The sequence below is a fragment of the Chiloscyllium punctatum genome, chromosome 47, assembly GCF_047496795.1.
Source record: "Chiloscyllium punctatum isolate Juve2018m chromosome 47, sChiPun1.3, whole genome shotgun sequence".
NCBI lineage: Eukaryota > Metazoa > Chordata > Chondrichthyes > Orectolobiformes > Hemiscylliidae > Chiloscyllium > Chiloscyllium punctatum.
In genome coordinates, this window is record NC_092785.1 from 46,544,542 (window position 1) to 47,121,257 (window position 576,716).

Below are 576,716 nucleotides of genomic sequence, written 5' to 3' on the forward strand. Positions count from 1 at the left end.
ATTCTTTATTTAATTGAAAAATTGTTCTGCGCCTATTCATTTCTGGAGAAACTCAGCAGGTCTGTCAACATCTGCAGAGAAAGAGAAACAGAGTTAGCGTTTCCAGTCCAGTGTGACAATTCTTCAAAACTGAATACAATTGCAAAATGGTCTTTTAGTCCCTTGCCAGATGTAGAGGATGGGTGGCAGGTAAAAGAGGGTGTGGCAAAAGAAAAACGGGCTTTTAGCAGTGGTGAAAGGAAAGATTCTGTATAACGGGTCGAATTTAAGGTGTGAATGGAGGAAAGGGGTTCTCTCTATTGAATGCAAGATAAAAAAGACACAACCACACAAAGTCATCCGGAGGCCAGGAGGGAGAATGTTGACTATGTGGTATATACATCTGGCCACAGATATGTTTTCACTGTCGTGATCATTACCCCCTTTAGATAAAGGAATTCAGGTGCTTGACTTCTTATTGGCACTAGTAAGCGTTTCATGCTGTCTTAGTATTGTAGTATGGAGAAAAACAAATCACAGTTTGACATTTGTGCCGATTGTTGGTTACCTGTCATTTTTAATATTGATTAATTTTGCAGTGTTCATCATTAAACGCTTGTTCTTGAAGATTATATCAGATGGAGTGTAGGATGTTGAGGAATGACATTATAGAAACTTATAAAATCATGAGAGGTATGGATAGGGTGAATCGCCAAGGTCCTTTCCAAATGATAAGGGAGTCCAAACATGGAGGGAATAGGTTTAAAGTGAAAGAGGGTAGATTTAAAAGGGACTAAAGGGCAGCTTTTTTACACAGAGGGCGGTGTGAGTATGGAATGAGCTTCCAGAGGAAGAGTGGGAGATGCAAGGACAGCTACAACATTTAAAGCTCATTTGGACAAACATATGAATGGGAAACATTTAGAGGCCCATGGACCTAATGAAAACAGATGGGACTAGTATAGTTTGGAAGATCTGCCTAGCATGGACATTTAGAAAAGCTTCACGCAGAGTCAGGGTGGTTTTGTGAAAGGGAAATGATATTTTGCCTGTAAAATCATGCAAAGTATTTCTGGAGATGCCTGAAAATGTCACAAGTGGACTTGATAAAGGCGATCTAGTGGACACCAGGCTTTCCAGAGATTTTCCACAAAGTATTACAAAACAAAGGTTCTTACACAAAACAGAAGCTCTAGGACGTTGGATACTGTAATAACGTGGGATGATGATTGTTTAACACAGAAATCGGAGAGTCAGGATTAATGGATCTTTATGGTAAAGATTTATCTGCTGGAGGACCACAAATATCAGTCTGATGGCATCAGTTATTTACAATCTATACTGACAGCCTGAAGGAGGGAGCTGAGTGCAACATACATCCGAGTTTGTGGATGACAAGGAGAATCAAAAGGCAGGCTGTTATTTAATGGGGAGGACTTCCAGAAAAGGAACAGTAAAGGCATTGGAGTCTTCCTGTGTATGAAACATAAAGTCAGCATGATGATGCAGCAAGGAACTCGGTTGGTACATTGGGGGTTTCCTGGGAAGGAAGGGTTGTGTTATTGAGCATCTCTAAGATGGTGAGGCGATAATTCATTGGGGCTTAAATGAATGAAGAGTGATACTGTTGGAACCTACAAGACACAGAAGGGGTTGGAGCAGGTCGATGTTGAGAAGTTGTTTCTATTCTTGAGCAAAGTGTTGAACTCGATGATATAGATACCGAATATAGAACATCGATTTCAATCTGAGATGCAGAGTCATAGCTTCATTACGAAGGGAGTGAATGTCTGGAACTCCCTAACCCATAGAGGTGTGGAGGGATACAAGGAGTCGGCAAGAGAGTGGAGTTGATCCCTGGAGGAGATCAGCCATGTTCTTATTAAATGACAGGGTTAGCTTGAGGGGCCGATTGACCTACTCCTGTTCCTATTTATTAATTTCACATGTTATGCTTTTGGAAAGTAACGGGTTATTTTGCTAGAAATCGTGTTGTACAATGTTGCATTCAGGGAGATCAGAGGATTTGTTGTTTTAACCCTAGGTGGGGTATGGAGCTGTATTCCCAGCGTATCTGGGTCTGCAACATGACCCACATCTGGAGCAGAAGTTACAGACAGGGGAAACCTCAAAACAGGGACTGGGGGGTGGGGGTGGTGGTCATTTCCTGATCCAGTCTGGATTTTCCAAGTACATTTCAAAAACTACACCTAACCATCGGAGTGGCCTCGATCTGCCCCGGTTTAGCATGTTCGAGGGCTGAATGGAACATCAGAACATAGGGCTGAGGGACACAATTGGGCCATTCAGCCCTTTCACACTACTTTACTAGTAAATAAGATCATGGCTCATCTCATTGTGATCTCAGCTGCACGTTTCTTTCCATGCACCATTATCCCTGATTCACCTGTCCATGGAAAATCAGACAAAGCCAGCTTCGATGTAATATAAAGGTCAAGCCACTCCAAACTTCTGGGAAAGAGAATTCCCACTTGACTGAAATCCTACTTTGTGGATTTATCCTAATTCCTGCTCTGACGAAGGTTGGATGGTGTCACTGTTTCCTTTTCTCGTCCCATTCCTCCACTGCTGACACCAAATTTTAAATGTAACCAGGTTGTTGATATGGCCGAAGGTAAAGTTCTCAGATTGAGTCAGGTTCAGTGACAGGAACAAGTCAGGCAGATTTCTTTAGTTAGCCACAAGTAACTAATGGACTTAACGGATCTGCATGGTGGATCTGTGGTTAGCACTGATACCTCCCGTTAACAAGTAGCTGCGTTCAGTTCCAACCTCGGGCAACCCTCTATGTTGATTTTGAACATTCTCCCCATGTCTGTGTGGATTTCCTCCCAGTGTTCTAGTTTCCTCCCATTGTCCATAGATATGCAGCTTAGAGCGGATTGTTCATGCTAAATTGCCCATAGTGCCCAGGGATGTGTAGGTTAGGTAGGTTAGTGATGGGAAATGCAGGGTTACATGAATAGATTAGGGGGGCAGGTCCGGAGGGGATACTGTTCCGAAGGGTCAATGTGCTCTTGATGGACGGAATGTCCTGCCTCCACACTGTAGAGATTCTATGAAAACAACAAGAAGTTTGGACTATACAAACACCCAGTGGGTATCTATCTGATCACTGTTCTCTTGGTTTTGTATGTTTCAATAAGATCACCTCTCATTCCAAGACTAACCTGTTAAAGCTTTCATAATATGAGACATTCATTCCTGGAATACATGAAGCGAAACATCTAACTGCTTCCAATTTTATTATATCCTTTCTCAGGTAAGGAGACAAAAATAATCTCATCCACAGATGAAGTTAATTTTAGTTTGCTCAACAGTGAGAGTATTTGGAACTCTCTTCCCTGCAGAGCATTGGAGGCAGAGATATTGAATATGTTTGAGGCACAGACAGAAGGTTCAAAAAGAATAATGGAATCAAGAAATATCGGGGAATGGCAGGAATGTCCAGTGTTGGGAAATGCTGACAGTGGTAAAAAAAATTACACTGCTCCAGCACATCCAGGAATATAATGCAAAATGAAATGATAATATCGATAAACTGTTAAGGGGAATGCCCAAGATGGTGGTGATCTGGAAGGTCTGCTTTGTTGGGCTCTGCATCACAGTACGGGCAAAGTGGTTCCCTAACCCACTCCATCCCAGCCATTTACTTAAAATGCTTAGTTTTTGAAAGTTCTGAGACTTGGAAGTTGTAGTATTTTTAGTTTGTGTAGTTTTTAAGCTCTATGAGACTTTGTTTATTAATGATCAGTAATTCAAGTTCTTCCTCTCTCCAGTTCAAATGTTGCTATAGTGTGTTCTGGGTAATGATGTGCTTTAATGGTCTACCTGGAGCATTAAGGTGAGCCATTGGCCAGAAAAGAGGAAACATTTTCTTTCTTGTCGAAAAAAGAGAGGGTCGATGTTGTCCTATTGCAGGAGATGCACCTGGATGACAAGGAACATTTGACATTCCAGTAGGTCGGGCATGATCGGGTTTATTTCTCGTCTTTTAATATTACGAGTTGGGGGGAAGCCATAATGGATAAAAAGAATCTTCCATTTAACCTACTAGATTGTACTTGACACTCACGGGAGGTTCATAATACCCAAAGGCTTGAAGTATAGAAAAGAATATAGTATTTTGAATGTTTATTGCCCCCCCAACCCCACTCCCAACGTACCCTCTTAAATTCCTGGTAGATGCATTTTCCAAATTCAGTTATCTTGCATCGTGTCACATTATTGTAGAAGTTTTCAAAAGTCTTATGGACCCCACGGTGGACAGAATGTCCTAAGGTGCCCCAATACCCTCGTTATAATGTAAGCAATTCGGGGATATGTGTGTAGAACGAGAGCTGGTGGATGTCTGGTGGCAGATCCACATCACAAGTAGGGATTTTATTTTCTTCTTTAACCGGCATAAATGCCACATGAGGGTTGATATCTTCCCCATTCCTGCAATAATCATAGATTCGGTGGCATCCTGCACAATTGGGAATATTACCACTTCTGACCATGGAGCAGTATACTTATTGATTAAGATTAACAGCAATATAATAGATTTGAGACACTAGCGAACGTATCCCTTTATTCTTTAGACTAGTTGGTTAATTGAGTATTTAGATTAGTTTACTAACAGTGCAGAAACAGGCCCTTCGGCCCAAAAAGCCCAAACCAAACCACCCCCTGACATTGACCCCTTCACCTAACACAGCTGGCAATTTACCTAACCTGCCCATTTTTGCACTGTGGGAGGAAACCCACGCAGACACAGGGAGAATGTGTAAACTCCACACAGGCAGTCACCTGACACAGGAATTGAACCCAGGTCTCTGGCGCTGTGAAGCAGCAGTACTGACCATTGTACCACTGTGCTGACCACTGCTCCATTTCCCTATTTCAGTATATTCATTACATCTGTCTTTGATCATTTATTTAACGTGAACTGTGTCCATTTGTTTGACAAAATTAAACAAGACCTTCAAAGATGGGAGGCACTTCCAATATCCTGGCTAGTTCAGATAGCTCTTATTAAAATGAATGTTCTTCCTCATTTCCTCGACCCCGTGCGAATGCTTTCTTTGATGTTTCCCACACAGATATTTCGGAAACATAATGGCGAGTTTAACTCTTTTATTTGGTACCATAAGCGATTCTTTATCAAGCTAACAAAATTGCAACTGCCCCACAGATTGTGGGGGGTAAATCTCCCTGATTAAAAGCAATCAATTAAGCTCTTTTATCATCCTATGTTAGTGCCTGGACCGCTGAGGACTCGGCATCAATACGGCTAGACATTGAGCCCTCTCAGACAAAGTGAACCCTTATTAGTCTGTTATTCTTAGATAAAATGACAACATTTATGTAGCATTGTCAAAAAGCATTGGATATTATCTCAGTTATTTTATCTTCAAATACTAGAGTGATACGCGCCTTAATCAGAACTAATTGTATTTAAATTGTTTCCATTTATATCTCTTCCTTGCAGTGACTTTCACATTCGCAGCATCCCTTGTCAAGGCACAGTGGAGATATGGAGCTGTAAATGGATGGGAGCTGCACATCCTATCAGTTCAAAAATTGGCTGCAAGTTTCCCCACACTGGGCTGCGATCTAACACAGTGTTACTGAACAATGCAACAGCCTTGGTTTATATATGAATGAACCAGTGCGGACTGCACAGCTACCCATGCTGGACATTTAGCCCAGGATTATAGATCCAGCATTGGGCTGCATGTAGTTCCACTCTGGATATAGCTGGGTTGCATACAGCTGTACACTAGCAGGATCTACACAGTGCTCCATCCTGAATATGTGAGTTATGTGAGTTAGATTGCGACTGTGAGAGAACTAAACATCTGGCTATGTCTTTATTTTGTGTTTTAATTCTTTTGTTTGGACTCTTCAAATCCTGACTCATCCGGTAAGACCCATCCCTCTGGATGAGTCATGGTGACTGTTGTTACAGCATCTGAGTCTGCAACATGACCAACAAATGGAGCAGAGGCTGCAGAGAGGACAGTCTCCATAAAATGGAATGAGGGAATCACCATCAGATCAGCCGTGGTCTTAGTGAATGTTGGGGCAGGATTGAATGGACCACTGATGCAACTTATTCATATATTTCTGTTTGTTCCAAGCAAACTCCCCTTCTCTCCCAGTGTCCCATACTGGTGGGGAGTGAGTCACCTCCTCCTGTTCCTGCGTAACAGGATCCTCGGGCCTCAGTAGCCTCCAGATTTCCCTGTGCCCCAGTTTTGAGCAGTTAAGTGACTGCCTCCTGCTCCTGTGTCCCAGTCTCGAACAGTTGAGTCTCCTGTTCCTGTGTCCCAGTTTCAAGCAGTTGAATGATTCCCTCCTGATCCCAAGTTTGTGAAAATACATGTCCTCCTCCTGCTCCTGAGTAACAGGTTCCAATAGCTCTGTGCTCACCTGCTGCTCCTGTGGAATGGAGGTGAGGGACTGAATGGCCTCTTCACATTCTTTACAGCTTTTCTTGACTAAAGGTCTTTCTCCTGTTTCTGGAAAGCACCATCAAAATCTGAATGATGTATTTTTGTATTTGACTCTCTGTAATTGAGCAAACAAGCCGACTGGCAGAAATCAGATGCTGAATAGCCTCCTCCTGTTCCCGTGTTATACACTGAAGAGTCAATAGACTCTCAGATATGAAGAGTACAGAAAAAGATCGTTCGGTCTGGACATCCATACCGCCAAATATCCTAAATTAATCTCGTCCCCCTTGCCAGCAGGTGGCCCATCTCCCTCTAAACACTTCCCATGGAACTATCCATCCAAATGCCTTTTTGAATGGTGTAACTGTACCTGCCTCCACCACCTCTTTTGTCTGTTCCATCCATACACACAGCGGTCTCTGTGTGAAAATGTTGTCCCTCATTTCCCTTTTTAAATCTTTCTCCTCTCACCTTAAACCTTTGTCTTCTAATTTTGGACTCGTCTATCCTGGGAAAAGACATTGATTCTTTACCTTATCTACGCCCCTCATGATTTTATAAACCCCTTTAAGGTCCCTCCTCAGCCTCAACACTTGAAAATAGCCCCAGCCTATTCAAACTCTCCCTGTAACTCTAACCCTCCAACACCTGAAACATTCTTTTAAATCTCTTCTGCACCCTTTCAAGTTCGACAACGCCTTTCTGACAGCAGGGAGACCAGGATTAAAGGCAATATTACAAAAGTGGCCAAACCAATGTCCTGTACAGATTTAACATGTCATGCAAATGCTTCGATTCAAAGCACGCACCAATAAAGGGAAGATCACCAAATGCCTTCATCACTGCGCTGTCTACCTGTGACGGCACTGTCAAGGAACGGAGAACCTGCACCACGAGTCTAGCTTTGCTGCCTCACAGGGCAGCGACCTGGCTTTAATTCCATCCTTGAATGGCTGGCTGTGTGGAGTTTGTACATTCTCCCCGTGTCTGTGTGAGTTTCCTCCGGGTGTTATGTTTTACTCCGACAGCATAATGATATACAGATGAGGGTAGATTGGCCATGCTAAATTGCGCACCGTACCCATGGTTGTGTAGGGGAGGTGGGTTAGCCATGGGAAATGCAGGCTCAGAGGGATAGGGTAGGGGTTTGTCCAGTGTGATAATGTTTAGAGGTTCGGTGTGGCCTCCATGTGCCGAAAAGCCTGCTTCCTAACTGTAGGGATTCAATACGTTCTATGGAGTTCTATCATGTCTTGCCTTGATTTGTCTTGCCAAAATGCAACACCTCACATGAAACTAAAATATACTCTATCTGCCACTCCTCGTTTCACCTCAACATGGTCCCATTATTGTCTGAGAGATCATTCTTCACGGTCGACGAAATTTGTAATTATCTACAACCTTACTGACCATACTTCATATACTCAAATGTAAATGATTTGTATCAGTGACAAAAGGCAGTGGACCACTATTGATCTTTGCGGCACGCCACTGGTCACAGGTCTCCAAGTTTAATGAACAAATGTCCACTCTCACGGCCTGTCTCCAATATTTAAGAACATTTTGGATCTAAATGACGAGCTCCCCCTGGATCCCAGGCAGTCTAACCTTGTTAACCAGTCTACCATGTAGAACATTTTGGTAATCTTACTGAATTCCATAAAGACAACAATCACTGGCCTGCCTTCATCAATCATCTTCATCACTTCCTCAAAAATTTACACCAAGTCAGTGAAACGTGATCTCCAATGTACAAAGCCCTTTTCAGTCCTTGTCTTTTCAAATGTATACACATCCTTTCCCACAAAATTCCCCTCCAACAATTTAGTCACCATTGACATCAGGCTCACTGATCTATAGGTACCTGTTTTTTTCCCCTTACATTCTTAAATAATCACACGATGTTAGCTGCCCTCCAGTCTTTTGACACTTCACCTGTGGAAATCAGTGATACAAATACATCATCAAAATGCTTACCAATCTCCTTTCTCGCTTCCCACAAACATTTGGGATATAACTGATCAGGTCCCAAGGATTTGTTCACCATTATGTGTTTTAAAATGTCAAACACCTCCTTGTGATATAGATACCTTTCAATGTCTCACTGTATATTTATTCATTCTCTCGCTCTTGTAACCTCCTCCTCATTAAATACTGAGGAGAAATTTTTGGTTCGTGTGATTCAACACATAGATAGTCTTACTTATCTTTAACGGGCCCTGTTCTCTCCCAAGTTAATCTTTTGCCATTAAAGGATTTGTATAATTTCTTCAACACCTCGTTAACCGTATTTCTAAAGCCATCCCTTGTCCACATTTTTCTGGCCCAATTTGCCCATTGACTATACACTTGCTGCCCTTATACACCTCTCGGGATTCACTTGACCTCAGCTCTGTTTACCTGACATATGCCTCCTTCCTTACCTTGACCAGAGCATCAATATATCTAACCATCCAGCACTCCCTGCACCCACCAGCCTTGCCCATCTCACTAACAGGAACATGTTGGCTCTGGACTCTCTGAAACCACGTGTTGATGGCCTTGCATTTTCCAATCATCCCTTTACCTGTGAATAGGGTATTCCAATCAACCTTTCACAGGGCTCACCTAACACTTTCAAAATTTGCCTCGTTCAAAGTTAGAACTTTAATGTTTACATCAGGTCTTTCCTATTCCAAAACTAATTTAAAACTAATATTTATGTGTAACAGAAACACTTCCTGCCCCTCTGTAACAGGTTCGAGAGGCTGAATGGGCTCCTCCTGTCCCTCTGTAATAGACTGGAAAGGCTGAATGGCCACCTCCTGTCCTTGTGTAACAGACCCGAGATATTAAATGCAACAGCAACCCGTGGATTACGAGCAACCGTTAATCTGTATCTGATGAAGGTCCATCCCTTCTCAGTTACAGAAACACAAACAATACAATGTACTCCAGGTGCTCTCTCAGTAACACCTCATACAGCAGCAGCGACATATCTCTTCGTTTTGAATGATTCTGTTGGCAAAATGTGCCAATATTTTATATTTCCACCTTTTCAAGTAGAAACAGACTAATATGGGCTGAATGACCTTCTCGTATCCCTTTGTAAGAGGCCCATAGGGACAGAATTGCTTCGACCTGTTGCTCAGCAGCAATCTCAATGCTCTGTCGCAAGGTTATGAAAGGATTTGATAACAGGGCACTTAAAACCAGGAGGAACCTCACACTGGTCAACCAGTATTATACTTTGGGTTAAGGTATCTAGAAACTTGCCCACCTGACTATTTTGTATGCAGCCAATCCGTTATTTTATAATTGCCTCCTTTTATAAACAGAGTGGAACACATATAGAACACTGCAGTGCCTTTTAATCCTCTCATATACAAGTTTTTAAAAAAGATTCAACAGATTTAAAGATTTTTGGTCCATCCCTCAGCAACCCTCATCCATTCCATCCAAACCCGGTAAATGTTCTCTTTTATAGTGATATGAAAAATGATGTGTGGAACTGGTTAACTGAGCCTGTTTGTTTAGTCATGATTTGGAGATGCCGGTGTTGGCCTAGGGTGTACAAAGTTAAAAATCGCACAACACCAGGTTTTCGTCCAACAGGTTTAATTGGAAGCACACTAGCTTTCAGAGCGCCACTCCTTCATCAGGTGATAGTGGACGACACACTTCTAAGGCACAGAATTTATCGCAAAAATTTACAGTGTGATGTAACTGAAAGTATCCATTGAAAAATACCTTGATTGTTTGTTGAGTCTTTCATCTGTTCGAATATCATGATAGTTTCATTTCTTTCATGTGTAAATTAAAAAACCTTTTTCTTTTAAAGTTGCATTCTCAGGTTAGCAGTAACAACGAGTGTTAGTTAGACAATATTTTGAAGGTGTTAGCCCCTGTGTTCTCTGTCTATACCATAATGTTTAGATTGATTCTAATCTGAAAAGTGAGATAACAGAGTTTTACATGAATTCATGCAGTTTTTGAGCTCAGAGTTCTACATGAATACATGCAGTTTTTGAGCAAAGTACAATGTAACTCTGCAAGTACAAATTCGCCCCACAAAATATATGTGTGCATGTGGGTCTTTGTCTGTTTGTATGTGTGTGTTTCTCTTAGCTGGGGGTTGTGGGTGTGAGATGGAGTGTATATGTGTGTGTAGTGATGTAGAGTGTCTTAAGTCTGTGAGGGGTGCATGTGTAAGTGTGGTAGTGTGTGTGTGTGTGTGTGTCTGGGGTGGGGGGCTTTAGTATCAGTGAGAGAGAGTGTATATGTGTATGCATGAGTGTAAAGTGGTCTAAGTCTCTGAGCGGATGCCTGTGAGAGTGTGTGTGTCTGTAAGGGTGTGTGTGTGTCAGTGTACGTGTCTGTGTACATATGTGTCCGTATGTATGTGTGTGTGTGTATGTGTGTGTATATATATGTGTGTGTGTGTGTGTGTGTGTGTGTGTGTGTGTGTGTGTGTGTGTGTGTGTGTGTGTGTGTATGTGTGTATAGTGCAATGGTGATCACCTGCAATGTGACATGCACTCAAGGCCCCAGTTGAGGCCCTCCCTATGGGAACCGAAATTTGTAATCAGCTTCTGCTCGGCCACTTTTCGCTGCTGCCTGTCCTGAAATCTGCCTTGAAGGATGGTCACCAGAAAGTCCGAGGTTGAATGTCCGGGACCACTGAAGTGTTCCCCAATTGGGAGGGAACCCTCCTGTCTGTTGATTGTTTTGCAATGCCCATTCATCCGTTGTCGTAGTCTTTGCTAATTTTCCCAGTGTTTGTTCAGTGACTGTGCTTAATGCCAATATCCATGGATTCTCATTATCCCAGTGGAGGGTTTCCATCTTTTAATGATAAATGGGCGCCGTTCAATGTGGTATCCCATGACATGAGCAGGAGCATCACCGACAGCACTGACAGGGAACAGCAGACCCAGAGAGAGGGGGAGGAGAGATCAGTATCTGAGAACATTAGACTGGAATGTTCCAAAAATGTGTCAGAATCTGGAAACATTAGACTGGCATGTTCCAACAATAGACAGGAGTTGATACATTTATGTTTGGCGTCTTTCTGCATTTTATTGGTTGTCATTATCATGGCGGATCTATTATGCTCTTCTCATTATTCAATATTTTTATTATCCTTTCCTGGCTATCATTGGTGTTCCTTGTAAGTGTCAACGTCCAGATTTTTTTGTTCTAAAAACCGATTATGACTGTATTACTGTTCTTTTATATCGTCTACACTTCTTGCCACTATTATTTCACTTTTGAAACTCTCATTCCAGATATTTACTCTACAGACCACTACTAACTACATCAATGCATGTGTTCAATGACTGTCTCCCTCTCTGAGCTGGCAGTGTTACTCTCTATGTTGACCTACTCAGTTGCAGTGCAGACCTACAATTTACTGTATCATTGCTTTTGTTATTTAAATATTAAGAGCAGGGAGGTCACCGTCTACTGTTCTGGTTACAAACTCCACTTCCTGCCACTGTTTCCATCCCATCCCTGGCCAATATCTGCAGTTGAAGCAGACATGTCACAACTGTGGGAGATCCATTTGACCATGAGCTGATTCATGAAACCATACCCTGACAATTTCTAACTTGAAATGCTCACCACCCCAGAATATATCTCACTGGTTTAGTCCAGCTGCTGTTTGAACCTTGAGCTATGAAGTACAGTCTTAACACATCCAATAATCTGGTGCTGACGCTCCCGGCTTCAAACCTGCCGAAGCAAATCTGATTCGAATTTACACCAAACTCCCATCCATCTGTCATTCATGTGCACGCGGATGTATATTGCTATTGTGTCTGACAATGACTTTAGTTTAACATTCTCAAACACTTTATCTCATCTGTCCATGAAACTTCTCTCGTTCTCTCTCTGTTGATTAATAAAATGCCTGCTAGTTGTTCTTATTTAAAATAGTTTCCTCCATGTGCGTTCCTTCTCAAACAATGAGTTTCGCATTCAACCACGCCAATCCCGCACACACACACTCTCTCTCAGCCTCTGATGAACACACACACAGCAAACTTTCTCATTGTAGATATTGCAGTAATTTGATGCGAGTATAGTTACCATATGATAGTAAAGTTTGCAATACTCTGCATGCTGGGCAGATAGTGCAGTTTACTGAGCAACACACTAGCATGGTCTGCACAGCTCTCCATGCTGGGCTGTCATCTTGTCCCAGTTTATGTTGTTTGTGGTGTTCTATGAAGCAGATTCAGAACTTGATGTAACAAACCATTCCAGCTGATCTGACAATGCCTTTATTCAATGTTCTCATTCTTTAAAGTTTACTCTCGAAGATCCTCACTTCTCCAGTTAGTCCTACTGCCCTGTCTTTTTCCCCATATTTCCACAACATCTTTTCAGTTAATTAACTGTCTCTTTCTGTCTTTAATGTGAATCCTTCTGTCCCTCTGTTTCTTTCCCTGGCCTTTGTTTATGGCTCTCTAGTGTATCGAGTGCTAACATTGTGAAGCTCAGAAACAGGGAAATGGTGTGTGTCAGGCTGTTTTTCACGTCCTGGTATGTCCCATGTGATGGTCCACGGTCAGGGGTGTTTCAGACGTTATTGAGACACATCCTTGTAACTTGGTCTGTACCTGTATTTGTCCCTCTCAGGTGATCTTCCGATCGAGGAAGTCCCTCAAGTAAAGGGCCAGGGATCTAAAGTGTGTGACAATGTTGTCACTTTTTAAAAAAGATTATTTTCTCCTTTCTTTAAATAAGAGATCTTAAAGGCCAAACTGCCGAATGAAAACGGCTCAAGTAAATGACTTATGACACTTTTAGGGTTGATAATAAATAGCAGTAACAACGGCCTATTAACTTATCCCCAGCTGCTATTCTCTCTGAAACCTGACATGATGCTGTTTCCTCCTGAATTGGAGAACTGTATGCAAGAATGTATGTCTGAATGTTCCATGTTTCCAAGAGATGTGTTTATGGGATGTTGCTATATTGGAACAGTTCATTTGTAGAAGGTACTGTATCCATTATTCGGCTGTGGTTTCCAATAGTTAAATAATTCTAAATTCCCCTTCATTTTGTATGGATTTTCATTAGAGTCTTTAAGTATGTTGTGTTTTGCTTAATGGTGAGTGGTTTGACTAGTAGCATCACATCTGGAACTCAAACTTCACATCTACCTTTAAAATAAGGAAAGATTGGCATCCAAGCTACCTTCTTTAAATAGTTTGAGTCAGTCTGGTTGGTCGGTAGCAAATTGGGGTCTCTTGTCTGGTTCTAAATCGATAATACCAAACTGATTTAGAATTACAATCCCTACAGTGTGCAAACAAGCCACGCGACTCAACAAATCCACACAGACCCTCCGAGAAGTAACCTACCCAGACCCATTCCTCTACCCTATTATTAAAATTTTACCCCGACTAAGGCACCTAACCCACACATCCCTGAAAACTTTGATCAACTAACCATGACCAAATCACCTGACATGCACATCTTTGGATTGTGGGAGGAAACCAGAGCATCCAGAATAAGCTCATGCAGACACTGGAAAATATGCACCGAGAGAGTATTGCATTCAAAGTTCACGTATGGTAGTTGTTCGTGTCTTTCATTCCGGATGTTGAATTCGGTTGGTTTAAACAGTGTTTTGTGTATAAAGATTCTTTCAATCACTAAGAGTTCTCTGGGTGTGGAAGAAATGAAGTTGGGGGTTTTACAAAAGGTAATGAAGGCAAAGCTGTAGGAATTGGCAGACAAGCTGGTGTTGGGGTTGTGTTTGTCTGTGTAAATATGAGAGATAATTACAGCTAGAGCTTGGCAATTACATTTGGTAGAAACGCCATCAGAGTTTTCGGAAATGGCTAGAATTCAATTTCAAATGAGGTGCCTTGAACATGAGAAGGAATTGAAACTGTTTGAATTATGATGAAAAGTAGAAATAAAAGAAAAGGAAATGAAGAAGAAAGAAAGAAAAAGAGAGAAGAAAAGCAGAGAGTTTCAACTTCAAAAGTTATTAATTAGAGAGGAAAGTTGACATATAAGGTCGAGATGAAGGTAGATGGTAGACTGGATGAGGAGGATAGTGAGGATGAGCAACCCCATAGTAGCCAAAGGCCTGACGGAAATCTGTTTAAATAAACCCAGGCATTATCAAAATTTGATGAGAATAATGGAGGAGCCGTTTTAATCTCATTTGAGAAAGTGGCGAAACAAATGCAGTGCCTAGTGACCATGTGGATTTAGTTAATCCAAACAAAGCTGATAGGTATTTGCATCCCTATCGGAGGAGATGAAGAAAGCCATCTGAAGTGCATATGAGCTTGTACCAGAAGCCGACAGTGTTTCAGGAATCTAAAATAGTGTCCCTGGTTAAACGCACATTGAGTTTGAAAGAATCTAACAAAGTAATTTTGAAAAGTGGGGAAGGGCATTAAAAACAGAACAAAGCTATAGCACTGTTAGAGAGATTCTTGTTTTGGAGAAGTTCAACAATTCACTTCCTGCAGTCGTGAGAACTCGTGTGGAATAGCAGAGAGTTAAAATGGCAAGATTCGAAGCTGAAATGGCTGATGATAATGATTTGGTTCAGAAATCAAAGGCTGGTTTCTGTGAGAGATTGAGAAGAATGTGCGAGATCTTCTTAAAACATATCCCTGTGAGAGTAAGGTTTATTGGCGTAGGCCAGGAGTAGCAGGTAAAGGGGTTACAGAATTAAGAGGCACAGAAGCATGTAATTCTTTTATGCTGAGACATGAGGAGCTATGTCATTCAGAAGGACTATTGGAGAGATGAGAAGTGCTCCATCATGTAACGTGTGGTCAGAGTGTCCAGTGGAAACATCAACAGATTTATTCTCCAATGGGGAAGGAGGCCTTGAGCCTGGTTTTGGCGTTACAACATTTCAGCATTTCAATTGCCAATAACATACCTGAGACAAATCTTTATCAATGATCACGACCCCTTAAAGTTATTGAAGAAGTTTAGGGCGTCGAATACCAGTCTGATTCAATTGAGCTTATTATTGCTGCTATTCAATTTGAAATTATACCGTTGATAGGTCGAGAAACCTAAGATTTGACATGTTGTGGAGACTTGGATGAAGAAAGACAAAGGCATTCTGTGGCAGGAGTAAAATGACTGAAATCGAAACTAGTTGTGAACATTTGTATGCTCAGAGTCAATGTAAAGTATATGCATTTCAGTCTACTAATAGAGGACGATTAGCAGGCCTAAAATTAATATATTTTTATATATTGATGGATCATTTTATTAAAGGTGAGTTGTGAGTTTACTATCACTGTAAAGAGGTTATGTTCTCTTATGTTGTTTTTGAAGAGAGGTTATAAAGGCAGAGGTGCAGAACTGCTGTCTGAACACAGTTTAAGTAAATAACTGAGGAGGCCTTTAGGTTTTATTAAATGGTGGTAACAATCGAAGGGCAGTTGCCAGCTCTCCCAGACCAGGTTTTCTCATTTTGCTTTTATCAGCAGCATTGAGAAGCTGTTGGGGATCCTCGAAGGGTTGGAAGTATCAATACATGATCCACAGCTGCTTTTCTCTCTGAGATCTCTGTTCATGTTGTTTCCTCCTGGATCAGAAAATTGCATGTAAGAATCGGTATTTGAATATATCTTTGTGCCAAGCAGTGTATACCAAGAAGGTACAGTATCTATTGTTTGTGTCAGTGTTCCAACATATAAGCTATCCCAAAATGTTCTTTACTTCGATTGGATTTTAAACAAAACATTTGAATAGATTATATTTTGCTTAACGTCGAGTGATTTGACCATTCACAACATATCTGGAACGCACACTTCACATCTATGTTTAAAATAAGAATAGGTATGGGTCTAAGCGGCCTTCTTAAAATATTTTGCGGGGATCTGGTCTGGTCCACAACACTTGTAGCAGAGGCGTTTCTGACTGACTCCTGTAATTGAAAAGTTAGTGGAGGGGCTGGAGATGGTTTGCTGGAGGTTTCTGCTGTGAGCTGCCTCAGACATTCAGGGAGACCTGAGGATTTGGTGACCCAACTCTGGATGGAGCATGGGGACTGTAGTTACAGCATCTGAGCCTGCAACATGAACAACAAATGGAGTAGAGGCTGCAGAGAAGGGAAACTCTGAAACCACGGAGTGAGTGTGTGTGGGGAAAAGAATCTGCTGTATCCACCCCAAGTATTCCATGAACAGCTTCCCAAGCTACACTTAACCCAGTAGCAGAGTGTGAGGGGACCCTGACTGAACAAGGAACTGGTCACAGAGCGGTGTCACCTCCTTCAACACGACCTGCAGCATCACACCAGGGGGAGGATGGTGCTGCCAGTGACTATTAGGGTCACTGTTTCATTCAGCTTCGATAATCCAGAACCTTCTAGGCAGAACTAGGTGACATATCCATCATTTCCCAGTATCTCAACATTGATGTCACCATTCGGTGATGGAGGGTATATGTGGTGGATGAGGTAAATACATTGTTTCTCCCTCAGCAGGGAGCTGCCGGGTGTATCCAGTATAGTGGTATTCCCGATGGTATGCATGGCATCTGCAGAATATCCATGTCAATGGGGAGAGGTAGAGGAACTGAAGGAGCTCTCTCTCTCTCTATTAATGTTACAGTGTACCCATGCACAGTACATCATGTTGGCGAATACCCACTGTCCTGGCAGCAGTCATGGTCTCTTCATTCAGAAGCAGTCAGCCAGTCCCATCGTCATTGGGTCTCCACGTAGAAAGAAATGAATATATCTTGGATAAAAGCCGTCCTCTTGATGCACATTTCAAAACACCATCCCCACCACTAATCAACCACATTAAAGTATTCCATATGTACGGAGAGCAATTGGATCACTTGGAGTGTCTGGGAGCAGGGATGGAGCAAAACCTCCCATGTCTGAACGGGTCTGAGTGCGCCCCACCCCCCAACCCCCCCGAGGACACAGTATCAATAAGTCCTAAAATCCCTCTCCATTTCAGTAACATATTGCTTTCCGTTATTCCTGGAAAATTAAATGACAGATTATATCATGTTAAAATCCACCTGCCAAACTATTATCTATTGCCTTTACCTCTCTGAATCTATTTGCAGACTCTCCACCCTCTCTTGATAATTTAATCTCTTGCTTACCACAATGACATCACCAAACTCAGCATCTGTATATCTGTTCCATCCTCCTGATCATTAATATAGACTGTAAATAGTTAAGAACCAAGTAGAACAGAGAACATAGAATATACATAGAAAAATACAGGCCCTCGATGTTGCGCCGACCGAAGCCTACCTAACCTACACGAGCCTAATAACGTCCATATGCTTATCCAATGCCCACTTGAATGACCATAAAGAGGGAGAGTCCACCACTGATACTGGCAGGGCATTCCAGGAACTCACAACACGCTGAGTAAAGAATCTACCCCTAACATCTGTCCTATACCAACCTCCCCTTAATTTAAAGCTGTGTCCCTTAGTTACAGCTGACTCCATACGCGGAAAAAGGTTCTCACTGTCAACCCTATCTAAACCCCTAATCATCTTGTACACCTCTATCAAATTTCCCCTAAACCTTCTTTTCTCCAATGAGAACAGCCCCAAGTGCCTCAGCCTTTCCTCATACGATCTTCCTACCATGCTAGGCAACATCCTGGTAAACCTCCTCTGCACCCGTTCCAGTGCCTCCACATCCTTCCTATAGTATGGCGATCAAAACTGTACACAATACTCCAGATAAGGCCGCGCCAGAGTCTTATACAACTGCAACATGACCTCAGGACTCCGGAACTCAATTCCTCTACCAATAAAGCCCAGTACGCCATATGCCTTCTTCACAGCACTAATTACCTGGCTGGCAACTTTCAGAGATCTGTTTACATGGACACCAAGATCCCTCTGCTCATCCACACTACCAAGTAGCCTCCCATTAATGCAGTAATCTTTCTTCTTGTTACTCCTACCAAAGTGAATGACTTCACACTTAGCTACATTGAACTCCATTTGCCACCTTTCTGCCCAGCTCTGCAACTTATTTATATCCCGCTGTAACCTGCCATATCCTTCTTCGCTGTTCACTACTCCACCGACTTTCGTATCATCCACAAACTTGCTCACCGAGCCTTCAAGCCCCTCCTCCAGGTCATTTATAAAAATGACAAACAGCAAAGGTCCCAAAACAGATCCTTGTGGAACACCACTAGTAACTGCACTCCAACATGAACCTTTACCATCAACTACTACCCTCTGTCTCCTTCCAGCCAGCCAATTCCTAATCCAAACCTCTAATGCACCCTCAATGCCATACCTCCGTAATTTTTGCAGTAGCCTACCATGGGGTACCTTATCGAACACCTTGCTAAAATCCCTCGTCCACTTCCTTGGTCACTTTCTCAAAGAACTCAATAAGTTTTGTGAGGCACGACCCGCCCTTCACAAAACCATGCTGACTATCCTTGATCACATTATTCCTATCCAGATGTTCATAAATCCTATCCCTTACAATTCTCTCTAAGACTTTGCCCACAACAGAAGTGAGACTCACTGACCTATAGTTATTAGGTCTGTCCCTACTCCCTTCTTGAATAAGGGGACCACCTTCGCTATCCTTCAGTTTTCTGGCACTATTCCTGTAGACAACGACGACATAAAAATCAAGGCCAATGGCTCTGCTATCTCCTCCCTAGCTTCCCAGAGGATCCTAGGATACTGGCTACTCTGTGACCCAACTGGTTACCTCCTGTCTAACTGATTGAGACTGATTTATCCTGAGTGCCTGCTTCCTGTATGATATCCTCTCCTTCCCCACTCCTGTGCAACACAGTCGAAAGGTTGAATAAGAACAAGGAGCATCTGTGAGGAATCCAACCCCTCGATGAGGCTGATGTCAACGTGGCCTCTGTTCCACTTTCCTGCCATCTTTCCATTCTAAACTCTAGTCTCATGTTGTAGATTGCGCCACATGAAAAAATATCCACTCCATATCGACACTTTCAATTACCTTTAGCATTTTACAGACCTCAATGAGATCTCCTTCCATTCTTATAAACTCGAGAGTATAGGCCTAAACTGCTCAATTTCTCTTCATAAGACAAACACTTCAAATATGGAATCAATCTGATGAAGCTCTTCTGAATTGCCTCCAATGGAAATACATCATTCTGCAGGACACCCAAACTGTACTCCAGTTGCAGCCTCACTAATCCCTTGCATAGCTACACCAACACTCCCTACCTTTCTACTCTATCCTTTTATAAATAAACACTGAAATTATGCTTGCATTTCTCATTACTTGCAGTACCCACAGGCAGGTTTTCTGCGATAAGCAAGCAGACACCCAGATCCCTCTGTACCTAAGCACTTTGAACTTTCTCTCCATTTAGATAATAATTTGTCTTTCTATTATACTGGCCACCTTGAATAGCCCCATATTTATTCACTTTAATTTTCCTTGCCAAATGTTGACCCATTCACCCAACCTATCCATATAGTTTTAAAATCTCTTGCATTATCATTCCGAAGTAATTTCCCACCAATGCTAGTGTCATCTAAAAATGTGGCATCGTATTTTCTATCCCATCAACCGAGTACAGTAATAACATCAATTGCAAATGGTTGAGGCATGAGTACTGAAATCAATGGCACCCCAAAAATTGCATTTGCCAAAAGAAAATGACACATTCATTCCATCTGACTCCATTTTGTTGGTTAACCAATCTTCCATCCGAGCTAATAAATTACTCCTAAACCCATGTTGTCTGATCTTACCATTTACTCTTTGGAGAAGCGACATATCCGATGCCTTCAGGAAGACCAGATATGTTCCATCTCCAGGATTCCCACTATCCACCTTGTTAGTGACATCTTCAAATAACTCAAGCAAACAATTCAAACACGACTTAGCCTTCGTAAAACCATGTTGACTCTGATGGATTGTGGTTTAACTTTGCAAATGTCCTGAACAATAGACTCTAACAATTTGCCTTAAATTACAATAGTTTATTGTTACACTTTAGTCCCTAATGTATACCATTATTATAAGTTCTTCCTTTTCGAAAACCTTCACGTTTTCTTTGAATTCCTATTTAATGGGCACACGTTTTTAAGAGATCTGCTCCAATTACTGTGCAAGGGGTATGTGTGGCTGAATGGACTCACCATCCTGCTGGTGTACAAACTCAATGGGCTGACGTCTTTCTGGTGTTCCCATGTTGTCATCTCCAAGGCCAGAATGACCTCCTCCTGTTGATGCTTTAGAGGATTGGGAGATTATGGAATCTTCCTGTTGCTGCGTAACATTTTGAGGAGCTGATGGGTCTTCTCATATTTCTCCATAACAGGTGGAAACACTGAATGGTCTCCTCATGTATACCGGAGATGGGAGTGTGGGAGTGATTGGTCTTCTCTTGTTCCCAGACAACAGACACGTGTCAAAATTACCTTTTCCTTTCTCATGAAAGAAGTCTCAGATAGTTTTTATCCTTATCCAGTTCCCTTGCAATAGGCTCGGTGGGTCCGAATGGCCTCCTGTTATCTCAGTGTAACAAATCTCCTGTCACTGTGTGACCTCTTCCAGTTCCTATGTTACAGACTTGAGGAGGCTGAATGGATTGATCCTGTTGCTGTTTAACAGGATACTGGTGCAGCATGGCCTACTGTTATAGGCTCGAGTGGCTGATTGGCCTCCTTCTGTAAATATATATCAGGCTCCAGGGACTGAATAGCCTCGTCCTGCTTTGATGTAACAGGTTCGAAGGCCTGAATATCCGTCTGTTGTTCCTGTGTAACAGGCGAGAGAACGGAATGGATTCCTCCATTATCTGTGTAATTCACTTCACTTGTTGACTCCTTCTGCCATCTATGTTGAAATAAGATAATCCTTTATTTTTGTAAACTCCAATGGCTACTGGGTCAAACTGATCATCCTTTCGTTATTAGCTAGCACCTTCATTGCAGGAATCAGTTGAGGGAACCATCTCTGAGCTGCCTCCAATATAACAACATCCTTTCTTCATAGAAGAGGCTAAATCTGTACACACTACTCCAGATCTGATCTCTCTGTACCGCAGCAGCAACACTTCACAAGCCTGCTGTAAAGTTCCCACCCAGGTTAGAGCTGTCTCAGCTCTCTGGGGGAATACAGAGCAGTGTTGGGAGATCATTGCCCTTCTTTACTCCATCCGCATAACGGGAGATCTGGAGAAATTAAAGTTGGAGAAGATCATAAATGATGTGGCAAGATGATCTCTGTCATTAACATCCCCAGAGCCCACGTCGCTCAGATTCCACAGAATCTAGTAAGGTGGAGCGCAAAAACAGCAAGGAGGAGCAAACATTGATGGGAATTATATATCCAAATGAAAGCTGCAATACAAATGCTGGACATGTTATAAAACAGGAAATGAGATATACACATTTGTGGATACTGCAGTAATAATGTACTGTTTACATTATATCTAAACTGTGTTAATCCAATTGAATGCTAATGCTGGGAAAAATGGATTTCATGACCACGTGTGAGATGGTTTGCATGAACACTATGTCGAGCACTGAGCTCGAGATCAGGTTATTTAGGAATTGGTGTTGAGTGATCAGAAGAGCTAATTGACAATTTTGCTGTAAAGGACCTTTTGGGAACAGTGACCACAATGTATTGGTTTTCTTTTATGCTGTTTGAGTACACAACAGTTTTTGTTTTATTTGAAGTAACTGTTATAAATCTGAGTCATGCAAGCCATGAAGGTGTGAGGAGAAAGTGGGGACTACAGATGCTGGAGATCAGAGTCGAAGAGTGTAGTGCTGGAAAAGCACAGTCAGGCAGCATACTAAGAGTAGATAAATCGATGTTTCGGGCATAAGCCCTTCATCAGGAATGAAGCTTCTGGGCCAAGGGGGCTGAGAGATAAATGGGAAGAGGGTGCGGCAGGGGGGAGGTAGCTGGGCCTGTGATAGGTAGATGAAGGTGGGATTGAAAGTGATAAGTGACGAAGGGAGACAGAATGCCTCATCTACTGCATCCATTAAACCCAATGTGGTCTTCTCTACATTGGCGAGGCAGGAGGTCAACTTGTGGATCATTTCAGAGAATATCTCGAGGACAGCCAATTGAATAAATCCATCATCTTGTGGCTGAGCACTTTAACTCCCCTTCCCACTCTGCCAAGTACATGAGGATCCTGGGCCTGCTCCATCGCCAAATCCAAGCCACCAGAAGCCTGGAGGAAGAAAGCCTCCTCTTCTGCCTTGGGACCCTCTAACCACAGGGGATAATAGTGGATTTCCCCATTTCCCCATTTCCCCTAATCCCACGTTATCCTACTCCAAACGTCCAAATCAGCACCGCCCTTTTGAACATTCCTATGTGTCCACCTTCCTCCCTATCATCTGTTCCACCCTCCTTCCTCTCTGACTATCACATTCAACCCCACCTTCATCTACTTATTAGATGAAAGGAAGCAGCTTAGAAAAATGCCAAGTGTTGTAGTAAGCCAGTGGATTCAGAGAAATGTAGGACCCAGCAAAGGATGACCAAGAAACTGAGAATAAAATCAAAAAGAGAAAAAGCGTGCAAATGAAAGAAAAACATAAAGACTGCTAAAAAACGTCTATCGATGTATGAAAAAAATAAAAACAAGGTCAAATGTGGAACAGTTGGTGTGCAGACAAGGTAATTTATTGCAGAAAACAGAGAAATCGCTGGGAAAAGAAACAGTTTCTTTGTGTCTATCTTCATGGAAGAATGTCCAGAAATTCTCCCAGAAATACCAAGTGACCATGGGACTTGTGTAAGTAAAGTCTAAGAATATTCTTATCAGTGTTGGGGTTATCTTTGAAAAGAAAGCTGGATTGAGTATTTATAAATCTGACAGACGAGATGTACTTCATACAAGAATTTCAGAGGAAGTAGCAATAGACATGTTGAGTGCATCGCGGATTGTCACTTTATTTTCCGACACATTCCCGAAAGGCATTTAGCCAATCAGGATAAGGCAAAGATTATAAATATTATCCAACAGTTTAAGAAAGGATGGATTTGGAGAATGTAAACTACAGACCAGTTATCTTGTCATCCGCAGTCAGGTATCTGTTGGACTCGATTATAAAAAGCATGCTTCTAGATATTTAGAAGGTAATAACATAACTGGGGAGTGTGTGAATGTACCGATGGAAGGAAAACCAGAAGTGGCAAACATTATTTGGAGTATTTTGAAGATGATTCTTGTGGACATAGGCAATGAAAAACCATTGGATAACGTACAGTTGGATATTCGTGAGCATTTTTTAAAGAACTCACACAGCAAGTTCATAAGAAAAATTAAAGCGAGAGGTATTGTGGGCGGCACGGTGGCACAGTGGTTAGCACTGCTGCCTCACAGCGCCGGAGACCCGGGTTCAATTCCCGCCTCAGGCGACTGACTGTGTGGAGTTTGCACATTCTGCGTGGGTTTCCGGTTGCTCCGGTTTCCTCCCACAGTCCAAAGATGTGCAGGTCAGGTGAATTGGCCATGCTAAATTGCCCGTAGTGTTAGGTAAGGGGTAGATGTAGATGTAGATGTACATGTAGGCGTATGGGTGGGTTACGCTTCGGCGGGGCGGTGTGGACTTGTTGGGCCGAAGGGCCTGTTTCCACACTGTAAGGAATCTAATCTAATCTAATCTAAAAACATATGCAAATGGGAAAGTAAAAATTAGGTTTACATTCATGTGAATGTAATTGGAAGATAGAGGATGTCGTGGCCATAACAGAGACGTGGGTTTCACAGGGGCAGGGATGGTTGCTTGATGCTCCAGGGTTTAGAAAGTTTAAAACTCTTTAGGGCCGGCGCGGTGGCGCAGTGTTTAGCACTTGCTGCCTCACAGCGCCAGAGATCCGCGTTCAATTCCCACCTCAGGGAACTGTCTGTGTGGAGTTTGCAAATTTTCCCCGTGGGTTTCCTCCGGGTGGTCCGGTTTCCCTCCATAATCCAAAAATGTGCAGGTTAGGTGAATTGGCCATGCTAAATTGTTAAATGGAGGGGTGAATGTTGGGGAATGGTTCTGGGTGGGTTGCTCGATGGAGTGTTGGTGTGGACTTGTTGGGCCGAAGGGCCTGTTTCCACACCGGAAGTAATCTAACAAAGAACAGGGTGGATGGAAAACGAGGTGGGGGTAGTAGCATTGCTAATCAGAGAGTGCGTCACAGCTACAGAAATGAAGGTTGTTGAGGAAGGCGTGTCAACTGAGTCAGTACGGGTGTAAGTTAGGAACAGCAAGAGAACAATCACCGCATTGGGGGTTTTCTACAGACCATCTCATAGCAGTAGTGAAATTGAAGATCTCATAGGCGGGCAGATTCTGGAAAAATGCAAAAGTAGCAGGGTTACTGCTATGGATGATTTTAACTTTTCCAATATCGACTGGAACCTCCTAAGTGCAGATGGTGAGACTAAACGGAGAATATTGTGCATTGTTCGGAGTCCCAATCTAAGAAAGAATATACTGAATACAGAGGAACTGCAAAAGGTATTATCCGGATTAATCCGTAAAATGGCAAGATTGTCTAATGGGAACCTCAGCCTGTAATCTCGAGTTTCAAAACAAGAGAGTAGATTGTGGTTAATCTTAGAAACATCGAAAGGACTGAATAACAGAGGGACATGGAGAAGTACAAGTCGGCGAGATAAGGGAGAATCCCAGGGTATTCCACACGGACAAGTAGAACAGAATTAGAAACCAAGTGGCAATCTGTGTGTCAAGCTGGAGATCATCGATGGATTGTTCCATGAGACCTTCACATCTATTTTACTTGGAAGAAGAACGAGGCAGGTACAGAATTCAAGAAGATGGACTTGAAAGCTCTTGAACAGTTTGATGTAAAACATGAGAAAGGATTTGAGGCTTTGCTCTGTACAAATTTGGACCAATCTCCATGTCTGAATGAGTTGTATCACAGGCGGCTGTTGGGGTCAAAGGAAGAAAGACCCTGACTGAATATTTTAATTAGAATCTGACCATAGTGGAGGTGCCAGAGAACTGGAGAACTGCTAATATGATTCCACTTCACAGTAAGGGTGGGAGAGATAGACCAAGGAACTATAGGCGAGTGAGTATTAGATCACCGTTAAGGAAACGACAGGATAAAATAGGGAAGGAGAAAATCGAACTCCATAAAGAGTCACAAGGTTTGATCAGGGATAATTATCATGACTTTATCAGAAGGAAGTCACGTCCAATAGATTTGATTGAATTAGTTTGAGGAGATCGATTATATAGTTTTGAAGGAAGGCCTTTGACAAATTTCCACCTGGGAAACTGAAAAATAAAGTAAAATCTCACGATATGATGGATAACTTGACAAGTTACAACGAAAATTATTTTAGTGGCAGGTGACAGAGGGTGGTGGGAGAAGGCTGTTTGTGTGACTGGAGACCAGTGTCTCCTTGTGTACCACAGGGATCAGTGCTGTGTCGCTTATTGTTTGTGTTATTCATAACAAAATATAGATAGATCTGAATGTGGAAGGGGTTTGGTGGAGTGTAGGGGAGGTGTGATAAGTAAGTATATGTTTGACATAAAAGATTGACCGGTTTGTTCACAGTGAGGAGGAAGGCCTTAAGTTACAGGAAGATGCAGATGGAATGGTCAGATGGGCAGATCAATGGCAGATGGAACGTAACCCTGATAAATATGAGGTGATGTACTTTGGGAGAAGGAACCAGGCAGGGGACGACTCAATGAATGGCAGCACACTGGGAAGCTCAGATTGTGCTTCTCCACACATCCCTGAATGTGACTGGACAGGTTAATGCTTAAAAATGTGTTGCTGGAAAAGCGCAGCAGATCAGGCAGCATCAAAGGAGCAGGAGAATCGATGTTTTGGGTAGGTTCCTGAAGAAGGCTTATGCCCAAAACGTTGATTCTGCTGCTCCTTTGATGCTGCCTGACCTGCTGCGCTTTTCCAGCAACACACTTTTTAAGCTCTGACCTACAGCATCTGCATTCCTCACTTTCTCCTGGACAGGTTAATGAACTAGTTAAGAATTGGACCTTGGGTGTAGCGTTTCCGAATCAGGATGTAGATTATAAGAGCAATACAGGGCTTTGGTTCGGACAAAATGGAATACTATATGTAGCTCCGGGAACCACATTCCAGGAAGGATGTGATTGTACTGGAGAGGGTGCAGAGGTGATTCACCAGGATGTTCCCTGGGATGGAGCGTATCAGCTATGGAGAGAGGCTGGATAAGCTCAGGTTGTTTAGATTGGAGCAGAGAAAGCTGAGGGGTCAGTGATTCAGAAGGATAAGATTATAAACGACACAGACAGGGTGGAGGGTCAAGAACAAAGGAGCACACTTTTAAAGTGAAGAGTTTGAGATTCAGAGATGATTTAAACATTTTTTCACCTCGAGGTGTGGGGTTCTGGGATTACTTCCTGAGAGGGGAATGATCACCTCTCAATTGTTAAAAAGCACTTGGACGAGCAATTGGAAGTGTCATAACATTCCAGGCTATGGGCCTGGTGGAGGAAAGTGGGACTAGTATAGATTGTGCTGTATTTCTTTTGGCACAGAGTCTATGCCCCTGTGAGTGTATGGTGTGGAAGGTCAATTAGTGAGCAGTTTAAGGCAGGAATTGATGAGTTTCTGAAGAATTATATTCATAAGGGTTATAACAGTGAACTGTATTTGCTTGTTAAATTATGTCAATGTTAGAAATATGAGAAAACAAGTGCGGTTTCCTTACTGTTTGAAACCAGAGAATGGAAAATGGGGATCAGGGAAATGGCAGAACTATGAAGCCACTACTTCCATTCTGTCTTCACAAAACTTTCTAACAATACAAGGAAAACCGAGTCTGGTGTGGGAAAATGATAGAGTACATGGAACATAGAACATAGTTAGTAAATGGTTTAGCAGAAATTATTGTGACTCAAAGTAATGGTCATAGACAACACTAACATAGATTTATGAAATGGGAATTATGTTTGAGATACAAACTGGGAATCAAATGAAAGAGAAGCAATGATGTAAAACATTATGATTTTTAGAAAAATGTTGGTAAAGCTCCAATCTCAATTTGCAAAATCAAATCTGAGTGGATTGGAGCGATATATGGATATGTTTCTAGAATGGGATAGCTGGTAGGAAACAGTGAATAGAAATAAACAGACTCGTCAAGTAACAGCCTGACATTTTCTGAAAGGTATGATTTTGTGAGTATGACTATGTCCCAGACTCCCCATTACCTTCCCTGGATACCTCCTGTCTCATCAGCAGGACAGACACAGCAGATGTGGCGGTATAGTGGGATACAGTTGGAAGGGAATTGCTCTTGGATTCCTCAACAGTGACTCTTTATCCCATGAACTCTCATGGCATTAGTTTGCACATGGAAAAGGAAACTTCCTGCTGATTACCATGTACCAGCCTCTCTCAACTGATGAATCAATACTCCTCCATGCTGATCAATACTTGGAGAAAGCACTGAGGGTAGCACGTACGCAAGATGTATTCTGGGTGGGGGATTTCAATCTTCACCACCAACAGTATCTCAGCTACAGCAATACTGATCGTGCTGGCCGGGTGCTAAAGGATATAACTGGTGGCAGGTGGTGAAGGAACCAACAAGTGGAAAATACATACTTGACCACAGCCTTACTAACCTGCCAGTTGCAGAAGTATCTGTCCATGACAGTATCGGTAAGAGTGACCACCGCATAGTCATTGTGGAGACAAAGTCACACCTGCATATTGAGAATAACCTCCACCATTTTGGGTGGTACTATCACGGTGCTTAATAGGGCAGACTTCGAACAGATCTAGCAGCTCAAATCTGGATGTTCATAAGGTGTTGTGGGTCATCAATAACAGCGGAATTGTACACCCACTCAACCTTATGGCCTGGCATATCCCCCTCGTAACAATTGACATCAATCCAGAGAATCAACATTGGTTCAGTGGAGTGTGCAGGATGGCAGGAGCAGCACCAGGCATACCTGACAATGAGGTGTCAGCCTGGTGAAGCCACCAAAAAGGATAACTTGTGCGCCAAACAGCATAAGCAGTAAGTGATAGACAGAGCCAAGTGATCCCACAAGCAACGGTTCAGATCTAAGCTATGCAGTCCTTCCACATCTTGTCGAGAAACGTTGGGGACAATTAAACAATTCACCAGAGGAAGAGATTCCACAAATAACCCCTTCCTCCATGATGGAAGAGCCCAGCGCTTCAGTGTATAAGATAAGGCTGATGCATTCGCAACAATCTTCAGTCAGAAATGCTGAGTGGATGATCCATTTCAGCCTCCTCCAGTGGTCCTCAGCAATTCAGTTACCAGTCATCAACCAATTTGGTTCAGTCCACACGATATGCAGAAACGATTGGAGATACTGGATACTCCATATGGTCCATAATCTGACAACATTCTGGCAATAGTACTGAAAATTTGTTCTCCATATCTTGCCACTCCCCTAGCCAAACTGCTTCAATACAGTTACAACAATGGCTTTTCCTCATTTTGTGGAAAATTACCCCAAGTATCTCCTGCATATAAAAAGGAGAACAAATCCAATCCGGCCAAATACCACCCCATCAGTCTTCTCTCGATCATCAGTAAAGTGGTGGAATGTCTCAGTGCTTTTAAGCAGCACGTCAATGACGCCCAGTTTGGGCTCCACCAGGGCCACTCAGCTCCTGACCTCATTACCGTGGTTCAAACATGGACAAAAGAGCTGAATTCCAGAGGTAGGGTGAGAGTTACAGCCCTTTAAGTCAAGGCTGCATTCGACCCTGTGTGGTATCAAGGGGCCTTAGCAACACTGGAATCAATGGGTATCAGAGGGAAACTCCCCGCTGGTGAGAATCATACCTGATACGTAGGAAGATAGTCATGGTTGATAAAGGGCAGTCAACTCAGCTCCAAATCTGTAGGAGTCCTCGAGCAGTGACCGAAAACTTCTTCAGGGCTACTTCATCAATGACCTTCCCTCCATTTTAAGGTCAGCAGTGGGGATGTTCGCCAATGATTGTACAATGTTCTGCAACATTTGTGGCTCCTCAGATACTGAAGCAGTCCATGTTCAAACGCGACAAGATCTGGAGAGTATCCAGGCTGACAATTGGCAAGTAATATTCAGGCCACACGAATGCCAGACAGTGACCATCAACAATAAAATACAATCTCACCTGCCCCTTGGCATTCAATGGTGTTACTATCACTGAATCCCCAGTATCAAATTCCTTGTGGGTAATCATTGCTCAGAAACTCACTGGTCTCGCCACATGAACACAGTAACTATAAGAGCAGGTCAGAAAGTAGGAATACTGCGGCGAGTAACTCACATCCTGACTTCCAAACGTCTGTCTATCATCTTCAATGCATAAGTCAGAAGTGTAGTAGAAGACTCCCAATTTGCCTGGAGGAGTGCAGCCCCAACAACACTCAAGAAGCTTTACACCATCCAGGACAAAGCAGCCAGTTTGACTGTCCCTTCATCCACAATGCTCCACCATCAACGCTCAGCAGCAGCAGATGTGTTTTACTATATACATGCTACAATGAAATGATTCACCAAAGATCCTCAGATGCCATCTTCCCAACTCACAACCATGTCTATCTAGAAGGACAAGGGCTAGAGATGTATGGGAATACTATCATCTTCAGGTTCCCTCCAAGCCATTCACCATCCTGACTTGGAAATATATCACCGCTCCTTCACAGTCACTGGGTCAGAATCCTGGGATTCCCTCCCTAATGGCATTGGAGGTCAAACACAGCAGGTGGACTGCAGCGTTCAACAAGGCAGCTCACCACCACCTTCTCAAGGGCAACTAGGGACAGGTAATAAATGCTGGCCCAGCCAGTGACACCCAGATTCACGAAATAAATAAATAGAAATTAACAGAGGAAGTTTGCTGAGGTGTCACAAGGACCGGTGCTTGGGGCCCAGCTGTTCACAATGCCCTTTAAATATTTGGTTACTGGAATCAGATACAATATATCCCAACCTGCTGACAGCACTAACGGTTATGATAGCATCATAATTTCCTTTTCCACAATTAAATATCTTCCCTGGGAAACTGCTCCTTTCACTCTCACAGACGATGCTACATGTGAGGCAGTTGTGATCACTTTCACCAAAGTGCTCTCCCAACGTGAGTTCTGAAACCTATCCTGGCTCGTTGCCGAACACCAATTCCAAAATAGCCTCTCCCCTCGTCGGTCTGTTTACATACTGAGCAAGGAAACCCTCTTGAAAACATCTGACAAAAACGGATTCATCCACACCATCTGCACTTAGGAGGTTCCAGTCGATATTGGAAAAGTTAAAATCATCCATAGCAGTAACCCTGCTACTTTTGCATTTTTCCAGAATCTGCCCGCCTATGAGATCTTCAATTTCTCTACTGCTATGAGATGGTCTGTAGAAAACCCCCAATGCGGTGATTGTTCTCTTGCTGTTCCTAACTTACACCCGTACTGACTCAGTTGACACGCCTTCCTCAACAACCTTCATTTCTGTAGCTGTGACGCACTCTCTGATTAGCAATGCTACTACCCCCACCTCGTTTTCCATCCACCCTGTTCTTTGTTAGATTACTTCCGGTGTGGAAACAGGCCCTTCGGCCCAACAAGTCCACACCAACACTCCATCGAGCAACCCACCCAGAACCATTCCCCAACATTTACCCCTCCATTTAACAATTTAGCATGGCCAATTCACCTAACCTGCACATTTTTGGATTATGGAGGGAAACCGGACCACCCGGAGGAAACCCACGGGGAAAATTTGCAAACTCCACACAGACAGTTCCCTGAGGTGGGAATTGAACGCGGATCTCTGGCGCTGTGAGGCAGCAAGTGCTAAACACTGCGCCACCGCGCCGGCCCTAAAGATTTTTAAACTTTCTAAACCCTGGAGCATCAAGCAACCATCCCTGCCCCTGTGAAACCCACGTCTCTGTTATGGCCACGACATCGTAGCCCCAAGTACTGATGCATGCTCTAAGTTTGTCACTCTTATTTCGGACATTCCTTTCATTAAAGCAGACGCACTTTAACTGATCCCTTTGTTTCATCGCGTGAGAAACCTTCCTGATAGATTCAATATATCCCTGTCACTGTCCCGTCTGCAACTAACCCCGTCTCAGACATGCGGTCTGATTCCTACCCCCCTGGCAAACTAGTTTAAACCCGCCCGAATCACACGAGCAAACCTCCCAAACAGGTCATTTGTGCCCCTTCAATTCAGGTGCAACCCATCCTTCATGTACAGGGCCCACCTTACCCAGAGGGTATCCTGATGGTCTAAGTATCTGAAGCCCTCCCTCCTGCACCAGCCTCGCAGCCAAGTGTAAAGCTGCATTCGTTGACTGTTCCTCATCTCACGAGCTCATGCCACTGGTAGCAAACCTGAAATGACTACTCTACTCGTCCTACCCTTCAGCTTCCAAACTAACTCTCCGTAGTCACTTTTCAGATCCGCAGTCCCTTTCCTGGCTATATCGTTGGTGTCAAATGATCTGGTTTCCACAGCCTTCTGTGCTAAGGAATTCCACAATTTCACCACTCTCTGGCTAACGACGTTTGATCTTATCCCGTTCTAATGGATTTTCCCTTTGCTCTCAGCCTGTGTCCTCCTGCCAGTGCAAACGGCCTCCTAATTTTGACTGTATCCAGGTCATTCAGTATTCTGTAAGTTTCAATTGGATCACCCCTCATCCTTCTAATCTCCATCGAATATAAACCCAGAGTTCTCCAGCGTTCCTCATGTGTTAAACTTTTCATTGGTGAACCTTCTCTTGACACACACCAAGGCTAATACATCCTTCCTGAGGTATGAGGCACAAAATACTGGAAATGTGGTCTGACCAGAGCCTTAGAAAGCCTCAGAATCCCCAGCATTATATCCTACTCCTCTCAAGATGAATGACAACATTGTATCTGCCTTCTTAACTGACTCAACCTGCAAGTTTATCTAAGTCGAATCCTGCGCTTCTAATCCCAACTCCATTTGTTACTCAGATTTCTGATTTTTTTCCCATTTAGTAAATAGTCCATGCCTGTATTCTTCTTACCAAAGTGCATTACCTCATACCCTCCCACATTGTATTCCATCTCCTACTCCATTTCCTACTCTCCCAAACTGTCGAAATCTTTCTGCAGACTCCCTGTCTCCTCAAAATTACATGCCTCTCCACCTGTAATTGCTTCATCTGCAAACGTAGCCAGAATGCCTTCTGTCCCGCCACTCAGATCATTCACCTATAAAGTGAAATGTTGTGGTCCCAACACTGACTCTTGTGGAACACTGCTAGTCACCGGCTACCATCCTGAGAGGGACAATTTTATCCTCACTCTGCATCCTGTAAGAGACCCAACCTTTTATCCATGCTAGTACCTGTCCTCTGACACCATGGGTCCTTATCTTACTCTGCAGCCTCCTGTGCGGTACCATATCAGAGGCCTTCTGGAAGTTCAAATAGGTAAATGTCTTTGGTCCAACCCTTCGTTACTTCCTCAAATAATTCTCATTATCTTGAGAGCAATGTAGGTTATTGAAATGGGGAGCAAGCAGAAGGTCAGGGTCATTCCAACCGACAGAGTGGAGATGTTCCTCAAAGCAGTTTCTATTTGGCTCACTAATGTAAAGGAGACTGCATTGTGTGCAGCAATGAAAGGAGATTGGATTGAAAGCGTACAAGTGAAATGTTGCTTCATCTGGAAGGTGTGTTTAGAGCCTTGGACAGTGAAGAGGGAAGAGATGAATGAGCAAATGCTGCAGCTTCTGCATTTACATGGGAAGGTGTCATGGGGGTGTGGGGAAGTGTTCAGGGTAATGGAGTTTGCCACAGAAGGAGTGGTCTCTGTGAACTTCTGACAGTTGGCGGGAGGGGAAGATGTGTTTGATGGTGTGGTCCTGCTGGAGGTGGTGGAAGTGGGGGAAGATGATTCTCTGAATGCAGAGTCTAGTGCAGTACAAGTGAGGATAAGGGGAGATCTATCATTGTTCTGGGAAGGAGGGGACGGAGTGAGGGCAAAAACGAGGGAGATGGGACAGTCACAGCTGAAGGCTCAGTACATCAGAGTGAGGGGATTTCTGGTTTAAGAGAAAAGGATGTCATGTAGGAAGCTTCTCAAAGGAATGTGGCATTGTCGAACAGAAATGACAGAGCCAGGGAAACTGGGAGAGTGGAGTCATCCTCAGCTGATCATGTGTTCAACCACATACGTAGGTTCCCCCTGAATGATTGAAAAGAGCCAGGCATTTCAAATGCAGATTTATGTCATATATCTGGAGTGTGAAAATAGACACAGATGAAGGTCAGCAGATGTGTGCGTGTGTGTGTGTGTGTGTGTGTGTGTATGTGTGTGTGTTGGGGGGAGGGGTCATTTAAGCAGGTACTGATTAATAACTCTCAGTAATGTTTGGCTCTGGTGAAAAAGGAGATGATGTGAAGATGTGAAGATGAACCACCCATGGTGCACAAAGGCTGTGAAGGATACTAATCAATCACAAACTAAAGAATTCAGATTGGTGAGCTGTAGCGTTGGCCACATTTGGGAAGTTTACTTTCGGAACAAGAAGCAGATTGCATAAACCAAAATACAAAGAAAAACATTCCAAAACTGGCAAGAAATATGAAAAGAAACTAACCACAGGTGTTTTCCCATATTGAATAAAAATCGTTCATCATGTGTGTGTGACCCTTGGAAGGAAGGCAGGAAAGAATATTTGGGACAACTCACTGGAGGATGTGACTGGGGAACTGGTTTCAAGGAAGAGGCAGAGAATTTAAAACAGTATTTTACATCGTTCCTCGCAGGGGAATGCACGAATAGTTTCAATATTATAAACACAATTGTAGTCAGATGAAAATTTTGCACTGTCTCGAACAAAGCAAACAGAAAAGACCAAAGGTAAACAGCTCATCAGCAATTCATAGCTTGCTTTAATAGAAATGGTTACAGAGTGACTGGTGACACAGTGAAATATTTCGTAACTTTCGGGATTACAGGAGTATTCCAGTGAAACTGGCGAAACTCCAAAGTGGCGCCTGTCTTCAAGAAGAGAGTGAGTCTTCAAGTGTTTAGGTGCTCCCTTTGTCTGAATTATGGAGCATATTTGAGAGGATTAATGACCTCATGATGCACTTTCATCCTGAGTGATTTTAAAGAAAGTAAAACTCTGCTCCTTCCTCTGATTCGTTATATACTGGGGGATGAACATTTTGCTCAAGCTGAATTATTTTGAAAATTATCTGGAACATTGTACAAACGACATCATCCAGAGAATTCTAGAAACTGCACTCATAAGAACTTTTTATAACCATGTGGGGGTATTGCAGAGGTGAGAGAGAGAGAGAGAGAGAAAGAGAGAGAGAGAGAGAAGGTGCTGCTTTGCAGTGGTGAGAGCGTGAGTGTGAGAGAGTAGAGAGAATACGGTGACCCTTATCCTGATAAAGTGGAGAAGGATATTGATGTTTTTCCTGTATTGCTGGACTTTTCTTCGGACCGCAGATACTGCGCTGAGCTGGGTGGTGTGCTCAGACCATGTTCTGCGAAGAGAATGGTGCCCCTCTGTACTAGACTATTCTCCAGGACCTCGGTGCCCCTGTCGACAAGCTGTGGTATAACCTGCCATGCTCGGGTAAACTGCCATGCCGGAGGAAACATCACAGAAGCGCTTCACAGGAGGCTCCCAAGGACTGAGAATGTCACCTAAACAGGGGACGAAACGTCTGCAACACAAATTCCCATGTTGGCGAACAGAACCACAACATCGGGAAAACTATGCAGGGCAACTCCAAACTGAGAAACTCAACCGTGTGCCCATTGGCCTTTTAACGATGGCAGCAGTACCAGGGATCACTGAATATCCAGGGGTTTCTGGGCGATGGTGAGCACCTCCCACCATGATGGGTGGGAAAATCGGGCTGGCGTTGAATGAGAGGGACACTATGGTGTTCGGTAGTTAGTTAATGAGGTGAGTTCGATAAGACAACACCAGTAAACTAGCTCTGCCTCGTGCAGACATTCCCTCTGTGACATTCAATGAAAATGGCACTGAGACAAATTATTGTTCGATTCAGCCCAGTGAGTCGAAGATTCTGCTGATCCTACTCCCAGTTACAACGCTGCAGGACAACTGCTTATCCAAGACTCTCAATCATCTTAACTTACACCAATATCCTGCTCCCTCATCATTCCTAGAAACAGTGGCCTATATTGCAAGATGCTATCGAAATGGTTTCATTTCACAATTTTTAAATCTACTATCAGGTCCTTCTCTGAAATTCATCTGTCAATCTCCCCCTCTCTTTTCACCAACCTCCTCCCATTTGTTGGTATTTAAACTTATTCCCCCGCCATCTCTCTCTGGCAGAGAGTTTCACACCCACATCACTCCTGTATCATGCTATAGTGGAGATATGGAGCTATAACTGAAGAGGTGCTGCACATCCTGTCACTTCCAGCATGAGCTGCAAGTTTCCCCACGCTGGGCAGTGATCTAACACAGTGTTACACAGCAATGCAGCGATTGGTGTACACAGCTGCGTAGGCTGGGATGGTAACTGCTCCAAATTAATAGATAAATTCACTGCTATTCACTGCACAGCTCCCCATGCTGCAGAGATATCCAATCCGTGTGTATCGAACAATGCCTTTGTGTGTTCTTCACAGCACCCTGTGCTGAACAGATCATCTAGTCCAAGTTTATATATTACTGCACTGTTGGAATCATAAGTAGTGAACTTGTGAGCTCTAAACAGTATTCGATCCTGGACGGATTGCTGAGCAGTACACTAGCCTGGTCTACGCAGTGCTTCATGCTGAGCAGGTACCTCAACTGGGCTTATGTGTGTCCGGGCTGGATCTGAGAGGTGGATTAAGTATCCGACATAATTCCTGACAAGATTATCAGTCCTCCAACTCAGCCCATTCCGCTGGTAACTGTGAGGTGCTGTGTTTGAGATAGAATTTACTTTGTCAAAATATTCGACATTAAGCCAAACACAATTTATTTGAAGACTGTCAATAAAAGACAACAAAAGGAAGAGGAACTTGCAATAACTTAATTCTGTTGGAACATTTAGCAGAATAATAGTTTATTTAACTACTATACAGTAATTGCTCCAATATGGTATCATGCAATTAACACACAAATGTCAAAAAACAAATGCAGGAAACAGATTAGCTGACATGCAGTTCTCCAATCCAGGAGGAAAGAACATCAAAAGGCAATTCCGAGAGAAATCACAGAGACAATGTGTAGCACCCGGGAGAGATTTACTGCCTTCCAACCCTGCTGAGACCCCAGCAATAACTGGCAAAAGGTAAAATTAAGAATCCTGGTTCTGTAAGAGTTTGACCATCACTCTACAGTACCAGACCGCGGCTGCAAGAACATAAGGAATAGACTGTATCTACATCGTCTATGGCTCTGTAGGTGTATCTCAAAAATGCCTAAACCACCTAAGCCGTTAAATGCTGGACAGACAAAAGTCAAAGTTAAACATAAATAAATAAAACAAAAAGATGCAGCAGGCCTGGTGATCAGGCACAGACGGCCTCAGGAGCCCAGCAATTCCGATACTGCCAAAACACAGCATAATCATCGAGCTTGTGAAGAGAAAGAATTATCTCGCTTCCTCACCGCTATGATTACAACTGGAGATGTACCATTAGACCAATAATCATCGATATCAAAATTCCACCCACACCAAGTATTATTATGATATATCAGAGTTGCCGTGAAATGGGGTTAACTGGAGTTGTTTGTTCAGTGACTGTGATTAATATCAGTCTTCCTGGACCTAACTGTGTCACTGGAGGATTTTCCTCTTCCATAATTAGGGACTTCTTTCAACTTGTTATGCCATAGTATTCGGCGCAGCGTCAACCTCAACAAGATTGGGATCAGCAGCTACAGAGGAAGAGAGAGAAATCAGAATCTGAGAATATTAGAATGTTCCAACAATGGATCCGAATCTGAGAACATTAGACTTCAATGTCACAACAATGGACAGGGCTTTATCCTGGGGTCTTTACTGGCTTTCTCAGGATTGGCCACGGTTACAGTTGCGGATACGAGCCGTACTGATGATAATTCAAGCTGGGTACTATCCCATCCTCGCTATTATTGGTGTTCCTGGTAAGTCTATCTCTGTCAATTCTATAAATGATGCTGAATGTTATTGCTATTCTGGTTGATTATATTTAACAACTACATAAACTTTCAGTCACCAATGCCACTTCCTTCTCATGCATTTCCAAAATACATAATCATAAACATCTGAGAAGGAATAAGACTGTTCGTAACCTTGAGTCTCCTTTCTACCGTGAACTGTTTTATGTCTCCATATTCTCTCTGTGATCAAACCTACCGACACCCACCTACATAATATCTCCAATCTCCAACTCCACCTGAGTTCTGTTGCTGACTTCGCCATCATCTACCCCTTCGTTAACAACAGATTATATGGTTCCAGTTCTCTTCTGACCTCTCTTCCAATTACAAATAGTTTGACCCCAAACTTGTTCTTGTCTCTACAGTGACTTCATAACAGGGACTCTTAAACAGAGTAATAATGTCACTGACAGTGTAATTCAGAGGCACGGGTTATGAATCTAAAAGCATTGTCTGAAATCCTACCACAGCCAATGATTAAATTTAAATTACAATATCAAAAATTGGAATGAAGCCTAATTTCACGCATGGCAACCATAAACCATCAGGATTTCTTTTCTTATTTTATTGATAACCTTTGGTAAAGAAATCTAACATGAGTGCCCTGTCTGAACCAAGTGTCACCTCAGATCCACAACAATGTGGTTGCCTCCATATTGCCTTGACAAATGGCCGCGTGGTCAAGGGCCGTTAGAATGGACAACAAATAGCTGGTCTTGCCAGTGATGCTGGCATCGCGCAAAACAACAACATTAAAGGTGAAATAACCAAGGAAATGGGGATGCTAAATAAAATTCTGAAATAAAATTCTCCACCGTCTGAAAGAATTTTGGAGAATCTCGGCAGGTATGGCAGTCTATCGAAAAAAACCAAAAATAAGGTTTTGAGTTCAGTGAACCTATCAAAACTGAATGCAACTGAGAAATAATATTATTATATCAGGGATGGTAGGAAGGGTGAGCGGGAGGTTTGTGTTGAGTGGGTGATGTCCATCAAGAGAGAGAGAAAGTGACAGAGAAAGAGAGAGACAGAGGGAGAGAGAGAGAGAGAGAAAGAGACAGAGAAAGGAAAAGCCAGCAAAAAGATTGCTGGTGATGGACTGAAAGGAAAACTGAATGGGAAGTTGTTCTCCCATTTCCCCTTTTCACATATTCCTGAATATCATATTTATTACGGGATGTCCTTGCTTACCGTGAGTTATGTTCCCTCTATCTCTAGTCTCTGAGTGTGGTGATCAACTCCATCAGCAATTCTTATAGTCGCTGAGATGTAGAGAAACGTCATGTTCCATTGTCAACTGCTTCTTTGGAGAGAGGAACTGTTACTGTGCGACTGTGTTGATATGTAAGAGCTTTCTCAGCCAGGAAGAGAAATTGAGGAGACCGCGGCATTTTCAACACAGAATGGATGCACTACGGGTGTGGGGAATTGACTTGCTGCTGTCATCTAGAAAGTCAGTGGAGGTTCTGTGAATGGTGTTCTCAGGATTGTGGTGTCAGCTACTGGGTTCATTCAGGGAGCTCCGAGCGTCTGGGGACCCCACTCTGAATACTGCATTTACAGTGCGACTGGGTCCATGATAAACAAATGGAGCTGAGACTACAAAAAGGGAAGCTGTGTAAACTGGGAGGCGCGAGGGACTGTATTTTTCTCTCTGGGATTTCCTGGAACATTTGTTCATTCAGGTGTAAAGTGTAAAACCAGCTTGTCTCAAAATTGAGGTGGTCACTGAACTGTATCCCCTCCTTCAGTATAACCTGTAGCCTCACACCAGGGACAGGACTGTGCTGACACTCATGACGAATTAAACTGGATTGATTCTGGAACTATGCAGGTAGCAGTGGGTAAGATATCCACCATCTCTGAAGTGCAGTCCTCCAATGTATTCACAAGCTGACAGAAACCATCTGCCTACTGAGAGGAAAGGATTGTTTCCATCTCACAGGGGAAGGTACAGAATCCAATTTCCAGAACAGAGTGACTGGTAAAAATTGGAAACTGCAGCAAATCAGAATTAACGAAGAGTATGTCATTGAAAATCTAACTGAATTGATGTTTCATAAGTTGCTGCATCTGATGAGCTCCATCTCAGAGTGTTTGAGATGAGAAAAGAGCTAGTGAAAGAATTACTGATTATTCTTCAAAGCTAGTGAGATTCTGGAAAGGATCCTGCAGACTGGAAAGCAGCTATTCTCAACCTAAACATTTAAAACAGGATGAAGAGGGAAAACAGAAAAATAAATAGTTTGATGTCAGCTGTGAGAAAAAAATTTTGGAACCTTTTATAAGGAGCGTAACAACTGCATAGTTGGAGAATAATGATATGATTTGGTACATTCGTCCTAGATTCAGGAAGAGGAAATGATCTTTGATAAATCTGTTAGTGGAGATTGTCCGTTGTGACATCGACAGTTGAGAACCAATGGGAGTGGAGTATTTGTAATTTTGGAAGACGCTTGACATGTTTGAATACAGGTGAGTGGGGAATGTTAGAGTCCATGGGTAGGTAGGGGTGGAATATATACCACATGGGTTAAAAATTGGGTAATGGGGATACGAGAAGAATAGTGTTTTTCTCTGGACTCAATGATCGATGGGTGGCAGAAGGAGCTGTGTTTGGGCAATAGCTGTTCATAAGGTATAAAAATGATTCAGTTGTGAACAACAAATATCATCATACACATTTATATTTATTAAATGGGAGAGAGGTTGGCGAGTGCTTTTGTTGAAAAGGACCTGGATGACCTTGGTCATAAGTCACTGACAGAATTCATACAGAGACAGGAAGTAAATGATATGTGGCTCTTCATGCAAAATGATTGAAGTATGAAAGTTAGAATATCGTTCCCACTGATCGTGTTTTGTTGAGAGAATATTTGATGCATTGTGTAAAGGTTTGGTTTGCTTTATAATCTATGATATCTTTGTCACTGAGAGAGTGCAAAGTAGTTTGACCAGACGAAACACTGGCGTGATGTTTCCATGAGGAGAGATTACAGTAACCATTTGCTTAATCTGTAGCGCTGTGAGAGATGAAGAAAATGAAACTTGATGGGTATGGACAGAAACTCATTATTTCCCAAACAGAATAGAGTGAAAATTTCATATTTTTCATTAAATGTTTGATTCACGACAGTTTACATGCATCTGCAGAGCCCCCATGTCGATTGACAGAGAGGTACAGGCTCTGAATGAACTCTGAACACTTGAATGCACAGTTACTGTGCGACACTGAATGTCATTTTGTACATAATCCTGGCAGGAGCCACAATACCTTCATTCTGAAACAGTTAGTTATTCCCCAACGGCTTCTGCCCTCCACGGAGACCATGGGTCTGCCTTCTTGAAGATGGAAGATAATTTGGAGAATGGCTAAAAAATGTTGGCTTCATTCCGACTGCCAGAAAACCCATGTTAAAGTAACACATATGTACCATGAGTAATTGAGCCATGTGGATCAATTTGGAGCAGTCTGTCTGTGCAGCCCCTGCTCCATTTGTTTGTGATGTTGGAGCATCTCTGACACTTTCCTATTCCTGAGTTAGTGGTTTGACAAGCTGAATAACTTCTTCCTGTTCCTTTGTCAGTGACTCCGGGTGTGAAATGGTTCTTTCTGTTCCCATGTACGTGACATGTGGGAGAGAGCAGATTCCTACCTTCCTGTGCAACAGGCAGGAGGGGCTGAATGGTCTATCCTTCTTCTTGCCCAGTAGTTTTTATGGGATGAATGGCTTCACCACTTTCTTGTGAAACCAGTTGAGCTGCTGAATGAACTCCTCCTTTTACTTTGGAAATGTACAGTTCTGTTACTTAAATGTTACCCAGACTTTAACAGCGCGATCTTGAATGTTGTCCAAGTCTTGCTGCACATGGTCACAGACTGTTTCAAGACCTGAAGAGGGACAACTTGTCCTGAAAATTTTGTAGACTTCAGTGAATGCCCCCTCTCTGCTGGCACAGTGGCTCAGTAGCTAACACTGCTGCCTCACAGCACCAGGGTCCCAGGTTTGAATCCATCCTTGGGCAACTGTCTGTGTGGAGTTTGCATATTCCTCACTTCTCTGAATGAGGTTCTTTCGGGTGCTCCGGTTTCCTCCCATCATCCAAAGATGTGCACGCCAGGTGAATTAGCCATGCTAAATTGTCCATTATGTTAGGTGCATTAGTCAGACGAAAATCTCTCTGTGTGGCTTACTCTTTGTAGGGTCGGTGTGGACTGGTTGGGTCGAAGTGCCTGTTTCCATACTGTAGGGAATTGAAACTGCTCAGTTTGGACTCAATGGGCTGAATAGTCTCCTTCCACACACTGTAGGGATTCTATGATGACAAACTGGAGATACCTGGGCTGAGGAAGCTACGCTGAGGATCTCCTGCAGATGTGTCCCATGGCTGAGGTGATTGATGCCCACCAATGATAATCATCTTCCCTTGTGCCGTGAATGACTCCAAAAAGTGTAGAGTTCATAATTAATTCTCATTAAGTGCGATTTTGTTCAGGCTCCTTGATATCATTCTCAGTCAAATACTGCCTTGAGTTCAGGGCCGGTCTCTCTTACCTGAGCCCCTGCGTTCCCTCTTTTGTTCATATCAATAGGTCATGGTGCAGAAGCAGAGAACGTTTTCTTCAAACAGAGGATAGTGAACGTCAGGAATTCTCTTACACAGAGAGCTCCATCACTGAGAGAGACCAGTGGTGTCCGGCAGGGATCAGTTCTGGGACTTCTGCTCTTTGTTACCTTTATAAATGACTTGGATACGGGTGTTGAAGAGTGCGCTAGTGAGTCTGCCGATGACACAAAGGTCGTTGGAGTGGTACAGAATGTAGAGGGCTATTGTACTTTGCAACGGGACATCGATAGGATGCAGAGCTGGGCTGAAAAGCGGCTGATGGAGTTCAAACTGAAATGATTCACCTTGCAAGCTCGAATGTGATTGTAGAATACATGGTAAAAGGGAGGATTCTTGGCAGTGTGAAGGAACAGAAGGATCTTGGGGTCCGTGTCCACAGATCCCAGAAAGTTGCTACCCAAGTTGATCGGGTTGTTAAGAAGGCGTATGGTGTGTTGGCTATTAGTTGCAGGGGGATTGAGTTTAAGAGCCGCGAGGTTATGCTGCAGCTCGATAGAGCCCTGCTCAGACTGGACAGGGAATATTGTGTTCTGTTCTGGTCTCCTCATTATAAGAAGGATAAGGAAGCTTTAGAGAGGGTAAAGAGGAGATTTACCAGGATGCTGCCTGGACTGCAGAACAGGTCTTATGAAAAAACCATGAGGGAGTGAGGGCTTTTCTCACTGGAGGTGTACAAGATGATGAGAGGCATAGACAGAGTGAATAGCCAGAAACATTTTCCCAGGACAGAAATGTCTATCAGTAGGTGGCATAATTTTAAGTTTATTGGAGTAAGGTTTAGGGGAAATATCAGGGTAGATTCTTTACACAAAGAGTGGTGGGTGTATCGAATGCACCGCCAGCAGTTGTAGTAGAGTCAAATACTTAGATTTAGATTACTTACAGTGTGGAAACAGGCCCTTCGGCCCAACAAGTCCGCACCGACCCGCCGAAATGCAACCCACCCATACCCCTTAAGACACTCATGGATAGGCACAAGGAACAAGGTGAATGGAAGCATGTAGGTTAGTCTGATCTTAGAGTAGGATAAACGGCACAACATCGAGGGCTGAAGGTTTTAACTGCATGCATGTAGAATTCTGAGCTCAAAAACTGCATGAATTCATATAAACTCCGTTATCTCACTTTTTAGATTAGAATCAAACTAAACATCATGGCATAGACAGAGAACACAGGGGGCCAACACCTTCAACATATTGTCTAGCTATCACCATTGTTTACAGCTAACCTGAGAATGCAACTTTTAATAAAAAGTTTTGTGACTTACAGATGAAAGAAGTGAAACTATCACTGTATTCTAACAGATAAACGGCTTAACAATCAATTTTTCAATGTATACTTTCAGTTACATCACACTGTAAATTTCTGCTATCAATTCTGTGTTAGGATTGAGCCCTCCACTATCACCTAATGAATGAGCGATGATCCCAAAGCTAGTGTGCTTCCAATTAAACCTGTTGGACTATAACCTGGTGTTGTGTGATTTTTAACTTTGTACACCCCAGTCCAACACCAGCATCTCCAAATCAGTACTGTTCTTTGTTCTGTATTCTATGGAAGTTTTCAAAAAGACTTGGACATTAAGGAAGATTTGAGACTTGGAGCAGGTCAGCCTTGATCTTAGTGAAGGGCAAGGCAGTCTTGGGATGTGAACGACCTGCCCCTGTTTCTGATGTTCTCTCATTCTGTTATTGGAAAGTTAGTAGGTGTTATTTTTCTGGAAGGTCTTTTATGGAATGTTGCAATCAGGGAGACCAGCTAATTATTGTGAGCCATCGCTGGATGAGATTTGGGGGCTGTATTCACACTGAATCTGGGTCGACAACATATTCAACAAATGAAGCACAAGTTACAGAGAGAGGGAAGCTCTGTAAAGAGAGATGACCGACCTCTTTCATATCTAGCCTGGGTCTTCCAATTACATTTTGCAAATCTCCCAAACCGAGTGGGACAGTCCTGAGCGATGAAATGGTCTCCTTTGTTTCTGTGCACCATGCTGTAACAGTAAATAGACTCCAGCTGATCCTGTATAGCAAGTTTAAGGGGTTGAATGGAGCACAGAAACATGGGACTGAGATGCAGGAGTAGGTCATTAGGGAATTTGAGCCTTCTCCACCAGGCATTAAGATTGTGACTGATCAGATTGTGGTCTCAGCCGCATTTTCCTGCCTGTGTCCCATTATCTGTGACTCACTTCTCTGTCAAATCTTTAACTAACTCATCTGTGAATACTTGTGATCAGAGAGGCACCACAAACTTCCGGGGAAGAGAATTCCCATTCGAATGGCCCTTTTAGAATTTTTCCTCATCCCGCTGTGAGAATAAGAGAGTCATACTGCGTGGAAACAGATTGTTTTGTCCAAATTGTCCACGCCAATCTGGCATCTGAATCAGATCTCTTCCCAATTGCCAGCATTTGCACACATCCCTCTTAACCATTCCTATTTATGTACCTATCCAGATACATTTTAAATGTGTAATTGTACACCCTTTCACCAGTTCCTCTGACAGTACACCCACTAGACTTTGTATGAAATAGTTTCCCCTCAGGTCCCTTCTAAGATTTTTCCCTGTCACCTACACCCTATGCCGTCTAGTTCTGGACGCCCCTACACTGGGAAAAAGGATCTTGCCCATTCAGACTATCCATGTCCCTCGGGCTTTTTAAAAGCTCTGTCATGTCACCATTCAGTCTCTGACAGTCCAGGGGAAAAAGCCTCAACCTGTTCATTATTTCCCTGTAGCTCAAACCCTCAGGGTCCAGAAAATCCTTGAAAATCTTTTTTGCACCTTTTCAATCTTAGCAAAATCCATCCTTTAGCAGAGTCAACTGACATGTATGCAGTATTCTTAAAGTGGCCTCACCTACATACAAGCACAACTCGCTACCCCTACTCCTATACTCAATGTTCTGACCGATGAAGGCAAGCATGCCAACTATGTTCCTCACCCCTCTACCGAACTAAACTCTACTTTCAAGTAACTATGAATCTTCATCCGTAGATCTCTTTGTTCAGCAACATTGCCCAGGGAACTGCCCTGCATTAACTTACCAAAATGCCAAACCTCGCAAATATCTAAATTGAACTCCATCTGCCATTCCTTGGCTCATTGTTGGTCAAGGATCCCGTTATATTCTGAGCTAATATTCTTCACTGTCCACTGAACCACGTTGGTGATGTTATCTGCAAACTTACTAACCATGCCTCTGATAATCACATCAAATTTGTTCATATCGGTGATGAAAAGCAGTGAGCTCAGCACTGATTCTTTCAGCACACCGCTGGCCACAGGTCTCCAGTCTGGAAAACAATCTATTACCTTCAATCTAATTTTGTATCCAATTGGTTAGCTTTTCCTAGGTTACATATAACCTAATTTTAGTAATCTATCTACGATGAGGTACCGTATTCAATGCCTTGCTGGAGTCTGTGTAGACAATGTATACCACAGTGTTTTCTTCAATCTTCTTTATCACCTCTTCATAATACTCAATCACATTAATTAGACATGATTTCCATCACACAAATCCATATTGACTGATCCTAATCAAACCTTGTCTTTCTAAATAGATGTAAATCCTATCCCTCAGAATCCACTCCAACGAACTCCTCGACACTGACACTGGCTGATTGAGTCGATAACTCCCTGTGATTTTTTGGTTTCCTGCCCCCTTTTCTAGCCCCAATCTTCCACTGGCCACAAAAAAAATATTTATAACTAGGTTGGTGATATGGCCAATGATATAGTTCTCAGAATGTGTCAGGATCAGTGTTAGGAACAAGTTAGGCAGATTTCTTTAACCTACTAAACCAACGCGTTTATGACCAAAACAAAATTGTTCAAGCTATGACGGAAAGAGGAATGACGAGAGGATATTGCAAATATGTACATAGATATTTCCCTTTGAAAAATACTGAGAAACGCGCGTGCGCACATACACACACACACACACACACACACACACACACACAAACGCACACGTATTGTTGATAGCAAACTGAAAAGCAAAATATCTGCAAAGTTAACTTGAAAGAACATTGTCCAAATATGATTCTAACTCATGACCAAAGGAAAGATGAGAGTTTGACCCAAATGCTGTTCTATTTGTAGGGTCATGAAGTCCTACAGCATGGAGAGAGGCAGAGAGGCCCTTTGGCCCAAACCCGTCCATGCTGACCCAAATATCCAACTACACTAAACTCATTTCCCAGCATTTGGCCCATAGAATTCTTGTCCTTTCCTATCCATGCACTTGCCCAAATGCCGGTTAAATATCGTTAATATAAATGCTTCAACCACTTCTGTTGGCAGCTCGTTCCCTTTGTGTACCACTCTCTGTGTAAAACAGTTTCCATCAGTTTCCCTTTTATTCATTCCCCTCTCACCTTAAACTGATGCCCTCTCCTCTTCAATTCTTCAATTCTATCCAGGTAAACTTCTATAAGATCCCTCTCAGTCTCCTATGCTCTAAAGAAAAAAGTCCTCGCTTGATCAATCTCTCCCTATAATTCATACTGTTGAGTCCTGACAACATTTTTGTAAAATCCGTCTGCACACATTCCAAATTAAAATCAGCCTTCCGATCGCAATGTGACTAAAACTGATCGCAGCACTACAAGTGCAGCCTCACCAACGTCCTGTATACCTGCAATGTAACGTCCCAACTGCTCTCCTCCATGTCCTGACCGATGAATGCTACTGTGGCAAAAGCCTTCTTCACTACCATGTCTAACTATGACCCCACTTTTTGAGAACAGTGGACCTAAACTCCATGGTCCCTCTGCTCAACTACACTCCTTAAGGTCCTAACAACCAGCATGAAACTCCGACCTTGATCTAACTTAGTCAAAATATTCCTCGGCCCACTTCTCCAGTTTGATCAAGTTCCTGCTGCAATTTCTGACATACATCCTCACTGTCCACGATACCGCCTATTTTAGTGTCATTTTCAACTTTCTTAATTATGCCTTGTACATTCGCAAGAGTATCATTGTTATACATAACAAACAGCAATGGGCCCAGCAGCGACCCCGAGGCACTTCATGTGTCACAGGCCTCCAGTCCGAGAGCATCCTTCTACGATTATCCTCTGCGTACGACCAAGAAGACAATTGCGTGTCCAATTTGCGAGCTCCTTCTGGATTCCATGCTTTTCTAATCTTCCAGACAAACCTATCAAAGGCTTCACTGAAAATCATACAGACTATGTCTACCGCCCTGCCCTCATCAACATTCCTGCTCATTTCATCAATGAGGTCAAACAAATTTTAGAGGCATGATCTTCCACTCACAAAGCCATGCGATCTTTCCAGTCGAAATACAACTATTAATAATTATTTAAATTAATAATAATAAACTAATAAATAATAAAAGATGACATTTTCAGCGGAGAATAAAATATCCATGGTATGTGATATTGGAACGTGCATCATGGATGAAGGGCAGAATAGATTTTGTCCCTGTGTCATTGAACTGTTTTGAAAAAAGCAAGTTTGGCATGGTGGTTCAGTGGCTAGTACTGCTGCCTCATAGTGCCATGGATCCAGGTTTGGTTCCAGCTTCTGGTGAAACTCTGTGTGGTGCTTGCACATTCTCACTGTGTTTGTGTGTGCTTCCCTTGGGTGCTCCATTTCCCTCCAACAATCCAAAGATGTATAGGTCAGGTGAATTGGTCATGCTACGTTATCCCTAGTGTAGGGTGTAGGTTTGCTCGCTGAGCTGTAGGTTTGATATCCAGACATTTCATTACCTGTCTAGGTAACATCATCAGTGGCGACCTCCAAGTGAAGGGTAGGGAAATGGGACTGGGTGGGTTACTGTTTGGAGGGTCGGTTGGTCGTGTTGAGGGAAATGGCATGTTTCGACACTGTAGGGAATCTGAAAAAAAAACTATTTCTAAAAAAAACCCTATTTGTCCAAATGCATGTATATCCCATCCCTCAGAGTCTTCTCAAGTAACCTACTTACCACAGATGTTAGGTTTCCTGGTCTATAGATCCCAGATTTTTATTTGCTTCCCTTCTTGAATCATGGCACAACATTTGGTACTCTCTAATATTCTGTAGCTCATGATGATGCATAAATATCAACCAGGGTCCCCGTAGTTTCTTCTGTCGCCTCTTGCAGTATTCTTGGATGCATCTGTTTAGGACCAGGAGATTTATCCACCTTCATACATTCTAATGCATCCAACACGTCTTCTCCTGTGATATTGACTGACCCCAAGATAATACCATGACCTTTGTTAACCTCCCAAGTTTAATGTATTTCTCCACGGTAAAGACAGAGGAGAAATATTCATTGAGAATCTCGCAATTCTCCTACGGTTCTAGGCATGCATGTCCATTTTGGATTTTGAGGAGTCATATTCTCATTTAGTTATTCTTTTTACTTTAATATACTTAATGAACCTCTTTGGATTCACCATAATCTTCTCAGCCAAGGCTATCTTGTGCCCCCTTTTCGCCCTCCTGACTTCCTTCTTCAGTAAACTCCTTTATCCCCTGTACACCTCCAGGTATTCCCTCGATCCCAAGCGGCCTGGACCTGAGCCACACCTCTTTTTTGCTGGTCAAAGCCTCAATATCTCTTGACATCCGAGGTTCCCTCTTCCTACCAAACTTGCCTTTTACCCTCACAGTAACATATAGACGTTGAACTGTAGACATTTCACTTTTAAAGTCCTCCCACTTGCAGGAGGTCCCTTCACCTGCAAACAAACTCCTCCAACCAACCCCTACAAGCTCCTGTCTAATTCCATCAAAATTCGCCTTGCCTCAAGTTTGAACTTGAACATGTGGAGCAGTTTTGTCCTTCTCCATAATTATTTAAAAATTAATAGAACTATGGTCACGGGTCCCAGAGTGCTCCCCCACTGTAACCTCAGTCACTTGCCCTGCTCGAGATCTTAGAGTAGGTCACGCTTCATCCCTTCCCAAGTTGCACCCTCTACTGACTGCTTGAGGAAACTATTCTGAACACACTTAATAAATACACCCCATCCCAGTCCTTAGTTCTCTGTCATTCCCCGTCTATGTTAAGAAAATTAAAATCTCCTACTAATGCAATCCTATTGGCCCTGCAAGTCTCTCCAGTCTGTCTACATATTTTTGTTCCCCTAAATCCTCGTTTACTATTTGGGGGCCTATAGTACAATCCAAATACTATCACCATTCCCTTCTTATTTATTTGCTCCCCAGACAAATCCTCACAGGATGATCCACCAGTTATTTTATTTCAGATTACTGCTTTTTTACACACCTTAATCAAAAAATGAAACTCCCCGTCTCCTCCTTCCACAATCTCTGTCCCTCAGAAAGCACCTGTACCCTGGTACATTAAGCTGTCAGTGCTGTCCCTCCCTTAGCCATATCTCAGTAATGGCTATAATATCCCAGTCCCACGCACCGATCCATGCACTGAGTTCATCGGCCTTACCTGTCAACCATCTTGCATTGAAACAGTTGCAATTTAATCCAACATGCATTCCTTGCTCCATGTCGTTGTCTAGCCTGACCTGTCTCTTCATTTTACTGTTTCTGATTACTGTATCTCCTTCCAGCCTCGCACTTCCCTCCCTGCTGTTGAGGATCCCACCACTCCCCAACCCCAGCCAATCTAGTTGAAACTCTCCCTTGCAGCAGTTGCAAACCTGCCTGTCAGCATATTGGTCACCTTCCAGTTCAGGTACAACCCGTCCTTCCTGAACACGTCACCTTGCCCCACAAAAGATCCCAGTAATCCAAAAATCTCTGCCCCCTGCACCAATTCTTTAGCCACCCCTTCATCTGCCATATCCTCTCCTGTTCTTACCCTCACTACCACGGAGCACTGGAAATGAACTGGATATTACCACTGTCGTTTATCCTTTCCCCGAGCTGTCTACAATCACTCTGCAGGATTTCATCACTATTTCTACCTGTGTCACTCTGTCCTTTGTACCAATGTGCCCAATGACTTCTGGATGCTTCCCCCCACTGCCCCCCCAACCCCAGTGAGAACGTTCTGCAGCCGCTCTGAGACATCCTGAACCCTGGGCATGTGGGAGGCTACACACCATTCCAGATTCCCATTTGCTGCCACAGAATCTCCTGTCTGTTCTCCTCACCATCGTGTCAGATAATTAGTTCTGTTGTTATTCTGCTTGCACAGCCTTCTGACAATGGGATATCTTCATGAAACAGTTGAATTTGGCTGAATTGTTTTGCTTCAGGTAATGGGGAGATTCCAATGAATCCTCATCAGGAATCCTCCATTAGTGGGAAAGATGACTTTTCACTCCACACATTGCTGCGATGTACGATAGGGAAACAGAAAGGGAGCAATAGAATGTTTCTCCACAGATAGGTTACATTTTCCATCTGTAAGTTAAATCAGTAACGTTATCAGTCCCACACTGGACTCTGTGAGCTCTTCTTGAATATTGTCTGAACTATATGACTCCATCACATTCTCGACTCCAGGTCAGTGTGTTATTGCAGAATATATTCATTAACAATTAGTGGTCCTACTTGTTTTGACGATGTGTTAGTATGTGCTTGCATAATGTAAACATAAGCGTTTCTTGTCTTCACAATGTCTGTGTTAAAATGAATATTCTTAAACATATACAGTAATTGCTGGAAAAGCTCAGCTTGTCTGTCAGCATGGTGGAAGAGAATTTACAGTTCAATGTTTCTGTCCAATGACCTTTCCTTTAAACCTGACATATTCTTAAAGTATTTCCCCAGTTTTATTCTTCCAAACAAGAAGAAATATCCATCCGGTATTCACCAACTACACTCTTCTCAAGGTCTTATATGGTCAAGAAAACATCCCTCACTCTCAGGCCGAACTGTTAATTCTTCATAACGTAATGCCTTCATTTCAAGAATAAGTAAAGAGAAAAATCTTTGAGACGTTTCGAAAGCAATATTTATTTTTTATTTTCAGTTTAGACAGTTATAAATGCACATAATACAACAGATGTAATCTCAGCAATGCCCTCTACTGATGCAGAAAACATCGCTAAGATCATACCCAACACCCCTTGCACGAAACAGGATCACGACATTTACCTTCCAAATCACTTGCTACATCTGCAGGTTAATTTGATGTGATCCATATACTAAGACACACAGATCCCTCTGTAACACTGAGTTCTGCATTCTCCTTGCATTTAAATAAATTTCTGCTGTTTCATCTTTCCCACAAAACAGAAAATCTCCATCACATATATATTGTACTGTTTTGTTTTCTGCTGAAGCTTTGCTCACAGCCATCCTCTGTCTGTATGCCATTGCTTGTTGCTGTGCCCTCCCCCAATCTGTGTCCCATTGCAGACGTTCTGCACTCCCACTGTCTGTATCCTATAGCAGACTCTCTGCCCTCCTCCATCTGTATCCCATGGCAGACGCTCTGCCCTTCCCCTGTCTGTATCCCATTGTAGATGCACTGCCCTCGCTCTGCCTTCCGCTGTCTATATCCCATTGCAGATCCTCTGCCTCCCCCTCTCTGTATCCCATGCAGACGCTCTGCCCTCCTCCTGTTTGTATTCCAAAGCAGACGATCGAAACTTCCCCATCTGTATCCCATTACAGACGCACTGCCTTCAGCTGTCTGTATCGCATTGCAGATGCTCTGCCCTCCCCTGTCTGTTTCCCATTGCAGACGCTCTGCCCTCACCCATTAGTATCCCATTGCAGACACTCTTCCCTCCCCCTGCCTGTATCCCATTGCAGGCGTGCATCCCTTCCACAGTCTGTCTCCCTTTCAGAGGGTCTGCCCTTCCCCTGTCTATATCCCATTGTAGACACACTGCTCTCGCTTTGCCTTTCCCCTGTCTGTATCCCATTGCAGATGCTCTGCCCTCCCCCGTCTGTATCCTATTGCAGATGATCTGTCCTCTCCCTGTCTGCATCCCATTGCAGACCTTCTGCCCGCCCCCTGTCTGTCTCCTATTGCAGACGCTCTGCCCTCCCCCAGTCTGTATCACATTGCAGACGCTCCGTCTTCTCCCTGTCTGTATCCCACCGCAGATGCTCTGTCCTCCCCATGTCTGTATCCCATTGCAGATGCTCTCCCCTCTCACTGTCTGTATCCCATTGCAGATGCTCTGCCCTCCCCATGTCTGTATCCCATTGCAGACGCCCTGCCATCCCCATCTGTATCATTGCAGATGCTCTGCTCTCCCCCGTCTGTGTCCCACCGCAGTCAGTCTTCCCTCCACTGTCTGTATCCCATTTCAGATGCTCTGCCCTCCCCCCATAAGTATTCCATTGCAGACGTTCTACCCTCCCCCTGTCTGTATCCCATTGCAGATGCTCTGTCTCCATTTGACATCTTATTGAATAACTATCCTGGTGCATGAGCAAACTGAGCCCCATCTCCTTCATCCGGTTCATTAGAATAGATTGTAATTTGTAGATGACCTCATACAGATCCCTGAAGAATTCCACTCGTTGCAACTTTCCAAACACAAAACGAGTAATGATCTCTACTCTGCATTTCCTGACAGCTACCCAGGATGTCCCTGCTTCTGCATAACAGCCTGGGATGGTTATATGGCGTCCTCCTGTGCTGTGCAATTTACTGAATACTTCATTCTGTTTGGTGGGGTCTGATTGGTGCAGCCCATTTTGCCGCAGCCCCATTTAGGCACAGAACTATTTCAGCGCAGCTCATATTTATTCCTTTTCAGGCTTCGATAAAAGCATGAATCAAAGCAATGAAAATAAAAATAATTTTTATTCCCTTTAGTAAAAATGTTAAAAAGACACTTGAGTAAGTGTAACATTGACTCAGAGTTTTGTTTCAGAGCTAAAATGAGAATTGGTCTTGCATTTATTCCGATTGAAAACATTCATGAAGCTATTGAACATTTGACTGATGCGCTTCCAGGTGAATTGCAACCGCTGCTGGACTGGTTCGAGGATAACTATGGAGGTAGAAGATTACGCAGAGGAAATGGTCAGCGTCCACCGCCTTTTCCAGTTGGAATGTGGAATTTATATGAAAGAAATTTAAATAAAGAGGACAAAACAGACCATAATGCAGAAGCTGCCCACAGGAGATGACAACGCTAACTTGATGTGGAACATCCAGTTATTTGGAAATATATTGACAGTTTACGATAAGTTCAGAGAGGAAGGGACATTTACTGTAAGCATCTGATAGCAGGGCACGATGGTTCGTTGAAATTAAAGAAACAGATGCTAGAATACAAACACTGGTAAGAAGATTTAATGAGAGAAATAATGTCGAGTATTTACGAGGATTACCCATAATTTTGAATGAACATCGTGTTTTAGATTTTTCGAAATGAACTTATATCGTTTATTTTTTCTTTTTAACATTTTTACTGAAGAGCATAAACATTTTTTTTATTTTAGTCTTTGATTAATGCTTTTAACTAAGCCTGAAAAGTGAGACAGATGAAATTGGAACTGCCAGCAAGTTTACATTGAGAATTGCTCTTTACTGAACATTGCAGCTTACTTGGTTGGTGGGATGTCGATGTTTCAGAATCTCCACACAAGTTGTCCTGGTCCTCTCTGGCTCTTTCCAGGATCCTCCCCACATGTCGAGGTAGAGGGTGAGGGAACGGATATCGGGCACTTTAACACCATGGTTGACCCTTTATGTCACATTCCAGGATGTTTCTCCTGGAATGGGAGAAGAGGAGGGACGGATTGACGGTGGGAGTGGGTGTCCCTGCTGTTAATGCTGGTATAGGGGAAGGGTGAAGGGTGAGATGTCCGGAAGGAGTCTGACCACAGTGTTGTATCCATGCAGTGGTATTAGTGTGCGGGGCTATTGCGTCAGGGACAGAAAAAGTGGGTGAAGGAAGGTGCTGAATTCAACAGTGAGTGTGGTTGTGCTGGAGCCTTATTTGCAGATAGAGTGTGAGCCTTGTTCGGGGGTAGGTGGGATAACAGATATACAGTGAGTGCGATGGAAGAGAAGAATATGGTGATACCTATCCTGGCAAAGTGGGGGGAAAGAATATTGATGCTTGTCCTGTATTAATGACCAATTCTTCAGATCATCTCAGCGTTGAGGTGAGTCTCCCTGAACGTCTTGTCCAAGTCTACCGCTAATAACGCCACAGACACTTTCCCACACTTCCCACAGAATCAGTTTTTGTGGATCTTACAAATAGCAAGGTGAAGCAAACATTAGTGTGTTATGTATCAAAACCAAATCTGTCACGTTAATATTTTACAACGTATGCTCTGGAAATTAGGTATGCAAGTATATGCAAGGGGGAGCAATGACACAGTGATATTATCGCTGGGGTCTTAACTGAAAGACCCAGGTAATATTCTGTGGACATGAATTCAAATCCTGCCGTGGTAGATGGTGGAATTTGAATTCAATATGTATCTGGAATCAAGGGTTTATGATGACCAGGAATCCATTGGCGATTGTTGGAAAACTCATCTGGTTCACTGATGTCCTTGAGAGAAGGATACTGCTGTCCTTACCTGGTGTGGCCTGCATGTGACTGCAGACTGAAGACAACGCTGCTGACTCTTATCTGCCCTCTGGCATGGGCAATAAATACTGGATATCCAGCGACGCCCTCATCCTGCGAATGAGTAACAAATAATCGTGGGTGCTGCAGTAATAATGGATGGTCTCAAGTTGCACCAAAACTGCAGTGACTACTAATACTGTGAAGATAAATTTCCGTAAGTGTGTATTAGGTAGGTTGAACAGTATGTTGTGAACCAAATTAGAGAGCAGGTTATTTCAGATTTGGTGTTGTGTTGTTAGGAGGACTAATTAATAACCTTGCTCTGAAGCAGCTTTGGAGGAATAGTGACATCAATATGTTGCATTTTTGCACGGCGTCTGAATACAATATCGAATGTTTGAACATTCTGCTTAGGCATCATGGAAGCCTGGAGGCTAGAGGGTCAAGTACGCTATAATGAATTGGGCAAGTATAATATAACATTCAATGTAGAGAAGACAATTGTGAGAGTCATAGAGTCCGACACCACGGAGAAAGGCCCTTCAGCCCAAATTGGTCCATTCCGAACAAAATATCCATTCACATTAACCCCATTTCCCTGCCCTTGCCCCATATCCTCCTTATTCTTTCCTATCCGTGTATTTGTCCAAATGCATTTTAAAATTTGTGTATCTACCCGCCTCAACCACTTCTGCTGGCATCTCATTCCATGTGCACACCACCCTGTGTGTAAAAGAAATTGCCCCTCAGGTTCCCTTTTACTCTTTCCCCTCCGATCTTAAATTAATGCCCTCTCGTCCATGGTTGTTCAATCCTGGGGGAAAAAAGACTGAGTGCATTCACTCTATTTATGCTTCTCATGATCGTATACACTTCTATCAGATCCCCCTCTGTCTCATACACTCTAAAGTAAAAACTCCTTGCTTGCCCAACCTCTCCCTATAACTCAGACCATTGAGTCCGGGCAACATCCTTGTAAATTTCTTCTGTACTATTTCCAGTATAATAACATCCTTCCCGTAGTAACGTGAACAATACTTCACATAACACTACCAGTATTGCCTCACCACCATCCTGTATAACTGCAACATAACTCCCTAATTTCGATACTCATCACTCTGACTGATGAAGGCCAGTTTGCCAAATGCCTTTTTCACTACCCTATCTCCCTGTGACTCCACTTTCAGAGAACCTTGAACCTGAATTCCAAGGTCCCTTTGTCTCAATACAGTCCTTAAGGCCCTTCCATTCACCATGAAACTCCGACATTGATTGGACTTTCTAAAATGCAAGAACTTACACTTATCTGTATTAAACTCCATTTGCCATTTCTCGGCCCACTTTCTCACCTGATCAAGGCACTGCTGTAATTTCTGAAATGTCTGATAATCTTCCTCGCTGTCCACGATACCGCCTATTTTAGTGTCATTTTGAAACTTATAATTCATGCCTCTACATTCTCGTCTAAATCATAGATGTGTGTAATATGTCAATATATATACAATATACATGCATAAAACAAGCGGTAATAGTCCCAGAACCGACCCCTGAGGCATTCCACTCATCACAGGCCTTCAGCCCGACAAGCATACTTCTACGTTACCCTCTGTTTTCCTACTATGATCTGATTTGCCGGCTCCTCTTCAATTCCATATGATCTAAACTTCCAGAGCAGACTACTATGTGGAACCTTACTGAAGGCCTTACTGAAATCCATATACACTACATATACCATACCCTTGTCAAAGTTACTGGTCATTTCACCAAAGCACTCGAACAAATTATTGAGCCATGATCCCCCACGCACAAAGCCGTGCTGACTCTTCATAATCACATCCTGCCTTTCCAAATGCATGTATATCGTCTCTCTCAGAATCTTCTCAAGAAACTTGTCGACTATAGATATCAGGTTTGCTGGTCGATAGGTCCCAGGCTTTTCTTTGTAGCTCTTCTTGAATAAGGGAACAGCTTCGCGACCTCAGCTTTTGGCTACCAATCAGGGCCCCCACTATTACATCTCTGCCCTACTGCAGTGTTCCTGAATATATCTGGTCAGGACCAGGAGATTTTAAGAAATACTGCATAGTCTGAAAGATATGTCTACTTATTTCAGGTGAAAACACCAAATAGTGAGTAAGTGATTCAATGATGATTAACATAACAAATTAAAGAATATATTAATTACAGGAAGTGACTTCAGAAGAATTCCAGACATTGTGGAATCCTAAGAATTCTCAGAAAATTGCAATCCAGAAAAGGAGGGCCATGAAACTGATCAGGAAATCAAAAAGCGAACATGCATGTAAACAAACAGGAACACAAAGACTGCAAAAACCTATGATCTATATTTCAAAAGAAAAAAAAATTGTCAAATGTGGAAAATTGCAATCGGGAGAGACGAGTTTATGGTGGATAACAGGGAAATGGAAAAGCAAATGACCAGTTACTATACATCTGTCTTAATGGAGTAAGATCCAGAAAATCACCCATAGATACGAAGTGATTGTATAGGACTTGTGGAAGTAAAGACATAAAGTCAATTCATATCAGTAACGAGGCAATATTAAACATGCAGCTGGATTGAGCATTGCTAAGCTTGACAGTCCAGATGTACTTCATACCAAAATCTTCAGAAATAAATCACAAATCGAAGTATTGATTGCATTGTCGATGACTGCGTTCTATTTTCCTGTACATTCTGCAGAGTCCAGAAGCTGATGTAGATAAATGTACATTCGTAAACGTGATCCAAGCACTATAGATGAATGGTAGGGATCCAAGCATCTACAAAGGGAAGAAGAGACAGTGTGGAGAACTGCTGACAAATTAACATGACATTTGTCGGGAAACTGTTGGAATCTATTATATAGGATGTGATATTGAATATTTAGACATTAACAGCAACGTTGGAGAGACTCAGTATGCATTTCTGAAAGGGAAATCATACTGGACAAACTTTGGAATTTTTTGAAGTTGATTCTTATAGCGTAGATCATGGGGATCCAGTAGAATTGGCATATTTTAGATTATCAGAAGGCTTTCTATAAGAACCCACACAGTGAGTTCGAAATTGTAATGATGTGAAGGGTATTTGGAGGAATATATGTAAGTGGAAACCTAAAGTTTGGTTTGCCTTCCTTTAAGGGAGTCAGAATATAGATGTAAAGACACGTTGCAGCAGTTTCACAGATTGTTGGTGAGACTGTACCTGGAGTATTGTGCACAGTTTTCGTGACCGAATCTGAGAAAGAATATACTGACCACAGAAGTAGTGCAATGGACATTATCCAGACAAATCCCTCAGGTGGCAAGCTTGCATGATGAGGAAACCCGGCCTATGTTCTCTTGAGGTTCAAAGATCCAGCGGTGGGTCACTGTGAACTTTATAAAACTCACAAAACATACGAAAAGTTGGAAATTAACTGGATGTTTATCTGGCTGTCAAATCCAAATTCAAGGCAAATAATGGCAGGATAAGGGACAAACCATTTAAGACTGCAATAAGGAGGAAATTCTGTGCGTGGAAGGGACTGACTCACACAGCGGCAAGACAAGGCGCGATTACGGAGAATCTCCAGATAACCTACAAGTGTGTCAAGTGGAACGGAATAACCAAAGAACACGTAGGACTCATCAGTGACTTGCCAAGTCGCATAGAAATCAACTTTAGTAGTAAGAGAAAGAGGGGAGTGGTAGAAGGCTGTTTGTCTGACTGGACGCCAGTGTCCAATGGTGTACCACAGGCATCAGTGCTGGGTCCCTTAGTATTTGTGATTCGGAGGTGTGAGTGTTGGGCTGGGGTGGACAAATCGAAAAATAACATAACACCAGACCATAGTCTAACAGGTTTATTCGGCAGCACTAGCTTTCGAAACGTAGCTTCTTCATCAACGTGCACAACCACGTGATAGAACTGATGTTGAGAGATTTTTAACCTTATTATTTGCGGTATTCATAAATGATGCAGCTGTGAATATGGACGAGGGGTGGGGTGTGTAATAAATAAGTTTGGATTTGATACAAAGATTGGCTGGGTGGTTGGCAGTGAGGAGGAAGGCCTTATGTTACAGGTAGATACTGATGGAATGGTCAGATGTGGACCAATGGCAGATAAAATGTAACCCTGATAAATATGAGGTGATCCAACTTTGGAAGAAGGAACCAGGCAGGGGAGTACTCAATGAATGGCAGCACACTAGAAAGCTCAGAGGGTGCTTCTCCACACATTGCTGATGTGTCTGCACAGGTTAATACACAATCAGGGAAAGGCTAGTGGAATGTAAACGTAGCCTTTATTCATCGAGGCATAGATTATAAGAACTATGCGGAACTGTGGTGAGGGCAAGATGGAATATTGTGTGTGGGTCTGGGAACAACATTACAGGAAAGATGTGATTGTAGTGGAGGGCGTGCAGAGCAGATTCACCAGGATATTCCCTGGGATGGAGCATATCAGCTATGGAGAGAGGCTGGATAACCTCAGGTTGTTTAGTTTGGAGGAGAGAAGGCTGAGAGGTCTGTGATTCAGAGGGATAGGATTACGAGGTACATGGACAGGGTGGATAGACAGCAGCTGTTGCTTTGACTCAAAGGGCCACAGTTTTAAAGTGAAGGATTTGTGGTTTAGTGAAGATTTGAGAATTGTTTTTCAACTAGAGGGTGTTGGGGTCTGGAATGCACTTCTTGAGAGTGGAGTTGCCATGCTAACCTCAAACCATTAGAAACCAAATGGTTGTACACTTCAAATGCTTTAAGATTCACGGCTATGGTCTTGTGTCGGAAAGTGGGCCTAAAGTAGACCGTGCTGTATTTCTGGTAGTACAGAGTCTCTGCTTCTGTGATTGTATGGCTGTGGAAGGTCAATCATTGAGTAGCTTAAGGTAGGAATTGATGGGTTTCTGAAGAATATCTTAACAAATTTGTTAATAGAGAACTTGTAATATTTTCTGGAAATAATGTCAAGGGCAAAATTAAGAGAAAAAATTTGCAGATTTCTTACAGTCTGATGCCAGATAATTGAGGACCGGGAAATAGCAGAACAATGGAGCAAATACCTTAGTTATGCCTTCACAGAAGAAAACAAAACAAAAAAGAAAACTTCCTAGCAATACCAGGGAATTTCAGTCTTATGAGAAAAAGGGAATAGAATGAAAGTAGCAACTGAACAGTTTAGAGAAAGTATTGGACTGAAATTAATGGGCATAGACAAAGTCAACAGAGATTTATGACATGGGAATCATATTTGAGAAAGTGGCTTTTCGGAAATTTATGTAGGCGGTATCAATGCCATGCGAGTGGAATCTCAGAAAGATTTTTGATAAAGCCCCAAGCCTATTGTGCAAATTCGAATCCTATGGGACTCGGGCTAATATATGGTCATAGATTTAGAATGGGAGAGCTGGCAGGAAACAGTGAGTAGGAATAAAACAATGTTTTATTTTTAAATGGAAGGCTTGGAGGATATTGTAAGGATTGTGTCTTGGGCTCCAGCTATTCCCAATATCTATGGGTGAGGGGCGCAAATGCAATATTCCCAAGTCTGCTGACAGCACTAAACGATGTCAGCTTGTGAGTGGATGAGGAGGATGTAAAAAAATTCCAAGGTGATTGAGACAAATCGAGTGACTGGGCAAATACGTGGCACATGGAGAGTAATGGGGAGATGAGATGTTGTGTACTTTGATGGGAACAATAGAATGGCAGCCTCCCATTTCAAAAATGAGTGCATGAAAAATGTTGCTGTATAAATGAACTTAAGCTGCATTTTTGTTTATTTCTGCGTAGCCCTCAGAGTGCATGTAGGGCAGTGAGTTCTGAAGCCAGAAGTCAATACTGGGAATGGCATTGGCACGCTGACAATTGTATATAGGCCCAGCAAGTGGGGAACTGTAACTTTGAAAGGAATCTGGATTTCCCTGTACACCAGTCACTGAAAGCAATATTGCAGGGTTAGAAAGCTGGAAGGAAGATAAATACTGTATTCACCTTCATTTCAGGGGGATTTGAGTACAGGAGTAAATGTATCTCACTGCAGCTGTTCAGGGCCTTGGTGAGACCCCATCCCGAACATTGTGCAGTATTGTGCGCAGTTTTGGTCTCTTTTCCTAACAGACGACAAACCTGACATTGGGGGAGAGCAGCAAAGGATGACCAGACGGAGCTCTGGGATGACAGACTTCTTGTGGGACCAGAGTTTGGGTCGACTGGACCTGCGTTCCATGGGCTTTAGGAAAATGAGTGAAAATCACAGTGAAATATATAACACTCTGACAGGGCGAGACAGATTAGAAGCAGATCAGTAAACCGCCTGGCTGGAACGTCTAAAACAAGGGGCCACAATATTAGGTACAGACAGGCCACTTTGCATTGAGATGAGAATAAATGCCTGCACTCAGAGAGTGGTGAACCAGGGGTACTCTCTCCTAGATCAGGCTGTGGAAATCAAGGGGCTGAGTATAAATAAGGATTTCTGGAAACGAAAGGGATAGGGAGAGAGCAGGAGTATAGTGTGAAGATAGAAGATCAGCTATCAGTCCAGGTTGTTCTCCAATAACACGAAACTGTTTTCCTGTAACACACGGTGTGTAGAAAATCGTGCAATATTAATAATGGGGTCTATGGAAAAAAGAGGGTAATTGGCGAACTCCCAAAAATATCAGTAAAAACCAAAATTTAAATTTGGTCTAACACACAATAGGACAGTCTAAATAAATATTTAAATTACATGTTGTAATGGAACAGTGCTGTAAGTGTAACGCTTTCACCCTACAGTCACTCACTGGTGCACTGTGCCTTTCACCACAATCTTCAACAGAAAGCACGCGGGGGCTGACCGACCATGTGATACCGAAGCCGAATTCCAGTTTTCCCCAAGATTCTCCCCACAGTTTGAAATAAAGTTCTTTCTAAATATAGACTACAATTCCCAGTTTCAGGCTCAGTTTCAAGGCCTGAAGAGTCAATTGCATTCCTGTTTTAGCTGAACACATTGATTGTAACTTTTGTAGATAGAGTTTTATGAGGCTGGGTTTGCTGTTCAGCTGGTGCCAGCCAAGGAATCGCGTCACAGTAAACGCCAGTTCACTTTATAGAAAAAGATTCATGAATTGCATTGCAGCTGAAATGTATTTAATCAACACGTGTTATCAGTGAACTGCCTGTACATAGAATGGAGGGGCAACACTGATGGGCCGAATGGACTACAGCAGTTCTCATTTTATGGTTCACAATGTTTAAACATATTAAGGGATATGTATATTGTATGGGGAAAACTGCGTTGAGGAGATATTCGGCCATTAACTGGAATAGGGAAAGCTCAATGAGTTGTATGCCGTATTCCTTTCCCGATGCTTCTGTGCAGTGTGTGGGAAAGCTCTGTAAATATTGTCACAAGCTCTCAGCTGTTAGGAAGGAGGTCTCTGCAGGGTCGACAGGATTGTGTTTCCCATTCCCTTTTCTGATCATGAGGCCGTTGCCGGCTGTTCTCTCCGCGTTTATCATTTAAGATCTGGGAGCAGTTTGATACAATTGAGTGCCTTGCTTGCCTGTTTAAGAGACCATTGAAGAGTGTATCACATGTTTGTGTGTCTGGAGTCACTTTTAGGCCAGACCAGGAAAGCACGGGAGATTCACTTCCCGAAAGTACACTGGGTAAGGAGATCGACATCTATAATCGACATTGAACACAAGATCACTATTACTGACACCAGATAATAGATCTCGATATTTTACTACTTGTTTTTAACTTGCACCAGTTGCCAGAGAATTATCCTGGTCTGGATTAGCAATCCAATGACAATTCCACAACAGCACCATCTCCACATGGGGGGCCTATCTGAAACCACACTGAACCGATTATTTCTGTGCTGTTTGACAGCTCTATCAAAAATAACCCCAACCAATTTTACTATCGTGATGGGATTGAGAGCGTGGTAATTGGTCCGATTGTAAGTATTCCATTCTTAGGGATGGACATAGCTGAGTAATTACCCACATTGCCAGGGAGTTGTCAGAGTTGGAGCTGGAATGAAACAGCTTCCTCAGGTACACGGCTTGTTGTGTAGCAAAAGTCCTCAGTCCTATTGCAGGAATGGTGTCAGGGCCAAATACCTTTGTAATATCTACAGTGTCCAGCTGTTGCTTCATATCACGTGCAGTGAATTGAATTTGTTAAGATGGGCATCGGTGCTTCTGAGGGTATCATATTGAGGGTGAGGTGGGTAATCGACTCAACACTTCTGGCTGAGGATGGTGCAGATGCTGCATCTTTTACATGGATGCACAGGGCTGTTCCATTATTTAGGATTGGGATATTTGTGGAGTCCTCTCCTCCAGTAAGTTGTTTAATGGTCCATCGACTTTTATGCATGGATTTGACAGGACGACAGAGCTTATATCTGATTTGTTAGTCTTGGGATCATCTCTCTCTCAATATCAGATGTTAGTCCTGCTGTTCGGAGTGTAACCAGTCAAGTGTGGTAGCTTTAATGGATTGTCATCAGGTTTAGGTGCATGTGATTCCGAGCCGACCATGTTCACCCACACTCGTCACTGACCCATGGATCGGCTTGATGGAAATCGTAGATGGATGGATTATCCTGGGGGAAAGGTTACAGATTGTCATTGAAATCTACAGCATCAGATGATAACCAAGTTTTAGCTGCAATATCTACAATTCAATTCTACTGACTGCCCCCCAGTTCACACCGAGACCCATTCACCCATCAGCCCTGTATTCAGTGACCTACTCTGGTTTCTGATGCGGAAATACTTCCAGTTTCATATTCTCTTTCTGCTGGAAGTCTTTCCTTGGTGTCACGCCTCCAAATTGTTACATAAACAATATCCATTTAAGGTCGTAATCTGAATCTTTTCCTTTCAGTAATGCCATCTTCTGTATTTGAAGTGAATGTGTTTCTTTCTGTTTTTCTCCCTGACCATGAATCAGAGCACTGCAGTATCAGTGATGCCAGCTTTATGCAGTTTCAGAGTTAAAGAACTTGTCACCATGCGTTTCTGTTCAGTTCCCAGTGTACGGCACTCCATTTTGGACAGGATGTTTAGGCATCTTTGACAATACGTCGTTGGAAAGTGTTCAAAAACAGAAATTGCTGAAGAAATTGTGAAAGATGTTGAAGAATTTTCTGGAGTGAATGCAGAGTTAAACTTGCAGGTCCAGTGAACATTCTATAAAGGCTTTTTATTTTTATTTCCAGTATCCATAATTATTTATTTAATTGAAAAATTGTTCTGCGCCTATTCGTTTCTGGAGAAACTCAGAAGGTCTGTCACATCTGCAGAGAAAGAGAAACAGAGTTAGCGTTTCCAGTCCAGTGTGACAATTCTTCAAAACTGAATACAATTTCAAAATGGTCTTTTTGTCCCTTGCCAGATGTAGAGGATGGGTGGCAGGGAAAAGAGGGTGCGGCAAAAGAAAACGGGCTTTTAGCAGTGGTGAAAGGAAAGATTCTGTAAAACCGGTCGAATTTAAGGTGTGAATGGGGGAAAGGGTTTCTCTCTATTGAATGCAAGATAAAAAAGCCACAACCACACAAAGCTATACAGAGGCCAGGAGGGAGAATGTTGACCATGTGGTATATCCATCTGGCCACAGATACATTTTCACTTTCGTGATCATCACCCCCTATAGATAAAGGAATTCAGGTGCTTGACTTCTTATTGGCACTAGTACGCGTTTCATGCTGCCTTAGTATTGTAACATGGAGAAAAAACAATCACAGTTTGACTTTTGGGCCGAGTATTGGTTATCTGTCATTTTTAATGTTGTTTAATTTTGCAGTGCTTATCTTTAAACGCTTGTTCTTGAAGTTAGTATCAGATGGAGTGTAGGATGTTGAGGAGTGACATTATAGAAACTTATAAGATCATGAGAGGTATGGATAGGGTGAATAGTCAAGGTCTTTTCCAAAAGGTAGGGGAATCCAAACATAGAGGGAATAGGTTTAAGGTGAAAGAGGGTAGATTTAAAAGGGACTAAAGGGCAGCTTTTTTACACAGAGGGCGGTGTGGGTATGGAATGAGCTTCCAGAGGAAGAGTGGGAGATGCAAGAATAGATACAACATTTAAAACTCATTTGTACAATTTTATGAATGGGAAACATTTAGAGGCACATGGACCTAACGAAAACAGATGGGACTAGTATAGTTTGGAAGATCTGCCCAGCATGGACATTTCGAACAGCTTCACGCAGAGTCAGGGTGGTTTTGTGAAAGGAAAATGGTATTTTGCCTTGTAAAATCATGCAAAGTATTTCTGGAGATGCCTGTAAATGTCACAAGCGGACTTGATTAAGGGGATCTGGTGGACAGGAGGCTTTCCAGAGATTTTCCACAAGGTATTACAAAACAAAAGTTCTTACACAAAACAGAAGCTCCAGGACGTCGGATACTGTATTAACATGGGATGATGATTGTTTGACACAGAAATCGGAGAGTCAGGATTAATGGATCTTTATCGTAAAGGTTTATCTGCTGGTGTACCACAAATATCAGTCTGATGGCATCAGTTATTTGCAATCTATACTGACAGCCTGAAGGAGGGAGTTGAGTGCAATATACATCCGAGTTTGAGGATGACACTGAGAATCAAAAGGCAGGCTGTTACTTAATGGAGAGGACTTCCAGAAAAGGAACAGTAAAGGCATTTGAGTCTTCCTGTGTATGAAACATAAAGTCAGCATGATGATGCAGTAAGGAACTCGGTTGGTACATTAGGGGGTTTCCTGGGAAGAAAGGGTTGTGTTATTGAGAATCTCTAAGATGGTGATTCCATAATTCATTGGGGTTTAAATGAATGAGGAGTGATAATGCTGAAACCTACAAGACACGGAAGGGGTTGGAGAAGGTAGATGTTGAGAAGTGATTTTCTATTCTTGAGCAAAGTGTCGAACTCGAGGATATAGATACCGAATAAGGAACATCGCTTTCAATCTGAGATGCAGAGTAATGTCTTCTCTCCAAAGGTAGTGAATGTCTGGAATTCCCTAACTCAGAGAGGTGTGAAGGGATACAAGGAGTCGCCAAGCGAATGGAGTTGAGCCCTGGGGTATATCAGCCATGTTCTTATTAAATGACAGGGTTAGCTTGATGGGCCGATTGACCTACTCCTGTTCCTATTTATTCATTTCACATGTTATGCTTTTGGAAAGTAACGGATTATTTTGCTGGAAATCGTGTTGTACAATGTTGCATTCAGGGAGAGCAGAGGATTTGTTATTTTAACCCTGGGTGGGGTATGTGGCTGTATTCCCAGCGTATCTGGGTCTGCAATATGACCCACATCTGGAGCAGAGGTTACAGAGAGGGGAAACCTGGAAACAGGGACTGGGGGGTGGGGTGGTGGTCACTTCCAGATCCAGCCTGGATTTTCCAAGTACATTTCCAAAACTACACCTAACCATCGGAGTGGCCTCGATCTGTCCCTGTTTAGCATGTCCGAGGGCTGAATGGAACATCTAAACATAGGGCTGAGGGACACAAGTGGGCCATTCGGCCCTTTGACAGTACTCCACCAGTAAATAAGGTCATGGCTCATTTCATTGTGATCCCAGCTGCACGTTTCTTTCCATGCACCATTATCCCTGATTCACCCGTCCATGGAAAATCAGACAAAGCCAGCTTCGATGTAATATAAAGGTCCAGCCACCCCAAACTTCTGAGAAAGAGAATTCACACTTGACTGAGATCCCACTTTGTGGATTTATCCTAATTCCTGCTCTGAAGGATGTTGGAGGGTATCACTGTTTCATTTTCTCGTCCCATTCTTCCACTGCTAACACCAAATTTTAAATGTAACCAGGTTGGTGATATGGCCGATGATAAAGTTCTCAGACTGAGTCAGGTTCAGTGACAGGAACAAGTCAGGCGGATTTCTTTAGTTAGCCGCAAGTAACAAACAGCACTAACAGATGCGCATGGTGGATCTATGGTTAGCACTGATACCTCCCTTCACCAAGTAGCTGCGTTCAGTTCCAACCTCGGGCAACCCTCCATGTGGATTTTGAACATTCTCCCCATGTCTGTGTGGGTTTCCTCCTATCGTCCATAGATATGCAGCTCAGAGCGGATTGGTCATGCTTAATTGCCTATAGTACCTGGGAATGTGTAGGTTAGATCTCCCCGATTAAAAAAAATCAATTAAGTTTTATTTTTCATCGTGTGTTAGTGCCTGGGCCGCTGAGGTCTCGGCATCGATATGGCTAGACATTGAGCCCTCTCAGACAAAGTGAACCCTTATTAGTCTGTTGTTCTTAAATAAAATGACAACATTTTGGAATATTGTCATAAAATAATGATTATCAATACTGTTAAAATTTCAAGGACAATGCGTCAGATCGAGGCAATACAGCCGAAACCATGTTTCTTACTCCTATAATTGGTATACCGGGGGATAATGGATTCCAGGTTTAAACTGTGGGCTGCGAGGGGGGTACCTTGCTTTGGTGATTTAGAATTAGTAGTATCCCTACAGTATGGAAACAGGTCCTTGGGCCCAGCAAGTCCACTTCGATCCTCTGAAGAGTAACCTACCCACACCCATTCCCCTACCATCCTATATTTACCCTGATTAATGCCCCAACTTACAGATCCTGGAACACAATGAGCGATTGAGCAATGGCCAAGTCATCTAACATGCACATGTTTGTGACTGTGGGAGGAAACCTACGCAGACACAGTTGAGACTATACTAACTCCACACTGCGAGTCACCCAAGGCTGGAACTAAACCCGTGACCCTGGTGCGGTGAGTCAGCAGTGCAAACCACTGAGCCACGACATGTTACTTGAAGGAGAAACAATGATACCGTTTGATCAAATAACTTGTAAGTATGGACTACCTAGTAGAGACTTCTTCTGTTTTTTTTCCAGATGAGAAATATGATTAAAAAACACAATTTTAAAAACCATTTATAGATCCGATACAGAGAAGCAGGTGATTATTGTAAAGGATACACTCTCTGTCAGTACCCTTTACCATTTGTTGGATAGTGTCCCCGCAGACAAGACTGTGCAGCTTCGTGACGTCTGTGCGAGAGAGTTGGGATTTTAGATCTCTTCGGAGACATGGGAGGATAGTTTTGAAAATGCTCGAAGGATTTTGATCTGTAATAGAACCCATTCCATGCAGTTGAAAAATCTTCATAGGTTCTTTCTGACCCCAGATTTTCTCTCAAATTTCAAAGTGGGATTATCTTCAGCATGTCCGAAATGCAGAATGACTGCAGGCACTCTTACTCATTGCATGTGGTCCTGCTGCAGGATTCGTATATATTGGAGCTCTGCGTTAGGTGTGGTACAGTGGGTCTTGGGGACCGAATTGGAGATGGACCCGGTTTCTCTTTTCCTGGGCCGGCCCAGAGTATCTTACGCAGATGCACATGGGAAAAAAAAAATCCTTAATTTCTATGCTAGTAAAGATATTATGCTGTGTTGTATGTCGAAAACTCCCCGGGTCTGTTGAGACTTTGTAACCTTATCATGGAGAATATCCCTTTGAACTTTCTCACCAGCATGGTGCACCAAAAGCAGAGATTAATATAAATCATAGAATCATCGAGTCATGAAGATGTACAGCATGGAAACAGTCCCTTCGGTCCAACCCATCCATGCCGACCTCATATCCCAAACCAATCTATTCCCACCTGCCAGCACCTAGCCCATAACACTCCAAACCCTTCTTATTCATTTACGCATCCAAATGCCTCTTAAATGTTGCACTTGTATCAGCCTCCCTGACATCACCTGGTAGTTCATTCCATACACGTACCACTCTCTGTGTGAAATCGTTGCCTCGTAGTTCTCTATTATATCTTTCCCCTTTCACCCTAAACTTATACCCTATCGTTCTGACTCCCTGACCCCAGGGAAAAGACTTTACCTATTTACCCTACGCATGCCCCTCATAATTTTGTAAACCTCGATAATGTCACCCCTCAGCCTCCGATGCTCCAAGGAAAACAGCCCCAGCCTGTTCAGCCTCTCTCTATAGCCCAAATCCTCCAATGCTGGCAACATCCTTGAAATCTTTTCTGAACCCTTTCAAGTTTCACAACATATTTCCGATAGGAAGGAGACCAGAATTGCACGCAATATTTCAACACTGGCCTAACCAGTGTCCTGTACAGCCGCAACATGATCTTACAACTCCTGTACTCAATACTCTGAACAAAAAAGGAAACGCCTTCTTCACTATTCTATCTACCTGTGATTCCACTTTCAACCTGCACTCCAAGGTCTCTTTGTTCAGCAACACTCCCTGCGCCCTTACCATTAAGTGTAAAAGTCCTTCTAAGATTTTCTTTCCCAAAATGCAGCACCTCGCATTTATCTGAATTAAACTCCATCTGCCACTTCTCAGCCCATTGGCCATTTGGTCAATCTGAGGTGACCCTCTTCGCTCTCCACTACACCTCCAATTTTGGTGTCATCTGCAAACTTACTAATTGTACCTCTTATGCTCGCATCCGAATCATTTATGTCAATGACAAAAAGTAGTGAATCCAACACTGATCCTTGTGGCGCTGCACTTGTCACAGGCCTCCAGTCTGAAAAACAACCCTCCACCACCACCCTCTGTCTTCTACCTTTGAGCCAGTTCTGTATCCAAATGGCTAGTTCTCCCTGTATTCCATGAGATTAAACCATGCCATTCAGTCTCCCATGGGGAACCTCATCAAAACCCTTACTGAAATCCGTACAGATCACATCTACCCCTATACCATCTTCAATCCTATTTGTTACTTTCTCAAAGAACTCAATCAAGTTTGTGAGGCATGATTTCTCACGCACAAAGCCATGTTGACTATCCTTAATCAGTCCTTGCCTTTCCAAATACAGGCACATCCTGTCCCTCAGGATTCCCTCCAACAACTTGCCCACCACCAACGTTGGGGTCACTGGTCTATAGTTCCCTGGCTTGTCATTAACACCCTTCTCATACAACGTTAGTCAACCTCCAGTCTTCTGGCACCACACCTGTGACTATCCATACTACAAATATCTCAGCAGGAGGCCCAGCAATCACTTCTCTAGCTTCCCACAGAGTCCTAGTGTACACCTGATCAGGTGCTGGGGATTTATCCACCTTTACCCGTTTCAAGACATCCAGCACTCCCTCCTCTGTAATATCGACATTTTGCAAGGTGTCACCATCTATTTCCCTCCATTTTATATCTTCCATATCCTTTTCCACAGTAAATATTAATGCACAATACTCCTTCAGTATCTGCCACATATAACCTGTGCTAGTAAAAATATTCTGTTGTGTTGGATGTCTGAAAAACCTCCGGGTCTGTTGTGTCATTGTAAGCTCGTCATGGAGAATATCCCTTTGGACATTCTCACAAGTATAGTGCACCGAAAAGCAGAGATTTATATAAGATATGGCAACCCGATACTGACACTCTAAAAAGGGCTTTTGTCCAGCCATGACGATATTGTCTAATGAATCACATATTAAGAATTATGAACGTATGAATGTGTATCAGTTCATGCTCTCGAAGAACAAGAGCTATCACTTTGTTATGCTGAGCCGTATTATTTATTATTATTTATTGTTTATTTTTGTTTTTCTTCTGTCCGTTTAGAGACTTTAACTTATTTTGTATATACATGCACATGGTTGTAATTTTGTTCAGTTATTTGAGTTGTTTTGTTGTTCGTTTAACATAAGTAATAAAATATCTTTTTCAATAAAATAGATGTTAAAAAATTATAATGCTAACATTGATAGTTTAGAGTCCCAAATAACTCTGATTAGAGAGACTACTCATGGTGGTTTACATTGAAGGTCCCCACACGGGTGATGGGGTGAGGTTGAGAGAGCATCCCCTTCATGGTAACCTCTGTCAGTGTGGGGAATTGATCCTGCGCTGGTGGCCTCCCCCTGCATCACAAACCAACCATCCAGCCAACTGAGTGGGAGACTGTGTAACTGTTACACACAGAATCAGTCGCAGAAAAAGGGCAAGAGAAATTTTAATGACAAGGAAAAAGGTGAATTTGAGACAAAAATGTTCTCTGCTAGAGATTATATTTTATAATGAAACAAGTGTTTGAAAGTTGTCTTTGGCTGAATACAATAAGGTGAGACCAGTGAAATTACCTGAATGACTAATTCTGATTGGATATCGATAACCATAAAATAAGTGCATGTTTTTGATTGGTCTTTGGAAAGCATGCTGACTGTTGTATGAATTTATAAATCAAATGAAATATATTGTTAGGATAGTCCGTCCCCATGAGAAATGCCTTCTGAACACATGCTCGAAGAAACCCGTGGTATGATGTGTCTGAGAATCGTCTGCTCGATAACAGGAACCTGGGGGTCGAATGACTGCAAGTTCCTGTAACATGGAGCTGAGAAAACCATCAGATCACCCCCAAACGTATTGAATGTTGGAGCATATTTGAAATACTGAATGGCCTCATGATGGATTTTAATTGTGTGTGATTTGAAAAACGTACATCTCTACTCCATCCTCTTTCGTGTTACACACTGGGGCACAGCCGTTTTCCTGAAACTGGAAATAAGTTGGAACAATACCTGGAACATTCCATAATTCACATTCTCTAGAATATTCTATAACAATGTGGGGGGCATTAGAAAGGCAAAACAGAAAGAGATGGAAGGTGCTGCATGCAGTAGTGTGAGTGGTGGGCCATGAGCCTTGTTTGGAGGTCGGTGCTATAACAGACATACAGTGAGTGTGAGGGAGCAGAGAGAATACGGTGACCCTTATCCTGACAGAATGGGGAAGGTTATTGATGCTTGCCCTGTTTTACTGGTCATTTCGTCAGACCCCAGAAACTGCACTGAGCTGGGTGGTGAGCTCAGACCATGCTGGATGGGTCTGGTAGTGTGGCCCCCTCTTAGAAGAGTATGGTCCCCTTCGTACTAGCCCATCCACCAGGACCTCCGTGCTACTGTTGACCCGCGGTGTAATTGCCCCTTCGCTGCCATGCTCGGGGAAAATGTGCAGGGCAGCTCCAAACTGAGAAAGCACAACCGTGTGCCCATTGGCCTTTTAAAGATGGCACCAGTGTCAGGGATCACGGAATATCCAGGGGCATCCGGGCGACTGTGAGTACCTCCAGTTACGATGGTTGGGAGAATAGGGCTGGCATTGAATGAAAGGGACACCATGGGGTGGGGTGGGTAGTTAATGAGGTGAGATTGGTTAGATAGCACCAGGAAACTAGCTCGGCCTCGTGCAGACAACCCCTCTGTCACACTCAATGAAAATGGCACTGAGACAGGTTTTTATTAGATTCAGCCCAGTGAGGCGAAGACTCTGCTGTCCTCATTCCCAGTTACAAAGCTGCAGAACAAATGCTCATCCAAAACTGTCCATCGCCTGAACTCACAGCAATATCCCTTTCACTCATAATTCTTCGAAATACTGACCCGTGTTGCATGATACTATCGGAATGAATTCATTTCAGCATTCTGAAACTGTGAACATATCCTTACATGACATTTTATCTCGGTGTACACCCCCCACCCTGTCTCCTCCCCAAAACACACAGCTTTACAGTCATATTGCACGAGACTGCCAGTATGACTGGCCATTTGGCCCAGCTGGTCTATGGCAAACAAAATGTCCATCCAGACTCACCCCATTCCCCTGTCCTTGTTCTGTATCCCTCTAATCCTTTCCTATCTGTGTATTTGTCCAAATGCCTTTTCAATGTTGTTATTGTACCCACCTCAATCACTTCCACTGACAGCTCAGTCCATATGCGTTCTACACTCTCTGTTAAAACGTTGCCCCTCAGTTTCCTTTTTACATTTTTTATCCTTTCCAAACATTAATGGATTTCCTCTAGTACTCGATTCACCAAACCTCGGGAAAAAATTGAATTATTCGCCACATGCACACCTCTCATGATTTTATAAGAGGTAGACTTCGATAAGAACCCACGCTGTAAAGAATAAGTTCTAACCTGTTCAATCTCTGCCTTAAACTGCGAGCCTTTAGCCCAGGAAACATCTTTGTAAGTTTCTTCTACACTTTGTCTCGTTCAATAAAATCCTTTGCAGAGCAAGGTGAACAAAACTGAACACAATACTCCAACTGCAGCCTTACCGACATCCTGTACAACTGCAACATAACGTCCCATCTTCTTTACTCAATGCGTTGATGAAGGCCAATGTGCCAACATCCGTCTTCACTGTCCTGTGTATCTGTGACTCAAATTTCAGACAACCGTGCACCTGATCTCCAACGTCCTTTTGTTCCACTACACTCCTTAAGGCACGATCATTCGTCATTAAACTCCTACCTGGATTTGACTTTCCAAAATGCAAGACATCACACTTATCTATATTAAACTCCATTTGCTATTTCTCAGCCCACTTCCCCAGCTGATCAAGGTACTGTTGCAATTTCTGATAACGCTCCTCACTGTAAATGATGTCTCCTAATTTAGTGTCATCTGCAAACTTACTAACGTTGCGTTGTGCACTCTGGTCCAAATGATTGATAGAGATGACAAACAGCAATGGGCCCAGCACCGACCACTGAGGCACTCCACTAGTCACAGGCCTCCAGTCCGAAAAGCATCCCTCCACCATAGCCATTTGCTTCATAACGTCAAGCCAACTGTGTCGCCAATTTGTCAGTTTACATTGGAGTCCATGTGATCTAACCTTTCAGATTGGCCTACCATGTAGAACCTTATCAAAGGCCTTACTGAAATCCATATAGAATATGTCTACCACCCTGCCCTCGTCAACCTTCCTGGTCGCTTCCTCAAAAAACTCTAACAAAATTTGTCAGGCATGATCTGCCACGCACAAAGCTATGCTGACTGCTCTAAGGCAAACTCTGTCTTTGCAAATGCATACATATCTTATATCTCCAAACCTTCTCTAGTGGTTTCCGAAACAGATGTAAAGCTTACTGGTCTATATTTCCCAGGCTTTTCTTTTCAGCACTTCTGAATAAGGGCACAACATTTGCTACTGCTCAGTCTTCTGGGACCTTGCCCCTGAACTATCTTCTCTCGCCTCGTGCAGTGCTCTGAGATATATCTGGTCAGGACCAAGAGATTTATCTGACATTGTGCATTCTAATATGTCCAACAGCATCTCTACTGTGATATGGACTGTGCCAAGATATCGCAACTAACCTCTCAAAGGTCGCAAGTCTTCATGTCTTTCTTCATGATAAACACAGAGGGGAAATTGAGGTCCTCACCCATTTCTTGAGGTTTTACACATGCATGCCCATTTTGGATTGTAAGGCGTCCTATCTCTCTCTAGTTGTTCTTTTTCTTTACTATACAGAATTTGGATTCACCCTAATCTGCTCAGACAAGGCTATCTCATACCCCACTTTAGCCCTGCTGATTTCCTTCTTCAGTAAACTCCTCTAACCCCTGTGTACCTCCAGAGATTCCCTTGGTCCCAGCTACCTGTACCTGATGACGCCTCCTTTTTTTCTGGTCAGAGCCTCAATATCTCTTGTCATCCAGGGTTCTCTCTTCCAGCCTCACTTTCCCTACACCCTCACAGGAACATGCATACCTTGAACTCGAGCTATCTCACTTTTGAAGCCCTCCCACTTGCCCGGGATCCTTTTACCTGGAAATACACTCCTCCAATCAAGCCCTGCAATCGCCTGTCTAATTCCAACAATATTCACCTTGCCCCAATTTAGAACTTTAATCTGTGGACCAATTTTGTCCCGAACATACCTATTTTAACATTAATACAGCTCTGGTCACTTTTCTCAAAATGCTCCCCCACTTTACGTCCGTCACCTATCCTACCCAATTTCCCAACAGTAGGTTGAATTGTCCCTTTCCCTGTAGTACCCTCTACATGCTGCTTGTCGAAGCTTTCCTGAACACACTTAACAAATTACGTTCCATCTAAGTTTTTAACCCTCTGGAAGTCCCCGTCTATGTTAGGATAATTAAAATCACCTATTATGACAACCCTATGGCTCCTGCAAGTCTTGCCAGTCTCCCTGCATATTTGTTCTGCTAATTCCCATTGATTATTTGAAGGCTTATAGCGCAATCACTATAACATTACCACCCCCTCTTACTTGTTTGCATCATTTACAAAATCTCATTGGTTATTATCTCAGCTATTTCATCTTTAAATACTAGAGTGATATACGCCTTTATCAGAACTATTGGTATTTAAATTGTTTCCGTTTACATCTCTTCCTCGCAGTGATTTTCACATTCGCAGCACCCCTTGACAAGGCACAGTGGAGATATGGAGCTGTAAATGAATGGGAACTGCACATCCTGTCACTTTCAGCATTGGTTACATGTTTCCCCACAATGGGCAGTGATCTCACACAGTGTTACCGAACAATGCAACAATCTGGGTTTATATATGAATGAACCAGTGCGGTCTGCACAGCTCCCCACGCTGGACATTTAGCCCAGGATTATAGATCCAGCATTGGTGTGGGCTGCACAGAGTTTCACTCTGCACATAGCTGGGTTGCATTCAGCAGACACTAGCCGGATCTACACAGTGCTCCATCCTGAATATGTAATGGATTGGCTGGTTATGTGATTTGGATTGCGAATATGAGAGAACTAAACATCTGGTAATGCCTTTATTTTGTGTTTTAATTCTTGTAATTGGACTCTTCAAGTCCTGACTCATCCGGTTAGACCCATCCCTCTGGATGAGTCATGGTGACTGTTGTTACAGCATCTCTGTCTGTAACATGACCAACAAATGGAGCAGAGGCTGCAGAGAGTACAGTCTCCGTAAAATGGAATGAAGGAATCACCATCAGATCAGTCGTGGTAATAGTGAATGTTGGGGCAGGATTGAATGGACCACTAATGCAATTTATTCATATATTTCTGTTTTTTCCAAGCAAACTCCCCTTCTCTCCCAGTGTCCCATTCTGGTGGGGACTGAGTCACCTCCTCCTGTTCCGGCGTAACAGGATCCTCGGGCCTCACTCGCCTCCAGATTTCCCTGTGCCCCAGTTTTGAGCAGTTGAATAACTGGCTTCTGTTCCTGTGTCCCAGCCTCGAACAGTTGAGTGACTGTCTCCTGTCCCTGTGCCCCAGTTCCAAGCAGTTGAATGACTGCCTCCTGATCCCAAGTTTGTGAAAGTAGATGTCCCCCTCCTGCTCCTGAGTAACAGGCTCCAATAACTCTGTGCTCACCTGCTGCTCCTGTGGAATGGAGGTGAGGGACTGAATGGCCTCTTCACATTCTTTACAGCTTCTCTTGACTAAAAGCCTTTCTCCTGTTTCTGTAAAACACCACCAAAATCTGAATGATGTATTTTTGTATTTGACTCTCAGTAATTGACCAAACAAGCTGACTGACAGAATTCAGAACCTGAATAGCCTCTTCCTGTTCCTGTGTTATACACTCAAGAGTCAACAGAGTCTCAGTAATGTACAGCAAGGAAAAAGACCCTTCGGTATGGTCATCTATACCGCTAAATATCCTAAATTAACCTCGTCCCCCTTGCCAGCAATTGGCCCATCTCCCTCTAAACATTTCCCATGCATGAATCCATCCAAATGCCTTTTAAATGGTGTAACTACCTGCCCCCACCACCTCTTTTGTCTGTTCAATCCATACGCACAGCAGTCTCTGTGTGAAAATGTTGTCCCTCATGTCCCTTTTTAAAATATTTCTCCTCTCACCTTAAACCTTTGTCTTCTAATTTTGTACTCGTCTATCCTGGGAAAAGACATTGACTGTTTACCTTATCTATGCCGCTCATGATTTCATAAACCTCTTTCAGGTCCCCCCACAGGCTCAACACTTGAAAATAGCCCCAGCCTAATCAAACTCTCCCTGTCACTCTGATCCTCCAAAACCTGCAAACATTCTTTTAAAACTCTTCTGTACCCTTTCAAGTTTCACAACGCCTTCGCGACAGCAGGGAGACCAGAATTAAAGGCAATATTACAAAAGTGGCCAAACCAATGTCCTGTACAGAGTTAACATGTCATGCAAATGCGTCGACTCAAAGCACGCACCAATAAAGGGAAGATCACCAAATGCCTTCTTCACTGCGCTATCTACCTGTGACGGCACTTTTGAGGAACGGAGAACCTGCACCACGAGTCTAGCTTTGCTGCCTCACAGGGCAGTGACCTGGGTTTAATTCCATTCTTGGATGACTCGCTGTGTGGAGTTGTACATTCTCCGCGTGTCTGCGTGAGTTTCCTCCGGGTGCTATGTTTTACTCCAACAGTGTAAGGATATACAGCTAAGGGTAGATTGGCAATGCTAAATTGCGCACCGTACCCAGGGATATGTAGGGAACGTGGATTACCCATAGGAATTGCAGGCTGAGAGGGATAGGGCAGGTGTTTGTCCAGTGGGATATTGTTTAGAGGGTCGGTGTGGCCTCGATGGGCCGAAAAGCCTGTTTCCTAACTGTAGGGATTCGATCATTTCTATGGAGTTCTCCTTGATTTCAGCTTTCCACAGAAACCTACCTATATATCTTGCCTTGATTTGTCTTGCCAAAATGCAACACCTCACATTTAAATAAAATAAACTCTATCTGGCACTCGGTTCACCTAAACAAGGTCCCATTATAGTCTGAGAGATCATTCTTCACTGTCGACTACACCAACAAATTTGTAATTATCTACAACCTTACTTACCATACTTCATATACTCAAATGCAAATGATTTGTATCAGTGACAAAATGCAGTGGACTCACTACTGATCTTTGTGGCACGCCACTGGTCGCATGTCTCCAGGTCTAATGATGAAATGTCCACTGTCACGCCCTGTCTCCAATATTCAAGAAACTTTTGGATCTAAATGGCGAGTTCTACCTGGATCCCAGCCAGTCTAACCTTGCTAACCAGTCTACCATGTAGACCATTTTGGTTTTCTTACTGAATTCCATAAAGTCAACATCCACTCTACTGCCTTCATCAATCATCATCATCACTTCCTCAAAAGATTACACCGAGTCAGTGAGACGTGATCTCCAATGTACAAAGCCCTCTTCAGTCCTTGTCTTTTCAAATGTATACACATCCTTTCCCACAAAATTCCCTCCAACACTTTAGTCAATTTTGACATCAGGCTCACCGATCTATGGTTACCTGTGTTTTTTCCCCTTACTTTCTTAAATAATGACACTATGTTAGCAGCCCTCCAGTCTTTTGACACCTCACCTGTGAAAATCAATTATATAAATACATCAGCAAAATGCTGACCAATTTCTTTCCTAGCTTCTCACATACATTTGGGATACAACTGAGCAGGTCCCACCTTTATGTGTTTTAAAATGTCAAACACCTCCTTGTAATATAGACACTTTTCAATGTATCATGATATATTTATTCATTCTCTCGCCCTTGTAATCTCCTCCACATTAAATACTGAGGAGAAGGTTTTGTTTCGTATTTCTCAAATCTCCTGTGGTTCCACACATCGGTAGCCTTACTGATCTTTAAGGGGCCCTGTTCGCTCCCTAGTTAATCTTTTGCCATTAACGGATTTGTAGAATTTCTTCAATGCCTCGTTAACCCTATTTCTAAAGCCATCTCATGTCCATATTTTTCTGGCCCGATTTGCCCATTGACTATGCACTTGCTGCCCTTATACACCTCTCGGGATTTACTTGATATCAGCTCTGTTTACCTGACATATGCCTCCTTCCTTACCTTGACCAGAGCATCAATATAACTAACCATCCAGCACTCCCTGCACCCACCAGCCTTGCCCCTCTTACTAATAGGAACATGTTGGCTCTGGACTCTCTGAAACCAGGTTTTGATTGTGTTGCGTTTTCCAACCATCCATTTACCTGTGAATAGGGTATTCCAATCTGCCTTTCACTGGGCTTGCCTAACACATTCAAAATTGGCCTTGTTCAAAGTTAGATCTTTAACGTTTAGATCAGGTCTTTCCTATTCCACAACTAATTTAAAACTAATATTTATGTGTAACAGAAAGTTAAAGAAACACTTCCTGCCCTTCTGTAACAGGCTCAAGAGGCTGAATGGGCTCCTCGTGGCCCTCTGTAATAGACTGGAAAGGCTGAATGGCCTCCTCTCCTGTCCTTGTGTAACAGACCCGAGACATTAAATGACACAGCAACACATGGATTACGAGCAGTTGTTAAACTGTATCTGCTGGATGTCCATCCCTTCTCTGTTGCAGAAACACAACCAATACAATGTACTCCAGGTGCCCTCTCACTGACACCTCATACAGCTGCAGCAACACATCTCTTTGTTTTGAATGATTCTGTTGGCAAAATGTGCTGAAAAATGTGTTGCGGGAAAAGCATAAAACGTCGATTTTCCTACTCCTTGGATGCTGCGTGACCTGTTGCGCTTTTCCCGCAACACATTTTTCAGCTCTGATCTCCAGCATCTGCAGTCCTCACTTTCTCCTTGTTGGCAAAATGCGCCAATATTCAAGATTACCACCTTTTCAAGTAGCAACAGGCTAATATGGGCTGAATGGCCTTCTATTTTCCCTCTGTAAGAGGCCCAGAGGGACAGAATTGCTTCGGCCTGTTGTTGAGCAGCAGTCTCAATGCTCTGTCTCAAGGTTATGAAATGATTTGGTAGCAAGGCACTTAAAATCAGGAGTAGGCTCACACTGGTCAATAAGGAATATAGAAACTTGCCCACCCGACTTTTCTTTATGCAGCCGATCTGTTATTTTATAACAGCCCATTTCATAAGCAGTGTGGAACATATATAGACCCCTGCAGTGTTCTGTTAATACTCTCATATCCAAGTTTAAAAAAAGATTTGAAGATTTATGATCCATCCCTCAGCAACCCTCATCCATTCCATCCAAACCCAGAAAATATTCTCTTTTGTAGTTATATGAAAAGTGATGTGTGGAACTGGTTAATTGAACCTGTTTGCTCAGTCATGATTTGGAGATGCCGGTGTTGGACTGGGATGTACAAAGTTAAAATCACACAACCCCAGGTTAAAGACCAACAGGTTTAATTGGAAGCAGACTAGCTTTCGGAGCGCCGCTCCTTCATCAGGTGATAGTGGAGGACACACTTCTAAGGAACAGAATTTATAGCAAAAATGTACAGTGTGATGTAACTGAAATTATTCATTGAAAAATACCTTGATTGTCTGTTGAGTTTTTCACTTGTTTGAATACCATGATAGTTTCACTTCTTTAATTTGTGTAAATCACAAAACCTATTTTTAAAAAGAAAATGTTGCATTCTCGGATTAGCTGTAACACTCAGTGTTAGCTAGACAATATGTTGAAGGTGTTAGCCCCCTGTGTTCTCTGTCTATGCCATGATGTGTAGATTGATTCTAATCTGAAAAGTGAGATAACAGAATTTTACATGACTCCATGCAGTTTGTGAGCTCAGGGTTTTACAAGAATTCACGAAGTTTTTGAACAAATTACAATGTAACTCTGCAGGTACAAATTCATCCCACAAAATATATGTGTGCATGTGGGTCTTTGTCGGTTTGTGTGTCTGTGTCTGTGTCTGTCTGGATTGGGGGGTTTGTGAGTGTGAGAGAGAATGTATATGCGTATGTAGTGATGTAGAGTGTCTTAAGTCTGTGAGGGGGTGCATGTGTGAGTGTGTAGTGTGTGTGCGTGTCTGGGGTGGGGATTGTAAGTGTCTGTGAGAGAGAGTGTATATGTGTGTGCATGAGTGTAGAATGGTCTAAGTCTCTGAGAGGATGAATGTTTGAGTGTGGGAGTGTGTGTGTCTGTATGGGTGTGCGTGAGTGTCTGTGTATATGTGTGTCCGTATGTATGTGTGTGTATAGGAGTGCCTGTGTCTGTAAGGGTGCGTGTGAGTGTCTGTATGCATGTCTGAATACATGTGTGTCCGTATGTATGTGTGCGTATAGTGTGTGTGTGTGTGTGTGTGTGTGTGTATAGTGCAATGGTGGTCACCTCTAATGTGACATGAACCCAAGGTCCCGGGTGAGGCCCTCCCTATGTGCATCAAAATTAGTTATCTGCCTCTGCTCAGCCACCTTTCGCTGCTGCCTGTGCTGAAGTCCGCCTTGGAGGATGGTAACCAGAAAGTGCGAGGTTGAAGGTCCTGGACCACAGAAGTGTTCCCCAACTGGGAGGGGACACTCCTGTCTGTTGATTGTTGTGTGGTGCCCATTCATCCGTTGTCGTAGCCTTTGCTCGGTTTCCCAGAGTTTGTTCAGTGACTGTGATTAATGCAAATCTCAATGGATTCTAATTATTCCAGTGGAAGGTTTCCATATTTAAATGATAAATGTGCGCCATTCAATGTGTTATCCCATAAAATGATCGGAGCATCACAGCACTGATAGGGATCAGCAGATGTGGACAGACGGGAAGGAGAGATCAGAATCTGAGAAGATTAGACTGGAATGTTCCAAAAATGTATCAGAATCTGATAGACAGGAGTTTATCACATCATGTTTGGTATCTTTCTGCATTTTATTGCTTGTCATTATCATTGCGGATCTATTACGCTCTTCTCATTATTGAATATTTTTATTATCCTTTCCTGGATATCGTTGATGTTCCTGGTAAGTATCACTGACCAGATTTTTTTTCTATACACCTCTTCTTTCATATAGTCTACACTTCTTGTCACTATTATTTTCCTGTTGAAACTTTCAATCCATAAATTCACTCTACAGACCACTAATAACTTCATCAATGAATGTGTTCACTTACTGTCTCCCTCTCTGCTCTGGCAATGTTACTCATGGGTCTCTATGTTGACTTCCTCAGTTCCAGCTGCGAACTACAATTTATTGTATCATTGCCTTTGTTATTTACATATTAAGAGCATGGAGGTCACTCTCTACTGTTCTGGTTACAAACTTCACTTCCTTCCACTGTTTCCATCCCATCCCTGGCCAATATCTGCTGCTGAAGCAGACAAGTCACAACTGTGGGAGATCCCTTTGAACATGAGATGATTCTTGACACCATTCCCTGACCATTTCAAACTTGAAATACTCACTAGCCCAGAATATATCTCACTGGTTTATTCCATCTGCTGTTTGAACCTTGAGCTTTGAAATACCGTCTTAATAAAGTTAATAATCTGCTGCTGACACTCCTGGCTTCAAACCTGCTGAAGCAAATCTGATTCAACCTCACATCAAACTCACCATCCATCTGTCATTCATGTGCACGCCGATGTATATTGCTATTGTGTCTGGCAATGCCTTTATTTTAACATTCTCTAACACTTTACCTCATCTGTCCATGAAACTTCTCTCGTTCTCTCTCTGTCGATTAACAGAACGTCTGCCAGTTGTTCTTATTTAAAATAATTTCCTCCATGTGCGTTCCTTCTCAAACAATGAGTTTCGCATTCAACCACGCCAATCGCGCATACACACGCACTCTCCCTCAGTTTCTGATGAACACACACACATACAGCAAATCTCCTCACTGTCGGCAGTAATCTGATGCGAGTATGGTTCGCATCTGATAGTAAAGTTTGCAATACTCTCTACGCTGGGCATTTAGTGCAGTTTACTGAGCAACACACTAGCATGCTCTGCACAGCTCTCCATGGTGGGCTGTCATCTTGTCCCAGTTTATGTTGTTTGTGGTGTTCTGTGATGTAGATTCAGAATTTGATGTAACAAACCATTTCAGCTGATTTGACAATGCCTTTATTCAATGTTGTCATTCTTGTAAGTTTTCTCTCGAAGATTCTCACTTCTCCAGTTAGTCCCAATGCCCTGCCTTTTTCTCCATATTTCCACAACATTTTTCAGTTAATTAACTGGCTGTTTCTGTGTTAAATGTGAATCTTTCTGTCCCTCTGTATCTTTCCCTGGCCTTTGCTTTTGGCTCCCTAGTGTATGGAGTGCTGGCATTGTGAAGCTGAGAAACAGTGAAATGGTGTGTGTCAGGCTGTTGTTCACTTCCCTGTATGTCCCACGTGATGGTCCACGGACAGGGGTGTTTCAGAAGTTATGAGATACAACCTTGTAACTTGGTCGGTACCTGAATTTGTCCCTCTCAGGTGACCTTGTGATCAGTAGCACGAGGAAGCCCCAAGAGTAAAAGACCAGGCATCTAAATTGTGCGACAATGCTGTTACTTTTTAAAAAGAGTTATTTTCTCCTTTTTTAAATAAGTGATCTTGAAGGCCAAACTGCCGACTGAAAACGGCTCAAGTAAATAACTTACGACACTTTTAGGGTTTTTCATAAATAGTAGTAACAACGGCCTAGTAACTTATCCCCAGTTGCTACTCTCTCTGAAACCTGACTTGATGCTGATTCCTCCTGGATTGGAGAACTGTATGCAAGAATGTCTGCCTGAATGTTCCTTTTTGCAAAGGGGTGTGTTTAAGGGATGGTGGTATATTGGAACAGTTCATTTGTAGAATATACGGTAACCATTATTCGGTTAAGGTTTCCAATAGTTAAATTATTCAAAATTCCTCTTCATTTGAATTGAATTTTCATTAGAGTGTTTAAATATGCTGTGTTTTGCTTAATGGTGAGTGGTTTGACTAGTAACATCACATTTGGAACACCCATTTCACACCTACCTTTAAAATAAGCAAGGTTTGGCATTCAAGCAACCCTCTTAAAACAGTTTGAGGCAGTCTGGTTGGTCTATAGCAAACTGGGAACTCTTTTCTGGTTCTAAATCGATAATACCATATTGGGTTTAGAATTACAATCCCTTCAGTGGCAATTAGGCCATTCGACCCAACAAGTCCACACCGACCCTCCGAGGAGTAACCTATTCCTTTACCCTATTATTACACATTTACCCCGACAAAGGCTCCTAACCCACACATCCCTGAAAACTATCAGCAATTTCGCATGGCCAACTTACCTGACATGCATATCTTTGTATTGTTGGAGGAAACCAGAGAATCCAGAATAAGCTCATGCAGACACGGAGAGTATGCACCGGGAGACTATTGGGTTGAAAGGTCGTGTATGGTAGTTGTCAGTGTCTTTTGTTGTGGATGTTGAATTCGGTTGGGTGAAACAGTGTTTTGTGTATAAAGATTCTTTCAGTCATTAAGAGTTCTCTGGGTGTGGAAGAAGTAAAGTTGGGGGTTTTACAAAAGGTAATGAAGGCAAAGCTGTAGGAATTGATAGACAAACTGGAGTTGGGTTTGCTTTTGTCTGTGAGAAAATGAGAGATAATTACAGCTATAGCTCGGCAATTGCATTTGGTAGAACCGCCATCAGACTCTTTGGAAACGGCTGGAATTCAAATTCAAATGAGGCACTTTGAACATGAGAAGGAATTGAAACAGTTTGAATTCTGATGAAAAGTTGAAATAAAAGAAAAGGAAATGAAGAATAAAGAGAGGAAAGGACAGAAGAAAAGCAGAGAGTTTTAACTTAAAATGTTAGCAATTAGAGTGGAAAGTTGACATACAGGGCAGTGATGAAGGTAGAAGGTCGGCAGGATGAGGAGGATAGTGAGGATGAGCAACCCTATTGTAACCAATGGCCCAGTGGGGTTCTGTTTAAATCCATCCAGGCATTATCTAAATTTAATGAGAAGGATGGGGAAACCTTTTGAATTTCATTTGAGAAAGTGGCTAAACAAATGCAGTGCCCAGTGACCATGTGGATTTAGTTGATCCAAACAAAGTTGCTCGGTATTTGCATCCCTATCGTAGGATGTATCTGGCCAGTATGGGGTAGTGAAGAAAGCCATCTGAAATCCATATGAGCTTGGGCCAGAAGCCAATAGACAGCATCTAAAAAAGGGTCCCTGGTTAAACGGACATTGAGTTTTTGAAAGTCATTTTGAAAGGTGGGTAAGGGTATGAAAAACAGAACAAATCTTAGAGAGATTCTTATTTTGGAGAAGTTCAACAATTGACTTCCTGCAGTCGCGAGAGTTCGTGAGGAAGAGCAGAGAGTATCAATGGCAAGATTAGAAGCTGAAATGGCTGATGATGATAATTGAGTTCAGAAATCAAAGTTTTGTTTCTGTGAGGGATTGAGAAGAATGTGCGAGATCTTTTTAAAACATATACCTGTGAGAGTAAGGTTTACTAGCATAGGCCAGGAGTAGCAGGTAAAGAGGTTAGAGCATTAAGATGTACAGAAGTATGTAATCCTTTTATGCTGAGACATGAGGAGCTATGTCATTCAGAGGGACTATTGGAGAGATGAGAAGTGCTCCATTATGTAATGTGTGGTTGGAGTGTCCAGTGGAAACATCAACAGATTTATTCCACAATGGGGAAGGAGGCCTTGAGCTTTGTGTTGGCGTTACAACATTTCAGCATTTACATTGCGAATAACATACATGAGACAAATCTTTATCACTGATTGTGACCCCTTAAACCTTTTGGAGAAGTTTAGGGAGAAAAATACCAGTCTGTTTCGATTGAGCTTATTATTGCTGCCATTCAGTTTGAAATTATACAGATGACAGGGCGAGAAAACCTAAGTTTTGACACGTTGTGGCGACTTGGATGAAGAAAGACAAAGGCATTGTGTGGCAGGAGTTAAATGACTGAAATCGAAACTAGTTGTCAACATTTGTAAGCTCAGAGTCAGTGTAAAGCATATTCATTCCTGTCTGCTAATAGAGTGAGATTAGGTGGTCTAAAATGAATCCACCTTTGTATATTGATGGATGATTCTATTAAAGATGGAGTTGTAAGAATACCATCACTGTAAAAAGGTTATTTTCTCTTGGATCTTTTTGTTGTTGAGAGAGGTTTTAAAGGCAGAGGTGCAGAACTGCTGTCTGAAATCAGTTTAAGTAAATAATTTAGACTTAAGGTTTCATTAAAACGGTGGTAACAATGGAAGGGCAGTGGCCAGCTCTCCCAGACCAGGGTTTCTCATTTTGTTTTTAGCTGAAGCATTCAGAAGCTGCTGGGGATCCCAAAAGGGTTGGAAGTTTCAATACATGATCCCCAGCTGCTTTTCTCTGAGATCTCTGTTGATGTTGTTTCCTCCTGGATTGGAAAACTGTTGGAAGGATCTGTATTTGAATATATCTTTGTGCCAAGCAGTGTAAACCAAGAAGGTACAGTATCTATTGTTTGTGTAAGAGTTCCAACATTTAAGCTATCCCAAAACGTTCTTTTCTTTGATTGTATTTTAACTGAAGCGTTTGAATAGATTATATTTTGCTTAATGTTGAGTGGTTTGACCAGTCGCAACGTATCTGGAACGCACACTTCACATCTATATTCAAAATAAGGAAAGGTTTGGGTCTAAACGGCCTTCTTAAAATATTTTGCGGGGATCTATCTGGTTCACAACACTTGTACCAAGGGGTTTCTGACTGGCTCCTGTAATTGAAAATTTTGTGGAGGTGCTGGGGATGGTTTGCTGGAGGTTGTGCTGTGAGCTGCCTCAGACATTCAGGGTGACCTGAGGATTTGGTGCCCCAACTCTGGATGGAGCATGGGGACTGTATATACAGCATCTGGGTCTGTAACATGAATACCAAATGGAGCAGAGGCTGCAGAGAGGGGAAGCTCTGAAACCACAGAGTGAATGTATGTGGGGAAGGGGATCTGCTGTATCCAAACGGGGTTTTCCAGGAACAGCTTCCCGAGCTCCACTTAACCAAAGAGCAGAGAGTAAGGGGACACTGATTGTACATAGAGTGGTGTCACCTCCTACAACACGACCTGCAGCTTCACACCAGGGGGAGAATGGTGCTGCCAGTGGCTGTTAGGGTCACACTTTCATTCAGCTTCGATGATCCATAACATTCCAGGCAGTACTAGGTGACATATCAATCATTTCCCAGTATCTCAACATCAATGTCACCATTGAGTGATGGAGGATATATATAGTGGATGAGGTAAATACATTGTTTCTCCCACAGCAGGGAACTGCCGGGTGTTTCCAGTATAGTGGGATTCCCGATGGTGTACATGGCATCTGCAGAGTACCCATGTCAACAGAGAGAGGTAGAAGAGCCGAAGGAGCTCTCTCTCTCTATTAATGTAACAGTGTGCCCATCACAGTATATAGTATTGGTGAATACATCCCCTGGCCCTGGCAGCAGTCATGGCCTCTTCATTCAGAAGCAGTCAGCCATTCCCATCGTCATCATGTCTCCATGTAGAAAGAAATGAATATATCTTGCATAAAGGCTGTCCCCTTGATACACGTTTCAAAACATTATCCCCACCACCAATCAACCACATCAAAGTATTCCATGTGTTCAGAGAGCAATGGGGTCACTTGGAGTGTCTGGGAGCAGACGATCAGGGATGGAGCAAAACCTCCCATGTCTGAACGGGTCTGCGGGAAACCCCCAGTACCCAATATCATTATGTCCTCTAATCCCACTCCACTTCAGTATCATATTTCCTTCCATTATTCCTGTATATGGAATGACAGGTTATATCATGTTAAATTCCACCTGCCAAACTATTATCTATTGCCTTTACCTCTCTGAATCTATTTGCAGACTCTCCACCCTGTCTTGATAATTTAATCTTTTGCTTGCCACAGGGATATCAACAAACTCAGCATCTGTATATCTGTTCCATCCTCCTGATCATTAATATAGATTGTAAATAGTTGAGAACCCTGCGCTGGTCACTTTGTGACTACACCGGTTACATTCCCTCTAACTGATTGAGACTGATTTATCCTGAGTGCCTGCTCCTGTATGATGCCCAGTCCTCCCCCATTCCTGTGCAACACAGAAAGGGTTGAATAAGAACAAGGAGCATCTGTGAGGAATCCAACCCCTTGATGAGGCTGATGTCAACGCGGCCTCTGTTCCACTTTCCTGCCATCTCTCCATCCTAAAGCTCTAGTCTCTTGTTGTAGATTGCGCCACATGAAAAACATCCACTCCACAGCTACACGTTCAATTACTTTTAGCATTTGACAGACCTCAATGAGATCGTCTTTCATTCTTATAAACTCGAGAGTATAGGGCTAAACTGCTCAATTTCTCTTCATAAAGCAAATATTTCAAATATGGAATCAATCTAATGAAGCTCTTCTGAATTGCCTCCAATGCAAATACCTCATTCTGCAGGACACCCAAACTGTACTCCAGTTGCAGCCTCACTAATGCCTTGCATAGCTGCAACAACACTCCCTACCTTTCTACTCTACCCTTTTATAAGTAAACACTGAAATTATGCCTGCAATTCTCATTACTTGCAGGACCCGCAGGCTGGTTTTCTGTGATATAAAGGCAGACACCCAGACCCCTCTGCACCTAAGCACTTTGAACTTTCTCTCCATTTAGATAATAATTTGTCTTTCTATTATACTGGCCAACTTGAATAGCCCCATATTTATTCACTTAAAGTGTCCTTGCCAAATGTTGGCCCATTCACCCAACCTATCCATGTAGTTTTAAAATCTCTTGCATCATCATCCCGAAGTAATTTCCCACCGATGTTAGTATCAACTGAAAATGTGGCATCGTATTTTCTATCCCATCAACCGAGTACAGTAATCGATCGCAAATGGTTGAGACATGAGTACTGAAATCAATGGCACCCTACAAATTGCATTTGGCAAAATAAAATGACACATTTATTCTATGTGATTGCATTTTGTTGGTTAATCAATCCTCCATCCAAGCCAATAAATTACCCCTAAACCCCTGTTGTGTGATCTTACCATTTACTCTTTGGAGAAGCGACATATCTGATGCCTTCAGTAAGACCAGATATGTTCCATCTCCCACGATCCACCTTGTTTGTGACATCTTCAAATAACTCCAAGCAAACAATTCAAACTTGATTTGTCCTTTGTAAAACCATGTTGACTCTGACGGATTGTAGTTTATCTTTGCAAATGTCCTGAACAATGGACTCTAACAATTAGCCTTAAATTATAATAGTTTATTGTTACACTTTAGTCCCTAATGTATACCATTATTAGAAGTTCTTCCCTTTCGACAGCCTTTACGTTTTCTTTGAATTCCTGTTTAACAGGCACAAGGCTTTAAAAGGTCTGCTCCAATTGCTGTGAAAGATCCATGTGTGGCTGAATGGACTCATCATCCTGCTGGTGTACAAACGCGATGGACTGACATCTTTCTGGAGTTCCCATTTTGTCATCTCCAAGGCCAGAATGACCTCCTCAAGTTGATGCTTTAGAAGATTGGGAGACTATGGAATCTTCTTGTTGCTGTGTAACATTTTGAGAGGCTGATGGGTCTTCTCATACTTCTCCATAACAGGTGGATATGCTGAACGGTCTCCTCATGTATCCCAGAGATGGGACCAAGGGATTGATTGGTCTTCTCTTGTTCCCTTGTCTAACTTGCCTCTTCCTTTCTCATGAAAGAACTCTCAGATAGTTCTTCATCCTTATCCAATTCCCTTGCAATAGTCTCTGTAGGTCTGAATGGCCTCCTGTTATATCTGTGTAACAATCTCCAGTCACTGTGTGGCCTCTTCCAGTTCCTATGTTACAGACTTGAGGAGGCTGAATGGACTGATCCTGTTGCTGTTTAACAGGGTACTGGTGCAGCATGGCCGACTGTTACAGGCTTGAGTAGCTGATTGACCTCCTTCTGTTAATGTATATCAGGCTCCAGGGGCTGAATAGCCTCGTCCTGTTTTGATGTAACAGACTCGAAGGCCTGAGTATCCTCATGTTGTTCCTGTATAACAGGCTGGAGAACGGAATGGATTCCTCCACTATCTGTGTAATTTGCTTCATTTGTTACTCCTTCTATCATCTCTGTTCAAATAAGATCATCTTTAATTTTTGTAAACTCCAATGGCTACTGGGTCAACCTGATCATCTTTTCGGTATAAGCTAGCACCTTCATTGCAGGAATCAGTTGAGGGAACCATCTCTGAGTTGCTTCCAATATAACAACATCCTTTCTTCATTGAAGAAATTAAATCTGAACACACTACTCCAGATGTCATCTCACTAAGAACCTGTACAGCAGCAGTAACACTTTACCACCCAGCTTAGAGCTGTCTCAGCTCTCGCGGGGAAACAGAGCATTGTTAGACTATCATTGTCCTTCTCTACTCCATCAGCATAATGGGAGCTCTGGAGAAATTAAAGTTTGAGAAGATCATAAATGATGTGGCGATATGATCTCTACCATTAATCTCCCCAGAGCCCACGTCACTCAGATTCCACAGAATCTAGTAAGGTGTAGCGCAAAAACAGCAAAGAGGAGCAAACATTGATGGGAGTTATATACCAAAGTGAAAGCTGCAATACAAATGTTGGACATGTTATAGAACAGGAAATGATATACACATTTGTGGGTACTTCAGTTATAATGTACTGTTTAAATTATATCTAAACTGTGTTAACGCAATTGAATGCTAATGCTGGGAAAACTGGATTTCATAACCACGTGTGAGAAGGTTTACATTAACACTATGTCGAGCACTGAGCTCGAGATCAGGTTATTTAGGAATTGGTGTTGAGTGATCAGAAATGATAATTGAAGATTTTGCTGTCAAGGACCTTTTGGGAACAATGACCACAATGTATTGTTTTTCTTTTATGCTGTTTGAGTACACGACAGTTTTTGTTTTATTTGAAGTAACCGTTATAAATCTGAGTCATGCAAACCATGAAGGTGTGAGGAGAAAGTGGGGAATGCAGATGCCTGGAGATCAGAGTCGAAGAGTGTGGTGCTGGAAAAGCACAGTCAGGCAGCATATTAAGAGTAGATAAATCGATGTTTCGGACATAAGCCCTTCATCAGGAATGAAGCTTCTTGGTCAAGGGGGCTGAGAGATAAATGGGAAGGGGGTGCGGCAGGGGGGAGGTAGCTGGGATTGTGATAGGTAGATGAAGGTGGGGTTGAAAGTGATAGGTGACGAAGGGAGACAGAATGCCTCATCTACTGCATCCATTAAACCAATGTGGTCTTCTCTACATTGGTGAGGCAGGAGATCAACTTGTGGATCATTTCAGAGAATATCTCTAGGACAGCCAATTGAATAAATCCATCATCTTGTGGCTGAGCACTTTAACTCCCCTTCCCACTTTGCCAAGGACATGAGGATCCTGGGCCTGCTCCATCGCCAAATCCAAGCCACCAGAAGCCTGGAGGAAGAAAGTCTCCTCTTCTGCCATGGGACCCTCTAACCACCGGGGATCATAATGGATTTCCCCATTTCCCCATTTCCCCTAATCCCACCTTATCTTACTCCAAACTTCCAAATCAGCACCGCCCTTTTGAACATTCCTATGTGTCCACCTTCCTCCCTATCAGTCTGTTCCACCCTCCTTCCTCTCTGACTATCACTTTCAACCCCACCTTCATCTACCTATTGGATGAAAGGAGGTAGCTTAGAAAAATGCCAAGTGTTGCATTAAGCCAGTGGATTCAGAGAAATGTAGGACCCAACAAAGGATGGCCAAGAAACTGAGAAGAAAATCAGAAAGAGAAAAAGCGTGCAAATGAAAGAAAAACATAAAGACTGCTAAAAAGCGTCTATCGATGTATGAAAAAAAATAAAAACAAGGTCAAATGTGGAACGGTTGGTGTGCGTTCAGGATAATTTATTGCAGAGAACAGAGAAATTGCAGGGAAAAGAAACAGTGTCTTTGTGTCTATCTTCATGGAAGAATGTCCAGAAATTCTTCCAGAAATACCAAGTGACCATGGGACTTGTGTAAGTAAAGTCTAAGACCATTCTTATCAGTGTTTGGGTCATCTTTGCAAAGAAAGCTGGATTGAGTATTTTCAATCTGACAGACTAGATGCACATCATACAAGAATTTCAGAGGAAGCAGCAATAGACATGTTGATTGCATCGCGGATTTTCACTTTATTTTCTGACACATTCCCGAAAGGCATTTAACCAATCTTGATAAGTCAAAGGTTATAAATATTATCCAACAGTTTAAGAAAGGATGGATTTGGAGAATGGTGAACTACAGACCAGTTATCTTGTCACCCGCAGTCGGGTATCTGTTGGACTCGATTACAAAAAACATGCTACTAGATATTTAGAAGGTAATAACATAACTGGGGAGTGTGAGAATGTACCGATGGAAGGAAAACCAGAAATGTCAAACATTATTTGGAGTGGTTTGAAGATGATTCTTGTGGACAGAGGCAATGATGGACCAGTGGATAACGTATAGTTGGATATTCATGAGCATTTTTTAAAGAACTCACACAGCAAGTTCATAAGAAAGATTTAAGGGAGAGGTATTGGGAAGAACATATGCAAATGGGAAAGTAAAAATTAGGTTTACGTTCAAGTGAATGTAATTGGAAGATAGAGGATGTCGTGCACCAGTTGCATCGAGCGTTGGTGAGACTAAACGTAGAATATTGTTTATCGTTCGGAGCCCCAATCTAAGAAAGAATATAATGACTACAGAGGAACTGCAAAATATATTATCCAGATTAATCCGTAAAATGGCAAGATTGTCTGATGGGGAACCTCAGCCTGTAATCTCGAGTTTCAAAACATGAGAGTTGATTGTGGTGAATCTTCGAAACATCGAAATGACTGAATAACAGAGGGACATGAAGAAGAACAAGTAGGTGAGATAAGGGAGAATCCCACGATATTCCACACGGACAAGTAGCAAAGAATAATCAGCAAACAGTTAGTGTCCATTAGAAACCAAGTGGCAATCTGTGTGTCAAGCTGGAGAACATTGATGGATTGTTACATGAGACCTTCACATCTATTTTACTTGGAAGAAGGAGGAGGCAGGTACAAAATTCAAGAAGATGGACTGGGAAGCTCTTGAACAGATTGATGTAAAACATGAGAAAGTAATTGAGGCTTTGTTCTGTACAAATTTGGACCAATCTCCATGTCCGAATGAGTTGTATCACAGGCGGCTGTTGGGGTCGAAGGAGGAAAGACCCTGACTGAATATTTTAATTAGAATCTGACCATAGGGGAGGTGACAGAGAACTGGAGAACTGCTAATATGATTCCACTTCACAGTAAGGGTGGGAGAGATAGACCAAGGAACTATAGACGAGTGTATTAGATCACTGTTAGGGAAACTACTGGATAAAATTGGGAAGGATAAAATCGAACTCCAATCAGAGTCACAAGGTTTGATCAGGGATAATTATCATGACTTTATCAGAAGGAAGTCACATCCAATGGATTTGATTGAATTCGTTTGAGGAGGTCGATTATTTAGTTTTGTAGGAAGGCCTTTGACAAATTTCAACCTGGGAAACTGAAAAATAAAGTAAAATCTCACAATATGATGGATAACTTGACAAGTTACAACTAAAATTGACTTAGTGGCAGGAGACAGAGGGTGGTGGGAGAAGGTTGTTTTTGTGACTGGAGACCAGTATCACCTGGTATACCACAGGGATCAGTGCTGTGTCCCTTCTTGTTTGTGTTATTCATAACAAAATATAGATGTGAATGTGGAGGGGGCTAGGTGGAGAGTGGGGAAGGTGTGATAAGTAAGTGTATGTTTGACATAAAGATTGACCGGTTGGTTTGCAGTGAGGAGGAAGGCTTTAAGTTACAGGAAGATGCAGATGGAATGGTCTGATGGGCAGATCAATGGCAGATGGAATGTAACCCTGATAAATATGAGGTGATGCACTTTGGGAGAAGGAACCAGGCAGGGGAGGACTCAATGTATGGCAGCACACTGGGAAGCTCAGATTGTGCTTCTCCACACATCCCTGAATTTGACTGGACAGGTTAATGCTTACAAATGTGTTGTGAAAAGCGCAGCAGGTCAGGCAACATCAAAGGAGCGGGAGAATCGATGTTTCGGGCAGATTCCTGAGCAAGGCTTATGCCCGAAACGTTGATTCTGCTGCTCCTTTGATGCTGCCTGACCTGCTGCGCATTTCCAGCAACACATTTTTTAAGCTCTGATCTCCAGCATCTGCAGTCCTCACTTTCTCCTTGTAGATTATAAGAGCAATACAGGGCTTTGGTTCGGACAAAATGGAATAATGTATGTAGCTCCGGGAACCACATTCCAGGAAGGATGTGATTGTACTGGAGAGGGTGCAGAGGTGATTCACCAGGATGTTCCCTGGGATGGAGCATATCAGCTATGGAGAGAGGCTAGATAAGCTCGGGTTGTTTACTTTGGAGCAGAGAATTCTGAGGGGTCAGGGATTCAGAAGGATAAGATTATGAGGGACATGGACAGGGTGGATAGACAGCAGCTGTTCCTTTTAGTCAGAGGGTCAAGAACAAAGGAGAACACTTTTAAAGTGAAGAGTTTGAAGTTCAGAGATGATTTAAACATTATTTTACCTCGTGGTGTGGGGTTCTGAGATTACTTCCTGAGAGGGGAATGATCACCTCGCAATCGTTAAAAAGCACTTGGACGATCAATTGGAAGTGTCATAACATTCCAGGCGATGGGCTTGGTGTTGGAAAGTGGGACTAGTATAGATCGTGCTGTATTTCTGTCGGCACAGAGTCTATGCCCCTGTGAGTGTATGGTGTGGAACGTCAATTATTGATCAGTTTGAGGCAGGAATTGATGAGTTTCTGAAGAGTTATATTCATAAGGGCTATAAGAGTGAACTGTATTTGCTTGTTAAATTATGTCAATGTTAGAAATATGAGAAAACAAGTGCAGTTTCCTTCCAGGTTGAAACCAGAGAATGGAAAATGGGGAACAGGGAAATGGCAGAACTATGAAGCCACTACTTCCGTTCTGTCTTCACAAAACTTTCTAACAATACAAGGAAAACCGAGTCTGGTGTGGGGAAAATGATAGAGTACATGGAACATAGAACATAGTTAGGAAATGATTTATCAGAAATTATTGCGGCTGAAAGTAATGGTCATAGACAACACTAACATAGATTTATGAATTGGGAATTATGTTTGAGAAACAAACTGGGAGACAAATGAAAGAGAAGCAATGATGTAAAACATTATGATATTTAGAAAAATGTTGGTAAAGCTCCAAGCTCAATTTGCAAAATCAAATCTGAGTGGATTCGGGCGAACATATGGACATATTTCTTGAATGGGACAGCTGGAAGGAATCAGTGAATAGAAATAAACAGACTCGTCAAGCAACAGCCTGACATTTTCTGAAAGGTATGATTCTGTGAGTATGACTATGTCCCAGACTCCCCCTTACCTTCCCTAGATATCTCCTGTCTCATCAGCAGGACGGACACAGCAGAAGTGGCGGTACAGTGGGATACAGTTGGAAGGGAATTGCTCTGGGAGTCCTCAACAGTGACTCTGTATCCCATGAAGTCTCATGGCATTAGTTTGCACATGGGAATGGAAACCTCCTACTGATTACCATGTACCAGCCTCTCTGAACTGATGTTTCAGTACTCCTCCATGCTGACCAACACTTGGAGGAAGCATTGAAGGTAGCACGTACGCAAGATGTACTCTGGGTAGGGGATTTCAATGTTTACCACCAAGAGTATCTCAGCGACAGCATTACTGATCGAGCTGGCCAGGTCCTAAAGGATATAACTGGCGGCAGGTGGTGAAGGAACCAACAAGAGGAAAATACATACTTGACCACAGCCTTACTAATCTGCCAGTTGCAGAAGTATCTGTCCATGACACTATCGGTAAGAGTGACCACCGCATAGTCATTGTGGAGACAAATTCACACCTGCATATTGAGAATAACCTCCAACATTTTGGGTGGTACTATCACGGTGCTTAATAGAGCAGACTTCGAACAGATCTAGCAGCTCAAATCTGGATGTTGATAAGGTGTTGTGGGTCATCAATAGCAGTGGAATTGTGCTCCCACATAACCTCATGGCCTGGCATATCCCCCTCGCAACAATTGCCATCAATCCAGAGGATCAACATTAGTTCAATGGAGTGTGCAGGATGGCAGGAGCAGCACCAGGCATACCTGACAATGGGGTGTCAGCCTGGTGAAGCCACTAACTGGACTACTTGTGCGCCAAACAGCATAAGCATTAAGTGATAGAGCTCTATCCACATGCAACGGTTCAGATCTAAGTTCTGCAGTCCTTCCACATCTTGTCGAATAACGTTGGGGACAATTAATCAATTCACTGGAGGAAGAGGTTCCACAAGTAACCCCTTCCTCGATGATGGAAGAGCCCAGCACTTCAGTGTATAAGATAAGGCTGATGCATTCGCAACAATCTTCAGTCAGAAATGCGGAGTGGATGATCCATTTCAGCCCCCTCCAGTGGTCCTCAGCAATTCAGTTACCAGTCATCAGTCAATTTGGTTCAGTCCACACGATATCCAGAAACGATTGGAGATACTGGATACTCCATAGAGTCCATAATCTGACACCATTATGTCAATAGTACTGAAAATTTGTTCTCTATAACTTGCCACTCCCCTAGCCAAACTGTTTCAATACAGTTAAAACAATGGCTTTTCCTCATTATGTGGAAAAATACCCCAAGTATCTCCTGTATATAAAAAGGAGAACAAATCCAATCCTGCCAATTACCACCCCATCAGTCTCCTCTCGATCATCAGTAAAGTGGTGGAAGGTCTCAGTGCTTTTAAGCAGCATCTGCTCAGCAATACCCTGGTCAATGTCGCCCAGTTTGGGCTCCACCAGGGCCACTCAGCTCCTGACCTCATTACCGTGGTTCAAACTTGGACAAAAGAGATGAATTCCAGAGGTAGGGTGAGAGTTACAGCCCTTTAAGTCAAGGCTGCATTCGACCCTGTGTGGTATCATGGGGCCTTAGCAACACTGGAATCAATGGGTATCAGAGGCCAAATCCCTGCTGGTTAGAATCATACCTGATACGTAGGAAGGTGGTCATGGTTGATGAAGGTCAGTCAACTCAGCTCCAAATCTGTAGGAGTCCCTCAATCAGTGACCGAAAACTTCTTCAGGGCTACTTCATCAATGACCTTCCCTGCATTTTACGGTCAGCAGTGGGGATGTTCGCCAATGATTGCACAATACTCTGCAATATTTGTGGCTCCTCAGATACTGAAGCAGTCTATGTTCAAACACGACAAGATCTGGACAGTATCCAGGCTGACAAGTGGCAAGTAATATTCAGCCCACACGAATGCCAGACCATGACCATCACCAATAAAATACAATCTAACCTGCCCCTTGGCATTCAATGATGTTACTATCACTGACTCCCCCAGTGTCAAATTCCTGGTGGGTAATCATTGCTCAGAAACTCACTGGTCTCGCCACATGAACACAGTAACTATAAGAGCAGTTGCAAAGCTAAGAATACTGCGGCGAGTAACTCACATCCTGACTTCCAAACGTCTGTCCATCATCTACAATGCATAAGTCAGAAGTGTAATAGGAGACTCCCAATTTACCTGGATGAGTGCAGCCCCAACAACACTCAAGAAGCTTTACACCATCCAGGACAAAGCAGCCAGTCTGACTGTCCCTTCATCCACAATGCTCCACCATCAACGCTCAGCAGCAGCAGCAGTGTTTTACTATCTACATGCTGCAATGAAATGATTCACTAAAGATCCTCAGAGACCATTATCCCAACTCACCATGTGTTGGGACCATGTCTATCTAGAAGGACAAGAGCTGCAGATGTATGGGAATACCATCATCTTCAGGTTCCCTCTAAGCCATTCACCATCCTGACTTGGAAATATATCACTGCTCCTTCACAGTCACTGGGTCAGAGTCCTGGAATTCCCTCCCGAATGGCATTGGAGGTCAACAGCAGCAGGTGGACTGCAGCATTCAACAAGGCAGCTCACCACCACCTTCTCAAGGGCAATTAGGGACAGGCAATACATGCTGGCCCAGCCAGTGACACCCAGATTCACGAAAAAATTAAATAGAAATTAACAGAGGACGGTTGCTGAGGTGTCACATGGATCAGTGCTTGGGGCTCAGCTGTTCACAATGCCCTTTAAACATTTGGTTACTGGAATCAGCTATAATGTCTCCCAGCCTGCTGACAGCACTAACGGATGTAGGATTGTGAGTGGGTGAGGAGGATGTAAAAAAGCACCGAGAAGACTAAGACAAGTGGAGTGAATGGGTAAATACGGGACAGATGGAGAACAATGTGGATAGAGGTGACTGTGTGTTCTTTGGTGGAAACGATAAATTGGCAGCCTACAATTTGAACGGGATTGGTTGAAACATGTTGATCTACAAAGGGATGTATGCTCCTTTTTGTTGTTTCCTTCTGCAAAAACCTCTGAGGCCCCTGCCGTGCAGTGAGTTCTGCAACCAGAAGTCAATACTGGGCATGGAGATTGGCACGCTGTCCAGTGTACACAGACCCACCAAGTGGGGAGCTCTAACACTGAAAAGGATCTGCATCTCCTTGTACACCAGTCACTGAAAGGAATATTGCAGAAACAGAAAGCAGTGAAGAAGATAAATAGTGTGTTGACCTTCATTTCAGGGGGATGCGAGTCCAGGAGAAAGGGTGTCTTACTGCAGCTGTACAGAGCCTTGGAGAGACCCCATCTCGAGCATTGTGCTGTATTGTGGGCAGTTTTGATCTCCGTACCTAATAAAGGATAAACCTGACATTGAGAGAGAGCAGTAAAGGATGACCAGACTGATCTCTGGGATGACAGGCTTGTTTTGGGAGCAGAGTTTGGAAGACTGGGCCAGTATTCCATGGGTTTTAGGAAAATGAGTGGAGATCTCAGTGAGATGTATAAAACTCTGACAGGGTGAGACAGTTTGAAAGCAGGAATGATAATTCCCCTGGCTGCGATTTTTTAAAAAAGGGGCAACAGTATTAGGTACAGGCAGGTCACTCTGCATTGAGATAAGAATAAATGTCTGCACTCACAGACTGGTGAACATGGGGAATTCGCTCGCACCTGGAATCCAAAACACTGATTATAAATAAGGATTTAGAGACAGTAAAGGGATGGTGGGAGAGCAATAGTACGATGTGGAAATGAAGGGCCCACCATTATTACATTGAATTGGGTAGCAAACTCGATGGACCAAACTTACTATTGCACAACCTATTTTATAGCTTCCCAAGGTTACTCACATTAACGGATATGTATATTGTGTGGGGTAAGTGCATTGAGGAGAACTAGAATGGGAGAGGCTCAATGTGTTGAATGACCTAATCCTTTCCCGCTGTTTCTGTGCAGTCTGTGGGAAAGCTCTGTAAATGCTGTCACAAGCTCTCAGATGTTAGGAAGGAGGTTTCTGCAGGGTCGACAGGACTGTGTTCCCATTCCCTTTTCCGACACTGATGCTGAGGCCGGGTGTTCTGTCCGGTTTCATCCTTTCAGACCTCGGAGTAGTTTGATACAAATGAGTGTCTTGATTGGCGGTTTCAGAGACCATTGAAATGTTTATCACATGTCAGGGTCTTTGGAGTCAGTTTTAGGCCAGCCCAGGAAATCATGGGAGATTCACTTCCTAAAAGTACATTGGAGAAGGAAATTCTGTTTACAATCGATATTGGCATCAAGGTCACTGTTACTGACCCCAGATTTTAGATCTCGATATTTTATTAATTGTCTTTAACTTCCACCCGCTGCCAGATCATTAGCCTGGTCTGGATTAGTAATCCAGTGACATTTCCACAACAGCACCATCTCCACATGGGGACCTGTCGGAAACTACACTGAGCGGGTTATTTCTGTGCTGCTTGACAGCTCTGTCAAAAAGACCTCCCACCAATTTGACTGTCGTGATGGGACTGAGGGAGTGGTAAATGGTCAGACTGTAATTATTCCCGTCTCAGGCGACTGGACATAGCTGAGTAATTATCCACATTGCCAGGGAGATGTTCGAGTAGGAGTTGGACTGAAACAGCTTCCCCAGGGACACGGCTTGTTGTGTAGCACAAGGCTTCAGTCCTGTTGCAGGAATGGGGTCAGGACCCAATGCCTTCGTCGTATCTATTGTGTTCAGCTGTTCCCTCCTCTCACATGCAGCAAGTTGAATTAATTGAAGATTGGCATCCGTGATTTTGTGGGCATCATGATGAGGGTGAGGTGTATCATCGACTCAATACTTCTGGCAGAGGATGGTGCAGATAAAACATCCTTCTCTTTTACACTGATGTGCAAGTCTGATCCATTATTTAGGATGGGAATGTTTGTGGAGCCTTCGCCTCCAGTCATTTGTTTAATTGTCCATCATCATTTATGATTGAATGTGGCAGGGCTGCAGGGCTTCATTCAGATCTGTTGGTCAAGTACGGTACCTTTAATGAGTTAGCATCAGGTTAATGTTAATGTGATTCTGACCCTGATATCTTCACCCACACTCATCACTGAGCCATAGATGGTGTTGATGGTAATGACAGACAGAGGTGTCATCCCTGGCAAAAAGTTTCAGGTTCTGGTTGAATGCAGGTCTGCTTCTCCTGCTGCTGTTGTCTACAGCACTACATGAATACGCAATTTCGAGCTGCAATATCTGCAATGCAATTCTGCTGTCTGTTCCCCAATTCTCACTGAGTTCCATTCACCCAATAGCCCTGCACTCAGTGACCTAACCTGGTTTCTGATGTGGAAATGCTTCCATTTTCATACTCTCATTCTGCTGAGGGTCTGTCTCCCTGGGTCTTGCTTCCAATCTGACACATTCCGCAAAAGTATTTAACTGATCTTAATGCAAATGTTTAATTCACCTGAATCTTTTTCCTTGCGAAATACCATCTTCTGTGTTTAAAGTGAATGTTTTTCCTCTGTTTCTCTCCCTGACCATGATTAAGACCTGTGCAGTGTCAGTGATGCCAGCCTTATGTAGTTTCAGAGCCAATGAATTCTCTGGATTCCCAATCATTTTTACCACATTGTATGTTTTCTCTTTTGGTTTGATGCCTTATCACTCATGGTTGTCTTGTTCTCCCATGAATATGTTTCACCTTCTTGGGGTTGCATTTCTGGTATTATCTTCCGAATTATCCCCACAAACTTCTGCTATTGCGGCTCCATGGTCTTTCCTGTTCAGCTCCCCTTCCAATTAACTCTGGCCAGCTCCTCCCGCATGTCTTTGTAGTTACATTGCTTAATTATAACCACATTACGTCTTGAAGAAAGCATTGCGTATAAACTGAAAGAAGGAGTTTTGTGAGATGTGCCACGAACAATGACTGGTGGATTTCTTAACTAGGTACAAATGGAGAACGAGAGAGAGAGAGGATATCGATATGGAGATGTGGAAAATGAGAAAACTATATAATCGAAAGAAGTAGATATACTTCTCTCAATATTTTGGCAAATCCTGTGTGCCGTGTTCCTTTGTACATTGCACGTAAAAAAAGAGCAATATGTTTAAATGCTGGGTCTGATGCCATAACTTTTCTCTCCAACAATATGACAGACACTAGCTTTGGAAAGAACCCAGCAGGCCAACATATTTAATTCCTGGTAGAAAGGGGATTATCTGAAATACGTTGGGAAACCAGAAACAAGAATTTATAACACACACCCTGATAAGAATGAGAGAGTATAGTTGGGTATCCCAGAAAAGGGGGGACGTTGAGAGAAAGGGAAGGTATCACTTCAGATGAGGATCAAATAATGTTTTAATGCTTTATAAATGTTATACATCGTGTGCATCATTTTTCGTTAACTGTGTCTCCGTTGTTCATTCAGAATGTGTTGTACACATATGAACCATCTTCCTTATCTGAACACACACTGATTAAACAGAGTTTATAAAATCATTTTTCCTCCATTTCAAACTGTCCTGTTGTCGTGCTAGCAGGATATATGAACACCAACTGGCTACCAAAAGTCATGACCCACTGTCACTAGTTTCCATACATACAGAAAAAGAAGGACACCACGATGACTGTGACAACACACACTTCCTAGGACAAAGCCACGCACGAAAGTTCTTAGAAGCATGACATTCTAGCCAGAAGTACATCAATAAACACATCAATTTAGAACCCATCTACCTTCTTTGAACAAAAAACTGGAAATGACATCACGCAACTTAAGAAACCAAAACCTAGAAATAGAAAGAAATGACATACCACCAGTGCAACACCAGAGACTCTCACTGATGATGTTACTCAGTCATGGTGATGAAACATCTGAAAACAAACCTTCAAGCTCAGCGAGTTAACATATATACTTATTAATTGTTATTTTTCTCTTAATTGTGGAATTTGCGACTACTTTGTCACTCAGGTTTTAACAGATAACGAGGTGAGGTGAGCTTATCTGGATGTGAGGTTTTAATTAACAAAGGGGTTCAACATCGACGTCATAACAGTTTGAGGGCTCGTCGTATGGGATTTAGACAGATTTGAACAGATTTGAGGTACAAAACGTCGCAGCAGATTCCATCATTGGCAGTTATGACCGAGACCTTCAAATAAAACAGGTGAGAAAATTCATTTAATTTGGTTTCCTTGTGATTGGTTAATTTAAAAAAATGGCTTTTAACATTACTAAAAAAGGTTCTGAGGTTTGAAGATGGTACCCAAATTTGCCAAGAAAGTGTAGTAAGACAAAGGAAGGGCATACTTTTAGAATGAGCATGTAGATTAGAATTGTGTTTCACCAGAGACAAAAGGAAAGCTGTCATCATAATGGAGTTGGTCAAGCACTTTGGTCTATCAGAGAAGCTGGCAACTGCAGTCGAGTTAGAAAAAACTTAAATTGCAAACATGACAACTGCAGTTAGAAGATAAAGAGAGAGACTGAAAGAGAGAGAAGATAGAGAAAGAGTAAGAGAGGAAAAAGGAAGAGAGGGAGAATTTGAAATTCAGAAGTTTGGAATTAGATATCAAAGTTAAATTAGCAGAATGAAGATGAAGGGAGAATGTAGGGATGTATACAACTGTGTTAATACATTGCCATATTTCTGTGGGAAAAATGCCAAAACCGTTTTTATTTCATTTGTGAAATTGGCTCGGCAGATGGCATGTTCAGTGAACATGTGGGTAATGCGAGTTCAGACTAAGATGGTGGGTACAGCTTGAGAGGTATGTGCAGTGCTGTCACATGAGGGAGCAAGAGATTATGCAGATGTCAAGCAGGCTATGTTGAGTGCTTATGAATTGGTACTAGAAGAATATAGACAGCAGTTCAGAAATATAGAGTCGGAACCAGGTCAGACTTATATTGAGTTTGAAAGAATTAAACACAGTCATTTTGAGAGATGGGTGTAGGCCTTAAAACTGGATAAGACCTGTGAGGCTCTAAGGGAGATTAATCTGCTGGAGGAGTTTAAAGACTCACTTCCAGAGATGGTAAGAATTCATGTGAATGAATAGGAAGTTCAAGAAGTGAGAAGCGTGGCAGAAATGGCAGGTAAATATGCATTGGGGCATGAGATGAAATTTAGCTTCTGGGAGGATTTTCATCCTGTGAGGGATAGAAATTGGGAGAAGGGGAGATCCTAAACTACAAAACATAGAGTAAAGCACACTGGCAATAGTTTACCACAGGTGAAAAAGAAGTCCAAGGGGGTTGAAAGCTGGTGAAAGGCCTCAGGTGTTCTCACAAAAAAGAGCGGAACACATAAAATTACAGTGTTTGTGGTTTAAGAAGGGCACTTGGAAAAGGTGTTTTCATTGCAGTAAGCTGGGACACACAGTGATGGGCATTGAAGGAAGGCACTTTGGGAAAAGATGTGGTAAAAGAGTTTAAGCCAGTGGTATTCGTGAACCTGGTAAAGGAGACCCCAAGTGGAGCCGAGGAGCTGCAGGGGAGTGTACGGCCTAGACAGGGGCTGGGTATGGAGTTGGTGCCTGATCTCTATAAAGAATTCGCCTCAGTAGATAAACCTTACTAAGGAGAAATGGGATGTGGGGGGAGGACAAGAAGTTATAATTTTGCAAGATGCGGGATCTGTTAAGTTTCTAATAGTTGAGAAGTGAGGAGCCGGAAAGGCACAACAGATCAGGCAGCATCCGAAGAGCAGGATAATCGATGTATCAGGCATAAACCCACCATCAGGAATGTGGTGGGGAACAAGGGGGCTGAAAGATAAATAGGAGGGTAGGAGCTGGGCTGGCAGGAGGGTCACTGGGAGGGCGATAGGAAGATGTAGGTGGGAGTATAATGGATATGTCAGAGAGGAGGGTGGAGTGGATATGGGTTAGGAAGATGGACAGTTAGGGCAGTTCAAGAGGGCAGTGCGAATTTGAATGGTTGGATCTGGGATGAGGTTGGGGGAGGGGCAATTTGGAAATTGGTGAAATCAACGTTGATGCGGTATAGTTTGACGGTTTCAGCTGTCCTACCACCTATCCACTTCACCCTCCACTCCGACCTTTCACCATCAGACCCCGCCTACATCTACCTATCGCCTTGCAAACTACCTTCCACCCAGCTCCACTCCCACCATCCTATTTAATTCTCAGCCCCTTTCCCCTCCATTACCTCCCACTTTCCTGATGAAGGACTTATGCCTGAAACGAGTCTTTGATAAGGAGTTTGAGTGAAGTGATTATGCCACAGTTGAAGAGGGTGAAGACATGACTGCCAAGTTCAGTGTGCTACGTGCTTGATGTGGGAGGTCAACGACTCTGTTCTCTCTGGCTCGTTTAAGTGTGGAAAGTGTGTTCACGTTCAGCTACTGACAGAGCATATTGCAGCACAGGGGACCTTAGGCTCATCCGAGAGAACGAGATCTTTCTGGACAAGACCTTCAGCGAGGTTATTACACCGACCATACTAGAAAAGAGCAGAAGAGAGCAGACGATCAGGAAGGCGGAGAGGAGACCCTGGGGTGTAAGAGACTCCGGGGGAAATACCTGTCGGGAACAAGTTGAATCTTTTGGAAACAGTAGAGACAGATGACACTGCCAGTCCGTGAGGCGGCCAGGTCTGTCAATCAAAAGTTGGCGTGGAGGCAGAGCGGAAGAGTTGGACATCACACAGAGCCGTGGTAAGAGGGGACTCTATAGTGAGAGGAACTGACCGGGATTTTTATAGCAGCAGACGGGATTTAAGGATGGTGTGTTGCCTTCCTGGTGCCAGGGTTAAAGACATCACAGACAGAGTGCAGGAAATCCTCAAGGACGAAGGTGAAGAGCCAGAGGTGGTGGTATATGTCGGCACAAATTATGTCGGGAAGAAGAAGAGGAACATACTATAGCGGGACTTCGGAGAACTAGGAAGAAGGCTGAAAAGCAGGACGCCCAGGGTGGTTATCTCCGGTTTGCTTCCAGTTCCTCGGGCTGGTGAGGCCAGAAACATAGAGATAATGGACTTGAACGTGTGGCTGGGAAACTGGTGCAAGAAGCAAGGATTTAAATTCTTGGATCACTGGGGTATGATTTGTGGTAAACATAAATTATACAAGAGGGACGGCTTGCAGCTTAATAGGTTAGGGACCAGCATTCTGGCAGGCAGGTTTGCTACTGCAACATAGCTACGTTTTAGCTAAGTAGCGGGGGGGAGGGGACAAACTGGATGTTTAAGAAGGAAATTGAAGGGAAAATTAGAACAAGGGAAGTCAAGAAAGACAACTGTATCAATGAGGCAGAAAACTCAAAAAGGGATCATGCTGTAAGGTTGAGTGAAATAGAAGTTGAAGGGAAGGGTGAGGGCAGTAACAAATTAAAAATAGTATACATGAATGCACGAACCATTAGAAATAAGATGGATGAGCTTGAGGCTCTTTTGGAAATTGGCAAATACGATACTGTGGGGATAACTGAGACGTGGCTTCAAGTGGATACGGCCTGGGAAATAAATATACAAGGCTACACGTGCTATCGTAAGGACAGACTGATGGGCAGAGGGTGTCAGGTGGCCATGTTGGTAAGGGATGATATTCAGTCCCTTGCGTGGGGTGACCTAGAATCAGTGGATTTAGAGTCAGTGTGGATAGAGCTGAGAAATTCTAAGGATAAAAAGATTGTCTTTTTAGTTATCTACAGGCCCCCAAACAGTAGTCTGGATGTCCGATGTAAGTTGAATCAGGAGCTGAAATTGGCCTGTCGCAAAGATGTTACTACAGTTCTTATGGGGGATTTCAACATGCAAGTAGACTGGGAGAATCAGGATGGTATTGGACCTCAAGAAAAAGACATTGTGCCTCCGAGATGGATTCTTAGATAAGCTGGTGCTGGAGCCTACCAGGGAGAAGGCAATTCTAGATCTAGTATTGTGTAACGAACCAGAATTGATCAGAGACCTCGAAGTGAAGGAGCCATTGGGAAGTAGTGACCATAATACAATAAGCTTCAAACTGCAATTTGAGATGGAGAGGGTACAATTGGAAGTGACAATATTTCTGTTGAATAAAGGGAAATATGAAGCTATGAGGGAGGAGCTGGCCAAAGTTCAATGGTTTAATACCTTAGCAGGGATGACAGTGGAGGAACAATGGCGGATATTTTTGTGTATAATGCAGAAGATGCAGGATCAGTTCATTTCAAAAAGGAAGAAAGATCCTAGGAGGAGGCATGGGTGGCCGTGGCTGACGAGGGAAGTTAAGAAACATATCAAGGTAAAAGAGAAAATGTATAACATAGCAAAGATAAGTGAGAAAACGGAGGACTGCGAAGCTTTTAAAGAACAACAGAGGATTGCTAAGAAGGAAATACGCAGAGAAAAAAGATGTACGAAGGTAAACTGGCCAAAAATATAAAGGAGGGTAGTAAAAGCTTTTTCAGGAATATGAATGGCAAAAAAACGGTTACGACTAAAATTAGGCCCTTGAAGAGAGAAACAGGGGGATATATTACAGGGAACAAAGAAATGGCAGAAGAATTGAATTGGTACTTCAGAACTGTGTTCATTGGGGAGGACACAAGCAATCTCCCTGGGGTAGCAGTGGCTGAAGGACCTGAACGTAAGCGAATTTATATTTGCCAGAAATTGGTGTTGGAGAGGCTGTTAGGTCTGAAGTTTGATAAGTCCCCAGGGCCTGGTGGTCTACATCCCAGGGTACTGAAGGAGGTGGCTTGAGAAATCGTGGATGCGCTGTTGATTATTTATCAGAGTTTCATAGATTTGGGATCATTCCTGTGGTTTGGAGGGTGGCTAATGTTGTCTCACTTTTTAAGAAAGGTGGGAGAGAGAAAACAGCAAATTATAGACAAGTTAGTCTGACCTCAGTGGTGGGAAAGATGCTGGCGTCTATAATAAAGGATGAAATTGCTACACATCTGGATAGTAGTAACAGGACAGGACAGAGTCAGCATGGATTTATGAAGGGGAAATCATGCCTGACTAATCTTCTGGAATTTTTTGAGGATGTAACTGAAGATGGATGAGGGAGACCAAGTAGATGTAGTGTATCTGGACTTTCATAAAGCTTTTGATAAAGTCCCACATAGGAGGTTAGTGAGCAAACTTAGGGCGCATGGTATTGGAGGCAAAGTACTGACTGGGATTGAAAATTGGTTGGCTGATAGGAAACAAAGAGTAGTGATAAATGGCTCCATTTCGGAATGTCAGACAGTGACCAGTGGGGTACCGCAGGGATCAGTGATGGGACTGCAGCTTTTTACAATATATGTTAATGATATAGAAGATGGTATTAGTAATAACATTAGCAAATTTGCTGATGATACTAAACTGGGTGGCAGGATGAAATGTGAGGAGTATGTTAGATTACAGGGTGACTTGGACAGGTTAGTTGAGTGGTCAGATGCATGGCAAATGCAGTTTAATGTGGATAAATGCATGGTTATCCGCTTTGTTGGCAAGAACAGGAAGGCAGATTGCTACCTAAATGGAAGAAATTTAGGTATAGGGGCAGTACAAAGAGATCTGGGTGTTCTTGTACACCAGTCAATGAAGGTAAGCATGCAGGTACAGCAGGTAGTGAAGAAGGCTAATAGCATGCTGCCCTACATAACAAGAGGGATTGAGTATAGAAGCGAAGAGGTTTTTCTGCAGCTGTACAAGCCCCTGGAGAGACCACACCTGGAGTATTGTGTGCAGTTCTGGTCTCCACATTTGAGGAAACACATTCTGCTATTGAGGGAGTGCAGTGTAAGTTCTCGAGGTCAATTCCTGGATTGGCGGGACGATCTTACGCTGAAAGACTGGAGCAATTGGGCTTGTATATCCTTGAATTTAGAAAACTGAGAGGGGATCTGATTGAGACATATAAGATTATTAAAGGATTGGACAGTCTGGAGGCAGGAAACATGTTTCCGCTGATGGGCGAGTGCCGAATAAGAGGACAAAGCTAAAGAAAAACGGGGTAGACCATTTAGGACAGAGATGAGGAGAAACGTCTTCACCCATAGGGTTGTGGCTGTGTGGAATGCTCTGCCCCAGAGGGCAGTGGAGACCCAATGTCTGGATTCATATAAGAAAGATTTGGATAGAGCTCTCAAAGATAGTGGAATCAAGGGTTATGGAGATAAGGCAGGAACAGGATACTGATTAAGGATGATCAACCATGATCATATTGAATGGTGGTGCAGACTCGAAGGGCAGAATGGTCTAGTCCTGCACCTATTGTCTATTCTCTATTGTCTGTAACGTCAACTCTCCTGCCCCTCGGATGCTGCCGAACTGCTGTGCTTTTCCAGCCCCACACTTTTCAACTCTGATCTCCAGCATCTGTTGTCCTCACTTTCCCTCAGCCTCTAATAGTAAGAGATGAAAGTATTTTCATTCTTTCTGACATATTACTCAACAGCGTGATAATTTATGGAATGGGGACAGAAATTAAGCATTCCCTTGTGTAACATCAGGTTGGAGTGCCACATCAAGGTTGGGGAAGTAACAGTGAGATTGAGTGACAGAGGGTCAGTTCCAGGAATGCAGTTTGTTCTTGGGAATGATTTAGCAGGATCCAAGGTGGGAAAGGCACCCCTTGTGCTGGAGAAGCCAAAGTAAGACCAGGGAACAGAGGAATTAAAATAAAAATACCCAGGGATTTTTCCAGACTGTGTAGTAACAAGATCCCACTGTCATAAGTTACAACAGGAAGGAAAACCGAAAGAAAACTCCAAAGGAGTTGATGCACGGAAGACTCAGGCTAAAGCATTTCTAGTGGCTGGAATGAACAAGGACATGGTTAATTTTTGTTGTACAAATCATACATTCCAAATGGTAGGTAGGTCACAGGCAGTAATAAAACCAACACTTTTGTTGCCAATTCCTGTATTCAAAGAACGTTTCTCATGGGTTATGATTAATTTTGTAGCTCCCCTTTCCAAATTAAAGTGGAAACCAATATCTGCTGATCATAATGGATGTGTCTACCCGATTTCCATGGATAATTCCATTATGGAGTTTAAAGGCAAAAAGGGACGTGGAGGAGTTGGTAGCTTTCTTTACTCACTGTCGACTGTGCAGTGTGATTCATTCAGACCAAGGGTCTCATTTTACCGTGCAGCTGTTTAAGGACGTCGTGGATAGCTTCAGCACACAGCAGTTTAAATCAAGTGCATCGCATCCCGAATCCCAGGGAGTCTTGGAAAGTTAGCATCAGATGCTGAAGACAATATAAACAGCGTACTGTCAGAATTACCCGAATGATTGGAATAAAGGCGCCTCATTATATTGTTTGCCATTAGAGATGCCCCAAATAAATCTACTCACTTTACTTCCTTTGAGTTAATATTCGTATATGAAGTATATGAAGGTCCTTTGAAATTAATTAAATATAAATTGACAGGACTGAAGTCGGAGATCTCACACTTGGATTATATATCTGACATGAGGGAGAAATTAGATGGAGTAGGTGAGTTAGCTAAACAGCAACTGAAGCGGGCACAGCATGGAATGAAGCAGATGGCAGATAAAAACTCTGAAACATTGACGATTTCCCGTGGGGATGACGTGTTAGTATTGCCACCAGTGGTAGGAAATCCCTTCAAAGCCAGGTTTAGTGTTCCCTTTCAAATTAAAAAAAAATTAAGTCAGTTCAACTATCTGATAAAGATACCGGATATGACAAAAAAAGTTAGAGTATGTCATGTGAATGAATAATGCACCACCACATTTAAGACTCAGGAATGGAGTTGCGGTCAGATGAACAAATTGTGCAGTTTTTGGTTTTGATGTCGTGATCTTTAGCAAGTGATTGAAAGCTCACGTGTTACAGTTGGCTGAGCATGTTGAACGATTAAAAGAAGCAAACTTTGTCATAAATTTAAAAGAAAACAGAATTCGCGAAGACAGTGGTGACGCTCTTGGGACATTACATTAGACATGGAAGGTTGACTCCATGGAACACAAAGACGAAGGGCTTTGAGGAATTTCCACGACCATCCTCGAAGAAAAAGGTGCTTCGATTTTTGGAAATGCATGGATTCTATTGAATGTTTGTTCCAAACTTCAGCAGCGTATTGGCACCACTGATGGACTTAGTAAAGAAGAACACAGAATTGTGGTGGACAGAAAAATGCCAGGAGGCATTTGAGAATTTTAAAGCAGGATTAATCACCACACCAGCTTTAGCTACACCAAAGATTTTGAAACCCTTTGAAAATTGTGTTTGATGCTCGGGGTATAGTGGTCGAAGATGTATTGATACAGAAAGATAATGATGGAATTGAATGACCAATTGGCGACTTGTTGAAAAAACTCAAAGCCACCAGAAAAAAATACAAAATTTCCATTATTGAAAAAGAATGATTAAGTGTAGCACTGGACTGACAATATTTTAATGTTTATATGACAAAGGAATAGTCGGAGATGGTTGTGGAGAACGACATACCTCTAGCATTTTTTGGAATATTTCAAGACCAGAATATGAGACTATTTCATTGGAGTCTTATCTTACCACTTTAACCTTACAAAACGTACATGTTGAAGGTCCTAAAATGTGATAGCAGATGCGTGATTGCGGATTTAAAGGAAAATGTTTAGATAAAATTTGATTTATTGCAGTGTTATATATATGTGTGCAGAATTAATATGTATGGTATAGCTGAGATTAATACTTTTGTATTTCATAATAATGGGATTAAGAATTAGAGGAAAAGAAATGAAGCCATCTTTTCATTCTGCCATTTCATGTTTTTGTTTGAAGTGGGGAGGTGTTATGAAGCCGAAATCATGCCCGGTCATTTAAAGGCAGAACGGGTTTTGCTGAATAGAAAGTACAGCCACAGATGCCAGCTAAAGGTCACACTGTTCCACATGTAACAATTAACTGGGAAATGGAAACCTGAGTTTTGTTTGCTGTTTTGACAACAATTCAAATACAACCAAACAGTTTAAATAACGCTCAGGATACGAGAAGCCAACAGAATGTGAATATTATTGTTTGGACACCTGGAAAGCAATCATATTATGAGAATTATTGTATCATGGGGAGTATATAAACCCAGCATTTTGAACACTAGAGGGAGAGCCACTGCCATCCAACAGCAGAATAACTGCTGTAGAGCAGGAGTGCTAACTGGCTATCTCAAACACTCTCTATCAAAGATACATGTTCATGTCAAACCTACTTGCGCAAAAAAAATGACCCAGGGAGATCAGCAGCTGGAAGAGTGAACACAGCATGGAAGATAGAGAATGTGTGGTTGTAATGTTTCATATGTGGGTTGTTGGAACAGCATATTTTTACAGAGTCGGAGTCAGATAGTAAGTAGCTAAGACAAGGGGGGCTTGGATTCGTGAATAGTTGTTGTTTAGTGTTCACTATTAAAGTTAAGAAGTTAACTTGCTAATTTTTGTTTAAGTAGTGGAATGTAGGAGATCTGTGTCACTCATATGTTAACAGATTAACAAGGTGAGGCGAGCTTTTCTGGGTGTTTGGGTTTAATTAACAGAGGGGTTTCGACTCCACCTTGTAAATGTCCATCCACACTAACCCCAGTTCCCTGCAGTTGGCCCATATCCTTCCAGTCCTTTCCGATTCACATATTTATCCAAATGCTATTGAAATGCTGTTAATGTACCCCCCTCAGCCACATCTGCTGGCAGCTCATCCACGTACCAGCCCTCTGTGTAAAAAAGTGGCCCCTCAGGTTCCCTTTTATTCCTTCCCCTTTAACCTTCAACTGATCCCCTCTCATCCTCGATTTTCTAAACCTTGGAAAAGACTGAGAGCATTCACCCTATCCATACCCCTCATGATCTTATACAGCTCTATAGGGACTCCCTAAGTCTCCTACACTCTAAAGAAAATGACCTAGCTTGTCCAACCTAGCCCTATAACTCAGACCATTGGGTCCTGGCAACGTCCTTGTAAATTTCTTCTGCACTCTTTCTAATTTCATTATATCCTCCCTATAACAAGGTGACAAAACTGAACACAGTACTCCAAGTGCAGCCTTACCAAAGTCCTGTGAAACTGCAACATAAATTCCCAACTTCTATACTCAATATCCTGCCTGACGAAGGCCAGTGTGTCAAAAGCCTTCTTCACCGCCCTGTCTACCTGTGACTCCACTCTTAGAGAACCGTGCACCTGAGCGCTAAGGTCTCTCTGCACACTACACCCCATAAGGCTCTCCCATGCACCATGGAACTCCTACCTTGATTTGAAATTCCAAAATGCAAGACCTCACATTTCTATATTAAATTCCATTGCCATTTTTCGGTCCACTTGCCCACCCGATTAAGGTACTGCTGCAATTTCTGATAATCTTCCTCACTGACCATGCTCCCACTTATTTTAGTGTCATCTGCGAACTTACTAATCATGCCTTGTACATTCTCAACCAAATCATACATAACAAACAGCTACGGACGCAACCTCCAGTCTGACAAGCATCCTTCCACTCAATCCTCTGCTTCCTACCAACAACCCAACTGTGTATCTAACTGGCCAAATCCCCCAACATTCCACGTGATGGAACCTTCCTGAGCAGCCTGCCATGTGGAACCTTATCAAAGGCCTTACTTAAATCTATAGAGACGACATTTACCGCTCTGTCCCCGTCAACCTTTTTGGTCACTTCACCAAAGGACTCTAAGAAATTTGGGAAGCATGATCTCCCACTCACAAGTCTATGCTGTCTGCTCCGAATCAAACCCTGTGTAAGTAATGGGTGCAGTCAATGGTATGCTGTCCTTCATTGTAAGATGATTCGAGTACATAAGAAAAGCCATTTTCCTGCTGTTGTCGAGCCTTGCTAAGAGAGCATTTGGGGCACTCTGTACAGATTTGATCTCCTTTGTAAGGAATGATTCCCTGACCACAGACACCGATGATGATATCATGAGGATAGAGTGAAGAAGCTGAGTGTTTAATCTGTAGAGCTGTGAGAGATGAAGAAATGGTGATGCTGAAACACGAGGAGTGGCAGCGATCACTTATTCCCAAAACAGACTTTAATAGGGAGAGAAATTCCATACATTGATTGGTTTGATTTATTGTCACGTGTACCTCAGTACAGGGAAACACTTTGTTTATGTGCAGTGGAGGATGATCATAGTAAGGATGGACAGGCAGATCATAGGGTGGAAATAGACTTGGACAGAGTAAGGCAAACAAGTTACACTGCACAGGACATGCACGAGACAAGGTCAACATGAACAAGATCAGCATTATTTGAACTTAGAGAGTCCATTCATCAGTCCAACGTGACTTTCCTAATAGTTTATATGCCTAAATTAACTCTCCCCATGTTATTGTGTAGTCAGCGAGTGAACCCTGTACTGAACGTCAGGTTGCTCACAATCCCCAACAGCAGCCACAATACCTTCCATCTGAAACAGGTAGCCATTCCCACCAGCTTCCGCCCTACACAGAGAACACCAGGTGGCTTCTCGAGGATGAAAAATGCCTTCTTGAGACTTCACACAAGACATATGGCTTCCCTGCCCACCTCGAGAAAACCACGTTAAAGTCCCACGTGTGTATCATGAGCAACGGAGCCAAGAGAAACAACGTGGAACAGTCGGTCTGTGCAGCCTCTGCTCCACTTGTTCATCATGTTGGAGCATCAATCTGGAGACACGTAAGACTGCCGATGCTGCAGATCAGAGTTTCCAGCATCTGCAGTCACTGTTTTTACCGAGTTGATTTTAACCCTACTGTGAATCCTCTTGCAAGGATGCCTGCCTTGAAGAAGTTTTCCTCCTCGAAGGGCTTTTCCCCGAATCGTCGATTTTACTGCTCCTTGGATACTGCCTGAACTGCTGTGCTCTTCCAGCACAACTAATCCAGGATCAGAGTAGAGCGTCGATTGCTGGAAAAACACAGCAGGTCAGGCAGCATCCGAGAAGCAGGAGAATTGACGTTTCAGGGATAAGACATTCATCAGGAATCAGCATCAATTACCACATTCTGCCCCCGTGTAAGTGCCTTGAGGTGGGAATGGTCTCATACTGTTCCTGTATAAGTGACTCAAGGGGCTAATTGACTTCTTCCTCGTCCGATTGGACAGGGCCAAGGGCCTGACTGGTTACCCCGGTTCCTGTTTAACAGCTCGATGTATTGACAAGTGTGATGATGCTGTAGCTTTAAGAGGTTTTTTTGTCCTGGTTTCTTTTAAGAGAGAGATTGAATGATCGTTACCAAGCTGGTTAGTTAAGACCACTTGAGTAACAGCGAGGCATACCTTGTGTTTATTTTAATGCAGACTGAATGGGTGTGGCCAACTCACAGATTAGGATCTCTGGGGTTTGGTTTCTCGGCAACATCAAAAACTACAGGGGTCTTAACAGAGTTGGAAGCTTCAGGGAATGTCTCCTGGTTGCTACTCTCACTGAATGTTCTCTTGATGCTGTCACATTGCATCTGGAACAGACCCTGCACATTACCATTAAAATAAGAAAATATTAGAGTCTAGGCTATTGCCTTCAAATATTTTCGAGGGGCTCTGATGTGGTCCATCACACTAGACTCCTTCTCTTCCTGAGTAATAGGCTGGAGGCACTGAGTGGGCTGTCCCTGTTCATCTCCAATAGTGTCAATGGGCTGAATGGCTTCCTCATATTCCTGTGAAACCAGCGTGAGGTACTGAATGAACTCTTGTTTTACTGTGGCAATAGGCAATGCTGTTACATGAATGTTACAGACACGTTAACAGCACAACTCTCAATGGAGTCAGGGTCTTGCTGCACATGGACACAGACCAGTTCAGGAGCTGAGGGGGGACAAAATGTTCTGAACATTGTGGAATCTTCAGTGACCATCCCCACTTCTGATCTTATGTTGCGGAGGGTGAGGGTGGAGAGACATGATGAAGCAGCTGAAGATGTTTGTGAAGAGGAAGCTCCCCTGAGGATCTCCCACAGAGGTGACCCAGGACTGAGATGATGATCATCTTCCTTTGTGTCATGTTTGACCCCAAACACTGGAGAGTTTACTCTGATTCCCATTAAGTTCAGTTTTTTTAAGCTTCTAGACGTCAACAGAAGCCAACCACTGCCTTGATATCGGGGCCAGTCATTTTTACCTGAACCCTTGTCTCAACCTCTTTTGTTCATATCAATAAACCATGATATAGGAGCAGCAAGTGTTTTCTTCAAACAGGTGGGATTGAATGTCAGGATTTCTCTTCTCAAGAGTGTTCGGGGAGCGAGATGACTGAAAGTATTTGAAGAGGAGGTAGATGGATATTGATCTGTCAGAGAGGTGAGGGCAATGATGAATTGGGTATGAAAGAGAATTTGAGACCAAGAGCAGGCCAGTCATGATCTTAGTGAAGGGCAAGGCAGGCTTGGGGAGTGAACGACCTGCCCCTGTTTCTGATGTTCTCACATTCTGTTATTGGAAAGTTAGTGGGTGTTATTTTCATGAGTGTTATGTTATTGCATATTGCAGTCAGGGAGACCAGCTGGTTTTGTGAGCCATCTCTGGGTGCGGTATGACGGCTGTATTCACATTGAATCTGGGTCTACAACATGATCAACAAATGAAACACAAGTTGCAGATAGGGGAAGCTCTGTAAAGAGAGATGAGGGGCCTCTTTCATACCCGTGCCTGGATTTTCCAATTACATTTCCTAAATCACCTCAAAGCGTGTGGGACAGTTTTGAAGGGCTGAATAGTCCTCTCTGTTTCTGTGCACCAGTTTATACCAGTAAGTAGCCTCCCGCTGCTCCTGTCTAACAGGTTAGAGGGGCTGAATGAAACACAGGAACATGGGACTGAGGAGCAGGAGTGGGTCATTAGATACTTTGAGCCTTCTCCACCAGACACTAAGATTGTGGCTGATCAGGTTGGGGTCTCAGCCCCACTTTCCTGTCTGTATCCCATTATCTGTGACTCACTTCTCTGTCAAATATTTACCTAATGCAGCTTTCAATCAATGTGAACATAGAGGCACGATAAACTTCCAGTGAAGAGGATTCCCATTTGAAAGGTCCTTTCAGAATTATTCAACATTCTTCTTATAGAATCAGAGAGTCATGCAGAACGGAAACAGACCCGTTAGTCCAATCTGTTCACTCCGATCAGATATCAAATCTGATCCAGTCCCATTTGCCAGCATTTGCCCAATATCTCTCCTTTTTCAGACACTTTTTAAATGTGCGATTGTAACCGCCTTCAGCACTTCCTCTGACTGCACTTTCTGTACACACACCACTCTCTGTGTGAAACATTTATCTTCAGGTCCATTCTAAATCATTCACCCTCTCCCCTTCAACCTATGCCCTCTTGTTCTGGACTCCCCAACCTTGAAGAGCAGAACGTGGCTGTTCAGAATATCCATGCCCCTGATGGTTTTATAAACCTCTCTAATGTCACCCTTCAGCCTCTGACACTCCAGGGAGAAACACCTCAACCTAATCAATCTCTCCCTAAAGCACAAACCTCCAGTCCTGGAATATCTGTGTCTAAATCATTTCTGCAGAAAACCGAGTTGTACACAGTATTCTTAAAGTGGTCTCACCAACATCCTGTACACATGTAACATACCACCACAACTCCTATACTCAATGCTCTTACTGATTAAGGCAAATGTGCCAAATGTGTTCTGTCCCACTCTGTCTACCTGCGACTCCACTTTCAATGAACAATGTACCTGCAGCCCTATCCCTTTGTTTCACAGCACTCCCCAGGACCTTACAATCAAGTGTATAATTCCTGCCCTGGTTTGCGTTCACAAAATGCAAAAATCGTGTCTATCTAAATTAAAGTTCATCTGTCACTCATTGCTCCTTTGTCCCATCTAATTGTGGTCTCGTTGTACTCTGAGATAATCTACTACACCACCTTTCTGATGTCATCTGTAAACTGACTAACTCTGGCCCCAATATTCACATCTAAAACCTTTACATAAATGATGAAATGCAGTGAACTCAGTACTGATTCTTACAGCACACTGCTGCTCACAAGCGTCCAGTCAGAAAAATATCCCTTTTCCTTCAAGACATTTGTGACTAGCTTCTTCTGGATCTTATGTGACTGAAACTTACTAATCTGTCTACCAATCAGAATGAAATACTAGCTATGAAGAGAGGCTGAGTAGGTTAGGGTTATTTTCACTGGAAAAAAGGAGATGGGGTGGGGGTACCTGATTGAGGTTTACAAAATCATGAAGGGTATGGACAGGGTGGATAGAGAGGGGCTTTTTCCCGGGGTGAAGGATTCAGTAACGAGAGGTCGTGCTTTCAAAGTGAGAGTTGGAATGTTTAAGGGGGATACACATGGTAAGTACTTCACACAGAGGGTGGTGGGCATTTGGAACGTGTTGCCATCAGAGGTGGTAGAAGCAGGCACGGTCGATTCATTTAAGATGCGTCAGGACAGATGCATGAGTAGGTGGGGAACAGAGGGATACAGATACTTAGGAATTGGGCGACAGGTTTAGACAGTACATTTGGATCGTCTCAGGCTTGGAGGGCGAAGGGCCTGTTCCTGGGCTGTAAATTTTCTTTGGTCTTTGTTCTTTAAATGAACACCTTGCTGAATTCCATATAGACAATGTCTACCAAACTGCCTTCATCAATCTTCTTTGTCACCTCTTCAAAAAACTCAACCAAATTAATGAGACATGATTTCCCATGCAGAAAGCTTCGTTGTCTACCCCGATCAGCCCTTGCCTTCCCAACTGTATGTAAATGCTATACCCCAGAATCCCCTCCAACAAATTACCCACCACTGACATCAGGCTCACCAGTCTATTGTTCCCTGGCTTTTTGGGGTCACTGTTTCCTTTTCTAGTCCCACTCCTCCACTGCCCATAACAAATGTTAAATGTAACCAGGTTTGTGATATGGCCCATGATATCGGTCTCAGACTGGGTCAGGGTCAGTTTTAGGAACAAGACAGGCTAGTTTCTTTAATCTGCTCAAATAGCACGTTTATGATCCAGAGCAATGTTACTCAAACAATGATGGAAAGATGAATGGCAAACTGTTTGGATATTGCAAATATATAATTAATATTTCGGTTTCTAAAAACACTGACACACACACACACGAAATCGCTGTAATTTTAACTTGAAAGAACTTTGTCCAGATATTATTGGAACCCATGACAAAACGAAAAATTGAGTGATTGTCCAAAACGTTATTCTGCTTCTAAGGATATTGTACTCACACAGTTGCTAGCAATGGGATTTCATCCTGGGAGAGTTGGATTTGGCTGAATTCGCTTTGCATTAGGCAGTGAGTAGATTCCAGTGAATTCTGGTCAGGGATCACCCAAAGGGTAGCACGGTGGTTAGCACTGCTGCCTCAAAGCACCAGAGACTTGGGTTCAATTCCAACCTTGGGTGACTGTCTGTGTGGAGATTACACATTCTCCACATTCCTGTGTGAGCTTCAAATGAGTGATCCAGTTTCCTACCACAAACTGTGTAGGTTCGGTGGATTGGTCATGCTAAATTGTCTGTAGTGTTCAGGGATTTCTAGGTTAGGAGCATTAGTCAGGTTTATATATAGGTGAATAGTTTGGGAAGGTTGGTATTGATTTGTTGGGCCGAATTCCTGTTTCAACACTGTAGGGATTTCTATAAGAATGGTAACGATGACTGTAGAGATTTTTTTTTTAGCTGGCACACGTTGTTGTGATGAGGAACAATGAGGGAGAGAGAGTGTAATAGGCCTTTCCTTCTCAAGCAGGTTACATTTTCTCCCTCTCTGAGTTGAATCACACAGTAATGTCATCCTCTCCCAAACTGGACCATGTGAGGTCTCCTTGTACATTGTCCAACTATGTCTCCATCACATTCCCTGTTCCATGTCGGTGCATCATTGCTGCTATCATACACAGAGCCATACCCTTAGCAGAAAAAGGTCTCGTTCGATTTTAAATATGTTTACATGGCCCTGCGTCATTAAAAAATAAAATGTTTAATGTATTCAGAATACCTTTGTTAAAATGAATGCATTTTTTAAAGAAATACAGAAATTGCTGGAACAGCTCGGCAGGTCTGTCAGCATCCAGATGCATTTTACATGCTGTACTTCCACCATCTTGCACCCCTTCCTCTGGCAGCTCATTCCATACACACACCACCCTCTGTGTGAAAAGTTGCCCTTTAGGTCTCATCAAAATCTTTCCCCTCTCACTTTCAACCAATGGCCCTCTGGTTTTGGATGCCCCTAACCTGGGGAAAAACCCTGACTATTCACCCTATCCATGACCGTTCTGATTTTATAAACCTTTACTGCTGTGAAATGTGACTCCAATCAACATGAATGGCTGTACTTTCAGTCATCCTGGGCCTAAATTCTGAAATGCAATACTGACACCTCTTCCTTCTCCATCAAGTCACAATTCTAAATCCATTTTAATCAGTTTGTTCAGATGTATGCTGAGACACTTCTGTGGGATTTACACCTAGACCTTTGTGCCCGGAGGTAGGGACACTAGCATCACTCAGCAATACCCATAAAGCTGTAAGAGTATTCTCCTGTGTGTTTGTTCATCAGACTGTCCTGACATTCTGGGACATACATCTGCAACAGGCAGGACTTGAATCCAGGCCTTCTAGTCCAGAGCTAGGAAAACTACCAAACAAGTTCAGGAATTGGAATCAAATTCAGAGCTCTGGCTCAGAGACAGGACACTACCCACTACACTACCATACCCAGACTTTGGGTCATATTTTAGTGCCCACTTTCAGCTCGGTGTGGATTTATTATAATCAGGTTCCCATTACTGAACTACACAAAACACTTTGTATTGTTAAATAAATGGAAGATATTTGTCTCAACTGTCGGATATTGAGTGTACATGCTATGCTATCGAAATTAACTATGAGCATCTTTAATCGCAATTGTCTGTAGTCTGCAATATTTGAGAAAGAAATCCTGCAGACACATTCTGCACAATGAAGGGTCTCAAATGGATATTTATTACTGAACACTAGAGTCGAAGAAAGAGCTTAATTTCTGGTCCCAAAACACCGATCACTATTACCCACCTCTAACGTGCGACTACCCTCTTCCTAAAACCATGAAATGACACCAGGCCGCTGATTACTGTCCAGCCTCTCCTCCCCACTGACTGTGTCTGCAATCTTTCCCTCCTCCCCCTAACCATACAAGGCAAACCAAGCTCAGGGTCTTCGTGAAAATCAAGGCTGGAGTGTGCAGGCTTCCTGGAGAGGGATGGGCATTTTAAAATTGAAGGTGGAGGGTGAGGTGGCAGTAATATCACTCACTGGGCTGAGGGGTGGCAGATGGAATTTAGTTTGGATTAATGCGAGGTATTGGATTTGGTAAATCAAACAACAGCAGGACCTATACAATTAAAAGTAGGGTCTTTGGCAGAGCTGTAGAACAGAGACCTAGGCCGTCAGGTATAGTCCTTTAAAATTTGCATTTCATATAGATAGTGCGGTTAAGAAGGTGTTTAACACATTTGTCTGCAATGGTCAGAACTTTGAGGATCGGAATTGGGACGTCATGTAGTGGTTGTGCAGGATATTGGTGGAACCTCTTCTGGAATACTGTGTCCAGCCTGGTTAACCTCCCGCTTATTCCATAGGCACACCACATTCTTGGTGAAAAAGCTGCCCCTTAGGTCACTTTTAAATGTTTCCCCTAACACCTTAAGCCTATGTCCTCTAGTTTTGGACTCCCCGTACCCTTAGAAAATACCTTGACTATTCACCCAGATATTACTGACCTTGATATTATTAAGCTGGAGAGGATTGAGAAGAGATTAACCTGGATATTGCAGGGAATGGAGGGAAAGAGCTACAAGGAGAGGCTGGATAGGCTGGGACTTTTTTCAATGGGGAATATGAGATTAAGGGGTAATTTGCAGAGGTTTATAAAAGAATGAGGGGTACAGATAAGCTAAAGGGCTGATGTCTTTTCCCTAGAATTGTGGATTCAAAACTGAGGGTTATTTTAACTGCGAGGAAAAAGTTTTACAAAAGTCATGAGAGGTAAATATTTTAAGCTGACTTGGGTGTGGAATGAACTTCCAGAGGAAGTGGTGAAAGCAGGGACGGTTACAACGTTGAAAGGACATTTAGATCAGTACATGGATCAGATATCCGTTTGGATGGTGCTGTGAGCAGCTGCCCTCTCCCTCTCCATCTCTGAATGAATGGGTTTCACCCTATGCCAATGAATGTGCAGTGGCGTGTGGAGGTCAGCAGAGGGTGGCATTGCATCATTTTAAGCACCACAGAGACTGGCAGGCCTGCCCCACACAGAGACACACAGATACACACACGGGAATGGTTAGGGCACGGCGTGAAGCTCATCTGGTAACTTAAATGAAACATAAAGAAATGCTTAAGCCGCCTCGTAAACTATTAAAGTATGAGGGACAGATCTGCCAAATTCCACTGTTTTAAATAAAAACATCAATTTATTTTTTGACTCTGAAAGTGAACATTTTACATCAACTACTCACAACTCTGGGACCCCCTTTCTCTTAACTGCTTATTACCCGTCTCCAGCTCTATAGCAATATATTGTTTCTGGGTCTGCCATCTTCTCATATCTCAGGTGCTTGTAAGCTCTCAGTTCAGAACAGCATTCACTCTCTCTTAAAGGTACAATATACACTTTCAACTTCATCACATTATACCCTGATGAATATCGATAAGTGGGACCAATCCAATTTCTCTTGTTCTGTGGTTTGTCAATATTTCATCTACTCTGTCTCGTATGTGTCAGGATTTTTGTTGCTCCATTGACAGTATGTCATTATTCAACTCCGTCTGTGGGAATATATCAGTAGTTCACTTGCTCACACTCATGTATGTGGACAGGATTTCAGTTGTTTCATGGGGACTGTGACGCTATAACAATCTCAATGTTTGTAGATGGCACCGAACCTGGAAGAACTCTGAAGTCTATGGAGGACAGTGTGGAACTCTGACAGGACAGTGATACGTTGGTGTAGTGTTCAGGTTTATGGCAGATGGGGATCACGGCAGAGCAGTTTGAGGTGATACACTTTGGTAGGAAAGACAATGAAAGACAATTTAAAACAGGCTGTGCCATTATAAAGGGGGTGAAGGAGCAGAGAGCGCTGGGTGTATATGAGCACAGATTGTTGAAGATGTCAGGACAAGTGGGGAGAGCAGTAACTGTCACAGATTAGTTTCAGTATCTGAGCTGTTTACAGGGGGAGGTGTAGGAGGGAGTCTCAGTGCTCCCTTCCTGGGAGGTGGTGGTGACGATGTGTTGTGAGCTCACCCTCCTGCTCACCGAGACCATGGGGATTCCATTTGTACCAGCTCGACACAAAAGGGAGATGGCATCAGGGCCACAACTTCTAAGTTGTGCCGGGGGGAAACAGAGCTGCCAGTGGGTTTAAAGTGAGAATTACCCTTCACTGAACATTGATCCTGACTCGGTCGGTGGAACGCAGATGTATCAGAATCTCCACACGAGACGTCCCGGTCCCCTCCAGCTCGAACCAGGATCCTCCCCACATGGGGGGCGGGGGTGTAAGGGGGCGAGGGAACGGATATTGGGCACTCCACCACCCGGCTTGGCCATTTCTGTTCTATTCCAGGCTGTTTCTCCTGGAATGGGAGAAGGGGAGGGAGGGAGTGAGGGTGGGAGTGGGTGGTCCTGCTGTTAGTGTTAGTATAGCTGGGGAGGGGGGTCTTGGTGAGGTTTCCGGAGGGAGTCAGTCCACAGTGTTATATCCATGCAGTGTTATTAGTATGGGGGTGAAGTGGAGGGAGGGGGGAGAGAGGGCGAGAGAGAGACAGAGACAGAGAGAGAAGTTGCTGCGTGAAGTAGTGAGAGTGGTGGACCATGAGCCTTGTTTGGGGGTCGGTGCTATAACAGATATACAGTGAGTGTGAGGGAGCAGAGAGAATAGAGTGACCCTTATTCTGACTGAGTGGGGAAGGTTATTGATGCTTGTCCTGTATTGCTGGACATTTCATCAGACCACAGATACTGCACGAGCTGGCTTGTGAGCCCAGACCAAGCTCGGGGGTTCTGGTGGTGTCGCCCCCTCTGGGAAGTGAATGGTCCCCTCTGTACTAGTCCATCCACCAGGACCTCTGTTCCCCTGTCGACAAACCATGGTGTAATTGCCCCTTATCTGCCATGCTTGGCGTAAACTGGGCAGGGTAGCTCCGAACGGAGAAAGCTCAACGGTGTGCCCCTTGGCCTTTTAAAGATGGCCCCAGTGCCAGGGATCACGGAATATCCAGGGGCACCCGGTCAATAGTGAGTACCTCCAGTCATGATGGGTGGAAGAATCAGGCTGGTATTGAATGAGAGGGACACCATGGGGTGGGCTGGGTAGTTAATGAGGTGAGTTCGATAGCACCAGGAAACTAGCTCAGCCTCGTGTGGACGATCCCTCTGTCACACTGAAGGAAAATCAAACAAAAATAAATTATTGTGAGAATCTGCCCAAATGAGGCGTCGATTCTGTTGAAACTAATTGCAGTTACAAAGATGCACAACAAATGATCATCTGACTTCACACCAATATCCCTTTTTCCCATCTTTCCTGGGAAGACTGGCTCATGTTACAGGATGTTATCGAAGTGTCTACATTTCAGCATTCTGAAACCTGGGAACACATCCTTCCATGACACTGTCTCTCAGTCTCCCCCTCCCTGTCTATACCCCAAACCCCTCCCATGTGATGATATTTAAACTGATTCCCCCGCCTGGTCTCTGTGTCAGTGAGGTTCACACCCACAGCACCCCCTTGTCAGGGCAACAATGGAGACATGGAGCTGTAAATGGGTGGGAGCTGCACATCCAGTCGCTTCCAGCATGGGCTGTTAGTTTCCCCACGCTGGGCAAGGATCTAACACAGTGTTACTGAGGAATGCACTGGGGTGGGGTACACAGTCCTACATGCTGGGAGGGTAACTGCTCCTGGGTTACAGATCAATGTACAGGGGTGGGGTACACAGTCCTACATGCTGGGAGGGTAACTGCTCCTGGGTTACAGACCAATGCACTGGGGTGGTGTACACAGTCCTACATGTGAGGAGTGTAACTGCTCCTGGTTTACAGATTAATTCACGGGTGATCATTGCACTGGTCGCTGTGCTGGTAAGACTATCTGGTTGTGGTTTATAGATAATGCAATGATGTGGTTTGTGTTGCTCCCCATGCTGGATGGATATTTGTTTCAATTTACACATACGTGCCCTGCTGTGGTCTGCACAGCTCCCAGTGCTGGACAAATATATATGGTCCGGGTTTATAGATCAATGCACTGCTGTGGTCTGCGCAGTGTTCCACTCTGGCCAGATTGCTGGGTTGTATTGACCAGTGTAATGGATGAATCTGGACAGATTGCTGGGTTGTACTGAGCAGGACACTGTCCTGGTCTACACAGTGTTCCACAGTGAACAGATATCTCCTCTGGGTGTATGGTGTCTGGGCTGGTTCTGGGAGGTGGATTGAGAATGTGGTAAATCTCATCCTTTCAGCTGATCTGGCAATGCCTTTAGATCCCATTCCTTTGATTGGACCCTCCATCTCTCACCCCATTAATGTTACAGTGTGTCCAGGCACAGGTCATCATGTTGGTGGGGTGGGTAGGGGGGAAAGGTCATGGACAGGTCAAGGGGTTACCCAGAATGTTCTGTCCCCGACATTCTATAACTGACATTCCCCGGAACGTTCTGTCCCTGACATTCTATGACTGACATTCCCCGGAACGTTCTGTCCCCGACATTCTATAACTGACATTCCCCGGAACGTTCTGTCCCCGACATTCTATAACAGACATTCCCCAGAACGTTCTGTCCCTGCATTCTATAACTGACATTCCCGGAACGTTCTGTCCCCAACATTCTATAACTGACATTCCCCGGAACGTTCTGTCCCTGACATTCTATGACTGACATTCCCCGGAACGTTCTGTCCCCGACATTCTATAACTGACATTCCCCGGAACGTTCTGTCCCCGACATTCTATAACTGACATTCCCCGGAACGTTCTGTCCCCGACATTCTATAACAGACATTCCCCAGAACGTTCTGTCCCTGCATTCTATAACTGACATTCCCGGAACGTTCTGACCCCAACATTCTATAACTGACATTCCCCGGAACGTTCTGTCCCTGACATTCTATAACAGTCATTCCCCGGAAAGTTCTGTCCCCGACATTCGACAACTGACATTCCCCGGAACGTTCTGTCCCCAACATTGTATAACAGACATTCCCCGGAAAGTTCTGTCCCCGACATTCTACAACTGACATTCCCCGGAATGTTCTGTCCCCGACATTCTATAACTGACATTCCCCGGAACGTTCTGTCCCTGACATTCTATAACTGACATTCCCCGGAACATTCTGAACACGACATTCTATAACTGACAATTCAATTCACTGACGTCCGGCCGTTCACAAACAAATAATAAGATCGCGAGGGAAGAGATCCCGTTCCAGGGAGAAGGAGACTCTGTTCCGAAGGCCCCTCAGACAGTTAAAGGGGGGAATACGTTTTCCCTGCGTTTCCATTTCTTCCCGACACAGGATCGACCACAATTTAGACCAAAATACCGGAATTCCCAAACTCTGTCTTCAGGAAACTGGGAGAGAATCCTTCAGGACAGCAACATTTCCACCCTCCGTATTAGGAACTGGGAAGGAGTGACCTGTGTCTGCTGACGAGTGATCGAGTGTGTGGGAATGTTCTAGAAACCATCTGTCCTTATGGATGTGTCTCTGTGTGTTTGGGGAGGGAGGGTTTCTTGTGGTTTATGTCTCATTTTTGTCAGTAATTCCGACCTTCCCATTTGTTATTCCAGCTCCAATTATTTTAATAAATCCCTGAATACAGGGACACATTTGAAAATCTCACTGGGTCCCTGATCAAACGGGTCCCTTTGCCTCCAGGCTGATGGATAATGGGTTTGTTTTCCTTCCTCACAGTTAACATAGTGACCATCTACGTCCTGCTTTATAAAGATTGTGGATTGTCTCCATGTGTCAGACGTTACCTGGGGGCCATGGCAGCAGCGGATCTCCTGGTCATTATCCTCGACCTGATCCTGAGACACATTCCCATTGTTTATCTGGAACAGTTTTATTTCCTGAGGGACTCCGTCCCCGTGTGTAATATCCACGCCGTCCTGCTTTATGCAGCCACTGACTGCTCTGTCTGGTTCACCGTCACTTTCACCTTTGATCGGTTTGTGGCCATTTGTTGCCAGAAGCTGAAAAGTAAATATTGCAGTGAGAAAACGGCGGCTGTGGTTCTGGGAGCAGTGACTGTGCTGAGCTGTTTAAAGAACATTTTCTGGTATTTTATGTTCACGGCTCGGTATTGGCTGATGAACGCCCCCTGGTTTTGTGATGTAACAGTCGGTGTTCTATCCTCCAGTGTCTGGGTCACAATCGAGTTCCTCCACCACATTCTAACCCCGTGTGTCCCATTTCTCCTGATTCTGCTGCTCAATGTTCTCACCATCAGACACATTTTAGTGACCAGCAGAGCCCGCAGGAGACTCCGCGCTCACACCAATGGGGACGCTCAGTCTGACACTGAAATGAGAAACCGAAAAAAATCCATCATTTTACTGTTTGTGATCTCGGCCAATTTCATCCTGTTATGGTCAACATTAATGCTGTATTATATTTGGTACAGGATGCATGATATTGGGTATGACTCTGTGTATCTCGATCACTTTGTGCAGGAATTGGGCTTCATGCTGCAGCTCCTCAGTTGCTGCACAAACACCGCGATTTATGCAGTGACCCAGACTAAGTTCAGGCAGCAGCTGAAGAATGTGCTGAAATATCCCTTCACCCAAATCCATCCATCAATCAAATTCCCTCATTAATCAATCCATCCAGGATTTTCTCATTTCAGTTCAGTGTTTCAGTGATGGAGCAGCCTGTCGCTATGGTAACAGACTGAGGGTAGAGCTGGTTTGTCCATCCTTATCCCACAGGGGAGTTTCAGGGAAACATTTCAATGTTTCTCAAAACTCAGGTGCCAGTGAGAAAAGGCACCATCCCACTGACTGTATCCATCACTTCCATTTGTAACCAATAAAAATGTTGATTAAAGCATGCCAAGCAGCAGAGTGACCGATGTTGTTGTGTGTCTTTGTGTTGGAGAAGCTGAGCTGGAGAGAGACAGACTCAGTCCCAAGTCCTGGTCCTCAGGGAAGGGGAGGGCACTGCGCCCTGAGCTCAGGAGCTGGGTTTAACTCCCTCTAACCCCCCCCCATTCCAACCTGGCCTCCCCAATTCCTCACCCCCACTTTTCCTCCTCAATTCTCTCCATCTCTCCCTTCCTGCACAATCTCTCTTTCTCACCACCTCTCCCTTTCACTCTCTCTGGTCCCCTCTCAGAGCCCCCAACCCCTGTTTCTCCACCTGCCTCCACTATTCTTTCTGCCTCACTCTCCCCCTCTCTCTCACACATCCCCAACATGAGTTTATCCACCTGCCTCCATTCTTCTCTCTCCCCCTCACCCTCACTCTCTCTCTCTCTCCTGTCTTATCTATCTCCTCACAATTCTGGCTCTACCCCATTTTCCCCACCTCGCAGTTCCCACATCTCTCGATCATCTCACACCCACACGCCGCTCCCCCTCCCCCCCCCTCCCCCCCCCCCCCCCCCCCCCCCCCACAAGCAGACTCACCACCAACCTGCAGTCTCTGGGTCAGAGGGAGAGGGAAGGACCAGGAGACAGAGCGTGTCAGAGAGAGAGAGTAAGGGTGGGACAGAAGTGAGAGAGATTCAGTAGAGAGAAACGGAGGGTGGTGGGGAGAGAGAGACCAAGATAGGGGGATCGAGAGTGAGAGAAGATGGAGAGAGAGCGAAGGAGCAGGGAAGACTCAGAGAGAGAGAGGGAAGGGAGAGATAAGGTGAGGTAGAGAGAGAGAGAGAGAAATAGGGGAGGACATAATGAGAGAGGGGTCAGAGAGAGAGGGGACAGAGAGAGAGGGTGACAGAGAGAGGGGGACAGAGGGAGACAGAGAGAGGAGGACAGAGAAGAGCAGACAGACAAGAGAAAGAGGCAGGACAAAGAAGTGGGAACAGAGAGAGGGGACAGAGAAAGTGGGGGACAGAGAGAGGGGGACAGAGAGAGGGGTGCAGAGAGAGGCAGACAGCGTGGGGGGTGAGAAGGGGGGACAGAGAGAGAGTGGGACAGAAAGAGAGGGACAGAGAGAGGGGTGCAGAGAGAGGATGACAGAGAGAGGATGACAGAGGGGGGGGGGGACAGGGAGAGAGGGGGAGAGAGAGGGGGGGAGAGAGAGAGAGGGGGGCAGAGAGAGAAGGGGACTGAGAAAGAGGGGGACAGAGGAGACGAGGACAGAGAGAGAGGGGAAAGAGAGCGAGGGGGGCAGAGAGAGGGGGACAGAGAGAGAGGGGAACACAGACAGAGGGGGGCAGAGGGGGGGGCAGAGAGACGGGGGCAGAGAGAGAGGGGGGCCAGAGAGAGAGGGGGGCAGAGAGAGAGGGGGGACAGAGAGACGGGGGGGACAGAGAGACGGGGGGAGGGGAAGGAGAGAGGGGGCACAGAGAATGGGGGGACAGAGAGAGAGGGTCACACAGAGAGGGGGTCAGAGAGGGGGAAGGATAGAGAGAGAGGGGGACAGAGAGAGAGGGGGACAAGGGGGGACAGAGAGAGGCGGGAGACAGAGAGAGGGAGGACAGAGAGAGAGGGGGACAGAGAGAGAGGGGACAGAGAGAGAGAGAGGGGACAGAGAGAGGGGTGGACAGAGAGGGGGAGGCAGAGAGAGGGGGGACAGAGAGAGGGGGACAGAGAGGGGGGCAGAGGGGGTCGACAGAGGGGGGTACAGGGAGGGGGGACAGAGAGGGGGGGACAGAGAGAGTGGTACAGAGAGAGAAGTTGTACAGAGAGAGTGCAGGACAGAGAGAGATGGGACAGAGAGAGAGGGGTCAGAGAGAAGGCGACGGGGGGGGGACAGTGAGAGAGAGGGTGGACAGAGAGAGGGGGGACAGAGAGAGGGGTGACAGAGAGAGAAGGGGATAGAGAGAGAAGGGGACAGAGAGATGTCGACAGAGAGAGGATGACAGAGAGTGGGGACAGAGAGAGAGGGGGACAGAGAGAGAGGGGGTCAGAGAGAGAGGGGGTCAGAGAGAGAGGGGGTCAGAGAGAGGGGGGGCAGAGAGAGGACGAGAGAGAGGGGGGCAGAGAGAGAGGGACAGAGAGAGAAGGGGAAAGAGAGAGAGGGGGACAGAGAGGGAGGGGGACAAAGAGAGAGGGGGCAGAAAGAGAGGGAGACAGAGAGAGGGGAACAGAGGGAATGGGGGACAGAGAGAGAGGGGGGCAGAGTTAGAGGGGGCAGAGAGAGAAGGGGCAGAGAGAGCGAGAAATCAAGAGGGGGCAGAGAGAGGGGGGGACAGAGAGAGAGAGGGAGACAGAGAAAGAGGGGAGCAGAGAGAGAGAGGGGTAAGAGAGAGAGGGGCAGAGAGAGAGGGGGACTGAGAGAGAGGGGAACAGAGAGAGAGTGGATCTGAGAGAGGGGATAGAGAGAGAGGGGCAGAGAGAGTGTGGAGCAGAGAGAGGGGCAGACAAGGGAGGGCAGAGAGAGGGGAGGCAGAGAGGGGGGAGCAGAGAGAGAGGACAGAGAGAGAGGGGAAAGAGAGAGAGGGGGACAGAGAGAGAGGGGGACAGAAAGAGAGGAACAGAGGGAGTGGGGGACAGAGAGAGAGAGGGGCAGAGAGAGGGGGGCAGAGAGAGAGAGGGCGAAAGAGAGCGGGGGACAGAGAGGGGGGCAGAGGGGGTCGACAGAGGGGGGTACAGGGAGGGGGGGACAGAGAGGGGGGGACAGAGAGAGGGGTACAGAGAGAGAGGTTGTACAGAGAGAGTGCAGGACAGAGAGAGATGGGACAGAGAGAGAGGGGTCAGAGAGAAGACGACGGGGGGGGGGGACAGTGAGAGAGAGGGTGGACAGAGAGAGGGGGGACAGAGAGAGGGGTGACAGAGAGAGAAGGGGATAGAGAGAGAAGGGGACAGAGAGATGTCGACAGAGAGAGGATGACAGAGAGTGGGGTACAGAGAGAGAGGGGGACAGAGAGAGAGGGGGGCAGAGAGAGAGGGGGTCAGAGAGAGAGGGGGTCAGAGAGAGGGGGGCAGAGAGAGGGCGAGAGAGAGGGGGGCAGAGAGAGAGGGACAGAGAGAGAAGGGGAAAGAGAGAGAGGGGGACAGAGAGGGAGGGGGACAAAGAGAGAGGGGGGCAGAAAGAGAGGGAGACTGAGAGAGGGGAACAGAGGGAATGGGGGACAGAGAGAGAGGGGGGCAGAGTTAGAGGGGGCAGAGAGAGAAGGGGCAGAGAGAGCGAGAGATCAAGAGGGGAGAGAGAGAGGGGGACAGAGAGAGAGAGGGAGACAGAGAAAGAGGGGAGCAGAGAGAGAGAGGGGTAAGAGAGAGAGGGGCAGAGAGAGAGAGGGGGCAGAGAGAGGGGGCAGAGAGAGAGGGGGACTGAGAGAGAGGGGAACAGAGAGAGAGTGGATCAGAGAGAGGGGACAGAGAGAGAGGGGCAGAGAGAGTGTGGAGCAGAGAGAGGGGCAGACAAGGGAGGGCAGAGAGAGGGGAGGCAGAGAGGGGGGAGCAGAGAGAAAGAGGACAGAGAGAGAGGGGACAGAGAGAGAGGGGGACAGAGAGAGAGGGGGACAGAGAGAGAGGGGGAAAGAGTGCGGGGGACAGAGAGGGGGGCAGAGGGGGCGGACAGAGTGGGGTACAGAGAGGGGGGACAGAGAGAGAAAGGGGACAGAGAGAAAGAGAGGGACGAGGGGGACAGAGAGAGGCGGGAGACAGAGAGACGGGGACAGAGAGAGTGGGGCAGAGAGAGGGAAACAGAGAGACAGGGGGACAGAGAGAGGGGGGATAGAGAGGGGGGGACAGAGAGCGGGGTGGACAGAGAGGGGGAGGCAGAGAGGGAAGGAGAGAGAGAGAGAAGTGGACAGAGAGATGAAAGGACAGAGAGAGAGGGGACAGAGAGAGGTGTCAGAGAGAAGGCGACAGAGGGGAGGGACAGTGAGAGAGAGAGGGAGGACAGAGAGAGGAGGACAGAGAGAGGGGAAAGATAGAGGCGGGTGGGAGGGAGAGAGGGGACAGGGAGAGGGCGACAGAGAGAGGGGCACAGAGAGTGGGGGAGATAGAAGGAGACAGAGAGGGGACAGAGAGAGAGGGCTAGAGAGAGTGGGACAGAGAGAGGGGTCAAAGAGAGAGGGGGTCAGAGAGAGAAGGGGACATAGAGAGAAGGGGACAGAGGGAGGGGGGACAGAGAGATGGTGACAGAGAGGGCGTAGAGGGAGGGCGACAGAGTTAGAGGGACAGAGAAAGGGGGGAGAGAGAGAGGGGGAGATAGAGATAGGGAGAGAGGGGGGAGAGAGAGAGCGGGACACAGAGAGGGGACAGAGGGAGGGGGGACAGAGAAGGGGCAGAGAGAGGGTGACAGAGAGAGGGAGACAGAGAGAGGGAGGCAGAGAGAGCGGGTGAGAGAGAGAGGCAGACAGAGAGAGGGGACAGCGAGTGGGGGAGATGGAGGGGATCAGAGAGAGGGGGACAGAGAGAGAGGGGACATATAGAGGCGGGACAGAGAGGGGGGACAGAGAGAGGAGGGCAGAGAGAGGGTGACAGAAAGAGAAGACAGAGAGTGGGGGAGAAAGAGATCTTCAGAGAGAGGGACAGAGAGAGAGGGACAGAGAGAGAGGAGGACAGAGAGAGTGGGGAACAGAGAGAGGGGATCAGAGAGAGAGGGGACAGATAGAAAGGGGGTCAGAGAGAGGTGGTCAGAGAGACAGGGTAAGAGAGAAAGGGGGGCAGGGAGAGTGGGACAGAGAGACAGGGTAAGAGAGAGAGGGGGACAGAGAGAGGTGGGCAGAAAGGGGGGCATAGAGAGGGGGGGCAGAGAGAGAGGGAACGGAGAGAGGGAGAAAGAGAGAGGCAAGTAGGAGGGAGGGGAGCAGAGAGAGAGGGGCAGAGTAAATTGGATAGAGTGAGGGGGACAGACAGAGGGGGACAGAGAGAGAGGGGAACAGAGAGAGAGGGGGACAGAGAGAGGGGGGACAGAGAAAGAGAGGGGGACAGAGAGAGGTGGGGACAGAGAGAGCGGGGACAGAGAGAGGGGGCACAGAGAGAGAGGGGGGACAGAGAGAGGAGGAGGAGAGAGGGGGAAGTAGAGGGGGTGAGAGAGAGGGGGACAGAGGAAGGGGCACAGAGAGTGCGGGAGGTTGAGGGGATCAGAGAGGGGGGACAGAGAGAGAGGCACAGAGAGTGGGAGAGTTAGAGAGGGACAGAGAGAGAGGGGACAGAGGTAGAGGGGCAGAGAGATGGGACAGAGAGAGAGGGGTCAGAGAGAACTCGACTGGGGGGGGGCAGTGAGAGAGAGGGTGGACAGAGAGAGCGGGGACAGAGAGAGGGGTGACAGAGAGAGAAGGGGATAGAGAGAGAAGGGGACAGAGAGATGGCGACAGAGAGAGGGTGACAGAGAGGGGGGGACAGAGAGAGAGGGGGACAGAGAGAGAAGGGGTCAGAGAGAGGGGGATAGAGAGAGAAGGGCAGAGAGAGTGTGGAGCAGAGAGAGGGGCAGACAAGGGAGGGCAGAGAGCGCGGAGGCAGAGAGAGGGGAGCAGGGAGAGAGAGGAAAGAGAGAGAGGGGACAGAGAGAGAGGGGGACAGAGAGAGAGGGGGACAGAGAGAGAGTGAGACAGAGAGAGAGGAACAGAGGGAGTGGGGGAGAGAGAGAGAGAGAGAGAGGCAGAGAGAGGGGGGACAGAGAGAGGGGTGACAGAGAGAGAAGGGGATAGAAAGAGAACGGGACAGAGATATGGCGACAGAGAGAGGATGACAGAGAGAAAGGGGGTCAGAGAGAGAGGGGGACCGAGAGTGGGGGGACAGAGAGAGAGGGGACAGAGAGAGAGGGACAGAGAGAGGGGGACAGAGAGAGGAGGACAGAGAGGGGGGACAGAGAGAGAGGGGATAGAAACAGAGGGCGTAGAGCGAGAGGGGACAGAGAGAGAGGGGGACTGAGAGAGAGGGGGACAGAGAGAGAGAGGGGGAAAGAGAGGGTTGGGGGGGAAGAGAGAGGGGGGACAGTGCGGGTGGGATAGAGAGAGAGGGACAGCGAGAGGGGGGACAGAGAGGGGGGAAGATAGAGGCATGTGGGAGGGAGAGGGGGGACAGGGAGAGGGCGACAGAGAGAGGGGCACAGAGAGTGGGGAAGATAGAAGGGGACAGAGAGGGGACAGAGAGAGAGGGGCAGAGAGAGTGGGACAGAGAGAGGGGTCAAAGAGAGGGGGGTCAGAGAGAGAAGGGGACAGAGAGAGAAGGGGACAGAGGGAGGGGGACAGAGAGATGGTGACAGAGAGGGCGTAGAGAGAGGGCGACAGAGTTAGAGGGACAGAGAAAGGGGGGTCAGAGAGAGGGGGGAGATAGAGAGGGGGAGAGAGAAAGGGAGAGAGAGAGGGGGACACAGAGAGGGGGACAGAGGGAGGGGGACGAGAAGGGGCAGAGAGAGGGTGACAGAGAGAGGGAGGCAGAGAGAGCGGGTGAGAGAGAGAGGCAGACAGAGAGAGGGGACAGCGAGTGGTCGAGATGGAGGGGATCAGAGAGAGGGGGACCGAGAGAGACGGGACATATAGAGGCGGGACAGAGAGGGGGGACAGAGAGAGGAGGGCAGAGAGAGGGTGACAGAAAGAGAGGACAGATAGTGGGGGAGAGAGAGGGACAGAGAGAGAGGGCGCAGGGAGTGTGGGACAGAGAGACAGGGTAAGAGAGAGAGGGGGACAGAGAGAGGTGGGCAGAGAGGCGGGAATAGAGAGGGAGGGCAGAGAGAGGGGGAACAGAGAGAGGGAGAAAGAGAGAGGCAGGTAGGAGGGAGGGGAGCAGAGAGAGAGGGGCAGAGTAAATTGGATAGAGTGAGGGGGACACACAGAGGGGGACAGAGAGAGAGGGGAACAGAGAGAGGGGGGGACAGAGAGAGAGGGGAACAGAGAGAGAGGGGGACAGAGAGAGGGGGGACAGAGAGAGAGGGGGACAGAGAGGGGGGGTCAGAGAGACGGGGGGCAGAGAGAGGGGGGAACAGAGAGAGGGAGGAAGAGAGAGGCAGGTAGGAGGGAGGGAAGCATAGAGAGAGGGGCAGAGAGAATTGGATAGAGTGAGGGGGACAGAGAGAGAGGGGAACAGAGAGAGAGGGGGACAGAGAGTGGGGGGACAGAGAGAGGGGGGACAGAGAGAGAGAGGGGGATAGAGAGGGGGGACAGAGACAGGGGTGGACAGAGAGAGGGGGACAGAGAGAGAGGGGGGACAGAGAGAGGGGAAAGTAGAGGGGGTGAGAGAGAGGGGGACAGAAGGAAGGGAAGGTAGAGGGGGTCAGAGAGAGGGCGACAGAGGGAGGGGCACAGAGAGTGCGGGAGGTAGAGAGGGACAGAGAGAGAGGGGACAGAGGTAGAGGGGCAGAGAGAGGGGGCAGAGAGAGGTGGGGAAGAGAGAGAGGGGGACAGAGAGAGAGGGGAACAGAGAGAGAGGGGGACAGAGAGTGGGGGACAGAGAGAGGGGGGACAGAGAGAGAGAGGGGGATAGAGAGGGGGGACAGAGACAGGGGGGGACAGAGAGAGGGGGACAGAGAGAGAGGGACAGAGAGAGAGAGGGGGATAGAGAGGGGCGACAGAAACAGGGGGGGACAGAAGGAAGGGAAGGTAGAGTGGGTCAGAGAGAGGGCGACAGAGGGAGGGGCACAGAGAGTGCGGGAGGTAGAGAGGGACAGAGAGAGAGGGGACAGAGAGAGGGGGGAAGAGAGAGAGGGGGAAGAGAGAGAGGGGTACAGGGAGTGGGGGTGATAGAGGGGGTCAGAGAGGGGGGACAGAGAGATTGGCACAGAGAGAGGGGCACAGAGAGTGGGGGAGATAGAGGGGGACAGAGAGAGAGAGGGGCAGAGAGAGATCGGGGCAGAGATAGTGGAAGAGAGTGAGGGGGTCAGAGAGAGAGAGGGGGACAGAGAGAGGGGGGACAGAGAGAGGGGGGACAGAGAGACAGGGACAGAGAAATGGGGGCAGAGAGAGGGGCTCAGAGAGAATGGGAGATAGAGGGGGTCAGAGAGAGAGTGACGGAAAAGGCGGAGGTTGAGGGGGGATAGAGGGGGACAGAGGGTGGGGGACAGAGAATGGAGGTCAGAGAAAGGGGTACAGAGTGGGGGTGAGAGAGGGCGTCAGAGAGTTGGGGGATGGATGGGGCAACAGAGAGAGGGGACGGGGGGGCAGAGAAAGTGGGGGGACAGAGAGGGGGTACACTGAGGGTGGGGGACAGAGAGGGGGGGGACAGAAAGAGAGGGACAGAGAGAGGGGGCAGACAGAGGGGGCAGAGAGAGGCGGACAGAGTCGGGGTGAGAGGGGGGACAGAGAGATGGGGGACAGAGAGAGAGGGAGACAGAGAGGGACAGAGTGAGGGGGGAAAGAGAGGGGGGACAGAGAGAGGTGGACAGAGAGTGGGGGGACAGAGAGAGGTGGACAGAGAGAGGAGGACAGAGAGAGGGGGACAGAGAGAGGGGGACGGGGGGGGACAGGGAGAGAGGGGACAGAGAGAGAGGGCGTAGAGAGAGCGGGGACAGAGAGAGAGGGGGACAGAGAGAAAGAGGGGGAAAGAGAGGGTTGGGGAAGAGAGAGGGGAGACAGAGAGAGGGGGACAGAGAGAGTGGGACAGCGAGAGGGGGCAGAGAGAGGGGGTACAGAGAGAAGGGGGGGAGACAGAGTAAGGGTGTGACAGAGAGAGAGGGGGTCAGAGAGAGGGGGACAGAGAGTGGGGGACAGAGAGAGGGGTGATAGAGAGAGGAGGACAGAGAGAGGAAGGGGTGTCAGAGAGAGGGGGCAGAGAGGGTGGATAGATAGAGGCAGGACAGAGGGGGGACAGAGAGAGGAGGGCAGAGAGAGGTTGACAGAGAGAGAGGACAGAGAGTGGGGGAGATTGAGGTGGTGAGTGAGAGGGGGACAGAGAGAGAGGACAGAGAGAGAGGGGGACAGAGAGAGATGGGGGGGAGAGAGAGGGGGCAGAGAGTAGGGGACAGAGAGAGAGGGGAACAGAGAGACGGGGACAGAGAGAGAGGTGACAGAGAGAGAGGGGGTAGGGAGAGGGGACAGAGAGCGGGTCAGAGAGAGAGCAACAGAGAGAGGGGGATAGAGAGTGGGGAGATACGGGGGAACAGAGAGATAGGGGTAGATAGAGTTGGAGAGAGTGAGGGGACAGAGAGAGGGCGACAGAGAGAGGGCGACAGAGAAAGGGGGACAGAGAGTGAGAGGGGAACAGAGAGAGAGAGGGACAGAGAGAGGGTGACAGAGAGGGGGGGACAGAGAGAGGGGGAGGTAGAGGGCGTCACAGAGAGTGGGACAGAAAATGTCGGAGTTAGAGGGGGTTAGAGAGAGGGGTGATAGAGGGGGACAGAGAGTGGGGGACAGAGAGGGGCGCAGAGAGTGGGGAACAGAGAGAGGGGGGTACAGAGTGAGAGGGGGACAGAGAGAGGAGGTCAGAGAGTGGGGGGATGGAGAGAGTTGGGGACAGAGAGAGAGGTGACAGAGTGAGTGGGGGACAGAGAGAGAGGGGGACAGAGAGAGAGAGGGACAGAGAGAGGTGGACAGACAGTGGGGATAGAGGGAGGGGGACAGAGAGAGAGGGGGACAGAGAGAGGGGCAGAGGGAGGCCAACAGAGAGAGGGGGACAGAGAGAGGGTGACAGAGAGGGGCGGGTGGGGGACTGAGAGTGGGTCAGATAGAGGGAATCAGAGAGAGGGGGACAGAGAGAGGTGGGACAGAGAGAGGCGGGTGGGATAGAGCGCGGGACAGAGAAGGGGGCACAGAGAGAGGGGGACAGAGAGAGCATGACAGAGAGAGAGCGTGACAGAGAGAGAGGGGGACAGAGGGAGGGGGGACAGAGAGACCGTGACAGAGAGGGCGTAGAGAGAGGGCGACAGAGTTAGAGGGACAGAGAAAGGGGGGTCAGAGAGAGGGGGAGAGAGAGAGGAGGAGATAGAGAGGGGGAGAGAGAGGGGGAGAGGGAGAGGGGGGACAGAGAGAGGGGGACAGAGGGAGGGGGGACAGAGAAGGGGCAGAGAGAGGGTGACAGAGAGAGGGAGACAGAGAGAGGAAGTCAGAGAGAGGGGGTGAGAGAGAGAGGCAGACAGAAAGAGGGGACAGCGAGTGGGGGAGATGGAGGGGATCAGAGAGAGGGGGACAGAGAGAGAGGGGACATATAGAGGCGGGACAGAGAGGGGGGACAGAGAGAGGAGGGCAGAGAGAGGGTGACAGAAAAAGAGGACAGAGAGTGGGGGAGATAGAGGTGGTCAGAGAGAGGAGGACAGAGAGAGAGGGGGGCAGAGAGAGAGGGGGACAGAGAGTGGGGGGACAGAGAGAGGTGGTCAGAGAGAGAGAGAGGGGGGCAGAGAGAGAGGGTCAGAGAGAGGGGGGACAGAAAGATGGGGACAGAGAGAGGGGGACAGAGAAAGGCGCACAGAGAAAGGGGAGCAGAGAGAGGTGGTCAGAGAGAGTGTGACGGAAAAGGCAGAGGTAGAGGGGGTCAGAGAGAGGGGGATAGAGGGGGATAGAGGGAGGGTGACAGAGAATGGGGGTCAGAGAAAGGGGTACAGAGTGGGGGTGAGAGAGGGGGTCAGAGAGTGGGGGGATGGAGGGGGTCAGAAAGAAAGGGGACAGAGAAAGTGGGGGACAGAGAGAGACGGACAGAGAGGGTGGGGGGCAGAGAGAGAGAGGGGGACAGAAAGAGAGGGACAGAGAGAGGGGGCAAAGAGGCAGACAGAGTGGGGGTGAGAAGGGGGGGCAGAGTGAGAGTGGGACAGAAAGAGAGGGACAGAGAGGGGGAGGCAGAGAGAGGATGACAGAGAGAGGGGGGGACAGAGAGAGAGGGGGACAGAGAGAGAGGGGGAGAGAGAGAGAGGGGGCGAGCGGGGGGGGGGAAGAGAGAGGGGGCAGAGAGAGAGGGGACACAGAGGGAGGGGGGCAGAGAGAGATGGACAGAGAGATAGGGGAACACAGACAGAGGGGGGCAGTGAGAGGGGGGGAACAGAGAGAGGGGGACAGAGAGATAGGGGGGCTGAGAGAGACGGGGGCAGAGAGAGAGGGGGCCAGAGAGAGAGGGGGGCAGAGAGAGAGGGGGGACAGAGAGACGGGGGTGGAAGGAGAGAGTGGGGACAGAGAATGGGGGGAAAGAGAGAGAGGGGGACACACAGAGAGGGCGTCAGAGAGTGGGAAGGATAGAGAGAGAGGGGGACAGAGAGAGGGGGGGCAGCCAGAGAGGGGGTCAGAGAGAGAGGGGGTCAGAGAGAGGGGGGGCAGAGAGAGGGCGAGAGAGGGGGGGGCAGAGAGAGAGGGACAGAGAGAGAAGGGGAAAGAGAGAGAGGGGGACAGAGAGGGAGGGGGACAAAGAGAGAGGGGGGCAGAAAGAGAGGGAGACAGAGAGAGGGGAACAGAGGGAATGGGGGACAGAGAGAGAGGGGGGCAGAGTTAGAGGGGGCAGAGAGAGAAGGGGCAGAGAGAGCGAGAGATCAAGAGGGGGCAGAGAGAGAGGGGGACAGAGAGAGAGAGGGAGACAGAGAAAGAGGGGAGCAGAGAGAGAGGGGTAAGAGAGAGAGGGGCAGAGAGAGAGGGGGCAGAGAGAGGGGGCAGAGAGAGAGGGGGACTGAGAGAGAGGGGAACAGAGAGAGAGTGGATCAGAGAGAGGGGACAGAGAGAGAGGGGCAGAGAGAGTGTGGAGCAGAGAGAGACGCAGACAAGGGAGGGCAGAGAGAGGGGAGGTAGAGAGGGGGGAGCAGAGAGAGAGAGGACAGAGAGAGAGGGGACAGAGAGAGAGGGGGACAGAGAGAGAGGGGGACAGAAAGAGAGGAACAGAGGGAGTGGGGGACAGAGAGAGAGAGGGGCAGAGAGAGGGGGGCAGAGAAAGGAGGACAGAGAGAGGGGAAAGATAGAGGCGGGTGGGAGGGAGAGGGGGGACAGGGAGAGGGCGACAGAGAGAGGGGCACAGAGAGTGGTGGAGATAGAAGGAGACAGAGAGGGGACAGAGAGAGAGGGGCAGAGAGAGAGGGGGAAAGCGAGCGGGGGACAGAGAGGGGGGCAGCGGGGGCGGACAGAGTGGGGTACAGAGAGGGGGGACAGAGAGAGAAAGGGGACAGAGAGAGAGAGAGGGACGAGGGGGACAGAGAGAGGCGGGAGACAGAGAGACGGGGAAAGAGAGAGGGGGGCAGAGAGAGGGAAACAGAGAGACAGGGGGACAGAGAGAGGGGGGATAGAGAGGGGGGGACAGAGAGCGGGGTGGACAGAGAGGGGGAGGCAGAGAGGGAAGGAGAGAGAGAGAGAAGTGGACAGAGAGAGGAAAGGACAGAGAGAGAGGGGACAGAGAGAGAGGTGTCAGAGAGAAGGCGACAGAGGGGAGGGACAGTGAGAGAGAGAGGGAGTACAGAGAGAGGAGGACAGAGAGAGGGGAAAGATAGAGGCGGGTGGGAGGGAGAGGGGGGACAGGGAGAGGGCGACAGAGAGAGGGGCACAGAGAGTGGGGGAGATAGAAGGAGACAGAGAGGGGACAGAGAGAGAGGGCCAGAGGGAGTGGGACAGAGAGAGGGGTCAAAGAGAGAGGGGGTCAGAGAGAGAAGGGGACAGAGAGAGAAGGGGACAGAGGGAGGGGGGGCAGAGAGATGGTGACAGAGAGGGCGTAGAGGGAGGGCGACAGAGTTAGAGGGACAGAGAAAGGGGGGAGAGAGAGAGGGGGAGATAGAGATGGGGAGAGAGGGGGGAGTGAGAGAGCGGGACACAGAGAGGGGACAGAGGGAGGGGGGACAGAGAAGGGGCAGAGAGAGGGTGACAGAGAGAGGGAGACAGAGAGAGGGAGGCAGAGAGAGCGGGTGAGAGAGAGAGGCAGACAGAGAGAGGGGACAGCGAGTGGGGGAGATGGAGGGGATCAGAGAGAGGGGGACAGAGAGAGAGGGGACATATAGAGGCGGGACAGAGAGGGGGGACAGAGAGAGGATGGCAGAGAGAGGGTGACAGAAAGAGAAGAGAGAGAGTGAGGGAGATAGAGGTCTTCAGAGAGAGGGACTGAGAGAGAGGGACAGAGAGAGAGGTGGACAGAGAGAATGGGGAACAGAGAGAGGGGATCAGAGAGAGAGAGGGGACAGAGAGAAAGGGGGTCAGAGAGAGGTGGTCAGAGAGACAGGGTAAGAGAGAAAGGGGGGCAGGGAGAGTGGGACAGAGAGACAGGGTAAGAGAGAGAGGGGGACAGAGAGAGGTGGGCAGAGAGGGGGGCATAGAGAGGGGGGGCAGAGAGAGAGGGAATGGAGAGCGGGAGAAAGAGAGAGGCAAGTAGGAGGGAGGGGAGCAGAGAGAGAGGGGCAGAGTAAATAGGATAGAGTGAGGGGGACAGACAGAGGGGGACAGAGAGAGAGGGGAACAGAGAGAGAGGGGGACAGAGAGAGGGGGGACAGAGAAAGAGAGGGGGACAGAGAGAGGTGGGGACAGAGAGAGCGGGGACAGAGAGAGGGGGCACAGAGAGAGAGGGGGGACAGAGAGAGGGGGAGGAGAGAGGGGGAAGTAGAGGGGGTGAGAGAGAGGGGGACAGAGGAAGGGGCACAGAGAGTGCGGGAGGTTGAGGGGATCAGAGAGGGGGGACAGAGAGAGAGGCACAGAGAGTGGGAGAGTTAGAGAGGGACAGAGAGAGAGGGGACAGAGGTAGAGGGGCAGAGAGATGGGACAGAGAGAGAGGGGTCAGAGAGAACTCGACTGGGGGGGGACAGTGAGAGAGAGGGTGGACAGAGAGAGCGGGGACAGAGAGAGGGGTGACAGAGAGAGAAGGGGATAGAGAGAAGGGGACAGAGAGATGGCGACAGAGAGAGGGTGACAGAGAGGGGGGGACAGAGAGAGAGGGGGACAGAGAGAGAAGGGGTCAGAGAGAGAGGGATAGAGAGAGAAGGGCAGAGAGAGTGTGGAGCAGAGAGAGGGGCAGACAAGGGAGGGCAGAGAGCGCGGAGGCAGAGAGAGGGGAGCAGGGAGAGAGAGGAAAGAGAGAGAGGGGACAGAGAGAGAGGGGGACAGAGAGAGAGGGGGACAGAGAGAGAGTGAGACAGAGAGAGAGGAACAGAGGGAGTGGGGGAGAGAGAGAGAGAGAGAGAGGCAGAGAGAGGGGGGACAGAGAGAGGGGTGACAGAGAGAGAAGGGGATAGAAAGAGAAGGGGACAGAGATATGGCGACAGAGAGAGGATGACAGAGAGAAAGGGGGACAGAGAGAGAGGGGGACCGAGAGTGAGGGGACAGAGAGAGAGGGGACAGAGAGAGAGGGACAGAGAGAGGGGGACAGAGAGAGGAGGACAGAGAGGGGGGACAGAGAGAGAGGGGATAGAAACAGAGGGCGTAGAGCGAGAGGGGACAGAGAGAGAGAGGGGGACTGAGAGAGAGGGGGACAGAGAGAGAGAGGGGGAAAGAGAGGGTTGGGGGGGAAGAGAGAGGGGGGAAAGTGCGGGTGGGATAGAGAGAGAGGGACAGCGAGAGGGGGGACAGAGAGGGGGGAAGATAGAGGCATGTGGGAGGGAGAGGGGGGACAGGGAGAGGGCGACAGAGAGAGGGGCACAGAGAGTGGGGAAGATAGAAGGGGAAGAGAGGGGACAGAGAGAGAGGGGCAGAGAGAGTGGGACAGAGAGAGGGGTCAAAGAGAGGGGGGTCAGAGAGAGAAGGGGACAGAGAGAGAAGGGGACAGAGGGAGGGGGACAGAGAGATGGTGACAGAGAGGGCGTAGAGAGAGGGCGACAGAGTTAGAGGGACAGAGAAAGGGGGGTCAGAGAGAGGGGGGGAGATAGAGAGGGGGAGAGAGAAAGGGAGAGAGAGAGGGGGACACAGAGAGGGGGACAGAGGGAGGGGGACGAGGAGGGGCAGAGAGAGGGTGACAGAGAGAGGGAGGCAGAGAGAGCGGGTGAGAGAGAGAGGCAGACAGAGAGAGGGGACAGCGAGTGGTCGAGATGGAGGGGATCAGAGAGAGGGGGACCGAGAGAGACGGGACATATAGAGGCGGGACAGAGAGGGGGGACAGAGAGAGGAGGGCAGAGAGAGGGTGACAGAAAGAGAGGACAGATAGTGGGGGAGAGAGAGGGACAGAGAGAGAGGGGGCAGGGAGAGTGGGACAGAGAGACAGGGTAAGAGAGAGAGGGGGACAGAGAGAGGTGGGCAGAGAGGCGGGAATGGAGAGGGAGGGCAGAGAGAGGGGGAACAGAGAGAGGGACAAAGAGAGAGGCAGGTAGGAGGGAGGGGAGCAGAGAGAGAGGGGCAGAGTAAATTGGATAGAATGAGGGGGACAGACAGAGGGGGACAGAGAGAGAGGGGAACAGAGAGAGAGGGGGACAGAGAGAGGGGGGACAGAGAGAGGGGGGGACCGAGAGAGAGGGGAACAGAGAGAGGGGGGGACAGAGAGGGGGGGAGAGAGAGAGAGAGAGGGGGACAGAGAGGGGGGGACAGAGAGGGGGGTCAGAGAGACGGGGGGCAGAGAGAGGGGGGAACAGAGAGAGGGAGGAAGAGAGAGGCAGGTAGGAGGGAGGGAAGCATAGAGAGAGGGGCAGAGAGAATTGGATAGAGTGAGGGGGACAGAGAGAGAGGGGAACAGAGAGAGAGGGGGGCAGAGAGAGGGGGTACAGAGAGAGAGAGGGGGATAGAGAGGGGGGACAGAGACAGGGGGGGACAGAGAGAGGGGGACAGAGAGAGAGGGACAGAGAGAGAGAGGGGGATAGAGAGGGGCGACAGAAACAGGGGGGGACAGAAGGAAGGGAAGGTAGAGGGGGTCAGAGAGAGGGCGACAGAGGGAGGGGCACAGAGAGTGCGGGTGGTAGAGAGGGACAGAGAGAGAGGGGACAGAGAGAGGGGGGAAGAGAGAGAGGGGGAAGAGAGAGAGGGGTACAGGGAGTGGGGGTGATAGAGGGGGTCAGAGAGGGGGGACAGAAAAAGTGGGAGGTAGAGGGGGTCAGAGAGAGGGGGACAGAGAGATTGGCACAGAGAGAGGGGCACAGAGAGTGGGGGAGATAGAGGGGGACAGAGAGAGAGAGGGGCAGAGAGAGATCGGGCCAGAGATAGTGGAAGAGAGTGAGGGGGTCAGAGAGAGAGAGGGGGACAGAGAGAGGGGGGACAGAGAGAGGGGGGACAGAGAGACGGGGACAGAGAAATGGGGGCAGAGAGAGGGGCTCAGAGAGAATGGGAGATAGAGGGGGTCAGAAAGAGAGTGACGGAAAAGGCGGAGGTTGAGGGGGGATAGAGGGGGACAGAGGGTGGGGGACAGAGAATGGAGGACAGAGAAAGGGGTACAGAGTGGGGGTGAGAGAGGGCGTCAGAGAGTTGGGGGATGGATGGGGCAACAGAGAGAGGGGACGGGGGGGCAGAGAAAGTGGGGGGACAGAGAGGGGGTACAGTGAGGGTGGGGGACAGAGAGAGGGGGGGACAGAAAGAGAGGGACAGAGAGAGGGGGCAGACAGAGGGGGCAGAGAGAGGTGGACAGAGTCGGGGTGAGAGGGGGGACAGAGAGAGGGGGGACAGAGAGAGAGTGGGACAGAAAGAGAGGGGCAGAGAGAGGGGGCAGAGAGAGGGGGCAGAGAGATGCGGACAGAGTGGGGTGAGTGAGGGGGGGACAGAGAGATGGGGGACAGAGAGAGAGGGAGACAGAGAGGGACAGAGTGAGGGGGGAAAGAGAGGGGGGGACAGAGAGAGGTGGACAGAGAGTGGGTGGACAGAGAGAGGTGGACAGAGAGAGGAGGACAGAGAGAGAGGGACAGAGAGAGGGGGACGGGGGGGACAGAGAGAGAGGGGACAGAGAGAGAGGGCGTAGAGAGAGCGGGGCCAGAGAGAGAGGGGGACAGAGAGAGAGCGGACAGAGAGAAAGAGGGGGAAAGAGAGGGTTGGGGGAAGAGAGAGGGGAGACAGAGAGAGGGGGACAGAGAGAGAGGGACAGCGAGAGGGGGCAGAGAGAGGGGGTACAGAGAGAAGGGGAGGAGACAGAGTAAGGGTGTGACAGAGAGAGAGGGGGTCAGAGAGTGGGGGACAGAGAGTGGGGGACAGAGAGAGGGGTGATAGAGAGAGGAGGACAGAGAGAGGAAGGGGTGTCAGAGAGAGGGGGCAGAGAGGGTGGATAGATAGAGGCAGGACAGAGGGGGGACAGAGAGAGGAGGGAAGAGAGAGGTTGACAGAGAGAGAGGACAGAGAGTGGGGGAGATTGAGGTGGTGAGAGAGAGGGGGACAGAGAGAGAGGACAGAGAGAGAGGGGGACAGAGAGAGATGGGGGGGAGAGAGAGGGGGCAGAGAGTAGGGGACAGAGAGAGGGGAACAGAGAGACGGGGACAGAGAGAGAGGTGACAGAGAGAGAGGGGGTAGGGAGAGGGGACAGAGAGAGCGGGTCAGAGAGAGGGCAACAGACAGAGGGGGACAGAGAGTGGGGAGATACGGGGGACAGAGAGATAGGGGTAGATAGAGTTGGAGAGAGTGAGGGGACAGAGAGAGGGCGACAGAGAAAGGGGGACAGAGAGTGAGAGGGGAACAGAGAGAGAGAGGGACAGGGAGAGGGTGACAGAGAGGGGGGGACAGAGAGAGGGGGAGGTAGAGGGCGTCACAGAGAGTGGGACAGAAAATGTCGGAGGTAGAGGAGGTTAGAGAGAGGGGTGATAGAGGGGGACAGAGAGTGGGGGACAGAGAGGGGCGCAGAGAGTGGGGAACAGAGAGAGGGGGGTACAGAGTGTGAGGGGGACAGAGAGAGGAGGTCAGAGAGTGGGAGGATGGAGAGAGTTGGGGACAGAGAGAGAGGTGACAGAGTGAGTGGCGGAGAGAGAGAGAGGGGTGAGAGAGAACTCGACTGGGGGGGGACAGTGAGAGAGAGGGTGGACAGAGAGAGCGGGGACAGAGAGAGGGGTGACAGAGAGAGAGGGGGATAGAGAGAGAAGGGGTCAGAGAGAGGGGGATAGAGAGAGAAGGGCAGAGAGAGTGTGGAGCAGAGAGAGGGGCAGACAAGGGAGGGCAGAGAGCGCGGAGGCAGAGAGAGGGGAGCAGAGAGAGAGAGGACAGAGAGAGAGGGGACAGAGAGAGAGGGGGACAGAGAGAGAGGGGGACAGAGAGAGAGTGAGACAGAGAGAGAGGAACAGAGGGAGTGGGGGAGAGAGAGAGAGAGAGGCAGAGAGAGGGGGGACAGAGAGAGGGGTGACAGAGAGAGAAGGGGATAGAAAGAGAAGGGGACAGAGATATGGCGACAGAGAGAGGATGACAGAGAGAAAGGGGGACAGAGAGAGAGGGGGACCGAGAGTGGGGGGACAGAGAGAGGGGACAGAGAGAGAGGGACAGAGAGAGGGGGACAGAGAGAGGAGGACAGAGAGGGGGGACAGAGAGAGAGGGGATAGAAACAGAGGGCGTAGAGCGAGAGGGGACAGAGAGAGAGGGGGACTGAGAGAGAGGGGGACAGAGAGAGAGAGGGGGGGAAAGAGAGGGTTGGGGGGGAAGAGAGAGGGGGGACAGTGCGGGTGGGATAGAGAGAGAGGGACAGCGAGAGGGGGACAGAGAGGGGGGAAGATAGAGGCATGTGGGAGGGAGAGGGGGGACAGGGAGAGGGCGACAGAGAGAGGGGCACAGAGAGTGGGGATGATAGAAGGGGACAGAGAGGGGACAGAGAGAGAGTGGCAGAGAGAGTGGGACAGAGAGAGGGGTCAAAGAGAGGGGGGTCAGAGAGAGAAGGGGACAGAGAGAGAAGGGGACAGAGGGAGGGGGACAGAGAGATGGTGACAGAGAGGGCGTAGAGAGAGGGCGACAGAGTTAGAGGGACAGAGAAAGGGGGGTCAGAGAGAGGGGGGGAGATAGAGAGGGGGAGAGAGAAAGGGAGAGAGAGAGGGGGACACAGAGAGGGGGACAGAGGGAGGGGGACGAGGAGGGGCAGAGAGAGGGTGACAGAGAGAGGGAGGCAGAGAGAGCGGGTGAGAGAGAGAGGCAGACAGAGAGAGGGGACAGCGAGTGGTCGAGATGGAGGGGATCAGAGAGAGGGGGACCGAGAGAGACGGGACATATAGAGGCGGGACAGAGAGGGGGGACAGAGAGAGGAGGGCAGAGAGAGGGTGATAGAAAGAGAGGACAGATAGTGGGGGAGAGAGAGGGACAGAGAGAGAGGGGGCAGGGAGAGTGGGACAGAGAGACAGGGTAAGAGAGAGAGGGGGACAGAGAGAGGTGGGCAGAGAGGCGGGAATAGAGAGGGAGGGCAGAGAGAGGGGGAACAGAGAGAGAGAGAAAGAGAGAGGCAGGTAGGAGGGAGGGGAGCAGAGAGAGAGGGGCAGAGTAAATTGGATAGAGTGAGGGGGACACACAGAGGGGGACAGAGAGAGAGGGGAACAGAGAGAGGGGGGGACAGAGAGAGAGGGGAACAGAGAGAGAGGGGGACAGAGAGAGGGGGGGACAGAGAGAGAGGGGGACAGAGAGGGGGGGAGAAAGAGAGAGAGGGGGACAGAGAGGGGGGGACAGAGAGGGGTGGTCAGAGAGAGGCAGGTAGGAGGGAGGGAAGCATAGAGAGAGGGGCAGAGAGAATTGGATAGAGTGAGGGGGACAGAGAGAGAGGGGAACAGAGAGAGAGGGGGACAGAGAGTGGGGGGACAGAGAGAGGGGGGACAGAGAGAGAGAGGGGGATAGAGAGGGGGGACAGAGACAGGGGGGACAGAGAGAGGGGGACAGAGAGAGGGGAAAGTAGAGGGGGTGAGAGAGAGGGGGACAGAAGGAAGGGAAGGTAGAGGGGGTCAGAGAGAGGGCGACAGAGGGAGGGGCACAGAGAGTGCGGGAGGTAGAGAGGGACAGAGAGAGAGGGGACAGAGGTAGAGGGGCAGAGAGAGGGAGCAGAGAGAGGGGGGGAAGAGAGAGAGGGGGACAGAGAGAGAGGGGAACAGAGAGAGAGGGGGACAGAGAGTGGGGGGACAGAGAGAGGGGGGACAGAGAGAGAGAGGGGGATAGAGAGGGGGGACAGAGACAGGGGGGGACAGAGAGAGGGGTACAGAGAGAGAGGGACAGAGAGAGAGGGGGGGATAGAGAGGTGCGACAGAGACAGGGGGGGACAGAAGGAAGGGAAGGTAGAGGGGGTCAGAGAGAGGGCGACAGAGGGAGGGGCACAGAGAGTGCGGGAGGTAGAGAGGGACAGAGAGAGAGGGGACAGAGAGAGGGGGGAAGAGAGAGAGGGGGAAGAGAGAGAGGGGTACAGGGAGTGGGGGTGATAGAGGGGGTCAGAGAGGGGGGACAGAAAAAGTGGGAGGTAGAGGGGGTCAGAGAGAGGGGGACAGAGAGATTGGCACAGAGAGAGGGGCACAGAGAGTGGGGGAGATAGAGGGGGACAGAGAGAGAGGGGCAGAGAGAGATCGGGGCAGAGATAGTGGAAGAGAGTGAGGGGGTCAGAGAGAGAGAGGGGGACAGAGAGAGGGGGGACAGAGAGAGGGGGGACAGAGAGACGGGGACAGAGAAATGGGGGCAGAGAGAGGGGCTCAGAGAGAATGGGAGATAGAGGGGGTCAGAGAGAGAGTGACGGAAAAGGCGGAGGTTGAGGGGGGATAGAGGGGGACAGAGGGTGGGGGACAGAGAATGGAGGTCAGAGAAAGGGGTACAGAGTGGGGGTGAGAGAGGGCGTCAGAGAGTTGGGGGATGGATGGGGCAACAGAGAGAGGGGACGGGGGGGCAGAGAAAGTGGGGGGACAGAGAGGGGGTACAGTGAGGATGGGGGACAGAGAGGGGGGGGACAGAAAGAGAGGGACAGAGAGAGGGGGCAGACAGAGGGGGCAGAGAGAGGCGGACAGAGTCGGGGTGAGAGGAGGGACAGAGAGAGGGGGGACAGAGAGAGAGTGGGACAGAAAGAGAGGGGCAGAGAGAGGGGGCAGAGAGAGGGGGCAGAGAGATGCGGACAGAGTGGGGTGAGTGAGGGGGGGACAGAGAGATGGGGGACAGAGAGAGAGGGAGACAGAGAGGGACAGAGTGAGGGGGGAAAGAGAGGGGGGGACAGAGAGAGGTGGACAGAGAGAGGAGGACAGAGAGAGGGGGACAGAGAGAGGGGGACGGGGGGGTACAGAGAGAGAGGGGACAGAGAGAGAGGGCGTAGAGAGAGCGGGGACAGAGAGAGAGGGGGACAGAGAGAGAGCGGACAGAGAGAAAGAGGGGGAAAGAGAGGGTTGGGGGAAGAGAGAGGGGAGACAGAGAGAGGGGGACAGAGAGAGAGAGACAGCGAGAGGGGACAGAGAGAGGGGGTACAGAGAGAAGGGGGGGACACAGAGTAAGGGTGTGACAGAGAGAGAGGGGGTCAGAGAGCGGAGGACAGAGAGTGGGGTACAGAGAGAGGGGTGATAGAGAGAGGAGGACAGAGAGAGGAAGGGGTGTCAGAGAGAGGGGGCAGAGAGGGTGGATAGATAGAGGCAGGACAGAGGGGGGACAGAGAGAGGAGGGCAGAGAGAGGTTGACAGAGAGAGAGGACAGAGAGTGGGGGAGATTGAGGTGTTGAGAGATAGGGGGACAGAGAGAGAGGGACAGAGAGAGAGGGGGACAGAGAGAGATTGGGGGGAGAGAGAGGGGGCAGAGAGTAGGGGACAGAGAGAGAGGGGAACAGAGAGACGGGGACAGAGAGAGAGGTGACAGAGAGAGAGGGGGTAGGGAGAGGGGACAGAGAGAGCGGGTCAGAGAGAGGGCAACAGAGAGAGGGGGACAGAGAGTGGGGAGATACGGGGGACAGAGAGATAGGGGTAGATAGAGTTGGAGAGAGTGAGGGGACAGAGAGAGGGCGACAGAGAGAGGGCGACAGAGAAAGGGGGACAGAGAGTGAGAGGGGAACAGAAAGAGAGAGGGACAGAGCGAGGGTGACAGAGAGGGGAGGACAGAGAGAGGGGGAGGTAGAGAGGGTCACAGAGAGTGGGACAGAAAATGTCGGAGGTAGAGGGGGTTAGAGAGAGGGGTGATAGAGGGGGACAGAGAGTGGGGGACAGAGAGGGGCGCAGAGAGTGGGGAACAGAGAGAGGGGGGTACAGAGTGAGAGGGGGACAGAGAGAGGAAGTCAGAGAGTGGGGGGATGGAGAGAGTTGCGGACAGAGAGAGAGGTGACAGAGTGAGTGGGGGACAGAGAGAAGGGGGACAGAGAGAGAGAGGGACAGAGAGAGGTGGACAGACAGTGGGGATAGAGGGAGGGGGACAGAGAGAGAGGGGGACAGAGAGAGGGGGCAGAGGGAGGCCGACAGAGAGAGGGGGACAGAGAGAGGGTGTCAGAGAGGGGCGGGTGGGGGACTGAGAGTGGGTCAGACAGAGGGGATCAGAGAGAGGGGGACAGAGAGAGGTGGGACAGAGAGAGGCGGGTGGGATAGAGCGCGGGACAGAGAAGGGGGGACAGAGAGAGGGGGACAGAGAGAGCATGACAGAGAGAGAGCGTGACAGAGAGAGAGGGGGACAGAGGGAGGGGGGACAGAGAGACAGTGACAGAGAGGGCGTAGAGAGAGGGCGACAGAGTTAGAGGGACAGAGAAAGGGGGGTCAGAGAGAGGGGGAGAGAGAGGAGGAGATAGAGAGGGGGAGAGAGAGGGGGAGAGGGAGAGGGGGGACAGAGAGAGAGGGACAGAGGGAGGGGGACAGAGAAGGGGCAGAGAGAGGGTGACAGAGAGAGGGAGACAGAGAGAGGAAGTCAGAGAGAGGGGGTGAGAGAGAGAGGCAGACAGAAAGAGGGGACAGCGAGTGGGGGAGATGGAGGGGATCAGAGAGAGGGGGACAGAGAGAGAGGGGACATATAGAGGCGGGACAGAGAGGGGGGACAGAGAGAGGTGGGCAGAGAGAGGGTGACAGAAAAAGAGGACGGAGAGTGGGGGAGATAGAGGTGGTCAGAGAGAGGAGGACAGAGAGAGAGGGGGACAGAGAGAGAGGGGGGGACAGAGAGTGTGGGGGACAGAGAGAGGGGGTCAGAGAGAGAGGGGACAGAGAGAAAGGGAGGCAGGGAGAGTGGGACAGAGTGAGATGGTAAGAGAGAGAGGGGAACAGGGAGAGGTGGGCAGAGGGGGACGCATAGTGAGGGGGGGCAGAGAGAGGGGGGAACAGAGAGAGGGAGAAAGAGACAGGCAGGTGGGAGGGAGGGGAGCAGAGAGAGAGGGGGACAGAGAGAGGGGATCAGAGAGAGAGGGGCAGAGAGAGGGGGGTCAGAGAGAGGGAATCAGAGTGAGAGAGGGGACAGAGAGAAAGGGGGTCAGAGAGAGGGGGTCAGATGAGAGGGGACAGAGAGATGGGGGACAGAGAGAGTGGGGGACAGAGAGAGAGGGGGACAGAGAGAGAGGGGGACAGAGAGAGGTGGGACAGAGCGAGAGGGGGACAGAGAGGGGGGGAAGTAGAGGGGGTGAGAGAGAGGGGGACAGAAAGATGGGGAGGTAGAGGGGGTCAGAGAGAGGGGGACAGAGGGAGGGGGACAGAGAGAGGGGTGGACAGAGAGGGGGAGGCAGAGAGGGAAGGAGAGAGAGAGAAGTGGACAGAGAGAGGAAAGGACAGAGAGAGAGGGTACAGAGAGAGAGGGCGACAGAAAGAGAAGGGGACAGAGATATGGCGACAGAGAGAGGATGACAGAGAGAGGGGAGACAGAGAGAGAGGGGACAGAGAGAGGGGGACAGAGAGAGGGGGATAGAGAGAGGAGGACAGAGAGAGGAGGACAGAGAGAGGGGAAAGATAGAGGCGGGTGGGAGGGAGAGGGGGGACAGGGAGAGGGCGACAGAGAGAGGGGCACAGAGAGTGGGGGAGATAGAAGGGGACAGAGAGTGGACAGAGAGAGAGGGGCAGAGAGAGTGGGACAGAGTGAGGGGTCAAACAGAGAGGGGGTCAGAGAGAGAAGGGGACAGAGAGAGAAGGGGACAGAGGGAGGGGGGACAGAGAGATGGTGACAGAGAGGGCGTAGAGAGAGGGCGACAGAGTTAGAGGGACAGAGAAAGGGGGATCAGAGAGAGGGGAGAGAGAGAGGGGGAGATAGAGACGGGGAGAGAGAGGGGGAGAGAGAGCGGGACACAGAGAGGGGACAGAGTGAGGGGGTCAGAGAAGGGGCAGGGAGAGGGTGACAGAGAGAGGGAGACAGAGAGAGGGAGGCAGAGAGAGCGGGTGAGAGAGAGAGGCAGACAGAGAGAGGGGACAGCGAGTGGGGGAGATGGAGGGGATCAGAGAGAGGGGGACAGAGAGAGAGGGGACATATAGAGGCGGGACAGAGGGGGGGACAGAGAGAGGTGGGCAGAGAGAGAGTGACAGAAAGAGAAGACAGAGAGTGGGGGAGATAGAGGTGGTCAGAGAAAGGGGGACAGATAGAGAGGGACAGAGAGAGAGGGGGACAGAGAGAGTGGGGGACAGAGAGAGAGGATCAGAGAGAGAGGGGACAGAGAGAAAGGGCGGCAGGGAGAATGGGACAGAGAGAGACAGGGTAAGAGAGAGAGGGGGACAGAGAGAGGTGGGCAGAGAGGGGGGCATAGAGAGGGGGGCAGAGAGAGGGGGGAACGGAGAGAGGGAGAAAGAGAGAGGCAAGTAGGAGGGAGGGGAGCAGAGGGAGAGGGGCAGAGTAAATTGGATAGAGTGAGGGGGACAGACAGAGGGGGACAGAGAGAGAGGGGAACAGAGAGAGAGAGGGACAAAGAGAGGGGGACAGAGAAAGAGAGGGGGACAGGGAGAGGGGTGGACAGAGAGAGGGGGACAGAGAGAGGGGGCACAGAGAGAGAGCTGGAAGACAGAGAGAGGGGGGACAGAGAGACGGGGAAGTAGTGGGGGACAGAGAGAGGGGGACAGAGAAGGTGGGGGACAGAGAGAGAGGGGGACAGAAAGAGAGGGACAGAGAGAGGGGGGCAGAGAGAGGCAGACAGAGTGGGGATGAGAAGGGGGGGCAGAGAGAAAGTGGGACAGAAAGAGAGGGACAGAGAGAGAGGGGCAGAGAGGGGATCACAGAGAGTGTATGACAGAGAGAGGGGGGACAGAGAGAGAGGGGGACAGAGAGAGAGGGGGAGAGAGAGAGAGGGGGCGAGCGGGGGGGAAGAGAGAGGGGGGCAGAGAGAGAAGGGGACAGAGAAAGAGGGGGACAGAGAGACGGGGACAGAGAGAGAGGGGACATAGAGCGAGGGGGGCAGAGAGAGATGGACAGAGAGAGAGGGGAACACAGACAGAGGGGGGCAGAGAGAGGGGGGAACAGAGAGAGGGGGACAGAGAGAGAGGGGGGCTGAGAGAGACGGGGGCAGAGAGAGAGGGGGACAGAGAGAGAGGGGGAGAGAGAGAGAGGGGGCGAGCGGGGGGGAAGAGAGAGGGGGGCAGAGAGAGAAGGGGACAGAGAAAGAGGGGGACAGAGAGACGGGGACAGAGAGAGAGGGGACATAGAGCGACGGGGGCAGAGAGAGATGGACAGAGAGAGAGGGGAACACAGACAGAGGGGGGCAGAGAGAGGGGGGAACAGAGAGAGGGGGACAGAGAGAGAGGGGGGCTGAGAGAGACGGGGGCAGAGAGAGAGGGTGCCAGAGAGAGAGGGGGGCAGAGAGAGAGGGGGGACAGAGAGAGGTGAGCAGAGAGGTGGACATAGAGAGGGAGGCAGAGAGAGGGGGGAACGGAGAGAGGGAGAAAGAGAGAGGCAAGTAGGAGGAAGGGGAGCAGAGAGAGAGGGGCAGAGTAAATTGGATAGAGTGAGGGGGACAGACAGAGGGAGACAGAGAGAGAGGGGAACAGAGAGAGGGGGGGACAGAGAGAGGGGGGACCGAGAAAGAGAGGGGCACCGAGAGAGGGGTGGACAGAGAGAGGGGGAAGTAGAGGGGGTGAGAGAGAGGGGGACAGAGGAAGGGGCACAGAGCGTGCGGGAGGTTGAGGGGATCAGAGAGGGGGGACAGAGAGAGAGGTACAGAGAGTGGGAGAGGTAGAGAGGGACAGAGAAAGAGGGGACAGTGGTAGAGGGGCAGAGAGAGGGGGCAGAGAGAGTGGGGAATAGAGAGAGAGGGGATCAGAGAGGGGGGCAGAGTTAGAGGCACAGAGAGTGGGGGAGGTAGAGAGGGACAGAAAGAGAGGGGACAGAGGTAGAGGGGCAGAGAGAGTGGGCAGAGAGAGGGGGGAAGAGAGAGAGGGGGAAGAGTGAGATGGGTACAGGGAGTGGGGGTGATAGAGTGAGTCAGAGAGGGGGGACAGAAAAATTGGGAGGTAGAGGGGGTCAGAGAGAGGGGGACAGAGAGATGGGCACAGCGAGAGGGGCACAGAGAGTGGGGGACATAGAGGGGGACAGAGAGAGAGAGGGGCAGAGAGAGAGATCGGGGCAGAGATATTGGAACAGAGTGAGGGGGTCAGAGAGAGAGAGGGGGACAGAGAGAGGGGGGACAGAGAGAGACGGTCAGAGAGAGGGGGGACAGAGAGAGAGGGACAGAGAGAGGGGGACAGAGAAAGGCGCACAGAGAAAGGGGAGCAGAGAGAGGGGGTCAGAGAGAGTGTGACGGAAAAGGCAGAGGTAGAGGGGGTCAGAGAGAGGGGGGATAGAGGGGGATAGAGGGAGGGTGACAGAGAATGGGGGTCAGAGAAAGTGGTAAAGAGTGGGGGTGATAGAGGGGGTCAGAGAGTGGGGGGATGGATGGGGGTACAGAGAGAAAGGGGATAGAGAAAGTGGGGGACAGAGTAAGGGGGACAGAGAGGGTGGGGGACAGAGAGAGAGGGGGACAGAAAGAGAGGGACAGAGAGAGGGGGGCAGAGAGAGCCAGACAGAGTGGGGGTGAGAAGGGGGGGCAGAGAGAGAGTGGGACAGAAAGAGAGGGACAGAGAGAGAGGGGCAGAGAGGGAATCACAGAGAGAGTATGACAGAGAGAGGGGCGACAGAGAGAGAGGGGGACAGAGAGAGAGGGGGAGAGAGAGAGAGGGGGCGAGCGGGGGGAAGAGAGAGGGGGGCAGAGAGAGAAGGGGACAGAGAAAGAGAGGGACAGAGAGACGGGGACAGAGAGAGAGGGGACATAGAGCGAGGGGGGCAGAGAGAGATGGACAGAGAGAGAGGGGAACACAGACAGAGGGGGGCAGAGAGAGGGGGGAACAGAGAGATGGGGACAGAGAGAGAGGGGGGCAGAGAGAGAGGGGGGACAGAGAGACGGGGGGGACAGAGAGGGGAAGGCAGAGAGAGGGTGGGACAGAGGGGGGGGGACAGAGAGGGGGGCAGAGGGGGTCGACAGAGGGGTGTACAGGGAGGGCGGACAGAGAGGGGTGTCAGAGAGAGGTGTACAGAGAGAGAAGTGGACAGAGAGAGGGCAGGACAGAGAGAGATGGGACAGAGAGAGAGGGGGTCAGAGAGAGGGGGATAGAGAGAGAGGGGCAGAGAGAGTGTGGAGCAGAGAGAGGGGCAGACAAGAGAGGGCAGAGAGCGGGGAGGCAGAGAGAGGGGAGCAGAGAGAGAGAGGACAGAGAGAGAGGGGACAGAGAGAGAGGGGGACAGAGAGAGAGTGAGACAGAGAGAGAGAACAGAGGGAGTGGGGGAGAGAGAGGGAGAGGGGCAGAGAGAGGGGGCAGAGAGAAGGGGGAAAGAGAGCGGGGGACGGAGAGGGGGGCAGAGGGGGCGGACAGAGTGGGGTACAGAGAGGGGGGACAGAGAGAGAAAGGGGACAGAGAGAGAGAGCGGGACGGGGGGATAGAGAGAGGCGGGAGACAGAGAGATGGGGACAGAGAGAGGGGGGGCAGAGAGAGAGGGAAACAGAGAGAGTGGGAGACAGAGAGAGAGGGAGACAGAGAGGGGGTGGACAGAGAGGGGGAGGCAGAGAGGGAAGGAGAGAGAGAGAGAAGTGGACAGTGTGAGGGGGGACAGAGAGAGGGGTGACAGAGGGAGAAGGGGATAGAAACAGAAGGGGACAGAGATATGGCGACAGTGAGAGGATGACAGAGAGAGAGGGGGACAGAGAGAGAGGGGGACCGAGAGTGGGGGGACAGAGAGAGAGAGGACAGAGAGAGGGGGACAGAGAGAGGGGGACAGAGAGAGGAGGACAGAGAGGGGGGACAGAGAGAGAGGGGATAGAAACAGAGGGCGTAGAGAGAGAGGGGACAGAGAGAGAGAGGGGGATTAAGAGAGGGGGGACAGAGTGAGAGAGGGGGAAAGAGAGGGTTGGGGGGGAAGAGAGAGGGGGGACAGTGCGGGGGGGATAGAGATAGAGGGAACGAGGGGAAGAGAGAGGGGGAGAGCGAGCGAGAAGCGAGGGGCGAGAGAGGGTGACATGCGAGACGGGAGACAGAGAGGGTGTGACAGAGAGAGGGTAGGGAGAGGAGAAGAAAGAGAGGTGAGAGAGGGGGAGAGAGAGGTGGTGAGATAGAGTGGGTGAATGAGTGGGGGGATTGAGTGGGGGGATTGATTGGGGGGAGAGAGGGTGTAGAGAGTGTGGGGAGAGGGAGAGAGAGGGGGTAAAGAGTGGGGGAGAGAGAGAGGGAGGGAGTGAGAGGGGGAGGGGGAGTGATGTGACAGAGTGAGAGGATCAAAAGAGGGGGCGAGAGAGGGGAGACAGGAAGGGGACAGAGGGAGGGGGAGAGAGGGAGGGTGAGAGAGGGAGGGGAGAGACAAGGAGTGGGGAGAGAGTGGGGGAGAGAGAGGGGGAGAGAGAGGGGGAGAAAGAGAAAGGTGAGAGTGAGGCAAGAGAGGAGGCAAGAGATGGGGAAAGAGAGGGGGAGAGAGAGAGGGCGAGAGCGAGGGGGGAGCAAGAGACAGAGCGTTTGGAGAGACGGGTGGCAGAAAGTGGGGGGAGACAGAGGGGGAAGACAGCAGCGGAGGAAAAGAGTGGGGAAGAGAGGGGGAGATGGAGATAGAAGAGACGGAGAGAGATGAGAGGGAAGATGGAGAGGGGTGAGAGAGTGGAGAGAGAGAGGAGAGAGAGACGGGGGGTAGAGAGACAGTGGTAGAGAGAGGGGAGTATTGAGAAGGATAAAGAGAGAGGGTGGAGAAAGAAGGGGGCGAGAGAGGGGGGCGAGAGAAGGGGACAGGGGGAGTGGGAGAGAGTGAGGGAGAGAGAGTGAGGGGGAAAGAGGGATTGGGAGAGAGAGGGGAGAGAGAGGGGAGGGAGAGGTGGTGAGAGAGAGAGGTGAGGGAGATAGAGAGGTAAGTGAGAGAGAGGTGGGGGAGAGAGAGGTGGGGGAAAGAAAGAGAGGGGAAAGAAAGAGTGAGGGAAGAGAGAGGGGCAGAGAAAGAGGGAAAGATAAGGGGCGATATAAGGGGGAGAGATTGGAGGAGAGATTGGGGAGAGATAGGGGAGAGGTACCGGGAGAAATAGGGGAGAGAGAAGGGGAGAGAAAAGGGGAAAGAGAAGGGGAAAGATAGGGGAGAGAGAGGGGTGAGAGAGAGATGGATTAGAGAGAGAGAACGGGACAGAAAGGGGTCGAGTGCAGGGGTCGAGAGAGGGGGTCGAGAGGGGGTAGTCGAGTGAGGGCTTTCGAAGGGAGTGGTTGTGAGAGGTGTGTCGAGAGAGGGGGGACAGTGAGGGGGTCGAGAGAAGAGGGCTGAGAGAGGGGATTCGAGAGAGTGGGTCGATAGGGGGAGAGTGAGGGGAGGGGGAGAGAGAGGGGTGAGAGCGTGGGGGAGTGTGAGTGGGGAGAGAGAGTGGGGGGGGAGAAAGGGGGCAGAGAGGGGGTGGAGATGGGGGAGAAAATGAGAGAGAGTGGAGAGAGTGAAGGGTGAGAGATGGGGAGAGCGAGGTGCGAGCCAGAGAGACAGGCGAGAGAGTGGGTGAGCGAGAGACAGACAGAGAGAGGTGCAAGTGTGAGTGAGTGAGTGAGGGGACGGAAATGAGAGAGAGTCTGAGAGATCGAGAGAGAGTGTGCGATAAGGGGACAGGATAGAGAAAGAGAGATAGAAAGATAGAAAGAGGGGGAGAGCGAGATAGGGAAAGATACAAGGTGAGCTAGAGAGAGAGGGACATGAGTGAGAGGCACGCGAGGGGGGAGAGAGAGAGTCAGGTGAGAGAGAGGGATGCGGTGGAGAGTGAGTGAGTGGGTGAGAGAGAGAGTGTGTGAGGGGAAGAGAGATAGAAAGAGAAGGTGAGAGGGGGGCTGAGAGAGAGAATGAGAGTGAGAGGGTGAGAGATAGATAGTGAGGGAGTGAGAGAGGGGATCGAGAAAAAGAGACAGAGAGTCTGAGAGAGAGAGAGAGAGATGGCTCAGGGAGGACCAGTACAGCAGAGGTGAGAACAGGACCCTTACAAGATGATGTGAATGAAGCCTAGAATGTAGCTTTTCCTTACCCAGCTCTATGTCCATGTCCTGTCTTCCAGGTCTGAATACAGAAGGCCACTAAGCCCCTCTGTGCTGTTTACTGTGAGTGATCTTACCGGCTGCAGGATTTACTGAAGGCTCAGACCTCCCTCTCCATCTCTCTCTGGCTGACCAAGCGTCTTTGATGCGGTAAAGGACGAGACAGGAGGTAGGAATTCGGCTGAGACAGAACAGCCTGATTACCTGCAGGTGACAGATAAAGAGACAGAATGGGAAGTTAGACTGATGCAGTGAGGTTTACACATGGAGGATCTGGAAAATCCCAGTCTCCATCCCTGGCCTGTGCTGCTGTGTCCCTCTGGAATGGGGAATTTCATTGGCTCAGGATCTGGAGTAGCTGCAAGTGTGGGAAACGCTGACAGAGGCAGCAATTAGACCCACACAGTGAGGGATATCACATGGAGGGATACTGAGTGATATCACCAGAGTGTAGGAAGGTATCAGGATCACACAATGGTCATGATAAAAGGGTTGTGATTCATGGTGCACGGGGATCAGTACTCAGTGACAGGTGAGCTACGAGTGGGACAGGTGATGGCCTCCTGCTATTCTCAACTGACTGTTCATCCAGATGTTAATGCCGGTGTCCAGTATAACCATCTAACTGCTTACTATCCTTTTAGGAAGGATAGGGATATTATAGACAGCGGGTTTGGCCTACACATGATCCAGACCCAGAGCGATGGGGTTGACTCTAAACTGATCTCTGTAATGATCCAGAAAGGCACTCAGCTCAAGGGCAGCTCGGGGTGGGCATGTGATGCTGGCCAGCCAGAGACAGCGACATCCCGTGAGTGAATTAAATACAACACTGCTGGGAGTTGTCCCTTAGGTTCTTTTTATATCTTTCCCCTCTCACCTGAACCTAGGCCCTTCAGTTCTGGACTACCCCACCCCTGGGAGCAGTGTCCTGGCCAATCATGTCGGTAAGCTTATGGGCAGGACTTTAAGCTGACAGAGAGGATGCAGAGGATTCAGGTGAAAGGAGCTTTCCAAATCCAAAGAGAAATGGCAATGTAGCTGAAGACAAGCAGAAAGGAACATTAAGAGACAGAGTTTAACTGAAACTGGACATCAGTGAATTGGACTGTGACAAGAAATTGTGGAAAGAGTCAATCGTAATGTTCTTTTTTGGAATGGATAATGTCTCTGCAATAAGGTGGATGGACTGGGGCACAGAGATAAATGAGATTTAGTGGTGACAGGGTGAACAAAAGGTGGAACATGAATATTCTATTGGACACCTCCTTGAGGGGTGTCAGGGAGTGCAGGATGGGTAACCCTGACAGTAATGGGTAACAACGGCATTACAGAGAAAGCATTTGGCCTCAGATGATGAAGCTGAATCAGTTTGAATGCAGATTCTGGGTAACACGTGTCAAAAACACAGGCAGGAGAACAGTTTAGAGGCTGCCGAACAGCATTTCATTGCTCAGACCTGTTACACATTCCAATGTATTCCTGTGTAATGCAAAGGCACTGTGATAATTCTGGGAGACTTCAGTCTTTGTATAATCTGGGACAGTCACATCGGCAAAAGTGATGTTCTCCGAACTCATCTTTGAATGTTTGTGTCAGTGTTTCTTTGAATAACACATTGTGGAAACAGCCAGGGAGGTGACTATCTCAGATCGACCGTTGGGTGATGACGCTGAGGGAAGGAGTAATGTCACACTGAGATATCCTCTGGGAAATTGTAGTGTAGTGGAATTCAGCGAGATGATAGATTTTTAAAGTGACCATAAAGCACACTCAACAATCATAACCAAAGCCATTAACATGTGTTTGAGAGGAGAACTGACCAAGGTAAACAGGGGAAACAGTGAAGTGTATGGCTGGAAATGGACAGTGCAAAACGTTTACAGTCAGAGAGATGTACAGCACGGAAACAGGGCCTTCGGTCCAACTCATCCACACCACCCACATATCCTAACATAATCTCGTCATAGTTGCCAGCACTTGGCCCAAATCCCTCTCAACCCTTCCTGTTCGTATACCCATCCAGATGCCTTTTAAATGCAGTAATTGTACCAGTCTCCACCACTTCATCTGGCAGGTCATTCCATACACGCAACACCCTCCACATCAAAACGTTGTCCCTTAGGTTCCTTTTATTTCTTTCCCCTCTCATCCTGAACCTAGGCCCTCCAGTTCTGGACTACCCCACCCCAGGGAAAAGACCTTGTCTGTTAAACCTAACCATGCCTCTCATAGCTTTATAAACCTCCATATGGGTTACCCCTCGGCCTCAGACATTCTAGGGAAAACATCCCCAGCCCATTTAACGTCTCCTTGTAGCTCAAATCCTCCAACCCTGGCAGCATCTTTGCAAATCTTTTCTAAGCCCTTTCAATTTACACAATATTCTTCCGAGAGGGAGGAGACAAGAATTTCGCACAATATTCCAAAACTGCCTTATCCAATGTCCTGTATAGCTACAACATGACCTCCCAACTCCTCTACTCAATGCACTGATCAGTAAACACAAGCATACCAAACACCTTCTTCACTATCCTATCGACCCACAATTCTCCTTTCAAGGAACAATGAACCTGCACTCCAAGGTCTCTTTGTTCAGAAACACTCCCTGGGACATTAACATTAAGAGTATCAGTCCTGCGAAGAGTTGCTTTCCCAAAATGCAGCGCTTCTTATTTATCTGAATTAAGCTCAATCTCCCACTCCTCAGCCCATTGGCCCATCAGTTCACCATCCCATTGTAATGTGAAGTAACATTCTTCACTGTCCACTACCTGACTGATGCCAACCAAAGACTACAATCACCTCCTCCCAGACTGTTCCCTATCTAACACTGCACTCACACTCTCCCTGACTGATGCCGACACAACACTGCAATCTCCCCCTCCCTGACTGATCCCTAACTAGACTTAAATCACCCCTTCACTGACTGATCCCTACCCAACACTGCACTCACCCCCTCATTAAATGATCCCTACACAACACTGCAATCTCCCCCTCCCTGACTGATCCCTACCCAACACTGCAATCTCACCTCCCTGATTGATCCTAACCCAACACTGCAATCTCACCTCCCTGACTGATCCCTACCCAACACTGCAATCTCCCCCTCCCTGACGGATCAGTAACGAACACTGCAATCTCCTCTCCCTGAATGATCACTACCCAACACTGTAATCACCCCTTCCCTGACTGATCCCTACCCAACACTGTAATCTCCCCCTCCCTGACTGATCCCTACCCAACACTGTAATCACCCCCTCCCTGACTGATCCCTACCCAACACTGCAATCTCCCCCTCCCTGACTGATCCCTACCCAACACTGTAATCACCCCCTCCCTGACTGATCCCTACCCAACACTGCAATCTCCCCCTCCCTGACTGATCCCAACCCAACACTGCAATCTCCCCCTCCCTGACTGATCACGACCCAACACTGCAATCACCCCCTCCATGAATGATCCCTACCCAACCCTGCAATCTCCCCCTGACTGATCCCAACCCAACCCTGCAATCTCCCCCTCCCTGACTGATCACGACCCAACACTGCAATCATCACCATCCTGACTCATCCCTGCCCCACACTTCAATCACCACCGCCAGAGTAATCCCCAGGCAACACTGCAATCTCACCCTCCCTGACTGATCCCTACCCAACACTGCAATCACCCCCTCCCTGACTGATCCCTACCCAACACTGCAATCTCCCCCTCCCTGACTGATCCCAACCCAACACTGCAATCTCACCTCCCTGACTGATCTCTACCCAACACTGCAATCTCACCCTCCCTGACTGATCCCTACCCAACACTGCAATCTCACCTCCCTGACTGATCCTAACCCAACACTGTAATCTCCCGCTCGCTGACTGAACTCAAACCAACATTGTAATCACCTCCTCCCTGACTGATCCCTATCCAACACTGCACTCACACTCTCCCTGACTGATGCTGACACAACACTGCAATCTCCCCCTCCTTGACTGATCCCTAACTAGACTTAAATCACCCCCTCACTGACTGATCCCTACCCAACACTGCAATCTCCCGGTCCCTGACTGATCCCTACCCAACACTCCAATCTCCCCCTCCCTGTCTGATGCCTACCCAACCCTGCAATCTCCCCCTGCCTGACTGATCCCTACACAACACCTCACTCACCCCATCCCTGACTGATCCCTAACCAACACTGCAATCTCCCCCCCGACTGATCCCAACCCAACCCTGCAATCTACCCCTCCCTGACTGATCCCTACGCAACACAGCAACCACCCCCTCCCTGACTGATCCCTCCCCAACACTGTAATCTCCCCCTCCCTGACTGATCCCTCCCCAACACTGTAATCTCCCGCTCCCTGACTGACCCCTACCCAACAATGCAATCTCCCCCTCCCTGACTGACCCCCACCCAACAAAGTAATCTCCCCCTCCTGACCCATCTCTCCCAGATCAGGTCAGAGAGATGCAGGTATTAATAATTAATCCTCTCCTTTATGTATTTGAGCTGAAAATGTGTTGCTGGAAAAGCGCAGCAGGTCAGGCAGCATCCAAGGAACAGGAGAATTGACGTTTTGGGTATCAGCCCTTCTTCAGGAAATTCCTGAAGAAGGACTGATGCCCGAAACGTCGATTCTCCTGTTCCGTGAATGCTGCCTGACCTGCTGCGCTTTTCCAGCAACACATTTTTAGCTCTGATCTCCAGCATCTGCAGTCCTCACTTTCTCCTTTGTGTATTTGACTGTGGCAACATTGAGATAACACTATGTGCTGTCAATCTCCAGAGTATTCGATGGGGCACTTCGAGGAAGCTTTCCTCCAGATCTAAGTCCATTCTCAAACTAATCTGGAATATTTACATGAGAACCGTTTCAGTGATGATTCACTTTGAATCATTTCTGTGCCTTGCTGTAGTTATCTGGGAACACTGATAACCTGGGCAGCACTGTTTCTGGGAAGTTTGATGGGAGACAGATTAAATAAAGATTTCTGGGTCCCATTCCTTCATATGGAAGAGTTAAAGTCCCACAAGTGAACATTGAGATGCTGATGGTGATGTCCAGTTATTTTTAAAAACAAGGTAAACAACCCAACCAGAATGTTCGGAGTGAGGTGACAGTGGGGGAGCACTTGGAACCAGTGATCACAGTTCTATTAATATTGTAATCATTGTGGAGTGAGACAGACTGTTCCCAGGTGCTAATTCGACATTGGGGCAAAGCACATTTTGACGGAATTAGCCAGCAGCTTGCAGGGGTTGGTTTGAGAAGTTTGTTTGCAGGCAACTGGACCTCTGGTAGGTGGAAGTTCTTTAAATGTGGGACAGCTACAGTTCAAGATCTGTCCGTTCTTGTGAGTGTGAAGAGCAAGGTTGGCAGGAATAAGGAACCCTGGATGACAAGAGACATTGAGGCTTTAACCAGAAAAAAAAAGCAGGCATGGCTCAGGTACAGGCAGCTGGGGTTAAGGGAATCCCTGGGCATACATAGGGGATACAAGAGTTTACTGAATAAGGGAATCAGGAGGGCAGATGACCTTGGCTGAGAAGATTTGGGTGAATCCAAAGAGATTCTTGAAGTATATTAAAGGACAAAGAATAACTAGAGAGAGACCACGACCCTTCAAGGACCAAAGTGGACATGTTTGTGCAGAATCGCAGGAGTTATTTCTCCTCTGTTTTGAGCGTGGAGAAGGACATGAAGGCTTGGGAATTTGGGGAAGTTTGTGATGATCTCTTGGGGACAGTCCATATTACAGGAGAGGATGTGTTGAATGCATTAGAATGCATGAACATGGATAAATCTCCTGATCCTGACCAAACATATTCAACAACACTGCAAGAGGCGAGAGAAGAAATTGTGGGGTCCCTGGCTGATCTTTTTGCATCATCGTTAGCCACGGGTGAGGTCCCAAAGATTGGAGGGCAGCAAATGTTGTGCCCTTATTCGAGAAGGGCTGCAAAGAAAAAGCTGGAACAAGAAATCAGACAGCCGAACGTGTGTGGTCAGTAAGTTACTTGAGAAGATTCTGAGAGATTAGATGTACATGCATTTGGAAATACAGATTTTGATTGGGAGTAGTCAGCATAGCCTTGTGCGTGGGAGACCATGCCTCACAAATTTGTTAGCGTTCTTTGATGAAGTGATCAGGAAGTTTGATGAGCAGACTCTACAGATGTGTAGACATGTAGACTCTACAGATTTCAGTGAGGTGTTTGATAAGGTTCCACATGGTACCTTGCTCTGGAAGGTTAGATCGCATGAAATCCATGGGGCGTTGGCAAACTGGGTACACAACTGGCTTGATAGCAGGAAGCAGAGGGTAACAGTCAGACTGGAGGCCTGTGACTAGTGGTGTGCTTCAGAGGTCATAGAATCATAGAATCTCTCCTCTGTGAAAACAGGCCCTTCAGCCCAACAAGTCTACTGGCCCTCTGAAGATTATTCCACACAAACCCATTCCCCTACCCTGTGAATCGACGTTTACCCCTGACTAATGCAACTTACTTACACGTCCATGAACACTATAGGCAACTGAGCATTGCCAGTTTACCTGACCTGCACATCTTTGGGTTGTGGGAGGAAACCGGAGCACCCAGAGGAAACCCACGCAGACATCGGGAGAACGTACAAACTCAGTTGGTGTTGCATGATGTCTCAGTTATTGTCACTGCTGCCACAAAGTGCCAAGGACCCGGTTTGGACCCCAGCCTCGGGTGACTGTGTGGAGTTTACACATTCTCCCTGTGTCTGCGTGGGTTTCATTTGGGTGCTCCGATTTCCTCCTACAATCCAAAAATGTGCAGGTCAGATGAATTGGCCGGGCTAAATTGTCCATATTGCTAGGTGCATTCATCAAGGGTTAATATTGGGTAAGGAGAATGGCTCTAGGTGGGTTACTCTTCAGCAGGTCGGTGTGGACTTGTTGGGCCAAATGGCCTGTTTCCACACTGTAGGAAATCTAACCCTAACAGGATGCAACCTACACAGACCATCCTGTGAGGTTGGAATTGAACCCAGATCCACAGTGCTATGAGGCAGCAGTGCTAACCACTGAGCTGGTCAGTGCTAGGCCCATTGCTGTTTGTTATCTATATCAATGATTTGGATGCGGGTGTTTAAGGCATGATTAGAAAGTTTTCAGATTACACTAAAATAAGTGAGGAAGGTTCTCAGCAATTGCAACAGGACCTTGATCAGCTGGGGAATTGGGCTGAGAAATGGCAAATGGTGTTTAATACAGACAAGGGCGAGATCTTGCATTTTGGAAAGTCACATCAAGACTGGGGTTTCATGGTGAATGTTAGGGCCTGAAGGAGTGTAGTGGAACAGAGGGACCTTGGATTCCAGGAGCACGGCTCTCTGAACTCAGGGAGACAGGGCAGTGAAGAAGGCTTTTGGCACACTGGGCCCCTCACCAGTCAGGGCATGGAATATCGAAGTTGGGAAGGTCTGTTATAGTCGTGCAGGATGTTAGTGAGGCCACACTTGGAGTATTGTGTTCAGTTTTACCCACCTTGCTATAGGAAGGATGTTATTAAACTGGAAAGAGGACAGAAGAAATTTACAAGGATGTTGCCAGAACTCAACTAGACAGTTATAGAGAGACAAGTTAGGACATTTTCTTTAGTGTGTAAGAGACTGACGGTGGGGGTGGGGGGGGGGGGGAAGGAATGTCCTTATAGAGGTGTATAAGATCATGGGAGGCATGGATGAGGTGAATGCACTCAGTCTTTCTCCAAGGTTTGGGAATCGAGGACGAAAGGGCATCAGTTTAAGGTGAAAGGGGAAAGATTAAAAGGGAACCTGAGGGTTTTACCCAGACGGTGGTACTCATACCGAATGAACTACCAGTGGAAGTATTCGAGGGGGATACATTTAATAACATTTAAAATGCACTTGGACAAATACATGGATAGGAACGTATTGGAAGGATATGGGCTAAGTGCAGGGAAACGGCGTTAGTGTGGATGGGCCAGTTTGGGCCAAAGAGCCTGTCTCCATGCTGTAGAACTCTATGTCTCTATGAACATACCCACCTGTCCCATTATACTGAAGCGGCTACAGCAACACGAAGACGAGTATGGACAAATGTGAAACAGTCCTGCAGAATTTCACAGGAAGCCAGCCTGGCCTTGCAGTGAAGGATTCCTGGCACAGGAGCTGTGGTGAGATGCCCATAGAGAACTGGGGAAAGAAGCTGGAAAGCTCACTCCACTGCCGATAGCCTGGAGGACCCCCGGCTGGGATAAGGCAGCTGGGATCCGGTCACCCCAGGGAAACCTACAGGCTGTGACCGAGCTTGGTCTCCGACACAATGAGCAGGACAGAAGGTTGCAGGAACATGGGACTACTCCAGTTCCAATTGGGAAGAGCCCAATCCAGTGAAGGGAGAGTCTCTGGGGATGGGGAGGCAGCCTCAGGTTACATTGACAATCTTGAAGGACAGTGTATGAGCTCCAAGCAGCTGCATGGGTCCTGTACACCTGCAATATGGAGCAACACACATCAGGCCCGATTAGGGGGTGCCAGGAGCAAATACAATCCCTAGGGAACTAGGACTCCTCCCAGAATGGGATAATGTGTGCCTTTGGGGTTCTACCTCCCCCGGGAGATAACGACAGGCCCCACACTGACACATCCACACCCGCTCACAGATGAAGACTCCCACTGCCTGTCTCCCTGGTAACTGCACCTTTTGCCCCCAGCCCTGAGACACAGCCGAACTCAGATTCCATGAACCCTCTGGTTACCCAGTGTCAAACAGCTGATGGTCTTACTCCATATACAACCATTCCAGGTACCCAGCTGGTGGGCAGCACAAAACGATCCCGTCTCCGTCCCAGATACATGTTTGGATGCGATTGACCGACAGTCTGTCATAAACAGAGTGGATGCTGAGGAGCAAACTAAATTAATCGACATGTGCCTAAGTCCAACAGGCCATTCAGCTCTCACTGAGGGCCAACAGCTCGGGAGGGGCATCCGTGATGTGATGAAATCAGCCGTCCTCACTGCTCGAGGGCAGGATAAGGCAGATTCTGTAGAGGCGCTACATAGCTGCAGAACAACAATCAGCGGAATGTCCCTCCCCGCCCCCCGTCAGCTTCACCCGGAGACTCTGGGCTTCTCTGGGCTTTCAGGGATATGACCTGCACCTCTCTTCGCAATGAGAAACTGGGCCCGAGCCTTTGTCTCCCATGTCTCAGAAAGAAGGAGGGACACCTGGGATTCGACCCCTCAGATGCCCTCTGTAATGAGATTCTAGATTAGAGTGGTGCTGGAAAATCACAGCAGTTCAGGCAGCATCCGAGGAGCAGTAAAATCGACGTTTCCGGCAAAAGCCGTTCATCAGGAATACAGGCAGAGAGCCTGAAGGTTGGAGAGATAAATGAGAGGAGAGTCGGGGTGGGGAGAAAGTAACATAGAATACAATAGATGAGTGGGGATGGGGATGAAGGTGATAGGACGGGGGGAGGGTGGAGTGGATAGGTGGAAAAGAAGATAGGCAGGTAGGACAGGTCATGGGACAGTGCTGAGCTGGAAGTTTGGAACTGGGGTAAGGTGGGGGAACGGGAAGTCGACATTGATGCCCTGGGGCTGAAGTGTTCCGAGGAGGAAGATGAGGCGTTCTTCCTCCAGGCGTCTGGTGGTGAGGGTGCGGCGGTGAAAGAGGCCCAGGACCTTCATGTCCTCGGCAGAGTGGGAGGGGGAGTTGAAACGTTGGGCCACGGGGTGGTGGGGTTGATTGGTGCGGGTGTCCCTGAGATGTCCCCTAAAGTGCTCAGCTAGGGTGCGTCCAGTCTCCCCAATGCAGAGGAGACCGCATCGGGAGCAACGGATACAATAAATGATATTGGTTGGTGTGCAGGTAAAACTTTGATGGATGTGAAAGGCTCCTTTAGGAACTTGGATGGAGGTGAGTGAGGTGGTGTGGTCGCAGGAGGCTTGGGCCCTCTGCTAATTAATCGCTGAATACGAAATAAACTTTCGGGATTTCCACATTGTGTTACAGGAGCTCAGGGATCACAGGCGATTGGTCGGGTTTCCCTGAGAACGGGTGTATGGTCGTGAGATACTGAGCACACAGCCCGGAGAAGGGGTCAGAGTTCAGACAGTGATACCTCAGGAAGCCCATCAGGGAAGATTCCTCAGAAACAAAATTAAAAACGGGCTGAGACCAGGAGGGAAGGCTCCTCCCACAGCTTGTCCCATACACATCAGGCTCTTGTAATGGGCTAGTCATTAAACTCACAGGGAATTCCTTGTTCACTAACATTTACCACAAACTGACACTCATCATAATAAATGCATCAGTGGTACAGTAACCAGAATGGCGTCCTTCCTCATTAAAGTTATTATGTTCCCAACTGGCCCACAGGATAATGGGTTGAAGGGCAGAGAAATATGAGGAAAAACCCAGAACAATAATTAACAGATGAATGAAAAGAGAACTCCTTAATGATGTAGCCACGGTATACAGGGCAGGAGTGTTACCGGTCAGTACGTTGACTTTGCTAATTTGGAGAATAAACTCAGGATCCTGACCCAACAACTCTCTAATGAGCCTGAGAATGACTGAATAAAGGAAACCCAGGGGAGAATGCAGGTAAGTGGAGTTGAAATGCCCATCCGCCATGATTGAATGGTGGAGTGGACTCGATGGCCCGAATGGCCTTACTTCCACTCCTATGTCTTATGGTCTTATCTTCAGACCATGGGACAACTAGTGGAACATCAGGTTAACCATCACTTCGAGACCAAACTGGAGGGTCACACCAAAACGATTAACCAGATCATCCAGGGCCCAAGCAGAGGTGACGGTGAGCAGTTAAACCACACCCTGTGCAGTATCTACGGTAACAGAATGATGGAACAGATGAAGGAGGAACTCAAGTGGGCCAGCCAAGGGAATATCCCATCCTGGATTCGTGACAGAGAGCGTAAATATTTGTTCCAGGAGAACAAATAGTCAAACACTGCAAATCTGTCGTAATCTACACGAACATCTCTCACTGTGAGTGACCAACGGCTGGGTTAATAACAGCTGTCAGGACACTCTCGTTGGGACACCTGGGCTTGGTACGAGGGATTCCAATTAACTCAAGTGACAAAGTTAGGATGAAGTCCACATTATCAGAGTTGTATAAAAAAAGGTATTTGGATGGGCGACCATGATTTCCTCCCACTTACTGTGGAGATAGAGGGAACATTGACAGGGACCATACTTACGTAAATGGGAAGGAACAGATCATACCATGACATTCCTATAGCCTGTTATCCAAGAATTCGGCTCCTCTCACATCGGCTGTGGTCCTAACTGCACTCACCATGATATATCTCGGGATACCGGTGGTTAGGATTGCAGGCTGTGACAGATGGGTACGATCATGGTGAATAATGCCTGGATACACCCCCCAGGGACTGGAAGGTAGATGGAACTCCCCGGGTGATCACTTTAGTTTCATTCATTTGCAGTGTTTGAGTGTTCCTGGCTGGGCCAGTATTGATTTCCTGCCCATAGTTGCCATTACGACAGATTGGCCATGTTAAATTGCCCATTGTGTCAAGGGATATTCGGGCTAGCTGGAATAGCCATAGGAAATGCGGGGTTTCAGGGATATCTTCGAGGGAGTGGGTCTGACTTGGATTCTCTTCAGAGGGTCACTGTGGACTCAGTGGGCCGAACGGCCTGATTCTGTTTTGTCAAGATTTTTTGATATCACTTATCAGCCATAAGACCATCAGTTTGACCAATGTACACAATGGCTTTTGCACAGACAGCTGGCTACTCTGACAACAAGCAAAACCAGCTAATAAAATTAGGTTTGTAATTTATTGCATAAGCTTCTTTTCTTTCCATTCAAGTGGATGAGTTGGGGGAGATGTCACAACCTCCTGGCTAAAACACAGATAGACAGCCAAGGTTTATGGGACAAGGAAATCTCCCAAATCACAAAACCCGCACACCAGGCACAGCGCAAACACAGCATAATGTAAAAGGCAGCAGTTATTCTGGACAGACGTATCTACCAAACAAATGAGGGCCCAGACAGGAAGCCAGCGGGTCCTGCTACACAAGGAAACTAACAGCAACAAGCCATCCAAATGATTGGCAATGCTTCAAACTAGTAACGGATTCTCCTAATTGGCCAGAACGATAAAAGTGCCGGAAAACCATCCAGAAATGAACAAAAACAGGGTTTATCTGCAGACTGATTGCCTGAATCTCTGGAGTCCTTCTGAGGAGAACAGCATGGCAAGAGACAGAGACCATCTGACTATCCAGAGAGAGAGAGGAAGAGAGAAAAGAGTTTGGCAGACCCAGAGGCAAAACCAGGGAGAGAGAGAGAGAGAGAGAGAGAGAGAGAGAGAGAGAGGCTGAAGCAAAACCCAGGAGAATGGGAGAGAGGGAATGTGAAAAACCATCGACAGAGAGTGGAAAACAAATGGAATAACGAGTGTCACCCCTTCAGTCTGTCCATGTTTTAACTCCTGTTTGTCTCAGTCTGACTTCCCCTTCTCTCCCTCTCTCTGTCCTCTCTCCCTCTACTCTTCTGTCTCTCTCTCTGTCTGTCTTTCTCTCACTCTCTCTCTTTCCCTGTCTCTCTCTGCCCATCTTTCTCCTACTCCCCTTCTCCATCCCCACTCCCTCGATCTCTCTCTCCCTTCTTCTCACCCTCCATTTCTGTTATTCACTATTTCAAATCTGAAAGATCTCACCTAATTTTGAAACTCCTCAAAAATACGATGCCTCCCATTTTCACTCTCCTCCCAAATATCCCCTCCCAAATAATTGCCCCACCAAATATTTCGCTGCCCCCAACATTGCTGTGAGCCCCACTCCCTGGGGCAGCGGGAAATGAGTGGAAAAGTGTGGAGCTGGAAAAGCCCAGCAGGTCAGGCCTGAACCGTCGACTCTCCTGGCTGACCCACTGTGATTCCCCAGCTCACCACTTTATAACTCTGACTTTCCAGTATCTGCGGTCCTCACTTTCTCACACAGGTAAATGAGTCTGGGTTGACTGCCTCGCCTGTGGCTGTTTTAGTGCACAGCAATTTCCCAGTGCCAGAATTACAGGTTTGCATCACATATGGAATCTTTTCTGCCAATTCTCTCCCCTCCCCCCATTAAATGATCCTGGTCCTGTTCAGGATCCTCAAGATTGGCCCCTGAATGGCCTCACTGGCTATCCTTTCTGTGGAGACCTCTTCTCTGTCCTGTCTCAGACTTTGCATCTCATGCTATCTCTCCCTCAATTTCTCTCTCTCTCTCTGACAACAGACCCTCCTTTCTCCAGCAACCCCAAAACCCAATCAAACACTCCTCCTCTCTCTGGCTGTCCCACTCCCTCCTTGTCTCCCACTCTCCCCCTTCCCATGTAGACCCACAGCTCCTGGGCTGGAGGACATGGTGCAGAGACTAACACAGCAAGATCCCACTCTGCAACCATTCTCTAGCCACACACACTGCCCTTCTCCTTCCATATGTGTCCTTCTTCTTCTCACTGTCTGTCTCACTCTGTCCTTCTCTCACTCTCTCCATCTCCCTGTCTCTCATTGCCCACCTCTCTCTCTCCTCACTTTCTCCATCCCCACTCTCTTCATGTCTCTTTTTCTCTTTTTGTAACCCTCCCCTTCTCTTTTGCTTGATTTCAGACTCAATGAGAAAAGTAATTTATGTCCCTTACACTCACCCCCTCCCCACAGTCGGGGTAAAACCCAGAAGAGACCAGGAAAAGGTTGATCCCCTGCATTAACTGCACTGCATCCAGCGACAAAGCGAAACTCTTCTCAATGTACCTTCCCCAGTCACTGGGACAGTGCAGAATGGTCCAGGGAGAAAGAGGAAGAGAAACTACAAGAGATAAAGAGAGATGAACAGACAGACAGTGAAAGGGAGGGAGAGAACAAGAGAAAGACAAGCAGACAGAGGGAGGGAGAGAAAGTGAGAAGAACTGAAAGAGAGCAGGAGAGAGGCAGAGAGAGAAAGGGGGAGAGAGAGAGAGAGAGAGAGAGAGAGAGAGAGAGAGAGAGAGAGAGAGAGAGAGAGACAGAGACAGAGAGAGAGAGAGAGAGAGAGAGAGAACCCCCAGGAAGAGAAATACAATGTCATACAGATACATGGTGAAAAAGGGAAGGCGAAGACATGGAGAGAAGGCCAGATAGACAGCAAGAGAGAAAAAAACAGGGAGAGATATAGGACAGAGTGAGAGAGAGGAGTTGCAGCAGCAGAGTGATAGAGCTGAGAGAGTTGGGTGGTGGGGGGGGGTCTGCTGCGATGCAGCGAGAATGATGTACAGACAAGAATAGCAAGATCCCACAGAGCTGAGAGAAAGTTGCAGAGAGAGATCAGCAAGATGTTGGTTTTGTAAAAGATTAAATGATTCAGCATTCCTGAAAAACATGGTGCGGTGACAAAGTGGCAGAGTTTTGAAGGAAGGGAATCTACAGGGAAATGTCAACAGGGCAGAGATGAGAAGAATGTTGAGAGATAGGAATTGAAGGAAAAATGTGGGAGAGAGAACTGGGAACACAGAAATAGACATGAGAGGTCTCATGGGAGTGGGAAGCAGTGAGATCGGTGGGATCAGACTGTGCAGCTGCCCCTCTCTAGCATTTTGCACCTTTTTCTCTCCTCAGTGTAGAGCTCGCAACTTGTGGTAAAATTCCCAGAAACAGCCTGAATTCGTGTATGTGTGTGCGCATGTGCGTATCTGTGTCTGTGTGCGCGTGTGCGCCTGTGTGTGTGTGTGTGTGTGTGTGTTCACTCTCTCTGGTTCCAGCTCCTGTCTGATGATTCCGTACAGCAGAATAATTTGATTCTCTCTCTCTTCTTCCGTGAGTCTCGGAGGGAACCAGCCTGATTTGGATTGGAGTTGCAGCCTCTCAGTGAGAAGTGAAATCTCCTCGAGATTCCCCTCAGTCTCTCACTGTAAGGTGGAACAGGCCAGTCTCGGGGAAGCAAACAGCAGGCCCGGTCTGCCCTGTCCTCCAGCTCCATTTCAGAAGGCCACATGGGAGGGGCTTGTTTCCTTCATCAGCTTCCCGTGCTCTCCCTTCTGGGTTAGGGTGTGGGCCGATTGGCCTTGCTCCTGGCTCTTATTGAGGTACAGGCTGGCTATGATTGGGTTATATAGGACATGCCCCTGGAGTGAGGTCGGTTAGCTCAGTTTGCTGGTCAGTTAGCTTACCACACTAGCCAGAGTTACTCTGAAGGACTCTCTTTCCCAACCTCTCCCCTCAGCTGGGCCCTGGTGACCCTCTGATTAAATCCCCACCAGACCCCGCTCTGTAAAGAGGAGCTGTCCCATGCTCTGGTAAGACTATGGTAACATTACATTGGTTTGTACCTGGAGCACTGTGTGCAGGACTAGTCACTGCATTGCCAGAGGAATGTTAGTGTGTGGGGAAGGTTTACTGGATGAATCCCCACCGGAATGTACAACACTCTCTTTCCTCCAGATAAGCAGCTTTTGTGTCTTTGGAGACACGAGGACCAATTCACCTGAAACAGCAGCTGGATTTTATATTCATGGGCACCTGATAAGATTGGCTAGTTTACACACGCTCTCTCTCTCTCACACACACATATGCACACAGACACACACTCCTTCAAACACACACAGACACAGTCTCAGACACACATACACATAGGCACAACTCTCTCAAACACACACAGACACACTCTCACACACACACACACACAGACACACGCTCCCTCAAACACACACAGACACACTCTCAGACACACATACACACAGACACACGCTCCCTCAAACACACACAGTCACACTCTCACACACACATACACACAGACACACGCTCCCTCAAACACACACAGACACACTCTCAGACACACATACACATAGGCACAAGTCTCTCACACACACATATACACACACAGGCACAGTCCCTCTCTCACACACATACAAAGATGCACTCTCTCGCACAAACCCAGACACAGTCACACACAGACAGACACAATCTCTCTCACACATACACACAGACACACTCTTTCACACACAGACACACTCTCTCTTTCAGACATACACAGGCACACTATCTCTCTCTCACAAACACACAGAGACACACACTCACACACTCACACACACAGACACACTCTCTCACACACAGACACACTCTCTCTTTCAGACACACACGCACACTATCTCTCTCTCACAAACACACATAGACACACACACACACACAGACACACTCTCACACACAGACACACTCTCTTTCAGACACACACAGGCACACTATCTCTCTCTCACAAACACACATAGACAAACACACATACACACAGGCATACTCTCTCACACACATACACACACTCTCTCACACAAACTCTCACACGCGCACACTCAAACTCTCTCACATACACAGACACACTCTCTCTCACACATGCACACACACTTTCTCTCACTCACACACACACAGAAACTCTATCTCACACACATGCACACACAGGCACACACTCTCTCACACACATACATACACACAGACACACGCTCCCTCAAACACACACAGACACACTCTCTCTCACACACATACACACTCTCTCTCACATACACACATGTGGACACACACTCTCTCTTACACACACTCACACACACACACAGACACACACTCTCTCACACACACTCTTATTCACACACTCTCACACACCGTCTCTTACACACTCAGACATGCACACTCTCTCTCTAACGCATTCTCTCATACAGACACTCTCACAGTCTCTTACACAAAGACACACTCATTCTCTCATACATATGCTCATAGACACACTCTCTCACACACACATAAACACTCTCTCTCTCTCACGCACATACACAGTCCTTCTCACACAGACACATTGTCACATACACGCAGACACACAGACACAATGTCTCACACAGACCTCTCTCTCACACACACAGACACACTTTCTCACACATACACACAGACACACACACCCTCAAACACACACACAGACACACACTCCCACATAAACACATGCTTTCTCTCTCACTCTCTCACGCACACATATACAGACCCACGTAGATACACATGCATCCACTCTGTCACACACACAAACACGTGCAGTCTCTCTCTCTCTCTCTCTCTCTCGCACACACACACACAGACACAATCTCTCTCACACATACACACAGACACACTCTCTCACACACAGACACACTCTCTCTTTCAGACACACACGCACACTATTTCTCTCTCACAAACACACATAGACACACACTCACACACACAGACACACTCTCACACACAGACACACTCTCTTTCAGACACACACAGGCACACTATCTCTCTCTCACAAACACATAGACAAACACACATACACACAGGCATACTCTCTCACACACATACACACACTCTCTCTCACACACTCTCACACGCGCACACTCAAACTCTCTCACATACACAGACACTCTCTCTCACACATGCACACACAGTTTCTCTCAGTCACACACACACAGAAACTCTATCTCACACACATGCACACACAGGCACACACTCTCTCACACACACATACACACAGACACACGCTCCCTCAAACACACACAGACACACTCTCTCTCACACACACATGCACACTCTCTCTCACATACACACATGTGGACACACACTCTCTCACACACACTCAAACTCACACACTCTCACACACCGTCTCTTACACACTCAGACAAGCACACTCTCTCTCTAACGCATTCTCTCATACAGACACTCTCACACAGTCTCTTACACACAGACACACTCATTCTCTCATACACATGCACATAGACACACTCTCTCACACACACATACACACTCTCTCTCTCACTAACTTACACAGTCCTTCTCACACAGACACATTGTCACATACACGCAGACACACAGACACAATGTCTCACACAGACCTCTCTCACACACACAGACACACTTTCTCACACATACACACAGACACACACACACTCAAACACACACGCAGACACACACTCCCACATAAACACGTAGTTTCTCTCTCACTCTCTCACGCACACACATACAGACCCACAGAGATACACATGCATCCACTCTGTCACACACACAAACACGTGCAGTCTCTCTCTCTCTCTCTCTCTCTCTCTCTCTCTCTCTCTCTCTCTCGCACACACACACAGACACAATCTCTCTCACACATACACACTGACACACACACCCTCAAACACACACACAAACACACACTCCCACATAAACACATGCTTTCTCTCTCACTCTCTCACGCACACACATACAGACCCACAGAGATACACATGCATCCACTCTGTCACACACACAAACACGTGCCGTCTCTCTCTCTCTCTCTCTCGCACACACACACACACACACACACACACACACACACACTCACACAGCTGTAAAGGCATGTTTGAGGGTTTGATGGAGAAATGATTTCTCCGAGGACTGAACCCTGATCTCGCATGATGATTGCTCCAGGGAGACAGACAGCAGCTACGGATGACTTGTTGGACCTTCCTGTGCACCACCTCTTGCATCGACAGCGTTAGTCTGTTTGGGTGCCTGCTTTTCTAAAACGTCTCCAAGCAACAAGTGACAATAGATTGATGAAAGTTTTCCCCCAAACCATGTTTCAGACACATGCTGCTGTTATTTTTCACCGATTGTTTAAAATGATCTGAATCTTCTGAAATGGGGAGTGGCTTCCATTTCAAATTACAACACCAGGGTGCCTCAGGGAATTGCATCTGTTCCTTTCTACCCTCCGCACTGTGTACCGCTAGATAGTTCTCCCTCAGGACCTCAGAAAGTGCTCTCTCAAAACCTCAGAAAGGGCTTCCTCAACACCTCAGAAAGTGCTCCTTCAACACCTCAGAAAGTGCTCCCTCAATACCGATGAAAGCATCACTTTGTTGTGTTTAACCCCCAAAGCCCCTTCGACAGTAGTTCCACAAAACAATCACATCCTCAACACTTCAGATCTCAGCCCAGCTCCCCCTCAGCTTGCGTTCAAACCCCTTCAGACTGTAAAGACCCACAACCACCCCTGTCCAAGATTGGAGCCCTGGTCCCCAGAACATTACTTGTCTCTCTGGATTAATTTTAAAATTCCTACAGTGTAGAAGCAAGCCATTCGGTCCATTGGCTCCACACTGACTGTCTGAACAGCATCCCACCCAGACTCACATCCTCTACTCTATCCCTGTCATGCTGCATTTCCCATGGCATCTTTGGGCGGTGCGAGGAAACTGGATCACCTGGAGGAAACCCGCAAGAATACAGAGAGAATGTGTAAACTCCACACAGAAAGTCACCGGGAGTTAGAATCAAACCACTAAGACACTGTGCTGTCCTCTCTCCCTGGATGCCATCTCATCTACACTTTTACTAAGCAACCTCCCATGTGAAACCTTCTCATCTGTCTCCTTCGTCATCCCTTCAAAAGCTCTATCAAGTTGGACACATTATTTCCACAAACAAAGCCAAGCTGACCATCCCTAATCAATTCTTGCTTTTCCAAATGCATGTAAATTGTCTCTCAGAATGCCCTCCAACAGCTTACCCCCCACTGCCATCAGGCTCACAGCTCCATAGTTCAATGGCTGTTCCTTGCAGCCTTACTTCAATAATGGCCCATCATTAATCACCCTCCAGTCTTCAGGCACCTCACCCGTTGTTACTAATCTGTCCATCTGACAAGGCCATCTACATCCTTCTGTAACCTAAGGCTATCATCCTCAGTATTTATCACCCAACCAATCTTCATATCATTCATGAACCCAAAGATTAACCCTCCACCATTCAAACCTAAATCTTTTCTATCAACCACATCAGTAAGACCCCAAAAGTGAGACATGAACATCCAGAGATTTCTAACTGGGCCATCATTGTCTGCTTCCTGCCACTCAGCATTCTGCGCCAAATTCCTTGGATCTTGAGTTTTTATGTTCACTATCAGTTTCCAATATGGGTCCTGATAAAAGCCTTACTGACCTCCAAGCAGGCAACAGGAAAGCATTGCACTTATTTACACACCTGGTCACCTCCTTAAAAAGTACAATCCCATTAGTCAGACCTGACCTCCACTTAACAGAACCGCTCTGACTGTTCTTCATGAACTATAGTCTCTTTAAATGTTGATTCATTCTATCTCCCAAAATTGTTTCCAACAGACGTCCCACCCATGATATTAGCCTGACTGGCCTGTAGCTGCCTGGTATATCCCATGCTCCATCTTGAATAACAGTACCACATGGTCAGTCCGACGACACCTCTCCTGTGGCCAGAGGGGATTTGAAAATGTTTGCAAGTGTACCTGCTACTTCCTCCATCACCTCATTCGGTAAACTGAGATACATTTCCACCGTCTTTGGAGATTGATCGGGTTGTAAGAAGGCCAGACCACTCAGAACCATCTCTCTATATATATATGCTAATTCATTTAATTGTATCACAGAGCATCTCTACAATTTCATATCAACCCTGTCCCAATGAGCATTGACAAAATGAATCCATTCACTATAGCCTCTGGGTCCATGCAAAAATTCTCACTGTGTTCCACAACCTACTCTTTGTCTCATTATCAATTCACCCTTAATGTCACTGTAAAGTACTTTCAGGTTTTTATTTCCTCTCTTAGCACTCCTCTCTCCCAGATAATTAGCCTGCAATACGATTTGGAGGAGTGTGGGATGTCATTCTGGATGTGTATTAGCATTGGGAAGTTCAGAAATAAAGAACACACGACTGTGCTGAGTGTGGGGCAGTGGGATTCATTTGGGATGAGCATACAGAAGCTGAGGAATAAACCTCAGCCCTGCAGCATTAAAATATCCCTTTGAGCTGGCAGGTCAGTCACCCGAATCAAAACTTGATCCCTGGGAAAAGAGGGTGGTAACCAAATGAAGACAGTCTGTTTGAACACAGTCTCTGGAATCTGGACGTGGGAGTCATTGCTGAGCAGGGTATGTAGGAAGCAGAGGCAGAAATGTACTGAACAATTTCAGATATTCCTTGTAGACCACAAGACATGGGAGCAGAAATTAGGCCATTCAGCCCATCTGATAGTTTGGCACACACTCAGTACTCACTCTCTTACAATGCAGATATCCCCCACACTGATGCGCTGACAGTGCAGCACTCCCTCAGTCATTATCCTCTGACAGTGTGGCACTCCCTCAGTATTGACCTTCTCACAGTGCAGCACTGCCCCCAGATTGACCCTCTGACATTGCGGCAATCCCCCATTACTGACCCCCTGATAGCGCAGCACTCCCTCAGTAATGACCCTCTGAGAGTGCAACATTTCCACAGTACTGACCCTCCGACAGTACGGCACTCCCGCAGTGCTGACTCTCTGACAGTGCAGCCCTCCCTCAGACTGACCCTCTGACAGCCCAGCACTCGCTCAGAACTGACCCTCTGACAGTGCGACACTCCCTCAGTACTGATTCTCCGACAGTGCAGCACTGCCTCAGTACTGACCCTCTGAAAGTGCAGCAACCGCTGAGTACTGACCCTCTGACAGTGCAGCCCTCCCTCAGTACTGACCCTCTGACAGTGCAGCGCTCCTTCAGTACTGACACTCTGACAGTGCAGCACTCCCTCAGTACTGGTTCTCTGACAGTGCAGCACTGCCTCAGTACTGACCCTCTGACAGTCCAGCAACCGCTGAGTACTGACCCTCTGACTGTGCAGCACTCCCTCAGTACTGATCCTCTGACAGTGCAGCACTGCCTCAGTACTGACCCTCTGACAGTGCAGCCCTGCCTCAGTACTGGTTCTCTGACAGTGCAGCACTGCCTCAGTACTGACCTTCCGACAGTGCAGCCGTCCCTCAGTACTGGCCCTCTGACAGTGCAGTGCTCCATCAGTACTGACCCTCCAACAATGCAGCTCTCCCACAGTACGGACCCTCTGATAGTGCAGCACTCCCTCAGCACTGACCCTCCGACAGTTCTTATCTCCCACAGTACAGTCCCTCCGACATTGCAGCTCTTAACAGTACAGACCCTCTGACAGTGCAGCACTCTCTCAGTACTGACCCTCTGACAGTGCAGCACTCCCTCAGTACTGACCATTTGGCAGTGCAGCTCTCCCTCAGTACTGACCCTCTGAAAAAACACTCCCTCAGAATTGACACACTGATCGTGTAGCGCTCACTCAGTAATGACCCTTTGAGTGTGCATCACTCTTTCAGCACTGACCCTCTGGCAATGCAGCAATCACCCAGTACTGACTGTCCGACACATAGTGTGGTGGTCCCTCAGTACTGATACCCTCATAGTGCGGTGATACCTCAGTACTGACCCCCTCAAAGCGCGGTGCTCCCTCAGTACTAATCCCCTAAGTGTGCGGTGCTCCCTCAGTTCTAACCCTTTCACAGTGCAGCGCTCCCTCAGTAGTAACCCTCTCACAGTGCGACACTCTGACAGCATGGCCATCCATTAGTAATGAATCTCATAGAGTGCGCACTGCATCATTACTGACTCTCTCACTGCACAGCAATACCTCCATCCTGACTCTCTGACAATGCTGCACCCCCTCCACACTGACCCTCTGACAATGCTGCACTCACTCCATACTGATCCTCTGACAATGCTGCACTCCCTCCACACTGACCCTCTGACAATGCTGCACTCCCTCCACACTGATCCTCTGACAATGCTGCACTCCCTCCACACTGATCCTCTGACAATGCTGCACTCCCTCCGTCCTGACTTTCTGACAATGCTGCACAGGCTCCACACTGACCCTCTGACAATGCTGCTCTCCCTCCACACTGATCCTCTGACAATGCTGCACTCCCTCCATGCTGACCCTCTGACAATGCTGCACTCACTCCACACTGATCCTCCGACAATGCTGCACTCCCTCCACACAGACCCTCTGACAATGCTGCAATCCCTCCACACTGATCCTCTGACAATGCTGCACTCCGTCCACACTGATTCTCTGACAATGCTGTACTCCCTCCATACTGATTCTCTGACAATGCTGCACTCCCTCCATGCTGACCCTCTGACAATGCTGCATTCCCTCCACACTGATCCTCTGACAATGCTGCACTCCCTCCACACTGACCCTCTGACAATGCTGCACTCCCTCCACACTGACCCTCTGACAATGCTACACTCCCTCCACACTTATCCTCTGACAATGCTGCACTCCCTCCACACTGATCCTCTGACAATGCTGCTCTCCCTCCAAACTGATCCTCTGACAATGCTGCACTCCGTCCACACTGATTCTCTGACAATGCTGCACTCCCTCCACATTGACCCTCTGACAATGCTGCACTACCTCCACACTAACCCTCTGACAGTGCTGCACTCCCTCCACACTGACCCTCTGACAATGCTGCACTCCCTCCACACTGACCCTCTGACAATGCTACACTCCCTCCACACTTATCCTCTGACAATGCTGCACTCCCTCTACACTGACCGACTGATAATGCTGCACTCCCTCCACACTGACTCTCTGACAATGCTGCACTCCCTCCACACTGATCCTCTGACAATGCTGCACTCCGTCCACACTGATTCTCTGACAATGCTACAATCCCTCCACACTTATCCTCTGACAATGCTGCACTCCCTCCACACTGACCCTCTGACAGTGCTGCACTCCCTCCATACTGATTCTCTGACAATGCTGCACTCCCTCCATGCTGACCCTCTGACAATGCTGCATTCCCTCCACACTGATCCTCTGACAATGCTGCACTCCCTCCACACTGACCCTCTGACAATGCTGCACTCCCTCCACACTAACCCTCTGACATTGCTGCACTCCCTCCACACTGACCCTCTGACAATGCTGCACTCCCTCCACACTGACCCTCTGACAATGCTACACTCCCTCCACACTTATCCTCTGACAATGCTGCACTCCCTCCACACTGACCCTCTGACAATGCTGCACTCCCTCCACACTGACCCTCTGACAATGCTGCACTACCTCCACACGAACCCTCTGACAGTGCTGCACTCCCTCCACACTGACCCTCTGACAATGCTGCACTCCCTCCACACTGACCCTCTGACAATGCTACACTCCCTCCACACTTATCCTCTGACAATGCTGCACTCCCTCCACACTGATCCTCTGACAATGCTGCTCTCCCTCCACACTGATCCTCTGACAATGCTGCACTCCCTCCACACTGATCCTCTGACAATGCTGCACTCGCTCCACACTGACCATCTGACAATGCTGCACTCCCTCCATACTGATCCTCTGATTGTGATGCACTGACTCTCTGACAGTGTGGAAGTGGCCCCATACTGACCCTCCGGCAGTGTGGCCCAATCTCAGGACAAAACCTCTGACAGTACAGCACTCCATCATAACTGACACTCTGACAGTACAGCACTGCTTCAGTACTGATTCATTGACAGTGTAGCACTCCCTCACTATTGACCCATTGACAGTTTATCACTCCCTCAGTCTTGACCCTCTGCCTCGGTCCTGCACCTCTGACAGTCCAGCAGTGCCTCAGTACTGTCTATCCGACAGTATATCACTCTCTCTGTACTAACCCTCTGACAGTGCAGCACTCTTTGTACTGACCCTCTGAAATAGCACTGACTCAGAACTGACACTCTCACTGTGTAGCACTCCCTCAGTACTGACCTTTTGATAGTGCATGCTCCCTCAGTTCTGACCCTCTGACAATGTAGTGCTGGTTCAGTACTGTCCCTCTGATGGTGCAGTGGTCTCAGAGTACAGAGCTTCAGACAGTGCGGCATTCCCTCTGGACTGAACCTCTGACAGTGTGGTGCTCCCTCAGTATTGACCTTTTGACAGTGTAGTACTCCTCAGAAATGGCCCTCTGGTAATGCAGCAGTCCCTCAGTACTGACCCTCTGACAGCACAGTGATCCCTCAGTACTGACTCCTTGACAGTGCAGCACTCCCTCAGTAGTGATGCTCACACAGTGCAGAACTTCCTCAGTACTGACCATCTGACAGAGTGGCACTGCCCCCATACCGACCTGTGTGACAGTGTGGTACACCCTCAGTCCTGACCCTCTGGCAGTGCAGCTCTTTGACAGTGTAGCGCACCCTCAGTACTAACCCTCTGAGAATGCACCGCTCCCTCAGTACTGACTCTTTGACAGTGCAGCACTCCCGCAGTACTGACCCTCTGACAGTGCAGCACTCCCTCAGTACTGACCCTCTGACAGTGCAGCTCATTGACAGTGCAGCGCTTCATCAGTACTAACCCTCTGAGAATGCACCGCTCCCTGAGTACTGACTCTCTGACAGTGCAGCACTCCCTCAGTACTGATCCTCTGATAGTGCAGCACTCCCTCAGTACTGACCCTCTGAAAGTGCATCTCTCCCTCAGTGTTGACCCTCTGACAGTGCTACACCGCCTCAGTACTGACCTACTGACAGTGTAGCACTCCCTCGGTACTGACCCTCTTTTTTTCTTGGCAAATTTGGGGAAATGGGTTTTGCAGATTCTGAGGAAGCATGAGAGAGACACACAAACCAAACCCTGTCTGAAATTCTCTGCAATAGACTATTCAGAGTCACAGAGGTGCACAGCTTGGAAACAGACCCTCCTGTCCAACTCGTCCATACCAACCAGATATTCTCATCTCATTGCATTCCATTTGCTAGCACTTGGCTGATATCCCTCTAAACCCTTCCTATTCACATACTCATCCTGATGCCTTTTAAATGTCACAATTATACCAGCCCCCATCACTTCCTCTGGCAGCTACCTGCATACCCTCGAATAAGTGCTCAAACATTCATACAGTTGATACAACCTCTAATAAACACCAACCTACAAAAGGCTATCATTGTCATTTTCAACCGATCCTTAGCTTCTTCATTACGCTGATTTCAACAGAGGTGAAGAAACAGAGTTAGTGACCATCCACCGTGACCCTGTTATAAAACTTATTTTCAAATGTGGCTTGTATGTGATTCCCACACCCTCTAATAGTTTCCTGGAAGGAGGGGGTGAGCTGTACTCTCCTGCTGCAGTCCTTGGGTGTCCCACAGTGATGTTAGGGAGGGTGCTCCAGGATTTTGACCTGAACCATGTAAAAAGCTCTCTTGCTGGAGTACCTTTTTAAAGTTGGGAAGTTATTATAGACCAGGAGGACCCGAGAGCTGCTGTCTTGTCAGAGAGAGAGGCCTGGTGGGTCACACACCTCAGGTGAGGGGCGAGGCCATGATAGAGATTGAACCAACAATGTTGGCATCACGTACCTGTTAGCTGTGGTAAATGACCCCCTCTTTGTAGCAGAGGGATTCAATCCCTTGAACAGAGCAAGCTTGAGAATTCCACACAAAAATCAATCTGTACGGACGCGCTAGAGACCTGAAACATCAATACAGAGATTGCTGAAGAAGCTAAGCATGCCCGGCAGCATCTCTGAGGGGAGAGGGAGAAAGAGACAGAGAAAGAGTTCACCGTTTAATTCAGTGATTTCTGCGGGAAAGTTCCTTTGGAATAGACCGTTTTGATGAAGGGTCACTTGACAAAGGCACTTCACAAAGATCCTGATCAATGTAACTTTGTGATGTTTGTTCAGAAGGAACAGCTCAGACCTAACATTTCAGTGTGCCTGTGTTCTGTATCTGTTCTCCCATGTAGCCCGCCCACCGAATACAATACCTTACACAGCCTTAAACATGTTTGTCAACTTTCAGCAAAAGCAGCCTCAGGGCATTGAACACAGACTGAATTACTCAGTGACACTTGAATAAGATCAAGTTCTCAAGTCAACAGATGGTGAGGAAATTCAGCACGATTCAGCAGGAAGCAACGGTGAAGAGACAAGGGAACAATTCGCATTTCAAGTAACTGTTCCTCAAAACGGTCTGTTCTGAAGGAACTTTCCGGCAGAAATCACTGGATTGAAAGGTGAACTCTCTCTCTGTCTCTTTCTCCCTGTCCGCTCAGAGATGCTGCCGGACATGCTTAGCTTCTTCAGCAATCTCTGTATTGATGTTTCAGGTCTCTAGCGTGTCCGTACAGATTGATTTTAGTGTTGAATTCTCAAGCTTGCTCCGTTCAAGGGATTGAATTCCTCCGCCATAAAGGGGGGTCAGTTCCCATAGCTAAATGGTTCGTGATGCCAACATTGTAGGCTCAATCTCTATCATGTCTGAAATTACCATGAAGGCCCCAGCTTCTCAACCTCTCCCCTCACCTGAGGCGTGTGACCCACCAGGCCTCTCTCTCTGACAAGACAGCAGCTCTCGGGTCCTCCTGGTCTATAATAACTTCCCAACTTTAAAAGGGCACTCCAATCAGAGAGCTCTTTACATGGTTCAGGTCAAAATCCTAGAGCTCCCTCCCTAACATCACTGTGGGACACCCAAGGACTGCAGCAGGAGAGTACAGCTCACCCCCACCTTCCAGGCAACTATTAGTGGGTGTGGGAATCACATACAAGCCACATTTGAAAATAAGTTTTATAACAGGGTCACGGTGGATGGTCACTAACTCTGTTTCTTTACCTCTGTTCAAATCAGCGTAATGAAGAAGCTAAAGGTGGGTTGAAAATGACAGAGGGTTAGTACTGAGGTAGCACCATACTGTCAGAGGGTCAATACAGAGAGAGTGCTACACTGTCAGATGGTCAGTACAGAGAGAGTGCTACACTGTCAGATGGTCAGTACTGAGGCACTGCTGGACTGTCAGAGGTGTCGGACCGAGCCAGAGGGTTAGGACTGAGGGAGTGCTAAACTGTCAATGGGTCAGTACTAAGGGAGTGCTACATTGTCAATGAGTCAGCACTGAGGGAGTGCTGTACTGTCAGAGGTTTTGTCCTGAGATTGGGCCACACTGTCGGAGGATCAGTATAGGGTCACTTCCACACTGTCAGAGAGTCAGTACTGAGGGAGTGCATCACTATCAGAGGATCATTGTGGAGGGAGTGCTGTATTGACAGAGGATCAGTATGGAGGGAGTGCAGCTTTGTCACAGGGTCAGTGTGGAGGAAGTGCTGCATTGTCAGAGAGTCAGGATGGAGGGATTACTGCTCAATGAGAGGGTCAGTAATGATGAAGTGCGCACTCTCTGACGGTCAGTACTAATGGATGGCCATGCTGTCAGAGTGTCGCACTGTGAGAGGGTTACTACTGAGGGAGCGCTGCACTGTGAAAGGGTTAGAACTGAGGAAGCACCACACTCGGAGGGGATTAGTACTGAGGGATCACCGCGCTGTGAGGGGGTGAGTACTGAGGGATCATCACACTCTGAGGGGATTAGTACTGAGGGATCACCGGGATTTGAGGGGGTCAGTACTGACGGAGCACCACAAAATTTGTGTCGGACAGTCAGTACTGAGTGATTGCTGCATTGCCAGAGGGTCAGTACTGAGAGAGTGATGCACACTCAAAAGGTCATTACTGAGGGAGCGCTACACGGTCAGTGTGTCAGTTCTGAGGGAGCGTTGTTTCAGAGGGTCAGTACTGAGGGAGAGCTGCACTGCCAAAGGGTCAGTACTGAGGGACTGCTGCACTGCCAACGGGTCAGTACAGAGGCATTGCTCGACTTTCAGAAGTGCAGGAATGAGGCGGTGCCTCACTGTCAGAGGGTCATTACTGAGGGAAGGCCGCACTGTCAGAGTGTCAGTACAGTAGGAGTGCTGCACTGTCAGAGTGTCAGTACTGAGGGAGTGCCGCACTGTCAGAGTGTCAGTACTGAGGGAGTGCCGCACTGTCAGAGTGTCCGTACTGAGGGCGTTCTGCTCTGTCGGAGGGTCAATACTGAGTGAATGCCGTGTTATGGTGGGTCAGTACCGAGGGAATGCCACACTGTAGAAATGTCAGTGCTGAGGGGATACTATTTTGTCAGAATGTCATTTCTGAGTGTGTGCTGCAGTGTCAAAGCAGCAGTGCTGAGGGATTGCAGCACTGTCAGAGGGTCAGTACTGAGGGAGTGCTGCACTGTCAGAGGGTCAGTACTGAGGGAGTGTCGCACTGTCAGAGGGTCAGTACTGAGGGATTGCAGCAGTGCTGAGGCTGTTGCAGTGTCAGAGGGTCAGTTCTGAGGGAGTATTGAATGATCAGAGAATGTGCTGCAATGTCTTATATTCATAATGAAGGTGCGCCACACTGTGGGAGGGTCAGTATTCGTTCAATGCCTCACTGTCAGAGGGTCAGTACAGAGGGAGTGCTGCAATGTCATAGGAACAGTACTGAGGGAGAGACGCACTGTCAGAGGGCCAATACCAAGGGAGTGCTGCACTGTCAGAGGGTCAGTACTGAGGGAGTGTCGCACTGTCAGAAGGTCAGTTCTGAGGGAGGGCCGGACCGTCAGAGGCTCAGTACTGAGGGAGTGCTGCACTGTCAGAGGGTCAGTACCGAGGGAGTGCTGCACTGTCAGAGAGTCTTTACTGTGGGAGAGCTGCACTGTCAGATGGTCTGTACTGAGGGAATTCTGCACTGTGAGAGGGTCAATACTGAGGGAGCGCTGCATTGTCAGAAGGTCTGTACTGAGGGAATTCTGCACTGTGAGAGTGTCAGTACTGAAGGAGTGCTGCACTGTCAGAGGGTCATTAGTGAGGGAGTGTCGCGCTGTCAGAGGGTCAGTACTGAGGGAGTGCTGCACTGTCAGAGGGTCAGTACTGAGGGAGTGCTGCACTGTCAGAGGGTCAGTACTGAGGGAGTGTCGCACTGTCAGAGGGTCAGTACTGAGGGAGTGCTGCACTGTCAGAGGGTCAGTACTGAGGGAGTGCTGCACTGTCAGAGGGTCAGTACTGACGGAGTGTCGCACTGTCAGAGGGTCAGTACTGAGGGATTGCAGCAGTGCTGAGGCTGTTGCAGTGTCAAAGGATCAGTTCTGAGGGAGCATTGAATGATCAGAGGATTCGCTGCAATGTCTTAAAGTCAGTATGAAGGTGCGCCACACTGTGGGAGGGTCAGTATTCGTGCAAAGCCTCACTGCCAGAGGGTCAGTACAGAGGGAGTGCTGCAGTGTCTTAGGAACAGTACTGAGGGAGAGACGCACTGTCAGAGGGCCAATACCAAGGGAGTGCTGCACTGTCAGAGGGTCAGTACTGAGGGAGTGCGGCACTGTCAGAGGGTCAGTACTGAGGGAGTGCTACACTGTCAATGGGTCAGTCCTGAGGGAGTGCTACACTGTCAATGGGTCAGTACTGAGGGGGTACTACATTGTCAATGAGTCAGTACTGAGGGAGTGCTGTACTGTCAGAGGTTTTGTCCTGAGATTGGGCCACACTGTCGGAGGGTCAGTATGGGGTCACTTCCACACTTTCAGAGAGTCAGTACTGAGGGAGTGCATCATTATCAGAGGATCAGTGTGGAGGGAGCGCTGTATTGACAGAGGATCAGTATGGAGGGAGTGCAGCTTTGTCACAGGGTCAGTGTGGAGGGAGTGCTGCATTGTCAGAGAGTGAGGACGGAGGGATTGCTGTTCAATGAGAGGGTCAGTAATGATGAAGTGCACACTCTCTGACGGTCAGTACTAATGGATGGCCATGCTGTCAGAGTGTCGCACTGTGAGAGGGTTACTACTGAGTGAGTGCTGCACTGTGAAAGGGATCACCACACTCGGAGGGGATTAGTACTGAGGGATCACCGCGCTGTGAGGGGGTTAGCACTGAGGGATCACCACACTCTGATGGGATTAGTACTGAGGGATGACCGCACTGTGAGGGGTTCAGTACTGAGGGAGCACCATACTATGTGTCGGACAGTCAGTACTGAGTGATTGCTGCATTGCCAGAGGGTCAGTACTGAGAGAGTGATGCACACTCAAAGGGTCATTACGGTCAGTGTGTCAGTTCTGAGGGAGTGTTGTTTCAGAGGGTCAGTACTGAGGGAGAGCTGCACTGCCAAAGGGTCAGTACTGAGGGAGTGCTGCACTGCCAAAGCGTCAGTACCGAGGGAGTGCCGCACTGTCAGAGTGTCAGTACTGTGGGAGTGCTGCACTGTCAGAGTGTCAGTACTGAGGGAGTGCCGCACTGTCAGAGTGTCAGTACTGAGTGAGTTCTGCTCTGTCGGAGGGTCAATACTGAGGGAATGCCGTGTTATGGAGGGTCAGTACCCAGGGAATGCCACACTGTAGAAATGTCAGTGCTAAGGGAATACTATTGTGTCAGAATGTCATTTCTGAGGGTGTGCTGCAGTGTCAAAGGAGCAGTGCTGAGGGATTGCAGCACTGTCAGAGGGTCAGTACTGAGGGAGTGCCACTGTCAGAGGGTCAGTACTGAGGGAGTGCTGCACTGTCAGAGGGTCAGCACTGAGGGAGTGCTGCACTGTCAGAGGGTCAGTACTGAGGGAGTGCTGCACTGTCAGAGGGTCAGCACTGAGGGAGTGCTGCACTGTCAGAGTGTCAGTACTGACGGTGCGCTGCATTGTCAGAAGGTCAGTACTGAGAGAGTGCTGCACTGTCAGCGCATCGGTCTGGAGGATACCTGCATTGTAAGAGAGTCAGTACTGAGTGAGCGCCATACTAGCAGATGGTCTGAATGGCCCAATTTTTGCTCCCATGTTTTGTGGTCTAAGAGGAATATCTGAAATTGTTCAGTATATTTCTGCAACTGCATCCGACATACCCTGCTCAGTAATGATTCCCACGTCCAGATTCCAGAGACTGTGTTCAAACAGACCGTCTTTAATTGGATATTGAACCTGAGGAGGTTCCACCCTCTATTTCCCAGGAATCAAGTTTTTGTTTCGTGTGACTGACCTGCCAGCTCAAAGGGATATTTTCATGCTGCAGGGCTGAGGTTTATTCCTCAGCTTCTGTGTGCCCTTTCCAAATGAATCCCACTGCCCCACACTCAGCACAGTCGTGTGTTCCTTATTTCTGAGCTTCCCAATGCTAATCCACATCCAGAATGACATCCCACACTCCTCCAAAACGTATCGCAGGCTAATTGCCTGGGAGAGAGGAGTGCTAAGAGAGGAAATAAAAATCTGAAAGGACTTTACAGTGACATTAAGGGTGAATTGATAATGAGAGAAACACAGTGAGAATTTGTGCATGGACCCAGAGGCTATAGTGAATGGATACATTTTGTCAATGCTCATTGGGACAGGTTTGATATGAAATCGTGGAGATGTTCTGTGATACAATTAAATGAATTAGCATATATATAGAGAGAGATGGTTCTGAGTGGTCTGGCCTTCTTACAACCCAATAATTCTCCAAAGACGGTGGAAATGTATCTCAGTTTACCGAATGAGGTGATGGAGGAAGTAGCAGGTACACTTGCAAACATTTTCAAATCTCCTCTAGCCACAGGAGAGGTGTCGTCGGACTGACCATGTGGTACTGTTATTCAAGAAGGAACATGGGATATACCAGGCAGCTACAGGCCAGTCAGGTTAATATCGTGGGCGGGCTGTCTGTTGGAAGCAATTTTGGGAGAGAGAATTAATCAGCATTAAAAGAGACTGGAGTTCATGAAGAACAGTCAGAATGGTTGTGTTAAGGGGGAAGTCAGGTCTGACCAATGGGATTGCACTTTTTAAGGAGGTGACCAGGTGTGTAAATAAGGGCAATACTTTCCTGTCATCTGCTTGGAGGTCAGTTCGGCTTTTATCAGGATCCATACTGGAAACTGATAGTGAACATAAAAACTCAAGATCCAAGGAATTTGGCACAGAATGCTGAGTCGCAGGAAGAAGACAGTGATGGCCCCATTAGAAATCTCTGTCTGTTCATGTCTCACTGTTGGGGTCTTGCTGATGTGGTTGATAGAAAAGATTTAGATTTGATTGGTGGAGGGTTAATCATTGGGTTCATGAATGATATGAAGATTGGTTGGGTGATAAATACTGAGGATGATCGCCTTAGATTACAGAAGGATGTAGATGGCCTTGTCAGATGGACCGATCATTGGCAACGGGTGAGGTGCCTGAAGACTGGAGGGTGATTAATGATGGGCCATTATTGAAGTAAGGCTACAAGGAACAGCCATTAAACTATGGAGCTGTGAGCCTGATGGCAGTGGGGGGTAAGCTGTTGGAGGGCACTCTGAGAGACAATTTACATGCATTTGGAAAAGCAAGAATTGATTGGGGTGATCAGCATGGCTTGTGGAAATGATTTATCCAACTTGATAGAGGTTTTGAAGGGTTGACTGAGAAGATAGATGAGAAGCTTTCATCTGGGAGACTGGTTAGTAAAAGGTTAGATGACATGACATCCAGGGAGAGAGGACAGCACACTGCCTCAGTGGTTAGCACTGTTTCCTCACAGTACCAAGGATGCAACTTTGATTCTAGCTCCCGGCCACTGTCTGTGTGGAGTTGACACATTCTCCCTGTATCTGTGGGTTTCCTCCGGGTGTTCCGGTTTCTACCCACAATCCAAAGATGTGCTGTTTAGGTGGGGTGGCCATGGGAAATGCAACATTACAGGGATAGAATAGAGAGTGTGAGTGTAGGTGGGATGCTTTTCAGACGGCCGATGTGGACCTGATGGGCCGAATGGCCTGATTTTACACTGTAGGAATTCAATGATTAATCAAGAGACCCAATAATGTTCTGAGGACCAGGGCTCCAATCTTGGACTGCAGTGGATGTGGGTCCTTACAGTCTGAAGGGGTTTGCGGATGAATGCAGTCTGAAAGTTGGGCAGGGCTGTGTTCTGAGGTGTTAAGGGTGTGAATATTTTGTGGAAGTAATGTCTGAGGGGCATTGTGGGTAAACACAAGAGAGTGGTGCTTTCTGAGGTATGAGGGAGCACTATCTGGTGGTACAAGGTGCAGAATGTAGGAAGGTACAGATGCACTTCATTGATCATTCCCTCAGGGTCCGCAAGGCACACTGGTGTCGTAATTTGGGATGGAGGCCACGTCCATTTTAGAAGATTCAGATCTTTTTAAACAAACATTGAAAAATAACATCACCATGTGTCTTAAACATGGATTGGAGGATAACTGTTGTCAATCTATGGTCACTTGTAGCTTGGAGACTCTCCAGAAAAGCAGGCACCCAAACAGTCCAACGCTAACGATGCAAGACGTGGTGCACAGGAAGATCCAACAAGTCATTTGCAGTTGCTGTTTGTCTCCCTAGAGCAATCATCATGCGAGATCAGGGTTCAGTCCTAGGAGAAGTAATCTCTCCATCGAAACTTCCTCCATGTTTGTACAGTAATCGTGGTTGTGTGTGTGTATCTCTGTGTGAGAGAGAGAGAGAGAGCGATTGTCTGTCCGTGTGTGTGTGTGTGAGAGTGCATGTGTGTGTATATCTCTGTGTGTCTGCGTGTGTGAGAGAGGGAATGTGTGTTTGTGTATGTGTCTGTCTGAGTGTGTGTTTGTGTGCGTGTGTATGAGAGAGAGAGGAATGTGTGTGTTTGAGGGAGTGAGAGTGTGTGTTTCAAAGAGAGTGTGTGTTCGTGTGTGTGTGAGAGAGAGTGTGTGTGTATATGTTTGAGGGATTGAGAGTGTGTGTGTTTGGGAGAGTGAGTGATTGTGAGAGTGTGTGTGTGTGTGTGTGTGTGTATAAACTAGCCAGCGTTATTGTGTGCCCAGCTGTTTGAGAGAGTTGTGCCGATGTGTATGTGTGTCTGAAAGTGTGTCTGTGTGTGTTTGAAGGAGTGTGTGTCTGTGTGCATATGTGTGTGTGAGAGAGAGAGCGTGTGTAATCTAGCCAATCTTATCAAGTGCCCATGAATATAAAATCCAGCTACTGTTTCAGATGAAGTGGTCCTCGTGTCTCCAAAGACACAAAAGCTGCTTAACTGGAGGAAAGAGAGTGTTGTACATTCCGGTGGGGATTAATCCAGTAAACCTTCCCCACACACTAACATCCCTCTGGCAATGCAGTGACTAGTCCTGCACACAGTGCTCCAGGTACAAACCAATGTAATGTCACCATAGTCTTACCAGAGCATGGGACTGCTCCTCATTACAGAGTGGGGTCTGGTGGGGATTTAATCAGAGGGTCACCATGGCCCATCTGAGGGGAGAGGTTGGGAAAGAGAGTCCTTCAGGGTAACTCTGGCTAGTGTGGTAAGCTAACTGCCCAGCCAACTGAGCTAACTGACCTCACTCCAGGGGCATGTCCTGTATAACCCAACCATAGCCAGCCTGCACCTCAATAGGAGCCAGAAGCAAGGCCATTCGGCCCCTACCCTAACCCAGAAGGGAGAGCACGGGAAGCTGATGAAGGAAACAAGCCCCTCCCATGTGGCCTTCTGAAATGGAGCTGGAGGACAGGGCAGACCGGGCCTGCTGTTTGCTTCCCCGAGACTGGCCTGTTCCACCTTACAGTGAGAGACTGAGGGGAATCTCGAGGAGATTTCACTTCTCACTGAGAGGCTGCAACTCCAACCCAAATCAGGATGGTTCCCTCCGAGACTCATGGAAGAGTGCAGCACTCTATAGATCAGGGCCTTGTGGAGTCATAACCTCCAGTGTGGGGACCAAGAGCTGGGGGGTAGTGTTAAGAACATAAGACCATCTGAAATAGGAACAGGAGGAGACCATTCAGCCCCTCTAGCCTGTCCTGGTATTCAATAGGATCGTAAATGATTCAGCATTTGATTTGTGAGTTGAAACCCGGACAGTACAGAGACAGAGAATCAAATTATTCTGCCATGAGGAATCATCAGACACACACACATACACACACACACACATACACACACACACACACATAGACACACACACACGAATTGTGGAATTCAGGCCGTCTGTGGGAACGGGGAGAGACAAAGGAGCAAAATGCGAGAGAGGGATCTGATCCCACAGATTTCACTCCTTCCCTCTCTCTCTGCAGCTCTCATGTCTATTTCTGTGTTCCCAGTTCTCTCTCCTTCATCTTTCCTTTAATCCCTATATTTCAACATCCTTAACATCTCTGTCCTGTTTACATTTCCCAGTAGATTCCCTTCCCCCTTTGTCACCTCACCAGGTTTTTCAGTAATGCTTGATCATTCAGTCTTTCACAAAACCAATACCTTGGTCATCTCTCCCTGCATATCTGCCAGCTCTGTGGGATCTTGCTTTTGCTGTCTGTACATCATTCTAGCTGCATCACAGCCCCCACCACCACCCCACTCTCTCAGTTCTATCTCTCTGCTGTTGCAACTCCTCTCTCTCTCTCTCTGTCCTATATCTCTCCCTGGGATTTCTGTCTTGCTGTCTGCCTGAACTTCTCTCTCTGTCTTTCTCTCCACATTTTCACCTTGTATCTGTCAGACATTGTATTTCTCTTCCTGGAGTTTCACTCTCTCTCTCTCTCTGTCTGTCTCTGTCCTGCTCTCTCCCAGTTCTTCACACTTCCTCTCCCCCCCCCACCCCCTCCACCTGCCTGTCTTTCTCTTGTTATCTCCCTCGCTCTCACTGTATACCCTTCCTCTCACTTTCTCTCTTGTAGTTTCTCTCCCTCTTTCTCCCTGGACCCCTCTGCTCTGTCCCAGTGACAGGGGGAAGGGGTATTGGGAAGAGCTTGCCTCAGTGCCTGCTCTCTCCCAGGTTTTACCCCCACTGTGGGGAGGGGGTGAATGCAAGGAACATGAAGTACTTTTCTGAGTGAGTCTGAAATAGAGAAAAAGAGAAAGAGAAAGGGAGAGTGACAAAAAGAGAAAGAGACATGGAGAGAGTGGAGATGGAGAAAGTGGAGAGAGAGAAATGGGCAGTGAGAGTCAGGGAGGTGGTGAGAAAAGGACAGAGTGAGAGAGACAAGGAGAGAGAGAGTGAGAAGGACATATATGGAGGGAGAAGGAGAGTGTGTGTACTTGGCGATGGTTTTAGAGTGGGATCTTGCTGTGCATTACAGCAGTCAGGCAAAAGGCGAGTTAGTCTCTGCACCATGTCCTCCAGCCCAGGGGCTGTGAATCTTCATGGGAAGGGGGAGAGTGGGAGACAAGGAGGAAGTGGGACAGCCAGAGACAGGGGGAGGGTTTGATGGGGCTTTGGGGTTGGTGGAGAAAGGAGGGGCTGTTGTCAGAGAGAGATGGAGGGAGGGATAGCATGTGATGCAAAGTCTGAGACAGGGTGGAGAAGAGGTCTCCACAGGAAGGATAGTCAATGCGGCCATTCAGGGGCCAATGCTAAGGATCCTGAGCAGGACCAGGATCATTTAATGGGGGAGGGGGGAGAATGGGCAAAAAAGACTCCATATGTAATGCAAACCTGTAATTCTGGCACTGGGAAATTGCTGTGCGTAAAACAGCCACAGGCCAGTCAACCCAGACTCTTTTAAGCTGTGTGAGAAAGTGAGGACTGCAGATGTTGGAGGGTCAGAGTTACAAAGTGTGGAGCTGGGGAAGCACAGCAGGTCAGCCAGGAGAGTCGATGGTTCAGGCCTGACCTGCTGGGCTTTTCCAGCTCCACACTTTTCCAATCAACTCCCTCTGCCCCAGGGAGTGGGGCTCACAGCAATTTTGGGGGCAGCGAAATATTTGAGGGTGGCACAGTTGGTGAGGTAGTTATTTGGGAAGGGAGGCATTTGGGGAAGGGGATAAATTTGGGAGGAGAGTGAAAATGAAGGACAAATGTTTTTAGGGGGGTCAAAATTGGGTGAGCACTTTCAGGTCTGAAATAAAGAAAAAGAGAAAGGGAGGGTGAGAAAAAGAGAGAGAGGTAGAGAGAATGGTGATGGAGAAGGGGATGAGTGAAAGATGGGGCAGCACAGACAGTGAGAGGGAGGGTGTGAGAGGTGTGAGAGAAAGGCAGATTGAGAGAAAGAGACAGACAGGGAGAGAGAAGGACAAAGAGAGAAGGGGAAGTCAGACTGAGACAAACAGTCGTTGAAGCATTGTCAAACTGAAGGGGTGACACTCAGTATTCCAGTTGGTTCCAGCTCTCTCTCTCTCAATGGTTTTTCACACTCCCTCTCTCCCATGCTCCTGAGGTTTCCTTCAGCTTGTCTTCTCTCCCTCTCTCTCTCCCTCTCTCTGGATGGTGAGCTGGTCTCGAGTCCCTTGCCATGTTGGTCACCTCAGAAAGCCTCCAGAAAATTGAAGAGTTCAGTCTGCAGGTGAACCCTGGTTTTGTTCATTTCTGGATGGTTTCCCAGAACTTTCTATACTTCTGGCCAATTCGGAGAATCAGTTAATAGTTTGAAGCATTGCTAATCATTTGGATGGCTTGTCCCTGTTAGTTTCTTTATGTAGCAGGACCCAGTGCCTTCCTGTCTGGGCCCTCATTTGTTTGGTGGAGACGTTATTAGGGATATGTCTGCCCAGAGGAACTGTTGCCTTTGACATTAAACCGATGGGATAACCATCTGGCTGCTGTCTGGCTTTTGTGATTTGGGAGTATAACTTGTCCAATATACCCAGCATCTCTTGGCTGTCTATCTGTGTTTTAGCAAGGAGGCAGGAACATTTCACCCATCCCCCCTCCCCCACCGAGTCTTTGGAATGGAAAGAAGCTTATACAATGAATTACAAACCTAATTTTAAAAGCTGGTTATGTTTGTTGTCAGAGTAGCCTGCTGTTTGAGAGAAAACCATTTTGTACATTGGTCAAACCGATTGTCATATGGCTGATAAGTGATATCATAGAATCCTTACAGAGCAGAAACAGGCCCTTCAGCCCATCGACTCCACAATGACCGTCTGAAGAGAATCCAACTCAGATCTATCCCCTGATGATATCCCTGAAACCCTTCATTTCCCATGGCTATTCCAGCTAACCTGAATATCCCTCAACACTACGGGCAATCTGTCAAAAATGCTCACCATTGAACAGTGGGAGAAAACCCATACAGATGCAGGGAGAATGTACAAACTCCACACAGACAGTCGCTCAGGAGTGGAATCAAACCCAGGTCTCTGGCGCTGTGAGGTGACAGTGCTAACCACTGTGCGATTGTGGCTCTCCTAACTGTTTTGACAAAACATATTCCGTCCTGAGAATCCATACAGAATTGTGATGCATAGCCAACATCCGGTGAGCAGAATAAATGCAAGTGAATGAGATCTGCTGGCTCAAACTCCTGGAATTCCCTTCCTAAGAACATTGTGGGTCCACCACCTGCAATAGTTCAAGGAGGCAGCTCACCGCCAAAACCAGCTCCCGAGCAGCTACGGACAGGCAATCAATACTGGGCCCAGCCAGGAACACTCAAACACTGCAAATGAATGAAACTAAGGTGATCACCCGGGGAGTTCCATCTACCTTCCAGTCCCTGGGAGTGTATCCAGGCATTATTCACCATGATTGTACCCATCTGTTGCAGCCTGCAATCCTAACCACCGGTATCCCGAGATATATCAAGGTGAGTGCGGTTAGGACCACAGCTTGATGTGAGAGGAGCCGAATTCGTTAATGACAGGCGATGGGAATGCCATGGTATGGCCTGTTCCTTCACATTTACGTAAGTGTGGACCCTGTCAATGTCCCCTCTATCTCCACAGCATGTGGGAGGGAATCATGATAACCCATCCAAATAACTTTTTTTAATATAATTCCGATACTTTCGACTTCAAAGATCTCCATCCTAACATTGTCAATTGGGATAATTGGAATCCCTCGCACCAAGCCCAGTACCCCACCGAAACAATCCTTACAGCTGTCATTAACCCAGCCCTTGGTGAGCTGCTGTAACTGACAGTGAGACATGTTCGTGTGGGTGTTCTCCTGGAACAAATATTTACGCTGTTTGTCACTAACCCGGGATGGGACATTTCTCGAGCAGTGAGGACCGCTGCCTTCATAGCATCAAGGATGCCCCTCCCTCACTGTTGACCCTCAGGGAGGGCTGAATGGCCTGGTGGACAAAGTCACATGGTGATTAATTTAGTTTGTTTGTCAGCATCCAGTCCATGTATGACAGACTGTCGGTCTGTCTCATCCAAAAATGATTCTGGGTTTGAGACAGGATCAAAGAGAGTGGCCCGTTTGGTGCTGCCCACCAGCTGGGTGGGTGGAACGGCTGTTGTGTATGGAGTGAGACCATAAGCTGCTTTACACTGGGTAACCACAGGATTCAATGTAATCTGGGTCCATCTGTGGGTCAGGGCTGGGGGCAAAAGGTTCAGTTACCTGGGAGACAGGCAGTGGGAGTCCCCATCTGTGAGCGGGTGTGGATGTGTCAGTGTGGAGCCTGTCATTACCTCCCTGGGGAGGTAGAACACCAAAGGCACACACTATCCTATTCTGGGAGGGGTCCTAGTTCCCTAGGGATTGTATTTGCTCCTGACACCTCCTACTAGGGCCTGATGTGTGTTGCTCTGTGTTGCAGGTGTACAGGACCGATGCAGCTCCTTGGAGTTCATACACTGTCCTTCCAGATTGTCAATGTAACCTGAGGCTGCCTCCCCATCCCCAGAGACCCTTCTTTCACTGGATTCGACTCTTTCCAATTGGAACTGGAGCAGTCCCATGTGGGTGAGATTTTCCTGCAAACTTCTGTCCTGCTCATTGTGTCGGAGACCTAGCTCTGTCACAGCCTGTAGGTTTCCCCAGGGTGACCGGATCCCAGCGGCCTTATCCCAGCCGGGGGTCCTCCAGGATATCAGCAGTGGAGTGAGCTTTCCAGCTTCCTTCCCCGGTTCTCTATGGGCACCTCACCACAGTTCCTGTACCAGGAATCCTTCACTGCAAGGCCAGGCTGGCTTCCTGCCAAATTCTGCAGGACTGTTCCACATTTGTACCAGCTCGTGTTCCTATTGCTTTGGTCGCTTCTGTATTATGGGACACCTGGGTATGTTCATAGAGTCATTGAGTTCTACAGCATGGAGACAGGCTCTTTGGATCAAACTGACCCATCCACACTAACCTTGTTTCCCTGCACTTGGCCCATATCCTTCCAATACGTTCCACTCCATGTATTTGTCCAAGTGCATTTTAAATGTTATTAAATATATCCTCCTCGACTACTTGCACTGGTAGTTCATTCCGTAAGTGTACCACCCTCTGGGTAAAAGCATTGTCCCTCAGGTTCCCTTTTAATCTTCCCCTTTCACCTTAAACTGATGCCCTTTCATCCTTGATTCCCCAAGCCTTGGATAAAGACTGAGTGCATTCACCCTATCCATGCCTCCCATGATCTTATACACCTCTATAAGGACACCCCTCAGTCTCCTACACACTAAAGAAAATGTCCTTGCTTGTCCAACCTCTCTCTATAACTGTCTAGTTGAGTTCTGGCAACATCCTTGTAAATTTCTTCTGTCCTCTTTCCAGTTTAATAACATCCTTCCTTTCGCAAGGTGGGTAAAACTGAACACAATATTCCAAGTGCGGCCTCACTAACATCCTGTACAACTACAACAGAACTTCCCAACTTCGATATTCCATGCCCTGACTGGTGAAGGGCCCAGTGTGCCAAAAGCCTTCTTCACTGCCCTGTCTCCCTGAGTTCAGAGAGCCATGCTCCTGGAAACCAAGGTCCCTCTGTTCCACTGCACTCCTTCAGGCCCTAGCATTCACATGAAACCCCACTCTTGATTTGACTTTCCAAAGTGCAAGATCTCGGCCTTGTCTATATTAAGCTCCATTTGCCATTTCTCAGCCCAATTCCCCAGCTGATCAAGGTCCTGTTGCAATTGCTGAGAACCTTCCTCACTTATTTTCGTGTAATCTGCAAACTTACTAATCATGATTTAAACATCCTCATCCAAATCATTGATATAGATAACAAACAGCCATGGGCCTAGCACTGACCAGCTCAGTGGCACAGTGGCTCAGTGGTTAGCACTGCTGCCTTACAGCACTGTGGATCTGGGTTCAATTCCAACCTCACAGGATGCTCTGTGTGGGTTAGATCCTGTTAGGGTTAGATTTCCTACAGAATGGAAACAGGCCATTTGGTCCAACAAGTCCACACCGACCTGCTGAAGAGTAACCTACCCAGAGCCATTCACCCTGGACGAATGCACCTGGCACTATGTACAATTTAGCCTGGCCAATTCATCTGACCTGCACATTTTTTGATTGTGGGTAGAAACCGGAGCACCCAGAGGAAACGAAGCAGACATAGGGAGAATGTGTAAACTCCACACAGACAGTCACTTGAGTCTGGGGTCGAACCCGGGTCCCTGGCGCTGTGACGCAGCAGTGCCAACCACTGAGCCTCCATGCCACATCAACTGAGTTTGTACTTTCTCCCCATGTCTGCGTGGGTTTCCTCTGGGTGCTCCGATTTCCTCCCACAATCCAAGGATGTGCAGGTCAATAAATTGTCCATGCTCAATTGCCGAGAATGTTCATGGATGTGTTAGTAAGTTGCGTTAGTCAGGGGTAAATGTAGAGTAATAAAGTAGGGGAATGGGTTTGGGTGGAATAATCTTCAGAGGGCCAGTGGACCTTTTGGGCCAAAGGGCCTGTTTCCACAGAGGAGGGATTCTATGATCCTATGACTGCTGAGGCACACCACGAGTCACAGGCCTCCAGTCTCACTATTATCCACTGCTTCCTTCCACCAGGCCAACTGTGTACCATTTTACCAAGGCCCCTTGGATTCCATTCGATGTAACCTTCCAGGGGGGTGTTGTGAGGGCAGAGTTGTGCCGGTATCACAACAGAAGAGGGAGATTTCAGTGCTGGGTAGGGATCAGTCAGGAAGGGGGTGATTACTTTACTGTGTCAACATCAGGCACGAAGTGTTTGATTCAGTGATGTATGAGGATCAGTCAGGGAGGGGGTGGACTTAGTGAGGGGTAGGGATCAGTCAGGGAGGGGGAGAATTCAGTATTGGGCAGGGATCAGTCAGGGAGGGGGAGAATGCAGTATTGGGTAGGGATCAGTCAGGGAGGGGGAGATTGCAGTTTTGGGTAGGGATCAGTCAGGGAGGGGGATAATGCAATGTTGTGTAGTGATCAGTCAGGGAAAAGGAGATTTCAGTGTTGGTTAGGGATCAGTTTGGGAGGGGGTGAGTGCAGTGTTGGGAAGGGATTATTTAGGGAGGGGGAGATTGCAGTGTTGGGGAGGGGTCAGTGAGGGAGGCGGATATTGTAGTGTTGGGGTGGAATCAGTCTGGGTGTGGGAGATTGCCGTGTTGGATAGGGATCAGTCAGGGAGGGGGAGATTGTAGTGTTGGGTAGGGATCAGTCAGTAAGGGGCTTTATTTAGTGTGGGTTAGGTATCAATCAGGGAGGGGGAGATGGCAGTGTTGGGTTGGGATCAGTCAGGGAGGGGGAGAGTTCAATGTTGGGTAGGGATCAGTCAGGGAGGGGGAGATTGCAGTGTTGTCTAGGGATCAGTCAGGGAGTGGGGATTGCAGTGTTAGTAGGGATCAGTCAGGGAAGGGAAGATTGCAGTTTTGGGTAGGGATCAGTCAGGGAGGAGGTGATTGTAGTGTTGGGTAGGGATCAGTCAGGGAGGGGGTGAGTGCAGTGTTAGGTAGGGATCAGTCAGGGAGGGGGAGATTTCAGTGTTGGGTATGGATCAGTCAGGGAGGTGGAGATAGCAGTGTTGTGTTGGGATCAGTCAGGGAGGGGGAGATTGCAGTGTTGGGTAGAGATCAGTCAGGGAGGGGGAGATTGCAGTGTTGGGTCGGGATCAGTCAGGGAGGGGGAGATTGCAGTGTTGGGTAGGGATCAGTCAGGGAGGGGGAGATTGCAGTGTTGGGTAGGGATCAGTCAGGGAGGGGGTGATTTCAGTGTTGGGTAGGGATCAGTCAGGGAGGGGGTGATTGCAGTGTTGGGTAGGGATCAGTCAGGGAGGGGGTGATTTCAGTGTTGGGGAGGGATCAGTCAGGGAGGGGGTGATTGCAGTGTTGGGTAAGGATCAGTAAGGGAGGGGGTGATTTCAGTGTTGGGTAGGGATCAGTCAGGGAGGGGGTGATTGCAGTGTTGGGTAAGGATCAGTCAGGGAGGGGGTGATTGCAGTGTTGGGTAGGGATCAGTCAGGGAGGGGGAGATTGCAGTGTTGGGTAGGGATCAGTCAGGGAGGCGGTGAGTGCAGTGTTGGGTAGGGATCAGTCAGGGAGGGGGTGAGTGCTGTGTTGTGTTGGGATAGCGGGAAATCAGGAGGGCAAAAAGGGGACATGAGATTGCTTTGGCAAATAGATTTAAGGAGAATCCAAACCGTTTTGTATAAATCCATAAAGGACAAAAGGGTCAATGGGGAGAGTACAGAGCCCTCAAAGATCATGACAGCCTGCACGTGGAGCTGCAGGAGATCGGCGAGAATCTGAACAAGTATTTCCTGGAGAGAAGGACATGGATGATGTAGACTTGAATGATGGTTTGGGAAATAGCATTGGGAAATAGATTATGTTGTCTTGCAAAATGTCCATATTGCAGAGGAGGAGGTGCTGGATGTCTTGAAATGGTTAAAGGTGTATAAATCCCCAGGACCTTTTCAGGTGTACTCTCGATCTCTGGGAAGTTAGAGATTTGATTGCTGTGCCCCGTGCTGAAATATTTGTATCATTGATAGCCACAGGTGAGGTGCCAGAAGACTGCAGGTTGGGCTAACGTGGTGCCACTGTTTAGGAAGGCTGGTCAGGACAAGCCAGGGAACGACAGACTGGTTCACCTGACGTCAGAAGACGGATACATGAGGGACAGGAATTACATGCATTTAGAAAGGCAATGTCTAATTGGGGATAGTCAGCATTGCTTTGTACGTGGGGAATCATGTCTCAAGATATTGAGTTTTTTGAAGAAGTAACAAAAGGATTGATGAGGCAGCGCGGTGGATGTGAGTGATATGGACTTCAATAAGGTATTCGAAAAGATACCACATGGGAGATTGGAGAGCAAGGATAGATCTCATGGAATACAGGGAAAACCAGCCATTTGGATATAGAACTGGCACGAAGGTAGAAGGCAGAGGGTGGTTGTGGGGGGTGATTTTTCAGACTGGGGAACTGTGAACAGTGGAGTGCCACAAGGATCGGTGCTGCATCCATTACTTTCCATTAATTATATAAATGATTTGGATGTGAACATAGCAGGTATAGTTAGTAAGTTTGCAGATGACACCAAAATTGCAGGTGTAGTGTACAGTGAAGAATGTTACTTCACATTACAACGGGATGGTGAACTGATGGGCCAATGGGCTGAGGAGTGGCAGATGGAGTTTAATTTAGATAAATGGGAGGTGCTGAATTTTGGAAAAGCAACTCTTCGCAGGACTGATACACTTAATGTTAATGTCCCAGGGCATGTATCTGAACAAAGAGACCTTGGAGTGCAGGTTCATTGTTCCTTGAAAGGAGAATCGTGGGCCGATAGGATAGTGAAGAAGGTGTTTGGTATGCTTGTGAAATGGACTGGGCCTGTTTTCCATAGAATGTCTGAGATTGAGGGGTACCCATATGGAGGTTTATAAAACCATGAGAGGAATCGATAGGTATAACAGACATGTTCTTTTCCCTAGGGTGGGGTAGTCCAGAACTGGAGGGCCCAGGTTGAGGGTGAGAGGGGAAAGATATAAAAGGAACGTAAGGGACAACGTTTTGATGTGGAGGGTGTTGCGTGCATGAAATTAACTGCCAGATGAAGTGGTGGAGACTGGTACAATTACTGCATTTAAAAGGCATTTGGATGGGTATACGAACAGGAAGGGTTGAGAGGGATTTGGGCCAAGTGCTGGCAAATAAAACGAGATTATGATAGGATATGTTGGTGGCATGGATGCTTTGTTTCTGTGCTGTACATCTCTCTGACTGTGAATGTTTTGCACTGTCCATTTCCAGCCACACACTTCACTGTTTCCCCCGTTTACCTTGGTCAGTTCCCCTCTCAAACACATGTCAATGGCTTTGGTTGTGATTGTAGTGTGTGCTTTATGGTCACTTTAAAAATCCATCATCTCGCTGAATTCCACTAGACTACAATTTCCCAGAGGATATCTCAGTGGGACATTACTCCTTCACTCAGCGTCATCACCGAACGGTCGATCTGAGATAGTCACCTCCCTGGCCGTTTGCACAACGCCTTATTCAAAGAAACACTGACACAAACATTCAAAGAGGAATTCGGAGAACATCACTTTTGCCGATGTGACTGTCCCAGATTATACAAAGACTGAAGTCTCCCAGAATTATCACAGTGCCTTTGTATTACACAGAATAATTTGATTCTCGGTCTCTGTACTGTCCGGGTTTCAGCTCCCAAATCAAATGCTCACTCATTCACGACCATATTGAATAGTCAAGCAGGCTCGATGGGCTGAATGGTCTCCTCCTGTCCCTATTTCGGATGGTCTTATGTTCTTAACACTACCTCCCAGGTCTTGGCCCCCACACTGGAGGTTATGACTCCACAAGGCCCTGATCTGTAGAGTGCTGCACTCTTCCGTGAGTCTCGGAGGGAACCATCCTGATTTGGATTGGAGTTGCAGCCTCTCAGTGAGAAGTGAAATCTCCTCGAGATTCCCCTCAGTCTCTCACTATAAGGTGGAGCAGGCCAGTCTCGGGGAAGCAAACAGCAGGCCCGGTCTGCCATGTCCTGCAGCTCCATTTCAGAAGGCCACATGGGAGGGGTTTGTTTCCTTCATCAGCTTCCCGTGCTCTCCCTTCTGGGTTAGGGTGGGGGCCTTGCTCCTGGCTCCTATTGAGGTGCAGGCTGGCTATGATTGGGTTATACAGGGAATGCTCCTGGAGTGAAGTCAGTTAGCTCAGTTGGCTGGATAGTTGGTTTATAATGCAGAGTAAAACCAATAGCGTGTGTTCAATTCCCACAGCAGCTCGGGTTACCCTGAAGGACTCTCGTTCCAACCTCTTCCCTCAGCTGGGCCATGGTAACCCTCTGATTAAATCCCCACCAGATACCGCTCTGTAATGAGGAGCTGTCCCATGCTCTGGTAAAACTATGGTGACATTACATTGGTTTGTACCTGGAGCTCTGTGTGCAGGACTAGTCACTGCATTGTCAGAGGGATGTTAGTGTGTGGGGAAGGTTTACTGGATGAATCCCCACTGGAATGAACAGCACTCTCTTTCCCCTAGTTAATTCACTCTTGCAGCCTTTGTGTCTTTGGAGACACAAGGACCATTTCACCTGAAACAGCAGCTGGATTTTATATTCATGAGCACCCAATAAGATTGGCTAGTTTACATGCTCAGAGGGGTGTTAATGTGTGGGGACGTTTACTGGATGAATCCCCACTGGAATGAACAGCACTCTCTTTCCCCCAGATTTTGAGTCTTTGGTGACAGACGGACCAATTCACCTGAAACAGCAGCTGGGCACACAATAAGACTGACTAGTTTACACGCACACATACACACGCACACTCTCTCACAGACACTCACTCTCCCAAACACACACACACTCTCAATCCCTCAAACATATACACACACTCTCTCTCACACACATACACACGAACACACACTCTCTTTCAAACAGACACATTCCTCTCTCTCTCTCACACGCACACAAACTCACACTTTTGCTCCCTCAAACACACACGCATTCCTCTCTCTCACACACACACGCACACAAACACACACTCAGACAAACACATATGTAAACACACATTCCCTCTCTAACACACACAGACACACAGAGATACACACACATGCACTCTCTCACACACACACAGACAAACACTCGCTCTCTGTCTCTCTCTCTCTCAGACAGAGATACACACACATGCACTCTCTCACACACACACAGACAAACACTCGCTCTTTGTCTCTCTCTCTCTCTCAAACAGAGATACACACACACAACCACGATTACTGTACAAACATGGAGGGAGGTTCAATGGAGAGATTACTTCTCCTAGGTCTGAACCCTGATCTCACATGATGACTGCTATAGGGAGACAGACAGCAACTGCAAATGACTTGTTGCATCTTCCTGTGCACAACGTCTTGCATCGTTCGCGTTGGTCTGTTTGGGTGCCTGCTTTTCTGGAGAGTCTCCAAGCACCAAGTGACCATAGATCGACAACAGTTTTCCTCCAATCCATGTTTAAGACACATGGTGATGTTATTTTTCAATGTTTATTTAAAAAGATCTGAATCTTTTAAAATGGATGTGGCCTCCATCCCAAATTGCGTCACCAGTGTGCCTTGTGACTGTCCCAGATTTTACAAAGACTGAAGTCTCCCAGAATTATCATATTGCCTTTGTATTACACAGGAATGTGTAACAGGGTTGAGCAATGAAATGCTGTTAGGTCACCTAAAAACTGTTCTCCTGCTTGTGTTTTTGACACGTGTTACCCAGAATCTGCATTCAGACTGATTCAGCTGCATCATCTGAGGCCAAATGCTTTCTCTGTAATGCCTTTGTTACCCATTACTGTCAGGGTTACCCATCCTGCACTCCCTGACACCCCTAAAGGAGGTGGACAATAGAATATTCATGTTCCACCTTTTGTTCACCCTGTCACCACTAAATCTCAGTTATCTCTGTGCCACAATCCATCCACCTTATTGCAGAGACATTATCCAGTACAAAAAAAGAACATTACGATTGACTATTTCCACAATTTCTTGTCACAGTCCAATTCACTGATGTACATTTCAGTTAAACTCTGTCTCTTCCTGTTCCTTTCTGCTTGTCTTCAGCGATATTGCCATTTCTCTTTGGATTTGGAAAGCTCCTTTCACCTGAACCCTGACCCTGCATCCTCTCTGTCAGTTTAAAGTCCTGTACATAAGCTTACCAACATGATTGACCAGGACACTGCTCCCAGCAGTGTTGTGTTTAATTCACTCATGGGATGTTGCTGACTCTGGCTGGCCAGCATCGCATTCCCACCCCGAGCTGCCCTTGAGCTGAGTGCCTTGCTGGATGATTACAGAGAGCAGATTAGAGTCAACCCCATCGCTCTGGGTCTGGATCATGTGTCGGCCACACCCGCTGTCTATAATAGATTTTTATCCTAAAAGGATATTAAGCAGTTAGATGGGTTATATTGGACACCGGCATTAACATCTGGATGAACAGTCAGGTGAGAATAGCACGAGACGATCACCTGTCCCACTCATAGCTCAACCGTCACTGAGTACTGATCCCAGTGCCCCATGAATCACAACCCTTTCATCATGACCATTGTGTGATCCTGATACCTTCCTGCACTCTGGTGATATCACTCAGTATCCCTCCATGTGGTATCCCTCACTGTGTGGATCTAATTGCTGCCTCTGTCAGTGTGTCTCACACTTGCAGCTACTCTAGATCCTGAGCCAATGGAATTCCCCAGTCCAGAGAGACGCAGCAGCACAGGCCAGGGATGGAGCCTGGGATTTTCCAGAACTCTGTGGGATTCTGTGTAACCCTCACTGCATCAGTCTAATTTCCCATTCTGTCTGTTTCTCTGTCTCCTGTCGGTCATCAGGATGTTCCTGTCTCAGCCGAATTCCTAACTCCTGTCTCGGCCATAACCACATCAAAGTCAGTCAGAGAGACATGAAGAGGGAGATCTGGAGCCTTCAGTCAATCCTGCAGTCGGTAAGATCACTCACAGTAAACAGCACAGGGAGGGGTTAGTGACCTTCTGTATTCAGACCTGGAAGACAGGACATAGACACAGAGCTGGGTAAGGAACAGCTACATTCTAGGCTTCATTCCCACCATCTTGTGAGGGACTTGCTTTCACCTCTGCTGTACTGGTCCTCCCTAAGACATCTCTCTCTGACTTTCTGTCTCTTTTTCTCTATCCTCTCTCTCACCCACCCACTCTCATTCTCTCTCTCACCCCCTCTCACCCTCTCTCTCCAAATCTCTTCCCCTCACTCATTCTCTCTCTCTCACCCTCTCACTCACTCTTGCTCCAACCCCCTCACTCACTCTCCAACTCATCCCTGTCTCTCACCGAACTCTCTCTCTCTCCCTCGCGTGCCTCTCCCTCACATCCCTCTCTCTCTGGCTCACCATGTATCTCTCCCTAGCTCGCTCTCCCCCTCTTTCTATCTTACTCTCTTTCTCTTTCTCTCTCTTGTCCCCTTATCATGCTCTCTCTCGATCTCTCAGTCTGTCTCGCATTTCTGTCCCCTCGCTAACTCACACTTGCACCTCTCTCTCTCTCCCTCGCGTGCCTCTCCCTTATGTCCCTTTCTCACTGGCTCGCCCTGTATCTCTCCTTATTTCGCTCTCCCCTCTTTCTATCTTACTCTCTTTCTCTTTCTCTCTCTCAATCCCTTATCCTTCTCGCTCTCTCGATCTCCCAGACTCTCTCTCGCATTCCGTCCACTCACTCACTCTCTCTCTTTCTCGCTCGCCCCATCTCTCGCCCGTCTCTCTTGCTCACACCTCGCTCTCTCCCTCTTTCTCCCTTCACTCTCTGTCCCTTCTCCATCACTTTCTCCCCCTCTCTCTGCCCCCTCTCTTTCTCCGCCCTATCTCCCTGTCTGTCGCTCTCTGTCCCTTTCTCTCCGTCCCCCCTCTCTGTCCCCCACTCTCTCTGACCACACCTCTCTGTCCCCTTCTCTCTGTCCCCCTTCTCTGTCCCCCGCTCTCTGTACCCCTCTCGCTGTCCCCCTCTCGCTTTCCCCCACTCTCTGATCTCTTCTCTCTGATCCCCTCACTCTGACCCCCCTCTCTCTGTCCCCCTATCTCTGCTCCTCCTCTCTATCTGTCCCCCTTTCACTCTCCCCATCCCCCCTCTCGCTGTCCCAATCTCTTTGCCCCCCCTCTCTCTGTCGCCAAGTTTTTGACCATTCCTTCCTCTGTCCGCCTGTCCACCCCCTCTCTGTCCACCCCTCTCTCGGCCGCCCTCTCGCTGTCCCCCTCTCGCTGTCCCCACTCTCTCTGACCCTCTCTCTCTGACTCCCTCACTCTGACACCCCACTCTCCCTCTGTCCACCCCTTTCTCTGTCCCCCTCTCTATGTCCCGCTATCTCTGCTCCTCCTCTCTCTCTGTCCCCCTTTCACCATCCCCCTCTCTGTCCCCCCTCTCGCTGTCCCCCCCACAGTCCACCTCACTCTGCCCCCTCACTCTGCCCCATTCTCTCTGTCCCCCTCTCTCTGCCCCCTCTCTCTGCCCCCTCTCTCCCCCCCATCTCTCTCTGCCCCCTCTCTCTGTCACCCCTCTCTCTGTCAGCCTTCTCTCTGTCACCCCTCTCTCTGTCCCTCCTCTCTATCCCCTCCTCTCTATCCCCTCCTCTCTGTCCCCCACTCTCTGTCCCCCTATCTCTGCTCGTTCTCTCTCTCTGTCCCCCTTTCTCTTCTCCCCCTCTCTGACCACCTCTCGCTGTCCAACTATCTCTGCCCCCCTCTCTCTGTCCCCCAGTCTCTGACCATCCTCACTCTGTCCGCCCGTCCATCCCCTCTCTGTCCACCCCTCGCTCTGTTCCCCCCTCTCTCTGTCTATCTATCTCTGCTCCTCCAACTCTCTGTCCCCCTTTCAATATTCCCCTCTCTCTGTTCCCCTCTCTCTGTCCCCCTCTTTCTGTTCCCCACTCTCTGCCCCCCTCTCTCTGTCACCCCTCTCTCTGTCCCCCTCTCTCTGTCTCTCACTCTCTGTGCCCCTCTCTCTGAACCCCCTCTCTTTGACCCCTCTCTCTGCCCCCCCTCTCTCTGACCACTCTCTCTCTGACCCCTCTCCCTCTGTCCCTCTCTCTCTGTCCCCCCTCTCTCTGACCGCCCTCTCACTGTCCCCCTCTCTCTGTCGGCCTTTCTCTGTCCCCCCTCTCTCTGTCCCCGTCTCGCTGCCGCCCCGTCCCCAAGTCTCTGACCATCCCTCTCTCTGTCCACCCGTGTACCCCCTCTCTGTCCACCCCTGGCTCCGTCCCCCTCTCTCTGTCCCCCTCTCTCTCTGCCCCTCCTTTCTCTCTGTCTCTTTTCACTATCCCCCACTTCCCCCCTCTCTGTTCCCCGCTCTCTGTCGCCCCTCTGTCTGCCGCCCCTCTCTTTGTCCCTCTCTCTATTCCTGTTCTCTGTCCCCCGACTCTCTTTCTCCCTCTCTCTGTCCCTCTCTCTCTGTCCCCACTCTCTCTGTCTTCCTCTCTCTGCCAACCCTCTCTCTGTCCCCCAATCTCTGTCCCCACTCTCTCTGTTCACCTCTCTCTGTCCCCTTCTCTCTCTGTCCCTCCTCTCACTGTTCCCCGTCTCTCTGTCCCCCTCTCTGTCCCCACCTCCCTGTCCCTCCTCTCTCTGTCCCTCCTCTCTCTGTCCCTCCACTCTCTGTCCCCCCTTCTCTCCCCCCGCCGTCCTCCCCTCTCTATCCTCCCCTCTCTGTCCTCCCCCCACACCCCACACTCTCTATCCCCGTGCTCTCGGTCGGCCATCTCTCTGCCCTCTCCCTGTCCCCCTCTCTTTGTCCCCCCTTTCTCTGCCCCCCCCCTCTGTCTCCCCACCCCGTCCCCGCTCTCTCTGTCCCCGCTCTCTCTGTCCCCCCTCTCTGTGATCCTCTCTCTGCCCCCCTCTCTCTGTCACCCATCTCTCTGCCCCCACATCTGTCCCCCTCTCTATGTGCCCCTATCTCTGTCCCCCCTCTCTCTTTCTCCACCTCTCTCTATCCCCCCTCTCTGTCCCCACTTTATATGTCTCCCATCACTCTGTCCCCCCTCTCTCTGTCCCCCTCTCTCTGCCCCCCATCTCTGTTCCCCCCCGTGCCCCCTCTTTCTGTCTCCACGCTCTCATTCCCCGTCTCTGTCCCCCTCTCTTTCCCCACTCTCTCTGTCCCTCCTCTCTCTGTCCCCCTTTCTCTGTCCCCCTCTCTCTGTCCCCCCTCTCTGTTCCCCCCTCTCTGTCCCCCGTATCTCTGTGCCCCTCTCTATTTCCGCCTCTCTATTTCACCCTCCCCATTTCCCCCTCTCTCTGCCCCATCTCTCTGCCCCCCCTCTCTGACCCCCTCACTCTGTCCCCCTCTATCTGTCCAGCTCCTCTCTGACCCCCTCCTCTCTGTCCCCCGCTCTCAGTTCTCTCTCTTTGTCCCCTCTTTTTCTGCCCCCCTCACTCTGTCCCCCTCTATCTGTCCAGCTCCTCTCTGACCCCCTCCTCTCTGTCCCCCACTCTCTGTCCCCCTGCTCTCTGTCCCGCTCTCTCTCTGCCCCCCTTTCTATATCCCCATGTCTATGTTCCCGCGCTCTATGTCCACCCTCTCTCTGTCCCCCTCTCTGTCCCTCCTCGCTCTGTCAATGTCACTCTGCCCCCCTCTCTCTTCCCCCTCTCTGCACCGCTCTCTCTGTCCCCCGTCTCTCTATCCCTATCTCTCTGTTCCCGCGCTCTCTGTGCCCCGTTTCTCTCTCTGCCCCCTCTCTCTGTCCCTGTCTCACTCTGTCCCCCCTCTCTCTGTCCCCCCTCTCTCTGACCCCCCTCTCTCTGTCCAACTCTCTCTCTGTCCACCTCTCTCTGCACCCCTCTCTCTGCCACTCTCTCTGCCCGCCCTCTCTCTGCCCGCCCTCTCTCTGCCCACCTCTCTCTGTCCCACTCTCTCTGTTCCTCTCTCTCTTCCCCCTTTTCTCTGTACCTCTCCTGTCTGTCCCCCTCTCTATATCCACCCCTCGCTCTGTCTCCATCCCAAGCCCCCCACTATCTGTCCCCCGTCTCTCTGTCGCCTCCCTCTCTGTACCCCCCTCTCAGTCCCCCTTTCTCTGTCACCTCTCTCCCTGTCCCCCACTCTCTGTACCCCCTCTTTGTTCCCCCTCTCTATCCCCCCTCTCTCTGTTCCTCTCCCTCTGCGCCCCCTCCTTCTCTCTCTGTCCCCATCTCTCTTTCCCCAACTCTCTGTCCCCCATCTCTCTGTCCCCTTCTCTCTGCCCCCTCTGTCTGTCCACCCTCTGTCTGTCCACCCTCTCCTTGTTCACCCCCTCTCTGACCCCACTCTCTCTGACCCCACTCTCCCTGTCTCCCCCTCTCTGTCCCCCCGTCCTCTTCTCTCTGTCCCCCCTCTCTCTCTGTACCACCTCTCTGTCCACCCCGTCCCCCTCTTCTCTGTCCCCCCTCTGTCATCTCCCTCTCTGTCCTCCTCTCTCTGTCCCTCCACTCGCTCTGTCCCCACCTCTCTGTCCCCCCTCTCTGTACACCCCTCTATGTCCCCCTCTCTGTCCCCCTCTTCTCTGCCCCCCTCTGTCCCCTCCCTCTCTGTCTCCCCTCTCTGTTCCCCTTCTCACTGGCCGCCCCTCTCTGTCCCCCTCTCTCTGTCCGCCCTCTTTCCGTTCCCGCGCTCTCTGCCCCCCTCTCTGCCCCCCCTCTCTCTGACCCCACTCTCTCTGACCACCCTCTCTGACCCCACTCTCTCTGACCCCACTCTCTCTGCACCCCCTTGCTCTGTCCCCCCCCACTCTGTCCCCCTCTCTCTGTCCGCCCTCTGTCTGTTCCCGCGCTCTCTGCCCCCTCTCTCTGTCCCCCTCTCTCTCCCCCTCTCTCTGTCCCCCTCTCTCTGACCCCACTCTCTCTGACCACGCTCTCTGACCCCACCCTCTCTGTCCCTACTCTCTCTGCCCCCCCCTTGCTCTGTCCCCCTCTCTCTGACCCCCCTCTCTCTATCCCCCCATGTCTCTGTACCCCCTTTGTCTGTCCCCCCCTCACTGTCCCCCTCTCTCCGCCACCCGGCCCCCTCTCTCTGTCCCCTCTCTCTGTCGACCCTTTCTCTGTCCCCTTCTCTCTGTTCCCCCTCTCTCAATCCCCCTCTCTCTGTCCCACTCTCTCTGTCCCCCTTCTCTCTGTTCCCCCTCTCTCTATCCCCCTCTCTCTGTCCCGCTCTCTCTGCCCCCCGTCCGTCTCTCTCTGACCCCCCATCTCTCTGTCAGCCCTCTCTCTCTATCCCCCCTTTCTCTGTTCATCTCCCTCTGCGCCCCCTCCCTCTCTCTCTGTCCCCCATCTCTCTTTCCCCCAGCTGACTGTCCCCCAACTGTCTGTCCCCCAACTCTGCACCCCTTCTCTCTGTTCCGGCGCTGTCTGTCCCATAGAACATAGAACATAGATGAATACATCGCAGTACAGGCCCTTTGGCCCTCGATGTTGCGCCGATCCAAGCCCACCTAACCTACACTAGCCCACTATCCTCCATATGCCTATCCAATGCCCGTTTAAATGCCCATAAAGAGGGTGAGTCCACCACTGCTACTGGCAGGGCATTCCATGAACTCACGACTCGCTGAGTAAAGAATCTACCCCTAACATCTGTCCTATACCTACCACCCCTTAATTTAAAGCTATGCCCCCTCGTAATAGCTGACTCCATAAGTGGAAAAAGGTTCTCATGGTCAACCCTATCTAAACCCCTAATCATCTTGTACCCTAATCATCTTGTCCCCTTCTCTCTGCCCCCTCTCTCTGTCCCCCTGACTGTCCACCCTCTATCTGTCCACCCTCTCCCTGTCCACCCTCTCCCTGTCCACCCTCTCTCTGACCCCACTCTCTCTGACCCCACTCTCTGTCCCCCTCTCTTTGTCCCCCTCTCTTGGACCCCACTCTCTCTGACCCCACTCTCTCTGACACCACTCTCTATGTTCCCACTCTCTCTGTCCCCCTCTCTTTGTGCCCCCCTCTCGGACCCCACTCTCTCTAACCCCCTCTCTCTGTCCCCCTTCTGTGTGTCCCACTTCTTTCTGTCTCCCTCCCTCTCTGTCCCCCCTCTCTCTGTCCCCCTTCTCTCTGTCCCCCCTCTCTCTGTCCCCTTTCTCTCTGTCCCCCTCTCTCTGCCCCCCCTCTCTCAGTCCCCCTCTCTCGTTCTCCCCTCTCTCTTGCCCTCCCCTCTCTGGTCCTACTCTCTCTCCCCCTCCTCCTCTCTCGCACTCCCCTCTCTTACACTTCCCTCTTACACTCTCCCTCTCTCTCGCGCTCCCCTCCCTACCGCCCCTGTCTCGTCCTCCCCTCTATCAACCTCTCCCCTCTCTCTCGCCCCTCCCTCTCCACCTCTCTCGCACTCTCCCTCCCTCTCGCCCTCGCCTCCCTCTCCCCCTCTCTCGCCCTCCCCCTATCTTGCCTTCCCCCTCACTCGTGCTCCCTTACCTTTCTCAACCTCTCCTTTCCTCTCGCCCTCCCTTCCCACCCTTCGCTCGCCCTCCCCTGCCTCCATCCCCCTCTTGCCCTCCACTTTCTCCCTCCCCTCACTCGCCCTCGTCTCTCAGCCTCTCCCCTCCTCTCACCCTTGCTTCACTCCCGTCTCTCACCCTCTCCCTCACTCTCGCCTCCCCTCCCTCTCCCCCTTCTCTCGCCCTCCCCCTCTCTCGTCCTCCCCTCTCTCACTCTCACCCTTCTCTCGCCCTCCCCTCCCTCCCTAGCCTCTCTTGCTCCCTCTCTCCCTCTCGCCCTCCCCTCCTTCCCTCATCTCTCACACCCTCCCCGCTGTCTCGCCCTCCCCCCTCTCGCCCTCTCCTTCCCTTTCGCCCTCACGTACTTCACTCCCCTCTCTCGCCATCCCCCCTCTCTCACACTCCCCCTCTCACCCTCACCCTTCTCTTGCCCTCCCCTCCCTCACCTCTATAGCCCTCCCCTCTCTCGCCCTCTCCATCCCTCTTGCCTTCACCTCGCTCTCCCTCTCTCGCACCCCCCTCTCTCACCACCCCCCTCTCTCGCACCTACCTCTCTCACCCTCCCCCTTTCTTGCCCTCCCCCTTTCTCGCCCTTCTCCCTGTCTCGCCCTCCCCTCCCTACCCTCCCTCTCTCGGTCTCCCCTCTCTCGCCCTCCCCTCCCTTCCTTCCCCTCTCTCCGTCTCACCTCTCTCGCCCTCCCCTCTCTCGCTCTACCGTCTATTACACTCCCCTCTCTCGCCCTCCTCTCTCTCACTCTCCTCCTCTCTCACGCTCCCCTCTCTCGCCCTCCCCTCCTTCCCTCCCCTGTCTCGTCCTCCCCTCTCTCAACCTCTCCCCTCTCTCGCACTTCCCACCCTCCCTCCCCTCGTCCTCTCCCTTCCACTCTCCCCGCTCTCTCCCTCCCCTCCCTCCCTCCTCTCCCTCCCTCTCTCTCTCCCTCCCCTCCCTCCCTCCCCTTTCTCGCCCACCAGTATCTCACCCTATCTCTCCCTTGCCCCCTCTCTCTCTCCCCCCGCTCCTTCACTCTCGCTCCACCTTCTCACTCCTTCACTCTCGCTCCACCTACTGCTTTATAAAGATTGTGGAAAGTGATGGATACAGTCAGTGGGATGGTGCCTTTTCTCACTGGACCCTGAGTTGTGAGAAACATTGAAATGTTTCCCTGTAACACCCCTGTGGGATAAGGATGGACAAACCAACACTACCCTCAGTCTGTTACCATAGTGACAGGCTGGTCCATCGCTGAAACACTGAAGTGAAATGAGAAAATCCCGAATGGATGGATTAATGAGGGAATTAGATGGACGGATGGATTTGGGTGAAGGGATATTTCAGCACATTCTTCAGCTGCTGCCTGAACTTAGTCTGGGTCACGGCATAAATCGCGGTGTTTGTGCAGCAACTGAGGAGCTGCAGCATGAAGCCCAATTCCCGCACAAAGTGATGGAGAGTCACAGACAGATACGCAAACTCATCCATCCGTTTCCATATTGAAAACAGCATTAACGTAGACCATAACAGGATGAAATTGACCGAGATCACAAACAGTAAAATGATCGATTTTTTTCGTTTTCTCATTTCAGTGTCAGACTGAGCGTCCCCATTGGTGTGAGCGCGGAGTCTCCTGCGGGCTCTGCTGGTCACTAAAATGTGTCTGATGGTGAGAACATTGAGCAGCAGAATTAGGAGAAATGGGACACACGGGGTTAGAATGTGGTGGAGGAACTCGATTGTGACCCAGACAATGGAGACTAGAACAGCGTCTGTTACATCACAAAACCAGGGGACGTTCCGCAGCCAATACCGAGCCGTGAGCATAAAATACCAGGGAATGTTCTTTAAACAGCTCAGCACAGTCACTGCTCCCAGAACCACAGCCGCCGTTTTCTCACTGCAATATTTACTTTTCAGCTTCTGGCAACAAATGGCCACAAACCGATCAAAGGTGAAAGTGAAAGTGAACCAGACAGAGCAGTCAGTGGCTGCATAAAGCAGGACGGCGTGGATATTACACACGGGGACGGAGAACACCAGGAAATAAAACTGTTCCCGATAAACAATGGGAATGTGTCTCAGGATCAGGTCGAGGATAATGACCAGGAGATCCGCCGCTGCCATGGCCCCCAGGTAACGTCTGACACATGGAGACAATCCACAATCTTTATAAAGCAGAACGTAGATGGTCACTACGTTAACTGTGAGGAAGGAAAACAAACCCATTATCCATCAGCCTGGAGGCAAAGGAACCCGTTTGATCGGGACCCAGTGAGATTTTCAAATGTGTCCCTGTATTCAGGGATTTATTAAAATAATTGGAGCTGGAATAACAAATAGGAAGGTCAGAATTACTGACAAAAATGTGACATAAACCACAAGAATCCCTCCCTCCCCAAACACACAGAGACACATCCATAAGGACAGATGGTTTCTAGAACATTCCCACACACTCGATCGCTCGAGTCAGACACAGGTCACTCCTTCCCAGTTCCTAATACGGAGGGTGGAAACGTTGCTGTCCTGAAGGATTCTCTCCCAGTTTCCTGAAGACAAACGGAGTTTGGGAATTTCTGTATTTTGGTCTAAATTGTGGTCGATCCTGTGTCGTGAAGAAATGTAAACGCAGGGAAAACGTATTCACCCCTTTAACTGCCTGAGGGGCCTTTGGAACAGTGTCTCCTTCTCCCTGGTACGGGATCTCTTCCCTCGGGATCTTATCGTTTGTTCAATTCACTGACGTCCGGCCATTCACAAACAATGTCGGGGACAGAACATTCCGGGGAATGTCAGTTATAGAATGTCGGGGACAGGACGTTCCGGGGAATGTCAGTTATAGAATGTGGGGGACAGAACGTTCCGGGGAATGTCAGTTATAGAATGTCGGAGACAGGACGTTCCGGGGAATGTCAGTTATAGAATGTAGGGGACAGGACGCTCCCATCCACTTACTGCTCCTTACATCCATTGTTGCCCTGACGAGGGGCTGCTGTGGGTGTAAACATCACATGCCAGGGAGAGATGGCGGGGGAATCAGTTTAAATATCACCACACGCGAGGGGTTTGGGGTATAGACTGAGAGGGGGAGACTGAGAGACAGTGTCATGGAAGGATGTATTGCCAGGTTTCAGAATACTGAAATGTAGACACTTCGAAAACATCCTGTAACATGAGCCAGTCTTCCCAGGAAAGATGGGGAAAAAGTGATATTGGTGTGAGGTCAGATGATGGAGAGTTTTGGATGAACATTTGTTCTACAGCTTTGTAAATAGAGTCCTTCACGGCTGGAGGTACACACCATCACCCAGATGCCCCTGGATATTCCGTGATCCCTGACACTGATGTCATCATTCAAAGCCCAATAGTCACATGATTGAGCTTTCTCAGCTTGGAGCTGCTTCCCTTCACAGTTTACACTGAGCATGGGGAATAAGGGACAATTACACCACGGTTTGTCAACAGGGACACGGAAGGCCTGGTGGATGGGCTAGTACAGAGGGGGACCATTCTCTTCCCAGACGGGGCGACACCACCAGACCCACCGAGTATGGTTTGAGCTCACCACCCACCTCAGTGAAGTATCTGCGGTCTGAAGAAATGCCCAGCAATACAGGGCAAGCATCAATAACCTTCCCCACTCTGTCAGGATAAGGGTCACTGTATTCCCTCTGCTCCCTCACACTCACTGTATATCTGTTATAGCACAGACGCAGAACAATGCTCATGGTCCACCACTCTCACTGTCGCATGATGCACCTTCTCTCTCTGTCTCTGTCTCTCTCTCTCTCCCTCTCTCTTCCTCCTACCTCAACTTTACCCGCCCCCGCCCAACATATTAATAACACTGCATAGATACAACACTGTGGACTGACTCTCTCCGGTTCACTCACCATGACCCCCTCCCCACCTACACTAACACTAACAGCAGGACCACCCACTCCCACCCTCACTCCCTCCCTCCCTCCCTTTCTCCCGTTCCAGGAGAAACAGCCTGGAATAGGACAGAAAGGGCCTATCCGGGTGGTGGAGTGCCCGATATCCGTTCTGGTAGGAGCCGGAGAGGACAGGGACACCTCGTGTGGAGATTCTGAAACATCCACGTTCCACCGACCAAGGAGTAATGTTCAGCGAAGGGCAATTCTCACACAAACCCACTGTATGTTCCATTCCCCCGGCACAACTTAGAAGCCGTGGCCCTGATGCCATCTCCCTTTTGTGTCGAACTGGTACAAATGGAATCCCCAGGGTCTCGGTGGGCAGGAGGGTGGGCTCACAACACATCGTCACCACCACCTCCCAGGAAGGGAGCACCGAGACTCCCTCCTACACCTCCCCCTGTAAACAGCTCAGATACTGAAACTAATCTGTGAGAGTTACTGCTCTCCCCACTTGTCCTGATACCTTCAACAATCTGTGCTCATATCCACACAGGACTCTCTGCTCCTGCACCCCCTTTATAATGGCACAGCCTGTTTTAAACTGTCTTTCATTGTCTTTCCTACCAAAATGTTTCACCTCAAACTGTTCTGCATTGATCCCCATCTGCCATAAACCTGAACACTACACCAATGTGTGATTGTCCTGTTAGAGTTCCACACTCTCCTCCATAGACTTCAGAGTTCTTCCAGGTTCGGTGCCATCTACAAACATTGAATTGTTATAGCGTCACAGTCCACATGAAACAACTGAAATTCTGCCACACTCACTAGTGTGAGCAAGTGAAATACTGATATATTCCTATGGACAAAGTCGAATAATGACATGCTGTCAATGGAGCAACAAAAGTCCTGTCACACAAGACAGAGCAAATGAAATATTGACAAACCACAGAGCAAGAGAAATCCGGAGAGGTCCCACTTATCGATATCATCAGGGTATAATGTGATGAAGTTGAAAGTGTGTACTGCACCTTTAAGAGAGAGGAAATGCTGTTCTGAACTGAGAGCTGCCAAGCACCTGTGATACGAGAGGATAGAAGACCCAGAAACAGTATATTGCTATAGAGCTGGAGTCGGGTAATAAGCAGTTAAGAGAAAGAGGGTCCCAGAGTTGTGAATAGTTGATGTAAAATGTTCACTTTCAGAGTGAAAAAATAAATTGATGTTTTTATTTAAACAATGGAATTTGGGAGTTCTCTGTCCCTCATATTTTAACAGTTTAGGAGGCGAATTGAGCATTTATTTATGGTTAGTTTTATTTACAGGATGAGCTCCATGTCGTGTCCAAACAATTGCTGTGTGTATATCTGTTTGTCCCTGAGTGGGGCAGGTCTGGCAGTCTCTGTGGTGCTTAAAGTGATACAATGCCCCCCTCTGCTGGCCTCCACACGCCACTGCACAGACATTGGCAGAGGGTGAAAACCAACAGGGATTCATTCAGAGAGGGGGAGGGAGAGGGCAGCTGCTCAAAGCACCATCCAAACTGATGTGTTATCCATGTACTGATCTAAATGTCCTTTAAACGTTGTAACTGTCCCTGCTATCACCACTTCCTCTCGAAGTTCATTCCACACACAAGCCAGCTTCTGTCTAACACAATTACCTCTCATGACTTTCGTAAATCTTTTTTCCTAGCACCTTAAAATATCCCTTAGTTTTGAATCCTCAACTCTAGAGAAAAGACACCAGCCCTTCAGCTTCTCTGTACCCCCCATTATTTTATAAACCTGTGTAAAGTTACTGCTTAATCTCATATTCTTCAGTCAAAAAAATCCCAGCCTAGCTCAATCCCTCCTTTCCCAGAAACATCTCGGTTAATCTCTTCTCAATCCTCTCCAGCTTAATAATATCAATGTCAGTAATATCAAAGTGAATAGTCAAGGTATTTTCTAAGGGTACGGGGAGTCCAAAACTAGAGGACATCGGCTTAAGATGAGAGGGGAAACATTTAAAAGTGACCTAAGGGGCAGCTTTTTCACCCAGAGGGTGGTGTGCCTATGGAATGAGCGGGCAGGGTGACCAGACTGGACACAGTATTCCAGAAGAGGTCTCACCAATGTCCTGTACAACCACAACATGACATCTCAATTCCGATTCTCAAAGGTCTGTCCGATGAAGACGTGTGTTAAACACCTTCTTAACCACACTATCCATATGAGATGCAAATTTTAAAGAATTAAACCTGACGGCCTAGGTTTCTGTACTACAGCACTGCCAAAGGCACTACTTTTAATTGAATAGGTCCTGCTGTTGTTTGATTTACCAAATCCAATACCTCGCATTAATCCAAACTAAACTCCATCAGCCACCCCTCAGCCCAGTGAATGATATTACTGTCACCTCCCCCTCCCCCTTCAATTTTAAAATGCCCTCCCCCTCTCCAGGAGGCCTGCACACTCCGGCCCTGATTTTCACAAAGACCCTGAGCTTGGGTTGCCTTGTGTGGTTAGGGGGAGGTGCGACAGATTGCAGACACAGTCAATGGGGAGGAGAGGCTGGACAGTAATCAGTGGCCTGGTGTCACTTCATGGTTTTAGGAAAAGGGGAGTCACACGTGAGAGTTGGGTAAGAGTGATCGGTGTTTTGGGGTCAGAAATTTCCTCTTCCTTCATCTCTGGTGTTCAGTAATAAATATCTATTTGAGACCCTTCATTGTGCAGAGTGTGTCTGCAGGATTTCTTTCCTTAATATTGCAGACTACAGATAATAGTACTTAAAGATGTTCATAGTTAATTACGATAGCATAGAAAGTATACTCAATATCCTACAGTTGAGACAAATATCTTGCATTTGTTTAATAATACAAAGTGTTGTTTGTAATTCAGTAATGGTAACCTGATTATAATAAATCCACATCAAGCTGAAAGTGGGCACTAAAATATGACTCAAAATGTGGGTATGGTATTGTAGTGGGTAGTGTCCCTGTCTCTGAGCCAGAGCTCTGGATTTGATTCCAATTCCTGAACTTGTGTGGTAGTGTTCCTTGCCCTGGGCTATAAGGCCTGGATTTAAGTCCTGCCTGTTGCAGAGGTATGTCACATCATGTCAGGACAGGCTGATGAACAAACACACAGGAGAATAATGTTACAGCTTTATGGGTATTGTCGAGCGATGGTACTGTCCCTGCCTCTGGGCACAAAGGTCTAGGCGCAAAGCCCACAGAAGTGTCTCAGGATACATCTGAACAAACTGATTAAAATGGATTTAGAATTGTGACTTGATGGAGAAGGAAGAGGTGTCAGTATTGAATTTCAGAATTTAGGCCCAGGATGACTGAAGTACAGCCATTCGTGTTGATTGGAGTCACATTTCGCAGCAGTAAAGGTTTATAAAATCAAAATGGCCATAGATAGGGTGAGTAGTCAGGGTTTTTCCCCAGGTTAGGGGCGTCCAAAACTAGAGGGCTTTGGTGGAACGTGAGAGGGGAAAGGTTTTGAGGAGGCCTAAAGGGCACCATTTCACACAGAGGGTGGTGTGTGTATGGAATGAGCTGCCAGAGGAAGTGGTGGAGGCTGGTACAACTACAGCATCTAGGTTCTGAGAGACCTGGCAAGCTTTTCCAGCAATTTCTGTATTTCTTTAAAAAATGCATTCAGTTTAACACAGGTATTCTGAATAAATTAAACATTTTTATTTTTTAATGACGCAGGGACATATAAACATATCTTCAAATTGACCGAGACCATTTTCTGCGAAGGATATGGCTCTGTGTATGACAGCAGCAATGATGCACCTACATGGAACAGGGAATGTGATGGAGACACAGTTTGGACAATGTACAAGGAGATCTCACAAGGTCCAGTTTGGGAGAGGATGACATTACTGTGTGGTTCACCTCAGACAGGGAGAAAATGTAATCTGCGTGAGAAGGAATGGCCTATTGCACTCTCTCTCCTTCATTGTTACTCATCACAGCAATGTCTGCGAGCTAAAAAACCCTATGCAGTCATCGTTACCATTCTTATTTTTATGGAATCCCTGCAGTGTGGAAACATGCCCTTAGACCCAACAAGTCCATACCAACCTTCCCAACCCATTTCCCTATATTCACCTCTGACTATTGCACATAACCTAGAAATCCCTGAACACTACGGACAATTTAGCATGACCAATCCACCGAACCTACACAGTTTGTTTTCGGAAACTGGATCACCCGTTAGAAGCTCACACAGACGAGGGGAGAATGTACAAACTCCACACAGACAGTCACCCAAGGCTGGAATCGACCCCAAGTCCCTGGTGTTGTGAGGCAGCAGTGCTAACCACCGTGCTACCCTTTGGATGATCCCGAACTAGAATTCACTGGAATCGACTCACTGCCTAAAGCAAAGGGAATTCAGTCAAATCCTAACCCTCCCAGGATGAAATCCCATTGCTCGCAGCTTGTGTGAGTACAATATCCTCAGAAGCAGAATAACGTTTTGGACAATCTCACAATTTTTCCTTTGTCACGTGTTCCAATAATATCTGGACTAAGTTATTTCAAGTTAAAATTGCAGAGATTTTGTTGTATGTGTGTGTGTGTGTTTGTGTGTGTGTGTGAGTGTGTGTGTGACTGTATGAGTGTGTGTGTATGTGTGTGTGTGAGAGTGTGTGTATGACTCTGTGTGTGTGTGTGTGTCAGCATTTTTAGAAAGGGAAATATTGATTATATAATTGCAATACCCAAACAGTTTGCTATTCATCTTTCCATCATAGTTTGAGTAACATTGCTTTGGATCATAAACGTGTTGTTTTAGCAGATTAAAGAAACTAGCCTGACTTGTTTCTAAAACTGACCCTGACCCAGTCTGAGACCAATACCATCGGCCATATCACCGACCTGGGTACATTTAACATTTGTTGTGAGCAGTGGAGGAGTGGGACTAGAAAAGGAAACAGTGACCCAAAAAGCTAGGGAACTATAGACCGGTGAGCCTGATGTCAGTGGTGGGTAAGTTGTTGGAGGGGATTCTGAGGGACACGATTTACATACATTTGGGAAGGCAAGGGCTGATCGGGGTAGACAATGTGTCTTTCTGGATGGGAAATCATGTTTCATTAATTTGGTTGAGTTTTTTGAAGAGGTGACAAAGAAGATTGATGAAGGCAATTTGGTAGACATTGTCTCTATGGACTTCAGCAAGGTGTTCATTTAAAGAACAAAGAGCAAAGAAAGTTTACAGCCCAGGAACAGGCCCTTCGTCCTCCAAACCTGAGCCGATCCAAATGTACTGTCTAAGTTTGTCGGTCAATTCCTAACCATCTGTATCCCTCTGCTCCCCACCTACTCATGCATCTATCCAGACACATCTTAAATGAATCGACCGTGCCTGCCTCTACCACCTCTGCTAGCAACGCGTTCCAAACGCCCACCCCCGCTCTGTATGAAGGACTTACCGCGTGTATCCCCCATAAACTTTCCACCTCTCACCTTGAAAGCACGACCTCTCGTTATTGAATCCTTCAACCTGGGAAAAAGCTTGTCTCTATCCACCCTGGCTATACCGCTTCATGATTTTGCAAACCTTTATCAGGTCGGCCCCTCAATCTCCTTCTATCTAGTGAAAATAAACCTAACCTACACAGCCTGTCTTCATAGCAAGTATTTCATTTTGATTGGTAGACAGATTAGTAAGTTTCAGTCACATAAGATACAGAAGAAGCTAGTCACAAATGGCTTGAAGGAAGAGGGGTATTTTTCTGACTGGAGGCTTGTGAGCAGCAGTGTGCTGTAAGAATCAGTACTGAGTTCACTGCATTTCATAATTTATGTAAAGGATTTAGATGTGAACATTGGGGCAATAGTTAGTAAGGTTACAGATGACATCAGAAAGGTGGTGTGGTAGATTATCTCAGAGTACAACAAGACCATAAAAAGATGGGACAAAGGGGCAAGGATGGACAGATGAAGTTTAATTTAGATAAATATGAAGCTTTGCATTTTGGGAAGGCAAATCAGGGCAGACATTATATACTTCATGGTCAGGTCCTGGGGCATGTTGTGGAACAAAGGGACATAGGGCTGCAGGTGCATTGTTCCTTGAAAGTGGAGTCGCAGTTAGACAGAGTGGTGCTGAACACATTTGGCACATTTGCCTTAATCAGTCAGAGCATTGAGTATAGGAGTTGTGGTGGCATGTTGTATCTGTACAGGATGTTGGTGAGGCCACTTCAAGAATACAGTGTACAACTCGGTTTTCTGCAGAAATGACTTCCACAGATGTCCCAGGACTGGAGGTTTGAGCATTAGGAAGAGGCTGGTTATGTTGAGGTTTTTCCCCCTGGAGTGTCAGAGGCTGAGGGGTGACATTATAGAGGTTTATAAAACCATCAGGGGTATGGATATTCTGAACAGCCACGTTCTGCCCTCCAGGGTAGGGGGGTCCAGAACAAGACAGCATAGGTTGAAGGTAAGGGGGATTGATTTAGAAAGGACCTGAAGATAAACGTTTCACACAGATAGTGGTGTGTGCACAGAATGTGCTGCCAGAGGAAGTGTTGAAGGCGGTTACAATCGCACATTTAAAATGTATCTGAAAGAGGAGGTATATTTACCAAATGCTGGCAAATGGGACTGGATCAGATTTGATATCTGATCGGAGTGAACAGATTCGACTAATGGGTCTGTTCCCATTCTGCATGACTCTCTGATTCGATTAGAGGGATGATGAATAATTCTGAAAGGACCTTTCAAGTCGGAATCCTCTTCAGTGGAAGGTTGTCGTGTCTCTATGTTCACATTGATTGAAAGCTACGTTCGTTACATATTTGACAAAGAAGTGAGTCATGCACAATGGGACGCAGACAGGAAAGTGGGGCTGAGACCACAACCTGATCAGCCACAATCTTAGTGCCTGGTGGAGAAGGCTCAAAGTATCTCATGACCCACTCCTGCTCCTCAGTCCCATGTTCCTGTGTTTCATTCAGCCCCTCAAACCTGCTAGACAGGAGCAGTTGGAGGCTACTTACTGCTATAACCTGGTGCACAGAAACGCAGGAGACCAATCAGCCCCTCAGTACTGTCCCACACGGTTTGAGATGATTTGGGAAATGTAATTGGAAAATCCAGGCTGGGTATGAAAGAGGCCCCTCATCTCTCTTTAGAAAGCTTCCCCTCTCTGCAGCTTGTGCTCCGTTTGTTGGTCATGTTGTAGACCCAGCTTCACTGTGAATACAGCCACATACCGCACCCAGAGATGGCTCACAAAATCATCTGGTCTCCCTGACTGCAATATTCAATACCAGAACATCCATAAAAGTAACACCCACTAACTTTCCAATAACAGAATGGGAGAACATCAGAAACAGGGGCAGGTCGTTCACTCCCCAAACCTGCCTTGCCGTTCACTAAGATCGTGGCTGATGTGCTCCTGGCCTCAAGTCCTCTTTCATACCCAACTCTTCATAGTCCTCAATTCTCTGACAGATCAATATCCATCTATTTCCTCTTCAAATACGTTCAGTCATCTCGCTCCCGAACACTCTTGAGAAGAGAAATCCTGACATTCAATCCCACCTGTCTGAAGAAACCACGTGCTGCTCCTACATCATGGCTTATTGATGCGAACAAAAGAGGTTGAGACAAGGTTTCAGATAAAAATAACTGGTCCCGATATCAAGGCAATGGTTGCCTTCTGTTGACATCAAGGAGCTGGACTTAATGGGAATCAGAGTTATCTCTCCAGTGTTTGAGGTCAAACATGGCACAAAGGAAGATGTTCATCATCTCAGTCCTGGGTCACCTCTGTGGGAGATCCTCAGGGTAGCTTCCTCTTCACAAACATCTTTAGCTGCTTCATCAATGTCTCCCCAACCTCACCCTCCTCACCATAAGAACAGAAGTGGGGATGGTCTCTGAAGATTCCACAATGTTCAGAACATTTTGTCCCCCGTCAGCTCCTGAATTGGTCTGTGTCTGTGTGCAGCAAGACCCAGACTCCTTTGAGGCTTGTGCTGTTAAAGTATCCGTAACATTCATGTACCACCACTGCCTGACACTGCACATTGCCACAGTAAAACAAGAGTTCATTCAGCACCTCACTCTGGTTTCACAGGAATCTGAGGAAGTCGTTCAGCCCATTGACGTTACTGGAGATGAACTGGGATAGCCTATTCAGTGCCCCCAGCCTATTACTTAGGAGGAGAAGGACTCTAGTATGATGGACCACAACAGAGCACCTCGAAAATATTTGATGGCAATAGCCTAGACTTTTATGTTTTCTTATTTTAAAGAAAATGTAAAGTGTCTGTTCCAGATGCAATGTGACTGGTCAAACTACTCGGTGTGAAGCAAAACACCATCTATTTCAACACGAAAGAAGAAATAACACCACAGAAAGAGGAATTTAGAATAACGTAATTGTATTGACAGCTTAACAGAATAATAGATCTAGGAACTATTACTAATGAACTGTTCCCATATAGGGAAATCCCATAACCACAGCCCTTGGCAAAAAGAAATATTCAGACACAGAATGTCACAAATATTTCTCCAATCCAGGAATTAAAAACAGCATCAAGAGAAAATTCAGAGAGGGTAGCAACCAGGAAACATTCCCTGAAGCTTCCAACTCTGTGGAGACCACAATAGTTTCTGATGTTACTGAGAAACCAAAACCCAGTGATCCTAATCTGTGAGAGCTGGCCACACCCATTCAGGCTGCATTAAAGTTAACCTAAGGCCTCCCTAGCTGTTACTCAAGTGGTCTTAACTAGCCAGCTTGGTAACAATCGTTCAATCTCTCTCAGAAAAGAAACCAGGACAAAATAACCTCTTAAAGCTGCAGCAACATCACACTTGTCAGCACATCGAGCTGTCAAACAGGAACCAAGGGTAACCAGCCAGGCCCTTGGCCCTGTCCAATTGGACGAGGAAGAAGCCAGTCAGTCCCTTGAGTCACTTATACAGGAACAGTAGGAGGCCATTCCCACTTCAATGCACTTACACGGGGGCAGAATGAGGTAATTGATGCTGATTCCTGATGAATGTCTTATGCCCAATACGTCGATTCTCCTACTTCTCGGATGCTGCCTGACTTGCTGTGAGGCAGAGGCTGTACAGACAGACTGTTCCACGTTGTTCCGGGTGGCCCCGTTGCTCATGATACACATGTGGGACTTTAACATGCTTTCTAGTGGTAAGCAGGGAAGCCATATGTCTTGTGTGAATTTTCAAGAAGGCACCTTCCATCTCTGAGAAGACAGTCTGGTGTTCTCTATGTAGGGCGGAAGCTGGTGGGAATTGCTACCTGTTTCAGATGGAAGGTATCGTGGCTGCTGTTGGGGATTGGGAGCAACCTGACGTTCAGTACAGGGTTCACTCGCCGACTGCACAATAACATGGGGAGAGTTATTTTAGGCATATAAACTATTGGGATAGTCACGTTAGACTGATAAATGGACTCTCTAAGTTCAAATAATGGTGATCTTGTTCATGTTGATCTTGTCCAGTGCACGTCCTGTGCAGTGTAACCTGTGTGCCTTACTCTGTCCAAGTCTATTTCTACTCTATGATCTGTCTGGCCATGCTCACTATGATCTTCCTCCACTGCTCATAAACAAAGTGTTTCCCTGGACTGAGATACACGTGGCAATAAATCAAACCAATCAATCCTGGGTAAAGTATGGAATTTCTCACCCTATCAATGTGTCTTTTGGAAATAAGGGATCGCTGCCACTCCTCGAGTTTCAGCGTCACCATTTCTTCGTCTCTCACAGCTCTACAGATTAAACACTGTATTATTCACTCTATCCTCATGTTACCATCACCGGTGTCTGTCGTAAGGAGATCATTCCTTACAAAGGACACCAAATCTGCACAGAGTGCCCCTAATGCTCTCTCAGCAAGGCTCTACAACAGCAGGAAGATGGCTTTACTTATGTACTTGAATCATCTTACTATGAAGGACAGCATACCATTGACTGCATCCATTACTTACACAGGTTTAGATTCGGAGCAGTCAGCATAGACTTGTGAGTGGGAGATCATGCTTGCCAAATTTCTTAGAGTCCTTTGGTGAAATGAACAAGAATGTTGATGAGGGCAGAGCAATTAACGTAGTTTCTATGGATTTCAGTAAGGCCTTTGATAAGTTTCGACATGGCAGGCTGCTCTGGAAGGTTCCATCACGTAGAATACTGGGGGAAATTGGCCAATTGGATACACAGTTGGCTTCTTGATAGGAAGCAGAGGGTTTAGTGGAAGGATGCCTGTCAGGCTGGAGGTTGGGTCCATAGCTGTTTGTTATCTATGATTTGGTTGAGAATGTACAAGGCATGATTAGTAAGTTTGCAGATGACACTAAAGTAAGTGGCAGCATGATCAGTGAGGAAGTTTATAAGAAAATGCAGCAGGACTTTAATCAGGTGGGGAAGTGGGCTGAGAAATGGCAAATGGAATTTCATATAGATGTGTGAGGTCTTGCAGTTTGGAATCTCAAATCAAGGTGGGAGTTTCACGGAGAATGGGCGGGCCTTAAGGGGTGTAATGGGCAGAGAGACCTTGGAATTCATGTGCACAGTTCCCTGACAGTGGAGTCACAGGTAGGCAGGGCAGTGAAGAAGGCTTTTGGCACACTGGCCTTCATCAGGCAGGACATTGAGTATAGAAGTTGGGAATTTATGTTGCAGTTACACAGGACATTGGTAAGGCCGCACTTGGAGTATTCTGTTCAGTTTTGTCAACTTGTTATAGGGAGGATATCATGAAATTAGAAAGAGTGCAAAAGAAATTTACAAGGACATTGCCAGAACCCAATGGTCTGAGTTATAGGGAAAGGTTGGACAATTAGGACCTTTTGTTTAGAGTGGAGGAGACTGAGGGGTGACCTTATCGAGCTGTATAAGATCATGAGGCATATGGATAGGGTGAATGCTCTCAGTCTATTCCAAAGTTTAGAGAATCAAGGACGAGAGGGTACCAGTTTATGGTTAAAGGGGAAGGAATAAAAGGGAACCTGAGGGACCACTTATTTACATAAATGGCTGGTACGTGGATGAGCTGCCAGAAGATGTGGCTGAGGGGGATACATTAACAACATTTCAAAAGCATTTGGATAAATATGTGGATAGGAAAGGACTAGAATGATATGGGCCAACTGCAGGGAAATGGGGTTAGTGTGAATGGACATTTGCAAGCTGGAGTCAAACCCCTTTGTTAATTAAAACCAAACACCCAGAAAAGCTCGCGTCACATCGTAATCTGTTCACATATGAGTGACACAGATCTCCTACATTCCACTATTTAAACAAAAATAAGCAAGTCAGTTTCTTAACTTTTATAGTGAACACTAAACAAAAACTATTCGCAAATACAAGCCCCTCTTTTCTGAGCTACTTACTATCTGACTCCAACTCTGTAAAACGTATGCTGTTCCAACAACCCACATATTAAACGTTACAATCTCAAGACCACACAGTCTCTATCTTCCCCGCTGTGTTCACTCTTTCAGCTGCTGATCTCCCTGGGTCATATTTTTTTAAAATGCAAGTACGTTTTACATGAACATGTGTCTTTGAGAGAGAGTGTTTGCGATGGTCAGTTAGCACTCCTGCTCTACAGCAGTTACTCTGCTAATGGATGCGAGCGGCTCTCCCTCTATTTTCAAAATGCTGGATTTATTTACTTCCCATGATACAATAATTCTCATAATTTGATTGATTTCCAGGTGTACGAACAATAATATTCAAATTCCATTGGCTTCGGATATTCTGAGCATTATTTAAAGTCTTTGATTGCATTTGAATTGCTGTCAAAACAGCAACCAAAACTCAGTCTTCCATTTCCCAGCTAATTGTTACATTTGGAACAGTCTGACCTTTAACTGGCATCTGTGGATGTACTTTCGATTCAGCAAAACCCGTCCTATCTTAAAGTGAACAGACATTGATTAGATTCCAGGCAGTAACACATCCCGGGCTATCTGTTATTCTGTATACTAACCTCCTTGAACCCCTCGATTAGATTCCAGGCTGTAACTCACTCAGGGGTATCCGTTAATCTGTATATAAACAACCCTGAACCCCTCAATTACATTCCAGGCTGTAATTGAGTCCGGGGTATCTGTTCATCTGCATATAAACCACCCTGAACCCCTCAATTAGATTCCAGTCTGTAACACACCCCAGAATATCTGTTATTCTGGATATAAACCACGCTGAACACGTCGATTCGATTCCAGGCTGTAACTTCCTGTCAGGATTGAAAGGGAAGGCTGGTAGTTATAGGGAATGCTGGCTGACTAATGAAATTGAGGGTTTCGTTCAGAAAAAGTAGGAAGCATATGTCACGTATAGACAGGATCGATCGAGTGAATCCTTAGAAGAGTAGAAAGGAAGTAGGAGTATACTTAAATGGGAAATCAGGAGGGCAAAACGCAGACATGAGATAGCTTTGGAAAATAAAATTAAGGAGATTCCAAAGTGTTTTTTTACAAATATATTAAGGCCAAAGGGTAACTAGGGAGAGAATAGGACCCCTCTAAGATCAGTAAGGCGTCCTTTGTGTGGAGCCACAGAAAATGGGGGAGATAGTAAATGAATATTTTGCATCAGTATTTACTGTGGAAAAGGATATGGAAGATATAGGCTGCAGGGAAATCGATGTTGACATCTTGCAAAATGTTGCAGATATACAGAGGAGGAAGTGCCGGAGGTCTTGAAATGGTAAAAGGTGGATAAATCCCCAGGACCTGATGAGGTGTACCTGAGAACTCTGTGGGAAGCTAGAGAAGTGATTGCTGGGCCTCTTGCTGAGATATTTGTATCATCAATAGTGACAGGCGAGATGCTGGAAGACTGGAGGTTGGCAAACATGGTGCCAATATTTAAGAAGGGCGGTAAAGGCAAGCCAGGGAACTATAGACCAGTGAGCCTGGCCTCAGCAGTGGGAAAGTTGTTGGAGGGAATCCGGAGGGACAGGATGTACATGAATTTGGAAAGGCAAGGACTGATGCGGGATAGTTAACATGGCTTTGTGCGTGGGAAATCATGTCTCACAAACTTGATTGAGTTTTTTGAAGAAGGAAAAAAGAAGATTGATAAGGGCAAAGCAGTAGATGTGATCCATATGAACTTCAGTAAGGCATTCGACAAGGTTCCCCATGGCAGACTGATTAGCAAGTTTAGATGTTATGGAATACAGGGCGAAGTCGCCATTTAGATACAGAACTGGCTCAAAGGTAGAAGACAGAGGGTGGTGGAAGGTTGTTTTTCAGATGGGAGGCCTGTGACCAGTGAAGTGCCACAAGGATCAGTGTTGGGCCCTCTACTTTTTGTCATTTATATAAATGATTTGGATGCGAGCATAAGAGGTACAGTTAGTAAGTTTGCAGATGACACCAAAATTGCAGGTGTCGTGGACATCGAAGAGGGTTTCCTCAGATTATAACAGGATCTGGACCAGATGGGCCAATGGGCTGAGAAGTGACAGATGGAGTTTAATTCAGATAAATGCGAGGTGCTGCATTTTGGGAAAGCAAATCTTAGCAGGACTTCTACATTTAATGGTAAGGTCCTAGGGTGTGTTGCTGAACAAAGAGACCTTGGAGTGCAGGTTCATAGCTCCTTGAAAGTGGAGTCGCAGGTAGATAGGATAGTGAAGAAGGCGTTTGGTATGCTTTCCTTTATTGGTCAGAGTACCGATTACAGGAGTTAGCAGGTCATGTTGCGGCTATACAGGACATTGGTTAGGTCACTCTTGGAGTATTGCGTGCAATTCTGGTCTCCTTCCTGTTGGAAAGATGTTGTGAAACTTGAAAGGATTCAGAAAAGATTTACAAGGATGTTGCCAGGGATGGAGGATTGGAGCTACGGGGACAGGCTGAACAGTCTGGGGCTGTTTTCCCTGGAGTGTCGGAGGCTGAGGGGTGAACTTATCGAGGTTTATCCTGGGGTAAGGGAGTCCAGAACCACAGTGCATAGGTTTGGTTTGAGAGGGGAAAGATATGAAAGAGACCTAAGGGACACCTTTTTCACGCAGAAGGTGGTACGTGTATGGAGTGAGCTGCTAGAGGAAGTGGTGGAGGCTGGTACAATTGCAACATTTAAGACGAATTTGGATGAGTATATGAATAAGAAGGGTTTGGAGGGACATGGGCCAGGTGCTGCCAGGTGGAACTAGATTGGGTTGGGATATCTGGTTGGCATTGACAGGTTGGACCTCATGGTTTGTTTCCATGCTGCACATCTCGATGATTCTATGACGCTATAACTCACTCCGGGCGACCTGTTATTCTGCATATAAACCACCCTGAAACCCTCGATTAGATTCCAGTTTGTAAGTCACTCTGGAGTATCTGTTATTGTACATATAATCGTCCCGAATCCCCTTGATAAAATTCCAATCTGTAACTGACTTCCAATTTTAAGGGACTCTGTGCATTAGCCACTTCAATCGTTTGATCAGATTCCCGTCTGTATCACACTCCTGGGTATCTGTTATTCTGTATATTAACCATCCAATCCAAACCCTGTTGAAATTGTCCATAGTGTTCAAGGATGTGTACTTGAGGTGCATTAGTCAGGGGCAAATGTGGGGAAATGGATCTGTATGGGTTCTTCTTCTGTGGGTCAGTGTGGTCTTGTTGGGCTGAAGGGCTTGTTTCCCCACTGTCGGGATTATATGAATCACCCGGAACCCTCTCGATTAGATTCCAACGTGTAACTCACTTCCATGTATGTGTGACTGGCATGATTCAAAAACACCCCAAAACCTTCAATTCTATTCCACTTCGATAAACACGAGGAGCTGCATTTTGAGAAAGCAAATTTGAGCAGGACTTATATCTTAATGGTCAAGTGCGAGGGAGAGTTGCTGAACAAAGAGACTTTGAAGTGGAGGTTCGTAGCTCCGTGAGAGTAGAGTGGCAGGTGGATAAGATAATGAAGGCAGCGTTTGGTTTGCTTTCCTTTATTGGTCAGTGTTTTGAGTATAGGCATTGAGAGGTCATGTTGTGTCTGGACTGGACATGGGTTAGGCCACTGTTGGAATATGGCATTCAATTCAGGTCTCCTTCCTATCGGAAGGATGTTGTGAAACGTGGAAGAGTTCAGAAAAGATTACAAGGAGGATGCCAGGGTTAGAGGATTTGAGCCACAGGGAGAGGCTGAATAGGCTGGGGCTGTTGTCCCTGGAGTGTCAGAGGCTGAGGGGTGACCTTATGAAGGTTTATAAAATCATGACGGGCATGGATAGGATAAATAGACAAAGTCTTTTCGTTGGGGTGGGGAGTAAAGAACTAAAGGGCATAGGTTTAGTGTGAGAGGTAATATGAAAGAGACCTAAGGGGCAACTTGTTCACTCAGAGGGTGGTACATGAATAGAATGAATTGTCAGAGGGAGTGGTGGGGGCTGGTATAATTGCAACATTTAAAATGCAGTTCGATGGGTATATGAATGGAAAGGTTTGGAGGGAGATGGGCCAAGTGCTTGGAAAAGAGAGACTAGATTAGGTTAGGATATCAGGTCGGCATGGTCGGGTGGACCAAAGGGTCTGTTTCCATGCTGTACATCTCTATGACTGTATGACTCCGTGATTTTGTGACTCATTCCTTGTTATCTGTTGTTCTGTATGTAAACCACCTTGAACACATCGATTAGATCCCAGTCTGTAACTCACTCCTGGGTATCTCTTCTGCTGTGTGTAAACCCTAAACCCCTCAATTAGATTCCAGTCTGGAACTCACTCCTGAGGATCTGTTATTGGATCTGTGAAGTGACAGTTGTTGGGTGTTAGGCCGAAGACAAGATAAACTGAATGGTCAAATGTTACATTGAGAGCAAGAACACAGAAAGCTGCTGGTTCATTTCTATCCTGTTACATATCTCAAAGTTTCAGATTGGGGCTGAATTTCTGTCACAATGGGGAAAGTCTCAAAAGCTGTTTACTGTCCTGCATGAATGCATCATCATAACATGAATTCCCTTGCAAGATCGGAAATGGAGACAGCTCCTGGAAGGTGTCTGTATCTCTGTGTGTGTGATTCTGTGTGTCTGTTTGTGTGTGATTCTGTGTGCGTGTTCAATGTTTTATATATTTTCAAACTGCATTGATGTTGCCAGTCTCTCTTGTTTTTCCTAATTTATACACACTCAATAGACAATAGACAAAGACAATAGGTGCAAGAGTAGGCCATTCAGCCCTTAGAGTCTGCACCGCTATTCAATATGATCATGGCTGATCATCCTTAATCAGTATCCTGTTCCTACCTTATCTCCATAACCCTTGATTCCACTATCTTTGAGAGATCTATCCAAATCTTTCTTCAATGAATCCAAAGACTGGGCTTCCACTGCCCTCTGGGGCAGAGCATTCCGCACAGCCACCACTCTCTGGGTGAAGAAGTTTCTCCTCATCTCTGTCCTAAATGGTCTACCATTTTTAAGCTGTGTCCTCTGGTTCGGCACTCACCCATCAGCGGAAACATGTTTCCTGCTGCCAGAGTGTCCAATCCTTTCATAATCTTATACGTCTCAATCCGATCCCCTCTCAGTCTTCTAAACTCAAGGGTATACAAGCCCAGTCGCTTCAGTCTTTCAGTATAAGGTAATCCCACCATCCCAGGAATTCACCTCGTGAACCGACGCTGCACTCCCTGAATAGCCAGAATGTCTTTCCTCAAATTTGGAGATCAGAACTGCACACAGTAGTCGTGCAGTTTCACTGATATAAAATGGTGGCTGTGGACAAATCTAAACTGTTTGCCTGACCGATTTGTGTCAGGAATACTTTCAGCAAGGGAGAGGGGGCAATGTGTCAAAAGCCATTTCCATTCATTGATGCCAGCAGGGATAGGAAATGGAGACAGTTCTTTGAAGTTGAATAAAATGCAAATCCCAGAACCTGTTTACAGTGAATGCGGAGAGACAATGTGACATTCCAGTAAAGTCTGCCTTACTATCCAAGCTCCTAATATATGAGAGAGACATACTATACAAAACCTGATATAGCTCAGCCACTGAATTGTAGATTTGCAGCATTGGATCAGAATCCTGCCTGGCTAGGACTCATCCCAAATTGAAGGGTTTCTCAAATTCCACACTGACCTTCTGTGGGTTCAAATTGTGTGTTATCTGCAAATAAAAGAAAATAATGCACCTGCAATTGAACAAAGCGTTTCTGGAACTTTGCGTCTCTGTTGGTTTAAGTATCTTTCAACAGGATTGAATATAAATGTGACAGTGAGAGATAGGTAGCACTATAACCAGAATGTCAGTGCAGTATAAAAGGTATATTAATACTTTCAGTGAAAGGGGAAAACAGAGGAGGATAGTCCTCAAACAAGGAAAATTGGGAGTCAGTAAAGTTGTGTAGTTTGTGACTGCATTATGTTTATTTGAGTCAAGATTTGAAACCACTTGGCTAATAGTACACTTTGTGACTCATTCCCAGTTACAAGTTATTTCACATAAAAAGGTTAACATATCCCTCGATTAGATTCCAGGCTGTAACTCACCCTGGGCTCTCTGTTATTCTGTATCTAAAACTCCCTGAACTCCTCGATTAGATTCCAGGCTGTAACTCACTCCGGGCTATCTGTTATTCTGTACATAAACCATCCTAAATCCCTCGATTAGTTTCCAATCTGTAACACAGTCCAGGCTATCTGTTATTCCGTATATAAACCACCCTGAACTCCTCGATTAGATTCCAGATTGTAACTCACTCCATGGCATCTGTTATTCTGTACATAAACCATCCTAAACCACTCGATTAGGTTCCAACCTGTAACATATTCCAGGCTACCTGTTATTCTGTTTATAAACAACCGTGAACCCCTCAATTGGATTCCAGGCTGTAACTCACTCTGGGCTATCTGTTATTCTGTATATAAACCACCCTGAACCCTGCAATTAGATTCCAGGCTGTAACTCACTGCGGGCTACCTGTTATTCTCTGTATAAACCACCCTGAATCCCTCGATTAGATTCCAGATTGTAACTCAATCCGGGGTGTCTGTTATTCGTATATAAACCACCCTGAACCACTTGATTAGATTCCAGATTGTAATTCACTCCGGGGTATCTGGTATTCTGTATATTAACCACCCGAACCCCTCGATTCGATTCCAGTCTGTAACTCACTCCGGGCTATCTGTTATTTTGTATATTAATCACCCTGAACCCATTGATTTGATTTCACTTCCTGACATGTTAAGCTCATGTTTCCAACACAATCTAATCTCAATAATGATTGATGTATCACTGGTCCTCCTATCTGCTGTCACTACCATCATGTTAACTTTCTGATGTTAACATACATGATTACCTGTAGCATTGAGTCACAGGTAGACAGAGTGGTGCTGAACACATTTGGCACATTTGCCTGAATCATTCAGAGCATTGAGTATAGGAATTGTGGTGGCATGTTGCATCTATACAGGATGTTGGTGAGGCCGCTTTAAGAATATTGCATACAACTCGGATTTCTGCAGAAATGACTTACACGGATGTTCCAGGACTGGAGGTTTGAGCTATAGGGAGAGGCTGATGACGTTGAGGTGCTTCCCCGTGGAGTGTCAGAGATTGAGAGACAACATTATAGAGGTTTATAAAACCATCAGGGGCATGGATATTCTGAACAGCCATGTTCTGCTCCCAAGGATAGGGGAGTCCAGAACAAGACAACATAGGTTGAAGGGGAGAGGGCGAATGATTTAGAAGGGACGTGAAGGTAAATATTTCACACAGAGAGTGGTGTGTGTACAGAAAGTGCTGTCAGAGGAAGTGGTCAAGGCGGGTACAATCACAGAAGGAATATTGGCCAAATGCTGGCAAATGGGACTAAATCAGATTTGATATCTGATCGGAGAGAACAGATTGGACTAATGGGTCTGTTTCCATTCTGCATGACTCTCTGCTTCTATAAGAGGGATGATGAATAATTCTGAAAGGACCTTTCAAGTCGGAATTCTCTTCAGTGGAAGGTTATCGTATCTCTATGTTCACATTGATTGAAAGCTGTGTTAGTTAACTATTTGACAAAGAAGTGAGTCATGCACAATGGGACGCAGACAGGAAATTGGAGCTGAGACCACAACCTGATCAGCTACAATTTTAGTGCCTGGTGGAGAAGGCTCAAAGTATCCAATGACCCACTCCTGCTCCTCAGTCCCATGTCCCTGTGTACCATTCAGCCCCTCAAACCTGCTAGACAGGTGCAGTTGGAGGCTACTTACTCCTGTAACCTGTTGCACAGATACACAGGAGACCATTCAGGCCCTCAGTACTGTCCCACGCGGTTTGAAGTGAATTGGGAATGTAATTGGAAAACCCAGGCTGGGTACGAAAGAGGCACCTCATCTCTCTTCACAGAGCTTCCCCTCTCTGCAACTTGTGATTCATGTGATGGTCATGTTGTACACCCAGATTCAGTGTGAATACAGCCCCCATACCTCACTCAGGGATGGCTCACAAAATCCTCTGGTCTCCCTTTCTGCAACATTCAATAAGAGAACATTCATGAAAATAACGCCCACTAACTTTCCAATAACATAATGGGAGAACATCAGAAACAGGGGCATGTTATTCACCCCCCAAGCCTGCTTTGCCCTTCACTAAGATCATGGCTGATCTGCACTTCGTCTCAAATCCTCTTTCATATCCAATTCTTCATAGCCCTCAACTCTCTGACAGGTCAATTTCCATCTACCTCCTCTCCAAATACGTTCAGTCATCTAGCTCCTCGAACACTCTTGAGAAGAGAAATCCTGACATTCAATCCCACCTGTTTGAAGAAAACACTTGCTGCTTCTATAACATGGCCTATTGATGTGAACAAAAGAGGTTGAGACAACGGTTCAGGTAAAAATGACTGGCCCCGATATCAAGGCAGTGGTTAACTTCTGTTGACATAAAGGACCTTAACAAAACTGGACTTAGTGGGAATCAGAATAAACTCTCCAGTGTTTGGGGTCAAACGTGGCACAAAGGAAGATGTTCATCATCTCAGTCCTGGGTCACCTCTGTGGGAGATCCTCAGGGTAGCTTCCCCTTCACAAACATCTTCAGCTGCTTCATCAATGTCTCCCCGCCCCCACACTCCACACCATAAGATCAGAAGTGGGGATGGTCTCTGAAGATTCCACAATGTTCAGAACATTTTGTCCCCCGTCAGCTCCTGAACTGGTCTTTGTACATGTGTAGCAGGATCCAGAGTCCATTGAGCCTTGTGCTGTTAAAGTGTCCGTAACATTCATGTAACAACACTTCCTGTCACTGCACATTGCCACAGTAAAATAAGAATTCATTCAGCACCTCGCGCTGGATTCACAGGAATATGAGGAAGCCATTCAGCCCATTGACACTATTGAAGAAGAACAGGGAAAGCCCATTCAGTGCCTCTAGCCTATTACTCAGGAAGGGAAGGAGTCTAGTGCGATGGGCCACACCAGAGCCCCTCAAAAATATTTGAAGGCCGTAGCGTAGATTCTAATGTTTTCGTATTTTAAAGGAAATGTAAAGTGTCTGTTCCAGATGCCATGTGACTGGTCAAACTACTCGGTGTGAAGAAAAACACTATCTAATTAAACACGGAAGAGAAAATGAAACCAAAGAAAGAGGAATTTAGATTAACGCAATTCTATTGGACAAGTTAACAGAACAATAGATCTAGGAACTATTACTAATGAACTGTTCCAAGACAGGGAAATCCCATAAAGACAGCCCTTGGCAAAAAGAAATATTCAGACACAGATTGTCACAAACATTTCTCCAATCCAGGAATTAAAAACAGCACCAAGAGAAATATCAGAGAGGGTTGCAACCAGGAAAAATTCACTGAATCTTCCAACTCTGTGGAGACCCCAATAATATCTGATGTCATTGAGAAACCAAAACCCAGTGATCCTAATCTGTGAGAGCTGGTCACACCCATTCAGGCTGCATTAAAATAAACACAAGGCCTCCCTAGCTGTTTACTCAAGTGGTCTTCACTAACCAGCTTGGTAACAATCGTTCAATCTCTCTTAAAATATTCCAGGGCAAATTAACGTCTTAAAGCTGCAGCATTGTCACACTAGTCAGTACAATGAGCTGTCAAACAGGAACCAGGGGAAACCTGGTCCTTTCCAATCGGACGAGGTTGAAGCCAATCACTCCCTTGAGTCACTTACACAGGAACAGCAGGAGGCCATTCCCACTTCAATGCACTTACACGGGGGCAGAATGAGGTAATTTTTGGTGATTCGTGATGAATGTCTTATGCCCGAAATGTCGATTCTCCTGGTCCTCGGATGCTGCCTGACCCACTGTGCTTTTCCAGCAATTGATGCTCTAATCTGATCTCCAGCATTGGCAGTCCTCACTGTCTCCTAATTGATGCTCTAACATGATGAACAAGTGGGGCAGAGGCTGCACAGACAGACTGTTCCACGTTGTTCCTCTTGACTCTGTTGTTTATGATACACATGTGGGACTTTAACGTGGTTTTCTAGTGGTGAGCAGGGAAGCGATATGTCTTGTGTGAAGTCTCAAGAAGGCATCTTCCACCTCCAAGAAGACAGCCTGGTGTTCTCTATGTAGGGCGGAAGCTGGTGGGAATTGGTACCTGTTTCAGACGGAAGGTATTGTGGCTGCTGTTGGGGATTGTGAGCAAACTGACGTTCAGTCAGGGTTCACACGCCAACTGCACAATAACGTGAGGAGCGTTAATTTAGGCATATAAACTATTAGGATAGTCACGTTAGACTGATAAATGGACTCTCTAAGATCAAATAATGCTAGTCTTGTTCATGTTGGTCTTGTCGACTGCATGTCCTGTTCAGTGTAACCTGTATGTCTTACTCTGTCCAAGTCTATTTCCACCCTCTGATCTGTCTGGTCATGCTTACTATGACCTATCTCCACTGCTCATAAACAAAGTGTTTCCCTGGACTGAGATACACGTGGCAATCAATCAAACCAATCAATCCTGGGTAAAGTATAGAATTTCTCTCCCTGTCACTGTCTCTTTTGGAAATAAGTGATCGCTGCCACTCCTCGTGTTTCAGCATCACCATTTCTTCGTCTCTCACAGCTCTACAGATTAAACACTCAGCTTATTCACTCTATCCTCATGTTACCATCACCCGTGTCTGTGGTCAGGGAATCATTCCTTACAAAGGAGATCAAATCTATACAGAGTGCACCAAATGCTCTCTCAGCAAGGCTCTACAACAGCCGGAAGATGGATTTACTTATGTACTTGAATCATCTTACTATGAAGGACAGCATACCATTGACTGCACCCATTACTTACACAGGGTTTGATTCGGAGCAGCCAGCATAGACTTGTGAGTGGGAGATCATGCTTCCCAAATTCCTTAGAATCCTTTGATGAAGTTACCAGGACGTTTGATGAGGGCAGAGTGATAGACAGAGTCTCTATGGAGTTCAGCAAGGCCTTTAGACAATAGACAATAGACAAGAGATGCAGGAGTAGGCCATTCTGCCCTTCGAGCCTGCACCGCCATTCAATATGATCATGGCTGATCATTCCTAATTAGTATCCTGTTCCAGCCTTATCTCCATACCCCTTGACTCCACTATCTTAAAGAGATCTATCCAATTCTTTCTTAAAAGAATCCAGAGACTGGGCCTCCACTGCCCTCTGGGGCAGAGCATTCCACACAGCCACCACTCTCTGTGTGAAGTAGTTTCTCCTCATCTCTGTCCTAAATGGTCTACCCCGTATTTTTAAGTTGTGTCCTCTGGTTCGGCACTCCCCCATCAACGGAAATATGTTCCCTCCTGCCAGAGTGTCCAGTCCTTTCATAAGCCTATACGTTTCAATCAGATCCCCTCTCAGTCTTCTAAACTCAAGGGTATACAAGCCCAGTCGCTTCAGTCTTTCCGTGTAAGGCAATCCTGCCATTCCAGGAATTGACCTCGTGAACCTACGCTGCACTCCCTCAATAGCCAGAATGTCTTTCCTCAAATTTGGAGACCAGAACTGTACACAGTACTCCAGGTGTGGTCTCACCAGGGCCCTGTACAGCTGCAGAAGCACCTCTTTGCTTCTATACTCAATCCCTCTTGTTATGAAGGCCAGCATGCTATTAGCCTTCTTCACGACCTGCTGTACCTGCATGCTTGCCTTCATTGACTGGTGGACAAGAACACCCAGATCTCTCTGAACAGCCCCTTTACCTAATTTGATACCATTGAGGTAGTAATCTGCCTTACTGTTCTTGCCACCAAAGTGGATAACCAGACATTTATCCACATTAAACTGCATCTGCAATGCATCTGCCCACTCACCTAACTTGTCCAGGTCACCCTGTAATCCCCTAACATCCTCATCACATTTCACACTACCACCTAGCTTTGTGTCATCAGCAAATTTGCTAATGTTATTGCTGATACCATCTTCTATATCATTTACATATATTGTAAAAAGCTGCGGTCCCAGCACGGATCCCTGCGGTACCCCACTGGTCACTGCCTGCCATTTCGAAATGGAGCCGTTAATCACTACCCTTTGTTTCCTATTAGCCAACCAATTCTCTATCCAATCTAGTACTTTGCCCCCAATCCCGTGCGCCCTAATTTTACTCACTAACCTCTTGTGTGGGACTTTATCAAAAGCTTTCTGAAAGTCCAGGTACACTACATCCACTGGATCTCCCTCGTCCATCTTCCGAGTTACATCCTCAAAAAATTCAAGAGTGATAGACAGAGTCTCTATGGAGTTCAGCAAGGCCTTTAGACAATAGACAATAGACAATAGATGCAGGAGTAGGCCATTCTGCCCTTCGAGCCTGCACCGCCATTCAATATGATCATGGCTGATCATTCCTAATTAGTATCCTGTTCCAGCCTTATCTCCATACCCCTTGACTCCACTATCTTTAAGAGCTCTATCCAATTCTTTCTTAAAAGAATCCAGAGACTGGGCCTCCACTGCCCTCTGGGGCAGAGCATTCCACACAGCCACCACTCTCTGTGTGAAGTAGTTTCTCCTCATCTCTGTCCTAAATGGTCTACCCCGTATTTTTAAGTTGTGTCCTCTGGTTCGGCACTCCCCCATCAACGGAAATATGTTCCCTCCTGCCAGAGTGTCCAGTCCTTTCATAAGCCTATACGTTTCAATCAGATCCCCTCTCAGTCTTCTAAACTCAAGGGTATACAAGCCCAGTCGCTTCAGTCTTTCCGTGAAACTTTGATAAGTTTCCACATGGCAGGCTGCTCAGGAAGGTTACATCTCGTAGAATGCGGGGGGACCTGGCCAATTGGATACACAGTTGGCTTGATGGTAGGAAGCAGAGGGTTGTGTGGAAGGATGTTTTTCAGACTGGAGGCTGGGTCCATTGCTGTCTGTTATCTATGATTTGGTTGAGAATGTACAAGGTATGATTAGTAAGTTTGCAGATGACACTAAAGTAATTGGGAGCATGATCAGTGAGGAAGTTTATCAGAAATTGCAGCAGGACCTTAATCAGGTGGGAGATGGGCCGAGAAATGGCAAATGGAATTTAATATAGAAGCGTGAGATCTTGCATTTTGGAAACTCAAATCAATGTTGGAGCTTCCTGGTGAATGGGAGGGTCTTGAGGGGTGCAGTGGGCAGATGGACCTTGGTGTTCAGGTGCACAGTTCTCTGAGAGTGGAGTCACTGGAAGACAGGGAAGTGAAAAAGGCTTTTGGCACATTGGCCTTCATCAGGCAGGATATTGAGTATAGAAGTTGGGACCTTATGTTGCAGTTACACAGGACTTTGCTAAGGCCGCACTTGGAATATTGTGTTCCGTTTTGTCACCTTGTCATGGGGACGATGTTATTAAATTAGAAAGTGTGCAGAAGAAATTTGCAAAGACGTTGCCAGGACCAAATGGTCTGAGTTATAGGGAGAGGTTGGACAAGCTTGGACGTTTTCGTTCGCGTGTAAGAGACTGAGGGAGACCTTATAGAGCTGTATAAAATCACGAGGGGTATGGATAGGGTTAATGCTTTTAGTCTTTTTCCAAGGTGTAGAGAATCGAGGATTTGAGGGGATCAGTTTAAGGTTAAAGGGGAAGGAATAAAAGGGAACCTGAGGGGCCACTTCTTGACACAGAGTTGGTACGTGGATGAGTTGCCAGCAGATGTGGTTGAGGGGGGTACATTAACAACATTTCAAAAACATTTGGATAAATATTTGGATAGCAAAGGACTGGAAGCATATGGGCAAACTGCAGGGAAATGGGGTGAGCGTGGATGGATAATTACAAGGTGGACTCGAACCCCTCTGTTAATTAAACCCAAACACCCAGAGAAGCTCGTCTCACCTTGTAATCTGTTAAAATATGAGCGATACAAATCTCCTACATTCCACTATTTAAACAAAAAGTATCAAGTTAGTTTCTTAACTTTAATAGTGAACACTAAACAACAACTATTCACAAATACAAGCCCCTCTATTCTTAGCTACTTACTATCTGACTCCAACTCTGTAAAAATATGCTGTTCCAACAACCCACATATGAAACATTAAAATCTCAAGACCATACAGTCTCCATCTTCCCCACTGTGTTCACTCTTTCTGCTGCTGATCTCCCTGGGTCATTTTTTTAAAAATTGCAAGTAGGTTTACATGAACATATGTCTTGGATAGAGAGTGTTTGAGATGGCCAGTTAGCACTCCTGCTCTACAGCAGTTACTCTGCCGTTGGATGGCAGTGGCTCTCCCTCTATTTTCAAAATGCTGGTTTTATATATTCCCCATGATATAATAATTCACATAATTTGATTGCTGTCCAGGTGTCCAAACAATAATATTCAAATTCTGTTGGTTTTGGTATCCTGAGCGTTATTTAAACACTTTGGTTGCATTTGAATGGCTGTCAAAACAGCAACCAAAACTCAGGTAACCATTTCTAAGCTAATGGTGACATGTGGAACAGTGTGACCTTTAGCTGGCATCTGTGGCTTTAATTTCTATTCAACAAAACCCATTCTGTCTTAAAGTGCCCATACATGTTTTTGGCTTCATAACATCTTCCCACTTCAGAAAATAAAATGAACCAGCAGAATGAAAAGATGGCATCATTTCTTTTCCTCTAATTCTTAATCCCAATTATATGAAATACAAAAGTATTAATCTCAGTTATATCATTCATATTAATTCCGCACACCAATACAACACTGGAATAAGTCAAATCTTATCTCCACTGCTTTCCTTTAAATCCGCGAAAACCCATCTGCTATCACATTGTAGGAGCCACAGCCTGTACATTTTGTGAGTTTAAAGTCGGTCAGGTAAGACTCCAATTAAATAGTCTCATATTCTGGTCTTTAAATATTCCAAAAAATGCGAGAGATTTGTCGTTGTCCGCAACCATCTCCGATAATTTGTTTGTCATATACACATTAAAATATTGTCAGGCCAGTGTGAAACTTAATCATTCTTGTTCAATTATGGAGATTTTGTATTTTTGTTCTGGTGGATATTGAGTTTTTTCAACAAGTAGCCAATTGGCCATTCAATTCCATCATCCGAATTCTGTATCAAAACATCTCTGACCCCTATATCCCGAGCATCAAACACAATTTTCAAAGGGTTTCAGAATATTTGGTGTATCGAAAACTGGTGTGGTGATTAATCCTGCTTTAAAATTCTCAAATGTCTCCTGGCATTGTTCTGTCCACCACAATTCTGTGTTCCTCTTTAATAAATCCATCAGTGGTGCCCATACGCTGCTGACATTTGGAACCAACTTCCGATAGAATCCACTCAGTTCCAAAAATCGAAGCACCTCTTTCTTCGAGGATGGTCGTGGAAATTCCTCAAATCCCTTCGTCTTTGTGTTCCATGGGGTCAACCTTCCATGTCCAATGTAATGTCCCAAGAACATCACCTCTGCCTTCGTGAATTCTGTTTTCTTTAAGTTTATTACCAAGTTTGCTTCTTGTAATCGTTCAACATGCTCTGTCAACTGTAAAATGTGAGCTTTCAATTACTTGCTAAAGATCACTACATCATACAGATAAGCTGCACAATTTGTTCATCTGGCCACAACTCTGTTTCTGGGTCTCAAATGTGGCTGGTGCGTTATTCATCCATATGAAATACTCGATGAAGTTTTTTGTCATCTCTGGTATCTTTAATAGATAGTTTAACTGACTCCACGTTTTTTAAAATTTGAAACGGGCCACTAAACCTGGATTTAAAGAGATTTCTTACCATTGTTGGCAATACTGATACGTCATCCCCACGGATAATCTTCAATTTTTCAGTGTTTTTATCTGCCACCTGCCACCTATTCTGTGCTCTTCATATACTGTTTAGCAAACTCACCGACTCCATCTACTCTCTCCTTTACCTCATACACATAACCCAGGTGTGAGATTTCCGACTTCGGTCCTGTCAATTTATATTTAATTAATTTCAAAGGACCTCTCACTTCATGTACGAATATTATCTCAAAGGAAGTAAAGTGAGTAGATTTATTTGGGGCATCGCTAATGGCAAGCAATTTAATGGGGCACCTTTATCCCAATCATTTGGCCAACCATGACAGTGCGCTGTTAGTATGGTCTTCAGCGTCTGATGCTAACTTTCCAAGGCTCCCTGGGATTCAGGATGGGACGCCCTTGATTTGAAGTGCTGTATGCCTAAGCCATCCATGACTTCCTTGAACAGCTGAATGGTAAAATGAGACCCTTGGTCTGACTGAATCTCTGTGGGCAGTCCACAGTGAGTAAACAAAGCTACCAACTCCTCCACCTCCCTTTTTGCCTTGATACTCCAATAATTGAATTGCCTCTGGAAATCTGGTAGACACATCCATTATGGTCAGCAAATATTGGTTTCCACTTTTACTTTAGAAAGGGGAGCTACACAATTAATCATAACCCACGTGCAAGGTTCTTCAAATGCAGGAATTGGCAAGAAAGGTGCTGGTTTTATGACTGCCTGTTACTTACCTACCATTTGGGAAGTATGTCACGCACAGCAAAAATGAACAGCGTCCTCGTGCATTCCAGGCCAGTGGAAATGCTTCTGTACCTTATCCTGAGTCTTCTGTACACCTAAGTGACCGCCTGCAGTTAGTTTGTGAGCTACCCATAACACTGTACGTTACTGCTAACACAACCTGCACTTCGGACCATTTCCTTTCTGCAGTCACCTGTCGGGGTCTCCATTTTAATTTTATGATTCTATCTTTAAGTTAATAACGTTCAACAATATATTCTGAATCCTTTTCTGTGTGTGTCCATGTGTATGTGTATGTGTGTGTGTGTATATATCTGTTGTAAGTCCATGAGCCTTTCTGGACTAAACCCCTCTGCCTGATCCTCTGCCTGTTCAGGTTTTTCCTGCACCGTTACATCAAACAGGGTATCAGTTCACTGAGCATCAACTCATTTGTCTTTTCGTTCGTTTTTCCTTCCTGCTATAACTTATGACAGTGGGATCTTGTTACTACACACTCTGGAAAGATTCCTGGGTAATTTTCTTTTAACTCACCAATTCCCTCGTCTTCCTTTGGCTTCTCCACCACAAGGGGTGCCTCTCCAACCTCACCTCCTGCTAAATCGTTCCCAAGGACAAACTGTATTCCTGGAACTGACACTCTGTTACTCAATGTCACTGTTACTTCCCTAATCTTGTTTGGCATTCCATCCAGATGTTACACAAGGGAATGCTTAATTTCTGTTCTCATTCCACATGTTAACACGGTCTTGATTAACATGCCAGAAAGAGTGAAAAAAACTTTCATCTCTTCCTATTAGAGGGTGAGAGAAAGTGAGGGCTGCAGATGCTGGAGATGAGAGTTGAAAAATGTGGGGCTGGAAAAGCACAGCACGTCGGCAGCATCCGAGGGGCAGGAGCGTTGACGTTTCAGGCATAAATGCTTCATCAGGAAAGTGGGAGGTAAGGGAGGGGGATGGAGGTTGAAAAATAAATGGGAGGGTGGGGGTGGAGCTGGGTGGAAGGGAGCTTGGAAGGCGATAGGTAGATGCAAGTGGGGTGTGATGGTGATATGTCGGACAGGAGGGTGATAGGACTCCTATCGGTGGTAGGACAGCTGGAACCCTCAAACCGTACAGCATCAACGTTGACTTCACCAAATTCCAAATCTCCCCTCCACTAACCTCTTCCAGATCCAACCTTTCAATCTAGCACTGCCCTTTTGGACTGCCCTAACTAGCCATCTTCCTTTCCACCTACCGACTCCACTCTACCCTCCGACATATCCCTATCACTCCCACCTATATCTTCTTATTGCCTTCCCAGTGACCCTTCCACCAGCTCAGCTACTACCCTTGTATTTATCTTTCAGCCCCCTTGTCCTCCCGCCATGTTCCTGATGTTGGGTTTCTGCCTGATATTCGATTGTCCTGCTGTCTGGATGCTGCCTGATCTGTTGTGCTTTTCCAGCGTCTCACTTCTCAACTATTAGAGACTGAGCAGATCCCGTATCTCACAAAATTATAACTTCTTGTCCTTCTCCCCCTGTTCTTTCTGAGTAAACTTTATCTACAGAGGTGAATTCTTTAGAGAGATCAGGCACTGCCTCCATACCCAGCCCTGGCCTAGGCTGTGCAATTTCCTGCAGCTCCTCGGGTCCACTTGGGGTCTCCTTTACCAGTTTCACTAATGCCACTGGGCTTAGCCTCTTCTACCACATCTTTCCCCAAAGTGTCTTCCTTTAACGCCCAGCACGGTGTGTCCCAGTTTACTGCAGTGAAAACAACTTTTTCCCTGTGCCCTTCTTAAACCACCAGTATTGTAATTTTATGTGTTCCACTCCCTTATAGTGAGAGCACCTGAGGCCTTTCACCACCTTTCAACCCCCTTGGGCTTCTTTCTTCACATGTGGTAAAATATTGTGAGCTACTGTTGGCTTTGTAATGTGTGATCGTCCCTTCTCCCAATTTCTATCCCTCACAGGATGAAATTCCTGCCAGAAGCTAAATTTCATCACATGCCACAATGCATATTTATCTGTCATTTCTGCCGCACTTCTCACTTCTTGAACTTTCGATTCATTCACATGAATTCTTACTATCTCTGGAAGTAAGTCTTTTAACTTCTCCAGCAGATTAATCTCCCTTCAAGCCTCACAGGTCTTATCAATTTTTAAGGCCAGCACCCACCTGTCAAAATGACTGTGGTTAATTCTTTCAAACTCAATGTAAGTCTGACCTGGTTCCGTCTCTATTTTTCTGAACTTCTGTCTATATGCTTCTCGTACCAATTCATAACCAATCAAAATAGCCAAGTTGACATCTTGATAATCTCTTGATCCCTCATCTGACAGCGCTGCACATACCTCACCAGCTGTGGCCACCAGCTTAGTCTGAACTAGCATGATCCACAAGTTCACTGGATACAACATCTGCCTAGCCATTTTTCAAATGAAATAAAAAAGGTTTTGACATTTTTCTCACCGAAATATGGCAAGTTACTAACCTAGTTGTATACATCCCTACGTTCTCCATTCATCTCTATCCTGTTAGTTTAACTTTCTTGTCTAATTCCCAACTTCTGAATTTCAAATCCCCTCTCTCTTTCTTTTTCCTCTCTTTCTCTTTCGTCTCTCTCTGTTTCCGTTCCTTTATTTATCTTCTATCTCCAGTTGCCACATTTGCAATTTAAGTTTTTATAACTCTACTGCAGTTGCCTATTTCTCTGATATATCAAAGTGCTTAACTAACACCATTACAATTTCAGCTTCTCTATTCTCCCTGGTTAAACCCAATTCCAACCTATATGCTAATTCTAAAAAATGTCCTCCTTCTGTCTTTCTAAACTTCCTTGGAAAATTTGGGAACCTCTTTAGTAATGTTAAAAGCTATTTCCCTCACTTTTCATTTTACCAACCACAAGTAACAAAATTTAATGAATTTTCCCACTGGTTTTATTTGAAGATCAAAGTCACTATTTCCAATGAATTTGAATTTGCTGGGACCTGTTGTATCTCAAATCTGTTCAAGTCGGTCCAAGTGCCACACGGCAAGGCCCGAAACTGTTATGACATCAATGCCGAACCCCTTTGTTAATTAAAACCACACACCTAGAAAAGCTCACCTCACATCATAATCTGTTAAAACGTGAGCGACAGAGAACTCCTAAATTCCACTAATAAACTACAAATAACAATTTATATGTGTGCAAGTTAGCTCACTGAGATTGAAGGTATGTTTTCAGAAGTTTCGTCACAATGACTAGGTGACATCATCAGTGGGAGTATCTGCTGAAGCTCTGGTGGTCTGTCCCGCCTCTCTATTTATAGGTCTTGGTTTCTTAAAGTGGGTGATGTCATTTCCGGATATTTTAACAAGACAATGCAGACAGGATCTAAATTAATGTGTTTATTGATGGGCTTCTGGTTAGAATACCATTCCTCTAAGAAGGTCCTTGCGTGTCTTAATATGTGTGTGTGCTTTGTCCCAATCAAAGTGGTGCCCTTCTTTGTCTGTATGTATGGAACATAGTGATAGTGCGTCATGTCTTTTGGTGGTTAGCTGGTGTTCATGTATCCTCGTAACACAACAACAGGACAGTTTCAATGGTGGAAAATGATTTTAGATACACTGTTTAATCAATGTGTGTGTGCAGATAAGTCGCATTTTTCATATGTGCACAACACATTGTAAATGAACAACAGAGACACAGTTAACGAAAAATGATGCATATGATGTATAAAATTGATAAAACATTAACTTGATTTGATCCTCCCAACGTTCCCTCCTTTTCTGGAATTCCCAACTCTAATCTCTCATTCTTACCAGGATGTGTGCTGCAAATTCTTGATTCTGGTGTCCCAACTTATTTCAGTTAATCCCCTTTCTACCGGGACTTCAATATGTTGGCCTGCTGGGATATTTCCAAAGCTAGGTTCTGTCATATTATTGGAGATAAATATTCTGGCATCAGTTCAGCATTTAAACATATTACTCTGTTGTACATGCACTGTACAAAGGACCACAGCACAGAGGCATTGCCAAAACATTGGGGGATGTTCATCTACTTCTTTCGATAATGTAGTTTTCTCATTTTCCACATCTACATATCTACATACAGTCTCTCGTTCTCCCTTTGTATCTAGTTAAGAAATCCACCAATGATTCTTCGTGTCCCATCTCCCAAAACTCCTTTTTTTCAGTTTATATCTAATGCTCTCTTCAAGATGTAATGTGGTTATAATTAAGCAATGTAACTACCGAGACATGCAGGAGGAGCTGGCCAGAGTTAATTGGAAGGGGAGCTGAACAGGGAAGACCATGGAGCAGCAATGGAAGGAGGTTCTGGGGATAATTCGGAAGATAATACCAGAAATGCAACCCCAAGAACTTGAAACATACTAATGGGAGAACAAGGCAGCCATAGGTGATAATGCGTCAAACCAAAAGAGAAAATATACAATGTGGTGAAGATGATTGGGAATCCAGAGAATTCATTGGCTTTGCAATTACATAACGCTGGCATCACTGACACTACAGAGCTCTTAATCATAGTCAGGGAAAGAAACAGAGGAAAAAACATTCACTTTAAATACAGAAGATGCTATTTCTCAAGGAAAAAGATTCAGGGGAATTAAACATTTGCATTAAGATCAGTTAAATTATTGTGCGGAATGTGTCAGTTTGGAAGCAAGACCCAGGGAGAGACCCTCAGCAGAAAGAGATTATGAAAATGGAAGTACTTCCACATCAGAAACCAGGTTAGGACTGAGTGCAGGGCTGATGGGTGAATGGAACTCAGTGAGAATTGGGGAACAGACAGCAGAATTGCATTGCAGAGATTGCAGCTCGAAACTGCGTATTCATGTCGTGCTGTAGACCACAGCAGCAGAAGAAGCAGAACAGCATTCAACCACAAACTGTAACTTTTTGCCAGGATGACACCTCAGTCTGCAATCACCATCAACACCATCTATGGCTCAGTGACGAGTGTGGGTGAAGATATCAGAGTCAGAATCACATGAACTTTAACCTAATGCTAGCTCATTAAAGCAACCAGACTTGACCAACAGATCGGATCGAAGCACTGCAGTCCTGTCACATTCAGTCATAAATGATGATGGACGATTAAACAAATGACTGGAGGAGAGGGCTCCACAAACATTCCCATCTTAAATAATGGAACAGACCTGCACATCAGTGTAAACGAGAAGGATGTTTTATCTGCATCATCTTCTGCCAGAAGTGTTGAGTCGATGATACACATCACCCTCATCATGATGCCCACAAAATCACAGATGCCAGTCTTCAACCAATTTGATTCGCTGCACGTGACAGGAAGAAACAGGTGAACACAGTAGAAAGGACACAGACAATGGGTCCTGACTCCATTCCTGCAATAGGACGGAAGACTTGTGCTGCACAACAAGCCGTGTCCCTGGGGAAGCTGTTTCATTCCGGCTCCAACTCTGGCATCTCGCTGGCAATGTGGAAAATTACTCAGCTATTTCCAGTCCCCGAAAACGGGAAAAATTACAATCTTACCAATTACCACCTCCTCAGTCCCATCATGACAGTCAAATTGGTGGGAGTTCTTTTTGACAGAGCTGTCAAGCAGTACCGAAATAACCTGTTCAGTGTGGTTTTTGACAGGTGAAGATGATGTGAAGATGATGCTGTTGTGGAAATGTTACTGGATTACTAATCCAGACCAGGCTAATGATCTGGCAGCGGGTGGAAGTTAAAGACAATTAATAAAATATCGAGATCTAAAATCTGGGGTCAGTAACAGTGACCTTGAAGCCAATATCGATTGTAAACAGAATTTCCTTCACCAATGTACTTTTAGGAAGTGAATCGCCCGTGATTTCCTGGGCTGGCCTAAAACTGACTCCAAAGACGCTGACATGTCAGAAACATTTCAATGGTCTCTGAAATTGCCAAGCAAGGGCACTCATTTATATCAAATTACTCCAAGGTCTGAAAGGATGAAACCGGACAGAACACCCGGCCTCAGCATCAATGTTGGAAAAGGGAATGGGAACACAGGCCTGTCGACCCTGCAGAGACCTCCTTCCTAATATCTGAGAGCTTGTGATAGCATTTACAGAGCTTTCCCAAGGACTGCACAGAAACATCGGGAATGGAAAACACATTTAGCCTCCCCATTCTAGTTCATGGAAAAAAATCTCCTCAATGCACTTACCCCACACGATATACGTATCTGTTAATATGATTAACTTGGGGAAGCTATAAAATAGGTGGTGCAGTAGTACGTTTGGTCCTTCGAGTTTGCTAACCAATTCAATATAATGATGGTTGTCCCTTCATTTCCATACCGTACTCCTGCTCTCCCACCATCCCTTTACTGTCTCTAAATCCTTATTTATAATCAGTGTCTCGGTTTCCAGGTGCGAGAGAATTCCCCAGGTTCCCGAGTCAGTGAGAGCAGACATTTATTATCATCTAAATGCAGAGTGACTGCCTGTACCTAATACTGTGGCCCCTTGTTTTAGAAGTCCCAGCCAGGGAAATTATCATCCCTGCTTCCAATCAGTCTCACCCTGTCAGAGTTTTATATATCTCACTGAGATCTCCACTCATTTTCCTAAATCCCATAAAATACTGGCCCAGTCACCCCAAACTCTGCTCCCACAACAGGCCTGTCATCCCAGAGATCAGTCTGGTCATCTTTCGCTGCTCTCCCTCAATGTCAGGTTTGTCCTTTATTAGGTAAAGACACCAAAACTGCACACTATACTGCACAATGTTCAAGATGATATCTCACCAAGGCCCTGTACAGCTGCAGTAAGACACCTTTTCTCCTGGACTCACATCCCCCTGAAATGAAGGTCAACACTCCATTTATCTTCCTCACTGCTTTCTGTTTCTGCAATATTACTTTCAGCGACTGGTGTACAAGGAGATGCAGATCCTTTTCAATGTTACAGCTCCCCACTTGGTGGATCTGTGTACACTGGGCAGCGTGCCAATCTCCATGCCCAGTATTAACTTCTGGTTACAGAACTCACTGCGGTGCATGGGCCTCAGAGGTTTATGCAGAAGGAAACAACAAAAAGGAGCATACGTCCCTTTGTAGATCAACATGTTTCAACCAATCCTTTCCAAATGGTAGGCTGCCAATTTATCGTTTCCACCAACGGGCACACCGTCACCTCTATCCACATTGTTCTCCATCTGTCACGTATTTACCCATTCACTCCACTTGTCTTAGCCTTCTCGGTGCTTTTTTATAACCTCCTCACCCACTCATAATCCCACATCCGTTAGTGCTGTCAGCAGGCTGTGATATATTGTATCTGATTTCCAGCAATCAAATGTTTAAAGGGCATTGTGAACAGCTGGGCCCCAAGCACTGATCCCTGCGACACCTCAGTAACCTTCCTCTGTTAATTTCTATTTATTTATTTTGTGAATCTCGAAGTCACTGGCTGGGCCAGCATTTATTGCTTGTCCCTAGTTGCCCTTGAGAAGCTGGTGGTGAGCTGCCTTGTTGAACGCTACAGACCCCCTGCTGTGATTGACCCCCAATGCCATTAGGGAGGGAATCCCAGGATTCTGACCCATTGACAGTGAAGGAGTGGTGATATATTTCCAAGTCAGGATGGTGAATGGCTTGGAGGGAACCTGAAGACAATGGTATTCCCATACATCTGTAGCCTTTGTCCTTCTAGATAGACATGGTCGTGAGTTGGGAAGATGGTCTCTGAGGATCTTTGGTGAATCATTTCATTGCAGCATGTAGATAGTAAAACATTGCTCTCCTGCTGAGCGTTGATTGTGGAGCATTGTTGATGAAGGGACAGTCAAACTGGCTGCTTTGTCCTGGATGGTATAAAGCTTCTTGAATGTTGTTGGGGCTGCACTCATCCAGGCAAATTGGGAGTCTCCTATTACACTTCTGACTTATGCATTGTAGATGGACAGACTTTTGGAGGTCAGGATGCGAGTTACTTGCTGCAGTATTCCTAGCTTTGGACTTGCTCTTATAGTTACTGTGTTCATGTGGCGAGACCAGTGTGTTTATGAGCAATGATTACCCACCAGGTATCTAATACTGGGGGAATTCAGTGATAGTAGCACCATTGAATGCCAAGGGGCAGGTTAGATTGTATTTTAGTGGTGATGGTCATGGTCTGGCATTCCTGTGGGCTGAATATTACTTGCCACTTGTCAGCCTGGATACTGTCCAGATCTTGTTGCGTTTGAATATGGACTGCTTCAGTATCTGAGGAGCCATAAATGTTGCAGAACATTGTACAAACATTGGCGAACATCCCCACTTCTGACCTTAAAATGGAAGGAAGGTCATTGATGAAGCAGCCCTGAAGAAGTTTTCGGTCACTGCTCGAGGGACCCCTACGGATTTGGAGCTGAGTTGACTGTCCTTCATCAACCATGACAATGACCTCCGTGTCAGGTATAATCCTAACCAGCAGGGATTTTGCCCCTGATACCCATTGATTCCAATGTTGCTAAAGCCCCTTGATGCCACACTTGGTCGAAGACAGCCTTGACTTAAAGGGCTGTCACTCTCACCCTACCTCTGGAATTCATCTCTTTTTTCCATGTTTGAACCACGATTATGAAGTCAGGAGCTGAGTTCCCCTGGTGGAGCCCAAACCGGGCGCCATTGACCAGGGTGTTGCTGAGCAGGTGCTGATTAAAAACACTGAGACCTTCCACCCATTTACTGATGATCGAGAGTAGATTGATGGGGTAGTATTTGGCCGAATTGGATTTGTTCTGCTTTTTATATACTGGAGATACTTGGGGTATTTTTCCACATAATGAGGAAAAGCCATTGTTGTAACTGTATTGAAATAGTTTGGCTCGGGAAGTGGAAAGTTATGGAGCACAAGTTTTCAGTACTATTGCCAGAATGTTGTCAGAGTATGGACTCTTTGGAGAGTATCCAGTATCTCCAATCGTTTCTGGATATCGCGTGGACGGAATCAAATTGGTTGATGACTGGTAACAGAATTGCTGACGACCACTGGAGGGGGCTGAAATGGATCATCCACTCAGCACTTCTATCTGAAGGTTGTTGCGAATGCATCAGCCTTATCTTATACACTGAAGTGCTGGGCTCTTCCATCATGGAGGAAGGGGTTATTTGTGGAATCTCTTCCTCCAGTGAATTGTTTAATTGTCCATAACTATTCTCGACTAGAAGTAGATAGTGCAGACCTTAGATCTGAACCGTTGCTTGTGGGCTTACTGAGCTCTGTCTATCACTTACTGCTTATGCTGTTTGGCACGCGCGTTGTCCTATTTGGTGGCTTCACCAGGCTGACACCTCATTGTCAGGTATGCCTGATGCTGCTCCTGCCATCCTGCACACTCCACTGAACCAATGTTGATCCTCTGGATTGATGGCAATTGTTGCGAGGGGGATATGCCAGGCCATGAGGTTATGCAGGAGTATAATTCCACTGCTACTGATGAACCACAACACCTTATGGACATCCAGATTTGAGCTGCTAGATCTGTTCGAATTCTGCCCTATTCAGCGCTGTGATAGTACCACCCAAAATGGTGGATATTAATCTCAATGTGCAGGTGTGACTTTGTCTCCACAATGACTATGCTGTGGTCACTCTTACCGATACTGTCATGGACAGATACTCCTGCAACTGTCAGATTAGTAAGGCTGTGGTCAAGTATGTATTTTCTTCTTGTTGGTTCCTTCACCAACTGCTGCAGAACCAGTCTAGCAGTTATATCCTTTGGGATCTGGCAAGCTCGATCAGAAATGCTGTAACTGAGATACTGTTGGTGGTGAACATTGAATTCCCCCAACCAGAGTAGTTCTTGCGTCCGTGCTAACCTCAGTGGTTCCTCCAAGTGTTGGTCAGCATGGAGGAGTACTGATTTATCAGTTGAGAGAGGCTGGTACATGGTAATCAGAAGGAGGTTTCCTTTCCCATGTGCAAACAAATGCCATGAGACTCATGGGATACGGAGTTACCGTTGAGCACTCAGAACAACTCCCTTCCAACTGTATCCCACTGTGCCACCACCTCTGCTGTGTCCGTCCTGCTGATGAGACAGGAGACACACGGGGAAGGTAATGGGGAGTCTGGGACATAGTCATACGCATAGAACCATACATTACAGACAATATCAGGCTATTACTTGATGAGTCTCTTTATTTCTATCCACTGTTTCATGCCAGCTGTCCCATTCTAGAAACATGTCCATATATTCACCCCAATCCACTCAGATTTGATATTGCAAATTGGGCTTGGAGCTTTACCAACATATTTCTAAAAATCAAAATGTTTTACATCCATTGCTTCTCTTTCATTTGTCTCCCAGTTTGTTTCTCAAACATAATTCCCATTTCATAAATGTATGTTAGTGTTGTCTATGGCCATTCCTTTCAGCCACAATAATTTCTGCTAAAAGATTTACTTACTATAATCTATGTTCCATGTACTCTATCATTTTCCCACACCAGACTTGCTTTTTCTAGTATTGTTAGAAAGTTTTGTGAAGACAGAACTGAAGTAGTGGCTTCATAGTTCTGCCATTTCCCTGTTCCCCATTCTCTATTCTCTGGTTTCAAACTGTAAGGAAATTGCACTTGTTTTCTCATATTTCTCACATTGACACAATTTAACAAGCTATTACAGTTCACTCTTATAACCCTTACGAATATAACTCTTCAGAAACCCATCCATTCCTGCCTTAAACTGTTAATAATTGACCTTCCACACCATAAACTCACAGGAGCATGGACTCTGTGTCAACAGAAATACAGCACGATCTATACTAGTCCCACTTTCCTACACCAGGCCCATAGCCTGGAATGTTATGACACTTCCAAGTGCTCGTCCATGTGCTTGTTACCGATTGTAAGGTTACCCATGATAATTCCTCTCTCAGGAAGTAATCCCAGAACCCCACACCCCGAGGTGAAAAAATATTTAAATCCTCTCTGAACCTCAAAAACTTCACTTTAAAAGTGTGCTCCTTTGTTCTTGACCCTCTCACTAAAAGGAACATCTGCATGTCTCTCATAATCATATCCTTCTGAATCACTGACTCCTCAGATTTCTCTGCTCCAAAGTAAACAACCCGAGTTTATCCAGCCTCTCTCCATAGCTGATATGCTCCATCCCAGAGAACATCCTGGTGAATCACCTCTGCACCTTCTCCAGTACAATCACATCCTTCCTGGAATGTGGCTCCCAGAACTACATACAATACTCCATTTTGGCCGAACCAAAGCCCTGTTTAGCAATTATAATCTACAGCCTGGTTAGGAAACGCTACACCCAAGGTCCAATTCTTAACTAGTCCATTAACCTGTCCAGGAGAAAGTGAACACTGCACTTGGTGGAGATCAGAGCTTAAAAAATGTGTTGCTGGAAAGGTGCAGCATGTCAGGCAGCATCAAAGGAGCAGGAGAATCAACGTTTCAGGCATAAGCTCTTCTTCAGGATTTTGCCCGAAATGTCGATTCTCCTGCTCCTCTGAGGCTACCTGTCCTGCTGCGCTTTTCCAGCAACAAAATTTTAAGCATTATTCTGTCCAGTCACATTCAGGGATGTGTGGAGAACCACAATCGGAGCTTCCCAGTGTGCTGCCATTCATTGAGTCCTCCCCTGCCTGGTTCCATCTCCCAAAGTGCATCACCTCATATTTATCAGGGTTACATTCCATCTGCCATTGATTTGCCCATCTGACCATTCCATCTGCATCTTCCTGTAACTTAAGGCCTTCCTGCTCACTGCTAACCACCCAGCCGATCTTTATGTCAAACATACACTTACTTATCACACCTCTCCCACTCTCCACCGAACCCCCTCCACATTCACGTTGTTTTTTAATGAAAAACACAAACAATAAGGGACACAACACTGATCCCTGTGGTACACCAGGGGACACTGGTCTCCAGTCACACAAACTGCCTTGTCCCACCACACTCTGTCTCCTGCCACTAAGACAAAATTCCTTGTAACTTGTCAAGTTATCCTTCATATTGTGAGATTTTACTTTATTTTTCAGTTTCCCAGCTGGAAATTTGTCAAATTCCTTCCCACAAAACTAAACAATCGACCTCCTTAAACTAATTCAATCAAACCCATTGGATGTGACTTCCTTCTGATAAAGTCAAGATGATTATCCCTGATCAAACCTTGTGACACTGATTGGAGTTCGATTTTCTCATTCCCTATTATCTCCAGTAGTTTCCTTAACAGTGATCTAATACTCGTTCGTCTATAGTTCCCTGGTCTATCTCTTCCACCCTTACTGTGAAGTGGAATCGTATTAGCAGTTCTCCAGTTCTCTGGCACCTCCCCTATGGTCAGATTCTAATTAAAATATTCAGTCAGGGTCTTTCCTCCCTTGACCCCAATAGCCGCCTGTGATACAACTCATTCAGACATGGAGATCGGTCCAAATTTATACAGAACAAAGCCTCAAAACCCTGTTCGTATTTTACATCAATCTGTTCAAGAGTTGTCCAGCCCATCTTTTTGAATTCTGTACCTACATCCTTCTTCTCCCAAGTAAAATAAATGTGAAGGTCTCATGTAACAATCCATCAATGTTCTCCAATTTGACAAACAGATTGCCCGTTTGGTTTCGACCAGACACTAACTGTTTGCTGATTATTCTGTTTGACTTGTCCGTGTAGAATATCATGGGATTCTCCCAGATCTCGCCTACTTGTACTTCCTCATGTCCCTCTGTTCTTTAGTCCTTTCGATGTTTCTAAGATTCACCACAATCACCTCTCATGTTTCGAAAGTCGAGATTACAGGCTGAGTTACCCCATCAGACAACCTTGCCAACTTAGGGGTTAATTTGGAGAATACCTTTTGCAGTTCCTCTGTAGTCAGTATATTCTTTCTTAGATTGGGACTCCGAACGATACACAATATTCTAAGTTTAGTCTCACCAACACTCGATGCAACTGGTGCACGACATCCTCTATCTTCCAATTACATTCACATGAATTTTTACTTTCCCATTTGCATATGTTCTTCCCAATACCTCTCGCTTTAAATCGCTTTAACTTTTCTGATGAGCTCAGTGTGTGAGTTCTTTAAACAAAAGCTCATGAATATCCAACTATACGTTATCCATTGGTTCTTCATTGCCTATGTCCACAAGAATCATCTTCAAACCATTCCAAAAAATGTTTGCCACTTCTGGTTTTCCTTTCATCGGTACATTCTCACATTCCCCAGTTATGTTGTTACTTTCTAAATATCTCGTAGCATGTTCTTTGTAATCGAGTCCACCAGACATCCGACTGCGGATGACAAGATAACTGGTCTGTCGTTCACCATTCCCAAATCCATCCTTTCTTAAACTGTTGGATAATATTTATAACCTTTGCCTTATCCAGACTGGCTAAATGCCTTTCGGGAATGTGTCGGAAAATAAAGTGAAAATCCGCGATGCAATCAACATGTCTATTGCTGCTTCCTCTGAAATTCTTGAATGAAGTACATCTAGTCAGTCAGATTTATAAATACTCAATCCAGCTTTCTTTTCAAAGATGACCTCAACATTGATAAGAATTATCATAGACTTTACTTACACAAGTCCAATGGTCACTTGGTATTTCTGGGAGAATTTCTGGACATTCTTCCATGAAGATAGACACAAAGAAACTGTTTCTTTCCCCTGCGATTTCTCTGTTCTAAGCAATAAATTATCCTGAACGCACACCAACTGTTCCACATTTGACCTTGTTATTATTTTTTTCATACATTGATAGACGCTTTTTAGCAGTCTTTATGTTTTTCTTTCATTTGCACGCTTTTTCTCTTTCTGATTTTCTTCTCAGTTTCTTGGTCATCCTTTGCTGGGTCCTACATTTCTCTGAATCCACTGGCTTACTGCAACACTTGGCATTTTTCTAAGCTGCCTCCTTTCATCTAATAGGTAGATGAAGGTGGGGTTGAAAGTGATAGTCGGAGAGAAGGGTGGACCAGATTGATAGGAAGGAAGGTGCACACATAGGAACATTCAAAAGGGCGGTGCTGACTTGGAAGGTTGGAGAGGGATAAGGTGGGATTAGGGGAAATCGGGAAATCGGGAAATACACTATGATCCCCTTTCATTGGAGGATCCCAAGTCAGAAGAGGAGGCTTTCTTCCTCCAGGCTTCTGGTGGCTCAGGTTTGGCAATGGAGCAGGCCCAGGACCCTTATATCCTTGGTAGAGTGGGAATGGGAGTTAAAGTGCTCAGCCGCAAGGCAATGGAGTTGTTCAATGTGGCTGTCCCAGAGATGTTCTCTGAAATAATCCACAAGTTGACCTCCTGCCTCGCCAATGTAGAGAAGACCACAACGGGTTTAATGGATGCAGTAGATGAGGCGTTCTGTCTCCCTTCGTCACCTATCATCTTCATCTATCTATCGCAATCCCAGCTACCTCCCCCCTGGCGCACTCCCTTCTCATTTATCTCTCAGCCCCCTTGGCACATATGCTTCATTCCTGATGAAGGGCTTATGCCCGAAACATCGATTTATCTGCACTTAGTATGCTGCCTGAATGTGCTTTTCCAGCACCACACTCTTCGACTCTGATCTCCGGCATCTGTAGTCCCCACTTTCTCCTCACACCCTCATGGCTTGCATCACTCAGATTTATAACAGTTACTTCAAATAAAACAAAAACTATCGTGTACTTAAACGTCATAAAAGAAAACAAATACATTATGGTCACTGTTCTCAAAAGGTCCTTTCCAGCAAAAATTTCAATTAGCTCTTCTGATCATTCAACACCAATTCCTAAATAACCTGATCTCGAGCTCAGTGCTCGACATACTGTTTATGTAAAACATCTCACACGTGGTCACGAAATCCATTTTTCCCAGCATTAGCATTCAATTGGGTTAACACAATTTAGATATAATTTAAACAGTACATTATTACTTCAGTACCCACAAATGTGTATATCTCATTTCCTGTTTTATAACATGCCCAACATTTGTATTGCAGGTTTCAATTTGATATATAACTCCCATCAATGTTTGCTCCTCCTTGCTGTTTATGCGCTCCACCTTAATAGATTCTGTGGAATCTGAGCGATGTGGGCTCTGGAGAGATTAATTTTAGAGATCATCTCGCCACATCATTTATGATCTTCTCAACCATTAATTTTTCCAGATCTCCCGTGATGCTGTGGAATGGAGAAGGACAATGATCTTCCAACAATGCTCTGTATTCCCCCAGAGAGCTGAGACAACTCTAACCTGGGTGGGAACATTACAACAGGCTGGTATTGTGTTGCTGCTGCTGTACAGCGTCTTTGTGAGATCACATCTGGAGTAGTGTGTACAGATTTAGTCTCTTCAATGAAGAAAGGATGTTGTAATATTGGAAGCAGCTCAGAGATGATTCCTGCATGAAGGTGCTAGCTTATAACGAAAGGATGGTCAGGTTGACCCAGTAGCCATTGGAGTTTACAAAAATTACGGATGATCTTATTTCAACATAGATGACAGAAGGAGTCAACAAGTGAAGCGAATTTCGCAGATAGTGGAGGAATCCATTCCGTTCTCCAGCCTGTTACACAGGAACAACAGAAGGATATTCAGTCCTTTGAGCCTGTTACACTAAAACAGGACGAGGCTATTCAGCCTCTGGAGCCTGATATACATTTACAGAAGGAGGTTAATCAGCCACTCGAGCCTATAACACTGGACCCAGAGTAGGCCATGCTACACCAGTATCCTGTAACACAGCAACAGAATCAGTCCATTTAGCCTCCTCACGTCTGTAATATATGAACTGGAATAGGTCACATAGTGACTGGAGATTGTTACACTGGGATAACAGGAGGCCATTCAGACCCACCGAGCCGATTTCAAGGGAATTGGACAAGGATAAAAACTATCTGACACTTCTTTCATGAGAAAGGAAGAGGTAATTCAAACACGTCTGTAGTTTGGGAACAAGAGAAGACCAATCACTCCCTCAGTCCCATCTCCAGTATACATGCGGAGACCGTTCACTATCTCCACCTGTTATGGAGAAGTATGAGAAGACCCATCAGCCCCTCAATATGCTACACTGCAACGGGAAGATTCCATAATACCCCACCCCTCTAATGCATCAACGTGAGGAGGTCATTCTGGCCTTGGAGATGACAACATGGGAACACCAGAAAGACGTCACCCCATTGATTTTGTACACCAGCAGAATGCTGAGTCCATTCAGCCACACATGCCTCAAGCAGCAATTGGAGCAGATCTCTTAAAACCTTTTGCCCATTAAACAGGATTCAAAGAAAACGTAAACGTTTTTGAAAGGGAAGAAATCATAATAACTGTATACATTTGGGAGGAAAACGTAACGAAAAACTATTGTAATTTAAGACAATTACTAGAATCCATTGTTGAGGACATTTGCAAAGTTAAACCACAATCCATCGGAGTCAACGTGGTTTTACAAAGGACAAATCAAGTTTGAAGTGTTTGCTTGAGTTACTTAAAGATGTGACAAGCAAGGTGGATAGTAGGATTCCTGGAGATGGAATGTATCTGGTCTTCCTGAAGGCTTTGGATATGTCGCTTCTCCAAAGAGTAAGTGGTGAGATCAGACAACATGGGTTTAGGAGTAATTTATTAGCTTGGATGGAGGATTGGTTATCCAACAAAATGGAGTCAGATGGAATAAATGTGTCATTTTCTTTTTTTCAAATGCAATTTGTGGGGTGCCATTGATTTCAGTACTCTTTTGAGGTCGATAGTATTACTGTACTCAGTTGACGGGATAGAAAATACGATACCACATTTTCAGATGACACTAACATCGGTGGGAAATTACATCGGAGTGATAATGCAAGAGACTTTAAAACATATGGATAGGTTGGGTGAATGGGCCAACATTTGGCAATGAAAGTTAAAGTGAATAAATATGTGGCTATTCAAGTTGGCCCGTATAATAGAAAGACAAATGATTATCTAAATGGAGGGAAAGTTCAAAGTGCTTAGGTGCAGGGGGATCTGGATGTCTGCTTGCATATCACAGAAAACCTGCCTGTGGGTACTGCAAGTAATGAGAAATGCAAGTATAATTTCAGTGTTTATTTATAAAAGGATAGAGTAGAAAGATAGGGAGTGTTGGTGTAGCTACGCAAGGCGTTAGTGAGGCTGCAACTGGAATACAGTTTGGGTGTCCTGCAGAATGAGGTATTTCCATTGGAGGCAATTCAGAAGAGCTTCATTAGATTGATTCCATATTTGAAGTGTTTGTCTTATGAAAAGAAAATGAGCACTTCAGGCCTATACTCTCGAGTTTATAAGAATAAAAGGAGATCTCATTGAGTGCTGTAAAATACTAAAAGAAATTGAAAGTCTAGATGTGGAGTGGATCTTTTTCAGGTGGCGCAATCTACAACAAGAGACTAGAGTTTTAGGATGGAGGGATGGCAGGAAAGTGAAACAGAGGCCGCGATGATATCAGCCATGATTATATTCAATGGCGGAGCAGGTTCGAGGGGTTGGATTCCTACAGATGCTCCTTGTTCTTATTCAACCCTTCGACTGTGTTGCACAGGAATGGGGGAGGCCTGGGTATCATACCAGAAGCAGGAACTCAAGATACATCAGTCTGAATCAGTTTGAGAGAATGTAACCAGTACTGTCACACAGTGGCCAGTGCTGGGTCCTCAACTATTTACAATCTTTACTAATGATCAGGAGGATGGAACAGATATACAGATGCTGAGTTTGGTGATGTCGCTGGTGATAAGCAAGAGATTAAGTCAACAATCGAGGGTGGAGGGTCTACAGATAGATTCAGAGTGGTAAAGGCAATAGATAATAGTTTGGCAGGTGGAATTTAACATGATATAACCTGCCATTTCATTTACAGTAATAATGGAAGGCAATATGTGACTGAAATGGAGAGGGATTATAGGAATTAATGATACTGTGTACTAGGGGGTTCATTCAGACTCGTTCAGACATGGGATGTTTTGCTGCATTCCTAATCGTCTGCTCCCTGACAGTCAAAGTGACCCCATTTCTCTCTGTACACATGGACTACTTTGATGTGGTTGATTGGTGGTGGGGCTGATGTTTTGAAACGTGCATCAAGGGGACAGCCTTTATCCAAGATATATTCATTTCATTCCACGTGGATACCCAATGACGGTGGGAATGGCTGACTGCTTCTGAATGAAGAGGTCGTGACTGCTGCCAGGACAGTGGGTATTCACCAACATGATGTACTGTGCATGGACACACTGTAACATTAATAGACAGAGAACTCCTTCAGTTCCTTTACCTCTCCCCATTGACATGGCTACTCCGCAGATGCCATGTAGACCATCGGGAATCTCATTATACTGGATACACCAAGCTGCTCCCTGCTGTCTGAGAAACAATGTAATACCTCATCCACCATATATATCCTCCATCACCGAATGGTGACACTGTTGTGGAGATACTGGGAAATGATGGATATGTTAGCCAGTCCTGCCTGGAAAGTTCTGGATCATAGAAGCTGAATGAAACAGTGACCCTAACAGCCCCGGGCAGCACTACAGCCCCTGGTGTGAGGCTGCAGGTCGAATTGAAGGAAGTGACACCGTTCTGTGACCGGGTCCTTGTTCAGTCAGGGTCCCCTTACACTCTGCTCCTGGGTTAAGTGGAGCTTGGGAAGCTGGTCATGGAATACTTGGGGTGGATACAGCAGATCCCTTTCCCCACACACACTCACTGCGTGGTTTCAGAGCTCCCCCTCTCTGAAGCCTCTGCTCCATTTGTTGTTCAAGTTACAGACCCAGATGCTGTAACTACAGTCCCCAGGCTCCATCCAGAGTTGGGTCACCAAATCCTCAGGTCTCCCTGAATGTCTGAGGCAGCTCACAGCACAACCTCCAGTAAACCATCCCCAGCCCCTCCATTAACTTTTCAATAGCAGGAGTCAGTCAGAAACCCCTCAGCTACAAGTGTTGTGGAGCAGACCAGATACCCGCAAAATGTTTTAAGAAGGCCACTTAGACCCAAACCTTTCCTTATTTTAAACATAGATGTGAAGTGTGCATTCCAGAGATGTTGTGACTGGTCAAACCTCTCGACATTTAGCAAAATATAATCTATTCAAATGTTTTAATTAAAATCCAATCGAAGAAAAGAATATTTTGGGATAGCTTATATCTTGGAACACTTACACATACAATAGATACCGTACCTTCTTGGTATAGAGCGCTTGGCACGAAGATATATTCAAATACAAATCCTTGCATGCAGTTTTCTGATCCTGGAGAAATCAACATCAACAGAGATCTCAGAGAGAAAAGCAGCTGGGGATCATGTATTGGAACTTCCAACCCTTCGAGGATCCCCAACAGCTTCTGAATGCTGCAGCTAAAAACAAAACGAGAAAACTTGGTCTGTGAGAGCTGGCCACTGCCCTTCGATTGTTACCACCGTGTAATGAAACCTAAAGGCCTCCTCAGTTCTTTAATTAAACTGTGTTCAGACAGCAGTTCTGCACCTATGCCTTTAGAACCTCTCTTCAAAATCAGCCAAAGAGAACATAACCTCTTTACAGTGATATTAAACTCACAACTCACCTTTAATAAAATGATCTATCAATATACAAAGATGGATTAATTTTAGACCTCCTAATCGTCCTCTATTAGCAGACTGAAATGTATATATACTACATTCACTCTGAGCATACAAATGTTCACAACTAGCTTCGGTTTCAGTCATTTTACTCCTGCCACAGAATGCCTTTGTCTTTCTTCATCCAAGTCTCCGCAACGTGTCAAATCTTTGGTTTCTCGCCCTGTCACCTGTATAACTTCAAATTGAATGGCAGCAAAAATAAGTTCAATCGAAACAGACTGGTATTCTTCTCCCTAAACGTCTTTAAAAACTTTAAGGGGTCACGATCAGTGATAAAGATTTGTCTCAGGTATGTTATTGGCAATTTAAATGCTGAAATGTTTTAACGCCAACATCAAGCTCAAGGCCTCCTTCTCCATTGTGGAATAAATCTGTTGATGTTTCCACTGGACACTCCAACCACACGTTACATAATGGAGCATTTCTCATCTCTCCAATGGTCCTTCTGAATGACATAGCTCCTCATGTCTCAGCATAAAATAATTACATGCTTCTGTGCCTCTTAATGCTGTAACCCCTTTACCTGCTACTCCTGGCCTATGCCAATAAACCTTACTCTCACAGGGATATGTTTTAAGAAGATCTCACACATTATTCTCAATCACTCACAGAAACCAGCCTTTGATTTCTGAACCAAATCATTCTCATCAGCCATTTCAGCTTCTAATCTTGCCATTTTAACTCTCTGCTATTCCACACGAGTTCTCACGACTGCAGGAAGTGAATTGTTGTACTTCTCCAAAATAAGAATCTCTCTAAGAGTGCCATTGGTTTGCTCTGTTTTTAATACCCTTCCAAATTTTCAAAATTATTTTATTCGATTCTTTCAAACTCAATGTGCGTTTAACCAGGGACACTATTTTAGATTCCTGAAACAATGCCTGTCGGCTTCTGGCACAAGCGCATATGCACTTCAGATGGCTTTCTTCACCTCCTTCTACTCCCCAGACCGCCTCCGATAGGGATGCAAATATCTATCAGCTTTGTTTGAATCAATTAAATCCACATGGTCACTGGGCACTACATTTGTTTAGCCACTTTCTCAAATGGAATTAAAAAGGCTCCCCCATTCTTCTCATCTAATTTAGATAATGCCTGGGTTTATTTAAACATATCTCCATCAGGCCTTTGGCTACTATGGGGTTGCTCATTCTCACTATCTTCCTTATCCAGCCTACCGTCTACCTTCATCGCAACTTTCCTCTATAATTACTAACATTTGAAGTTGAAGCTCTCTGCTTTTCTTCTCTCTTTTTCTTTCTTTCTTCTTCATTTCCTTTTCTTTTATTTCTACTTTTCATCATATTTCAAACTGTTTCAATTCCTTCTCATGTTCAAGGCGCCTCATTTGAAATTGAATTCTAGCCATTTCCAAAGACTCTGATGGCGGTTCCACCAAATGTAATTGCCGAGCTATAGCTGTAATTATCTCTCATTTTCTCACAGACAAACACAGCCCCAACTCCAGCTCGTCTGCCAATTCCTACAGCTTTGCCTTCATTACCTTTTGTAAAACCCCCAACTTCACTTCTTCCACACCCAGAGAACTCTTAATGACTTAAATAATCTTTGCACACAAAACACTGTTTAAACCATCCGAATTCAACATCCGGAACCAAAGACACTAACAACTATCATACGTAAATTTTGAACCCAATACTCTCTCGGTGCATTCTCTCCAGTGTCTGCAGGAGCTTATTCTGGATACTCTGGTTTCCTCGAAAACCAAAAGATGTGCTTGTCAGGTGAATTGGTCGTGGTTAGTTGTTTCATAGTTTTCAGGGATGTGTGGGTTATGTGCCTTAGTTGGGGTAAATGTGTAATAATAGGGTAGAGGAATGGGTCTGGGTAGGTTACTCCTCGGAGGGTCGGTGTGGACTTGTTGGGTTGAATGGCCTGTTGCACACTGTAGGGATTGTAATTCTCAACCAGTTTGGTGTTACCCATTTAGAACCAGACAAGAGACCCCAGTTTGTTATAGACAAACCTGACTGCCTCAAATAAGTTTAAGGAGGTAGTTTGGATGTGAACCTTTTCTTATCTTATAGGTAGATGAGAGTTGGGTGTTCCAGATGTGATGGTACTCGTCAAACCACTCACCATTAAGCAAAACACAACCTACTTAAAGACTCTAATGAAAATCCATACAAAATGAAGAGGAATTTAGAATAATTTAACTATTGGAAACCATAACCGAATAATGGATACAGTACCTTCTACAAATGAACTATTCCAATATACCAACATCCCATAAACACATCCCTTGGAAAAATGGAACATTCAGACATACATTCTCGCATACAGTTCTCCAATTCAGGAGGAAACAGCATCAAGTCAGGTTTCAGAGAGTAGCAGCTGGGGATAAGTTACTAGGCCGTTGTTCAGTAGGCAGTTTGGCTTTAAGATCTCTTATTTAAAGAAAGGAGAAAATAATCTTTTTTTAAAAGTGACAGCATTGTCACACTCTTTAGATCCCTGGCCCTTTATTTGAGGGGCTTCCTCGATAGGAAGATCACCTGAGAGGGACAAATACAGGTACAGACCAAGTTATAAGGCTGTGTCTCATAACTTCTGAAACACCCCTGTCCATGGACCATCACATGGGACATACTGCGAATTGAAAAAGAGCCTGACACACACCATTTCCATGTTTCTGAGCTTCACAATGCCAGCACTCGAAACACTAGACAGCCATAAACAAAGGCCAGGGAAAGAAACAGAGGGACAGAAAGATTCACATTAAAGACAGAAAGAGACAGTTAATTAACTGAAAAGATGTTGTGGAAATATGGGGAAAAAGACAGGGCAGTGGGACTAACTGGATAACTGAGAATCTTCGAGAGTGAGAACATTGAATAAAGGCATTGTCAGATCAGCTGGAATGTTTTGTTACATCAAATTCTGCATCTGCTTCACAGAACACCACAATCAACATAAACTGGGACAAGATGACAGCCCAGCGTGGAGGGCTGTGCAGAGCATGCTAGTGTGTTGCTCAGTAAACTGCACTATCTACCCAGCATGGAGAGTATTGCAAACTTTACTATCATATGGTAACGGTACTCGCATCAAATTACTGCAATGTCGACAATGAGAAAGTTTGTTGTTTGTGTGTTCATCAGAGACTGAGAGAGAGAGTGTGTGTGCGATTGGCGTGGTTGAATGCGAAACTCATTGTTTGAGAAGGAACGCACATGGAGGAAACTATTTTAAATAAGAACAACTGGCAGGCTTTTTGTTAATCAACAGAGAAAGAACGAGAGACGTTTCATGGACAGATACGGTAAAGTGTTTGAGAATGTCAAAATAAAGGTATTGCCAGAAAAAACAGCAATATACATCAGCGTGCACATGAATGACAGATGGCTGGGAGTTTGGTGTGAGTTCGAATCAGATTTGCTTCGGCAGGTTTGAAGCCGGGAGCGTCAGCAGCAGATTATTAACTTCCGTAAGCCTGTATTTCATAGCTCAAGCTTCAAACAGCAGATGGACTAAACCAGTGAGATATATTCGGGAGTGGTGAGTATTTCAAGTTAGAAATGGTCAGGGTATGGTGTCATGAATCAGCTCATGGTCAAAAGGATCTCCCACAGTTGTGACTTGTCTGCTTCAGTCGCAGATATTGGCCAGGGATGGGATGGAAACAGTGGCAGGAAGTGGAGTTTGTAACCAGAACAGTAGAGAGTGACATTCCTGCTCTTAATATTTAAATAACAAAGGCAATGATACAATAAATTGTAGTTCTCCGCTGGAACTGAGTAGGTCAACACGGAGAGTAACACTGCCAGAGCAGAGAGGGAGACAGTCATTGAACACCTTCATTGATGTAGTTAGTCGAGGTCTGTCGAGTAAATATCTGGAATGAGAGTTTCAACAGTAAAATAATAGTGACAAGAAGTGTAGACGATATAAAAGAACAGTAATATAGTCATAATCGGTTTTTAGATCAAAAAGATCTGGACGTTGACACTTACCAGGAACACCAACGATAACCAGGAAAGGATAATAAAAATATTGAATAATGAGAAGAGCATAATAGATCCGCCATGATAATGACGACCAGTAAAATGGAGAAAGATGCCAAACATAAATGTATAAACTCCTATCTATTGTTGGAACTTGCTAGTCTAATGTTTCCAGATTCTGATACATTTTTGGAACATTCCAGTCTCATGTTCTCAGATACTGATCTCTCCTCCCTCTCTCTCTGGGTCTGCTGTTCCCTGTCAGTGCTGTCAGTGATGCTCCTGCTCATGTTATGGGATAACACATTGAACGGCGCCCATTTATCATTAAAAGATGGAAACCCTCCACTGAGATAATTAGAATGCATGGAGATTGGCATTAAGCACAGTCACTGAACAAACACTGGGAAAATTAGCAAAGGCTACGACAACGGATGAATGGGCACTGCAAAACAATCAACAGACAGGAGGGTTCCCTCCCAGTTGGGGAACACTTCAGTGGTCCTGGACATTCAACCTCGGACCTTCTGGTGACCATCCTTCAAGGCGGACTTCAGGACAGGCAGCAGTGAAAAATGGCCGAGCAGAAGCTGATTACAAATTTCGGTTCCCATAGGGAGGGCCTCAACTGGGGCCTTGGGTTCATATCACATTGCAGGTGACCACCATTGTACTACACACACACACACACACACACACACACATACGGACACATATGTACACAGACACGCACACAGACACATACACCCTTACAGACACACACACTCTCACAGGCATCCGCTCAGAGACTTAGACCACTCTACACTCATGCAGACACATATATATTCTCTCTCACTGATACTCAAGTCCCCCACCCCAGATATCCACACACTCACACACTCACACATGTACCCCCTCACAGACTTAAGACACTCTACATCACTACACACACATATACACTCCCTCTCACACTCACAACCCCCAACTAAGAGAAACACACATATACAAACCGACAAAGACCCACAGACACACATATGTCTTATCTGGTGACTTTGTATTTGCAGAGTTACATTGTACTTTGCTCAAAAACTGCATGCATTCATGTAGAACTCTGAGCTCAAAAACTGCCTGAATTCATGTAAAACTCTGTTATCTCACTTTTCATATTGGAATCAATCTAAACATTATGGTATAGACAGAGAACAAAGGGGCTAACACCTTCAAAATATTGTCTAACTAACACTCGTTGGTACTGCTAACCTGAGAATGCAACTTTAAAAGAAAAAGGTTTTGTAATTTACACATGATAGAAATGAAACTATCATGATATTCGAACCGATGAAAGACTCAACAAACAATCAAGGTATTTTTCAATGAATAATTTCAGTTACATCACACTGTAAATTTTTGCGATAAATTCTGTGCCTTAGAAGTGTGTCCTCCACTATCACCTGATGAAGGAGTGGCGCTCCGAAAGCTAGTCAGCTTCCAATTAAACCTGTTGAATGAAAACCTGGTGTTGTGTGACTTTTAACTTTGTACACCCCAGTCCAACACCGGCATCTCCAAATCATGACTAATCAAACAGGCTCAGTTAATCAGTTACACACATCACTTTTCATGTCACTATAAAAGGGAGCATTTACCGGGTTTGGATGGAATGGATGTGGGTTGCTGAGGAATAGACCACAAATCTTTAAATCTTATGAATTTTTTTAAAAACTCGTATATGAGAATATTAAAAGGCACTGCAGTGGTCTATATGTGTTCCACTCTGTTTAAGAAAGGAGGCAGTTATATAATAATAGATTGGTTGCATAAAAACAAGTCAGGTGGGCAAGTTTCTGGATACCTTACCCCAAAGTATAATACTTATTGACCAGTATGAGGCTCCTCCTGGTTTTAAGTGCCCTGTTATCAAATCCTTTCATAACCTTGAGACAGAGCATTGAGATTGCTGCTGAGCAACAGGTCGAAGCAATTCTGTCCCTATGGGCCTCTTACAAAGGGATACGAGAAGGCCATTCAGCCCATATTAGCCTGTTTTCCTACTTGAAAAGGTGGAAATGTAGAATATTATCACATTTTGCCAACAGAATCATTCAAAACGAAGAGATATGTGACTGCAGCTGTATGAGGTGTTACTGAGAGGGCACCTGGAGTACATTGTGTTGTTTGTGCTTCTGTAACTGAGAATGGATGGACCTACATCAGGTACAGTTTAACGGCTGCTCGTAATCCACGGGTTGCTGTGGCATTTAATGTCTCGGATCTGTTACACAAGGACAGGAGGAGGCCATTCAGCGTTTCCGGTCTTTTAGAGAGGGCCACGAGGAGCTTATTCAGCCTCTCGAGCCTGATGCAGAAGGGCAGGAAGTGTTTATTTAACTTCCAAGTCTGTTACACATAAATATTAGTTTTAAATTAGTTTTGGAATCGGAAAGACCTGATGTAAACATTAAAGTTCTAACTTTGAACAAGGCCAATTTTGAAAGTATGAGGTGAGCCCTGTGAAAGGCTGATTGGAATACCCTATTCACAGGTAAAGGAATTGTTGAAAAATGCAAGACCATCAAAACTTGGTTTCAGAGAGTCAAGAGCCAACGTGTTCCTATTAGTGAGATGGGCAAGGCAGGTGGGTGCAGAGAGTGCTGGATGGCTCGAGATATTGATGGTCTGGTTAAAGTAAGGAAGGAGGCATATGTCAGGTAAACAGAGCTGAGATCAAGTGAATCCCGAGAGGTGTGTAAGGGCAACAAGTGTACAGTCAATGGGGAAATCAGGCCAGAAAAATGTGGACAAGGGCTGGCTTTAGAAATACGGTTAACGAGGTATTGAAGAAATTATACAAATTCTTTAATATCAAAAGATTAACTAGGGAGAGAATAGGGCCCCTTTAAGATCAATAAGGCTACCTGTGCATGGAACCACAGGAGTTTGGAGGGATACAAAACTTGTATTTCTTCTCAGTATTTAATGTGGAGGAGGTTACAAGAGCGAGGGAATGAAGCAATATATAGTGATACCTTGAAAGTGTCTATATTACAAGGAGGTGTTGGATATTTTAAAACACATAAAGGTGAACAAATCCCTGGGACCTGAGCAGTTGTATCCCAAATATTTGTGGGAAGCTAGGAATATATCATTTTGCTGATATATTTGTTACATTGATTTCCACAGGTGAGGTGTCAAAAGACTGGAGGGCTGCTAACATAGTGTCATTATTTAAGAAAGTAAGGGAAAAAAAACAGGTAACTATAGATCGGTGAGCATGACGTCAATGGTGACTAAATTGTTGGACGGGATTTCGAGGACAAAGATCGATATGCATTTGGAAAGACAAGGACTGAAGAGGGCTTTGTACATTGGAGATCACATTCCACTGACTTGGTGGAATTTTTTGAGGAAGTGATGAAGATGATTGATGAAGGCAGGTCAGTGGATGTTGTCTTTATGGAATTCAGTAAGAAAACCAAACTGTTCTACATGGTGGACTGGTTAATAAGGTTAGACTGCCTGGGATCCAGGGAGAGTTCGCCATTTAGATCCAAATTTTTCTTAAATATTGGAGACAGGGCGTGACAGTGACATTTTTTCATTAAACATGGAGACCTGTGACCAGTGGCGTGCCGCAAAGATCAATAGTGTGTCCACTGCCTTTTGTCACTGATACAAATCATTTACATTTGAGTATATGAAGCGAAGCATGGTAAGTAAGTTTGTAGATAATTCCAAATTTGGTGGTGTAGTCGACAGTGAAGAATGATCTCTCAGACTATAATGGGACTTTGCTTAGGTGAGCCGAGGATTGGCAGATGGAGTTTATTTTAGATAAATGTGAACTATTGCATTTTACCAAGATAAATTAAGGCAAGACATACAGGTAGGGTTCTGTCGAAAGCTGCCAATCAAGGAGAACTCCATCGAAATTATCGAATCCGTACAGTGAGGAAACAGGCTTTTCGGCACATCGAGGCCATACCGAACCACTAAACAGTATCCCACTGGACAAACCCCTACCCTATCCCCCTGAGTCTGCATTTCCCATGGCTAAACCACCTCGCCGATACATCCTTGGGTACTTTACGCAATTGAGCATGGCCAACCTCCCCTTCACACTGTCGGAGGAAAACATAACATCCGGAGGAAACTCATGCAGACACGGGGAGAATGTGCAAACTCCAACCAGGCAGTCATTCAAGGATGGAGTTAAACCCAGATCGCTGCGCTCTGAAGCAGCAACTCTAGTCACTGAGCTACTGTGTCACTTTGTGGTGCAGGTTCTCTGTTCCTTGAAAGTGCTGTCACAGGTAGACAGCGCAGTGAAGAAGGAACTTGGTGATCTTCCCTTTATTGGTCCGTGCTTTGAGTCTAAACATTTTCATTACATGATGCATCTGTCCAGGACATTGGTTTGGCCACTTTTGTAATATTGTCTTTAATTCTGTTCTCCCTGCTGTCGGAAAGACATTGTCAAACTTGAAAGGGTGCAGAAGAGACTTAAAATAATGTTGCAGATGTTGGATGGTTAGAGTCACAGGGAGTGTTTGAATAGGCTGGGACTATTTTCAAGTGTTGAGGCTGAGGGGTGACTTTAAAGGGGTTTGTAAAATCATGAGGGGCATAGATAAGGTAAACAGTCAACGTCTTTTTCCCAGGATAGGCGAGTCCAAAATTAGAAGACAAAGGTTTCAGGTGAGAGGAGAAAGATTTAAAAAGGAACATGAGGGACAACATTTTCACACAGAGACTGCTGTGTGTATGGATTGAACAGACAAATGAGGTGGTGGAGGCAGGTACAGTTACACCATTTAAAAGGCATTTGGATGGATATATGCATGGGAAGTGTTTAGAGGGAGATGGGTCAAGTGCTGGCAAGGGGGACGAGATTAATTTAGGATGTTTGGTCGGTATGGACGATCAGACCGAAAGGTATTTTTCCGTGCTGTACATCTCTGAAACTCTATTCCCTCTTGAGTGTATGACACAGGAACAGGAAGAGGCAATTCAGCTTCTGAATTCTGTCTGTCAGCTTGTTTGTTCAATTACTGAGAGTAAAATACAAAAATACATCATTCAGATTTTGATGGTGTTTTACAGAAACGGGGAAAGGCTTTTAGTCAAGAGAAGCTGTAAGGAATGTGAAGAGGATATTCAGGCCCTCGACTCCATTCCACAGGAGCAGCAGGTGAGCACAGAGGTATTGGAACCTGTCAGTCAGTAGCAGGAGGAGGACATCTACTATCGCAAACCTTGGATCAGGAGGCAGTCACACAGCTGCTCAAGATTGGGACAGGAGGCAGTCACACAGCTGCTCAAGATTGGGACAGGAGGCAGTCACACAGCTGCTCAAGATTGGGACACATAACAGGACGCAGTCATTCAACTGCTTGAGACTGTGACACAGGGAAAGGAGGGAGTCACTCAGAGCTCAAAACTGGGGCACAGGGAAATCTGGAGGTTGTGAGGCCCCAGCATCCTGTTATGCAGGAACAGGAGGAGGTGACTCACTCCCCACCAGTATGGGACACTGGGAGAGAAGGGGAGTTTGCTTGGAACAAACAGAAATATATGAATAGGTTGCACTGGTGGTCCATTCAATCCTGCCCCACCATTCACTAAGACCACGGCTGATCTGATGGTGATTCCCTCATTCCATTTTACGGAGACTGTCCTCTCTGCAGCCTCTGCTCTGTTTCTTGGTCATGTTGCAGACCCAGATGCTGTAACAACATTCACCATGTCTCATCCAGAAGGATGGGTCTAACAGGATAATTCAGGATTTGAGGGGTCCAATGACAAGAATGAAAACTCAAAATAAAGGTATTGTCAGATGTTTAGTTCTCTCACATTCGTAATCCAACTCGCATAACCAGCCCGTCCATTACATATTCAGGATGGAGCACTGTGTAGATCCAGCTAGTGTACAGCTGTATGCAACCCAGCAATGTCCAGAGTGAAACTCTATGCAGCCCACACCAATGCTTGACTTATAATGCTGGACTAAATGTTCAGTGTGGGGAGCTGTGCAGTCCGCACTGGGTCATTCATATATAAACCCAGGCTGTTCAATTGTTTGGTAACACTGTATTAGATTACTGCCCAGTGTGGTGAAAAATGTAACCAATGCTGGAAGTGACAGAATGTGCAGTTACCATCCATTTACAGCTCCATATCTGTACTGTACCTTGACAAAGGGTGCTGTGAATATGAAAATCAATGTGAGGAAGAGATATAAATGGAAACAATTTAAATACCAATAGTTCTGATTAAGGCGCATATCACTCTAGCATTTAAAGTTGAAATAACTGAGATAATATCCAATGAGGTTTTGTAAACGGTACAAAGAATTAAGAGGGGGATGGTGATGGTTGCACTATAAGCCTCCAAAAAATCAATGGGAATTATAGGAACAAAATTTCAGGTACACTGGCGAGAGTTGCAGGAGCAATAGGATTGTCATAATAGGTGATTTTAATTTTCCTAACATAGACTGGGACTTCCAGATGGGTTAAGAACTTCGATGGAACGTAATTTGTTAAGTGTGTTCAGGAAAGATTCCACAAGCAATATTGAGAGGTTCCTATTGGGGAAGGGACAACCTCGACCTACTGTTCGGAAATAAGTTCGGATAGGTGACGGAGGTAAAGTGGGCGAGCATTTTGGGAATAGTGACTAGAGCTGTATTAGTTTTAAAATAGTAATGGTAGGGACAAAATTGGTCCACAGATTCAAGTTCTAAATTGGGGCAAGGCGTATTTTGTTGGAATTAGACAGGGGATTGCAGGGGATGATTGGAGTAGTTTGTTTCCAGGTAAAATGATCCCGGGCAGGTAGGAGGGCTACAAAAGTGAGACAGCTCGAGTTCAAGGCCTATATGTTCCTGTGAGGATGAAGGGAAAGTGAGGCTGGAAGAGGGAACCCTGGATAACAAGAAATGTTGAGGTTCTGACCAGAAAAAAAATGAGGCGTGGCTCAGGTACAGGCAGTTCGTATCAAGGGAATCCATGGAGGTAGTCAGGGGATAGAGGAGTTTACTGAAGAAGGAAATCAGCAAGGCGAAAAGGGGGTATGAGATAGCCATGGCTGAGCAGATTAGTGCGAATCCAATTTCAGTATAGAAAAGAAAAAGAACAACCAGAGAGAGAATACGACGCCTTAAAATCCAAAATGGGCATGCATGTGTAAAACCACAAGAAATGGGTGAGGTCCTCAATTTCCCCTCTGTGTTTATCATGAAGAAAGACATGAAGACCTTTGGGAGGTTAGTTGTGATATCTTGGTACAGTCCATATCACAGTAGAGGTGCTGATGGACATATTAGAATTCATAAAGTCAGATAAATCTCTTGGTCCTGACCAGATATATCCAAGAGCACTACAGGTGGTGAAAGAAGGCACTTCAGGGGCCAAGGACCCGGAAGACTGGGCGGTAACAAATGGAGTGCCCTTCTTCAAGGGGGGTTGCACAGAAAAGCCTGGGAAATATAGACCAGTAAGCTACACATCTGTTTTCGGTAAACTGCTTGAAAAGGTTCTGAGATATAAGATATGCATGCATTTGGAAAAACAGAGTTTGACTTGGAGCAGTCAGCATAGCTTTGTGCGTGGCAGATCATGCCTTAGAATTTTTGTTAGAGTTTTTGAGGAAGTGACCATAAAGGTTGACATGGGCAGAGTGGTGGACATAGTCTATATGGATTTCAGTAAGGCCTTTGACAAAGTTCCGCATGGTAGGCCGCTCTGGAAGGTTAGATTACATGAACTCCAATGTAAACTGGCAAATTGGTGACACAATTGTCTTGACGTTATGAAGCAAATGGCTATGGTGGAGGGTTAGCTTGTCGGACTGGAGGCAATAGACTAGTGGAGTGCCTCAGTGTTCGGTCCTGGGCCCATTGCTGTTCGTTGTCTTATACGAATGATTTGGACGAGAGTGCACAACACAAGGTTAGTAAGTTTGCACATGACTCGAAATTAGGAGGCATCATTTCCAATGAGAAACATTATCAGAAATTGCAGCAGTACCTTGGTCAGCTGACGAAGTGGGCTCAGAAATAGCAATTTGAGTTTAATACAGATAAGTGTGACGTCTTCCATTTTGGAAAGTCAAATCCAGGTAGGAGTTTAATGATGAATGAGAGGGCCTTAAGGAGTGTAGTGGAACAAAAGGACGTTGGTGATCAGATGCACGGTTGTCTGAAATTTGAGTCACAGATACACAGGACAGTGAAGAATGCTGTTGGCATACTGGCCTTCATCAGCGCATTAAGGTATAGACGTTGGGACGTTATATTGCAGTTGTACAGGATGGTGGTTAGGTTGCAGTTGGATTATTGTGTTCAGTTTTGTTCACCTTGCTCTAGAAAGGATATTATTGAACGAGAAAGAGCGTAGAACAAATTTCCAAAGATGTTTCCTGGGCTAAATGCTCTAAGTTATAGGCAGAGGTTGGACATGTTAGAACTTATTTCTTTTCAGCGTAGGATACCGAGGGGGTTCTTATTGAAGTGTAACTCTTATAAAATTATGACAGGCGTGCATGGGGTGAATACTTCAATTTTTTTCCCAAGGTTTGGGAATCGAGGACTAGAGGACATCCATTAATGTTTGGAAAGGAAAAAAAAGTATATAAAAAGGAACGTTTTTACATAGAGTGTGGTATTCATACAGATTGAGCTGCCAGTGGAAGTGATTGAGGTGGGTACAATAACAACATTGAAAAGGCATTTGGACAAATACACAGATAGGTAAGGATTAGATGGATACAGAACAAGGGCAGGGGAATGGGGTGAGTCTGGATGGACATTCTGGTTGCCATGGTCCAGTCATACTGGGAGTCTCGTGCAATATGACTGTAAATGAGTGTGTTTTGGAGTGGAAAGAGAGTGGGGGAGACTGAGGAAAAATGTCATTGAAGGATATGTTCACAGGTTTCAGAATGCTGAAATGAAGACATTTCGATGGTATCATGCAACACGGGTCAGTACTTTGAAGAATGATGAGTGAAAGGGATATTGCTGTGAGTTCAGGCAATGAAGACTTTTGGATGAGCATTTGTTCTGCAGCTTTGTAACTAGGAGTGAGGACAGCAGAGTCTTCGCCTGACTGGGCTGAATCTAACAAAAAACTGTCTCGGTGACATTTTCATTAAGTGTGACAGGGATTATCTGCACGAGGCTGAACTACTTTCCTGGTGCTATCTTACCAAACTCATCTCAAGAACGACCCACCCCACTCCATTGTGTCCCTCTCATACAATGCCAGCTTGATTCTCCCACCCATCATGACTGGAGGTACTCAAAATCGCCCGGATGCTCCTGGATATTCCATGACCCCTGAAGCTGGGGCCATCTTTAAAAGGCCAAGGGGCACACGGTTGAGCTTTCTCAGTTTGCAGCTGGCCTGCACAGTTTTCCCTGAGCATGGCAGATAAGGGGAAATTACATCACGGTTTTCGACAGGGGCACAGAGGTCCTGGTGGATGGGCTAGTACAAAAGGGGACCATTCTCATCCCAGAGAGATCACACCACCAGACCCACCGAGCCTGGTCTGAGCTCACCACCCAGCTCAGAGCAGTATCTGCGGTCTGAGTAAATGTCCAGCAAAACAGGACAAGCTTCAATAACCTTCCCCACTCTGTCAGGATAAGGGTCACCATATTCTCTCTGCCCCCTCACACTCACTGTCTGTCTGTTACAGCACCGGTTCCCGAACAAGGCTCATGCTCTACCACTCTCACTACTACATACAGCACCATCCCTCTCTTTCTCTCAGCATCTCTAATGCCCCCCACAGAGTTATAGAATATTCTGGAGAATGCCAATTATGGAATTTTCCAGATCATGTTCCAACTTATTCCCAGTTTCAGTAAAGCGGCTGTGCCCCAGTGTGTGACATGTAAGAGGATGGAGTAGAGATGCACATTTTTCAAATCACACACAATTGAAATCCATCATGAGGCCATTCAGTACTTCAAAAATGCTCCAACATTCAATACGTTTGGAGGTGAAATGATGGTTTTCTCAGCTCCACGTTACAGGAACTTTCAGCCATTCAACTCCCAGCCTCCTGTTACCGAGCAGACGATTCTCAGAAACTTTTTACCCAGTGTTTCTTCTTGCATGTGTTCCGATGGCATTTTCCATGGGGACAGACTCCTCTAACAATATATTTCATCTGCTTTCCAAATTCATACAATAGTCAGCATGCTTTCCACAGACCAATCAAAAACATGCACTTAATTTACGGTTAAGGATATCCAATCACAATTAGTCATTCTGATTATTTCACTTGTCTCACCTTATTGTATTCAGCCAAAGAAAGCTTCCAAACAATTGTCTCAACATAAAATACAATTTCTAGTAGAGAACGTTTTTATCCTCAGCCGTTATCATGACGATTATCTCAAATATACCTTTTTTGTGTCATGAATGTTTCTCTTGTCCTTTGTCTGTGACTGATTCTGTGTGTAACAGTCACACAGTCTCCCACTCAATTGGCTGGATGTGTGGTTTGTGATGTAGAGGGAGGCCACCAGTGCAGGTTCAATTCCCCACACTGACAGAGGTTACCATGAAGGGGATGCTCTCTCAACCTCACCCTGTCACCCAAGGTGTGGTGACATTCAGCACCATGAGTGATCTATCTAATGAGAGCTCTTTGGGACTCTATTCTGTCAATGTTAGCATTTTATTTTTTTTTAAATTGACTGAAAAATAGATTTTTATTATTATATTAAAACAATAACAAAACAACTCAAATAACTGAACAATATTTCACCCATGTGCATGTACATACAAAATAAGTTAAAGTCTATAAACGGACAGAAGAAAAACAAAAATAAACAATAAATAATAAATAAATAATACAGCTCAGAATAAGAAAGCGATAGCTCTTGTTCTTCGAGAGCATTAACTGATACACATTCATATGTTCACAATTCTTCATATTAGATTCATTAGACAATATCGTCATTGCTATATAAAAGCCATTTTTAGAGTGGCAGATATGCCTAATCGTGATAATCCAAAAAAGGTTGCTATATCTTATATAAATCTCTGCTTTCTGGCGCACCATACAGGTGAAAACGTCCAAAGGGATATTCTCCATGATGAGCTTACGACGAGCCAACAGACCCGGGGGGTGGAGGGGGGAGGCAGGGGTGTTTCAGACATCAGACACAACACAATACTTTTCTTGGCACAGGAAGTGTGGGAGAGATACTAAACGAGTATTTTGCATCAGTATTTACTGTGGAAAAGGATACGGAAGATATCACATGTTGTGAAATAAAAGGTGACACCATGCAAAATGTCCATATTACAGAGGAGGAAGTACTGGGTGTCTTCAAACGGTTAAAGATGGATAAATCCTTCGACCTGATTAGGTGTACGATAGAACTGTGTGGGAAGCTAGAGAAGTGTTTGCTGGGCCTCTTGCTGAGATTGTTGTAATATGGATAGTCACTGGTGAGGTGCCAGAAGACTGGAGGTGGCAAACGTGGTGCCACTGTTTAAGAAGGGTGGTAAGGACAAGCCAGGGAACTATAGACCAATGAGCCTGACGTTGGTGTTGGTCAAGTTGTTGAAGGGAACCCTGAGGGACAGGATGTGCATGTATTTGGATAGGCAAGGACTGATTAGGTATAGTCAACATGGCTTTGTGCGTGGGCAATCATGTCTCACAAACTTGATTGAGTTTTTTTAGGAAGTATCAAAGAGGATTGATGAGGGAAGAGGGATAGATGTGATCCATATGGACTTCAGTAAGGGTTTCGACAAGGTTGCCCATGGGAGACTGATTAGCCAGGTTAGGTCTCATGGAATACAGGAAGAACTAGCCATTTGGATACAGAACTGGGTCAAAGGTAGAAGACAGAGGGTGGTGGTGGAAGGTTGTTTTTTAGACTGGAGACCTCTGACCAGTGGAGTGCCACAAGGATCGGTGCTGGATTCACTACTTTTTGTCATTGCCATAAATGACTTGGATGCGAGCATATGAGATACAGTTAGTAAGTTTGCAGATGACACCAAAATTGGAGGTACAGTGAACAGCGAAGAGGTCACCTCCGATTATAACAGGATCTTGACCAGATGGGCCAATGGGCTGAGAAGTGGCAGATGGAGTTTAATTCAGATAAATGCGAGGTGCTGCATTTTGGGAAAGCAAATCATAGCAGGACTTATACACTTAATTGTAAGGTCCCAGGGAGTTTTACTGAACAAAGAGACCTTGGAGTGCAGGTTCATAGCTCCTTGAAAATGGAGTCGCAAGTAGATACGATAGTGAAGAAGGCGTTTGGTATGCTTTCCTTTATCGGTCAGAGTATTGGGTACAGGAGTTGAGAGGTCATGTTGCAGCTGTACAGGATATTGGTTAGGCCAGTGTTGTAATATTGCATGCAATTCTGCTCTCCTTCCGATCGGGAAAACGTTGAGAAACTTGAAAGGTTTCAGAAAAGATTTATAAGGATTGGAGGATTTGACCTATAGAGAGAGGCTGAATAGGCTGAGGCTGTTTTCGCTGCAGCTTCGGATACTGAGGGATGACATTATAGAGGTTTTCAAAAATATAAGGGGCATGGATAGGGTATATAGGGAAAGTCTTTTCCCTGGGGTCAGGGAGTCCAGAAGTGCAGGGCATAATTTTAAGGTAAGAGGAGTAAGATATAAAAGAGACCTACAGGGTAACTATTTCACACAGAGGGTGGTACGTGTATGTAATGAACTGCCAGGTGAAGTGGGGGAGGCTGGCAGAAGTGCAACATTTAAGAGGCATTTGGATGAGTATATTGAATAGGAAGGGCTTGGAGGGTTATGGGCCGGGTGCTGGCAGGTGGGACTAGATTGTATTTGGATATGTGGTCGGCATGGACGGGTTGGACCGATGGTTCTGTTTCCATGCTGCACATCTCTATGACTCTATGACTTATATTAATCTCTGTTTTTTTGGTGCACCATACTGGTGAGAAAGTCCAAAGGGATATTCTCCATGATGAGCTTACAAAGACCCAACACATTGTGGGAGTTTCAGACATCCAACACAACAGAATATTATTTCCTAGCACAGAAAGTAAGGATATATTTTTCCCATGTGCATCTGCGTAAGATACTCTGGGCAGGTGCAGGAAAAGAGAAACTGTGTCCACCTCCAATTCGGTCCCCCAGACCCACTCTACCGCACCGAACACAGTGATCCAATATATACGAAACCTGCAGCAGGACCACATACAATGAGTAAGAGTGCCTTTAGTCATTCTGTATTTAGAACATGCTGAAGATAATCCCACATTGAGTTTTGAGAGAAAATCTGGTGTTAGATAGGCCCTATGAAGAATTTGCAACTGCATGGAATTGGTCCTTTTACAGATCAAAATCCTTCGAGCATTTTCACAAATATCCTCCCATGTCTCCAAAGAGATCTAAACCCCCCAACTCTCCCGCACAGAGATCACGAAGCTGCACAGACTTGTCTGAGGGGACATTCTCCAACAGATGATAAAGAGTACTGACAGAGAGTGTATTCTTAGCAGTAAGCACCCGCTTCTCTGTATCGGATCTATAAGAGTTCGTTAAAAGTGTGTGTTTTTAAAATCAAATCTCTAATCTGGAAAAAAACCGGAAGAAATCTCTACTAGGTAGTTCATGCTTACGAGTTATTTGATCAAATGATATCATTGTTTCTCCCTCAAGTAAAACGTGGTGGCTCAGTGGTTTGCACTGCTGATTCACCGCACCAGGGTCACGGGTTTGGTTCCAGCCTTGGTGAGTGGCTGTGTGGAGTTAGTATGTTCTCAACTGTGACTGCGTAGGTTTCCTCCCACAGTCAGAAAGATGTGCAGGTTAGATGAATTGGCCAATGCTAAATCACTCAAAGTGTTCAAGGATCTATAAGTTCAGACATTAGTCAGGGTAAGTATAGAATGGTAGGGGAATGGGTCTGGGTGGGTTACTCTTCAGAGTTTCGAAGTTGACTTGCTGGGCCCAAGGGCCTGTATCCACACTTTAGGGATTCTACTAATTCTAAATCACTCAAGCAAGGTACTCCCCTGGCTGCCCACAGTTTACACCTGGAATCCATTATCCCCGGTTGACAACCCAATGTAGCAATTAAAGCGTTAAGAAACATGGTTTTGGCTGTATTGCTCTCGATCTGACGCATTGTTCTTCAAGTTTTAACAGTATTGATAATCATTAGTTTTTGACAATACTCCATAAATCCCAGGCACGAACATAGGATGATAAAAAAAAGCTTAATTGATAGCTTTTAATCTGGGAGATCTACCCTCCCCCCCCCCCCTCACAATCTGTGGGGCAGTTGCAATTTTGTTAGCTTATGGTGCCAAATAAAAGAGCTAAACCAGTCATTCTATTTCCAAAATATCTGTCTGGGAAACATCAAAGAAAACATTCACACGCAGTGTAGGAAATGAGGAAGGACATTCATTTTAATAACAGCTATCCGATCTAGCCAGGATATTTGAAATGCCTCCCATCTTTGAAGGTCTTGTTTAATTTTGTCAAACACATGGACACAGTTCACGTTAAATAAATGATCAAAGACAGATGTAATGAATATACTGAAATAGGAAAACCACACCCGTGACCAAATAAAAGGAAACCAGGATTTGTCCTTAGTATCAGGTATTTCCCTAAGATCTCCCATAGGCATGGCCTCCAACTTTGTAAAATTAATCTTATCGCCCGGAACGGCAACAAGCAAATTAATGCATTGCATCACATGACCTACCGAAATTACGGGATTTGACAAAAAGCATAAGACCCTCATCTGCATACAATGTAATCTTACGTGACTTCTATCCCACCTCTGGGTCAGATATGTTGACATCCCTACGGATGGACTCGTCCAGTGGCTCAATCCCCAACGTAAACAACAATGGTGAAAGGTGTCAACCTCGTCGGCTGCCTGGAGAAATATTAATATTACTGGTTGGCCACACCATTAGTGAGAACCGCAGCCAGAGGATCACGGTAAAGGACCTTCACCCACTTGATAAAAACTTTGCATAGACCAACCCGTTCTAATGTACAGAAGAGATTTGGCCACTCAACCCAATCAAATGCTTTCCCTCATCAAAAGAGATCAATAATCCCTGGACAGATTGTTGTTGACACTCTTGGATCCTATTGGTAAACTCTTCACATTGTAGGAAGATCTGCAGCCCTTTATAAAGCCTGTTTGGTCCTCTTTGGCAACGGAAGACAGCAAAGTTTCCAGCCTTAATGCACGGGTCTCAGAATGGATTTTGAAACCAACATTTAAAAGTGAGATTGGCGTGTAAGAAGCACAATCCTCCAGGGTCTTCCTTTCTTCATCATCATAGAGATATGAGCCTCTCTTACGGATGGAGGGATGGGTTCATGACTGTATGAGTGACAGAACATGTTAAACATCAGCCCTGACAATAGGTTTATAAATTATCTATAAAATTCACGAGGAAATCTGTCAGGAATGTGCACCTTTACATTCTGAAGCTGCTTCACACCCTCCTGCGTAGACAATGGTGCATTAAGGCACACCACTTATTCAGGGGCTACTCCTGAAAAATGAAAAATGACACCATCTTAATCCATGTATCCTCATAATGCTCAGTCTGAAATAATTCGGAGAAAAATCTTGGACAGGAGACATTAATCTTTTTGGAATTGAAGGTAAGGATCCCAATATCTTCCCTAATTGAGGTAATGGCTCAGAGGGGCGCTCGTTTTCTTGGCAAAATAGAATAAATACCTGCCTGGTTTATCACCATGTTCAAACAGCCTTTGTTTCGAAAAAGTAAGTTCCTTCTTGGCTGTCTGTGTGAGCGTGAAATTCACTGTAGACCGAAGCGTTGTGATCCTCTGCAGCTTAGCTATTGAGGGTCTATCACAGTATGCCCTCTCGGCTGCCCTCAGCTGTGACTCAAACCAGCGTTCCTGCTCCCCCTTCTGCTACATCCTAAGGGATAATTATTCCCCTGGCATAAGCCTTAACAATTTCCCATAGAGTGGATGGCTTACTGGTTGAATCTGAATTACTCAAATGAATACTCAATGAACTAACTCGTCTTAACAATAAAGGGATACGTTCGCCAGTGTCTCGAATCTGTTATATTTCCCTAAATCTTTCTCAATAGGTATGGTCAGAAACGGTAATATTCCCAATTGTGCAGGATGCCACCGAATCTAAGATTGTTGCAGGGATGGGGAAGAAATCAAACCTGGTGTGGCATTTCTGTGGGTAAAAGAAGATATTAAAAGCACTACTTGTGAGGTAGATGTGCCTCCAGACATCCAACAGCTCTAGTTCTGCACACAAATCCATCAATTCCTTACATTATAACGAGGGTATTGAGGGGCCTTCGGACATTCTGTGCACCGTGGGTTCCATAAGACAGTTGAAATCTCATTCTACAATAATGTGCCATGATGCAAGATAACTGAATTTGGAAAATGCATCTACCAGGATTTTAAGAGGGAGCGCCGGTGTGGGGGTGGAGGGTCGCAATTACTATTCAATATATTAGATTATTTACCATAGTTCAAGGCTTGGGGGATTATGATCCTTCCGTGAGTATCAAATACAATCTCGTAATTTAAATGGAAGATTCTTCTTATCCAGTATGGCTTCTCCCCTACTCCTAGTATTAAAAGACGAAAATAAAAACCAGTTCAAACATTCCCTGCTATAACGTCAAATGTTCCTTGTCATTCAGGTGCATCTTCTGCAATAGGATAAAATCCCCCCCCCCCCCTCTCTTTTTAAGACTAGAAAGTAAGTTTTTCCTCTTGACTGGGCAGTGGCTCCCCTGGATGTTCCAGGTGCACCATTTAAGCATATCATTTTCCAGAACAGACTGTGGCAACATTTGAACTCGAGAGAGGAAGAACTCGAATTACTGATCATTAATAAACAAAGTCTCATAGAGCTTAAAAACTACACAATCTAAAACTATTACAACTGACAAGCTCTCAAAACTTTCCAAAACTAAACATATAAAAAAAAACAAAAAACTAAAAACTCGAAAGGGGAATTTAAAATTTCCACAAAGTTTCGCTTTCTCTGCAGAGTCAGACGAGTTGGTGGATCCATTAAATGCAATACGGAGAATTGTTAGGTACCAGAGGGAATATTGATTCCCGAGTTCCCTTAATCTTCTCTTGAGAGTTGTTAGACTTGGAAGCAGGTGAGCACTTTGGTGATAGCGATCACAATGCTGTTATGTTTACTTTAGTTATATCAAAGGATAGGTGTATACCACTGGGCAAGAGTTACAGCTGGGGGAAAGGCAATTGCGATGCGATTAGTCACGATTTATGAAGCATAGGAGCGAGAAAGAAACTGAAGGGGATAGGCACATAAGAAATGTGGAGCTTATTCAAGGAAAAGCTATAATGTACTGTCAGGCAGGGAGGAAGCTGTACAGCGCGGGAACTGTGGTTTACGAAGGAAATGGAATCTCTGGTCAAGAGGAAGAAGAATGCTTATTTTAGGATGAGATGCGAAGACTCAGTTAGGGCGCTTGAGGTTTACAAGGTAGCCAGAAAAGACCTAAAGGGAGAGCTCAGAAGAGCCAGGAGAAGACATGAGAAGTTGTTGGTGGATAGAATCAGGATAAACTCTAAGGCTTTCTATAGGTATTTAAGGAATAAAAGAATGACCAGAGTAAGATTAGGGCCAATCAAGGATAGTAGTGGGAAGTTGTGTGTGGAGTCAGAGGGGATAGGGAAGCACTAAATGAATATTCTTCAACAATATTCACTTTAGAAAATAACAATGTTGTCGAGGAGATTACTGAGATACAGGCTATACGACTAGTTGGGATTGAGGTTCACAAGGAGGAAGTATTAGAAATCCTGCAGAGTGTGAAAGTCGGTAAATCCCCTGGGCCGGATGGGATTTATCCTAGGATCCTCTGGGAAGCCAGGGAGGAGATTGCCCAGCCTTCGGCATTGATCTTTAAATTGTCCCTGTCTACTGGAATAGTGCCAGAAGACTGGAGGATAGCAAATGTGGTGCCCCTGTTCAAGAAGGGGAGTAGAGACAACCCTGGTAATTATCGACCAGTGAGCCTTACTTTAGTTGTTGGTAAAGTGTTGGAAAAGATTATAAGAGATGGGATTTATAATCATCCAGGAAAGTATAAATTGATTAGGGATAGTCAGCACGGTTTTGTGAAGGGTCGATCGTGCCTCACGAACCTTATTGAGTTCTTTTTGAAGGTGACCAAACAGGTCGATGAGAGTAAACGGGTTGATGTGGTGTATATGGATTTCAGCAAGGCGTTCGATAAGGTTCCCCATTGTAGGTTATTGTACAAAATGCGGAGTAATGGGATTGTGGGGGATATAGCAGTTCGGATCAGTAATTAGCTTGCTGAAAGAAGACAGAGGGTCGTGGCTGATGATAAATGTTCATCCTGGAGTCAAGTTAGTAGTGGGTCGGTGTTGGGTCCACTGCTGTTCGTCATTTTCATAAACGACCTGGATGTGTGTAGAAGGGTGAGTTAGTAAATGTGCAGATGGCACTAAGGTTGGTGGAGTTGTGGATAGTGATGAAGGATGTTATAGGTTACAGAGAGACATAGATAAATTGCAGAGCTGGGCTGAGAGGGGGCATATGGAGTTTAATGTGGACAAGTGAGTGGTGATTCACCTTGGTCGGAGTAAACGGAATGCAAAGTACTGCGCTAATGGTAAGATCCTTGGTAGTGTAGTTGAGCAGAGAGATCTTGGTGTCCAGGCACACAGATGCTTGAAAGTTGCCACCCAGGTTGACAGGGTTGTTAAGAAGGCATACAGGTTTTGTTAATAGAGGGAACAAGTTCAGGAACCATGAAGTTATGCTATAGCTGTACAAAACTCTAATGCGGCCGCACTTGGAGTATTACGTAGTTCTGGTCACCGCACTGTAAGAAGGATGTGGAAGCTTTGGAAAGGGTGCAGAGGAGATTTACTAGGATGTTGTCTGGTATGGAGGGAAGGTTTTACGAGGAAAGGCTGAGGGACTTGAGGCTGTTTACGTTAGAGAGCAGAAGGTTGGGAGGTGACTTAATAGAGACATATAAGATAATCAGAGGGTTAGATAGGGTGAGCCTTTGTCCAAGAATGGTGACGGCGAGAATGAGGGGGCATAGCTTTAAATTGAGGGGTGATGGGTATGGGACAGATGTCAGAGGTAGTTTCTTTACTCAGAGAGTAGTAAGGGTATGGAATGCTTTGCCTGCAACGGTAGTAGATTCACCAACTTTAAGTACATTTAAGTCGTCATTGGACAAGCATATGGACATACATGGAATAGTGTAGGTTAGATGGGTTTCAGATTGGAATGACAGGTTTGCGCAACATCGAGGGCTGAAGGGCCTGTACTGCGCTGTAATGTTCTATGTTCTATATCATCAAAAGATTTTTTTCTGAATCACCGCCGCCGAAACGTTCCGAAAGGACATAATCCTGGAGCCCGTGAATTAAAGCCATTGGATCTTTCTGCTGGGTTCTGGAAGCTTCCATTAGTCTTTGTTTATCCCCATAACTATGTAACTGCACGAGGACAGGGCGAGAGCGTTGGTCTGAGCCTGACCTGTGCACCATAACCCGATGAACTGTCTCAGTCTTCACCCGACCCTCTTCAGTTTCGAAGTGAAGGAATCGCTGCAGCCAGATCTCGATAAATACTCACTGGCTGACCACCTGCTGTCTGGGCCAGCAGACCGACCATATGAACATTCTTCATCCTGGCCCCTGTTCGCAAGGTCGTTATCATGTTCAATTAAGATACGGATCTGTTTTTCAATGATGAGGATCCTCTCTTGTGAGGAACTTATCGCACACTCTGTCATGCAGTTCGGCTTTTGACATCGTCCATTTTGTTTCTAAGCCTGCCAAGTTGCTGCTCATGTTTTTGGAGCGCGTCTGAGAGTGATAGTGGTTCTAGCGTCTGCTGAACCCTTCTTCCATCATGGCTTCAATCATTTCACAGAACTTGATGAACTCAGTGACCAAGGCCTGGTGAGTAACTGGGTCCATCGAACGAGCAGAGTAGGTTGCAGCTACAGCCTCAGGCCTGCTCGATGCTTCTGACGGGTGCACGTTGTTTTGGGACTGACTCGATCCCTTCCCATATTTTGCCATTTCCACTTGACTAACCTGGATCAGTAAAGATTCTATCACTCTTTTAGGGTTGAATTTTAAGTAATTTGCTGGATGGAGTGGGTTAGGGAACCACTTTGCCCGTGCTGTGATGCAGAGCCCAACAAAGCAGACTTTCCGGATCGCCACTATCTTGGATTCCCCCTTAACATTTTATCGATATCATCATTTCGGTTTGCATTGTATTCCTGGATGTTCTGGAGCAGTGTGATTTTGTATCACTGTCTACATTTTCCCCTACACTGCAAATTGCTGCCCATTCCTCGATAATCCCTGACTCTGTTGTTACCTATGAACCTTCTGTTGTGCCTCAAAAATATTCAATACCTCTTCCTCCAAAGCTCTGTGGGGAAGAGAGTTCCAAATACTCTCACCACTGAGAAAACAGAAGTTAACCTCAACTGTGTGTGAGATCATTTTTGTCTCCTTACCTGAGAAAGGATATAATTAATTTGGAAGCAGTTCGGAGATGTTTCACTTCATGTATTCCAGAGATGAGGGTCTTATATTATGATGGCTTTAACAGGTTACTCTTGGAATGAGAGGTGATCTTATTGAAACATACAAAACCTAGAGGAGAGTGGATCAGATAGATACACACTGGGTGTTTGTATCAACCAAACTTCTTGTTGTTTTTTATAGAATCTCTATAGTGTGGAAGCAGGAGATTCCGTCTATCATGCCCACATTGACCCTCAGAACTGTATCCCCCCCGGACCTGCTCCCCTACTCGATCCATGTAACCTGCATTTCCCATCACTAACCTATCTAACCTACTCACCCCTGGGCAGTTTGGCAATTTCGCAAGGCTAATCCACTCTAAGCTGCATATCTTTGAACTGTGGGAGGAAACTGGAACACTGGGAGGAAACACACACAGACATGGGGAGAATGTTCAAAATCCAAATAGTGGGTTGCCCGAGGTTGGAATTGAACGCAGCTTCTTGGCGATGGGAGGTAGCAGTGCTAACCACAGATACACTATGTGCATCCATTCGTTGTATTAATTACTTGTGGCTGACTAAAGAAATCTGCCTGACTTGTTCCTGTCACTGAACCTCACCCAGTATGAGACCTTTATCATCGGCCATATCACCAACCTGGTTCAATTTAAAATCTGTTGTGAGCAGTGAAAGAGTGGGACTAGAAAAGGAAAGAGTGACACCCTCCATCCTCAGTCACAACTGGAGTGAGAAAAAAAGCACAAAGTGGTATTTCATTCCAGTGGGAATTCTCTTTCCCAGAAGTTTGGGATGGCCAGATATTTATATTATACCGAGGCTGGCTTTGTCTATAGACAGGTGAATCAGAGATAATGGTGCATGGAGAGCAAAGTGCAACTGGGACCACAATGAGATGACCCACGACCTTATTTACTGGTGAAGTGGTGTCAATGGGCCGAATGACCCCCTCGTGTTCCTCAGCCCTGTGTTCTGATGTTCCATTCAGCCCTTCGGACCTGCTACACAGGGGCAGATCGAGGCCACTCCGATGGTTAGGTGCAGTTGCGGAAATGTACGTGGAAAATCCCACGCTTGGCCAGAAAGTATCCCCCACTACCCCGCAATCCCTGTTTCCAGGCTTCCCCTTACTGTAACTTCTGCTCCAGACGAGGAACATATTGCAGCCCCCTACCCCACGCAAGGTTAAAACAACAAATCCTCTGCCCTCCCTGAATGCAACATTTTACAACACGATTTCCATGAAAATAACCCGTTACTTTCCAAAAGCCTAGCATGTGAAATGAATAAATAGCAACAGGAGTAGGTCAATCGGCCCCTCAAGCTAACCCTGTCATTTAATAAGAACATGGCTGATCTACTCCAGGGCTCAACTCCACTTTCTTGCCGACTCCTTGTATCCCTCCACACATCTCTAGGTCAGGGAATTCCAGACATTCACTACCTTCTGAGAGAAGACGTCGGTTTGCATCTCAGATTGAAATCGATGTTCCTTATTCGGTATCTATATCCTCAAGTCCGACACTTTGCCCAAGAATGAAAACAACTTCTCAACATCTAATTTCTCAAGCTCTTGCCGTGTCTTGTGTGTTTCAGCAGTATCACTCCTCATTCATTGAAACCCCAATGAATGATCGTATCACCTTTTTAGAGATTCTCTATAACACCGTGGGTGGCAAGGTGGCACAAGTGGGCGGTACCGTGGCACAGTGTTTAGCACTTCAGCCTCACAGCGCCAGAGACCTGGGTTCAATTCCCGCCTCAGGCGACTCTCTGTGTGGAGTTTGCGCATTCTCCCCGTGTCTGCGTGGGTTTCCTCCGGGTGCTCCGGTTTCCTGCCACAGTCCAAAGATGTGCAGGTCAGGTGAATTGGCCATGCTAAATTGCCCGTAGTGTTAGGTAAGGGGTAGATGTAGGGGTATGGGTGGGTTGCGCTTCGGCGAGGCGGTATGGACTTGTTGGGCCAAAGGGCCTGTTTCCACACTGTAAGTAATCTAATCTAATCTAATATAATCTAAACACTTTCATCGCAGGAAAATGCCTAATGTACAAACCTAGTTCCTTGCTGCATCAGCATGCTGACTTTATGTTTCATACTCAGGAAGACTTCAAACCCTTTGTACTGCTCCTTTTCTGGAAGTCCTCTCCATTAAATAACAGCCTGCCTTTTGATTCTCAGTGTCATCCTCAAACTCGGATATATGTTGCACTCAGCTCCCTCCTTCAGGCTGTCAGTATAGATTGTAAATAACTGATGCCATCAGACTGATATTTGTGGTACTCCAGCAGATAAACCCTTATCAGAAAGATCCATTAATACTGACTCTTCGATTTCTGTGTTAACCAATCATCATCCCATGTTAACACAGTATCAGACGTCCTGGAGCTTCTATTTTGTGTAAGAACTTTTATTTTGTAATAACTTGCCGAAAATCTCTGGAAAGTTTTGTGTCTACCAGATCCCCTTTATCAAGTCCACTTGTTACATTTTCAGGCATCTCCAGAAATACTTTGCATGATTTTACAGGGCAAAGTATCATTTCCCTTTCACAAAACCACCCTGACTCTGCGTGAAGCTTTTCTAAATGTCCATGCTGGCCAGGTTTTCCAAACTCTACTAGTCCCATCTGCTTTCCTTTGACCCATATGCCTCTAAGTGCTTCCCAGTCATATATTTGTCCAAATGATGTTAAATGTTGCAGCTGTACACGCAACTACCACTCTTCCTCTGGCAGCCCATTCCATACCCACACCGCACTCTGCATAGAAACATTGTCCCTTCGTCCTTTTTAAATCTTCCCTCTTACACCTTAAACCCATTCCCTCTATGCTTGAACTCCCCCAGCCCATTGAAAAGATCTTGACTATTCACCCTATCCATTCCTCTCATGATTTTATAAGCTTCTACAATGTCAGTCCGCAACCATCTACACTCTATCTGATACTAACTTCAAGAACAAGCATTTAAAGATAAGCACTGCAAATGTGAAACTATATTAAACATCACAGGTAGCAAATACTGAGCACAATCTTCATACTGTTATTTGTTTTTCTCCATGTTACAATACTAAGGCGACATGAAACGCTTACTAGTGCCAATAAGAAGCTAAGCATCTGAATTCCTTTGTCTAAAGGGAATGATGATGACTACAGTGAAAATGTATTTGTGGCCATATCAATCTAATACCATATGGTCAACATTCTCCCTCCTGGCCTCCCTGTGACTGCTTGTGGTTGTGTCTTCTTTATCTTGCAATCAATAGAGAGAACCCCTTTCCCCCATTTACACCTTCATTCAAATCCCTTTTACAGAATCTTCTCATTCACCACTGCTAAAAGCCCGTTTATCTTTTGCCATACCCTCCTTTCCCTGCCACCCATCCCCCACTTCTGGCAAGGGATGAAAAGACCATTTTGCAATTGTATTCAGTTTTGAAGAAGTGTCACACTGGAAACGTTAACACCGTTTCTCTGTCTCTGCAGATGCTGACAGACCTGCTGAGTTTCATCAGAAATGAATAGGCACAGAAAACCATTTCAATTAAACAAATAACTATGGATACTGGAAATGAGAGTACAAAAAATGCTGGAGATATTGGGAGCGTTCTAGAAGATTCACTGGACCTGAAAGTTTAACTCTGCATTCACTCCCCAAAATGCTGCAACACCTTTAGCAATTTCTTCAGCAAATTCTGTTTTTGAACAATTTCCAATGATGTATGTCAAAGATGCCCAAACATCTTGTCCAACATGGAGCGCCGTACACTGGGAACTGAACAATAACGCATGGTGCAGAAGTTCGTTGACACTGAAGTTGCATAAGGTTGGCATCACTGACACTACAGAGCTCTGAATCATGGTCTGGGAGAAAAACAGAGGGAAACACGATCACTTCAAATACAGAAGATGGCACTATGGAAAGAAGAAGATTCATATTAGTACCTTAAATGGATTGAGTTTATGCAACAAATTGGAGGTGAGGCACAAAGGAAAGACTCCAGCAGAATGAGAATATGAAAATGGAAGTATTTTCGCATCAGAAACCAGAGTAGGTCACTGAATACAGGGCTGATGGGTGAATGGGTCTCGGTGTGAAATGGGGAACAGTCAGTAAAATTGAATTGTAAATAATGCAGCTAAAACTGGGTTATCATCTGATGCCTGTAGATCTCAACAGCAGAAGAAGCAGAATTGTTTTCAATGACAATCTGTAACATTTTCCCGACGATACTTCATCAGTCTACCATTACCATCAAGTCGATCCATGGTTCAGTGACGAGTGTGGTTGAACATGCCAGGGTCGGAATCACGTGCACCTAAACCTGATGACAATCCATTAATGCGACCACACTTCACTGGTTACACTCCAAACAGCAGGACTGACATTTGATACAGAGGGAGAAATAATCCCAAGACTAACAAATCAGATCTCAGCTCTGTCGGCCTGTCAAATCCATGCATAAATGTCGATGGACCATTAAACAACTTACTGGAATAGAGGACTCCACAAATATCCGAACCCTAAATAATGGAACAACCCTGTACGTCAGTGTAAAAGATGCAGCATATGCACCATCCTTAGCCAGAAGTGTTGAGTCAATTATCCACCTCACTGTCACCATGATGCCCACAGAATCACAAATGGCAGTCTTCAAGCAATTCAATTCACTGCACGTGACATGAAAAAACAGCTGGACACTGCAGATAAGGCAATGGGCCCTGACCCCATTCCTGTAATAGGACTGAAGACTTGTGCTGCACAGCAAGCTGTGCCCCTCGGGAAGATGTTTCATTCCAACTTCAACTCTGACATCTCCCTGGCAATGTGGAAAATTACTCAATTATATCCAATCCGTGAAGAGGAGGATTACTGCAATCTGACTCTTTACTAGTCCTTCAGTCCCATCACAACAGTTAAATTGGTGGGAGTTCTATTTGACAGAGATGCCAAGCAACACAGAAATAATTTGTGGGCGGCACGGTGGTTAGTGGGCGGCACGGTGGCACAGTGGTTAGCACTGCTGCCTCACAGCACCAGAGACCCGGGTTCAATTCCCGCCTTAGACGACTGACTGTGTGGAGTTTGCACATTCTCCCCGTGTCTGCGTGGGTTTCCTCCGGGTGCTCCGGTTTACTCCCACGGTCCAAAGATGTGCAGGTCAGGTGAATTTGCCATGCTAACTTGCCCGTAGTGTTAGGTAAGGGGTAGATGTAGGGGTGTGGGTGGGTTGCGCTTCGGCGGGGCGGTGTGGACTTTTTGGGCCGAATGGCCTGTTTCCACAATGTCAGTAACCTAATCTGCTCAGTGTGGCTTCCAAAAGGTCCCCATGTGGAGATGGTGCTGTTGTGGAAATGTCACTGGATTACTAACCTATACCAGGCTAATGCTCTGGCAGCTGGTGCAAATTAAAAACAATTAATAAAATATCAAGATCTAAAATCTGGTGTCAGTTATAGTGATCTTGTGTTCATTATCAGTTGCAAAATTTCGATTTGCTTCCCCAGTGTACTTTCAGGAAGTGAATCTCCCATGCTTTCCTGGTCTGGCCTAAAAGTGACTCCAGACACACAGTCATGTGATCAACTCTTCAATGATCTCTGAATCGGCCAAACAAGATACTCAATTATATCAAACTGCACTGAGGTCTTAAATGATAAATCCATACCGAACACCAGGCCCCAGTCTCGTTAGTAGAAAAGGGAATGGGAAACACAATCCTGTCGAACCTGCAGAGACCTCTTTCCTAACAGTCGAGAGCTTGTGACAATATTTGCAGAGCTTTCCCACACACTGCACAGAAACATTGTGAGAGGAGCAGGTGATACAACACATTGCGCTTTCCCTGTGCTTGTGATTGGCCGAACATCTCCTCAATGCAGTTTTCCCCATACAATAATCATATCCCTTAATATGTTTAAACATTGTGAGATATAAAATGAGAACTGCTGTAGTGCCTTCAGCCCATCAGTTTTGCTCCTCCATTCTGTGTACAGGCAGGTCTCCGATAACACGTGTTCATTAAATACAGTTTGGCTGCAATGTGATTTGTGAATCTTTTTCCTATAAAGTAAATTCCCGTTCACTGTGACGCGATTCCTTGCCGCGAACCAGCTGGACACCAAAACCCTGCCTCAGGATCCTCTCTCTGCAAAATGTACAAGCAATGTGGTCGTCTAAAACAGGAATGTAATGCGCTCAGGAAGCCTTGAAACTGAGGCTGAAACTGGAAATTGTAGACTACACTTAGAAAGAAGTTTATTTCAAACTGTGGAGAGAATCTTGAGGAGACCCTGAATTCCCCATCGGCATCACGTGGTTATTCAGCCCCCATGTGCTTTCTGGTGAAAGGTACAGTGCTCCAGTGAGTGACTGCAGTGTGAAAGTGTTACAGTTATGGCACTGTTCCATCACAACATGTGATTTAAAGGTTTATTTAGACTGAACTAGTGTGTGTGTTAGACTAAACTTAATTTTTGTTTTTTACTGATTTTTTTTGGGTTCGCCCCTTACCCTCTTTTTTCCATAGACCCCATTATTAATATTGCACGATTTTCGACAGCGCAGTGTTGCACAGAAACACAGCTACCGTGTTATTGGAGAACAACCTGGACTGATATCTGATCTTCTATCTTCACACCATACTCATGCTCTATCCCTATCCCTTTAATTTCCAGAAATCCTTATTTATATTCAGCGCCATGACTTCCACAGCCTGATCTGGGAGAGAGTACCCCTGGTTCACCAGTCTCAGAGTGCAGACATTTATTCTCACCTCAATGCAAAGCGGCCTGTCTGTACCTGATACTGTGGCCCCTTCCTTTAGACATCCGAGCCAGGGGAATTACCATCCCCGCTTCCAATCTGTCTCGCCCAATCAGAGTGTTATATATTTCACTGAGATCACCACTCATTTTCCTAAACCGCATGGAACACAAGTCTAGTCCCCCCAAACTCAGATCCCATAACAAGTCTGTCACCCCAGAGATCAGTCTGGTCATCCTTTACTGCTCTCTCTCAATGTCAGGTTTGTCCTCTATTAGGAACAGAGACCAAAACTGCACACAATGCTGCACAATGTTCGAGATGGTGTCTCACCAAGGCCCTGTACAGCTGCAGTAAGATACTCTTACTCCTGTACTCAAATCCCCCTGAATTGAAGTTGAATACAGCATTTATCTTCCTCCCTACTTGCTGCTCCTGAAATATTGCTTTCAGTGACTGGTGTACAGGGAGATCCAGATTCCTTTCAATGTTACAGCTCCCCACTTGCTGGTTCTACATACACTGGTAAGCGTGCCAATGCCATTCCCAATATTGACTCCTGGATTCAGAACTCACTGCCTGACATGGACTCTGAGGGCTGCACGGAAATAAATAAAAATGCAGCTTAAGTTTCTTTTCTCGTGCAACATTTTTCAACCACTCCCTTTTCAAATGATAGGCTGCCATTCTATTGTTCCCATCAATGTACACAGCATCTCATCTCTCCCATTGCTCTCCATCTGCCACGTATTTGCCCAGTCATTTCACTTGTCTCAGTCATCTTGGAGCTTTTTTACATCCTCCTCACCCACTCACAAGCTGACATTATTTAGTGCTGTCAGCAAACTTGGGAATATTGCATTTGAGACACTCAACCAAATATATGATGTGAATTGGCAATAGCTGGTGCCCAAGCCACGATCCTTGCTGTATACTCCTAGCCTTCCATTAATAAAAACGTTGTTTTATTCCTACTCACTGTTTCCTGCCAGCTCTGTCCTTCGAGAACCATGTCCATGGATTAGCCCCAGTCCCACAGGATTCGAATTTGCACAATAGGCTTGGGGCTTTATCAAAAATCTTTCTGAGATTCCACTCGTATTGCAATGATAGTTTCTACATAATTTTGCGAAAAGCCACTTTCTCAAATATGATTCCTATTTCATGAATCTCTGTTGATTTTGTCTATGCCCATTTTAGTCAGTCCGATACTTTCTCTAAACCGTTTAGTTGATAATTTAATTCTATTCCCTTTTTCTCACCAGACTAAAGTTCCCTCATATTACTAGGAAGTTTTCTATTTTGTTATGTTTTCTTCTGTGAATGCATGACTGAAGTATTTGCTCCATAGTTCTGCTATTTCCCTGTCCTCAATTATCTGGTATCAAACTGCAGGAAAGCTGCACATTTTTTCCTCTAATTTTGCCATTGACATATTTTCAGAAAATATTACAAGTTCTGTCTTATAAACTTTGTTAAGATATTCTTCAGAATCCTACCAATTCCTATTTTCAGGTACTCAGTGATTGACCTTCCACTGCCATACAATCACAGAAGCAAAGACTCTGTACTATCAGAAATACAGCACGGTTGACATTAGACCCACTTAGTGACACAATATCCGTAGCTGTGAATCTTAAGACATTTCAAGGGCACTACCATGTATTTTCTAATGGTTTTGAGGTTACCATGTCAACTCGCCTCTCAAGAAAAGCATTTCAGACCCCAACAAACTCTGGGTGAAAAGCAATCCTCAAATCCTCACTAAACCACAAACCCTTCACTTTAAAACTGTGGCCCTTTGACTAAAAGGAACAGCTGCTGTCCATCCACACTGTCCATGCTCCTTGTAGTGCTATCCTTCAGAATCACGTACCCCTCAGCCTCCTCTCCTCCAAACTAAACAACCCAAGCTTATCCAGCCTCTCTCCATAGCTGATGTGCTCCATCTTAGGGAATATCCTGGTGAATCTCCTTTGCACCCCCTCCAGTGCAGTCACATCCTTCCTGTAATGTGATTCCCAGAACTACACCCAGTATTCCATCTTGGCATCACCAAAGTTCCGCATAGCTCTTATAATCTGTGCCTCAATGAATCAAGGTTATGTTTACAGTCCCGTATGCTTTCCCAAATTGTGTAGTAACCTGTCCATCACATTCAGGGCTGTGTGGAGAAACAACCTCTGAACTTCCTCGTGTGCTGCCATTCATTGAGTCCTTCCCTGCCTGGTTCCTTCTTCCAAAGTGCATCACCTCATATTTATCAGGGTTACATTCCATCTGCCATTGCTCTTCCCAGCTGACCATACCATCTGTATCTTCCCATAATTTAAGGCCTTCCTCCTCACTGCCAACCACCCGGCCAATCTGGGTATCAAACACAAACTTACTTATCACACTCCCCACCTCTCATCCATATTCACAGCGACATCATTTATGAGTACCACAAATATTAAAGTGGAAAATCACACAACCTTAGGTTACAGTCCAACAGGTTTGTTCGGAGGCACTAGCTTTCGAAGTGCTACTTCTTCATCAGGTGATTGTGCGTTTTGATGAAGAAGCAGCACTTTGAAAGGTAGTGCCGCCGAATAAACCTGTTGGACTATAATCTGTTGTTATGCGATTTTTAGCATTATCCACCCAGTCCAACATCAGCACCTCCGAATCACAAACAATAAGATATACAGCACTGATCCCTGTGGTCTACCATTGGACACTGGCCTCCAATCACACAAGCAGTCATCCACCACCTTGTGTCTCCTACCACTAAACTTCATTTGGATGAAATTTGGCAAGTCACTAATAAGACCTACCTGTTCCCTGGTCATTCTGTTCCGCTGGACACACTTGTATATTATCTGGGAATTCTCCCTAATCTTGCCCTGCCAGCAGGTTTCCATGCCCCTGGGTTAGTTAGTCCCCTACGCGTGCAGAATTTCCTCCTTATTGCAGTCTTAAATGATCTGTCCTTTATCCTGCCATTATTTCCCTTGATTGTGTGTTAGGCAGCCGGTGAAACATCCTGTTAATTTCCAACTTGTCACATGTTTTATTAATTTTATACATTTCACAGTGACCCATCTCTCATTCTTTGAAACTCTGGAGAACACAGGCGGAGTTTCCTCATCACACAATCTCACCAATTGAGGGATTAATCTGGGGAATGTCTATTGAACTTCCTCTGTCGTCAATATATTCTTTCTCAGATTTGATGACCAAAGCTGTACTCAATATTCCAGGTACAGTACTCACCAACACGCTGTTAAACTGCTTCAACATGTCTTTACATCTATATTCTGACTCCCTTCAAGGAAGGCAATCCAAACTTTAACTTACCACTTGCATATATTCCTCCAAATACCCGTCACATTCATTGCATTTATGAACTCATTGTGTGAGTTCTTATAGAAAGCCTTCTGATAATCTAAAATATGCCAATTGTACTGGTTCCCCATTATCTATGCTGTAAGAATCAACTTCAAACAATTGCAAAGCTTGTCAAGCATGATTTCCCTTTCAGAAATACAGACTGATTCTCTCCAATGTTGCTGTTAATTTCTAAATAATGAATATCACATCCTATATAATAGATTCCAACAGTTTCCCCACTAATGTCAAGTTAATTGATCTGCAGTTCTCCCCACTATCTCTTCTTCCCTTTGTAGATGCTTGGATCACTACCGTTCATCCATAGTGCTTGGATCCAGACTATGCAGAATACACTGGCTAATAGAACACAGTCATCGACAGTGCAACTAATACTTCTATTAGTGGTTTATTTCTGAAGATTTTGATATGAAGTGCATCTGGTTTGTCAATGTTAGCAATGCTCAATCCAGCTGTATGTTCAAGTAGAGCCTTGTTACTGATATAAATTGACTTTATGTCTTTCGATCCACAAGTCCTTTGTGATGACTTCGAACTTCTGGGTGATTTTCGGGATCTTCCTCATGAAGACAGATGCAAAGTAACTGGTTATTTGCTTGGTCATTTCCCTGTTAGCCATAATAAGCTCGTCTCGCCTGACTGCAGATTTCCACATTTGACTATGCTTTTCTCTTTCCTTTGAAATATAGAACATACATTTATGCAGTCTTTGTGTTCCTGTTTGTTTGCATGCATGTTCCCTTTTTGATTTCCTTACTCGTTTCATGGCCCTCCTTTTCTGGATAGTAATTTTCTGAGAATTCTCAGGATTCCACAATGTCTGGAATTCTTCTGAAGTCACTTCCTGTGATTAATATAATCTTTAATTTATTATGCTAATCATTGTTAACTCACTTTCTCACTCTTGGGTGTTTTACCTGAAATCAATAGACATATTTTTCAGACTTTGTAGTATTTCTGTAAATCTCCTAGTCCTGATCATATATATTCAGGAACACTGCATGAGGACAGGAAAGAAATAGCGGGGGCCCTGGTTGGTACTTTTGTATCATCGGTAGCCAATGGGTGAGGTCTTGGAGGAATGGGGGTGTAGTGAATGCTGTGCCGTTATTCAGGAAGGGCTACAAATAAAAAACCGGGGAACTTTTGACCAGTAAAACTAAAATCTGTAGCAGGAAAGTTACTTGAGGAGATTCTGAGGGAGAAGATATACATGCATTTGGAAAGACTGGGCCTTATGAATGGGGGATTATGGCTCACAAATTTGTTAGACTGCTTTGATGAAGTGACCAGTAACTTTGGCAAGGGCATGGTTGTATATATAGTCTATATGGATTTCAGTCAGGCCTTCAATAAGGTTCCACATGGTACGCTACTCTGGAAGGAGAGATCATATGGAATTGAGGGGGAGCTGGCAAATTAGGTCCAGAATTGTATTGATGATAGGAAGAAGAGGGTAATCGTGAAAGGATGCTGGTCGGACTGGAGGCCTGTGATGAGTGGAATGCCTCAGGGGTCGGTGCTGGGACCATATATTCATATATTACACATATCTATGATTTAGATGAGAATGTACAGGCATGATTTGTAAGTTTCAAGGTGACACTAAAATAGGTGGTATCGTGGACAGTGAGGAAGGTTATCAGAAATCTCCGAAATTACAGCAGTACCTTGATCAGGTGGGGAAGTGGGCCGAGAAATGGCAAATGGAGTTTAATTCAGATAAGTGTAAGTTCTCGCACTTTAGAAAGTCAAATCAAGGCAGGAGTTTCATGGTGAATGGCAGGGCCTTAAGGAATGCAGTGGAACAGAGTGACGTTGGAATTCAGGTGCACGGTTCTCTGTAAGTGGAGTCCCGGGTAGACAAGGCACTGAAATAGGCTTTTGACTAACTGGCCTTCATCAGTTAGAGCACTGAGTATCGAAATTAGGGAGTTATGTTGCAGTTATACAAGATGTTGGCGAGTCCATACTTGTAGCATCATGTTCAGTTTTGTTCACTTTGCTCGAAGAAGAATGTTGTTAAACTGGAAAGATTGCAGAAGAAATTTACAAGGATGTTGCCAAGACTCAATAGTGAGAGGTTGAACAAGCTAGGAGTTTTTACTTTAGAATTTATGAGGCTGAGGGGGATCTGATAGTAGTTTATAAGGTCATGGGAGACATGGATAGAGTCAATGAACTCAGTCTTTTTTTTTCCCCAGGATTGGGCAATCACGGACTAGAGGGTATCAATTTGAGGTCAGAGGGGAAAGAGTAAAAGGGAACTTGAGGGGCAATTTCCTTACACACAGGGTGGTATGCATATGGGATGAGCTGTTAGCAGAAGTGTTTGAGGCGGGTGCAATCACAAAATTTAAAATGCATTTGGACAAATACAGAGTTAGGAAAGGATTAGAAGGATACAGGGAAATGGCGGGGAAATGGGGTTAGTGTGAAGGGACATTTTTTTTGGGATGGATCAGTTGGGCTGAATGGCCTGTCTCCGTGCGGTAAGAGTATCTGGGTCTAACAACCATTGTTCTCCTACTGAATGTTATATTATATTTTCCCAATTCACTACAGCGAACTTGACACTCTAACTTCTGGGCTTCCATAATGTTTGACCAGAATGTTCAAAAATTCCCCATTGAATGCAGACGCCGTGTAAAATACGACATATTAATGTTACTATTCCTCCAAAGCTGCTTCAGAACAAGTTTAGTAATTAGTGCTTCCGACCACATAATAGACAATAGACAATAGGTGCAGGAGTCGGCCATTCTGGCCTTCGAGCCTGCACCACCATTCAATATGATCATGGCTGATCATCCTTAATCAGTATCACACAACACCAAATCCGAAATAATCTGCTCTCGAGTTTGGTTCACAACATACTCTCCAACCTACCTGATATACACTAAAGGAATTTATTTTTCACAACATGAGCAGTCACTTAGTTAACTCAGTTTCGATGCAACTTGACACCATCCATTATTACTGCAGAACCCACGAGTATTTGTTACAAATTCACAGAATGAGGGCTTATCTGGATAACCAGCATTTACTGGCCATGCCAGACGGCAGTTAAGAGTCAACAGCGTTGCCTTGGATCTGGAGTGACATGTAGGCCAGACCAGATAAGAACAGCCGTTTCCTTCCCTAAAGGACATCATTGAACCAGATGAGTTTTTCCAACAATCAGGAATGGATTCCTGATCATCATAAACCCTCGATTCCAGATACTTATTGAATTCAAATTCCACAATCTGCCATGGCAGGATTTGAGACCATGTCCCCAGAACATTACCTGGGTCTCTGGGTTAAGAGCTCAGCGGTAATATCAGTATGTCATAGCTTCCCTTTACATATAGTTGCATATATAATTTCCAGAGCATATGATGCAAAATATTTGCACGACAGTTTTGGTTCAGGCAGCACTGTGGCTTTGTGGTTAGCACTGCTGCCTCACAGCGCCAGGGTCCCAGGTTCAATTCCATCCTTGGGTGACTGTGCACATTCTCCCCGTGTCTATGTGGGTTTCCTCCCACAGTCGCAACGATGCGCAGGTTAGGTGAATTGACTGTGCTAAATTGCCCACAGTGTTCAGGGATGTGTAGGTTGGGTGCATTAGTCAGGGGTAAAATGTAGGGGCATGGGTCTGGGTGGGTTATTCTTCAGAGGACCAGCGTGGACTTGTTTGGTTGAAGGGCCTGCTTCCGCACTGTAGAGTTTTTGGTGGGCGGCACGGTGGCACAGTGGTTAGCACTGCTGCCTCACAGCGCCAGAGACCCGGGTTCAATTCCCGCCTCAGGCGACTGACTGTGTGGAGTTTGCACGTTCTCCCCGTGTCTGCGTGGGTTTCCTCCGGGTGCTCCGGTTTCCTCCCACAGTCCAAAGATGTGCAGGTCAAGTGAATTGGCCATGCTAAATTGCCCGTAGTGTTAGGTAAGGGGTAGATGTAGATGTAGATGTAGATGTAGGGGTATGGGTGGGTTACGCTTCGGTGGGGCGGTGTGGACTTGTTGGGCCGAAGGGCCTGTTTCCATACTGTAAGTAATCTAATCTAATCTAATCTAATATATAACACAAGTTTGTTTCTCCTTGCTATTTGTAGGACCCACCCAGACTGATTCCGTGGAATCTGAGGGACAGAGCCTGTGTCGTTATTAGTGATAGACTTGGATAAGACATTCGGGGAGGCTCACCTCGATGCTGAGATGATCTGAAGACAGATCCAGCAATACAGGACAAGCATCAATATCCATTCCGCTCTGTCAGGATAAGTGTCACCGTATATTCTCACTGCTCCCTCACACTCACTGTATGTCTCTTATAGCACCGACCCTCGTCCAAGAGTCACACTCCAAAAAGGCTCAAGCACGACCACTCCCGCTGTTGAATTCAGTACCTTCCCTCCCCCACATTTTCTGTCCCTGATGCAATAGCCCCACACACTAATAGCACGACATGGATACAACACTATGGACAGACTCCCTCTGGCTACCTCACCATGTCACACCTTAACTAGTCCAGCACTAACAGCAGGACCATCCACTTCCACCCACACTCATTACTTCCCTTTCTCCCCTTCCAGGAGAAACTGCCTGGAATAGGACAGAACGGGCCACGCCGGGTGGTGGAGTGTCAGATATCCGTTCCCTCATACCCCTACCCTGATATGTGGGGAGGATCCTGGAGAGAGCCAGGGAGGACCAGGAGGCCTTGGGTGGAGATTCTGAAACATCCACGTCCCACCAACCGAATAAGGAGCAGTGTTCAGTAAAGAGCAATTCTCAATTAAAACCTACTGTCAGTTCCAACCTCATCTCTCTCACTCGTAGAAGAACAGATACCCCATTGCACAGAGATGCAGGCATTAAAATACACAGACTATTGGTAAATACCCCAATATACTAACATACACAATGCATACAAGGAGATAAGCATGCACACACGGAGAAGCACACAAAGACATAAAAAGTCACACACAAATGGGCACAAACACAGATAGAAACACACAGGCTGATACAAAGACAGACAGACTTACTCATACAAATACAAAAATAACAAGTACATGGACACACACATTTAAATACACATTAAGACACAGGCACGAGTGCCATTAAGACATAAATAAATAATTTTTGATTTATAAGGCGATCAAGGATTCTGGGAGAAGGTAGGAGAATGATGTTGAGGAACATATTAGAAATGACTGAATGGTATATCAGACTCGATGGACCAAATGGTCTAATTCTGCTCCTATTTGTAATGCTCGTGTCGTGTTATGCTATCAGGTATTCTCTTCCTGAGACAGCAGCATCAACATATTTGTTTGGAAACAGTCAGTGATAATGTGGGAAAAGTTTGGAGGGCAGAATGGTTAATGTCTATTCCTAGTTATTGTACCACGTTATCCGAAAAGGGGCAGTGATTTGATCTGAGGTTAACACAGTTTTTAAAAAATGTGTCCCACACTGAAAGAAGAATGTCCATTTCCTTTTACCTTTGTGCTATCTATGGTGTCCTCATCCTCAGGGAGCAGTGAAGACTCGCTTAATTTAGGTATTTTAGTTTGAGATTGACTGATCTTTGCCAGACGGGAGAGTCAATGTTTATTAGAAACAGACAGGAGACGGATGGTCAGACACACTCGGATCAGCCATGAGCATTCTGAATGGTGCCACCAAATGGTCAACTGCTGCCCTTTTCCAATGTGTTGTTCCCTCAATCCACCCTCCCGGCCGTTACAGGAATACACTGCTGCCCTTATCCCATGTGTTGTTCGCTCAATCCACGCTCCCAGCCATTACAGAGATAGACTGCTGCCCTTAGCCCATGTGTTGTTCCCTCAATCAACTCATCGATGCTGTTACAGAGATATACTGCTATCCCTACCTCATGAGTTGTTCCCTCAATCCACCCCTCAAAGCAGTTACAGAGATATACTGCTGACCCAACCCCAATCCAACCCTCAGTGCGATTACAGGGTCGAGGACCATCCCATTCAGCCAGACTGGATCGTTACAATGAGACTGGAGGAGACCATTCTGCCCCTCTAAGGAATTACACAGCAATATAGGATGAAGTAATTCAGCTTGTTGAGTACATGACACAGCCCAGGACGAGGCCATTAAACCTGCCTGAACTGCTGCACAGGAACAGGGATGCTGTCACTAACAGGAAATAGACAGTAGTGATATGTGATTTTATAAATAAAACTGTAACTAGTTTTGACTCAGAGATCACTATAGGGTCATCAATAATCAATAAGCTATGTAAAATATCTGGATGAAGGGACTGAATGGATCAAAGCTGAACTTCCTCATACACCAAAATGATCATTCAATAGATCTTCAAATGGAGGGAGTGAATCTGCATTATGATGTCGACAGGGAAGGTTAGTGAGCATACCCTCAGCAGAAATAATATAATGTGAGTTGTCTATTGCAATCGGGAACAATTTAAATGGAGAGAGATTGCAGAACTCTATGATGCAGATGTTCTTCATATTCTTGTTACATGAATCATATGAAGTCTGTCTGCAGATGCAGCAAGTGATTCAGAATGTAAGTGGAATGATGCTGCTTGTGGCAACGGGTATTGGGTTTAATTAGGAATATTTCACTGTATCTGTGCAAGGATTGCTGAGACCACATCAGATACACTGGGTGCAGTTCTGATCCTCTAAACTAAAAAAAAGGATACAATTCCTTTCAAAGATGTTCAAAGATGCTTCCCTTTACTCATTCCTGAAATGAAGGCCTTTTGTTATCGGGGATTATCTGTTTAGATCTTAGATGAGAAATCTTACTGAACCATGATTTTCAGAGAAGTCTTTCAGCTGGATACATATTTTCTCTTGTTAAGATGACTAAAGCTAGATAATTTTTTAAAAATGAGATGCATTGTTATTAACACAAATGTTATGAAGATATCAACCCATTTTTAAAAAATTACGCAGATGCATATAAGCATCTCATCAAATCATAAAACGGGCGCATTATTTTCATTTGCTAATGCAAAGCACTGTGCACAACAACAGCAATGATGCTGCATACAGCATACAGTCTATTATCATCCATTCCAGAGAATGGACATGGAGAGTGCACATGGTCCAGTTTGGTGTTCAGTTGACATTCTTGTATTTTTCCACACAGAGATGGAGAAAAATATTACTTGCTTCAGGAGCAGCAGCCAATTGGTCTCTCTCTCTCTTACTTTGTTCTGCCTGAAAACAAGGTGTAAGAGCAGAAAATTCCTGAGTAATCTTTACCACTCGTGGAAGATTCCTGATGAGGATTCATAGGAATCTCTGTACAGCTCGAAGCAAAGGGAAGTCAGCCAAATCCAACAATTCCGGGAAGAAATCCGCATTCCCAGACATGAGTGTGAGCAGAATAAATTCAAAGTCAGAAACATATTTGAGACACTCTATCATTTTACCATTTGTTCACAGTTCAACTTTCTGTGTCTCAGATTTTTCTAGAAAATTACCCAGTCCGATACCTATATCATTGGGCACAGCACTCAACTGGTTACATTTAAAATTTGCTTTCACCAATAGAGGAGTGGGAAAAGACATGAGTGATCCTCCAAAATTGGTCAGAACACAAACAAGAGATTCCCAAAAGGTTTTTAAGGTGTGAATTCCCTTCCACAGAAGATTGTGATGCTTGGATATTTCCATTTGTTCAAAGTTGTCTATGTAAGACATTTGAAAGACAAATTAATGTAGGGAAATGGTAGTGACAGAAAACTGCTGCTGAGACCTTAATCAGATCATAGTGCATGGTAGAGCCGTGACAAAGTGTCTGATGACCCACTCTTGCTCCACAGTCCCGTATTACTATGGTGCATTCAGCCTCTCACAGCTCCTGCAAGGTGCAGATGGGGGCCAATGCTCCACAGTAACACAGGATTTCATTTAATCCCTCACAACTGTCACACTCAGATTGGTATGGTTTGGAAAATGTTATTTAGAAATCCAGGCTGGTTTTGAAAGACGTCTCTGGTCTGTTTAGAGAGTGTCCCCTCTCTACAACTTGTGCTTCATTTGTTGGTCTTGGTCTAGACCAGGATTCGTAATGCATAAAGCTCCATACCTCACTCAGAGATGACTCAAAAATGTTTCTCTCTCTCTGATTACAACATACAAATACAGTATATCCAAGAAAATTACAGCCGTTTACTTTGAAATTACAGAAAATGAAAACATAAGGAACAGGAATAGGTAATTCGGATAGTCAAGCCATTGTATACGATCATGGCTGATCTACTGTTCGCATTACCTCCTCCATAATGCCCAGTTCATCACACTCCACAGCTCTCTGACAGGTCAAAGATTCATGTACCACCTCTTTAAATACTTTCAGTGATGTAGCTCCCCTAACTCTCTCGTCCAGATAATTCCTGACATTGATTACCCTCTGTGAGAGGAAAACTCTCCACACATACACCGTCACCTATTGATTTGAACAAGAGGTGAACACAGGGGCTCAGGAAAGAATGAATGGCCTTGATATCAAGGCAGTGGTTGATTGAGGATGTCATCGGGACCACCTAATTTTTTGAGCTTAATGAAAATCAGGTCTAACCTCCTCACTGGTTGGGATCTTTCATAGCACAAAGGAAGATGTTTGTGGTCGGTGGCCGACAATCCTCTCAGTCCCGGGACATCTTTTCAGGAGATCCTCAGATTAACTGACTCAGCACAAACATCTTCAGCTCCTTCGTCAACGTCTATGTGCCCCCGTTCCCTTCGCCCGCCACCTATCCCAAGATCAGAAGTGGAGTGATCACTGAAGATCACACAATATTCAGAACATTTTGTCCCCACTCAGCTCCTGAAACGGTCTGTGTCCATATTCAGCAAGGCCCAAACAACATTCACGTTTGTGCTGTTAAAGTGTCGGTGACATTCATGTAACAGAACGGCCAGGCACTGCACATTTCCACAGTTAAAAGAGGAGCTCATTCAGCATCTCAAGCTGGTTACACCCAGATTTGTGGAAACTATTCAGCCCATCGAAATGACTGATCAAGAAGAGGGACAGCCCATTCAATCCTCCTGCCTGTTCCACAGGAAGAGGAGGCATCTCGTCAGTACATTGAGCTGTTAAACAGGAACAGGCAGAGTCCAGTAAGACCCCTAAACCTGTTCTATGGAACCAGGAGGAGACCATTCACCCCTCGAGACACTTATACAGGAATAGGAGGGTGTCATTGATGCTCCAACCTGGAAAACGAATAGAGCAGAGACAGCACTCATAGACCACTCACATTGCTCCTCGTGGCTCCATTGCCTGTGGTACAAATGATTCTTTACCGTGTTTTGCCAGCAGTGAGGGAGGAAGCCAAATGTTTTGTCCCAAGCCTCAAGGAGGAATCTTCCATCTCCAAGAAGACAGACCCATGTTCTCCGTTGGGGTCAGAAGCTGGTGGGGATAGTTAACTGTTATAGAATGAAGGTATTGTGGCTCCTGTTGTGATGGTGAATAACGTGAAGTTCTATGTATGATCACACACCAAATGCACTGTATTAATGTTGGAAGAGTTTCGTTCAAGACTGGCTCTCTCTCTCTCTCTCTCTCTCTCTCTCAATCGAAATGGGGAGTGGCGTGGAGTGAGAGGAACGTTCTCAGAGTCTTTTAAGCCATCGAGAAACATGTAAACCAAGTTAAAAAAAACATGGAATTTATCACCGTATTAGTTCTGTTTGGAATATAATGAATGACTGTCCATCACCTGACGTTTCAATGCAATCACCTCTTATTCTTCAAAGTGCTACAGAATAATCCTCATGCACGCCTGATGGTACAATCATCCCAACAATTAGTCTGGTGAAATTCCCTTATACTGTTTCTGCCAAGAGGATTATTCCTTATAGAGGAGAGAAAATTCTTGCACAATACTTCAAATATTATCTAAAGAACACTCTCGGGTTGATCACAATAATTCTGTTCCGTCATTTAGCTGTCTCAGATTCTTTCCTGTGGTATAAAAAAACATTCCTTCTCTCTACCCTGCGAATGATGTGCAATTTTGAAGTTTCTTGCATCTGTGAGTCAGTCATCACCAGAGGTGTCGATGGAGATGCAAATCACGTTCAGAGGGAGACTCAATCAGAAAGAATTCACTTGAAACAGGGAATTGTCACCTACCTGAATGGAAATGCCTTACAGGAGAATGGAAATCAGGCAGAGAAAGGGGGCTATCTTTCCTTTTGTTCTTCCCTCACGGGATATGTGCAGCCCTGGTCAGGCCAGCATGTTATGCTGACCTTGAACCGAGTGGCTGATTCAGCTGTTGACAGGATAATAAGGAGTAAACCACATTGCTGTCGGTTTGCAGTCACACAGAGTCCTGAACATGGAAGGATAACCCATTGCCTTCTCTAAAACAAACAGATATGCTTCTGTTGAAAACTAGTGGTGATGACTTCATTTGCATTCCATCAACTTCCTTCATGAGATACCAACAGATTATTATTCTGTGCCGTTTGATTATGAGTCAATGGCTTGACTACCATGCACTGTCTGTCCATCTGACAGATTCTGTGGAGAGGACAAATTAACCAGCTCAAGTGCAAATATTTTGTGACGTAAGCATAGTTAGAAGGGACTTGAAACGGTTATATCTGGATCTACCAAAGGCACAAACGATGGATTATTCAGCAGTTGCATTGAGGCTGAGAACGTGACTGAAATATCCTGATAGTGGCCTTGGGCAGGATTAGTGAGTGGGGAGAATATGTAGAAATGTAAATATGAATGAAGAAAAAAGATCATGGAGATTAGGAACAGTCTGGTTTCTCCCTGTGTATTGTTGAGTAAGTTGTGAATAGTAATTTTCTAGTTATAATCAGTAAGGAATAAAATTTTTGACTGGATCTGAAAATGATGACTTCCAAATTTTAAAATTTGAATATGAACAGCAATTCAGTTTGACTCAGCTTAATGGTCAAATGGAATAACTTCCCGGGAACACCAACTATAGCGAGGATGAGATACTAACCACCTTGAATAATGCAAAGGATACCTTCGATCCGTGATGCTAATGATATCCAAGGCTGCGAAAGGTGGAAAAGACCCCAGGATAAACTCCTGTCTGTTATTGTAATATTCCAGTCTAATGTTCTCAGATTCTGATCCATTAATGGAACATCCCAGTCTAATTTCCTCAGATTCTGATCTCTCCTCCCCCGTCTCTCCCGCTGCTGATCCGTATTAGTCCAGTCATTGATGTTCCTGCCCATACTGGGATAACACATTGAACCGAGTCCTTAATTAATAGAATAGGCAAACCCGCCAGTGACACATCTTGGATCCATGGAGACTGACATCGATCACAGTCACTGAACAAAAAGCTCTAGCCAACACCTGTCAATTCAATATTGTTTTATTCAAATTAAAAACAATGATTCAAACTGTCATTTCCTGGATGGGATATGTGAGGGTGACTGTAGGGACAAATCTTGAGGCCGGTAGACCAATTGAGTGCAACCATTCAATGTGTCTTAGATGCAGGAGTAATGCCATAAGTTTATCAGAATGTAAACATGCGTCACTGATTATAAATGGAAACATACATCCTGGAACTATTGATCAAGCATCATAATTTCAATAAAACATTGAGACAATTTTTATAGTTCATGATCTGAGGCGAATGTGCGTCTGAGAAACGTGGGATTGTAACAGACAAGTAGCATGGCTATGTTAACAGAGAATTGAACGTGACAAATGCAATTCAGATTGTTATTCCAGGTTTAGAGAGAGGCAGATGAGGCCTGTGCTATTGATGTTACCGATTTTAGTGAACTGTGATGAAATGTCATTTACTGGACTTCAATTACACTGTGATTATGGCATTGTGGAAGGAAACTGGAAACAGAGAGAATAGTGAGACATGGCAGTTCAGACTGGAGGGTGGGACAATAATATTCCTCAGTCATCAGTATTGGAATGTTATTCTTTATAACTCATATGAAGAACAGATTCAAGGATATATCTAAAGTGAGGAATGAGGTGTAAAATCTGTTTATTGAACACAAATACGGGGACAAAATGATTTTCTGTCCATACTAAACTATGGGAAGTACAAAGAAATAAGATACACTCGTGATATTGAGCTACAAAAATTGAACTGTGTATTACAAAACCATGGAAGTGGTGTGCAATCTTTATCAATCATTATTTGACTCACAGCTGAGATGCTGATTTCCCCTCTGTCAGTGGTCCACCTCATTGAGATTCTCTGGCGCAGTATCTTAGTATCGAGCACGATTCACAGTTCCTGCTGTTGTTCACCCAGTCTATTTAAATTAAATCACCTTCTCACTGTAGAGAAAAAAAATCACTTGGCCTTTTGGACTCTGTTTAACTGTCAGCAACTCAGCTCTGTGATATTCTTGGTGAAAAATGCTCTGGGACCACAGCCAGTATCTGCACAGTGCTAACAGGATATGGCACTAGATAAAGGCCTTACAGTCCGTGAGAATTTCTAAATAAAACTTCAATTTTCTGTCTGTTCCTGTCTATCTCCCCTCATGCTGTCTTCTGATCTGTCCAACTCACACTCATTTAAAATCGCTCCAATAACTCCCTGTTTCCAAATTGTGCAGTTGTACAGCTTGATGTTTTGGCCATTTTGGAGAAATGGTTAAAGCAGGGACAGGACTGATCGTTTTAGGGTCCGGGGTTTAGATGCTTCAATAAGAACAAGGAAGGTACTAACAGTGGGGTGGGGGTGGGGGTTGGGGTTGGGGGAGGGGGAAGTGTCGTTGAAAATCAAAGACAGCATTACGTTGGTAGAAAGGATGCTTGATAAGGACTCGTCTAGTGAGGTCGTATGGGAAGAGGTTAGAAACAAAAACGGAGAGGTCACCCTGTTGAAAGTTCTCTATTGCCCTCTGAAAAGTTCCAGAGATGTAGAGGAAAGGATTACAAAGATGATACTGGATAGGAACGAAAATAACAGAGTAGTTGTATTGGAAGAATTTAACTTTCCAAATATTGACAGGAAGTGCTGCAGTTCACTTACTTTATGTGGGTCAGCTTTTGTCCAATGTGTGCAGAATTGTTTCCTGACACAGTGCATAGATAGGCCAACAAGGGCCGAGGCCAAATTGGATTTGGTACTGAGTAATGAACCAGACCAGGTGTTAGATTTGGAGGTAGGTGAACACTTTGCTGATACTGACCACAATTCAGTTGTGTTTACCTTAGCAATGGAAAGGGACAGGTGTATACCGCAGGACAAGAGTTATAGCTGGAGGAAAGGCAATTGTGATGCGATTAGGAAAGGTTTTAGGATGCATAGGATGGGAAAGGAAATTGCAGAGGATGCGTACAATTTAAGTGTGGAGCTTTTTCAAACAACAGCTACTGTGTGTCCTTGATAATTTTATACCTGTCAGGAAAGGAGCAAGTGGTCAAGTGAGGCTGCTGTGGTTTCCTGAAGCAGTTGCATCGCTTGTCAAGAGGAAGAGGGAGGCTTATGTAAAGATGAAGCGTGAAGGCTCAGTTCGGATGCTTGACAGTTACAAGTCAGCCTGGAAGGACTTAAAAAAAGAGCTAAGAGTAGCCAGGAGAGATCATGAGAAGTCTTTGGCAAGTAGGATCGTGGAAAACCCTCAAGCTTTCTATCAGTACGTCATGAATAATAGAATGAACAAATGAAGATTAATGGCAATCAAGGACAGTAGTGTTAAGTTGTGTGTGGAGTCTGAGGAGATAGGACAGGCTGTAAATTAATATTTGAATCAGTATTCACAATGGAAAAAGAAAATGCTGTCGAGGCCAATACTGAGATACAGTCTATTAGACTAGACAGGATTGAAGTTCGTAACGTGGAGATGTTAGCAGTTCTGGAGAGTGTGAAAATAGATATGTCCCCTGGGCCAGATGGGATTTATCCTAGGATTCTCTGAGAAGCTAGGGAGGAGTTTACACAACCATCTGTTCGGATTTTTTACATCGCCATTGTATACAGGAATAGTGCCAGAAAACCGGAGGACAGCAAATGTGGCCCTTTGTTCAAGAAATGGAGAAGAGACAACCCTGGTAATTATATACCTGTCTTACTTTGGTTGTGGGTAAAGTGTTGGAAAGGATTATAAGAGAGAGGATTTACTATCATCTAGAAAGGAAACATTTGATTAGGAATAGTCAACAAGGTTTTGTGAAAGATATGTCATGCCTCACAAATCTTACCGAGTTCATTGAGAAGTTGACCAAACAGGTGGATGAGGTTAAAGTGAGGTATGTGGATTTCTGTAAAGCGTTTGATAAGGTCCCTCATGGTAGGCTATTGAAGAAAATATGGAGAGTGTGGTGTTGTAAAAGCAGAACAGATGAGGCAGCGTCCAAGATGCATGCAAGTTGATGTTTCTCTTGTAAGCCTCTCATCAGGAATCAGTTTACTGGTCTGCAGCATCTGTCGTCTTCATTTTCTCCTCGCTCCACGGATGTTGCCTGGCCTGCTGTGCGTTTCCAGCGCCACAATCTCGACTCTGATCTCAAGCATCTACAGTCTTTAGTTTCTCGCATAAAATATAGAGACGTGGAATTGTGAGTGATTTAGCCTTTGGATCACAAATCGGCTAACTGAAAGCAGACAGAAAGGTGGTAGTTGATGGGGAATGTTCATCCTGGAGTTTAGTTACTCGCGGTATACTGCAAGGATCTGCTTTGGAGTGACTGTTGTTTGTCCTTTTGCATGACCTTAATGAGGATATAGAAGGATGAGTTAATAAATTTACGGTTGACAGTAAGGTCGGTGGATCTGTTGGCAGTGCTGAAGGATTTTGTAGGAACTGAGCAGTAATGTTCTATGTGCATGGACCTACAATGGGCTAAATAGCTTCCTTTTGTGATGTAACGACTCTGAGGTACTCTGAACACAATAAAAGCTTTAGGTGCCTGGAGAGACAAGCTGGTCCAGTAAAGGACACACACTGCACAGTCATCCATCATCTCTTCCTGTTTTCAGATATATAGCGGCCTCAAGATATCAGTCCAAACAAAATAGATTGATTTAAATTCATGCAATCAGGAGGACGTTCACCCGAGGGGATTGCCGTCAGAGGATTCAATGAATAATAGGATTTCAGAATAACACAAAAAATAAAGCAATATCACAGCAGCATAATAATTGGCAGCAGAGTAAAACTTACAGTTCCAGATATTTCCCAGTGCAGCATTGTGTTCAGTTTTGGTCACCTTGCTATAGGAAGGATGGTATTAAACTGGAACTTTACAATGCTGTTGTCAGGACACAAGGGTCTGAGTCATAGGTAGAGGTTGGATAAGCTGGGACATTTCTCTTTAGAGCGCAGGAGACTGAGGGGAGTGAAGTGCTTCGAGAAGCTCGTCATGGTCTACATCAGTTCCAGTCTCCCAGCCTGCCTCGATCCCCTACAATTTTCCTACCAGTGGATTGGGTCCATAGCGGGTGCCATATCCCTGGAGCATCTGGACAACAAGGACACCCACGTCAGATTCCTGCTCATTGACTATAGGTTCACCTTCAACACCATTATTCCCTTCAGAAAAATCACAAAACTCCCTGACCTTAGTCTTGGCTCCGCCCTCTGAATTTGGATCCTCAGCTTTCTGACCTACAGTACACAATCATTGAAAATAGGTAAGTGTGTCTATTCCATGATACATTCAACACTGAAATACCAAAGGATGTGTCCTAAGCCCCCTAGTATACCCCTGTACACCCACAACTCTATTGCTAAATTTTGAACGAATGCCATCTACGTGTTCACTGCTGACACCATCATAGTAGGACAGATATATAATGATGGCAAGTCAAAATACAGAACGAAAATAGAGGACTTTGTGATGTGCTGCACTGAGACCACACTCTAATTCAACGTCGGCAGAACTAAGCAACTGATCAATGACTTCAGAAAGAAATGAGGAGAACATGCCCCCATCTGCATCAATGGAACTGAAGTTGAAAGAGTGGAAAGCATTAAGTTGCTTAGAGTGACAATAACCGACCTCCCATGTAGATGTGACAGCCGAGATGGCGCAACAACGCCTCTTCTTTCTCTGGCAGCTCAGGACATTTGACATGTCCACAAGGATCCTCACCAATTTCTACAAATGCACCACTGACAGCAAAGTATCTGTGTGCATAATGACCTGGTGTGGCCACAGACCTGCCCAGGACAGTAAGAGAAATGACAGAAGGTTGTGTGCACAGCCCATGCCATCATGGAAACCAACGCCCTATCCATTGTCTCCATTTACACAGCTCACTGCCGTGGAAAGGCTGATAACATTATCAAAGACCCATCGAACCATGGATCTCCTACAATCTCCTCCATCATGGAGACAATACAGAATCTTGAACACACAAACCAGCGGCTCATGAACAGCATCCTCCCAGCCATTATTAAGCTAAGGAATGGACTCTCTAACTTCAAATAATCTTGCTCACATTGATGTTGCTTATTGCATGCCCTTTCTGGTGTAACCTTTATGCCTCAGTCGAAGTTTTTCCTTTACCCTATTATCTGCATGTCCTTGCTTATTGTAGGAGCGAGATTCCCCAGCTAGGGACAAAGACGCAGGCACGGAATGGACTTTAATTCAAGCAAAACCTGGTTAGTGCTGGGAGAATAACAAAGGATCTTCCTCGAACTTGGCTTTGACATGAGAAGACAATCGTTTCCTTAATCTTTAGCTCAGATAAGAAGGCAAATCAATGACACACTTCGATTTTGCAGTAAAAAGACAGTATTTTTATATGTTTTGTGTTGCAATGATTGAACACAACTTTGTCAGTCTACCCTCCACTCCCCTTCTGCAGAACCAATCTTGTAAAACAACAGATCAATGATGGACAGTCGCATGGACAGCCCGAGGATCTTATTTGTTTCGGATGTTTAACGATTTTTGTTATCTCAAGGCCTTGGGATCTTTCTATAATGTATTCCAAAGTTTGTGGCTGTGCTCTTTTTAGTCATTCCCCTCATTGTTTATTTTGAAGGATTGCATAAATTCTATTCTCCATTGGGCAGGCTACCACTTCTCACATTTTACATTAAAAACTTGATTCTGACACAAAATTCGTAATATTATAACTATTTCTACTGTTAACCTTTTTCTTAGCGAATTAGACAAGACATGCCAGGCATCTCTTTAAGGTTTATAATTATATTGAAATCTGTGTCCATGATTATTCACCAAATATTTAACTAGAACTTTTTACTATTGTAAACAGTTTCAAAGGCGCAGCTCGCTTCTGGAAGATAACTTGATTTGCTCTTTTTGAGGATGAAAAGAATCCTTACTGAGATCAGAATAAGTTACCTTTTGTAGTGATTCTTCAGAGTTGTTGTGCTACAATTTCATTATTTCATCTGTGTTCTGTTACAAATCATCAGTTTTTCAAAACGAGAACCATCTTTATCACTATGTTGGCATGTTTCAGAGTCTTGCGAATCAGATTATCCATTCTTGGGCCTTGGAATTATTTCCTTCTCAAAGTCACTTTTTTCACGAATGCTGAAGCAATCTATTTTAATATCTGGGTATTTTGTGGCTTTTCAAAAACAGACAGCTGAAGTAGACTTTTAAATTTCGGCCACTTCATGTCTCTAAAAAAAGGCAGCTCCAACTCTCACTATCCCTGTCCCTGGGGAAGCTGTTTCCTTCCAGCTCTAACGCTGACATCTCCCTGGCAATGTGGAAAATGACTCAGCTATGTCCAGTTCCTAAGCGGGGAATAATTACAATCTGACAATTACAACCCCCTCAGTCTCATCACGATTGTCAAATTGGGAGTTCTTTTTGACAGAGCTGTCAAGCAGCACAGACTTAACTTGCTCAGTGTGGTATCAGATAGGTCCCCATTTGGAGATGATGCTGTTTTGGAAAAGTCACTGAATTAATAATCCGGACCAGGCGAATGCTCTGGCAGCTGGTGGAAGTTAAAAACAATTAATAAAATATCGAGATCTTAAATGTGGTGTCAGTAACAGTGACCTTGAAGTCAATGTCGATTGCAAACAACAATTTTCTTATTCAATGTACTTTCAGGAAGTGAATCTCCTGTGCTTTCCTGGTCTGGTCTCAGTGTGATACCAGACACCCAGAGATGTGATAAACTCTTGAATGGTCTCTGAAAAGGCCAAGCGAGACACTCTATTATCTCAAACTGCTCCAAGGTCTTCAAGGATAAAACCGGACAGAACACCCAGCCTCAGTATGGAAAAGGGAACTGGAAACACAGTCATGTTGAGCCGGCAGAGACTCCCTCCTTAACATCTGCGAACTTGTGACAACATTTACAGAGTTTTCCCACAAACTGCACAGAAATATCGGGAATGGAATAGGCCATACAGCACATTGAGCCTGCCCCATTCTAGTTAATGCCTGAACATCTCCTCAATTCACTTTCCCCACACACTTTACACACCCCTTAATGTGATTAACCTTGTGAAGTTATAAAATAGGAACTGCGGTCGTCCCTTTGATCTGTCGAATTTGCTGTCCAGTTCAATATAATGATGACTGACCATTTATTTCTACACCATCCTCCTGCCCTCTCCACCATCCCTTCGGTGTCTAGATATCCTTAATAGTTTTTAATGCCTTGACTTCCACAGCCTTATGTGAGAGAGAATTCCCAGGTTCACCAATTTCTGAGTGCAGATAATTATTCTTATCTAAATGCAATGTGACCTGTTTGTACCTAATTCTGTGGCTCCTAATATTCGACTCCCCAGCCAGAGGAATTATCATCACTATTTCCAATCTACCTAACCCTGTCAGTGTTTTATGTATCTCACTGAGATCTCCACTCATTTTCCTAAACCCCATGGAATACAGGCTCAGTCGTTCCAAACTCTGCTCCACAAAATGTCTGTCATCCCAGAGATCAGTCTGGTCATCCTTCGCTGCACTCCCTCAATGTCAGGTTTGTACTTTATTTGGTACGGAGACCAAAACTGCATACAATACTGCACAATGTTCGAGTTGAGGTCTCACCAAGGGCCTATATAGCTGCACTGAGACACCCTTACTCCTGGAGTCAAGTCCACCTGAATGAGGGTCAACACCCCATTTATCTTCCTGACTGCTTTCTGCTCCTGCAATATTGCTTTCTTTGACTGGTGTACAGGGAGACCCCAGATCCTTTTCAATGTTACAGTTCCCCACACGGTGGGTCGGCGTAAACTGGTCTCTGTGCCAATGTATTTCCAGTATTGGCTTCAGTCTTCAGAACTCACTGCCCTGCATGGAACTCAGAGATCTGTCCAAACAATAATAGAAGAAAAGTGTCTTCATAGATCGACATTTCTCAACCACTCCCTTTTTAAATGGTTGGCTGGCATTTTAGTGTTCCCCAACAAAGTAGGCATAATCACATCTATCCACAGTGCTCTTCTTCTGCCATATATTTAATCATTCACTCCATTTGTTTCAATCACCTTGAAGATTTTTTCACATCGTCCTCAATTTTCAAAATCCTAGTTCCGTCAGCAGACTTGGAAACTTTGCATTTGATTCCCTCAACGAGATGTTTGTAATATATTGTGAATATCTGGCGCCCCAGCACCAGTCATTGCAATGTCTCATGAGTCTTGCAAACTGAAAACCATCCATTTATTCATACGCATTGTTTCCAGTCAACACTCCCATTTTAACACCATGTTCATATATTACCCCCTATCCCAATTGCATTTACTTTGCACACTAGGCTTGGGACTCTATTACACTTCTTGCTGAAAATCCAAGTTCAATGCCTCTATTATTTTTTTCTGTAATTAATCTACCAGTCAGTTTCTCAAATATGTTTCCCATTTCATCAATGTGTGTTGATTTGTTTTTCTATGCCCGTTATCTTCAGTTCCAATAATTTCACCAAATTAGTGTATTTACTAATTTCATTCAATATCATTTCCTCCTCAGACTCCGGTTTTCTCCTATTGCTGGGAAGGCTTTGTTGATGTATTTTTCTGTGAAGACAGAAGTGAAGTCGTTGTGTCATGTTTCTCTGTTCTCCATTCTCCAATTCCTGTTTTCAGACTGTAAGGAAGCTGAAACTTTGACTAAAATGAACAGCTGTTGTCTATTCACCCTGTCCATGCCCCTTGTAATATTAAACCTGAATTACTTACAAACCCAACTTCCTCTGCTCCAAAATAAATAACTCAAGCTTACCCAGCATCTCTCCACAGCTCATATGCTCCACCACAGGGAACATCCTGGTGAATCTCCTCTGCACCTCATCCAGAGCAATCACATCCTTCCTGTAATGTGGCTCCCAGAACTGCACACAATATTTCATTTGGCCGAACCAAAGTGCCATATAAAATTCGTATAACCTTTGGATCAACGAATAAAGGCTTTATCTACAATCATATTGAACTCATCAATTATCACTTCCAGTCACATTCAGAAATGTGTGGAGAGGCACCCTCTGAGCTTCCTAGTGTGGTGCCATTCTTTGAGTACTCCCCTGTCTGGTTCTTTCTTCCAAAGTGTATCACCTCATATTTATCAGGTTTACATTCCATCTGCCATTGATCTGACCATCTGACCATTCCATCTGTATCTTCCTATAACATAAGACCTTCCTCCTCACTACCAACCATCCGCCAACCTTTGTGTCAAACACAAACTTACTTATCACACTCCCCCTACCCACTTCACATTGACATCAATTATTAATACCACAAATAATTAGCGACACAGCACTGATCACTGCGTTGCAACAGGGGAAATTGTGCTCCAGTCACACAAACAGCCTTCTACCATGATGTTGATTTGATACAACTTGCCAAGTCACTAATAGGCCCTACATGTTCCCTGGTTGTTCTGTTCCACTTGATATGCGTGAAGATTATCTGGGGATTCTCCTTAATCTTGCTCTGCCAACAGGCTTCCATGCTCCTGGGATAGTCAGTCCCCTCCGAGGGAAGAATTTCCTCATTATGGTCTTAAATGGCATATCCCTTATCCTGTCATTATTTGCCTTAAATATAGAGTTGACAACGAGAGAAACATCCTGTTTATTTCGACCTCATCACATGTATCATAGATTTTTGAAATTTCACTGCGATCACCTCTCATGCTTTGAAACTGGAGAGGTCGCAAGACAAATCACCCCATCAGAAAATCTTGTCATTTTCGGAATTAATCTGGTGAATGTCCATTGCACATCCTCTATGATCAGTGTATTCTTTCTAGATTAGGTCACCAACACTGCACTCAATTACTCAGGTACATTCTCACCAACACTCTATGCAACTGCTACATGATATCTTTCCCTCTATATTTCCGGTTCCCTTGAACAAAATCCAACAGAACTTTAACTTTCCCATTACACATATTCCTCCAATTACCATTCAAACTGATTGCATTTACGAACTCACTGTGTGAGTTATAGAGTCGTAGAGATGTACAGTATGGAAACAGACCCTTTAGTCCAATCCGTCCATGTCCAGCAGATATCCCAAACCAATCTAGTCCCACCTGCCCGCACCCAGCCTATATCCCTCCAAACTCTTCTTATTCATATAACCATCCAAATGCCTTTTAAATGCTGCAATTGTACCAGCCTCCACCACATCCTCTGGCAACTCATTCCATACACGTACCACTGTCTGTGTGAAAATGTTGCCCCTTAGGTCTCTTTTACATTTAGATCAGATTTCTTACATTGTGGAACCAAATCCACATGGACCCGCTGAATCACAACCCACCCAGACTCATTCCCCTTCACCTAAATCTATGGGCAAATTAGAATAGCCAATTTACCTAACCTGCACATTTTTGGATTGTGGGAGGAAACCCACGAAGACACGGAGAAAATCTGCAAACTCTACACAGAGAGTCGCCTGTGGCGGGAATTGTGAGGCAGCAGTGCGAACCACTGTGCCACCGTGCCACCCAACATCTTTCTCCTCTCACCCTGAACCTATGCCCTTTAGTTCTGGAGTCTCCCAACCCAGGGAAAAAAACTTTGTCTCTTTACCCTGTCCATGCCCCTCATAATTTTGTACATCTCAAGAAGGTCACCCCTCAGCCTCTGACGCTCAAGGGAAACCAGTTCCAGCCTGTACAGTCTCTCCCTGTAGCTCAAATCCTCCCACCCTGGCAACATTCTTGTAAATATTTCCTGAACCCTTTCAAGTTTCACAACATATTTCCGATAGGAAGGAGACCCGAATTGCACGCAATATTCCAACAGTGGCCTAACCAGTGTGCCATACAGCCGCAACATGACCTCTCAACTCCAATACTCTAATAAATAAACGAAAGCATACGAAACGCCTTCTTCACTATCCTATCTACTTGTGACTCCACTTTCAAGGACCCATGAACCTGCACTCCAAGGTCTCTTTGTTCAGCAACACTCCCCAGGACCTTATCATTAAGTGCACAAGTCCTGCTAAAATTTGCTTTCTCAAAATGCTGCATCTCGCATTTATCTGAATTAAACTCCATCTGCCACTTCTCGGCACATTGGCCCATCTGATCAAGATCCTTTTGTAATCTGAGGTCACCTTTTTCGCTGTCCACTACACCTCCAATTTTGGTGTCATCTGCAAACTTACTAACAATGCATCCTACGGTCGCAGCCAAATCATTTATGTAAATGACAAAAAAAGAGAACCCAGCACTGATCCTTGTGGTACTCCACTGGTCACAGGCCTCCAGTCAGAAAAACAACCCTCCACCTCCACCCTCTATCTTCAAACTTTGAGCCAGTTCTGTATCCAATTGGCTAGTTGTCCCTGTATTCCATGAGATCTAAACTTACGAATCAGTCTCTCATGGGGCATCTTGTCGAACGCGTTACTGAAGTCCATATAGATCACATCTACTGCTCTTCCCTCATCAATCCTCTTCGTTACTTCTTCAAAAAAATCAATCAAGATTATGAGATATGATTTCCCACGCAGAAAGCCATATTGACTATCCCTAATCAGTCTTTGTCGTTCCAAATGCATCTACATCCTGTCCCTCAGGATTCCCTCCAGCAACGTGCCCACCACCGACGTCAGGCTTACTGGCCTATAGTTCCCTGGCTTGTCCGTACCACCCTTCTTAAAAAGTCGCACCATGTTTGCAAACTCCAGTCTTCTACCACCGCTCCTGTGACTATCAACGGTCCAAATGTCTCAGCAAGAAGCCCAGCAATCACTTCTCTAGTTTACGACAGAGCTCTATGGTACACCTGTTCAGGTCATGGGGATTTATCCACCTTTACCCGTTTCAAGACATCCAGCACTTGCTCCTCTGTAATATGGATATTTTTCAACGTGTAACCATGTATTTTCTGATATTCTATATTGTCCATATCCGTTTCCACAGTAAATACTGATGCAAAGTACTCGTTTAGTATCTCCCCAATTTTCTCGCCTTGCTGATCTTTGAGGGGCCTTATTCTCTCCCTAGTTATGAGTTTGTCATTAATGTATTTGTAAAAACCCTTTGGATTCTCCTTAATTCTACTTGATACAGCTATCTCATGTCCCCTTTTTGCCCTCCTGATTTCCCTCTTAAGTATACTCCTACTGCCTTTATATTCTTCTAAGGATTCGTTCGATCTAACCTGTCTATACCTGACATATGCTTCCTTCTTTTAATTAACCAAACCCTTTAGTCATCCAGCATTCCTTACACCTACCAGCCTTTCCACTCATCCTAACAGGAACATACTTTCTCTGGATTCTTGTTATCTCATTTCTGAAGGCTTCCCATTTTCCAGCCGTCCGTTTACCTGTGAATATCTGCCCCCAATCAGGTTTTGAAAGTTCTTGCCTAAAACCGTCAAAATTGGCCTTTCGCCAATTTTGTACTTCAACTTTTAGATGTGGCCTACCCTTTTCCATAATTACTTTAAATCTAACAGAATTATGGCAGCTGGCCCCAAAGTGCACGTCCACTGACACCTCAGACACCTGCCCTGCCTTATTTCCCTCGGGTGGGACAAGATTTGGACCTTCTCTAGTACGTTCGTCCACATACTGAATCAGAAGATTTTCTTGTACACACTTAACAAATTGCTCTCCATCGAGACCCTTAACGCTACGGCAGACCCAGTCTTTGTTTGGAAAGGTAAAATCTCCTACCATAATCACCCTACTTTCTTACAGATAGCTGAGATCACCTTACAAGTTTGTTTCTCAATTTTCCTCTAACTATTAGGGGGTCTACAATACAATCCCAATAAGGTGATCATCCCGTTCTTATTTCTCAGTTCTACCCAAATAACTTCCCCGGATGTATTTCCAGGAATATCCTCCCTCACTACAGCTGAAATGCTAACCCTAATCAAAGATGCCTCTCCCCCTCCTCTCCTGCCTCCCTTTCTATCTTTCCTGTCGCATTTGTATAATGGAACATTTAACTGCCAGTCCTGCAAATCCCTGAGCCATTTATCTGTATTTGCTATGATATCCCAGTCACATGTTCCTAACCATGCCCTGAGTTCATCCGCCTTCCCTGTTAGGCCCTTGCATTTAAATAATGCAGTTTACTTTATAAGTACTACGTTGTCCCTGCCTGCCCTGACTGTTCGACTCGTTTCTGTTCTCAGTTGTACCAATATCAGATTGATCTATTTCCTCACTATCTCCCTGGCCACCTACCCCCCCCCCCCCCCTTTACTAGTTTGAATCCTCCCGAGCAGCTCAAGCAAATCTCTCTGCCAGTATATTCGTCCCCTTCCAATTTAGGTGCAATCCGTCCTTCTGGCATAGGTCCCTTCTACTCCAAAAGAGATTCCAACGATCCAAAAATGCAAATCCTTCCCTCATACATCAACTCCAGAGCCATGCATTCATCTGCTGTACCCTCCTATTCCTGCTCTCACTAGTTCGCAGCGCCGGAAGTAATCCAGATATTACTACTCTCGAGAACCTCCGTTTTAAATTTCTGACTAACACACTGCAATCTCCATCCAGAATCTCAAAATTATTTTCCTTCCTATGTCGTTGGTTCCAATGTGGATAATGACCTCTTGCTGGCCCCTCTCCCCCGTGAGAATATTCTGCACCCTTTCTGAGACATCCTTGAGCTTGGCACCAGGGAAGCAACGCATCTTTCTGTTTTTTTCTCTGCTGGCCACAAAAACGTCTGTCTGTACCTCAGACTAGGGAGACTCCTAACACAATTGACCTCGTGGAATCCGACGTATCCCTTGTTGCATTAGAGCCAGTCTCAATACCAGAAACTTGCTTGTTCGTGCTATGTTCCCCTGTGAATCCATTACCCCCTACATTTTCCAAAACAGCATATTTATTTGAAATGGGGACAGCCCCAGAAGACTCCTGCACTAGCTGCTTACCTCTCTTACGTTTCTTGGAGTTAACCCATCTATGTGACTGCATCTGTGACTTCCCCTCCTTCCTATAACTGTCATCCATCACATACTGTTGCTGTTACAAATTTTTCGTTGTCTCTAACTGTCTCTCCAACCGATCCATTCGATCTGATAGGATTCGCAAATAGACGCATTTATTGCAGATATAGTCCTCAGTAATCCTTAAACCCTCTTTAAACTCCCACATCTGACAAGAAGCGCATATGATTCTACTAAGGCCATTTGTGCTCCTTCATAATCTACAGACCCAGAAAAACAAAACTGTCTTATTCCTCTACAAAACACTGCCCCAGGTTAAAATAATATTTATGGCTTATATTTTATGATTAATCAAGGGAAATATCTCAAAAAACATATAATTAAGGAAGAATCCATTCTACTAAATTCTGCAGACTTTCTGTAGGACACAGTTAAAACAATTCACTTATCTGGCTGGGGACTTTGCCCAAACAGTTCCTCCAAACCAGTTGTAAATTTCACTGTTTGTTAATTTTTCTAGACGCCCTCCGATATCCAGCGATACATGAATGCAAACTGCAAAAGCAGTAACTGCACAGGTGCAGTCTCCTATCAGTTGCTTCCCCTCATCATGTGCTTCCTTTGTCTGTTCTTTTCCCTCTTAAAACTGCTGTTGCTTTGACATTTTTCCCCAAAGTTCCAAAACAATGCAACAACATACAAAGCAGAAATTGCTGCTCCTGGAATTCGGGGAAATCACCTTCGACACCTAAAATACCTCAAAAAAGGATCAGCTGTAACAGCCAGAAATTTTTCCCGCCCAGACTTCTGAAAATCCAAATACACTACTTCCACTGGTTGTCCGTAGTCTATGCTGCAAGAAATAACTTCGAATAAGTTTGTCAGACATGATTTCTCTGCCAGAAATGCATTGTGAGTCTCTGCAATTTTGCTGTTCATTTCTAAGTACCCAGTAAGACTTCTTATATAATGGATTCTAACTGTTTCCCTACAGATGTCAAATTAATTGTTCTGCAGTTCTCCACATTATCTCTTTTTCCATGTGTACAGAGATGGATCATGTTTACTACCTTTCAGTTATCTACAAGGGCTAATGGTCTTTGCAGGATCTACAGGAAAATAAAACAGAGTCACTGACAGTTCAATTAATATGCTGTTTTATTTCTGGTATATTGATATGAAGTATATCTGGCCCATCAGACTGAGCAATGATCAATCGAGCTCCATTTTCAAGTACGACCTTGATGCTGATATGAATTGACTTTATGTCTTTAGTTCAACAAATCCCAGGTGATTACTTGCTTTACACAGAGATTTCCTGGTGCTTTCTCCATGAAGACAGATGCAAAGTAGATGGTTAGTTTCTCTGCCATTTCCTTGTTCCCCACAATGAATTGTCCTAAACTTTATACATTTCCACATTTGGCCTTACTTTTGTTTTCTTTGGTACATGGATCGTAGATTTTACCAGTCTTTGCGTTTCCTGTTTGTCTATATTTGAGCAGTATGTGTGTTTCCTGTTTGTTTGTATTTGAGCAGTATGTGTGTTTCCTGTTTGTTTGTATTTGAGCAGTATGTGTGTTTCCTGTTTGTTTGTATTTGAGCAGTCTGTGTGTTTCCTGTTTGTTTGTATTCATGGTCTTTTTGATTTCCTTAACACTTTCTTCGTCCTTATTTTCAGAAAAGTACATTTCTCAGAATGTTCAGGTTTGCACAATATCTGGAATTCTTCTGAAGCTGCTTCCTTAGATTTAATACAATCTTACGTAAACCATCAATGAGTAACCTTCCCTTTCTTTGGTGTTTGTAGCTTCGTGTCATACACGTATTTTTCAGACTTTACAGTATTTCTATCACTAACAGCCAATGTCTGTCTCACACTAAATGTCATATTGTATTTTTCCAATTCACTTGACCCTCTATCCTTCCGGTTTCCATTATATTTGAATGTAATGTTCAAAAATTCTATATTGCTTGCAGGCGCCGTGTAAAATGCAACATATTAATGTCACGATTGCCCAATAGCTTCCTCAGAGCACGGTAAGTAATTAGTCCTTCTGACCACACAACACCATGCCCGAAATAAACTGCTCTCTACTTTGGTTCATAACATACTCTTCAGCCTACTTCATATACACTTATGAAATGTATTTTTCACAGCATTATCAAACATTTAGTTAACGCAGTTAAGATGCAATTTTAGATCATTCAATATTACTGCAGCACCCACGATATTTGCATATCTAATTTCCAGAGAATCGGGTGCACAGCAGTTTTCGTTTAGATATGTCAGGCACCAATGTTTGTTCCTCCTTGTTGTTTCCAAGATCCACGCAAACATATTCTGAAGAAACTGAGGGATGAGCTCTGTGGTGTTATTAGTGATAGACGTGGACAAGACATCGGGGAGGCTCACCCCGATGCTGCGATGATCTGAAGAAATGCCCCTCAATACAGGACAAGCATCAATAACCTTCCCCGCTCAGCCAGGACAAATGTATCCCTAATCTCTCTACTCCGTCACACTCTCTGTATATCTGTTACAGCACCTACGCCAGAACAAGGCTCTTGCTCCACCAGTCACACTGTTGCGTGCAACACTCTCTTTCCTTCGCTCTCTCTGTCACTGAAAGCAAATCGAGATTGAATTTATTGTTTTGCCAAAATTGATCCAGCGAGACAATTTGATGCTGCGTATATAAAAATGCGAACATTTTGAAAATTGGGGAGGCAGCAGATACCATCGAGACAGAAGAAGCCTGGAATCAACCATCTTGCTCTGCAAGAAATTAGGAAATACTCACTATCATAGATATTTTTTGATATGAAACATATTCACAGTAAACAGAAATACGACGACCCAGGGAATTCAGCAGCCAGAAGAGTAACATCACAGAGGACGGCAGTGGTTGCGTGGTTTTTAAATCAAGTTGATGCAATCTTCATAAGTGTCTTATTGAAACAGCATATTGTTATAGAGTTGGGGGCAGTTTTGTGGTTGGGGGGGTCTGGATAAAGTTGTAAATAGTTGTGGTGTAATGTTCATTTTTACAGTTAAAAATAAATTGGCGTTATTTTCTTTAAATAGTGGAATTTGGGAGTTCTCTGTCATTCATATTCTAATAGATTATGAGGTGAGTTGAGCTTTCCTGGATGTTTGGTTTAATTAATAGAGGCATTCGCCACCATGTCATAAAACTTATAAAGACCAACAGAGAGCAAAAGAAACAGAAGTACGGAGTGAGAAGATTAAATATAAAGAAAGACTGTAAGAGCTTCTTTCGATATGAAAAGGGCAAATGAGGGGCAAAAATTGGCATCTGATCGCTAGAAATTGACACAGGAGAGATAGTAATGTGGAACAAGGAAATGGCTGAGGATCTGAAAAATTACTTGGTGTCAGTCTTCACGGTTGAAAACACGAGTAATATCCCAAACATTGAAAAGACTTAGTGGACAGACCTGAGTATGGTGGGCATCACCTTGGAGAAGGTGTTGGGAAAACTGAATGGCCTGAAGGTAAGTAAATCACCTGGACCAGATGGACTCCACTCCAGATTTCTAAGGCAGATAGCTGATGAGACAGGGGAGGCGTTGGTGGTTATCTTTCAGGAATCTCTCAAATCAGGGAGATTCCCAGTGGACTGGAAAATCGCTAACGTGATACCACTGTCTAAAAAGTGAGTAAAGCAAAATACGGAAAATCACAGACTGTCTAATCAAAACTTGAGCTCTGGGTAAGATCCTGGAATCCATTGTGAAGGATGAGATTTCTGAATAGTTGGATGTGGACGGTAAAGTTACCATTGTTTCATCGAGGGGAGGTCATGCCTGGAAAATCTGCTAGAAAAACTTGAGGACGTAATGAGCAGCTTAGAACAAGGAGAGCCAATGGATGTCATCACCTGGACTTCCAGAAGGTCTTTGACAATGGCTACTGAGTAAGCCAAGGGCCCATGGTATTAGAGGCAAGGTGCTAGCATGGATAGAAATTTGGCCGTCTGGCAGGAAGCAGAAAGCGTCGATAATAGTGTCCTTCTCAGGACAAGTGGTGTTCCATAAGGCTCAGTGTCGGGATCAGAACGTTTCACTTTATACATTAACCATCCAGATGAATGAGCTGAAGGAATTCTGGTTAAGTTTGAAGGTGATACAAAGATAGGTATAGGGAGAGGTAACGTTGAAGAGGCATGGATGCTTAAGATGGATGTGGGTAGGTTAGGATAATGGGCAAAGAATTGGCAGATGGAGTACAAACTGAGAAATTGTGGGAACATGCAGTTTGGTAGGAAGAATAAAAACATGGACTACCGAGAACATTCAGATGTCTGAAGTGCAAAGGGACTTGGGAGTTCTACTCCAGGCTTCTTTCAATGTAAACTAGCAGATTGAGTCAGTAGTTAGGAAGGCAAATGCAGTGATGGAATTTACTTTGAAAGGATTTGAATGTAAAAACAGGGACGTACTTCTGAGGCTCTATAAGGCTTTGGTCAGACCACATGTAGAGTATTATGCGCTGTGTTGAGCCCCATGTCTCAGGAAGGATGTGCTGAGCTTGGAAAGGGTTCACAGCAGGTACACGGGAATGATCCCAGGAATGAAAAGCTTAACATTTGAGAGCGTTTGAAGACTCTGGGTCTGTTCCTGATGGGGTTCTGAGGGATGTGGGTGGATCTAATTGAAACATACAGAATATTGAATGTCCTGGACAGTACGGATGGTGAGAAGACTTTCATTGATAGGAGACTCTAGTATCCAAGGACACAAACTTAGAGTAAAGGGAAATCCGTTTAGAACGGAGGTAAGGGGAAATGTCTTCAGCCAGAGTGTGGGGAACCTATGGAATTCATTTTCACAGAAGGCAGTGGAGGTCAGATCATTGAGTATATTTAAGATAGATTCAGTTTGCTTCTGGAGTATCAAAGGGATCAAGGGTTACAGGGAGAAAGCAGGAAAATGGGGTTGAGAAACTTGTCAGCATAATTGAATGGTGGATCAGACTTGATGGGCTCAATGGCCTCATTTCTGTTCCTATGTTCGATGATCTTATGGTCATAAGCTGCAGTCTGATGCTCCCGTTCTCTTACTTTGTCCCTCCTGACAGCAAAGTGTGAGATTAAAAGTTCCCTGAGTCATCTTTAACAAACGTGGAGGATTCCTATTGAGGATTCATGAGAATCGCTCCACGGCTTGAAGAAAAATAAATTCTGCCAAATCCAACTGTTCCAGGAAGAAGTCTCATACCGGGAACTTGTTTGAGTAGAATAACGTTGGAGACAGAATAGCAGTTGGGACACATTATCTCTTTTCCATTTGATATGGTTAAAAATACTATGAAACTCTGGAAACCATTCCTTATTCTTTATCGTCTTCTGACATGTGCGTTGGTGTATATGTCTGTATGTGTGTGACTCTGTGTCTCACATTTTTCGACAAAAAGACCTAGGTTCCACTTCAATTTTGTTGTAACCAGTGGAGATGTGGGGCTGGAAAATGAAACAGTGACCCTCCAACATTGGTCAGAGCAGGAATGAGAAATTCTCACCGGGCTGTTCAATTGGGAATTCTCTTCCCTAGAAGTTTATTCCCAAGATGCAGCTCAACATCACTACTTCCAGCGTAATTAGACATGGCCCGTAAATGTTGGCCTATCAACAACACCCACATTCCATGAATAAATAAAAAATGATGAACTGCAACAGAATTAATTGGATGGAAACAAGACTGTTAGGCAAATGCCTGGTGCCTTCCAGAATTGTGCTGCCTGTGTAGTTGACTTTGAGCAGTTCCCTAGTATTGTGCCTGGGTGCTTGCATTTATTCAAAGTTGGGTTTGTTCAACAGCAAACAGATATGTGAATGGAGTAAAATTGTGGACAGTCAGAAAAGTGCTGCGGAGACCACACTCAGATCAGCCATGATCTTACTGTCTGGTCGAGAAATGACAAAGTGTCGAATGACCCACTCCTGCTCCTCAGTCCTATGTTCCTATATTCCATTCAGTCCTTACCCCCACTGAACAGGAATAGATAGAGACCACTTGCTCCAAATATCTGGTCCACAGTATTACAGGATATCATTCAGTCCCTCAATACTGGGTGATTTGGTGTGGGTTGGAAAATGTGATGGGAAATCCAAGCTTGATACAAAAGAGGCCTCTCACCTCTTTACAGAGTGTCTCCTCGCTGCAACTAGTGCTTCATTTGTTGGTCATGTTGTAGACCCAGATTCACTGTGAATATCGGCCCATATCTCGCCCAGAGATGGCTCACCAGATACTTTTCTCTCACTGTCCACAACATTCAATAACAGCACTTCTGGGTCAATTTCAACCATTCACTTTCCAAAGTCAGAATATGAGAACATAAGAAACAGGCGTAGATAATTCCGATGCTCACGCCATTGTATGCGATCATGTCTGACCTACTGTTGACATTAACTCATCTTTAATGCCCAATTCTTCCCTCCCCTCAGCTCTCTGACGGGTTAAAACTCCATCTACCTCCTCTTTAAATACTTGCAGTGATCTAGCTCCCCTAACTTTCTACACCTGAGAATTCCTGACATTCACTACCCTCTATGAGAAGAAAACACTCTCCACACAGACGCCATCACGTATTAACACGAACAATAGTGGTTAACTGACCTGCTCAGGTAAGAGGGATTGACACCAATATCAAGGCAGGATTTGACTGAAGTTTTTATCCTCAGAGGCACTTAAATATCCAGAATCATGCATCCCGAGTGAAATAAAAACTACAAGCCATGGAATTTATCACCTTCTCAGAGTCTGTGTAGAACATAACGAGTGATTGTCCATCACCATCAAGTTTCAATGCAATGACCTCTTATGACAGTGCTACAGATTAATCTTCACTCACTCCTCTTTTACCATCGGCGCAGGGATTAGTCTGGTGAAATTCCTTGACACTGTCTCTGCAGCAATGAGATCATTCGTTCTACGGATAAAAATATCTGTCCATAATGCCCCAAATACTGTTTCAACCACACTCACAGTGATGATCAGAATAATTTCTTTCCCACACTTATGGTCTCCGTATCGTTATTATGACATTAAAAAAACCATTCCTTCTCTATGTACTGCCATCGATGTGGAATTTGAAAGTTCCTTACATCTGTATGGCAGCATCAGTAAATCCAGCACAAAAGGTGACTGTAGAGATGAACATCACTCTTGGGGAGAGACTCCGTCAGAAAGATTGCACTTGAAATAGGGAATGATCACCTACCCCAATGGAAATGAAGTGTAGAAATAAGGAAAACAGGCAGAGGAAGGGAGCTAACTTTACTTTTGTTCTTCCCTCACGGGATGTGTGCAGCCCTGACAAGGCCAGCATGTTATATGGATCTTGAATTGAGTGCCTGGTTCAGCTGCTCCATAGCACAGTAAAGAGTAAAACACATTGATGTGGGTTTGCACAGACATGACTGGGGATGAATAACTTCTCTGAAGGACAGGAAGTAAGCAGATGGGCCTTTTTTTGATCACAAATGATGATGGTTCCACTTCAATAACATCAAGTTCCTTCTTGAGTTATCAACAGATTATTATTCTGTGGCTCTAGATTATGCGTCAATGACTTAAGCAGCACGCAGTGTTTGCCTGTCTGACAGGGTCTGTGCAGTGAACAATTCAACATACTCAAGAGCAATTATTCTGCAACTGACATGTGGTTACAAGGGACTTGATAAGGTGTATCCAGATTGATCAAAGGCACAATTGATGGTTTGTTCAGAAGATGCACTGAGGCTGAGGAGGAGACGGGGATATCATAATGGTGATATTGGACAGAATTAGTGAGTGGGGAAGATATAGAAATGTAGAACAGTGCAGGTATAGAAGTATTACGGAGTTTGAGAACAGTCTGGTTCCTCATCGCATATTGGTGAGTAATCTGTCATGAATAATTTGCTCGTTATAATTTGTGAGGAATGGAATATTTCATTGTAATTGAAAATATTGACGTCCACCTTTCTAAATTTTAAATAAAATGAGCAGCAATTCAGCCTAACCTGGCTTTATGAATAGATAGAATGACTGACCATGAACACCAACTATAATGAGGATGGGATAGTAACCATTTTGAATAACCATTGGTACATTATAGAACCACAATGCTAATGAAATCCAAGGTTGAGAAAGCAAGTAAATACCCTCGGATAAACTCCTGCCCATTGCTGTCACATTCCAGTCTAATGTTCTCAGATTCAGATCTCTCCTTCCCCTCTCTCTAGATCTGCTGATCCCTGTTAGTGCTGTCGGTGATACTCCCGCTGATACTATGGGATAACACATTGAACCGATTCCCTCATTAATAGAAGAGGAAATCCCTCCAGTGACATATTTAGGATCCACGGAGACTGACTTCAATCTCGGTCGCTGAACAAATATGTCCAGTTAACCCATTTCAATTCAATACTTTTCTAATTTTTTTTTTAAAAAATGAATGATTAAAATTTACACATTCTGTATGGGATATGTGGGGATGAGAGAGGGAACAAATGTTAGGGCTGGTAGATCAATCATGTGTAAGCATTCAATCTGCCTTGGATATGGGAGCAATGCCAGATGTTTATTTGAACATGTGCATGCTTCTCTGGTTATAAATTGAAACATATGTTATTTAACTACTGATCAGGCATTACAATATCAGTAAAACGTTAAAAGAACTTTTATCGTCCATGATCTGAGAAGAAAATGTCCCTAAGACTACGTGCGGTTGTAACAGACAACGACATGGTTATGGTGACAGGGAATTATACCTGAGAGATAATGGAGACTGCAGCTGTTTGATAATTTAGAGTATGTAAAGCATGGCGGTGGAAAATGCACAGCAGGCCAAGCAACATCCGAGAAGCAAGAGAGTCGAAGTTTCAGGCAGAACGTTCAGGGGAAATGTAAGTAATAGGTGAGCGAAGGTAGGAGGTGATAGTGATAGATCGATGGGGAGTGTGGGATAGAGCGGTGGGAATTAAGATGGGCATTAGGTCTGCTCAGGAGGGCAGATCTGAGTCTGGGAGTTGGATCTGGGATCTGGGTTGGCCAGGGGAAATTTGTAAATCAGTGGATCCAATGTTCATGCCGCGTGTTTGTTGGCTCCCGAGGCAGAAGATGATGTGTTACTGGTGACATCCTGGTACATCTCTTCTGAACCATCTTCAGCTTAACAATCTCCTTCCTATAACAGAACTGCACACAGAACTACAGAAGAGGCTTTATCAATGTCCTACACAATCTCAGCATGCCTGCCCAACTTCTAAACTCAAAGGTCTGAGCACTGACATAATCTGAAACACCCTGCGCCACAAACTTCAAAGAATTATATCTGCGCCCCCGGGTCAGTCTTTTCTATATAACTACCAATTCCCAGCATTCATTGTGTAAGCCCTCCCCTTGTTTGTTTTACCAAAAATCAATACTTCACATGTATCCAGGTTAAACCCCATCTGCCACACCTCGGCCCAGTGAATGATATTACTACCCCCTCACACTCCCCCTTCGGATTAAAACGACAATCCCCTGTCCAGAAGACCTACAGACACCAGTCTTGAGTTTCCCAAAGACCCAGAGCTTGGTTTGCCTTGTGCAGGCAGAAGGAGGAGTCGGTAAGCAAAAGCTGGATAGGAAATAGCTGGCTTATATCAATTAATGGTTTTAGGAAGAGGAAAGCCACTTGCTAGAGATTTGAAATAGTGACCGGTGTTTTGGGCACAGAATTGTGTTCTTTCCTCATCTCTGGTCTTCAGGATTGATATCTACTCGAGATCCCTCATAGTGCAGTGTGTTACAGGATTTCTTTCCCTAATATCGCAGACATTTAAACCGGAAATCATAGCCAAGCAATTAAAGATGTTCATAGTTTATCTCAATGGTACAGCGAATGGACTCAACATCCTATAGTTGAGGCTAATACTTTGTACAAATTTTCAATGAGAATTGTCCCCTGTATAATTTGATAATGTTAACCAGAATTTAATAAATCCATACACTTCAAATATGACCCAAAATCTGGGCATAGTTTAGACCTTGTTTAATGGATGCTGCCCACGTTTCTGAGCCGGAGCTCTGGATTCGATTCCAGTCCATGAATGTTTGATAGTGCCCCTATCTCTGGAGAAGGTGGAGCGTAGTCATGTCCTCTGGAAGTGTGTCACAGCATGTTACAACAGGCTGATGAACAACATACAGGAGCATCATGTTACAGCTTTAGGGGCTAATGCTGAATGATCTACCACTGCGCTGCAAATTCTCATTTCAACTCCCACAGAGCAGTTTCATAATATGTCTGAACAAGTTGATTAAACTTCTTTGGAATCGTGCCTTGATGGAGAAGGAAGAGGTACTACTACTGAATTTGAGACTATAGACCCAGGATTACTGAAAACACAGCCAGCCGTCTTTTTTGGAGTCATATTTACACTTTCTAGAGGTTTATAAAATTATGAAAGGCATGGATAGGGTGAGTGGTCAAGGTTCCCTCCCCCCAGGGTAGGAGAGTCTAAAACTAGAAGGCATAGGTTGAAGGTGGGAAGAGAGATATTTGAAAGACAATGAAGAGCAACTTTTTTTCCTGCAGAGGGTGGTGCTTCTATGGATTGAGATGCCAGAGAAACTGGTGGAGGCTGGAACAATTACAGCATTTAACAGGCAACTGGGTGGCTTTATGATTAGTGGGATATGGGCCAACTGCTGGCAAATAGGAGTGGATTAATTTAGAATATTTGGATGGCATTTGCGAGTTGAAGAGTTTGTTTCCCTGCTGTACATCTCTACGAATCATTGATTTAATTAATGAAGATCTCTTTGTAATCTTCAGCTGTTCACCACTATACAAACACTGTTCACTGTAAACCCAAACTTGATGTCATCCTCAAATTTGTGAAATATGCCTTCTATAATGCTCATCTAAATCATTTATATAAATGACAAACAAAAGTGGACCCAACAATTTTGCCTCTGGATCATCGCTGCCCACTGGATTCCAGTTCAAAAAACAACCATCCTCCATCACCCTGTCTCCTGCCATTAAACAGATATACACAGAAACGCACATGCAATCACACACCCATACAGAGACACTGATGCAACTATGTCTTTAAGACAAAGGTTAGATTAAAAGCACGATCAAGAGTTACAGTGAGAAGGCGGGGAAATTGTGTTGAGATACACACCAGACAGGATCAAACTGCAAAGTAGACCTGATGGGCCAAACGACCTCATGCCAATTCCCTATGCTCTGTGGCCTTAAGGTGTCAGGATTATTTTCCAAGGGTGCAGGAGAAGCTGAGTTTGATAAATACTTGACTGAACAGTCAATGGGACTGTGGGATACGTTTGAGGGGCTGAATGGTATATCTTTGTTCTTATTTGTTGTGCCCTTGTTCCTGAAAAGACTTGCTGTGAGGTTAACACACTTTAAAATGAAAGGGTTCTTCCTTTTCCATTTGAGATAACATTGCTCCTTTCTTCTTTGGATTATGTGATCTGTGGCGTTCTCATCCCCCGGGAACAGTGAAGTCTGGGTCATTGAGGATATTCAAGGCTGACCTTGACAGACATTTGATGGACAGAGGAGTCAATGTTTATTGGGAACAGACAGTAAAGGGGTATTCAGCTACAATCAGACCAGCCATGATGTTTCTAAACTGAGCATCAAGTTGGAGGGGACGAAAAGCCAACTGCTGCTCCTACCTCACTCGTTGTTCTGTCAATTCACACCCGAGGCTGTTCCAGAGGGAGAGAAATATCCCATTCAGCCAGTCAGCATCGTGACAATACAGCAGGGGGAGGCCATAATGCACTTCCATGGGGTTAGACAGGAATAGAATGAAGTATTCAAATAATTTCAGTAAATTACACAGCACAGGAGGATGCCATTTAACCATCCCAGGCTGTTACTCAGGAGCAGGGGCGCCTTGGGCAGCATCAGGAAATACAGAGTAGAGATCATTACTCACTTTGTGTTGGCAAGCTCTAACTATTGGAATTCTTCAGGGATCTGTGTGAGGTCATCAACAACTTACAATCCATACCAATGAATGGGATGAAGGGGATAGAGCTCAGTTTGCTCATACATCAGGATAGTCAATCAATAAGATGTCAAATGGAGACAGAGCGTCTCCAATGAGATGCAGACAGAGGAAGGGCAGCACGTCGGCAATGGGATACAGACGGGGAAGACATAGCGTCTACAGTGGAATACAGACAGGGGAAGGGCAGACCGTCTACAATAGGATACAACAGGGGGAGGGCAGAGCGTCTGCAATGGGACACAGACGGGGGAAGGCATAGCGTCTACAGTGGAATACAGATAGGGGGAGTGCAGACCGTCTATAATATGATACAACAGGGGAGGAGCAGAGCGTCTGCAATGAGATACAGACAGAGGAAGGGCACAGCGTCTGCAATGGGATACAGACAGGGGAGGACAGCACGGCTGCAATGCGATACAGACGGGGGAAGGCATAGCATCTACAGTGGAATACAGACAGGGGGAGGGCAGACCGTCTATAATATAATACAACAGGGAGGAGCAGAGCGTCTGCAATGGGATACAGACAGGAGGAGGGCAGAGCGTCTGCAATGGGACCCAGATGGGGAAGGGCAAAGCGTCTGCAATGAGATACAGACAGGGGGAGGGCAGAGCATCTGCAATGGAATACAGGCAGGGGGAGGGCAGAGCATCTGCAATGGGTTACAGACAGGGGGAGGGCAAAGCGTCTGCAATGGAGTACAGCAGGGGTAAGGCAGAGCATCTGCAATGGAGTAAAGAGAGGGGGAGGGCAGAGCGTCTGCCATGGTACACTAACAAGGGGAGGGCACAGCGTCTGCAATGGGACACAGAAAGGGGGAGGGCAGAGCATCTGCACTGGTACACAGACGGGGAGGGCAGAGTGTCTGCAATGGGATGCAGACAGGAGAGGGCAGAATAGCCGCAATGGGATACAGACAGAGGGAGGGGCAGAGCATCAAGCAATGGCATACAGACAGAGGACAGTTTTGAGCAAACGTTCAGCAGAAAAAAAAGTACAATATATATGTGATGGGAATTTTCTGTTTTGGGGAAAAGACAAAACAGCAAAAAATTATTTAAATGCAAGGAGAATGCAGAACTGAGTGGTACATTGGTACTCTGAAGATGCAGCTGGTGATTTGGAAGTAAATGGAATTATTCTGTTTCGTGCAAGGGGTGTTGTGTTTGATCTTAGAGATGTTTTCCTGCATCAGTACAGGGCATTGCTGAGATCACACCTGCTGTATCATGTGTCGGTAATATTGCCTTAACTGATAAAAACAAAATTGCTTTCGAAACGTTTCAAAGATCTTTCTCTTTACTCATTCTTGTTATGAAGGCATTACGTTACGAAGAAGGAACGGTTCGACCTGACAATGAGAGATGTTTTATTGACAATATAACATCTTGAGAAAATGTCGTTGGTGAATATCGGATGGATATTTCTTCTTATGTGGGAGAATAAAATTGGGGAAATAATTTAAGAATAAGTCAGGTTCAAAGAAAAAGTCATTGGACCGAAAAATTGAACTCTAATTTCTCTTCATATCTGATGCCAGACAGCTGAACTTTTCCAGCAATTTCTCTATTTGTTTAAGAATAAAACATATTCATCTTAACACAGATATTGAGAAGTCTTCAAACGCTTATGTTTACATTATGCAGGCACATATTAACACATCTTCAAAACAAGTAGGACCATTTATTGTTAATGAATTGATTCTGTGAATGACAACAGCATTAATGCATTGGCCGGGAGATGAGAACGTGATGGAGTCATATAATTCGGACAATATTCAAGGAGAGCTCACATGATCCAGTCTGGGGCCTGATAACGTTAATGATTTAACTTACAGATAGATAAATGTAGCCTATCTGTGAAGGAACAGCCTATTGCTCCCTTTCTCTTTCCCTGCCGCTCAACACAGCAATGTGTGGGAGTGAAAAAAAGCCTCGTCGTCTTTTCCACTCACGGAGGATTCCTGATGCTGATTCATTGGAATCTCCCCACTGCCTGAAGCAAAGCAATTCAGCCAAATCCAACTGTTTCATGAAGAAATCCCATTGTCAGAAGGTTATGCGAGACGAATAACTTCAGAAGTAATTATTCAGACTCGATAGGTGAGGGGATCAGACAAGAGATTATATGGCTGCAAATGGGAATCCGAGATGATGTATAGCGTTCTCCGTGCCAGGGTCCAGGATGTCTCAGAGCGGCTGCAGAACATTCTCACCGGGTTGGGGGAGCAGCCAGAAGTCATTGTGCACATTGATACAAATGACACATGTAGAAATAGTGATGAGGTCATGCAGTGATTATAGAGAGCGAGGAAAAAGGGTAAAAGACAGGACCACGACAGTGGTAATATCCGGTTTAATTCCAATGTTCCGTGATAGTGAGGGTAAGAACAGGCGGACATGGCAGATGAATACGTGGCTAAATAATTGGTACAGGAGTTAGGATTTCAGAGTTTTAGATCACTCGGATCTTTTGTGGGGCAGAGGTGACATGTTCAGGAATGACGGGTTGTACCTGAGTTGGAAGAGGACTAATATCCTGGCTGGCAGGTTTGCAAGTGCTACAAGGGAGTGCTTCAACTAGATTGGCTGAGGTGGGGGACAGCGTGGGATCCTCAACAGCAGGGATACAAGTGCGTGGCTGGAAGGAGATACCGTAATCACAAACAGTAAAGTGCAGAGATAGGTTAGGCAGGAACACGACAGGGAGCAAGGGATGCCTCTTGGATCAAATTGCATTTGTTTCAATGTAAGATGGCTAACAGGTAAGGCCGATGAACTCAGTGCGTGAATAGGTGCGTGGGACTGGGATATTGTAGCCATTACAAAAACATGGCTAAGGGAGGGGCAGGACTGGCAGCTTAATGTACCAAGGTACAGGTGCTTTATGCGAGACAGAGATGGTGGAAGGAGGTGTGGGGGTTTCATTTTTGATTAAGGCGAGTACCACAGCAGTAATCAGAGATAAAATAACTGATGGATCATCCAGTGAGGATTTGTGGGAGAAGCTAAGAAATAAAAAGGGAATGATGATATTATTTGGGTTGTACTATAGGCCCCCAAATAGTAAACGGGGAATTAGAATAATTAAAATATGTCGAGAGATTGGGGAGACTTGCAGGGCCAATAGGATTGCCATAGTCGGAGATTTTAATTTTCCTAACGTTGACTGAGAATTACATAGAATTAAGGACTGAGTGTGTTCTATTAAGTGTGTTCAGAAACGTTTCTTCAAGCAGTATGTAGAGGGAGCAATTCGGGAAGGGGTAAAACTTGACCTACTCTAAGAAATAGGACAGGACAGGTGACTGAGGTGACAGTGGGGGAGCACGCTGGGACAGGGACCGTAGTTCTGTTAGTTTTAAAATACTTATGGAGAAGGACAAAACTGGCCCGCATGTTCAAGTTCTAAATTCAGGGAAAGCCGAATTTTGGTGGAATTAAATAGGAGCTTGTAGAGATTGGTTGGAGGAGATTGTTTGCAGGAGAAGGAACCTCCGGCAAATGGGAGGACTTTAAAAGTGAAATGGCTGGAGTTCAAGGTCTGTATGTTCCTGTGAGGGTAAAAGGCAAGGTTGGCAGCAAGAGGGAACCCTGGATGTCAGGAGATATTGAGGCTGTGACAGGCAAAAAGGAGGTGTGGATGAGGTCCATGCAGCTGGGATCAAGGGAATCCCTGGCGCTGTACAGAGAATACAGGAGTTTACCATCAGAAGGGCGAAAAGGGCGCACGCGATAGCCTTGTCTGAGAAGATTAGGGTGAATCCAAAGAGGTTCTTTTAGTATATTAAAGTTAAAAGAATAACTACATGAGAATATGACCCCTCAAGGACCCAAGTGGACATGCATGTCTAGAACCATAGGAGATGTGCGAGATTCTCAATGAATATTTCTCCTCTCTCTTTACCGTGGAGAAAAACAAGAAGGCTTGGAAGGTTAACAAAGGTCTTGGTGATATCTTGGGGTTAGTGAATATCACAGGAGAGGACGTATTGTATGCATTAGAATGTATGAAGGTGGATAAATCTCCTGGTCCTAAACAGATGCATCCAAGAATGCTGCAAGAGGCTACAGAAGAAACTACGGGAACCTGGGTGATATTTTTGCATTATCGTTAGCCGCAGGTTAGGTTCCAGAATATTGAAGTGTAGCAAACGTTGTGCCATTATTCTGGAAGCAAAGAAAAATCTGGGAACTATAGACCGGGAAGCCTAACATCTGTAGTAGGTAGGTAACTTGAGACGATTCTGAGGGATAAGATATGCACACATTTAGAAAGACAGGGTTTGATTAGAAATAGTTTATTTTTTTCAGTTTCCTACAGTATGGAAACAAGCCATTTCGCCCAACAAGGCCACACCGACCCTCTGAATAGCAACCCAACCAGTCCCATGGCCCTATCCTATATTTACCGCTGACTAATGCACACAAGGCTGTGGCCAATTCACCAGACCTGTACGTCTTTGGATTTATAAGGAAAATGAAGCTCCCAGAGGAAACCCACACAAACACAGGGAGAATGTCCAAACTCCACAAGAGAGTCACCCGAGGCTGAAATCAAACCCGGATCCGTGGCACTATGAGGCAGCAGTGCTAACCACTGAGCCACAATGCCACCCTTGCTTTTGTTCAACGCAGTTCAATGTTACAGGGACAAAATCTATTCTGCCCTTCACCAATGATGCACGTTCCAATGCCACATACTTTATTCTCCGCTGAAAATGCCATCATATTATTATTCATTATTGTTTGTTGTTATTTATTTTAATAAATATTTTTAACAGTTATTTTTAGACTGGAACGATTGCATGACTTTGTGAGTGGGAGATCATGCCTCACAAATTTGCTTGAGTTTTTTGATGAAGTGACCAGGAATGTTGACGAGGGCTGCGCGGTAGACATAGTCTTTATGGTTTTTAGTAAGGCCTTTGACAAGATTACTCTTGATAGGCTGGTCTGAAAGGTTAGAATCGCAGGGCATCCAGAGGGAGCTGACAAATTGGATACACAATTGGCTTGATGGTAGTAAACAGAGGGTTATAGTGGAAGGATGCTCTCGGACTGGAGACCTGTGACACATGAAATGCTTCAGGGTCAGTGCTGGGCCCATTGTTGTTTATTATCTAGTTCAATGATATTCTTCAGAATGTACAAGGCATGATTAGTAAATTTGATGATGACACTAATATTGGTGGTATTGTGGACAGTGAGGAAGGTTATCAGAAATTGCAGCAGGTTCTTGATCAACTGGAGAAGTGGGCTGAGGAATATGTTTTGCAAACTTAGATCAATGTAGGAGTTTCATGGTGAATGGTAAGGCCTTGAGCAGTGTTGTTGAGCAGAGGGACCATGAAGTTCAGGTGCACCGTTCTCTGAAACTGGAGTCACAGGTAGACATGGCAGTGAAAAAGGCTTTTGGCTCACTGGCAGTCAACTGTCAGGACATGGAGGAGAGAAGTTGGTAAGTTATGTTGCAGTTATACAGGATGTCGGTGAGACGGCACTTGTAGTATTATGTTCAGTTTTGGTCAGATTGCGATCAGAAGGATGTTTTTAAATTGAAATGTGTGCAGACGGAATTTACAAAGATGTTGCCAGGACTCAACAGTATGAATTATAGGAAGAGGTTGGACAAGCGATAACTTTTTTTCTTTAGAGCGCAGGAGACTGAGGGGGATCTTATAGAAGTCTACAAGATTATGAGAGGCATGGATAGGGTGAAAGGACTGAACCTTTTTTCCCAGAGTTGGGGAATTGAGGGCTAGAGAGCATCAATTTAAGGTGAGATGGGAAGGAATAAAAGGGAAACTGATGGAAACTGTTTTACACAGAGAGTGGTACACAAAGGGAATGATCTGCCAGCGGAAGTGGTTGAAGCATTTATATTAACAATATTTAAACGGCATTTGGACAAATACATGGGCAGGAAATGACGGGGTGTGCTGAAAGAATCAGTGCTGAGCTCAGTGCTTTTCATCATGTATATAAACAACTTGTATGTGATTATCGAAGGCATGGTTAATAGGTTTACAGGTAACATCAAAAAATAGTGGGGCAGTGGACGGCGATGATTATTTCAGAGTACAACGGCACCCTTGACAAACAAAGGGCCAAGGACTGGCAGATAGAATTTAATGCAGACATTTGTGAGGTTTTGCATTTTAGTAAGTTAAAGCAGGGTGATACCCTGGGGAATGTTGCTGAACAAAGAGACTTACGGATGCAGGTTCATAGTTACTTGAAAGTGGAGTAGCAGGTAGACAGTGTATTAATGTTCAGTCAGAACATTGAGTATAGGAGATGGAGGAGCAAATTACGTTTTTACAGGACATTGCAGAGGCCAGTTTAAGAATACTGCATACAATTCAGTTGGCACTGCTCAAGGATTGATGTTGCTCAGCTTGAGAGGGTGCAGAAAAGATTTACAAGGATTTTCTGGAACCTGAGAAATTGAGCTGCAGGAGAGGATGAACAGGTTGGGGCTTTTCCCCCTGGACTGTTGGAAGCTGAATAAGTGACATGACAGAGGTTTATAAAATCCTGCGGGCTATTTATAGTCTCAATGGCCAACATCTTTTTTCTCAGTGTCGGGACTTCCAGAACTATACGGCATAGGTTGATGATGACAGGGGAAAGATTTAGACCGGACCTGAGGGGAAACCTTTACATGCAGAGGCTGTGGGTGTACGAAAAGTGCTGTCAGAGGAAGTGGCGAAAGCGGGTAGAATTACATGTTTAAAATATATCTGGATAGATACATAAATAGGAATGGTTCAGAGGGATATGGGCCAAATGCTGGCCAGTGAGACGAGGTCATGTTAGGATGCCTGATCGGCATGGAGAATTTGGACAAAAGGATGTGTTTCCATGCTGTATGACTCTCCTATTCTATCACAGGTATGAGGAAAATGCTAAAAGGGCTTTTGAATGGGAATTCTCTTCCCCAGAAGTTTGTGGTGCCTCTCTGATTGCAAGTATTCACAGCTGAGTTAGTTAAAGATTTGACAGAGACTGCGTCATGGATAATGGGATACAGACAGGAAAGTGGGGCTGAGACCAAACCTGATCGGCCACAATCTTAGTGCCTGGTGGAGAAGGCTCAAAGTATCTCATGACCCACTCCTACTCCTCAGTCCCCTGTTTCTGTGTTCCATTTAGAGCCTCAAACCTGCTGCATCTGAGCAGCTGGAGGCCACTTACTGCTATCACCTGGTGCACAGAAACAGAGGAGAACATTCACTCCCTCATGACTGTCACACACGGTTTGGGAGATTTGGAAAATGTAATTGGAAAACCCAGGCTGAATATGAAAGCGGTCCCTCATTTCTCTTTACAGAGCTTCACCTCTCTGCAACTTGTGCTCTGTTTGTTGGTAGACGCAGATTCACTGTGAGTACAGCCCCCATACCTCACCCAGAGACGGCTCACAAAGTGATCTGGGCTCCCTGACTGCAACGTTCCATAACAGACCTTCCAGGTACCTTCCTGTAAGTAATCTTATCTAATCTAATCTAATCAAATTTTCCAATAACAGAATGTGAGAATATCAGAAACAAAGGCAGGTCGGTCACCTCCCAAGCCTGCTTTGCCTTTCACTAAGATCATGGCTTCATAGCCCCCACCTCTCTGACACAATAAAACCCATCTCCAGCCTCTATGAGCACTTCCATAGAACACAAAACAAAGAACATTAGAGCACAGTACAGGACCTTCGGCCCTCGATGTTGTGCCACCCGTTTATCTTACTCTATGATCAGACTATCCTATATGCTTCTGTTCACTTTCTTCCACATGCCTATCCAAGAATCTCTTGAGTTTCCCTCACGTATTTGACTCTACTTCCACTACTGGCAGTGCATTCCAAACATCCACCACTCTCTGTCCAAAGAATCTACCTCTGATATCTCCCTAAACTTTCCTCCTATTACCTTAAAATTTTGACCCCTTGTGATAGATATTTCAGCCCTAGGAAACAGTCGCTAGCAATTCACTCTATCTATGCCTCTCATCAGCTTTCACACCTCGATCATATCACCTGTCATCTTTGTTTCCTCCAATGAGAAAAGCCCTTGCTCCCTCAAGTTTTCTTCATAGAGCCTTCCCTCCAGTCCGGTGACCATCTTTGTAAATTTCCTCTGCACTCGGTCTAAAGCTTCCACATCCTTCCTATAATGGGGTGAGCAGAACTGAACACAATATTCCAAGTGTGGTCTAACCAGGACTCTATAGAGCTTCAGCATAACCTCATGGCTCTTAACCTCAATCCCCCTTCTAATGAAAGCCAACCCACCATATCCCTTCTTAACCACACCATCAACTGGGGGAGCATATTTGAGGGATCTGTGGACACGGACCTCAAGGTCGCTCTGTTCCTCCACACTGCCAAGAATCCTGTCTTTAACCATGTATTCTGCATTCACATTCGAGCTTGCAAAGGGATTCACTTCACACTTTTCCAGTTTGAATTCCATCTGCCACTTCTCAGCCCAGCTCTGCATCCTGTCAATGTCCCGTTGCAATCTACAAAAGCCCTCCACAATCTGTACCACTCCAACAACCTTTGTGTCATTGGCAAACTTGCTAACCCACTATTCAACACCCCCATCCAAGTAATTTATAGAAATAACAAAGGACAGGGGTTCCAGAGCCGATCCCTGCGGAACACCACTGGTCCCTTTCAGTGCTGTAACTCCCCTAACTCTCTGTGTAATTGAATTCCTGACATTCTCTACCCTCTGTTTGAAGAAAACATTCTCTGCGTCTACATCATGACCTATTGATATGAACAAAAGAGGGAACACATGGGCTCAGGTAAGAGAGACTGGTCCTGATCTCAAGGCAGTATTTGACTTAGAATGAGATCAAGGAGCCTGAGCAAAATCACACTTAATGAGAATCAATTGTGATCTCTCCACTGTTTGGAATCATTCACTGCACAAGGGAAGATGATTACCATTGGTGGACATCAATCATCTCGGCCATGGGGCATCTCTGCAGGAGAACCTCTAGGTAGCTCCCTCAGCCCAGGCATCTTCTGCTTGTCAGCGGGGAATTCCGGAAGTTTGGAAAGAGGCCTTCCAGCCCATTGAGTCAAAACTGAGCAGAAGTGGGGATATTTACTGAAGTCTACATAATGTTTAGAACAAGTTATCCCTCTTCAGCTCTTGAAGCAGTCTGTGTCCATGTGCAACTAGACCTGGACAACATTCAAGATTGTGCTGTCAAAATCTAGGTAACAATCATGTTACAGCACTGTACATTTCCATAGTAAAACGAAGAGCACATTCAGCACTTCAATCTGGTTTCACAAGAATATGGAGAAGTCATTCAGCCCATCAAAACTGCTGGGCAAAAGGAGGGACAGTCCATTCAGTTCCTCCTGCCTATAAAACAGGAAGAGAAGGAATCTGCTCACTCCCACATCCACGTACACAGGATCAGTAAGAGACCATTTCACTCTCAGAATCATTAAAAAGGAACAGGAAGAGGCCATTCAGCTTCTCAAGCCACTAACACAGGAACAGGAAAGGGTCAGAAATGTTCTAATGTTGCAAACAAATGGAACAGGGGCTGCACAGATAGACTGCTCCAAATTGTTCCACATGACTTGATTACTCATAGTGTTACTTTAACATGGTTTTCTGGCATTTGAAATGAAACCAACCTTTTTAAAGCATTCTCCAAATAATTGTCTTCAATCTCCAAGAAGGCAGACCCATGGTCTCCATGGGGGTCAGAAGCTGGTGGGGAATGGCTAACTCTTTCAAAGTCAAGTTATAGTAGCTGTTGACAAGATGTTGCACAAAGTGACATTCAATGCAGTGTCAAACACTAACGGTGCATTCAAGTGTCCCGAGTTCATTCAGAGCCTGTAGCTCTCTGTCAATCGACATGGGGCTCTGCAGATGCATGTAAACTCTCGGGAATCAATCATCCAATGAAAAGGATGGAATTTTCACACTATTCAGCTGTTTGGGACAGAATGAATGTCCGTCCATAATCATCAAGTTTTAACTTCTTATTTTCTCGGAGACCTACAGATTAAACACATAGTCACTGCACTCACTCCTCATGGTCCAATCATGCCAGGGTTTAGTCTGGTAAAACTCCTTTGCGCTGTCTCAGGGACAAAAGAGATCATTATCTATAAAGCAGATCAAACAAATACTCTCTCAACAAAACTCGACCAATAGGAAAGATGGTCTAACTCGGATGCTTCGATCATTTTGCATGAAGAGCCACATATTACTTACCCCTATTCCACCGCGACATTCCCATGGATTCTCACATTCGCCACTCACCAGTATTCAATCTGGTCAAGCGTCTTCTAAATACTCAAATAATCCACTCCCATTGGTTCTCAATTGTTGATGTCACAATGCACATTCTCCACAAAAAGGTTTATCAACGATCATTTCCCTTTCCTGAATCTAGGCCGACTCTACCAAATCATATCATTTTCCAAGTGTCTAGCTGTCACGTTCCTTATTAAAGGATCCAATGTTTTTTTTTCTCTCACAGCTAATATCAAGCTATTTAGTTTCTTGTTTTCCCTCTCCGTCCAGTTTTAAATATTTACATTTGCAATAGCTGATTTCCAGTCTGCAGGATACTTTCCAAAATCTAACCAGCTTTGAAGAATAATCAATAATTCTTTCACTAGCTCTGTTTTCATCTCCTCAATACTCTGAGATGTAGCTCATTAGATGCAACAACTTATGAAACTACAGTTCAATTAGATTTCCAAAAGGATACCCTTCATTAATTCTAATTTCCTGCATCTCCTCAGTTTCACCAGTCCCCCTTCTCTCTAGTATTTTTGGAAGGTAGTTTCTGTACCTTCCCCTGTGGAGATGGAATCAATGCGTTCCTCTCAGCAAGCAGGTGGCTTCTGTCAACTTGTGATACATCGGAGGACTACACTTCAGAGATGGTGGATACATTTCCCACTCCTGCCTGGAAAGTTCCAGAATTAAAACAGTTAAATTCATGGTGAGAGCCCGCACAGTCCTGTCCCTGGTGTGAGGCTACAGGTTATACTGAAGGAGGGACATATCTCAGTGAGCACCTCATTTTTGAAACAAACTGTTTTCACACTTTACACCTGAATGTGTCCGGTTAGACAAATGTTCCTGGAAATCCCAGGAAGGAAAGTGCAGTGCTTTGCTCCTCCTTTGCAGGGTAGGAATTGCTGGGCTCCTGAGGCCATCTGTGTCTGATCACCAGGCCTGCTGCATTCTTTGATTTATTTATTTATGTTTAACTTTGACACATATCTTGCCATCATTTAACGGCTTAGGTGGGGTTAGGCATTTTTGAGAGACACCGACAGTGCCATAGGCGGTGTAGATGCAGTCTATTCCTTGTGAGCCTTACGGCCGCGGCCTGATCCTGTGGAGTGATGGTCAAGCTTTCACAGAACCAGGATTTTTAGTTTTACCTTTCGCCATTTATTGCTGGATTGGAAGGCAGGAAACATCTCCCCGATGCCACACCCTCTCTCTGAGATTTTTTCTCAGAATTGTCTTTTGATGATCCTTCTTCCTGGATTGGAGAACTGCATGTGAAACAATCTGTTTCCTGAATTTGTTTTGTGAGAAGTGTGTGCTTCAAAGTTGTTACTATATTGGAGCAGTTACTGTGTAGTAGTTAAGTAATCTATTATTCTGTTATGTTTTCCAATAGAATGAAGTTATTCCAAGTTAATCTTGTTTTTGTTGTACTTTGTCTACTGTGTTTGAATATATTGTATGTTGCTTAATGCTGAATATTTGACCAATCGAATTGCACCTGAAACAGAGCACCTCACATTTACCTTTAAAATAAGAAAATATTCGTGTCAAGACTACCTTCATCATATATGTTCAAGGACGTCTGCTCGTGTGCATCGCAAGAAGGACAGATATTCATGTTTTACTTGGATTATTACTTAATGGACAACATGTTGCAGAAATACGGAGTTTAACAGCGGAATGCGCCAAGCTAGGAGTGTGATAATTATATCAGGAATTATCCCAGATATTCAATCCTCCTCATAGATGCAGCTGAGACACGTATAAGCCCAGGTGAGATATCTGCTTAGCGTGGAGCACCGTGCAGACCACGCCCAGTACAACCCAGCAATCTGTCCAAGATGGAATATTGTGCAGACCAGGCTCAGTACAACCCAACAATCTATCCAGGATGGAATACTGCACAGGTCTCACCAGGCCACTAGCTATCTGTCCAACATAGGGACCAACACAGACTACACCGGTGCATTGATTCAGTAACCTAGATGAAACGGTCTGTCCAGCATGGGGTGGTATGCAGCCGACACCAGTGTGGAAGGAGAGCATTGGCCCATCAAACCCTACCGACCATCCGAAGAACATCACGCCCAGAGCACTCTATCACTGTAACACTGCATTTCCCATGGCTGATCCACCTAGTCTGCACAATCTTGGATCCTGTGGATAATTTAGCATGACTGTTCCACCTAACCTGCACATCTTTGGACTATGGGAGGAAACCAGAGCACCTGGAGGGGACCCACTATAAAATGGGGAGAATGTGGGAACTCCACACAGGCCGTTGGACAAGGCTGGACTCCAACCTTGTGCCTGATGCTGTGAAACAGCCGTGTTCCAGTCACAATTTAATCAAAACACATGATCCCTGTTCATTGTCACATTGCTGTTTGTGGAGACTTACTGCCCAGAGAGACATCCTGAGGTTCAGAAAGTGGCAATATAAGTTCAGTCAACTCCAACACAGTTAATGTGATTAATAACAACAACAACATCAATCCTCCAGCAGTGTCATCATGTACAAGGTCCCCTCCTGACTCTGATGGACAGTAACATGAGAATCAGAGTCCTGCAGTCCACACGGAGCAGGGGGATGACCACTTCCCTGTGAGCACTCACTGGTCTCTCAATCGTATTGAAGACGCAGCAAATCCCTTGTCACACAGAGGGGTGAACAGCTCCTACCCAGAGTGAACCCGCTGGGGTCTCAGGGGATGGTATGAATCACTGAATCCCTTCTCCCACACTGACCATCTGAATGAGCTCTCCCCCTGTGTGGGCTCACTGGGGTGTCAGGGAGCAGGATGAATCACTGAATCCCCTCTCATAGACTGACCATCTGAATGGCATCTCCCCCTGTGTCGGCTCACTGGGGACTCCACAGATGCTGCATTTGAGTGAATCTCCCCCACACTGGGAACAAGTGAATGACCTTTTCCCAGAGTGAGCTTGCTGGTGTTTAAGCAAGTCAGAGGACTTAGTGAATGCATTCCCACACACTGAGCAGGTGAATGGCCTCTCCCCAGTGGGAATGCACTAATGTCTCTGCAGGTGAGAGATTTGAATGAATCCTTTCTCACACATGGAGCAGGTGAAGGGGCTAAACCAACTGTGCCATCTCTGGTGCCTCAGCAGATTGTAAGATCAAGTAAATCCCTTCCAATACGTGGTGCAGGTGAACGGCCTCTCCGCAGTGTGACTGTCGGTGAGTGTTCCACTGGAAGAGTTAAGTGAATTCCTTAATCTGATTGAGCCCGTCCTCCTGTTTCTCTCCATTATTATTGACAATCTCACACCCAAACCTGTTCCAGAGTGCGTTCCAGAACAGGCAGAATGGTCAGCTGCAGCTGGTCACCTGACCGGTCACTGGTCCTGAAAGATTCACTCTCCACAGATGCTGCCAGAACTGCTGAATGTTTCCAGCGATTTCTATTTTTTTTCTGATTTCCCAGCATTTGCAGATGTTTAGTTTTCCAATACTCTTCTTGTCTGTTACAGAGGAGTTTATTGATGAAATTAGAGGGTTTTTAAAATTGTCCGTTAGGTCAAACATCATCTATGATCATCATGAATGGCAGAGCAAAGTCAAGGTGCTGAATGGCCTCCTCCTGTTCCAAGGAAAGTTTTATTGTCAGCTTGTGGTAACATTTCCCCTCACTGCTCACTTCACCTCCATGTCGAACACACTGTTACTGACTGAACAAACCTCCTGTGTTTGAAATTAACTTACTAATGTTCAGTGGCTCCCTCTCCTGCCACCCGGGTTTAACTCTCATCATGGAATGCTGTCTCGTATTACTGCAGGAATGCCCACAAGGACTAATCCTGGAGTCAGTATCCCCTGGGATCCACAATCACCGGTTATTTCCTTCTTCCTATTTCATTCTGACTATTGAACTCTCGGTTTCAATCCAATCTCCTGTCATGCTCTTTAACATGCCCATGTGGGTGGACTCGAGGCAGCTGGGATTTAATGAAGGGAAGTGGGGATTAGGCGGAATCACGAGGAGTGGTGAAAACAAAGACAGTTCTCATTGTAACGGCAGCGTTTCTCCGTGACCCAGGGAGTGGTGAGGCACCTGAGTTTGTGGGCGGAGACAGATTCAATCAGGGGTTTAGTAAGACACACAGACATTGACCTGTCCATCTGATTGTTAACTCAGAGAGACAGAAAGAAAGATGCACATTTAGACAGCACCTTTGATGATCTGGGGCAATGAAACATGCTTCCAAACCAATGATTTCAAACTCAATCTCTGAAAACACAGACACAAAGCTTTCTACTTGTAACAGGTAGTCTCTGAGCCTCCTCTTTTCTTGAGAAAAGCATTTTGAGCTGTTCAGCCTTTCCTGGTGATTATAACCGCTATGTTCCTGTAAGATTTCTGACTGTACCTTTATTTTCCTCTTCCTTGTGAGTGATGAAAGTTGCAGAAACAGTTCCTGTCCTGTGAGGGGTTTTGGTTAGAGTATTTATATTTACAAATCCATTCTCACCCTCTCACACAGTGTGAAATTGATGTAAAACTGAAGAAAATGAGTGAGTGAGCACCCACAGAATCATAAAGGAAGCATATGTATCTGAGTTGAATGAATGTGGCATGAGGAAACATGACAACAATCACAACTAGTTAGAATCACAGAATCCCGTGGGTGCAGGAAGTGTTTATTAGGCCCATCGAGTCTGCAATGAATTGCTCACCCACCCTACCCCCATAACCCCACATTAACCATGGCTAGCCCAACCCACCTAAATTGCACACTGCGACCATGTTAGCATGGCCAATCCAGGAACGTTACACATCTGTGGGATGGTCACAAATTACATACAAATGCTGGGAATTGTGGATGAAGGCTCATAAATACTTGACTCTGACACAAATGCTCTGCTTTTCAAAATAAAATCTGGGGGACACTGCAACCGGAAACATTTCTGATTATCTAAGAAGGAAGAGAACTCAAAACTCGCGCCATAGACCCAGGGGACGCAATGAAATTTACAGAGGTCTGGGAAACTTCAGAAATCTAACAGCTTGTGAGCAAGGTCGGGGGGAGGGGGGGCGGTGGAGACAAGGACATAAACACAGTCTGTCACACGGGGGATGGCATGAGAGATTAAACAGCAGAAATGGTCGTACCTCAAGGACACGGGGAATGGAGTTAGAGCTGGGAAAGAAACAAGGACATAAGGGTGTGTGCAGCTGCCAAAGAAATATGTTAAAAAACAGATTCTAAAAGCATAGAGGGCAGAGTTCAGTCTGAAATGTTTGCTCTCAATGGTGAGTACATAAAGCTGTAAAGCCTGGGGAGTTCTATTACAGACAATACATACCCAGGATTGGCCAAGTGTGCTGTAACTTTCTGATATTTCTTTTTCTGACATTTATAGTTCAAGTCTGATGACGATAGTAACTTTTCAAAATTGTCCTGGAGTTTAATATTCTGGAGAAATGTCAAATAAATCACATTGATCATATGCTGCAGATCTTAGTCCATTACCCTGCATGTTCCAGCATTTCAGTTACATCCATGTCCTGCCGGTGGGACAGGACATAAAGGGATGGTGATGATGGTGTCTTGGACATTATAAGCTATGATTCTGTGCGTATCACTGTCAGCTTGTTGCTTGACTAGTCTGCGTTCCAACTCACCCAATAAGATGTTAGCAGGTTGAGACAGTACAGTTGGAGCTCCTCTGCTCGCCAATTCCTTTCCTTTCTGCTTTTTTTAGAATTTCATTCTCTCATTCTCCCCTTTGCAGACTCTGACACAAGTGTCTACCTTGAATCATGACAATTTAAAAAAAAAATGTCTCTACAAGAAAACCAATGGAGGAAAATATATTATTCTTGCATCAACTGCATTTTTAAACAAAGACAATTCTGTTCAATAAACACTGTCTCATTTTTTCCTTCAATTCAATCAATCAATATTTTGTCCCTCAGTTCACCGATCTTCATAAAAAGCCAATCAATTTCAGAGGAACATGCTGATAAAGTATTGAACCAATTTATCTGTTTAGGTTTTAGCATTAAAAATCAAGTCATTACCATTACAATATTAGCATAATAATTGGCCTGGGTAACAAGTGTACGGAGGTTCACAATTTAATTTATTGACTTTTTGAAAAATGGTACAATATATCTTTTTTTCAGGATTCTAATAGTAACTGTAAAGGTATTTGCATGACAATAATTATAATATGCTTTAGTTTAGTCTTGCTAACAACTACAGTGAAGTTTATATTTGAATTTAATCCAATCTTCCCTAGTACCTATACAGTAATATAAAAATCCATTTTATTTCCAATTTACACACCTACAAAAGAATCCAATATTTCTGATGCAATGCCCACTGTCGAAAATATGACTTTTGCTCATTCGAATGATCTGTGTAATTCCAGCTTTATAAATTTAGAAAATCCTAATTACTTTTCCCTGCAATAATTCCGTTCATTTCTGCAGATAGCACAGTCAAATAACAAGATGAAATTTATCATTATTCTTAAGTATGGTAATAGAGTTTTGAAAATCTATATGTTGTTAATATAAAATAATTGTTCATTTCAATCCATAGAATATAGAACAGTACAGCACAGTACAGGCCCTTTGGCCACGATGTTGTTCCGACATTTTATCCAACTCTAAGATCAAACTAACCAACATGCCCTTCATTTACTATCATCCATGTGCCTATCCAAGAATCGCTTAGATGTCCCTGATGGATCTGAATCTACTACCACCACTGGCAGTGCATTCCACACACTCACCACTATCTATAAAGAAAATATCTCTGACATCTCCGCACAACTTCTCCCATTCATCTTAAAATTATGCCACTTTGTAGGGAAAAGTCTTTCATTATCCACTCTATCTATGCCTCTCATCAACTTACCCAAAGCTATCAAGAAAACTATCATCCTCTTTCATTGCAATGACCAAAGCCCCAGCTCTGTCAACCTTTATTCATAAGACATGCCTTCCAGTCCAGACAACATTTTGATAAATCTCATCTGCACTTTTTCTAAAGCTTCCACATCCTATGTCTTATGAGGTGATCAGAACAGAACACAATATTCCAAGTATAGTCTCATCAGGGATCCATAGAGCTGCAGCATAACCTCGTGGCTCTTAAACTCAACCTCCCCATTCATGAAAGCCAACACGCTATGCACTGTCTTAATAGCCCTATCACCTTAGATGTCAGCTATGAGGGATGTATGGACATGCACCCCACGATCCCTCTGTTCCTTCACATTGTCAAGAATCCTGTATTTAACGTGAAAAATATGCATTCATATTTGAAATTCCAAAATGAATAATTTCACATTTTCCGAGGTTGAACTCCACCTGCCACTTCTCAGCCCAGCTCTGCATCCTGTCAATGTCCTCTAGCAACCTGCAAAAGCCCTCCACACTATCCACAACTCCACCAACCCTCGTGTCATTGGCAAACTTCCTAATCCACCCTTCCACTTCCTCATCCAAGTCATTTGTAAAAATCACAAAGAGCAGAGGTCCCACAACTGATCCCTTCAGAACACCATTGGTCACCGTGCTCCAAGCTGAAAACTATCCATTTAATCTCACCCTGTCCTATATGGGTCAACCAATTTATTTTCTAACCAGGCCGGGTTTCCCTGTATCCCATGTCTCATTACTTCCTGAATGAGCCTACCATGGAGAACCTTATCAAACACCTGGCTAAAATCCTTATACACCACACCCACTATTCTGTCCTCACCAATGTGTTTGCCACAACCTCAAATAATTCAATGAGGCTTGTGAGGCATAACTTGCCGCTCACAAAGCCATGCTGACCATCTCTAATCAATCTATGCTTTTCCAAATAATCATAAATCCTGTCTCTCAGAATTCTCTCCAAGAATTTGCCCACAACTGATGTAAGACTGACTCATCGATGATTCCCAGGATCTTCAATAAGGGAATAACTTTTGCCACCCTCCAATCATCTGGTATGACTCCAGTGGACAGTGAGGATGCAAAGATCATTGCCAAAACACAGTAATCACTTGCCTCACTTCCCATAACAACCTGGGTTATATCCTTTCTGGCCCAGGGCACTTATCTATCCCCATGATTTTTACATATTTTCAGCACATTCTCTGTCTTAACATCGACCTGTTCCACCATATCAACCTGTTTCACGTTGTCCTCACAAGGAACAAGGTCCCACTCACTTGTGAATACTGAAGCAAAGTACTCAGTAAAGACCACCCCTACCTGCTCAGGCTCCTGGCACACGTTTGCTTCACTATAAGGTGTATAAATGTGGAATTATGTCTCAGCACTGCATTAATGTAAAGATATTGCAGTGTACAATCACTCAACTACTTTGAATATTGAACGGTATTTTAACTGAGAAAACACAGTTAAATTGATTTGATTATGTTTCACTTCATGCTAACACTTATTGTATTTAGAACCACAATAAGAGTTTCCTTTTTACATATATGAAACTTACTTAAAATTCATCGCACGTTTATGTGAAGAAAATAGAATTAGCATCTGTTTGTTCCTTCCTTTATCAATGACTGTTCATTTTGAAATTGTGGAAGTTCTACGTTGTTGACAGGAAGGGAACTTGACTTCGGCTGAATGTTCATATTGAATGACTGATGCATTTTTAAAATTAAAGTACAATGATCACGCAGTTTTGTCAATTTGTCTTTCAAAGAATTGTCATGAGATTCTCTTTATTTAAGACTATCATTCATTTATTCTATTGTTAGTGTAAAATATTGTTTAATTTCCAGTCCATTACACACAGAAACTACCTAATTAATTCCCATTCAAATTACTACAATAAACAGCTGATTAGTTTTCATTTGAGTAACCATATTAAACATAATATTGTAGTCCTGCCGTCCTGAGTCGGAACATTACAAGAGGAGCCTGTGGAGCTGTGGCAGTGTCTCTATTACGAAACCCGAGGGAAGGTTTCAAATCACACCTTCACCACAACTATATCAAGAGCTGTCTGAATGTTGATTAGAGAGTACCTAAGCACAGACTGAACTGCTTTTCAATCCAACATTAGATCTGCTTTTATCTATTATATCAATCATCACAAAATCTGATACTTATTTGTGTCAGGTTACAAAGAAATATGTGTTGGAAAATTCGCTTTAGCCACTTTGCTTTTAGAAAAGACTTACATCTGTTCCTGTTTTCTCTGACTGGAAGAAATCTGAAGAGGATTTTCACTTTTACTAAGAAAAGGGGAGGTGTTTCCCATATAAATTAATGCTTCTTCGACGAATGCATTTTCAGTTTATGTAAGGTTTCATAATAACGCTTTACTTTCGGTTAGTGGGGAGACCTGTATCTAATTCTGTCGCTTATAAATTCCTGGAGAATATTTGAAAATGTTGCAGAATTAAAGATTACGATGTCTAAGTAATGAGATTGATCTTTTATTGCTGCAAAGGGGCAAGTCCAAAAAATTGAAACACATTAAACATTATTCTGTCGTTGTATAAATTGAAAATAAAGTTGATATCTTCTTCAGTAAACTAACAAATGCTACCACGTATTACTTGTCAGTCAGCTGATTACCTACTTTGTTACTAAATGCTGTGATTCATCTATATATTACTCTGTCCTTTGATCAAAATGAATTTGTAATTGTTGTTCAGTTTATGAATTGTCAGAAATTTGTTTTTATTTTTCCATTCACCTGTTCATTTTGACCGTAAGATTGAAATCCTTTGGAAATATTGGAGTTTGTTCATTTAAAAATAAGGTTTGCACATCTCACTTCTTGTATTATGATTCAAGTATGTTTTCTGGTGGAATTCTAGGAAATATCAAACATTTGTTGGCTTCAAATAAGGTCTTTAACACCCAGTTACCAATCTGTTGTTAATGTTTCAGCTGTTACATTGACATTGATTAGGTACTCATTCAGAGAGATCAACTGACAATTATAAACTTGCAGGATTATTGAATTGAGAAAAAGATACAGACGTGGAAACATTTTTTAGAAGGAATTGCTTTTTCATTCAAATGTGTAGGCTGTTCAAGAATTCTATATCGCCTTCCATTGGTTTTCTTGTCGAGAACGTAAATTTATAATTCATGTGAATTTTAATGTGTTCTGTATTTTGAAATTTGTATCAGATTTAAGAAGAAAAAGAGGAGCAATTAACATCAAACGTTCAGTGAATAGAAAGCAAAGTAAATTAACTTGATAGAGGTAACTTTTAGTATTGTCTCTGAATATTTAGTCAAATATTTCTAATGGCAAGAGCGTTGTACCGGTAAAGCACAGCAGGTCAGGCAGCATTCAAGGAGAAGCAGAATCGATGTTTTGGGCATAAGCCCTTCATCAGCAATCTTTTCGATACTCCTGCTCTTTGAATGTGCCTGCACTCTTGCAACATCACAGCTTTCCTCACTTTCTCCAAATATGCTTAATCAACATGAACTGAAAATGTTCGCATCAGCAGCTGAACAATACCAAATGAACACATTTTTTGCAATATTTATAGTGAAAACCCGTTTGAGAACATGCATCAAATCAGATCGAACAACATCTCTTGCCGTTAGAACACTTGGCCCTTCATGACAAAGAATAACCGTGCTTTGAACAACCAGTATGGTGTATAACGACTGAACTGAAATACCAGAGGACAACGATTGCATTTATTGAAGGGAATGATAACCAGATCCTTACTGTGATAGTGCGATTGATCTCAGAAACAATAAAATTTTACTGTGATTATTCTCTGAACAGTAATTAGATGGTCATGAGGATCTTTGTGCGACTTTATGTGCAGTGTTTTGTTTGAACATTGATTTCAGTAACATTGAGATATTTTACATATTGACAATTGACAGTTAAAGGTAAATTTTAAATGGAACAGTTAAAAAAAATTGTCAGTTTTGTTTAGCGAAACACAATTCTAAGTTTATACAATCCCTACTGTGTGTAAACAGGCCATTTGGCCCAACAAGTCGACACTGACGTTCCAAAGAATAATCCACTCAGCACCATTCTGCTCTCAGATAACTGGACACTTACCCCTGACTAATGCATATAACCTACACATCCCTGAACAGAACGTGCAGCTTAGCATGGTCAATTTACCTAACCTGCATATCTTTGGATTGTGGGAGAAAACCAGAAGGTGGCCCTGTGTATTGTTCCAAGACCATTATACCAAGTACCATCCCCAATGGACTTAAGATGTATCTCTGAGCTGCGGTACTGTCTCTGATTATCTACGTCCCACAATTTACTAAACTGCATGCATCAGCGTCTATTTCTTGCGGATTATCAGATGCAGGGTCCGTTAATAATACATATGAAATTATATTTGACAAAATCCCAATACGAAAAGAGCTAGCATCATAACTCTAAGATCCCCAGCATTCTAAAAATTCTGCTGAAGTACAATAAAACTTAATACACAATCCTACAGAAATAATCCTGCGCTCGCGTCGCCACTGTATAATCAGTTACTCTAAGTCTCTTCAGCCTGAGTTTCAGCGGGTCTTCCGTTGATTCGGCTGTCCAGACTTCTTCCTCAACTGGAGATTTCACTGGCCCTTTGATCCGAGTGTAGTGAGTCCAGCCTTTCTCCGCTGTCCTTATTGTCGTTTCAGTAATCAAAGGATCCTGATATGGCCCTTCCCAGTCCGGCTGCAATTTAGTCTCTGTCCATGAGTTTACTAAGACCCAATCTCCCGGCCGGATGGAATGAACGGTGAATTCAAGGGGTGGAGTCTGTGCCAATAAACTCAGTTTCCTGAGGAAATTCCCAACCCTTTCATTATCTCCTGTAACACTTTAGAGGTAAAATGAGTTCCTTGGTCGAAATCTATATGGTTCACTAGCCCATATCGGGGAATTATGTGCTCCAATATTGTTTTAGACACTCCACTCGCAGTGGCAGTAGCTCGGGTGTATGCCTCAACCCAACCAGATCGATGATCTACTATGACCAGTATATATTTTAGTCTTCCTACTCTGGGTAGTTCAGTATAATCTTCTTGTATCCTCTGGAAGAGTGTCAATCCCGGGTCTCTTCCTCCCGTGGTCTGTTTTCTCAAGACTTTATTATTTACCTTTCTGCATATGATACATCCCTCACATATGTGTTTAGCAATTGTATATATTCCTTTACATCCATATTCCCTAAGAACTAAAAGATACATTGCTTGTACTGCCCAATGGCTGACTTGATGTAGGACAGCCATAATTTCTCGCATCATCATTTTGTTTAACATTTCCCTTCCATCAGGTAACATCCATTGCCCATCTGCTGTTTTTTTTCAGCCCCAAAATCTGTCAATTCTTTTTCAATTCTTTCAGTAAATATAAGAGCTTCCGGGGATCAGGAACAGGAGATATTAGGGAGTGAATTAGCACTCCTTGTGTGTCCAGGCCTGCTTCCTTAGCCACTTTATCGCCTAATCTATTCCCCCTAACTTCTGGTTCATTTCCTTTCTGATGACCATTTACATGCACTACCGCTATTTCTTGGGGGAGTAATAGAGATTCCAAGACCCGTTTAATCAACTCCTCGTGTGCAAATTCCCTCCCCCGGCTATTGATCAGTCCTCTTTCCTGCCATATCTTTCCGAAAGTGCCAACACCAAATACATATTTAGAGTCACTGTATGCTGCTCGCTCTTTATTTTCTAACGCCCTAAGGACACTTTCCAATGCATAGAGTTCGCAGATCTGAGCTGACCACCCATTTGGCAACCTTCCTGCCTCTCCCACACCACCTTCCATCCCGTCTACAAGTACATACCCAGTATGTCTTTTCTCTTCAGTCACCCGGGATGATCCATCTATAAACAGTAGGCTCCTGCATGAAGCGGAACATCTCTCAGGTACATGCAAACCTTAGTTTGGTATTCTATAATGTCAAGGCAGACGTGCCCTGGATTCTGAGGAGATTCTCCTTCCCCTTTCCAAAGAAAGGCAGCTGGATTTAAAGAATTATGCGTTACCAACACTAGATCATCCTTTTCTACTAATATTGCCTCATATTTCAGAACCCGCGAGTCTGTCAACCATCGCCCAGCTTTTTAGTTTAGGATCGTTCTCACTTGGTGTGGGGTGCTTACTATTCGGGCTCCCCCAAATGTAAGCTTCCTGTTTTCCCCCACCAATAGTGCAGTGGCAGCCACAGCCTGCGCACACTCAGGCCACCCCCGGGATACTGGATCCAATCGCTTCGAAAGATATGCTACTGGCTGTTTCATTCCTCCCCACCTCTGGGTCAATACTCCCAAAGCCGTGCTCTTAATATATGGTAGCAAAGAGATGGAAAGGTTTATCTAGAGAAGGTAAGGCTGACCCGGGGGCATGGATCAGATCTCTTTTGAATTCTTAAATAGTTCTTTTTCCTCTTCTTCCCAACTCAGACACTTTGGCTCCTCCTCCAATAGTTGAGATATAATTTATTCATCTTTTGAGCATAAGAATCAATCCACAATCTGCAATATCCCATTAAACCCCCAAAATTATGATATTCCCGTTTATTCCTGGCAGCACATTCCCCACTATTCCCTTTAACCCTTCCAGGCTTCCCTTTCACTTCCCTCATGAACAAAATGTCCCAAGTATTTCACTTCTCAGTCCACATATTATAATTTGTTTTTTGAATCCCACGGTCCCTGCTGACCCAGGAAATTCATTTTTTTTTCATGGCTTCTACTACTCTTTCTCTTCTTTTTCCTGTTGCTAAGAGGTTGTCTACATACTGCAACAGGGTAGTTCCCTTGGGGCTGCTAAATTTCTCTAATATTTGTTCTAGCATCTGTCCAAATAAATTTGGGGATTGCATAAACCCCTGGGGGAGCACGGTCCACTGGTATTGGTGTTTCTGTCCTTTTTTTGGGATCTTTCCATTCAAAGGCAAAAAATTCCTACTTTCCTACCAAAAGGCATTCTTTAAATCTATCACACTAAATCATTTGTGGTCATGAGGAATCGTACTTAATAACGTACAATTCAATATTCTCAACTCCTGCACCAATCGATAACTTCGATCGGATTTATGCACTGGTAGAATTAGGATATTATAAGGAGACATACTTAGCTCCAACAGGCCATCTCTAGCCCCTCAATTACTGGCTGCAGTCCTCGTTTACCTTCTATGGAAATGGGATATTGTCGCTCATAAACAACATCCCCTTTCCTTTTTAAACTTATTTCTAAGGGACGGATCTATATTTTTTCCACGATTCCCTTCTCTAGCCCATATAATAGGGTCTACCTCTCTCTCCACATCTTCTGTCAACATTGCCAATTGTACAACTAATTCTTTTTTCCTGAATTCAAATCTCCAGTCCTAAGAGGGTAATTAAATCTCTCCCTACTAAGTTACTTCCTATATCAGGGGTATACAACTGTTCCTCTTTAACTGTATCCTTCGGGCCTTCTATCATCAAAGGTTCAAACACTGGAACAGAAAATTCTTCCCCTTGAAGCCAGGAAACAGTAATTGACCCATTCCTTCTTTCTTTGGTTTAAAATTGAGCGACGACCATGCTGCCCCCGTATCTACGAGGAAGACTGCCTCTTCCCCACAGGGTCCCACCTTCAAGATTATCAAGAGTTCCTGGTGGCTCCCCGGGGCAGGAAATCCAGATACGGAGATTGTGAACACCGGCAATAGAGGCATTTGCTTCCAGCAAGTCACGGACATTGGTCGGTTAGCTCAGCTGGTTAGAGCGTTGTGCAAATAACACCAAAATGTGGGTTCAATCCCCACACTGACCACGTGTGGCGTTTGCGCGCAGGTTCGAGCTGAGCAAACTGACGAGCGCAGCTGGTGTGATGAAAGCAAATTTCTTGATTTTCTCTCGCTCCCCACTCTCTCAACAGATTTTTGCTCTCCTCTTCCCGCTTTGCTACACTTCTCCCCTGTTTTCCATTTTGTCTCTGCTTCACCCATCCCTCACATATTTTGTCACATAGCGCTGGCTTCAGGCTGGGTGATTCACGTCTCTTAATCTCCCTTTAATCTCTCCATGCACTGCCATTATCACCTTTGCATCTGGAGCCTTGACTCACCTTCTCTCAGCGTGGTATAAATAGCTCCATAACACTCCCCCTTTGTTTTTATCTTTATCTTTAATCAGTTAGACTCGAAACGTCAGCTCTTTTCTCTCCTTGCAGATGGTGCCAGACCTGCTGAGATTTTCCAGCATTTTCTCGTTTGGTTTCAGATTCCAGCATCCGCAGTAATTTGCTTTTATTAATGGCTGGTGATATGATAACTCCAGTGTCGATGCATGAGAGGTGAGCAAGCGAACGAATTCCCTCTGGAAGTCGTGTGACAAGTATTAACAGAGATTCAGGAATATAACATGAACGAATCTTTGATTTGAAGAGAAGGCTGAACTCTGGTTCTCCTCCGAGACTGTGCCAGGTCTGCCGAACACTGCACATATTTCATGTTTTGCATTTGTTGGTGAAAACAATTGAGACTGGTTGTGTTGCTGCAGACAACACGGGTACGGCGATCAAGTCGTGCGTCTAACCCTGTCCAATGTTTAATTGAATAGATGGCGCTTCCAGCTTCGTGGAGCACGTTGTTTGGAAACACAACAACCACACAAGCGCTGCACGTGGTCAGTGTGGGGATCGAACCCCCGACCTTGGCGTTATTAGCACCACGCCCTAACCAGCTGAGCTAACCGACCAACGAATGGGCCCCCGCGAAAGCAAATGCCTATATTGCCGGTGCTTTCAACCAAGGCTGCTGTGCATTTTCTGCTTCTCATCGATCGCACGATAGTCTGAAGTATTTCCTTTCGTTGCAAAGCTTTTCAACAAAAATAGCATTTACTTTTCCGAACGCGCATACTCGAGTGTGACCATTTGCTCTGATATCTAAAATTAAGCACAATGTCCGGATGCATGTAATTTCAATCGCAACGCCACCAGCTCAGCTGCAGCTTGTCACGTTGACAACTTTCGTCTGGAGAAACGTACATTCAACGATCGCTCACTGTTCTTCTGGACACTCACAGACCTTTGGAGTCAGGGTTATGTGCTGCTGATTAACTGCTACGAACCTTATGCTAAATGCATTTGAATTGTAATCTATCAGTGGGGTTCTTTCTGCTCCCGAACGACGCAGTTGCTTTGGTGTCAGCAACAGCTCAGAAGTCAATTGCACGTTTTGCTCAGTGACTCATGTTGATTATGCAATCTTCGTTTGACAGCATATTTAGCAAGTCATCAGGCCTTCCTGCAGCGTTTGTCAGCGACAGGTCAGCTGCTAAAATGATTGATTCAGACAGCATGCTACATCCTACATTTGAAAATGGAAAAGGTGCAAACGTTTACAGGCTGAACACTCACTCACTATTTCGTCTGGCGTGTCAGAGGCTGGGAGCTGATCGTACGGAGGTTTTTCAATCATGAGGGGAATGAATCGGGTATATAGACATGTTCCTTTCGCTCAGGTGGGGCAGTTCAGAACTAGAGGCTATAAATCTGGTGTGGGAGGGTGAGAATTCGAAAGGCAGTGAGGGGCAACGGCTGCACGCAGAGGGTGGTGCGTTTCTGGAGTAAGTTACCAGACGAGCTGGTGATGGATGGTATAATTCCAATACTTTTAAGGAATCTGGACGTGTACTTGAATAGGAAAGGTTGAGAGAGAAATGGGTCAAGTGCATGCAATCGCGGCTGGATCGGTTGAGGATATCTGTTCGGAATGGGCGAGTGCGACCGAAGACTGTGTTTTCAGTGCTGTCCATATCTAATGGCTCTATGATAGTGCAGGTGAAATGATATACAAGATAAATTTTAAAAAGAAGTAAAATTGTCTGAAGTTGTTGAATTCAAACAACTTAAGGTAATTTTATTTCAATTATTTTATCTAACTTTTTTTAGTTGTGTTTATTTTCACTGTTCTTTCTTGATTGTCTCTCTTTCTCTCGCTCCCCACTGTCTCAATACCTTTTTCCTCTCCTCTTCCCGCTTTGCTACACTTCTCCTCTGTTTTCCATTTTGTCTCTGCTTCACCCATCCCTCACATATTTTGTCACATAGCGCTGGCTTCAGCCTGGGTGATTCACGTCTCTTAATCTCCCTTTAATCTCTCCATGCACTGCCATTATCACCTTTGCATCTGGAGCCTTGACTCACCTTCTCTCAGCGTGGTATAAATAGCTCCATAACACTCCCACTTTGTTTTTATCTTTATCTTTAATCAGTTAGACTCGAAACGTCAGCTCTTTTCTCTCCTTGCAGATGGTGCCAGACATGCTGAGATTTTCCAGCATTTTCTCGTTTGGTTTCAGATTCCAGCATCCGCAGTAATTTGCTTTTATTAATGGCTCTATGATATTGCTGGTGATATGATAACTCCAGTGTCGATGCATGAGAGGTGAGCAAGCGAACGAATTCCCTCTGGAAGTCGTGTGACAAGTATTAACAGAGATCCAGGAATATAACATGAACGAATCTTTGATTTGAAGAGAAGGCTGAACTCTGGTTCTCCTCCGAGACTGTGCCAGGTCTGCCGAACACTGCACATATTTCATGTTTTGCATTTGTTGGTGAAAACAGTTGAGACTGGTTGTGTTGCTGCAGACAACACGGGTACGGCGATCAAGTCGTGCGTCTAACCCTGTCCAACGTCTTATTGAATAGATGGTGCTTCCGGCTTCGTGGAGCACGTTGTTTGGAAACACAACAACCACACAAGCGCTGCACGTGGTCAGTGTCGGGATCGAACCCCCGACCTTGGCGTTATTAGCACCACGCTCTAACCAGCTGAGCTAACCGACCAACGAAGGCGGTTCGCCCAAAGCAAATGCCTATATTGCCGGTGCTCACAACCAAGGCTGCTGTGCATTTTCTGCTTCTAATCGATCGCACGATCGTCTGAAGTATTTCCTTTCGTTGCAAAGCTTTTCAACAAAAAAATGCCTAAGCACAATGTCCGGACGCATGCAATTTCAGTTGCAACGTCACCAGCTCATGTGCAGCTTGTCACGTTGACAAATTTCGTCTGGAGAATTCTACCTTCAACGATCGCTCACTGTTCTTCTGGATATATAATGTGGCTACAGGGATGGTGCAGGAGGCAGGGTTTCGGGATTTTGGATAATTGGAGCTATTTCTGGGATGGGACCTATACAAGCAGAATGGTCATCATCTAAACCAGGGGTATACCAACATCTGGGGCGGGGGGTGTGTTGGGGGGGGATTCGCTAAAGCTATTAATGTGGATTTAAACTCATGCAGCAGGGGGATGGGAACCAAAATTGTCGGATAGGTACAGAAGAGGATGAGAGTCGGGAGTTCCAAAATCAAGTATCTGACACTGGCAAGCGAAAACTTGGATTGAAGTGTATGTACTTCAACGTGAGGAGCATCCGAAATAAAGTGGGTGAACTGTTAGCATGGGTTGGTACCAGGGACTTCGATGTTGTGGCCATTACAAAGAAATGTATAGAGCAGGGACAGGAATGGCTGTTGCAGGTTCCGCAATTCAGATCTTTCAGTAAGAACAGAGAAGATGGGAAATGATGGGGGAGGTGTGGCATTGTTGATCAGGGACAATATTGCAGTTGTAGAAAGGATGTTTGTGGACTCGTTAATTGAGGTAGTATGGGCTGAGGGTAGACACAGGAAAGGAGAAGTCACCATGCTGGGAGTTTTCTATAGGGCTCCGAATAGTCCCAAGATGTAGAGGAAAGGATAGCAAAGACGATTCTCGATAGGAGTAAGAGAGGCAGTGTAGTTGTCATGGGGGACTACATCTATCCAAATATTGACTGGGATCAGGATAGTACGAGTACGATAGATGTGTCAGTTTTTGTCCAGTGTGTGCAGGAGGGCTTCCTGACACAGTATGTAGACAGGCCTACAAGGAGCAAAGCCACTTTAGATTTAGTACTGGGTAACGATCCTGGTCAGGTGTTTGATTTGGAAGTAGATGAGCACAATGGAGATAGCGATCACAATTCTGTCAGGTTTACTTTTGTGATGGAAAGGATAGGTGTACTCCACCAAGAATGAGTTACAGCTGGGGGAAGGGAAATTACGATGCAATTACGAAAGATTTCGGAAGCGTAGAATGGGGAAGGAAACTGCAGGGGATGAGCACATTAAAAATGTGGAGCTTATTCAAGGAAAAGCTCCTGTGTGTCCTAGATAAGTATGTACCTGTCAGGCAGGGAGGAAGGTATAGAACACGTGAGCCGTGGTTTATAAAGGAAGTGGAATCCCTGGTCAAGACTAAAAAGAAGGCTTATATTAGGACAAAATGTGAAAACTCAGGGCTCTTGAGGGTTCCAAGGAAATCAGGAAAGACCTAAAAAGAGAGCTCAGATGAGCCAGGAGGAGATATGAGAAGTTGTTGGTGGATAGGATCAGGGTTAACCCTAAGGCTTTCCACAGGTATGTCAGGAATAAAAGAATGACGAGAGTTAAATTAGGGCCAAACAAGGATAATAGTGGAAAGTTGTGTGTGGAGTCAGAGGAGCTAGGGGAAACACTAAATAAATATCTTTCGACATTGTTCACTCCAGAAAATTAAAATGTTGGCGAGGAAGATACAGAGATACTTGTATCTAGACTGGAAGAGATTGAGGTTCACAGGAAGAGGTATTAGAAATACTTCAGAGTGTGAAAATAGACAAGTTCCCTGAGCCGGATGGGATCTATCCTAGGATCATCTGGGAAGCAATGGAAGAGATTGCCGAGCCTTTGGCATTGATCTTCAAATCATCATTATCTACAGGAATAGTGCTTGAGGACTGGAGGATAGAAAATGTGGTTCCCTTGTTCAAAAAGGGTAGTAGAGACAACCCTGGTAATTACAGACCAGTGAGCCTCACTTCAGTTGTTGGTAAAGTGTTGGCAGAGGTGATAAGAGATAGGATTTATAACCATCTAGAGAAGAATAATCTGATCAGGGACAGTGAAGGGTAGGTCGTGCCTAACGAATCTTATTGTCTTTTTTGACAAAGTGACCAAACAGGTAGATGAGAGTGAAACAGTTGATATGGTGGAAATGGATTTCAGCAAGGCGTTTGATAAGGTTCCCCCAGTAGACTATTATACAAAATGTGGAGGCATGGGATTGTGGGACACATAGCAGTTATTGGTTAGCTGAAAGAAAACAGAGGGTTGTAGTTGATGGGGCATGTTCATCTTGGTGTCCAGTTACTAGCGGCGTAGCGCAAGGGTCGGTGTTGGGTCCACTGCTCTTCATCATTTTCATAAATGACCTGGATGAGGGTTTAGAAGGGAGGGTTAGTAAGTTTGCGGATGACAATAAGGTCGGTGGAGTTGTGGATAGTGATGAAGGATGTAGTAGGTTGCAGAGAGACATAGATATGATGCAGATCTGGGCTGAGAGTTGGCAAATGGAGTTTAATGTGGACAAGTGTGAGGTGATACACTTTGGACGGAGTAATCGGAATTCAAAGTACTGAACTCATGGTAAGATTCTTGGTAGTGCAGCTGAGCAGAAAGATCTCGGTGTCCATGTACACAGATCCCTGAAAGTTGCCACCCAGATTGACAGGGTTGTTAAGAAGGCATACAGTGTTTTGGCCTTTAGAGGGATTAAGTTCTGGAACCAGGAGGTTATGCTACAGTTGTACAAAGCTCTGATATGGCCACACTTGGAGTTTTTTGTACAGTTCTGGTCACCGCACTATAAGAAAGATGTGGAAGCTTTGGAAAGTGTGCAGAGGAGATTTAATAGGATGTTGCCTGGAATAGGAGGAATGTCTTACGAGGAAAATCTGAGGGCCGTGACACTGTTCTCATTAGACAGAAGAAGGTTGAGAGGTGACTCAATAGAGACATACCAGATAATCAGAAGGTTAGATTGGGTGGACAGGGAAAGCCTTGTTCCAAGTATGGGAACGGCAAACACAAGGGGACACAACTTTAAAGTGAGGAGAGATAGGTAAAAGACAGATGTCAGAGGTAGTTTCTTTACTCAGAGTAGTAAGGGTATGGAATGCATTGCCTGCAAAGATTGTAGTTTCACCAAGTTTATGTGCATTTAAGTCGTCATTGGACAGGCATATGGACGTACATGGAATAGTGCAGGTGGGATGGGCTTCAGATTAGTATGACAGGGCCGATGGGCCTGTACTGCGCTATAATGTTCTATGTTCTATGGGTAGGGAGATAGATGGTGTCAACTTGCAAAATGTCCATATTACAGAGGACGAGGTGCTGGATGTCTTGAAACGCAGAAGGGTGAATAAATCCGCAGGACCTTATCAATCTTAGAATCATAGAGATGTACAGCATGGAAAAAGATCATTTATTCCAACCCGTCTATGCTGACCAGATATCCCAACCGAATCTAGTCCCACCTGCCAGCACCTGGCCCATATTCATCCAAACCCTTCCTATCCATATATGCATCCAAATGCCTCTTAAATGTTGCACTTGTACCAACCTCCACTACTTCCTCTGGCAGTTCATTCCATACACGTACCACGCTCTGTGTGAAAACGTTGCCCCTTAGGTCTCTTTTATATCTTTCCCCTCTCACCCTAAACCTACGCTCTCTCGTTCTTGATTCCGCCACCCCAGGGAAAAGACTTTGTCTTACCTGTCCATGCCCCTCACAATTTTGTAAACCTATATAAGGCCACCCCTCAGCCTCCGACTCTCCAGAGAAAACAGCCCCAGCCTTTCCAGTCTCTCCCTATAGCTCAAAACCTCCAACCCTGGCAACATCCTTGAAAATCTTTTCTGAACTCTTTCAAGTTTCGCAACATCTTTCTGATAGGAAGGAGACCAGAATTAAATACAATATTCCAAAAGTTCCCTAACCAATGCCCAGTACAGCCGCAACATGACCTCCCATCTCCTGCACTCAGTACTCTGACCAATAATGGAAAGCATACCAAACGCATTCTTCACTATCCTATCTACCTGTGGCTCCACTTTCAAGGAGCTATGAACCTGCATTCCAAGGTTCTTGGTTCAGCAACACTCCCTAGGGCCTTACCAGGACCTGATCAGGTGTACCTTAGGCCTCTGTCAGAAGCTAGAGAAGTGATTGCTGTGCCCCGTGCTGAAATATTAGTATAATTGATAGTCACAGATGAGGTGCCAGAAAACTGGAGGTTGGCTAACGTGGTGCCACTGTTTAAGCAAGATGGTAAGGAAAAGCCAAAGAACTACAGACCGGTTTGCCTGATGTCAGTGGAGGGCACGTTGAAGGAGGGAATCATGAGGGACAGAATTTGCATGTATTTGAAAAGGGAGTTTCTAATTTGGGATAGTCAGCATTGCTTTGTGGGTGGGAAATCATGTCCCAAGAAATTGATTGCGGTGTTTGAAGAAGTAACAAAAAGGATTGATGAGGTCAGAGCTATCGATGTGAGCGATATAAGTTCAATAAGGTGTTTGAAAAGTTTCCACATGGGAGATTGGTGAGCAAGATTAAATTTCATGGAATACAGGGAAAACCATCCATTTGGATACAGAACTGGCTCAAATGTAGAAAACAGGGTGGTGGTGGATGGTTGTTTTTCAGACTGGAGGCCTGTGACTAGTGGAGTGCCACAAGGATCGGTGCTGGATCCACTATTTTTGTCATTTACATAAATGATCTGGATGTAAATATAGGAGGTGGAAAGTGTAAGTTTGCAGATGACATCAAATTTGGAGGTGTTGTGGATAGCGAAGAATGTTACCTCAGATTACAACGGGATCCGGATCAAATGGGCCAATGGGCTGAGGTGTGGCAGATGGAGATTAATTTAGATAAATGTGAGGTGCGGCATTTTGGGAAAGCAAATCTCAGCAGGATTTATGTACTTAATGGTATGTTCCTGGTGAGTGTTGCTCAACAAAGAAACTTTGGAATGCAGGTTCATAGCTCCTTGTAAGTGGATTCGCAGGTCGATAGGATAATGAAGAAGGTGTTTGGTATGGTTGCGTTTACTGATCAGAGCATTATGTAGAGGAGTTGGGAGGTCATGTTCTGGCTGCACTGGACATTGGATGAGCCACTTGTGGAATATTGCATGCAGTTCCTGTCTCCTCCTGATCGGAAGGATGTTGTGTCAATTGAAAGGTTTCAGAAAAGATTTACAGGGATGTTGCCAGGATTGGAGGATTTGAGCTACAGGGAGAGGTTAAAATGTTTGGAGATATTTGAGCCTGAGGGGAGACCATATGGAGGTTTATAAGAGAGGTATGGATAGGTTTAACAGCCACGGTCTTTTCCCTGAGATAGTAGAGTCCAGAACCGGGCAACCTGTTCATGGTGAGAAGGGAAAAATATGACAAGAACCTAAGGGACAACTTTTACAGGCAGAGGGTGATGTGTGTATGGAATGAACTGCTAGAGGAAGTGGTGGAGGTTGGTGCAATTACTGCATTTGGAAGGCATCTGGATGGGTGTGCGAAGAGGAAGAATTGAGATAGATTTGGGCCAAGTGCTGGCAAATAAGACGAGATTATGTTAGGATATGTGGGTGACATGGATGAATTGGACCGAAGGCTCTGTTTCTGTGCTGTACATCTCTATGACTGTAAATGTTTTCCACTGTCCATTTACAGCCATACATTTCACTGTTTCCCCTGTTTACCTTGGTCAGTTCCCCTCTCAAACACACATAAATGGTTTTGGTTGTGGTTGTAGGGTGTGCTTTATGGTCACTTTAAAAATCCATTATCTTGCTGACTTCCACTACACTACAATTTCCCAGAGTATATCTCATTGTAATAATACTCCTTCACTCAGCGTCATCACCCAACGGTCGATCTGAGATCGTCACCTCCCTGGCCGTTTGCACAATATGTTATTCAAAGAAACACTGACAAAAACATTCCAAAGATTGAAGTTTCCCAAAATTATCACAGTGCCTTTGCATTACACAGGAATTCATTCGAACTTGTAACAGTGTTGAGCAATGAAATGCTGCTAGGCATCCTAAAAAAACATTCTTCTGCTTGTGTTTTTGACACGTGTTGCCCGGAATTTGCATTCAGGCCGATTTAGCTGCATAATCTAAGACCAAATGCTTTCTCTGTAATCCCTTTGTTACCCATTACTATCAGGGTTACCCATCCTGCACTCCCATTCTGCCTAAGACCCCTCAAGGAAGTGTGGAATTGAATATTTAGGTTCCACCTTTTGTTTCTCCAAATATTTTGGTGACCAAATCTTATTTATCTGTGTGTCACAAGTCCATCCACCTTATTGAAGATACTTTGTCCATTCCAAAGAAAGAACATTGTTATTGACTTTTTCCCAGAATTTCCTGTCACAGCCTAATTCACTGATGTACAGTTTTAGTTAAACTCTGCCCTATCCTGTTCCTTTCTGGTTGGCTTCAGCTACATTCCATGCTGTTGCGATGCTTCACCCCTTTTCTATTTGGATTTGGAAAGTTCCTTCCACCTGAACCCTGTCCCTGCATCCTTCATCTCAGTTTAAAGCCCTGTCCATAAACCTACCGAAATCATTAGCCAGGACATTGCTCCCAGCAGCGTTGTTTTTTTTTAATTCACATGGGGGTGTTACTCTCTATGGCTGGCCAGCATGTATTTCCCACCCCGAGCTGCCCTTGAGCTGGGTGGCTTGCTGGATCATTTCAGGGGGCAGTTGAGAGTCAACCTCCTTGCTCTGCGTCTGGAGTCACATGTAGGTCAGACCTGCTGTCGATAACAGCTGACGTCCTTCTTTAAAGGATATTAAGCAGTTAGATGGTTATAGCTGACACTGGCATTAAATTCTGGATGAACAATCCAGTGAGAATAGCACGAGGCCATCACCTCTCCCACTCGTAGCTCAACCGTCACTGAGTACTGATCCTACTGCACCATGAATCAAAAACCTTTCATCATGCCCATTGCTTGATCCTGAAATCATTCTTGCACTCTGGTGATATCACTCAGTATCTCTCCATTTGGTATCCCTCACTGTGTGGGTCTAATTGCTGCCTCTGTCAATGTCTCTCACTCTTGCAGCTACTCCAGATCCTGAGCCAACAGAATTCCCCATTCCAGAGAGACGCAGCAGCACAGGCCAGGGATGGATGCTGGGATTTTCCAGATCTCTGTGGCACTGGGTACCATTCTCCCTGTGTAACCCTCACTGCATCAGTCTAATTTCCCATTCTCTTTATTTCTCTGTCTTCTCTAGGTACTCAGGAAGTTCCTGACTCAATAGACTTCCCAACTGCTGGGTGTCTCATCAATCACCACATTGAAGATGGTTGGTCGGCCAGAGAGACAAAGGTAAGGGTGATCTGGAGTCCTCAATAAATCCTGCAGTGCGATAAGATCATTCACAGGGAACAGAGCAGAGAGCATTTAAATAGCTCAAAACATCAGCCCTCAAGACATGACGTAGATACAGTGCTGAAGGGTGAACACAGAGCATGAAGCTCCCAGGCTCATTCCCCACCCTTTGTGAGAGGATTACTTTCAGCTCCGCTGCACTGAGCCTGTCTGAGTCAGCATCGGGAGTGTCACAGTTATCAATCCAGCCCTATGCTGTCATAGTGAGCATCAGGACAATGGAGGGGAAAGCAGGCCGACCACGAGAAGGTGCTATTGAAGCCTGGGATCTTTATGTTCTCCTTTACACTCCAACATTTTCTATTGTCACACCATAGAGTCATATGTCAAGGAAACAGACCCTTCAGTAAAACCCATCTGAACTAGTGCCTTGAATGCTTCTAACTCTGAGAACAGTTCCTATCTCTGTAACCTCACCCCCTCTCTACAATCCCTCTGCAAATTTAAAACCTACTTCAATGCTGACTATCTCCCGGTGACTGTAAAATGCTCCAGACTGGATGACATGCCAAATCTCAGGAATCTCCTCCTCCCGTCATTACAATAATCTGTCTTTCTGTCATCTTGCACAATACCTCCAGCCTACCCTGTCTCTGTAACATCCTCCAACCTCGACCATTTGTGTACCCTCCTCCAGCTCCTAGAGCACATGATGTCACTGTAACCTTCAATCCCTATAACATTGCTGCCTCCCATCCTACACCACCACAGGACCTCTAATTCATCCATCATCCTGACAGACCTCCCTATCTCTATAAACTCCTCCAGTCCCTCCAGCTTTTCCTGCCTGTGTAACCTGCTCCTATCCCGGCAGCCCTCCCTGTGTAGAGTGTCCTGAAGCCAGAATAACCCTCCCAATGTTTGCAATCTCCTCTATCGCTGTGACCTTCTCTTGTCACGACACTGCTCCATCACTATACCCCCTGCCGTCACTACCAGCCTTCCTATCTCTGTAACCACATGTGGTCACCAAAGCTACATCCATGTACATGAAACATCCTCTTTGTGGCTGTATCCAAGCCCAGTCCCTACAGCTCTCACTTTCTGTAACCTCCGTCAGACTGAAGAACCATCCAGTGTCTACACCCCTCTATATTACTAACTTCATCCAATCGCACAAACCATCACCACAAACCTCAATATCGCAGTAACTTCTTCCAGTTCCTCCATATCTCTGTGCACCATCCTTTCACTACTACTCATTCCTGATGAAGGGCTCCGGCCCAAAATGTTCCTGATCCTCAGATGCTGGAAAAGCACACAGTGTGTCAGGCAGCAACACACTCCTGATTCTGATTTCCTAATTTCTGTGTAGCACTCTCTGGCTCTGTATCACTGTCAGTCCCCACTATCCCCACTAACTGTGTAAACGACACTATTCCTTAAGAAGGGCTCATGCCCGAAACGTCGATTCTCCTGTTCCTTGGATGCTGCCTGACTGGCTGCGCTTTTCCAGCAGCACATTTTCAGCTCTGATCTCCAGCATCTGCAATCCTCACTTTCTCCTAAACTACACTATCATCAATCACTGGAATTTTCTCACACTGTGGAATACTCCCCAACTGTCCAATCTCTTTGAGCCTCTCCAACCCTCCAAATCTGATTTCTCCTGCAGCCCGATAACCACACCTATCTTTGTAACTTCCGTTAGCCGCTGGACCACTCCCTATCTCTGGAACATCATATCCTATAGCATCCCTCCGTTTGTGTATTCCTCCAATCAATGTGGCGTCGCCTGCCTCTGTGACATTAGCCCGCACACTGAATCCACTTCAAACACTGAAACCTTCACTGTCTCTGTTACCTTCTCATGCACCTACAGACCTCCCTGTCCGTATGAACTTCTGACATTCATCAGTCCTCCATGTCTCTGCAATGTACACCTGCCTCCAGAGCCCTCCTTACATCTTTCACCTGCTCCAGCAGCTATCTCACTCCCCATCTGTCAGGCCAACTCTGTAACTGCTCCAGTAGTTATATCATTCCCCAACTCTCAGGGCTACTCTGTAGCTGCTCCTGCAGCTTTATCACTCCCCATCTGTCAACCCTACTCTGTATCTTCTCCAGCAGCTATGTCACTCGCCCTCTGTCAGGTTTACTATGTAACTGCACCAGCCACTATCTCACTCGCCATCTGTCAGGTCTACTATGTAACTGCTCTGGCCGCTATATCACTAGCCATCTGTCAGGCTAACTCTGCAACTGCTCCAGCAGCTCTATAACTCCCTATCTGCCAAGGCTACTCTGTAACCGCTTCAATAGCGATATCACTCCCTGTCTCCCCAACGTTGTAACTGCACCAGTAATATTACTCCCCATCTAGCAAGCCTACTCTGTAAGTACTCCAGCAGCTATATCACTCCCTATATGTCAGACCTGCTCTGTAACTGCTCCGGCAGCTATAACACTCCCCATTTATCAGGCCTACCGTGTAACTGCTCCAGTATTTATAACACTCCCCAACTGCCAGGCGTACTCTAGTCCTCACTGACTGTGGAGGCCATTATCTTAATAACCTGCTCCAGGCCCTGATATTCTCTCTGTACTCAGAGTACTTCTCCAGCCACAGCAACAATCCACATCTCTGTTTGCTCCTCCTCTCCCTCCAGCACCTCAAACACTTTCTCTTTATCTGACTTGGCAACTCTCCCTTTGCATTCCGTTTTTCTGTCCCAAAAATCTCCCTGTATCTGTAACACTTTGTGATATATATATAACCCACCCTGTCCTCCAGTATTTACATCCATCTATTGATCTCCATCACTTTCTCCAGTTCTTACTCCCCCGTCTGTATAAACATCACCCTCCCCTACAACCCTCCCTACCGCAGGAACCTCCTCCAGTTTGTGCAATGCTCTCTATCTGTGTAAGTGTCTCCAGGCCTTATTGCTGTTCCTGTGTCTGTAAGCTCTGCCACACTCTCCAGCCTTCCCATTGATGTAACCTCCAGAACCTCATCATCTGATATCATTCACTGCAGCCTTCCGTACCTCTGTTAGTGCCTCAATTCTATACAAATCTCTCAGTCTCTGTAAATAGCAACATTCCATAAAATACTCCCTGTCTGCGTAAACTACCCCCAGCCTGCACAGAGAAGTGTCACCGTCCTGTTGATCACCTGTAGTCCCTTCAGATCTCCCTGTGTCTTCCCTATTCCATGACCTACAGCTCATCTCATGTTATAAGTCTTCTCGCTCATATGTTACTTCCCATCTCTGCGATATTCTACGATCCCTGCAATTCTCGATCTTTTTCTCCAGACCTTCCAATCTCCCTGATCGATAGAAGGTTATTGATCCCTTGCAGCATGTTTTATACCTGAAGCCGCTTCCAATTCCTCAATGCATCCTGCCCCTGTAACCTCCTCAAATACTACAGCTTTGCAACTGTCTTTGTACTATCTTCCAACATCTACAATCCTCTAGAGTTCTGTAACCTCCTCCATAACAGCATTCCACATCTGTGTGTAATGGATGGGAATGCTGCAAACCTGTTTTCACAGCTCTCACCAACTCTCTGAAGTCCTGCAGCTTTACAACCCTTAGTATCTGTTGCTCCTCCAATCCTTACTATTTTTCTGGCTCTGAACTGATCCAGCCCCTTCGAACCTTTCTAACTCAGTAAACACCTGTACAGCCAATGAACATCCTTATCAGTGTATTGCCGAGGCCCAACAACCCTCCCTACAACGCCAAATACCACCCTCCCTATCTTTGTAACTCCTTCAGGACCGATAGCCCTGTACCTCTCTGTGACATTTTTCATCCCAACAATCTGTCTGATCTCTAACCACCAACAGTGACCTCAAATCACCCCAACTCTGTAACAGCTTCCAGTCTCTACAACCCTGCTTTTCTCTGTAAGCTTCCCGAGTGCCTACATTCGCCTTTATCTCCGGTTACTGATCCTTGCTCAGGGAAACAATGTCTCAGTACAGATCCTGTAAGAAGACCAAATAATCTTTGATGTATCAGTAAATGTGCCTCATTTTCTAAATTCTCATGAGTTCAATTTCAGTCTTCTCCACCTTTTCTCATCAACATTCCTCCATTTTGAGGGACAGTCTATCAAACCTTTGCTGGACTGCCTCCAATGCAAGAACATTTCCCTCTAGATAGGGAACCAAACCTGTTCACAGTATTTTCATTGTGAGCTGACTGAAACCCTCTATAGTTATTACAAGCCTTCCCTATTGTTCTTCTCCATTCTCTTTGGAGTCAATCCGAGTATTCTATTTGCCCTTTCTATGACCTGCTGATCCTGTATACCACCGTCCTGAGATTTATACACAAGAATTCCCAAGTTACTTTGTGATGTAGCTTTCTGCAGTTTATCTGAAACCAAGAGGTTACGGTAAGAATCAGGAAAGTGTTGGAATGTATGGAAAATGATAACTGCACAATTCGAAAGCAGATGAATAAGCACGGCCCGTAAGCCCATCCCAATGGCACAGAGGCAGCGCGGTGGCTCAGTGGTTAGCACTGCTGCCTCACAGCAACAGGAATAAGGCTTTGATTCCAGCCTCGGGCGATTGGCAGTGTGGAGATCTCCCTGTGTCTGTGTGAATTTCCTCCATTTATCCCTGTTTCCTCCCACAGTCCAAAGATGTGCAGGTTAGGAGAGGTGGCCATGGAACGTTGTCCACACTATCGGGTTTCTGTGATCAGATATAGAAGGAGGCCACTTGGACCATCGAGTCTATTCCTCTATTCGATGTTGGTGCAATTGTTTCTCTTAGTTAGTCCCTGTCACTCTTCATCCCCTTACTCATTAAGAACCAATCTATCAGGCGAAAGTGAGGGCTGCAGATGCTGGAGGTTAGAGTTCAGAGTGTGGTGCTGGAAAAGGACAGCAGATCAGGCAGCATCCGAGGAGAACTAGAATCAACGTTTCGGGCAAAATCCCTTCATCAATCCTTTCCTGACGAAGGGCTTTTGCCAGAAATGTCGATTCTCCTGCTCCTCGGGTGCTGCCTGACCTGCTGTTCTTTTCCAGCACAACGCCCCTGACAAGAACCTATCTATCTCTGAGTTAATACACTGAATTCCTTCTGATCCATAATCCGCCCCCCCCCCCCACCCCGTACGCAGTGAGCTCCCCAGATTGTCGCCCTCTGGCTGAATAAATTGCTCCACATCTCCATTCTAAAGGGGCGTCCCTTCACTCTGAAGCTCTCTCTATCGGCCCGAGTCTCTCCGAATCATGGAACCATCTTCCCCACGTCCACTCTATCCAGGTCCCACAGTATTCTGTATGTGTGAATCAGATTCAGCCACCGCTGCCTAAACTTCATCGAGTGTAGACCCAGAATCTCCAAATGCTCCTCATGTGACAAGCATTTCATCTCTGGGATCTTTCTGGGAAATCTGTTTCCTGTACCCCCTCACATCTTTTGTCCAGACTGTTAATGTCCAGCATGTTCAGTGTGGCCCCAACGCTAACCCCTGTGGAACTCCACTTGTCACTGGCTGACTCCTTTATCTTCACTCTCTGTCTTCTGACAGTGCCAGTATGTTGTTCTGAAAGCGAGATGTCATTTCATAAACACTGCTGGCTTTGTTTTCCTGTCTGGCTGTATACAGCAGAGTAGATAGAAGGGAGGAATGGTTTATTGGGATTTTCAGAAACCTTTTAACAAGGTCCCACTGAAGAGGTAGATAAGCAAAATTGGCACATGTGGGATTGGAGGGAATGTTCTGGCATAGATTGGGAATTCTTTAATAGACAGAAAATTAAGTGGAAGAAAATGGATTAGTGCTTGACATACAACTAAATTCAAATGGATTTGATGGTCGGACAAAATCTAATGGTCCACATTTGTTTGTGACACAAAATTAGCTGGGAATGTGGGTTGTATGGAGGAAGCAAAGAGAACATGAACAGTCTGTGAGTTTCCCTTTTTTAAAATTCAATGATGTACCGTGGTCATCACTTGCTCGGCCATCATAACCTTCCCATCAGTAATTCCCTGGAGAAGGTGGTGGTCAACTGTCTTCCTGACGCATTGCAGTCCTTTTGGTGTATGACAGACTCATTGCTGGGAGAATGGAACGTGACTTGGGGAGGGCACCTTGGAAATGTTGGTGTTCCCGTGCACCTGCAGCTCCTCTCCTTCCAGGGAACAGTGGTTCCGGGTTTGTGAAGGGCTGCTGAAAGCGCCTTCCTGAGTGACCTTAGTGCTGATTGTTGATTTTTCTACAAATTCCTTCCTTCATTCATGGACATGTGCATTGTTGGCTGAGTGAGCATTTTCTTATTGATTTGGAGTTGTCCCTGAGAAGGTGGTGGTGAGCTGCCTTCTTGAGTGACTGCTCCAGCAGTTGGAACTATTGTTATCTGTGTACCATCCAGCAGGCGCTCCAACACTCCTCATGTCTGAAACATGTCCCACATGTGCCATTGTAACTGCGTACAGACAATGCAGCTCTCCATTTATGGGTGACATACTCCTCTACGTACAACTCTTATAGTTCCTCACAATATCTCACCTCCTCCATTCCCGTCTGCGCTGTTGATCTTGCAAATTGTTTTTATTCCTGTTTAAACTTCTGATCAGCATTCAACTCTTCCTTTTTAAATTTGTAAACTCTCAGTATCTGTATCCCTTTCTATCACTGTTACATATTACAACACAGGTTCCCCTCCTTAAATCTCTATGAATTACAGTGGCTCAATGTGTTTAATCCACACTTTTCACCCTCCTTATCCACCTTAGCAATAAACACGGTGGCACAGTGGTTAGCACTGCTGCCTCACAGCGCCAGAGACCCGGGTTCAATTCCCGCCTCAGGCGACTGACTGTGGAGTTTGCACGTTCTCCCCGTGTCTGCGTGGGTTTCCTCTGGGTGCTCCGGTTTCCTCCCACAGTCCAAAGATGTGCAGGCCAGGTGTTAGGTAAGGGGTAGATGTAGGGGTATGGGTGGGTTACGCTTCGGCGGGGCGGTGTGGACTTGTTGGGCCGAAGGGCCTGTTTCCACACTGTAATTAATCTAATCTAATCTCACCTCACCCAGCCCCTACAATCCCACCATTTCGGAATGCTCCCATTCTCTGCACCTCCTCATATCCGGAGGGTCCTTGAATACCACCAATGATCTATATTCCCCCCCCCCCAGTTATTATAAGTCTTCTAACTCTGTAACATCCAGCAGTGTCCAGTACATTACAACGCTTCCTGGCTGTCAATTTGCATTCGTTAAAATCATTCTATCTCTCTCAGCAGTTCACAAAAAAAGCCCTTTAGACTCGACAAAGCTCCGTCAAAAACGAACCACAAACTCTATTTCTTTTGCCTTATCCAGTTCCTGCAAATCTCCCTGTATCTTCAGGTAACCTGCTTTAGGCATTGCACGTCTGTCGACTTCTCCAGATCGCCTGTTCCATCCCCTACAGCTCGCTCAATTTATGTAACACTCTCTGACCCTTCTCATCCTCCTCTTTTTCACTGATTTCCAGGCACAACGGCCATCCTGTGAAGGAGCAGTGCAGAATGGGATATTATAAATCTCAGCTCAGGCTTGAGGAATACAATTACCTGGGAGTCACAAAGGGAGAGGACCTGAGAGAGAGCAGCACAGAGCGGGAGAATATAAATCAGCAGTAAGGATTGAGGCCGACTGGGACTTGGAGTTGGAGAAACAGCAGAGCAGGAGGCTGAAAATCAGCACTGAGTCACAGAGGGAGCGACCATGTGAGGGAGCAATGTTGAGCAGGAGCTTGAGGCTCACTCACACCTGGGAGTTAGAGGCACCAAAGTGTGAGGAAATAAATCAACACTGAGGATCGAGGCCTAGTCATACTGGGAGTCACAGAGATGGTGACACTCTGAGGGGGCAAATTGGAGTGGGAGCTGGTGGATTACATGCCCCTGGGAGGCACAGAGACGGTGACCTGTGAGGTCTTCACAGAAGAAAATGAAAGTTCATTTGCTGATAATAAACTGTTACTTGCTGTAACTTGCTGCAAAATGACATTTTCTTTCATGGAATTAGGGCTGAAGGCTGAAATATCAGTAATTAGTGAAAGTCTGAATCAGTATAATAAAGAATCTCAGTCAGGTTCAGACGGATAAGGGAATGCATGTGAAACGTATACCTCTGATGTTAACTTTATCCAACGTAATTCATTGAGTAAGACTAAACACGTTTCAGCTTATGTTCTGGTAGTGCAGGTTGGTCAAATGGGAGATGTTTTCTGTTACATTGGGAAGTCATAGCCCCTGATGGTGTTCGAGATGAACACTGGTTCCTGCAGCTCAGTTAATGACTGGAGACTCTGTGAGACATCTATGACGCTGAGAGTTAAGTGGATAACACTTAAAGGGAGGGGATCACACTGCTGTCATAACGGCCTGTAAGAAGGAAGGGAATGGGTGATCAGTCAAGAGATACGGTCAGGGAATACAGGATTACCCTGGTGGGGAGGGGAGGTGAGGCTCCCTCCTCGATCATTTTCCCAGTTTAGAAGCTGATGAAGATGTGGGCTGCTCAGAGGAATGCAGTCAGAGCTTTATCTGTGGCACCACAAGCAGCCTGACTGTACAGGAGAGGAGGGAGAAGGAAGGAGGGGCGATAGTCACAGAGCAGTCAGGAAATTGAAGAAGGTGTCAGTGTTTCTGTGACTGTCAATGTAATTCCAGGATCGTGGTATCAAGAATGTCACAGTGTCCATCAAGTCTGCTCCACCATTCACATTTGACTGATCGGTTTTTCAAGTCCATTTTCCTTCTTTCCCCCTTTGATCTCATGGCAATCAAGAACTTTTCTATCTGTGTTTTAAATCTACTCAATGACATTGCATCCATAGCCTTCTGTGGCAATGAGTTCCACAGATTCCCCACTCACGGGCTGAAGAAGTTTCCCCTTATCTCCGATCTAAAAGGTTTTCCCTTTACTCGAAGGCTGTGCCCTTGGTTACTCATCTCTTCTGTCAATAGAAACATCTTCCCAACGTCCACTCTGTCCAAGCCATTCAGTATTCTGTAAGTTTCAATCAGATCTCCCCTTGTCCTTCTAAACTCCATCACGTATAGTCCCAGAGCCCTCAAACATTCCTCATCTGTTAAGCCTTTCATTTCTTGGATTTTTCTTGTGAACTTCCTCTCGACCTGTTTCAGGTCCAATGCATCCTTCCTGATGTATGGAGCCCAAAGTATAACATATTCAAAAATGATATAAAGGAAAGCAAAGGATGAAGTGTAGAAGTATAGGTTCAGGATAGTGTTAGTTAATGAGTCTGAGATTAAGTTGATGCCTTCAAGTTCAGAATGAATTTGGCTGGAGCTTTAGTTAAAAAAACTATAAGGTTACGCTGTGAGGGACCATCTGTGGGCTGTCAACTAGTGAAAAGGATACAGAGCTGGCAACGTGATAGTGTTGAGAAACTTGCATTATCCAGATTCAGGATTGGATACTGACAGTGTCTGGGCAGTGACGGATTGCATGGAAGAGAGCTTACTGCAGGAGTATGTGCCCACCCCAAAGGAACCATGTTCTGTTGAACCTTGGAAAGGTGGTGTGGAAAGTGGATCCAGTATCAGGTGGGAATATTTTCAGGTACGATGATCATTTTATTGTAACGCTTAGGATGATGGCAGAGAATGCTGTGCATTGACTAAGTTTGAGAAAAATTAATCGATTGGGAGCTGCCTTCACTGTGGTAAGAATGAATCTGGGAAAGTATGGCCGGAACACCAAGTTGTTCAGAAAAATAAAAATTGAACAATGGGCTCCATCAATGGCTTGGGTCAGATCGAGGAATAGTTCCTCACACTGGAAAGGCAGGGTAAACAAACCCAATGCTCCATCGATGACAATGGAGCAAAAGGTTAAGATGAAAAAGAACAATTGAATAGCTGTCAGATAGAGAACAATATTGTGAACCAGGAGAAATGCTGAAGGTTTAGGGTAGAGATGGTAGAGCGGAGGGATTTATAAGGGAATGGAGAGCCAACATAAAGTTGTCACACCTCTAAGGGAGCGTGTGAAAAGGTGAAGTAAGGCCTATTCCACACTTGAGAGAGGATTACAAATCTTCTCACAAACTTTGAGGATTTATACTGAGAAGAAGGGGAATGGCTGAGTGTGAGCTGAATACTTCATCTCTGTCTTTACCAAAGTGGCCGAAACCACCCAGACCATGGTGACAGAGGAGGAAACTCTGTCACTAGAAAGGTTCAAAATTGATGACGAATACCTTTGTGGCACAGGCAACAAACGTGTTTCACGGTTTTTTCCCTCGATACGTGTGACATTAAATCATTCATTCATCCATTCATTCATGGAATAAAAGGGACTGTATCAATTTGGAAACAAAATTGACTGATGGGTAGGAAATCGAGAGGAATGGTCACTGGATTTTTAATTCAGGCTCGAGAAAGGTTTTCATTGAAGTTCCGCAGGATTCAGTTTTGGGTACCTCATTCATTTTGATATGTATGAACTATGTACATCTGGTGTGCAGGGACCCATTCAAAGTTTACAGTTGACGCAGCACTTAAAGAAATTGTAAACTGTGAGGAAAACATTATAGAGCTCTAAACTTACATTGCCAACTTCTTCGAAAGATTAGAGAGGTGATTGATGAAGTTTGGCATATTGAAATATGAGACAATGCAAATTTCCAATAAGAACATTAAAAGACAATATAAAATAGGCAGGAATGCAGGAGCAGAGGATGTGCAAAGATCAATGAAGTTTGTAAAATATTAAACATAGGCAAAGCCTACAATGTTCCTGTCTGAATAAATATTGATAGTGCAAGAGTAAGGAGGTGATGTTGAATTTGCATCAAACACATTCGACCTCAACTGGAGTATTGCATACACTCCTGGGTGTCACATCTTAGGACTGATATGAACACATTGGAAAGGATGAAGACTGATCTAAAAGAGTATTTCCAGGAATAAGTAAGATCAGTTATGAAGTCAGACTGAAAATGTTGCAACTGTTCTCACTGAAGTGAAGGTGGCTAAGAGGAGATTGGATGCAGTTTTCCAAACTCATAGGCAGACTGAATAGATTAGATTGGATAAAACTGTGCCCATTCCCAAAAGGAGGGAAAAACGAGAGGGCACAGATTTCACATTATGTACAACAGGAGTAATCTGACTGAAGTAGTCAGGATACACTTGGATGTGTTGTAAATGGATGTTCAATGGACATGTTCAAGAGGGGATTGGATGATTACTGCGACTAAAAGAAATGTGTAACGGTATGGGGGAAGTAGGAGATCAATACTCTGTAACGAGCTCAGATGAAGAGCTGGTGCAAACATCTTGGGTCAAATGACACACTTCTGTGCCTTAAGACGTCTGAGTGGTTTGAAGCAGTCTCAAGAGTTCTCCAACTCTAATATTACTGTGTCTCCATAACCTCACTGACCGGTGCGATCCATTCTTACCTCTGAAACATCCATCAGTCAAAGCACCCCTCCTTATCTCTGTAACTCATACAGGCCATTTTATAAACCGTCTTTCTCTGCAATCTCTTCTAAATACTCTCTCTCTGTAACAAATCTCAAGGCCTGACAGCTCTCCTTTGTCTGTAATTACTCTGATACATAGAAAGATCCCAATCTTTACAATCTCCTCCAGCTCACGCAATCATCAGTCTTCAATGTCACTAACTCCCTCCCGCCCTGACAAATATCATGATCTCCATAACATCCTCCAGCCATTACACTGTTCATTATTCAGTGCATCTTTCTCCGTCTTTTACAAATCTGCCCCTCTCTTAAACTTCCTCAAGTCCCTACAATTTTCCCTGTTGTCTAACGTGCACCAATGTGTGATCGTCTATGTAAAATCCTCTTGTCCCTACAGCTCTGCCGATTCTGTAACCACCTTCTGTCCCGACACAACTCCCAATCTCTGCAGCCTCCACATTCTAAATCCCACCCTACCTGTGGAAACACCTCCAGCTCTCTTTATTTCTGTAAACGCCACCAGATCAAAAGAACCCCCTATGTAACTTGAATCTTCATTAGCCCCTTCAACTATCACTGTCTCTGAAATTTCTCCCGCTACAACAATACTCGCTATGAAATCTTCCAAGAAAAGTCACATTGTTTTCAGAGATCCTCATCTTTTTAATCTCCTGCAGTGCCAATACAAGGTTTTCTTTTGTCTTCTGCAAGCTCTCTATCTCAAACCCCTTCACCTATAACGTCCTTATTATCTCTAATCTCATTCACAACCTTGATCGGCCTATATGTCTGTGACCTTCTCCAGGAGGAGGAATGGCTTTTCGGGAGTAGGGGTAGATTTTGTGTTTGTTTGGAGGATGTCATAAATGTATGACTGTTTGTAGAAGGTAGAGGATTTACAGAGATGGGGAGGGTGACAGAACATGAGGGATGTTGCAGAGACTGATACTTGTCGGCACAGAGAAAATAATCTGTGGTTTGCCTATTTAGCTATAGTTTGAAGAGGAAAACATGCTATTAAACCTCAAATGTATGGGCCTATAATTGAGTATGGGATCTGCCTGTTCTAAGTGTGGGACCCCATACTAGAATAGGTGCGAGCAGCTGACCCCACAAAGGCTGGGCAGAGTCGGTAATCTTCCAAATCGTATTTGGGGGATCAGTTCCAGGATAGGTGAGAGCAGCTGACAATATTCAGGCAAGTCAAGAAGCATTGGATTTCTCTGATCTGTTTGTGGGACTCATTTCCAGAATGGATGCGAGTATCTATAAATATCTAATGCGCTGGGCTTGTTCAGTTCTGAATGTACTTAACTATTCTATATCCATATGTGCATGTGACTCTGAACTGACATTGCTACAACAGAAGTGGCTGCTGAAAGACAGCAAATCCCAGGTAGGAATACTTGACCAGGGTCAACTCAACAGAGCCTCAGATAAGATTAAATTCTCACTTCCTGAAATGTTACAATTGAAAATTATTTAATGAGAACAAATCTTGTTTCATCTGGCGTGAATTCAGTCTGCATCATTGACCCGAATCTCTATCGTAGGACAGATCAGTTCACCTGTCACAGAGTGGGCTCTATCTGTAGGCCTTGTGTGCCTTATCCACTTCTCCCAACACCACTCAGCCCTCCCACCATCTCCCACATCCGTTGTTTCTTTTTCTGACACAGACAGACATGGAAATCATTTTCATCAGGTTTTGTGGAGAGTTTCTCTTTGCAAGTTTACGGTAGACAAACTATTGATCTGACTGATCCAGCTCACTTATCACTTCACCCAAAACCTAAAACTATCTTTGTCCTTGTATTGTCCTTCAGCCCCTAGAACAATCCATATCTCTGTAATATCTCACTGTCTTCACACACCTTTCTTTCTCTGTAAACATTTCCCAAATTTACATTCATCATGATTTCTGGCACTTGCTGTCATCCCCAAATTCCTTCCTGCTTTTTCAACAAGGCCAATGGAACAGTCGAACAAATAGAATGAATCAAGACAGATATGGCAGCAATGTGACCAAGACTGAGAACCGGATAATCAAAGGCTTTCAGCATTTATACAAGGAGGAGAAAAAGGCCACCACAGTGAAGCAGCGTTGTATATAAAGGCTGTGATCAGTATTTTTGTGATGCTAATCAACTTATACACTACTCCTCTCTGTCCTCCCCCCACTCCCTTTGTATTGATTCTCTAGATATTGTCTAAATATTAGAAATTTCTACAGCACAGAGAAGATTACTATCGAAATTGTCTGCACTGACTAAAAAGAAGGTACCACCTAGCATCATCCTTTCAAAAACAATCATTGTTATGATTCCACAGAGACTGTATGACTTCAGGTTCAGATCTAGGCACATTTGTACAATTTTCCAGAGTTTCTGCCTCGACTCCACTTCCATGCATGACTCCCAGATCCCTTCCTTACTGTGGGTGAAATAACAACTTTCCTCACCACTTCTCTAATATTTCAACCAATTACATTAAATATTTGCTGCTGGTAACTCAGCTCTCCAAGAAGAATAAGACAGTCTCTACCTCTCTATCCAGGCCCTTGACAACATTTGCAGGTTAATCAAATCTCCTCTCAGCATCCTCCACTTCAAACTTTCCTCATAACTGCATTATCACTTTTCCAGGATAACAAATCTCTTCTGTACCATTTCCAAGAGTGAAACATACTCGAAATGTCAATTCTCCCGGCACTCTGCTATCTGACCTGCTGTGCTTTTCCCACACCACACTCTTTGACTCTAATTTCCAGCATCTGCAATCCTCACATTCTTCCTGTACACTCTCCATTCTAATTCCATCCTTCCATGTGATATAGTGACCAGAACTACAGGCAGCACACAGGCTGTGACTGAACTAGCTATTTATACAGTTCTAGTATAAGTTTCCTGCTCTTACATTCTTCACTTGATCTGAGAGAGGAAATTGTGCCATTTTCTGCCTTATCTAGATTATTGACCAGCCCGGCTACCTTCAGGGTAAAAGCAAATTACTGCGGATGCTGGAATCTGAAACCAAAAGAGAAAATGCTGGAAAATCTCTGCAGGTCTGGCAGCATCTGTAAGGAGAGAAAGGGCTGGTATTTCGAGTCTAATTGACCCTTTGTTAAAGCAAAACAAAAGTGAGAAATAAGGAGTTATTTCTACTGGGATCTGCCCACACTGACAGTATGCTCATTTATTGTGTATTCATTCTATTGATTGCTGTCCCTAAATGACTTGACTTGCACTTCTCCAGGTTGCTGGTACATTCAACTGGACCTCCTAGCTTCCATCTGCTATGTGTTCGCTCATCAAATCGAGCAAGTCACGTCAACTGTACAAGTCTCTGCATGTAAACCAAACAGCCAGATTTATTACACACAGTTTTCCCTGCAGAAATTCAGGCTGACAGTCCTGGATTCCTCTGGGATTTTCTAAGGGACCATTCTTCCTGCCTCGCAGAATTCCGATCTGTAAGTATTCAGTCACCCCCTTGCTTCATAATAAACTAAGCTACAATATCAGCAGGTCTCTGACACTTTGCCGCTATTCAGTGAGGAACCGAAAATAATGGACAATGAGAAAACATGGCAGGGGATTTTTCTCCCGAGCTTCTTTTAAGGATGTGAATCTCCTTTATAGGTCCTCTCTCTCTTTAAGTCTATAACTTACAATAGTTTGCACCACAAAATCTGCACCAGACAAGGGCCTAAATCTTTTGACTTGGCCAAACTCATTTCTGTCAGTTTCATGGAGGGTTTGTCTCCACAAGTGGATAGAGCTTGTAAGAAGGCCTATGGTGTATTAGCGTTCATTGGCAGAGGGATTGAATTCAAGAGTCGTGAGGTGATGTTGCAGCTTAACAGGACCTTGGTAAGGCAACATTTGGAGTACTGTGTGCAGTTCTGGTCGCCTCACTTTAGGAAAGATGTGTAATCTTTGGAGAGGGTGCAGAGGAGATTAACCAGGATGTTGCCTGGAATGGAGAACAGGTCGTATGAGGATAGGTTGAGAGTGCTAGGCCTTTTTCTCATTGGAACGGCGAAGGATGAGGGGTGACTTGATAGAGATGTGTAAGATGATCAGTGGAATAGATAGAGTAGACAGTCAAATACATTTTCCCCGGGTACAACAGAGTGTTACAAGGGGACATAAATTTAAGGTGAAGGGTTGAAGGTACAGGGGGAATGTCAGGGGTAGGTTCTTTAACCAGAGAGTGGTGGGGGCATGAAATGCGCTGCCAATGGGAGTGGTAGAGTCAGAATCATTGGTGACCTTTAAGCGGCAATTGGATAGGTACATGGATGGGTGCTTAAGCTAGGACAAATGTTCGGCAAAACATTGTGGGCTGAAGGGCCTGGTCTGTGCTGTATTGTTCTATGTTCTATGTTCTATGTAAGTCTAAGTGAATGTTCTCATAATAACAACATCCTGAATCTGCCTCCTTAACTACCTTCCCTGATTCTATGTCCCTTCTAACATCTGATACTAGCCCAATGATTATTTTCCGCTTTGTTATCGGTATAAAAACTGCCCACTGCCCAGATATCCCAGAATGCACCGGATTCACTGCTACAGATGCCATTTTTAAAAAGTCATTACACTCTTGGATTGTCAGTCCGAAACTGCCCTGGACATGACGGTGGGGTTGTGGAGGGGGTTGGGGGGGGGTGGGGAGATGGGTAGATTGGGAAACGTCGTAAACTGAGGGCCCCACTTTCTGGCTGAACCGCTGAGGTTCTGGTGGATGGCATGGTGCAGGACAGGGACATTATCTTCCTCCAGGATAAATACACAAAATCTTTTCCCTGGGGTTGGGGAGTCCAGAACTAGAGGGCATAGGTTTAGGGTGAGAGGGGAAAGATATAAAAGAGACCTAAGGGGCAACTTTTTCACGCAGAGGTTGGTGCTTGTATGGAATGAGCTGCAAGAGGATGTGGTGGAGGCTGGTACAATTGCAACATTTAAGAGGCATTTCGATGGGTATATGAATAGGATGGGTTTGGAGGGATATTGGCCAGGTGCTGGCAGGTGGGACTGGATTGGGTTGGGATATCTGGTCGGCTTGGACGGGTTGGACCGAAGCGTCTGTTTCCATGCTGTACATCTCTATGACTCTATGACTGACGGGGGAAGCCATGGCACCAGACCTGCAAGCTTGTCTGAGATTGATCCGTGGGCCAGTGAGGTGCCAGCCTTCTGGGTGAGTGCCCAACAGTGTAGGAAGGACGTCAGTGACCAGGGTAAGTGCCACCATCTGCAGTTTGTGACCTTGCCCCACTCTGTGTGTGTGCGTGTGTGTGTGTCTCTCTCTCTCTCTCTCTCTCTCTCTGTTACTGCACCCACCTCCCACCAAGACTCATGTTCTCCCACTCTCACTGAATGCAGCACCTTGTCTCCATTTCTATCTGACCTCTTCGCTGTCCCGCTCGTCAGCTCTGCCTGGTGTCTGTGCTGCCCACTCACTCACTCAGGACACCTCCCCGCCTTTCTCTCAGCTTCCCAGCACTAACAGCTGTACAAATCACTTCCAGCTCCCTAATAGCTCTTGATAATTCTCTCCTTCCAGAAGGAACTATCCCACAATAGGGCAGAAAGAGCCAAGAGGGGTATGAGACAGCCCAACATTCATCTCCTCACTCCCTCACAGGGGAAGGATCCTGACCCTAACAACCACGAGTGGCTGACTGGCAGTGTCCAAACTCCCGGACTGGGATATGAGACTCCCCCTGACTCACTGTGCTGGGCACCATGACTGACCGTGTCCAAGCTCCCGGGCTGTGATCTGAGACTCCCCCTGACTCACTGTGCTGGGCACCATGACTGACCGTGTCCAAACTCCCGGACTGGGATATGAGACTCCCCCTTGACTCACTGTGCTGGGCACCGTGACTGACCGTGTCCAAGCTCCCGGGCTGTGATCTGAGACTCCCCCTGACTCACTGTGCTGGGCACCGTGACTGACTGTTGACAATGATATTCGGATTTCTGAGTTTGTGTCTGTGCTAAACACCAAGACAATACAGCAGGCGGGTGAGCCTGGTCGCTCTCGCTGAGGGGAAACACTGTTGAGGGCCGAGTTAGACAAGGCAATAATTCTGTGAGCATTCAAGTCAGTTCAAAGTGAGTGTGTACAAACACGGAATGAGCAGCCCATGAGCTGGGTGGGTGTCCCTGAGCACAGTGTCCTTGCAGCAACATTGCAATGCGAGTTGTCAGTGCATCCTGAGCTGCAGCATTGAAAGACAGAAGCGTACTGTCAGTGGGTCGGAGATGTGCTGGGATGGCATGGTGAGGCTGGCATGTGACAGATGCCAGCATTGGTGGGTGTGGAATGCATGCAGCTTCTGTTCATGCGGCGTCCCCCAATTCGTTGGTGTCCAGGCTAGAAGTCTGCAGAAGAGAGCCACGAGATGGAGTCACCAGGTACCAGCTCTGACATTCATGTCAAATTCTCCATATTGAGTTTCCCCACAGTGGGGGAGGATATGAAGCTGCAAGTTGATGAGTGGAGGGGAGGGATCCACAATAATGTGGCTATTGATCATCAGTAATCATTCAGTGAGCATCTTGCCACTCCCGCGCTCAAATCCTGTCTTAAAGAATAGCCCAGTACAGGAACAGGCCCTTCAGCCCAGCAAGCCCGCACTGACACGTGATGCACTTCCAAAGTTAAAACAAAAGTTTTTGCTCCAATACCCTCTATGTCATTCTGTTCCCTACTTACTCATACTTGTGCCAAGACCCCTCTTAAACCTTGCTATATTGGCTTCTTCCCCTCTATCAGTGCATTCCAGGCACTTTCACATTCTGTCTGGAACAGCAAAAAAAACCCTTACCTATCACATCTCCTGAACTTTCTCCCTTTTACATAAAACCTACAGTCCGGAGTAATTGATATTTCTACTCTGGTGGAAAAAGCCTCTACCTGTCCTTCTATCTATGCCTCTGATAATTTTGTAAATATCTATCAGGTAGCCCCATAGCCAATGATGCCTTGGTGGAAACTAGCCATGTGTGTTCAATTTCTCCTTCTGACTCATTCCCTCCAAACCAGACAACATCCTGATAAAACTTTTCCATACCCTCACCAACACTTCAACTTCATGTGGCAAACAGTACTGTACCCAATACTTTAAACGTACCTCGAACTATGTTTCTCTACAGTTGCAATATGACCTGCTAATGTTCATACTGCATACTCCAATGCCTGTCTGCAAGTTTGCCATCAGTCTTCTTGATCACCCTCTCCACCCGTGTTACCACTTTCAGGGAACTGTGGAGCTGTACACCAAGATCCCTTTGGATGTTGATGCAATCAGTAGTTTTTTCCATCCACTATATTCTTCTCTGCTGCATTAGACCTTCTAAAACGCATCATGTCGCAACTGTCCAGATAAAGTTGCATTTGTATTTTCTCTGTCCAAGTCTGCAGCTGACCTGCATCCTGCTGTATTCTCTGGAAATCATCCTCACAATCTGCAACTCCGCCAATCTATTTACAGATCTCCAGTCACAAAAACACTGTTCCACCGCTACTCTGTCTTCAATGACCAAGCAGTTCTCTATCCATCTTACTAACTGACCGCTGATCCCCTTTCACTTCATCTTCTATATGAGCCTGCCATAAGGAACCATATCAAAGGCCTTGCTACGATCGAAACGGCCAACATCCAGCCCCATGCTCTCATGAATCAATTTTGTCACTTCCTCAAAATAGTCAATCAAGTTTGCGAGACAGGACATTCCCCACACAACTGTATTACCCGTTGCTAGTAAATCCAGATTAGAGTACGATTGGAGCTGCACTCATTCAGACAAGTGATTATTCCATCATTTACCTCACATGAAACTTGGAGAGTAGATTAGATTCCTTACAGTGTGGAAACAGGCCCTTCGGCCTAACCAGTCCATGTCAACCCTCCGAAGAGTAAGCCACTCACACCCATTTCCTTCTGACTAAAACACTTAACAATTTAGTATGGCCAATTCCCCTGGCCTGCGGAAGGAAACCCATGCAGACACGGGGTGAATGTGCAAACTCCACACAGTTAGTCACCCAAGCCCAGAATTGAACCCAGGACCTTGGCACTGTAAGGTAGCAGTCCTACAAACTGAGCTACCATGCCCCTCGCAATAGGGGAGGTTTGTTGGGTTATAATGGTTACTGTACAGTAGGAGGTATGTTAGGCCATTATGGTTACTTTACAGTGGGAGGTATATTGGGCCGTTATGGTTACTGTACAGTGGAGGAAAGTCGGGCCGTGATGGTTAATGTGCGGTGAGTGGGGGGGGGGGGGGGGGTATGTCCAGGCTGTGACGGTTACTGTACAGTGGGAGGTATGTCGGGGTGTGATGGTTACTGTACAGTGGCAGGTATGTCGGGCCATGATGATTTCTGTACAGTGGGAGGTATGTCTGGCTGTGAAGTTGCAGACTGCTTGAGCTGTACAGAGTATGATTCTGCTGCTGCCGATGGCCCTCTGGACCTCTTGGCTGCATCATCATTAATTATTCAATCTGTTTACAGTCTGTCCCATTCAGTATCATGGTGAGGAGGGTCTGTAAAATGTGAAGGTAGCCCTTGCTCCCCATTGTGGAGTAACCATTCTTACTGATATGTGAAATGGAGAGGTGTATCTGCAACAGACAGATCAGTGACGATGTGGTCAATTATATGTTTTGCTTTTATTAATTCCACCATAACCTCCCACAAAGCAGTCTAGCAGCCACAGGATCCAGCATCAATGCTGAGCACGATCTTTAGACTGGATTCCCTACAGAATGGGAACTGGCCCTTCGGGCCAAACAGTCCACACCGACCCTCCGAAGAGCAACAGACACTCCTCTGACTTAAAGCATGAACACTATGGGCAGTTTACCATGGCCAATTCATCCGACCTGTCATCTTTGGACTGTGGGAGGAAACCCACGCAAGCGCAGGGAGAATGTGCAAACGCCCAACCGGTAGTTGCCCACGGCTGGAATCGAACCTGAGACCCTGGTGCTATATGGAAGCAGTGCTCGCCACTGAGCCACCATGGCACCCTATATTGGCTGTATACCAAGGAGCTGTCCCCCTCTGCCTGGCTGTGTCCCGTAAGTGGGACAGAACCTACCAGAGAGGGTGGTGATGTTGCCTGGGACAAAGTACTGTTCACAGAATCCTGCTTTATAGACAATATCTGACTGTTGCTTGATTAGTCCAAGGGAAATAGATACCAGGTCATTTTCACATTTTCTTTAATGAAGAGCTAATATCAGTTTATTTCTTACATATTTTAGAATAAACCAAAGATCATTGTTTTTCAGTTGAAAACAATTGAAATGAACAATGATTGAATTACCAGAGCGCACAGCTAACTATTACACAATTCAGTGACTGCAGTAAACAGCCGATTCATGTTCAGATCAGTGAACCCACCATCTCGCAGGCAGCAAAGCTGTTGAAAATGACTTTGAGGAAAAGCCTGAATTCAGACACAGTGTTACTGGCCCTCACCACGACCTCCAAAACACTGGCCATCTCCAAAATCTGTCCAGAGAGCTCCCAAACTGGAGCTGGGCAGTTACTCACACAATCCCTCACAATAGACTGGTTAGAGACATACCTGAACAATGGGGAGATCTGTGTGGGGCAGACTGGTCAATGGACTAGCACATGGCGCTGGTCCAGATGCAGTTTAATATTTATAACAACGACCTGTAAACAGCCATGTCTTGCAAGTATATCTCTTCTAGTGTTCCACCTAAACTCTGTAATTCTGAACCTTGGACCTGATCCTGAATGAAGATGTTATAAAGGTGATGGGCTCCTGCAGCACATGGCATCTTACATTGAATCCTTCATAAACCATTTCTAGTGCATGTTAGCCCCACAATGTCAGTATCCAAACAGAATTTTGCAGCTCCATTGATGGCCAGCGTGATGCCAGCCCAATGTCCTTGTGTGTGACTTGAGCTGGAAATCTCTGTGTAAATGGTTGCAGCATTGTTCTAACCGTTAATAGCCATTACATAAAGTCTCTTTACTGAAGGTCTGATATCCTTTCAAAATACCAACTTTTAGATTGTTCTATAAGCACAAAATCCACCCATTTATTCAGTACACCGTTATAATAACAATATGATGAAAACTCACAGTAAGTTGCATTGAAATGATGAGTCACATTGCCATACCCAAGACCAAATTATTATTAAGTACAAGGACTTTAAAAATACACAATTACTTTCCCTTTTATAAATATTGTTAACAAATAGTCTATTCTCCTGCTCCTCAGATGCTGCCTGAACGTCCCAGTTTTTTGTTTCACAACCACACTTTTGACTCTGATCTCCAGGATCTGCAGTCCTCACTTTCTCCCTGCTAATATTCATCATAATCATTTTCAGGACAACAATGTCACTGTGTGTTTAAACATGTTCTAGTCAGATATGAGTACGTTTTCAGTTGCTTCTATTTCTCTCAGAGCTCAGTAATGTGGGATGATAATGCCAGTGTCTGTGGTGCTCGGTATGTAGGCCATGCCTCTGAGAGACTGACAGATTGTTTCAAACATCATATCCCTTCAGCTGTTCACAACAAGCAATGTACTGCTTGGACCAAGCAGCCTGAGCTCACAAAACCCAAAACCGTGTCCAGCATTGAACAGGTCCAGACAATACGTTTATGTTAATTTATTCATGAAATGTGATTTGGACGGCATTTATTGATAGATAGTGAACTTGAACCAGTGACACTGAAGGATCGGCAATATACTTCCCAGTCAGGATGGTAGATGGCTTGGAACAGAACGCAAACATGGTGGGGGTCCCGTGTATCTGCTTCCCTTGTCCTTCTCGATGGTCGGGGTTTCAGAGGTCCGTTGTTAGCAGCCTTGGTAAATTTCTGCAGAACACCCTGTAGATGGCAGGTATTGCTGCTACTGAGTGTCAGTGGATGAGGGGTGAAGTTGCACTCACACAGGCAAATGGAAGTATTTAATCACACACACATTCAACATGTGTCTTAGCAATGGTAATGTCACTGTTAAGCACACACCTGCATATTTCCAGGTCCTATTACATTTGGACAAGGACTGCTTCAGTATCTGAGTAAATCACGAATGGTGTTGAATACTGTCCAATCATTGGCAAACATCCTCACTTGTGATTTTACAGTCATTTATGAAGCAGCTCGAAATTATAGGGCCTAGGGCAGAGAGCACTCTTATAGCTCACTGATGCTGTCCCTCTCTCTGAGTTAGGAAGCTTGCTTCGAGTTCCACCTGCTCCAGAGGAATCTAACAACATATCTGAATGGAATAATATTTCAATATCTACCACAGGGAGCTGGGTGAGGATTTGGTTAGCTCAATCAGATGGGTGGCTGCTTTATAAAGCAGATTGATTCCCACAGCGTGGGTTCAATTCCTGGGGTGGCTAAAGGACTGTCCTACTCAATCTCTCCCTTACTTGAGGTTTGATGACTGTCCAGTTAAACTACTGCCAGTTGCCTCTATCATCCTGTCGGGGTATGGTGCCCGACCTTTACATTTCTGATCTTCAGGCTTACCCAAAAACCCCGTCCCGAGGGAACTGCGGTGAAGCTGAGTTGGTTGCTCTCCACCAACCCCAGCCACCTTCCTTTGTACCAGGTGTAACTTCTGCCAGTGCAGACAATTCCTATTTGCTCCATGTTTGTCTTTAATCCTGGATATGACATTTGGTCAAATGCAGTTATGATCATGTTAAAAAGTGCAGTAACTGTCACCTCACCTCTTGAATTTAGCTCTGTTCTCTTTATGTACACCATTAAACCAAGGCTTAAATTAGCCCAAGGGATGGGAGCCCAAATTGAGCTTTACTGAGCAGGTTAGTAGTGAGGAAGTGCTGCTTGAGCCCACTTTAGATGACATCTGCCATCCCTTTATTAATGACATGGATCAGAGCAATGCGGCAGTCATTGATTGTATGATGTTTTGTCTGTGTGTATACAGGACACACCCGGATAGTTTCCCACATTGTCAGGTAGGTCCCAGTGCTGTATCCCAGCAGGAATAGCCTGAATGGAATGTTATCAAGGCCCACAGCCTTTGCATTCTCCAATCCTTTCAGCTGAATGTAAATACCACACAAAGTGAATCGGATTAGCTGAAGACTGCCATCTGGAGGAGACTAAAATAGATCATCTCATCGATATTTCTGTCTGTTCATTGTTGTGCAAGTTTCAGCCTTAGCTTTTCTATTATTGTGCTGGGCTCTTCAATCTTTGAGGAAGGTGGTATTTGTGGATTCTTCTCCTCCAGTGACTTGTGTGATTGTCCACCGCCACTCACACGGATTGCAAAGATTAGGTCTGATTTATTGGATAGATCTGTGTATCATTTGCCATTTATACTATGTGGTGAGTAAGTGGCCCAATTTAGTAACTTCATCTCATTCTGAGGTGTATTTGGTGCTACTATAGGCAGGCCCTCATGTATTCTCCATTTAACAAGGCTGTATCCCTGGCTTGATGGTCAGGATAAAGTGGAGTGTACACCAGTCAGTGATAGTGACAGTTATACAGCAGTTATTCTGCTGCTGTTGGTAATGTCCCGAACCACCTCACATAGGCCAGTGCAAAATTCCAAAATCTATTGGAAATCTGCCCTGTTGAGCACAGTGATGGTGTCACATATACACAGGGAGTCTTCACGATGTAAAAGTGGAAAATGTCTCCATAAATACTGTGTGCAGTCGTCACCATTCCCAATACGGTCATTGAACAATGTGTCTGCAGCCGGTAGGTTGGTGATGGTGAGGTCAAGGATGTTTCTCCCTATCAGTCGTTCACCCTGACCCGGTGCAGACGCAGTGAAGCAGTTGTGTCCTTTTGAACGCGACCACCTCGATCAGTAATGCTGCTACTGAGCTCCTCTTGGTGGTGGTTTTGAAATGGCCCACCCAGTATACATCCGCCAGCTCTGTCAGTCTCTGTGCTTCCTCCAAGTGTTGCTCAATGTAGAGGGACACTGAGGCAGGGGAGTCAGCAGGAGGTTTCCGTGTCAGTGTTTGATCTGACACCGTGAGGCTGAGGGAGGGGGGGGGGGTCAGCAGGAGGTTTCCGTGTCAGTGTTTGATCTGACACCGTGAGGCTGAGGGAGGGGGGGGGTCAGCAGGAGGTTTCTGTGTCAGTGTTTGATCAGACACCGTGAGGCTGAGGGAGGGGGGTCAGCAGGAGGTTTCCGTGTCAGTGTTTGATCTGACACCGTGAGGCTGAGGGAGGGGGGGGTCAGCAGGAGGTTTCTGTGTCAGTGTTTGATCTGACACCGTGAGACTGAGGGAGGGGAGTCAGCAGGAGGTTTCTGTGTCAGTGTTTGATCTGACACCGTGAGGCTGAGGGAGGGGGGAGTCAGCAGGAGGTTTCTGTGTCAGTGTTTGATCTGACACCGTGAGGCTGAGGGAGGGGAGTCAGCAGGAGGTTTCTGTGTCAGTGTTTGATCTGACACCGTGAGGCTGAGGGAGGGGAGTCAGCAGGAGGTTTCTGTGTCAGTGTTTGATCTGACACCGTGAGGCTGAGGGAGGGGGGTCAGCAGGAGGTTTCCCTGTCAGTGTTTGATCTGACCCCGTGAGGCTGAGGGAGGGGGGTCAGCAGGAGGTTTCTGTGTCAGTGTTTGATCTGACCCCGTGAGGCTGAGGGAGGATGGGGGGGGTTAGCAGGAGGTTTCTGTGGCAGTGTTTGATCTGACACCGTGAGGCTGAGGGAGGGGGGGGTCAGCAGGAGGTTTCTGTGTCAGTGTTTGATCTGACACCGTGAGGCTGAGGGAGGGGGGTCAGCAGGAGGTTTCTGTGTCAGTGTTTGATCTGACACCGTGAGGCTGGGGGAGGGAGGGGGGTCAGCAGGAGGTTTCTGTGTCAGTGTTTGATCTGACCCCGTGAGGCTGAGGGAGGGGGTCAGCAGGAGGTTTCTGTGTCAGTGTTTGATCTGACACCGTGAGGCTGAGGGAGGGGAGTCAGCAGGAGGTTTCTGTGTCAGTGTTTGATCTGACACCGTGAGGCTGAGGGGGGGGTCAGCAGGAGGTTTCTGTGTCAGTGTTTGATCTGACCCCGTGAGGCTGAGGGAGGGGAGTCAGCAGGAGGTTTCTGTGTCAGTGTTTGATCTGACACCGTGAGGCTGAGGGAGGGGGGGGTCAGCAGGAGATTTCTGTGTCAATGTTTGATCTGACACGGTGAGGCTGAGGGAGGGGAGTCAGCAGGAGGTTTCTGTGTCAGTGCTTGATCTGACCCCGTGGGGCTGAGGGAGGGAGGGGGGTCAGCAGGAGGTTTCTGTGTCAGTGTTTGATCTGACACCGTGAGGCTGGGGGAGGGGAGTCAGCAGGAGGTTTCTGTGTCAGTGTTTGATCTGACACCGTGAGGCTGAGGGAGGGGGGTCAGCAGGAGGTTTCTGTGTCAGTGTTTGATCTGACACCGTGAGGCTGAGGGAGGGGGGTCAGCAGGAGGTTTCTGTGTCAGTGTTTGATCTGACACAGTGAGGCTGAGGGAGGGGGGTCAGCAGGAGGTTTCTGTGTCAGTGTTTGATCTGACACCGTGAGGCTGAGGGAGGGGGGTCAGCAGGAGGTTTCTGTGTCAGTGTTTGATCAGACACCGTGAGGCTGAGGGAGGGGGGTCAGCAGGAGGTTTCTGTGTCAGTGTTTGATCTGACACCGTGAGGCTGAGGGAGGGGGGTCAGCAGGAGGTTTCTGTGTCAGTATTTGATCTGACACCGTGAGGCTGAGGGAGGGGGGTTGGTCAGCAGGAGGTTCCTGTGTCAGTGTTTGATCTGACACCGTGAGGCTGAGGGAGGGGAGTCAGCAGGAGGTTTCTGTGTCAGTGTTTGATCTGACACCGTGAGGCTGAGGGAGGGGGGTCAGCAGGAGGTTTCTGTGTCAGTGTTTGATCTGACACCGTGAGGCTGAGGGAGGGGGGTCAGCAGGAGGTTTCTGTGTCAGTGTTTGATCTGACACCGTGAGGCTGAGGGAGGGGGGTCAGCAGGAGGTTTCTGTGTCAGTGTTTCATCTGACACCGTGAGGCTGAGGGAGGGGAATCAGCAGGAGGTTTCTGTGTCAGTGTTTGATCTGACCCCGTGAGGCTGAGGGAGGGGGGTCAGCAGGAGGTTTCTGTGTCAGTGTTTGATCTGACACCGTGAGGCTGAGGGAGGGCGGTCAGCAGGAGGTTTCTGTGTCAGTGTTTGATCTGACACCGTGAGGCTGAGGGAGGGGGTCAGCAGGAGGTTTCTGTGTCAGTGTTTGATCTGACACCGTGAGGCTGAGGGAGGGGGGTCAGCAGGAGGTTTCTGTGTCAGTGTTTGATCTGACACCGTGAGGTTGAGGGAGGGGGGGGTCAGCAGGAGGTTTCTGTGTCAGTGTTTGATCTGACACCGTGAGGCTGAGGGAGGGGAGTCAGCAGGAGGTTTCTGTGTCAGTGTTTGATCTGACACCGCGAGGCTGAGGGTGGGGGGGGTCAACAGGAGGTTTCTGTGTCAGTGTTTGATCTGACACCGTGAGGCTGAGGGAGGGGGGTCAGCAGGAGGTTTCTGTGTCAGTGTTTGATCTGACACCGTGAGGCTGAGGGAGGGGGGGGGTCAGCTGGAGGTTTCTGTGTCAGTGTTTGATCTGACACCGTGAGGCTGAGGGAGGGGGGGGGTCAGCAGGAGGTTTCTGTGTCAGTGTTTGATCTGACACCGTGAGGCTGAGGGAGGGGGGGTCAGCAGGAGGTTTCTGTGTCAGTGTTTGATCTGACACCGTGAGGCTGAGGGAGGGGGACAGCAGGAGGTTTCTGTGTCAGTGTTTGATCTGACACCGTGAGGCTGAGGGAGGGGGGGGTCAGCAGGAGGTTTCTGTGGCAGTGTTTGATCTGACACCGTGAGGCTGAGGGAGGGGAGTCAGCAGGAGGTTTCTCTGTCAGTGTTTGATCTGACACCGTGAGGCTGAGGGAGGGGGGTCAGCAGGAGGTTTCCCTGTCAGTGTTTGATCTGACCCCGTGAGGCTGAGGGAGGGGGTTCAGCAGGAGGTTTCTGTGTCAGTGTTTGATCTGACCCCGTGAGGCTGAGGGAGGATGGGGGGGGTCAGCAGGAGGTTTCTGTGGCAGTGTTTGATCTGACACCGTGAGGCTGAGGGAGGGGGGGGTCAGCAGGAGGTTTCTGTGTCTGTGTTTGATCTGACACCGTGAGGCTGAGGGAGGGGGGGGTCAGCAGGAGGTTTCTGTGTCAGTGTTTGATCTGACCCCGTGAGGCTGAGGGAGGGGAGTCAGCAGGAGGTTTCTGTGTCAGTGTTTGATCTGACACCGTGAGGCTGAGGGAGGGGGGGTCAGCAGGAGGTTTCTGTGTCAGTGTTTGATCTGACACCGTGAGGCTGAGGGAGGGGGGTCAGCAGGAGGTTTCTGTGTCAGTGTTTGATCTGACCCCGTGAGGCTGAGGGAGGGGAGGGGGGTCAGCAGGAGGTTTCTGTGTCAGTGTTTGATCTGACACCGTGAGGCTGAGGGAGGGGGGTCAGCAGGAGGTTTCTGTGTCAGTGTTTGATCGGACACCGTGAGGCTGAGGGAGGGGGGTCAGCAGGAGGTTACTGTGTCAGTGTTTGATCTGACACCGTGAGGCTGAGGGGGGGGGGGTCAGCAGGAGGTTTCTGTGTCAGTGTTTGATCTGACACCGTGAGGCTGAGGGAGGGGAGTCAGCAGGAGGTTTCTGTGTCAGTGTTTGATCTGACACCGTGAGGCTGAGGGAGGGGAGTCAGCAGGAGGTTTCTGTGTCAGTGTTTGATCTGACACCGTGAGGCTGAGGGAGGTCAGCAGGAGGTTTCTGTGTCAGTGTTTGATCTGACCCCGTGAGGCTGAGGGAGGGGGGTCAGCAGGAGGTTTCTGTGTCAGTGTTTGATCTGACACCGTGAGGCTGAGGGAGGGGGGGGGGGGTCAGCAGGAGGTTTCCGTGTCAGTGTTTGATCTGACACCGTGAGGCTGAGGGAGGGGAGTCAGCAGGAGGTTTCTGTGTCAGTGTTTGATCTGACACCGTGAGGCTGAGGGAGGGGGGGGTCAGCAGGAGATTTCTGTGTCAATGTTTGATCTGACACCGTGAGGCTGAGGGAGGGGAGTCAGCAGGAGGTTTCTGTGTCAGTGTTTGATTTGACACCGTGAGGCTGAGGGAGGGGGGTTAGCAGGAGGTTTCTGTGTCAGTGTTTGATCATTCACCGTGAGGCTGAGGGGGGGGGTCAGCAGGAGGTTTCAGTGTCAGTGTTTGATCTGACACCGTGAGGCTGAGGGAGGGGGGTCAGCAGGAGGTTTCTGTGTCAGTGTTTGATCTGACACCATGAGGCTGAGGGGGGGGGGGTGTCAGCAGGAGGTTTCTGTGTCAGTGTTTGATCTGACACCGTGAGGCTGAGGGAGGGGAGTCAGCAGGAGGTTTCTGTGTCAGTGTTTGATCTGACCCCTTGAGGCTGAGGGAGGGAGGGGGGTCAGCAGGAGGTTTCTGTGTCAGTGTTTGATCTGACACCGTGAGGCTGGGGGAGGGGAGTCAGCAGGAGGTTTCTGTGTCAGTGTTTGATCTGACACCGTGAGGCTGAGGGAGGGGGGGGTCAGCAGGAGGTTTCTGTGTCAGTGTTTGATCTGACACCGTGAGGCTGAGGGAGGGGGGTCAGCAGGAGGTTTCTGTGTCAGTGTTTGATCTGACACCGTGAGGCTGAGGGAGGGGGGAGTCAGCAGGAGGTTTCTGTGTCAGTGTTTGATCTGACACCGTGAGGCTGAGGGAGGGGGGTCAGCAGGAGGTTTCTGTGTCAGTGTTTGATCTGACACCGTGAGGCTGAGGGAGGGGGGGGTCAGCAGGAGGTTTCTGTGTCAGTGTTTGATCTGACACCGTGAGGCTGAGGGAGGGGGGTCAGCAGGAGGTTTCTGTGTCAGTGTTTGATCTGACACCGTGAGGCTGAGGGAGGGGGGTCAGCAGGAGGTTTCTGTGTCAGTGTTTGATCTGACACCGTGAGGCTGAGGGAGGGGGGGGTCAGCAGGAGGTTTCTGTGTCAGTGTTTGATCTGACACCGTGAGGCTGAGGGAGGGGAGTCAGCAGGAGGTTTCTGTGTCAGTGTTTGATCTGACACCGTGAGGCTGAGGGAGGGGGGGTGTCAGCAGGAGGTTTCTGTGTCAGTGTTTGATCTGACACCGTGAGGCTGAGGGAGGGGGGTCAGCAGGAGGTTTCTGTGTCAGTGTTTGATCTGACACCGTGAGGCTGAGGGAGGGGGGTCAGCAGGAGGTTTCTGTGTCAGTGTTTGATCTGACACCGTGAGGCTGAGGGAGGGGGGTCAGCAGGAGGTTTCTGTGTCAGTGTTTGATCTGACACCGTGAGGCTGAGGGAGGGGGGGGTCAGCAGGAGGTTTCTGTGTCAGTGTTTGATCTGTCACCGTGAGGCTGAGGGAGGGGGGTCAGCAGGAGGTTTCTGTGTCAGTGTTTGATCTGACACCGTGAGGCTGAGGGAGGGGGGGTCAGCAGGAGGTTTCTGTGTCAGTGTTTGATCTGACACCGTGAGGCTGAGGGAGGGGAGTCAGCAGGAGGTTTCTGTGTCAGTGTTTGATCTGACACCGTGAGGCTGAGGGAGGGGGGGGTCAGCAGGAGGTTTCTGTGTCAGTGTTTGATCTGACACCGTGAGGCTGAGGGAGGGGGGTCAGCAGGAGGTTTCTGTGTCAGTGTTTGATCTGACACCGTGAGGCTGAGGGAGGGGGGAGTCAGCAGGAGTTTTCTGTTTAAGTGTTTGATCAGACACCGTGAGGCTGAGGGAGATGGGGGTCAGCAGGAGGTTTCTGTGTCAGTGTTTGATCTGACACCGTGAGGCTGAGGGAGGGGGGGGTCAGCAGGAGGTTTCTGTGTCAGTGTTTGATCGGACACCGTGAGGCTGAGGGAGGGGGGTCAGCAGGAGGTTTCTGTGTCAGTGTTTGATCTGACACCGTGAGGCTGAGGGAGGGGGGGGGGTCAGCAGGAGGTTTCTGTGTCAGTGTTTTATCTGACACCGTGAGGCTGAGGGAGGGGGGGGTCAGCAGGAGGTTTCTGTGTCAGTGTTTGATCTGACACCGTGAGGCTGAGGGAGGGGAGTCAGCAGGAGGTTTCTGTGTCAGTGTTTGATCTGACACCGTGAGGCTGAGGGTGGGGGGTCAGCAGGAGGTTTCTGTGTCAGTGTTTGATCTGACACCGTGAGGCTGAGGGAGGGGGGTCAGCAGGAGGTTTCCCTGTCAGTGTTTGATCTGACCCCGTGAGGCTGAGGGAGGGGGGTCAGCAGGAGGTTTCTGTGTCAGTATTTGATCTGACCCAGTGAGGCTGAGGGAGGATGGGGGGGGTCAGCAGGAGGTTTCTGTGGCAGTGTTTGATCTGACACCGTGAGGCTGAGGGAGGGGGGGGTCAGCAGGAGGTTTCTGTGTCAGTGTTTGATCTGACACCGTGAGGCTGAGGGAGGGGGGTCAGCAGGAGGTTTCTGTGTCAGTGTTTGATCTGACACCGTGAGGCTGAGGGAGGGGGGGGTCAGCAGGATGTTTCTGTGTCAGTGTTTGATCTGACCCCGTGAGGCTGAGGGAGGGGAGTCAGCAGGAGGTTTCTGTGTCAGTGTTTGATCTGACACCGTGAGGCTGAGGGAGGGTGGGTTCAGCAGGAGGTTTCTGTGTCAGTGTTTGATCAGACACCGTGAGGCTCGGGGAGGGAGGGGGGTCAGCAGGAGGTTTCTGTGTCAGTGTTTGATCTGACCCCGTGAGGCTGAGGGAGGGGAGTCAGCAGGAGGTTTCTGTGTCAGTGTTTGATCTGACACCGTGAGGCTGAGGGAGGGGGGGTGTCAGCAGGAGGTTTCTGTGTCAGTGTTTGATCTGACACCGTGAGGCTGAGGGAGGGGGGGGTCAGCAGGAGGTTTCTGTGTCAGTGTTTGATCTGACACCGTGAGGCTGAGGGAGGGGAGTCAGCAGGAGGTTTCTGTGTCAGTGTTTGATCTGACCCCGTGAGGCTGAGGGAGGGGAGTCAGCAGGAGGTTTCTGTGTCAGTGTTTGATCTGACACCGTGAGGCTGAGGGAGGGGGGTCAGCAGGAGGTTTCTGTGTCAGTGTTTGATCTGACACCGTGAGGCTGAGGGAGGGGGGTCAGCAGGAGGTTTCTGTGTCAGTGTTTGATCTGACACCGTGAGGCTGAGGGAGGGGGGTCAGCAGGAGGTTTCTGTGTCAGTGTTTGATCTGACACCGTGAGGCTGAGGGAGGGGGGTCAGCAGGAGGTTTCTGTGTCAGTGTTTGATCTGACACCGTGAGGCTGAGGGAGAGGGGTGTCAGCAGGAGGTTTCTGTGTCTGTGTTTGATCTGACACCGTGAGGCTGAGGGAGGGGGGTCAGCAGGAGGTTTCTGTGTCAGTGTTTGATCTGACACCGTGAGGCTGAGGGAGGGGGGGGTCAGCAGGAGATTTCTGTGTCAATGTTTGTTCTGACACCGTGAGGCTGAGGGAGGGGAGTCAGCAGGAGGTTTCTGTGTCAGTGTTTGATCTGACACCGTGAGGCTGAGGGAGGGGAGTCAGCAGGAGGTTTCTGTGTCAGTGTTTGATCTGACCCCGTGAGGCTGAGGGAGGGAGGGGGGTCAGCAGGAGGTTTCTGTGTCAGTGTTTGATTTGACACCGTGAGGCTGAGGGAGGGGAGTCAGCAGGAGGTTTCTGTGTCAGTGTTTGATCTGACACCGTGAGGCTGAGGGAGGGGAGTCAGCAGGAGGTTTCTGTGTCAGTGTTTGATCTGACACCGTGAGGCTGAGGGAGGGGAGTCAGCAGGAGGTTTCTGTGTCAGTGTTTGATCTGACACCGTGAGGCTGAGGGAGGGGGGTCAGGAGGAGGTTTCTGTGTCAGTGTTTGATCTGACACCGTGAGGCTGAGGGAGGGCGGTCAGCAGGAGGTTTCTGTGTCAGTGTTTGATCTGACACCGTGAGGCTGAGGGAGGGGGTCAGCAGGAGGTTTCTGTGTCAGTGTTTGATCTGACACCGTGAGGCTGAGGGAGGGGGGTCAGCAGGAGGTTTCTGTGTCAGTGTTTGATCTGACACCGTGAGGCTGAGGGAGGGGGGGGTCAGCAGGAGGTTTCTGTGTCAGTGTTTGATCTGACACCGTGAGGCTGAGGGAGGGGAGTCAGCAGGAGGTTTCTGTGTCAGTGTTTGATCTGACACCGTGAGGCTGAGGGAGGGGGGGGGAGTCAGCAGGAGGTTTCTGTGTCAGTGTTTGATCTGACACCGTGAGGCTGAGGGAGGGGAGTCAGCAGGAGGTTTCTGTGTCAGTGTTTGATCTGACACCGTGAGGCTGAGGGAGGGGAGTCAGCAGGAGGTTTCTGTGTCAGTGTTTGATCTGACACCGTGAGGCTGAGGGAGGGGGGTCAGCAGGAGGTTTCTGTGTCAGTGTTTGATCTGACACCGTGAGGCTGAGGGAGGGGGGGGTCAGCTGGAGGTTTCTGTGTCAGTGTTTGATCTGACACCGTGAGGCTGAGGGAGGGGGGTCAGCAGGAGGTTTCTGTGTCAGTGTTTGTTCTGACACCGTGAGGCTGAGGGAGGGGGGTCAGCAGGAGGTTTCTGTGTCAGTGTTTGATCTGACACCGTGAGGCTGAGGGAGGGGGGTCAGCAGGAGGTTTCTGTGTCAGTGTTTGATCTGACACCGTGAGGCTGAGGGAGGGGGGTCAGCAGGAGGTTTCTGTGTCAGTGTTTGATCTGACACCGTGAGGCTGAGGGAGGGGGGAGTCAGCAGGAGGTTTCTGTGTCAGTGTTTGATCAGACACCGTGAGGCTGAGGGAGATGGGGGTCAGCAGGAGGTTTCTGTGTCAATGTTTGATCTGACACCGTGAGGCTGAGGGAGGGGGGTCAGCAGGAGGTTTCTGTGTCAGTGTTTGATCTGACACCATGAGGCTGAGGGAGGGGGGGGTCAGCAGGAGATTTCTGTGTCAATGTTTGATCTGACACCGTGAGGCTGAGGGAGGGGGGTCAGCAGGAGGTTTCTGTGTCAGTGTTTGATCTGACACCATGAGGCTGAGGGGGGGGGGTGTCAGCAGGAGGTTTCTGTGTCAGTGTTTGATCTGACACCGTGAGGCTGAGGGAGGGGGGTCAGCAGGAGGTTTCCGTGTCAGTGTTTGATCTGACACCGTGAGGCTGAGGGAGGGGGGGGTCAGCAGGAGATTTCTGTGTCAATGTTTGATCTGACACCGTGAGGCTGAGGGAGGGGAGTCAGCAGGAGGTTTCTGTGTCAGTGTTTGATCTGACACCGTGAGGCTGAGGGAGGGGGGTCAGCAGGAGGTTTCTGTGTCAGTGTTTGTTCTGACACCGTGAGGCTGAGGGAGGGGGGTCAGCAGGAGGTTTCTGTGTCAGTGTTTGATCTGACACCGTGAGGCTGAGGGAGGGGGGTCAGCAGGAGGTTTCTGTGTCAGTGTTTGATCTGACACCGTGAGGCTGAGGGAGGGGGGTCAGCAGGAGGTTTCTGTGTCAGTGTTTGATCTGACACCGTGAGGCTGAGGGAGGGGGGAGTCAGCAGGAGGTTTCTGTGTCAGTGTTTGATCAGACACCGTGAGGCTGAGGGAGATGGGGGTCAGCAGGAGGTTTCTGTGTCAATGTTTGATCTGACACCGTGAGGCTGAGGGAGGGGGGTCAGCAGGAGGTTTCTGTGTCAGTGTTTGATCTGACACCATGAGGCTGAGGGAGGGGGGGGTCAGCAGGAGATTTCTGTGTCAATGTTTGATCTGACACCGTGAGGCTGAGGGAGGGGGGTCAGCAGGAGGTTTCTGTGTCAGTGTTTGATCTGACACCATGAGGCTGAGGGGGGGGGGTGTCAGCAGGAGGTTTCTGTGTCAGTGTTTGATCTGACACCGTGAGGCTGAGGGAGGGGGGTCAGCAGGAGGTTTCCGTGTCAGTGTTTGATCTGACACCGTGAGGCTGAGGGAGGGGGGGGTCAGCAGGAGATTTCTGTGTCAATGTTTGATCTGACACCGTGAGGCTGAGGGAGGGGAGTCAGCAGGAGGTTTCTGTGTCAGTGTTTGATCTGACACCGTGAGGCTGAGGGAGGGGAGTCAGCAGGAGGTTTCTGTGTCAGTGTTTGATCTGACCCCGTGAGGCTGAGGGAGGGAGGGGGGTCAGCAGGAGGTTTCTGTGTCAGTGTTTGATCTGACCCCGTGAGGCTGAGGGAGGGAGGGGGGTCAGCAGGAGGTTTCTGTGTCAGTGTTTGATCTGACACCGTGAGGCTGAGGGAGGGGAGTCAGCAGGAGGTTTCTGTGTCAGTGTTTGATCTGACACCGTGAGGCTGAGGGAGGGGGGTCAGGAGGAGGTTTCTGTGTCAGTGTTTGATCTGACACCGTGAGGCTGAGGGAGGGCGGTCAGCAGGAGGTTTCTGTGTCAGTGTTTGATCTGACACCGTGAGGCTGAGGGAGGGGGTCAGCAGGAGGTTTCTGTGTCAGTGTTTGATCTGACACCGTGAGGCTGAGGGAGGGGGGTCAGCAGGAGGTTTCTGTGTCAGTGTTTGATCTGACACCGTGAGGCTGAGGGAGGGGGGGGTCAGCAGGAGGTTTCTGTGTCAGTGTTTGATCTGACACCGTGAGGCTGAGGGAGGGGGGGTCAACAGGAGGTTTCTGTGTCAGTGTTTGATCTGACACCGTGAGCCTGAGGGAGGGGTGTCAGCAGGAGGTTTCTGTGTCAGTGTTTGATCTGACACCGTGAGGCTGAGGGAGGGGGGTCAGCAGGAGGTTTCTGTGTCAGTGTTTGATCTGACACCGTGAGGCTGAGGGAGGGGGGGGTCAGCTGGAGGTTTCTGTGTCAGTGTTTGATCTGACACCGTGAGGCTGAGGGAGGGGGGTCAGCAGGAGGTTTCTGTGTCAGTGTTTGTTCTGACACCGTGAGGCTGAGGGAGGGGGGTCAGCAGGAGGTTTCTGTGTCAGTGTTTGATCTGACACCGTGAGGCTGAGGGAGGGGGGTCAGCAGGAGGTTTCTGTGTCAGTGTTTGATCTGACACCGTGAGGCTGAGGGAGGGGGGTCAGCAGGAGGTTTCTGTGTCAGTGTTTGATCTGACACCGTGAGGCTGAGGGAGGGGGGAGTCAGCAGGAGGTTTCTGTGTCAGTGTTTGATCAGACACCGTGAGGCTGAGGGAGATGGGGGTCAGCAGGAGGTTTCTGTGTCAGTGTTTGATCGGACACCGTGAGGCTGAGGGAGGGGGGTCAGCAGGAGGTTTCTGTGTCAGTGTTTGATCTGACACCGTGAGGCTGAGGGAGGGGGGGGTCAGCAGGAGGTTTCTGTGTCAGTGTTTTATCTGACACCGTGAGGCTGAGGGAGGGGGGTCAGCAGGAGGTTTCTGTGTCAGTGTTTGATCTGACACCGTGAGGCTGAGGGAGGGGAGTCAGCAGGAGGTTTCTGTGTCAGTGTTTGATCTGACACCGTGAGGCTGAGGGAGGGGGGGGTCAGCAGGAGATTTCTGTGTCAATGTTTGATCTGACACCGTGAGGCTGAGGGAGGGGGGTCAGCAGGAGGTTTCTGTGTCAGTGTTTGATCTGACACCGTGAGGCTGAGGGAGGGGGGTCAGCAGGAGGTTTCTGTGTCAGTGTTTGATCTGACCCCGTGAGGCTGAGGGGGGGGGGGGGTCAGCAGGAGGTTTCTGTGTCAGTGTTTGATCTGACCCCGTGAGGCTGAGGGAGGGGGGTCAGCAGGAGGTTTCTGTGTCAGTGTTTGATCTGACCCCGTGAGGCTGAGGGAGGGGGGTCAGCAGGAGGTTTCTGTGTCAGTGTTTGATCTGACACCGTGAGGCTGAGGGAGGGGGGTCAGCAGGAGGTTTCTGTGTCAGTGTTTGATCTGACACCGTGAGGCTGAGGGAGGGGGGTCAGCAGGAGGTTTCTGTGTCAGTGTTTGATCTGACACCGTGAGGCTGAGGGAGGGGGGTCAGCAGGAGGTTTCTGTGTCAGTGTTTGATCTGACACCATGAGGCTGAGGGGGGGGGGGGGTGTCAGCAGGAGGTTTCTGTGTCAGTGTTTGATCTGACCCCGTGAGGCTGAGGGAGGGGAGTCAGCAGGAGGTTTCTGTGTCAGTGTTTGATCTGACCCCTTGAGGCTGAGGGAGGGAGGGGGGTCAGCAGGAGGTTTCTGTGTCAGTGTTTGATCTGACACCGTGAGGCTGAGGGAGGGGAGTCAGCAGGAGGTTTCTGTGTCAGTGTTTGATCTGACACCGTGAGGCTGAGGGAGGGGGGTCAGCAGGAGGTTTCTGTGTCAGTGTTTGATCTGACACCGTGAGGCTGAGGGAGGGGGGTCAGCAGGAGGTTTCTGTGTCAGTGTTTGATCTGACACCGTGAGGCTGAGGGAGGGGGGGTGTCAGCAGGATGTTTCTGTGTCAGTGTTTGATCTGATACCGTGAGGCTGAGGGAGGGGGGTCAGCAGGAGGTTTCTGTGTCAGTGTTTGATCTGACACCGTGAGGCTGAGGGAGGGGAGTCAGCAGGAGGTTTCTGTGTCAGTGTTTGATCTGACACCGTGAGGCTGAGGGAGGGGAGTCAGCAGGAGGTTTCTGTGTCAGTGTTTGATCTGACACCGTGAGGCTGAGGGAGGGGGGGGGTCAGCAGGAGGTTTCTGTGTCAGTGTTTGATCTGACACCGTGAGGCTGAGGGAGGGGGGTCAGCAGGAGGTTTCTGTGTCAGTGTTTGATATGACACCGTGAGGCTGAGGGAGGGGGGAGTCAGCAGGAGGTTTCTGTGTCAGTGTTTGATCAGACACCGTGAGGCTGAGGGAGATGGGGGTCAGCAGGAGGTTTCTGTGTCAGTGTTTGATCTGACACCGTGAGGCTGAGGGAGGGGGGGGTCAGCAGGAGGTTTCTGTGTCAGTGTTTGATCGGACACCGTGAGGCTGAGGGAGGGGGGTCAGCAGGAGGTTTCTGTGTCAGTGTTTGATCTGACACCGTGAGGCTGAGGGAGGGGAGGGGGGTCAGCAGGAGGTTTCTGTGTCAGTGTTTTATCTGACACCGTGAGGCTGAGGGAGGGGGGGGGTCAGCAGGAGGTTTCTGTGTCAGTGTTTGATCTGACACCGTGAGGCTGAGGGTGGGGGGTCAGCAGGAGGTTTCTGTGTCAGTGTTTGATCTGACACCGTGAGGCTGAGGGAGGGGGGGGTCAGCAGGAGGTTTCTGTGTCAGTGTTTGATCTGACACCGTGAGGCTGAGGGAGGGGAGTCAGCAGGAGGTTTCTGTGTCAGTGTTTGATCTGACACCGTGAGGCTGAGGGAGGGGGGGGGTCAGCAGGAGGTTTCTGTGTCAGTGTTTGATCTGACACCGTGAGGCTGAGGGAGGGGGGGGTCAGCAGGAGGTTTCTGTGTCAGTGTTTGATCTGACACCGTGAGGCTGAGGGAGGGGAGGGGGGTCAGCAGGAGGTTTCTGTGTCAGTGTTTTATCTGACACCGTGAGGCTGAGGGAGGGGGGGGGTCAGCAGGAGGTTTCTGTGTCAGTGTTTGATCTGACACCGTGAGGCTGAGGGTGGGGGGTCAGCAGGAGGTTTCTGTGTCAGTGTTTGATCTGACACCGTGAGGCTGAGGGAGGGGGGGGTCAGCAGGAGGTTTCTGTGTCAGTGTTTGATCTGACACCGTGAGGCTGAGGGAGGGGAGTCAGCAGGAGGTTTCTGTGTCAGTGTTTGATCTGACACCGTGAGGCTGAGGGAGGGGGGTCAGCAGGAGGTTTCTGTGTCAGTGTTTGATCTGACCCCGTGAGGCTGAGGGAGGGGGGTCAGCAGGAGGTTTCTGTGTCAGTATTTGATCTGACCCCGTGAGGCTGAGGGAGGATGGGGGGGGTCAGCAGGAGGTTTCTGTGGCAGTGTTTGATCTGACACCGTGAGGCTGAGGGAGGGGGGGGTCAGCAGGAGGTTTCTGTGTCAGTGTTTGATCTGACACCGTGAGGCTGAGGGTGGGGGGTTCAGCAGGAGGTTTCTGTGTCAGTGTTTGATCAGACACCGTGAGGCTGAGGGAGGGGGGTCAGCAGGAGGTTTCTGTGTCAGTATTTGATCTGACCCCGTGAGGCTGAGGGAGGATGGGGGGGGTCAGCAGGAGGTTTCTGTGGCAGTGTTTGATCTGACACCGTGAGGCTGAGGGAGGGGGGGGTCAGCAGGAGGTTTCTGTGTCAGTGTTTGATCTGACACCGTGAGGCTGAGGGAGGGTGGGTTCAGCAGGAGGTTTCTGTGTCAGTGTTTGATCAGACACCGTGAGGCTCGGGGAGGGAGGGGGGTCAGCAGGAGGTTTCTGTGTCAGTGTTTGATCTGACCCCGTGAGGCTGAGGGAGGGGGGTCAGCAGGAGGTTTCTGTGTCAGTGTTTGATCTGACACCGTGAGGCTGAGGGAGGGGGGTCAGCAGGAGGTTTCTGTGTCAGTGTTTGATCTGACACCGTGAGGCTGGGGGAGGGGGGTCAGCAGGAGGTTTCTGTGTCAGTGTTTGATCTGACACCGTGAGGCTGAGGGAGGGGGGTCAGCAGGAGGTTTCTGTGTCAGTGTTTGATCTGACACCGTGAGGCTGGGGGAGGGGGGTCAGCAGGAGGTTTCTGTGTCAGTGTTTGATCTGACACCGTGAGGCTGAGGGAGGGGAGTCAGCAGGAGGTTTCTGTGTCAGTGTTTGATCTGACACCGTGAGGCTGAGGGAGGGGAGTCAGCAGGAGGTTTCTGTGTCAGTGTTTGATCTGACACCGTGAGGCTGGGGGAGGGGGGTCAGCAGGAGGTTTCTGTGTCAGTGTTTGATCTGACACCGTGAGGCTGAGGGAGGGGAGTCAGCAGGAGGTTTCTGTGTCAGTGTTTGATCTGACACCGTGAGGCTGATTGAGGGGAGTCAGCAGGAGGTTTCTGTGTCAGTGTTTGATCTGACACCGTGAGGCTGAGGGAGGGGGGAGTCAGCAGGAGGTTTCTGTGTCAGTGTTTGATCTGACACCGTGAGGCTGAGGGAGGGGAGTCAGCAGGAGGTTTCTGTGTCAGTGTTTGATCTGACACCGTGAGGCTGAGGGAGGGGAGTCAGCAGGAGGTTTCTGTGTCAATGTTTGATCTGACACCGTGAGGCTGAGGGAGGGGAGTCAGCAGGAGGTTTCTGTGTCAGTGTTTGATCTGACACCGTGAGGCTGAGGGAGGGGGGAGTCAGCAGGAGGTTTCTGTGTCAGTGTTTGATCTGACACCATGAGGCTGAGGGGGGGGGGGGTCAGCAGGAGGTTTCTGTGTCAGTGTTTGATCTGACACCGTGAGGCTGAGGGAGGGGGGTCAGCAGGAGGTTTCTGTGTCAGTGTTTGATCTGACACCGTGAGGCTGAGGGAGGGGGGTCAGCAGGAGGTTTCTGTGTCAGTGTTTGATCTGACACCGTGAGGCTGAGGGGGGGGGGGGTCAGCAGGAGGTTTCTGTGTCAGTGTTTGATCTGACACCGTGAGGCTGAGGGGGGGGGGGTCAGCAGGAGGTTTCTGTGTCAGTGTTTGATCTGACACCGTGAGGCTGAGGGAGGGGGGTCAGCAGGAGGTTTCTGTGTCAGTGTTTGATCTGACACCGTGAGGCTGAGGGAGGGGGGTAAGCAGGAGGTTTCTGTGTCAGTGTTTGATCTGACACCGTGAGGCTGAGGGGGGGGGGGTCAGCAGGAGGTTTCTGTGTCAGTGTTTGATCTGACACCGTGAGGCTGAGGGGGGGGGGGTCAGCAGGATGTTTCTGTGTCAGTGTTTGATCTGACACCGTGAGGCTGAGGGAGGGGGGTCAGCAGGAGGTTTCTGTGTCAGTGTTTGATCTGACACCATGAGGCTGAGGGGGGGGGGGGTCAGCAGGAGGTTTCTGTGTCAGTGTTTGATCTGACACCGTGAGGCTGAGGGAGGGGAGTCAGCAGGAGGTTTCTGTGTCAGTGTTTGATCTGACCCCGTGAGGCTGAGGGAGGGAGGGGGGTCAGCAGGAGGTTTCTGTGTCAGTGTTTGATCTGACACCGTGAGGCTGAGGGAGGGGAGTCAGCAGGAGGTTTCTGTGTCAGTGTTTGATCTGACACCGTGAGGCTGAGGGAGGGGGGTCAGGAGGAGGTTTCTGTGTCAGTGTTTGATCTGACACCGTGAGGCTGAGGGAGGGCGGTCAGCAGGAGGTTTCTGTGTCAGTGTTTGATCCGACACCGTGAGGCTGAGGGAGGGGGGTGTCAGCAGGAGGTTTCTGTGTCAGTGTTTGATCTCTCACCGTGAGGCTGAGGGAGGGTGGTGTCAGCAGGAGGTTTCTGTGTCAGTGTTTGATCTGACACCGTGAGGCTGAGGGAGGGGGGTCAGCAGGAGGTTTCTGTGTCAGTGTTTGATCTGACACCGTGAGGCTGAGGGAGGGGGGGGTCAGCAGGAGGTTTCTGTGTCAGTGTTTGATCTGACACCGTGAGGCTGAGGGAGGGGAGTCAGCAGGAGGTTTCTGTGTCAGTGTTTGATCTGACACCGTGAGGGAGGGGGAGGGGGGGTTCAGCAGGAGGTTTCTGTGTCAGTGTTTGATCTGACACCGTGAGGGAGGGGGAGGGGGGGGTCAGCAGGAGGTTTCTGTGTCAGTGTTTGATCTGACACCGTGAGGCTGAGGGAGGGGGGGTCAACAGGAGGTTTCTGTGTCAGTGTTTGATCTGACACCGTGAGGCTGAGGGAGGGGGGTCAGCAGGAGGTTTCTGTGTCAGTGTTTGATCTGACACCGTGAGGCTGAGGGAGGGGGGGGGTCAGCTGGAGGTTTCTGTGTCAGTGTTTGATCTGACACCGTGAGGCTGAGGGAGGGGGGTCAGCAGGAGGTTTCTGTGTCAGTGTTTGATCTGACACCGTGAGGCTGAGGGAGGGGGGTCAGCAGGAGGTTTCTGGGTCAGTGTTTGATCTGACACCGTGAGGCTGAGGGAGGGGGGCGTCAGCAGGAGGTTTCTGTGTCAGTGTTTGATCTGACACCGTGAGGCTGAGGGAGGGGGGTCAGCAGGAGGTTTCTGTGTCAGTGTTTGATCTGACACCGTGAGGCTGAGGGAGGGGGGAGTCAGCAGGAGGTTTCTGTGTCAGTGTTTGATCAGACACCGTGAGGCTGAGGGAGATGGGGGTCAGCAGGAGGTTTCTGTGTCAGTGTTTGATCTGACACCGTGAGGCTGAGGGAGGGGGGGGTCAGCAGGAGGTTTCTGTGTCAGTGTTTGATCTGACACCGTGAGGCTGAGGGAGGGGGGAGTCAGCAGGAGGTTTCTGTGTCAGTGTTTGATCTGCCACCGTGAGGCTGAGGGAGGGGGGGGTCAGCAGGAGGTTTCTGTGTCAGTGTTTGATCGGACACCGTGAGGCTGAGGTGGGGGGGTCAGCAGGAGGTTTCTGTGTCAGTGTTTGATCTGACACCGTGAGGCTGAGGGAGGGGGGGGGTCAGCAGGAGGTTTCTGTGTCAGTGTTTTATCTGACACCGTGAGGCTGAGGGAGGGGGGGGTCAGCAGGAGGTTTCTGTGTCAGTGTTTGATCTGACACCGTGAGGCTGAGGGAGGGGAGTCAGCAGGAGGTTTCTGTGTCAGTGTTTGATCTGACACCGTGAGGCTGAGGGTGGGGGGTCAGCAGGAGGTTTCTGTGTCAGTGTTTGATCTGACCCCGTGAGGCTGAGGGAGGGGGGTCAGCAGGAGGTTTCTGTGTCAGTGTTTGATCTGACCCCGTGAGGCTGAGGGAGGGGGGTCAGCAGGATTTTTCTGTGTCAGTGTTTGATCTGACACCGTGAGGCTGAGGGAGGGGGTGGTCAGCAGGAGGTTTCTGTGTCAGTGTTTGATCTGACACCGTGAGGCTGAGGGAGGGGGGTCAGCAGGAGGTTTCTGTGTCACTGTTTGATCTGACACCGTGAGACTGTGGGAGGGGGGTCAGCAGGAGGTTTCTGTGTCAGTGTTTGATCTGACACCGTGAGGCTGAGGGAGGGGGGTCAGCAGGAGGTTTCTGTGTCAGTGTTTGATCTGACACCGTGAGGCTGAGGGAGGGGGGTCAGCAGGAGGTTTCTGTGTCAGTGTTTGATCTGACCCCGTGAGGCTGAGGGAGGGGAGTCAGCAGGAGGTTTCTGTGTCAGTGTTTGATCTGACACCGTGAGGCTGAGGGGGGTGGGGGGTCAGCAGGAGGTTTCTGTGTCTGTGTTTGATCTGACACCGTGAGGCTGAGGGAGAGGGGGGTCAGCAGGAGGTTTCTGTGTCAGTGTTTGATCTGACACCGTGAGGCTGAGGGAGGAGGGTCAGCAGGAGGTTTCTGTGTCAGTGTTTGATCTGACACCGTGAGGCTGAGGGAGGGGGGTCAGCAGGAGGTTTCTGTTTCAGTGTTTGATCTGACACCGTGAGGCTGAGGGAGAGGGGTGTCAGCAGGAGGTTTCTGTGTCAGTGTTTGATCTGACACCGTGAGGCTGAGGGAGGGGGGTCAGCAGGAGGTTTCTGTTTCAGTGTTTGATCTGACACCGTGAGGCTGAGGGAGGGGCGTCAGCAGGAGGTTTCTGTGTCAGTGTTTGATCTGACACCGTGAGGTGTTGTTATGTCACATTTTTGTTGGAGCAGTCTATAGGATACCTCTCCCAAATCTAGCCCTTGTCCCAGACGTTAGGAAGGAGGGGTTTCCAGGGTCTACAGGACTTTTTATTTGTGCCGTTGTCAACCGAAGGGCCTGTCCTGTGCTGTATGACACTGACTCTATTTCTCTCGTGTTTGGACAATCCTTTAGTTCCTCCCAATGCCTTGTCTATTCCAAAGATTTCTATAATATTTTCTCTATTAAGACATCGCTCAATTCCATTTTTAAACTCCCCACGTGTATGTCTGTATCTTTCCCTGTCATCTCCTCCAGCCGCTGCATCCATCTGTATCTCATTAACCCTCCATATCTCCACAATCTTTATCTCAAACTCCAGACCCATCTGTCGCTGTAAATTCTGCCAGCCCCTACATCTCTCCCTATTTCTATAACTTCCAGCTGCTATACCTCTCCCTATATCCTGTGACTGAATTTAAAAATACCTCACTAACCTGTTCTAGCATGCACAGGCCACTCAATCTCTCTGCCATCTCCATCCATGTTTTCCTATCTCTGAAACATCTGCAGCTTGTTTTACTATCACTGTAACATCTCCAGCCTTGCTTTCCTAGCGCTGTAATATCTCTAGCCTTGCTTTCCTCTCTCTGTAACATCTCCAGCCTTGCTTTCCTATCTCTGTAACATCTCCAGCCTTGCTTTCCTATCTCTGTAACATCTCCAGCCTTGCTTTCCTCTCTCTGTAACATCTCCAGCCTTGCTTTCCTATCTCTGCAACACCTCCAGCCTTGCTTTCCTATCTCTGTAACATCTCCAGCCTTGCTTTCCTCTCTCTCATTAACATCTCAAACCTTGCTTTCCTACACATGTAACATCTCCAACCTTGCTTTCCTCTCTCTGTAACATCTCCAGCCTTGCTTTCCTCTCTCTGTAACATCTCCAGCCTTGCTTTCCTATCTCTGTAACATCTCCAACCTTGCTTTCCTCTCTCTGTAACATCTCCAACCTTGCTTTCCTCTCTCTGTAACATCTCCAACCTTGCTTTCCTCTCTCTCATTAACATCTCCGGCCTTGCCTTCCTATCTCTGTAACATCTCCAACCTTGCTTTCCTCTCTCTGTAACATCTCTAGTCTTGCCTTCCTATCTCTGTAACATCTCCAGTCTAGCTTTCCTATCTCTGTAACATCTCCAGCCTTGCTTTCCTCTCTCTGTAACATCTCTAGTCTTGCTTTCCTATCTCTGTAACATCTCCAGTCTAGCTTTCCTATCTCTGTAACATCTCCAACCTTGCTTTCCTCTCTCTGTAACATCTCTAGTCTTGCTTTCCTATCTCTGTAACATCTCCAACCTTGCTTTCCTCTCTCTGTACCATCTCCAACCTTGCCTTCCTATCTCTGTAACATCTCCAGCCTTGCTTTTCTCTCTCTGTAACATCTCCAGCCTTGCTTTCCTATCTCTGTAACATCTCCAACCTTGCTTTCCTATCTCTGTAACATCTCCAACCTTGCTTTCCTCTCTCTCATTAACATCCCCGGCCTTGCCTTCCTATCTCTGTAACATCTCCAACCTTGCTTTCCTATCTCTGTAACATCTCCAGCCTTGCTTTCCTCTCTCTGTAACATCTCCAAACTTGCTTTCCTCTCTCTGTAACATCTCCAAACTTGCTTTCCTCTCTCTGTAACATCTCCAGCCTTGCTTTCCTCTCTCTGTAACATCTCCAAACTTGCTTTCCTCTCTCTCATTAACATCTCCGGCCTTGCCTTCCTATCTCTGTAACATCTCCAACCTTGCTTTTCTCTCTCTGTAACATCTCCAGCCTTGCCTTCCTATCTCTGTAACATCTCCAACCTTGCTTTTCTCTCTCTGTAACATCTCCAACCTTGCTTTCCTATCTCTGTAACATCTCCAACCTTGCTTTTCTCTCTCTGTAACATCTCCAACCTTGCCTTCCTATCTCTGTAACATCTCCAACCTTGCTTTTCTCTCTCTGTAACATCTCCAACCTTGCTTTCCTATCTCTGTAACATCTCCAACCTTGCTTTCCTCTCTCTGTAACATCTCTAGTCTTGCTTTCCTATCTCTGTAACATCTCCAACCTTGCTTTCCTATCTCTGTAACATCTCCAACCTTGCCTTCCTATCTCTGTAACATCTCCAACCTTGCTTTCCTCTCTCTGTAACATCTCCAACCTTGCCTTCCTATCTCTGTAACATCTCCAACCTTGCTTTCCTCTCTCTGTAACATCTCTAGTCTTGCTTTCCTATCTCTGTAACATCTCCAGTCTAGCTTTCCTATCTCTGTAACATCTCCAACCTTGCTTTCCTCTCTCTGTAACATCTCTAGTCTTGCTTTCCTATCTCTGTAACATCTCCAACCTTGCTTTCCTCTCTCTGTACCATCTCCAACCTTGCCTTCCTATCTCTGTAACATCTCCAGCCTTGCTTTTCTCTCTCTGTAACATCTCCAACCTTGCCTTCCTATCTCTGTAACATCTCCAACTTTGCTTTCCTATCTCTGTAACATCTCCAACCTTGCTTTTCTCTCTCTGTAACATCTCCAACCTTGCCTTCCTATCTCTGTAACATCTCCAACCTTGCTTTCCTATCTCTGTAACATCTCTAGCCTTGCTTTTCTCTCTCTGTAACATCTCCAACCTTGCCTTCCTATCTCTGCAACATCTCCAACCTTGCTTTCCTATCTCTGTAACATCTCCAGCCTTGCTTTCCTACACACCTAAGTGAATTGGTTATATATCTTCGCCTGTATTTTCAACTTTATGGGGCTCTATAAAATAAGCAGTGTGTTCTGTCATCGTTTTGATCCTCACCTCGGCCCATAAACCCTGATTTGAAGACACTTCCAAGAAATTGTCCCTCCTTACTGCAGTAACTAACTCCTTAATTAATAATCCAACACCACCTTCTATTCAACCCCCTCTCATGTCCTGCCCATATTTTACAGTATGACAGAATATTGAGTTGTTGGCCCTGACCTCCCTCAAACACGTCTCTGTGATGGCAAAAATGTCACACCTCCACACATCAATTCATTCCCTTACCACATCAGTCTGTCTGATAATATTCCCAGCATTAACGTAAGCTGGAATATAACACCTGGAATTCTCTGTACCTCGGAGTTCTTCAGTCATTCACTATTTCTGATCAGGTTGCTCAAACCATGAACCAAAATTATAACTCTGGCACTGAATTAACATTTGTTGAACTGTAATATCTTTTTTTTTAAAAAAAGATATTCATCAAGTGCAACTTTCCAGAACTGAGCAGTCAGCTCCACATACAATGAGTCCTGATGGTTAATTCCCTGCTCAGTGTGCAGAGGGGACATCCCTCAGTAATGGAGAAACTGAGGACTGCAGTTGATGGAGATCAGAGTCAAAAAGTGTGACGCTGGAAAAGCACAGCAGGTCAGGCAGCATCCGAGGAGCAGGAGAGTTGATGTTTCGGGCATAAGCCCTTCATCAGGAAGGCATTGGTGTATTCTTTTTTTTTCATTATGTGATTCAGAGGACATTACTCATGCAAGCAGCACTCTAAATAGCATTGAAATGGAAACAGTTAATTAGTTGGTTGGACAGCATGTAGAAAAGTTGATAAGAAGTACAGACTGATTGCGGTACAAACATAAGGTCATGTAGGTTAGTCTGATCTACAAGACTAGGATAAAAGACCAGCAAAACATTGAGGGCTGAAGGGCTCTTACTGTCTGTACTGTTCTGCGTTCCAAGTTTCACTCAGTTTGTGGATTCTCATTAATTGTTAATTGTTTGAGGGTGTGAAGTGTGCAAGGGAGTGCGGTGAGGTCAGGGAGCTGGGGTGGGACGTTAGACCAAGACTTCCAGTTTTGATGTGCATTGTTACATTCACCTAAATGTCAGTACAATATGCGTGGTTACCTAGACCAGACAAAATCTACCAGGTTCAGTTATTAAAACGATTCTTGGCTTGCTGTTTGCTCCTGGTTTCTTCAGATACCTTTTGTTGGATGACCTATGAATTAGTACCTGACCATCCACAAACATGTACACTTTTATTTTGATACTGTTGAATATGAAGGTGCACTTATTGGATACAGTTTCAGAAGGTTCACTGTGAGATACAAAATGTTGCAATAGACTGCCAATTGTGAACATTTTCACCCAGTGTCTGGTCCACGGGACAAATGTATGTAGTCTGGGGGACATGCCAGATGTCATCACCATAGGTAACTTGTGTGATGTGATCCTGAGACTCCATGTCCATACATCTGCTCCATGGGCCAGGCTCTGACTGAGGATAAATTTGTAAGACCTGGTTCCTGGTCAGTCGCTGGTATCTAATTTAGACAGCATTTGTACCTACACTGAGAGCAGTGATAGCCTGTTGGCTAGTTTCCTGCAGCTGAAGGTGGATTCCAAATGATTCTCTGTGAGGGAATATTTGAATGACTGCCCTGACTCAGGTTGGAAACTCTCTGGACAGATTCAGGAGCAGGCCAGTGTCTCACTCAGTGCCACAGGCAGCTGTGAGGTCCAGGAGCACTGAACCAGAATTCAGGCCTTTTGGAATCCACTTTTAATGTCGGTCACGATGTAAAGTGATGGGTTTACTGACCTGATCAATGAACAGGAGTTTGCCATGTTTGTGAAAAGGGCAATAATAAGATATGAGCTACAATTATTCAACAGCACCATAACTGCACCATCTCTGAAATCAATTAAGTTGATTCTACATTGATGGAATTAAATTATAAACACCGAACAATCTTTTATGATGCAAAAGTAAATAATGCACATTTTGTTTTGTATCGAAAAATAACATGTTGTCTGACTATTTTGGTGATCTCAATTACACATTGAATCTCAGTATTCAAATACATACATTGTCGCTCGATTATTTGCAAAGTGGCTGACCTCTGACTGATTGCATATTCAGAGTGAGCAAATGATTGAACAATCAAATCGACTTATCATTCTTACAAACTTAAATATAATCAATCGATTTAATTTCTCACTGAAATGTGTGACCTCCAGCTATTTGCCAACAATTCTATTAGTTTTAAAATAACAATGGATAAGGACAGACAAGTACTTAAAGTTGAAGTTCTAACTTGGAGAAAGGACAATTTCGATGTTATTGGGGGCAAGAACTTTTAAAAGCTGATGGGGGCAGATGTTCGCGGGGAAAGGGATGGCTGGAAAATGGAAAGCGTACAGAAATGAAATAACGAGAGTCCAGAGACAGGATATTCTTATTAGGGTGAAAGGAAAGGCTGGTAGGTATAGAGAGTGCTGAATGACTAAAGAAATTGAGGGTCTAGTTAAGAAAAAGAAGGAAGCATATGTCAGGTAAGGCAGGATTGATCGAGTGAATCCTTAGAAGAGTATAAAGGCAGTAGGAGCATACTAAAGAGGGAAATCAGGAAGGCAAAAAGGCAACAGGAGATATCTTTGGCAAATTGAGTTAAGAAGAATCCAAAAGGAGTTTATAAATACATTGAGGACAAAAGGGTAAATTGGGAGAGAATAGAGCCTTCAAAGATCAGCAAGGTGCCTTTGTGTGGAGCCGCAGGAGGTGGGGTAGACACGAAAGGAGCACTTTGTATCAGTGTTTACTCAGGAGAAAGACATGGGAGATGTAGATATACAAAGAAATAGATGGTAACATCTTGAAAAATGTCCTTATTACAGAGGAGGAAGTGCTGATGTCTTGAAACGCATAAAAGTGGATAAATCCCCAGGATCTGATTGATCAAGTTTACCCTACAACTCCGTGCAAAGCTAGGGAAATAATTGGTAGGCCTCTTACTGAGATACTTGTACCATTGATAGTCACAGGTGAGATGCCAGAAGACTGGAGGTTGGCGAACGTGGTGTCACTGTTTAAGAAAGGTGGTAAGGACAAGCCAGGGAAGTATAGACCATTGAGCCTGACGTCAGTGGAGGGCAAGTTGTTGGAGGGTATCCTGAGGGACAGGTTGTACATTTACTTGGGAATGCAAGGACTGATTAGGGAGAGTCAATATTGCTTTGTGCGTGGGAAATCATGTCTCACAAACCTGATTGAGTTTTTTACAGAAGTAACAAAAAGGATTGATGAGAGCAGAGCAGTGGACGTGATCAGTAAGGACTTCAGTAAGGCATTCGAGGTTTGCAAGGGTAGATCTATTGGAATACAGGGATTAGTAGCCATTTTGATACAGAGCTGACTTTAGGGAGAACGCAGACGGTAGTGGTGCAGAGTTGTTTTTCAGATTGTTGGCATGTGACCAGTGGAGTGTCACAAGGATCGGTGCTGGGTCCACTACTTTTAGTCATTCATATAAACGATTTGCATGTGAGTATAAATGTATAGTTAGTAAATTTGCTGATGACACCCAAATTGGAGGTGCAGTGGACAGCGAAGAATTTTACCTCACATTAAGATGGGATTTTGATCAGATGGGCCAATGGGCTGAGGAGTGATAGATGGAGTTTAATTTAGGTAAATGCGAGATGCTGCATTTTGGGAAAGCAAGTCTTAACAGGAGTTATACTCTTAATGGTGAGGTCCAGGGGAGTATTGCTGAACAACGAGAATTTGGAGTGCAGGTTCATTGTTCCTTGAAAGTAGAGTCACAGATAGATAAGACAGTGAAGAAAACATTTGGTATGTTTTTCTTAATTGGTCAGAGCTTTGAGTACAGTGGTTGGATGGTCGTATTGCGGCTGTCCAGGAGGTTAGTTAGGCCACTTTTGGAATATTATGTGCAATTCTGGTCTCCATCCTATTGGTTGGATGTTGTGAAACTTGAAACGGTTCTGAAAAGATTTACAAGAATGTTGCCAAGGTTGGAGGGTTTGAGCTCTAGGTGGAGGTTGAATAGGCTGGGGCTGTTTTCCCTGGAACATTGGAGGCTGAGGGGTGACCTTATAGAGGTCTAAAAAACCATGACGGGCATGAATGGGGAAATAGGCAAGCTATTTTCCCTGCTGTGGGGGAGTCCAGAACTAGATGGTATAGGTTTAAATTGGGATGGAAAAATGTAAAAGTGATGTAAGGTGCAGCATTTTCACACAGAGGGTAGTACGTGTATGGAATGAACTGCCAGAGGAAGTGATGAAGGCTGGTACAATTGCGACATTGAGATGGCGTCTGGATGGGTATATGAATAGAAAGTGTTTCGAGGGATATGAGCTGAGTGCTGGCAGGTGGGACTAGATTGGGTTGGTATATATGGTCAGCATGGACGAGTTGGACAGAAGGGTCTGTTTCCATGCTGTACATCTGTATGACTCTGTGTCTGAAATTTAGCAATGACAATAATTTGACATGCACTGCCAAATAAATAAATATGATTAAATTGTAGCATACAATAAGTTGAAACATTGCTATTTTTGGAATGAATAATAAAGAACAAAGAGCATTCCAACACAGGAAGAGTACCTTCGGCCCTCCAAGCCTGCGCTGATCCAGATCCTCCTATTTTCTAAACCTGCCACCTATTTTCTAAGGGCCTGTATCCCTCTGCTCACCGCCCATTCATGTATCTGGCAGATACATCTTAGATGACACTATCGTTCCTGCCCCTACCACCTCCGAGCTTCCCACATATATCCCTTAGGCCCTAAATCTTTCCCTCTCACTTTGGTACTCAATTACAAGGGGTCATAATTTCACAATTTGTGGTAAAGCTTCTTGGTATCTACTCTGTCTATCTCTCTCTTGATTTTGTAGACTTCAATCAGGTTCCCCCATCAGCCTTTGTCCTTATAATTAAAATAATCCTAATCTACCCAACCTCTTTCCATAACCAGCACCCTCCATCCCAGGCAACACCCTGATGAAACTACTCTGCACTCTAATCTATCATCCACATCCTATTTGAAATGAACTATATGCAGGATTCCAAATGTGGCCAAACCAAAGTCCTAAGCAACCGTAAGATGACCTGCCAGTGTTTGTACTCAACAACTGATCCAATCAAGGAAAGCATGCCAAATGCCTTATTGACCACTTTACTTACCTGCATTGCCAGATTCAGGAAACAAGGAACAGAACACCCAGATCACACTGTATGTCAATTGTCCCCAGGACTTTTCCATTTAATGCACAGTTCGCTCTAGAATTGGATCCTCCAAAATGCATCACCTCGCATTTGCACAGATTGAACTCCATCTGCCATATCTGTGCCAATTTCTCCAATCTATCTATATTCTGCTGCATTCTCTGGCAGTCCTCTTCATTATCTGCTACTCCAACAATCTTGGTATCTGCAAACTAGGAGAAAGTGAGGACTGCAGATGCTAGGGATCAGAGCTTAAAACTGTGTTGCTGGAAAAGGGCAGCAGGTTAGGCAGCATCAAAGGAGCAGGAGAATCGACGCTTATGCCCTTTTGAGAAATCCCCTTCTATTACTACTCTCTGCCTCATGTTGCCCAGCCAGTTCTCTTTCCATCTAGATAGAACGAACTGAGGCCCATGCGACTTCACCTACACCATCAGCCTACTATGGGTAACCGAATAAAACACCTTACTCAAGTCACTCAGTACCTTCTCCAGCAGTTTCCCTACCACTGATGCTAGGCTCGCCGGTCTATAATTACCTGGATTATCCCCGCTCCCCTTCTTAACAAAGGGGCGTCATTCGCAATTCTCCAGTCCTCCAGGACCTCACCAATGTTCAAGGATCCTGCAAAGATATAAGTTAAAGCCCCACTTATTTCTTCTCTCAATTCCCTTAGTAACGTGTGGTAGATCCCATCCAAATCTGGGGGCTTGTCAACATTAATACCTTTTAGAATATCCAAAACCTTCTCCCTCTTTATATCGACTTGACCCAGAATACTCAAAGATCTATCCCTAACCTCAACATCCGTCATGTCCCTCTCCTTGGTGAATACAGATGCAAAGTACTCGTTAAGAATCTCACGCATTTTCTCTGACACAACGCATAACTTTCTTCCTTTGTCCTTGTGCTGGCCAAACATTTCTCTAGTTACAGTTTGGCTCCTTATATATGAAAACAAAGACTTTGGGATTTTCCTCAACCCTGTTTGCTAAAGATATCTCATGACCACTTTTAGCTCTGTTAATTCCTCAATATTTACTGTGAAATGTGGTTAGTGTAAAGAAAATAAACATTTGTTTGTGCAAGTGGGAACTCAGACCTTTTCGAAGTGTTTTGTGTCAAAACATGTTTGAAATCCGTCTCAGTGCAAATAAAAAGCAAGAGAAGAAACCTCTTGGGAAGGGTAATTTTCAGCCTCTGCCCCAAAGTACTTCTGAGGTTGAAAAGAGTGAGTGCTTGTAACAAGGCACAACAGTAACTATGGATGGTTTGAACATGCAAATTGGCTCAATTAATCAACTGAACAGTGATAGCCTTGAATAAAGATTGATCGAGTGTCTGAGAAATTATTACTGAGAGCAGGACGTCATGGAACCAACCAGAGAATGGGCTAATTTAGATTTGATATTATGTTGCATGGAAGGATTGGTGGATGAGCTTTGCCTTGGAAAGAGTAATCACAACTTGCTGGAGTTTCACATTCAGATTGAAAGAGTGAAAACTGAGTCATACATGAGAGTGTTAGTGTTAGGCAATAAGAATTATATTGGCCTAAGGAAGGATTTGGCCTGGGTGGACTGGGGGAGAACAGAACAGTCAAAGGCAAGACAGATGAAGAAATTTGGCAAATACCTAGGGAGATACTAAAGACCAAAGATGAATTGCATAATGGGGAAAAATCATCCATATCTTGATAAGGAAGTCAAATTTAACATGAAGGCAAATCACAGGGCATGTCATACTGCGCACGTTAGTCACACTGTGGAGGATTGGGCAAGTCAATGGCCTCGTAGTGTTATCACTGAATTAGTATGTGCTAAACCCAGATAACGTTCGAGTGACCTGGGTTCAAATGCTGCCACAGCAATCTCAAGCTGAAGGCATTTCTCCTTATCTCCATTCTAAAAGATCTTCTCTTGACTCTCAGGCTATGTCCTTGAGTCCCTTCTCTCCTAACGGTGGAAGCATCTTCCCAATATCTACTCTGACCAGACACCCAATATTCTGTATGCTTCAATTAGATCCACCGTCATCCTTCTCAACTCCAGCGAGTATAGACACAGAGACCTCATATGTTAAGCTTTTCATTCCTAAGACCATTCTTATGAAGCTCCTCTGAATACTGTCCGGGGCGGTACATCTTTCCTGAGTTATGGGGCCCAAAACGGTAGACAATACTCCATGCTGCTTTAATATTCAAGCCCACTGAAAATAAATGCTACAAATGTATTTGCCTTTCTGACCAGATGGACCACCTGAAATAATAATCTTACGATGGACAATAATAAATTTACCATGGAGTTACAAAAATGAACAATGATTAAAGCATGCTGGGAAGTAGAATTCAGCCTTGACTAAAGTCTCTGTGGTAATCCCCATATTACAGAATCCAGACAGGCTGCATCTCCCTACAAATGCCAACAAACCTGACAGCTACAGAATCTGAAATACCTACATGAAGTTGGACCTGAATGGGATAATGGAATGCCGTCCCTGGGCCATCAATGTGACAGGTTGGGACTGATTGATCAGTGTAAATGAACCTGATCATTCCATTGACAGATCCTCCACACCCTCCCAAAAAGGCGTGAAGACTTGGAAGGATAAGAATCACCGTAAAACCCCTCAGAGAGTGGTAACTCAAGAATAACCACTTGACGAGAAGACAACTCCAAGACCATCTGAAGAACAAAAAGACATCACGACGTGGAATCCGGTCAACTTCTAGTGGGTTGGGATGTGATCATCCAAAGTCAAGTTAAATCATAAGATAGTTTGTAGTGATTTTCATTACATTATAATGCTTTTTATTTGTTCTAATATTAAATATGTTCAATAAATAAATATTATTGTTTATAGGAGTTGACTCAGTTCTTTTTTCTGAATGTAAGCTTTCCAGCACACTGTGTGGCAGATATAACACCGTCCTAAATACTGACTCAACTTGCACATTTACCTTGAGACAATCCCGGACTGGAACTTGAAAATCTATTTGCACATCAGATTTCTGAATTTTCTCCCCAGTTATAAAATAGTCCATGCCTCTCTTCTATCCTCTAAAGTGCATCTCCGCGCACTTTCTCAGGGTGAATTCCATCTGCCTATTCTTCTACCCTATCTAAATCCTTCTACCTCCTCAATGATACCTGTCCCTCTACCTACCTTTGCAAAATATAAAAGCCTCGCCGGAATGTCCTCAGTTCCTTCATCTAGATCCTTAATATTCAAAGTAAAAAGTTGTGGTTTCCTTGTGGAACACCAGTTGCCATCGTCTGCTATCCAGAGAAGGAACCTTATATTCCCACTCTCTACTTTCTGCCAGACAGCTGAGCTTCTGTACACTCTAGTACCTTGTCTCTGACACCATGGGCCTCCTGACACTCAGCAGCCTCCTGTGAAGCACATTGTCAACGTCCTTCTTGTAGTCCAAATACATAGTATTCATTAGCTGTCTTTGGTCTAACCTGTTTGTTACATCCTCAAAGAATTCTAACAGATTCATTAGCATCATCTCTTTTGACAAAACCATCCTGACTTGGCCCTACTTAATCTGCACTGGCAATTATTCAGAAATCTCATCCTTCACAACGGATTCCAGGAACTTACCCACGACCGAGGTGAGGCTGATCAGTTTCTAATTTTCTGTATTTTGCCTTATTCCTTTATTTTTAAACAGAGTGTCAGGGAGATGTAAAAGGGATGTGACCCAGTAGGTATGAGTCTGCAGAGCTCTGCCCAAGACTCGGACAAAGTGGGGTACCCACCCTCACCTCACCTGTTAAATTGTTTAAAACAGTTTTTCCCAGCAGCCTTGGCCATTCTACATCAAACATTAGAAGTTGATGCTTTTTAAAATGACCGAAGGCAAAGCTTCTCACAGTTCACAACGGAGCGGGACCCCTCCCCCCACCCTGCAGCAAGACAGATGTCTGCGACCAACCCGGGGGACTCACCTGCAGGGGCAAGCCTGATCTCGGAGCTTCTTAAACTCCGAGAGAAGATTGATTACTCCATTGAAGAGATCCAGTCCAGGTAGTAGTCAGTCTCGGTCATGCTGCAGATCGAGAAACTCGGGCAGCGTGTCGGGGAGAGCAGAATAACAGGCCACGGCCTCCAAGACCACTGCTGAGTCATCCATGGGTCAGGTCTGGGCTTTGGAAAATTGAGTCCCCAACTTAGAGGAACATATTGATGACATCGGAAATCCAGGTCGTCGGAAACATATTCGGTTGCTTGGCCTTCCCGAATGGGAGGAGGAAGGCTCGCGATTTGACTTCCTGGCGCAATGGCACCCACAGCTGCTGTTACTGGGGTCAGAGCTGGGCCGGGTATGGGCTGAATGGGCCCACCGGGTTGCCGTGCGCTGGCATGGGTCAGACCAGCGACCCCGCCTAGTCCTAATTCAACTACAGCATTACAGGGAAAAAACAGATGCTGCTAGAGTCCTCCATAGTCTTTGAGGAAAGATTCTCATGCCATGATATACAAGAGCTCCAGGATAATGCAGTTCCAGGATTTTTCTCCGTCAGTGGACCGCAAGAGGAAGGCATTTGATGAGGCGAAGAAGCGTCTGAGGGATTTAAATATTCAATATGCTGTGCAATATCCGGCAACGCTGTGCTGCAGTCATGGAGGATCTGTGCATAACTTCGGATCGCCAGAAGAAGTAAACTAATTCCTGGATGCTCTCAAGTAGACTGCGGGACTTGAAGTGTATGGATAATGACTTTATTTTGCCCTCCTTTTGTTTCTTTTTCCTCCTTCTTTCTTCCTCTTTCTGTTCTCCATCTTTCCTTGGTGGGTGGGGATGGGGGTAGGGTGTGGTTCATTCCTTATCCTTTCTATGGACTCTTATCTATAGCTCGCGCGGGTTGGGAATATTTCTTTTTTTAAAATTTGTTTACTTATTACTTGCTGGGATTGTAATGTTGTAATTTTATGTATTTTCATCTTGTGTTGTTTTGCTACAAATGTCTATATGATGGTGTGGGGTGGGGGTGTAGTGGGTGGGCCACCCATCTTTAACTTCTGTCTTATAAGACATTGGAATTTATTTGCTCTAATTTGTAATGCGTGGGCCGAGGGCATGTCTCTGGCTGGGAGATGTTATGGCGGGATTAATGGAAGTAGTAGTGCCTCCTGTGAACAAGGGGGAAAATCTTCTTTTAAGTATGTTTTATATTATTTGTTTTTAGGAGTAGTTCTTAGTTGTTTTGATTTAGCTGTTTTAAAGAGTGTTTTATGTGTGAATCATTTTTGGTTTTATTCAATGTCTTTGGGTGGGGATGTCCCTCCTCGGGGGTCTCGGGCTTACTTGGACGATCATCGCTAGTCATTCGTTTTGGTGGTGCACCTGGAATGTCAAGGGGTGCCACTCACCAATCAAAAGGAAAAAGATATTATCAAAAGATATTATCAAGCCATAAAAAAGAAAGGGTGGATGTATCCCTTCTACAGGAGACACATCTACTTGCTAAGGAGCATTCAAAGCTGCAATAGGGTGGTTTTGGCCAGGTGTTCTTTGCATCTTTCAGCTCAAAAAGTAGAAGAGTAACCATTCTAATTCGCAAGTATCTTCCCTTCCAAATGGTAAGCCAGATAAAAGATGACTCTGGATGGTATATATTAATTAATGCACTATTATATGGAGAGGAATATGGGATTTTGAATCATTATTGCCCCCCGGTGCACACTTTTAAATTTTTAATGGAAGCGTTCTCCAAGTTGATGGTTCGCGGGGTGCACCACACGATTATAGCGGGGGATTATAATTGTATCATCGACCCAGGAGTGGCCAGAATACCTTAGAGATCTGTGGGCATATCTTTGAGATCTAGGTAGTTGGTCGGTTCTGAGGAGGGAGTTGGGGCAGGTAGATGTGTGGGCGTGTCTTCACCCGGTGGCTAGAGACTTTACTTTGTACTCTAATACACACGTGCCATACATGAATCAATATGTTTCTGTCCCGTTGATACTTTTGAACTCAATATTGTTTTGTGAAGTAGGTAATATATATATATATATATTTCCGACCATGCCACAGTATAAATGGAGGTTAAGATTAGTGATGATGAGATAGCTTCCCGACATTGGCATATGGACCCTTTTCTATTGAAGGATAGTAAGTTCATAAAATATTTCTTGAAGAATTTAAAACCTTCTGGGATATCAACTCAGACACGGCCAGTAACCAGTCGGTGATGTGGGAGACTGGTAAGGCACATGCATGAGTTTGGTTATCTCATATTCTGTGCCCCGGAAAAGACAAAAGGGAGAACAGCAGTGTCTGCTCGAGGGTCACCTAAAGGTGGCTAAGACAGCTTATGTGGATAGACCCTCCATTACTAAACTACAGCGGGTCACAGCACTTAGGGTAACCTTGAATACCTTAATCAAACAGCAAAGAGGGAGATAATACTGGTGAAGCAGAGATTATTTGAACACGGTGACAAGCCTGGCAGGTATCCAGCATACCTTGCCAGAAAGAAAAATGCTGCCCAAGCCATGACATCTTTAGAAAGAGTGATGGTACCATGATCTGTGATCCTAAAAAGATCAATGCAGTCTTTAGAAGGTTCTATTTCGAATTTTATATGCCACAGGGCTGTGAAAATAGAACAAGGAAGATAAAGTCTTTATTTAAAAAAAGCCTTGCCCTTCGGGCCTAACCTGGAAACAGGTGTTGTTCTTCAATGAACCCCCTAGCAACCCATGAAATACAGGAGGCAGTGAGGCAGCTACAGAGTGGCAAAGAGTCTGGACCAGATGGATTCCAGGCTCAGTTCCACTACGAATTGATTGGGGAATTGGTCGGGCCACTTATAAATATGTATAATTACTCACATAGTCTGGGCTGCCTCTCGCCTTCTCTGAGAGAAGCAAATATTTGTCTCATTCTCAACAAGGAAAAGACTCCAAATGACTGCTCCTTGTTGAATTTGGATTTTAAAATTCTCTCAAAAGTGTTTACATGAAGACTGGGGAGTGTTTTACCATTCATTATTAAAGAAGGCCAGATGGGGGTTATAAAGGGTCGCACATCAACTAATAACATTAGAAGAGTCTTAAATATTGTACAAGCCTGCCAGCAGGGAGCGATGCCAGGATTAGTTGTCTCCCTAGAGGCAGAGAAGGCATTCGATCGGATAGAATGGCCATATCTCGTTTATATGCTGGAACGGTTTGGTGTTAGAGAGGTCTTTACTAAATGGGTTACAGTATTATATAATGATCCCAAAGCAGCAGTTATCACCAACAGTTTAAGTTCAGATAGCTTTCACGTTGGCAGAGATTGTCGTCAGGAATGCCCTCTCTCACCATTATTATTTACGCTCGTGATTGAGCCGTTGGTGGAATCTGTACGAGCTGACCTTCATATAATGGCACTGGAAGTCAGCTCGGGTAAGCACAAAATTATTCTCTATGCAGTTGATGTCCTCCTTTTCTTAAATGATCCATTGACGTCTGTGCCCCGCTTAATAAAAGTGGTTAAATTATTTGCCATGTTCTCAGGTTATAAAATCAATTTGTGAAATCAGAGGCTATGCCCCTGGGAGGTCTTGCCAGTATATCCAATTTTCCGGATAAATCCAGTTTTGCCTTTGGGTGGTCACTGGGAGGTTTTCTTTACTTAGGTATTTTTAATACTCCGGCATTTGGTCAGCTATATTAAGTCAATTATACACGTTTCTTGGAGAAATTATGATAGGACCTTCAACGCTGGGAAGATCTCCCAATATCCTGGCTCGATAGAATAGCTTTGGTCAACATGAACATCCTACCTGGCTTTTTATAACCTATGAGAATGCTCCCCTTGATGCTGCCGAGACAGGCGCTGCGTAAGCTTTATGGTTGGCTCGGCTCCTTTATTTGGAGTCATAGACAGCCCCTTATTAAATTAGAAAAGCTATAGCTTCCACAAGTCAGGTGTGGGCTGGATTTTCCAGGTTTCAGGAGGTGCCAATTCAGCTCCTACGTAGCTGATTGGGTCTCTTGTGATCCACAATCAATCTGGTTCGATATTGAGGCATCCCAAGCAAAATATCCCCTCATCAATCTACTATTTATGGACAAGGTGAGAGTTATTACGTATCATTGTGAAAATCCTATTGCATTAAATGCAATGAAAGCCTGGACGATAATGCGACAGGATGAGGGTAACCTCCCAACATCCTCCCCCTATACCCCTATGGTGGGAATATTGGGATTCCAGCCAGGGCTGAGTGATGCTGTATTCAGAACCTGGGAGTCTAAAGGTATCTCCTGTTTGGGAGACCTGTTCGATGGGGAGGTCATGATGTCCTTCAAACAGCTGCTTCAGAGGTTTGGGCTGCATAGCAAAGATCTTGTTTCGATATTTTCAAATAGGAGACTTTATACAAAAGAAGACCATGTTGATAATTGATCGTAATAAATCGGATAAGGAAAGGAGAGTGTGTCGGCCGATGGGTCCTCCCGTGCCCAGTACTCTCTACCATAAACTGTTTAATAAAGTATCAAAGGACATGGAACGGTTATATAAAATCTAGAGTCAAGAATTGGGGATGGAATACTCCTTCGAGATGTGGGAGGACATCTGGGAAAACGTCAGGAAGATGTCTATCAGTAACAGAACTCAGGCTATCCAATTCAACATACTTCATTGGGCTCAGATGACACCTGAGTGACTTGCAAAGTTCAAGGCAGGAGCATCTTCAATGTGTCCCATATGCAAAACAGAAGTTATTACTCTCACGCATTGTCTGAGGACATGCCATAAGATCTGCATGTGTTTGAACAGAGTAGCGAATGCCTTGTTAAAGATTTTGGGTACTGAGATTGGTTGGCACCCAGTGCCTCTACGTTTGGGCTCCCCAAAGTTCCCTTCTTTGGATGTATCCGGGAGGAAATTATTCATTATCCTTTTCTTTTGTCCAGGCAAAAACATTTTCGTGAATTGGATATACGAAGGTTCCCCAGAGCTTTCAAATTGGGACAGGATCGTCATGGAATATATCCCCCTTGATTTCCTTACGAATATGGTGAACCAAAAGACGGAATTTTTTTATAGAACATGGCAGACCTTTTTAAACTACATTGACACAGATATATCAACCACATTGTTCAGGGCCTTTGCATAGCCGTGGGGATAGTTCTGGCTGCTTCGGGGGCTCATGGGAGGAGGAATTCTGTATCAATACGGATTCTGTTATGACTTAATATATATTTTAAAACATGTATCGAGTTATTTATTTACTTATTTATTTTCTTTTCTCCTTTTGTTGAGTTTTAGTAATGTAAGATATCCTATTTTATGGTTTGCTAGTTTGGAGCATAGATTAGTAGTTTGTTTTTAAATTCTATATTCGGGTTGTTATTATATTGTAAAGCAGAATACACTAGTTTGTACTATATTTGTAATTTTGTAAAAAAAATTCCAGAAACTTCTTTTTATTAAAAACAAACAGGGTGTCACGTTCGTAATTTTCTCGTCTTCTGGGACCCTACCTGATTCCAATGATTTCTGGAATATCACCATTGATGTCTCCATCCAGCTTATTTATCCATTTAGTTTTTCGAGCAACTTCCCCTAATCAGCTCTGCCTCCTCAGTCTCTTGATTTTTTTGGATATTATTCATTTCTTCCAGCGTGAAATCTGACGTGAAATAATTATTCAGTTTCTCATCGATTATTTGTTCCACGCTACTATCACTCCAGTGTCATTTTCCAATGCCCCAATATCCACTTCTGCTTCCCGTTTTAGCGTTTAATATATCTAAAGAGACTCTTACAGTCATCCTTTCTATCACTGGATAGCTTAACTTCATATTTAATCTCTGCCCTTATTTCTTATTTTGTTCGTCATTCTAAGCTTCCCAATCCTCTGGTTTTCCCACTGCCATTTGCCATGTTATCTGCTTTCTCTTTTTCTTTTACCCTAGCCATGCATTCCCCAGTCATCCATGGATACCTCATCCTCCCTGTACAATGCATCTATTACCTCGGGATGAAACTCTGCTGGGACTCCTAAATTGCTCTGAGAAACTCCTGCCATTACTCTTCCACTGTCTTTCCTGCTCGGCTCGTCTCGCAGTCAATTATCCCCAGCTCCTCCCTCATATCTTTGTTGGTGCATTTAACCAGCTGTAATATTAACTCCGATTCTACTTTCTTCCTCTCAAATTGAAGTTTAGGTTGAATCATATTACGATCACTACCTCCGAAGGGTTCCTTCACCTTAAGCTTCCTTCTCACATCTGACTCACTGCACAACACTAAATCCAGGATTGCCGTTCCCTTGTTGCCTGCACCATAAGCTGCTCCAAAAAGCCATCTTGTAGACATTCCACAAATTCATTTTCCTTGCAAACCACTACCAGTCTGATTTTCCCAATCCACCTGCATATTGAAATCCCCCCACTCATTGTATATTTGCCTTTTCTACATATATTTTCTATCTCCTGGTCTATCATGCGCACCAGCTCCTGACTATGATTCAAAGTAATTGCAGTAATGGAGTAATGATAATTGGAGTAATGATACATTACTCCAACTATGGTTTTACACATTTGTGGTTCCTCAATTCTACCCACACACATTCCACACCATCTGACCCTACATTGAGTAATGGGAACTGAGTCATAGGACGGCAGCACACTTTAGCTTTGTTCTAAGTTTATAGTTTAGACATGGAGTAATTTTCTTCCGTTTTAAATTACTTTGAAATGTCGCCACAATGTGTTTCTTTGGCCAAATATTCTGTCTGTATTAGGGAAGCATACAAATTGTTGAAACTGTTGGAAAAGGAAGATATGAATAGGTCATGAGTCCATGAAGAGATATAGGTTGGGCCAAGTGAACAGGCAAATATTGGTATATGGAACATAGTAGGAAAAATGTGTCTGTGCTCAAGGATATTGGCGGGTTGAATGGAAACGTAATGTATTATTTCAGTGGAGAGATTGGCTTTAGGCACAGAGGAACCAGGCACCTGGGTTACAAAATAAAAACTTTACGTGTACATCAAACTTTTAGGGAGCTAAGATAAATGTTGAAACTTTCTAAAACAGAATACATTTAAAAGTAGGGACGATTTTCTACAGATCTACAAGATAATGGTGTCAGCACATCGAGACAGCGATGGCCACAATGATATGAAATGCAATCCATAGAAGATTCACTCAGCTGACTCCTGGGAGGAGCGTATATTTCTGGAGGAAATCTTGAACTGACTGGCCCTGGATCTGAAGAATGTTACTGTTAAGAAGTTGGTGATTTGGTGTAATCATCTCATTGTGTTTTGTCTTTGTGGAATTCTCTTCCCAGAGAGCGATGGAGAATAAGACATTGAATATTCCAAAGGCAGAGGCAGGCAGATTATTGACAAAGAATGACGCACTAACATTGTAAGGGCAAGGAGGAATGTGTGATTGAGGTCACAATCAGATCATCCACGATCTTATCGCATAACGGAGCTGTTTTGATGCTAGTTTCTACATTTCTGTTGTCTTTAGATACTGAAAAAATATGACACGTTTCTCATGAACATGAAGACTTTCCTTTCAGATAATTGGGCACAGCTTTCCATACCGGACTTTTAAATGGCACTCCAAACCGCTCAGGAAAGATTCATGATGTTGTCCAGACGTCAGGAGCATAGGACAAAGGGAAAGCCTCGCTTGAAACTGATTTAAAAATCAGATTGTGTCGAATGGATAACTTTAACAATGCAGATTCATTTCAGTTGTTCTTGTGAGGTGCGTTTCAATACCAAGGCCAGCATTCTGTTGCCTGTGTTTAATTTCTATTCAGAATATGGTGATAGACCACAGGGGTTCTTGTGGTGCAGGAACACTAACACGAATGTTACAAAGAGAGAAACGTGGTTCTTAACAATTTGATAGTGAAGGGAGAATGATATAGCTTCAAATCCTGTGTGTCCTTGGAGATTGTATTCCTCACTATTTGATGCTCACAAGCTATGGAAATAGTGAGACCACATTCTCTGTTTCCAACAATTAAAGTGGCAGTCATACAGCATACATACCGGCCTTTCAGCCCAATACAACTAAAACAGCCAGAAACCACCAAACTGCATTTTCCCAGTTACCTGAAGTTCTACATCCTACTATTCCCTGGCATTTTGCGTTTAAATGCCGAGTTACTGTGCATCTGTGACCTGAGCTTTTATTCTTTCAATTTATGCACGAAATGGTTTCACGGAAATAGATCACACAACTTCAACGACAGCGACAAACACATTGGATCAATAAGATGTCCTCATTGTTTAATAATTATTAGAAAATCGAATTGTCTTTTTAGTTCATTTGGGATTTTAATGGAGCTAGACCAGCATTAATTGCCGTTGAGACGTTCCAGTCCAGTTGGTGTTGGTCCATTCAAGTGGCTGTTGAGAGGGAGTACCAGCTGTGCATCTTATGTACTGGTTTAACTGGGAGTAAATATTACTGCTGATGGATGGAGTGTTACACAAACAGCTCGCAGGAAAACAAACTCTTTGTCAATGCGAATATATGAGAAGGAATTTATTATTCTTCAGAGAAATAACAACCTTACACGAGAAGTCTATATAATAATCAAGCAAAGTCTGTTTCTATGTTATTGGTGTCCTTAAAATAATGGTGTCAAACAGCTGAAATAATGCTGATGCTGTCGTTGGACGATTCTTGTACTGAGCATGTGAATTAACATGGATGTTTTAAGAGATGTATGGGCTGTCCTAGGTTGAGTAAGTACTCATATACTATGGGATGATGCTGGTTTGTAATCTCACCACTTACTGAGCACAGTTCGATGGAACAAACCAACAATTCCCATTGGTTGCTGCTTCAGGATATATCAGGGCTTTCATGGCTGTCACCACATCACATCTTGTATTAAAGCCAAGGCCCATCGGGTCTGCACAATCCAATGCCCATACAAGTGCTTTATATTTTTTGTGAGGTTTCCTTTATTATCCGCCCTCTCAGGCAATGCATTCTAGACACAAACCATCGCCTGGGTTCAAAACAGATTCCACAAGTCCTCTCTTCATGTCTTGGCTTTCATTTTAAACGTGATCCTCCTTATTTTTGACCCTTTGACTCAAGGGAACATCTGCAGTCTGTCCACTCTGCTCATACCTCTCATGCTCTTATACACCTCTGTTAGGTTCAGTTTCCTCCCACACTGTACACAGGTTCAGTAGATAGACCACGCTAAATTACCCATCATGTGCAGCTAGGTGTGTTAGCTGTGGGAGATGCAGGGACAGGTTAGGAGTAGGGTAAGCCACGGGAAATGCAAGAATGGGGTATGAGGTGGGTCTGGGTGCAATGCTCTGCAAAGGGTCAGTGTGGACTTGATAGGCCAATGTCCAATGCAATAACAAAAAGAAAGGTTAAATCAAACAAAGAAAGAGGCTGGGGTTCTGAACCAAAAGGAAACAGAGTGCTGCGGAAATAGAGTAGGTTTGGCAGCCTCTGTCGAGAGGAAAACAGAGTTAACGTTTTGAGTCCACTCGCCATGCATCAGTCATGAAAGCAGCTTGGAAATAGTGTAATATGTGTTGGCGGATTGAGTTGGATATATGGAGAAATAGAGACAGAAGACAATAAACAAAGGGACTGTGAATAATCAGCTGGTATGGAAATAAATTGAGAGATCATTTTCATTTATTTTTCACCTTTTCCCATATCACTAGTATCATGCCCATGTAGATATATATATATATATATATCCAAATCCCTGTTTCAAGGGAGTTCTGTCCCCTCTATCTCTCCATGCTGGGTGTGGTCATCTTCTTTTCTTTATTAATAGGACATGGGTGTTGTTGGCTGGGCCAGCATTTATTTCTCTTTCAGAGTTGATTTCAGAAAGTGCTGAAGAACTGCATCTCTGAACCACTGCACTTCTACGTGCTGTAGACTGGCCGTGCTCAGGTCTGTCTGGTTTCACTTCTTTGACACCTTGAAGTGTATAACTGAATATCAGACTTGGCCATTGCAAAGAACATTTGAGAGTCTACCACTGCTGACGTCTGTAATCACATGTAGGCCAGACCAGTGAGCATAGCAAATTCCCTTCCCTGAAGGACACTAGTGTGCCAGATGTTCTTAATTCTGACAACCATCAATATTTCATTAGATAGTTAATTCTAAATATTTTATTGAATTCAAATTTCACCATCTGCTGTGGCGGGATTGAAGTCCTGGTTTGGTTTATCACCTGGGAAAGGTATGCCATTGGGAAATATTTGCGGAGATCTCAGAAATTATTGTCTAGATAAAATGCTGTTCGACCATCACCTTCCTTAGCATCTCCACCATCAATCACGGTGTTGCTGTTATCGTGACTGAGGTACAGAAAATTGTGCAGTTACATTGTCAACTATTTCCATGGAGAGCAGAATTATTCATATTTCAAGGACTGCACTGAAATGTAACAGTTTATCAGCCAGGAATAGAAACAGAGGAGAGGTAGGCATCTTCAACACTGAGTTGGTGTGCCATATATGTACGTATTGACTTGCTCCAGACATTGGAACGTCAGTGTAGGTTCTCTGGATGGTTTTCTTGGATTTGTGTTGTCAGCTGCTGCATTCATTCAGGGAGACTAGAGGGCCTGGTGTGCCTACTCTGTGCAAAGTATGGGGATATATTTTACAGAGTATCTGGGTCTGCGGAGACTGTGTGGGGAGAGGCAGGGCACTGCACTATCCTTTCTCTGCTTTCCACAACTATTTCCCAATGGTATACCTTTCCCAGGTGCAAAGAGATAAGCCAGTTTATTTGAACAATAAGGAGGTCACAGAGCTGTGCATTCTCACACCAGGGAGAGGGCTACACTCAAAATGCCCATCAACTATTTTGAAACTGGAACTTTACAGGCAGGAATGGGGACATATCCATTATGCCTGAGCCCCATCCTCTCACGTATTCACGAGGTGACAGAGACCATCTCTGTCCGGTGAGGTGAATACATTTGTTCTGTCCAAACAGAAGAAGCAACAGAAAATCTTTTTTGGAAATATTAGAGAAGAGGGTGACTGCGAAAGCAAGGAAATTCAGGAGGTTTAGAATTAGTAAAGCTGAAGTCCTGGAAAAACTCATTGTGTTGAAGATTGGTAAGCTGCTGGAACAGATGAGTGATGAACTTAGAGGGCTACAGAGATAGGGTTGGAGAATTGAGCTTGCTGGATAACTCTTTTCAGAGCTGGTGCAGACAGAATGGGTCAATAGCGTCCTCTTCTCCTGCCTTTTCCTTAATTATATGAGGTTGGTTAAAGCTCTTTAGATTCTGTAAAGGATCCTGCAGACTGGAAAGCGGCTATTACAACCATATAAAATATACACAACAGGAAGGAGGATGAAAACAGTAAATGAACTGGGGGATAGGTTTACGTCACTAGTGAGGAAACTATGAACAATTTTTGTAATTAATCATAAATAGATCATTGGAGAACAATGATATGATTGAGCAGCACCAACCTAAATTCAGGACAGGAAAACTAACTTTGAAAAACATATTGGAGTTTATGGGGGGTATTGTTTGTGACATCGACGAGTGAGAACTAGGGTGAACGGTGTATTTGAATTTTCAGAAGAAGGTTGGCATGGTTGCACACAGGTGAGTGAAAAAAAGTAACAGTCCTTGGGTAAGGGGGAGATACCCTACATGGATTGAGAATTGGATGATGGAGAGAACACAGAGACTAGGGGCACTTGGAACACCGCTATTTGTAACACAAAGAAGTGATTTGAATGTGAACAACACATACAGTCCTTTACATGTTGAATTTATTAGAAGGTGCGAGGTTGGGAAGTGCTTTTTGCAATAAAGGACCTGGATGCTTTGGTCATAATTCATGAACAGAATTCATGCAAGGCATCCATTAACAGTACAGGAAATGAAATGTCAGCTTTCATTACAAAATGAATCACTTGTCGGAGCTGTGGAGTGTTGTTGAGGCAGCATTTGGGCTATTGTGGACAGGCTCTCTCTCCTTTATAAATCCCTGTCATAGAGGCAGTGCAAAGCTATTTTATCACAATTATCTCTGGGATGATGGTAACATGAAGAGGGTGTCAAATAATGGATGCTTAATTTGTTGCATGGTGACAGAATAAGATTTGAACGCATTGAAACCTGAAGATCATGGACGAACACACATTCTTTCCATTGAAAGACATTAGTGGCACGAAAAATTGCATTTTTCCCATGATTCGTGCTTCTTGGTAGCTCTGTGGAGCTCCCATGTTGGTTGAGAGAGATCTTCAGGCTTTGACTGCATTCTCACTACCTCAGTGTGCAGTTGCTGTATGACTCTGCACTGAGCGTTGCATTGTTCACAAATCTGTCAGCAGCTACAATGCCTTACCTCTGAAATAGTTAGCCATTCGCAATAGCTTCTGCCCTCTATAGAGAACGCAAGACTACCTCCTCAGAGATGGAAGATGCTTCTTTGAGACTTCACATGAAACATTTGTCTTCCCTCTTCACCGTCATCAAACCACATTGATGTATCAATTGTGTACCATTAGCAATGGAGCCAGGAGGAATAACATGGAGCAATGTATCCGTGCAGTCTCTGCTTCATTGGTTTGTCATGTTGGGGCGTCGATAACATCCTCCTATTTCTGTACAAGGGGCTTGAGGGCCTCAATGGCCGCCTCCTGGTGTCAGGGGAGAAGCTCAAGGGCCTGATTGGGCAAGACCTGGTTCCTGTTTAACAGCTCAATGTGTTTGGCTGGGCTCCTTCTCTTCCTGTGTAATTGGCAGGAGGGATTGAATGGTCTATCCCTATTCTTATCCAATAGTGTTGATGGGCTGAATGAGCTCCTCACATTCCTGTGAAGTGAGCTTGAGGTGCTGAATTAACTCTTCCCTTTACTGTGGTAATGCACTGTTCCCAGTAGTACTGTTGCATGAATGTTACCGACATTTTAATAGCACAAGCCTAAATGCTGCCCCGGTCTTGCTGCACATGGACACACACTGCTACAGGAGCTGAGGGAGGACACGTTATTCTGAACATTGTGTGATCTTCATTGACCTTCCCCACTTCTGAGCTTATGATGGGGGGGAAAGACATTGAGGAGCAACTGAGGATGCTTGTGCTATGGATCTCCCGCAGAGATGGTCCGGGACTGAGGTGGTGAATGTCCAAGAACCACAGCCATCTTCTTCGTGTTGAATCACTGCTACCATAGAACATAGAACAGTACAGCGCAGAACAGGCCCTTCAACCCACAATGTTGTGCCAATCATTGATCCTCATGTAAGGTAAACCTAATGTACGAACCCTCAAATTTCTGTGACCATATGCATGTCCAGCAGTCTCTTAAATATCCCTAATGACCTCGCTTCCACAGCTGCTGCTGGCAACACATTCCCTGCTTTCACAAGTCTCTGCGTTAAAAAAACCGCCTCTGACATCCCCTCTATACTTTCCGCCAAACACCTTAAAACTATGACCCTTCATGTTAGCAATTTCTGCCCTGAGAAAAAGTCTCCGGCTGTCAACTCTATCTATGCCTCTCATTATCTTGTATACCTCAATTAGGTCCCCTCGCTTCCTTCTTTTTTCCAATGAAAAAAGTCCGAGCTCAGTCAACCTCTCTTCGTAACATAAGCCGTCCATTCCAGGCAGCAAGCTGGTAAACTTCCTCTGAACCCTCTCTAAAGCATCCACATCTTTCTTATAATAGGGCGACCAGAACTGGACACAGTATTCCAAGTGCGTTCCAAAGTTTTATAGAGCTGCAACAAGATCTCACGACTCTTAAACTCAATCCCCCTGTTAATGAAATCCAAAACACAATATGCTTTCTTAACAATCCTGTACACCTGGGTGGCAATTTTGAGGGATCCATATACCTGCACACCAAGATCCCGCTGTTCCTCCACACTGCCAAGAATGCTGTCGTTAATCTTGTACTCAACTTTCAAGGTTGACCTTCCAAAATGCATCACTTCGCATTTATCCAGGTTGAACTCCATCTGCCACCTCTCAGCCCATTTCTGCATCCTGTCAATGTAACGCTGCAGCCTAGAACAGCCATCTGTACTGTCAACGACATCTCCAACCTTTGTGTCGTCTGCAAACTTGTGACCCATCCAAGTCATTAATAAAAATTAAAAAGAGTAGAGTCCCAAGAACATCGCCCTGTGGAACATCACTCACCACTGACTTCCAGGCAGAATACTTTCCTTCCAATACCATTCGCTGTCTTCTGTCGAACAGCCAATTCTGTATTCAGACAGCTAAATTTCCCTGTATCCCATTCGTCCTGACGTTCTGAACGAGCCTACCATAGGGAACCTTATCAAGTGTCTTGCAGAAGTCCATACACATCACAACCACCACTCGACCCTCATTAACTTGTCTAGTAACATCTTCAAAGAACTCAATAAAATTTGTGAGACATGACCTGCCCCTCACAAAGTCGTGCTGACTGTATTTAATGAAGCCATGCTCTTCCAGATGGTCATAAATCTTATTCTTCAGAATCCTTTCTTACACCTTGCAGACGTCATCCGTGAGACTGACTGCCTGTAATTGCTGGGGATTTCCCTATTTCCTTTCTTGAAGAGAGGAATTACATTTGCATCCTTCCAGTCCTCAGGTACGATTCCGGTGGAGAGCGAGGATTCAAAGATCTTCGCAAGTGGCGAAGCAATCATATTTCTCGCTTCCCATAGCAGCCGAGGACAAATCTGGTCTGGCCCTGGTGACTTGTCAATCTTAATATTTGTCAGAATTTTCAGCACATCAGCTTCCTCAATCTCTATCCATTCCAGCATGCTTGCCTGCTCCCCAATGGTTTAATTCACTACAAGGACCTTTTCTTTAGTAAAGACAGAAGCAAAAAATGCATTAAGGCCTTACCCTACCTCCTCACACTCTATAAACAAGTTCCCTATCCTATCCCTGATCGGCCATACGCTTTCATTGATCATTCTCTTATTCCTCATATACGTGTAAAATGCCTTTGAATTCTCCCAAATCCTTCCTGCCAAGCCCTTCCTGGCTCTCCTCAAACCATTTATGACCTCCTTCCTCGCCTGCCTGTAATCCTCTAGAGCTGAATAAGAGCCTTGCTTCCTCCACCTTATGTAAGCTGCCTTCTTTCTTTTAACGAGAATCTCCTCTGCTCTCGTCATCCAAGGTTCCTTTATCTTACCCCTTCTTGCCTGTCTCAGAGGAACACACTTATGAATCACTTGCAACAACTGTTCCTTAAACAGTCTCCACATGTCTATAGTGGCCTTTCCATGGAGCAATTGCTCCCAGTCCATGGTTCTCAACTCACGTTTGATAGTATCATAGTTTCCTTTTCCCCAATTAAATATCCTCCCATTGTGCCTGCTTCTCTCCTTCTCCATAGCTACATAGAATGTGAGGCAGTTGTGGTTACTATCACCAAAATGCTCTCCCACAGCAAGATCTGACACCTGTCCCGGCTCATTGCCGAGCAACAAATCCAAAATAGCCTCTCCCCTCATCGGCCTGTCAACGTACTGAGTTAGGAAAACCTCCTGAACACACCTTGCAAAAACAGTCCCTTCCAAACCATCTGCTCGAAGGAGGTTCCAATCAATATTGGGAAAGTTAAAGCCATTGCAACAACCCTACTACATTCACACTTTTCCAGAATTTGCCAACCTCTGGTTTCTTCAATCTCCCTGCTGCTATTGGGGGGCCTGTAGTAAACCGCTGAGGTGACTGCTGCCTTACTGTCCCTAATTTCCACCCATGCTGACTCAGTAGGCAAATCCTCCATGACAATAGCAACCTCTGTAGCTGTGATACCCTCTCTGATTAGCAGTGCTACACCCCCTCCTCTTTTCCCCCCTCCCTATACTTTTTTAAATGTTCTAAATCCTGGACCATCCAGCAACCATTCCTGCCCCTGAGAAAACCACGTCCCTGTTATGGCCGCAACATCATAGCACCAGGTACTGATCCATGCTCTAAGCTAGTCACTTTTATTCCTGATAATCCTTGCTGTAAAGCAAAAACATTTCAACCGATCCCTTTGTTCTTTCCCAGGAAATTCCTTCCCACTGGCTAACGCTACCTCTTGCTATTGCCTCAACTCCATCAATTCTCACCTCCGGTATATAGCTCAGGTTCCCACACTCCTGCAATACAATTTAAACCCTCCTGAACAACCCTTGCAAACCTTGCGCCCAGGACATTGGTCCCCTTCCAGTTCAGGTGCAACTCCTCCTTCATGTACAGGAAGGACCTTCCCCAAAAGGCTTCCCAATTATCTACATATCTGAAGCCCTCCCTCCTACACCAGCTGCGCAGCCAAGTGTTAAGCTGTGCCCGCTCCCCTGTTCCTCGCCTCGTTATCTCGTAGCATCGGTAATAAACCTGAGAACACTACTCTGTTCGTCCTGCTCTGCAGCTTCCACCCTGTCTCCCTGAAATCACTTTTTATATCCTCAATCCTATTCAATGGCTATATCATTAGTGCCAATATGTAACACGACGTCCGGCTGTTTGCCCTCCCCTTTCAGAATCTTATACATCCGATCGGAGATGTCGCAGACCCTGGCACCAGGGAGGCAACATACCTTCTGGGAATCCCGATCCTGTCAATTCTCCGAACATCGAGTCTCCTACCACTAGCACTTTTCTCTTCTGCCCCCTTCCCTTCTGAGCCACAAGGCCTTGCTAATATATATGGTCACTTACTTTCCTTCCCTGCTACCCCTCTGGTCCACGTCTCTTCCGCCGCTCCTCCCGCTCCGACTGTGGAGGAAAAACACCGCTGGCCACGACCGGTAAGTAATTTTAAAATCTCCCTTGCCTTAGCTGTAGCCTTCCTAGTTCACCTTACCTTCGCTGTTGCTCCCACTCAAAAGAAAAGTGAGGAGATTCCTCATAATCTCCATTATGTTCCCTTTACGTTATTTCCTTGATACCATCATCAGTCAAATACTGCCTTGTTATCTGGGTCAGTAACTCTTACCTGGTGTTCATATATTTTATTGATGTCAAATGGTCACAGTGTATGTGTGCGGTGTGTCTCCTTCTCACAGAGGGGAGTGACCATCGGGACTTCTCTATCCCAGAGAGGTTGGGGAGATAGAACATTGAGGTAGTTGGAAGTTAGGGATGGATGGATGTTTGACACGGCAGGCACTGCAGGAGGCGGGGCCTACAGCCGATCAGCCATGATCCTATTGAATCGAAAGGCAAGCTGTAGGAGCTGAATAATCTGCTCCTGCTTCTTGTGTTCTTGCATTCTGTTCTTGGAAGGTTCATCGTTGTTATTTTCCTGGATGATTTGTGAAGGAATGCTGTAATCATAGAGACCAAAGGATTTTGTGAGCAATATCTGGGTACAGTATGGGGGCTGTAATCACTGTGAATCTGGGTCAACAACATGACTAATAAATAGAGACAGGGAACTTCTGAAAAGAGAGTGGTGGGGACTGTTTCACAGTAACACCCACAGTAACACCTCACTAGCGAGGTTAGAGGGTCATTCGTGAAGAAGGGCTCATGCCTCAAATGTCGATTCTGCTGCTCCTTGGATGCTGCCTGACCTGCTGCGCTTTTCCAGCAACACATTTTCAGCTCTGATCTCCAGCATCTGCAGTCGTCACTTTCTCCTTGAAGATTTTAACCTACTGCGAATCCTCTTGCAAGGATGCCTTCCTTGAAGAAGCTCTCTTCCTCCCTCGACAAGGATTTCAGTGAATCCCTCTCTCACTGCATACCACAGATCATTCCTGATGAAGGGCTCATGCCCGAAACATCGGTTCTCCTGCTCCTTGGATGCTGCCTGACCTGCTGCGCTTTTCCAGCAACACATTTTCAACACCCACTCTTTTCCCTACAATGTTTTCCAATTCACACCAAATCATATTTGACTGTATTCAGGGGCTGGAAGACTCTCCTTAGGGTCTGATATGTTCAATATGATCAGCTCTCATTCTCAGGTCTGAAGTACTCTGACCTTGTAGAGGCCATGAGGGGCATGGATGCGGGATCAGCCAAGGTTATTTTCCAAGGCAGGAAGAGTCCAAACCAGAGGGAAAAGATTTAAAGTGAGAGGGGAAAATTAAAAAGATACCTGCGTGGTAACTTTTTCATACAGAGTGTAATGTGTGTATGGAGCGAGCTGGCAGTGAAAGTGATGGAGGCTGGTACAATTACAAATTACAATACACTCTGAAGGTTTCTGTGCACCAGGTGGTATGAATAAGTGATCTCCAACTGCTCGTGAGCAGCCGATTGAGGGGCTCAATGGAATGGGGCAAAGTCGGACTGAGGAACAAGAGTCGGTCCCTGCCCCACCAGGCACTAAGGTTGTGGGTGATCAGAGTGCAGTCTCAGCCCCACGTTCCTATCTGCAGTTCATTATCCTTAAGTCACTTTCCCATCAAGTATTTAACTAACACACCTTTGAATAAATGCAAACACACAGGTACCACAAACCTGTGGGGAGAGACGTTCCCACTCAAATGGCCTTTTGAGTATTTCTCTTTATCCCTGTTCCTACCGAGGTTAGAGAGTCATTGCTTCTTTTTCTATTCCCACTCCTCCAGATGTCACGACAATTTGTCTGTTTAACTAAGTGTGTAATTTGGTAAATGTTATCCATCTCAGTCGGGGTCAGTTTCAGTGTTAGGACAGTCAGACAGTTTTCTTAAATTTGTAAAAATAACTAACCTAAAACCAAAGCAAAGTTAGACGAAAAACGATGGATTCATAAATGATATAGAGTTTGAACATTGAAAATATGTACATCAACATTTATTTTTTTATAAATTTGAGACACAGAAATATGCACACGAAGACACATGTATACGCACACACACACACACACATACACACACACACACACACGTCTGAAGGCAAACAGAAAAAAATGAAACTCTGTAGAATATTAATTCGAAAAAGCTTTGTCCAAATAACAGTTAATTTCATGACAATAGCAAAATTGAGATAGTTTCAATTGTTATTCTACCTCTGAAGTTATTCTGCCTTACAGAGGCTGATAGCACTGGGGTTTCTCCTGGAACAGTTGAACAGTTAGATTTGGCTGAATTCCCTTTGCTGCAGGCAGAGGAGAGATTCCAATGAATCCTCAACAGGAACCCTCCATGAGTGATAAAGATGGCTGATTGGTTTTCAGCTCTCATATGTTGTTGTAGAGAATTACAAGTAGAGATGGAGCAAAGACTGTTGCTTCTACGACAGGTTGCATTTTCTCCCACTCTGATCTGAAACATGCAATAATTTGCTCCAAACACCAACCTCAACTCGGTAAGGTCTCGTTGAACATTCTCCTGATTGAATTACTCCATCCCTGTTATCAGCTCCATTTAGGAATGATTTGTAATTTATAATTTGAAGGTATATTTATATGTGTCTGCATAATTTTTGTACAATATGTTAAAATCTTCATAGTACCTGTGTTAAAATGAGTCTGTTGTTTTCTAAAATTAAATCCTTAGTTTTATTCTCTCATTCCTCAGCTATGCCCAATACACTCTCCTTAGGGTCTGATATGTTCAATATGATCAGCTCTCATTCTCAGGTCTGAAGTACTCTGACCTTGTAGAGGCCATGAGGGGCATGGATGCGGGATCAGCCAAGGTTATTTTCCAAGGCAGGAAGAGTCCAAACCAGAGGGAAAAGATTTAAAGTGAGAGGGGAAAATTAAAAAGATACCTGCGTGGTAACTTTTTCATACAGAGTGTAGTGTGTGTATGGAGCGAGCTGGCAGTGAAAGTGATGGAGGCTGGTACAATTACAAAATTTAAGAGGCAATGGATGGGTATATGAATAAGAATGGTTGAATCTATTCCTGTGTAAATCCTTAGAGAGCAGCATGGTCTCCGCCTGTCTCATTATAAAGATGTTGACTGGCTGAATGGGATCTTTCTTTACCTCTGTAACAGTATTGAGTGGTTGAGAGAACAACATATGGGTTAGTGGCAGCAGCTGACCATTCAGCCCCTTGAGCCTGCTGCACCATTTTGAATGTGCATTGTTGATGTGATTGTTACTAAACATCACTTTCCTCTCTGTTCACAATAAACATGGATTCTCTAGTTCATCAAAGTTCTATGGAACTCAAACTTGAGTGTTTTCAGTAACCCAGTCTTCACTGCTCCCTCGGGATGAGAACATCACAGATCGTATAACCCTAAAGAGAAAGGAGCATCCCTGTCTCAGTCTGAAATGGAACGGTCCTTATTCTCAAAATGTGTTCTCCTCAAACCAATCACCACTCTTTTGATATATAAGGAGTTGTCAATTAGAAACAGATATCGACCACTCAGCCCCTCAAACCTGTCCACATTCCCATTAACTCTTCTAAACCAAATGCTTATCAAATTCAATCTCCACTGACCTTGCGGAAAGACAATACCAGGAAAGATCATATGAGCAATGAACACTGGAGCAGAATGAGAACCATCTTTTCTACCATGACATTTGATCACGGCTAAATTATTTCAGAACCCCATTCTCCTGCATTCTCTGACGAACCAATGATAACTTATTAACTAAAAAATGTATATATCTCTGTCTTAAAGACTGTGTGTGCCTGTATGTTGGGTTATGTTTGTGTGTAAATGTCCATATCTACACGCGTATCTCTGTGGGCATGTGTTATGTGTGTTAGTGTCAGTATCTCAGTTTGTGTGTACCTCTGTCTGTATCTCTGTGAAAAGTTGTTTTTGAAGTAATTAGATTGAACTTGGAATCAAAGTCTTCTTCCTCCTCTCTCTCCGTCTGTCCCTGTTGTTCATAGAGTTCATAAAAACGCTACAGTGTGGAAACAGGCCCAACAGGTCCACACCGACCCTTCGAAGAGTAACCCACCCCCAGACCCATTGAAATGTTATCCTACGCTTACCCATGACTAATGCCGCTAACCTACACACCCCTCGGCACTATGGACAATTTAGCATGTCCAATTCACCTAACATCCACATTGTTGGACTGTGGGTGGAAACCAGAGCACCCAGTGGAAACCCACGCAGACACAGCGAGCATGTGAAACTCCACACAGACAGTCGCCTGAGGGTGTACACGAGCCCGGGTGCCTGGTGCTGTGAGGTAGCAGAGCTCGCCGTTGAGTTTTGTATTTAGATTCATACACTACCTCCCTCTGCTGGACTATCCACACCACTGCATCGGTGGCACACTTTTTAACTCTGAGAAGATAATAAATCCTTTGCTGTGAATCTGTCAAATTGCATGGCCGTTTGATTTTTCAAATAATATCTTTGGAAGCACAGAGCAGTTTTGTCTGATACTAAACAATGTTGTTCCTGTGTCATTACCAACATTACTGGACCTTTTTTGGGACTTTTCAATACTTACTCACACAATTTTTAAGCTCTGCAAGTCACAGAATGAGAAATCAATTCATCTAATCTCCTGACAAAATGGTTCACTCGGAGGCGAGCATTTTATTTCTGATAGGCCTAAGAGTATTTGTAACCCTCCACCTACCAGCATTATGTGTGTGTGTGTTGGGGGGGCGGGTGTGGAGGGGGTTGGGGGAAGGTGTACGTGTTGATGGTGTTGTCAGTTTGGATGGTGCTGTGAGCTGCTGCCCTCTCTCCCTCCCACCCTCTGCCGCTGTCATTGCAGCAGGGTAAGGAGGCTAGCTGACGGAGAGATTGTGTCATTTAAAACACCACAGAGACTGTCAGATCTGCACCTACGTATAGATACCCACAGAGTCAAATACAGAAACACAGGTAAATGGGTGGGGTGGGGGAAATGGATATCGGGCACTCGACCACGCGGCTTCACTGTTGGTGTCCTATTCCGAGCTGTTTGTCCTGGAATCGTAGACGGTGAAGGATGGAGTAAGGGTGGGATTGGGTGACCCTGCTATTAGTGCTGATTTGTGTGGGGGGAGATGGTGGCGTGTCCATAGGAAGTCAGTCAACACTGTTGTATCCATCCAGTGCTATTAGTGAGGGAGATATAGTAGATAGGAAAGAAAAAGAGAGATAGAGAGATGGTGCTGCATGCTGGGTGGTGAGCCCAGACCATGCTCGCTGTGTCGAGTGGTGTGGCCCCCGCTGGGAAGAGAATGGTCCTCCTCTGTACTAGCCCATCCATCAGAACTTCCGTGCCCCTGTTAACAAACCATTGTGTAATTTCACCTTATCTGCCATGGTCAGGATAAATTCTGCAGGGCAGTGCCAACCTGAGAAAGCTTAAACATGTACCAACTGACCTTTTAAAGATGGCACCAGTGCCAAAGATCACGGAATACCAAGGGGCATGCGGGTGATGATAATTACCTCCAAGTTTGATGGGTGGGAGAATCAGGCTGGTATTGAATGAGAGGGACACGATGGGGTGGGGTCGGTAGTTAACGAGGTGACACCAATCAGATAGCACGAGGAATCTAGCTCAGTATCGGGCAGACAATCCCTCTGTCACACTCAATGAAAATGGCATTGAGACGAATTATTGTTCGATTCAAACCAGTGAGCCGAAGACTGCTGACCCCAATCTCAGTTACAACCCTGCAGCTGCTTGACCAATGCTCTCCATCACAGAGAAGGAGCAAAATGTCACCTTACCCTTGGGAATTAAGGCAGTGTGGAGGGGGTGGTTTTGGTATCAGTGCAGGAGCACTTCATGGCAAGTCATCATAATTCTATTAGTTTTAAAATAGAGATGGAAAAGGATGAAGCAGGTCTAAAACTTAAAGTTCGAAATTGTTGAAAACCAATTTTGATGATATTAACTAAGAATTTTTCAAATACGATTGGGACAGATATTCTCAGAAAAGGGGGTCAGTTGAGAAGTGGGAAGCCTTCAAAAATGAGATGTCAGGAGTACAGAGACATTATGGCCCTGTTAGGGTGAAGGGTAAGGCTGGTACGTGTAAGGAATGCTGGAGGATTGGAGAAGTTGAGGTTCTGGTCACAGATAAAAGGGAAGCATATGTCAGGTATAGACAGCAGGAATTGAGGGTTGTTTTCTTAATTCATTCACGGGGTGAGGGCGTCCCTGGCTAGGCATGCACCTATTACCCTTCCCTAATTGCCCAGAGGGCAGTTGGCAGTCAACCACATTGCTGTGGGTCTGGAGTCACGTGTAGGCCAGTCCAGGTAAGAATGGCAGTTTGTTTCCTTAAAGCATGTCAGTGAACCAGGTCAATTTTTCCATCAATCGGAATGGTCACCATTAGCCTCTTAATTCCTGATTTAAAGTGAATCACGAGAAGAGTCGGAAGGCAACAAGAGTATACTGTGGGAAATTTGGAGCATAAAAAGGGGACATTTGAACGCTTTGCCAAATAGAGTTAAGAAGACTCCAAAGGAATTCTACAAATACATCAAGGACAAAATAGTAACTGTGGAGAGAATAGGACGTCCTTAGAGATCAGCAAAACTGCCCATGTGCAGAACCACAGGAAATGGGGAGGTACTAAACGAATATTTTGTATCAGTGTTTACTGTGCAGGAGGTTATGGAAGCTAGAGAAATTGGGAAAAAAGTAGTGACGTCTTGGAAAGGGTCTGTATTACAGAGGAGCTGCTGGAGGTCTTAAAACATGCAAATGCAGGAAAATCTCCTGGCTTTTATTAGATGCACGCTAGAACTCTGTGGGAAGCTAGGGAAGTGATTGCTGGGCACGTTGGTATCACTAATAGCCACAAGTGTCGGAAGACTGGAGGTAGGCTAACGTGGTGCCACTACTTAAGGGATTTAAGAAGGGTAATAAGGAAAAGTTAGTGAGTCTGACGTCAGTGGTGGATAAGTTGTTGGAGGGGATTATGAGCCATTGGGTTTTCACGCATTTTGAAAGCTAACGATTGATTAGGTATAGTCAACATGTCTTTGTGCAAGCAATATTGTGTCTCACTGACTTGACTGAGATTTCTTTGAAGAAGCGACTAAAAAGATTAAGGTAGAGTGGTGTACATTGTCGATATGGGCTTCAGTAAGGCATTGAATAACATTGTGCATGATCATCTTTTGATCAGGGTTGGTTCATATGAAAGCCATGTGGATACAAAACTGGCTCAAAGGTAGGAGGCAGAGGGTGAAGATAGAGGGTTGCAATATCCTGGCAAAGGTTTGCAATGGTCCCCATGCTGTGCAGATAATCCAGTTTATCGAGTAATCCACTAGCACGGCCAACACAGTTCTCCATATTAGCTGTTACCTTACCACAGTTTATAGTGTCTGGGCTGGTTCTGTGCAGAAGATTCAGAATTTGAGATAATGGACCATTCTAGCAGACCTGGCAATGTTTGCTTTCTTGGGATTGGACCCACCATTGTCTCCCATATCCCGTTATCTCAATCCCCTCATCTCCTTATCCATATTTTCAGCAAGTTATCAGTTAATAAATTATTTGCTTTTTTTCTGTATCTTAGTTGGCCTTAGTTTTCGACTCCATCGTGCATCGAGTGCTGGCATGGTGAAGCTCAGAAACATTGCAATGGTGTGTGTCAGACTGTTGTTCACTTCCCGATGTGTCTCATGTGGTGTTCCATTGGCAGGAGTGTTCCAGCAGCTGTGACTCAAGTGTTTGAAACTTGGTATGGGACTGCCAATGGAACGCCTCTGTTTGTCTCTCTCAGTTGATCGTGCAGTCAGTAACACGAGGAAAATCCTCGAGTATAATTATTAAGGACCAGGCATCTAGCTTGTAGCTGAGGGGCTTTTGACTGACTCTTGTTATTGAAAAATCAGTGGTGGGACTGGGGATGATTTGCTGGAGGTTGTGCTGTGAGCTGCCTCACACATTCAGGGAGACCTGAGGATTTTCTGACCCACCTCTGGATGGAGCATGGTGACTGTAGTTGCTGTAGCTGGGTCTGGAACATGGACACCAAATGGGGCAGATGCTGCAGAGAGGTGATGCTCTGAAACCACGGAGTGTGTGTGTGTGAGGGGGAAAGGGATGTGTTTTATCTGTTTGTGTTTTCGCCTGGACAAGCACGTACTCTCACTCTCCCCGTTACATACACTGATGGACTCTCTCCCTATCCGCTCCACACACACAATCTCAATATCCCTGTCTCACATACAGACACGCACACTCCACTCTGTCACACGCACGCATGAACACACAGCCTCTCTCTCTCACTCCCGCACTCACACACACAATCCCCCTCACTCTCTCTCATATACATAGAGTGTTTCTCTCTCTCTCTATCTATCTCCCCCCTTCACACAGACACGGTCCCCTCTCTCCCACATACACACACACGCATGCACATATAAATTTGCGGGGAGAATTTGCATTTGACCATTTGTATTTGCAGATGCATTTTATTTTGTTCCAAAAACATACAATTTGTATTCAGTCAGACAATGTGATGTTTTATAAACTCCTAATTTGTAAATAAAACCAATCTGACTCCAGGTGAGGACACAGACAGCGTCCAAACAAGTTCTCACACTTAGAATACATTGTCAGACCGCAAGTGTTACTTCATATACCTGAAAGTAACTCCAGGCAGTGACTCGAAATAAATTCTGTGATTTGCATAATAATCAATCAAATTTGCACCCCCATTCTAACTGAATTACTTATTTAAGAGCCATCTCAGTTGTGTGGACAATTCATGTGCACAAGTTGTACAACCCTTTCATCTTTTCCTTATAACTTCTGTGGTTAAAGTCTTCCTCTCTCTTACACCTGATGAAGGAGCAGCGCAATGAAACCTTGTGTTTACAAATAAACCCATTGGGCTCTAACCTGGTGTCGTTTGATTTTTGATCTTGTCCAACCAAGTTCAAAACCAGCGACTCCATATCATGGTGTTTACTGGTTGGCTAATCCTCTCCCCCAACAAGTAAGGTGTGGAACATGAATTGATGGGTTTCTGAAGAGAATATTGACAAGAATTATTAGAGTGAACTGTTAATGGAAAAGGTAAAGGTAACCAAGAGCAGCTTCGTTGCAGTCTGAACCCAGAGGAAGGAGAATAGAGAACAGAGCAATAGCAGAACTATGAAGCAATTATTTTAGTGATGTCCTCACAGAAGAAAAGAAATCAAATCTTCCCAGGAAGACTGGAAAGCCTAAGTCTCAAGAGAAAAAGAATGAAATTAATAAATCGATGCTTTGGGAGAAATTATTGGGACTGAAAGTATGGTTGAATTTAGAATAGAGATGGAACGTGAGAAGGTAAAATCCAATAACAGGGTCCTATTCTTAAACAAAGTAGACAACAATGGAATGAGGGAAGAGTTGGCTAATGTTAACTGGAAGCAAATACTTTATGGTGGAACTGTATATGAACAGTGGTAGGCTTTCAAAGCAATTTTTCCAAGTGCTCTGCAACAGCAAATCACAGTGAAATAGAGGGACTGTAGGAAAAAAGGTAAGCTGCCATGGATGTCTCAATAACGTAGGCTATCAAATTAAAATAAATGGCATAAGCAATGGCAAAGACCAGTGCAAAACTAAAAGATTGGGAAAACTTTAAAGGTCAAAAGAGCAACAAAAAAACTGTCAAGAAATATAAAATAGATAGATTATGAGAGTAAACTACCTCAGAGTATAAAGACAGATATCAAAAGATTATATAAATATATAAAACTAAAAGAGTGGCTCAGGTAAGCATTAGTCCTTTAGAGGGTGAGAAAGGGATTTCATTAATGGGATATGAGGAAATGGTCAAGCAATGGAACAAATATTTAGTCGATCTTCACAGTGAAGGACACCAATAACATGCCAGTAATTGTCAAAGGGAGGAAGGTAGGAAGGTAGGTGAGGACCTGGAAACAACCATTCCCACGATGGAGAGAATGTTGTGCAAGCTAATGGATCTAAAGGTAGGTAAGTCTCCAGGACCTGATGCAATGCATCCCAGGGTACTAACAGAAAGGTGGGAGAAATACCAAATGCATTTGTGGAACTTTTCTAAATTCACCTGACTCTAATGCAGTTCCAGAAGTTTGGAAAACAGGAAATCAGACACCATTGTTTAAAAAGGGAAGGAGGAAAAAAGTGGCGAATTATACACAGTTAAGCCTAACATGTGCAGTGGGGAAAACATGTCAATCTTTAATCAAGGAATAAATAGCATGCATCTAGATAGAAATTGTCCCGTTTGACAGACACTGCATTAGTTCATGAAAGACAGGTTATGCTTAACTAATTTACTAGAAATCTATGAAGACATTATGACCACGGAGACCCAGTAGATGTAGTGTACCGACATTAACAAAAGGCATTCGACACAGTGCCACCAAAAACAGCTGCTGTGGAAGGTAAAGATGCATGGCATTACGGGTAATGCATTAACATGGATCGAGGATTGGTTAATTAACAGGAAGCAATGAGTGGGAATAAATGAGTGATTCTCTGGTTACTGATCAGGGACTAGTGGTGTGCCTCTGGGATAGGTGCTGGAACCGCAATTATTCACAGCTTACATCGATGTTTTGGAGTTGGGGTCCACATGTAGTGTCTCAACGATAGCAGATTATACTAAAAAGAGTGGCAGAGCAAAGTGTGCAGAGAACTGATAAACTTTACAACGGAACATAAATATTATAAGTGAGTGGGCAAAGGTCTTGCAGATGGAGTACAATTATAATAATAGTGAAGCCATCCATTTTGGTAGGAATACCAGTAAAAAAAATCTATAATTTGAATGGTAAAAATGCAGCATGCGCCTGTGCAGAGGGACCAGGATGTCCTGGTGCATGGATCACAGAAGTTGACCTGCAGGTACAACAAATAATTAACAAGGCAAATGGAATTGAGTCCTTCATTGCGAAAAGGATTGATTTTGAACTCAGGGAAGTTGTGTTGCAGCTGGACAGGGTGCTGGGGAGGTCACACCTGCAATACTGTGTGCAGCTTTGGTCTCCCTACTTGAGAAAGGATGTCCTGGCTACAATGGATACAGAGGAAGTTCGCTATGTTGGTTCTGCAGTTGAGGGGGTTGGCTTATGAGGAGATACTAAGTGGACTAGAATTATATGTTGATTGAAATTTGAAATAATGTGGGAGGATCAGATAGAAACATATGTGATTATGATTGGAATAGATAGGATAGATACAGAGAGGATGTTTCCAGTAGCAGGAGGAACTTGGGCAAGAGGGCAAAATCTCAAAATTAGGTGGAGCAGATTTTGGACTGAATTGAGAAGGAACTTCTTGACCAAGAAGATTGTGACTCAGTGGAATTCCCTGCCCACTGAAATAGTTGAGGCGTTCTCATTGAAGGTTTTCAAAGCTCAGATAGATAATGTTTTGAGCATTAAAGGAACAGTGGGTTATGGAGAGCGGACGGGTACGTGGAGCTGATGCCATGAAATGATCAGCCCTGATCTTACTGATGCTCAGAGATTTCATGCAATGGGTCAACGTGAAATGGGAATCATACTTGAGAAAATGACTGGTTGATACAGAGGGAGAAGCAATGGATGCAATGCATCTGGATTTTCAGAAAGATCTTTGTACAGACTCTGGCCTTGTATGCAAAATTAGATGTTACAGGATTAGGGCTAAAATATCAACATGGTTTTAGAATAAGAGAGATGACAGGAAACAGTGAACATGAATAAACCATATATTTGAGTGGGAGCAGCGGCCGAGGAAAAGCGAACCCGGGAGACTACAGCTAAGGTAAGACAGTTTGTTTCAAAATTACTTACCTGTAGCGGGCAGCGGAAGTGAGGTTGCAGCGCATAGCTGGGCGGGAAGGTAAGTGATTAGTATTTGAGTGGGTGTGTTCTAGACCCCAGGTCCTACTTTCGTAGGGCCTCCCTCCCACCCTCCTCCTCTAACCTAACTTTAAAGTCCACAGGTAAGTGACTCAGTGTTATTGACTCAGTGTTCTTGTTTTAAGAAACAAAGTATACAGTCATGGCAGCGCAGGCGGTGGAATGTTCCTCCTGCAGGATGTTTGAGGTAGGGGTGACCAACGATACTCCTGCCGACTTTGTCTGCAGGAAATGCAGTCAGATCCTGATCCTCACTGAACGAGTTAGGGAACTGGAACTGGAGCTGGATGAGCTGAGGATTATTCGAGAGGGTGAGAGGGTGATCGATAGAAGCTACAGGGACATAGTTACGCCGGAGAACAGAGGTAGCTGGGTAACAGTTAGAGGTGGGAAGGGGAAGAGGCAGGCAGTGCAGGGTTCCCCTGTGGTCGTTCCCCTAAAAAATAAGTATACAGCTTTGGAAACTGTTGGGGGGGAGAGCCTTGCAGGTGTAAGCTGCAGTGAAGGGGTCTGTGGCTCTGAGACTCAGAAGGGAAAGGGGGAGAGGAGGAGAGCGCTAGTTATAGGGGACTCTCTAGTTAGAGGGACGGACAGGCGGTTCTGTGGACATGGGCGAGACTCTCGGATGGTTTGTTGCCTCCCGGGTGCTAGGGTCCGAGACATCTCGGACCGTGTCTTCAGAATCCTTAAGGGGGAGGGTGTGCAGCCAGAAGTCGTGGTACACATTGGCACCAACGACATAGGTAGGAAGAGGGGTGGGGAGGTCATTCAAGAGCTCAAGGAGTTAGGCTGGAAGCTAAAAGCTAGGACAGACAGAGTCGTCATCTCTGGGTTGTTGCCGGTGCCACGAGACAGAGAGGCAAAGAATAGGGAGAGAGTGCAGTTGAACACGTGGCTGCTAGGATGGTGTAGGAGGGAGGGCTTCAGATATTTGGACAATTGGACTGCATTCTGGGGAAGGTGGGACCTGTACAAACAGGACGGGTTGCACCTGAACCAGAAGGGCACCAATATCCTGGGGGGTAGGTTTGCTAGCACTCTTCGGGGGGGTTTAAACTAATTTGGCAGGGGGATGGGATCCGGACTTGTAGTCCAGCAAGTAAGCTAGCTGTGTGTCAGGATGTCCAAGACTGTAGGGAGGCTGTGGAGAAGGTAGCACTGACAGGGACTACTTGCGGACACAGAGATGGGCTCAAGTGCGTATACTTCAATGCAAGGAGTATCAGAAATAAGGTGGGTGAACTTAAGGCGTGGATCGGTACCTGGGACTACGATGTTGTGGCCATCACAGAAACATGGATAGATGAGGGACAGGAATGGCTGTTGGAGGTTCCTGGTTACAGATGTTTCAGTAAGATTAGGGAGGGTGGTAAAAAAGGAGGGGGGGTGGCATTGCTAATTAGAAATGGTATAACGGCTGCAGAAAGGAAGTTTGAGGGGGATCTGCCTCTGGAGGTAGTATGGGCTGAAGTCAGAAATAGGAAAGGTGCAGTCACCTTGTTGGGTGTTTATTATAGGCCCCCCAATAGCAGCAGAGATGTGGAGAAACAGATTGGGAAACAGATTTTGGAAAGGTGCAGAAGCCACAGGGTCGTAGTCTTGGGCGACTTCAACTTCCCAAATATTGATTGGAAGCTCTTTAGATCAAGTAGATTGGTTGGGGCGGTGTTTGTGCAGTGTGTCCAGGAAGCTTTTCTAACGCAGTATGTAGATTGTCCAACCAGAGGGGAGGCCATATTGGATTTGGTACTCGATAATGAACCGGGACAAGTGGTGGGCTTGTTAGTGGGTGAACATTTTGGTGATGGTGACCACAATTCTGTGACTTTCACCTTGGTTATGGAGAGAGATAGGTGCGCACAACAAGGAAGTTTTTACAATTGGGGGAAGGGAAATTACGATGCTGTAAGACAGGATTTGAGGAGCATACGTTGGGAGCATAGGCTGTCAGGGAAGGATGTGGTGGAAATGTGGAACTTTTTCAAGGAGCAGATACGACGTGTCCTTGATATGTATGTACCGATCAGGCAGGAAAGAAATGGTCGTGTGAGGGAGCCTTGGTTGACGAGGGAGGTTGAATGTCTAGTAAAGAGGAAGAAGGAGGCTTACATAAGGTTGAGGAAACAAGGTTCAGACAGAGCAGTGTAGGGATACAGGATAGCCAGAAGGGACCTGAAGAAAGGGATTAGGAGAGCTAAGAGAGGGCATGAAAAATCCTTGGCGGATAGGATCAAGGATAACCCCAAGGCATTCTATGCGTATGTGAGAAACCTGAGAATGACGAGAACGAGGGTAGGTCCGATTAAGGACAGTGGTGGGAGACTGTGTATTGAGTCGGAAGAGATAGGAGAGGTCTTGAACAAGTACTTCTCTTCAGTATTTACGAACGAGAGGGACCGTATTGTTGAAGATGAGAGTGTGAAACGGACTGATAAGCTAGAAGAGATACCTGTTAGGAAGGAAGATGTGTTGGACATTTTGAACAACTTGAGGATAGACAAGTCCCCCGGGCCTGACGGGATATATCCTAGGATTATGTGGGAAGCAAGAGAGGAAATTGCAGTACCGTTGGCAATGATCTTCGCGTCTTCACTGGCAACGGGGGTGGTACCAGGGGACTGGAGAGTAGCGAATGTTGTGCCCCTGTTCAAAAAAGGGAATAGGGATAACCCCGGGAATTACAGGCCAGTTAGTCTTACTTCTGTGGTAGGCAAAGTAATGGAAAGGGTACTGAGGGATAGGATTTACGAGTATCTGGAAAGACACTGCTTGATTAGGGACAGCCAGCACGGATTTGTGAAGGGTAGGTCTTGCCTTACAAGTCTTATTGAATTCTTCGAGGAGGTGACCAAGCATGTGGATGAGGGTAGAGCAGTGGATGTAGTGTACATAGATTTTAGTAAGGCATTTGATAAGGTTCCCCATGGTAGGCTTATGCGGAAAGTCAGGAGGCATGGGATAGAGGGAGATTTGGCCAATTGGATAGAAAACTGGCTAACCGGTCGAAGGCAGAGAGTGGTGGTATATGTTAAATATTCAGCCTGGAGCCCAGTTACAAGTGGAGTTCCGCAGGGTAAAGTTCTGGGTCCTCTGCTGTTTGTAATTTTTATTAATGACTTAGATGAGGGAGTCGAAGGGTGAGTCAGTAAATTTGCAGATGATACGAAGATAGGTGGAGTTGTGGACAGTGAGGAGGGCTGTTGTCGGCTGCAGAGGGACTTAGATATGATGCAGAGCTGGGCTGAGGAGTGGCAGATGGAGTTCAACCCTGCCAAGTGTGAGGTTGTCCATTTTGGAAGAACAAATAAGAATGCGGAATACAGGGTTAATGGTAGGGTTCTTCGTCAGGCGGAGGAACAGAGTGATCTTGGGGTCTATGTACATAGATCTTTGAAGGTTGCCACTCAGGTGGATAGAGTTTGTACGAAGGCCTATGGAGTATTGTCGTTCATTAGCAGAGGGATTGAATTCAAGAGTCGTGAAGTGATGTTGCAGCTGTACAGGACTTTGGTTAGGCCACAGTTGGAGTACTGTGTGCAGTTCTGGTCGCCTCATTTTAGGAAAGATGTGGAAGCTTTGGAGAGGGTGCAGAGAAGATTTACCAGGATGTTGCCTGGAATGGAGAGTAGGTCGTACGAGGATAGGTTGAGAGTTCTCGGACATTTCTCGGTGGAACGGCGAAGGATGAGGGGTGACTTGATAGATTTTTATAAGATAATCAGAGGAATAGATAGAGTAGACAGTCAGAAACTTTTTCCCCGGGTACAACAGAGTGTTACAAGGGGACATAAATTTAAGGTGAAGGGTGGAAAGTATAGGGGAGATGTCAGGCGTGGGTTCTTTACCCAGAGAGTAGTGGGGGCATGTAATGCGCTGCCCGTGGGAGTGGTAGAGTCAGAATCATTGGTGACCTTTAAGCGGCATTTGGATAGGTACATGGATGGGTGCTTAATCAAGGTAGAGGTTCGACACAACATCGTGGGCCGAAGGGCCTGTTCTGTGCTGTATTGTTCTATGTTCTATGTTTTGAAGTGGAAGGAACATGGTGTGTCGCAAGGATCGGTGCTTGGGTCTTAGCTGTTCCCAATGCATGTCAACCATTTCGTTGAGGGAATCAAATGCAATATTCCCAATCTGCTGCAAGCACTAAACGAGGTCGGATTGTGCGTGGGTGAGGAGGATGTAGAAAAGCTGCAAGGTGATTGAGACAAGTGGAGTGAATGGGCAAATACGTGGCAGATGGAGAGCAATGGGGGTGGATGTGACGGTGTGTATTTTGGTGGGAACAATAGTACAGCAACCTATCATTTGAAAAGGGATTCGTTGAAACATGTTGATCTTTAAAGTGATTTATGTTCTGCCTTGTTTCTTCTGTGCAGCCCTCCGAGGACCATGCAGGGCAGTGAGTTCTGAACCCAGAAGTCAATACTGGGAATGGCATTGACATACTGACCAGTGAACACAGACCCAACAAGAGGAGACCTGTAACATTGAAAAGGACCTGGATCCTGGATATCCTTGTACACCAGTTACTGACAGCAATATTGCAGGAAAGAATGCAGTTAGGAAGATAAATGTTGTGTTGACCTTCATTTCAGGGAGATTTAAGTCCAGGAGTAAGGGTGTCTTACTGCAGCTGTATAGGGCCTTGGTGAGACCCCATCTCGAACATTGTGCAGTATTGTGTGCAGTTTTGGTCTCCGTACCTCATAAAGAACAAACCTAACATTGATGGAGAGCAGTGAAGGATGACCAGACCGATCTCTCGGATCACTGGCTTCTTGTGGGGCAGCTCTTGCATTGACTGGATTGGGCCTGTAGTCCATGGGCTTTAGGAAAACGAATGGAGATATCAATGAAATATATAAAACCCAGACTGGTCGAGACAGATTGGAAGCAGGGTTGGTAATTCCACTGGCTAGGACGTCTAAAACAAGGAGCCACAGTATTAGGTACAGACAGGTCACACTGCATTGAGATGATAATAAATGTCTGCACTCACAGACTGATGAACCTGGGGAGTTCTCTCCCACATAAGGCTGTGGAAACCAGGACATTGAATATAAATAAGGATTTCTGAACACTAAAGGGATCAGGAGACAGCTGGAGTACAGCTGTCAGAGGATCTCTGATGTTAAGAAGGATGTCTCTGCAGTGTTAACAGGACTGTTTCCCATTCCCTTTTCCGATACCGAGTTTTCTGTCGGTTTTATCCTTCCAAGTCTCGGAGCAGTTTGATACATTTGAGTGTCTTGCTTGTCTGTTTTAGAGACCATTGAAGAGTTTATCATAAGTCGTGTATCTGGAGTCACTTTTAGGCCAGACCAGGAAAGCACGGGAGATTTACTTCCTGAAAGTACATTGGGGAAGGAAACCGATGTTTACAATCGACGTTGGCTTCAAGATCACTATTACTGACAGCAGATTTTAATTCTTGATATTTTATTAATTGTTTTAATCCACCAGCTGCCAGAGCATCAACCTGGTCTGGATTAGTAATCCAGTGACATTTCCACAACAGCACCATCTCCACATGGGTACCTATCAGATACCACACTGAGCAGGTTATTTCTGTGCTGCCTGACAGCTCTGTCAGAAAAAAACCAACAACTAATTTGACTTTTGTGAAAACACTGATGTTGTGATAATTAGACAGATTGTAACTATTTCTCTATTTGAGAACTGGACGTAGCTGAATAATTTTCCGCATTCCCAGGGAGATGTCAGAGTTGTCAGCTTGGGGGAAAGAGTCGACTGAGGGATTATCCCATTCAAAAAGTTACAGATTGTGTATGAATATAATGCTGTTTCAGCTGCCGCTACTGATGTGGTGTACAGCACCACAATGCCAAGAATTCTGTATTTAAGAAAGTTCAGCGAGTTGAATCATTGAAAGTATTTACAGAGGAGTCTTGACTTGGAAAATAATTGAGTGCAATGAAGAATTAGTGATGAAAGAGGAGTTCTCGAGTCGTAGACTCTTAGAGTCATACAACATGCAAACAGACCCTTTGGCCCAACTCATCCATGCTCACCAGGTTTCCTAAACTTCCAAACCTTTCATATTCATGTACACATCAGATTATCTTTCACTTGTTGTAATTGCACTCACCAATACCTCTTCCTCTGACAGCTCGCTACATATATACACCAATCTCTGTGAGAAACAGCTGCCCTTAGATCTCTTTTTAATCTCTTCCCTCTCACCTTACACTTATCCTCTCTGATTTTGGACACCCCCACCCTGGGCAAAAGACCTTGTCTATTTATCCTAACCATGTCACTCTTGAATTCATAAACATCTGTAAGGTCACTCCTCAGCCTCCTACGCAAAAGGAACAAAATCCCTGCCTCTTCATATATCTCAAAACCTCCCGTCTCCGTCACATCATTTTAAATACTTTGTCCCTTTTCCAGGTTATAACATCCTTCCTACAGCAGGGCCACAATAATTGTACTCAGTACTCCAAATGTGGCCTTGTACAGCCACAACATGATGTCCCAATTTCTGGACTCAATGTCTGACTGATGTAGGTAAGTGTGCCTAATGCCTTCTTCACAACACTGTCTATCTGCGACTCCACTTTCAAGGAACCGTGTACCTGCACCCTGGGTCACTCTGTTCGAATACAATCCCCAATGCCCTACCGTTAGCTGTGTAAATACTGCCATGGCTTGTCTAACAAAATGCAATTACTCACATATATCTGCATGAAGCTCTACCTGCCAATCCTCGGCCCAATTTCCAAGTTGATCGCGATCTCATTGTTCTCTAAGATAACATTCTTTACTGTCCACTATTAACAGCAATTGTGTGGGGTTTGTCTACGAACTTACTACCAATGGTTCCTATATTCTCATCTAAATCATTTACAAAAACAATGAACAGCAGCAGACTGTTTCTTGTGGCACACCACTGGTCACGAGCCTCCAATTTGGACAACATATCTCTCCCAGCATCATTTACCTACTACTGTCAAGCCAATTTTGTGTCTAATTGGCTAGCTCTCACTGATCCCCTGTGATGTAACTTTATGACCCAGGCTACCATGAGGAACATTGTTGGGCCTCACTCTGGTCCACATAGACTACGCATGCTGCTTTAACTTCATCTATCTTTCCGATCACCTCTTCAAAAACTGCAATCTAGTTTGTGAGACATGGATTCCCAGACATAAATCCGTGCTGAATATACCTAATCAGTCCTTGCCTTTCCAAATGCATATAAATCCTGCCTCTCAGAATCTCCTACAAACACTCACCATCCTTGACATCAAACTCACTGGTCTGTAGTTCCCTGGGTTTTCCTTGCAGCCGTATTACAACTAATGTAAAAACATTAGCTGCCTTCCTATCCTCGAGCATTTCAGCCAAGGCTGCAGATACGCGTAAGAAAGTCAAGAGAACTGCAGATTTCGTAAACCAGAAATCTAAGACAGGAATATGCTGGAAAAGCTCAGCAGGTCTGGCAGCATCTTTGCAGAGAAATCAGGGTTAAAGTGTTACAACACGGGGTAAACCCCATCCTCACCCCCACCCCTCACGCTAATTTAAACTTGCAAGACAGAAAAGATTTAGCCCATGCTGTAACCTGTAAAAATTCGGACGGCCAAGAGCCATCCTAAAGGTCAGTATTTAAAGTAAAAATAACAACTTTGTTTTAAAGTCTGACAGGGAATAATTACCTAACACCTATTTGCAACTCCTTTCTCTGACCTATCTTTTACTTTCCCTTCTACAATACTGGTCAGATAAAAACCCGCAATTCAGATTTACCAAAGCAGACAAATTTCAGAACCTGCCAGCTGTCGAATCTTCTCTTTGTATCTTCCTCTGTCTTCTTTTATTCTCCGTAGTGTTTCTGTTTCACAGATCATTGATAAATATAGGTGAATTTAAGAGAGCTATTATCCGAGCAGTCTGCAGATGTTGGTGACGTGACAGTTCTCACCGAACTGGTCAATTTCGTTTACAGCTTCATACCATAAACCATCGGCTCATTTCATTTTTTTATAATATTGCCAAATGCAAAATTTAAACTCGATTGTAGTTTAGCTTCTTGGGACGTCATTTAAACGGATTGAACAAATTTGATTTTATTTTTTGTCTCATAGCCACCCAGGTACTGCCAGCTGCTGAACCAAATGCTACATTGTAAATTTTCCAGAACTCACTGTGCTTGTAAATCCTTCAACTCTCTTAAAGGTACAATACCCTTTACACGTTCATAACGCCTTCTCTCTCAAAAAAGAACCATCATAATTCAAACACGGTCTCATTTGTTTTTCTATTCTTTAAACACATTACCATAACATACAGATAACTGACATCTAAGATCACCTTAACTTTTCCCATATACAGATATTTTACATTGGATAAATGCAAATCTCGTCGAAACTTTATCAGTTAAATCTGTGAGAACGCATCTGTGATTACATTCTTACGACATTCTACGTGTCTATTTTTTAAACTAAAAGTCTGTAACTTAAGACTCCAATGAAATAGTCTTTAAAGTGTTCAAAGAATGTAAGCAGATTGGGATCCGTGTACACAACCGTCTCCAACACGTTGTTTGTGACTACACATTAAAATGTCGTAAGGCTAGTACCAAACTCAATAGTTCTTTCTCAATCTTGGTCAATATTTCTTTCTAATGGTCGAATGCCTCCTGGCATTGTTCTGTCCATCTGTTCTTCTTCAGCAAATTGTTTAATGTTCCCACTACACTGCTGACGTTTGGAACAAATTTCCGATATAATCCGCTGACTCCTAAGAAGCAAAGCACCTTTAAATTCGGGGTTGGTCGTGGAAATTCCTGGGTAACTTTTGTCTTTGTGTTCCATGGGGTCAACTTTCCATGACCGATGTTTTGTAACAAGAACATCACGTCTGCTTTCGTGAATTTAGTTTTGTTTAATTTTATCACCAGCTTAGTTACACGTATTCATTCAAAGAGCTCTGCCAACTGTACCAAGTGATCTTTCCAGGACCGAGTAAAGATCACTACATCGTCCAAACGTTTCACAGATTATTAATCAGGCCACAACTCTGTTCAAGGGTCTTTGGAATGTGTTGGGTGTGTTGTTCATTCCAAAGGGCATCACTTTGAATTGATACAGTCCATTTGGCGTTACAAGTCAGAAATTTATTTTACCGTCTCTGACAAAGGTACCTGCCAGAAACTACGCATCAAGTCCAACTTTGTGGTGTAACTGACTTGTCCAACTTTCTCGATACAGTCTTCCAATGTCGGTATTGGATATAAGTCTGATTTTGTAACAGTGTTGACCTTCTAATAATCCAACCAAAATCATTGAGTCGCATCCGGTTTGGGAACGAAGATAATCGACGAGCTCCACTCGCAATGGCTTGTTTCGATGATGACCTAATTTAGCATAGCCTCCACCTCCTTCTGGACCTGCCTGCTTTGAGAGGATTAAGCTGATAGGTGTGTTGATTTATCGGAATAGTATTCCATGCGTCTACTTCAGGTACAATGGCATTCGTTCTCCCCGTTTGATTCTTACATAGGCCTTCATATTGCAATAACAAACGTTTCAACTGCGTTCTATGCTCCTGAGGCAGATTGTTTATGATCCTATCCTACTGCTCAAGGACTTCTACATTTTTAACACATTTTGAGGCACATCAAAATCCACACTATTTGGAATTCATTCCTCATTCTGTGGGGCAGAAACTAGCACCTGTTTCTTCAATTCTTTCCCTCCTGTACTTTTCTGGAGGGCACACTCATTTTTTAGCCACATGAAGGGGTTTCTGAATGTAGGAATTGGCGACAGAGGTCCTGGTTTCATTACTGCCAATGGCCTACCTACTATTTGGCACGTATGACACGTATGCCTGAAGTTAACCATATCTTTGTACATTCCAGGAAAATAACAATGTTTTTGTCCCTTAACCTGAGTCTTTTGTACCCCCCGGTGACCTCCCAAAGGTAGTTCACGTGCTACAATAACACTTCCTGTTTCTATACTACCGGCAACACAATCTGGTGCACTTCAGTACATTACCCCTCTGCTCTAACCTGCCGTAGTCTCCATTTCCGTTTAAGGATTCTATATTTCCGACAATAATCCTCAGAAATAACTCTGCCTCACTTTTAGTGTACGCATCCACCTATATATGTTTTACCATCTTGCCTATCTGTTGCAAATCCCTTCACCTTTCACGACTAAACACCTTTGTCTGACCCTCTCTTTGTTCATGTTTTCCCTGCACCATTATGTCAAACAGGATGTCAGCTAACAGAACCTTAACTCCTTCATCGTTGTCTTTAGTTTGTGCTTCCTGCTGTGACTTATGATAATGGGATCTGGTTACTGTACAGTCTGGGAAAATACCAGTAATTTCTATTTTAACTCCTCAGTTTCTTGGTCTTCCTGGGCTTCTCCACAACAAGGGGTATCGCTCCCAACTTGGACCCTGCTAAATCATTCTCGAGAAAAAAACGGATTCCTGGAACTCATACACTGTCAGCCACTCCCACGGTTACTTCCTCAGACTTGAGAAGGCTCTCCAACCCTATCTTATTGTGAGGAAAGCTCAATTTCTGTACATCTATCCCACAAATTATAACACTCTCGGCTAACAGATCAGAAATACTGCAAAGTTGCCCATCTCTTACTATTCGAAACTGGTTAGATCCTGTATCTCTCTAAATTATAACTTATTCTCATTCTCCCCCTGTTTTTTCTGAGTAAATTTTACTCACAGAGGCGAATTATTTATAGAGATCAGGTACTAACTCTGTCTAGGCTGTGCACTTTCATGCAGCTCCTCGGTTCTTGTTGGGGTTTCCTTTCAGACTTTCAGGAATGCGACTGGCTTAGCTTCTTTTATCACATCTTTTCCCACATTCCCTTTCTTAACTATCAGCACTGTGATCATACATATCCCTTCTTATGGCATTGAAAACCTCTTTTCCCAATTCCCATTCTGAAACCACCAGCACTGTAGCTTTCTGTGTCCCACTCTATTACAGTGAAAGCACCTGAGGCCTTTCATCTCCTTTATATCCTCTTGGATATCTTCGTTAACCTGTGGTAAACTCTTATTCTGTACTGCTTCTTTTACAGTGTAGCATCACCACATCTCCCCAACGGGATCCTTCACTAGACGAAATTCTGGTTGGAAGCCTGTCTTATGTAGCAACATGTATTCATCTGCTAATTCTACGGCCCTTCCCAAATTCTGAACTTTTTGTTCCTCCACGTGAATTCTTATCATCTCTAAAAGTGAGTTTTTCAATTCGTTCAGCAGAATAATCTCCATTAGAGCCTCATAGGTCATATCTATTTTTAAAACAAGCATCCATCTATCAAAATGTCTATGTTTACTTATTTCAAACTCAACATAAGTCTGACCTGATTATTACTTTATGCTTCTGTACTGCTGTCCATATGATTCTGGTACCAATTCGTGAGCACTTAAAAAGCTTGTTTGACATTCTTGAGAATCTCGTGACCCTCATCTGACAGCGGAGAAAATACCTCACTCTCCCTGCCTTCTACTTGAATCCCAACTATCATTACCCATAAATCCTTAGACCACTCCAAATGCCTGGCCAATTTTTCAAATGAGATAAAGAAGGCATCAACATCTTTCTCATTAAAATGTTGCAGAGTATTGATATAGTTGATTATAACACGACTGTCTCTTTTAATCTCCATCCTTTTAATGTGACTTTGCTGACTAAATCGCAACTTCTCAAGTTCAAATTCTCTCTCTTTTTGGTCAGCTAAGAACCTTCTCCTTCTCTCTTTTTTTTACTCTCTCTCTGTTCTGTCTTGCTTTCTGTTTCTTCTCTCTCTTTCTCTCCCTTTGTTTATCTTTAAACTGCATTTTCCTCAATTGGAATTTACGTTTTGTTTTTCTCACTCTACTGCACTTGTCTGTGTTTCTGACACACCTTAGAATGTGAGAAGTTCCCGGACAATTTCAGCTTTACTTTTGTCCTTGGTTAAATCCAAATCTAACTTCCTTGCTAATTCTAAACGTTTGGCCTTTATCTTTCCTTCTAAGATTTCGTGGCAAGTTTGAAAAACATCTTCGAACCCCTCTGAAGTTTTTTTTTAACACCCATTTCTCTCACTTTTAATTTAAACAAACACAAGTCATCGGAATTAAACACGTTGTCTCACTGACGTTTTATTTAATGATCTCAGACACGAACATGCAAATGATTAAATATACTTTATTTTCCTTTCATCCCTCAAATCTATATAAATCTGCTCAAACCTCAGACTGGATCTGTCTAAATTTGTCCATAACGTGGACGAAAGCCCCCAAACTATTACGACGCAGGGTTAACCCCTCTCCTAATTTAAACCAGCCACACAGGAAAAAGTCACCTCATGCCATAATCTGTTAAATTTCGAGACGCAAAGATTCATTTACAGAGGTAACAATTAAAAGTAAAATTAACAATTTTGTTATTTAAGTCCCATAATAAAACAAACAACTATTTAGAACTCCCTATTGTTGAACGTATCTTTGACCTCCCACTTAACAATACTCGTCCGATAAAACAAAAAAAAACGATTAAGGTTTACAAATTAATAACACATTTCAAAACCAGTCAGCTTTGTCTATTCTCCGTTTATACTTTCCTCTGTAGAGCTTTCTCTTGGTTGGTATCGATGTTCTGCTATGCAAACCTCTTATGGACAGGTACCTTTCAGAAAGACCTTCAACTCGCAGTCTATCTTTCTGGATGTCCTCGGCAGTTCTCCCCATAAATGTTCAAAATGTCCAGTTTTATACCTCTAAGCATCGGACCATTTCATTGATTTTGAAGTCATCAAGTATTTCAAACTCAATTTGATTTCAGTTTGTTGGGGCGATATTTAAACTGGCCGAATTTGAATTGGATTTCGTTTCGTGGCAACTCAGCTATTGATTTCACAGTCAAATGTTGCATTTAACTTCTTTCAGAACACTTTGTGCCAGCTTCCAATCTCTGTTAAATCTAACATTTCTCTCTACACCTTCATAACAGTAACTTTTATCTGCCTTGCATAGCTTCCCATAAATTTGATCAACTTAGTAAGTTCCCATGATACTCTTTTCTGTTCCAAAAGCCGAATTTTCTCTCATCTTTCCTTTACCTAATTCCTCCTTTCCAGTTATCATTCCAATTACATTGTTACTGGTATTCTTTGACAAAGAATTACATTGTGTACATGCGTGTGTGTGTGTATGTGTGTGTGTGCTTGCATGTGTGTTTGTGTGTGTTTATGTGTGTATGCATATGCGTGTATATGTGTGTATGTGTGTGTGCGTTTTGTGAATAATTCTGTGTAATTAGACTGAGATGGAAGAATCCAATGTTATCACATTCCCATATGAAAAAGAAAATGTGCAACGTTTCCAAACTTTCTGATATCAAAGAAATGTAAAAACCTCCTTTATTCATGGATTGGGAAAGTGAACAAAGTTCCCATGGACAGAACAGCAGTAATGTAATGAACCTTTACAGGGATCATTGAACGACTAAATAATTAGTTTTCTCTTGAGAGTTTAAATTCACCTTGTTTTTTTTTTCAATTCTGTGTTGCATACGTTTTTATCAATTTGCAATCAACATCGGTGACAAAACCAGAAGATGCTGGAAATGCTCAGTCGTTCTGTCATTATCTCTTGTGAGATAGCAGATTCAACATAATGTAGAGGAATGAGTCTGGATTGTTTCTGCTTTGCCAATAGTGGTCAGCGATGTGCGGCTTAGGTGCATTAGTCAGGGGTAAATGCAGAGTAACCGAGTAGGGGAATGGGTCAGAATGGGTTACTCTTCAAAATGTCAGCGTGGACGTGCTGTTTGAAATGGCCTGTTTTCCCACTGTAGGGATTCTATGATTCTATGATTTCTTCATAAAAAGGGTGGTTGGCGCCAGGATCAAGAATGTGTCTGAGCATGCTCAGGGTGTATTGAAGTGGGAGGGTAAACAGCCAGTGGTCATGGTTCACATTGACACCAATAATATAGGTAAGAAGAGTGAAACTTTGAAATGCCCTGCAAAGGAAGTTCAGAGAGTTAGGAGTGAGTTGAAAAGCAGGATCTCCAGGATTATATTTTTGGGATTACTCCATGGGCATCTGGAAGTGAGACAAGGAAGAGGAAGATAGTCGCGTTGAATATGTGGCAAAGAGCTAGTTTGGGAGGAGCTTTTCTGATTTTTGGATGATTCCGATCACGTTCAGCTCAGGTGGGAATTGTACAAAAAGGAAATTGTGCACTTTAACTGGAGGGTCCCCAACATCCTGAAAGGGAGGTGTGATCGTGCAGATTTAAGCTAATGATACAGGAGGATGGGAACGTAAGCAGCAGGTCAGAAAATGAGCAGAAAGTAAAGGTTTGTCAATTAAACATACAGAATCATTTTAATGACCATGCTGAGGGAACTATTCACATCAATTTTAAAAACGTGAGTTGGAAGTTGGAGTAAAGGATAGGCTCACTATTATCAGGGATCAATAAATAAGGATGGAGCGCCTGTGCACACAAATATTAAAAGGGCAAGCTAAATCAATAGAACTTATGTTAAAACGTTTTTTTTAACTAAATGTGTGCAGTATTTGGAATAAAATGAATGAGCTGATCGTGCTAACAGGTATAAATACCTATGGCATGGTGGGCATGACTGAAATCTGGTTACATAAAGGTAGGACTAGGGTGTTAAATGTCCAAGGCTACTCAGTATTCTAACAAGAAAGAACAGCAGGTGGAGTGTCTGTATTGGTTAAGGACTATGTCAAGGCTGTATTAAGAAATGATATTAGCACGTGGAACAATACTGATGAATCAGTCTGGTTTGAAATAAAACACATTGAAAGAAACCTATTGGTAGGAGCATTTCCAGCCCACAAACTACGACCGCCTCCCCCCCCCCCCCCCCCCCCACCCCCACCCCCACCCACGCACGTACACGACAAATTACTTTCAAAGTAGGGAATAGCATGAACCAGGAAATAACTATGGCTTGAGACAAGACCACAAGAGTGATTATGGGAATGTAAGCATGCAAATTGACTGGATTAATCAATTTGGCAAGGGAATCCCTCAAAGAACGATTCGTCGAATATATGATGGATAATTCTTTGATTAACATGTAATGGAACCAACCAGAGAACTGGCTTTGGTATTACATAATGTAAAGAAGCGATAAATTATATTGTAGTACAGGATCATCTTAGAAAGAGTGACCACAATATGTTGGAGTTTCACATTCAGACTGTAACAGCGAAGACCGAGTCACATAGGAGAGACTTAGTGTTGGACACTGATAATTTTACTGGCCTGAGGAAGGGCTTGGCCTGATTGGACATGCCAAAAAGATTAAAGTACAAGACATTTGAAGAACAGTGGCAACTACTTCGGGAGAAAGTCAAAACCCCTCAAATAAAGTGTAATCCTGAGTGGATGAAGTATTGTAAAAAGGTGAAAAGCAATCCATGTCTTAACAAGGAAGTCAACAATAACATGAAGGTTCTTGTCTGGTGGTATTACTGCTGACTGCTAATCCAGATAATGTTCTGGGGACATGGCTTCAAATGCCGCCATGGCAGATAGTGGAATTTAAGTCCAATATGAACCTGGAATTAAGAGTCTATTGATGATAATGAATCCATTGCTCATTGTTGGAAACACCCATATGTTTCATGAATGTCCTTTAGGATAGTAAAACACCCTCCTTACCTGGTCTGACCTACATATGACTTCAAAGCCACACTAAATTGGTTGACGCTTAACTGCCCTCTGTGCAATTAGGGACTGACAATGAGTGCTGTCTAACCAGCGACACGCTCATCCTTTAATGAATTAAAGAAAAACATTTCAATTGTCAGCAAACGGCGGCTAAAAACATCATCAAAACGGCTATGAAAGAAAATGAGAAGAAAACATAAGAAATGATAAAGAACACTTCTCTGAGTAGTCAAAAAGTTTTAAAATGCTGAAAGCAAATGTTGGCCTTTGAGAGGATGAAAATGGCGAGGTAACAATGGGAAACTCAGAAATGACAGCGGCAAAACCAACACTTTCTGTTTTCACAGTGCAAGATAATTTCTTCTCAAAATTTAAAACAACTGCAAAGGATCATGATGGAAGTACGATGACGAGGAAGAAGATATAAAATACATTGATGGGATTATAGACAGGTCAGACCCTCGGCCTGCGGTATATCATATTAAAGGATGTAACAGCAGAGATAGTGGATGTGTTAGGAAGGATATTCAAAAAAATCCTTGAATTCTGGAACGGTACCGATGTATTGGAAAATTAATAATGTAGTACTCGTTCCCAAAACAGGAGATAGACAAAAAATCACAAACTGTAGACCAGTGAGTTTACCCTCTGTCGTGGGGAAGTTTCTTCAGTCAACCATAAAGTATGAAATAACTAAACACTTGGAAAAACAAAGATCAATTCACCAGTGTCAGCACAGTTTCATGATGGGCAGGTTGTGCTTGACAAAACTGCTGGAGTTCTTTGAGAATGTAACCAGCAAGGTGGATAATGGGGATACAGCAATTGCTGGACATCGGAACTTCAGAAGGTACTGCATAAAGGACTGATCTAGCCGGTTAGAACCGAGGGGTTAAGGGTAGAGTATTGAATTGGATAGAGGATTGACTGACTAACAAAGCAGAGCATCGGGATAAATGGTCTTTCCCTGGCGAACTGAAACTAGTGAGGTGCTGCAGGGTTCAGTTCTCAGACCTCAATTGTTTACAATCTGCCCAAATGACCTGGAAGGAGAGACAGAGTGTAGCAACTAAATTCATAGATGGCATTAAATTAGGTGGTAAAACAGGCTGTAATGAGGAGCTAAAGAGTTTACAGATGAATAATGGTAGGGTTAGAAAATGGGGCGGATTGCTATATCTGGCAGATGGTGTTTATTGAGGTTAATTGCACAGTTGAATTTCCTACCACCACTCCTAATTTCTATTTTCTTGTGTTGCACCTTCTACAGTTCTTTGGATTTTATTCACTGTTGGTCGCTGGGTTCGCAGGATTCGAGAGGTTTGTTTGAAGGAGATGCAGGTTGCTCTATGTGTCTGGAACAAGACATTAATGTGGAGAAAAGACCACAGTCAGGCTTTGTTGATTCCCACAGCAGGCCTTGGCACCCAGCTGGCCTATCGCTGTTCTACCTCCTGATGTTTAATTGCCTGGAGTAATCCACATCAAAATGTTACAGTCATACAGACAGTCCGTAATTAATATGCCCATTTCACAATAAAGGGACAAATGACCACTTAGATCAGAAGTAAAGACTTGGCAATTCTTTTGAATTTTAATGACTATTTGCTGCAACTGCAGTCTGGGAACTGGGTGATGGGACAACAAAATAGTTCAGCATTGTTGCAAATTTATTGGTTAGATATTGAGTAAAAATATTATGCTATCAATTCTGTTAGAAAGTATCCATAATCTATATCTTATGAAAAATGTGTTAAAGGTATTGTGGGAGAATACAAACATTGAATTGGTTAGAAAAGGAAGATGTGAAGTGGATATAAGTCAAAGAACATAGAACATAGAACAATGCAGTGCAGTACAGGCCCTTCAGCCCTCGATGTTGCACCGACCTGTCATACCAATCTGACGCCTATCTAACCCACACTATTCCATCTGAAGCCCATCTAACCTACACTATTCCATCTGAAGCAAATCTAACCTTCGCTACGTCCATATGCTTGTCCAATGACGACTTAAATGTACTTAAAGTTGGCGAATCTACTACCGTTGGAGGCAAAGCATTCCATAACCTTACTACTCTCTGAGTAAAGAAATTACCTCTGACATCTGTCCAATATCTATCACTCCTTAATTTAAAGCTATGCCCCCTCCTGCTCGCCGTCATCATACGTGGAAAAAGGCTCTCCCTGTCCACCTTATCTCACCCTCTGATCATTTTATATGTCTCTATTACGTGAACTCTGAACCTTCTTCTCTCCAATGAAAACAGCCTCAGGTCCCTCCGACTTTCTTCATAAGACCTACCCTCCATACCAGGCAACATCCTAGTAAATCTCCTCTGCACCCTTTCCAAAGTTTCCACATCCTCCTCATAATGTGGTGACCTGAACTGTACACAATACTCCAAGTACACAATACCAGCGCTCTGTACAACTGTAGCATAACCTCATGGTTCCAGATTTCGATCCCTCTATTAAGAAAAGCTAAAACACTCTATGCCTTCTTAACAACCCTGTCAAACTGGGTGGCAACTTTCAAGGATCTGTGTATTTGGACACTGAGATCTCTCTGCTCATCTACACTACCAAGAATCTTACCATTAGTCCATTACTTTGCATTCCGTTTACTTGAACCAAGGTGAATCACCTCACATTTGTCCACACTAAATTCCATTTGCCACCTCTCAGCCCAGCTCTGCAGCTTACCTATGTCTCTCTGTAATCTACAACATCCTTCGTCACTATCCACAACTCCACAGACCTTAGTATCATCTGCAAATTGACTAACCCACCCTTCTACGCCGTCATCCAGGTCATTCATAAAAATGACGAACAGCAGTGGATTCAACACTGACCCTCACGGTACACCACTGGTAACTGGACTCCAGGATGAACATTTCCCATCAACCACCATCCTCTGTCTTTTTTCAGCAAGCCAGTGAATGATCCAAACTGCTATATCTCTCACAATCCCATTACTCCGCATTTTGGACAATACGCTACTGTGGGGAAATTTATTGAACAATTGCTGAAATCCATATACACCACATCAACCGGTTTGCTTTAATTTTTACTGTCTGATCACCTTCGCAAAGAAATCAATAAGGTTTGTGAGGCATGACCTCCCCTTCACAAAACCGTGCTGACTATCCCTAATCAAATTATTCTTTTGAGATGATTATACCTCAAAGGTCTTATAACGTTTACCAAAACTTTACCAACAACTGAAGTAAGGGTCACTTGTTTATAATTATCAGGGTTGTCTCGACTCCCCTTCTTGAACAGGGGAGCCACATTTGCTATCGTCGAGTCTTCTGGCACTATTCCTGTAGACAATGACGATTTAAAGATTAATGCCAAAGGCTCGGAATCTGCTCCCTGGCTTCCCAGAGGATCATTTTCGCAGTAGAGAGCGGCGGGAGCTGGGCGGAAGTTCAGGCGGAGCGCAAAGCCGGTCGGGAAGGTAAGTGATTGCCATTAGAGTGGGTGTATTCTAAACCCCAGGTCCAATAAAGTAGGGTCTCCCTCCCTCCCTCCTCCTCTAACCTAAATTAAGAGTCCACAGACTTGCCACAAAAAGGGGGTCGAAGGAAGTTTGGATCGAAGAGTGAGGCTTCAGCTCAGGAGTCTTTGACAAGGAGGTTGAGTGAAGTGATTACGCCACAGCTGAAGAGTGAAGACATGATTGCCAAGCTGGTTCAGTGTGCTACGTGCTTGATGTGGGAGGTCAACGACTCTGGTGTGTCTCGTATATGTGTGCAAAGTGTGTGCACATTCAGCTCCTGACAGAGCATATTGCAGCGCTGATGAAATAACTCGAGGACCTTAGGCTCATCCAAGAGAACAAAATCTTTCTGGACAAGACCTTCAGTGAGGTTATTACACCATTCATGCCAGAAGAGGACAGACGATGAGGAAGGCAGAGAGGAGACAGGTGCAAGAGACCCCGGGAGAAGTACCTGTCAGGAACAAGTTGAATCTTTTGGAAGCAGTAGAGACTGGTGACACTGCCAGTTCGCAAGGTGGCCAGGTCTGTCAATCAAAAGTTGGCGCAGAGGCAGAGCGGAAGAGTCGGACATCACACAGAGCCGTGGTAATAGGGGACTCCATCGTGAAGAGGAACTGACCGGGATTTTTGTGGTAGCAGACGGGATTTAAGGATGATGTGTTGCCTTCCTGGTGCCAGGGTGAAAGACATCGCGGACAGAGTGCTGGAAATCCTTAAGGATGAGGGTGAAGAGCCAGAGGTGGTGGTACATGTCGGCACAAATGATGTCGGGAAGAAGAGGAGGAATAGACTACAGCGGGACTTCGGAGAAATCGGAAGAAGGCTGAAAAACAGGACGTCCAAGGTGATAATCTCCAGTTTGCTTCGAGTTCTTCGGACTAGTGTGGCCAGAAACCGGGAGATAATGGACTTGAACGTGTGGTTGGGGAACTGGTGCAGGAAGCAAGGATTTAATTTCTTGGATAACTGGGGTATATTTTGTGGTAAGCATAAATTCTACAAGAGAGACGGTTGGTACCTTAATAGGTTAGGGACCAGCATTCTGGCAGGCAGATTTTCTACTGCAACACCGCTACATTTCAACTAAGTAGCGGGGGGAAGGGACAAACTGAATGTTTAAAAAGGAAAATGAAGGGAAAGTTAGAACAGGAGAAGTCAAGAAAGACAACTGTATCAATGAGGCAGAAAACTCGGGAAGGGATCATGCTGTAAGGTTGAGTGAAAGAGGGGTTGATGGGAAGGGTGACAGCAGTAACAAATTAAAAATTCTCTACATGAATGCACGAAGCATGAGACGTAAGATGGATGAGCTTGAGGCTCTTTTGGAAATTGGCATAACTGAGACGTGGCTTCAAGTGGACAGGGCCTGGGAAATGAATATTCAAGGCTACACGTGCAATTGTAAGGACAGACTGAGGGCAGAGGGGGTGGGGTGGCCTTGTTGGTAAGGGAAGATATTCAGTCCCATGCGCGGGGGGACCTAGAGTCAGGGGACGTAGAGTCAGTGTGGATAGAGCTGCGAAATACTAACGGTAAAAAGACCCTTTTGGGAGTCATCTACAGGCCCTCAAACAGTAGTCTGGATGTCGGATTTAAGTTGAATCAGGAGCTGTAATTGGCCTGTTGTAAAGATTTTACTACAGTTGTTATGGGGGAGTTTAACGTGCAGGTAGACTGGGAGAATTAGGATGGTATTGGACCTCAAGAAAGAGACTTTATGGAGTGCCTCAGAGATGGATTCTTAGAGCAGCTGGTGCTGGAGCCGAACATGGAGAAGGCAATTCTGGATCTGGTATTGTGTAACGAACCAGAATTGGTCAGAGACCTCGAAGTGAAGGAGCCATTGGGAAGTAGTGGCCATAATACAGTAAGCTTCAATCTGCAATTTGAGAGGGAGAGGGTACAGTCGGAAGTGACAGTACTTCTGTTGAATAAAGGGAACTATGGAGCTATGAGGGAGGAGCTGGCCAAAGTTCAATGGTGCAATACCTTAGCAGGGACGACCGTGTAGGAACAATGGCGGATATTTCTGTGTATAATGCAGAAGTTGCAGGATTAGTTCATTCCTAAAAGGAAGAAAGATCCAAGGAGGAGGCATGGGTGGCTGTGGCTGACGAGGGAAGTTATGAAACATATAAATTTAAAAGATAAAAAGTATAACATAGCAAAGATAAGTGGGAAAACTGAGGACTGGGAAGCCTTTAAAGAGCAACAGCAGATTACTAAGAAGGAAATATGCAGAGGAAAAATGAGGTACGAAGGTAAACTGGCCAATAATATAAAGGAGGATAGTCAAAGCTTTTTTAGGTATGTGCAAGGCAAAAAATTGGTTAGGACTAAAATTGGGCCCTTGGAGACAGAGACAGGGGAATATATTACGGGGAACAAAGAAATGGCAGAGGAATTAAATGGGTACTTCAGATCTGTGTTCACTGGGGAAGACACAAGCAATCTCCCTGAAGTAACAGTGGCTGAAGGACCTGAACTTAAGGGTATTTATATTTGCCAGGAGTTGGTGTTGGAGAGATTGTTAGGTCTGAAGGTTGATAAGTCTCCGGGGCCTGATGGTCTGCATCCCAATCATGGATGGCTCGGGAAATCATGGATGCATTAGTGATTATTTTCCAGAGTTCGATAGATTCGGGGTCGGTTCCTGAGGATTGGAGAGTGGCTAATGTTACACCACTTTTTAAGAAATGTGGGAGAGAGAAAGCAGGAAATTATAGACCAGTTAGTCTGACCTCAGTGGTGGGAAAGATGCTGGAGTCTATTATAAAGGATGAACATACGGCACATCTGGATGGTAGTAACAGGATAGGACAGAGTCAGCATGGATTTATGAAGGGGATATCATGCTTGACTAATCTTCTTGAATTTTTTGAGGATGTAACTCTGAAGATGGACGAGGGAGATCCAGTAGATGTGGTGTACCTGGACTTTTAGAAAGCTTTTGATAAAGTCCCACACAGGAGGTTAATGAGTAAAATTAAGGCGCATCGTATTGGTGGCAAAGTACTAGATTGGATTGAAAATTGGTTGGCTGATAGGAAACAAAGGGTTGTGATAAACGGCTCCATTTCGGAATGGCAGACAGTGACCAGTGGGGTACCGCAGGGATCCGTGCTGGGACTGCAGCTTTTGACAATATATGTTAATGACATAGAAGGTGGTATTAATAGTAACATTAGCAAATTTGCTGATGATACCAAGCTGGGTGTGTACGGTGAAATGTGATGAGTATGTTAGGAGATGACAGGGTGACCTGGACAAGTTAGGTGAGTGGGCAGATGCAGTTTAATGTGGATAAATGTATGCTTATCCACTTTGGTGGCAAGACAGGAAGTCAGATTACTATCTCAATGGAATCAATTTAGGTAAAGGGGCAGTACAGAGAGATCTGGGTGTTCCTGTACACCAGTCAATGAAAGTAAGCATGCAGGTACAGCAGGTAGTGAAGAAGATTAATAGCATGCTGGCCTTCACAACAAGAGGAATTGAATATAGAAGCAAAGAGGTGCTTCTGCAGCTGTACAGGGCCCTGGTGAGACCACACGTGGAGTACTGTGTGCAGTTCTGGTCTCCAAATTTGTGGAAAGACATTCTGGCTATTGAGGGAGTGCAGCGAGGTCAATTCCTGGAATAGCGGGATTATCTTACACTGAAAGACTGAAGCGACTGGACTTGTATACCGTTGAGTTTAGATCTGATTGAGCCATATAAGATTATGAAAGGATTGGACACTCTGGCAGCAGGAAACATGTTTCCGCTGATGGGTGAGTGCCGAACCAAAGGACACAGCTTCAAAATACGGAGTAGACCACTTAGGACAGAGATGAGGAGAAACGTCTTCCCCAGAGAGTGGTGGCTGTGTGGAATGCTCTGCCCCAGCCCCAGAGGATAGTGGAGGCCCAGTCTCTGGATTAATTTAAGAAAGAGTTGGATAGAGCTCTCAAAGATAGTGGAATCAAGGGTTATGGAGATAAGGCAGGAAGAGGATACTGATTAGGAATGATCTGCCATGATCATATTGAATGGTGGTGCAGGCTCGAAGGGCTGAATGGCCTACTCCTGCATCTATTGTCTATTGTCTATTGTTTATTGTCTAGGATAAATCCCTTCCGGCCCAGAGAACTTATCTATTTTCATACTCAGCAGGATTTCTAATACCTCTTCCTTGTGAACCTCAATCACACCTTGTCTCAATCACACCTCTGTACTTTCCTCGACAACATTGTCGTTTTCTACAGTGAATACTGTCGAAAAATATTCATTTAGTCCTTCCCCTATCTCCTCTGACTCCACACACAAGTTCCCACTACTAACCTTGATTGCCCCTAATCTTACTCTCGTTATTCTTTTATTCCTTAAATACCGATAGAAAGCCTTAGGGTTTATCCTGATCTTATCCACCAACAACTTCTCATGTCTCCTCCTGGCTGTTCTGAGCTCTCTCTTTAGGTCCTTCCTGGCTACCTTGTGACCCTCAAGCGCCCTAATGGAGCCTTCACATCTCATCCTAACATAAGCCTTCTTCTTTCTCTTGACCAGAGATTCCACTCCCTTCGTAAACCACTGCTCCCACGCTCTATAGCTTCCTTCGTCCCTGACAGGTACATACTTATCTCGGACACTCAGGAGCTGTTCCTTGAATAAGCACCACTTTTCTAATAAGTCCATCCCTGGCAGTTTCCTTGCCCGTCCTATGCTTCCTAAATCTTGCCTAATCGCACCGTAATTGCATTTCTCCCAGATGTATCTCTTACCCAGTGGTATACACCTATCCCTTTCTATCACTAAAGTAAACATAACAGAATTGTGATCGCTATCACCAAAGTGCTCACCTACGTCCTTTTCTAACACCAGGTCGGGTTCATTACCTAGTATCAAATCTAATGTGGCTTCATCCCTTGTTGGCCTGTCTACATACAGTGACAAGATGCCCTCCTGCACACTAGACAAAAACTGACCCATCTATATTACTCGTACTATAGTGTTCCCAGTGAATATTTGGAAAGTTGAAGTCCCTCATGACAGCTACCCTGTCTCTCTCACTCCTATTAACAATCATCTTTACTATCTGGTCCTCTACATCTCTGGAAATATTCGGTGGCCTATAGAAGACTCCCAACAGGATGACATCTCCTTTCCGATTTCTAACGTCAGCCCATTCTACCTCAGTTGACGATTCCCAAACATCCTTTCTGCAACTGTAATACTGTCCTTGACTAACAATGCCACACCTCCCCTCTTTTACCATCTTCTCTGTTCTTACTGAAATATCTAAATCCTGGAAACTGCAACAACCAATCCTGTCCCTGCTCTAACCATGTCTCCGAAATGGCCACAACATTGAAGTCCCAGGTACCAACCCATGCTGCAAGTTCACCTACCTTATTCCGGATGCTCCTGGCGTTGACGTAGACACACTTCAAACCAACTTCCTGCTTGCTGGTGCCATCTTGCATCCCTGAAACTTGATTTTAGACCTCCCTACTCTCAAACTTTTCTATAGTCGAACTGCAATTTTGGTTCCCATTCGCCTGTTGGATTAGTTTAAACCCACCCCAATAGCCTTAGTGAATTCCCCTCCCCCAGGATAGTGGTACACCTCAGGTTCAGATGAAGACCATCCTGCTTGTAGATGTCCCACCTACCCTAGAAAGAGCCCCAATTATCCAAGAATCCAAAACTCTTCGTCGTGCACCAGCCCTGTCGCCATGTGTTCAATTGCTCTCTTTCCCTGGTCCCTGCCTTACTAGCACGTGTCACGGGCAACAAACCAGAGACAACAACTCTGTTCACCCTAGCTCTAAGCTTCCATCCTAGCTCCCTGAATTTCTGCCTTAAATCCCCATCTCTCTTCCTACCTATGTCATTGGTGCCGATGTGGACCACAACTTGGCGCAGCTCTCCTTCCCCCTTAAGGATACCAAAAACACTATCAGAGACATCACGAACCCCGGTATCTGGGAGGCAACACGCTAACCATGAGTCTCTCTCGTTCCCACAGAACCTCCTATCTGTCCCCCTAACTGTGGAGTCCCCAATGAATACTGCTCTGCTCCTCTTCCCCTTCCCTTCTGAGCAGCAGGGACAGACTCTGTGCCAGAGCCCTTTGCCCCACTGCTTTCCCCAGGTAAGCCCCCCCCCCCCCAACAGTACTCAAAACGGTATACTTATTGTTGAGGTGGATGGCCACAGGGGATCCCTGCACTGCCTGCCGTTTCCCTTTCCATCCCCTGACTGTAACCCATTTGCCTTTTTCTTGCACCTGAGAAGTGACTAACTCCCTGTAACTCCTCTCAATAACTCCATCTACCTCCCGAATGATCCGAAGTTCATGCAGCTCCAGCTCCAGTTCCCTAATGCGGTTTTCGAGGAGCTGGAGATGTCGTCAGCAGGGACACGAGTGGTGAGCCTTATCTCCCACATTCTGCAGGAGGAACATTCAACTGCCCTCACTACCATTCCCATGATTCTAAATTCACAAAGAGACTGTTAAAAAAAAGGAATAAAAAATAAACTCGCTACCTTACCAATCTGGCGCACAGAAGTTTTTTTTGGTCAGAGGAGGAGCTGGGTGGGAGACATTACCCGAGTAGTGTTTCGGGTAATGCAACCACACAAATATATGACTTCCCAGAATTCTTTCGCTCCGCCCTCACACCTCTCAGCAAATGGACACCCGACTCCCGACGTAATTCCCTTTTAATTCTTTATATCGTTCTCGGCATGTCAAGGAACGGGCACATATTGGTCTTTAGATCATATAAGGAAAATGTACCTGTGTTAGAGCACAATGACGAGTGAGGAGAAAGTGGGGACTGCAGATGCTGGAGATCAGAGCTGAAAATGTGTTGCTGGAAAAGCGCAGCAGGTCAGGCAGCATCCAAGGAGCAGGAGAATCGTCATTTAGGGCATGAGCCCTTCTTCAGGATTCCTAAAGAAACATCGATTCTCCTGCTCCTTGGATGATGCCTGACCTGCTACGCTTTTCCAGCAACACATTTTCAACCACAATGACGAGTGGAATGGAAAAAACAGTGTATTATTTCAATAAATTTAGTTCAATGAATTATTTCCTTATTATTGAGCCTTCGAGTAAGGGGAAGAGCTACTCTATGTTTTCCTTGTCTAGACTCCTCATTTTGTTAAACACATCCATCAGGACCACCTCTCAGCCTTCTTTGCTTAAAAGTAAAATCAAGTAGACCCAGCCTCTCTTCAGTTTGAGTACACTCTTGTCTTGTTACTTCTGAAAGGTATCAGTGTTAAATTTCATTAGCGATTGATCTGTCCATCTGAACTACCGGTTTATACCATCCTGTACCCTCACACGTTCCTCCTCACTGTGAACGACCAGCTCCTCTTTCTGTCATCCACAAAATTATTTACCATTCCCTCCAAACTCCATCCTTCCCATTCTCATCATCATCATTTATGAAGTTCACAACTAAGCCCTGATTTTCTTCTATTCTTCAGATGTTGTTCACAGGGAAAGCTTTGAGAATTCAGTTCTCTTGTTGCTCCTATTTTGATGAATTTACAGCGTGATGCAGTTGAGTTCTTTTTTACGAGGGAGCCACAAAATTTATTTTGGACATGGAGCTGAATTCTACTTTTATACTATGTTTCTCTGTATGATTTATTAATTAAGCTTGTACGTAATTAGTACTGGATTAGGTTTAGATGGCTTTCACTGCAACATTTGTGTTCCACGTGGACCAGGATAATGTTCTTTGTATCGTTCCCTGCAATAGACAGAGCAGAAGGAAGATTCCATCTCGATGATAGAGATAGATTCATAATTTTGTTTGAAATAGTTGGAGTGATGAGAATAAAGATGCAACTAAATTCTGTATATAGACTTACAGAAGGAGATCAAATCATATCGTCAAGTCAACCTTGAACTGGAAACAAATTATTAAATTTTATGCTTTTAAAAAAAGATGGCTGGAAGATTTGGAAAAAAAATATTATCCAGCATATCAGTCATATAGAAGTGTGGCTCTCAGGAAAGATAAGAAAGTAGTTCAAAATTCTCTGGTGACTATTCCTCTACCAAAATGCTTTTCAGCTTTTAGAACAGCTGAAGGGGATTGTCTCTCTGAGGAAAATGGAAGAACAGTCAATTGTTGGACACTTGGATTGATTCTTATGTTCAGCAGCGTTTGAGAAGATTTTGTAGAATGATTGCTTTAGTGGACTTTTCTTTCAGGGACATTAACTTAAGATTCTGTGGCAGTGAGGAGGGTTTGTAGATTTCCCTGTGCTAAGATTAAGAACGTCTCAAAACATTTCAAGCACATTGTTAAAGGTGAGATTGAGTAGCCAACCATTATTGTAGATATTGGCAGGAATTATATTTTTAGGGAAAGATTAAAGCAGTACAGAGTGAACTTAAAAGGTGAGGTAGAGTATTAATAATAAAACCTTTAAAGCAATACATTCTGGATTCTTCCCAATGCAAAACCCAACTGGGAAGGAACAAAAGGTTAATGGAGAAAAACCAGCGGCTGAAGAGCTAATGTATTGTTGAGGGATTTCAATTTTTTGGGAAATTGTAATCTATTTTAGAATAGAAATGACCTGTTCAGAAAGGATTGGTCTAATCTAAACTGGAAAGCAACCAATATCTTAGCAGGGAGATTTGCTCCTTGTATGTAGGAAGACATTATGTTGATTGAGTTGACAAGGGGGATATTCCAAGTAGAATTATAAATGGTAGGATGGATGGAGAATTTTATGAATGTGAGGATAGCACGTCAATTAGAAAAGAAAAACGAGAGAGTCACAAGTATATAGTAATTCTGAAGCAGGAAGTTGCATTTATTTCAAGTGAGGGGTCTTACAGGGTAGGCTGATGAACTCGGGGCATGTTTAAGAACATGGGATCGGGACACCATATGTATTACAGAAAATTGGTCAATCAACATTTTGGGCAAAAGCCCTTGATCAGGAATGGGCTGATGAAGGGCTTTTGTTTGAAACGTCGATTTTCCTGCTCCTTGGATGCTGCATGACCTGCTGTGCTTTTCCAGCACCCCACTCTCGACTCTTACTTCCAGCATCTGCAGTCCTCACTTTCCCCTGAGAGATGTTCAAGACTAGCAATTCAATGTTCCACCTGTTAAGTGTCAGAGAAAGGATGGAAACAGATATGCAGAGGGCAGGGAGGGGGCAGTCTGCAATTTTTGATTAAGGAATAAATTTATGCTGGAACTGGGCAAGTTTTTTCTGAAGAATTATCCAGTTAAAATACGCAGGTAGTATTAAAAATAAGAAAATAAAGTTCACTTTGAACAGATAGCACTAAATGCTCTTTTGTGACAAACCGTCCAGTGAAAATATATTGGTCAAAATTAAAAATAAGAAAGGAAAGAACACATTGATTGTATTGTACCATATGCTCTCCAACAGTAAGAAGTAAATTGAGAAACAAACATGTAGGGAGATCGCGGATATATTTATTCTAAATAAGGTTGTAATAATGGGGTTTTTAATTTTCTTAAAATTGATTGGAACTACCGCAGCGTTAAAGGGTTGGATGGTGAAGAATTTGTCAAATATGTTCACGAAAATTTTCTTCATCAATATCCAGATGATTCTAACAGAGAAGGAGCAAAAGTAGGCTTCTTTTGTGCATTAGGCAGGGCAAGTGATTGAAGTAAATGTGAAGGAACGTTTTGGGCATTGAAATCATAATTCTATTAGTTTCATAATAGTTATGGAAAAGAATAAGCCTTTAATTCATATTTTTTTTTAATTGGAGTACCATAAATTTTAATGGCATGGGACAAGGACTTATCAAATTTGATTGGATTAGACTGTCAGCAGGTAAAACAATGTCTAGCAAGTGGGAGCCGTTCAACATTGTGACGACGGGAGTTGAGAGGCATTATGTTCCTGTTAAAGTGAAGGGAAGATTAAGGAACAATGGACAACTACAGTTTTTTTTAGATTAGATGACTTACAGTGTGGAAACAGGCCCTTCGGCCCAACAAGTCCACACCGCCCCGCCAAAACACAACCCACCCATACCCCTAAACTAACACTACAGGCAATTTAACATGGCCAATTCACCTGACCTGCACATCTTTGGAGTATGGGAGGAAACCGGAGCACCTGGAGGAAACCACGCAGACACGGGGAGAATGTGCAAACTCCACACAGAGAGTCGCCTGAGGCGGGAATTGAACCTGGGTCTCTGGCGCTGTGAGGCAGCAGTGCTAATCACTGTGCCACTGTGCCGAGCTTTTATTCAAGAATCAAAGAAAACCTTACTTTAGATATAGACAACTTTCTTCAATTTAATCTCTTAGTCAATATAAAGTGTGGGGCATTATTTCGAGAGAAATCAGTGAAGCAAAAAGGCGATATGAGATAGAATGGGCAGATAAGGTTAAGGATAATCCAAAAATATTGTGCAACTACATTAACAGCAAGAAGGTAACCATAGAGAGGATTAGGCCTCTCAAAGATCATGAAGGATATCATGTTTTGAACGCAGGCAATGGGGAATAAAATAATTCCATTCCTGGTGCAACAGACAGCAACAAACACGCACTGTTGCCTGCACCTCACATTCATCCAGCTTGAACTCTATCTGCTATCTGTCAGTATATTGACCCATTTCATCAAGATCCTTTTGTATTCTTAGAAATCATTCTTCACTGTCCAATGTGCCACCAGTTTTGGTGTCACCCACAAACTTACAAACCATGCCTTCGATGTTCTCACGCAAATCATTTACATAAATGACAAACAAAGAAAACTCAGATCCAACCTCTGTGGAACACTGGTGGGCACAAGCCTTCAGTTCAAAAAACAACCGCTCACCATTACTCTGTTTCCTGCTATTGCACCAATTGAAAATGCTGGAGAGAAAGCTCACAGTTCAGGCAGCATCAGAGCAGAGAAAAATGGATGTTGGTTATATTTGGACAATATGCTCCATTCCTGTTCCTATCACTTGTGCCAGTAACACAAATATTACACTGGAGTCTGTTTCTTCTTTAAGTTCTGAAAATAAATGTGTGGATCTCACCAATGTGATTTTGATTTGAAAGGCCTTTTAGAGACAGCTACACTTGATGAACAGTAGAAATAGTTTATTAATTATGATATTGTCTGTGTGTTTCACGATGAGACTTGTCTCCTCAGTCTCTGAACATTTTCAATACGTTTCTATGAATAATTACAGTAAATATGGTTGTCATGCAGCCCATCATCACTGTACCAGCTCAGTATGAGCTGTGTCTTCACTCTTACTCTGCTGCCACTCACTGTAACCCAACACATTTTGTAATCTGTGTCTGTTTTTTATTTGTGTACATCCCGTCCTGATATAAACAATGTTAACAACCTGTTAACCTGTGATTAAACAGTCTATATATAAACTATAATGATGTACATCACATTTGAAATTATCCTATTCCGTTCACATTGTCGTTCAGCATTCCATGTACCAAAGGTCGTCTGTTATCTTGCTCTGCACTGCATTTCATTCCATTTGTCAGAAACAGTGATGACTGAATACGAGTGACTGGGAGATATTGCTGCACTCCCCTCAGGTCTCCTCAACCACTGGCCGCAGCCTTTCTGTCTCATAGCCATTATCATATTCAATCCATCCCTTACTCATTAATTCATGACTTTTAATAAACAAGGTTATTATACATTGTTATGGGCCAGGACCGACAACTCAAAACATTCTTAAGCACATAGCCCAGTCCTTAATGTTGCCATTTGTTGAAGGTAAGTGTATAGTGAATATTCCCAGAGTGAATTATTTGGTCCGACTGCCGACTTTTAAACAAACAGAATGTATTTGTAAATATAAGGAATGAAACACAACGAACCGAAAACACCGTACCTGAATAATTCATCCTATCCAAAACTGACAGGCTACCTCGAATTAAGGATGCTGATCCAAATTACTTGCAACAATCCCAATAAACAAACCCACGGGAACAAAGAGTAAAAATTACACAAAAAAGCTTATAGTTTACAAAGTCAGAGGACTGAAGGAGGGGGAGAGCATCCAATTTCAACAGTGAACCTGACTCAACTAACCCTCGAACTGAACTGACCTGTGCAGCAGGAGAGCTGACCACATCCCCTTGATTATACCAGTTTTTTAAAAAGGCTTGACAGCCTACTTCCCAAGGCATTAAATGTTAGGTAAAAAAAAAACAAAGGACCCTAATGAAGCATTCAAAATTGAAACATGTTGGAAAATTGGGCCATTTAGAACCTCTCTGAAAAAAATTCAAGGACAACATAACCTTGTAAAGGTACTACCTGTGTGACAACTCCTCCAATATAAAACTGAATCTTCAATATCCAAGATAGCTTCAGTTTTCAAAACTCCCAAAAATAGTAGTTCATACTCTACAATGAGCATGTACATTCGTTTACTGTAAACATGTAAACATGCACAATTACATCCAGATTCAGTGTGTGGTACTTCCATCACTGAGTGCCTGCATTTGTCACTCAAGTGTCAACAATGCATTGGAAATCATGTTTTCAAGACCTGCCATGTGCACAATTTTCTAATTGAATGGCTGTAGCAACAGGGTCCAGCTAAACAGTCTCACATTTTTGTCCTAACATTTCTCAAAAGTACCCCATTGAGTTGTGATCAGTGTAAATGGTTGTCTCTGATACGTTGCTGTTAATATAAACACTGAAATGTTGTCATACCAACACAAAGCTCACTGTCTCTTTCTCAACTGTTAAATATTTCTAGTAATGATCATTCAACTTCTTGGAGGAATACCCAATAGGTCTCTTTGTCTTCTCGTCATCTTCCTGCAGGAATCCAACACCGAAATCCACATCATTCGCATTTAAATCCACCTGAATGTTTTTGCATAATCAGGTGTGTCTGATCGTGGGCAGTGGTTAACACATATTTCAAATGCCTCAAATGCCTTCTGACAGTCCTCTGTCCAGTGAAACTTCTTGCCTTTCTTAAACAATTCAGTGAGTGGAGCAGTCACACTGCGAAAATGAGGCACAAACATTTGATAAAATCGACTTAATCCCAGGAACTGCTCCTTTTGTCAACAGGATGCAAAATGTCCCAGTTACCATCACTTTTAAATCTCCATGGCACCATTCATCTATGTCCAATAACATGGCCAAGGAAGGTGACCTTTGCTTTGGCAAATTCACTTTTCGCTCAGTTTACCACCAAGCCTGCCTTCCGAAGTCGATCGAGCAAGTCTGTTGGATACTGCAGTGTTCCTTTCATGAGCCACTAAAAATCACAAGGTCATCAATGTAAACCACAGGTTGGATAATCCGACAATTTATTGGTTAGTCCCTGTCATATGGCCAGCACATTTTACACACCAAATGTAAGTTGCTTGCCCCACATTTTCAACACAGTTTTCCAACTGTGGAACTGGGTATACATCAACCTTTTTAACTGCATTGACGTTACGATAGTCCATACATAATCGCTGGGTACCATTTGACTTTGGCACCATGACTATAGGTGATTTCCAGTCACTGTAACACATGTTGATTATGTCATCTTAGAGCTTGCATTCAATCTCCTTCTGAGCCTGTGCCAACTTTAGTGGAATATGCCTGTAAGGATGTTGGTTAATCGTAACGACATCTCCTATAGCTACATTATGCACAGTTAGGTGAGTACTTCCAAGTTAATTTCTGCGTAATTCCACATGTGATAGTAATAACTCTTTCTGATCATTTCAATTTTTCTCATGAAGGTAAATCAATCAATCATCCCAATTTTAGACAAGTACCTGATTGTCCACTTTAATTTGTGAAATGTCCGATTCAGAATCCTCTGAACTTGGTTCTTAATTCTGTGCCGTAATCATGAACACCTTGTCCTCTGGCTTTCCTTCCCCATCAAAGTACATTTTGAGCATGTTCACATGACATACGCTGTGAGATTTCTTTCTTTCTGGAGTCCCTATCAAGTAGTTATCCTCACTCTATGTCAGTTGTATTTGATAAGGTCCACAGACCTTGCTTTTCAAGGTTCACCTATAACTGAAAGGAACAGTAATACCATATCTCCGATCGCAAAATTGCATTTTTTTGATTTCCTGTCCGCTTCCTGCTTTATTGCGTGCTGCAATACTTTTAAATGCTGTCCAGCCAACTCCCCAGCACTATGACACGTTCCCTAAAGTTTGAGAACTAATCCAAATGTGTGGCCTTTGAATTCTGATTTACTATTTTCTCCTTAATCAATATTAATGGTCCTCTCACTTAATGTCCAAAAAATAATTCAAATGGATTGAATTTGCTCTGTTAATTTGTTGCATCCCTGATCACAAAAAGCACAAAAGGAATTCCCTCACTCTAATTATCTGGATAATCCAGATCATAAGCCCTCAACATGGTCTTTCATGTTTAATGTCACCTTTCTAGCGCTCCCTGCAATTTTGGATGGTATGCAGTAGATTTGAATTGCTTTATTCCTAAGACATCATAGTGAATAAATTAAATGTGAAGTTTGAACCTTGACCTCACTGTATCTCTCGTGGTAGTCCGTGTCTATTTCTTTAAAAAGAGTAATTCCTTTGCAATTCTTTTAGATGTGATGCTGCATCTTGTAATGGCCTCTGGAAATCTAGTGGATACATCCATTATTGTTAACAAATACTGGTGTGCACCTTTTTGTTTGAGGTCGGGGACCTAGCCAATCAATTAAGACTCTTGTAAAATGTTCTTCAATTGCAGGAATAGTTAGGAAAGGCGCAGGTTTTATTAACACTTGTGTTTTTTCCAATTCCCTGACATGTATGACACGACTGGCAAAATTCAATTACATTCTGTTGCTGTCCAGACCAGTAAAAATGTCTCTGTCTTTCAGCCTGTGTTTTCCTCACTCCTAAATGACTTCTAAGTGGTAGCTCATGCGCCATTCACATCACCTGTTTTCTGTATCCCATTGGCAATGCGATTTGATGAACTTCTGCCCAATTATCATCTCCTTGAGTATGTGATAGTCTCCATCTCCTCATGTGCACATCATTTTTAGGGCAATAACACTCAGGGATACATTCAAAACTCCTAATGTATATGCTTTTTGGTAAAATTGCTTTACCCTTTTTTCTTTCTGATATAAAACAATTAGTTTAAATGAACTCAAATATTTGCATGATGACCTGTTTGCTCAATAGATTTGTTCACAACTACCTGATGGAATAAAGTCTCTGTAACTGTCACTTCCGCTTCCTTATCTTTACATTTTTGATATCTCCTGTTTCAACTGGTGACATTGCGGCTTCGTTACCCACACTCAGGTAACTTCCAGGATTAGACTTCTGCATTGCTTCAGTTGCCTGTGTCTCCAGTGGCTTTTCAACCAGAGTAGGCAGCACTCCTACCGGTGATTCAGCTGTATTTTTTCAAGGATAGATTGTATTCCTGGAGCTGAGAGTTTGTCCAATACTCCTACAATTTCTCCACACTTTTCTGGACACACAATCCTCGCTTTACATCATTATGCGCTTTTTGTCTCAAGGTGAATTCTCTTTAGCAGTACCTTTTCTGGAAGTAGTCCTTCTGGAGTATATATCTCCTGATCTTTCAGCATCACGGACCAAGAGGGTCCTGTGTCCCTGAATATTGCATCCTCTTTACATGCTCTATGTCTGTAAACTTTCCCTTTACAGGTATAATTTCTAATCAGATCTGCCACTTCCTCTTTAACAAACCTCTGATCAGTTTATACACTCTGATGCAGCTTTCTAGCTTCCACTGTGTTTTCTTTTGCCACCCCAGCAAAACTTCCAAGCTTATCCTGTTTTCCTGCATCTGTATTTTTTCTTCCTGAACCCTCCAATACAGTGATTTCATGTGACCTAATTTATTGCAATGAAAGCACCGGACCAATTTAAGTTCTTTGTTTCCTTCAAGTGTTTACTTTTTAGCCTGTACGAAGTTATCCTTATGACCCTCTTCGAGATCTACCTTTCTCCCCCACGTGAGGATTTCTCTTTGCCCCAGTTTCTATCCCTAATGGACTGAAATTGATTCTAGAAGCCAAACCATGTTTTATGGATCAATTCATAATCATCAGCCACTTCAGCTGCCAGCCTTGCCGTTTTAACTCTCTGCTCTTCCAAATGTGTTTGCACTATGTCAGGCAGTGAATATTTGAACTCCTCCAAAGTAATTGTCTCTATCAGAGCATTGTAAAGCTCTTTTCCAGTTATCAAAATTACTTTGTTTGATCCTTTCAAACTCAATATATGTTTGATCAGGATCCCTCATTATATTCGTGAAACGTTGTCTGTCGGATTCTGGCCCAAGCTCATATGCACTTTCTTTACCTCCTCATGCACCCCAGATCCGTCATCTGATAGTGTTGTATTGCGAATACTTGCCAAACTTAACCTACAAGTTTTGGCTTGAATCAACAAAACCCACATGGTCACTGGCCACTGCAATTGTTTAGCCACTTTTTCAAATGAAATGGAAAAGGTTTCCATATCCTACTCATCAAATTTAGGCAAGGTTGACTACCATGGTTTTGCTCATCCTCACTCTGTTATTCACTACGCTCACCTTCAGCTTGCATCCCCATCCATTTCAGCTGACTTTCCATTCTAAGTGTCCATCTCTGAAGCACAAACCCCCTCTATTTTTCTTTCCATCCTGCTAAGGATATTCATTGTTTCTTTTTCCTCTGCTAAACCTATTTCTTTCTCTTCTGATTTTAGCCGTACCTCAAACTGCTTCATTTCCGCTTTTAACTCAAGCTGGTCATTTGCAATTGAAGTTTGCTCATCTCTACAGATCCTGATGGAGTTTCCAGCAAATTGGAATGCTGAGATACTGCTGCAATCATCTCATCATCTTAGCTTGTAGCTTCAAAACACGCTTGCCCACTAATTCCGCAGCTTGGACTCATGTGCATTCTGTCAAAAACCCCAAGGTCACATCTTCCACCTCCAAACCATCCTTGGTTCCTGCAAAACCAATTGCTATCTAAAGCTCAGTGTCCCCACCAAATCAACACACGGAATAGGAGACACTAATACTTGCCACTCGCTGCCTAAATCCCGCAACTGGCCCCCATTCTGTTATGGAACAGGCCCAACCCCACAGAATATGTTAAGCAACCAGCCAAGACCGTAACTGTGTTATTTTTTAAAAGTTAGTGTAGAATAGATCTCCCTTGAGTGAATTAGCTGGTAAGACTGCCGAGTTTTAAACAAGTAGCATTTATTTATCAAATTACCGAATGAAACAAAAGGAACCAAAAAAATAGAATACCTGAATAACTAATCCTATACAAACACGACAGGCTATCCAGACTTTAGAATCCTGTTCCAAATACTTGCAACAATCCCAATAAGCAAACCCCTTAGCACCAAGAGTAAAACTGACATAAAGGCTTTAGGATTATTCGGTCAGAAGGACAGAAGGAGGGGGAGAGCGTCCAGTTCCAACAGTGACCCGAACTGAACTAACCCCAGAACCGATCAGACTCGTCCAGTTAGAGTTGGCCACGTCCTCTTGATTATACAAGTTTGCTATTAAAGACGAGAAAGCCTTCTTGCTGAGGCATTCACCTGTTAGATATAAACTAAAGGATCCCAATAAAACTTTCAAAGTTCAGACATATTGGGATTTTGGTTCATTTAGACCGTCTTTAAAAAAATTAAAGACAACATAACCTTGTAAAAGGACCGGTTTTGTGACAATATGCCACATATGCCTTTGGACTGAATTCAATACATGTAAATCTTACTGTTTTGAAGGCAACAAAGTGTATTCAAGTGTTTCTAAGTTTACATGAAACAACGCTGAATCGCATTACGTGTTGAAGGTTCAACATTGTTTTATTAGAGGAAAGAGAAGAATGTCCAGATAGATCCACACTTCCTGTGTATAGTCAGGGCAAATATTCCCACGGAGAATCAATTGGCTGGCGTCTGGTCTAGTTGAGGAGAGACCAGCACTTTAATTACATCTAGATTGTGTATTTTGTGCGTGGCTGTGTTGGGGTGGGGTGGGGCGGTGTTCAGGTGGTTATAGCTTTGCAAACGGACAATGCAACAGAATCATCCAGCCTGTGATAAGGAAACGTCCATAATCTCCCTCATAACTAACTTCACGAGAACAATTGATGATGGGAGATGTGATCAATAGTCAGCGATATCAACATTCAATCAAGTCCAGTTATTATTTGTACCATACTGAAAGGGGTTAACTGGATTTGTTTGTTCAGTGACTGTGATTGATGTCAGTCTCCATGGATCCTAATGATGTCACTGGATGGTTTCCCTCTTCTATTAGTAAGGGGCTTCTTGCAATGATTTATCCCATCGTATCAGCAGATACATTACCTTCAACACTAACAGGAATCAGCAGTTGCAGAGACAGGGAGAGGAGAGGTCAGAATCTGAGAGTAGACTGGAATGTTCTAACAATGGATCAGAATCTGAGAACAGTAGACTGGAATGTTCTAACAATGGATCAGAATCTGAGAACAGTAGACTGGAATGCTGCACCAATGGCTCAGAATCTGAGAACCCCAGGATGGAAAGCTACAACAATGGACAGGAGTTTATCCTGGGGTCTTCTGTATGTTTCCTGGTATTGGAACATATTATCATTTCGGATATATGGTGTACTTCTGATTATTCAGGCTGGTTACTATCCCATGCTTGCTATTGTTGGTGTTCCTGGTAAGTCTTGTCATCTCTATCTACTTAATAATCCCATAAGCCATGGTGAACTTCAGTGCTATTTTTGTTAACTTGGAAAAGTTGGAAACGACTGTCTTCAGTTTCAAATGCAAGTCCATTCATTCCCACAAATTTCAAAATCGCCCACACCCCCGCCCTCACACACATCTGTGGACAAGACTGTTCAAAATCTGGAAATATCTATTTGCCCTGAATTGATTTATGTATTCACATTCTCTCCATCACCAAACAGACCCACTACCAGCTTCATGGTATCCCCATTCCCCAGCTTGACATTTTTGCAGTTGCTCAATCCACATTATACGTGCCTTAGAAAATTTCAGACTTCATGGTTCCAGCTCTCTTCTAGTCACTCTTTCCATTACAATGTTTCCATCATGACCTTGTTCTTGTCTCTAAAGTAAATTAATGTCAGGGACACTGTGTCAGAATAGTAATGTCGCTGACCACATCATTCAGTGGTCCAGGTTATACACTAAAGACATTGTTTCAAATTCTATCTCAGATGATGAGAGAACTTAAACTCAAATGATAGGAACTGGAAGTAAAAGCAAATTTCACTTATATAACCCCACTAGCATTTGTTGATAAGCTAATCTATTTCACTGATGTCCTTTGGTAAAGAAATCTCACATTATTACCTGGTCTGGATAAAGACGACGTCAGGTCCACAGCAATGTGCTTTGCTTTATACTGCTTTCAGGAATGGCCTTGCGTTAAAGGGCATTTAGCGAGGTCAACAAACGGTGCCCTTAACAGCGATGCAGACATCCTATCTAATGACAACACTAAACGTTGGGGAAAAAAGAACGATGCGAGAGATCAGGAGAATGAGAAAGTGCCAGAGAAACTGAGCAAATTTGGCAGCCTCTTATTGAGAGAAAAATAGAATTGACCTTTCGAGTCCAATGACCATCCATCAGAAGTGCACACAACTGGGAAATAGTGTGATTGATGTTGGTGACAGGGATGTCTGTTGTGAAGGGGAGAAGGGGGGATTTGAACAGAAAGAGAAAGAGAGAGATAGAGAGAAAGAAGCAAATTGAGGAATTGTTCATGACCAGCTGGAATGGAAATAAAAATCAAGATTAATCTTATTTATTTTTTTCCTGTTGCCATATTAACAAAATAATGTCCCTGTATGGTATACATCAAAGTCACGGTTTGAATTGAGTTATGTCCCATTGTATCCCTTTCCTAAGAGTAATGATCTTTTAAAAAAATCATTAATGGGATATTGGGACAGCATGTCATTCCCTTTCCACGTTGTCCTTGAGAAGCTGTTGGTGAGCTGCCTTCCTGACCACTGCAGTCTGTGGGCTGTAAGCATTCAAAGCTTAGTTCCGTCTGGTTTAATTTCTTCGAGACTTTATGGTGAATGATATAACTGAGTGGTTGTGATTGGACGTTTCAAACAGCAGCCGAGAGTTAACAACATTGTTATGGGTCTAGAGTCACATGCAAGCCCGATCAGGTGAAGGTGATAGATCTCATTCCTTGAAGGGCATCAGTGTGCCAGGTAGGCTTTTCTGACAATCGTTTCATTGTTTCTTAATTCGTGATATTTTATTGAACTCAAATTCCAATATTTGCTGCGGTGGAATTGAATCTGTGCTCTGGGTCATTATCTGGGCCGCTGCATTAATAATCCGGAGATAATACAGCTAGACCATCGCCTCCTCACCATCTCCAACCATCTCCAATGGCAGTAGTGATGATGCTGTTGGCGTGGCTGTGCTGGAAGTATTGCAATTTGCAAGGCAAAGGAATGACTTTGTAAAAAAAACATACCATCCTTCTCATTTTGTATATATGAGAAGGGGAGATGATGGGAAGTGCTCTTGGTGAAAAGGAGCTGGATGTCCTTGGTCATGAGTCACTGACAGAATTCAGACAGTGAAGCAAGTAATCAGCACAGGATATTGTATAACGTCCTTCATTGAAACATGATTCAAATATCGGATTGAAGACACCTCCCTGCAGTTGTAGACAGATATTGAGACAGCACGTGGTGCATTGTGAACAGATTTAATCTCCATTGTAAGGAATGATCTCCTTGTCACAGTGAGATAGTGTAAAGGAGTTTGACCAGACTAATCCCTGCAGTGATGGTACCATGAGGAGAGTGTGAAGGAAATGAGTGTTTAATCTGTAATTCTGCAAAAGATTAAAAAGTGATTGCATTAAAACCTGAGCGTCTTGAACCAGGACTCATTATTCCCATAACAAAACAATGATACCGTGAAATATAACGTGTTTTCCTGCAGTATATGTTTTCATATGTGTTTTGATACGTTGATAGGAAAGGTTTAGCAGGATATGGGCCAAGTGCAGGGAAATGGAGTTAACATGAATGGACATTTTGGTTGGCAAAGTCCAATTTGGGCTAGAGGGCCTGTTTTCCTGCTGTTAAACTCTATGACTCTCTGATAGTTTACAATCTCTGTGGAGACCCCATGCTGATTGTGAGAGAGCTGCAGATTCTGAGTGAACTCCCACCATCTCAACGTACAGCTGGAGTGAGACGCTTCACTAAGCATGATGTTGTTCACAAACATGACAGCAGATAAACTCTGAAAGAGTTGGCCATTCCCAAACGTTTCTGATCTCCATGCAGAAAATGAGCCTGTCTTCTCGGAGATGGCAGATGCCTCCTTATGACTTGGGACAAGCCATCCGGTGTGCTCCTCTCCATCAGCAAACCACATTAATGTAACACATGTGTAAGCATTAGATATGGAGCCAGGAGGAAGAACTTGGAGCAGTCTGTCTGTGCAGTCGCTGCTTCATCGGTTTGTCGTGTTGCAGCATCAATGACATCCTCCTATTTCAGTGGAACAGTTTGGAGGGGCTGAATGGTCTCTTCTTTTCATGTGTCAGTTTCTCGAGGGGTTATATGTCCTCCTCCTCATCCCAGGGAAGAGGTTCACTATTGGGTGACTCATGGTAGCTGCTAACCAGCGTGTTGTGCTAACGAGCCTCGTTATCGTCCTGTGTAATAATAGACAACCAGGAGGCTGGAAGAACACAACAAGCCAGGCAGCATCAGGAGGTGAAGAAGTCAATATTTCTGGTATAACTGCTCTTCAGAATTGGGGGTGGGAGTAGGGGAGGTGCAGATAAAGAGAGAAAAATGGTCGGGGCTGGGGAGAGCAGGGGAAGAGGAATTGAAATGGGTGGTGACTGGGAGCTCACGTCAGTCCCTTTGGGCCCGGCTGTGATGGTTGGGAAAATGTGCCCTAAGTTTATGTTTGGTCTCCCCAGTGTAGAGAAGACCACATCGGAAGCACCTGATGCAGTACTCTAGGTTTGAAGGGAGGCAGGTGAATCTCTGTTTCACCTGGAAGGACTGTTTGTGGCGCTGGATGGAGGTGAGAGTGATTGTGTGCTAGCAGGTGATGCAGCTTTTCCGTTTGCAGGGTCAGTTGTCAGTGGGGATTGGAGGATTTAGTGGGGAGTGTGGCACGTACCAAAGATTAGTGAAGGGAATGGTCCTTGTGGAAGATGTGCCAGGTGTTGGGATCAAGCCTAGTTTACGTTATCTGGTGCCCCCAATGTTGTCTTCTCTACATCGGCGATCCCAAATGTAAACTAAGGGGATGTTTTGCTGAGCATCACAGCTGGGCCCGTAAGGGCTGAGCTGACCTCCCAGTCACTGCTTATTTCAATTCCCCCTCCCACATCCTTTCCAACGTAGCCATCCTTGACTTCCTCCATTGACACAATGAAGCAAACCGCAAATTGGATGAACAACACTTCACCTTTCGCCTGGGCAGCCTCCAGCCCGGGGGACTCAACATTGAGTTCTCCAATTTCAAATAACCTCCCCTCCAATCCCCCAAAACATTTCCAGCCCGTTCTCCGCCCCTCCATTCCTCTTTTCAGCCATTCTTTCATCTCCCAACTGGATTCATTCCTCCCATCGACCAACGCGGTCATAACCTCTACTGTTTTTTCACCTATCCCAACCTCACCATCCTGTCTCCACCTTCCTCACCCCGCCTCTTTAAATGTAGACCCCCTTAACCAGCTCCCTCCCCCCACCACCACCACTCCCACCCCCACACACACACATTCCTCGTCCTGAAGAAGGCTTTTACTCAAGTTGTTGATTGCACACCTCCTGATGCCGCCTCTCTTGTTCTGGCGTCTTGACTGTCTACTTTGAATTCCAACATTTGCAGATTTTAAAAATAAATCTCAGAGAGTGAATGGGCTGTGTCTCTTGTTATCGAAGAGTTTCGATGGGCTGAATGGCTTTCTCACATTCCAATGAAATCAGCTTGAGATGCTGCATGAGTTCCTCTTTCTATACTGTGGAAATGTTCAGGGTCCAGCAGTGCTGACACAAGAATGTTACTTGCACGTTAACAGCATGAGCTTGAATATTGTCCAGGTTCTGATGCTTTATTGATCTTCACTGAACATCTTCACTTCTGATCAAATTACGGAAGGAAAGACAATGATGAAGCAGCTGAAGATATTTGTGCTGAGGAAGCTACCCTTAGGATCACCCACAGAGATATCCAGGGACTGAGAGGATTGATGTCCAACAGCCACATTGTGTTCTGAATGATTCCCCACAACCAGTGGGGATTTTCCAACTGATTCCTATTAAGTTCAGTTTTGTTCTGACCCTTTGAAAGCTTGCTCATTCAAATCTTGATGTAATGTCAGGGCCAGTCACTCTGACACTGTGTTCATATCTTTTGCTCATGTAAATAGGCCAAGGTATACGTGAGGGGAGTCTTTCCTTCTCTCAGAGGAGAGTGATTGTTGGTGCCACTCTATCCCAGACATTTGCATCCCTGAAATGACTGGGAGGGGTAAGGAGGGTGTCAATTAATTTTGAGAGGGTCGAGGGCTACAAAGATTTGAGCATGAAATAGAAATTGCTGCCAAGAGGAGGTCAGCTCTGACCTTACTGAAGGGAAGGGCAGATTTCAGGAGCTAAATAACCTCATGTTATTCCAACATTCCCCAGAGTCCATTCAGTTTGTAGCCTCTTCGATTTCCGATGTTACTGACCTGAAGCAGCTGAATAGACGGATCCTGTCACTGCATTACAGGATATTGGAGCTGCATGATCTATTCTCGATAGAATTGTATACGTTCAATGGGCTGATTGGCCACCTCCTGTAACTGTATATCAGGCTCCCGGGTTTGAAAAGCCTTATCTTGTCCTGGTGTAACTGAAATCCATATCGACTGAATCTACCACCCTAGCAGGAAGTGAGCACTGCAGAGGCTGGAGATCAGAGTCCGCAAGTGTGGTACTGGAAAAGCATGGCAGGTCATGCAACATCCGAGGAACAAGATAATCGATGTTTTGGGCATTCCTGATGAAAGGCTTATGCCCGAAATATCGATTATCTTGTTCCTGATGACCTGCTGTGTTTTATCCAGTGCCACATTTTTCGACGTCTACTACCCCGACCTAGTCAACCTGCCTGGTCACAGCATCAATTAAATTTAAGAAATTTTTCAAGCATGATCTCCCATGCACAAAGCCAATCTCAATATTCCTAATCAAACCTTGTATTTCCAAATTAATATACATCTTATCCTTCAAAATTTTCTCAATTTTAACAGATGTTAAACTCACTGTTCATAGTTTCAAGGCTTTGTTTTCAGTCATTCTTAAGTAAGGGCACAATATTTGATATCCTCCAGCCTTCCAGGATCTAAACTCTGGTTAATGATGACCAAAATCATCAGCCAGGTCCCACGCAAATGCTTCTCTAGTCCCTTACAGTGTTGTTAGATATATCTGGTAAGGGACGTGAGATTTATTCATCCTCAAGCATTTTAGTACGTCCAGTACCTCCTCTACTGTGACATGGACTGTCCCTAAGAAATCACCATGAACTTCACCAAGTTCCTAATTATTCATGTCTTTCTCCATGTTCAACACGTCAGAGAAATTTCCGTTGATGATCTCGCCCATCTCTTATGGTTCCACACATACATATCACTTTGGTCATTGAGGGGTCCTTTTTTCTCACTAGTTATTGTTTTTCCTTCAATATACTAAATGTACCATTTTGGACTCATCTAAATCTTCTCAGCCAAGGCTCTTTCATGTCCCCTTTTCGCACTACTGATTTCCTTCTTCAGTAAATTCCTGCATCCCTTATATACCTCCAGGGATTCACTTGATCCAGCTGCCTGGAACGGAGCTGCTTTTTTTCTGGTCAAAGCCTAAATATCTCTTGTCATCCAGGGTTCCCCATTCCTGCCAACTTTCCTTTCACCTCCACAGTAACAAATAGACCTTGAACTCCAGTGTCTCACCTGCCAGAGATCCCTTTGCCGGCAACGAACTATTCCAGCAAACCCCTGCAAACTCCTACCTAATTCCATCTAAATTGGTCTTTCCCCAATTTAGAACTTGAAGCTGTGGACCAGTTTTGTCTCTCACCATAAATATGTGAAAATTAATAGAACTATGGCCATTGGTTCCAAAGTGCTCCCACACTGTCACCTCCGTCACCTGTTCTGTCTTATTTCCTAAGAGTAGGTCGAATTTTGCCCCTTCCTGAGAAGGCCCAACTACATACTGCTTTAGGGAATTTTCCTGGCGCAATTAACGGCTTCCACCCCACCAAATCCCTTAACGATCTGGCAGTGCCAGTCAATGTTATAAAAATTAAAATCACCAAATATGACAATCCTTTTGCTTTTGCATGTCCCACCTCTCTGCCAGTATATTAGTTACCCTAATTCCTGGTGACTATTTCGGGGCCTATAGTACAGCCCCATAACATCACCATGCACCTTCCTATTTATTAGCTCCATCCACAAATTCTCGCTGTTTGATCCTTCAGTTATTTGAAACCTGATTACTGCTGTGATACTCCCCTTCATCAGAAAAACAACTCCCCACCCCCCTTTTCCACCATTCTCTGTCCTGCCTAAAGGTATACCCTGGCACATCAACCTGCCAGTTCTGTCCCTTTCTTAGCTATGTTTCTTTAATGCCTGTAATATCCCAGTCCCACAGAACTATCAATGCTCTGAGTTCTTCGCCCTTACCTGTCAATCCTCTTCCATTGAAATAAATGCAATTTAATAAAAACATGCATTGTTGTTCCCTGTTATGTTCCAGCCTGATCCGTCTTTTCACTTCACTGTTTCTGATTACAATATCTCCTTCCAGCCTCGCACTTGCCTCCCTGCTCGTGATGATCTCACCCCCTGCCAATCTCGTTTAAACCCTCCCTTGGTGCACGAGCAAACCTGCCTGCCAGGATATTGGTCCCCCCTCCAGTGCATGTGCCACCTGGCCCTGTTGAACAGGTCAACTCTGTCACTGGAAAGTCCCCAATGATCTAAAAATCTGAGTGCCTTCCCCGTGCATCAATTATTTAGCTATGCATGTATCTGCCATATCCTTCTCTTCTTCCTTTCATGAGCTCATGAAACAGGAGGTAATCAGGGGATTACCACTTCGAGGTCTTGGTTTTTAACTTTTCCCCTAGCTCTCCGTAATCACACTGGAGGACCTCATTCCTATATCTACGTGTATCATTTGTGATGCCAACGTGCACAATGACTTCCGGCTGCTCACCCTCCCCCTTGACAACGTTTCGCTGCCGCTTGGAGACATCCTGAGACCTGGCACCTGGGACGTAGCACAACTTGTTGGATTCCCGTTTGAGGCCCCAGAATCTCCAAAGTGTCCCTCCAACAATCGACTCTCCTATCTCTAAGACACTGTTTAAATTTACAGTTTCCCGCTATGCTCCAAAACCAGTGGTAGTACCACCAATTTGGCTACTGCTGCTTTCCCTTGAACGGTCATTCCCTCCAACAGTATCAGAAGTGGTATACTTGTTTTAGTGGGGCATGGCCACAAGGGATAGCTGCACTCTCTGCCTACTCCCTTTGCCATTCCAAACCTACTCTTTGCCTGGAACACGATAGGGAGCAAGAACTGACTGTTGGATTAAATTGTGTTTATTTAAATGCAACAGGGCAGACAGGTAAGACTGATGAACTCAGGGCATGGATGTTTATGTGGGACTGTGCCATTATAGTCATAACAGAAACATGGTCAGGGTGGGTCTTGGCCATGACCCCCACACTAAAGCAGTTATATGTGAAGTTTGCAGCATCTCCAATAATCCTGAGTGTATCCAACTCCAGCTCTCAAACATGGTCTCCCAGGAGCTGCAGCTGGGTGCACTTTCCACAGGTGTAGTCAACAGGGACGGTGGAAATCTATGAGCTCCCACATCCCACGGGATGAACGTGCAACTGGCCAAACTGCCATCTTGACTGCTGTTATACTAAATTAAAATGACTTTATTTGACTTTCCTGTACTTTGTTTCTGAGCTGCTGCTGTCTGAAGCCTTTCTAACCAATGACTTACTACATACTCTGCTACCAACTGCATTTTCCCCACTCCTCCACCTTTACCTTTGTTTCAGGAAGAAGGGAGACACTACAGTAATGCAATGTTTATGCCTTAGACATTCCTTGACACCAAGCCCATGACGACCTGCTCTCCAGAGCACGTAATTACTTGTACTTGGAAGGTGTCTTGCTGAGTCTTCCTCCTGCTGGTGGTGACTGTGCTGAGGCAAATATTCACCCCAACAGCCAATCCGTTGTCGCAGTCCCCTGTTCCTTTCTGTCTATTAATACTGCATTTATGAAATCCTTGAATCCGTCGATTGCATTCCAAACTGTGTCTCACTCCAAAGGGAGAGAAGTTATGTTCCAATGAACACAGGGCTGTTGGAAAAAGAATTGCATTAGACATTGGAGCAACATTCTTGCTATCTGTCCACTAAGTCTGCTTTTCTGTTCAATTCCATTATATTTATTCTGATAATCCCCATTCTACTTGACTCCATTTTCCCGATAACAAACCCTTGTTTAATAATCAATCTGCCTCAGCCTTCAAGATATTTAATGATCTAGCCTGAACAGCCCTCAGAATTGTCTACAATTGCTTCCCTCTCACTGCTGGGAGACTTGGTGGTCTTTCGTCCTTATTTCTAGCACTCTATGAGAGTTGTGCCAACGTTAGATGTTATCGTGTCCCATCACACCTTCGCTGTGGCCAGAGACAAGAGTAAAATATAAAATGTCAGAGCCTATGCGCTTCTCCGTCATCTCCCGCATTAGCCTAAGTTACAGCTCACCCGGATCTGGGGATTTGTCCACCCTTTAACCTGCATAAACTTTCAATTCTTCCTTAGCTTCTGTATCAAATCGTTCAAGGGGCACACTGTCACTCTCCTGAATCCAGGAACTGCTTCTGCCAACTGAAGACCGATATGAAGCCCGTGGTTAACATATCCTGTGGCTCCGTGCACAAGCTGCCCCCTTTGTCTCTATTACCCCCCCTTCTTTGTGCTGTTACCCTCTGCCTCTTAACAAACTGATATAATGTCTTAGGATTCTCGTTAATCTTACCCACTAATGCTTTATCACGATTCCCCTTCTGCTCTTCTACTGAAGTTTTAAGATTAGCCCGACTCTTTCTATAGTCATTGAGTGCATCCATTGACTTCGTACTTTTTACCTGATTTCAGCTTCTCTTTCGTTTTTAATTCTGTTCTGATTTTTTTGTTGACACCCGAGGTTCTCTGGGCTTGTTTTCCAAATTTTCATCTTTCGTGTAACACATTCGACGGACACTCTTATTAATTACATTTTGATTAACTGATTCCCCAATCCCCCGCTACACACTGTTCTGCAACAGTTTCACTCAGAAGCCACTGTACTCTGGACAGATTCCGTCATATGTTTTCATAAAATCGGTCTCCCCAATCCAAAAACCTTTTATTTACCAGATAGTGCATTTCAAAAATCTTTTCCTTACCAAACATAAAATGTATGATGTCATGGTTACTGGCCGTATACTGCTCTCCCAATTCTGCCTGCAATATCCTGACTGGCTTCATTCCCCACAGTGAGGCACATCACTGCCGCACGCATTGTTGTATCTGCTCCATGATGATACAAGGAGTTTCTGGAATAAATTTCAAGGCATCTGTCCCCTCTTAAAATATTACCAGTGCCTGAATTAATGCTTGGAAATGAAATGCCTGTGTATAATGAACCTATTATTGTTTTGACACACCTCAGTCAATTGGTTTTATATCTGCTCCTGTACTTTATTTTATCTGGGGGTCTATAATATGTCCCCAGCAGTGCCTCAGCCATGGTTTTGATCCTGAGCTCTAACCACCATGCTCATTAGAAGATCTTTCCAAGATATCGTCCCTCCTTACTGTAGAAACTGACTCCATAGCTAATAATGCAGCACCACCTCCTATTTAACCCCTCTTCTGTCCTGTCTATAGTTCTTGTACCACAAGATATGGAGTTGTCAACCCTGTCCTCCCTCAAACGCATCTCTGTAATGGCAACAATGTTACATTTCCACATGTCACCTTGTTACCTTATCACATCTGTCTGTCCGATAACATTCCCAGCATTAAGGTAAAGCACATCCACCCGGGAATGTAGCACCTGGAATGCTCTGTACCTCGGAGTTTTTCAGTTATTCACTGTTCCTTATCAAGCTGCCCAACTCATGAAACAAAACTGTAACTCTGGGACTGAATTAGTATTTGTTGAAATGCAATTTAGTTTTTAAATAGATGTATTAATGTAATGCAATTTTCCAGAACTGAGCAGTCTGCTCCACATACAATGAGTTTCTGCTGATTAATTCCCTGCTCAGTGTGCAGAGGGGATAGCTGTCAGTCATAGGGAAAATGAGGACTGCAGATGCTGGAGATCAGAGCCGAAACGTGTGGCACTGAAAACGAACAGCCAGTCATAAACATCTGAGGAGCAAGAGAGTCAATGATTTGGGCATCACCCCTTCATCAGGACCGCATTCATGCCTTCCAATATTTTTCATTCCGTTGTTCACAGGATATTGGGAACCATACATGCTCAGTGAAGTAGAATCGTACATAGCCCTGAAATGGAAAGCAGTTAATCAGTTGGTTGGTCAGGGAGTAGACCATTTCAGGTGAAGTAGAGACTAATTGAAGTACAAACATAAAAATAGATAAATCCCCTGGGCCAGAGGAGAAACACCCTAAGTTGCTACAGGAGGTGAGAGAAGAGATTTCTGCATATTTGGCGATGGACTTTGCGTCTTCACTCTCCATTGGAGAAGTGCCAGATGATTGAGGGTGGCAAATGTTACACTCTTGTTCATGAAAGAGAATTGATATAATCCTTAGAATTACAGTCCAGTCAGTCTTACATCAGTATTGGGCAACGTAATGGAGGGGATTCTGAGAGACAGGCATTGTGATTACTTGGAAAATCATAGCTTGATTAGAAATAGTCAGCATGGCTTTGTGACGGGCAAGTCATGCCTCACAAACCTTATGGAATTCTTTGAGGATAGGATCAAACACATTGAAGAAGGGAGAGAAGTGGATGCGGTGTGCATGGATTTTAACAAGGCGTTTGACCACGTTAGCCATGGGAGATTCATTCAAACGGCAATGAGGCTTGGGATACGGAGAAACCTGTCTGTCTGGATACAGAATTGACTGGCCCAGAGACACTATGTGGTAGTAAACGGGAAGTATTCAGTCTGCAGCTCGGATAAAAATTGGCGATCTTTAGGATTCGGTTGTGGGAACTCTGCTGTTTGTGAGTTTTTAAAAATAATTTGGATGAGGGAGTGGAAGGAAGGGCTATTATATTTGTCAATGGAACAAAGGTCGGTAGAATTGTGGATAGTGTGGAGGGCTGTTGTAGTTTGCACTGGGACATTGACAGGATGAAGAACTGGGCTGATACGTGGCAGGTGGATTTCAACTTGGAAAAGTGTGAAGCGATTCATTCTGGAAAATTAAATTTGAATGCACAATACAGGATAAAAGATAGGTGGTGCTCGTCAGGTCCCCAAAAATTCACTCTCCTGTCTAGGCACCTTCACTTGCCACCACAGAAATGCAAGACCTGTGCCCAAAACTCCACCACCCCCCCCCCCCCCCCCCAAGGCCCGAAAGATCCTTTCACATCCATCAAGGTTTCACCTGCAGTTCAAAACATGTCACCTACTGTATCCATTGTTCCTAATGCGGTCTTCTATACGTTGGGGAGGTAGGACCTCTACTCGCAGAGCACTTCAGAGAACATCTCTGGGGCCCCCACACTAAGCAACCCCGCTGCCCTGTGGCAGAACGCTTCAATTCCACCTTCCACTCTGCTGAGGACATGCAGGTCCAGGGCTTCATCCATCGCCACTCCCTTACCACCTCATCTTCGACCTCGGGACACTCCAACCTATGGCATCAATGTGGATTTCACCAGTTTCCACATTTCCCCTCCTCCCACCTTATCACAGTTCCAAACTTCCAGCTTAGCACCGACCTCATGACCCGTCCCATCTTTTTATTCAAAGTGGGATTGCATTTTTTTTTAGATTCCCGACAGAGTGGAAGCAGGCCCTTTGGATCAACAAGTCCATACCAAACCTCCAAAGAGTAACCCATTTCTCACTGACTAATGCACCTATGGGTAATTTAATTTGGCCAATTCACCTGGCCTGGACATCTTTGGACTGTGGGAGAAAACCGGAACACCTGGAGGAAACCCATGCAGACATGTGGAAGAATGTGGAAACTCCACACAGAGAGTCGACTGAGGCTGGAATCGAAACTGGTCCCTGGGAATGTGAGGCAGCAATGCTAAAAACTGAGCCACCGTTCCCACATGTCCACTTTGCCTCCCACCTATCTGCTCCCCCCTCCCCTCCGATGTATCACCATTGCCCACACCTCCATCCAACTATCGCACTCTCAGTTACCTTTCCCCAGCCCCAACCACTCCCATTTATCACTCCACCCTCATGGGTCCCATTTTTTATTTCTGATGAAGGGCTTTTGGACGAAATGTCGATTTTCCCGCTCCTTGGATGCTGCCTGAGCTGCTGTGCTTTTCCAGCTCCAGCCTCATGACTCTTCCTTCCAGCATCTGCTGTCTTCGGTTTCGCCTTGATAACATCTCCTCTCAGTGCCTGTCAAGGTTGCAGATGTATGGAGTCTGGGAGGTAGGCTAGATGACATCACCGTAAGTAATTTGTGTGGTGTGCTTCTGACACTCCATGTCCACACATCTGCTCTCTGGGCCAGGGTCTGACTGAAGATGCATTTGTAAAGCATGGTTGCTAGCGAGTCAATGATGTCTAATTTGGACAGCATTTGTTCTTATAGAGAGACCATTGATCGCCTGGTGGATAGTTTCCACCCGGCCCAAGGTGGAGTCCAAATGATTTGTTGTGAAATAATGCTTGAATGGCTGCCCTGAATCACGTGGTCGTGCTCTGGATACATTTAGGTGCAGGCCAGGATCTCACTAAGTGCCTCAGGCAGCTATGAGGTTCAGTAACACTCTGCCTGAATTCAGATCCTTTCAAATCTATTTTCAACGAAGCTTATGATTGCAAGGTGATGAGTTTATGGTCCGAACAATTATCAGATATTTGCTATGTTTCAGGAATTGCGCAAAACTAAGATGTGAAGTATGATTATTCAACCAAACAATAATTGCATCATCTCTGAAAACAATGAGCTTGATGTTATATTTATGGAACAAAAATACAAACTCCTGTCAACATTTAATGACTCATAAATAAAGAATGCACATTTTATTTTATTTCGAGCAAAGAATATGCTATCTGACTATAGACGTGATTACAATTGCATACTCATTGTCGGTATTCAAATAAATACATTGTCACACCAACATTTGGAAAGTGCTTAGTGTCTGACCGATTTCATATTTAGATTGAAAAAAATAATTGAACAGTCATATAGAAAAACCGTTCTTATATATTTAAATAACAGTCAGTTTAATTTCTCACTTAAATGTACGACGTTCAGAAATGACAATAATTCTACATGCACTGTGAATATTAACTTAAATAAATGATTTGTGATATTACATTGTAGCTAACAATAATTTGAAATCTTGTACTTTTTTAAAAGAATGAATGGCATTTAATGCGAAATTTGGTTTGTGATAAAAAATGATGAACATATTTCCGTATGAGATAAAAGTCAAACATATACAAAGTGTTTTGTGCCAAAGCAAAGAAATATTTGTTTTAGTAATTGGGATACAAGATTTAAAATATTTAAGTGCTGAGTAATAATTAGACTTTATCATCAAGCTGACATTGCAATACTTGCATTTTAAATGGTTATGCTGCAGCAAATACGATCAGATATTTGCCAACATTTACAAAAGGAAATAAACAGATACTGATGTTGACTTGCGTCTGTACATGATAGATTATGGAACTTTAATGGACAGAAGGAAGTTATTGGACCACTGCGTATGCATCAGCTCCGGAAATTTCTCCCAAACTCCTCCCATTTGCCACCCAGTCTCTGTAGCCCTTTACATTCGTAACTTACAAATATATATCCAGTTCCTTTTTGAATCTTCATTCACAAATCTCCCAGGCACAACATTTTAAATTCGAACAAATCTCTCAATAAAGAAGTTTTTCCTTATGTCACTCCTAGCTCTTGTGCTGACAATCTTGAAACTATAACTCAGAGATGCTGTAATGCCAACGAACAGGAAGAGAGTATTCGTATTTTAAACTGTCATTTTTTCCATGATTTTGAACACTGCAATAAGTTCACAGCTTTGTCCGTTCAGCTTAATGAAGAGTAACCCTAATTGTTCGCATCCTACCTTTAACCCGTTTGTTCATTCCAGTTGTCATTCCGAATATTTATAAGGTTACTGGGTATACTCCTACAAAGTAATGTGTGTTTGTCTGTGTGTCTGTGTGTGTCCGTGCGTGTGTGTGCGAATGTGTGCATTTGTGTGCATACGTATGTCTGTGTGTGCACGTATGTTGTGTGTGTGTGTGTGAGAGAGAGAACAATCCGCTGGAATGTCTGAATTACTCCCAGTGCCACGTGGAAAAGAGGTAATGATTAGGAAGGTGATATAGTTTAACATGTGGTTAAAGACCGAGTACAGGCGTGAAATTTTCAACTTTTGGATCATTAGGTTCTCTTCCAGGGCAAGTGAGAGCTTTCAAAAATGGACAGTTTGCATCTTAACTGGAGGAGCACCAGCATCCTTGTGTGGGAGTTTGTTAGTGGAAATTGGGTGGATTTAAACTTTTAAACCAGGAGGCTGGGAACCAAAGCAGCAGGTCAGAAACTGAGAGAAAGTAGGGGTGAATAGGACAGCAGGCATGGCCAGTCTCATGACCATGATGAAGGGTGCATCATGTCAGTTCAAAATGTGAGTTGGAGATTGGAATAAATGACAGAGATGAGGCACATAATTATCAGGATTAAACAAATACGATTGGACAGTGTGGGGGATGTGAGGGAGTGAAGTGTGTGAGATCAGGAAGCTAGTGTACAAAAAGTATGATAAGGGAAAGACAAACCAATAAAACGTATTTAAAACTTTGGACCTAAGAGCAAAGCCTATTCGGAAAAATATTGATGAGCTGACAATAGGTACAGAGATAAATGTGTATGACCTGGTGCAGATTGCTGAAACGTGGTTACAGGGAGATCAGGGCTGGGCAGTGACATGTCCAAGGGCACTCACTATTCCGGAAGGTTAGACAAGGAGGAGCAAGAGGTGGAATTGATGTATTGGTTAAGGATGATATCAAGGCGGCATTAGGAAATGATATTGTCAGGATGGAACGGCATGTAAATCAGTCCAGGCGTAAATAAAAAGCAAGAGAAGAAACCTTTTGGGAAAAGAAAAGTTCAGCCACTGTTCACCAGAAGCATTTCTGAATTCGGAAATAATGACAGCTGTTGACAAGGGCACAACATTGGAAGAACGTGCACATTGACTCAATTAATCAACTTCGCAAAGGGAGTCTCGAAGAACAATTCGTAGACTGTATGAAGGATTGTTTTTGAGAGCAACATATCATGGATTCGACCAGTGAACGGGTTACTTCAGATTTGATATTATGTGACATGGAAGGATTGATAAATGATCTTACAGTTAAGGGTCGTCTTGGACGCAGTGACCGCAACACGCTGTAGTTTCAAACTCAGATTGAATGTATAAGGACAAGAGTCACATATGAAGGTTTTAGTGTTGAGCAATGATAATTATACTGGGTTAAGGAAGAAGTTGGCTTGGGTGGACTGGCCAGGAAAAAACAAAACAAAACTATGAAGGGCAGGACAGATTTTTAAAAAAGTAAAGACAAAAGGAGATACTAAATAACCTCACAATTAAAGTATATTGGTGAGTGGAAGAGGAATTGCGTAATGGAGAAACATCATTCATGATATGACATGGAAATCAATAATAGCTGGAGGGAAAAGTCTCGGGCAAATCATATTACACAAGTTAGTCACACTCTGGAGAACTGGGCAAGGCAGTGGCTTGGTGGTGTTATCGGTGAACTGTTAAGTGAGACACCCAGCTAATGTTCTGATGCCCTGGATTTGAATTCTGCCATGGTAGATGGTGGATCTTGAATTCAAATGTGAAATTAAGAGACTGATGGTGATCGTGAATCGATTGTAAGGGAAAACTCAGCTGGTTCACTAATATCCTTGAAGGAAGGAAACTTCCATCCTTATCATAGGTTCATCATTCTCTGGTTGTAGACATTTCTACTTATCTCCGATATAAAAAAGTATTCCCTTAACTATGAGACTATGCCTTTTGGTCCTTTCCCTGCTAACAATAGAAGCATCTTTCTGACATCTGCTCTGGACAGCCATTTAGTATTTTGAATGATTCAATTACATTCCTTCATCCTTCTCAACTTCAGCGAGTTTAATCCCAGAGACCTCATATGTTAGGCTTTTCAGTCCTGATGCCATTCCTGTGAACTGCCTCTGAACATGCTCGGGGCAGTCTACCCTTCCTGAGATATGGGGCCCAAAACATCACACAATAATCCAAATGTAGTCTGATTAGAGCCGTATTGAGTCTCAGAAGTACATCCATGCTTTTTTATTCAAGTCCTCTAAAAAAAATGTCATCATTGTATTTGCCTTTGAGACCAATCCTGCCACCTGAAATAATGAACTTATCATTGATAATAACAAATTACCATGGAGTTACAAAAATGAACAATGATTAAAGTATGCTGGGAAATGGATCCCATCCGTGAGAAAACTGTCTGTGCTAAACCACATGCTGTAGAATCCAGACAGGCTGTAGCTACGCACAGACAATTTGTGAACAACCCCGACAGCTACAGACCACGAAATTCAAACCCGGAGTTGAACTTGAATGGGACAATGGAATGCCTCTCTTGGGCCATCAATGTGCCAACCCTTGGTTAGGTCTGATTGATCAGAGTTGTCCAACATAGTCATTCTGTTGACAGATCCTCCATATCCTCCCAAAATGAGGTGAAGACTCTGAAGAACGAGAATCACCGCAAAACCCCACTTAGGGCAGTAAATCGAGAATATTCACCAAAGCAGAATATACCTCCAGGTGCATCATAAGAAGAACAATTCAGCGCGTGGAGCACGGCAATGTTCTGTTGTGATGGTATACGATCATACAAAGTTAAGTTAAAGCATTAAGTAGTTTATAGTGTGTTTCATTACGTTATAGTACAATTTATTGTTCTAATGTTAATTGTGTTCAATAAACAGATGTTTATGTTTATGAGTCGACTCACAGTTCTTTTGGTGAATATAACATGTTAAAACACACTGTGTCGTGATATAAAAGTTTCCTAACAATTCTCTTTGCACTTGAGACAGAAGAATTTTCCCGCATTTAGAAAATAGTCCAAACCGGTATTCTTCTTACCAAAGTGCATGACCTCACACTTAACCCCATTGTACTCCATCTGCCACTTCTGTGCCCACTCTCCTAACGTGTCTTTTCCCTTCTGCAGCCTCTCCACTTCCGCAATGCTTTCTGTCTCTCCACCTATCTGTCATCTAAAAGGTTAACCAGAATGCCCTTAGACCATTCATCTTGATCATTAATTTACAAAGTAAAAAGTCGTTGTCACAACACTGAGCCTTGTGGAATATCACATGTCACTGGCTACCAAACTGACATGATCATTTTTATTCTCACTCGCTGTTTTCTGCCTTTTTAACCTTTGTTGTTTCTCAATTCCACCCACACGGATTCTACACCATCTGTTCATATTTCAGTGATGAGAACTGAGTGATGGAGCTGCAAAACACTTTTGCATTGGCGCTAATTAATAGCTTGGAATGGACTAAAAATATGACATTGTCGATTCCACTGAATTATGGCGACAACCTATGCCTTTGACGAAATATTCTGTTTGCATTATGGAAGAATATGTGAACCTGCCTGAGAAGACACAGACAATTTCAAATGTTTGTATTCTTCCATAATACAGACGGAATATTTGGTCAAAGACATAGGCTGTCAAAAACATTCCAATGGACTTGACAATGTAATATTTTTACTTTCCTTGTTTTTATTTCTATATGAAGAAGACACGAGTTAATAAGGAGATATAAGTTGGTCAAATGAACAACAAATATTGGTGTATGGAGAATAGAATGGAAAATGTGTCTGTGTTCAAATATGTTGGAAGTTTAATGGAAATGTACGAATTGTTTAAATGGAGAGATTGGATTGAGGCACAGAGGAATCAGAGCACGCGGATCACACAAAAAATTTCGTGTACTTCAAGATGTTAGAGAGGCCAGACAAATGTTGAAACGTTTTTGAAACAGAATTCATTCAGAAGTAGGAAGAACTTTTTACAGTTTTACAGGGTACTGGTGAGACGACATCAAAAGAACTATGGCCATAATGACATGCAAAGCAGTACAGAGAAGATTCACTCAACTGACTCCTGTGAAGAATTGTATTTCAGGAGGAAATATTGAGCAGACTGGCCCTGGATCTCCTGGAGTTTAGCTGGACAATATGCGATTATGCTTAACCTCAGAATATTCCGAATAGTCTTTTTAAGTTGAATTCTGAAATAATACTTCAGTTTGTATGAGACATTACAATAAGTGGTTGGAAAGTAAAACTAAAGAATATCTCATGTCACAAGATGTGTGTTGTTTCAGCCCTCTCAAAGTGTTGTGTATTTGTGAAACTCTCTTCCCAGAGAGCGATGAAGGCTAGGACATTGAATATTCCTGAGGCAGAGGCAGGGAGACTGTTGACTAAGAATGACACAGTAACGTTGTAAGGGCAAAGAAGGAACACTTACGCCTGATGCTAGCTGCTACTTTTATGTTGTCTTCAGCTATCAAAAAATTAGGAGGCCATTCTCATGAACCTGAAGACTTTTTCTTTCAGATTGATGGATACAACTTTCCAAATGTGTTTTTTTAAATAAGGTAAAAACTCCTTTGAAACTGCTTTAGAAATTAGATAATGTCGTATAGATGTCTTAATAGTGCAGCTTCCTTTCAGTTGTTGTTGTGAGGTGAGTTCCATTAGTAAAGCCACCGATCTGTTGCCTATGTTTAATTTCAACTCATCATGTGTTAGTGAACCCCAGTGGACCTCGTGGTGCTGGAACCCTAACATTTTTGTTTCAGAGAGAGTTACAAGTGACAGTGAACAAGTAACAGTGAAGGGACAATGGTTTCTATTGAAACCAGGATGCAATGTGACCTTGGAGACTATATTCTTCACCAATTGATGCTCACAAGCTATGGAAATGCTGCGACTATTTTCTGTTTTCACGAATTAAAGTGCTAGAGTCTTATAGCACACAAACAGGCCATTTAGCGCAACATATCTACACCAACCAGAAAATACCAAACTACATTAATGGAAGTTACCTCAAAGCGCATGGCCGACTCTGCTCTGGCATTTTGTGCTCATTCAGCTGCTGATTAAATGCTGCATGAACACGTGGTTATTCGTGACCTGGGCTGTCAGTTGGCCTTTTATTTCAATGTATTCACAAAATGGCGTCTGTAAATGCATCACCCGACTTCAAAGGCCGCAACAAGCTCATCAGATCAATAAACACGGTTACATTGTTCAATTATTATTAGAAAATTAGATTTTACAAACATTCATTAGGGATTTTAATGAAGCTAGTCCAACATTAATTGCCGTTGAGCAGTTCCAGTCCAGTTGGTGTTGATCCACCCAAAGTGGCTATTGGGAGGGAGTGCCAGCTGTGCATCTCGTGCCAGTTTAGCTGAGAGTAAGTATTACTGGTGGTGGAGGTCGTGTTAAACAAGCTGCGGTACTGTGATGAACAGCTGGCAGAGGGTGGTGCTTCACAATATATCATGGAATCATATAATAAAGAAGATGCCTATCAAATTGGGCACCATCGAGCGTTGATACAAGTTCTTTGCCAAGTTTGTACGGTTTCCTTCATCAACCACCCTCACAGGCAATGCATTCCAGAAGCATATCACCCTCTGGGTTCAAAACAGATTTCACAAATCATCACTCAATCTCTTGTCTTTCACTTTAAACGTGTATCCCCTTGTATTTAACCGTTTGACTAAGGGCAACAGCTGCTGTCTGTTCCCTCTGTCTATATCTCATGCTGTTATACACCTCTGTCAGGTTCACCCCATAACCTTCTCTGCTCCAAAGTAAAGCAAAAGCAAATCTAGCATATCTCCATGGTTTGAGTACTGTCTTGTTTTGTTACTTCTGTCAAAGTGCAGCATCTCACATATTGTAGTGTTAAGTTTTTCGGTCATTGATTTGCCATTTGAACAATCCTTTTGTACCCTCCTGTAACCTAACACTTTCGTTCCCACTGTGAGTCATAGGACAGAAGGTCGTTTCTTTACTCAGAGAGCAGCAGGGGCGTGGAAAGCACTGCCTGCAACAGTAGTAGACTCACCAACTTTAAAACCACTTAAGTGATCATTGGATAGGCATAGTGTAAAGGATAAAAAATGGAGTAGTGTAGTTTAGATGGGCTTCAGATTGGTTTCATAGATCGGCGCAACATCGAGTGCAGAATGGCCTGTACTGTGCTGTAATGTTCTATGTTCTATATGTGCACAACCCTGTCAAACTGTATATCCAGTGATTGAAATACTTATGTAACATACTATTCTTTCCATTTGAAATAGCCCTGTTGACATTCATCGAATGCATGTAGTGTGGAAACAGGTCCTTGGAAGAGTCTCCTAGCCAGACCCATTCGTCTCCCCCTCCCCACCCGCCCCCGATATTGACCCCTCACTATTGTGCCTAATCTATACATCGGTGAACACAATGAGAAGATTAGCTTGGCCAATTCACCTAATCTGCACATCTTTGAACTGTGGGATGAAATACATGCAGACCTGGGGAGAATATGCAAACTCCACAGAGATTCGCCTGAGGTTGGAATCGAACCAGGCCCTAAAACTGTGAAAGTGTAGTGCTAATCCCTGACCCACAGAGCCACATCAGCTATCAGCATTCTGTCTCATTTTGGTTGCTTTGCTTTGCATTTCATTCTGTCTGTCAGAAAGCGTGATGGTGACTAGGGGAATATGTTGTCTTCCCCTCAAATCTCCACAACCACTGCTCCCTTTCCTTTCTATCTCCTAACTAATGTTATATTCATTCTGTCCCTGGCTCATTAATCCAGGGGTTTTAATGAACCAGGTCTTTGTACATTCCGTTTTATTTTTCTTTGGACTGAAGTCAAAAAAAGACTGAAGGAAATAAAACAGCAATAAGATACTTGTCGATTAAAAAAAACCTGAAGCGCATTGTGTGTTGACATTACAGTGTTGCCTTCAGACCACAGTCAGAGTCATGTCCAGACGAATCCAAGCTTCCTCTGTACGTCAACAGCAACTATGCCCAGGGATAATCTTTTGGTTGGCAGTTGTTCTAGTGGAGGAGAGAACAACAAAATAACAACAACTTGATTGTGTGATTTTTGGGGCTGCAAGCCATTACAACATTGTACATGAACAACACAGCAAAATAAGCTAACCTGCAAAAAGAAAACATCCATCACTCCCACCCCGCCCTCACCTCGCCACTGATATTGTAAGAGCAATTAGTGTCTGGAGATGTGGCCAATAGCGAGAGATGTCAACATCCAATCCAGCCCAGTTGTTCATGTGAGCTGCAAGTGCAGTAGTGAAAGGGTTAATTGGAACTGTTTGTTTAGTAACTGTGATTGATATCAGCCTCCATGGATTCAACTGTGTCAATAGAGGCTTTCCCTCTCCTATTAGTAAGGGACTTCTTTCGGTGCCTTATCCAATGGTAGCAGCAGATACGCCACCTCCGACACTAGTGGAGTCAGCAGCTACAGAGACAGAGAGAAGAGAAATCAGAATCTGAGAACAACAGACTGGAAAGTTCCAGTAATGGATCATAACCTGAAAACATTAGACTGGAATGTTACAATGTACAGGAGTTTATCCGATGGTCTTTTCTGGTTTTCCTGGTCTCGGTCAACATTAGCATTACAAATATACTGTGTACTGATGATTATTCAGTCAGGTTATAATCCCATCCTCGCTATTGTTGGTGTTCCTGGTAAGTTTTTCCTTCTCTATCTATTTATTAAATACATAATTACATTCAACTTCATTGTTTTTGTTTTTGTTATCTTTATCTGGTAAAAACAGAAAATACTGTATTCAGTTTCATTATAAATTCCACTCATTCTCCACAAATTTCAGACATCTTCCTCACAAACATCTGAAACAAAACTGTGAGGACCCTTTTTGCGTTGAACTGATGTATGTCTTGGTATTGTCTCCATCACCAAACCTGCCCATTACACGCTTCATAATACGCTTCATAATACCCTGAGTCTCCACCATTGTGTCAGTGCTGTTGCTGAATTAACCATTATCTATGCCTTTGTAAAGGTCAGATTTTACAGATGCAGTTCTCTTTTCGCCACTGCTCCAGTTATGAATAGATGGATTACAAACTTGTAATCTCTAAAGTAAGTTCATGACAGGGACACTGTGTCAGAGTAGGAATGTCGCTGGATGGGTAATTCAGAGGCACAGGTCAGAATACTAAAGATACTGTTCGAAGATCGCAGGACTAAAATTCGAATGATAAGAATCTAAATAAAACAATTGCACAAACTGTAACCATAAAACGAGGAGAATTTTGTCTAATAATCTACCTGTTTCACTGATGTCCTTTGCTAAAGGAATCTAACATCGTTACCGGGTCTGGATTGAGAGTGAGTTCAGACCCACAACAATGTGCTTGGCTCTGTACTGCCTTGTGGAATGATCACAATTAAGGGCAATTAGTGATGGTCATCAAATGCTGTCCTTGGCAGTGATGATGACCTGCCAACAAATACAAAAACTAAACATTAAATCAAACAAAGAAAGCTACTGAAGATCTAAAACAAAGAGACACAAAGTGCTGGGGAAAGGGAACAGGTTGACAGTTTCTGTTGAGAGAAAAACAGAGTTAACATTTTGAGTCCACTCACCATGCACCAGATCTGAAAGCAGCTGGGAAATAGTTAATTTGTCTTGGTCGAGTGAGGTGAATGTATGGAGAATAGAGAGATAGAGAAAAATAATCAAACAAAGGAATTGTTGATAATCAGCTGGAATGGAAACAAAATGTGATATTAATCTTGTAGATTTTTTTAATCTTTCCCATATTCCTGAGTATCATGCCTATATATCCAAGTCCCTGCTTAAAACGAGGTACGTCCCTCTGTCTCTCTTCCCTGAGTGTGATCATCTTCTTTTCTTCAATAATGGGACGTGGGTGTCACTGGCTGGGCCAGTATATATTTCACTTCCCGGGTTGCCCATGAGAAGGTGTTGGAGAGCTGCCTGCTTTGAACCAATGCAGTCCAAATACTGTAGGCTGCGAGTGCTTAGATCTGTCTGCTTTCATTTCTTTGAGATCTTGTCGTGATGTAACTGAATGGATGGCTTGGCCATTTCAAAGTGCAATTGAGAGTCAATCACATTGCTTTGGGGCTGGCATCACATGTGTAGGCCTGACCACGTGAAGATAACAGATTTCCTTCCACTAAGGACAGAAGTGGGCCAGATGTTTTGTTTTTATTTGACAATTGATAATCTTCATTAGATTGTTAACTCAAATATTCAATTGATTTCAAATTCCACAATCTGAGGAGGCGGGATTCAAGTCAAGGTCTGAGTCATTAGCTGGGGCCCCAGATTAATAGTCTGGAGACAATAGCACTAGACCACCACATTCTCAGTTTCTACACTGGTAATTGTAGTGCTGCTGAAATTGTGACTGAGGTACAGAATTTTTTTTTTCAGTTACATTGTCAACTACTTCCATGGAGAAAAGAACCAGTAATATTTCAGCTCACAGGGACTGTGCAGAGCTGCAATGGTTTGTCAGCCAGGAGTAGAAACTGAGGAGAAAAAGTAATTTCTACACTCTGAGTGGGTGTGACATGTGTTCAGCGATTTGACTTGTACCCATCACTGGAAAGTGTGGTGGTTCTCCGGATTGTTTTCTTGGGTTTGTGTTATCAGCTACTGCAATGACTTAGGGAAACCTGAGGGTCTGGTGTCCCCACTCTGGACAAGGTTTGGGCACTGCACTTTGAAGAGAGTCTGGGTCTGCAGAGACTGCATAGGAAGGAGCATGACACCACACTATCCTTTCTGAGATTTCCACAAATATTTCCCAATGTTGTACCTTTCCCAATGTTGTGCAAAGTGTGAAGCCAGTTAATTTCAACAATGGGTTCACCGAGCCGTGAAAACTCCATCAGCACAAACTATAGTCTCACACCAGGGAGAGGACATTACTCAAAATGCCCATCAACTGTTTTGATTCTGGAACTTTCCAGGCAGGTGTGGGTGAAGCATCCACTTTGCCAGAGTGCGATCCTCTACTCACAAGGTGACAGAGGCCATCTCCGTCCGGTGAGGTGAATATGTTGCTTATGTCTCCACAGAGGAAGGAATAGAAAATCTTCTCGAAATGTTAGGGTGACTGGCGAAAATGTGGAATTGCAAGAAGATAAAATTATCGAAGATGAAGTACTGGGAAAAACACAAAGTTCATTGTATTGAATGTTGGTAAGTTGCTGGACTAAATGAGTTATGAATTGAGAGGGTTACAGAGTTAGGGCTGGAGAGTTGTGTTTGTCAGGTAGTTCTTTCAGGAGCGGGTACAGAATGGACTGATTCTGTACAGTCAATTCCTTAACTCTTTGAGGGAGGACAACGTTTGTCAAAGCTTTTTATGTTATGGAAAGGATACTGCAGACTTAGAAGTAACTACTGTGACCATAAATATTTAAAACAGAATACCAACTGATAAATAAATCGATCTCAGATGTGAGGGAAAGTATTAGATTTTTTTAGTAATTCACAATAACTATATCCTTGGAGAATAATGATATGATTTGCGGAGTCAGTCTAGATTTTAGAAAGGGAAATCGTTTTGATAAACCACCTGGAGTTTATGGAGGATGTTGATTGTGACATCGACAAATGAGAACCAATGGGAATTGTGCATTTGGATTTTCAGGAGGCTATTGACAGGAAAGGAAGTACGTTAGAGTCCTTGTGTAAGGGGTGAATATACTACATGGAAATGAGAACTGGATAATGGGGGGAATACAGAGAGTAAGATTCTGCTCTGGACTAAAGGCTCATGGGGTTCAAATGTATCAGTGCTTGGAGCCTAGCTGCTCACAAGGCAAAGAAATGATTTGAATGTGAACAACATATACAGTCCTTTTCGTTTTGTATTTATTAGAAGACTAGAGATTGGGAACTGCAGTTATCACTTGCACATTTCACACGAGCCAGCAAGTAATCAGGGCAGTATGTTGTCTATCATTACAAAATGATTCAACTGTGGAAGTAAATTCATTTTCCTGCAGTTGTCGAGTGTTGCTTGATTCGTATTTAGGTCACTGAGTACAGATTCTCTCTCCTTTATAAGGAATGATTTCATTGCAACTGAGATAGTGCAAAGTAGTTTCACCAGACTTATTCCTGGGATGATGGTACCTCGAGGAATGTGTGAAGACAATGAGTGTTCAATCCGTGGCGCTGAGAGCGAATAAGTCTTTTACATTTAAACTTGAAGATTAGGCACTAACACTCATATTGTCAAGACAAAGACAGTGATCATGTGAAACATTACGTTTTCCCATGATATTTGATTCCCAATAGTTCACATCCCTGCGCGGACCCGCATGTTGGTTGAGAGGCAGCTCCAGGCTCTGAATGAACTCTCATAGTCTCAATATGCAATTGGTGTGTGAACCTGCACTGTTCACAAATCTGTCAGCAGCCAGATCTGTCAGGAATACCGTATTCCTGAAAGATGTAGCCATTTCCATCAGTTTCTAGTCTCCATAAAAACACCAGTCTGTCTTCTCGGAGACAGAAGTTGAGACTTGGCACAAACTATCCACCTTCCTTTCTCACCTTCAGTGAACCAAGTTAAGTAACACGTGCACCACTGGCAATGGATCCAGGAGGAACAACATAGCGCAGTTTATCTGTGTAGTCGCTGCTTCACTGTTTGTCATGTTGGGGCATGAATGACATCTTCCTATTTCTGCATAATTGAGTTGACAGGTGAATGGCCTCTTCCTGCTCACATGGAAGAGGCTCAAAGACCAGACTTGGCAACTCCTGCCTCCTGTTTAACACCTCGATGTTCTGTCTACACTCCTTCCCTCCTTGTTTAACAGGCAGGAGGGGCTGAATGGGCTACCCCTGTTCTTGTCCAATAGTTTCAGTGGGTTGAATACATTCTGTCGCAACCAGCTTGAGGTGCTGATTGAACTCCTCTTATTTAAATGTGGGACTAGTTGGACAGCTACATGAATGTTACCTTTACTTTACCAACACAGATTAGATGCTAACCAGGTACTGCTGCACATGGACATGGACTGCTTCAGCAGTGGACAGGTGACAAATTATTCTTAACAATCTTTAGTGAACATCTCCCACTTCTGACGTATGATGTGGGAAAGACGTTGAAGCAGCTGAAGAAAGCTACCTTGAGGATGCGCCCTGAGATGTCCTGTGACAGAAATGATTGATCCTCACCAACCACAAATATCTTCCCTTGTCCTCTGAATGCATCTAACCAGTGGGGAGTTTACAATTCATTCCCATTGCATTCAGTTCTGTTCGGGTTCCTTGATACCATCCACAGTTAAATCCTGTCTTAATATCAGGGCCAGTCACTCTTACCGCCTGTTTATATCTTTTATTCATAAGAATAGGTCACGGTGTGTTTGTGAGGGGCGTTTCCTTCTCACAGAGGGTAGTGACTGTCAGGACTTCTGTATTCCAGAGAGGTGGGGAGGTAGATCACTAAGATGTTTGGAAGGTGGCACAATGGATATATGAGGCATCAGAATATTGAGGGCTGCAGGGATTGAGCATAAAAGAATAGTTGAGGATTTTGCGGATTAGCTATGATCATATTGTCGGGAAAAAAAAACAAGGGCTGAATGACCTATTCGTCTATCTGACGTTCTCTCATTCTGTTATTGGGAAGTTATTTTCCTGGAAGTTCTGTTATTGGATGTTGCAATCAGGGAGACCAGAGGATTTTGTGGGGCATTGTTGGGTGAAGTATGGGCGCTGTATTTACAGTGAATCTGGATTGGCAACATGACCAACAATTGAAGACAGTTCTGTAACGAAAGAGGAATGAGATGTTTCACTCCACCACCTACCTTTTCTTTTCCCAAGAATATTTTCGAACGCCATGTCAAAATGTGTGTGACAGTCTTCATTGGCTGAATGGTTTCCGCTGTTTCTGTGCACCAGGTTATTGGGGTAAATGGCCTCTGACTGTTCTTGTCCAGCAGATTTGAGAGGTTCAATGGAACATAGGAACATGGGACAGAGGAGAAGGGTTGGTCATTAGACACTTTGAGCCTTCTCCACCAGGCACTGAGATTGTGGCTGATCAGGCTGTAGTTCATTGTCCTTTAGTATCCGATATCGTAGTAGCATGGCGTTGACTAAATGCAAACACACAAGCACCACAAACTTTTGGGGAAGACCATTCCCACTCAAACAGCCTTTTGTGAATTTCTCCTCATCCCTGTTCAGACTTGACATGGAGATGTCTCTGTTTCATTTTCTACTCCAGCTCCTCCATTTCTCATGACACATGTTAAATGTAACTAGGTTGGTGATATGACCAATGATGTAGTTCTCAGACTAGGTCATGTTCTTTGTTCGGGACAAGTCAGGGAGATAGCTTAAATTTGGAAAGGTAATTTACCAAAGTAAACTTACTCAACCTATGATGTAAAGATACATGACAAGCAGTGTGGACAAATATGAACTTTAATATTTATCTTTCAATTTATACTGAGACGCAGTTTGTATACACAGAGAAGTGCACATACACAGACACAAACACTGAGACACTGACAGTGTCACATACACAGGTGCACACAGACACACACATACACATGCATGAAGACAAACAGAAAAACAACTCTGCAGAATATCAGTTTGAAAGAGTTTCTCGTAGCAAAAGGTAAATTCAAGACAAAAGGAAATATTAAATTGTATTCTGCATCTGAAGTCATTCTGTTCACACAAGCTGCTGTCAATCGGATTCCTTCCTGGAACATTTGGATTTGGCTAAATTCCCTTTGCTTCTGGCAGTGTGAAGATTCCAATGAAACTTCAACAAGAATCCTTCACCAGTGCTAAAGATGAGTTTTCCCCTCTCATACGTTGCTGTGAGAAGGAAAATTGAAACTAAGGGAACAACAAGCCGTGACTTCTCCAGCAGGTTGCATTTTCTCTAACTTTTAAATGAAATATGCAATAATGCTACCTCATCACCTAATTGGACCATGTGAAGCCTCGTTGAACATGCTTGGGACTAAATGAATCCGTCCCTGTTCCCTGCTCCATTTAGGAGAAATTTATAAGCTTCATTTGAAGATGCGTTTGTATGTGTCCTCATAATTTTGTCCTATAAAGTCATTTCTTTGGAATATCTGTGTCAAAATGAATACATTGTTCTCTTAAATTTGAACCCTTAGTTCTAGTTTCCCACACCAGAAGAAATGTCCATCAGCCCAAGCCCCTGATGGTCTCTCCTCAAGATCTTATAGGGTTTAGTATGAAACTCTCTCATTCTCAAACCTGAAGTTTTCTGGCCTTGTCGAGGTTTATAAAATCATGAGGGGCATGGAAATGGCAAATAGCCAAGGACATTTTCTGAGGTTTAGGGAGTCCAAAACTAGAGCACATAGTTTGAAGGTGAGGAGGTAAGATTTAAAAGAAATAAAAGTAATAATCTTTTCTCGGAGTGTATGGAATGAACTGCCAAAGGAAGTGTTGGCGGCTGGGAAAATTACAACATTTAAAAAACATTTGACTGGATACTTGAATAGGAAGGATTATGGGCCAAGTGCTGGCAAATGGGACGTGATTAATTGAGGACATCGGGTCGTCATGGACAAGGTGAACCGAAAGGTCTGTTTCTGAGGTGTAAGGCAGAATAAGGCCTTCTTTCCAGGAAAAGTACAACTTCATAAAGCTTCCGAATCAATTGATTATATTTATTTTTCAGTTTAGGGAATCATAACTACACGCAATTCATCAGATATGGCCTCAGAAAGCCCCTTTACAGATGCAGTAAAATATACTGATAAACTTTGTATGGAATAGAATAATTGCATACACTTTCCTAACCACTTATCACATCGGCATAATAACTTTGTGTGATGCATGTACCAGGATGCACGAATCCCTTTGTACCACTGAGTTTTGTGATCGCGCTCCTATTAAGTTGTTTACTGTTGTTTTACCCTATTGTTACAGCATAAACTTCATTCGCGCAGGTTATACTGTTTTTGCTAAAGGTTTACACACTAACCCCACCTGTCTCTACCCCCATTACAGACTCTCTACCTCCACTTGACATCTTATTGAATGAATGTCTTGGTGGCTGAGCCACATGAGGTCCAATCCAATCAATCCCCACATCCAAATCATTTACAGGTTCGAAATAGTTGTTGATCTTGCATTGACATCGAAGGAACTCCACCATGTTAAAGATTTCCAAACTGAAAACAAACATCAATCCCTACTGTCTGTTTCCTGATAGGTACCCGGGGTTCCCTGTTCCTGCATAGCAGCTCAGAAAGGTTGGTTTGCCCCCTCATGTGACTTGTAATGTACTGAAATGGCTGAATGATTTTATCATCTTCCTTTGTAAATCCTTAAAGGGCAAAAAGTTCTCCTCGTGTCTCATTGATGACGGGTGGAATTGGATCTTCCTCTCCCTCTGTAACAAATCGAGAGTTTGAGTGAGAGAACAAGACATGGGTTCGGAACAGCAGGTGGCCATTCAGCCCTTCGCGCCTGCTGCTCCTTTTAGAATGTGCATGGTTGATGTGATTGTAACTAAACTTCCATTTCCTCTCTGTTCCCAATAAACGTGGATTCTTTTGTTCATCAATGATGTAGGAAACCCAATTTTGAATGTTTTTAGTAGACAGTCTTCACTGCTGCTCGGGCGTGGGAACAGTACAGATCACACAACCCTAAACAGAAAGGAACATCCCTGTCTCAGTCTGAAATGGGAATGCCCTTATTCTTAAAATGTGTCGCCCTCAAGCCAATCACCACTCTTTCGACACAGGGACACAACAATTAGAAACAGATATAGGCCATTCAAAACTCAAACTGTCCACATTTCCTTTAACAACGACAATCAAATACTGTCCACATTTAGCCTCAACTGAGGTTAGATGAACTCCAGATACCATAAGCTCACAAGAGTGTAGGAAATTGGAACATAGAAAGTGCAGCACAGCACAGGACTTCAACCTTCGATGTTGTGCCAATCTTTTATCGTAATCTAAGACTAAACTATACTTCATACCCTTCATTTTATTATTATCCATGTGTCTATCTAAGAGTTGCTTGAATGTCCCTAATGTATCTGATTCTACTACCACCACTGGCTGTGCATTTCACGCACCTACCACTATCTGTAGAACAAAAAACTGTCTCTGTCTCAGCCTTCCTCCAATCACTTTAAAATTATACTTCCTGTGTGATAGCCATTTCCACCCAGCTAAAACGTCTCCAGTTGTCCACTCTATGATTGCCTCATCATCTTGCACACCTATGTTATGTCGCTCTCATCCTTCTTCACTTCAATGAGAAAAGCCGAGTTCCCTTAGAAATTCTCCATAAGACATGCCCTCCTGCACAGACAACATCCTGGTAAAACCTGTCTGCAACCTCTGGAAAGGTTCCAATTTCGTACCATAATGGGGCAACCAGTACTCAACACAATACTTCATGTGTGGTTTAACCAGGGCTACAGCATAATCTCGCGGCTCTTAAACTCAACCTCCCTGTTAACGAAAACCAACTCACCATACTCCTATTAACACCCCTATCAACGTGAATGGCAACTTGGAGTTACCTACGGACGTGAACCCTAAGATCCGTCTGTTCCTCTACACGGCCATTAATGCTAAATTCACTCTGTAATCTGCATTTGGATTCGACCTTCCAAAATGAATCACTACAGAAAATAGGAAATTGGTGCAGAATTAAGCCATTTATCCAATCGGATCTGCTGTGCCGTTTGATCACGGGTGAAATGTTTCTCAGCCGCATTCGTTTTCCTTCGCCAACCGATCAAATGGTTCCCTTGTTAATGAAAAACGTATTGATCTCTATAGTTAGTAAACTACTTTTTCTGAGTGCAGGAGTTTGCATGTGTTAGTGTGTAAGTGTTCATACCTGTATCTATATGTGTTGTGTGTTCAATGTGTCTATGTATGTTTATGCGTATCTCTGTCTGCATCTCTGTTAAACGTGCTCTTTGTAGCTTTTAGGGTAAATCCCCTGAAATTGATACCAACACCCTCCCTCTTCCTCCATCTCTACTGTCTGTCAACGTTAAGTGTAGAGCCATACAATGCCACCCTCTGCTGGCCTCCCCTGCACAATGTAAGATTTTTTTCTCTCTCAGGGGACATCAAATTCTGTGAATCTCTCAGATTGCACAGCTGCTTGGGTTTTCAAATAACCCTTTTTAAGCACAGAGTAGTTTCGTCTGATACCTAATAATATTGTTCCAGAGATATTACCATCATCACTGGGTCAGGTTCAGGACTTTTCAAACCTTTCTCACTTATAATTTGTAAGAGCGCATTACAAAAGTTTTCAAGTTAAAGAACGTGCAATAAACGCATTATATCACCTTACAAATGTTTCGTTCGACATTGATTGGGTGCAGTTGCAGACGAAATACTCTTTATTGTGTACACTGTGTGAATAATCTTCAAAGACAAATCACTTCCACGTTGTAGTAGGAGCGCAGGCATTACTCTACATAAACATTCTCCACTCGAAGGGTCCTCAGTACAATTACGATCCTCCCTATACCTGCCTATATGTGTGATTGCGTGTGTGGGGGGTGACGGTGCTGTCAGTTTGGATGGTGCTGTGAGCTGTCTCCCTCCCAGACTGAAACTCTGATGTGAGAAAGTGAGGTCTGCAGATGCTGGAGATCAGAGTCCAGAGTGTGGTCCTGCAAAAGCAACCAGGTCAGGCAGCTTCCGAGGAGCAGGAAAATCAATGTTTTGGGCCGAAGCACTTCACCAGGAATGCCGTCGACGTAGTAGAGTATGAAAGCTAGCCGCGTGGGCATTGCTTCACTTTAAACACAACAGAGACTGACATATCTGCTATGCACACGGATACAGAGACACTCAGGTACACACAGAGACGAATAAAGACACGGAAAGACACACAGTAATGAATACAGACACACACACACATACACACACAGAGAAATTGATGCAGTCACACAGATACTAGTACAGACATACAGCGACACATACTGATACACTGATGCACATGCACACACAGATACACTGTTATCAATACATACATACTATACACACACTGACACACTGATGTTTATACAGACATGGAGAATCTGCCAGTATTTACTTTTTTCGTGTGGTGACATTCTCAATATTTCACTTGCTCTGTGTGCTGTGTGTCAATATTTCTATCTCACTGCAGGAAATCCTCTGCACCATCTCTATAGCTTCCACACCTTTTCTATGACAAAGCGACCAGAACTAAACACAATTTTCCACGTGTAGTGTTACCTCACAGCGATGAACCCTTCCGCTAATTAAACCAAACAGCCAGAAAAGCTATAGTCGCCTCGTAAGCTGTTAAAGTACGAGTGACAAATCCCAAATTTCACTCTTTAAGGATAAATAATATCAATTTATTCCTTAACTCTAAAAGTGAACACTGAACAACTATTCACAACTCTAAACTCCTCTTTCTCTGAACTGATTGGTATCTGCCTCTAACTTTATCACAACATCATGTTCCAACAATAAAAGCACATATTAAAATTGCATTTACTTAATTTCAAAACCACACAGCATCTGTCATCTCCAGTGTTCTCCTTCTTTCAACTGAAGATCTTCCTGGGTTGTCTTCTGAATTTTAGTGCAAGGATGTTTCATACAAAAACAGTATCTTTGACAGAGAGAGTTTTGCATGGCAGTTTCTCGCTAGATGGCAGTTACTCTCAGCCTAACTCACGAACTGCCAGTTTCTATTATGCCCCTCAATATTAGATCATCTCTTTGGTTGGATGTTGGCAAAACAATAAATTCAAAATCGATGGACTTTAGTATCCTGGGGCATAATTTAAACTGATTGGTTAAATTCAAATTGTTGTCAAAACAGCAACCACAACTCAAGGTATCTGTTTCACAGTCAAACATTGCATGTTTTATTTTTTCCAGTATACGCTGGAACTGCTAGCTCGTCATCCAACAAGTGCTTGCAAGCTCTCAGTGGAGAACGACATTCACTCTTTCTTCAAAGGTACTACACATACCTTCAACTTAATAAAAGTAGTTTAATCCGTGCTTTATAGAGCTGTAGCACAACCTCACAACTCTGAAACTCAGTTCCCTAGCTTGTGAAAGCCAACACAATATATACTTTCTTAACAACTACATCAACTTGGGTCCAGATTAGGGTGGAGTTGGAGAAGCACGGCAGGTCAGGCAGCATCCGAAGAGCGAGAAAATTGATGTTGCGGGCAGGAGCTCTTTATCAGATGATGAAGAGCTCCTGCTTGAAATGTCGATTTTTCTGCAGCATCTGTAGTCCTCCCTTTTGCCGATTTGCCATCAAACTGGGTAGCAATTGTGAGGCATATCTGGACATGGAGCCCAAGATCCCTCTGTTCCTCCGCACTGCCAAGCATACTGCCTTCAGCCCAATACTCTACATTCTAATTCGAACTTCCAAATTGAATGACTTCACACTTTTCCAGGTTTAACTTGATCAGTTCTGAATCCTGTCAATGTTCCATTGCAACCTACAACATACCTCAAAATTATCCGGAACTCCACCGACCTTTGTGTTTTTGGAAAACGTACTAACCCACACTTCCACTTCTTCATCCAAACCATTCATAAAAATCGCAAAGAGCAGAGGTCCGAAAACTGATACTGCAGGACACCACTGATCACAGAGCTCCAGACTGAATGCTTCGATCTTCTTCCACCCTCTGTCCTCTATGGGCCAGGAATTGTGTATCCAGATAACCAGATTTCCCTGCATCCCATGCCTCCTTACTTACTGAATGGGCCTACTGTGTGTAAATTTATCAAAAGTCTTGCTAAAATCCATATACACAACATCCATTGAACTACCTTCATAAAAATGTTTTGTCACATCCTCAAATAGTTCAAAAAGATTCGTGAGGCATGACCTGCCCCTTACAAAGTCATACTGACTATCTCAATCAAACGATGTTTTTTTTTCACGTAATCATAAATCATGTCTCTCAGAATCCTCTACAATTCTTTGACCGCCACTGTTATAAGACTGATTGGTCTATAATTCCCAAGATTATCCCTATTCCATTGCTTAAACAAGGGAATAACATTTGCCAACCTCTTTTCATCTGGCCTGACTCCAGTGGACAGTGAGGAAGCAAAGATCATTGCCAAATGCGGAGCAATCAATTCTTTCGTTGCCTGTAGCATCCTTGCTTATATTCTGTTTGGCCAAGGAGAATTACCTATCCTTGTGTTTCTCAAATTTTTCATCACATCCTCCTGTTCTAGCATATCAGCCTGTTTCACATTCTCCCCATAAACTTCAATGCCCCTCTCAGTAGTGAATACTGAAGCAAAACATTCATTAAGGACATTCCCTACCTCTTCCAACTCATGAGGCAAATTCCCTCCACAATCTGTGATAAGGCCTTCCCTCACTCTGGCCGTCCTCATGTTCCTGACATACGTGTAGAACGTCTTCACTTTTACCTTAATCCTACCCACCAAGGACATTTCATGGCAGCTTCTTGCTTTCCTGAGTTCATTCTTCAGTTCCTTCCTGGCTAACTTGTAACCCTCTGGAGTCCTGTCTGATCCTTGCCTCCTCAACCTTAAGTAAACTTCCTCCTTCCTTTTCACCAGTTGTTCTGCATCACTTTGCACAATGGAAGTATGAAGCTGTAAATGGATGGGAGCTGCATATCCTGTCACTTCCAGCATGAGTTGCAAGTTTCCCCACTCTGGGAAGTGATCTAACACAATGTTACTGAACAATGTACTAGCGTGATGGACACAGCTCTACATGCTGGGAGGGTAACTGGTCCAGGTTTACAGATCAATGCACTGGGGTGAGGTACACAACTCTACATGCTGGGAGGGCAACTGCACCAGCTTTACAGAGCAATTCACTGTTATACACTGCACAGCACCCCATGGATGGTGTGGTCTGCACTGTCTGTGCACAGTATGGGTTGGCCGTGTTTGTTGAGAATTTTTCCTCCCGTAGGGCATCCAGGACAGCAGACACAATGCTTATGGTTACAAAAAGGCCCTGAACAAAATAGCCAATAAGTACGCGCCTACATGGTTCAAAAAGGGCAGCTACATCCTATAAAAAAGTTCAATTTTCTGATGCAAGATAATTGCAAGGAAGTCCAGGGGGATGTGCTCCATAACTAATCTACACCACTCCGAGAACCCTGGGGGATTTTCCGGCATCCACCTCATCAGAATGTTCTTCCTCACACAAAATGAAAGGATGCTAAACAATCTCTTCCCAAAGACGGGTGATTTGGCGAACCCAAGAGGCGGGAAATCAGATCTATCTTGACCTCGGTTCCCAAGACCCCTTCCAAAACCCTCGCAATTGCGCCCCAAAATCTACGATGTTTGTGGCGTGGCCACAAGCAATGAATAAGAGTACCAACATCTGTTTTACATTTGGGCACATTGGGGACGATCTTGTCTTAAATTTGGCAAGCCACTCCGATGTCAAATAAACCCTGTAGAGTAGCTTCAGTTGCATTACTTGCCTCCTATTGCAAATTGAAATCTTCCAGGCATTCTTCCAAATATTTGCCCACTCCTCTGGTGAAGATATCCACCCCCAGTTGCTGAACCCAAAATCCACACAGCTGTTCGATGTCCTTTGAGACACTACCTCCTATTAAATGCCAGAAAGTACTGACTGAGAGAGTGGACTGAAGGACTCTCACCTCGATATTCGACCTATGGGGACTAACCATTGATGTTGTCCTTTTCTGTATAAAAATCCCTAATCTCCTCGATAGCTCATATTTCTGGCTCAGCTGCCCTCCCCTTTAAATAAGTTTCCCAAACAGGAAACTCCTCTGGACTCCCAAAGCCAAAAGCCAGCATCCAACAATCCTACAATGGGAGTAAAAGGATAAGTTTTTTTTGTAGATTGCCTTCACTTTGTTGCATCATTCTCCATGCTTTAACTGTGTTAAGGACAGTGGATTTCTGCAATGGTCCATAACAGTCCTCATCTTGTCCATGAACAACAGATTAATGTGGGGACATTTTGCCTGGGAGGCGTCGATGTCCAACCACATTGACCGCGGGTCTTGGCCAGCCCAATCAGCCACATAGGCTAGTAGGGAACTCAATTGGTATTTCTTAAAGTGTGTAAAATCCACATCCCTCAGACCCGCGGAAGCTGAAATAGGGTGAGCTCCATTAGAGGCTGCACGTGATGCTAAATAAAAGATCAAAGCCGACTGTAACCCTCCATATAGGCTACCTGGGCAGCATCAAAAGGTGCATTTGCATGGGATATAATGAACGAGGAAGTACATTCATTTTAACCAGAGCAATTCTACCCAACTATGGTATTGGAAGATCCTCCCAGCACTGGCGGTCCTGCCCTATGTTCTCAAGCAACTGCAGGAAGTTAGCTTTATCTAATTGATTGAAGGCTGGGGTGATAAAAATGCCTAAATACAGGAAACCTCCCTCTGACCATCTGGAAGGGAATCGGATTTAACTTCCAAGATCAGGTAATCTAAGAAGATCCGAGACAGGCATGGCCACTGATTTAATAAAATTGATTTTATATCCTGAGAATGATCCAAATAAATTAATCACTTGTATTAAATGGGGCATAGATATCATCGAGCTCGTTAGAAAGAGAAGAGCGTAATCTGTGTAAAGGGTGATCTTATGCAATCCTGATCCTGCCTCCAGGCCAATTATATTGTGGTCACTCCGGACGGCCTCTGCCAACGGTCAATCTCCAGTGTAAATAGTAACAGTGTAACGGGAAACCGTTGACGGCTGCCTCAGCCATTGGTAAAATTCTCAGACCTTACACCATAAGTGAAATCCACTGCTTTAGGTTCCCTATATAACACTGCCACCTTACTGACAAAGACCCCTCCAACGCCAAACCTTTCCAGAACATAAAAGAGGTACAGCCACTCCACTCAGTCAACTGCTTTCTCTGCATCCACTACCAAGCCTGGAATCGACCCTTGCTGGCACACCTGAACCATGTTAACACTCTCCTAATATTATTAGACGACCTGTAATCCCTAATAAAAATTGTCTGGTATTATTTCACAATGAAGGGCAAGACATTCTCCAGCTTCAACGTCAGCATTTTCACCAAAGTATTATAGTCCACGTTTAATAAGGATATAGGCCTACATGAAGTGCAATCCTCTGGAGAATAAGATAAATATTTCGTTCTCTCAGAGAGGATGGGATGTAATCCTGACTGTGAGAATAATTGTACATATCCAACATTGGCCCACACAGCAGGTCTATGAACTCCTTTTAAATCTAACTCTAAAATCCATCTGGGCCCGGTGTTTTACCACTCTGGAGCTGCCTCACCGCCTCCTGTATCTCTTGGATTGTCAGAGGGGCATTCAAACGAGAGCCTGCTCTGAAGTTACACCTGGGAGTTCCAGGGTCCAAACAAAGTGCTCCATCGTCGCCAATCTGTCCTCACAGCCGTCTGACTGGAACATCCCAGAAAATAACTTCCTGAATGTTGCATTAACCCTTCTGGGATCGCAGGTGATAGTAACAGAACACTCACGAATGAATGTGATAGACTGGGGACACTCTTCTTTCTGGCCAAGTATGCCAGATATCTACCCAGATTATCACCATAATCAAATAACTTCTGTTTCGCAAATGAAATCACTCTCTTTACTGTCTGGATGAAGGCAGCGTTCAGAGCAGCTCGGAGCATTGTAATCTGCTGCAACTTAGTTACAGACGGTCTTCAAAATATGCTGTCTCAGCTGTTCCATTCTACCGCTTCCGAGTCGCCGAGTAAGAAATAATCAAACCCATTGCCAAGGCATGTGCAGTCTCCCAGAGCACGGTCGGATTACTGGCTGTCCAAATTAAGGTACAAATATATTAATAAATCCCTTTAAAAATATTCAATAATCGAGCTATCGTTCAGGAGGAAAGTATCCATGCACCAGTACTGTGAGCCTGTCCCGTCGCCACCATCCTTAATCTCCATGTAAACTGCCACATGATCAGAAATGGCTATGTTATCAATTCTACAAAACAGCACTGAATTCAAAAAGGCCAATAGGGCAAAAACATGTCAATCCTAGTTTGGCACTTTTGTGGCTTGGGTAAAAAAGGTGAAGTACCAACCCTTAGAGTGAACCATCTCCACACATCCACCAGGCACAATTCCCTGTTTAGATCCACCAGCTGCCTGGATTGCAAGGAAATATCGTCGAGAACCTGAAACATGTTATCCACCTTGGGATCCAGATGTCGGGTTAAAGTCTCCCCCTATAATTGTATGGTGCCCTACCCCAAGGGACATCAACCTGGAGAGCGCATCTGTTACAAAGTTGAGGGGTGTACCAGGGGCAAGATGGAGGACAGGAAACATTTCTGGCTGTAAGAGCTCCACCTTTGTTGAGGTGTTTTAGGTGGTAGAGGTTATTTCCTCGAAGTCCAGGAGCAGCAATTGCTGTTTTATGCTGTTGTATTGTTTTGGAACTTTGGGAAAAAAAAGTCAAAACAACAACACTTTTAAAAAGGGAGAAGAACAGACAAAGGAAGCACATGGTGAGGACAGTGCAGGGGAGACAGAGAGAGAGAGAGAGAGAGAGAGAGAGAGAGAGAGAGAGAGAGAGAGAGAGAGAGAGAGAGAGAGAGAGAGAGAGAGAGAGAGAGAGAGAGAACCTACACACTTATTCCCTTTGCTATTTTTTAATTCATGTAACGCTGGACATCAGAGTGCATATGGGAAAATTAACAAACAGTGAATTTCACGACTAATTTTGGAGAAGCCTGTTTGGGTGAAGTTCACAACACAGAATCAGATCAGTTCATCGTTGTTTTAAGTCTGTCCAGTAGAAAGGCTGCAGTAGTGAGTGCAGTGGGTTCTTTCTTGAGTATATGTTTTTAGAGATAAGTATCTTGATTAAACTTAAAATATAAGCCATAACTATTAATTTAAACTGGTGCAGTATTTGTAGAGGAATAAGGCGGTGTTATTTTCTGGGTCTGTCGCTTGTGAAGGACCAAAAATGGCCTTTGCAGTGATATGTACTTCTTGTCAGATGTGGGAGTTTAAAGAGAGTTTAAGGATTACTGCGGATTATATCTGCCATAAATGTTGTTGGATGCGAATCTTAACAGATCGAGTGGATCGGTTGGAGAGACAGATAGAAGCGATAAGAAATTTGCAACAGCAACAGTATGTGATGGATGGCAGTTACAGGAAGGGGGGAAAGTCTCAGATACAGTCACAAAGACATGTTAACTCCAGGAAGTGTAAGAGCGATAGGCACCTAAGGCAGGAGTCGATTGTGGATATACCCATTTCAAACAGGTATGCTGTTTTGGAAAATGTAGGGGGTGATGGATTCTCAGGGGAACATAGCCCGAACAGCCAAGTTTCTGGTACTGAGACTGGATCTAATGCAACGAGGGGTACGTCGGCTTCCAAGAGATCAATTGAGTTAGGGGATGCGGTAGTCCAAGGTGCAAACAGACGTTTCTCTGGCCAGAAGAGAAAAAGCAGAATGGAGTGTTGTTTCCCTGTTTCAGAATCAAGTATGTCTCAGAGAGGGTGCAGAATGTTCTCATGGGGGAAAGGACCAGCAAGAGGTCATTGTCCACATTGGAACCAACGATATAGGAAGGGAAAAGGTTGAGATTCTGAAGGGAGATTACAGAGAGTAAGGCATAAATTTAAAGAGGAGGTCCTCAAGGGTAGTAATATCTGGATTTCTCTCAGTGCTACTAACTAGTGAGTGTAGGCATAGGAGGATAGAGCAGATGAATGCATGGTTGAGGAGCTGGTGTATGGGAGAAGGATTCACATTTTTGGATCATTGGAATCTCTTTTGGGTAGGACTAACCTGTACAAGAAGGACGGATTGCACCTAAATTGGAAGGGGACTAAGATACAGGCAGGGAGATTTGCTAGAACTTCTCGTGAGGATTTAAACTAGTAAGGTGAGGGTTGGGGGTTGATCCAGGGAGCTCGTGAGGAAAAAGATCAATCTGAGACTGGTACAGTTGAGAACAGAAGTGAGTAAAACAATCAGGGCATGCAGGGATAATGTAGGACTAATAAATTAAACTGCATTTATTCAAGCAAGGGGCCTAACAGGAAATGCAGATAATCTCAGGGCATGGGACTGGGATTTCATAGCAATCACAGAAACATGGCTTAGTGATGGATAGTGCTGGCAGCTTAATGTTCCAGGATACAATGCTACAGGAAGGATAGAAAGGGAGGCAAGAGAGGAGAAGGAGTGGCATTTTTGATAAGGGATTGCATTACAGCTGTGCTGAGGGAGGATATTCCCAGAAATACAGCCAGGGAAGTTATTTGGGTCGAACTGAGAAATAAGGAAGAGATGATAGCCTTATTGGGATTGTATGATAGATCCCCCAATAGTCAGAGGGTAATTGAGAAACAAACATTTAAGGAAATCTCTGCTAACTGGAAGAATAATAGGATCGTTATAGTAGGGGATTTTTTAACTTTCCAAACATCGACTGGCACTGCCATAGTGTTAAAGGTTTAAAAGGAAAGGAATTTCTTAAGTGCGTACAAGACAATTTTCAGATTTAATATGTGAATTCACCTACTACAGAAGGTGCAAACTTGACCTGCTCTTGGGAAATAAGGCAGGGCAGATGACTGAGGTGTCAGTGGGGGAGCACTTTGGGGCCAGCGACCATAATTATATTCGTTTTAAAATCGTGAAAGAAAAGAATAGACAAGATCTAAAAGTTGAAGCTCTAAATTGGAGAAAGGCCAATTTTGACGGTATTAGGCAAGACCCTTCGAAAGCTGGGGAGCCGGGGGGGGGGGGGAGGGGGGGGGCAGATGCTCGCAGGTAAAGAGACAGCTGGAACATTGGAAGACTTCAGAAATGAGATAACAAGAATCCAGTAAAACGATATTCCTGTCAGGGTGAAAGGAATGGCTGGTAGGTATACAGAATGCTGGGTGACGAAAGAAATTGAGGGTTTGGTTAAGAAAAAGAAGGAAGCATATGTCAGGTATAGATAGGATAGATCAAATGAATCCTTAGAAGAGTATAAAGGAAGTAGGAGTATACTTAAGAGGGAAATCAAGAGGGCAAAACAGGGACATGAGATAGGTCTGGCAAATAGTATTAAGGATAATGCAAAGGGTTTTTTATTTACAAATATGTTAAGGACAAAAAAGTAAATAGGGAACGAATAGGGCCCCTCAAAGATCAGTAAGGCGGCATTTGCGTGGAGCTGCAGAAAATGGGGGAGATACTAAATTAATATTTTGCATCAGTATTTACTGTGGAAAATGATATGGAAGATATAGACTGTAGGGAAATAGATGGTGACATATTGCAAAATGTCCAGATTACACAGGAGGAAGTGCTGGATGTCTTGAATCGGGTAAAGGGAATAATTTCCAAGCACCTGATCAGGTGTACCAGAGAACTCTGTGGGAAGCTAGAGAAGTGATTGCTGGGCCCCTTGCTGAGGTAGTTGTATCATCGATAGTCACCGGTAAGGTGGTGGAAGACTGGAAGTTGGCAAATGTGCTGCCACTGTTTAAAAAGGGCGGTAAGGACAAACCAGGGAACTATAGACCGCTGAGCCAGATGTCGATGGTGAACAAGGTGTTGAAGAGAATCCTGAGGTCAGGATGTCCATGTACTTAGAAAGATGAGGACTGATTTGGGATAGTCAACATGGCTTTGTGCGTGGGAAATCATGTCTCATCAACTTGATTGAGTTTGTTTGAAGACGTAACAAAGAGAATTTATGAGGGCAGAGCTGTGGATGTGATATATGTCGACTTCAATAAGGTGTTCGACAAGGTTCCCCATGGGAGACTGATTAGCAAGGTTAAATCTCATGGAATACAGGGGGAACTAGCCATTTGGATACAGAACTGGCTGCAAGGAAGAAGACAGAGGGTGGTGGTGGAGGGTTTTTTTCAGACTGGAGGCCCGTGACCAATGGAGTACCACAAGGATCGGTGCTGCGTCACCTACTTTTTGTCATTTGCATAAATGATTTGGATGCGAGCATATGAGGTACAGTTGGTAAGTTTGCAGATGACAGTCTCTAGACAGTCAGAAACTTTGTCCCCGGGTACAACAGAGTGTTACAAGGGGACATAAATTTAAGGTGAAGGGTGGAAGGTATAGGGGAGATGTCAGGGGTGGGTTCTTCACCCAGAGAGTGGTGGGGGCATGGAATGCGCTGCCCGTGGGAGTGGTAGAGTCAGATTCATTGGCGACCTTTAAGCGGCATTTGGATAGGTACATGGATGGGTGCTTAATCTAGGATAGAAGTTCGGCACAACATCGTGGGCCGAAGGGCCTGTTCTGTGCTGTATTGTTCTATGTTCTATGTTCTATGTTCTATGTTCTATGTTCTATGACACCAAAATTGCAGGTGTAGTGGGCAGCGAAGAGGGTTTCCTCAGATTACAACAGGATCTTGACCAGATGGGCCATTGGGCTGAGAAGTGGAAGATGGAGCTTTATTCAGACAAATGCGAGATGCTGCATTTTGGGAAAGCAAATCTGAACAGGACTTATACACTTAATTGTCCTGGAGAGAGTTGTTGAACAAAGAGACCTTGGGGTGCAGGTTCACAGCTCCTTGTAAGTGGAGTCGCAGGTAGACAGGGTAGTGAAGAAGGCATTTGATATACTTCCCTTTTCTTGGTCAGTGCAGGAGTTGGGAGGTCATGTTGCGGCTGTGCAAGACATTGGATAGGCCACTATTCGAATATTTGGTGCAATTCTTGTCTCCTTCCTAACGGAAAGATGTTGTGAAACTTGAAAGGGTTCAGAAAAGATTTACAAGGATGCTGCCAGGGTTGGAACATTTGAGCGGTAGGGAGAGGCCGAAGAGGCTGGGGCTGTTCTCTCTGGAGTATTGGAGGATGACTGGTGACCTTATAGAGGTTTACAAAAGTATGAGGTCATGGATAGGGTAAATCGGCAAAGTCTTATTGATGGCGTCAGGGAGTCCCGAATTCGAGGGCATAGGTTTAGGATGAGAGGGGAAAGATTTAAAAGAGAACTGAGGGGTAATTTTTCGCGTATAGGGTGGTACGTGGATGGAATGAGCTGCTTGATGAAGTAGTGGAGGCTGGTACAATTGCAACATTTAGGAGGCATTTGGATGGATATATGAATAGGAAGGGTATGGAGGGATATGGGCCGGGTGCTGGCAGGCGGGACTAGATTGGATTGGGATATCTGGTCAGCCTGGACTTTTTGGACCGTTAGGTCAGTTTCCATGTTATGCATCTCTATGACACGTTGACTTGATCTCATGTTCCTCTCTATGTATTAAGCTTTAAGGATCAGAACCAGCTGACATTCGTCCTTAATTTAGTCAAACAACTGATATGGAAGGTTCCTCTGAATGAGAAAAGCTACTCCTCTACATTTTGAATTAAAGAATGATAATAACACCAAGCAAAACACTCTCTTATGTAACTTTAAATGTTCCTTATCGGTTAGATATCTTTTTTTGTGACACCAAGGCTACATCGACCCTTTCCTTTCTAAGGCCTGAAAGCATCAATTGGTGAATGACACCCGTTTAATGTTCCAGGCGCACCATTTAAACGAGCGATAAGCCATAACCATCCGAAACAGCCTGTGCCCCCTTGTGAGGAAAGACCCCTTTTATTGTGCATCGAGCAAACGTGGTAAACAGTTCGATTAAACTTGAAAATACAACTGCAAAAACAACCAACTCAAAACTCCTAATAACTCCTTGTGCAATGAACCATCATATAACACAAATAAGAAGAGATTGTACCCGCTTCCCCACAGGGAGAGCTCATACTACTCACTAATCCCCCTTGGCTCCTACTAGCTGAAGGTATTGTGGTCAGATTTTCTAACTTTGAAATGGAGTGATCTTCATACCACAGAGAGAGTGAAGAGAAGTTCGACCAGATTAATCCCTGGGATGATGGCACCATGAGGAGTGAGCGAAGGTTGATCTGTAGCGCTGTCAGGGAATAAGAGATGATTGTATTGAACCCTAAGAGAGATGGACAATCACTCCTTATATTCGAAATATACAATGAGAAGGTGATACATTGATGACTGCTGATTCACTCAGGATAGTTGAAATGCCTGGGATGATGTTACGCCCACCCACCCCAACCCCTACTCCCCATTGTGAGAGACAGAGAGGTCCAGGTTTTAGATTAGATTACTTACGAAGCGCAACCCACCCATACCCCTACATTTACCCCTTACCTAACACTACGGGCAATTTAGCATGGCCAATTCACCTGACCTGCACATCTTTGGTCTGTGGGAGGAAACCGGAGCACCCGGAGGAAACCCACGCAGACACGGGGAGAACGTGCAAACTCCATACAGTCAGTCGCCTGAGGCGGGAACTGAACCTGGTCTCTGGCGCTGTGAGGCAGCAGTGCAAACCACTGTGCCACCGTGCCGCCAAACACGCTCTCAGCACATTAATACAAGGCAGTTGGTGTGTGATCCTGCACTTAATGTCATATTATCCACCAGCCCAACAGCAACCACAATACCTTCATTCTAAAACAATTAACTATTCCCAACAGCTTCTGACATTCATGAAGAACATGAATCTATCTTCTCAGAGTTGCAAGGTACTTCCTTAAGTTTTAGACCAGAAGACTATAAGACATTGGTGCATACATTAGGACAGTTAGCCCATCGAGTCTGCTTCGTCATTCAATCATTGCTGAAAGGTTTCTCAAACCCATTCTCCGACCTTCTCCCCGTAACCCTCGATCCCCTGGATAATCAAAATCTGTCTACCTCCGTCTCAAATATACTCAATGACCTGACCCCACGGCCTTCTGCGGCATTAAATGTCAAACATGCACCATTTTATGGTTAAATAACTTTCTCCATATCACAGTTCTAAAACGTGTTCCTTTGTGCCCTTGGATCCTCGTCCAATGGAAACATCTTATCAACATCCACTCGCTCCAGGTCATTCAGTATTCTGTATATTCAATTTTATTCCCTCTTATCCTTTTAAACTTTATCGACTATAGACACAGAGTCCTCAAACATTTCTCAATACAATAAGCTTTTCATTCCGATCACCATTCTCGTGAAAGTCTTCTGAATATGCCCCAGGACCAGTACATCTTTCCTGACATATGGAGCTCAAAAGTGAGCACAATACTCCAAATGTGGTCTGATAAGAGCCATATATATCATGTTCTTATATTCAATTCTTCTCGTAGTAAATGGTCCCAAAACTAATTACAATTGCCCTCCTAACTACTGCCTCAACCTGCAAGCTTACCTTGAGAGAACACTGCACTGGAACTCGCCAGGCACTTTGCACTTCAGATTTCTGAATTTCATCGCCATTTAAAAAATAGACCATGCCTCTATTCTTCGGTGCAAAGTGCATGACCTCACATTTTCCAACATTGGAATGCATCTGTCGACCTCTTTACCTGTCCAAATCCTTGTTCAGCCTCTCTGCCTACTCAATATGACCTGGCCATCTGCCTATCTTTGTATCGTCTGCAAACCTAGCCAGATTGCACTCAATTCCCTCATCTAGATTGTTAATGTAACAAGTAAAAAGATATAATTCCAACACTGAGCATTGTGAATCACCACTTGTCACCGGCTGCCATCCTGAGAACATAGAACATCGAACATAGAAGAATACAGCGTATTACAGGCCCTTCGGCCCTCGATGTTACACCGATCAAAGCCCACCTAACCTACACTAACCCACTATCCTCCATATTCCTATCCAATGCCCGCTTAAATACCTATAAAGAGGGAGAGTCCACCACTGCTGCTGGCAGGGCATTCCATGAACTTACGACTCGCTGAGTGAAGAACCTACCCCTAACATCAGTCCTATATCTACCCCCCCCCACTTAATTTAAAGCTATGCCCCGATGTAATAGCTGACTCCATACGTGGAAAAAGGTTCTCACTGTCAACCCTATCTAACCCCCTAATCATCTTGTTCACCTCTATCAAATCACCCCTAAACCTTCTTTTCTCCAATGAAAACAACCCCCAAGTGCCTCAGCCTTTCCTCATAGGATCTTCCTACCATACCAGGCAACATCCTGGTAAACCTCCTCTGCACCCATTCCAGTGCCTCCACATCCTTCCTATAGTATGGCGACCAAAACTGCACACAATATTCCAGATGTGGCCGCACCAGAGTCTTATACAACTGCAGCATGACGTCAGGACTCCGGAACTCAATTCCTCTACCAACAAAAGCCAGTACGCCATATGCCTTCTTAACTGCACTATTTACCTGGGTGGCAACTTTCAGAGATCTGTGTACATGGACACCAAGATCCCTCTGCTCTTCCACACTACCAAGTATCCGACCATTAGCCCATAACCCCATCTTTTTGTTACTCTTACCAAAGTGAATCACCTCACACTTAGCTACATTGAACTCCATTTGCCACCTTTCTGCCCAGCTCTGCAGCTTATCTATATCCCGCTGTAACCTGCCACATCCTTCCTCCGACTTTCGTATCATCCGCAAACTTGCTCACCCAACCTTCTAACCCTTCCTCTCGGTCATTTATAAAAATGACAAACAGCAATGGTCCCAAAACAGATCCTTGCGGAACACCGCTAGTGACGGCACTCCAGGATGAACCTTTGCCATCGACTACTACACTCTGTCTTCTTCCAGCCAGCCAATTCCTAATCCAAACCTGCAACTCACGCTCAAATCCATATCTCTGTATTTTCTGCAGTAGCCTACCATGGGGGACCTTATCAAACGCCTTACTAAAATCCATATATACCACATCTACCGCTTTCCCCTCATCTACCTCCTTAGTCACCTTCTCAAAGAATTCAATAAGGTTTGTGAGGCACGACCTGCCCTTCACAAAACCATGCTGACTATCCTTGATCACATTATTCTTATCCAGATGTTCATAAATCCTATCCCTTACAATTCTCTCTAAGACTTTGCCCACAACAGAAGTGAGACTCACTGGCCTATAGTTACTAGGATTATCCCTACTCCCCTTGTTGAACAAGGGAACCACATTTGCTAGCCTCCAGTCCTCCGGCACTACTCCTGTAGACAAAGAGGACACAAAAATCAAGGCCAATGGCTCTGCAATCTGCTCCCTTGCTTCCCAGAGAATCCTAGGATAAATGCCATCAGGCCCAGGGGACTTATCTATTTTCACCCTTGCCAGAATTTCCAACACCTCTTCTCTACATATCTCAAAGCCGTCCATTCTACTTATTCGTGCCTCAGTCTTCATATCGACAACAATGTCCTGTTCCTGAGTGAATACTGACGAAAAGTATTCATTCAGTGCCTCTCCAATCTCTTCAGCCTCCACACGCAACTTCCCATTACTATCCTTGATTGGACCTATTCCTACCCTAGTCATTCTTTTATTCCTAACATACCTATAGAAAGCCTTAGGGTTTTCCTTAATCCTACCAACTAAGGACCTTTCATGTCCCCTCCTTGCTGCTCTTAGCTCTCTCTTCAGGTCCTTCCGGGCTACCTTATAACTCTCAATCGCCCCTATTGAACCTTCACGCCTCATCTTTACAAAGGCCGCCCTCTTCTATTTAACAAGTGATTCCAATTCCTTATTAAACCACGGCTCCCTCACACGACCCTTTCCTCCCTGCCTGATAAGTACGTACTTATCAAGGACACTCAATAGTTGCTCCTTGAACAAGTTCCACATATCAATTACGCTCTTGCCTTGGAATCTACTTTTCCAATCCACACATCCTAAGTCATGCCTCACCGCATCATAATTTCCCTGCCCCCAGCTATAACTCTTGCCCTGTAGTACACACCTATCCCTCTCCATCACTAGAGTAAAAATCACCGAATTGTGGTCACTGTCCCCAAAGTGCTCACCTACCTCTAGTTCTAATACCTGGCCTGGTTCGTTACCCAGAACCAAATCCAGTATGGCCTCACCTCTTGTTGGCTTATCTACATATTGTGTCAGGAAACTCTCCTGCACACATTGGACAAACACTGACCCATCTAACGAACTTCAGCTATAGCTTTCCCAATCAATATCAGGAAAGTTAAAGTCCCCCATAACAACCACCCTATTACTGTCACTCTTCTCCTGAATCATCTTCGCAATCCTTTATTCAACGATTCTAGGACTATTAGGAGGCCTGTAAAAGACTCCTAACAGGGTGACCTCACCTTTCCTATTCCTAACCTCAACCCAAACTACCTCAGATGGCAAATCTTCGTCCATCTTCCTTTCCACCGCTGTAATACTATCTTTGACAAGCAAAGCCACACACACCCACTTTTACCCCCACCTCTGACCCTACTAAAACATTTAAAACCTGGAACCTGCAACAGCCAATCCTGTCCCTGATCTAGCCATGTCTCCGTAATAGCCACAACATCGAAGTCCCAGGTACCAACCCACGCTGCAAGTTCACCTACCTTATTTCGTATACTTCTGGCATTAAAGTATACACACTTCAAGGCACTCTTCTGTTTACAGGCACCCTCCTTCAAGATTGATGCTATATTCCTAACCTCCCTACACTCCAGATCCTGCACCCTAAAGCTACAGTCTGGGTTCCCATGCCCCTGCAGAGTTAGTTTAAACCCCCCCCAGAGCACTAGCAAACCTCCCCCCAAGGATACTGGTGCCCCTCAGGTTCAGGTGCAGACCATCCTGTTTATAGAGGTCCCACCTTCCCCAGAAAGAACCCCAGTTATCCAAGTACCGAAATCCCTCCCTCCTGCACCATCCCTGTAGCCACGCATTTAACTGTTCTCTCTCCCTATTCCTCGACTCTCTATCACGTGGCACGGGTAACAAACCAGAGACAACAACTCTGTTCGTTCCAACTCTGAGCTTCCAACCTAGCTCCCTGAAAGCCTGTCTAACATCCTCAGCAATCCTCCTACCTATGTCATTGGTGCCAATATGGACCACGACTTCAGGCTGCTCCCCCTCCCCCTTAAGGACCCGGAAAACACGATCAGAGACATCACGTACCCTTGCACCTGGGAGGCAACATACCAAACGTGAGTCTCTCTCGTTCCCACAAAACCGCCTATCTGTGCCCTGAACTATCGAGTCCCCAATTATTATTGCTCTGCTCTTCTCCACCCTTCCCTTTTGAGTAGCGGGGACAGGCTCCGTGCCAGAGGCCTGAGCCCCGTCACTTACCCCTGGTCAGTCGTCCCCCCCACAAGTATCAAAAACGGTATACTTGTTCTTGAGGGGAACGGCCGCAGGGGGTCCCTGCACTGGCTGCGCGCTTTTAAAGGGGAAACAAACCTACCCAGGTAAGCTTACGCTCTACCTGCTTCCGGGTCTCGGCTGCCTCTCTGGTCGTCGTCACTTCCCCCTGTTGCTCCCGCTCTTTCTGTGAAGAGAGAGTGAAAAAAAAACATCTCTGCCCGCTTCCGGTAAGTACATTTAAAACAAACAGTCTTACCTTAGCTGCTGCTCGCACTCAAAAAGTACTCATTTATCCCCACTCTCTTCTTTCTACCAGACAGACAAGCTTCTATTCATACCACGACCTTTGCTCTAACACCACGGACCGTTATCAAAATCAGTAATCTCCTGTGTGATACCTTGTCAAAGGCCTTCTTCAAGTCCAGGTGGATAACATCCATTGGCTGTGCTTGGTCGAGCCTGCTCATTTGTCTTCAAAGCATTCCAATAGATTTGTCAGGCATGAACTTCCCTTGACGAAATCATGCCGACTTTGCCCTATTTCAACAATCACTTTCAAGTATTCAGAAATCTTATCCTTCACAATGAATTCCGGGATCTTACCCACGACCGAGGTTAAACTAGTCATGGTGGGTTTTTGTTGTCTTTTTCTTTATTCTCTTTTTAAAATGGGGTGTCACGCTAGTGGGTTTCCCAGAGCTCTGGGATCGTTCCTTACTCTAGTGATTCCTGAAAGATCACCACGATCGCCTCCACTCCTTTTTCAGCTATCTCCCTTATAATACTGGGATGTAGTCCATCTGGTCAAGGTTATTTAACCACCTTAGGACCATTACATTTTTTTCTAGCATGTTCTCCATGGTAGTGGCCATCATACTCAGCTCTGGCTCCTCAATCTCTTGAATGTTTAATGTATTACTCGTGCCTCCCACAGTCAAGGCTGACGCAAAGGAATTCTTCAGTTCCTTGACCATTTCTCGTTCCCTACTACTATCTCTCCAGTATCATTTTCCGGCAATCCAATGTTCACTTTTGCCGCTCTTTTGAACTTTATATTTTGAAACATACTGTTACAGTCTTCCTTTATCTTCCTGGCTCGCATACCCTCATATTTAATAATCTCCCTCCTTATTTTATTTTATTTGCCCTCTGTTTTGTCTTTGAAAGCTTCCCAATCCTCAGGTTTCCCACTGCACTTTGCCACATTATATTCTTTCTCTTTTGCATTTATGCTATACCTGAGTTCCCTAGTCAGCTATGGTTGCCCCATCCTCCCTAAATAAGCCTCTTTTTTCCTCAGGATAAATCTCTGCTGTGCCCTGAATTACTCCAAAAATCTCCTGCCATTGCTGTTGTACTGTCTTTCCTGCTGGGCCCGTCTCCCAGTCAATTCTACCCAGCTCCTCCCTCATGTCCCTGTAATTGCCTTTATTCAGCTGTAATACCATTACTACTAATTCTACCTTCTCCATCTGAAACTGCAGTATAAGTTCAATAATATTATGATCACTGCCTGATAACAATTCCTTCACCTTAAGCTCCTTCATCTATTTTGCCTGTACAAGCTGCTCCAAAAAGCCATCTCATAGACATTCCACAAATTCCTTTCCTTGCGAACCACTACCAACCTGAATTCCCAGTTCACCTGCATAATGAAATCCCACAGGATCACTGTAACTTTGTCTTTCCTACAGAACTTTCTAGCTCCTGGTGTATCTTGCACCCCAGCTCCCTGTACATAACTCTAACTGCATTTTTTTCACCTTTTTGATTCCTCAATTCTACCAATACAGATTCTACATGATCTGACCTTACTTCATTTCTTGTTATTGATTCATGATTCAATTCCATTCTTAATAATGAAACAACCCCATCGCTCTGCCCACCTGCCTATCTTTTCGACAGGATGAATATCCTTGAATATTCCGCTCCTAATCCTGATCCTCTTGCAGTGATATCACTGTAATGCCCATATCGTACCTGCCAATTTGTGAATGAGTCACAAGCGTGTTTACCTTATTCCTTATGCTGCATGCATTTCGATATGATAGTTTAGTCCTGTATTACCCGTCGCTCTTTTCACTGTCATTTGTTTCTCCAGCCATTGGTACCTACATGGATCCTGACCACTGGATCATTCCCCGCCCAATCCAAGTTCTTCTGCAGCCCAGATGATATATCCCAAACCAAAGCACCAGGTAGGCAACATATCATTCAGGACTCTCAATCCCAATCACAGAGAACGGTAGCTATGTCTCTAACTCCGATTATCCATCATTGGGCGGCACGGTGACACAACACTGCAGCATCAACATGCTAGGGACTCGGGTTCAATTCCAATCTCTGGACCCTGTGTGTGTGGGCTTTGGAAATTCTTCCCATGTCTGCATTGGGAACATTAACTCTTTCGTCTCTCCACAGAATGTCTCTGTGTTTGGTTCAGGTTTCTACCATCTACAGTATTTTTGCTTTGGTTCGACAGAGAAATCTAGCAAACGTGACAGGTTTTCGTAAAAGCAGCCGTGCATCGCGGGTTCCCTGGTTGTTTAGGAATCTTCCCCGGCCCCTTCAGTGTGTGCAGTGTCCCTGGATACCCATTCCATCCCTTTCAGTCCCTCAGTCCATCGTCATTACATGCAGCCTTTTCTTGTGCCACCCCTGGGACTCCCCACACCCTATTGCCTGGCACTGGACACTCCCTTCGCAGGACTGTGCACACAACGACACTGGGCACTTTCTGACCCACTGGGGATGCTGGGTAAAGATCCTGCCATTGAAAGGAACAGAATAACTAAAGTCCAATTGAATAGCAAAGCAGAGTAAACAAGCTGCATGACATCCATTTGCTCTGACATTTTCTAGTTTTCTGTTTATCCTCGTCCATCTGCAAATATATGGTTCATATGTATACCTTGGTAAATACAATGACTGCAGATGCTGGAAAGCAGATTCTGGATTAGTGGTGCTGGAAGAGTACAGCAATTCAGTGGTGCTCTTCCAACACCACTAATCCATATGTATACCTTGTCAAACAGGTTTAGTGGCGGGGATAGATATCAGATCCTCTGGGCATTGGACTGATTCAGTGGACTCCACTTTCCTGAGGTCACACATAAGTTTTTATTATCAAGTCTATCCACTTTAAATAAAAGGTCTTGCGAGAGTTCTGTTGAAAGGATATTTGAATTTTGGAGACACTAGAATATGTCAGGTGCGAGTGAGGTTAGGAATAGGAAGGTAGCACAGTTAAATACGTGGCTAAACATCTGGCAGGTGAGGCAGCACTTCTGATATGTGGATCATTGGGATTCCAGAGTCGGTAGGACCTAAACAAGAAGGACAGGATGGACCTGAACTTGCAGCAGTCTCTGATATGTGGAGAGGGGTATAGCAGGAAAGACAGTGGAACAGCAATGGCAGGTGGTTTCAAGATTAATTCAGGAGACACTGCAGAGATTCATGCTGAGGAATAGAGGCATGATACAGGAAGGATAAGGCAACCAGGGCTAACGAGGGAAGTCAGGGATTGCATACAAGCAAAAAATCAAGCATACAATGTGGTGAAGGGCAGTGGGAAATAGAGAATTGGAAAACTTATAAAGACCAACAGAGGGCAAAAAAATAAGGAGGGAGAAGACTGAATATAGGGATAAGCGAACCAGCAATATAGAGGAGACTGTAAGAGGTTCTTTAGATATATAAAGTGCAAAAGAGAGGTAAAAGTAAAATTGGACACTGGAAAATAATGCTGGAGAGACAGAAGTGGGAAACAAAGAAATGAATGAGGCACTTCGCATCATTCTTCATGGTGGAAGACATGAATAATTTCACAAAAGTTGAAGAGAGTGAGAGGGCAGAGCTGAGTGTGGTGGCCATCAGCAAGAACAACATGTTAGAAAACTGAATGGCCTGAATGTGGATAGGTCACCTGGACCAGACGGACTAAACCCCAGTCTTGTAAGGGAGAGAGCTGAAGAGGTAGTGCAAGTATAAGTAGTAATCGTTCAGGAATGACTAAAATCAGGAAAGGGCCAAGAGGCTGGAAATTGCTAATGTCACACCCCGTTTAATAAGGGAGTTAAACAGAACATGGAAAATTACAGACTGATTAGCCTTACATTAGTAATGGGTAACAACCTGGAATCCATCGTGAAGGAAGGGATTTCTGAATACTTGGATGTCTTTGGTAAAATAGAACAGAGTCAACATGGTTTCATCAAGAGGAGGTCAGGCCAGACAAACCTGTTAGAATTCATTGAGAGAGTAACAAGCAGATTAGACAAAGAAGATCAATAGATGTTATCCGCTGGCTCCGCAAGAATCCTTTGACAAGGTGCCACACAGGAGGCTATTCAGAAAGATAAGGGCCCATGGTGTTAAAAGCAATGTACGAACATGGATAGTAGCATGGCTATCTGACAGAATGCAGAGAGTTGGGATTAAAGAGTCCTTCTCAGGATGGCAGCCAGGGACCAGTGGTGTTCCATAAGACTCAATGTTGGGACAACAACTTTTCCCTTTATGCATTAATGAATTGCATAAAGGAACTGAGGGGATTCTGGCTAAGTTTTCAAACAGTGCAAAGACAGATGGAGGGACATTGAAGAGGTGGTTCGGCTGCAGGAGGGTGCTCTAACGCATCTCCTCAACTTCCCGCACCTCCGCCCTTGATCTCCACCTTTCCAACTACAACAAGGAGAGAACCCCTCTGGTGTTCGCCTTCCATCCCACCAACCACAGGATACAACGCATCATCCTCCGCCATTTCCGTCACCAACAGTCAGACCCCACCACCAGAGGTATAATTCCTTCCCCACCCATATCAGCAGAGAACATTCCATTCACAACTCCCTCGTGAGGTTCACGCCCCCCCAACCACACCCAGCCACCTTCTACTCCTGACACTTTCTTTGCCACTGCAAGAGGTATGAAACATATGTCAATGCTCCCTCCTCACCTCCATCCAAGGCTTCAAAGGATCCTTCCACATCAGGCAAAGAGCATCCTGTTCATCCGAACACCACATCTACTCTGTCCATTGCAACGGATCTCCTCCCCATTGGGGAGACAGGGCATCAATTTGCAGAACGGTTCAGGTAACACACTCGGACACACACACCCAACAACCCCACTTCCCTATCCTTGAATACTTAAACTCTCCCTCTCACTACAAAAAGGACATGCAAGTTTTTGGTCTCCTCCATGGCCAATTCCTATCCAGCAGTCGTCTGGGAGAAAGAATGCATCATCTGCCACCGAGGGACCCTCCAACCACACGATATCAAAGGCAATTTCGCCAATTTCCTCATCTCCCCTCCCACCACCTTATCCCAGATCTAACCCTCTAGTTCAGTACCACCCTCTTGAACTGTCCAACCTGTCCATCTTCCTTCCCATGTATCCACTCCACCTTCCACTCTGACCTTTCACTATCACCACTCAACTTCATCTAGCTATCGCTGTCCAAGCTAGCTTCCTCCCAGCCCCAGCCCCTCCCATTTGTCTCTCAGCCCCCTTCCGCCCAACCGCCTAATTCCTGATGAAGACTGTATGCCTGAAACACCGAATCTCCGGCTCCTCGGATGCCGCCTGACTGGCTGTGCTTTTCTAGCATCACACTTTTTGACTCTGATCTCCAGCATCTGCTGTCTTCATTTTCTTCTACTGAAGGATTTGTACAGGTTAGGGGAGTGAGAAAAGATGTGGCAAATGGAGTATAACGTGGGCAGAAGAATACTGCCATGGACTATTTTCTAAATAGCGAGCAAGTTCAGAATTCAAAAGTGCAAACAGCCGAGGGAGTTCCAGTCCAGGAGTCTTGAAAGATAATCTTGCAGGTTGTCAATAGTTAGGAAGGCAAATACAATGATGGCATTTATTTTAAGAGGGCTTGAATATAAAAGCAGGGATGCACTTCTGAGGCTGAAAAAGTTTTGGTCAGGCCACATTTGGATTATTGTGTACAGCTTTGGGTCCCATATCTCAGGAAGGATGTACTCGTCCTGGAGCGTTTTCCAAGGATATTCACGAGAATGGTCCCAGGTATGAAAAGCTTAACATATGACGAACATCTGAGGGCTCTGGGTCTGTATATGATAGTGTTCAGAACATGTTAGGAGGTCGACTCGAAACTTAGAGGATACGAATGGCCTAGACAGAGTGGATTTTGAGACGATATTTCCAATGGTAGGAGAGACTAGGCCCAGATGGGAAAGAGTAAAGAGAAGACCTTTCAGAACAGAGATACGGACGAACCTCTTCAGACATAGAATGGTGAATCTATGGAATTCACCGCCACAGAAGGCTGTCGAAGCCAGGTCAATGAGTATATTTAAGATTGAGACAGATGTGTTCTTGATTGTAAAGGGGATCAAGGGTTACAGGTAGAAAGCGGAAGAATGCAGTTGAGAAGCTTAACAGCCATCATGGAATGGCAGAGCAGGCTCAAATGGCCTAATGGCCAAATTTCTGCTCCAATGTCTTCTGGTTGTATGGTTAATATTGGCTCTCCTAATTCCTCATTGGAGTTGTATCCCGGAATTTGATCTTCATATGATTTGTGAAGAATAAAATTCCAATACTGATGGCTGGGAAATATCATATTCCGACCCTCTGGTCTCAGGAGCCAAGTTCCCAATATCATAATCACACTGCAGTCGAAATCCAGTGAAATTTACTTCACCATAGTTGATTGGCATCGATAACATGAACAGCATGACCCTCACCTGCCCTCTCTGATCCTCGAATAACCATCTGAATTGTGTGTCACAACTTATTCTCTGTTAACATATCCATGCCATTTGTCTGTTATCCTCATGTTGTTGTATGCACATTTTCCTGTCAGAATATGGACTAGAAAAGTTCTCTCCCTATTTTACTGACATTATAATCACTGATCAGTAGTTACAGACTATATGTTTCGATTTATAAACGGAGAAACTTTTTAAAGTTCTGACAATCCTTTGACATTACTCGCATACCTAAGGCAGATTGAATGATTACATACAATCAATCTACCATCTCAAATATTTCTTTCCTCTGTTCACCCCCCCCCCCCACACACACACACATATCCTATGCCAAATGTGTAGCTTTAAACGTTTTTTTTTAATTTTAATAAAATCAATATTGCATTCAAAGGGGATAACTGAAGCTATTTGTTCAGTGACTGTGATTAATGTCAATCTCCGTGAATCCTAATTATCACAATGGAGAGTTTTCATTGTTGAAAGATAAATGGGCTCTGTTCAATGTGCTATCCCACAGTATGAGGAGCAGCATCACTGACAGCACTAACATGGATCAGCAGATCGAAAGAGAGAGAGACGGGGAGGAGAGATCAGAATCTGAGAACATTAGACTGGAATGTTCCAACAATGGACAGGAGCTTATCCTCGGGTCTTTACTGGCTCTCTTGGCCTTGGATATCATTAGCATGGTGGATCCAGTATATCCTTTGGATTATTCAAGGTGGTTACTATCCCATCCTCGCTATAGTTGGTGCTCCTAGTAAGTCATTATATTTAATAGGAGAAAGTGAGGACTGCAGATGCTGGAGATCAGAGCTCAATAATCTGTTGCTGGAAAAGCGCAGCAGGTCAGGCAGCATCCAAGGAGCAGGACAATCGACGTTCGGGCATAAGTTCCTGAAGAAGTGCTTATGCCCGAAAAGTCGATTCTCCTGCTCCTTGGATGCTGTCTGACCTGCTGCACTTCTCCAGAAACACATTTTTCAGCTTTCAAGTCATTATATGTGTCTACCGGGTTGACCTGATTTCTGCTCATTATATATAAATTTTGGAAAGTGCAAGTCAATGCCTTCAGTTCCAAACAAAAATTCCTTTCCTTATATATTATAACTATCGAACTACTATTTATAAATTACTCACTGATATGCGAGAAGGAACCAGACTGTTCTCAAACTCCATAATCCATTTTGTCCTTCACAGATTTACATCTCCATGTCCTCCCCACTCACCAATCCTGTCCAATACCACCATCACGATATCCCAGTCTCGTCCTCAGTCTCAGAGCAACTTCTGAATAAACCATTTGTGCCTTTGTTCAATCCGAATGCAATAGTTTCACGTTCTTTCTAACCACATGTCCATCACTAAATAATTGCTCTTGAAGATGTTTAACTTGTTTTCTGCACGTACGGGAAGACAGTTTATGGTGGTCAAGCCATTGACTGATAAATTAGAGCCACTGAATAATGGTCTGTTGATATCTCATGAAGGAAATTGGGGTGTTTAAAAGCAACCATTATCATTTGTTATAAAAACCAATCTGCTTGCCTCAATACCTTGAGGGAAGTCAATGTATCATGCTACCTTCATCAGGTTTCGGTGTGACTTCTGTGATGAACACGTGGGTGTACTGTGCCATTGAGAGAATTAAAAGTCAGCGATAACTATCTGACAGCACCAAGTGTTCTGATAAATAGATATAATGTAACATTTGATCGAACAACCCGATTAGGTCATTGTCTCAAAACAAAAACAAATTCAGCAAAACATTTTAAATTATACCCCAAAATACCCACCTCCAACCAAATATGAATTTATTATATTGACAATCCTAAATGCCAATGATACAATCCCCAATAATTTAGCGGGACAAGACCATGGAAAATTGAACAGTTGAGAGGAGAACTGCCAAGCTACCAGCATGCAAAACTGACTGAAAAATAGCTCTCCTATTGGTACCTTTACTGATTAGTAACTGGTGAAGCAGAATCCCCAAGAAGAAAAGAAGACAGGAATATGAAGAAGAACCAAAAGCTTCCAGATTTTGAGATAAGAAGTTTGGTTTTGTAAATCTTAATTCGGAGTCTTATCGGCCTAGTACTGTGGAGGGGGAAGGTAAAAGACAGGTTAGAGGAAGAAGTTGTAAATGGTCATTCGTTTATTATTCTCTGTTATACTTTAAGAAATAAAGTTATTAATTTTAACTTTAAATAGATTTGGCCTCAAGAATTATTACAGATTACTGCATGGGATAAATCTTTTCTCTGTTGCTGGTTTTAATTAAGCAGGAAGATTTATCCTGTGTTATAACACTACAAACCCACAGCTATGCGTTTTACTCTTTACAGTACTGTGGAACAGCTGAACCAGCCACTCAGTTCAAGATCTGCATAACATGTTGCCCTGATCAGGGCTGCATACATCTTGTGAGAGAAGAACACAAGTAAAGGTAGCTCCCTTTCTCTGCCTGTTTTCTGTGTTGCGACATCTCATTTCCATTCAGGTCCGTGACCATCCCCGATTTTAAATGTATTCAATCTCCTTGAAATTCTCCCTGAGGGTGATGCACAGCTCCATAGGCAACTCTGGTGCTCGCTTTATTGATGCTGACGTACAGATGTAAGGGACTTATAAATTCCATGTCAGTCGTAGTTCATAGAGAAGGGATGGCTTTTTGTGGCAAAGGAAAGAAATGGCGATGTCTAAGTGAGAGAAAAGGTGCTTTGTGATCATCCAGGAGAGTGCTGTTGAGGCAGTATTTGGGGTACTGTGGATAGACTTTCTCCCAAGTTTCACCAGACTAATCCCTGGGATGATGGCACCATGAGCAGTGAGTGAAGCTCAGTGAGAGAATAAGAGGTGATTGGATTGAACCTTAAGGGGGATGGACAGTCACTCATGATGTTCTAAACAGACACTGATACGGTGATAAGTTCCATGGCGTTTTTCACTCAGATTACATGATTCTCGAGAGTTTAAGAGCCTCTGAGAAATTTCCACATAACCACTCCCACTCCCTATTTCGACTGATAAAGAGAGGAGAAAGAGAGTTGGGGGGGGGGGGAGGAGAGAGAGAGAGAGTGAGAGAGAGAGAGAGGTTCAGGTTTTTGAATGAATTGCCCCAACATTAGTACAGTTCAATTGGTGCGTGATCCTGCAATGAACGTCATGTTATCCATAATCCCGACAGCAACAACAATACCGTCATTATAAAAGAGTTAACTCTTTCCAGCAGTGTAGAGAGAAGGAAAGTCTTTTTACGTTACTGGAAAGAAACGGAGATGTCTAAGAGGAAAAAGAGTTATTGTGATCATTGCTGAGAGTGTTGTTGAGGCAGCATTTGGAATATTGTGGACAGACTTTCTCTCCTTTATAAGGAATGATCGCTTTGCCACAGAGAGAGTGCAATAGGGTTTCACCAGACTAATCCCTGGGATAATGGTGCCATGAGGAGAGAATGATGATTAATCTCCGGCGTTGTGAGAGAATGAGAGGCGATTGCATTGAACTTTGGGGGGAGGGACAGTCACTCACGGTGTTCTAAATAGACACTGATACGGTGAAAAATTCCATGGCTTCTTTTTTACTCGGGTTACATGACTGTCAATAGTTTAAGACCATCTGAGAATATTCCCCTCACTCCACACCCAATCCCCATTTTGCATGAGAGAGACAGCGGGCCAGTCATTGAATAAACCCTCCCCACCGTAATACAGTGCATTTGGTGTGTGGTCCTACACTGAAAGTCTCGTTATCCGCAATCCCTACAGCAGACACAATACGTTCATGCTAAAACAGTTAACTTTTCCCACCAGATTCTGACCCCCATGGAGAACATGGGTGTGTTTTCTCGGAGATGGAAGTTGCTTCCTTGAGACTTGGCACAAATCATTTGGCTTCCCTCCTCACTGCCAGCAAACCTTGTTAAAGTAGCACAAGTTCTACAAACAATGGAACCATGATTAACATCATGGAATCCTCTATCAGTGCAGTCTCGGTTTCATTAGTTTGTGTTGTTGGAATATCAATGACCCCCTCTAGTTCCTGTGTAACTGTCTCGGGGGGATGATTAGCCTCCTCCTGGTCTCATGGAACAGGTTTAAGGGTCTGATTGGGATCTGCCTGTTCATGTTTAACAGCTCGATGCACTGAACAGACCACTCTTCTTCCTGTGTAGCAGGCAGGAGTACTGAATGTGCTGTCACTTTTCCTGTTCCTGAATGCTAGCTCATACCAGTGTGCAACCACCTTGAAATGCTCTATGAGCTCCTCTTTTAACTGTTACAATGTGCAGTATCTGGCCGTGCTGTTACACAAATGTTACCGACATTTTAACAGCACAAACCGGAATGCTGTCCGGGTCTTGCTGCACATGGACGCAGAATGGTTCAGGAGCTGATCAGGAACAAAATGTTCTGAACATTGTGTGATTTTCAGTCATCATACCCACTTCCGATCATATGATGGGAAAAGACATTGAAGATGTTTGTGCTGAGGAGGTTAACGCGAGGATCTCCTGTAGAGATGCCCCAGGGCTGAGAGGATTGTTGGCGACTGACCCCAAACCTTATTGTGTTGTGAAAGACCGCGTCCAGTGGGAAAGTTGCACCTGATTCCCATTCAGCTCAAATACATAAGTGGTCCCAATGCCATCCTCAGTCAAATACTGCATTGGTATCATAGCCATTCACTCTTTCCTGTGCCCCTGTGTTCGCCTCTTGTTCATATCAATAGGTGACAATGCATGCGTAGGGAGTGTTATCCTCTCACAGAAGGTAATCACTGTTAGAAATTATCTGGGCTAGAGAGCTAGGGGAGCTACATTACTGAAAGCATTTAAGGAGGAGGTAGATGGATTTTTGACGAGTCAGAGAGCTACGGGGTGAAGAATTGGGCATTAAAGAAGAGTTAATATCAACAGTAGATCAGCCATGATGTTATGCAACGTCTTGATCATCTGAATTACCTGATCCTGTTCCTTTTGTCCTCATATTCAGTAACTGCAATGTTAATGTTTATAATTTTCCTGAACGTTCTTTTAATGAACTTTGCAATCAGAGAGAGTGAAGTATTTTGTGAGTCATCTCTGGTTGAGGTATGGGGACTGTATTCACAGTGAACCTGGGTCGATAATATGACCAACAAATGAATCACAAGTTGCAGAGAGGAAACACTCTGTAATGAGACCAGATGCGTCTTTTGAACCAAATAACATTTTCCAACCTACACCAAACCATGTGTGACAGTCTTGAGGGACTGAATGAGATCCTGTGTTACTGTTGACCAGGTATCTGGGACAAGTGGCCTCCATCTGCTCCTTTCAGCAGCTGTGGGAGATTGAATCGAACATAGCAACACAGACTGAGCAGCAGACGTGAGCCATTAGATACTTTGTCACCGCTCCATGTGCTTTTGGTCTCAGCAGCGCGTTTCTATCTTTATACCATTTTACTAAATACCAAAAACAACTTTGAATAACTGCAAACATCCAGAAACCACAATCCTCTGGGGAAGGGAATTTCCACTTGAGCAGCCCTTTGAGAATTTCTCATTTGTGTTCCAACAAATGTTGGAAGGTCACTATGTCCTTTTCCAGTCCCACTCCTCCACTGGTTACACCAATCTTAAATGCAACCAGTTTAGTGATGTGGCCAATGATATAGATCTCAGAGTAGGTCATTTTTGAGAAAAATGTGAGAAACAGAAAGTTGAACTCATACCAAATGGTAAAAAGACAGAGTGCCGCAAATGTTATTCTGCCTTTGAAGTTACTCTGCTCACACAAGCTACTGGTAGTGGGATTTCTTTCTGGAACAGTTGGATTTGGCTGAATTCCCTTCGTTTCAGGCAGTGGAGAGATTCCAATGAATCCTCACCAGGAATCCTTCACAAGTGGTACAGATAACTCAGGGATTTTCTGATCTCACATTTTGCTATCGGGCGGAACAAAGTAAGAGAGAGAGAGATAAATTGGCTGCTTCTTCTCAGGCAGGGAACATTTTTCTCCCTTTCTGTGTTGGAACAAACAATTATGTCAACAGAATACCAAACTGGACCATGTGCGATCTCCTGGAACATTCTCTGGAAAACCTGATTATGGATTATATGCAGGTGCGTCATTGCTCTTGTTGTACACAATTCATTCCAATCCCAAAAATATCCCCACTTTATAATTTGATGACATGCTTATATGTGTCTGTTTAATTTGCAAATATTGGTTGGTGTCTGCATAGTATGTGTGTAATTATCAATGCATCTTTTCCTTAAAATTTATTCTCTAGCTTTAGTCTCCCTGACAGGAGATAATATTCCATCCAGCTGATACACTTTTCAGAAAGTCACGGATGGTTCAATACTATTTCTCAACTAAGATCAAAACTGATAATCCCCCATAACATAAGGCCGGCATTCCAGAAATGAGTAAAGGGAAACCTCTTTGAAAATCTTCGAAAAGAATTCTATATTTTATTTTAGTTTAGGGGATCAAACCTGCACACAGTACATTAGGTGTGGTCTGAGAAATGCCCTGTACAGAGGCAGTAAACCATTCTTGCAATTAAACCTGATGCTTTTTTTGCCAAAAGCAGCATTATTCCACTTACCTTCCAAATCATTGCTACATCTGACTTCATATGATTCATGTCGCAAGAACATGGAAACCTCCTGTATCAAAGAGTTCGGCAATCTCTCTCCATTTAAATTGTTTACCATTGTTTCATCTTTCATTCCAAAATAAATAACTTACCTTATGATATTTCTGCTGAAGATTTGCTCACTAACCTTCCCTGCCTGTATCACATTGCAGACTCACTATCTCCATTTGACGACACATTGAATGACCATCTTGGTGTACATGCTAATTGAGCTCCAAGCTATTCCCTCCCCTTCCCCCAGATCTTTGATAAAGATTATTGATCATTGATAACCCCACAGTGATGTCTGAGGCACTCCATCAGTTACAGCTTTGCAGCCTGATAATAAACATTTGTCTCTACTCTCTAGAACAGCTTCTCTGTTCCTGTGTAGCATCTCAGGTGGGTTGAAAGGCCTCCTCCTAGACTGTGTCGTGTACTGAACGAGCTGAATTACTTTATTCTATATTCCTGTGTAATTCCTTTGAGGGGCAGAATGGTCTACTCCTGTGTCATTGTAACGATCCTGTCTGACTTAATGGAGTGGTCCCCAACCCTGTAACAGCCTCGAGGGGTGGATTGAGGGAACACATGGGGTAGGGGCAGAAATTGCCCATTCGGCTGCACCATTCAGAATGCTCATGGCTGATCCGAGTGTGCTTGATCAACCATTTCCTGTCTGTTCCCAATAAACACTGACCCTTCTATCCGGTAAAGATCTCAGCCTGGAATATCTTCTATAACCGAGTCTTCACTGCTTCCTGAGGATGAGGACACCACAGGTAGCACAAGACTAAAGTGAAAGGGACGTCCTTATTTCATTGTGGGACAACTTTTATTTTAAAACTGTGTTGACTGAACATCAAATCACCACCTCTTTTCAGATATAAGGACAGAATAATTAGGAATAAAGATAATCCAAACCTATCGCACATTCCCACTGACCTTTTCCAATCAAATATCTATCACAACCCAACCTCTGCTGCTGTCTTAGGAAGAGAATGCCTGATAGCATAATACCGCAGGAGCATTAAGGAAATTAGTAGATTGAGGCCATTCAGCCTATCGAGTCTGAAATTCCGTTCAATAATGTCTTATTAGTATCTCGACCTCATTCTTCTGCCTTCACCCTGAAATCCTTGATCCCCTTACAAATCAAAACCATATCGATTTGTGTCTTAATGACTCTATTGTCTGTGCCTCTGTGTGTTTGTATGTGAGTAAGTGTTTGTGCGTGTGTCTATATGTGTGTGTGTCTGTGCCTCTGTTTGTGTGTGTTTGTATGTGTGTGTGTGTGGGTGTGTGCCTGCGTGTGTGTGTGTCCGTGTGCTTGTTATCTGTGTGTTTCCGTGTCTACAGCTGTCTGTCTGTTTTTCAGCCTGTGTTGATTTGTATGTGGCTGTATATGTCTCTGTCTGTTTATACGTGTGTGTATGCCTATCTCCTTGTAAGTATTGTGTGTGTTCGTCTGTGTATTTCTGTGTCGGCGTCTCTGCGCAGTGAGGTATCTGTGTTTTTTTTTCGGAAGTGAAAGGACTGTTGTGACTGTTGTGGGAGCTGCCAGTGGGTTTAAACTGAGAATTGTCTTTCACTGAACATTGCTCCTTAACTGGTCAGTAGTACTTGGATGTTTCAGGTTCTCCACACGAGGTGTCCCGGTCCTCTCCAGCTCTTTAAGAGTCCTCCCCACATGGCGGGGTGAAGAGAGTGAGAGAACGGATATAGACCACTCCACTACCCGGCTTGGTCCTTTCTATCCTATTCCAGGCGGTTTCTCCTGGAATGGGAGAAAGGGATGGAGGGAGAGTGTGAATGGTGACCCTGGATCAAGGATAACCCCAAGGCATTTTATGCGTATGTGATAAACCTGAGAATGACGAGAACGAGGGTAGGTCCGATCAAGGACAGTAGTGGGAGACTGTGTATTGAGTCGGAAGAGATAGGAGAGGTCTTGAACAAGTACTTCTCTTCAGTATTTACGAACGAGAGGGACCGTATTGTTGAAGAGGAGAGTGTGAAACGGACTGTTAAGCTAGAAGAGATACCTGTTGGGAAGGAAGATGTGTTGGACATTTTGAAAAACTTGAGGATAGAAAAGTCCCCCGGGCCTGACGGGATATATCCTAGGATTATGTGGGAAGGAAGAAAGGAAATTGCAGTACCGTTGGCAATGATCTTCTCGTCTTCAGTGGCAACGGGGTTGGTACCAGGGGACTGGAGAGTAGCGAATATTGTGCCCCTGTTCAAAAAAGGGAATAGGGATAACGCCGGGAATTACAGGCCAGTTAGTCTTACTTCTGTGGTAGGCAAAGTAATGGAAAGGGTACTGAGGGATAGGATTTATGAGTATCTGGAAAGACACTGCTTGATTAGGGACAGCCAGCACGGATTTGTGAAGGGTCGGTCTTGCCTTACAAGTCTTATTAAATTCTTCGAGGAGGTGACCAAGCATGTGGATGAGGGTAGAGCAGTGGATGTAGTGTACATGGATTTTAGTAAGGCATTTGATAAAGTTCTCCATGGTAGGCTTATGCGGAAAGTCAGGAGGCATGGGATAGAGGGAAATTTGGCCAATTGGATAGAAAACTGACGAACCGGTCGAAGTCAGAGAGTGGTGGTAGATGGCAAATATTCAGCCTGGAGCCCGGTTACAAGTGGAGTTCCGCAGGGATCAGTTCTGGGTCCTCTGCTGTTTGTAATTTTTATTAATGACTTAGATGAGGGAGTCGAAGAGTGGGTCAGTAAACTTGCAGATGATACGAAGATAGGTGGAGTTGTGGACAGTGAGGAGGGCATTTGTCGTTTGCAAAGGGACTTAGATATGTTGCAGAGCTGGGCTGAGGAGTGGCAGATGGAGTTCAACCCTGACAAGTGTGATGTTGTCCATTTTGGAAGAACAAATAAGAATGCGGAATACAGGGTTAATGGTAGGGTTCTTAGTCAGGTGGAGGAACAGAGGGATCTTGGGGTCTATGTACATAGATCTTTGAAAGTTGCCACTCAGGTGGATAGAGTTTGTAAGAAGGCCTATGGAGTATTATCGTTCATTAGCAGAGGGATTGAATTCAAGAGTCGTGAAGTGATGTTGCAGCTGTACAGGACTTTGGTTAGGCCACAGTTGGAGTACTGTGTGCAGTTCTGGTCGCCTCACTTTAGGAAGGATGTGGAAGCTTTGGAGAGGGTGCAGAGGAGATTTACCAGGATGTTGCCTGGAATGGAGAATAGGTTGTATGAGAATAGGTTGAGAGTTCTCGGCCTTTTCTCGTTGGAACGGCGAAGGATGAGGGGTGACTTGATAGAGGTTTATAAGATGATCAGAGGAATAGATAGAGTAGACAGTCAGAAACTTTTTCCCCGGGTACAACAGAGTGTTACAAGGGGACATAAATTTAACGTGAGGGGTGGAAGGTATAGGGGAGATGTCAGGGGTGGGTTCTTTACCCAGAGAGTGGTGGGGGCATGGAATGCGCTGCCCATGGGAGTGGTAGAGTCAGAATCATTGGCGACCTTTAAGCGGCATTTGGATGGGTACATGGATGGGTGCTTAATCTAGGTTAGAAGTTCGGCACAACATTGTGGGCCGAAGGGCCTGTTCTGTGTTCTATGTTCTATGCTGTTTGTGCTGGTATAGGTGGAGGGAGTTTTGAGGTTTCTGGAATGAGTCAGTCGACAGTTTTGAATCCATATAGTATTATTAGTTGCTGAATTCAATACTGAGAGTGGTAATGCCTGAGCCTTATTTGGAGACAGAGCGTGAACCTTGTTCTGGGTTAGGTGCTATAACAGATATACAGTGAGTGTGTGGGAGCAGAGAGTATATGGTAAGTCTTATCCTAACAGAGAGAGGAGGATATTGTTGCTTGTCCAGTATTGTGGGATATTTCTCCAGATCATCTCAGCGTCGAGGTGAGCCTCCCTGAATGTCTTGCCCAGGTCTACCACTAATAACGACACAGACCTGTCCCTCAGCTTCCACAGAATCAGTTTAGGTAGAATTTACAGATAGCAAGAAGAAGCAAATATTGGTGTGTTATATATCGAACCCAAAACGGTAGCAGAAAATCGGAGCATCACATGCTCTGGAAATTAGATAGACAAGTATTGTGGATACCGCAGTCTTATTGAATGGTTAACAGCGTTAACTAAGTGACTGCTGAAGCTGTGAAAAAAATACGTTCCATAAGTGTATATGATTTGGGTTGAAGAGTATGTTGTTAAGTAAACTAGAGAGCAGGTTATTTCGGATTTGATGTTGTGTGGTCAGAAGGACGAATTATTAACCTTGGTCTGAAGCAGCATTTAAGGAATAATGCCATTTATAAGGTAAAGTTTACAAGGTGTCTGCATACAGTTTAGAATGCTTAAATATTCCAGTCAAACATCATGGAAGACTGGAGGCTAGAGTGTCAAGATGTCTTCAGTAAATTGGGAAAGTACAATATAACATTCAGTGGGAGACAAGCAATGGTTGTTCGAGTCATAGAGGCAGACAGCACGGAGACAGGCCCTTCAGCCCAAACTGGTCCATTGCATCCAAAATGCCCATCCACGCTAAACCTATTTCCTTGCCATTGTCCCATATCTTTCTAATCCTTTACTATCCATGTATTTGTTCAAATGCTTTTTAAATATTGTTAATGTATCCGCCTCAACCACTTCTCAATCCATGTGTAACAGCCCCTGTGTTAAAAAGTTGTTCCTCAAGTTCCCTTTAATTCTGTCCCCTCTGACCTTAAACTGATGCTCTCTAATCTGTGATTGCCCAACCCTGGGAAAAAAGACTGGGTGCATTCACTCTATCCATGCCTGACATGATCTTATAAATTTCAATATTATCCTCCCTCAGCCTCATGCATACAATAATAAAAAGTCCTAGCTTGTCGAACCTCTTTCTGTAACTCGGTCCATTGAGACCTTGGCAATATCCTTGTAAATGGTTTCTGCACTCTTTCCAGTTTAATAACATCCTTTCTATAGCAAAGTGAGCAAAACTGAACATAACATTACCAATAAGGCCTGACTAGAATCCTGTATAACTGCATCATAACTCTCTAATTTCGATACTCAGTGATATAAACCGATTAAAGCCAGTGTGCCAAAAGCTTTCTTCACTGTCTACATCTGAATCAACTTCCAGAGAATCATGCGTCTGAATTCCAAGGTTCCTCTGTTCCACTACACTCCTTAGGACCCAACCATTCACCATGAAGCTCGAAACTTGATTTGACTTTATAAAATACAAGAACTTACACTGATCTATATTAATATCCTTTTGCCATTTCTCAGCCCACTTCTCCAGCTGATCAAAGCACTGCTGAAATTTCTGAAAATTCTGATAACCTTCTTCACTCTCCGTGATGCCGCTTGTTTTAGTGCCATCTTCAAACTTACAAATCATGCCTGTACATTCTCATGTAATATAACAATATGTAGTGGTGTCAGCATCAACCCCTGAGGCATTCCACTATTCACAGGCCTCCAGTCTGACCAGCATGTTTCCAGTATTAATCTCTCCTTCCTACCATCAAGGCAATTTTGTACCTAATTTGCCAGCTCCCCCTCAATTCCATGCGATCTAACCTTCCAGAGGTTCCAGAGTACCATGTGGAAACTTACAGAAGGCCTTACTGGAATCAACCTAGACTACGTATACCACCCAGACCTCCTCAACGTTGCTGGTCACTTTATCAAAGAACTCCAACAAAATTGTGAGTCACGATCTCTCTTGCACAAACTCCTGTGCTGAATTTGATGAAGGGCTTTTGCCAGAAACATCGATTTTTTTGCTCCTCGGATGTTGCCTGACATGCTCTGCTTTTCCAGCACCATTTTAGTCTTACTCCGAACCATACCCTGCCTTTCAAATGCATGTATATCCAGTCTCTCTAAATCTTCTAAAGTAACCTACCCACTAGATTTTAGGATTACTGGTCTTTAGTTCCCAGGTTTATCTTTGTAGCATTTCTTGAATACGGGCTCAGTATTCGCTATACTCCAGTCGTCCAGGACGGCACTCGTTGGCCAGTGATGATAGAAAAGAGTCAAACAGTGCTCCCACAATATTTTCTCTATCCCCCTATCCTCCTGCTGTGTTCCTGAATATAACTGGTCAGGACCAGGAGTTTTTAGAAATACTGCAAAGTCTGAAACATACATCTATTTATTTCAGGTGCAAACACCAAAGAGTGAGAAAGTGACTCAGTGATGGTTAACATAACAAATTAGAAAATATATTAATCGTAGGAAGTGACTTCAGAAGAATTCCAGCTATTGTGAAAACCTGAGAATTCTCAGAAATTAACGATACAAAAAATTGAAGTCCATGAAACTGAAAAGGAAATCAAAAAGAGAACATACCTGCTAACAAACTGGACCACAAAGACTACATCAATCTGCGATCTAAATTTCAAAAGAAACAAAATAAAAGCAAAGTCAAATATGGAAATTTGTAATCGGGAGACGGGAGGTCCTTGTGCAGAACAGGGAAATGGCCAACAAAATAAGCAGTTACATTGCATCTGTCTTCATGGAGGAAGATTCAGAAAATCACCCAGTAATGCCAAGTTATCGTATCGTACTCCTGGAGCTAAAGACAAACTCAATTCATATCAGTAACAAGGTAGTACTTGAACATGTAGCTGGATTGAGCATTGCTAAGTCTGCTGAAACAGATGTACTTCATATCAAAATGCCAGAAATAAATACCAATAGTAGTATTAATTGCACTGTCGATGACTGTGTTTTATTTTCCTATACATTCTGCAGAGACCGGAAACTATTGTGGATAAACTATAGATGAATGGAAGGGATCCAACCAGCTACAAAGGGAAAAAGACATAGTGTGGAGAACTGTAGACCAGGTAACTTGACATTTGTCGGGAAACTGTTGGAATCTATCACACAGGATGACATTTTTAGAAATTAGCAGCAACAAAGGAGAGAATCAGCATGCATTTCCGACAGAGAAATCATACTTGGTAAACTTCGGAATTGCTTGAAGTTGTTTCTTATAGCATAGATAATGGGGAAAGAGTAGAATTGGCATATATTGGATTTTCGGAAGGGTTTCTATAAGATCTCAGTGAGTTCGTAAATGCAATGAATGTGAAGGGTGTTTGGAGGAATATATGTAAGTGGAAAGTTAAAGTTTGGTTCGCCTTCCTTTAAGGGAGTCAGAACATTGATGTAAAGACATGTTGAAACAGTTTCACGGCATGTTGGAGGGACTGTAGCTGGAGTATTGTGCACAGTTTTGGTGACCGAATCACAGAAAGAATATACTGACCTGAGAGGAAGTGCAGTGGGCATTCTCCAGATTAATCCCTCAGATGGTGAGATTGTCTGATGAGGAATCTCGGCCTGTGTTCTCTAGAGTTTCAAAGAATGAGAGGTGGGTCACAGTGAAATTTAGATAATTCACAAAACATTTGACAAGTTGGAAATTAACAGAACGTTTCCCTCGCTGTCTATTCCACATTCAAGGCAAATAATGGCAGGATCTGGGATAGGCCAGTTAAGACTGCAATAAGGATGAAATTCATCATTTGGATGGGAGTGACTAATACAGGGGCATGGAAACCTACTGGTAGGAAAGATTCGGGAGAATCACCAGATATTCTACAAGTGTCTCCAGCAGAACAGAATAACTAGGGAACAGGTAGGACTCATTAGTGACTTGCCAAGTTGCAACCAAATTAAACTAAGTGTTAGGAGACAGAGGGTGGTGGTAGAGGGGCTGTTTGTGTGATTGGAGGCTAGTGTCCAATGGTGCACCACGGGGATAAGTGCTGTGTCTCTTAATATTTGTGATTCGGAGGTGTTGGTGTTGGACTGGGGTGGACAAAGCTAAAAAATTGCATAACACCAGGTTATACTCCAAAAGGTATATTCGGTGGGACTAGCTTTTGAAGTGCTTCATCAAAGCGTACAACCACCTGATGAAGAAGCAGCGCTTTGAACGCTCGTGCCTCCAAATAAATCTGTTGGACTACAAGCTGATGTTTTCTGATTTTAAACCTTATCATAAAGGATGCAGCTGTGAATATGGACGAGGGGTGGGGAGTGTCTTAAGTAAGTTTGTGTTTGATACAAAGATTGGCCGGGTAGTTGGCAGTGAAGAGGAAGGCCTTACGTTGCAGGAAGATACAGATGGAATGGTCAGATGGGTGGATCAATGGCAGATGGAATGTAACCCTGATAACTATGAGGTGATGCACTTTGGAAGAAGGAACCAGACAGGCAAGGACTCAATGAATGGCAACACACTAGGAAGCTGAGAGGGTGCTTCTCCACACATCTCTGAATGTGGCTGGACAGGGTAACACACAATTTGAGAAAGCGTACGGGAGCGTAAACATCGCCTTCACATATCGAAGCATAGATTATAAGAGTTATGTGGAACTTTCATTAGCCAAGATGGAATACTGTGTGAAATTCTGGGAGCTACATTACAGGAAGGATGTGATTGTACTGGAGGGGGTGCAGAGGAGATTCACCAGGATGTTCCCTGGGATGGAGCGTATCAGCTGTGGATAGAGCCTGGATAAGCTCGAATTGTTTACTTTGGAGCAGAGAAAGCTAAGAGGGACCTGAATCAGGGGGATAAGATTACGAGGGATATGGATGGGGTGGATAGAGAGCAGCTGGTCCTTTTAATCAAAGGGACACACTTTTGAAGTGAAGGGTTTGAGGCTTAGTGAGGATTTGAGGACTGTTTTTGAAGCAAAGTGTGTTTGGGTCTGGAATGCACTTCGGTAGAGGGAATTGTCATGGTAACCTCAAAACCATTAGAAAATACATGGTTGTGCACTTGAAATGCCATAAGATTCACGGCGACAGGTTTTGTGTTGGAAAGTGGGGCTAATGTAGACCGTGCTGTATTTCTGATAGTACAGAGTCTGTGCTTCTGTGATTATATGGCTGTGGAAGGTCAATCATTCAGCAGCTTAAGATAGGAATTGATGGTTTTCTGAAGAATATCTTATCACAGTGTATATGAGTGAACTTGTAATATCTTCTGAAAATACGCCAATGGCAAAATTAAGAGAAAAAGGTGCAGCTTCCTTACAGTCTGATACCAGATAATTGAGGACAGGTAAATAGCAGATCAATGGAGCAAATACTTCGGTTATGCCTTCATAGAAGAAGAAAAAACAAAAATAACATTTCCTCGCAATACTCGGGAACTTTAGTCTGGTGAGAAAAAGGGAATAGAATGAAATTAGTAACTAAAACATTTTAGAGAAAATATTGGACTGAAATTAATGGGCATAGACAAAGTCAACAGAATTTTATGAAATAGGAATCATGTTTGGGAAAATGGCTTTTAGCAAAATTATGGAGAAGGTATCAACGCAATACGATTGGATTTTCAGAAAGATTTTTGATAAAGCCCCAAGCCTATTGTGCAAATTCGAATCCTATGGGACTGGGGCTAATATATGGTCATGGTTTTAGAATGGGAGAGTTGGCAGGAAACAGTGAGTATGAACAAAACCATGTTTTTTGAATGGAAGGCTTGGAGGATATAACAGGGATGGAGATTTGGCATCCAACTATTCCACGTACACATCATATCTTTGGTTGAGGGGCTCAATTGCAATATTCCCAAGACTGCTGACAGCTCTAAACGATGTCAGCTTGTGAGTGGATGAGGAGGATGTAAAAAAGGCTCCAAATTGATTGAGACAAGTGGAGTGACTGGGCAAATACCTGGCAGATGGAGAGCAATGAGAGGTTGTGTACATTGATGGGATCAATTGAATGGCAGGCTATCATTTGAAAAGGATTGGCTGAAATTTGTTGATATATAAATGAACTTAAGCTGCATTTTTTTTTATTTCTGCGCAGCATTCCGAGTCCATGTAGGGCAGTGAGTTCTGAACACGGAAGTCAATACTGGGAAATGCATTGGCACGCTGCGTACAGTGTACGTAGATCCAGCAAGTAGGGAGCTGTAACATTGAAAAGAATCTGGATCTCCCTGTACACTAGTCACTGAAAGCAATATTGCAGGAGCAGAAAGCAGGTTGGAAGATAAATGGTTTATTTAACTTCATTTCAGAGTGATTTAGAATGCAGGAGTAAGGGTCATTTACTGCAACTGTACAGGGACTTGGTGGGCCCCATCTCGAACATTGTGCAGTATTGTGTGCAGTTTTGGTGTCCTTACCTAATAAAGGGCAAACCTGACATTGAGGGAGTGCAGTGAAGGATGACAGACTGATCTCTGGGATGACAGTTAGTTGTGGGAGCAGTGTTTGGGGCGACTGGGCCTGTATTACATGGGCTTTAGGAAAATGAGTGGAGATCTCAGTGAGATATATAAAACTCTGACAGGGCGAGACAGATTGGAAGCAGGGATGTTAGTTCACTTTCTAGAAAATGGTTCACGAATCACATTGCAGTCAAATCACGATTAATAAACACGTGTTATCAGAGAACTCCCTATATATTGATGGGCCGAAGGCACTATATTTCATAATTTTTAAACATATTTTGGGATATGAACATTGTGTGGGGAAAACTGCTTTGAGGAGATGTTCGGCCATGAAATAGCATGGGGAAAGCTCAATGTGCTGAATGACCTCCTCCTCTCCCGATGTTTCTGTTCAGTCTGTGGGAAAGCTCTGTAAATGTTGTCATAAGCTCTCAGATGTTAGCAAGGGTCGACAGAACTGTGTTTCTCACTCCCTTTTCTGATAACGAGGTTGATGCTAGATGTTCTGTCAGGTTTTATCCTTTAAGACCTCAGAGCAGTTTGATACTATTGAGGGTCTCACTTGGCAGATTCAGAGACCATGTTTGTGTGTCTGGAGTCACTTTTCGGCCAAGAAAGCACGGGAGATCACTTGGGGAAGGAGACCGATGTTTACAATCAACATTGGACACTATTACTGACACCAGATTTTAGGTATCGATATTTAATTAATTATTTTTAACTTCCAACACCTGCCAGATCATTGGCCTGTACTGGATTCGTAAACCAATGATATGTCCACTGCAGCACCATCCCCACATGGGGACCTATCAGAAACCACACTGACCTGATTATTTCAGTGCTACTTGACAGCTTTATCGAAAAGTATTCCCACCAATTTGACTGTCGAGATGGGACTGAGGGTGTGGTAATTGGTCAGATTGTAATTATTCTCCTATGCAGGGACTGGATATAGTTGAGTAATTTTCCTCCTCGCCAGGGATATGTCAGAGTTGGAGCTGGAATGATACGTAGGATGGCGTTTTTACAGGGGGCAGGGAGGGAAGAGGTGTAATCTAGGTAGCTGTGGGAGTCAGTTGGTTTATAGTATACGTCCGTGTTGAGTCGGTCATCCGAGATAGAGATGGAGAGGTCTCAGAAGGGGAGGGAGGAGTCTGAGACTCTCCAGGTAAATTTGAGGTCTGGGTGGAAGGTGTTCGTAAAGTGGATGAACTGTTCAATCTCCTCGTGGGAGCACGAGGTAGAGCCGATACAGTCATCAATGTAGTGGGAGGAAAAGGTGGGATTATATTCCCAATTCCTTCGCCTTCACCGCATCTGCTCCCAGGAGGACCAATTCCAATACCGAACAAAGCACTGGCCTCCTTCTTCAAACACCGCAATTTCCCCTCAGACGTGATTGACGATGCTCACCACCGCATCTCCTCCACTTCCCGCTCCTCCGCCCTTGAACCCGGCCCCTCCAATCGCCACCAGGACAGAACCCCACTAGTCCTCACCTACCACCCCACCAACCTCCAGTAACATCGGATCATCCTTCGTCATTTCTGCCACCTCCAAACGGACCCCAACACCAAGGATATATTTCCCTCCCCACCGCTATCAGCGTTCTGGAAAGACCACTCCCTCCGTGACTCCCTTGTCAGATCCACACACTCCACCAACGCAACCTCCACTCCCGGCACCTTCCTCTGCAACTGCAAAAAATGAAAAACTTGCGCCCACACGTCCCCCCTCACTTCCCTCCAAGGCCCCAAGGGATCCTTCAATATCCATCAGAAATTCACCTGCACCTCCACACACATCATTTAGTGCATCCACTGCACCCGATGTGGCCTCCTATACATTGGGGAGACAGGCCGCCTACTTGCAGAACGTTTCAGACAACACCTCTGGGACACCAGCACCAACCAACCCAACTGCCCCTCCCACTCCGCCAAGGACATGCAGGTCCTTGGACTCCTCCATCACCAGACCATGGCAACACGACACCTGGAGGAAGAGCAAATCACCTTCTTCCTAGGAACCCTCCAACCACAAGGGATGAATGCAGATTTCTCCAGCTTCCTCATTTCCCCTCCACCAACCTTTTCTCAGTCCAAACCCTCAGACTCAGCACCGCTTTCTTGACTTGCAATCTTCTTCTCGACCTCTCCGCCCCCACCCACTCTCCGGCCTATCACCCTCACCTGAACCTCCTTCCACCTATCGCATTCCTAATGCCCCTCTCCCAAGTCCCTCCTCCCTACCTTTTATCTTAGCCTGCTTGGCACACCCTCCTCATTCCTGAATAAGGGATTATGCCCGGAAAGTTGATTCTTCTTCTCCTTTGATGCTGCCTGACCTGCTGCGCTTTTCCAGCAACATATTTTTAAACAACTACCTCATTGTCCACTTTAATTTGAGGAATGTCCGAATCAGAATCCTCTGAAGTTGTTTTTTCCTTCTGTGCCGTAATCATTAACACCTAGTTCTCTGGCTGTCCTTACCTGTCAAAGTACATTTTGAGCATATTCACATGACATACGCTGTGAGATTTCTTTCTGTCTGGAGTCCCTATCAAGTAGTTACTCTCACTCAATATCCGTTGTGTTTGATAAGGTCTACTAAACCTTGCTTTTCAAGGTTCACCTATAACTGGAAGTAATAGTAATATCTTATTCCCGATAACAAGATTGCATTTTTAAAAATTTCCTCTCCGCGTCCTGTTTTATTGCATGTTGCATTTCTTTTAAATGCTGTCTAGCCAACTCCCCAGCGCTATTAATCATTCCTTAAATTTTGAGACCGAGTCCAAATGTGTGGCCTTTGAACACTAATTTACTATTTTCTCCTTAATCAATTTTAATGGTCCCCTCACTTAATGCCACAAAAATAATTCCAATGGAACGAATTTGCTCTGTTAATTTGGGTTATCCCTGATCACAAAAAGTGGAAATGGAATTCCCTCACCCTAATCATCTGGATAATCCTGATTATAAGCCCTCAACATGGTATTTAATGTTTAATGTCACCTTTTTAGTGCTCCCTGCAATTGTGGATGGTTTGAAGTAGATTTGAATTGCTTCATTCCTAAGACATTATCGTGATTAATTAGATGTGAACTTTGAACCTTAATCTCACTGTATCTTCATTGGTAGTCCGTATCTATTTTTTTAAAAAAGACATTCCTTTACAATTCTTTTAGCTGTGATACTGCACCTTGGGATGGCCTCTGGAAATCTAGTCGATGCATCCATTATTGTTAAAAAAATACTGATGCCCAATCTTTTGATTGTGGTCTGGGACCTAGCCAATCATTTAAGACTCTTGTAAAAGGTTCCTCAAATGCCGGAATAGTTAAGAAAGGTGTAGGTTTTATTATCGCTTGTGTTTTTCCAATTACCTGACATGTATGATGCATCTGGAAAAATTCAACTACATCCTGTTGCAGTCCAGGCCAGTAAAATGTCTCTGTATTCAGTCTGTTTTTTCATCACTCCGAACTGATGCACCATTCGCACCACCTCCTTTCTGTAACCTATTGGCAATATGATTTGATGAATCTCTTCCCATTTCTCATCTCCTTGAATATATGATAGTCTCCATTTCCTCATTTGGACATCATTTTTAAGGTAATAAAGCTCAGGGATACATTCAAAATTCCTAACATATGTGCTTTTTGATACAACTGCTTTAAACTTTTATCTTTCTGCTGTGACTCAGTTAGTTTAGCTGAGCAAAAAATATTTACATGATCACCTATTTGCTCCTGTTTTGTCTCAACTTTCTGATGGAACAAAGTATCTTTTCATGCCACTTCAGCTTCCTTATCTTTACATTTTTGGTATTTTCTGTTTCGACTCGTGACATTGGGACTTTGTTACCCACAATCAGGAAAATTTCAAGGATAAGACTCCTACATTGATTCAGTTGCCTGCATATCCACTGGCTTTCCAACGAGAGTAGCAGTAATCCTACCAATGAATCAGCTATATTTTCCGCAAGGACAAGTTGTATTCCTGGAGCTGAGAGTTTGTCCAATACCTCTACCGCAATTTCCCCACACTTTTCTGGACACGCTATGCTCACTTTACATGATTTTGCACCTTTTAACTCATGGTGAATTGCCTTTCGCTGTACCTTGTCTGGAAATATTCCTTCAGGAGTACATATCTCCTTTTCTATTCACAGAGGATCCTGTGTCTCTTAATATTGCATCCTCTTTAACTGCCCTATGTGAATAAATTTTCCCTTTGCAGGTATATTTTATAAGCAGATCTGGTACTCCCTCCGTAACAAACCTCCAATCAGATTATACACTCTGATGCAGCTTTCTAGTTTCCACTGTGCATTCTGTTACCGCTCCATAAAAACTCCCAGATTTATTCCTTTTTCCTACGTCTGTGTTTTTTTTTCTGAATCCACCAAAACAGTGATTTCATGTGCCCTAATTTGTTGCAATGAAAACACCGGAGTTTTAAAAAAAATCTTCTCTGCCTCCTTCAAGTATTGCCTTCACCGAGATCTACGTCTCCCTTTCTACGTGGGGATTTCTCTTTGCCCCAATTTTTATCCATCATGGACTGAAATTGACTCTGGAAGCCAAAACAAGTTTTATAACAATAATCACTAGTCATAATCATCAGCCACTTCAGCTATCAGTCTTGCCTTTATTACTCTAGTATCTTCCAAATGAGTTTGCACTATGTGAATGCTTAAACTCCTCCAAAGTAATTGTCTCTCTCAGAGCATTGTAGATTTGCTCTCTTTTTAAAGCTCTTATCCATCTATCAAAATTACTTTGTTTGATTCTTTCCAACTCAATATGGGTTCGACCAGGATCCTTCCTTAAATTCCTCACGTTGTCTGTAGGCTTTTGGCACGTGCTCATACGTATATTTTCCTCTCCTCATAGTCCCCAAATCCCTCCTCTGATAGTGTTGCGCATACCTCACTAGCTCTACCTACAAGTTTTGTTTGGGTCAACAAAACCTACATGGTCACTGCCCACTGAAATTCTTTCGCCACTTTCCTCCTCATTAATCTAGGCAAGCTGTGAATATACTGAAACACATTTCTCACCAGGCTTTGGACTCACCATGGGTTTACCCATCTTCAGTCTGTACCTCGCTAAGCTGACCTTCAGCCTTCATCCTTATCCTTTTCAGCTGACTTTCCATTCTAAGTGTCCACCTCGGAAGCTCAAATGCTCCCTCTTTTTCTTTCTCTCCTGCTGAAGCTTTTTTTTCTCTTTCCTCCGTTAAATCTATTCGTTATCTTTCTTCCTCTTCTGATTTTAGTCGTAGCTCAAACTGCTTCACCTCTGCTTCCAACTCAAGCTGCCTCTTTTGCGATTGAAGCTTACTCATCTCCACAGATCCTGATGGAGTTTCCAGCAAATTGGAATGCCGAGCTACTGCTGCAATCATCTCATCTTTCCTCACATCAGAGGGTAGCTTTCACTCCCTTTGTCTACTAATTCCTGCGGCTTGGACTTATGTGCATTTTGTAAAACCCCAAGGTCACTTCCTCCACCTCCAAAACAAGCTTTGTTCCTGCAGGAACCATTGCTATCTGAAGGTCTGTTTACTCACCAAATCAACACACGAAATAAGAGACAATATCACCTGCCACTCGCTGTCTAAATTCCGCGAAGGCCCCTAATCTGTTATGGACCAGACCCGAACCCTCAAAACATTTTAAGCAGGTAGCCGGACGATAAATTTGCTATTTGTTGAAGGTTAGTGGATAGCTGATATTCCCAGAGTGAATTAGCTGGTCAGACTGCCGAGTTTTAAACAAATGACATTTATTTGCCAAATTACCAAATTAAACATAAGGAACCGAAAATAGAATACCTGAATAAGGTATCGTATCCGAACCTGACAGGCTATCCCGATTTAAGGATGCTGTTCCAATATACTTGCAACAATCCCAATAAACAAAACCCCTTAGCACCAAGAATAAAACTGACACAACTGCTTACAGGTTATAATGTCGGAAGGGCAGAAGGAGGCAGAGAGCGTCCAGTGACCCTGACTCAACTGATCCAACCTGTCCACCTCGGGAGCTGGACAGGTCCTCCTGATTGTCACGAGTGGAATGTCCAGACATATCCTCACTTCCTGTGTATGGTCAGGGCAAATATATCCACTGAGAATCTGTTGCTTGGCGCCTGTTCTAGTCAAGGAGAGACCAGCATGGAAACCACATCTAGATTGTGATTTTTTTTGTGGATGGTCATGGTGGAGCGTTCAGGTGGTTACAGCATTGCAAATGAATAACACAGCAGAATCATCTAACCCGCGATAAGAAAACGTCAATAATTCTCCCTCACAATTAACTTCACGAGAGCAAATGAAAATGGGAGATGTGACCATTAGCCAGCGATGTCAACATTCAGTACAATCCAGTTGTTATTTTGAACTGCAAGTCATATTCCAAAAGGAGTTATCTGGATCTGTTTGTTCAATGACTGTGATTGATGTCACTCTCCATGGATCCTAATTATGTCACTGGATAGTTTTCCTCTTCTATTTGTACGGGGCTTCTTCCAATGCTTTATCCCATTATCGATGCAGATGTATCACCAGCAACACTGACAAGGATCATCAGTTGCAGCGACAGGGAAAGGAGAGATCAGAATCTGAGAACCATAGACTGGAATGTTCCAACAATGGGCCAGAATCTGAGAACAGTAGATGGAATGTTTCAACAGTGGATCAGAATCTGACAGCATTAGACTGGAATATGCCAACAATGGATCAGAATCTGAGAACAGTCGACTGGAATGACGCATCAATGGTTCAGAATATAAGGAAAATAGACTGGAATCCTGCAACAATGGACAGGAGTTTATCTTGGGGTCTTTTGTATCTTTCCCGGTATTGGCACATATTACCAGTTCGGATATTAGGTGTACTGCTGATTATTCAGGCTGGTTACTATCCCATGCTCGCTATTGTTGGTGTTCCTGGTAAGTCTCCCCATCACTATCGATTTATTAATCCCATGGTGAACTTCTGTGCTATTTCTGTTATCAATATTTAGTAAATACTGAAACTATTGTCTTCAGTTTCAAATGCAAACGCATTCATTACCCACAAATTTCAGAACCGCCCACACCCCCGCACACACAAACATCTGAAAACAAGACTGTTCACAATCACAAAGTACCTATTTTCCCCGAATTGATTTATGTCTTGGTATTCTCTCCATCACCAAAGCTACTCACTCCCAGCTCCATGGTAGTGCCAGACCCTATCTTGACGTCAGTGTGAGTGCTAAATAAACCATTATCTATACCTTGGTAAAAGTCAGACTTTATGGTTCCTGTTCTCTTCTAATCACTCTTTCCGTTACAAATGTTTCCATCAAAATCTTGTTCTTGTCTGTAAAGTAAATTCATGACAGGGACACGGTGTCAGAGTAGTAATGTCGCTGGCCACGTAATTCAGTGGCCCAGGTAACTACACTGTGGACACTGTTTCAAATCCTACCACAGATGATGACAGAACTTAAATTCAAATGACAGGAACTGGAAATAAAAGTGAATTTTACTAGTAAAATACCACCAGCACTTTGTCAATAAGTTTATCTATTTCATTGTTGTCCTTTGGTGATTAAATCTCACATTATTGCCTGGTCTGAATTAAGACTGATGTCAGACCCAATACCTTAAGGAATGGCCTCACAGTAAAAGGCATTTAGTTAGGTCCACAAATGCTGCTCTGTCAGTGATGCAGACATCCCATGAAAGGTAGGGGAAAAAATGCCTCTAGAGATCAGAAACAAAAGGAACGAGTAAATGCCAGAGAAACTGAACAGATTTGGTAGCCTCAGGTCGAGAGAAAAATAGAAGTGAAGTTTTGCGTCCAATCACCATATATCAGAACTGAATGCAGCTGGGAAATAGTGTGTTTGATGTTGATGACAGGGATGGCTGTTGTGAAAGGGAGAAGGAGTGAGTTGAATAGATAGAGAAAGAGAGAGGTAGAGAGAAAGAAACAAACAGAGGGACTGTTGATGATTAGCTGGAGTCGAAATAATAGTCCAGACTAATCTTATTTATTTTTCTCATGTTCCCATATTACTGAAATGCATGCCCATGTGAGGTGTACATCAAAGTCCCAGTTTGAAGTGAGCTATGTCCCTTTGTCTCTCTTCCTTGAGTGTCATCATCTTCCTTTATTCAGTAATGGGATGTTGGGCCAGTAATTAATTCCTTTCCTGATGGTCCTTGAGAAGGTGTTGGTGAGCCACCTCCCTGACCCACTGCAGCCTGTGGGCTGTAAGTAGTCAGTGTTGAGGTCCGCCCGGTTTCATTTCTTTGAAAATTTTAGTGAGTGATATAACGGAGCGGCTGGCTTGGCCATTTCAAACTACAGCTGTTTGTTAACCACAGTGCTGTGGTCTGGAGTTGCATGTAAGTCCGACCGGGTGAAGACAGTACATTTCCTACTCTGAAGTGCATTAGTGTTCCAGGTAGGACAAACACAATGGTTTCATTAGATTCTCAATTCCTGATATTTTATTGAATGCAAATTCCAACATTTGCCGTGGTGGGATTCGAAACCGGGGTCTCGGTTATCACCTGGATCTCTGGGTTATTATTCCAGAGAAGAAATCAGCTAGGCCATCACTTCCGCAGCATCTGCAACCATCTCCAATGGCAATAGTGGTGTTGTTGTTGGCGTGGCTGTGCTTAAAGCATGGCGTTTTTCAAGGCAACAAAATGATTTGGCAAAACATACCATCCTTCTCAGTTTGTATTTATGCGAAGGTGAGATGATGGGAAGTGTTCTTGGTGAAAAGGAGGTGGGTGTCCTTGGTCATGAGCCACTGATAGAATTCATACGGAGCAGTAGGTAATCAGCACAGTAATGTACATTGTCCTTCATTGTAAAATGATGGAAGTATAAGTATGAAGACTCCTGACTGAATTTGTAAAGTGATATTGAAACAGTACTTGGGACGCTGTGAACAGATTTTCTCTCCTTTATGAGGAATGATCTCCTTGCCACAATGAGACAGAATACAGTCAATGCGCCAGAGTAATCCCTGTGTTGAAGGTACCACAAGGAGAGTGTGAAGGAAATGAGTGCTTAATCTGTAATGCGAAAAAAGAATAAAAAGTGATTGCAATAAAACTTGAGCGTTATGGAGCAATATTCATTATTTTCAAAACTAAGCATTGATACCATTAAATATTACGTGTTTCCCGCAATTTATGTTTTCTCAATTGGACAAATATATGATAGGGAATGTTAAGAAGTACGTGGGCCAAGTGCAGGAAAATGGAGTTAGCATGGATGGACATTTTAGTCTGAATGGACCAGTTTGGGCTAAAGGGCCTGTTGAACTCTATGACTCTGTGATAGTTTACATGTGCCTGTGGAGCCCCCATGTTGGTTGAGAGACAGCTCCAGGCTCTGACCAAACTCTCTCCGTCTCAATGCACGGTTGGAGTGAGACCCTGCACTGAGCATCATGTTGTTCACAAACTTGCCATGAGCCACATTCTGACAGGGTTGGTCACTCTCAAAAGCTTCTGACATCCATACAGAAGACTAGCCCTGTCTTCTCGGAGATGGAAGATGCCTCCTTGAGATGTGCCACATACCATCCGGTGTGCCTCCTTACCATCAGCAAACCATGTTAATGTAACACGTGTGAAACATTAGCAAAGGAGCCAGGAGGCACAACATGGAGCAATCTGTCTATGCAGCCTCTGCTTCATTAGTTTGTAGTGTTGCAGCATCAATTACATCCTCCTATTTCAGTGTAACTGTTTGGACGGGCTGAATGGCCTCTTCTGTTCATTTGTCAATGTCTCGGGTGGCTGAATGTCCTCTTCCTCGTTCCAGGGAAGAGGTTCATTATTGGGTGACCGGTGGTAGCTGCTTACCTGCGTGTTGTGCTGACTAGATTCCTTATCTTCCTGTGTAACATTAGACAAACAGGAGGCTGGAAGAAACAGCAAGTCAGGCAGAATCAGGAGGTGGAGAAGTCAACATTTCAAGTATACCCGTTCTTCAGGACT

The 576,716-nt window shown here is 45.1% G+C and overlaps 1 non-coding gene across 1 annotated transcript; it reads right to left on the reverse strand.

The window, feature by feature from the left end:
* Positions 1 to 361,949: 361,949 nt before the first annotated feature.
* On the reverse strand, positions 361,950 to 362,023 carry trnai-aau (transfer RNA isoleucine (anticodon AAU)). The gene has a single exon. It is a non-coding gene; the product is annotated as a tRNA-Ile (tRNA).
* Positions 362,024 to 576,716: the final 214,693 nt, after the last annotated feature.